Raw genomic sequence first — 517172 nt, 5'->3', positions numbered from 1 at the left:
GGTGACAGAGTGAGACCCCATTTCTACAAAAAGTATATATATAGAGAGAAAACAATTTTTCTTTCTCACTTAAAAAAAATGAAAAGAGGCTGGGCGTGGTGGCTCACGCCAGTAATCCCAGCACTTTGGGAAGCCAAGGTGGGTGGATCACCTGAGGTCAGGCCAACATGGTGAAAACCCTGTCTCTACTAAACACACAAAAATCAGCCGGGTGTGGTGGCCAGCGCCTGCAATCCCAGCTATTCTGGAGGCTGAGGCAGGAGAATCACTTGAACCCGGGAGGTGGCGGTTGCAGTGAGCCGAGATTGCACCACTGCACTCCAGCCTGGGTGACAGAGTGAGACTCTGTCTCAGAAAAAAAAAAGAAAGAAAGAAAGAAAAGAAAGGCCAGGTGCAGTGGCTCATGCCTGTAATCCAGCACTTTGGGAGGCCGAGGCGGGTGGATCATTTGAGGTCAGGAGTTTGAGACCAGCCTGGGAAACATGGTGAAACCTCATCTCTACTAAAAATTTTAAAAATTAGCCAGATATTGTGGTGGGCACCTGTAATCCCAGCTACTTGGGAGGGTGAGGCAGGAAAATCACTTGAACCCAGGAGGCAGAGGTTGCAGTGAGCCACAATCCCAATGCTGTACTCCAGCCTGGGCGACAGAGTGAGACTCCATCTCAAAAAAAAAAAAAAATTTAAAGAAGAAGAAGAAGAGGAGGAGGAGGAGGAGTGGGAAGGCCAGATGCAGTGGCTCACACCTGTAATCCCAGCACTTTGTGAAGCTAGGGAGGTCGGATAACTTGAGGCCATGAGTTTGAGACCAGCCTGGCCAAGATGGCAAAACCCCATCTCTCCTAAAAATACAAAAATTAGCTGAGTGTAGTGGCACGTACCTGTAGTCCCAGCTACTCAGGAGGCTGAGGCACTTGAATGGCTTGAACCTGGGAGGCAGAGGTTGCAGTGAGCCGAGATTGCACCACTGCACTCCAGCCTGGGCAACAGAGCAAGACTCTGTCTCAAAAAAAAAACAAAAAAACAACAAAAAAAACTAAGAACAATGGGTGAAGGAAGGGTGGGATTCTAAGCCATGGTAAGTCAGGGTGGACTGGGCTGCCCCGGGCTTTGTTTATAGGGGCACAATTTATCTGCAAACCCAGAGAGCAGAGGTCCTGGAAGAGCTGGGGACCCGGGAGGCGAGGAGGAAGCAATGTAAACAGTGCTGGGAATATCAGCTCCCTCCTGGGAGGTGGGGGCAGTGGCAGGCAGCCCTGGCTTTCTAAAAAGGGTCCTCCTTTGCTGCCATCTGGACACCATTAAAATACTTCAAAGGGTGTGAGGGACACTGAAGGCTCAGAGCTCCCACGGTTCCCACGGGCCCTATCAGTACCACAGAGCAACATGTAGAAATGGCAGTGGCCTGGGACAGCGCCTCGTGCCTGTAATCCCAGCACTTTGGGAGGCCAAGGCGGGAGGACTGCTCGAGCCCAGGAGTTCGAGACCAGCCTGGCAGCACAGTGAGACACTGTCTCTATTATAGTAAAACCAACAAACAATAAGAAATGGTGATATGCAGGAGAGTCCCAGATAGGACCAGCATGCCCCTCCTCCATCTTCCATTCCCCTCTCAGAAAGGAGAAGCAGGAGCCAGTGAACCAAATGGAATCTGTTTCGTGTGGGGAGCTGCTTCCGTTCACGCTGGACGGCCATACACACATGCAGCAGGAGCACCCTGATGTACACACCCAGCAAGACAGAAACTCAGACAAGAGCTCTCTCACCTCGAGGCCCCCCCAACGCACAGATGAGCACAAGTGTAACAGGCATGAGCCTTACACGCCTGCATATAAGCGCATACACCATCAGAGTCACACAAACACAGAGAGATGTGCACATACTCCACAGAGCCTCAGATACTCAGAGGTACACCCCTGCGCCTCACCAAGGGTCATCACATCCATACATAGTCAGGTACACCCAATGGGAAAGTCCCCCCACTCACAGATGCAAGCCTACGCCTCCACGCGAAATCCCAGAGGCTGAATTCCACATGGGCATGCTCGTCTGCTGAGCTGGGAATGAAGCGCCAGACCCCATGGCTGCAGAAAGCTCCAACCCTGGTGCAGAAGCAGAATCAGGTAGGGGCGGGCACACTTGGTTGCATCTCTCATCACTCATCTCTAAGCCCTGGTGCTAGTGGCACAAACCTTCAGGTCCCCAGTCTGTCGTGGGAAAGTCCTCTGAAAGCATGGAAGGCAGAGCAGCCTAAATTAAACCCAGCAGCACAATCCCTGCTTGCTCAGAGGAAACAAGTCGCTGGATAGCCAGCTCTGCAAGTCTCAATGTCATTTTAAAAGGACTGAGAAAGAATGCCTGCCCTGATGAGTCAATTACCCATCCATCAGTCAGCAAGTATGGGACACAGCTACGTGCTAGGCACCCAGGCTAGGACCAGGTGCTGGGACATACCAAGAGGTGTCAGACATGATTGCCACTTTCAAACATACTCCACTCTAGAGGGAGAGGCTTCAACACAAGAAATAACTGCCAAATGACTAGGGCAGAGGAGGGAAGTGAGTGCCAGTGAAGGTGGGATGCCAGGGAAGGAGAAACCACTCCCAGAGGGCGTGGTCAGAAAAGACTTCATGAAGAGGAGGAATAGGAGTTGAATGTTAACAAATGATTAGGGACTGGCATAGTGGCTCATGCCTGTAATCCTAGCACTTCGGGAAGCTGAGGTGGGCAGATCACTTGAGGTCAGGAGTACAAGACCAGCCTGGCCAACATGATGAAACCTCATCTCTACTAAAAATACAAATATTACCAGGCATGGTGGCGGGTGCCTGTAATCCCAGCTACTTGGGAGGCTGAGGCAGGAGAATCACTTGAACCTGGGAGGCAGAGGATGCAGTGAGCCGAGATCACATCACTACACTCCAACCTGAGTGACAGAGCAAGACTATGTCTTGAAAACAAAACAACAAGTGATTAGGATTTGGAAAGGCACAGAAAAGGGAAAATGGCATCCAGATGGTGGGACTGGCATATGCAAAAGTGCAGAGGCTCCAAGTCAGGCATGGTGGCTCACACTTGTAATCCCAGCACTTTGGGAAGCCGAGTCAGGTGCATCGCTTGAGCCCAGGAGTTTGAGACCAGCCTGGGCAAGATGATGAGACCCCATCTCTACAAAAAATACAAAAATTAACTGGGCATGCTGGTGGTGCCTGTGGTCCCAGCTATGCAGGAGACTGAGTCAGGAGGATCGCTTGAACTCAAGAGTTTGAGGCTACCATGAGCTGTGATTGCACCACTGTACTCTAGCCTCAATGACAGAGTGAGACTCTGTCTCAAAACACACACACACACACACACACACACACACACGTGTGTGACAGTCCAGCCAGTGAAGATTATAATGGAGCTGAAAAATTGCTGTTGCCTAGTGACGTTGTGTGCAATGGGTGACTCGTGTTTGTGGTGATGATGGTGTGAACAAACCCACTGCACTGTAAGTCCTATAAAAGTAAAGCACCTACAATTATCTACGGTGCTTAATGCTTGATAATGATAATAACCAATATGTTACTGGTTTATGTATTTACTTACCTGTTACTGTTATTTTAGAGCACACTCCTTCTATTTATGTATATGCATATGTACATATATTTGCATATATGTGTGTGTGTGTGTGTATATATATATATATATTATTATTTTTTTTTTTAAAGGAGTTTCACTCTTGTTGCCCAGGCTGGAGTGCAATGGCACGATCTCGGCTCACCACACCTCCATCTCCCTGGTTCAAGTGACTCACCTGTCTCCGCCTTCTGAGTAGCTAGGATTTCAGGCATGTACCACCACACCTGGCTAATTTTTTTGTATTTTTAGTAGAGACAGGGTTTCACCATGTTGGTCAGGCTGGTCTCAAACTCCTGATCTCAGGTGATCCACCCGCCTCAGCCTCCCAAACTGCTGGAATTACAGGAGTGAACCAACATGCCTGGCCACATTTTTTTTTTTAAGACAGAGTCTCACTCTGTTGCCCAGGCTGGAATGCAATGACGAGTTGTTGGCTCACTGCAGCCTCTGCCTCCCAGGTTCAAGCGATTCTCCTACCCCAGCCTCTCAAGCAGCCAAAATTAGGTGTGCACCACCACACTTGACTATTTTTTTGTATTTTTAGTAGAGACAAAGTTTCACCATGTTGGCCAGGGTGGTCTTGAACAGCTGATCTCAATTAATCTGCCTGCCTTGGCCTCCCAAAGTGCTGGGATTACAGGTGTGAGCCACCATGCCTGGTCTACTTATGTATATTTTAAAAATCAACTATAAAACAGCCTGAGGTAGGTCCTTCAGGAGGTATTCCGGAAGAAGGCATTGCTATCACAGGAGATGACGGCTCCATGCGTGTTATTGCCCCAAAGACCTTCCCGTGGGACAAACTATGGAGGTGGAAGACAGTGATATTGACCATCCTGACCCTGGGTAGGCCTAAGCTAACGTGAGTGTTTGTGTCTTAGATTTAATTAAAAAGTTTAAAAAATAAAAAATGAAATAAAATATTTTAAAATAGAAAAAGCTGATAGAATAAGGATATAAAGAAAGAAAATATTTTTGTACAGCTGTACAGTGGGTTTGTGTTTTAAGCTAAGTGCTATTGCAAAAGAGTCGACATTTTTTAAAATAATTTTTTTTTTTTGAGATGGAGTCTTACTCTGTCGCCCAGGCTGAAATGCAATGGCGCAATCTCAGCTCACTGCAACCTCCACCTCATTGGTTCAAACGATTCTCCTACCTCAACCTCCTGAGTTTCTGGGATTACAGGCACGCACCACCATCCCCGGTTAATTTTTGTATTTTTAGTAAAGACGGGGTTTCACCATGATGGTCATGCTGGTCTCAAACTCGCAACCTCTGGCGATCCACCTGCCTCGTCCACCCAAAGTGCTGAGATTACAGGCATGAGCCACTGCACTCGGCCAACTTTTTTTTTTTTTTTAGATTCCCCTCCTCCCCCCGGCCCCGGCCAACATTTTAAAAAATTTTAAAGCTTATAAAGTCTTTCAGTTTTCAGCTTGAAGGAGGACATGGTTCGACTTTCTTCTGTTTGTCCCAAGTCCAGGTTCATCTGACACCAGCTGCCTAAGTTCAACCCCAGTGAGGTCAAATTCATACACCTGGGGTGCACTGGAGTAAAGTCAGTGCCATGTCTGCACTGACCCCCAAGATCAGCCCCCTCCCTAGGTCTGTCTCTAAAAAAGGTTGATGATGATGACACTGCCAAGGTAATCTGTGACTGGAAGCGTCTGAGGATCACAGTAAAACTGACCATTCAGAACAGACAGGCCCAGATTGCGGGGTACCTTCTGCCTCTGCCCTCATCATCAAAGCCCTCAAGAAACTGCCAAGAGGCAGAAAGAAACAGGGAACTTTAAACACAGTGGAAATAACACTTTTTTTTTAGTTGAGACGGAGTCTCACTCTAGCCCAAGCTGGAGTGCAGTGCCACAGTCTCAGTTCACTGCAACCTCCACCTCCTGGGCTCAAGTGATTCTCGTGCCTCAGCCTCCCTGGTAGCTGGGACTGCAGGTGCACCCCACCACGCCCGGCTAATTTTTTTTTTTTTAAGTAGAGACGGGGTTTCACTATGTTGCCCAAGGTGGTCACAAACTCCTGAACTCAGGCGATCTGCCCACCTCCACCTCCCAAAGTGCTGGGATTACAGGTGTGAGCCTCCAGGCTGGGCGTGGTGGCCTCCATGCCCATGACATCATAGATGACATTAACAGTGGTGCAGAGGAATGCTCAGCTAGTTAAGAGCCACAAAGGACAATATTTTAATAAAGGATTATTTGATAACCAATCAAAAGTTTATAAAGTAAAAAAGTTACAGTAAGCTAAATTTAATTTACTGAAGAAAGAAAAACATCTTTAATAAATTTAGTGCAGCCTCAGTGTTCAGTGTTTATAAAGCCTACAACAGTGTAATGTCCTAGGCCTTCACATTCACTCACCACTCACTCACTGACTCATTTAGAGCCACTTCGTGTCCTGCAAGCTCCATTTATGCTAAGTGCCCTATGCAGGTGTACCACCTTTTAATCATTTGTACTACATTTTTACTGTACCTTTTATAGGTTTAGATGTGTTCCTTTTTAAAATGTATTTGGGGCCGGGCACTGTGGCTCACATCTGTAATCCCAGCGCTTTGGGAGGGCGGATCACCTGAGGTCAGGAGTTCAAGGCCAGCCTGACCAACACGGCAAAAACCCGTCTTTACTAAAAATACAAAAATTAGCCGGGTGTGGTGGTGTGCGCCTATAATCTCAGCTACTCAGGAGGCTGAGACAGGAGAATCACTTGAACTCAGAAGGTGAAGGTTGCAGTGAACCAAGATCACGCCACTGCACTCCAACCTGGGAGACAGAGCAAGATTCCATCTAAAAAAAAAAAAATTATTTGGGCCTGGCACAGTGGCTCATGCCTATAATCCTAGCATTTTGGAAGGTCAAGGTGGGTGGATCACTTGAAGTCAGGAGTTCAAGACCAGCCTGGCCAACATGGTGAAAATCCATCTCTACTAAAAATACAAAAATTAGCTGGGTATGGTGGTGGGCACCTGTAATCCCAGCTATTCAGGAGGCTGAAACAGGAGAATCACTTGAACCCAGGAGGCAGAGGTTGCAGTGAGCCGCAATCACACCACTGCACTCTAGCCTGGGCAACAGAGTTAAATTCTGTCTCAAAAAAATTTTTTTTTAATTTAATTTATTTGTTTATTTTTTTGAGACAGAGTCTCACTCTGTAGACCAGGTTGGAGTGCAGTGGCACAGTCTGGCTCACTACAACCTCACCATCTTGGGCTCAAGTGATTCTCCCATCTCAGCCTCCACAGTAGCTGGGACCACAGGTACACACCACTACATCTGACTAATTTTTTAATTTTGTAGAGATTAGGTCTCTCCATATTTTCCAGGCTGGTCTCGAATTCCTGGGCTCAAGTGATCCTCTTGCCTCAGCCTCCCAAGGTGCTAGGCTTATAGGCATGAGCGTCCGTGCCCAGCCTAGATACGTTTAAATACACAAATACTGACCACTGTGTTACAATTGCCTACAGTATTTAGTACAGTAGCATCTGTGCAGGTTTGTAGCCTAGGAGCAATAGACTATACCATGTAGCCTAGGTGTGGAGTAGGTGATACCATCTAGGTTTGTATAAGTACAGTCCATGATGTGCCCACAATGTTAAATTGCCTAAATGATGCATTTCTCTGAATGTACGCTAGTAGTTAAGTGACACACGATTGTGTGTGTGTGTGTGTGTGTGTGTAGAGAGAGATTATTTATTGTGAAATAAATATTTCCCATTTGAGAATGAGATATAAATATTTCCCATTTATTACGGGAATTGGCTCACGCAATTACGGAAGTTAGGAAGTTCCGTCGTCTGCTGTCTGCAAACTGGTGGTACAGTTCAGTCTGAGTCTGAAGGCCTGAGAACCAGAGGAACCATTAATGTAAGTCCTGGAGTCCAAAGGCCTGATAACCAGAAGCTGCAACGTCTGAGGCAGGAGAATAGTCATGTCCAGCTCAAGCCGAGAGAGAAAGAACTCGCCCTTCCTCTGCCTTTCTGTTGTATCCAGGCCTCCGATTGGATGATGCCCTCCCACGTGGCCGAGCACACATCTTTACTCAGTCTACTGATTAAAATGCTAATCTCCTCCAGAAACGCCTTCACACACACCCAGAAATAACGTTTTAGCAGCAATCTGGGCATCCCTTAGCCCAGTCAAATGGACGTAAAATTAACCGTCACAATAGATCATGTTGTTCAATACCCTATTTTTGCTGATTGAAGTTCAAAGGCACAATTAGGTTTTTTTTGTTTTCTTTTTTGAGACAGGGTCTCACTCTGGTTACCCAGGCTGGAGTCCAGTGGTGCAATTTTGGCTCTCTACAGCCTCAACCTCCCCAGATCAGGTGATTCAGGAAGGGAAGGGAAAGGGAGGAGAGGGGAGAGAAAGGAAGAGGAGGGGAGGAAAGGGGAAAGAAAGGAAGAAAGAATATGTTCCTCTTTAAACCTCTAGCATCCCCCTGTAAAATAAATGGGTGTAGACAATGATCATCAATAGCTGCCAAAACCATCTAGGTAAAGGCTGCAGGGCAGTTCTTTAATAATGAATGCAAAAAATAATAATAATGATGAATGCATCCAGCTGACAACACCCGAACCCCAATAATCAATTTTAAAATCACCAAAAGAGACACAGCCAGACTTTACATGCTCCTAATGTAATGCAATAAAAGTGCATTGCACTTTGATTAAGAAAAAAGGAGAGGCCAGGCGCAGTGGCTCACGCCTGTAATCCCAGCACTTTGGAAGCTGAAGCAGGCGGATCACCTGAAGTCAGGAGTTTGAGACCAGCCTGGCTAACATGGTGAAACCCTGTTTTTACTAAAAGTACAAAAAATTAGCTGGGCATGGTGGCGTGTGCCTGTAATCCCAGCTACTTGGGAAGCTGAGGTAGGTGAATCGCTTGAACCAAGGAGACTGAGGTTGCAGTGAGCCAAGATCGTGCCATTGCACTCCAGCTTGGGCAACAAGAGTGAAACTCCATCTCAAAAAGAAAAAAGGAGGAAGCATACTATAAGGAAGTGTACTTAACTTGTTATTGTGGTTATGTATTTAAATAAACAGCCCTTGGCCAGGCGCAATGACTTACACCTGAAATTCCAGCTCTTTGGGAGCCAAGGAGGGAGGATTGCTTGAACTCAGGAGTTTGAGACCAGCCTGGGTGACACAGTGAGACCCAATTCAAAAAATAAAAATTAAAAAAATAATAATAAACAGGGCCAGGTGCGGTGGCTCACGCCTGTAATCCCAGCACTTTAGGAGGCTATGGCTGGTCTTGAACTTGAGCCTTACTTGAGCCCAGGAGTTCAAATCCAGTCTGGACAATATAGTAAGAAATTTTTTTTTTTTACAAAAAAAATCAGCCAGGTGTGGTAGCATGCACTTGAAGTCTCAGCTACTTGGAGGCTGAGATGGGAGGATTGCTTGAGCCAGGGAGGTGGAAGTTGCAGTCAGCTGAGATTACACCACTACACTCGAGTCTGGGAGAAACAGCAAACCCATGCCTGGAAAAAAAAAGCCTTTATCTGTTAGCAATCTAGATTGTGTAATTAAAGATGAAATAATGGGCTCACTGGGATTCTGTTTAAAATGATCCAGTGGTGGCTGGGCACAGTGGCTCATGTCTATAATCCCAGCACTTTGGAAGGCCAAGGCGGGTGGATCACCTGAGGTCAGGAGTTCTAGACCAGCCTGGCCAACATGACGAAACCCCATCTCTACTAAAAACACAAAAATTATCTGGGAATGGTGGCAGGCGCTTGTAATCCCAGCCACTCGGAAGGGTGAGGCAGGAAAATTGCTTGAACCCGGGAGGCAGGGGTTGCGGTGAGCTAAATCAAGCCACTGCACTCCAGCCTGGGCGACAGAGCGAGACTCAGTCTCAAAATAGATAAATAAAATGATCCAACGGATGTATGTATGAAACAAGATTGACTGTATATTGATCATCATAGAAGTGAGGTGATGAGTCCCTGGGAGGGGAAATACTATTCTGTCTACTTTCGTTTATATTTGAAATGTTCCATAATAAAAAGTAAAGTCACAACCTCCAGTCATGATGTTATTGCAACTGAGTTAAAAGGACGAGTGGTTTTTATTCACAGCCGGACAGCTTTATGTGGGAATATCCAGATGAGGGCGGTGCAGGAGTGCAGCCAGTTCCTTCAGGATGGGCAGACAGAAAGCAGGATCCCTGGAGAAATAGAAGCTGGTCCCTTCACCACAGGTGTAAACACAGGCTTCATGGCAGCGGTTTGCTGCTGACATGCACACAGCTCCTCTCCTTCCACAGGGCTGCAGCATGGGCTCATGTGTTTGACCCCTTTTCACTTTTTTTTTTTTTTTTGAGACAGAGTCTCGCTCTGTCACCCAGGCTGGAGCGCAGTGGCCGATCTCGGCTCACTGCGACCTCTGCCTCCCGGGTTCAAGTGATTCTCCTGCCCCAGCCTCCCGAGTAGCTGGGATTACAAGCGTGCCCTACCACACCCAGCTAATTTTTGTATTTTTAGTAGAGACAGGGTTTCACCATGTTAGTCAGGCTGGTCTCAAACTCCTGACCTGGTGATCTGCCCACTTCAGCCTCCCAAAGTGCTGGGATTACAGGCATGAGCCACTGTGTCTGGCCCCCTTTTCACTTCTAAAGTCAGCCTCTGTTTATTTTGATTTATATTCACCTTGCATATAAACATACGACGTGGGCTTACGCACCATAGAAAGTTCAAGGTTTTTTCTTTTCTTTGAGAAAAAAAAGATCTCTGCCCACCAGGCTGGAGTGCAGTGGCACAATCATGGCCCACTGAAGCCTCAACTTCCCCAGGCTCAGGTGATCCTCCCGCCTCAGCCTTTGGAGTAGCTGGGACTACAGGCACTCACCATCACACCCTGCTAATTTTGTATTTTTAGTAGAGATAGAGCTTTGCCATATTGCCCAGGCTGGTCTTGAACTCCTAGGCTCAAGCAATCCTCCCACCTTGGCCTCCCAGAGTGCCCGGATTTCAGACGTGAGCCACTATACAGTGCCAAAATAGGATTTCTTGACCCATGAAAACCATGTGAAACTCAAATTTAAGTATTCATACATACAGTTGTATTGGAACACAGCTGCACTACTACTTACGACTGCTTTCACACCACAATGGTGGTGGCACAGGTAAAGTCTGCAGCCAAACAGCCTTCAAAGGCTTGGAGGGCTGGGCACACTGGCTCATGCCTGTAATTCCAGCACTTCAGGAAATTGTGGCAGGAAGAATGCTTCAGCCCAGGAGATTAAGACCAGCCTGGGCAACAGAGTAAGACCCAGTCTCTATAAAAATAAATAAGGCCGGGCATGGTGACTCATGCCTGTAATTCCAGCACTTTGGGAGGCCAAGGCAGGTGGACCACCTGAGGTCAGGAGTTCGAGACCAGCCTGTCCAACATGGTGAAACCCCATCTCTACTAAAATACAAAAAATTAGCCAGGCGTGGTGGTGGGGGCCTGTAATCCCAGCTACTCGGGAGGCTGAGGCAGGAGAATCACTTGAACCTGGGAGGTGGAGGTTGCAGTGAGCTGTGATTGTGCCATTGCACTCCAGCCTGGGCAACAGAGTGAAGCTCCACAAAAAATAAAAGACAAGAAAAAGAAACAAAAACCTGTAAAAGATTGGAGGTCCCAAGATGGATCGGAATCCACTACCTTATTGCAGTGGCTAGAACTTTCAGAACTAGGGTGAAAAAGAGAGGGGAGAGCAGCCATCCTTATCTTGTTCCCAGTCTTAGGGAGAAAGCGTTCAGTCTTTCACCATTCACAATGAGGTTAGCTGTCAGGTGTTTTGTAGATGCTCTTTATCTAGTTGAGGTAGTTACCCTCTATTCGTAACTTGCTGAGAGTTTTTTTTTTTTGAGACGGAGTTTTGCTCTTGTTACCCAGGCTGGAGTGCAATGGCGCGATCTCGGCTCACCGCAACCTCCGCCTCCTGGGTTCAGGCAATTCTCCTGCCTCAGCCTCCCGAGTAGCTGGGACTACAGGCACACGCCACCATGCCCAGCTAAATTTTTGTATTTTTAGTAGAGACGGGGTTTCACCATGTTGACCAGGATGGTCTCGATCTCTTGACCTCGTGATCCACCCGCCTAGGCCTCCCAAAGTGCTGGGATTATAGGCGTGAGCCACCGCGCCCGGCCGAGAGTTTTTATAATAAATGGGTGTTACATTCTGTCTAGTGCTTTTTCTGCACCAACTTATATGATTATATGATTTTTTTCTTAGCTTGTTTATATGGTGGGTTTTTTTAATATCTAAACTCTATTGATCTCTTGATATGGAAGACTTGTTTTTTTTAACCTTCCTTCCTTGATATGGCGTACTATTGATTGTTAAACCATCCCATATAGCGGGAATAAATCCTACTTGGTCACAGTATATAATTATTTTTATATTTATATTAATGATTCCTTTTTTTTTTTTGAGACAGAGTCTCACTCTGTCACTTAGGCTGGAGTACAGTGGCATGATTAGAGCTCACTGCAGCCTTGACCTCTCCAGGCTCAGGTGATCCTCCCACCTCAGCCTCCGGAGTATCTGGGACTACAGGTACGCACTACCATGCCTGGCTAATTTTTCTATTTTTTGTAGAGATGGAGTTTCGCCATGTTGCCCAGGCTGGTCTCAAATTCTTGGGTTAAAGTGATCCACCTACCTTGGCCTCCTAAAGTGCTAGGATTACAGGCATAAGGCAGAGGGCAAGAGAAGAGCTGGCCACCCAGGGCTGCAGGGGAAAAGCTTCGACAACCAAAATCTCCCAAGGAAGAAAATCGCAGGGTGGGTCAGTTTGGGGACCAGCTCCCTCTGCTGGTCTGATGAGCATTTGGATGAGAAACTGGGCTAAAGGGGACCCGAGAAAGCAGGCACTTGTCCCAACATTATTAGTGAAAAGTAGGAAGTTAGGTCTTCCAATGCATACACCCTTCCTGTGTTCCTTATGGCACCAGCCAGAGGCCACTTTCCAAACTGCAGATAAGAAGGTGAAGAATAAAATGGATGGATTACACCTCCACACCAAAGTAACAGGACATTCCCACAGACAGGTCTTCACCATTGCTTACACAGTGGGGTCTGATCTTTTGGCTTCCCTGGGCCACATTGGAAGAATTGTCTTGGGCTACACATAAAATATACTAACACCGGCTGAGCACGGTGGCTCAAGCCTGTAATCCCAGCAGTTTGGGAGGCTGAGGCAGGTGGGTAACTTGAGGTCAAGAGTTCGAGACCAGCTCGGCCAACAAAGCAAAACCCCATCTCTACTAAAAATACAAAAATTAGCTGGGCATGATGGCAGATGCCTGTAATCCCAGCTACCTAGGAGGCTGAGGCAAGAGAATTGCTTGAACCCGGGAAGTGGAGTTTGCAGAGAGCCAAGATTGTGCCACTGTACTCCAGTCTGGGCAACAGAGCAACACTCCATCTCAAAAAAAGTAAAAAATAAAAATCAATTAAAATGTTTAAAAATACACTAACACTAATGATAGTTGATGAGCTAAAAAAAAATCGCAAAAAAATTCATAATGTTTTAAGAAAGTTTACAAATTTGTGCTGGGCCACATGAAAAGCTGTCCTGGGCTACATGCAGCCCACAGACTGCAGGTTGGACAAGCTTTGCTTACAGTGTAAGCCGACGGAAACTTCTGAGATGGAAACATTATGTGTGTATCTGCACTGTCCAATGAGGTAGCCGCTAGTCATGTGGGTATCGAACACTGAAAACATAAGTAGTGTGACTAAGGAACTGAATTTTACATTTGATTTAATTATAATTAGGTTTTGTTTGTTTTGAGACAAGGTCTGGCTCTGTCGCTCAGGTTGGAGTTCAGTGACGTGACCTCAACTCACTGCCACCTCCATCTCCTGGGCTCAAGTGATCCTCCCACCTCAGCCTCCAGAGTGGCTGGGACCACAGGTGTGTGCCACCATGCCTAGCTAATTTTTGTATTTTTTGTAGAGACAGTGTTTTGTCGTGTTGCCCAAGTTGGTCTCAAACTTCTGAGCTCAAGTGATTTACCTTCCTCAGCCTCCCAAAGTGCAGGATTATAGGTGTGAGCCACTGCGCCTGGCCTAATTTAATTACAATAAGTTTAAATATGAATAGATGTAAATAACTGGTGGTTACTGGATTAGAAAATGCAGAACTAGAAGAATTCCTAGAAGTGGTCATTGCACTCATCGACAAACAAAAAAGCATATGAAAATCAGAATAAAGGCCTGGCTTGGTGGCTGACACCTGTAATCCCAGCACTTTGGGAGGTCAATGCGGATGGATCACCTAAGGTCAGGAGTTCAAGACCAGCCTGGCCAACATGATGAAAACCCATCTCAACTGAAAATACAAAAATTAGCCAGGCATGATGGCGGGTGCCTGTAATACCAGCTACTTGGGAGGCTGAGGCGGGAAAATCATTTGAACCAGGAGGTAGAGGTTGCAGTGAGCCAAGATCGCACCATTGCATTCCAGCCTGGGCGACAAAGCGAGACTCCATCTCAAAAAAAAAAGAAGAAAAATCTATAGTAAAGAAAAAAGTCACTAAGACACAATAATTTGCTTAAAATTGAACCAAGGTGAAAAGCAGTGGCTCCTATCTTTAATCCCAACCCTTTACGGGGCTGAAGCAGGAGAATCACTTGAATCCAGAAGTTCAAGACCAGCCTGGGCAACATAGTGAGATCCTTGTCTCTACAAAAAAAAACAAAAATAATTTTAAAAATTAGTTAGGCCTGGTGGCGTGCACCTGTGATCCTAGCTACTCAGGAGGCTGAGATGGGAGGATTGCTTGAGCCCAGGAGTTCAAGACTGCAATGAGCTGTGACTGAAGTCCAGTCAGGGTGACAGAATAACACCCTGTCGCTAAAAAACAAATACATTAAGATAAAATAAAATTGAGCCAAATGCCTCAATCCTTAAATTTGCACCAATGTGACAAGATGCTCTGTTTTCATTTTATTTGGGCTCTGTGCATGATAATTTAAAAATTCAATTTTGGCCTGGCATGATGGCTCATGCCTGTAATCCCAGCACATTTGGAGACTGAGGCAGGATGATCACTTGAGCTCAGGAGTTCTAGACCAGGCTGGGCAACATAATGAGACCTCTTTTTTTTTTTTTTTTTGAGACGGAGTCTTGTTCTGTTGCCCAGGCTGGAGTGCAATGGCACAAAACCTCCGTCTCCCAGTTTCAAGCAGTTCTCTGCCTCAGCCTCCCAAGTAGCTGGGATTATAGGCAACTGCTACCACACCTAACTAATTTTTGTATTTTCAGTAGAGACGGGGTTTCATCATCTTGGTCAGGCTGGTCTTGAACTCCTGACCTTGTGATCCACCCACCTTGGCTCCCAAAGTGCTGGATTACAGGTGTGAGCCACCGTGCCTGGCCTCGGCTTCATTTCTATAAAAATAAAAAAATTAATTTAAAAAAATTCACTTATGACGATAAAAAAGCAGCAAATCACAGACTGGGGGTTCAAATGAGACTTACTAACCCAGTATAGAGTGAGTTGAAAGAAAGAACAGCCAGAGATCTGAATTTTGTTCACTGCTACATCCACAGTGCCTAAGAATATTCTGATCCAGCACCTTGATCTTGGACTTCTAGACTCCAGAAATGTGAAAAATACGTGTCTGTTGCCTCAGCCACTGAGTTTATGCTATTTTATTACAGCTGCCCAAGCAAACAAACACGGGGTCCTCACCTCTTTCTTCTTTCAGACGGTTTTCCCCTTCTCCCAGTAGAATCTGCTCTCAGCTAAAGATTCCACCCATTTCACAAGCTCCTCAGCTGCTGTGACACACTCTAAAGTGGGGAATCATTGGTGGAGTGGTTAAGTGTACGGGCTTTGGAATAAATACATTATGCAAATACTTAAATTTGGAGACTGGGCAATGTAGTGAGACCCAGTCTCTACAAGAAGTAAAAAAAAAAAAAAAAAAAAAAGGAAAGAAAGAAAAGAAAAGAAAAATTAGGTGGGCATGGTGGTGCACACTTTTTGTCCTGGCTACTCCCAAGGCCGAGGTGGGAGGATCACTTGAGCCCAGGAGGTAGAGGCTGCAAGGAGCCATCATTGCACCACTGCACCCCAGCCTGAGCCACAGAGCAAGACTTTGCCTCAAAAAAAAAAAAATAGGCTTTGGGTATGGCCAGGCTAACCCGCCACCCCCGGCCCCAAACCTCCTTTCCCTTGTGTGTGAAATGAAGATACTAGTACTTTTACTATCAGGTTGTGAGGACGTTTCAGTGATTCCATCCATGTGAAACCTTGTGCAGCGCGGGCACTGGGTAAGAGCTCCGGAACGTTTGTTTCCTTTCTTCCTTCTACAGACTCGGATGCCAAGGACATGTTTACAGTTTTGCAGAAACTTAGTGAAAAGAGCCGAGCACAGTGGCTCCGCCTGTAATCCCAGCACTTTGGGAGGCCGAGGCAGGTGGATCACAAAGTTGGGAGTTCGAGACCAGCCTGTCTGCCTCGGCCTCCCTAGTAGCTGGGTCTACAGGCACCCGCCACCACACCCAGCTAATTTTTTGTATTTTTAGTAGAGACGGAGTTTCACCATGTTAGCCAGGCTGGTCTCAAACTCCTGACCTCAGTTGATCCACCTGCCTCGGCCTCTCAAAGTGCTGGGATTACAGGTGTGAGCCAACGCGCCTGGCCAGGATTTGCTTTCTGGAGTGCTCTGCACACCCCCTCCCCGTTTGTCCTCTACGCCACTGTGCTGGAATCTTCTGTTGCCCTTTCAGGTTTACTCTCCACTCTTTCCCACCCTGCTCTGAGCCCCAGGATGTTGACCTAAGGGACACATCAATGGGCTGCCTTGTCCTTTGTCTCCCAGCTGGATTAGGGAACTGGCAGGACATCTGAGGGCAGGAGGCAGTGAGGTGTGTGTGCCTGTGTCCCAGCTCCCTCCCTATGCACGGCCCAGGCCTGAAGGTGGAAGCCTCTGTGTGGCCCACTCGCTCTTTGGCTTCCAGTCATCGCTTCCTTGCAGTTTCCTTTCTGTTTCCCCATCTCCAGCCCACCCCATTGTAAATCATCCCTTAATTAAACTCTCCTCAGATGACCCAGTTTGGGTGACCCCGACTCACACATCCCTGAGGACCACTAGATCCACGTGGCCAGCCCCCTCCTGGTCCCCTGCTGTCACTGAAGATGACAGTGTCACTGTTCTTCAGCTGCCGCCAAGGGCTCTCCCTGCTATGTTGCCTCTCCTGACCAACAACACACAATATCTCTAAGCCTGAACCAACTCCAGGGGACACACTCAAGGCCACTGCAGGAGAAAAACCCCAGGCACACTACCCTGTGGCCACTTCCTCCACTCTCCAAAACCACGGTGTGGGTAAAACTATGTTCAGATGAAACCAGGGCATCGTGAAGGAGAAATAAGCCATCAGAGAGGCTCCAGCAAGCTGGACCAGAGGAGTGGGGGCCACCTGAGACCCCAGCAGGCCTTACAATTTGTCCTGAAGCTGATCGTCACTAGGATTGTTATCAGAAAGAGGTCCTGATCCAGACCCCAAGAGAGGGTTCTTGGATCTCACAGTAGAAAGAATTCCGGGTGAGTCCATAGAATTAATACATTTATTAAGAAAGTAAAGGAATAGGCCAGTCGCAATGGCTCACACTTGTAATCATAGCACTTTGGGAGGCCAAGGCAGGCTGATCATGAGGTCAGGAGTTTGAGACCAGCCTGGCCAACACCATGAAACCCCATCTCTACTAAAAATACAAAAAAAAAAATTAGCCAGGCATAGTGGCGGGCACCTGTAATCCCAGCTACTTGGGAGACTGAGGCAGGAGAACTGCTTGAACCCAGGGGACAGAGGTTACAGTGAGCCAAGATCGTACCACTGCACTCCAGCCTGGGTGACAGAGCAAGACTCCATCTCAAAAAAAAAAAAAAAAGAAAGAAAGAAAGAATGGCTACTTCACGCCAGGGGGTTCAGTGACTCACACCTGTAGTCCCAGAAATTTGGGAGGCTGAGGCGGGCAGATCACTTGAGGTCAGGAATTCCAGACTAACCTGACCAACAGAATGAAACCCTATCTTTACTAAAAATTCAAAAATTACCTGGGTGTGGTGGTGGGCACCTATAATCCCAGCTACTGGAGTGCAAGCAATTTTCGTTCCTCAGCCTCCTAAGCAGCTGGGATTACAGGCATGCACCACCACACCTGATTAATATTTGCATTTTTAGTAGAAACAGGGTTTCACCATGTTGGCCAGGCTGGTCTCGAACTCCTAACCTCAGGTGATCCGCCCACCTCAGCCTTCCAAAGTGCTGGGATTACAGGCGTGAGCCACTGCACCTGGCCGGGATCTGTATATTAATGTGTGGCTGGGCAGGCCCAAGGACATGTCTGGCTTCTCTTGTTTCTGCAACTCCAGACTTGAGGTCTCATCCTGTGCTGATATTGCATGTGATCTTCTTATACCACTGCGCTGATGACTATGAAGCAAAGAAAACTGTTTATGCGCAAATGCATTGCACACACAGCACAGTAAAGTTATTTAATATTTGCATGCATTCCGATGTTACAGTTAACTCCGGCAACAGGTGTTGATTGAGCAGGTATGCTGATCTAAAGGAAGAAGATGAGGCACAAACATCATTTTTAAAGGTTTTCTTGGCTGGGCATGGTGGCTTATGCCTGTAATCCCAGCACTTTGGGAGGCCGAGGCGGTAGATCACCTGAGGTCAGGAGTTTGAGACCAGCCTTGCCAACATGGTGAAACTCCATCTCTACTAAAAATACAAAAAAATTAGCCAGGCGTGGTGGTAGGCACCTGTAGTCTCAGCTACTTGGGAGGCTGAGGCAGGAGAATCACTTGAACCTGGGAGGGGGAGGTTGTGGTGAGCCAAGATCTTGCCATTGCACTCCAGCCTGGGCAACAAGAGTGAAACTCTGTCAAAAAAAAAAAAAAAAAAGAATATTAAGCCTAGGATATGGTAAAAATTGCAGACCCTACTCTGAGCCATTTGGATTTTATGTAAAGCCTTGAACCCATGGAGCTGTTACAGGTAGCTAGACAGGCATGAGTGGGGCAGGAGAGGGCTCTCTCTCTCTCTCCCTACCCACTAGGAATGTAGGATGATGGTTTGGCGATTATCACATTGCCTCTCTAGAGTGATAAATTGGCAGCCAGCAGCAGGGAGAGGCCATTTCCTGATGGCTCACACCTGTGGCACTAAAGTGTTAATGGAATGCAGACATCAGGGAAAAGCAACTTCCTCAGCATGCACACCAAGAGAAAAAATGGTGGGGCCAGGCACGGTGGCTCACGCCTGTAATCCCAGCACTTTGGGAGGCTGAGGCAGGTGGGTCACCTGAGGTCAGTAGTTCGAGACCAGTCTGGCCAACAGAGTGAAACCCCATCTCTACTAAAAATACAAAAGTTAGCCGGGTGTGGTGGCGCATGCCTGTAATCCCAGTTACTCAGGAGGCTGAGGCAGGAGAATTGCTGGAACCTGGGAAGCAGAGGTTGCAGTGAGTTGAGATTGAGCCATTACACTCCAGCCCAGGCTGACAACAGCGAGACTCCCTTCGAAAAAAAAAAAAAAAGGTGGAGTATGACCTTCCAGGGGCACTCCACCAGAAAAAGAAAGCCTCAGATGGACATGTGTACAACTTCCTAAATACATTGCACATGCTCACTTCCCAAGGGTAAGGAGGGCACTGTGCTTGCAGGCAGCCCACCCTAAGGGAAGCATCATGGACAGGGCCTTTGAAGTCCCAGGATCAAGGTTAAACACCGTGCTTGTTCTTCAAGTCACCCACTTGAGTCTCTCCCAGTCTCTCTCTCCTGTTCTAAAGCCATTTTAAATAAACTTCCACTCCTGCTCTGAAACTTACCTTGGTCTCTTTTTCTGTCCTATGCCCCTCAGTCAAATTCTTTCTATTTTTATGACTTTATATCCCCTCTTTTTCAACTTTTAAGTTCAGGAGTACATGGTGCAGGATGTGAAGGTTTGTTACATAGGTAAGCATGTACCATGGTGGTTTGCTACACAGATCATCCCATCACGTAGGTATTAAGCCCAGCATCCATTAGCTATTCTTCTTGATTGTCTCCCTCTCTGTACCCTCTGAATTCCCTTTTCTGAGGTATCTCTACTAAAAATGCCAAAAATTAGCCTGGCATAGTGGCACGTACCTGTAATCTTAGCTACCTGGGAGGCTGAGGAATGAGGTTCGTGGTTGGTGTTCACTTATCAGGCAAAAAAGGTGGAGGCTGCAGTGAGCCAAGATCACCCCACTCCAGCCTGGGTGACAGAGCAAGACTCTGTCTTTAAAAAAAAGGCCGGGCACCATGGCTCACACCTGTAATCCCAGCACTTTGGGAGGCGGAGGCGGGCAGATCACGAGGTCGGGAGATCGAGACTATCCTGGCCAACATGGTGAAAATACAAAAAAATTAGCTGTCTCTACTAAAAATATAAAAAAATTAGCTGGGCATGGTGGCGCACGCCTGTAGTCCCAGCTGCTTGGGAGGTTGAGGCAGGAGAACTGCTTGAACCCAGAAGGTAGAGATTGCAATGAGCTGAGATCATGCCACTGCACTACAGCCTGGGTGACAGTGTGAGACTCCATCTCAAAAAAAGTTGTAATCCCCAATACTGGAGGAGGGCCTTGTGGGAGGTGATTGGATCATGGAGTAGTTTCTCATTGTTTAGCACCATACTCTCTTGGTGCTGTCATTGGTAAGTTCTCATGAGATCTGGTTGTCTGAAAGTGTATAGCACCTCCCCCTCTCTCTGTTCCTCCTGCACTGGCCGTGCAAAGTACAGGCTCACTCTTTGCTTCCACCATGATTGTAAGTTTCCTGAGGCTTCTGCAGAAGCCATTATGCTTCCTGTATACCCTGCAGAACCATGAGTCAATGAAACCTATCTCCTTTACGAATTACCCAGACTCAGGTTTTTTTGTTTTGTTTTGTTTCGTTTTGAGATGGAGTCTCGCTCTGTTGCCCAGGCTGGAGCGCAGTGGTGCAATCTCGGCTCACTGCAACCTCCGCCTCCTGGGTTCAAGTGATTCTCCTGCCTCAGCTTCCCTAGAGTTGCTTTGATTACAGGCACATGCCACCACACCCAGCTAATTTTTGTGTTTTAGTTGAGACAGGGTTTTGCCATATCGGCCAGGCTGGTCTTGAATGCCCGACCTCAAGTGATCCGCCTGCCTCGGCTTCCCAAAGTGCTGGGATAACAGGCATTAGCCACCGCACCAGACCTTCAGGTATTTCTTTATAGCACTATACAAGATTAGGTGGAGAAAAGGCATACAATTCATTTAAGCATGCATAGTGCCAGAAAATTGTAGGAGAATTACCCAATAAGTCAATGGGGTACAGATGGTTATATGAGACGTCAACACGACCTGTGGGGGTCTGTCATGCAAGCCCTGACTCCGAGACAGATAAATAAAATACACTCACACACAAAGTACAGCGAACGAGTGGGCTAGGGAGGTTGTCCGCTCAGAGGGCGATTACAACTACCCAGCTCCTCAGTAGCTGCTCCTCCTCGCATTTATTCAGTATAGATTTTATAACAGAGGTTCTAAGTCAACACGCTTGTGATAATTAACATAGTTAAAAGAGTGGTTTTACAAATGATAAAAGCTTTGATTCCTAGGCCCAGAACAAACACCATTAATGAGTAATCCCCCTTCCCCGCCCGCCCCCCAGAAGGCCATGTGGGACAAAGTTTACATGAGTAATCAACTATTTAGAGTAGAGACAAAGGAATGTGGGGTAAACAGACTTAACTGGGGAAGCTTCTATTAGCCCTAATCTTCACCCTATGACCTAATGCTCTAAGGTAAGGACCAGCTGCCTTCAGTCTGTCCCATTATTACAAGTTACTGAAAACCTTTCGGCCTTCCAAAAGGTTTGAGACTATAATCTTTTTTTTTTTTTTTTTTTGAGACAGAGTCTCTCTTGCCAGGCTTGAGTGTAATGGTGCGATCTCAGCTCACTGCAACCTTCGCCTCCTGGGTTCAAATGAATCTCCTGCCTCAGCCTCCTGAGTAGCTGGGACTACAGGTGTGCACCACCATGCCCAGCTAATTTTTGTATTTTTAGTAGAGACGGGGTTTCACCATGTTGGCCAGGATGGTTTTGATCTCTTGACCTCATGATCCACTTGCCTAGGCCTCCCAAAGTGCTGGGATCACAGGCGTGAGCCACCGCACCCAGCCAAGACTATAATCTTAGAACTTCCCTAATATTTCCCTTAATATTTTGCCAACCACCCTGAGTGAACCCAACAGTTATACAGTCTTTTTATTAAGGGAAAGGGAAGTGGGGAAGTGCAGATGATTTTAGGAGGGTTCTAAAAGATTTTTAAGAAAATTCAGGCCGGGTGCGGTGGCTCACACCTGTAATCCCAACATTTTGGGAGGCCAAGGTGGGCAGATCATGAGGTCAAGAGATGGGTTTCCCCATGTTGTCCAGGCTTGCCTCAAAGTCCTGGACCCAAGCAATCCTCTTGCCTCAGCCTCCTGAAGAGCTGGGATTACAGGCATGAGTCACTGCACCTGGCCTAGATACGTATTTAAATGGTCTTTAGGTGTTTTTCTCTCCTAGGATCTCGCTCTTTGAGAAAAAAGCCTTTTTTTCTTCTCAGTTGACTGAATTCTGTTTTCTTCATGTGCTTCTGTCTGTCTCTCCTTCCTCTTGCCACCCTCTGCTGCCTGAGGGACATTAAATAATTTTTAACAGCCAGGTACAGTGGCTCACGCCTGTAATCCTAGCCTTTTGGGAGGCCAACGTGGGTGGATCACAAGGCCAGGAGTTCAAGAACACCCTGGTCAATATGGTGAAACCCCATCTCTACTAAAAATTCAAAAATTAGCCGGGCGTGATGGCAGGTGCCTGTAGTCCCAGCAACTTGGGAGGCTGAGGCAGAAGAATCGCTTGAACCCGTGAGGAAAAGATTGCAGTGAGCCTAGATCGCACCACTGCGCTCCAGCCTGGGTGACAGAGCCAGACTCCCATCTCAAAAAATAATAATAATAGTAATAATAAATTTCAAACAGCCTGGGATTCCTTAAAGAAAACAGAGAAGATGCCAGACTTCTTTTTGGGAGAAGCCCCTGTTTTTCCTTATGGAACCCCAAAGGACAGACAAGTTCCTCTCAGATCTTAACCTGCTGGCTTTTGTATCGAGTTACCTGCCTTTTTTTTTTTTTAACCTGGCTAATTTTTGTATTTTTAATAGAGACGGGGTTTCACCATCTTAGCCAGACTAGTCTTGAACTCCTGACCTCATGATCCACCCCCCCCATTGGCTTCCCAAAGTGCTGGGATTACAGGCATGAGCCACAGTGCCTGGCCTATAATGTATTTTTCTTAACCCAATATACTCAACATGTTATCAGTTCAACATATAATCAATATAGAAACAAATTATTCAGGTATTTTACATATTTTTTTCAGGCTAAATCTTTGAAATATTGTGTATGTTAAACTTGTGGCTGTTTGGACTGGCCACGTTTGGAGTGCTCAGTGTGTACCTGTGGCTAATGGCTACTGTGTTAGCCACTGTAGGTCAAAGTTTAGCTCAAGAGTGACAGAGGCGCGGTGGCTCATGCCTATAATGCTAGCACTTTGGGAGACTGAGGCGCGTGGATCACGAGGTCAGGAGTTCGAGACCAGCCTGGCTAACACAGTGAAACCCCATCTCTACTAAAAATACAAAAAATTAGCTGGGCATGGTGGCAGGCGCTGGTAGTCCCAGCTACTCAGGAGGCTGAGGCAGGAGAATCACTTGAACCCAGGAAGCAGAGGTTGCAGTGAGCCGAGATTGTACCACTGTACTCCAGCCTGGGCAACAGAGCAAGACTCCGTCTCAAAAAAAAAAAAAAAAAAAGTGAGACCAAACTCAACAGGTCTCCCCATCTCGGACCTTGCCCTCCTTGGCCCATCCCAAAACTCTACTGGCCACTAGTTATCTTTCCAAAAAACAACTCTAATCATGTCATCCCCCCCGCTTAAAAGAGCTCTGATATCTCCTGCCTCTCTGAGACAACGTCCAAGCACTTTGACATGATTTGAAAAACTCAACGACCTGACCCCAATTTCCTTTATAAGGTCTCTGTCCGAGGTGGAGTGTAGTGGTGTGATCACCGCTCACTTGAGCCTCCAACTTCTGGGCTCAAGCAATCCTCCAGCCTCAGCTTCCTAAGCAGCTGGGATTACAGGTGCACCACCCAATTTCCCTTTTGAACCATCCTCTCTTCTTCACCCTCTTCCCCACAACATGTGCACACAATGATAGGAACTTCTCAAACCCAACAAGTTTTTCCATCCTCGGTCCTTCTTGTATTTTTCTCTCTCCCCTTGAACATCATCCATGCATAAATACATGCATGCATGCATGCATGCATGCATGCATCCATCCATCCATCCATCCATCCATCCATCCATCCATCCATCCAACAAGGAGTACCTACTAAACATCCATCCATCCATCCAAGAAGTACCTACTAAACCTCAGGCAGTGGGATGGGCATTGGACCCAATTCAGGGGCTATCCGGAAACCTCTTTGACAAACTATTATTCCTCCCCTACTCGTCCCCTCTCCCCTCCGCCCACAACTCTAATTGTAGCTCCCAGGACGCTGCTGGTTGGTTCACTTCTCCTCCCACCCCTTCTCTTCCTCTCTAAAGGCCAGGAACGGAATTGTTAGTTCCTCCACACCCACCCCCATCAAGGTCAAGAAATTGAGGTGGGGTGAGTGTGACCAGTCAATCCCACTTTCTCATCTGAGGAACTGAGGCAACAAACAGGGGGTGCCGAAGGGTACACCGAGCCTGAAGTCTTAATGCAGAAACCGGGCCTTCCTGCAGTGGGATCTCCGCGCTGTCCTGAGTCGCCGCCCCCAACCCAGCCAAGGATTAACATAGGCGAGCTATCCCGACCGCCACCCCACCCGGGTCCCTGCCAGAGTGGCGCCAAGGGACCCGAGAGCGGAGGAGCAGTCGCTGGGGGGCGGTGCTGAGGGGCCCGTGAGCAGGCGGGCTTGGCTCGCGGGGCGGTGGGAGAACCCACGTGCAAGCAGCGGCCTGGAGCTGGGTGGGGCTGCGGCGCGGACTACAAATCCCAGGGGCGTGGGTCTGGAGAGGCGGAAGGGGCGTCCTGGGGCGGGGCGGGCCGGGGCGAGGCGGAGCGAGGCTGCAGGCGCGGGAGGGCAGGGAGAGGTTCGCGGGTGCAGCGCACAGGAGACCATGTCCGGGGGCAGCAGCTGCAGCCAGACCCCAAGCCGGGCCATCCCCGCCACTCGCCGGGTGGTGCTCGGCGACGGCGTGCAGCTCCCGCCCGGGGACTACAGCACGACCCCCGGCGGCACGCTCTTCAGCACCACCCCGGGAGGTAGGCGTGGGCTCGGAGACGCCGCGTGCCGGCTCCCGGGCGGGCGGGAGGATTGGGAATCGCGGATCGGACCGGGTGTCTAGGCTCAAGGGCGCCGTGGCTGGAAAGAACGGAGAAGGGGCGTCGGGGAGACAGCGAGGGTCATGGGAGTGGCCGCCTGGCTGCCCTCCGAGTGCGTCGTCCAGACCCGAGCTGCAAACTGACCCGTTCGTTTCTTTCTGTTAGGTGTCAGACAGCTGACACCTAATTAACAAGCACGCCTCCAGGACTGCCACATGCCGAGCTGTGCTGCCCCTTGTGGATGTTGGGGGCGCTCCCCAGGCGGGATAGGGCGGGGTTAGTGTGGCCCACGATTCAGGAAAGGCCCGGCCTGGTGTTTTTATGGGATGAGTTGGGATAAGTTTATTATTTATCTGTTGGGATAAATGATTCCTACAGGGTCCTGTTTTTTTCCCGAGGCACCCCTAGTTTTGCGTTGGACACTCGCGCTCTGACGGAGGTTTGGGTCTAGGGGTGCTCCCCTGCTCCAGCAGCGCCTCCCGGGCACCTGTGGCACGTTCCCCATTTATGCGAGTGGGATCTCCGCGGAGGGGCCTGGCGCCACGGGCCGGGCTGTGCAGAAAAGCACGTTCTTCTGTCCGAGGGGAGGAGGAGGCGGCACCGTGTGACCTCCCTGGGAGAGGATGAGGAAGAGGAAGCTGAGCTGGCACGGGTGGGGTGGATAGCCTTGGGCTGCCCTCAGGAACCTGGCATTCCCTCCCAGCCCCGGAGCCCCAGCGCACAGGCGCTGATGAAACCTACGCTCCTGTTTGCATGATGAAATACATCCTCGTGGCTCACCACTCCCGTCCCATCCTATCCTCGCACTGCCCCCACTCCTTTTGCTCCTCTCCCTCTATCCTCCCCCACGCTGCTTTCCAAACTACTGGAAAACGCGACAGATCCCGGCGCTTGGCTCGGAGGCGGTGGGGGCCATATGCTTATTTTCTCGGGCAGATTCTGTCCCACCGGCAGCAGGCACTGCCGGATCCGAGGTCCTCTGCCGTTTGATCCAAAACATACACTGTTAGAACGGTTAGGGATCTTGTCCAACTCTGCCGCCTTGTTGTACAGAACCCGGCACTGAGGCCTCAGAGCTGGAACACGTGTCTGTTGCCCATTGTCACACCGTTTTCCCAGATCGGACAAGAAATAGCAACCAGGCAGAGAAGGGAGGAATGCTTCCTCTTCTGTTAGAAACGATCCAAGGAGAAGCTCGCGGGGGCTCTTGTTGCCACTCCCGACTCATCCTCTTTCCCTTGTAGTCCATGCTGTTCTCCTTTGTCTCTGTCACAATAGTCTACCAGGCCAATTCCTGACACTTTTGGAGTTCTTTCAACTGAGGGGGTAAGTGTCTGCTGGATTTGTTCAGGGTGGGCCCTGACGCTGGCCTGAAGGCGCAGGGAGCCCCTTTTTGCACCCTTTGTTGCTGGATTGTTGGGTCAAATTGGAAGCCAGGGATACTGTTTATAGGCACTTCTGGCCGAGGTACCAAGATTCATGCCTGTAATCCCAGCATTTTGGGGAGCCAAGGCAGGAGAATTGCTTGAGGCCAGGAGTTCAAGACCAGCCTGGGCAACATAGTGAGACTCCATCTCTACAAAAAACAAACAACAACAAAAAGAATGTTGTCCTAGCTACTCCAGAGGCTGAGGCCAGAGGATCGCTTGAGTCCAGGAGTTGGAGGCTGTAGTGAGCTATGATTGAGCACTGCAGACCTTATCTCTAAAATAAATAATAAATGTAAAATATAGGAACTTGAATCCACTTTTCACTTTGGATTGGGAAGTGGGGAGTGGTCAGGGGGCTGACAGACCACAGCAAATCCCACTCCCTTTGAAGGTCTTTAGCAGTAGCGGGAGGGGAGAAGGGGCTTCTGCATTGGGGCATAGCATATGTTTCTGAGATTACTGGAAGAAGCTAGCAGTGCCAGGAACCTAAAGCCAGCTCACTCTTTGGGGCGTCCTGTGGAGCAGGTACAGCTCACAGTCCCTAAGCCAGGGAAATCCGGCTTACTTCTACTAAAGTCGAGCAAGCCTGGTCAGCCTCGATCAGCCAAGGTGTGGACTCTTCCTCCAAAGCCCACCACTTCTGCCAGGGCAGAGAAGCTGAAATGGTCACATCCTGGGACCCTTTGGCTCCAGAGCAGAATACTGCCTCTCATTCTTCCAGGTGCATGAGGATAACTGGGGTCTTCATTTAAGGCATATTCTGATTCTGTAGGTGGGGGTGGAGACTAGATTCAGCATTTCTTTTCTTTTTTTTTTTTTTTTGAGACAAAAATTTCTCCTCTGTTGCCCAGGCTGGAATGCAGTGGTGCGATCTTGGCTCACAGCAACCTCCACCTCCTGGGTTTAAGCGATCCTCCCACCTCAGCCTCCGTGATACCTGGGACAACAGGCACATGCCACCCACAGCCGACTAATTTTTGTATTTTTTGGTAGAGACAGGTGGTTTCACCATGTTGGGCAGGCTGGTCTCCAACTCCTGACCTCAAGTGATCTGCCCGCCTCGGCCTCCCAAAGTGCTGGGATTACAGGCGTGAGTCACCATGCCCAGCCTAGAGTCAGCACTTCTAACTTGCTCTCAGTGATTGGTGCACATACCACACTCTGAGTACTCAGGAATTAGTGGAACATAACTTCCCTTACTTTTCAGATCTCTGGAGTCTGGAAAAAAAAAGATGGTTCCATATGAGATAAATTTTGAAGTTGGGTTCAGCATCCGTCTCTAAATCATGATGTGGAAAGCCAGGCTTTTGATAGAGTGTCTGCACCTGCTGACTTAGAGGGACTGTCAGCTTCTCAGGAATAACCAATGGAGTAAATGCCCACCAGTCATTCCTGCTGGGAATAGCCCTCAAGTGATTGTCCCTGGAGGGAAAGAAGTAGGAGTTGGGTTGAACTGTCCTCATTCCTATAACTCCAGTTTGCTTTCCGTTTTTTTTTTTTTTTAAACCTGAGATAAGGTCTTACCCTGTCACCCAGGCTAGAGTACAGTGGCATGATCATAGCTCATTGCAGTCTTAGACTCCTGGGCTCAAGTGATCCTCCTGCCTCAACCTTGCAAGTGGCTAGGACTATTGGCACATGCCATCATGCCCTGCTAATTTTTTAATTTTTTTGTAGAGGTGGGATCTCTCTGTGTTGCTCAGGCTGGTCTCAAACTCCTGGGCTCAAGCAGTCCTCCCACCTGGACCTCCCAAACTGCTGGAATTACAGGCATGAGTCACCTCACCTGGCCTCCAGTTTGCTTTCCATGGTCATTAACCATTTGCACACTGAGGCCCTGCTCTGAGGTTAGCTGTCTGGAGTACTTAAGAGAATTTTGCCAAAGGGAGTGTCATGTATGAATATTTGAGTCTGTGGAGTCTTGGAAATACCAAGCAATACCATAAACTGCCCATTAGCCAGCAGAACCTTTGAGTGGGTCAGAAAGAAATCTTCCCCTATCAATCTCCACATTCCCAGCTCTTTGCCTCTGAAGCCTACAAACAGGCTTGGATGGCAGTCCGGCCTAAGACCTGTGCCTGGATAAGGTGAATCAGAGGTGAGCAGGTAGGGCTGCAGGTGTTAATGGCACCCTGTTTGGTTAAGCAAACAAGGTCTGTGCCCAGGAAGCTTACCTTGGAACAGCTCCCAGGTCTTTGGACATGAAACAGTGCTGGGAAGAGGGGGACGTAGACTGGGCACCGAAGCCACAGCACAGCCTGTGTCCTGAGGCCTTAGTCACATAGAGGGAAGAAGTTATTATTAAGGATCGGTTAAAAGAGTTTGGACATTAATGCAGTGAGGGAGAAACAATGGGCCCTCTTCTCACATTGACCTGAGCTTCCTTTTAAAGTGTTTCAAGGAGCTGGGTGCAGTGGCTCGCTCCCGTAATCCCAGCTGCTAGGAAGGCTGAAGCAGGAACATTACTTGAGGCCAGGAGTTTGAGACCTGAGTAACATAGTGAGACTCTGTCTGTATAAATTAAATAAGTAAAATTGTTTTTTTTTTTTGAGACGGAGTTTCGCTCTTGTTACCCAGACTGGAATGCAATGGCGCGATCTTGGCTCACTGCAACCTCTGCCTCCTGGGTTCAAGCAATTCTCCCACCTCAGCCTCCCGAGTAGCTGGGACTACAGGCTCGCGCCACCACGCCCAGCTAATTTTTGTATTTTTAGTAGAGACGGGGTTTCATCTTGTTGGCCAGGATGGTCTCGATCTCTTGACCTCGTGATCCACCTGCCTCGGCCTCCCAGAGTGCTGGGATTATAGGCGTGAGCCACCGCGCCCGGCCGTAAGTAAAATTTTTTTAAGTGTTGGAAGCATTCCACAGCATTCCACACTGTGTCCCTAATTAAACATTTGGTGGGGGGTTCCTGGTGTAGAGCATCCCAAACTCCCTCCAATGCTCAGACTCCTTGTTTTTTTGTTGTTGTTTGTTTATTTTTAGATGGAGTTTTACTCTTGTTGCCCAGGCTGGAGTGCAGTGCCACAATCTTGGTCACTGCAACCTGTGCCTCCTGGGTTCAAATGATTCTCCTGCCTCAGCCTCCTGTCTAGGTGGGATTACAGGCATATACACCACACCCAGCTACTTTTTGTATTTTTATTAGAGACAGGGTTTTACCATGTTAGTCCGGCTGGTCTCCAACTCCTGACCTCAGGTGATCCACCCTCCTCGGCCTCCCAAAGTTTTGGGATTACAGGCGTGAGTCACCGTCTCCAGCCTTACTATTTTATTTTAGAGGCAGAGTCTCACTCTGTTGCCCAGGCTAGAGTGCAGTGGCATGATCTCAGCTCACTGCAGCCTCCACTTCCAAGGTTCAGGTCGATTCTCCTGCCTCAGCCTCCTGGGTAGCTAGGATGACCGGCACATACCACCATGCCCAGATAATTTTTTTTTTTCCTCGAGACAGAGTCTTGCTCTGTTGCCCAGGCTAGAGTACAACGGTACAATTTCAGCTCACTGCAACCTCCACCTCCTGGGTTCAAGCAATTCTCCTGCCTCAGCCTCCTGAGTAGCTGGGATTGCAGATGCACACAACCATGACCAGCTAATGTTTTACATTTTTAGTAGAGACAGGGTTTCTCCATGTTGGTCAGGCTGGTCTCGAACTCCTGACCTTGTGATCCACCCACCTCAGCCTCCCAAAGTGCTGGGATTACAGGCATGAGCCACCCCGCCCAGCCTATTTTATTTTATTTTTGAGGCAGAGTCTTGTTCTGTCACCGAGTTTGGAGTGCAGTGGCACTATCTCGACACACTGCAGCATCTGCCTCCTGGGTTCAAGCAATTCTCCTGCCTTGGCCTCCCAAGTAGCTGGGACCAAACACCCGGCTAAATTTTTGTATTTTTAGTAGAGACGGGGTTTCACCATGTTGGCAAGCTTTGTCTCAAGCTCCTGGTCTTAAGTGATCCACCCACCTCAACCTCCCAAAGTGCTGGGATTGCAAGTATAAGCCACCACATCTGGCCAGGCTCCTTGTTTTTGTTTTTGTTTTTATTTTTATTTTTTGAGACAGAATCTTGTTCTGTCACCCAGGCTGGAGTACAATGCTGTGATCTTGTTTTGCTTTGTGTTTTTTTTTGAGATGGAGTCTTGCTCTGTTGCCAGGCTGGAGTGTAGTGGCACGATCTTGGCTCACTGCAACCTCCACTTCCCAGGTTCAAGCTATTCCCCTGCCTCCACCTCCCAAGTAGCTGGGACTACAGGCGTGTGTGCCACCACGCCCGGCTAATTTTTTGTATTTTAGTAAAGACGGGATTTCACCATGTTGGCCAGAATGATCTCAATCTCCTGACTAATGATATGCCTACCTCAGCCTCCCAAAGTGTTGGGATTATAGGCGTGAGCCACCACGCCCAGTCTTTAATGGCCTGATCTTGGCTCATTGCAACCTCTGCCTCCTGGGTTCAAAGCAGTTCAGCCTCCCAAAGTGCTAGACTATAGCCATGAGCCACCATGCCTGGCCCTCTAATTCTTTATTATTTGAAAGGAGAGGCCAGGTATGGTGGTTTATACCTGTAATCCCAGCACTTTAGGAAGCTGAGGCAGACAGATCACCTGAGATCAGGAGTTTGAGACCACCTTGGCCAACATGGTGAAACCCTGTCTCTACTAAAAAAAAAAAAATAAAAAAAAAAAATAAATAGGCAGGCCTGGTGGTGGGAGTCTGTAATCCCACCTACTCAGGAGGCTGAGGCACGAGAATCACTTGGACATGGCAGGCGGATGTTGCAGTGAGTCGAGATCATGCCATTGTACTCCAGCCTGGATGACAAGAGTGAAATTTTGTCTCAAAAAAAAAAAAAAAAAAAGGGAGAGTTTGATTTTTATTTTTCTTCCTAAAAGAGCAAAAAAAGTCCTTCAATTACCAGGTTTTGGGAAAAAGTCGGCAGAGCAGTGCCATATTTATCCATTGGCATAAAGTAGTGAGGCATTTTCTCATATGGACCTTTATTTCAATGTTCTGGAAGATGAGTTAGGAAGGCACGGCAACATTTTCTGTTTTTTTTTTTTGTTTTGGTTTTGGTTTGGTTTTTGAGACAGGGTCTTGCTTTGTCAGTCAGGCTGGAGTGCAGTAGCAGCCTCGACCTCCCGGGCTCAAGCGATCCTCCCATCTCAGCCTCCCAAGTAGCTGGGACTACGGGCATGCACTCCCATGCCCGGCTAATTTTTGTATTTTGTATTTTGTATTTTTTTGTATTTGCTAATTTTGTATTTTGGTAGAGATGGGGTTTCGCCATGTTGCCCACACTGGTCTCAAACTCGGGAGCTAATCCACCCGCCTTGGCCTCCCAAAGTTCTGGGATTATTGGCAGGTGCCACCGCCAATTGCTGACCTGAGAAGGCACAGCAATACTGAAAAAAAGGAACATTGCTTTCTTAGGTGAGTTTTTAAATAAAAATGTTCACTTATATGCACATAAATTCTTGCCTGTGCCAACAAACCCATGAAAAACCTGTTTCTTTCTGGTCTGACTTAGACCCATGCCTGGGGTCTCTCTTCATTATGATTCACAGCGAATGAATCACATGTGTTTGTTTACGTGTTTGTTCCCTAGGTTAGCCAGGAAATCTTTTCAGGCAGTCTTACTCATCTTTGTATCCACATGACCTAATGCCAGGTCCAGTATTTGGAAAGTGAAGAGTTGGAAAGACGGCTAGAATGAAAGTTCCTCTCAGGATGGCCTAGTTTTCTTACCATCAGGCCTGGGTCTCCACTGGCTTAATGATGATGTTTAAATTTCCTTTTCTGTCCTTTCAGTTGCAGGGTATAAGTGTTTATCTCAGAATGTCCCAGGGGCAGAAATGAACTTTCTCTGTTTTGATGTTGTGGTTGTCTGTTTTTTTGTTTGTTTTTTGAGACAAGGTCTTACTCTGTTGCAAGTTGGAGTGCAGTGGCATGATCATGGCTCACTGCAGTCTTGATCCCCTGAGCTCAGGTGATTCTCTTGCCTGAGCCTGCCCAGTAGCTGGGATTATAAGCACACGCTGCCACGCCTGGCTAATCTTTAAATTTTTAGTAGAGACAGAGTTTTGCCATGTTGCCCAGGCTCGTCTGGAACTCCTGGACTCAAGTGATCCACCACCTCAGCCTCCCAAAGCACTGGGATTACAGGCATGAGCCACTGGACCAGCCAGAGAATAACTTTCTCTGCACCTTCCTACTTATCCTCATACAGATGGTCCCCGCTTATGACGGTTTGACTACAATTTTTGGCTTTACAATGGTATGAAAGTGATATGCATTCAGTAGAAACTGTACTTTTTAAAATTGTTTTTGAGACAAGACTCTCATTCTGTTACCCATGCTAGAGTGCAGTGGCATGATCTCAGCTCACCGCAACCTCTGCCTCTCAGGCTCAAGCAGTCCTCCCACCTCAGCCTCCCAAGTAGCTGGGGCTAGAAGTGTGCACCACCACATCCAGCCTAGAAATTGTACATTGAATTTTGAATTTTGATCTGTTTCTGGGCCAGCAATATGAGGTATATACCCTTGAGACGCTCAGCAGGGACAGTGAGCTGCAGCTCCCATTCAGCCCTGCAAACGTGAGGACAAACGGCCAATCACAAGCTTGTCCAACCTGAGGCCCTCGGGCCACGTGTGGCCCTGGATGGCTTTGAATGAGGCCCAGTAAAGTCCGTTAACTTCCTTAAAACATTTTGAGATTTCTTTTTCTTTTTTTTAACCTCATCGGCTATTGTTAGTGTTAGCATATTTTTTTTTTTTTGAGATGGAGTTTCACTCTTGTTGCCCAGGCTGGAGTGCAATGGCACAATCACCACAACCTTTACCTCCCAGGTTCAAGCAATTCTTCTGCCTCAGCCTCCCAAATAGCTGGGATTACAGCCATGTGCCACCACTCCTGGCTAATTTTGTAGAGACAGGGTTTCTCCATGTTGGTCAGGCCGGTCTCAAACTCCTGACCTCAGGTGATCTGCCTCAGCCTCCCAAAGTGCTGGGATTACAGGCATGAGCCACCTCGCCTGGCCAGTGTTATTGTATTTTATGTGTGGTGCAAGACTAGAGTCTAATGTGCTGTGTTGCTAGATGATTTTGCCCAACTGCAGGCTAATGTAAGTGTTCTGAGCACATTTAAGGTAGGGAAGGCTAGGCTATGATGTTCAGTAGGTTAGGTATACTAAATGCTTTATTTATTTATTTTTTTTTGAGACAGAGTCTCATTCTGTCCCAAGCTGGAGTGCAGTGATGCCATCTCTGCTCACTGCAACCTCCACCTCCCAGGTTCAAGCGATTCTCCTGCCTCAGCTTCCCGAATAGCTGAGATTACAGGCATGCACCACCACACCCGGCTAATTTTGTATTTTTAGCATAGGTGGGTTTTCACCATGTTGGCCAGGCTGATCTTGAACTCCTGACCTCAAATGATCTGCCCGCCTCAGCCTCCCAAAGTGCTAGGGTTATAGGCATGAGCCACCGCACCTGGCCCTAAATGCATTTTTGGCTTAAGATATTTTCTACATATGCTGGATTTATTGGGACATACTTCAGTGTAAGTCAAGAAACATTTGTATTACAGATAACAGTATTGATGATATTACTTTTCCCAATATTACTGAACAGGGAGTGGATATTACTTTTTATTTTATTTTCATTCTTTTCTTTTCTTTTCTTTTTTAACTTTTTACAGATAGGGTCTCCCCTCTGTGGCCCAGGCTGGAGTGCCTATGGGCTGGTGTGCAGTGGCACGATCACAACTCTATAACTTTGAGCTCCTGGGCTCAAGCAATCTTCCTGCCTCAACTTCCTGGGTAGCTGGGACCACATGCACAAGCTACCACACCTGGCTAATTTTTATTTTTTGTAGAGATGAGATCTCTCTTTGTTGCCCAAGCTGGTCTTGAACTCCTGGCCTCAAGCAATCCTCCAGCCTCAACCTCACAAAGCATTGGGATTACAGATGTGAGCCAATGTACCTGGTGACTTTTTCTCATACTGAACAAATCAGTATTGGGGCCAGGGTCTCAGACACTGGGACTAATGATCTTTATTTATCTGTTTGCATCCAGCATTGCTGACAAGACAAGAGTAGATAACTTCTGCCCACTGGCATTTGGGTGCTCAAGGGCATGGACGGCAAAGGGCTCCTTATAATCTAACTATTATACCCATGAAAGCTCATGAAGAGAGCTCAGATACTAGGCCCAGAGGATCAGGGTTTCTTAGCTGCCCAGGGACACTTCGTGAAAATGGTTGTATCAGTTAGCTATTGCTGTGTAACAAGCCATCCCCAAACAGTAACTAAGCAGCAGCAATTTGTCATTTCTCTCCATCCTTTGGGCTGGTTGGGTTCTTTGCAGATCTTGCCTGAGCTTACTCATGTGGCTGCATACAGTTGACAGCTGGATTGTCCCGGGGTGGAAGCTCCAAGATGGTCTTATCCACATATCTGGGCCACTGCTGGGAACAGCCAGAAACCTGGGAGTCCACTCTATCCTCTTGGTCTCTCAACATTCTGATCACTCAGTAGTCTAGCTTCAGTTCTATTTACATGGTAGTTTCCAAGGCCACTTAAGGCCTAGGCTCAGAAGTCCCATAACATCACTTACCAAGTATTCTGTCAGTCAAAGCAAGTCACAGGGCCAGCCCAGATTCAGGGAAACAGGAAGTAAATGCCTTTTTTTTGAGATGGAGTCTTCCTCTGTCGCCTAGTCTGGAGTGTCGTGGCCGGATGTCGGCTCACGGAAACCTCTGCCTTCTGGGTTCAGGCGATTCCTTTGCCTCAGCCTCCCAAGTAGTTGGGATTACAAGCCTGCACCACCATGCCCAGCTAATTTTTTTTTTTTTAAGAGGAGTCTCACTGTGTCACCAGGATGGAGTACAGTGGCACGATCTTGGCTCACTACAACCTCCGCCTCCTGGGTTCAAGCGATTCTCTGCCTTAGCCTCCCAGTAGCTGGGAGTACCAGTGCCCACCACCACACCTGGCTAATTTTTTTGAATTTTTAGTAGAGATGGGGTTTTACCATGTTGGCCAGGCTGGTCTGATGGATCAGGGATTGATCCATTGGTCTGATTTGTCCGTTGCAGCCTCCCAAAGTGCTGGGATTACAGGTATGAGCCACTGGGTCCAGCTGGCTAATTTGTGTATTTTTAGTAGAGACAGGGTTTTACTGCATTGCCCATGCTGGTCTTGAACTCCTGAGCTCAGGTGACCCACCCGCCTTAGCCTCCCAAAGTGCTGGGATTACAGATGTGAGCCACCATGACTGGCCTTTTTTATTTGTCTGTTTGTTTAAGACAGAGTCTCACTCTGTCCCCCAGGCCAGAGTGCAGTGGCATGATCTCAGCTAAATACAACCTCCACCTCCCACGTTCAAGTGCTTCTCTTGCTTCAACCTCCCAAGTAGCTGGGACTACAAGTGCCTGCCACCATGCCTGGCTAATTTTTGTATTTTTAGTAGAGATGGGGTCTCACCATGTTGGCCAGGCTGGTCTTGAACTTCTAACCTCAGGTGATCTGCCTGCCTTGGCCTCTCAAAGCACTGGGATTACAGGTCTGAGCCACCACGCCTGGCAGGAAATACATGCCTTTTAAAGAAAGAAGTTACACGCACAAACAGGAATGGAGGAGTTGTAGGAGCCACATTTTCGAATAATCTTCCACAAGAGCCAGACCTCAAAGAATGGGCCTTGGAGGGAACTTGCTGCCCGTCCTAATGTGTGGCCAGCACAGCCAGGAACAGGTGTGTAAGCTGACTGGCATCACAACCCTGTGAATCAGGGTTAGTTTAAGAAGAAAGGACATCTTCCTGAAGGTACTGACTCATAGATCCCATACTCTGTCTTCAAGGCCTTACATTCAGCTCCACAAAGCAAACCATACAGGATCGGGTACAGTAGCTCATGCCTGTAATCTCGGCACTGTGAGGCCAAGGTGAGTGGATTGCTTGAGGCCAGGAGTTCGAGACCAACTTGGCCAACATAGTGAGACCCTGTCTTTACAAAAAAATTTACAAACTAGCCAGGTGTAGTGGCATGTACCTGTAGTCCTAGCTACTTGGGAAGCTGAGGCAGGAGGATCGCTGGAGCCCAGGAATTTGAGGTTACAGTAAGCTATGATCACGCCATTGCACTCCAGCCTGTGTGACAGAGTGAGACCCTGTCTCAGAAAGAAAAACAAAAAAGCAAAGCACACAGGTGGCCATGATGCTGGACCGCTAAGCAATATATTCCTCTCTTTGTCGTGCCTTCACTGCAAGCCGCCACCCAAACCATCTCCTCTTCCCCCGCAAGTGTCCTGCAGGCCAGGCTTTGGGAACACGCCTCAGAGGAGCCCACACCTGCCACACCTGCCCAGCACTCCCATATGAACATCCTTAACTTTCTGGAGTACTTGCGATAGAATGGACTTATGTATCTGTGCCCAGCAGTACAAAACCAGACAAGAATGAGAATAGCAGAGGGTGCAGTCGGGTCAACAGTGTGGAAGTCTCTTGCCTTAAGGAGTGTGTGTGTGAGTGTGTGGTGTAAACAGATTTCTCTATTCTACCCTTCTGAACGCAAGGGTAGAGTGGGCCTGCGTTAGTCTACTGTGGCTGCCATAACAAAATACCAAAGATTGGATGGTTTAAACAAAATGAGGCTGGGTGCCTGTAATCCCAGCACTTTGGGAGGCCGAGGCGGGCGGATCACAAGGTTAGCAGTTTGAGACCAGCCTGGCCAATGTAGTGAAATCCGATCGATCTCTACTAAAAAATATAAAGATTAGTCGGGTATGGTGGTGTGTGCCTGTAGTCCCAGCTACCTGGGAGGCTGAGTCAGGAGACTAGCTTGAACCCAGGAGGCAGAGGTTGCAGTGAGCCAAGACCGTGCCATTGCACTCCATCCTGGGTGACAGAACAAGACTCTGTCTCAAAAAAAAAAAAAAATTATCTCCCAGCTCTGGAGGCTGGAAGTCCAAGATCAGAGTGCCAGCAGTGTTGGGTTCTGAGGCCCTTCTCCTTGACTTGCAAGTGGCCCCCTTCTCCCTGTGTCTGCACATGGGCCTTCCTCTGTCTGCATCCAAGTCTCTTCTCATAATGACCTCAGTCAGATTTGATTGGGGCCCTACCCTAACAAACTCATTTTAATTTAATCATCCCTCCAAATATAGTTGTATTCTGAGGTACTGGGGGTTGGGCTTCAACATAAGAGTTTGGAGGGCAGGCCGGGCATGGTGGCTCATGCCTGTAATCCCAGCTACCAGGAGGAGGCTAAAGCAGGAGAATCTCTAGAACCTGGGAGGCGGAGGCTGCAGTCAACTGAGATCATGCCACTGCACTCCAGCCTGGATGAGAGAGCAAGACCCCATCTCAAGAAAAAAAAGTTTTTGGGGGAGATGCTGTTCAGCTATTCAGCTCATAACAGGGCCATTCTCCTTTCCAACTGGGTCAGCAATCACTGCTGTTTGTAATGGGAGACATTTCAGAAGACCATTCCCTAATGGTAATGAATTTCAGAGGCAGTTTCACCACTGGGTGCATTTGAAGTGTGTGGGAGGAGACAAAGGAAGGGGAGGAGGTTGGCTAGCAATCAGAATAATTAGCTCAGCTATTTTGTTCTGAAAGTCTCTGTTGAAGCCAATTTTCTTTTTCTTTTCTTCTTTTTCTTTTCTTCTTTTTCTTTTTTTATTTTATATATATATATATATATATATATATATATATTTTTTTTTTTTTAAAGATAAGGTTTCACCATGATGGCCAGGCTGGTCTTGAACTCCTGACCTCAGGTGATCCACCCACCTCGGCCTCCCAAAGTGCTAGGATTACAGGTGTGAGCCACTGCACCCGGCTCTTCTTTTTCTTTTTTCTTTTTTTTTTTTTTTTGAGGCGTAGTCTGGCTCTGTTGCCCGGGCTGCAGTGCAGTGACGCAATCTTGGCTCAATGCAACCTCCGCCTCCTGGGTTCAAGCAATTCTCTTGCCTCAGCCTCCTGAGTAGCTGGGACCACAGGCAGCGCAACCACACCCAGCTAATTTTTGTATTTTTAGTAGAGACGGGGTTTCACTATGTTGGCCAAGCTGGTCTTGAACTCCTGACCTCAGAGGATCCACCTGCATTGGCCTCCCAAAGTGCTGAGATTACAGGCATGAGCCACTGCGCCCGGCCCGAAGCCAATTTTCAAAGAAACTGACTTATTCTCTCCATGCCAGGGCCTCGGAGGGAGAGGCTGCCGATTATCCCTATCTGGTATCCAGCAGCTTCATAAACCCCTGGTCCCTGAGAAATGTCGGGGTCTTGGTTCTCTTTGCGGAGGTAGGTGGTTGAGGGGCAGAGGTAAAGAAAAGCCTTGGACTGAGCGTGCTCTGCGTCTTTCACCAAGATTTCCCCCTCTGCCAGTTCTGTCCTGCTTGTTAAATAAACCATCCAGCCAGAAAAGCCAGCCAGACACATGCGATTCCTCCCCAGACTATGGCGAGGAGGGAGGGAAGATAGAAATTCTGGCATGTCGGTGTATTTACCTCCAGGTTAACAGGGAGCTGCTGCCCAGACCTGGAGTTCAGATTGTCCAGGGTGTTCTGCTCACTCGCTGTTGGCTTGGAACTGAGCACAAGCATTAGGACCTCCCCCACCCCGGCCCTGTTGTGAAATGCTGTCCCTCTCCCTGGAATGGGAACAGCAGTTCTAGGAATTCCGTCCTCATACTCTCACTAAGCCTCACATCCCCCCATCCAGGGGAAGAATGCTTCTGCCAAAGGAACCCCAGGGGAAAGTGAGGGACATGTGCGGCTCAGTTTACAGAAGCCCTGTCTAGCTGTGGAGTATGGGCACTGGAGGGCTGTGGGGAAGCATTCAAGGCAGGGAACATCCTGTTCTGACAAGCACCCAGAAGTCTAAGACCTCTTAATTTTTCCAACCAAGAGTGTTAGCTAAGGGCTGGTAGCCTGGTCTGCCTTACTAATTTTATTTTATTTTGTAGAGACAGGGTCTCACTTTGTCACCCAGGCTGGAGTACAGTAGCATGATCTCAGCTCACTGCAGCCTTGAACTCCTGGGCTAAAGCGATCCTCCTGCCTCGGCCTCTGGAGTAGCTGGGACCATAGGCGCACACCATCTTGACAGGCTACTTTTTAAATTTTTTTGTAGCAATGGGGGTCTCACTATATTGCCCGGGCTGGTCTCAAACTCCTGGCCTCAAGCAATCCGTGTTCCTTGTCCTCCCAAAACTGTGATTGCAGGCATGAGCCACTGCACCTAGCCAGCCTTGCTGATTTTAAACAGTAGAAAGCATTTAGGATTGGAGTCAAGGCAGGTTAGGTTGGACTCTGGATGGCTGTGAGGGGACAGCCTTTCTGGGTCTCAGTTTCCTTTTCTGGAAGGTGAGGCTCCTCCATGAGCAGTTGTAAGGAGGACTAAGACCTAGCACGTCAGACTGTGAGCACAGACCAGAGGTGGGATGATGGATGGCAACCAGGATTGCTGTATGCACCTCACCTGAAACTCTAAGCCTTGGCTGAGTGCCATGCCTATAATCCCAACACTTTGGGAGACCAAAGTGGGCAGATCACGAGGTCAAGAGATCAAGACCATCCTGGCCAACAGAGTGAAACCTGTCTCTACTAGAAATACAAAAAGTAGCTGGGCGTGGTGGCACACACCTGTAATCCCAGCTACTCGGGAGGCTGAAGCAGGAGAATCACTTGAACTAGGGAGTCGGAGTTTGCAGTGAGCCAAGATTGAGCCACTATACTCCAGCCTGGGCAACAGAGTAAGACTCTGTCTCAAAAAAAGAAAAAACTAAGCCTTCATCCTGCAGCACTTCAGTGCTCCTTGGCCTCCAAAAAAATGCTCCCTGTTCCAGCTTGTGACATCTTTCTTTGGTTGTATATGTTCTCCCAAGTGATTTTCTTTTTAACAGCAATTATGTGAGTGTCACTGTATTCTCATACAAAGAACTTTGATGTTCTTTATTTTATTTAATCTTCGCGATACTCCTCTGAGGTTTGGATTTTGTGATTCCCTCCCTCTTAAGCTGAGGAATGAAAGAGCAGCTTGCAGTTCAGGGACTGGTATGCGGCAAGCCCAGGTCTGAGCCCAGAATGCCTGCCTCCAAGCACTGTGCTATTTGTACAGTGAGTACCTGCCAACAAGGAGATCCTAAAAATAAATGGCACATGCCTGGTGCTTTCAAAATAGTTTGAATGAGCCTAGTATAGTGCCCTTGTTTTACAAGTAAGGAAACTAAAACCTAAGGGAGTGTCTCTGTGGCTTTATTTATTGTAATCCCAGAACTTTGGAAGGCCAAGGTGGGTGAATTGCTTGAGCCCACAAGTTCAAAACCAACCAAGGCAGCATGACAAAACCTCGTCTACAAAAAATAAAAAAATAAATTAGCTGGTCATGGTGGCGCATGCCTGTAGGCCCTGCTACTCGGGAGGCTGAGACGGGAGGATCACTTGAGCCCAGGAGGCAGAAGTTGCAGTGAGCCTAGATCACACTCCAGCCTGGGCAACAGAGCAAGATGATGTCTCAAAAAATAATAATAATGATAATTAATTAATTAAAGTATTTATTTACTTATTTGTAGAGACAGATCTTGTTCTGTCTCCCAGGCTACTGCACAATGGTACAGTTGTAGCTCCCTTAAGCCTTGAATTCTGGTTCAAGCCATCCTCCTGCCTCAGCCTCCTAAGTAGCTGGGACTGCAGGAATGCACCACTATACCTGGCTAATTTTTTTTTTTTTTGAGATGAAGTCTCGTTCTGTCACCCAAGCTGGAGTGCAATGGTGTGATCTCGGCTCACTGCAACTTCTGCCTCCCAGGTTCAAGCAATTCTCCTGCCTCAGCCTTCCAAGTACCTGGGATCACAGGCATGTGCCACCACATCCAGCTAATATTTGTATTTTTAGTAGAGATAGGGTTTTACCACATTGATCAGGCTGGTCTCAAACTCCTGACCTCAGGTGATCCGCCTGCCTCAGCCTCCCAAAGTACTGGGATTGCAGGCATGAGCCACCACACCCGGCTGGGAGTTGTTATTTGATGGGTGTAGGGTTTCAGTTTTGCATGATGAAAACGTTTTGGAGATGAAGGGCAGTGATGGTAGCATAGCACTGAGAATTTATTTAACACTACTGAACTGTACCCTTAAAATGTTTAAGATGGTCAATGTTATGTGTACTTAACCACAATTTTTAAAAAATCACTAGGGGCTGGTGACTTTTAAAGAGGCTCTCCAGATGATTGCTGGCCCCTGGGCTCGTCTTTAAGACTATTTAATCTTTAACTCTTAGGTTTCACTCTATGGTAAACAAACCAATAAAAAAATTAAAAAAAAAGCATGGTGGCTCCTGCCTGTAACCCCAGCACTTCAGGAGGCTGAAGCCAGTGGATCACTTGAGGTCAAGAGTTTAAGACCAGCCTGGCCAACATGGCGAAACCGTCTCTACCAAAAAATATAAAAATTATTCGGGCGTGATAGCACATGCCTATTGTCCCAGCTACTGGGGAGGCTGAGATGGGAGGGTTGCTAGAACCCAGGAGGCCAAGGTTGCAGGAAGCCAAGATCACACCACTGCATTCCAGCCTGGGTGACAGAGTGAGACTCCATCTCAAAGCAAACAAACAAAAAGCAAAGTTGGGGGGAAATAAGAAGCAGGGAGACTCCTGCTGAGTCTCACAGATTAAGAAATAACAGAAGGCCAGGCGCGGTGGCTCATGCCTATAATCCCAGCAGTTTGGGAGGCCCAGGCGAGTGGATCACAAGGTCAAGAGATCGAGACCATCCTTGGTCAACATGGTGAAACCCTGTCTCTACTAAAAACACAAAAATTAGCTGGGCATGGTGGTGCACGCCTGTAGTCCCAGCTACTCGGGAGGCTGAGGCAGGAGAATTGCTTGAACCCAGGAGGCAGAGGTTGCGGTGAGCAGAGATCGTGCCATTGCACTCCAGCCTGGGTAACAGGAGTGAAACTCCGTCTCAAAAAAAAAAAAAAAAAGAAAAGAAACAACAGAAAAAAAGTGGTCCCATCTGGAGCCAAGATGTCCAGCCACTTGTCCACTGAGTCCCCACCCTGCTGCCTGAACGCTGGGGTCTCTGGGGAGGGGATGATTGTACAGCCCCAAGCCTTGCAGAGTAGAGCAATACCACATCTGGCCTCTAGAACCGAAACAAATCTGGGTCACTTTTTTAATAATTTTTTTTTTTTTTTGAGACAGAATCTTGCTCTTGCCCAGGCTGGAGTGCAGTGGTGCGATCTCGGCTCGCTGCAACCTCTGCCTCCCAGGTTCAAGCGATTCTCCTGCCTCAGCCTCGAGAGTAGCCGGGTCTACAGGCGCCTACCACCACACCCAGCTAATTTTTTGTATTTTCAGTAGAGACAGGTTTTCACCATGTTAGCCAGGATGGTCTCAATCTCCTGACCTGTGATCCGCTCTCCCTGGCCTCCCAAAGTGCTGGGATTACAAGCGTGAGCCACTGTGCCCGGCCTGGGTCACTTTTTTAAAAAGAGAGTTAGAAATTGGTCTTCCCTTTCCTCCCTTCACACCTGCCCCTGCCCTGCAAAAGAGGACACCACCACTCTCCATTTGTAATCTACTGGGTTCATAGGCACTCAGACCTAGAAGGTGCATGGGTCTTTATTTTACAGATGAGGAGACAGCGGCCCAAAGCAGGGGGTGCAAGGAGTAACATGCATAGGGTCACACAGCTGGCTGGGAACAGAGCCCAAAGTGCAGCCTGGCTCTTTCCTTTACAACCCTCCTCCTATGAAACAGCCGTGTGCTGGAGTTCCCCAGGCAATCAGCAGGGCTGTCAACCAGCATTGCTGCCTCTCCTGCAAGGGAACAGGAGAGTAAGACCAGTGACTGCCTGGAGGGGGCACAGCCAGACTAGAGGAACACAGCCGGCAGGTGAACTTTCTCTTTAGGTATCTCTGCATTCCTCCGCCCTTCAGCATCTCAGGTCCTCCTCAGCATGGAGCTACATTTCATGAATTCATGCTCAGTCTCCGAGATGGGAATTGATGCCTTTCCAGGAGTTTACAGAGAGTCCAGTGCTGAGCATCAAGAAATGAATCTCAGAATGTACAAATATTATGGATCCATAAAAATTAAAAATCACAAAAGTAAAATAAAGCATAAGAAATGAATCTCGGCTGTGCACAGTGGTGCACGCCTGTAATCCCAACACTTTGGTAGGCCAAGGCAGGCAATTCACCTGAGGTCAGGAGTTTGAGACCAGCCTGGCCAATATAGTGAAACTTCATCTCTACTAAAAATACAAAATTAGCCAGGCGTGGTGATGCAGGTCTGTACAGCTACTCAGGAGGCTGAGGCAGGAGAATTGCTTGAATCCAGGAGGCGGAGGTTGCAGTGAGCCGAGATGGCGCCACTGCACTCCAGCCTGGGCGACAGAGCAAGACTCCTTCTCAAAATAAAAAAAAAAGAATCTTATCTGGTGGAATGCCACTCATCATAACCCCTAAGTGAGGGAGAGATTTCAAGGTTATTGATAAGGAAGGGCATTCCTGAAGTCCTCAAATCATGGTTCCAAAACTTAGGTTATTCATATTTCATCTGCACAATTATTACCATACTTTACATTCCATTTGTATAGAGAGTTAATATTTCTTTAATCACTTTAGATTTTGAACTTAATTTACATTATTTTATCATAGAATCTATCATATATTATTGATATTAAATAGCAATATTAAAAGGAATTGCTGTCACTACTATATATGGAAAACCAGATTCACTTGCCATAAAGAGAAGGTAGCTATAAAAAGAAATAATCATGACAGCAGACAGTTTTAACATTCTCACTAGATTCCACTGCCCGCTGAAGGCTTTGAGCCTGAAGCCTGCTCTTTGTTGAAAAGGGAGCAGTCAGCAAATGCAGTCAAGGTGTTGGAGATGATCAGTGCCACACAGCTGCTTTCAAGACAATCAGAGCCAAAGAAGAATAACCTCCTTGTCGGGCGCGGTGGCTCATGCCTATAATCCCAACAGTTTGGGAGGCTGAGGCAGGTGGATCCCTTGAGCCCAGGAGTTCAAGACCAGTCCTGGCCAACATGGTAAAACGCCATCTCTACTAAAAATACAAAAATTAGCCAGGTGTGTTGGCCTTTAGACCCAGCTACATGGGAGGGTGAAGCAGGAGGATCACTTGAGCCCAGGTGGTGGAGTTTGTAGTGAACCGAGATCATGCCACTGCACTGCAGCCTGGACGACAGAGTGAGACCCTGTTTTAAAAATAAGGGTCAGGCACAGTGGCTCATGCCTGTAATCCCAGCACTTGGGAGCCCGAGGCAGTCGAATCACGTGAATCAGGAATTCAAGATCAGCCTGACCAGCATGGTGAAACTCATCTCTACTAAAAATACAAAAATTAGCCGGGCATGGCAACAGGCACCTGTAATCCCAGCTACTTGGGAGGCTGAGGCAGGAGAATTGCTTGAACCCGGGAGGCAGAGGTTGCAGTGAGCCAAGATCCCGCCACTGCACTCCAGCCTGGGCGACAGAGTGAGACTCAGTCTCAAAAAATTATAATAACCTCCTCACTGTTCACTGCTATTTATTAGATCAGGTAGGCCTGCAAAGATTTTGGGTCCCCTAATTTGAGAAAAAGACTCCTTTTCCTTGTTAGTACAGTAGTGAATTTTAAAAGATTTTTTTTTTTTTGAGACAGGGTTTTGCTCTTGTTGCCCAGGCTGGAGTTCAGTGGCGTGATCTGGGCTCACTACAACCTCCACCTCCCAGATTCAAGTGATTCTCCTGCCTCAGCCTCCTGAGAAGCTGGGGTTACAGGTGCTACCACCAAGCCCAGCTAAATTTTGTATTTTAGTAGAGATGGAGTTTCACCATGTTGGCCAGGCTGGTCTCAAACTCCTGACCTCAGGTAATCCACCTGCCTCAGCCTCCCAAAGTGCTGGGATTACAGGCGTGAGCCACTGCGCCCGGCGAGCAAATTTTTTTTAAAAAAACCTGCCATGCGGACAGAACTGACCAATGAATAGAAGTGCATTTTTTTCCAACGTGATGTGTCATTGTCATGAGTAATTAACACGGAGCCCTGGTGAGCTGAGGAGCTTTAGGGACAGAGCACAGGGTGCACAGAGCTCTGGGAAGACACAGATGCAGTGGGTGGTCTGTAGACCCCTTCCATCGGATCATTCCATGTGAAGGGGGAGTCGGGGCCGTTTGGAGAAAAAACTCCCTTATGCATATAGGGTATCACTCGGGCAACTGCACATGGGCTGGGGCCTGGCTGTGGTTTGAGGATAGTGAATAATCGAATAAGACAGGCTCCTGCCCTAGAGAAGTGTAAGTAAGACTAACACTTGTGAAAGGAGACTGAGAAGAAAATGAATAGAATGCAGGCTATGGAGCAACTGGGAAGTTCAGTGACACAGTCACACACTGGCAGGACACACTGGGGCCTCGCCGAGGAGAGGGGCTCAGCAGGAGAGAGCCTTTGGGGGCAAGGAGAGCCCACCCTTCACTCCTGCCTCTGACTCTTCCCTGCAAAGCCCAGGCATTTTTTTTTTTGGCTGTCTTTGAATTAGGGTCTCGCTGCAGCCTGGACCCCCTGGGCTCAAGCAATCCATCCCCCTCCACTTCCCAAGTAGCTGGGACTACAGGCATGTACCATCATGCCCAGCTCATTTTAACTTTTTCGTAGAGACCGGTCTCACAGCCGGGCATGGTGGCTCACACCTGTAATCCCAGCACTTTGGGAGGCCAAGGCGAGCAGATCACCTGAGGTTGAGAGTTCGAGACCAGCCTGACCAACATGGAGAAACCCCATCTCCACTAAAAATACAAAAATTAGCCAGGCGTGGTGGCAGGAGCCTGTAATCTCAGCTACTTGGGAGGCTGAGGCAGGAGAATCACTTGAATCCGCAAGGCAGAGGTTGCAGTCAGCCAAGATCGCACCATTGCACTCCAGCCTGGGCAACAAGAGCAAAACTGCATCTCAAAAAAAAAAAAAAAAAAAGCAGGGGGTTGGGGGGTCTCACTAAGTTGTTCAAACTGGTCTCAAGCTCCTGGGCTCAAGCAGTCCTCCTACCTTGGCCTCCCAAAGTGCTGGGATTATAGGCATGAACCACCACGCCCAGCAAAAGTTCTTATTTTTACTAGTCTGGTTGAATCACTTAATTTTCTGTTTGGTCATTTGTAAAATGCAGCTGAAGATACCTATTCTGGTTATCCCACGGGAGTGCTGTAAGGACAGGACTGAAAAATGAATAGAAGTGCATTTTTTCCAACATGATATGTGATTGTCATGAGTAATTAACACGGAGCCCTGGTGAGCTGAGGGACTTTAGGGACGGAGCACAGGGTGCACGGAGCTCTGGGAAGACACAGATGCAGTGGGTGGCCTGTAGACCCCTTCCATCAGATCATTCCATGTGAAGGGGGAGTCGGGGCCGTTTGGAGGTAGCAGAGTTCTGGGTGGCAGCCAGGCCTCCAAATAAGCCTCACTACTCTGGCTTTTTTTTTTTTTTTTTTGAGACAGAGTCTTGCTCTGTCACCCAGGCTGGAGTGCAGTGGCGCAGTTGGCTCACTGCAACCTCCACCTCCCAGGTTCAAGTGATTCTCCTGCCTCAGCCTCCCAAGTAACTGAGATTACAGGCTCCGGCCACCATGCCCGGCTAATCTTTGTATTTTCAGTAGAGACAGGGTTTCACCATGTTGGCCAGACTGGTCCCAAACTCCTGACCTCAGGTGATCCTGCCCGCCTCAGCCTCAGTCCCCAAAGTGCTGGGGTTACAGGCGTGAGCCATCGCATCTGGCCTCCTCTGGCTTTTTCAGGAGAATCTGCTGCCTATGCTGGAGCCACACCTTAAAAAAGTGGAAAAACCAGCAGGCAGGAGGTTGCAGGTGGCTTCACCAACCTTCTTGTGCCCTTCTAGGTACCAGGATCATCTACGACCGGAAATTCTTGATGGAGTGTCGGAACTCACCTGTGACCAAAACACCCCCAAGGGATCTGCCTGCCATTCCTGGGGTCACCAGCCCTGCCAGTGATGAGCCCCCCACGGAAGCCAGCCAGAGCCACCTGCGAAATAGCCCAGAAGATAAGCGGGCAGGCGGTGAGTGGCGGGGCTTGGCCCTTGGGAAAGGGAATGTATGAGGCTCGGCTCCTGGAGTCCGTCCACTGGGAGGAATTCCAGGGAGGAGGAACAACAGGGCCTCTGCCCTACCCTCTAAGGGGCAGCTCAGAGCCCAGAGGGCGAGAGTAGGGGTGGGGAGGTTGAACTCTTCGTTGGTAGCAACTTTCCCCCTGGAAGGGGCCCACACACCTCAGGAAAGATGATCTGGCACCATTTGGTCATGTAATTAGTGCAGAGCTTGTTTGAAATGGCAGTGGCTGCACACAGCAACTTTCATAAGCATCCCCCTCTATATAATTGTTCCTGAAGCGCTTCCACTTGGAACACACCCATGATGTTTGTGGTGCAAGAGACAAGTTATCAAAGACACAGTGTACTTGTCCTTTGGGAAATTACATGTCTACAAGATAAGAAATACATCCGGGATGCCTCCTGTTGGGCCGCTAGTCCCTAGTGGATCTTTATGAAGACAGGTAAAAACAATGCAGCCAGTTGTCTCTGCCGATTTGACCTTTGGTAGCTGGGTTCTTCCTGGTGTCCCCACCTCCTGAGTAATCAGAGCAGCCACTCTGGTGGTGGTGTCAGTGAATGCACTCTTTGTGGCACCCTGACTGGCTTGGCAGAGTGTCGGAGTTCTCATAAGCACTTCCGGGCAACTATAGTCAGTCTGGAAACCACTGACCCTTCACCCGGAAGGCCATACACCAGGCCCAGACAGGGAGCAGCAGGAACCTCAGCTGGGCTTGCCCTGCTGACAGCAGCTGAATTCATCTCCCCAGGGCCTGCAGGACATGATTCATAATTATCTTGGGAACCTCACAGTTCAAGACAGACAGGAGTTGCCTGTGTCTTAGTCTGTTTTTTCTGGCTGTAACCGAATACCTAAGACTGGGTAATTTATGAAGAAAAGTGGTTTATTTCTTACAGTTCTAGAGGCTGGGAAGGCCAAGGGCATGGTGGCTGCATCTGCTTGGCTTCTGTTGAGGGCCTCCTGCTGCATCATACCATGGCAGAAAGCATCACAGGGCAAGCGGGGTACAGGAGAGAGAACCAAGCTGGCTTTTTGTTACACTCTTGTGATAACTAGCCCACTCCTGTGGTAACCCGTTAATCCAGGAATGGGTTAATCCATTCATAAGGACGGAGCCCTCATGACCCAATTACCTCTTAACAGCCCCACCTCTTAATACTGTTACATTGGGGATTAAGTTTCTATTATGAATCTCAAACCGTAGCAGTCCAGCCCTGTACCCCCAAAATTCATGTCCTTCTCATATACAAATATATTTAGTTGATCCCCCATCCTCAAAGACTTAACACGTTCCAGCCCCAGCTCAAAAGCTCAAAGTCCAGAGTTTCATCTGAATCAGATGAGACTCAGCATGATTCGTCTCAAGCTTAATTCCCTTCCAGCTGTGAAATTGTGAAACTAAACAAGTTATCCACTTTCAAAAATAGGGGCTCTCCCTGGCCCCTAAAACATCGACTGGTGGCCAGGCACAGTGGCTCATGCCCAAAACCTCAGCACTCTGGGAGACTGAGGCAGGAGGAATACTTGAGGCCAGAAGTTCAATACCAGCCTGGGCAACAAAGTGAGACCCCAGCTCTACACAAAATTTTAAAATTAGCCAGGCGTGGTGGTCCATGGCTGTAGTCCTAGCTACTCAGGAGGCTGAGGAAGGAGGATCACTTGAGCCCAGAAGGTCAAGCCTACAGTGAGCTATGACTGCATAACTGCACTCCAGCCTGGCCAATAGAGTGAGACCCTGTCTCTAAAGAAAAAGCAAAAAGAACAAAAAATTCAGCCCAAGTGATATAGGTTGGATATTTGTCCCTGCCCAAATCTCATATTACATTGTAATCTCCAGTGTTGGAGGTGGGGCCTGGTGGGACATGTTTGGTTCATAGGGACAGATCCCTCACAACTTGGTGGTGTCTTCATGATAGTGAATGAATTCTCGTGAGATCTGGTTGTTGCAAAGTGTGGCAGTGCCACCCCACCCTCTCTCTTGCTCCTGCTTCCTCCATGTCACATGCCTGTTCCCGCTTTGCTTTTCACCCTGAGTAAAAGCTCCCTGAGGCTCCCCAGAAGCCAAGCAGAAGCCGGCGTCATGCTTGCACAGCCTGCAGAACCATGAGCCAGTTAAACCTCTTTTCTTGGCTGGGCGCAGTGGCTCATGCCTGTAATCCCAGCACTTAGGGAGGCCAAGGTGGGCAGATCACCTGAGGTCAGGAGTTCAAGACCAGCCTGACCAACATGGTGAAACCCTGTGTCTACTAAAAATACAAAAATTAGCTGGGTGTGGTGGTGGGTGCCTGTAATTCCAGCTACTCAGGAGGCTGAGGCAGGAGAATCTCTTGAACCCAGGAGGAGGCAGAGGTTGCAGTGAGTCGAGATTGGGCCACTACGCTCCAGCCTGGGAGACAGAGACTCCATCTCAAAACAAAAACAAAAACAAAAACTTCCTTTCTTTATAAATTACCCAACCTCAGGTATTTCTTCATAGCAATGAAAGAACAGCCTCATATACCAAGCATTCACCCATTGTTGACCTGGCCCTCTGTCCCCTCTCTCCCCAGGTGAAGAGTCACAGTTTGAGATGGACATTTAAAGCACCAGCCATCGCATGGAGCGCTGCCAAGGGGCCCCTCAGGCCCTTCCCGGGAGGAGTCCCACCAGCCAGGCCTTATAAAAGTGATCATCCTGGGCAGGTGTCGGCGTGGGGTCGGCCACCCCAGCCCTCTCTCCCTCACTCAGGGCACCTGCCCCCTCCTCTTTGTGAACACCAGCAGATACCTCCTTGTGCCTCCATGATACGGGAGCTGCCGCCCCAAGGGGAGTGACCCCTGCCAGCCAGCACACCCTGCAGCCAAGGGCCAGGAAGTGGACAAGAACAAGCCCTTCCTTCCGAATGATCGGCTCTTCCAGCCCCTTGCTGCTGGGGGCGCAACCACCCCTTCCTTAGGTTGATGTGCCTGGGCAAGCTCCCTTCCCCCTCCTTCCCCAAGAGAGGAAATAAAAGCCACCTTCGCCCTAGGGCCGAGAGTTGGGCCCTGTCTGAGCTTTTTTCAACTCTATATGGTAACTAACACCAGCCTCTATCTGTACAGTGCTTCTTTTTTTTTTTTGAGACGGAGTTTCACTCTTGTTGCCCAGGCTGGAGTGCGATGGCACGATCTTGGCTCACTGCATCCTCTGCCTCCTGGTTCAAGCGATTCTCCTGCCTCAGCCTCCAGCCTCCCAATTAGCTGGGATTACAGGCGCCTGCCACCACAACCAGCTAGTGTTTTTTTAGAGACAGAGTTTCACCATGTTGGCCAGGCTGGTCTTGAACTCCTGACCTCAGGTGATCCACCTCCCTCGGCCTCCCTAAGTGCTGGGATTACAGGCATGAGCCACCACGCCTGGCCTTGTACAGTGCTTCTGAAGCGTGGGGCTATCCTTATTTGATTCTGACTCTGATCCTGTGGGTAAGTAGAAAAACTGTTACCCTCACTTTACAGGTGAGAAGACTGGCACAAGAACAGGTAAAATAAAATTGCACCACTGCTGAATGGCACGTGGGACCTGGTTGGGGTCCTGCTACATTTTTTTTTTTTTTCAAATGAGGTCTTGCTCTATCATCCAGGCAGGAGTACAGTGGCAGTGCAGTCCTAGCTCACTGCAACCTCAAACTCCTGGGTTCAAACGATCCTCCTGCCTCAGCCTCCTGAGCAGCTGAGACTACAGGTTCACATCATGATGCCTGGCTTAAGTTTTTTCTGTGTCGAGATAAGGTCTTGCTATGTTGCCCAGGCTGGTCTTGAACTCCTGGACTCAAGTGATCCTCCCACCTCAGCATCCCAAAGTGTTGGGATGACACATGTGAGCCGCCACACCCAGCCTATGCCCTGCTATTCTTGATCTGTTTTTCTGCAGCAAGGCAGCTGCCTTGCTTCTGGGCTTTCTCCCCCTTCTCTCAAACCCAAGCCTGTCAAGTTTGTCACCTTCCCCTCAAGGTCCATTCCATGCAAGAATCAAAGGGAAGAGCCCCTGCTTTGGCCACTGTGGCATCTGATCCACAGGCACTCGACCTTTGCCAAGTATCGTTTTGTGTGAGCTGTCATGAGTGCCACAAACACAGACAAGCTCTCTGCCTGAAAGATTTTCATTGAAATGTAAGATTTGCCCAAAAGTGGGCCAGGTGCAGTGGCTCATGCCTGTAATCCCAGCACTTTGGGAGGCCAAGGTGGGCAGATCACAAGGTCAGGAGTTCGAGACCAGCCTTGCCAATATGGTGAAACCCTGTCTCTACTAAAAATACAAAAATTACCTGGGCCTGGTGGCGCTCGCCTCTAGTCCCAGCTACTTGGGAGACTGAGACAGAAGAATCGCTTTAACCTGGGAAGTGGAGGTTGCAGCGAGCCGAGATCATGCCACTGCACTCCAATCTGGGTAACAGAGTGAGACTCTGTCTCAAAAAAAAAAAAAAGATTTGCCCAAAAGTAAAGGTAGCATAGGCTGGGCACAGTGGCTTAAGCCTGTAATCCCAGCATTCTGGGAGGCTGAGGTGGGAGGATTGATTGAGGCCAGGAGTTTGAGACCAGTCTGGGCAATGCAGTAAGACCCCATCTCTATAGAAAATTTTTTAAATAGCCAGACATGGTGGTGCATACCTGTGGTCGTAGCTGCTCGGGAGGCTGAGGTGGGAGGAACACTTGTGCCCAGGAGTTCAAAGCTGCAGTGAGCCACGATTGTGCCACTGCACTCCAGTGACAAAGCTGAGGCTTCATGGAGGTGATGCTACCGCTACAGCCTGGGAATGAGTGGGTTGGGTGAGGCAAGAGCCCCCATGTTTCCAAGCTCAGATGGTCTTGGGGAGCTGGGGTGTTCAGGGATGGGACATCAAGTAGCCTGCTTTGGTCAGAGCAGGCAGTTTGTGTGGGTGAGAATGACTTTTACAAATGGCCAAAGAAGGGTGAGTTGTCTGAAGGTCTTGAATGCTAGGCAGAGATCTTTGCTGAGAAGCATTAGGTATTTCTCATTACAGGATATGCTGGGGGGTGGATGGATGGCCTGTGAACAAGAGGCAGTGGCTGGCATTTACTTAAGCTCCAGGTACATGGCGCTTGTCCACCCGCCATTTGGAGAGTAGCAGATGATCAGCGGCCAAGTCGCTTGTCTGGCCTTTTCTATAGTTGGGTTGGAGCCCCCTTCCCTCACAAGGACTGAAAGCAGCTGAGTCCATGTACATGGTGATGTGTGGCAGGCCTGGCCTTTGGCGCGCTGCCTCCAAGCACGCAGCAAAGTATCCATATTGCTGGAAAAGAGATGCTAAGGATGGGCCTCCACCAGTGCAAAGAACAATGAAAGCTTCAAGTAGGCTCAAAGGAGAGATTGGCTCAGACTTCCCAATTCCTTAGCTTTCAGATAAAAGCATGTTGCTCCAAGGCCAGGTGCAGTGGTTCCTGACTGTAATCTCAATGCTTTTGGGAGGTTAAGGTGGGAGGATCACTTGAGGCCAGGAGTTTGATACCAGCCTGGGCAACACAGTGAGACCCCTATCTCTACTACCAAAAAAAATTAAAAATTAGCCAGACATGGTGGCACACACCCGTAGTCCCAGCTGCTTGGGAGGCTGAGGAGGGAGGATCACTTTAGCTCAGGAGATCGAGGCTGCAGTGAGTTATTATCATACTACTGCAGTACAGTCTGAGCGACAGAACAAGACCTTGTCTCTAAAAAAAGGGCCAGGTGAGGTGGCTCATGCCTGTAATCCCAGCACTTTGGGAGGCCGACTTGGGCAGATCACCTGAGGTCAGGAGTTTGAAACCAGCCTGGCCAATGTGACAAAACCCCTTCTCTACTAAAAATACAAAAATTAGCCAGGTGTGGTAGTGCACACCTGTAATCCCAGCTACTCAGGAGGCTGAGGCATGAGAATTGCCCAAACAAGGCGAAGGCTGCAGTGAGCCGAGATAGCACCAGTGCACTCCAGACTGGGTGACAAACTCTGTCTCACAAACAACAAAAAAAACTCACTCTGACCTTCCACCAGAGGTCTTGCCATCCTATAGCTCCATTTCCCTTCTTGGTCTTATGTCTGAAGGTCTAAGAGACAGGGTTTTAAAAAATGATTTATCTGATAGTTCAGGGGCCACAGTAAGAAAATTGTTCAGGCTGGGCATGGTGGCTCATGCCTGTAATCCAGTATTTTGGAAGGCATCCCTTGAGGCCAGGAGTTTGAGACCATCCTGGGCAACATGGCAAGATCTCCCCATCTCTGAAAAATAGAGACCAAAAAAATAAATAAAAGAAGTGTGCATCTTTCCCACTGGGCAGAAGCATCCTCCCAAGGGCCCCAGGTGTGTTCTGAGTGTCAATTCTGCCTGGGTGCTATGGAATGGCCACAATCCACAACACAGTTCTTCCTGAAGGAAGTTAAAATCCTGGGGAAAGCGAGACTGTTGTGGTCTATCTGAACATGCGTGTGCACTGAGCCCCAAAGCTTCTATAGAGATGCTCACTCTAGGGGACCATCACGGTTTGGTGCTGCCACCCTCCAACATCACCAAAGCCACTGTTTCTGCCATTGGGGAACCCCCTGAGAACTGTTGGACAGACATCTCATGCCATGACCCAGGAGAGACAAATGACTGTTTTTAGCGCTATGTGTGTTTTCTCAAAACACTTCCAACCTGATCAGAAGATGAGAAGTCCTCCAAGTAGTAAATGGTCATTGGAAATATAAAGCGACTTGGATACGTCTTTGTAGCAAGGTGTAAGAAAAAAACTTAAAAAAAGAGAGAGAAAACAAGGAAATATAAAGCAATAATTAGTTGCTTGCCCAGTGAATGGAGGGGAGGCTGTGCATGCCCCAAGTTGAAGGAATGTGAGGTTTGAGAAGCCTTCACGGAGGAGGTGTGGCTTGATAGGACTGGTAGGATTCCTGCGTCACAAATGGCCTAAGGTAGGAGCCCCTAAGAACAGTTCAACTGGAGAAATGTGGACACTGTTAGGCTTTCTATGCATGAAAGAAGAGGCTGACCCAGCAGTGGAGATGGGAATAGGGTGTATTGGGAAGGAAGCTTGACACCCTTGGGTGTGGTAGAGGGAGGAGGGATGTGTTGAAGGTTTCTGGTCCAGGAGACCCAGGCAAGAGGTCAGAAAGGAATTGCCTGTTTAGGAATTAGGCAGAGTGAACAGCAAGGAGGCCAAAGATGGAACCGTGGGTAATGTTCCCAGGGAGCACGAGTGGAGTGTGGGGAGCCGAACTGGTGATTTTCCAACCTCCAGACTGCTGTTAACACAGCTGTGGGCGTCGCTCCAACTCCCAGGTAGCCAGACAGGTATCACCAGGCTGTCTTTCTCCCGGCACCCTTCAGTGCGACATTCATCAAGATGACTCAAGGAAAAGCCTAAGGACATGTAACCAATCGAGAAGGCTCATCGTCAGCTGGGCACAGTGGCTCATGCCTGTAATCCCAGCACTTTGGGAGGCTGAGGCGGGCGGATCACCTGAGGTGAGGAGTTCGAGACCAGCCTGGCCAACATGGAGAGAAACCCCATCTCTACTAAAAATACAAAATTTAGCCAGGCATAGTAGCTCACGCCTGTAATCCCAGCTACTTGGAAGACTGAGGCAGGAGAAACACTTGAGCCCAGGAGGCGGAGGTTGCGATGAGCTGAGATTGTGCCATTGCACTCCAGCCTGGGTAACAAGAGCGAAACTCTGTCTCAAAAAAAAAGAAGGCTCATAGTCTTGCCACCTGAAAACCAGCACTTTCAGAAGGCTGGGATTCAGTAAAAGACTCCAAGTGTCTTTTCCAGCTAAATCCAACCTCCGATTTTTTTTTTTTTTTTTGAGAAGGAGTCTCGCTCTGTCACCCAGGCTGGAGTGCAAAGGCATGATCTTGGCTCCCTGCAACCTCAGCCTCCCAGGTTCAAGCAATTCTCCTGTCTCAGCCTCCTGAGTAGCTGGGACTACAGGCGTGTGCTACCACGCCCAGCTAGTTTTTGTATTTTTAGTAGAGAGGGTTTCGCCATGTTGGCCTTGCTGGTCTCAAGCTCCCAGCCTCAAGTGATCACCGCCCTCCTCAGCCTCCCAAAGTGCTGGGATTAAAAGCATGAGCCACTGCTCAGGCCCCAACAGAACTCTGATTTAACAAGCATTACTAAGTGTCTAGTAAATGCTAGACCTTGAGGCAATACAAGAGAATTTTAAAACAAACACCTGACAGAATATGAAATGATCCAAAGTGGCATGATTAAGTACAAATAAATGGAGTGATAAATGTGACAGGCAAGCAAGACAGGGATAATTGGTGACAGTGAGAAGGATATGTAGGCTATAGAAGAAATTGAAGCTGGGCATGGTGGTTCATGCCTGAAATCCCAGCACTTTGGGAGGCTGAGGTGGGGTGATCACTTGAGGCCAGGAGTTCAAGATCAGCCTGGCCAATGGTGAAACCCTGTCTCTACTAAAATTTCAAAACTTAGGCCAGACGCGGTGGCTCACGCCTGTAATCCCACCACTTTGGGAGGCCGAGGCAGGTGGATCACCTGAGGTAGGGAGTTCAAGACCAGCCTGACCAACATGGAGAAACCCTGTCTCTACTAAAAATACAAAAAGTTAGCCAGGTGTGGTGGCACATGCCTGTAATCCCAGCTACTCGGGAGGCAAGAGAATCGCTTGAACCTGGGGGGTGGATGTTGCGGTAGATCGCGCCATTGCACTCCAGCCTAGGCAACAAAAGCGAAACTCTGTCTCAAAAAATATATATATATATAGAAATACAAAAATTAGCCGAGCACGGTGGTGGGCGCCTAAAGTCCCAGCTACTCAGGAAGCTGATACAGGAGAATCACTTGAACCCAGGAGGTAGAGGTTGCAGTGAGTCAAGATCACACCACTGCACTCCAGCCTGGGCGACAGAGTGAGACTGTCTCAAAAAAAAGAAGAATGGCACTAGTGTGTCTGGAAAGAATCCAGCATGTGTAAGATGTTAGGATACTGTTGGGCAGGTGGGTGTTGGTGTGTTGGGTGGCACTTGGTAGGCTTAGATAGCATGGGATTTAATTGTTGGAACAACAAAAAAAAAGCATGAATGGAATGTCAAAAAAAAGGATGGGCCGGGTGCGGTGGCTCATGCCTGTAATCCTAGCACTTTGGGAGGCTGAGGCGGGCGGATCACTTGAGGTCAGGAGTTCAAGACCCGGCTGATCAATATGGTGAAACCCTGTCTTTAAAAATAAAAAAATAAAATAAAATAAATAAAACATGTAAAAAAAAAGGATGGAATGTCTTCTGGCTGTCTGGAGTTTCACTACTATCTTACTTAGGATCTTCATAATTTATGAGTTTAGTATTTTTATTCCTGTTTTACACATGACCATGGCTAGTGAGGGCCAGAATTAGAAATCCAACTCCTGTCTTTTCAGCCCCAAAACCTTTGGGTTTTTGTCTTGTTTTAGCGACAGGGAGGTCTTGGATTCCTGGCCTCAAGTGATTGTCCTGCCTCGGCCTCCCAAAGTGTTATGATTACAAGCATAAACCACTGTGCCCAGCCTCCAAAACCTATGCTTTTTTTTTTTTTTTGAGATGAAGTCTCACTCTGTCACTCGGGCTGGAGTGCAATGGTGCGATCTTGGCTCACTGCAACCTCTGCCTCCCAGGTTCAAGCCATTCTCCTGCCACACCTTCCTGAGTAGCTGGGACTACAAGCGCACGCCACCACGCCTGGCTAATTTTTTGTATTTTTTAGTAGAGATGGGGTTTCACCATGTTGGTCAGGCTGGTCTCGAACTCCTGACATCATAATCCGCCCGCCTCAGCCTCCCAAAGTGCTGAGATTACAGGTGTGAGCCACCGCGCCCTTTTTTTTTTGAGACAGAGTTTCGCTCCTGTTGCCTAGGCTGGAGTGCAAGGGCGAGATCTCAGCTCACTGCAACCTCCGCCTCCCGGGTTCAAGCAGTTCTCCTGCCTCAGCCTCCCAAAGTGCTGGGATTACAGGCGCCTGCCGCCACACGCAGATAATTTGTGTATTTTTAGTAGAGACAGGGTTTCACCATGTTGGCCAAGCTGGTCTTGAGCTCCTGACTTCAGGTGATCTGCCCACCTCGGCCTCCCAAAGTGCTGGGGTTACACGCGTGAGCCACTGTGCCCAGCCCAACCACCACACCCAGCCCTCCAAAACCTATGCTCTTAATGCCATACTGTGAATAAAACTGAAGTCTGGGCTGTTCTGACTCTGAGCTATAGGCAACTGGGATACTGATTGGAGGTGTCAGAACAGGGGCAGTGACAGGTGGGTGTCAAGGTAAAGCAGGTGGAGGAGAGACCTGGAGCCAGGAAGTCATTCAGGTGTTTGGTGGTTGCTTAGAATTCATGAGTTTAGGGGAACGAGGTAGTGTTAACGAGTATGACCAGGCACAGTGGCTGGCTCATGCCTGTAATCCTAGCCCTTGGGAGGCTGAGGCGGGCGGATCAGGATGTCAAGAGATCGAGACCATCCTGGCTAACATGGTGAAACCCTGAGTCTACTAAAAATACAAAAATTAGCCAGGCCTGGTGGTGTGCACCTGTAGTCCTAGCTACTCAGGAGGCTAAGGCAGGAGAATCCCTTGAATCTGGGAGGTGGAGGTTGCAGTCAGCCGAGATTGCACTATTGCACTCCAGCCTGGTGACTGGTCTCAAAAAGAAAAACTCGCCGGGCGCGGTGGCTCACGCCTGTAATTCCAGCACTTTGGGAGGCTGAGGTGGGTGGATCACGAGGTCAAGAGATTGAGACCATCCTGGTCAACATGGTGAAACCCCGTCTCTACCAAAAATACAAAAAATTAGTTGGGCACGGTGGTGCGTGCCTGTATTCCCAGCTACTCAGGAGGCTGAGGCAGGAGAATTGCCTGAACCCAGGAGGTGGAGGTTGCGGTGAGCCGAGATCGCGCCATTGCACTCCAGCCTGGGTAACAAGAGCGAAACTCCGTCTCAAAAAAAAAAAAAGAAAAACTCTTTTTCAGAAGCAAGACTCTGTCTCAAAAAGAAAAAAAAAAAAGAATGTAAGATTGACAGCCTTTTCTCATCTACTCAAGGTCTATTTGTTGAGTGCCTACTGTGTGCCAGGCACTGTTCTAAGCACTGGGGTAGAGCGGAGAACACAAAGCCCTGCCTTCAAGGAGCAGACCTTCCGATGATGCAACAGCCGTGTGTGCACCTGACTTTCATTGCGGACATCACAAACTTGGCCTCCTCGAAATAAGGTGCAGAACTGAGCCTGTCCGACCTTCCCTCCCTGCAAGCAGAGGACATGTGCTCCTTGCTGTGAGACAATTAGTCCTATATGGAGGAGCCAGCACCCCAGTGACAGAGCATAGACAGAAATAACTGAACAAAGCCCTGTTTCTCGTCAGCAGGAAAAGGCAAGGAACCCGCTTTCTGCAGGTTAACCATGGGGGAAAGTGCAACCCCTAAGGATTAGGTTTTGTTGAGCTTAACACACTCCGGAGTATGCGGCAGGTAGAGTAGGGAAGGGCTCTTGGGCCACAGCAAAGTGAAGGTAAATCCCTCCAACCCCCAGCTGCAAATCAGAGGCCGTTTCCTACGCAAAACAGCATGGGAAGCCCTTTTCCTGAAGAGGAGCCTTAGAGCCTTCCTTGTTTGTTCCTTACTCTTAGGTTCTGAGGAGGAACGATGTCGCAGTCCTCGCCTTTGCGCTGCCGCCTGCTGGAAGAGTTCATTAAAGCAAGGAAGGCAGGGTACGTCTAGGAAACGGTTATTGCACTCCGTTAGATGAAGAAAAGTGAGGATGCCACATGTACTCAAGACCAGGCTGGGCGTGGTGGCTCATGCCTGTAATCCCAACACTTTGGGAGGCCAAGGCAGGCGGATCACAAGGTCAGGAGATCGAGGCCATCCTGGCCAAGATGGTGAAACCCCGTCTCAACTAAAAATACAAAGTAGCCAGGCGTGGTGGTGCACACCTGTAGTCCCAGCTACTCAGGAGCAGTGAGCCAAGATCACGCCACTGCACTCCAGACTGGGCAACAGAGAGAGACTCTATATAAAAAAAAAAAAAAAAAATGGACCTAAGCACATTTCTCCACATTTTTTCAACCGAGATCATGCAACTGGATCTTCATTCTCTGAAAGGAATACTAAGGGAAAAGTTTTCCAGAGAGAGCAGCCAGGATTGTGCTGTGGGGCAGAACCAGAGGTAGAACAGAATGCGCTGCACTGCCCAGACCTGTTTGGGACAAGCTAGTTATGGCCCTGCTTCCTCCCTGCTACCAAGAGCAGCCATGCATGTGGCCATACTGCCCTTTGATCCTCAACCCACCTCTCTGGCCAGCAGCAGCCAGCTGGCTCTATCTGCCAAGGAATTCCAGCCAGGAACACAGTTTACTCTCATCTGGCATTTCTCAACCTAAGCTTCCACTATGAGGTTGCATTTGAACCTTTTCCTAGGGACTGCACTACCTTCCAAAAGAAGTCAGGACTCTGGGCTGTTCAAAACTTCTTCCCTAGCCTCTATAGGATAGGTTTCAGATTTGTGTAGGATCATGGACATACACAGCCATCACTCAGGTAACTTGTCCAACTCTTGGGACAGTTTCAGCTTCTATTTCGTTTTATTTATTTAATTTTTGAGACGGAGTTTCACTCTTGTCTCAAAAAATTAAGAGCAATGGCACAATCACTGCAACTTCTGCCTCCCCTTAAAGTGATTCTCCTGCCTTAGCCTCCCAAGTAGCTGGGATTACAGGCTCCTGCCACCACACCCAGCTGATTTTCACATTTTTAGTGGAGACGGGGTTTCACCATGCTGGCCAGGCTGGCCTCGAACTCCAGACCTCAGGCGATCTGCCCCCTTCAGCCTCCTAAAGTATTGGAATTACAGGTGTGAACTACCATGCCTGGCCTAGTTTCAGCTTCTGAGCCTTTCAGGAACCAACCAAGAAACCCATTCACAGCTCCCCAGCCTCTTAACTCCAATGAGGGATATCTACAGCATAGAGAAAAGCTCTGATGACCTACAAAGGAACATTGATATCCAAGTATTCTTTTAAATATTTAATGTAATTTTTAATGGTTTTTTTTGTTTGTTTGAGACGAACTCTTGCTCTGTCACCAGGCTAGAGTGCAATGGCACGATTTCGGCTCACTGCAACCTCTGCCTCCCGGGTTCAAACGATTCTCCTGCCTCAGCCTCCCAAGTAGCTGGGATTACAGGCGCCTGCCACCACACCCAGCTAATTTTTGTATTTTTAGTAGAGACAGAGTTTCACCATGTTGGCCAGGATGGTCTAGAGCTCTTGACCTCGTGATCCACCCACCTTGGCCTCCCTAAGTGCTGGGATTACAGGCATGAGCCACTGTGCCTGGCCAATTTTAAATTTTGTTATTATAAATTGACAAATTATAATTATATACATTTATGAGATACAAAGTGATGTTATGCTATGTGTATACAGTGCGGACTGATTAAATCAAGCTATTTAACCTATCCAGCACCTCAAATGCTTATTTTTTTTTCTTTTTTGAGATGGGGTCTCACTCTGTCAGCCAGGCTAGAATGCAGTGATGTAAACAGAGTTCTTGTAGCCTCACCTCGTTGGGTCAAACAATCCTCTTGCCTCAGCCTCCCTCATAGGTGGGATACAGGCATGTACCACTGCCCCGCCCAAGTTTTTTATTTTATTTTGTAGAGACAGGGTCTTGCCATGTTGCCCAGGTTTGCATATCAGTTTTTGTAGTGAGAACATTTGAATTTTATTCTCAGCAATTTTGTGTATTTTTCTGTTTTTTTCTTTAAATTTCTTTTCTTTTTTTTTTTTTTTTGAGACAGAGTTTTGCTCTTGTCACCCAGGCTGGAGTGCAATGGCAGGATCTAGGTTCACTGCAACCTCCACCTCCCAGGTTCAAGTGATTCTTCTGTCTCACCATTCCGACTAGCTGGGATTACAGGTGCATGCCACCGCACTGGCTAATTTTTGTATTTTTAGTAGAGATGGGGTTTCATCATATTGGTCAGACTGGTCTCGAACTCTTGACCTCAGGTCATCTGCCCACCTGGCCTCCCAAAGTGCTTGGATTACAGGCATGAGCCACCGTGCCCGGCCTGCAAAATGTATTTCTTATGTGAGTTGTGGCTAAAACATTTTAAAGACATTGTTCTAAATTAATGGTCTTCAAAATTTTGTTTGCATGAGTCTATCACTTTTAGTTGCAAAGGATTTCATATGAATTGTAAACATTCGCATATTAAATAAAACTTTTAAAAGTATTTCTATGTAGTGATTTCTATGTCTGTCATCATTCATTCAAAAAATACATAAGTCAGGCACAGTGGCTCATGCCTGTAATTCCAGCACTTTGGGAGGCCAAGGTGGGCATATCTCCCCGTCTAGGAGTTTGACACTAGCCTGGGCAACATGGGGAAACCCCATCTCTTCAAAAAATGGAAAAATTAGCCAAGCGTGGTAGTGCACATCTGTAGTCCCAGCTACTTGGGAGGCTGAGGTGGGCAGAGCACCTGACCCTGGGGAGGTTGAGGCTGCAGTGAGCTGTGATCATGCCACAGCACTCCAGCCTGGGCATAGAGCAAACCCTGTCTCAAAAAATCAAAAAAATATGAACAAGTTTTTTTTTCTTTTCTTTTTTTTTGAAGTAGGGCCTTGCTGTCGCTCAGGCTGGAGGGCAGTGGTGCAATTATAGCTTGACCCGTTTGGGCTTAGGTAATTCTCCCAAATAGCTGGGACTAAAGGTGTGTGCCACGACACCCAGCTAATATTTCGTTTTTTGTAGAGATGAGGGTCTTGCTATATTTCCCAGGCTGGTCTCTAACTCCTGGGCTCAAGCAATCTTCCTGCCTCAGCCTCCCAAAGTGCTGGGATTACAGTCATACGCCACTATGTCCGGCTGGCAATATAATCATTAGTATACAATTAATCAAATGTAGTATATATATTGGTAAACATAAAAATCAAAATTTTACTGAAGGTGTAATTTTTTTTTTTTTTTTTGAGACGGAATTTTGCTCTTGTTGTCCAGTCTGGAGTGCAATGGCACGATCTCGGTCCACCACAGCCTCTGCTCAAGCAATTCTCCTGCCTCAGCCTCCCGAGAAGCTGGGATTACAGGCATGTGCCACACGCCCAGCTAATTTTGTATTTTTAGTAGAGGCGGGGTTTCTCCCTGTTGGTCAAGACGGTCTTAAACTCCCAAACTCAGGTGATCCACCTACCTCAGCCTCCCAAAGTGCTGGGATTACAGGCGTGAGCCACCACACCCGGCTGAAGGTATAATTTTTAATGGGACTGAGCATTTATTTTTTTCAATTAATTAATATGTTCATGAATGAATATTGATTTTTTTTATGAATGAATATTGTTATTGCTAGAATGAGAGACTTAGCATCGACTGTTGTTACTATTTTTCATTTTCTTTAAGAGACTTGTTCTCACCATGCTGCTTGCAGTATAACGTTGCCCAGGCTTGCCTCTAACTCTTGGACTCAAGATCCTCTCACTTCATCTGTCCCAAATAGCTGGGACAGGCATGCATCACCACATCCAGCATATTTCATTTTTATAGATGTAAGAGCTGACAACTTTTGTTTACATAAATTAGCATTTCCCCACCCATGATTTACTGAAGCAATGGAACTCAATTCTTTGAACTCCTTCAAAATTCTACGTCAGGGCCAGGCACAGTGGCTCATACCGTAATCCCAACACTTTGGGAGGCCAAGGCTGGCAGATCACCTGAGGTCAGGAGTTCAAGACCAGCCTGGCCAACATGGTGAAACCCCGTCTATACTGAAAATACAAAAAATTAGCTGGGCATGGTGGCAGGTGCCTATAATTCAGCTACTCGGGAGGCTGAGACAGGAGAATCCCTTGAACCCAGGAGATGGAGGTTGCAGTGAGCCCACGCTATTGCACTCCAGCCTGGGGAACAAGAGTGAGACTCCATCTCAAAAAAAAAAAAAAAAAAAAAAAAAAAAAAAAATAGCACAGTGACATGAACTAGTAGTACCAGCTACTTGGGAGGCTGAGATTGGAGGATCCTTTGAGCCCAGGAGTACAGGTCCAGCCTGGGTAACAGAGTGAAACCAGGTGACTTTAAAAAAAAAATGTAGGTGCCACTCAGGGTTCAATCCCCAGACCACTGGCATTTGAAAGCAATGTGACATACGTGTTTCATATTGCTGGGGTCATCAAATCCACTTCGTATGTCACTAACAGCATGAAAAAAAGACATAATAGAAAGGCCAGAATGTTTCATAAATCTTTTGCTTTAATTAGAAATCATGCGTATACTGGGTCATTGTAAAATGTATTTCTCTGACAACTCAGTTAGGTCCTTCTTTAATTTTGTTGAAAACAAGTCATTAGAACCAATTGAGAAATCAGTACCTACATATTTTCCATGGCGTCCACTGGCCTAGAGGTTCCTACACTATCCGTGGATACATCAAGTAAGATTAGACTGAGGATTGGCGAGGGATGTGCCGTTCTCGTGTAAAGCGGAAGAAGAGTGTATCGTTAGGCAATTTTTTTTTTTTTTTGAGGCAGAGTTTCGCTCTCCTTGCCCAGGCTGGAGTGAAATGGCACAATCTCGGCTCACCGAAACCTCCGTCTCCCGGGTTCAAGCGATTCTCCTGCCTCAGCCTTCCGAGTAGCTGGGATTACAGACATGCACCACCACACCCGGTTATTTTTGTATTTTTAGTAGAGACGGGATTTCTCCACGTTGGTCAGATTGGTTTAGAACTCCTAACCTCAGGTGATCCGCCCACCTCGGCCTCCCAAAGTTCTAGGATTACAGGCGTGAGCCACCGCGCCCTGCCCATTAGGCAACTTTTTAGGATATAGGATAAACACTGGTGTCCTGAAAACGTTTCTGGCTGCAACACTCTGAGAGATTTGCATTCTCGAGTTTGGAGACCATGGCTTTTAAAGACTCCACTCACTCCAGTGATGCCAGCAACCAGCTACTGTCTGTGACTTCGAAAGTTTGTACTTTCAGTCCACACCTCTTCCTTTCGTTGGGCACCACACTTGCCTACACTCGGAGTGCCCCGGCACCGCCCCCCGCCCCGCGCTTCGCTTTCCGCCCCTCACACTAGGAAGCCACGAGCCGCTTCTGGCGCCCACGCCGCTCCTCGGCTGCCCCGCCTGGGTCCTCCATCCTTGCCCCTGGAATCGGCCTCCCTAATTCCCTTCCCTCTGAAGGTTATTTGGAAACGGGCTCGAAGGGGCGACACTGCGTAGAAAACCAAATTCCATCCGGGGCGGGCAGGGAGTGCTACTCTCGATGGAAGACGTTCCCACGTTTGGTAGTGAGGAGCGTTTGCGGCACTGCCAGCGCTCTCGAGGATCCTCTGCGCGGGGATAGCCAGTCGTAGCCCCGAAGATACGTCGCGTCCGCCCCTGACTCGAAGGGTAGTCCTCGAGGGAGCTCCACTAACCACCCAGCTTTCTCCGCCTTCCCCCAGCCAGGCCCGCAGCCAGGGTAGGCGCGGGCGGCCCCCGCCCCGCGCCCACCTCTGCCGGCGCGCCTGACCTTAAGGCGGGTGTGGAGTTGGGCTTTCTCAGGCACACGGTGGACCCACCGCGGGCCTTTCCTGTTTGAAGAGTACAGCGTCACACAGCAACTCGCGCGAGACGAAGCGACTTCTCGCGATAAGTCCAGGGGTGGCCGTGATGGCGGCGGCGGGAGCAGGACCCGGCCTGGAAGCGGGTGCCGGACCTGGCCCTGGAGCGGCCGCAAATGCAGCAGCCTCAGAAGAGGGGGAGACGAAGCCGATGGCAGCGGGAGCAGCCGCTCCTGGTGGAGAGGGGACCTCTGCTGCTCCGACAGCTGAGCCCAGTTCAGGGGAGGCTGAAAGCGGGTAAGAGGTCCTGGGGCCGAGGAGGACGCAGGAGGGAGGCCCGCCCCTCGCGAATCCTGCGGCTCCCGGAGCCTTGACACCCGCCCCCTGCGATCCTAGGCCCCGCCGCCAAGGGCTCGCCCTGCCCCTGCGCTGCTTGGCCCGTCCCCTCTCTAATATATCTCGGATAACGCCCCTTCCGCACCTTTCTCGGGCGGTGGGGGCCAAGGATCCTGTGGTTCTCTCTGACTCTTGCATTCCGGCAGGAAACTGGTAGCCCACTCTTCTAACGGGAGCCCTTCACATATCCCAGAAAAGAAACCACTTTGCAGTGCCAGACTGGAAGAAGTAACAGTCACTCTGAAAACAGGGTGGGAGAGCTGCCTCTCTTTGAACCTCTCCCAGGATCAACTCTAACCTAGGTAGATTTGTCTGTAAAGGTCGATTAGGCTTCCCTCTGCTCCCTAGGTCCACCGACTGTCTTGTCCACCTTGTTCTCAATATCCTAACAGTACCTTGGGCATCCAGTCTGAGAACAGGCTTAGCTGAAAAAGCTGCAGGAGTGTGAAGTTCGGTTGTAATTTGATCATCATCTTTGGGAATAGGCATTTTGAGGTTTGTTTCTCTTGAAAATTCTTAATTAAGCGCTTTCATTATCTTATAGGGATGCAAACTTGGTCGATGTAAGTGGTGGCTTGGAGACAGAATCATCTAATGGAAAAGATACAATAGTAAGTATTTATTTTTAGTTGTTTGCAAGGCAAAACTATCGCTTTTAACTTTTTGAGCTAATCAAAAACAGGGCCGGTCGCGGTGGCTCACGCCTGTAATCCCAGCACTTTGAGAGGCCGAGGCAGGCGGATCACCTGAGGTCAGGAATTGGAGACCAGCCTGACCGACATGGTGAAACCCCGTCTCTACTAAAAATATGAAAAATAGCCGGGCCTGGTGGCACGTGCCTGTGGTCCCAGCTACTAGGGAGGCTGAGGTGGAAGAATCGCTTGAATCCAGGAGGCAGAGGTTGCAGTGAGCCGAAATTGCGCCATTGCACTCCAGCCTGGCGATAGAGCAAGACTTCGTCTCAAAAAAAAAAAAAATTAGTCGGGCGTGGTGGCGGGTGCCTGAATCGCTTGAACCCGGAAGGCGGAGGTTGCAGTGAGCCAAGAGCGCGCCATTGTACTCCTGACTGGGCAACAAAAGCGAAACTGTCTCAAAAAAAAAAAAAAAAAAAAAAAAAATACATTCAGGCCAGGCACAGTGGCTCATGCCTGTAATCCCAGCACTTTGGGAGGCCGAGGCAGGCGGATCACCTGAAGTCAGGAGTTGGAGACCAGTCCTGACCAACATGGAGAAACCTGTCTCTACTAAAAATAGAAAATTAGCTGGGCGTAGTGGCACATGCCTGAATCGCTTGAACCTGGAAGTCGGAGGTTGCGGTGTGCCGAGAGCACGCCATTACACTCCAGCCTGGGCAATAAGAGCAAAACAACGTCTCAAAAAAAAAAAAATACATTCGGCAGAGCGCGGTGGCTGAAGCCTGTAGTCCCAGAACTTTGGGAGGCCGAGGCGGGTGGATTATGAGGTCAGGAATTCGAGACCAGCCAGGCCAACATGGTGAAACCCGGTCTCTACTGAAAAATACAAAAACTAGCCGAGGGTGATGGTGGGCGCCTGTAATCGCAGCTACTCTGGAGGCTGAGGCAGGAGAATCACTTGAACCCAGGAGGCGGAAGTTGCAGTGAGCCGAGACCACACCATTGCACTCCAGCCTGGGTGACAAAGTGAGACACTGTCTCAAAAAAAAAAAATGCATTCAGGTCAGGCACGGTGGCTCATGCCTGTAATCCCAACACTTTGGAAGGCTGAGGCCTGAGGATCACTTGAGACCAGCCTTGGCAACATAGAGAGACTCTCGTCACTTAAAAAAATAAAAGTAAAATACATTCACCTCAACTGACTTGATTCTTGAATTGCTCTGTGAACACAGGAAGGTGCTGGGGATACATCAGAGGTGATGGATACTCAGGCGGGCTCCGTGGATGAAGAGAATGGCCGACAGTTGGGAGAGGTAGAGCTGCAATGTGGGATTTGTACAAAATGGTTCACGGCTGACACATTTGGCATAGATACGTCGTGAGTACTTTTCTTAGTTTTTGTAAGAATTGCTCGGTAAAATAAATCTCAGCACGCTCAACAGTTAGTTTGTGGGCAAAAAAAAAATGCAGAGTATTTCCTGTGTCTTCTAACCCCTATTCAGCAACAAGGATGTTGAATCAGGAATTGTTTAATTCCCTTAGTGTGTTATTTGCTTACTGAGGGCACAGCCCTGATAGATACAATGGTGGGTATTGTCCCTCCTTTTGAGTTTACAACCTGGTTTGGAGACCAAAAAAATGCAATTACAAAGTGTTATATAAACAAATTTAGGACAATATAAACTTTGTGTGGGGGGGTCTTGGATTTTTCAGAAAGGATTAGTGTATATGTGGACAAAGCCTGTTGTCCAAAATTTGAGACAACCCATGCTCTTTATGCCTGAACGATCCTTTTTTTCTTTTTCATTGCCACTGACTCATTCCTTGAAGTATCTTGTCAGGTCTCAGCAAACCTATTTCCAATCGTGTACCTCTTCTAGTGTATTAAAATCATACTGTGATTGAGAATGAAATTTTTACGTTATACTGACTCACTGTCTATTGTACCGCTCGCTCTCTGTAACGTTCTTTATGGTCTATATTATACTAATATATTTATATAAGACTATCTAAAAATAAGGCTGCATTATTCTGAAATTAATTCACCTTGGGTAAGATTGGGAAGACATATATATATATGTTTGCTTGTTGGTTTCTTGAGACCAGGGTTTACTCTGTCGCCCATGCTGGAGTGCAATGGCTGGATCACAGCTTGCTGCAGCCTCAAATTTCTGGGCTCAAGGGATCCTCCTGCCTCACCCTTCCAAAGTACTGGGATTGCTGGCTTGAGCCATCATACCCTGCTTTCTTTCATAATCTGTTGTATGCTTTCTAGTTAAAAAGTTAAAGTGGGCTTTAGAAATGCTGATGTCTCAATTAACATGTGACTTGTGATTTAGGAAAGAGTGTTTTAAAAAGAAAGAACAATACTGAAGGATCAGGAAGAAATTATTGATCTTGGTAGCAAGATCTGCTCAGAAAACACTAGCTAAGCAAGACAGGTCACTTAGAGAGGCCTAAAATAGGGCTATTTCAGCCAGAATTATTTGTTTGGATTGACAGAATTTAGGAAAGGAAATTTACTAGAGAGATAACTGGGAGGAATTCAGGGAATAATCACATCACAGTTAAAGTTTTGATAGCTTTGGAGAGAACAGTTTGTAACTGAATTTCAAAAGTTGTATCTAAAGCCCAGTTAGGTCCTATCCGTGGTATCAAGTTGTTTTGTTTTGTTTTTTTGAGACGGAGTTTCGCTCTTGTTACCCAGGCTGGAGTGCAATGGCGTGATCTCGGCTCGCCGCAACCTCCGCCTCCTGGGTTCAAGCAATTCTCCTGCCTCAGCCTCCCGAGTAGCTGGGACTTCAGGCATGAACCACCATGCCCAGCTAATTTTTGTATTTTCTAGTAGAGATGGGGTTTCACCTTGTTGACCAGGATGGTCTCGATCTCTTGACCTCGTGATCCACCCGCCTTGGCCTCAAAAAGTGCTGGGATTATAGGCGTGAGCCACCGTGCCCGGCCCGGTATCAAGTTTTTTTTTTAAAAAAAAGTCCAGGCCTGGTGGCTCACATCTGTAATCCCAGCACTTTAGGAGGGGAGGATCACTTGAACCAGGAGTTCAAGACCAGCCTAGGCAACATAGTGAGACCTCGTCTCTATGAAAAATAGAAAAAATTAGCTGGGCTTGGTGGTACACACCTGAAGTACCAGTTACTTGGGAACTTTAGGCAGGAGGATTGCTTAAGCCCTGGAGGTTGAGGCTGCAGTGAGCTATGATTGTGCCGCTGCACTCTAGGCTGGGTGACAGAGTGAGACCCTGTCTCAAAAAAAAAAAAGAAAAATAATAAAGCCCAGTTAGGTGGGTTGGATTACCTTTTACAACTGAGAGAGTGTGAGCTGGCAGGGTATGAGAAAGGCTGCTCTTGGCCAGGTGCAGTGGCTCACACCTGTAATCTCAACACTTTGGGAGGCCAAGGTGGGTGGATCATGAGGTCAGGAGATTGAGAGCATCTTGGCCAGCATGGTGAAACCCCATCTCTACTAAAAAATATAAAAATTTAGCCAGGCGTGGTGGCACACGCCTGTAGTCCCAACTACTTGGGAGGCTAAGGCAGGGGAATTACTTGAACCCAGGAGGTAGAGGCTGCAGTGAGCCGAGATCTCATCACTGCACTCCAGCCTGGGCGACAGAGTGAGACTCTGTCTCAAAAAAAAAAAAAGTAGATAAGTAGTTATTTGAATTCAAATACAAACAGGTGTAAAGAGCAGCCTTTTTCTTTTTCTTTTTTCCTTTTTGAGACAGAGTCTTACTCTGTTGCCAGGCTGGAGTGCAATGGCGCGATCTCGGCTCACTGCAACCTCTGCCTCCCGGGTTCAAGCAGTTCCCCTGCCTCAGCCTCCCAAGTAGCTGAGACTACTGGCGTGTGCCACCACGTTCAACTAATTTTTTGTATTTTTAGTAGAGACAAGGTTTCACCATGCTGGCCAGGATGGTCTCCATCTCCTGACCTTGTGATCCACTGCCTCGGCCTCCCAAAGTGCTGGGATTACAGGCGTGAGCCACAGCACCCAGCCCTACCTACCTATCTTTAGTATGAGGCTTTGCCTTCTGTAAATAAGCCTATCACAATAGACTATTTAACAGAAGAGGTTCTACAGAGGAGTGAAGGTAAGGGAACTCAGCGTTAACATTTATAAGAATGCTTTTTAATTCCATTAGGGTGGCAATAGTTGGTAAAATGCTTGGTAGTCTTCTCTGAGGATACTCTAAGCTATTTCAGAGTCCAAGATAAACTTTTGTTCTGATTTTTCTCTTTTAGCTGAAGCCATTTATACTAAAGGTCTTCTGTTCTGTTACTTTGCCCTTTGCAAGACTAAGCTGTCCTGTCCTTTTCCTGTCATCCTGTGCAGTCACTACCATGTTTCTCTTCTCAAATGTGTTGGTTCCTCTGTTGCATCCAGTCTCTGCCATTCCCCTCCAGACCTCTTCCTCTCTTGCCTTTAAACAGGCAAGTCTTCTCTTGATGTCATGTGATCCACCCACCTCGGCCTCCCAAGGTGCTGGAATTACAAGCATGAGCCACCTCGCCTGGCCTAATTATTTACATTTTCTGTTTATTTTTTCATATATTCTGCCTACCCTTTCCAACCACATTATTGATACCATAGAGATAGACCTTAGACTATTTGTCCTCTTCTACAGCTGGCCTGGCATACTGTTTTTAGGTGCTCAGAAAATAAACTAGTGGTACCAGTGAGAACCTTCTAGATGCTGAATTGTCCAGTATAATGGTTAAGGTCTTACTGTGACAGAAAAATCCGAGTATTTATAAGAATATGAGCCATGTGCCGGGCGCAGTGGCTCACGCCTGTAATCCCAGCACTTTGGGAGGCCAAGATGGTCTCAAGGCAGGCAGATCACCTCAGGTCAGGAGTTTGAGACCGGCCTGACCAACGTGGAGAAACTCCGTCTCTACTAAAAGTACAAAATTAGCCAGGCGTGGTGGCACACGCCTGTAATCCCAGCTACTCGGAGAATCACTTGAATCCAGGAGGTTGCGATGAGCCGAGATTGTGCCATTGCACTCCAGCCTGGGCAATAAGAGCGAAACTCCATCTCAAAAAAAAAAGAAAAAAAAAAGAATATGAGCCTGTTTTGGTTTTGACAACCTTTTTACATTTTAAGAATATGTTAACATATGAACATTTTTAACATTTTAATTTACCTGTTACTGATGGGAATGGATTCGTGTTAACTTACTTCTCATGATATATAGCTTGGGCAACATGGCAAAAGCCTGACTCCATTAAAAAAATACAAAAATTAGCTGGGCATGGTGGCTTATGCTTGTAGTCCAAGCTACTCGGGGGTGCTGAAGTGGGAGAATCACCTGAGCCAGGGAAGGTCAGGTCTGTAGTGAGCTATGATTGTACCACTGCACTCCAGCCTGGGCAACAGAGTGAGACCCTGTCTTTAAAAAAAAAAAAAAAACACGTGTGTGTGTTCACAGCTTCACTAATTTGTATAATTTGGCTCTTCTGCAGATCCTGTCTACCTTTCATGACCAACTACAGTTTTCATTGCAATGTCTGCCATCACAGCGGGAATACCTATTTCCTCCGGAAGCAAGCAAGTAAGAACAAACTCGAGTATTTGAAGATGATTATCCACTGGAAAAGAAAAGGGATCTGGGCTTAGCAGAATCAGGAGACCTTTGCCTAATAACTGGTATAAGTTAAGTTGGAGTTTAGCTCTGAATAATTGCAATGCCCATTTCAGGTCATATGATGACTCCATTTTGTTTCTATTATTGTTATTTTCTGTACCACTTATTGAGTGTTCCCTTGGGAATAGAGATGTAGTATTACAGATAACTATTTTTTCCTTGTTATTTTTGATAGACTTGAAGGAAATGTGCCTTAGTGCTTTGGCCAACCTGACATGGCAGTCCCGAACGCAGGATGAACATCCAAAGACAATGTTCTCCAAAGATAAGGTAGAGGTGGAATTAAAGTAATTGCAGTTATACTAAAGAGTTAGGAGGAACTTCTAAATACATTGTCTAACAAGTACTTTCTTCCCAGTTTTTATGAATATATGACAGTGGATTCAGTGATTACCTTTTTCTATGTTTTTTTATTTTTTAAGATGGAGTCTTGCTCTGTCACCCAGTCTAGAGTGCAATGGCACGATCTCAGCCTACTGCAACCTCTGCCTCCTGGGTTCAAGCGATTCTCCTGCCTCAGCCTCCTGAATAGCTGGGATTACAAGTGTACATCACCACGCCTGGCTAATTTTTTGTATTTTTAGTAGAGACTGGGTTTCACCATATTGGCCAGGTTGGTCTTGAACTCCTGACCTCATGATCCACCTGCCTTGGCTTCCAAAGTGCTGGGATTACAGACGTGAGCCACTGCGCCTGGCCTGTTCTATTTTTTTGAGAGAGAGTCTCTGTCACCCAGGCTGGATTGCAATGGTGTGATCATGGCTCACTGCAGCCTTGACCTCCTGGGCTAAAGCAGTCCACCTTCCTTAGCCTCTCAAAGTGCTGGGATTATAGGTATGAGCCACTGAACATGGCCCCTTTTTAGTTTATTTTTTACAAAATTACTTTGAAAATTTTCTTTTTTTTTTTTTTGAGTTAGAGTTTTGCTCTTGTTGCCCAGGCTGGAGTGCAATGGTGTGCTCTCGGCTCACTGCAACCTCCGCCTCCTGGGTTCAAGCACTTCTCCTAACTCAGCCTCCCAAGTAGCTGGAATTACAGGTGTGTGCCACCACGCCCGGTTAATTTTGTATTTTTAGTAGAGATAAGGTTTCTCCATGTTGGTCAGGCTGGTCTCGAACTCCTGACCTCAGGTGATCCGCCCACCTCGGCCTCCCAGAGTGCTGGGATTATAGATGTGAGCCACTGCGCCTGGCCTACTTTGAAAATTTTCAAGGTGGAATGTAGTGGCACCATCATGGCTCACTGAAGCATTGACCTCCCAGACTCAGCTGATCCTCCTACCTCAGCCTCTCAAGTAGCTGGGACTACAGATGCACACCACCACACCCAGCTAATTTTTGTGGTGTTTTTTGGAGAGATAGGGTTTTACCACGTTGCCCAGGCTGATCTTGAACTCCTTTATTCAAGTGATCTGCCCGCCTCGGCCTCCCAGGGTGCTGGGATTACAGGTGTGAGCTACTGCACCCAGCCCATTTCTTCCTAGATTTGCCAGTTAACCTTTGTTTTGTTTTAACCTACCTTTGTTTTATCTCCCCATACCTCTGTTTTTCCCTTAAGCTGTATGAGACAACATTGTAGAAATACTTTACCCAATATTCTGTTATACAACCACAATGCAATTATCATAATACAAAAATTTAACATTGGTTCAGTACTACTGATTTACGGTTCATATTTGTAGTTTCTCAGGATTATTACTGTGTTCAGAATATTCTCCTTCATAGCTTTTTCCTCCATCCAGGATCTGGTCAGGATCACTCACTGCCGTTAGTTGTAATGACTCTTTTGTCTCTGATCTATTAATAAAACTACTCCTTTTACTTTTTTTTTATTATTATTATTTTAAAGATGGGGTTTCACCATGTTGGTCAGGCTGGTCTTGAACTCCAAATCTCAGGTGATCCACCCGCCTTGGCCTCCAAAGGATTTGGATTACAGGCGTGAGCCACCATGCCTGGCCCAGTAAAACTATTCCTTTATTCAGTTTTTTTTTTTTTTTTTGAGACAGGGTCTTGCTCTGTTGCTCAGCCTGGAATGCAGTGGCACAGTGATGGTTCAGTGAAGCCTCAACCTCCTGGGTTCAAGCTATTCTCCCTTCTCAGCCTCCCGAGTAGCTGGGATTCTAGGCTCATGCTGCCACACCCAGCTAATTAAAAAAATTTTTTTTGTAGAGATGCAGTCTCACTATGTTGCCCAGCTAGTTTCAACCTCTTGGGCTCAAGTGATCCTCTTGCCCTGGCCTCCCAAAGCTCTGGGAATACAGACATGATCCGGCACAATACATAAATAAATAAATAAAACAAATAAATAAAGGGGCTCCTTTATTTATGTATTTAGTAAAGTAAACATTTTTAAGTGCTTAGGCAGTTGTTTGGCATGATATTCCTCAATTTGCATTTTATTGTTTTCTCATGATTAGGTTCAGGTTAAACTTTTTTTTTTTTTTTTTTTCTTTAATAGGGACAGGTCTCACTATGTTGCCCAGGCTGGTCTTATACTCCTGGGCTCAAGCAATCCACTGGCCTTGGCCTCCCAAGGTGCTGAGATTACAGTTGTGAGCCACCGTGCCTGGCCATGTGTTATACATTTTTGGCAAGACTATTACATAGGTATTGTTTCTTTTTTAGATTATCACAGCAGTAGATATATAAGGTATTGGTTTGTTTTACTATTAGTGATCCTGAATTGAACTAGTTGGTTAAGGAGGGAGCATTTTTATCTTTGTGATAAGTAATCCTTGAGCTATACATGGAGATTATGTGAGTACCTTATTCTCCTACTCCTTTCAACCAGTGATTTTTAGCCATCATTGATTATCCAACCCTGAATCAGTTGATAGAGTAGTGGTTGTAAATCAGAAGATATTCATTGGTTGTAAGTCTTCTGTAAATAATTTTCCCTCATTCTTTTTTTTTCCTTTTAAATATCAATGAATTTTTCTTAAAAAAGTCAATGTTTTATATAGTCCATTGTTGGGTTTTTTTGGTGTTTTTTTTTGTTTTTGTTTTTGAGACAGAGCCTGGCTCTGTCACTCAGGCTGGAGTGGAGTGGTGCAGTGTCTTGGCTTACTGCAACTTTTTCCTCCTGGGTTCAAGCAGTTCTGCCTCAGCCTCCTGAGTAGCTGGGACTACAGGCATATGCCACCATGCCTGGCTAATTTTTGTATTTTTGTATTTTTTGGTAGAGACAGGGTTTCACCATGTTGGCCAGGCAGGCTGGTCTCAAACTTCTAAACTCAAGTGATCTGCTCACCTCGGCTTCCCAAAGTGCTGGGATTACAAGCATGAGCCACCGTGCCCGGCCATTGTTGAATTTTTTATTTCTGACCCTCAGATTGTCCCAGATTCAACTATTGTAAACAAAACCCGATTCCCTATCTGGCTGATTCCTGAAACTTTGATATGCCCCCATCCGTTTTTGAACTCTTCCTTACTTTCTGGAATAACAGAATATTCCAGGCTTACTTCCCGTGGTTCCTTTTAGTAAAGATTTAGTTTTCATGGAGCTAACTCTGGTGGCGGTACTTTAGAAGATAATCTAAATAGGAGGCCAGAAGATGAAGGTCAAAAGTCGTTTCAGTCATGCAAGCAGGAGTTGGTGAGAGCCACAGTCACAGCAGTGGGGATAGAAGGGAGGCCTGATTGGAGTGACATTTCTGAAATTTTAAAATTTATTTGGTGACCATTTAGGTATAAAAATTGTCAGAAAAGAGTCAAGGACAACTCTATTGTGTCTAGCTTATTCTGGGTGATCACTGGTTCTAAGTATCAGGAGCAAGAATAGAAATCTGAAATCTGAAAAGCAGATTGATGAGGTAAGATACCAAGTTCCATTTCAGTCACAAGAAGTTTGAGATGCCTTTAGGATGTCCAGGTGGAGATGTCTCAGCAGGTAGAAATAGGAGCTTAAGAGAATAATTTGGGAGTCATCTTCTAATTGACAACTAAGGGACCGTGACAGAGCTTTTTCTTCCAACTGGAGTATAAGACCTACATGGCTAAGATTTGTTTATACTTGTGGAAACCCCTATAATCTGTATATCATGTGCATGCAATGAAATATTCAATGATTAAAAGATAAAACATGTAAACCTTGCATAACAGTATGGGGGGGAAACTAACATGATTTTTCTCTTGATTCTAACAAGGTCCTTGAAAAATGCTGTTTTCTTTCTTTGTCAGCATACCTTTGACTGTAGCAGTAATAGTATTAATATATTTTATTTTAAAAATTAGGATATTATACCATTTATTGATAAATACTGGGAGTGCATGACAACCAGACAGAGACCTGGGAAAATGACTTGGCCAAATAACATTGTTAAAACAATGGTAAGTAGACTAAAATTGATTAGACTTGACATTTAAAAAAACATTAATTCTTTGTAAGAAATAATATTTTGTCTCATTGTGAAATGAGAAAATGAGAACTTAATGTTAAACCTTTGAGTGTGAGATACAGCTAATTGTGAATTTTAATAGTTTTCACACAATCAGTGAAATGCATATTGTGTCTTACGTGAGCATTGCCCACATAAGCCTGGTTTTATGTATTGAAACTTTTGTCCACTGTATTTTGCAAGAACAATTTTATATTGAATTGAGACCACTTTTTTCTTCTATTAAAAAAAATTGTTCTAAGCCATATTGTCCTTAAACTTAAAGAGAGCACCCGGGGAGAAGTCAACGGCAAGCTGTTAACAGTGCTTATCTCTGTGGGATAGAAGGATAGGTGAGGATTATGAAAGACTTGGGCACTCTTCCTATTTCTCTGTTGTTTGAATTTTTTGATGGTCATGCATTGTCTCTTTGAAGGAAAAACAATACTGTCTTTTTTGAAGATTACACCTAGGAATTGACTTTTGGAGTTGGTGGTTGATTATCCATTCCATACTTTTAAGTATAAAATGTTTATTAATAGTAAAACACTGCTTCGTTTTAGAGTAAAGAAAGAGATGTATTCTTGGTAAAGGAACACCCAGATCCAGGGAGTAAAGACCCAGAAGAAGATTACCCCAAATTTGGACTTTTGGATCAGGTACATTAATATATTTTATATTTTCTTTTCGATTTTAAGCTACTTGGGGATAGCAAATCAAATGTAAACAAACTGTTTACATTTGTTTATTTCCCACATAACACACTGCCATTACATGCTCATAGCATGGTGGACTCCAAAAAAACAGTGACCAATAGAAGAGTACCCACCTTCAACTAGGAGACCAGTGTTTTAGTTGTGGGTCTTCCCAAAATGTTATGAATTTCTTCAAATCACTTTTTTTTAACTTTAGTTTCCTTACTTGCAACATGTAAAAGTGGTTATTTCAAATTACTTCTAATCTTCCTGCCATCTTAAATTTTGCTCTTAAAAACATTATTTGTTGTGAAAAGAATTTGTTAAGAAAAATTTGTGTTGCATATCTAACATAACAGGAAAACGAAAATTGCCGCTTTTTGTTGAACAGCAGGGGTCACATTTGGCAAGTCAGAATAAAACACATCTTAAAGCTGTACCTCTACATGTTTGATTTGCCAGCTTTGAAGATGCAAGATTTGGCCCGGTGCAGTGGCTCATGCCTATAATCCCAGCACTTTGGGAGACTGAGGCAGGAGGATTGCTTGAGACCAGGAGTTCGAGACCAGCCTGGACAATACAGCAAGACCCCATCTCTCAAAACAATGCAAGATTTCACATAGAAATTTAGATTTCTGTCTTGTAAAATGAAGATATCTGACTACATAGGGCCTGAATTCCCATAGGAGCTGAGTAAATGGGGCTTAGGCACTCCTGTGCCCTCTTCTGCCTCTACCCAGGTTGATTAATTGCCATTTATCACCATTCTGAAACTACTCTGATCCTTACAGTTGGCTTGCCTCACACGTACTTGCAAGGGTGCTTGCTGATCCATAACGCACCCAAGTTTGGGACCCTGCAAGCTTCATTGTTTAGAATTGTCCATTTCAGGCCAGGCGTAGTGACTCATGCCTGTAATCCCAGCACTTTGGGAGGCTGAGGCGGTCGGATCACTTGAGATCAGGAGTTTGAGACCAGCCTGGCTAACAGGGCAAAACCATGTCTCTACTGAAAATACAAAAATTAGGTCAGGCACCGTGTGGCTCACACCTGTAATCTCAGTATTTTGGGAGGCCAAGGCACGTGGATCACCTGAAGTCAGGAGTTTGAGACCAGCCTGGCCAACATGGTGAAACCCATCTTTGCTAAAAAATTCAAAAAAATTAGCTGGGTGTGGCAGCAGGCGCCTGTAATCCCAGCTACTTTGGAGGCTGAGGCAGGAGAATTGCTTGAACCCAGGAGGCAGAGGTTGCAGTGAGCCGAGATCGCGCCATTGCATTCCAGCCTGGGCGGCAAGAGCAAAACTCTGTATTAAAAAAAAAAATTAGCCAGGTATGGTAGCATGCACCTGTAATCCCAGCTACTCTAGAGGCTGAAGCAAGAGAATCTCTTGCACCTGGGAGGCAGAGGTTTGAGTAAGCTGAGATCGTACCACTGCACTGCAGCCTGGGCAACAGAGTAAGACTCTGACTCAAAAAAAAGAATTGTCAGTTTTAGTTCCCATTCTGTTAGAATTTCTCCTGTTTTATGAGCATGCAGATTGACTGACTTATGTAGACTTATTTTTTAATTGGGTATATATTTTTGCAGGACCTTAGTAACATTGGTCCTGCTTATGACAACCAAAAACAGAGCAGTGCTGTGTCTACTAGTGGGAATCTAAATGGTAAGTGTTTACATATCTCATTGCTGAAATATTTTGAAGCTATTGAATCCAGTTGTGCCTAGAATTGGCCATTCTTTGGGTTGGCCCTTATCCTGGATACTTACTAAGATGCTTTTATAGTCCAAACTCAAGTTTTAGGAGCTAAACAAGGATTTGGCAGATGGTAATAGAGGAGAACTTTTTGTCACTTTACAACACAGTTTGGTGTTGAGTGAGACAGGCTTAGCATGAGACAGGGAACCATTTCAAGGTCAGATTTGCCGTGTTTATATCTGTATCCTTATAACTAACATTTAATTTAGAAAGATTCGGCTGCTCTCCACTCTTTTTCTGTAATTCAGCTGTTACTTTTAACAGACTTCCTGTGCCCATCTTCTAATTTTTCTTGCCTGAAACCAGCTAATTTATATGATAGCATTTCTGTGTTAACCACCCATGCAGCTTGTTTTTCTGTTAACCCATCTAATAGCAGGAAAACCCTTTGTTACTAATGGTTATCTAATAAAAGTTGGGGTGGCTGAGAGATGTTTAGCTATTCATCTGATACATGGCATCATTAACCTGTCTTTTGGAGTGGTAGCATCTTAAATATCTGATCATTTCTACTGTTACTAATATTCTAAGATGGGTTGGAAATAGCTAGGTGTGTTGTTTATCTTTTTACAACATATTTCCCCCTTTTAATTGTTAAAATTTGACAAATACATGGTACCACTTCTGTTCTTACAGGTGGAGCCACTTTTGGAGGTGAATTCCTCCACTGTCTTCTTTCAGCCTCTCAGACTTAAGTATTTTGTGGTTTGGAAAATGCTTTTTGCTGAGCTGTGGTAGAAGCTAAAACCAAATAATTTTAAAGCATTGTGAAAATGGCAGCAATAGCACTTAATCTGAAACAGTAGTTGAGTTTAATGTTAGTATTTACAAGCTTGTATGTTGTTATATTCTGCCTAACATGGCCAACCACCCGCCTTTTGTGTTATTTGCCCTGTTTTGGATGGATCTGAAACTTCTTAAAATAATTAAGACGTAAATGACAATAAAAAATGTAATTGTGACTGGGCGCAGTGGCTCACGCCTATAATCCCAAAGTGCCAGCACTTTGGGAGTCTGAGATGGGCAGATCACCTGAGGCCAGGAGTTTGAGACCAGCCTGGTCAACATGGTGAAACTCCATCTCTACTAAAATACAAAAAAATCAGCCAGGCGTGGTGGCAGGCACCTGTAATCCCAGCTACTCGGGAGGCTGAGGCAGGAGAATCGCTTGAACCCAGAAGGCAGAGGTTGCAGTGAGCCAAGATTGTGCCATTGCACTCCAGCCTGGGTGACAGAGCAAGACTCCATCTCAAAAAAACAAAAACGTAATTGTTTTTGGATTAGAGTAACTTAAACTAGAGTGGACATTGCAGCAGTTTAACATTAAACCTTTATGAAAAATAGGAACAACATCTGATGTGTTCACCAAAGGAAATTCTGCGTAAATCTGGTCCTGTATATGCAGAATATGATACCTTCATTCAATGTCTTCATCCTTTTCATTGCAGCAGAACTGCTGGTAATTCCCAAGCTTGCCCCAAATTAAGATTTAGTCCTCTGCAGTTGTTTACATAAAGGTGTTTTCCTACAGTTCAGGGACGTTTTCTGGAAGAGAGAAAAACAAAACTAATTGAGAGGAATGATAGAACCAAACATAAATTTCAAAGTACCTATTTCAGAAATACACAAGGTAATATTCCTTGTGACCTCAGTATGTAGCTAAATTTTTCGTATAAAATATGTAAATTGTCTATTCATATTAATTGCTTTTAGTTCCACAAGCCAAGTTAGTCTAACCTGAATTTTGTGCATTGGCACAGTCTTAATGTTGTATTGACAAATGGGTATGGAGCTAAAAATTGCCTACCAAACTGAAAGCCTTTCTTATTTGTGTCATGTGCAACCACAGTGGAGATCTAGCACTACTGGAGAGAAACACCTTTTTAGTACTTCTGTTTCTGTTTTCCATGTTGTATGTATGTTGTCTTGCTGGATATTCAACTTCAGTGCTTTAGCAGATATTGTGCCTTTATGATGTTTATGGACTATATTGTGTAGTTCAAGCAAGTGAACATCGACTTCCAATGAGGATATTCTCTCTTTATGGGTGTTTGTATTAATTTGGGTGGGGAAAAAAAACAAAAAAACTGTACCCATACAGTTATTTTCCTTCTTTTTATCTGTGGGTATTTGGGATCTGAATGAGTGAAAATGCATTGTGTCACACCCTCAGAAAGTATACTAATAGTTGCAGTTCATTAGGAACAAAGGTTAAAATTGTAACCCAACCATCACTAGTGCTGGATTCATTTGAGCTTATTGCCAGAACCCAGTGTTCCTGGGCTGTGAGAGGCTTAGTAGATTCTTTCAAAACCAGGGTGAAATCCAGTATGATTTTGAAAGGAAATCCTCCTGTGGTGTTACGCAAATGCACATTGGGTGTGTGGTCCTCATGGAATTTCAGTATCCACATGGTGCTTCTCTCATGGCTCATTGAAAATGATCTGCCTTCTCTTCAAAGGGGGAATTGCGGCAGGAAGTAGCGGAAAAGGACGAGGAGCCAAGCGCAAACAGCAGGATGGAGGGACCACAGGGACCACCAAGAAGGCCCGGAGGTGGGGAGAGTGCCCACCCTGTCCTGCCTCACTATTTAAGTGTTACTTGGTGCTGGGAAAGTTCAGCAGAGGGAAAAGAGGTCAAGGGTCTGAGGTTAAAAAGCCTGTCCATTATTTCCAAACCTTGAGCATTTTGAGGGACAAAATAACCCCAGGTTGGAGGCTGAGTGCGGGGGCTCACACCTGTAATCCCAGCACTTTCAGAGGCTGAAGCGGTTGGATGGATCACTTGAGGCCCGGAGTTTGAGACCAACCTGACCATGGTGAAATGCCATCTCCACTAAAAATACAAAATTAGGCAGGTGTAGTGGTGAGCACCTGTAATCCCTGCTACTTAGGAGGCTGCGACAGAAGAATCACTTGAACCTGGGAGGCAGGTTGCAGTCAGACAAGATCATGCCACTGCATTCCAGCCTGGGCAACAGAGTGAAACTCTGTCTCAAAAACAAAACAAAACAAAATAACCCAAGGCTGGGTGCTGTAATCTCAGTACTTTGGGAGGCTGAGATGGGTGCATCACCTGAGGTCAGGAGTTCAAGACCAACCTGGCCAACATGGCAAAACCCTGTCTCTACTGAAAAATAAAACAAAAAAGCTGAGCCTGGCAGTACATGCCTATAATCCCAGCTACTCAGGAGGCTGAGGCGAGAGGAGCAATTGAACCCAGGAGGCAGAGGTTACAGTGAGCTGAGATCGCACCATTGCACTCCAGCCTGAGCGACAAGAAACTCCATCTCAGAAAAACAAAACAAACCCAAGTTTAAGTATCATGTTTTATAAATTTGTTAGTACAAAATTTATAATAGTAACAAGGACAGCATCTTCTGGTGATAAGCCTGGGGAACCTAGGGAGTGAAATTCTGTTAAGGCAACTTGAGAAAGGATAGGTGGGGAGGAAGTAAAACCAGTGTTGAATGTTAGCACCTTCACCTTCTGCTTCTCCCTTCTCATGCCTTTTCCCTTCCCTTTGTCTAATGCTGAGTTGATGAAATCCAGGTTACTTACTTACTTACTTATTTATTTTTGTGAGATAGAGTTCTCTGTCACTCAGGCTGGAGTGCAGTGGCAGAATCTCAACTCACTGCACAAGTTACTTATTTAGGTTAGCAAGATAGCAAGTGCTTAGGTCTCTGAGCTTCTGTTCATTAATTTATAATAATCAATATACTGAAGAATATCACCCTAATCACCCCCATTCCTCTTCTCCCTTCACCCTGCTAGGATGTACCAGCTCAGTTTCATAGACCTCAATTCATGCTTAAAGACCACCAGGAAGATCCCCACAGGCTACAAGTAATTTAACCAAAACTACCTTGCCCAGTAAAGCTAATCCTTTCACTTCCCTGTTTTGCCTGAAGAGGGCAGAGTGATCTATTTGAGTAATGAAAAGTATTTGCTGTGAAGTTGCATGTGTTCTAGCTGAAATCTAATAAACCGGAGGCCTTTCTTGTACAGTTGTATGCAGTTGAGCTAGAGGGGGTTTTAGTTTTTTGATTTTATTTTTTCCTTTCTGCAGTGACCCTTTGTTTTCTGCTCAGCGCCTTCCCCCTCATGGCTACCCCTTGGAACACCCATTTAACAAAGATGGCTATCGGTATATTCTAGCTGAGCCTGATCCCCACGCCCCTGACCCCGAGAAGCTGGAACTTGACTGCTGGGCAGGAAAACCTATTCCTGGAGACCTCTACAGAGCCTGCTTGTATGAACGCGTTTTGTTAGCCCTACATGATCGAGGTATGTAAAGTATTAGGGATCATATGGATGCAGGGTTACTTTGAACTACCGTCATCAGCCTTGTCAATCTAGAATTAGGGTACATCTCAGTCTTTTACCGCTGCCTCACCCCATCTCTCACTAGATTCATCCAGAACGTACAAGAAATAACCTCCTTTTCTGTTCCTTCCTATAAGCTCCAGCCATTTTATATACATATATGGTTTTTCATTTTTCTATTTTGAACTAATTTTAAACTTGCAGTAAAGTTGCCAAAAATATGGTTTTTTTCTCACAAAGCTTTTCCTAATGATAATATCTTAGAAAACCATAGTACAGTTATCAAAACTGGGAAATGAATGTTGGTAAATATTATCAACACAACTAAAGAAAGACCTTCAGGCCGGGCGTGGTGGCTCAAGCCTGTAATCCCAGCACTTTGGGAGGCCGAGGCAGGTGGATCACGAGGTCAAGAGATCGAGACCATCCTGGTCAACATGGTGAAACCCCGTCTCTACTAATACAAAAAAAATTAGCTGGGCATGGTGGCGCGTGCCTGTAATCCCAGCTACTCAGGAGGCTGAGGCAGGAGAATTGCCTGAACCCAGGAGGCGGAGGTTGCGGTGAGCCGAGATTGCGCCATTGCACTCCAGTCTGGGTATCAAGAGCGAAACTCCGTCTCAAAAAAAAAAAAAAAAGAAAGAAAGACCTTCAAATTTTATCAATTTTCCACTCACACTTAATTATTTCTCCTTAGTCTGTTGTAGTCTTTATCAGTTCCAAAGCTATTGCTTATCTTTCATGACCATGATATTTTTTAAGTGTTTTTTGAATATTCCTCAGTGAGGATTTGCCTGGTGTTTTCTCATGATCAGACTGAAGTTATGCAGTTTGGGGAAGAATAACACAGACATGATGTCTTATAGTATCATCTCATAGGATTCATGATGTCAGTAGATCTTATTGGTTACGTTGACCATGATCATTTGGTTAAGGCAATTATGCTGGCTTTCTCCACTATAAAAAGCTACTATCTTTCCCTTTATAGTTAATAAATGTCTTAGGCAAAATACATCAAATCTACCTATGCAAATATCTTGTTTGTTTTTAAACTTATGTCTACTGATTTTAGCACCCATCAGTGGATATTGTCTGCCACAATTATTACTGTGTTGTTTGGTGATTTTCTATTTCCTCTTTCCCTTTTCCATTTATTTAATTGATTACTTATATCAGTATGGACTCACAGGTACTTATTTTATTCCAAGGAGTATAATCCAATACTTTGATTATCTTGTTGTTTAAATTATTGCAGCTTTGGCCAGTAGGACCTTCTTCAAAAAGTTGGTTCTTGTGTTCTTTTGATAAACTGCATCTTTTTTGTTTTTTTAAATACTTACTTTGAGGCATCAAAAGGTGTTCCTAGCTAATCTTATATTTTCTGTACCTCAGGCCTACTTCTTCACTGAGCCCTGGTTCCTTTGATTGGAGCATGTTGTTTAGAAGTTAACATCTAGACGCTCATTTCCGTAGCACATATACCAAAATTGGAACGACACAGAGAAGATTAGCATGGCCTCTGTGCAAGAATGACATGCAAATTTAGGAAGCATTCCATATATTTTTTTAAGTAATAAATAGTAATCAATATCTAGGTGTTAGGTGTACTGTTACTAGGCATCATTGCTTCTAGACTCCCTCAGTGGTCAGAGGTAGGAAATGAATGTGTGAGTTTGTACAAACCCACATGTACACACAAAACTGAATTTACATTGGTACCTGGGATGACAGCCTTCTTCCTTTCCTTATTGTAACGTCTTTCTCCAACAGTGGGAAATGTGAATAATTAGATAATTATCTACAATATATGTACTTTATTTCACATTATACTTTATTTATTTTGTTATAGAGATCAGTGTCTCACTCAAGCTGGTATGCAGTGATGCAGTCATGGTCACTGCAGCCTCAGCCTCCTGGGCTCAACTGATCCTCTTGCCTCAGCCTCCCGAGTAGCTGGGACCACAGGCACACACCACCACACCTAGCTGAATTTTTGTTTTTTAATTTTTTAGAGGTGGGATCTTTGTAGGTTACCTAGGCTGGTCTTAAACTCCTGGGCTCAAGCAGTCATCCTGCCTCAGTCTCCCAGAGTCTTGGGAGTGAGCCACTATACTTGGCCTTGTTCATATGTAATGTGCACATAAAGTAGTTTCAGAATTTCTAACCCCTGGGAGAAACATTTGCTAAGTAGATTATAGCATTTATGTATAGCTCTTTTTGTCTTTTGCCTTGCAGTACCTAGTCCAAGATACTGGTAACTTAAATTAGTTCTTTTCTTCCCCATCTCCTTCAGTGTGATCATGTCCAATTAAGTTAGGTTCATTTGCTGATGTTTGATGCCATTTTGGATTCTCCCACATCTTGATTGATTGTGTGTATGTATGTTTGGAATGAGGATGTGAAACACGACTATGGTTCTGGGAGTCAGAGTTGTACGGAAAGGTTTACAAAATGTCACTCCCTCATCAACCCTACAATGCCCTTCTCATTCTCTTTTTTCTACCGTCTTCCCAGTTTCTAGTTTATCCTTCCTGTATTTCTTCTTCACAAATGAGCAGATACAGTGCATTTATATTTTATTGTATCTTCTTTTTTCTTCATTTGTTTTTGGTTTTGTGGGGGTTTGATTTGTTTTTTTGAAGCTGCAAGGCAGTGGTGTGATCTCGGCACACAGTAGCTTCCTCCTCCCTGACTCAAGCAGTTCTCATCCTGAAGCCTTCTGAATAGCTGGGACTACAGGTGTGTGCCACCACCCTCGGCTAATTTTTGTATTTCTAGTAGAGACGGGGTTTTGCCATGTTGGCCAGGCTAGTCTTGAACTCCTGACCTCAGAGGATCTGCCCATCTCAGCCTCCCAAAGTGCTGGGATTACAGGCAGGAGCCACTACATCCAGCCTTATCTCTTTTTTTATACATGAATAGCAGCGTGCTATAGTCTTTGCCCCATGCAATTATTGTATTATTTTATTTATTTATTTATTTATTTATTTATTGAGATGGAGTCTCACTCTATTGCCCAGGCTAGAGTGCAGTGACGTGATCTCAGCTCACTGCAAACTCTGCCTCCCAGATTTAAGCAATTCCTCCTGCCTCAGCCTTCCAAGTAGCAGGGATTACAAGCAGGCACCGCCACGCCCAGCTAATTTTTGTGTATTTAGTAGAGATGGGGTTTTGCCATTTTGGCCAGGCTGGTCTCAACTCCTGACCTCGTGATTCGCCCACCTCGACCTCCCAAAGTGCTGGGATTACAAGCATGAGCCACATATCTGACCTACCTACCTACCTATTTATTTATTTATTTATTTATTTTATTTTATTTTATTTATTTATTTATTTAGAGAAAGGGTCTTGCTCTGTCACCGAGGCTGGAGTGCAGTGGTGCTATCTGAGCTCACTGCAGCTTTGATGTCCTGGCTCAAGCAATCTTCCCGCTTAGCCTCCCAAGTAGCTGAGACTACAGGCATACATCACTGCACCCAGCTAAATTTTAGTCATTTTTTGTAGGGACAAAGTCTCATTCACTGTGTTGCCCAGGATGGTCTTAAACTGCTGATCTCAGGCGATCCTCCTTCCTTGGCCTCCCAAAGTTCTTGGATAACAGGCATGAGCCATTGCATCTGGCTTCATTGTTTATTTGTTCATTTGTTTGTCTGTTTTCAAGATGGGATCTCACTCTACCACCCAGGCTGGAGTGCAGGCGTTTCAATCACAGCTCACTGTAGCCTCAATCTTCCCTGATAAAATCAGCCTACAAAGCCTCAAATTCACTCTCACCTTTTGCCATTTTTTCTTTGTGTGGAAGTTATGGGGTCCTCCCGATTATTCAGATTGCTCCTTATTTCTTTGGCTCACAGTTCCGCAGCCTGTATAAGAAGCATGGGACTAGCACCTGCTTCTGGTGAGGATCCCAGGCATGTCCACTCATGGCAGAAGGCAAAGTGGAGCAGGCATTAGATGGCAAGAGGAAGCAAGACAGGGAGGGAGGTGCCATGCTCTTTTTAACAACCAACTCCCTCAGAAACTGATAGAGTGAAAACTGAGTCACACCCCCACACTCCACATTAATCTGCTCTTGAGGGATCCATCCTTATGACCCAAACACCTCCCATTACACCCCACCTCCAACATTGGGATCAAATTTCAGCCCACACTTAGGAGGGTCAAATACCCAAACTATAGTGATACCTATACACTGTTCACCCAGCTTTTAACAGATCAAGATTTTGTCATGTTTGCTTTATCTGTTTCTTTCTTTCTTTTTTTTTTCTTTTTTTGAGATGGAGTTTCACTCTTGTTACCCAGGCTGGAGTGCAATGGCACGATCTCGGCTCACCGCAACCTCCGCTTCCTGGGTTCAGGCAATTCTCCTGCCTCAGCCTCCTGAGTAGCTGGGATTACAGGCACGCACCACCATGCCCAGCTAATGTTTTTGTATTTTTAGTAGAGAACGAGGTTTCACCATGTTGACCAGGATGGTCTCGATCTCTTGACCTCGTGATCCACCCGCCTCGGCCTCCCAAAGTGCTGGAATTACAGGCGTGAGCCACTGCGCCCGGCCTATCTGTTTCTTTATTTCTTTGTCTTGCTCTCTTTTTCTGAATTAAAAAAATCCCTATCATCCTACATACTGTAAAAACTATGCGCCTCTTAAAATATGTGGATTTTTCTTTTATAACCATAATAATTCCTTGCTATCATCTGAATTCAGTTTGTAGTCATATTTCCTTGATTGTCTTAAATACCTATTCATCCCCCTGAGATGTTTATTAATTACAAAAGGAAAATTGTCATTCCATTGCAAAATGGAGCCCACTGTCTAACAACCCATGCTTCCTTCTGTTATTTTTTTGAGATGAATTCTTGCCCTGTTGCCCAGGATGGAATGAAGTGGTGTGATGTCAGCTCACTGCAACATCTGCCTCCTGGGTTCAAGCGATTCTCTTGCCTCAGCCTCCCAAGTAGCTGGGACTGTAGGGGAGCACCACCGCACCCGGCTAATTTTTGCATTTTTAGTAGAAATGGGGTTTCACCATGTTGTCCAGGCTAGCCTTGAACTCCTGACTTCAGGCTATCTGTCCACCTCAGCCTCCCAAAGTGCTGGGATTATAGGCGTGAGCCACCGCACCCAGCCCTTGCGTCCTTGAAGTACAAATCTGTTCAGCTTTTTATGCAGTCATTACTCTTCAACAATCACACAAAGTGTCATCACTATGGGCTTTCAGTCACTAAAATTCCATTTATGTTCCTTTTTGATAAGAACATAAGAGACTCAAGACTCAATTCAAAGGACTAGAAAACCTAATTAAATTAGCAGAAAACCTGGAGAACCAAGCGCCTTAAGAACATGTTGGGTCTCATGGGGACTTAGTTTGGATCAGCCATGGGTGAAACAGGAGCAAGGAGCAAGAGCAACAACTGATGTTGTTTCTCAAACATGAGTCTTCTGCACTTGCCAGTAACTGGGAAACTCAGCTGAAAGCTCCCTCCTCAAGCCTGAAAATTTGTATTTCTTATCATCAGATACAAACATGAAAAGAGGAGAGGGGCCGGGCGTGGTGGCTCACGCCTGTAATCCCAGCACTTTGGGAGGCATAGGCGGGTGGTTCACGAGGTCAAGAGATCAAGACCATCCTGGTCAACATGGTGAAACCCCGTCTCTACTAAAAATACAAAAAATTAGCTGGGCACGGTGGCGCCTGCCTGTAATCCCAGCTACTCAGGAGGCTGAGGCAGGAGAATTGCCTGAACCCAGGAGGTGGAGGTTGCAGTGAGCCGAGATCATGCCGTTGCACTCCAGCCTGGGTAACGAGCGAAACTCCGTCTCAAAAAAAAAAAAAAAGAAAGAAAGAAAAGAGGAGAGGATCTGAGAAGATCAGAATAAAAGTATTCCTTCCTAAGTCATTCCATTGCAATGGAGAAACCTGGCAGGCGAGTGAAATCACTATTTTGATAGCATGTGTGATGCACTGAGGGGCACAACATTACCTCATTGGAGTTTCTGAGTAAAAATAACAATGACCTGGACCTTAAAATGAGGAAACAGCAGGCCAGAGTCACACCTGTAATCCCAGCACTTTGGGAGGTCGAGGCACGTGGATCACCTGGAGGTCAGGAGTTCAAGACCAGCCTGGTCAACATGGTGAAATCCCATTCCTACAAAAATACAAAAATTAGTCAGGCATGATGGCATGTGCCTGTAATCCCAGCTACTCAGGAGGCTGAGGCGGGAAAATCACTTGAACCCAGGAGGCAGAGGTCACAATGAGCCGAGATCACACCATTGCACTCCAGCCTGGATGACAGAACGAGACTCCATCTCCAAAAAAAAAAAAAAAAAAGGAAACACCAGAAAAATGTAATTGAGGGACATTCTACAAACTAAACTGACCAATATTCTTCAAAGTATCAAGCTTATGAAAGGTTGGGGAACTGTTTGAAATTGGAAGAGACTAAGGATACATGACAAGTAAATGAAATGTGGACTCTAGGATTAGAACCTGGGCCAGAAAAGGGGATATTACTTGGATAATTGGCTTAATTTTAAGAAGATCTATGGATTATTTAATAGTGTTGTATTATTAATTTTCTGGTTTTGACGATTATGTTATGATTATATGTGATGTTAACATTTGGAAAAACTGAATGAGGTACACACTAGGACTTCATCATTTTTTGGAAGTCTGAAATTGTTTTAAAACAGTTAAGGCCAGGTGCAGTGGTTCATGCCTGTAATCCCGGAACTTTGGGAAGCCAAGGAGGACGGATTGCCTGAGTCCAGGAGTTGAGACCAGCCTGAGCAACTTGGCCAAACCCTGTCTCTACAAAAAATTAGCTGGGTGTAGTAGTGCTTGTAGTTCCAGCTACTTGGGGGCTGAGGCAGGAGGATTGTTTAAGCCCAGGAATTCAAGGCTGTAGTGAGTCAAGATCACGCCACTACATTTCAGCCTAAGCAACAGCGTGAGACCTTATCTCAAGGGGGGGAAAAAAACTAGATAAGAGGCTAGGCACAATGTCTCATTCCTGTGATCCTGGTACTTGGGGGGCCAACACAAGAGGATCGCCTGAGGCCGGGAGTTTAAGGCTGTGGTGAGCTGTGGTTGCACCACTACACTCCAGACTGAGTAGGAGAGCAAGACCCTGGCTCTAAAAAAAAAAAAAATGGAAGGACGAGTGTGGTGGCTCACACCAGTAATTCCAGCACTTTGGGAGGCCAAGGTGGGCAGATCCCTCGAGTCCAGGAGTTCAACACCAGCCTGGGCAACATGACAAAACCCCATCTCTACCAGAAAAATAAAATACAGAAAGTAGCTGGGCTTGGTGGCACGTGCCTGTAGTCCCAGCTGCTTGGGAGGCTGCACTCCAGCCGAGGTAATAGAGCGAGATCTCTGTCTCAAAAAAAAAGAACCAAAACTTAAATCTTAATTTATTTTTTTAAACTATGATCAGGAGAACAAAACTTAAATCTTTTAAAGGAAAATTCATTTAAATTAAGTTCCAAACTCATCACCATTGGTTCATTATATTTTAGGGAATATGCAGTATAATTAATCAGATATCTTAAAGATAATTACACATAGGCTGGGTGTGGTGGCTCACTCCTGTAATCCCAACACTTTGAGAGGCTAAGGCAGGTGGATCACCTGAGGTCAGGAGTTCAAGACCAGCCTGACCAATATGGTGAAATCCCATCTCTACTAAAAATACGAAAATTAGCCAGGCATAGTGGTGGGCACCTGTAATCCCAGCTACTTGGGAGACTGAGACAGGTGGATTACTTGAACCCAGGAGGCCGAGATTCCAGTGAGCGAAGATCAAACCAATGCACTCTAGCCTGGGTGACAGTGAGTCTCAAAAAAAAAAAAAAGAAGATAATCACATATAATAAAAACTAGGTAACCTAACAACTTTCTCTTGTTTGTTCCTTTCTCATTCTTTGCCAGTATCTTACGTTGAGATTTTTAAACTCCTCAGTTAATATTTCAAACAGCTTACCTGATATTTGTGATTTTTAAATTTTGTTTTGGCTGGGTGCAGTGGCTCACGCTTGTAATCCCAGCACTTCAGGAGGGCTAGGCAGGCGGATCACATGGTGAGGAGGAGTTCAAGACCAGCCTAGCCAATATTACAAAACCCTGTCTCTACTAAAAATATAAAAATTAGCTGGGCGTGGTGGCGGGCACCTGTAATCCCAGCTACTTGGGAGGCTGAGGCAGGAGAATCGCTTGAACCCAGGAGGCAGAGGTTACAGCGAGCCAAGATCGTGCCATTGTACTCCAGCCTGGGCAACAAGAGCAAGACTCCGTAGGAGGAAAAAAAAATTGTTTTATTGGAGTGTAAGGGACTCATGTTTTTGTGGCAATTGGCCCCAAGAAGCTCAAATAAGTTACAGGCCTCTGTTTTAATCTCTGTCACTGTAGCTCCCCAGTTAAAGATCTCAGATGACCGGCTAACTGTGGTTGGTGAGAAGGGCTACTCTATGGTGAGGGCCTCTCATGGCGTACGGAAAGGTGCCTGGTACTTTGAAATCACCGTGGATGAGATGCCACCAGATACCGCTGCCAGACTGGGTTGGTCCCAGCCCCTAGGTAAGCTCGGACCTTAATATGGACATCACAGCAGATAGAGAGGACAGACTATCTGGCTAAGGGCTAAGGCTTCAAGGCGTTGGGTTGACCAGATTGAGGGCATAGAATTCATTTCCTAAGGGCTGAGCTGGTTTGCAATTCCCAGGATATTTTTGTATTGTTTCCTTGTGAGAAAGTTTTTAAGCAATTTTATAAAATTGACCAAGAAACAAAAAGGAATAGAATCTTTTTCCTTCATCAAACTAGATTTGACTTGCAATCTTCTGACTTACTGTGTATCTTTTTATTGGGACAGGTAACCTTCAAGCTCCTTTAGGTTACGATAAATTTAGCTATTCTTGGCGGAGCAAAAAGGGAACCAAGTTCCACCAGTCCATTGGCAAACACTACTCTTCTGGCTATGGACAGGGAGATGTCCTAGGATTTTATATTAATCTTCCTGAAGACACAGAGACAGCCAAGTCATTGCCAGATACATACAAAGATAAGGTGAGTTTGTCCTCTTCCAGCAGATTTCTGGCTGTGAAGACCTGTGGCAGCCAGTGCCTGTCGCTGCAGCTTATGTGTTCTCTCATGAGCTGACCCATGGCTCACACTTTTTCCTAACCTGTTGTTATAACATTTTCAGAATAACAGTAACAGTCAGTGCCCAAATAGTCATACATTCATTCTACCCATCTATCTTTTTTTTTTTTTTAGTGCACTACAGAGAAAATGGCAGACATCAGGACATTTCCCCACTAAGTACTTCAGGATACATAAGCCAGAGTTCAACCTGTTTAATTCATTATTTTGATAACAAAATTTATATAAAATGGAAGTATGGCTGGGCGCGGTGGCGCGTGCCTGTAGTCCCAGCTACTCCGGAGGCTGAGGTGGGAGGATCGCTTGAGCCCAGGAGTTCTGGGCTGTAGTGCGCTATGCTGCTCAGGTGTCCACATTAAGTTCGGCATCAATATGGTGACCTCCCGGGAGCGAGGGACTGCTAGGTTGCCTGAGGAGGGGTGAACCAGCCCAGGTCGGAAATGGAGCAGGTCAAAACTCCCGTGCTGATCAGTAGTGGGTTCAAGCCTGTGAATAGCTACTGCACTCCAGCCTGGGCAACATAGTGAGACCCCCATCTCTTTAAAAGTAAATAAATAAAAAAGGAAAAAACAAAGTATGGCCAGCCACAGTGGCTCATGCCTATAATCCCAGTACTTTGGGAGGCTAAAACTGGTGGATCATCTGAGGTCAGCAGTTCAAGACCAGCCTGACTAACAAGTTGAAACCCCGTCTCTACTAAAAATATAAAAATTAGCTGAGTGTGGTGGTGGGCACCTATAATCCCAGCTACTCAGGAGGCTGAGGCAGGAGGATCACTTGAACCTGGGAGGCAGTGGTTGCATTGAGCCGAGATTGTACCATTGCACTCCAGCCTGGGCGACAAGAGCGAAACTCTGTCTCAAAAATAAATAAATAAATAAATAAATAGTAAAATAAAATAAAATGAGTTATATAAATTTTAAATATACATTCACTGAGTTTTGAGTCTGACCCAAACCCCTATTGAAATGTAGGCTCCACTAGGCATGATGATTCACACCTATAATCCAAACACTTTGGAAGGCCAAACTGGGAGGATTGCTTGAGCCCAGGAGTTCAAGACCAGCCTGGGTAACATCGCAAGACGTCATCTCTACAAAAGACTAAAAAAATTAGTAGGACACAGCAGTTGGTGCCTATAGTTTCAGCTACTTGAAAAGCTGAGATGGGAGGACCATTCAGCCCAGGAGTTACAGTGAGCTGTGATCACACCATTGCACTCCAAAAAAAAAAAAGAGATGTCCACTCTTATCATCACTCGGGAAGTTTCCTCATGCCTTTTCCAGTGAGTCCACATGCCCACAGAGGCAACCACTGTTTTAACTTTCTTTCCCATGTACTTCAGTTTTTGCCTCTTCTTGAACTTATTTTGGGTTCATGCAATTTGTAGTCTTTTATGTCTGGCTTTTGAGACTTATCCATGTTGCTGCGTATATCTGTGGGTCCTTTTCGGCGCAGGGTAGTACTCCATTGCTTGAATGTGTCCCAGTGTGTTTATCCATTTTCCTACTGACAGACGCTTGGGCTGTCTCAGGTTGGGGCTGTTATGAACAAGATGCTATGAATATTCTCGTACAGGTCTTTCTGGATCATAGGATAGTTATATATTTAATTTCATAAGAAATTGCTAAAGTGTTCCCACCATGTATGAGAGTTTTAGTTGCTGACATTTATGATCATCAACTTAATTTTAGCCATTTTGTTGGGTGTGTAGTGGTATCTCGTGAGTTAAATTAGCATTTCTTTGATGACTGATATTGGGCATTTTTCATGTGCTTTTCAGTCACTCATCTATTTTTTTGTGAAGTTTCTCTTCAAATACTTTGCCTGTTTTTTAATTTGGGTTATGTATTTGTTATTGGTGATAGGGGTTCTTTATATATTCTGGAGTACAGTTCATTGTCAGATAAACATATATATATATGGGTTTTTGTGGGTTTTTTTTGAGATGGAGCCTCACTCTGTCACTTAGGCAGGAGTGCAGTGGTACGACCTGAGCTCACTGCAACCTCCATCTCCCGGGTTCAAGCAATTCTCCTGCCTCAGCCTCCCGAGTAGCTGAGATTACAGGTGCTCATTGCCATGCCTGGCTAATTTTTGTATTTTTAGTAGAGATGGGATTTCACCATGTTGGCCAGGATGATCTCGATCTCCTGATGTGATCCGCCCTCTTTGTCCTCCCAAAGTGCTAGGATTACAAGCGTGAGCCACAGCCCTTGGCCACATGTGTGTTTTTTAATTTTGAAGACAGAAAATGCCTAGATTCTCTGGAAGGATACCAGGACACTGGAACAGTGATTACTTTTTGCAAGCGAAACTGGGGATATGGGACCTAGTGAGAGAGACTTCATTTTACATGCTTGTATATCTTGGGAATTATTTTTTTCTAACCATCCTTAACCCATATATATATTAAGAAATTGAAATTTTTAAAATTAATGTCATCTGTTTCTCTGGGAGTGAAAAGTTCAATACACTCTTAAGAACCAGTAAGAAAGAGACGACCCAGAGACCACCTGTGGGAACAGATGGGAAACTAGGACGCGGTAGAAGGTGACCTTCAAACTATTTTCATAGAATAAGGGATTGTCAACAGGGTGGAGTGGCTCACGCCTATAATCCCAGCACTTTGGGAGGCCAAGGCAGGTGGATCACCTGAGGTCAGGAGTTTGAGACCAGCCTGGACAACACGGTAGAACCTCATCTCTACTAAAAATACAAACATTAGCCAGGTATGGTGGCATGTGCCTGTAATTCCAGCTACTTGGGAGGCTGAGATAGGAGAATCGCTTGAACCTGGGAGGTAGCGGTTGCAGTGAGCCAAGGTTGCACCACTGCACTCCAGCCTGGGTGACAGAGTGAGATTCTGTCTCAAAAAAAAAAAAAGAATAAGAGAGTGTAGACTCAATAAACTTGTCCTTTCTTTCGGTGAGATTATTGGAAAAGACGTGTGAATCTAGCCACTTTTATGGGTATTTTTGTTGTGTTAAGTGTGTATATATTTATATGGATGTATTTTCTCATGTTTCTTACTAAAGGCCTTCTGAAAATGTTTTAACAAACATATGCCATCTGGTATTTTTTAGGAAGTATATAATAGTTCAAAATCTAGCAAAATTAAACTGCAGAGATTTTTTTATGTCTGTTGTAGACCTCAAGGGGTTAATGCTATTTGTGTGCGGATGGGGTTTTTTCATGATAATGGAGCTGATACTTCATTGTGCCTTTTTTTCTCTCTTGGTTTTCAAGGCTTTGATAAAATTCAAGAGTTATTTGTATTTTGAGGAAAAAGACTTTGTGGATAAAGCAGAGAAGAGCCTGAAACAGACTCCCCATAGTGAGGTAAGTCATGGCCATAAGAACATTAGAATAATAAGGCCTTGAGCATTAAGAACCATTCCTTCATTATAAAAGTGAGGATGAGGCCCAGAGGGGAACAAAGGGGCATCCGGTAGACCCACTGGCCAGCAGCAAGCTCACCCTCTGCTTACTGTGTTTTGCTCTTTTTATAGTACCGTGCTGCTGCTGTTAGAGGCGTGATCCTGTTCTTTCCGAATCACTCTGTAAAATGTGTAAAAACAGTGGCCTGGCCAGGCAGGTGGATCACAAGGTCAGGAGTTGAAGACCAGCCTGGCCAACATGGTCAAACCCCATCTCTACTAAAAATACAAAAATTAGCCAGATGTGGTGCACCCCTCTAGTCCCAGCTACTTGGGAGGCTAAAGCAGGAGAATTGCCTGAGCCGGGGAGGTGGAGGTTGCAGTGAGCCAAGATTGAGGCACTGCACTCCAGTCTGGGTGACAAAGCAAGACTCTGTCTCAGAAAAAATCAAAATGAAACAGTGGCCTGATGGAGAATCTACAAGAGACTGAGGAAGCAAGTCCAGTGTCTTTATTCTTTATCAGAGGGGAGGTATCAAGTCCAAAGACAGGGAAACTGGAGTGGGAGAGTAGACCTTGTGGTGTGGCCCAGGGCACTAGGGTGTGATGGCTCACTCAGTGTCCTTCAGAACTCTCCCGGCCTCCTCCTCCAGGGTTGCTGAGAACATGTCTACCCAAGGTCAGAGCACAGTCAGAGAAAGGCTGGCACATCTGGGCCAGCCACAAGAGCCAAAAGTAAAAAGGGAAGTGGGGTGGAGAGGAAGAAAGTTAAGAGCTGGAAACATTTTTTTCATAAAAATGCTAATGCTGTGAATCCACCCAGGACACTAATAGAAGGACATGTAGGTGAAATAAAGAAACTAGAGTTTCAGCTGTTTGGGGGAAAGAAATACTAAAGAGAAACAGTTACTAGATCTAAAGATGCAATAACCTGAGAATACTGAAGCCCCCTCTTGCTAAGAAGAGAAGGGAGGCTTTTCTGAAGAACACATACAGTGGTCAAGAGAGAATATGCAGTATAATTCTGGGAGAGAAAGGACAAACATAAGGATTCAGAGATGTGACATAAGAGTCTTAGAGAGCCGGGCGCAGTGGCTTAAGCCTGTAATCCCAGCACTTTGGGAGGCCGAGGCGGGCGGATCACAAGGTCAAGAGATCGAGACCATCCTGGTCAACATGGTGAAACCCCGTCTCTACTAAAAATACAAAAACTAGCTGGGTGTGGTGGCGCGTGCCTGTAGTCCCAGCTACTTGGGAGGCTGAGGCAGGAGAATTGCTTGAACCCAGGAGGCGGAGGTTGCAGTGAGCCAAGATTGTGCCACTGCACTCCAGCCTGGCCCTGGCAACAGAGTGAGACTCTGTCTCAAAAAAAAAAAAAAAAAAAAAAAAGTCTTAGAGTACTCCAAAGTTAAAAAGCAGAAGTGAGAACTGACGCAAGGAAAGGGATTGATAGATAAATAAGCATTCTTAAACTGGTGTGGTCCCAGGGAGTCCACGGAAGGCCAGCTTACTTAAAAAAAATAATTGTAGACGTTCTTCGTCGAGAGTCGCCGTGGTTTCCTGCTTCAACAGTGCTTGGACGGAACCCGGCGCTCGTCCCCTACCCCAGCCGACTGCCCATAGCCAGCCCTCCGTCACCTCCACACCGCGCCCTCGGACCGCCCCAAGGCCCCCGCCGCCTCTCCAGCACCACGTAGCCACCGCCGCCGCCGCCTCTCCTTAGCCACCGCCATGACGACCGCATCACCTTCGCAGGTGAGCCAGAACTACCATCAGGATTCAGAGGCCGCCATCAACCGCCATATCAACCTGGAGCTCTACGCCTCCTATGTTTACCTGTCCATGTCTTATTACTTTGACCGCGATGATGCGGCTTTGAAGAACTTTGCCAAGTACTTTCTTCACCAGTCTCATGAGGAGAGGGAACATGCCGAGAAACTGATGAAGCTGCAGAACCAACGAGGTGGCCGCATCTTTCTTCAGGATATCAAGAAACCAGACCATGATGACTGGGAGAGCGGGCTGAATGCGATGGAGTGTGCATTACATTTGGAAAAAAATGTGATTCAGTCACTACTGGAACTGCACAAACTGGCCTCTGACAAAAATGACCCCCATTTGTGTGACTTCATTGAGACGCATTACCTGAATGAGTAGGTGAAATCCATCAAAGAATTGGGTGACCACGTGACCAACTTGCGCAAGATGGGAGCACCCCAATCTGGCTTGGCAGAATATCTCTTTGACAAGCACACCCTGGGAGACAGTGATAATGAAAGCTAAGCCTTAGGCTGATTTCCCCATAGCCACGGGGTGACTTCCCTGGTCACCAAGGCAGTGCGTGCATATTGGGGTTTCCTTTACCTTTTCTATAAGTTGTACCAAAATATCAACTTAAGTTCTTTATACCATTCCTTCAAATAAAGAAATTTGGTACCCAAAAAAATAATAATAATAATAATAATTGTAGAGATGGGGGGGTCTCACTATGTTGCCCAGGCTAGTCTTGAACTGGCCTCAAGTAATCCTGTCTCCTCAGCCTCCCAGCTTACTTTTGTAAATACGATGCAGTGAATAATAAAATATAGAACCGTTTGGCATATGTAGCACAGAAATTCAGAAAACAACGCCCAGGAGTTTGAGACCAGCCTGGGCAATATAGTGAGACCCTGTCTCTACAAAAAAATTTTAAAATTAGCTGGATGTGGTGGTGTACACCTGTAGTCCCAGCTACTTGGGAGGGTGATGTGAAGGATCACTTGATCCCAGGAGGTTGAGGCCACAGTGAGCCAAGATCACACCACTGTACTCCAGTCTGGGCGACAGAGCAAGACCCTATCTCAAAAAAGAAAAGAAAGAAGCCTGAATAGTGCATATTAACGTCCTTTGAAAAATCTAAGGTATTACATAAATTGAAGATGTTGTTGTTACACAGTTATATACTGTTCTTGGGTGTGTTATTACCAGTCTTGCAGTAGCACTTCTAAGGTATTTTCCTGGAGAGTTCTTCTTTCTGTTCTTTTTTACAATTGTGAAGTAAAATCATGGTTTTTGTTTCAGATAATATTTTATAAAAATGGTGTCAACCAAGGTGTGGCTTACAAAGATATTTTTGAGGGAGTTTACTTTCCAGCCATCTCACTGTACAAGAGCTGCACGGTACGTACATGTTTCTATCCCATGAACAAAACTGGAAGGAAGCAGATGAATGGGTCATGATGACAAAGTTACTGGGTGCTGGAAAGAAATCCAAGCAGTCTCAGATTGGCATGTGCATGTGTTGCTACCATTACTGTTAGTCCAAAAACACTTGGGTGTCTTAAGAAGTATTTGCTGGATAGAAAAAGGTCCTGCAATTAATGTGTGCCATACTTTTCCCTTGTGTGTGTGGTGTGGTGTTATTGTTCAATGGGAAGAATAAGAATACACATACACAAATCCTCCTGGTGGGATGTCATGATAACCCACCATTATTAATAATTGTTGCTTATATTGATTTTTTTTTTTTTTTTGAGACAGGGTCTCACTCTGTTCCATAGGCTCACCATAGCTTTGATCTCCTGGGCACAAGTGATCCTCCCACCCCAGCCTCCATAGTAGCTGGGACTACAGGAGTGCTAATTTTTTGGGTTTTGTTTTTGTAGAGACAGGCTCTCACTATGTTTCCCTGGCTGGTCTCAAATTCATGTGCTCGAGCAGTTCTCCCAACTCAGCCTCCCAAAGTGCTGGGATTACAGACAGACATGAGCTACCATGTCTGGCAATTTTTTTTTTTTTTTTGGTAATATCCAACATGAAGAAGGGGATTATCATTAGGGCCTGTTGGTTTTGTATATATATATGAATAAAAGTTGGCCAGGCAGGTTGGATCATGCTTGTAATCCCAGTGCTTTGGGAGGCCGAGGTGGGCGGTTCACAAGGTCTGGAGTTCAAGACCAGCCTGGCCAACATGGTGAAACCCTGTCTCTACTAAAAATACAGAAATTAGCCAGGCGTGGTAGCGAGCGCTACTCAGGAGGCTGAGGCAGAAGAATTGAAAGAAAGAAAAGTTAATGCATGGAGATTTCCATGTATTTTTAGTCTGTCAGTACTCACCATTGAAGCAGGTTAAAAGAAGGAAATCTTTAGTTTGCAAACAAAAACTGAGACAGATCTTCTAAAAACAGACAGATCTCAATCGATTTTGAAGTTTATTTTGCCAAGGTTAGGGACCTACCCGTAAGAAAAAAACACAGAATCACAGAAACAGTCTAGGAGGTCCTTGACCTCCTGGGTGCAGGTGATCCTCCCACCTCAGCCTCCATAGGTCTGTGCCTTTCTCCAAGGATGAATTAGAGGACTTAAATATTGAAAGGAGAAAAGGGGCTGGGGGAGTGGCTCACGCCGGTAATCCCAAAGATTTGGGAGGCCAATATAAGAGAATCAATTGAGCCCAGGAGCTCGAGACCAGCCTGGGAAACATAGCAAAACCCCCTCTCTACAAAAAATTAGTCAAGCATGGTGGTACGTGTCTGAAGTCACAGCTACATGGGAGGCTATGGTGGGAGGATCACCTGAGCCCAGAAGGTCAAGGCTACAGTGAGCCGTGATCACACTGTTGCGCTCCAGCCTGGACAACAGAATCAGACATTGTCTCAAAAAAAATACAAAGTAGGCCCGACACAGTGGCTCACGCCTGTAATCCCAGCACTTTGGGAGGCCAAGGTGGGCAGATCATGAGGTCAGGAGTTGAGACCAGCCTGGCCAACATGGTAAAAACCCATCTCTACTAAAAATACAAAAAATTAGCTGGGCTTGGTGGCTGACACCTGTAATCCCAGCTACTCAGGAGGCTGAGGCAGGAGAATTGCTTGAACCCAGAAGATGGAGGTTGCAGTGAGCTGAGATCATGTCACTGCTGTCCAGCCTGAGTGACAGAGCGAGACTCAATCTTGGAAAATAATAAAAAATAATAATAATAAAAAGTAAAATAAAGGGGAAATGAGGGCTGTAGAGGAAAGTGGGAAGGTATGGTCATCCACATGTTGCAAGAGAAAAGGAGCAGATAGGGGAACAGTTAATCGTATTCATCTTGTGCTCAGTAAGTTGGCACTTTACATAAGATAAGGTGAACATAAAGTGGCTACCTATGGGGATATTTAACCTTTATCCATAGGTGTCTGCTTAGGAACAAAAGGAAAGGCAGTTTCTTGCATGACTCAGCTTTCAGCTTAATTTTTTCCTTTTGACAGAGCAAATTGGGATCCTGAATTTTTATTTTTCTTTGACAACAGAAATCAACACAGACCTATTTTAGTTATCTAATTCTTTTTTTTTTTTTTTTGAGACGGAGTTTCGCTCTTGTTACCCAGGCTGGAGTGCAATGGCGCGATCTTGGCTCACCGCAGCCTCCACCTCTTGGGTTCAAGCAATTCTCCTGCCTCAGCCTCCCAAGTAGCTGGGACTATAGGTGTGCGCCACCACGCCCAGCTAATTTTTTGTATTATTAGTAGAGATGGGGTTTCACCATGTTGACCAGGATGGTCTCGATCTCTTGACCTCGTGATCCACCCACCTCAGCCTCCCAAAGTGCTGGGATTATAGGCGTGAGCCACCGCGCCCAGCCTTAGTTATCTAATTCTTAACGGACATCAGGATGTTGACCACTTTTAGTAATATTTAATATATATATCTCATTTGTTCCATTTATCCCCCAAGTATTACAGCCATGTTTAAAGTGAAAATTTCCTGTGTCAAATTAATTTTTCCAATATTTTTTGTCCGTTTTTTCCGCGCCTGCTTGAATTGAATTTTCTCCAGGTTTCCATTAACTTTGGACCATGCTTCAAGTATCCTCCGAAGGATCTCACTTACCGCCCTGTGAGTAACTTACAAATGCCCGCTTGTGTCCTCAGCATCCTTGGCTCTCGCCGTGGCTGCTCTGGTCACTGTTCCGTTTCTCATTCCTCCTACAGATGAGTGACATGGGCTGGGGCGCCGTGGTAGAGCACACCCTGGCTGACGTCTTGTATCACGTGGAGACAGAAGTGGATGGGAGGCGCAGTCCCCCGTGGGAACCCTGATCAGGTCCCTTTTTCTTTTCAAACAAGGACTGTCTAGGGAATAATACTGGGGGTTATGTTTTCATTGTAGAACTGTCTCAGATGTTCTCCTAAAGATACTACAGAACACAGCCTGTCCTGTTAGCAAGTTAAAAGGCTGGATAGGACTGCGGGAGGCTACCTGCCCTTCACCATTTTCTCCCCACTTCCAGTAACTGCTCTTATTTTGTGTGCAACAACTGCTGACTCCAGGATTGCGTAAGGCCCCTGTGAAATTGGTGCTGTACCGCATACCCTGCCAGCTGGGACTTGTTATCCTACTGTATTTTCTAAGGAGTAAATAATCTTGTCTGAGTAACTAACTTATTTAAGACATTTCCTTCTGTGGGCATTGACTCCATCTCACCTGTTTTCCAAGGAAATGGTAACCTGTTTATGAGAACACATGAAATCAATGGCTGTACATTTCAAACCAATCTAAAAGCTATTTCCTCTTGGTGTGGGTTTGGTTTTGTTGTTCATTTTGAAATACGCTTTTGAACACTGAGATCCCTGAAACTACTAGATCTCCAGAAGTGTAATTGTGAAAGAAACTTGCTTGCAATTTTAACAAAATGAGAAACTTACCAAATAAAATGTGTTTTGAAGTTTGTGTGACACTTTGCTTCCCTGCAGGTTGAGTGCCTCTTCGTGACAGTGTTCAGAAATGTGGGCAGCATGAGGAAGGGAGCTGGTACTGGGAAGAAGAGCTGGGTTTCTGACTTATGTCTTGGCTGCTTTCCTGTTGCTCCCATTCTTGCCAATCAGCCACCCCCTTACCTGTGAAAATCTGCCACCTTGAGGAGAGGAACAAAAGTTTCAGACGGAGTTTCGCTCTTGTCACCCAGGCTGGAGGGCAGACTAGTGGTGCCATCTCGGCTCACTGCAACCTCTGCCTCCCGGTTCAAGCGATTCTCCTACCTCAGCTTCCTGAGTAGCTGGCATTACAGGCACGTGCCACCATGCCTAGCTAACTTGTATTTTTCATAGAGATAGGGTTTCACCATGTTGGCCAGGCTGGTCTCAAACTTCTGACCTCAGGTGATTCACCTGCCTCAGTCTTCCAAAGTGCTGGGATTACAGGCGTGAGCCACCATGCCTTGCCCCTGGAACAAGAGTTCCAAAGAGCTAATGGTCTCCCTCCAGCTCCTCCCTTTGGATGAGCTGTGGATATTGATATATGCAGATGATTTTCTGTCTTATTAATCTTCCTTTGCCCTTAGCTGATGGCTAAATGGCAATTTCCAGACTATTAAAGACTGAAATGTAAGAATGAGCCTTCCAGCCTTGGTGGCGTGTGCCTGTAATCCCAGCACTTTGGGAGGCCGAGGCAAGTGGATCACTTGAGGTCAGGAGTTCGAGACCAGCCTGGCCAACATAGTGAAACCCCGACTCTACTAAAAATACAAAAATTAGCCAGGTGTGGTGGCACGTACCTATAATCTCAGCTACTCGGGAAGCTGAGACAGAGAATCACTTGAACCCGGGAGGCAGAGGTTGCAGTGAGCTGAGATGGTGCCATTGCACTCCATCCTGGGCAACAGAATGAGGCTCTGTCTCAACAAAGGAAAAAAACGAGGCTGGGCGCAGTGGCTCATGCCTATAATCCCAGCACATTGGGAGGCCGAGGCAGGTGGATCACGAGGTCAAGAGATCGAGACCATCCTGGTCAACATGGTGAAACCCCATCTCTACTAAAAATACAAAAATTAGCTGGGCATGGTGGCGCATGCCTGTAGTCCCAGCTACTCGGGAGGCTGAGGCAGGAGAATTGCTTGAACCCAGGAGGTGGAGGTTGCGGTGAGCCGAGATCACGCCATTGCACTCCAGCCTGGATAACGAGCAAAACTCCATCTCAAAAAGAAAAAAAGAAAGAGCCTTCCAGGCATGGAGGCCCACGCCTATAATCAGCATTTTGGGACGTCAAGGCAGAAAGATTGCTCAAGACCAGGAGTTCAAGACCAGCCTAGGCAACATACCAAGACTCCTTCTCTATAAAAAATTAGCCAGATGCGATGGCACATGCCAGTAGTCCCAGCTACTTTGGAGGCTGAGATGGGAGGATCACTTGGGCCCAGGAGTTCGAGGCTGCAGTGAGCCATGTTTGCCACATTGCACTGCAGCTTGGGCGACAGAGCAAGACCTTGTGTCAAAAAAAAAAAAAAGTCTTCCTTTTGTATTCCTTTGTAGTTCCCTTGTCTTAACTTTTCAAATATGTCAGTCTTATAAGGGCAAAGGCAGCCCTCCCAGGATTGCCCAAAGACTTCTGCATTTACATCTCTACCTCGGTTAATAGGTAGAGTGGCTCACCATGTGGTGGGTGACATGCTTCTGCAGAGTCACCCTGTTATGCCCGTAGCTCTTCTGAATATCTTGTTATTTTCCTGTTTAAGAGAGTTCCCACACTTGAAGAGAATATTGGTGTTTTAACATAGTAGCATTGACTAATATATTTGTCTCCTGATGAATCACTCAGACACTTTGATTTGGCCACTCCATATCTCTGAACAGGAAAGCTCATATAGATGGAGTGTGATTGGAGGCTGAGCCTCAGCCTTAGACACCTATTAATGCATGAGCTGTTCAAGGGCAGACCTGGTTATAAAGCTTCTGGGTCATCGGAAGGAGTCCTTTGAGGGACTCCAAGAAAATGAGGGTGGTATTATTTAGAAGAAGCTGAATGTTAACTCTTTGTAATATAAATTACCACATATAAGTTGTATACCCACTCTTCATCTAAATTACAAAATTAGCTTTTGTATATATTTGATTTTCACAAATCAAATGTTATAGGTGATAATGTTCTTCTCAAACTTCAAAAGTGTGTGTGTGTGTGCATTTGAAGGGCTCAGAGAATATCTACTTTTCACATAGTCCTATATAAAATAGTTTCTGTAATCAGATCAACAGTGGTAACTTTTTTATTCCAGTGTAACATTAAACAAGTGGGAAGATATCTACAGAGACCATAAAGACACAATTACATAGTTTGAAGGAGGCAATTAGAATCCAGCAAACCAGTGTGTTTGTTAAAAGCCCATTTCTTCACTGTCAGCCTTTCTCTTGAAACTAGAATATATATTGCTTTAAGGTATCTTTAAACAAGTAACCATTTTCTCTTAGCTGGTAGTGGATGATAATTCCCTTTTAGAAATACTTCTCTACAACTATCCTCTCTCAACTCTGAGGCTCCCTGGATAAACAATTTCAATTTTATCCATGCCAAATATAAACTAAGAAATAATCAGAATAAATTATAATAAATACCTCTACTAGTTGTAAAATTTTAACACCTCAATAAATGCCACAGTGTTTCCACTAATGCTTTTTTAAAAAATTTTAATTTAGTTTGTTGTAATTTGGTTTCATCTACTCCTTTGTCTTTTTTTTTTTTTTTTTTTAGATGGAGTCTCACTATCTTGCCCAGACTGGTCTCGAACTGCTCTCCAGCAGTCCTCCCACCTCATCCTTCAGAGTAGCTGGCATTGTGGGTAGGCACCACCATGCCCAGCTCCTGTTTTATAATATATAAGCCAGAGCTCTATTTCCAAATGGTGCAAATCATCAATGCTATTAAAACAAGAATGGAAAAGCTTCAGGTGGTAATGGCGATGTTTTCATCCTCCCTATACTCTCATCCCTCTGTGTGTGTGTATGTGTGTGTGTGTGTGTAATTTTTTTTTTTTTTTTTTTTGAGACTGTCTCACTCTATCACCCAGGCTGAATTGCAGTGGCTCCATCTTGGCTCACTGCAACCTCTGCCTCCGCATTCAAGTGATTCTCCTGCCTCAGCCTCCTGAGTAGCTGGGACTACAGGCATGTGCCACCACACTTAGCTAATTTTTCTATTTTTAGTAGAGACAGGGTTTCGCCATGTTGGCCAGGATGGTCTTGAACTCCTGACCTCAAGTGATCCACACACCTCAGCCTCCTAAAGTGCTGGGTTTACAGGCGTGAGCCACCATGCCCAGCCCCAATGTATATTTTTAAAGCTTAAATTCTCTGATTCCTGGGAAAGGGAATTTGCTTTCACCATATTACTCCTTCATCCAGTCACTTCTCCCAGAATACTTTTAGTCTATTTAAGCAGAGAGATTAGCAGCCCCAAATCAAGTCAACAGCTGTGGAATTCTCTCAGCTACTAATTGGCACCATAAGTAACAAATGTTACCTAATACTAATTATTCTCTCATGTTTGGCACTGTCTTTCCTTTTAATTAGATAAATAAACATTCTCAGTTATAACCTTCATCTTCCAGGGCCCATTAATCAGCTATTGCTTAAGTTCTTTAAGAACTCATTTAGGTTGTGCTTATCATGGAAATTACATTTTTATGAAAGATCCTGGTAACAGAGTCTAAATAATTGAATTGTATAAATTCCCAGTAGTTCCTTTCCTTTTAATGAGCCCGACTCATTTAGTTTAACAAATTAAAAGCTTTGTCCTGGACTTCTCTAGTGTGAAGTTGTAATCTAGCATAGATTTTTTAAAATAGTACAGTATTAAAACATACAAACTGATGTTTTTGTGTGAATTATGATTCTTTATTCTGACTGGTGCCTACAGAAGCAATAGGGAAACCTATCTAGTTTTGTCTTTTTCCGTAGAGAAAGCTTGGACTATGTTTCTGGAAGGCACCCACTGTGGGATGCTGCTTGTTCTGTGGTGTTGCCATGCAGCAACTGGGAGCAGTGGAGGGCTGCTGGAGACCCTCTGAGATTCTGCTTTGTGTACACACGCTGCCTGCAGGGCATGGCATTCTTGAGCCTATAAAGGAAGACTTCCTGGGCCCTGTGGTTAGTATCCCCCGCACCCATATCAGCCACTAGCATTTTAAAGATGATTTTAGGTGGGCACATAAGGACCCAGAAAAAAAGTTTTAAAATTACATCTTGTCATAGTTAATCAGTGAATGACGTTACCTTTTAATCCAAGAGCCTCATCCCTTTTTTCTTGGTACTAAAAACTTTTACCAATCTGAATCCTAGTGTCGTACTCTGAACACTAACCCCACCCATCCCACTGTCGCCAGATGGAGATCTTAGATTTGCAGGCTTCCAGCGGGATTCTTCTAATGAGCATCCACACCAGTGCAGCTGGGCACAACTGGGAACGGCAGGCTGGTCTTCAACACCTGGCTTCAGAGGCAGGGTAGGACTCGAGGCGCTTGCGCAGGTGGTTGGCAAAATCCACCTGGGTCTGGGACAGGACCTGGTTGATGATGCTCTTGGGCAGCCACCCCTGCAGTAGGAGGTAGGAGAATTTGGCCATCTTGTGGGTGATGGCCCATATAGACCCTCTGCACCCTATCACAAACAGGCTGCCAGGGGCTTGGTCTTCAAGCTCTGTTAATAGGTGCAGCCTTTGAATTGGCCGGGTCAGGGGCCAGAGGACTGCCTTGCTGCCCTGCTCTCATGACTTTCAGAAGCACAAAGACTGGCCAACGTTTCAGCCTGGTCTTCCCAGTTGTGTGACCCTGAACAAGTTATGTCACCTTTTTCATGCTTCAGATCTCTGGACCTAAGTTTCCTTCTTTCCAAAACGATAACTACATATAGAGTTGAACTTTGCTATGAGACAGAAGAAGGCCGGGCACAGTGGCTCACACCTGTAATCCCATCACTTTGGAAAGCTGAGGTGGGCAGATCACTTGAGGTCAGGAGTTCGAGACAGCCTGGCCAACATAGTGAAACCCTGTCTCTACTAAAAATACAAAAATTAAGACAGGTGTGGTGGCATACACCTATAGTCCCAGCTACTCAGGAGGCGGAGGCGCGAGAATCACTTGAACCCAGGAGGCAGAAGTTGCAGTGAGCTGAGACCATGTCATTGTTCAGCTTAGGTGACAGAGTGAGACTCCATCTCGGAAAAAAAAAAAAAAAGGCCAGGCGCCGTGCCTGTAATCCCAGCACTTTGGGAGGCTGAGGCAGGCAGATCACAAGGTCAGGAGTTTGAGACCACCCAGGCCAACGTAGTGAAACCTCATCTCTACTAAAAATACAAAATTTAGCCAGCGATGGTGATGTGTGCCTGTAGTCCCAGCTACTCAGGAGGCGCCTGTAGCCCCAGCTTACTCAGGAGGCTGAGGCAGGAGGATCGCTTGAACCTGGGAAGTGGAGGTTGTAGCGAGCCGAGATTGTGCCACTGCACTCCAGCCTGGACAACAGAGCAAGACTCCGTCTCAAAAAAAAAGGGAGCCATCACAGGCTTTGGAGATGGTAGAGTAGCAATTAGGCCATCACTCACGGCCCTTCCTTTTCTTACAGCCTGTGATTCTATCAGAATGGAAGAGGATTCTTTGTGCTGCATGGGGGAGGGGAAGAGCCTGTTTTTCTCACTACCACCTGCCCCCCGGAGCCATCTCCCATTCCCTTCACCTTGAGGTCGATGCTGAGCAGCCACGTGAGTTTGGTCTTGGAGGGACTTCCGGCCAGTGGGTGAAGCACCATACAAGTGGGACCGTGTTCCGCCCTGGCAAATGGAGAAGTCAAGTCAGGAGGACAGTTGCGAGTTGAGTTCTCTCTTGCACTGGCTGGTTACGCCAGTATCGTAGATACACGTTTCTAGAGTAACTTGTCTTTTCTAAGTCTCATCAGGGAAGTGCCCTTTGCCAAGCGTAATTATTTGGCAGTTGGCATGGTTACCACCTCATCAGTATAAAGCCTGCTTGTAGCTGGAGCAGCCCCTGAGGCCACTCGTGCCCTTTAGTTGCTGGATTACAGGGAGGTCAGGGAAAGGATTCAGGCTGGTGGCTGGGCTGGGGCCTTGTGAAATTCAGGAAGCCATGGTGTTCTAAGTGGTATGGTTTATTTCAATATGTTAGTCGACATTACAGCTGTGCCTGAGCATACTAGCTGAACCTCAGCCCTGCCCCATGCCTCACAAAATAATAAAGGTTCCTAAACTTTCTGGGAGGGTCAGGGCAAGTTTAAGGTTCTTAAACTTTCTGGGAGCTGTCTGGATGGCCAGGTAGGGCCTATCTTGTTCTTGTCCCCTGCTTTGGTAAATCAGTATCTTCTTTTGCACAAGGAAACCCTGGTTGGGGATCAAGGGTTGATTTCTTGGAGCTGGGGATGCAGTCCACATGTTTGGATGCACACCTGCAGGCCTGTGTTGGAAGAGGGGGGTTGGGAGCCTGCCACCCGTATTACCTGATGACACCCTTCTGCTCAGGCATGTTCCCGAAGTCTGTGGCCATGCCAGCCAGCACACAGGTAGAGCCTCGGCGCTTGGCACAGCGCACGCTCACAAAGTCACGGGGACCCACCAGGTTTCCTGCTGCCTCTGCAGCCAGTTCATGGGTAATGACTGTATCTTTTCCAATCTTCTGCAGGACCTACCAGGCCATGGGGAACCAGAATCACAACTCAGCCCGTGTTGAGCTAAACACCCCCCACAGCTAGGGGTCCCCTCTTTGATCCACCGTTTCCACTGGGCTCTTCTGGGCCCTTGCCACCCACACCTGGACTTTGCTTACCTTGATTTCCTTGACACTGGGGTTCCACTCCCCCGTTGCCTCCATGCGCTCCACGAGCTCTTCATAGAGCCTCTCCATGGGCTGGTCCACCACGACCTCCAGCCGGAACACCTTGCCCACATCTGGGACCACTTTACTCATCACTTTGTCCCCATTGTCCTGTCAGAGAAAGGAGCCCCCAGAAGAGGGTTAGACAAAAATATTCTTGGCTGGGTGCAGTGGCTCACGCCTGTAATCCCAGCATTTTGGGAGACTGAGGCAGGTGGATCACGAGGTCAAGAGTTCAAGACGAGCCTGGCCAAGATGGTGAAACCTCGTCTCTACTAAAACTACAAAAATTAGCCAGGCACAGTGGTGGGCACCTGTAATCCCAGCTACTCAGGAGGCTGAGGCAGACGAATCGCTTGAACTGGGTGGCAGAGGTTGCAGTGAGCCGAGATTGCACCATTGCACTCCAGCCTAGGTGACTTAGACTCCATCTCAAAAACAAACAACAACAAATATGTGTATGTATGTGTGTATATATATATATATATATATTTTTTTTTTTTTTGGCCTAGGTCTCATAGATGATACCAGGCAAGGTGGGAAGGGGAACAGCAAAGGAACTTTAAGCTGAGCATGAGGAAGCCTGGAACTGTCCTAAGATAGAGTCGGTAATCATTGTTACCATGGCCTTGTGCGTCTGCTGACGACTGGAGGAGGTTACCTGCTGTCACTGGGCCCTTTTTTATATCTTTTTCTTGTTTTTCTGAGACAGAGTCTTGCCCTGTTGTTGTCCAGGCTGGAGTGCATGACAATCATGTGCAGTGACATAACCTCAACCTCCTGGGCTCAAGTAATCCTTCTAGTTGTGTCTCCCAAGTAGTTGGGACTACAGGTATGCATTTTTTAAATTATTATTATTTTTATAGAGATCTCCCTGTGTTACTCAGGCTGGTCTCAAACTCCTAGGTTCAAGCAGTCCTCCTGTCTCAGCCTCCTGGCATGAGCCACTGCGCCCAGCCCCCCTGGACCCTTTGTTTTGGTGGTGAATGATGGTGGTATGGGTAGGTCCAACTGAAAAGACCCTTACTTGACTTCAGAAGCTCAAGGATCCCAAGAGAGAAACCTGGGAGTGGGAAAAGTGGTTTACATCAGCTTAACTAGATACATGGAATGTTGATGAGATCTTAAAAATTTGTTTCAGTTCAATGCCTCATTCCACACCGGAAGAACTTGGGGCCAGAGAAGGCCAGTGATTGGCCCAGGAACCCTTAGCTAAGAGTAGCGCTGGCCTAAGTCCCGGGTTCCTTGACTCCCAAACGAGTAGTCTGGTAACTCCATTACTCTGAGAACTTAGGGAAGGAGGGGTTCTACCTGAACTTGGGTAGTGGGCAGCATGTCAGCTTTTGATGAAGGTAAAGCCACCATAGTCTCCGTAACAGAGCCACCAGCATTTACTGTGAACCTGGTTACTGTCCCCAGTGATGCGGCAGTGCTCAAGCACAGAGAACCCCAGAAGGCCGTGGGCCACTCTGTGTTCTAGTCCAGGCCTGTTACAGGGTGAGCCCACATTACCCCCGCAAACCCCGCCACAGGTGGGCTGACAGCACAAGACAGTGCACTTTGGTGTCATTAGGAGACCTGACCCAGGGCAATGAGGACTCGTGTGCACTTAGGAGTCCCCCTTGCATGGTCCCTGCCAAGTGGGTCCACAATGCAATCCTATCCTGTAGCTAAGGACACAGGAATAGTGTTTCTCCAACAGGACTCTCCAGGGTGCCTTCTATGGGGGAAGAGCGTTAATCTGAGAATATATTCTCGGGAGAGGTCTCAAGTTAAAACCACTGGCTGCCCACTGACTGCTGCGAGACAAGAATTCTGGGAAGAACAGTAGCCCCAGCTGGCCTTGAGGATGGCAGTGGAGCAAGGAGGAACCACAGTCTTTTTCTCCACGCTTACCTGCTGGCTCTCCTTCTTCCAGCCCTCCTGGTTGCTAAGGATGCCCAAGGCTTTCTGCATGGCCTCCTCCCCCTGTCGGAGATAAGCCAGCTCCTGGTCGCTGTAGAGAGTCTCTTCCAGCCGAGAACCTGGGGTACACAGCCGAAGAGAGACAGAGCTTCCTTCATCTCCCAGCCTCCACCAGCTCTCATCCCTGGAACTCTGGGTCTATTCTTTCCTCTGAAGAGCCAGGACTAAAGCCATAGGGGCCAGCCTGCTGGTTGAGTTAGACACAGCCACCACAGGTGATCAGAGGGGGATCTGACCTTGAGGAACTCTAGCTGGGAATGTTCTGTCAAAATGAAAGAAGGGCAGGAGGGGAGCCAAAGCCACATGCACCACATCACCCTCCCAGGAGCTTCCTGCCAGCACCGGGAGCCCAGAAGCCTCAGCACTTACCAAGTAGAGAGCTCCTCCGCCGAACCTGGTTAATCCATGCACTAGGGGTGGGGCCCCCCAGGGCCCTCCGGTTCAGCTCCTGGCCAATGGCCATCACAGCCTGTTGCCTCAGCCCTGCAGGGAGGGAAGAACCCTTTTCTAGGAGCTGGAAAGCCCCTTAGAGATGGACCATTCACCTCCTCAACTTGTCACAAATGAGGAAGTTGGCTTGGAGAGGGAAGTGACTTGCTCAGGAGCACACAGAATTCTAGCAGGGACCTGAACTAGACCCAGGCCCCTAACTCCCACTGCAGTGCTCCAGGGTCCAGAAATCTAACTTCCATCCAGGGTGGTCAGGCCTGGCCCTGCCTGGGGACGGGCTGTACCAGACAGAGCCTGCTGGATTTTCTGTCCCTAAAGGGGAAGAAGCTGTGTTCAAACAACCAGAAAAATCCTACTTCAGAAGGAGAATACAACCCTTGAGGTCTGCATGCTTGCATGCATCTGTGCTTATGTGAGGTCTGTCTGCTTACATGAGGTCTGTGTGCTTGCATGCATCTGTGCTTACATGAGTCTGTGTGCTTGCATGTATCTGTGCTTGCATGAGTCTGTGTGCTTGCATGTATCTGTGCTTAGATGAGTCTGTGTGCTTACATGAGTCTGTGCTTGCATGAGTCTGTGTGCTTACATGAGTCTGTGCTTGCATGAGTGTGTGTGCTTGCATGTATCTGTGCTTGCATGAGTCTGTGTGCTTGCATGTATCTGTGCTTACATGAGTCTGTGTGCTTACATGAGTCTGTGTGCTTGCATGTATCTGTGCTTGCATGAGTCTGTGTGCTTACATGAGTCTGTGCTTGCATGAGTGTGTGTGCTTGCATGTGTCTGTGCTTGCATGAGTCTGTGTGCTTGCATGAGTCTGTGTGCTTGCATGTATCTGTGCTTACATGAGTCTGTGTGCTTGCATGTATCTGTGCTTACATGAGTCTGTGTGCTTATATGTATCTGTGCTTGCATGAGTCTGTGTGCTTACATGAGTCTGTGCTTGCATGAGTCTGTGTGCTTGCATGTATCTGTGCTTACATGAGTCTGTGTGCTTGCATGAGTCTGTGTGCTTGCATGTATCTGTGCTTGCATGAGTCTGTGTGCTTACATGAGTCTGTGCTTGCATGAGTGTGTGTGCTTGCATGTATCTGTGCTTGCATGAGTCTGTGTGCTTGCATGTATCTGTGCTTGCATGAGTCTGTGTGCTTGCATGTATCTGTGCTTACATGAGTCTGTGTGCTTGCATGTATCTGTGCTTACATGAGTCTGTGTGCTTATATGTATCTGTGCTTGCATGAGTCTGTGTGCTTACATGAGTCTGTGCTTGCATGAGTGTGTGTGCTTGTATGTATCTGTGCTTGCATGAGTGTGTGTGCTTGCATGTATCTGTGCTTGCATGAGTGTGTGTGCTTGCATGTATCTGTGCTTACATGAGTCTGTGTGCTTGCATGTATCTATGCTTGCATGAGTCTGTGTGCTTGCATGAGTCTGCTTGCATGAGTGTGTGTGCTTGTATGTATCTGTGCTTGCATGAGTCTGTGTGCTTGCATGTATCTGTGCTTGCATGAGTCTGTGTGCTTGCATGTATCTGTGCTTACATGAGTCTGTGTGCTTACATGTATCTGTGCTTGCATGAGTCTGTGTGCTTACATGAGTCTGCTTGCATGAGTGTGTGTGCTTGTATGTATCTGTGCTTGCATGAGTGTGTGTGCTTGCATGTATCTGTGCTTACATGAGTCTGTGTGCTTGCATGTATCTGTGCTTGCATGAGTCTGTGTGCTTGCATGTGTCTGTGCTTACATGAGTCTGTGTGCTTACATGAGTCTGTGTGCGTGCATGTATCTGTGCTTTCATGAGTCCGTGTGCTTACATGAGTCTGTGCTTGCTTGCATGAGTGTGTGTGCTTGCATGAGTCCGTGTGCTTGCATGAGTCTGTGTGCTTGCATGAGTCCGTGTGCTTGCATGAGTCTGTGTGCTTGCATGTATCTGTGCTTGCACTTATCTGTGCTTGCATGAGTCCATGTGCTTGCATGAGTCCGTGTGCTTGCATGTATCTGTGCTTGCATGAGTCTGTGTGTTTCCATGAGGTCTGTGTGCTTGCATGAGACTGTGTGCTTGCATGTGACTGTGTGCTTGCATGCATAATCTGCTCTGTGTGTCCCTGGATTCTGAGCCAGGCAAGTCCTATCCATCTAGTGAGGACCACCTCACTGCTGGCTGCAGATCTAAGCATGACTTCCGGCTCTAACAACAGTAGCTAATTCAGTCCAGTGTAATTGGAAAGACTGTGTCTGATTGACTTGTGTAGCCTTCAGTGGCAGCAGGAGATTGATTCAAATGACCTTGGGTGCTAATCAGCTCTACAAAAGTGGCCTCTTGTAGCTGGTTCCTGCCTCTTCCTGGCTATTCAGTGGCAACCAGTCTTCCCAACCCCACCGTCTTCTCTCTCTCTCTCTTTTTTTTTCAAATGGAGTCTTGCTCTATTTCGAAGCTGGAATGCAGTGACTTGATCTCGGCTCACTGCAACCTCCACCTCCTAGGTTCAAGCAGTTCTCCTGCCTCAGACTCCCAAATAGCTAGGACTGCAAGCGCACACCACCACGCCCAGCTAATTTTTGTATTTTTAGTATAGACGGGGTTTCACCATGTTGCAAGGATGGTCTCGACCTCTTGACCTTGTGATCCGCCTGCCTCGGCCTCCCAAAGTGCTGGGATTGCAGGCATGAGCCACTGCACCCGGCTGTCTTCTCTTTACCTTGCCCTCCTGTCTTACTCCCCTGTTTCTCTTCTCCATCTTTTCTTGCCTGTGGCAGTCAAGTCTAGTATTTACTCTGCCGCTGTGGGCAAGACTTTCTTGGTATCCCTGCTCCAAGCCTTGTCCAGCAGTAAAAGAAGGCAACGTCAGAAATACTTCAAAAAGATGGCCAGGCATGGTGGTGCATGCCTGTGGTCCCAGCTACTCAGGAGGCTGAGGCAGGATAATTATTTGAACCCAGGAGGCTGTAGTGAGCCAAGATAGCACCACTGCACTCCAGCCTGGGTGATAGAGCAGACTCTCCCTCAAAAATAAAATAGGCCGAGCGCTGTGGCTCACACCTATAATCCCAGCACTTTGGGAGGCAGAATTGGGCAGATCACCTGAGGTCAGGAGTTCAAGACCAGCCTGGTCAACATGGCAAAACGCTGTCTCTACTAAAAATACAAAAATTATCCAGGCATGGTGGTGTGGACCTGTAATCCCAACTCCTAAGGAGGCTGAGGCAGGAGATCGCTTGAACCCAGGAGGTGGAAGTTGCAGTGAGCCGAGATCGTGCCACTGTGATCAAGGCTGGGCAATAGAGCAAGACTCCATCTCAAATAAATAAAATAGGCCAGGCCTGGTGGCTCACACCTGTAATCCCAGCACTTTGGGGGGCCAAGGTGAGAGAATCCCTTGAGCCCAGGAGTTCGAGACCAGCCTGAGCAATGTAGCAAGACTTTGTCGCTACCAAAAAAAAAAAAAAAATTAGCTGGGTGTGGTGGTGCACGCCTGTAGTCCCAGCTACTCAAGAGGCTGAGATGGGAGGATGGCTTGAGCCCAGGAGTTTGAGGCTGCAGTGAGCTATTACTATTACACTGTACTCCAGCCTCTGTGACAGAGACCTTGATTCAACAAAGAAAAAGTAGAAGAAAAAAAGAACAAAGGAAGAAAAAGGGGAGGAAGAAAGGAAGAAAGGGACGGAGGGAGGGAAGATAAAAGGAAAAAAGAAGAAAGAAAAGGAGAAAAAAAGACTGGAGTTCTAGAGGGGAGACCAGAAATTATAGAACCTGGATGGGATACATCTTAGTAACCAGCCCACTTCTTCGGAGGGGAAAACTAAGATTCAGACGAGAAGAAACTTGCCCAGGTTCACCTAGTAAGAGGCACAACTAGGATCAGAATTGGGTGGCCTGAGCCTCATCCGCTGAGAACTCTTGGCCAACCCCTCATCGCCTCCTTCCCGCAGCGCTCACCCTTCATGTTGCGCATGTGTCTATAGGAGCTCCCGGCACACAGCTTGAATGTCGCTAGCAGCATTGTTTCCTGGCAGATGTGGCAGTGGTGGGGCCGCTGCTGCTACTGCTGCTGCTTCTCTCAAGAGTGGTTCTTCGTCCTTCTGGAGCCCCTCAAGCTTCACCTCTGAGTGCCGCAGCTGCAGCCTGGACCTGGTGTTCTGTGTCTTAAATACCCTCCGCTGAAGGCTGTGCATCATCATCAGGAGATAAAAACACCGTCACTCACTGTGCAAAGGAAGGGGTCAAGGATAGAACGATTGCCTCACACTGCTGCTTTGGCTATTTGTGGGGAGCGCGGGGGGAGGGTGTAGCCAGGCTGGAGAGATGGAGGGGAGAGAAGCAGCGGCCGCTGGGTTGGGGGCAATTTAGATGAAAGCACACGGTAGTTCTCAGGAGTTTAAAGTGCAGATTTCTAGCTCTTGTCCTCAGAAACTCCAGGCTCAGCTGATCTGGAATTGAGGCTCAGAAACCTGCATTAAAAAAGAAGAAAAAACTTCCCTTGGCCAGGCGCAGTGCGTTATACCTGTAATCCCAGCCCTTTGGCCAAGGTGGGCAGATCATTTGAGGTCAGGAGTTGAAGACCAGCCTGACCAACATGGGAAAACCCGTCTCTACTAAAAATATAAAAAATTAGCCAGGTGTGGTGGCGCACACCTGTAGTCCCAGCTACTCAGGAGGGTGAGGCACAAGAATCACTTGAACCCAGAAGGCAGAGGTTGCGGTGAGCCAAGATCGCACCACTGCATTCCAGCCTGGGCAACAGAGTGAGACTCCGTCTTCATACATACATACATACATGCATAAATAACTTCCCAGTGGTTGCAATGCATGTGTTTTGTGTACACACTACACTTTGAGAACCACCGTCTCAGGCAAGTGAACCAGGGTGTTTAACAGGCAGTAGAGACCATCTGGCTGCTGTTCTGGGTGAGGACCCTGAAGTCCAGAGAGTGGAATTGCCTTGTTCGAGGTCAAACAGCTGGCCAGGGGCAGGGCCAGAACAACAACCCAAGCCTCTGGCCTTCAGGCCATCTGCACAGTTTCTCCTGCAGTCCCCAGGACACTTGGTATGTTCAATTGTCCATTTATTTACTCATCCATTTATAGAAACAACCTTTCCCAAAGCCCTGTTCTGAGTGAGGGTTCCTCTTGAGTCTACACTGGAGCAAGAATGACCTCTCATGGCTGAGTTGGGGGTGCAGGCTTATCAGCTTACAGCAGCGAGAAGACGTGGGCCTGGGCCATGCCTGCACCCTTTCTCACACTTTTCCCCCAGTAGCTTTGGCTGGATGAGCTAGTCTGAGGGTCTTGGTATGTGCAGAAGCTTGGAAAGACAAGGCATTGGGGTATTCACCCTAGTCTTTGCACTTTGGGGGCCCTGTCAGGCTGAGCGAGGCCCTGGGAGGTCTCTGCATTTCCCACTCACCCTCACCCAGGCACAGCACGTGCTGGGCTCTGACGGAATCTCTTCCCTTTATGGTGACCTTGAGGCTGCTTTTAATCCAGATTGATTCACTGGTCAAGAATATTGGGAATGGAAAGACTTGCACTGGAACTGCCCCTAGCCAGGGCCCTGCTCCCTGTGTGAGGGGGTTCTGTGTCCTCCCACTACCTTAAAGAGGCATAGGGGAGCCCTAAAAATAGGGAGCAGTACCGGGGCCCCACACACTCTCACTGTCTCCCCCACTCCAGACAGGGTGAAAGGGACAGGATCTGCTCAGAGCCAGGCCTAGCACCTGGAGCCCATACAGAACAGGGGAGTTGTCCTCCTGACCCGATTTCCACCCTGGTGAGGCAGTGGGTGGGGTCCTGGAGCCCAAACAGAACTGGGGAGTCATTCCCCCAACCCCTGATTTCCACCTTGGTGAGGCAGTCGGGGGAATTCTGTGAGCAGAGGCTGCCCAGAGGCACCCGGCCCCTTCCTCAAGTCCTTCTCCTCCGGGAAGTCTTCCTAGACCACCCCCATCTTCTGGAATGGCTGGTTCCTCCCACCACACCCTTACGGTCAGTATCACTTGAGGGGCTTAGCTCTGGTCCTGATTTGTTGACTGGTTTGTGTGCGTTTGCTTATCTCTTCTGTGGAATTATCTCCCCAAGGCAGGTGCTGGGTCCACCTTCCCCCTTAAATGCTGCCCCCACCCTCAGCACTCAGCTCCATCAGAGACACAGGGGACTTTTGCTCCTTCTCTATTAAATTTTTTTTTATTTTTAAAAATAGAGATGGGGTCTTGCTATGTTGTCCAGGCTGGTCTTGAACTCCTGGGATCAAGCCATCCTCCTGCCTCGGTCTCCCAAAGCGAGCCACTGCGCCTGGTGTGCTCCTCCTCTATTGAGTGACCAACTGGGAAAGCAGCTAGGGGCGCAGGTACATCCTTAGACTCAGGAAACCTGCCTGAAGGCATTGTTTCCAGCCCTCAGAGAGTCCCCAGGAGGACAGAAGGGCCTCTACCCGTCAGCCAGCCTGTACCTAGGCCCTTTCAGAGAAGAGATGCAGTGGATGGGCTGGGCAGGCCAGGCACCAGCTCCCCCGCCTGGCCTGCGTGTGCCCCTCCCACACATGTGTGCCTGCAGGCCTGCCTGAGCAAGGTCGGGGGGTGGGGGGAGGCGGGAGGCGGTTATTATGATCATCAAGGCCCTGCTGCTGCCTTTCTGTGGAGAATTATGGCTATTCTGAGAGGGGAGGAGGTCGGAGGATCGAGCCTATGGCCATGGCTGATGTCAGAGGCTGCCACTGACTCTGGAGGGGGATTGGGAGGTGGTGCTGAGTGACCTCCACAAGGGCCAAGGCTCTCTTCCTCATTCTTTCCAGGCAGAATGACTTGTTAACTCTTGCCATCCCTCTGAGCAGTAAGGTGGCAAGAGCAGTCTGGGAATTTCCTCTGGTTCTGGACTATCTGTATCTGGCTCTGCTTTTTGATGAGGGCAGAGCTTCCAAAAAAGGAGGCCAGATGGCCACAACAGACCATGGGGGAGGATAGCCTGGGGCCCAGCTCAGGTGGTGTGGGTGTGTCATGCTGGAGAAGAAGGCCCCAGTCCAGGGGAGAGAGCCAGGGCTTTGGAGCAGACAAGGAGATTCCAGTCCCTCCCTTCCTCCCTCTCTCCTTCCTTCCTTCCTCCCTCTCTCCCTTCCTTTCTTCCTTCCTTCCTTCCTTTCCTTCCTTCTCTCCCTCCCTCCTTCCCTTTCTTCCCTCCCTTTCTTCCTTTCTTCCCTCCCTTGCTCCCTCCCTTTTTTCTTCCTTCCTTCCTTCCTTCCCTCCCTCCCTTACTCCCTTTCCTCCCTTCTTCCCTCCCTGCCTTCTTCCCTCCCTCCTTTGTTTCTTCCTTCTTTCCTTCCTTCCTTCTTCCATTTATTCAACAGTCCTTTCCAGAATGTCCCTATATGACTGTAAAGCTAGGATGATATGAATTCAACCATATGACCCAGTATGGACAGTCATAGGGCAGATGTGGTCTTTTGGAAGTAGAGATGATGGAACCCCTAATTCTAGAGGGGAGGGAAGGAGGAGTGTTATGGAAGGCTTCTGGAAAGTACAATTGGGAGTCAGCTAGGTTTATGGAAGGGATTGAAAATAGAGAGGTGATGGGGCGAGGGTTTCCAAGGTAGAGCAGTTGGCCAGCAGCTTGTAGGAGGCTCTGAGGGCTGTGAGTTGGCTGTCGGGGGAGCTTGGGCCGTTCCACGTGGTGTGGCTGTGGGGATCGTGGATGTTGGTGGGGTGTGGTGAGAGCCGAAAACTGGAAAGAGGAAGAGGTCAGAGTGTGTAGGGTGGGAATGTGAGGCTTCCTCTTCAGGTTCCCAGGAGGCAGAGGCTGAGGTTGGGGAGGGGGATGAGCTTGTCTGGGCTCCAGCTCAGAGAAGGTGCAAGCAGCTCCTACCTATGGCTTTAGTGCCCTGAGAGTGTCAGGCGGAGTTAGGGATGAATGGGGTTCGTGTTCAAACGACCCCCTAGTCATGCTCCCACCTCTAACTTTATGATTGTTAGCAGCTCACTTCTTTCTTTTCTTTTCTTTTTTCTTTTTTTTTTTTTTGAGACAGTCTCGCTTTGTCTCCCAGGCTGGAGTGCAGTAGAGCAATCTTGTTTCACTGCCACCTCCACCTCCCGGGTTCAAGTGATTCTCCTGCCTCAGCCTCCTGAGTAGCTGGGATTACAGACATGCACCACTGTACCTGGCTAATTTTTTGTATGTTTAGTAGAGATGGGGTTTCGCCATGTTGACCAGGCTTGTCTCGAACTCCTGGCCTCAAGTGATCTGTCCACCACCTCAGCATCCCAAAGTGCTGTTTCTTTAATCTGAACTTCCTTACCTATAAAATAGGGATATATGCAGAGCATGGTGGCTCATGCCTGTTTTCCCAGCACTTTGGGAGGCTGAGGCAGGCAGATCACTTGAGGTCAGGAGTTTATTACCAGCCTGGCCAACATGGTGATACCCCATCTCAACTAAAAATACAAAAATTAGGCTGGGCGTTGTGGCTCATGCCTGTAATCCCAGCACTTTGGGAGGCCAAGGCGGGCAGATCACGAGGTCAGGAGATTGAGACCATCCTGGCCAACATGGTGAAACCCCATCTCTACTAAAAATACAAAAACATTAGCTGGGTGTGGTGGTGTGCGCCGTAGTCCTAGCTACTTGGGAGGCTGAGGCAGGAGAATTGCTTGAACCCAGGAGGCAGAGATTGCAGTGAGCGGAGATCATGCCACTGCACTACAGCCTGGGCGACAGTGCAAGACTCTGTCTTAAAAAAAAAAAATTTGGGCTGGGCGCGGTGGCTCACGCCTGTAATCCCAGCACTTTGGGAGGCCGAGGCGGGTGGATCACGAGGTCAAGAGATCAAGACCATCCTGGTCAACATGGTGAAACCCCGTCTCTACTAAAAATACAAAAAATTAGCTGGGCATGGTGGCGCGTGCCTGTAATTCCAGCTACTCAGGAGGCTGAGGCAGGAGAATTGCCTGAACCCAGGAGGCGGAGGTTGCAGTGAGCCGAGATCGCGCCATTGCACTCCAACCTGGGTAACAAGAGCGAAACTCCGTCTCAAAAAAAAAAAAAAATTTGCCAGGCATGATGGAGCGCACCTATAATCCCAGCTACTTGAGAGCCTGAGGCACAAGAATCACTTGAACCCAGGAGGCGGAGATTGCAATGAGACAGGATTGCACCACTGCATTCTAGCCTGGGAAACAAGTGAGACTTTGTCTCAAAAAAAAAAAAATAGGAATATGCTTTTTATTTTTCGTAGAGATGGGGTCTTGTGTTGCCCAAGCTGGTCTGTTGGGGCACCTCAACCTCCCGAAGTGTTGAGATTACAGGTGTGAACCACCACACATGATTTTTCTTTCTTTTTCTTTTCTTAATCCTCTCAGGTTAGTTATAAGGTTTAAATGAGGTAACAAATACATCAATAGCTCACAAGATAAAGTCCAGAATTCTTAGCCCAATTCCAATTTGACTATCCCAGTACTCACCTGGATTCTTTCCAGCAGCGCTCAGCTTACCCTATGGCACGTGCTGCCATCTGTCTGGTGCATACCTTCTTCACTCCAGGGATGCTCGCAGTGCAGTCTCCCCTCGAGGCTGTCCTCTGTGCCCCTCCTCACCCTACTCTTTAATTAGAATTCAATATTTTGGCCAGGCATGGTGGATCACGCCTGTAATCCCAACTACTCAGGAGGCTGAGACAGGAGACTCACTTTAACTCTGGAGACAGCAGTTTCAGTGAGCCGAGATAGGGCCACGGCATTGCAACAGAGCAAGATTCCATCTCAAAAAAAAAAAAATCCAATATTTTACCTTTTGGCCCCATCTTGATAATGTTTATCACAGCATCAATAAGATTCTTGCCAATTTCCCCTTGTTTTACATCTTTTTTTTTTAGATGGAGTCTCGCTCTGTCACCCAGGCTAGAGTGCAATGGCACCATCTCAGCTCACTGCAACCTCTGCCTCCCAGGTTCAAGGGATTCTCCTGCCTCAGCCTCCTGAGCAGCTGGGATTATAGGCACACACCACCACACTTGGCTAAGTTTTGTATTTTTACTTTCACCATGTTGGCCAGACTTGTCTTGAACTCCTGACCTCAGGTGATCTACCTGCCTTGGCCTCCCAAAGTGCTGGAGATTACAGGCGTCAGACACCACACCTGACCTTTTTTTTTTTTTTTTTGAGACAAGGTTTTGCTCTGTTGCCTTGGCTGGAGCACAGTAGTGTAATCCCAGTTCACTGTAGCCTCAATCTCCCAAATTCAAGGGATCATCCCACCTGAGTCTCCCGGGTAGCTGAGACTATAGGTGTGCACCTCCATGCCCAGCTAATTTTGTTATTTATATTTTGTAGAGACAGGATCTCACTATGTTGCCCTGGCTGATTTTGAACTTCTGGGCTCAAGCAATTCTCTTGCCTCAGCCTCCCAAAGTGCTGGGATTACAGGCGTGAGCCACCGCGCCTTGCTTGCTTAACTTTTTAAAATCTCCTGTCTCTCTGTGTGAAAAGTGGGGCTAAAGCTGGGCACAGTGGCTCACACCTGTAATCCCAGCACTTTGGGAGGCCAAGTGATCATGAGGTCAGCAGATTGAGACCATCCTGGCCAACATGGTGAAACCCTGTCTCTACTAAAATACAAAAAATTAGAAGGGCGTGGTGGTGGGCGCCTGTCGTCCCAGCTACTCGGGAGGCTGAGGCAGGAGAATCACTTGAACCCAGGATGCAGAGGTTGCATGAGCCGAGATCGTGCCACTGCACTCCAGCCTGACGACAGAGTGAGACTTATAGTTGCATCTCATAGCATATGCCTGGCTGGCATCTAGCAGTCTAGCAATAAATTTTAGGGTGATGGATGCTTACTTAACTTTAAATTCTGTTGGAGTTCCTTGTTTCCCCCCCAACCCACCATTCCAAGCATGCAAGCCAGACTTTCGATTTCCTTTCACAGGAATTTTGGCAGAGAACATAGAGCTTTTGGTCTTTTGTAATCACCTAAACCCGAAGAACAAACTGAATTTAACCTTCACAATATTTAATTTGACCTATGCACCATTTTAAGAACGTTTTGAATTCGTTGCCACTGTGACCTATAGGGACAGAAAATTGAACAGTGTTATCCAGGGGCCAGAAAGGAGGAAGGAGTTAAATACAAAGGGGCAGGAGTGATGAAAACATTCTGTATTTTGATCATGATAGTGGTTACATGACTATGCGCAGTTGTTAAAACTTATAGAAGTCTACACCAAAAAGGGTGAATTTTATTTTATGTAAATTACACCTCAGTAAACCTGACCAGAAAAAAATTGTGTCTTGGTGATGGATTCCCAGGCATTCTGGGTTCCTGACCTTGAGATCTGCCCAGCAGTGAGCCCTCTCTCTTCCTATTGACCCCAGCTACAGACTTGGGCCCTCACACTACTCAGTTCTCTGGGTTTCCAAAGCAACAGGCTTTGAGGCCCTTTTTCTACCCCTGGATCTGGCCAAGTGGCAGTAACCACTGCTGAGTAGCTGAAGTCAGGGGGAAAGGGGGTAAAGGAGAATGGGTAGAAAATAGGAGGCCGAGAGGGGGAATAGAGAGGCACAGCAATGAATCCGGACAGGAGAAAAGGCAGGCAGCACCTGATTTTATTCTGTTTCCAAATAGCCCTGGCAGAGTATGGGGATTAGACAGGCAGGGTAGTCCTAGCCAAAGTAGACCAAGCCAGAGCTTTGGGACAGGCAAGCAACAGATATGCTCCATTTTATTTTTATTTTTTTGAGACAGTCTTACTCTATTGCCCAAACTAGAGTGCAGTGGCGAGATCTCAGCTCACTGCAACCTCCACCTCCTGAGTTCAAGCGATTTTCCTGTCTCAGCCTTCTGAGTAGCTGAGACTACAGGCTTGTGCCACCATGCCTAATTTTTGTATTTGTAGTAGAGACAGGGTTTTGCCATCTTGGCCAGGCTAGTCTCAAACTCCTGACCTCAGGTGATCTGCCCGCCTTGGCTTCCCAAAGTGCAGGAATTATAGGCGTGAGCTACGGCACCCAGCTGATAAGCTCTATTTTCTAGGCTTGTTTTCCAGTTCTTTCAGGGTAGAAATTTTTTTTTTTTTTTTTGAGACAGAGTCTCGCTCTGTTGCCCAGGCTGGAGTGCAGTGGTGCCATCTGGGCTCACTTCAACCTCTATCTCCTGGGTTCAAAGAATTCTACAGACTCAGCCTCCTGAGTAGCTGGAATTACAGACACGCGCCATTATGTCCAGCTAATTTTTTGTATTTTTAGTAGAGACGGGGTTTCACCATGTTGACCAGGATGGTCTCGATCTCTTGACCTCGTGATCTACCCGCCTCGGCCTCCCAAAGTGCTGGGATTACAGGCGTGAGCCACCACGCCCGGCGCATCTGTTCAGCTTTTTATGCAGTCATTACTCTTCAACAATCACACAAAGTGCCATCACTACAGGCTTTCAGTCACCAAAATTCCATTTATGTTCCTTTTTGATAAGAACATGAGACTCAAGACTCAATTCAAAAGACTAGAAAACCTAATTAAATTAGCAGAAAACCTGGAGAACCAAGCGCCTTAAGAACATGTTGGGTCTCATGGGGACTTAGTTTGGATCAGCCATGGGTGAAGCAGGAGCAAGGAGCAAGAGCAACAGCTGATGTTGTTTCTCAAACATGAGTCTTCTGCAGTAGCCAGTAACTGGGAAACTCAGCTGAAAGCTCCCTCCTCAAGCCTGAAAATTTGTATTTCTTATCATCAGATACAAACATGAAAAGAGGAGAGGACCTCTGAGATGATCAGAATAAAAGTATTCCTTCCTAAGTAGCCAGCTACTTGAAACTGTGACTGAAGAGGGAAATCCCAGTATGTGGATTCTAATACCTTTGAGAGCAGAAACTTAATTTTGTCTATTCATTAGAGGCAACTCAAACTTAGAAATAACATGACACTTTTGAGATTCATATTTTATTTACAAGTAAATGAAGAATGTCCCTGTAAACTCTAATTTGGGATACAAAGAACAATATAAAGTAGTTGCTGGCGCCACAGTGACGTGTGAAGGAGTCTATGCCACTGTTTCTTGAAACAATGATTTTGTTATTTAAAAAAAAACCCACCTACATGATTTCTTCATGTTGCATGTGTAAAAGAATGAAAAATAAAAGTGATTTTTCAAAACTCTACAGTCTCTGATCAACTGTGTGAGGTGGCCAGGATGTCACTTTCACTCAGTGACAGCCCCTACTCTTCAAGAGCAACAGCCTCTGGGCAAGACTTAGTACTCATCCAGAGTATCTGCTCGAGGAATGGAAAGACCTCGGTCCTTCAGGGCCTGCACTTTCAGCTTCTCTGCCTCCAACTTGGTCTGCTGTTCCACCCTTTGCTCTTCTAGAATTTCTTCAATGGATACTTGCTGGAGGGGTGTGTCACTCTCCTTTTCCAAGTCCTACAAAAGAGACAGGTTTGAAAACTTCACCTGAAGATCAAGAATAGAAAACATTACCGATCTAAAGGCAGATGGATTCCTGTATCAGGCTCGAATTATTTTTCATAACTGTGACTGGACTGAAATATCCTTCTAGGGACAGGTAAGTTTTTCAAAGAAGTGCCTGACAACACTACGGTAAGATGCATACTTACGATGAATGTGATAATAGTGATCAGTATTTCTATAACAAAGCGTTATGTGATTCAAAATCCCATATTACGATTAATTTTCTATTAGTCAAGGATTAATTTCCTTAAAAAAAAATTAGGGCTGCTTATAGACAGCTATCTCCCCGGCTGTAGAGAATCCAAGAGGGAGGTTATTGGGGCAGTGTGGCCTTAGAAAGATTTTTTAAAAAATTATTTTAAGGATGGGTGGGGTAGCTCATGCTTGTAATTCCAGCACTTTGGGAGCCTGAGGTGGAAGGATCACTTGGGCCTAGGAATTCGAGACCAGCCTGGGCAATACAGTGAGACCCCAATTCCACCAAAAAAAAAAAAAAAAAAAAAAAAAGCAGGTGTGGTGGTGTGCACCTACAGTTCCAGCTATTCAAGAGGCTGAGGTGGAAGGACTGCCTGAGCCTGGGAGGTTGAAGGTCAAGGCTGCAGTGAGCCATGAACATGTCACTGCACTCCAGCCTGGGCAACAGAGCAAGACTCTGTCTCAAAAATAAATAAATAAATAAAAAGGCAAAAATAAAAGGGATCCTCTTGCTTTCACCCCCCAAGTAGCTGAGACTACAGGTATATGCCATCGCACCGGCTCTGTAGGCTCTAAACTATAACACAAGACTCTTTTTCTCTTTATGGCAAGAAGTATTCTAGGGAAAACCTCAGCAGACCATTTAGGTTACTAAACCAATTTGGTCCCAATATTTTTCTCCACTATTTGAAAAATTGTTGCCTAATAGAAAATTCCTTTTCCTTGTTTAAAAAATACATGCTTATTGTAGATAATATAGAAAATAGACAACAGGAAAAATCTAAAAATTATCCATAATTCCAATATGAAGAATTAACATTTTTGGTTAATATCCCTACAATTTTTCTATGTATATACTGACTAAAAAAAACCCCAGCCAGGCATGGTGGCTTACACTTGTAATCCCAACTACTCAGGAGGCTGAGGCAAGAGAATCACTTGAACCCAGGAGGCAGAGGCTGCAGTGTGCCAAGATCACACCACTGCACTCTAGCCTGGGCGACTGAGTAAGACTCTATCTGAGGAGGAAAAAAAAATAAAAAATTAGCTGGGCATGGTGATATATACCTGTAGTCCGAGCTACTCAGGAGGCTGAGTGGGGAGGATCACTTGAGGCCAGCAGTTTGAGGCTGCAGTGAGCCATGATCACACCACTGCAGTCAGCCTGGATAAGAGTGAGACTCTGTCTTAAAAACAAACCCCCCCATCCAAAAACCCACAATGCAAATACTGACTGTAATTCATTTTCACTTACATGTGGCACAGTATGCTTAATATTTTTATTTTTGAATGCTTTATAAACATTTTTCATGTATTTATTTTTAAAGATATGGAAGGCTTCACAAATTTGCATGTCATCCTTATGCAGGGGCCATGCTAATCTTCTCTGTGTTGTTCCAATTTTAGTATATGCTCTGCCAAAGCGAGCACAACATTTTTCATTTTATATATATATTTTTAATAGAGTCAGGGTTTCACCATGTTGGCAAAGCTGGTCTCAAACTCCTGGCCTCAAGCTATCCTCTTGTCTTGGCCTCCCTAAGGGTGAGCCACTGTGCCTAGCCCTTATAAACATTTAATAACCAATGTCATAATGCAGAAGAACCTTGCTAAAAAAGTATCTCACTATCCACAGATTCAGTTTAATGTCCTTAAAATGAATGTACAGGTATTATTCTGTGTTTTTGTAAGATGGAAAACCTATACAAAGTATTCCTGTTTTTTATCCTCCTCTATGACTTTCAGTGACAAAGTTTGAGAAGGTATTGACACACAACTTCTCCAGATGCTCTGGCCTGTATATTATCACTACATGCTTCCAAGGTCTCAGAACCCACAGGCAGTGGCATTATCAGACAGCGAGAGGACTCTCACCACAGAAATTACAATGAAAGCCACACAAATTATATAAGCAAGCCCTGGTCCGGGTCCAAAGTTAACAGCACCCAGCAAAGTATATATTACCACATAACACCTACCCTCCCAACCGGTAAGTAGCAGCTAAAGGGAGGACAGTGTTCTCAGCCTAATGCACTGCCTCTTGGGCTTTTCAGTATGTTACTCACTGAGCAATTCATGCTGCTGCTGCTTCTTCCCAACAGTCTTATTTCTTAATGCTGTGTCATCATCATCATCCTTGATGCAGAATTCAGGGATTTCTTAACCTATGTAGTGTTTATAGAAACTAAGTGATTTCTACGTATGAATTCCTCTGGGGTTGAAACATAATTTCTCCTGACTGTTGATTCATATAACTATGTAGGCATTCCTGGAACCATGTTTCTCTAGTGGTATACCTGTAAAACTTCTGCAGCATCCAAACTATAATGTATTTTTTTTTTAAAAAGGGAACTTTTCCTCACAAAAGGGATCCAAGGAAACAACAAAACTTCGAGAACAAACACGTTCACTTCTTTCTCTGTACACACACACACATCTACTCAGATGTACCTTTGTGCCAATGTAACTGGTATAAAAAGCATGTTTGCTGTGTTTACTACTATAAAACAGAAGCACAGTATCTGTCAATATTTTTTTGAGACAGGATGTTGCTCTGCCACTCAGGTTGGAGTGCAGTTGTGCAATCATGGCTCTGTGGCCTTAACTCAGGTGAATCTCCCACCTCAGCCTCCTGAGTAGCTGGGACTGGTGGTGTGCACCATCATCCCTGGCTAATTTTTGTATTTTTTTGTAGAAACACAGTTTGGCCATGTTGCCCAGGCTGGTCTCTTCGGGCTTATGTGATCTGCCTGCCTCGGCCTTCCAAAGTACTGGGATTACAGATGTGAGCCACTGTACTCACCCAATATTTTAACTTAAGTCTTTTCCTCTGCTATGTTGCCTCCTTAAAATTAAATTCAAAAAAGTATTTTAAAAAATCCTCTATGACCCCACCATGCAGAGATGGGTCAGCTCCCCTATATATTGGCAGTACCAAGCATGGTGGCATTTTATAGTCCCAGCTACTTGGAAGGCTGAGACAGGAGGATTGCCTGAGCCTAGGAGTTTGAATCTAGCCTGGGCAACATCTCTGGAAGAAAAAAAAGTACTGGCAGACTACTTTACAGTCATTTAGTATCTCCCCGTGGGTACTAGGTGCTTGGTTTCAGCCTTTACATAAGAAGGGAACAATTTCTGTTACTTAAACATGCAAGAAATGATAAACTTAACTAAAAGTACAAACTACAAAAATATTTTATAAGTTAGAATATGATACTTCATATACTTCACAGCAGCATTTGGACAGTATTGATAGGATGAAATGATTAGTCATTTCTAGCTATTTCCAAAATGAGGTCACTGAACGAACCCAACCCTGGAAGAATTATGTCCTTGCTTTCTCAAATGACTATTAAAAATGGCTACAAACCAAACCACTCTCAAGACCTCTGCAAGCTGATTTAAGACGTGGCTAGGAGGCCGGGCACCGTGGCTCACGCCTGTAATCCCAGCACTTTGAGAGGCCGAGGCGGGTGGATCACGAGGTCAAGAGATCAAGACCATCCTGGTCAACATGGTGAAACCCCGTCTCTACTAAAAATACAAAAAATTAGCTGGGCATGGTGGCGCGTGCCTGTAATCCCAGCTACTCAGGAGGCTGAGGCAGGAGAATTGCCTGAACCCAGGAGGCGGAGGTTGCGGTGAGCTGAGATCGCGCCATTGCACTCCAGCCTGGGTAACAAGAGCGAAACTCCGTCTCAAAAAAAAAAAAAAAAAAAAAAAAAAAAAAAAGACGTGGCTAGGTATTTAGGAAACAGAATGAAAAACTTTAAAAATTTAGGCAAACACCATAGTTTTTGGTAAGAAAAAAGAAAACATCGCTGGTTCAGCCCTTAATTTCAACTAGTTTTGAAGGGATTTATATTTTGATTTTCCTTGTAAACCCAATAATCAGAAGTAGCAAGATGAAATCAAAGGTTTTCAATAAGGTACTTAAAAAAATATCTGCGTACTTCTAGTAGGGGTGTGTATGTGTGTGTGTGTATGTCTGCACACACAAAGACCTATAGCAACACCACCTAAGAAAATCTGATTTAACCTTTCACCTGCCAGCTGATCTTTCTGGCACAGATACCACCAAAATACCCTCTTCCTGGCTGTGAGCAAAGGATCCAAGTGAGACTGAATTCCATTCTCGGAATAGGTAACAGAAAAGCTTTTCCTATAGCCACTCTTTTCCTTTTCTCCCTTTACTAATATGGATATCACATTGTACTGCATATGCAATGTGTGCTTCCCTCAAACACTGTGTATTAGCTTTATGTCATGAAAAACTACTTGTTACCAATTGTTTAAATGACTGCAAAACATTTCAACATATATAAATCATGCCTTCCCCAGCAGATATAAATCAAGCTTTTTCAATTTTCTGCTATTAAACAAATAAACATGTTAATGAACACATTTGTTACAGAATAGTATTTCTTGTCGCCCAGGCTGGAGCTTTTTTTTTTTTTCCTTTTTTGAGAAGCAGGTGGAGGCCTCGGCCTGTCAGGACCATTTTTTATAGGATAGTATTTTTTATGGTATCAGGTAAAAGTTAAGATATTTTGCTGCCAATGGGATCAAAAATCTTTAAAATGCTAAAAGGCACTGAAACAAAGTTAATTATTCTCTGTAGCTTCCCTAAACTAATTTGGTAGTTGCCTGTGAGAAGCCAGATGAAATGTGGAAAATATTTTTATTCTCTCTTGAAAAGACAAAAAAAGAAATCTAACTAGCATGAATAAAGATCTACAGCAGCTTAACAATTTTCACTTACTATTTCTCCTAGTAGGACCACATTTTCTCCTCTGACCACAAAAATCCCTCGAGGAATATCACCGTATTTTTTGCCCACATGAATACGCTCCACAGTCTGATGTAGCACTAAGTTTGCTATAAGTGTATAGGGAAGAAACAAAAATATTTAGTTTAAGTTATTGGGTAAAGGCCCATAACTCAATTAATCAGTTATTTTGAATAGAAAAGATTTAGCTAAACATGATTTCCAAACTTTCTAATTCTGAGGAAAGCTAAAATTTCAAATAATCTTCTACAATTTCATTGACTTAGACATACCACTTAGGAGACGCCTGGGATTATATTGGGCTAATACCTGAGTGATGGTAGAAATAAGAGAAGTAAATTCCTTTATTAGTTAATTGCTAATACCAAAAAAGCCATAGGAAACTATAAATGAATAAGGAACTTGGAAACTTGGGCCTAAACAACCACAAAGATCAAAACTTTGTTTTCTGGAAAGGAACAGCTTTTCTTTTTGTGTGGGTATGTGTATGTGATGATCTGCTGAAGATTTAACTTTGTTTCAGTACTTAGGATTCATTTAACCCAATGCAGGTATCCATGGGTTATGATACAGAAAAATCTATTTTTTCACCCTGACAGATAACTATACTTTATAAAAGTCAACTTACTATTCACTACCTTTCCCTCAAAGTACTCTGATGAATCTGACTTAAGGATCAGAACTCCAATTTGTTAACAATAATTATTTTTCTTCTTTCAATTAGTACTACTTGTCCTGTTTGAAGGAAAGGAGAAATCTATGTTCATATCTTCTGTAATTCTTGTGTTTTAATTATGTTTCTTCCTCATGCTCAAATCCAGTGATTTCGCAGATATCCAATAAATGTTAGCATGAACATGAAGTTCCTTGAAACAGAAGGAAACATAATCTTTTAACTTTAGAAAAATGCATGATGCAAAACAAAGACAGAGACTTCTGATTCTAATGTGTCCCTATATGTAAAGTATTAAGTTTAATGTTGGGGGTCCTTAAAAAACTTCAGGAAATGCTGTCTACCCAATTTTCATTGGCTAGGGAGGGATTACCTTCACTTCAGGAACTGCTCTGAAGTCATTACACCCGGCCAATGTAGAAATGAGCAGCCTTAGATGGGCACAGTGGCTCACGCCTGTAATCCCAGCACTTTGGGAGGCTGAGGCGGGTGGATCACCTGAGGTCAGGCGTTCAAGACCAGCCTGGCCAACATGGTGAAACCCCGTCTCTACTAAAAATACAAAAATTAGCTGAGTACGGTGGCGGGAGCCTGTAATCCCAGCTACTTGGGAGGCTGAGTGATGCACAACAATCGCTTGAACCCGGGAGGTGGAGGTTGCAGTAATCTGAGACTGCGCCACTGCACTCTAGCCTCAGCTTTGAAACAGAGCAAGACCCCGTCTCAAAAAAACAAAACAAAATGAAGGTGAGCAGCCTCTTCAGTGGACTGAGTTTATTTCTATTATTTGGCTCCCCCTAATGGGGATTCTAGTGAAAGCCAGTTTTAGAAACATGAGCTTGTAAACATATATAAGCTTTGAACAACCTAATCTGAATGTATAGAAAACAATGATGTACTCAATAAAATCAGTTCCACTATGCCACACACAAGAAAAAGTTGAAGATAAATTTCAATATGAAATAACAAAAATTGCAATGGGCAGCTGTTATCCAGAGTATAAGAGACGTCCATAAATTAATACATACCAAATTGATCAATGCTTCTTAAAAAGCCTATAAGTGTCCTTCCATCTCGAAGCAGGACCAAGTGCTTTTCTGGGGAGAGGGGAAAAAAATCTTTTAAACAAAAACTGACAAGTTCAGTGAGTTTTTAAGATAATAAAATAAAGTTAATAACAGTTTAAACTGTACCACTTCCTCTGCCAATGTATTTAAGGTGAAGTTCAAGTTCATTGCAGAACTGGAGGGAACACAGCAGCCCGGGTTTTAGATGAGAACATCAGTGGTGAAAAGAATCAGAGCAGTGTGGCAGAGTGGGACAAGGACAGGGTATGGCATCAGGAAGCCTGACTGGCTGGCTCTAGACCCTTATTTATTTATTTATGTATTTATGTATGTATGTATGTATGTATTGATTGATTCATTGATTGAGACAGTCTCACTCTGTCACCGAGGCTGGAGTGTACTGGCTCACTACAACCTCCCAGGTTCAAGCAATCCTCCAGCCTCAGCCTCCTAAGTAGCTGGGACTATAGGAATATGCCATCACGCCTGGCTAATATTTGTATTTTTAGTAGAGAGGGGGTTTCATTATGTTGGCCAGGCTGGTCTTGAACTCCTGACTTCATATGATCTGCCCACTTTGGCCTCCCAAAGTGCTGGGATTACAGGAGTCAGCCATGGCGCCCAGCCCAAAGACCCTTATGTTTGACACTTAAACCGTCTCAGTGTTGTGTCAGTTTTTATATCTGTAAATTGACAAATTTAGTCTAGATGATTCTTACAGTCTTATTTATAGAATTATTTTGTACTCAACTTAAAAGAAGAGCTTCAATCTCACATTTGTTTGTAACCAGGGAAGGCTTTAAATAAAAATTCACTGCTTTAGGCATTTAAAATGAAGACTAATAATTAGCTAGAGCAGAAATTCACTGTTTACTGACAGGCATATGCTATTCTGGGGTCTAGACATATAGTAGAGAATGAGACTTAGAAAGTCACCAATCTTATGAATTTATGTTCATGGTGGATGAGGACAAATAAATAAGAAAATTACCTATTGTGATTAGGACAATGGAATAATAAGCTAGCAAGACAGTATGATGAAAGGAGAGAAGTGGTTACAGAAGGAAGGGTGGCAAGGGAAAGCCTCTCTGAAGAGGTGACTTTGAGCTGACATTGAAGAATGAGAAAAAGCCAATTATTAGCACACCCAGCAAAATTTCTTTCATTCATTTCTTTAATGCCACACCTAAAGTACTTTGTAGATGCACAACAAGGAAAAAGAAAAAAGACAGTGACTGTGCCCTGAAGGAATTTATACTCTTCCTTGGGCTATATGTAAGTATCATAGAAAGCAAATCTTAATTATATGAGACTACAGAGAGAGAAGTTATATTTCTGGAGGAGGTATCAGAGTTGGACCTTGAAAGGTAGATAATTTTTGGGCAAGGGAAGAGTAATAGGAAGAGGTGGTAGAAGGAAATCTGTAAATTGAGGAGGAGGAAAAAAAGGGCTATATATCCATGTTTGGTTAAAAGCTGAGGGTGTGAAGGGAAAGTACAGTAGATAAAAGTCAGAAAAGTACTAGGGGCAGGCTGCATTTGGATTTAACTTCATTAAGAAACAAGAAAACATTAGGTGATGGAGTCTGTTAACTGAGTTTGTATATGTGGGTATGTGTGAGAGGGTGGGATGCTGAAGATAAGAGGTAAACAAGATGTAAGAGCTTTTTTTTTTCTTTTTAATTTTTCTTTTGTTTTTTTAAGAGATGGGGTCTCACTATGTTGCCCAGGCTGGAGTGCAGTGGCTATTCACAGGCGCGATCCCACTATTGATCAGCACGGGAGTTTTGACCTGCTCCGTTTCTGACCTGGGCCGGTTCACCCCTCCTTAGGCAACCTGGTGGTCCCCTGCTCCCTGGAGGTCACCATATTGATGCCAAACTTAGGGCGGACATCCGATTGGTATAGTGGACTACAGCCCAGAATTTCTGGACTCAAGTGATCCTCCCACCTCAGCCTCCCAAGTAGCTGGGACTACAGGCATGTGCCACCGCGCACAGATATAACAGTTTTATGAGACATCACAAAACTATTTACCAAGAGTTGGGAATAAAAGCAGCAAGCTCAAGGTGAAGGTTAAGAGCGCTCTGTGGTTCTAAAGTGCTATCAGGACACTTACATAGAAACATATGCAGACAGTTGGAAACAGTAAGACTGGAAAGCCAAAGATATCAAGATTAGAGAAAGTAATTTTGGATAAATCCACAAAGAGGTGATATGAAATTACTGAAGTATCAGAGATCTACTGAAGATTTAAAGAAGTGGGCCACATGTAATCTAAGTGACCATCTATTTTGGAGAACAGTAAGAGCCAAAGAGGTAAGAAAATCACCAAGTACCAACTAACTGTTAGAGAAATCAAGAGCAGAGAATTAAAGAATCTGGTAGGGACAATATCACAATGCTGCAGAAGGGAGAGAACACAGAAGAATGCCTTAGACGATTAACTTTGAAGAATGCACCTTGAGTAGTGTACAGGATAAAAATTAGATGGCAGGAGTAATATAAGTGGTCTACTGAAGGTGATCAGGAAACACAGTGTCAAAATGAAAGTGACTCGAGGTTTTGGGATAAAGATATGAAAAAAGGGATGGGAATATGATGAGACGGAACTGAGAAAATATTTGAGATGGACAGACAATAATATATATGAAGGGAAGAACACAGGAGTTGGGGAGACAGGGGATATGAAAGAAAAAGGATAATAATGAAAAAGGTTCCAGAAGCAGTGAGAAGAGACAGTAGTAACAGACAAAAAGGGAGGAATCCTTCCTACTCAAATTAGAGGATGGGTGAAAATACTGAAAGACCGAGAGAAGAAACTGTGTGTTGGGATGGTGAAGCAAAGGGTGCCTATCAAATGGTTTCAAAGTTTTCATAAAGTAGGGGGTCCGGAATCTACAAAGAGGTAGGAGTTAGAGGACTGAAGAACAAAACTGATTTTTAGTAAAATGGCACGATGTGTTAGGGGATATATAAGGAGAGATGAGAGCAAAAGGGCATCCTCAAGCAACGAAAACATCTTGTTACACATAACAGGTTCATATAGATGTTAATATATAAGTATTTAGTCCAATTACACTTCATTTCCCTTACATAGCAAAGTAAGTAATTTGAGTTTCAAAAAATTATATGTTGGCCGGGCGCGGTGGGTCACACCTGTAATCCCAGCACTCTGGGAGGCCAAGGTGGGTGGATCATCTGAGATGAGGAGTTCGAGACCAGCCTGGCCAACATGACGAAACCTCGTCTCTACTGAAAATGCAATGGTGTGATCTCGGCTCACTGCAGCCTCCTCCTCTCCAGTTCAAGCGATTCCCCCGCCTCAGCTTCCCGAGAAGCTGGGATTACAGGCACCCGCCACAGTACCCAGCTAATTGTAGGGGTTTCACTATGTTGGCCGGGCTGGTCTTGAACTCCCGACCTCAAGTGATGTGCCTGCCTCAGCCTCCCAAAGTGCTGGGATTACAGGCGTGAGCTACCGTGCCTGGCCCATAAAATGAAATTTTAATCACAGATTCTAAGTTGTATATTCACAGAGTAACTGAGGCGATTGCAACTTGTTTAAAACTATGTGTAAATCATCTTGCAACAAGAAGTTAGTGAGAAAGATCACATGATTGAAACAATAAAAAATGTTGCTTGAGGAATAATGCACAGACAAAACTTAGAAAAAAGGAAAGCCAGGACAACTCCAATGGTTCTTTCTGCTTTTGTACAGGACTGAGCTCCTCTTCCGGACCAAAAATAGGAATAAAGGAGGTCTTCTTAGTAAAAGCAAAAGTAAATTGTCTAATAGAAAGTAAGTGGTTGGAAGTGACTTGGTCTTTCCGGAAAAGTCGATACCATGTCTAGCAGTGGTCTTTACAATAACCTGAAGGTGCTAATTACCCTCATAGTAAAAGAAGCTGGTAAATGGCCACACCGTAGAAAGCCTATGTTTGCTGCCAATTAAATACAACTACCACTGTCTTAATATTTTCGCTTTTTAATGAATCCTTTCTCTAGGTATTCAGATCCATCCACCCGTAACACGCGAATACTTCGAAATACTGCAGGTGGGAGTGGACGGGAGAGAAGCCCCCTCGGGCTTCTTCCGTGTTCGGCCCTCTGCTGCGGCGACCCACGGAAGCAATAATGAATTTCATCGCCTGGAGCTCACCAGCCCGGGGGCTGGCAGAGGCTGTGAGGGGCAGAACAAGAAGTAGCAGGCTACTAGGTGGGCAAGCAGTGTGTCCCGGAGCTGTGAAGGACATCAACGCGGAACACCCGGATTGAGCTCAGAACACAGGGTCCCCGCCCGGGACTTACTCTACCAGCTTCTTAGGAAAAGGCGTCCGCCGAGGAGGAAGGGTCTCCCCCGGGCTCCACAGGGTGGAGATGCACTACTCACTGTCAATGTCCTCGATGAGGCTGGCGGTGCCGGGCATATAGTTCATTTTGAAAGGAAATAATGCTGCACAGCGGTGGGAGCCAGTGCGTCCAAAACCTCCGCCCTCCTACCGAAGTCGCCACCTCGGCGGGACCGAGCCCGGAACCCCAACTCAGACCAGCACTTCTACCCCGGCTTTCAGCCGCCGGGGCCTGCCGGAAGCTCCTCCATATTATCCCCACCCACTTCCGGTATCACGTGCCGGTCCCCCAGGAAGAGGCGGGGCAGCCGTACAGTCTATGGACACCCTTTCCCTGTTCCTATTAAGTAGGGAAGAGGAATCTACATTGGATAGATGGTGAGGAAACGTATCCTCCCTCTTAAGGAACACGGTGTCTCCCTCCCTGTCTCTGGGTTCTAGAGACCCCAGAGTCTCAGACATCCGTCCCTCAGCTCTCGGGGCTCGGCAGCAGAAGGGGCGGGACCGGGCCTGGGATTGGCTGGCGTCGTCTGACCCCCTTCTCTGCTCTCCATTCGCAATCACCCGCGGGCGCCTGCGCTATGGGTCGGCCTTGGGGGGCGGGAAGCGCTTCAGGGCAGCGGAGCCCATGTCGGCCCTGAGGCGCTCGGGCTACGGCCCCAGTGACGGTCCGTCCTACGGCCGCTACTACGGGCCTGGGGGTGGAGATGTGCCGGTGCACCCACCTCCGCCCTTATATCCTCTTCGCCCAGAACCTCCCCAGCCTCCCATTTCCTGGCGGGTGCGCGGGGGCGGCCCGGCGGAGACCACCTGGCTGGGAGAAGGCGGAGGAGGCGATGGCTACTATCCCTCTGGAGGCGCCTGGCCAGAGCCAGGTCGAGCCGGAGGAAGCCACCAGGTAAGCTTTGCACCCTCTGTCCTCGAGAGGAGGTGAGGACCCTTGGGACTGGGGTTCGTAATGAATTGGGTTTCATATTTGTTTTCCTTATGTGGAGGAGGGTTGGGGGGTGTTGGAGAGACCGAGACTGGGATCAGAGGTGGGGGGATATGCTTGTGTTCCCTTTGCCCCTTCTTTTCTGCTTCGACCACAAAAAAAATGTTTATTACCATTTAAAAAGGAAGGAAAGGTCCTGCGCGGACTTACTAAGCTTAGCAGCAGGCTGCAGATCTCTCTCCTGGGAGCGGTGCTGGGCAGGGGTGGCACGGCTCTGCTGCTCGAGCTCTAGCAATTTATCCTGCGTGGCTGGCAGGCCGGCTCTCCCGGGAAGGGAAGTGGCTGCAGCCCCTGACGTCGCTCAGCGACCCTTCCGCGTAAAAAGAAACTGTGCGAGCGGGAGGGATCTGGGCATTTAGCCGTTTGCCCCTAATGCCTTGCCTGGGATCGAATCGTGAATAATCAGTGCTGTAAAGCACCTTTACGCGAATTGACTGATACAATTTTCACAGCGACTGCGAGGTAAAATGTCATGACAGCAGCCCTTTTTTTCCCAGTAAGGGACCGGGGCTCTGCGAGGTTAACTCACTTGCCTAATACACTTGGACCTGTAACATTTTATTCTGTTTTCCTGCTGGAAATATATACTTCTGCTTTGTGAATGCAGTCTTCTGGGTAGGGGGTTATCGTTCTACAGTGGCGGCACACCTCTCTTTTCGTTCAAGAATTATCCTCATTTTTTGAAAATGTAATAATGAGATTCTCGAACATTGCTGGTGGGGATGTAAAATGGTGGAAAATAGTTTGGTAGTTCCTCAAAACATTAAGGATAGAGTTAGTATATGACACAGCAAGCCCACTCCTGTATATATACCAAAGAAAACTGAGAACATGTTCACATAAAACTTGTTATACTTATGTTCATAGCATCATTGTTCATAGTTGCCAAAAAGTAGAAATGTCTTTTTTTTTTTTTTTTGAGGCAGAGTCTCGCTCTGTTGCCCAGGCCGGAGTGCAATGGTGCGATCTTGGCTCACTGCAGCCTCCGCCTCTCGGGTTCAAGTGATTTTCCTGCTGAGCCTCCAGAAATGCTGGCAGTACAGGTGTGAGCCACTGTGCTCAGCCCCAAATGTCGTTTTATCATTTGAGTTATCAAGTGAGTGAACTTCGCAGAGCCCTGGTTCTTTATTAGAATACAGGAATGTTGTAAGGACATAACGACTGATGCATCGCTAAACAAAATATGGTGTTAATATATTCATACAATGGAATGTTATTTGGCCATAGAAAGGAGTGTAGTACTGATGTGTGCTGCAATATGAATGAACGTTGAAAACATCACACTACGTGAGCAAAGTCAGAAAGACTGCATATTGTGTAATTCCATTTATGTGAAATGTCCAGAGTAGGCAAATCTATAGAGACAGAAAGCTTAATGGTTGCCAGAGGTTGGTGGACTGGAGGTGTAGGTGAGAATATTGAGAATATTCTTTTTGGAATGATTAAATGTTCTAAATCAGGGCTGGGTGAGGTGGCTCACACCTGTAATCCCAGCACTTTGGGTGGCTGAGGCGGGAGGATTGCTTGAGCCCAGGAGTTTGAGACCAGCCTGGGAAACATAGTAAGACCTCGTCTCTAAAGAAAAATAAAAAATAAGAAATGTTCTAAAATCAGTGGTGATGGTTGCATTGCACAACTCTGAATATACTAAAAACTCTGAATTGTATATTTTAAAAGGATAGGGTTTATAGTATGTTGATTATATCACAATTTAAACAATTGTATGAGAAAATCATGTAGCAATAAGAGATTAATTATTTTTTATTTTTGAGATAGAGTCTTGCTCTGTCACCCAGGCTGGAGTGCAGTGGCACAATCTCGGCTCACTGCAACCTCTGCCTCTCAGGTTCTAGCGATTCTCCTGCCTCAGCCTCCCAAATAGGTGGGCTAATTTATGTATCTTTAGCAGAGATGGGGTTTCAGCGTGTGAGCCACCATGTCAGATCTGTCTTTAATTTATAATTAATCTTGGCCAGACACTTTGGCTCACTCCTGTAATCCCACCACTTTGGGAAGCCGTGGTGAGTAGATCACCTGAGGTCACGAGTTTGAGACCAGCCTGGCCCACACAGGGAAACCCCATCTCTACTAAAAATACAAAACTTAGCTGGGTATGGTGGCAGGCGCGTGTAATCCCAGCTACTTGGGAGGCTGAGGCAGGAGAATTGCTTGAATCTGGAAGCTGGAGGTTGCAGTGAGCCGAGATCACGCCATTGCACTCTAGCCTGGGAGACAAGAGCGAAACTCCATCTCAAAAAAAAAAAAAATCCATATTTTCTCTGCCTAAATCTGGAATACATAGGTCATAGGACTTTATAGAGTGATGAAATGCTTGGCCAAATTAGGCCAAAATCAGTTGAAGTGGGGAGAGAGGAGAGGAGCCCTCAGCTGATGACTGACTTCTGCTGGGCCTGCTGTATTATCAAAACCAAAGTTTCTGGGATAGAGTTAGGGAGAGTTGGATAGACTAGAGAAGTTAAGATTTTAGCATTGTGTAGAGTTGTCAGGTGTGGTTTGAGTACATTTGTACCCATAGGGTGGGTAATGGTGCTGAAGTAGTTGGAGATAAAGGTGGAAATGTGTAATGGGCATTTGTAAACCATTTTAAGAGTTTGTGCTGTCTTGCGGAATGATGATTCTGAAACTATAAAAGTATAAGATGGTAATTTTTCTGCAGCAATAGAAACTAATACAAAAGATATGCATGTTACAGATGTTGCAATTTTTTTTCTGGATTTGTTCTTTTGATTTTTTTTATATTTTGCATTTTTATAGTATAAATCTGTCAAATTAAACAAACAGTATAGGAACCTTTTATTTAACCTTGCTACTCAAAGTGTGGTCCATGGACTAGAAGGCTCAGTGTTGTTTGTGAGGCTGATAGAAATGCGAAAATCTCTCCTCTTCCAGACTTACTGCTGCAATTTATTAAGATCCCCAGATGATTCATATGCACATTAATATTTGAGAAGCATTGCTCTGTAGAATTGGTTATATTGAGATGATGTCACACTGAACTATAACACAGACTTGGCTATATTAACACATTTAAATATGGCAGGGAAAAAATTTGAAATCTACCACTGCCTTTTTTTTAATTTCTTTTTTTTTTTTTTTTGAGATGGAGTTTCGCTCTTGTTACCCAGGCTAGAGTGCGATCTCGGCTCACTGCAACCTCTGCCTCCTGGGTTAGGTGCAATTCTCCTGCCTCAGCCTCCTGAGTAGCTGGGATTACAAGCACGTGCCACCATGCCCAGCTATTTTTTTGTATTTTTAGTAGAGACAGGGTTTCACCATGTTGACCAGGATGGTCTCGATCTCTTGACCTCGTGATCCACCTGCCTCGGCCTCCCAAAGTGCTGGGATTACAGGCGTGAGCCACAACGCCTGGCCCAAATTTCTTTTTTTTTAAGATGGAATTCCACTCTTTTTGCCCAGGCTGGAGTGCAGTGGTGCAATCTCAGCTCACTGCAACCTCTGCTTCCTGAGTTCAAGCGATTCTCCTGCCTCAGCCTCCCGAGTAGCTGGGATTACAGGGGCATGTCACCACGCCCAGTTAGTTTTGTATTTTTAGTTCCCGGCCACTCTCTGTTTTTTTAAAGAGTAAAACTTTAGGCTGGGTGAGGTGGCTTACACCTGTAATCCTAGCACTTTGGGAAGCTGAGGTGGGCGGATCACCTGAGGTCAGGAGTTTAAGACCAACCTCGCCAACATGGTGAAACCCCATCTCTATTACAAATACAAAAATTAGCCAGGTGTGGTTGTGAGTTCCTGCAATCCCAGCTGCTCTGTGAGGCTGAGGCAGGAGAATCACTTGAACCCCGGGAAATGGGGGTTGCAGTGAGCTGAGATTATGCTACTGCACTCCAGCCTGGGCAACAGAGCGAGACTCTGTCTCAAAACAAATAAAAGGGTAAAACTTTAAAGAATAAAACTTTTTGGCTGGGCGCAGTGGCTCATGCCTGTAATCCCAGCACTTTGGGAGGCCAAGACGGGTAGATCACCTGAGGTCAGGAGTTCGAGACCAGCCTGGCCAACATGGTGAAACACCGTCTCTACCAAAAATACAAAAATTAACCGGGCGCGATGGTGGGCTCCTGTAATTCCAGCTACTTGGGAAGCTGAGGCAGGAGAATCACTTGAAACCGGGAGGTGGAGGTTGCAGTGAGCAGAGTGCCACTGCACTCCAGCCTGGGTGACAGATCGAGACAAAATTAAAAAAAATTTTTTTTTCTCACCTTGTTATACTTGTAACACTAGTTTGATCTCTAAAGTAGCAGCATCTGCGTTACCTAGGAGCTTGTTGAAAATGCTATATCTCAGGCCCTACCCAAGATCTACTGAATCAGATTGTGCATTTTTTTTTTTTTTTTTTTATTTAAGAAGGAGTTTCGCTCTTGTTACCCAGGCTGGAGCGGAATGGCGCAATCTCGGCTCACCGCAACCTCCGCCTCCTGGGTTCAGGCAATTCTCCTGCCTCAGCCTCCTGAGTAGCTGGGATTACAGGCACGCGCCACCATGCCCAGCTAATTTTTTGTATTTTTAGTAGAGACGGGGTTTCACCATGTTGACCAGGATGGTCTCAATCTCTTGACCTCGTGATCCACCCACCTCGGCCTCCCAAAGTACTGGGATTACAGGCGTGAGCCACCGCGCCCGGCCCAGAGTGTGCATTTTAACAAGATCTCTAGGTGATTTACATGTTTCCCCAGAACAAGTCAACCAAGAGAGCATGCCAAGACAGAAGCTAAGAAGTCTCTCATAACCCAGTCTTGCATGAGAAGATAACTAACGTAGGCCAGCGTGGTGGCTCATGCCTATAATCCCAGCACTTTGGAAGGCTGAGGCAGGTGGATCACCTGAGCTCAGGAGTTCGAGACTAGTCTGGTCAACATAGTGAAACCCATCTCTACTAAAAATACATAAAATTAGGCTGGGTGCAGTGGCTTAGGCCTGTAATCCCAGCACTTTGGGAGGCCGAGGTGGGTAGATCTCAAGATCAGGAGTTTCAGAACAGCCTGGGCAAAATAATTAAACCTGTCTCTACTAAAAAACATACAAAAAATCAGCCGGGCGTGGTGGCGGGCACTTGTAATCCAAGCTACCTAGGAGGCTGAGGCAGGAGAATCGCTTGAACCTGGGAGGCAGAGGTTGCAGTGAGCTGAGATCATGCCACTGCACTCCAGCCTGGGTGACAGATTGAGACTCAGTCTCAAAAAAAAAAAAAAAAGACAAAAGAAGATAACTAATGTAAAATTGTATTTTCAGAAATTTGTTAGTAAATGAGAAAGTGTTTACTTGACTAGGAATCATGATTTAGGGAAGACTTTTTAGGTTTAGGTGGCTTGGATATGTTTTTAAGCAAAGGGGAGTGAGCTAGTAGATTCAGAAAAACGATACAAGTAGAAAGTTGGATTTTGGCGTGGGGAAAATGGGATTAAGAAGTAAGGGAAGGCTGGGCCTGATGGCTCATGCCTGTAATCCCAGCACTTTAGGAAGCTGAGGCAGACAGATCACCTCAGGTCGGGAGTTTGAGACAAGCCTGGCCAACATAGTGAAATACCATCTGTACTAAAAATACAAAAAGGAGCCGTGTGGGGTGACTCATACCTGTAGTCCCAGTTACTTGGGAGGCTGAGGCAGGAGAACCGCTTGAACCTAGGAGATGGAGGTTTTAGTGAGCCGAGATCACACCACTGCACTCCAGCCTGGGCAACAGAGCAAGACTTTGTCTCAAAAAACAAACAAAAAACTTAGCTGACCGTGGTGGTGGGTGCCTGTAATCGCAACTACTTGGAGGCTGAGGCTCGAGAATTGCTCAAACCCAGGAGGCGGAGGTCACAGTGAGCTGAGATCACACCAGCCTTGGTGACAGCAAGACTCTGTCTCAAAAAAAAAAAAAGCGGGGAAAAGAGTTGAGAAACCTCTTTTGAGCTAAAGGGAGAAAAGTAAGAAGTTTGGAGTTGGGGCAAAGGGGTATTGACAGCTATTGGTCTCCTTTCATGGTGGAGGAGGAGGCTAGGTCATCTCATAGTAAGGGGAAATAGAGTGGGATGCTCTGGGAAATTTATGTAGTAAATGTTTGAACCAGATGCTGGGGCACGAGAGACAATACAGAGAAGCATTTGGAAGAGATCCAAATGAGATTGAAAAGTTTAAAAGTTACAATGATGGTCAGTATAGGAGCATAAGGTGATTTATTAGTGATTTTTAACTATGTAGCTATACAAATAATTTATCATGTACTTTACTAATAATATTTTTCCAATTCTTTTTTTTTTTTTTAAGACGGAGTTTCACTCTTGTTGCCCAGGCTGGAGTGCAGTGGTGTGATCTCACCTCACTGCAACCTCCACCTCCTAGGTTCAGGTGATTCTCCTGCCTCAGCCTCCCAAGTAGCTGGGATTACAGGCATGCACTGCCATGCCTGGCTAATTTTATTTTGTAGTTTTTTTTTAGTAGAGATGGGGTTTTTCTGTGTTGGTAAGGCTGGTCTTGAACTCCTGACCTCAGGTGATCTGCGCACCTCAGCCTCCTAAAGTGCTGGGATTACAGGTGTGAGCCACAGCACCTGGCCATTTTTTGTCCAATTCTTATGAAAAATATAAGCAAATCTGTGAATGGAATTTATATAGTACAAGTGCTATTGATTCTTCTGCTGTTAGATTTGCTTGGGCTGGGGCTTCAGTTGGGGGGAATGCTGGTAAGTCACTCCGGAAATGTAATCATATATCCACTTTAAAGGAATTGACTCCAGTCTTCATCTGGGATTATTTATTTCTCAAAAGAGAAGAAAGGAAAATAAATTTGTTATCTTGCATAATCTTAATCAAATTTTCTTTGGCATAGAACTTTAATTCATGTTATTATGGCTTGTGAAAACATTTTATTACTTTTGTTTTAGTTTGTATTTCATTCAACAAATAAAAAGTTTGGAAAGAGTTAGGCACATGATAAAATTGGTAACTTAGTTTATAGAGTAGAGTTCAGCTTCAGCCAGTTTCCTGTGAAATCAAATGCTATTTCATAGAATTAGTGTCATATTGGGACATGAACTACGGGCTTTCACTGTTACTGGGGATATTTTTAGATTTGTCCCATTTTGTCCAAAAGGAGGAAAAATAAGACAAAGACATTCTTTTTTTTTTATTAAGACAATAAAATTATACTTTTTAGTCATAAAAAAATTATGGCATAATTTACATAAAGTAAAATTGCACTTTCTTTAGGGTATAGTTCTGTGACTTTTGATAAAAGCACGCAATTATGTAACCACCACACCACCACAACTGAGCTATACATATTGATCCATCTTTTAAACAGGAATTCTAGGGTAAGAATTTAAGATTTAATTTTTGCCCATCTCTAAACCCTGTTAAAATTACAGAAAAGTAATTGTATTTCTCATTTTAAATTGTTTAATCTCCACCCTCATTTTTTAAAAGTAGCATTAGGAACTCATTTGTATAACATATGCATGTATGTGTGCATATACATGAACATGTACATTCAATATATTGAGTGTGTTTCAGTCAATTGCAGTCTTTTTTTTTCTTCCCCCAAATGGACCAAAGAGTCACTGGCTTGCTTTTAATTAGCTTTAACCTTTAAGCTTTTACAGGTGTAATCAGCTAGGTAAGGGTGGTAGGGACTATTTCCTAAAACTCGTGCAAACTCAAATGCTAGTTTCTTTAGCGTGAAACAGGCTCTTCACTGTTTTCAAGGTTATTCCGGAGTTTCCTTGTATTCCTCTATTTGATCTCATTTGCCACAATCAGACAGACGGAAAGTGCAAGGACACCTTTTTCTTAGCATTTGTACTGGAAACCTTAGCAGCAAATAGCAGTCATTCTTTTTGATGCTTAAATGATACCATATTATGTCAATGGGAGTCCCTTTTTCTTGACTTCTGATTCCTTTGGACATGACCCATTGATTTTTTTTTTCTTTTTCATTTTTGGAGAACAGGGTCTCGCTATATTGCCCAGGGAGGTCTCAAACTCCTGGGCTCAAGCTACCCTCCTGCCTCTGCCTTCCTAAGTGCTGGGATTACAGGCGTGAGCCGCTGCGCCCAGCATGACCCACTGATTTTTGATAGCTTCCTTGATTTTTGGTACAACAAGATGTCTCAGGCTTTGTGTATATTTTGTCCCAAGACACATAATTAACCATTCCTTAAGAACTTGGTTGAGGCCGGGCGCGGTGGCTCAAGCCTGTAATCCCAGCACTTTGGGAGGCCGAGGCGGGTGGATCACGAGGTCAAGAGATCGAGACCATCCTGGTCAACATGGTGAAACCCCGTCTCTACTAATACAAAAAATTAGCTGGGCACGGTGGCGCGTGCCTGTAATCCCAGCTACTCAGGAGGCTGAGGCAGGAGAATTGCCTGAACCCAGGAGGCGGAGATTGCAGTGAGCCGAGATCGCGCCATTGCGCTCCAGCCTGGGTATCAAGAGCGAAACTCCGTCTCAAAAAAAAAAAAAAAAAAAAAAAAAAAAAAAAGAACTTGGTTGTATTTTTCTCCCAAGTGGAGAATTACCTTTAGAAACCATTAAGTCAGGATCTGAGCAGGAAAACAGAAACCACACTAGTTGGAATTTGATTTAGGAAATTGAACAGGTTATTGAAGTTCTGAAAAGGGAAAAGGAGAACACAGAAGTAACAAGACAGTAAGTGGAGGAAGCAGCTACTATTCCTAGGGCTGGGGAATAAAGGGAAGAAGTTGAGATGATTAGAACCAGGAAACTTGGGAGAATGGCTGGGCATAGTGGCTCATGCCTGCAATCCTAACACTTTGGGAGGCTGAGGCAGGCAGATTGCTTGAGCCCAGGAGTTAAAGATCAGCCTGGGCAACATGGCAAAATACCGTCTCTACAAAAAATACAAGAATTAGCCAGGCATGGTAGTGGGCCCCTGTAGTCCTAGCTACTCAGGAGGCTGAGGTGGGAGGATCACTTGAGCCCAGGAGGTCGAGAGTGTGATGAATTGTGATTGTGCCACTGCACTCCTGCCTGGGTGACAGAGTGAGACTCTGTCTCAAATAAATAAATTAATTAAAATAAAAGAACCTGGAAATTTGGAAGAGTGGCCTGGTGGAGCAGGAATCCAGGAGGTGGCACTGCCTACTTGGTGCAGGTACCTCTGAGGGCATTCGGGTTGGAGAGTGCTGTTGACTGCTGCTTACCGGTCGAATGGCATTGTCTGGCTGGCACTGACCGAAAGAGCAAACAGACAGGAAGAAGCAAGTCCACTGTCTCCTCCTCTAGAGTAGCGCACTGTGTTGGCAGAAACAGCAAGCAAGCTGGTGAGAGAGAAATGTTTGTAGACTTCTAGCCTTGCATCACAGAGCCAAGTATAGAATGCTGTGTTTGGAGCTGAAGGGCAGTACCTTAATACTTGGTACAGAAATTACAGTTGGGTTCCTGGTATATATACTAATCGTTATTGTGTTGTTGTTGCTTCTAGACCTTTCCAAATGGCAGAATTATAAAATAAGTATTTTAAAATAGAAAAATAAATGAATTTATACTTACATTCAAATTTAATATTATAGGAATTTCAACTTCTGTGTATATTTTATATGAAAAATCTTGATTCCTAACTTAAAATAATTATAAATATTTGCACAATATTTTAATTTTCACTGTGGACCTGGTCCCCAGTGAAACTAGTGAACATGAATTTTAAAAAACAACAAATTACAGTTTCTGGAAATGGTCCTAGGGAATATAGCAAATGAAGAAACATTTGTTCAAGAAAATCTACAAAACTCAGTAAGAACATTGGGTCTGTGATATTTGAACTAAAACCCCCTCCATCCCTCCCTTTTCCCAGCTAGTGAGACAACAACTTCACTCTAGAGGGTGTAGCCAAGAACACAGGGCTCCATGTATTCCACCTCATTGCCTCGGTCACAAGGTTTTCTTCCTACGAGGAGTAGCTACCAACATTTCTCATTTTGCCCCAGCTGCCTGTCACTGAGGCAAAATTCTAGGTAATTGTGAGTGAGGATGGTAGATCCTTTCTTTTACCCAGTCCCTATTCCTAGGATGGAGACTCAAACTTCGGCAAGGCACTGCTGAGAATACTGGGGCTCTGATCACCCTTACCTGTGCTTGGCAAGACGAGAAGACCTAAGTCTACAGCCTCCCTTCCCCTAGGTGCTCCACTTCCTAAAGCAGGGATGCCATTCAGATAAACACACCATTGTCCCCACTCTAGCTGTAGAGAGTAGCTCAGATGTTTTATCTGGGAGCAGAAGCATGCCGTAAAACAGGTAGCTCCTAATCTTTTTCCCAAAGGAACAAAGTATGGAGAAGCTCAAGAGTATGAAGAAACTCAAAAAAACTGGAGGTTGTTGTACAAGGCAATAGGGAAGAGACTGGCTAAATTCATTGGAGATGGAGGATAAACTGTAGGCCAGCTAGTTTGTGGGAGAGAACCAGGAAAAGAAGAAACTAGGAGGAGCCCTTTGACATCAGAACAACTCTGACACTGACCTTGGGAACTGTCCCTTCGGAGAGACCCAAATTTGATCGACTCAGTCTGTGGAGCAATTTATGCCCCAGTATGTTAAAACCAGTAGAGCAATCAGCTGGAAACTAGTGAAGCTTTAACAACTAGATGTGGTCAAGGAAAGATATACTCAAAGAAAGTCTTGCAAAAACCTGAAGTTTGGGGGCAAATAGACTTTACAAAAATAATCCAGCTAGTTACTAAACAAACAAGCAAATGACAATAACAAGTCTGAGGTGGAGAAGGTGGGACCAGTAGTACTCAAGAGTTGTTTAATGTCTAGTTTCCAACAAGAAGTTATAAGCTATGCAAAGAAACAGGAAAGTATGACCCATACACTGGGAAAAAAAAGCAGGTATCAGAAACCGATTGTAAAAGTGACCATATGTCACATTTAATAGACAAAGCCTTCAAAGTAGCCATTATATATGTTCAAATAACTAAAAAAACTATAATTAGGACAGGCATGGTGGCTCACGCCTATAATCCCAGCACTTTGGGAGGCCCAGGCAGGCGGATCACCTGAGGTCAGGAGTTTGAGACCAGCCTGGCCAACATGGTGAAGACCCATCTCTACTAAAAATACAAAAATTAGCTGGGAGTGGTGGCCGGTTCCTGTAATCCCAGCTACTTGGGAGGCTGAGGCTGGAGAATCTGTTGAACCTGAGTGGCAGGAGTTGCAGTGAGCTGAGAATGGGCCATTGCACTCCAGCCTAGGTGGCTAAGTGAGACTCCATCTTAAAAACAAAACAAAACAAAGCCACTATAATTAAAGAAGCAAAGAAAGGTGTGTGATAATGTCACATCAAATAGGGAATAAGAGATAGCAATTATATATTTAAAAAAGAACCAAGTAGAAATCCTGGAGTTGAAAAGTACAATAACTAAAATGAAAAATTAACTAGAGGCGTTCAGTAGGCTTGAACTAACAGAAGAAAGGATTCATGAACTTGAAGAAAGATCAATACAGATTATGCAATATGAAGGAGAGAAAAGAGACTGAAGTGTTGAAGAAATGTCAAACACCACTGAACACACCAACATATCAGAAATGATTAGTAACAAAGTTAATATAACAAAAGATACAAATATGCTCTTTTCTTCTCTCAGATTCTTTAAAAGACATTATATAAAGTAATAAGTATAACAATACAATGTTGAGTTTGTATAACATTTGTAGGCATAATGTGGATAACAATAAAGTCACAAAAAAGGAGAAAAGGAAATAGACTTATATAGGAGTAACATTTCTGTATCTCACTGGAATTAAGTTGGTATAAATCAGAAGCTGATTCTGTTAAATATATTGTTAGCCCAAGAGTAACCTCTAAAGAAAAAAAAAAGTATAACCATTAAATTATAATGCTATATTTGAAAATACTTAATGCAGAAGAAAGCGGTAAAGGTAGAATAAAGGATAAAAACACATGAGACATTTAAAAAATAAAAGCAGATGACAAAAAGTAAAAAATACATGTAAATCCAGCTATATCAATAGCAAACGTGCATAGATTAAACAATCTAATCAAAAGACAGACTGGATTTAAAAAAAATAAGATCCAACTATATGATGTCTAAAGGTAGCACACTAAAGGTTTAAAGATACAAATATGAGGCTGAAGCAGGCAGATGACGAGGTCAGGAGTTAGAGATCAGGCTGATCAACATGGTGAAACCGCGTTTCTACTAAAAATACAAAAATTAGCTGGGTGTGGTAGCATGCGCCTGTAATCCCAGCTACTCAGGAGGCTGAGGCAGGAGAATCACTTGGACCCAGGAGACAGAGGTTGCAGTGAGCCAAGATCACACCGTTGTACTCCAGGCTGGGCAAAAGAGCGAGACTGTTTCAAAACAAACAAACAAACAAAAACAAAAACCAAATAGTTTGAAAGTAAATGGATGGGGCCGGGCGTGGTGGCTCACGCCTATAATCCCAGCACTTTGGGAGGCCGAGGCGGGTGGATCACGAGGTCAAGAGATCGAGACCATCCTGGTCAACATGGTGAAACCCCGTCTCTACTAAAAATACAAAAAATTAGCTGGGCATGGTGGCACGTGCCTGTAATCCCAGCTACTCAGGAGGCTGAGGCAGGAGAATTGCCTGAACCCAGGAGGCGGAGGTTGCGGTGAGCCGAGATCGCGCCATTGCACTCCAGCCTGGGTAACAAGAGCGAAACTCCATCTCAAAAAAAAAAAAGAAAGGAAGTAAATGGATGGAAAAAGAAATATAATGCAATAAAGAAATAAAGAAAAGATGAATGTTTGAGGTGTCAGATATTCCAGTTACCTTATTTTGATCATTACACTTTGTATACGTGTATCCAAATATCCCATGTATACCCAAAATATGTACTACCTTTATATATCAATTAAATATATATATATACACACATACATACATACATATATATATATGAAATATGCAAACAACTATGAGAAAGCTGGAGTGGCTATATTAATATCAGACCAAATATACTTTATTTATTTTATTTTACTTTTTGAGATGGAGTCTTGCTGTGTCACCCAGGCTAGAGTGTAGTGGCACGATCTTGGCTCAGTGCAACCTCTATGTTCCAAGTTCAAGTGATTCTCCTGCCTCAGCCTCCCAAGTAGCTAGGACTACAGGTGTGTGCCAACATGCCCAGCTAATTTTTTTTTTTTTTTGAGCTGGAGTCTCTTTCTTCGCCCAGGCTGGAGTGCAATGGCATGATCTTAGCTCACTACAACTTCTGCCTCCCAGGTTCAAGCAATTCTCGTGCCTCAGCCTCCTGAGTAGTTGGAATTACAGGTGCTCGCCACCATGCCCAGCTAATTGTTGTATTTTGTGTTTCACCATGTAGGCCAGGCTGGTCTTGAACTCCTGACCTCAAGTGATCCACCCACCTTGGCCTCTCAAAGTGTTGGGATTACAGGCGTGAACCACCATGCCCAGACTGAATTGTACACTTTAAATAGGTGAATTGTATGGTGGTGAGTAAAACTGTTAATACAAAGAATACCAGTTTTATGACTAACAATTAGCTGATGGATGCAGTTTAGGTTTCCTTGCAGTTCAGTTTGTCCTTAGAGAATAAATTCCACTGAGGACATATAGTCAAAATAATGTGAGCTAAAAGTAATTTGAAGTAATTCTTTTTTCTCTGTGGTTATGTTACCAACTTGATATTTAGTTATTGCATTAATTGACTTTTCCTATACTAAAACAATTATTCCAGGATTTTAGTAGCTTACAATGATAAACATTTATTTCTTGCTCAGGTTCTGAGTTCACTGCAGTGTTTCTTCTCTAGGGCCCAGGTTGAGTTCAGGCCTACCTGTGTGTCTTCCCATCCTGGGACTTCAGTTGAAAACACAGTTCCTATATAAGATAATGTAGGTCTTGTGGAGGGCACAGGACTACAAGAGGCTTCCTAGAATTTACAGCGACTTCCAAATCCTCTGTGTGGACTGACACACTGTCACTTATACCCATATTTATTGGTTTTGTATAAAAGGTTAAATTACATTTTTTACTTATTTGAGTTTGTATTGACACCACCATATTCGCTATCACCCAGTTCTTCCTCATCTTGCCCTATTCTGTATTTTATCTTTCCTTGTCCTTGTGAAAGTATTGGTTCCCAATAACACTACTGTATGTATTTATTCTATTCTACAATACACACAAAATGGTTTAAAAATTAAGATAATATCATTACTAATAACTTTCTATGAAAAGTTTAAGATATTTTTGAATTTCTTTTGCCTTTAGAATATGTACCACTAAGGATGCTCATTCAAAAAACTGCTCAAGAGTTATTTGAATTATTTTCTGTGTGTGGTTATCAAGTTGGTAGGTTTTTTCTTCTTAAAGATGGGGTCTTACTGTGTTGCCCAGGCTGGAGTACAGTAGCACAGTCATAGATTATAGCTCACTGTAACCTTGAACTCTGCCTCTGCCTCTCAGCCTCCTGAGTAGCTGAGACTATAGGCACCCACCATCATGCCCACCTGATTTTTTTTTTTTTCTTTTTGAGTACAGACCACGTCTCACTATTTTCCATGCTGGTCTTGAATTCCTGGCTTCTGGCTTCAAACAGTCCTCTTGCCTCAGCTACCCAAAGTGCTGGGGTTACAGATTGAGCCACTGTGCCCAGCACAAGTTGGTGTTTTGTTTTGTTTTGTTTTGAGACAGATTCTCGCTCTGTTGCCCAGGCTGGAGTGCAGTGGCACAGTCTCAGCTCACTGCAACCTCCCCCTCCCGGGTTCAAGCGATTCTCCTGCCTCAGCCTCCTGAGTAGATGGGATTATGGGCACCTGCCACCATGCCCAGCTAATTTTTGTTTTTTGGTTTTTGGTTTTTTTGGGATGGAGTCTTGCTCTGTCGCCCAGGCTGGAGTGCAGCAGCATGATCTCGGTTCACTGCAACCTCTGTCTCCTGGGTTCAAGCAATTCTATGCCTCAGTCTCCCAAGTAGCTGGTATTATAGGCGCCCACCACAACACCCAGCTAATACCTGTATTTTTAGTAGAGACGGGGTTTCACCATCTTGGCCAGGCTGAGTCTTGAACTCCTGATCTCGTGATCTACCTGCCTCGGCCTCTCAAAGTGCTGGGATTACAGGCGTGAGCCACTGCGCCCAGCCAAGTTGGTGGTTTTTTAAGAAAACAAAATACAGTTTGAATTCATACTGATATTTACAATTTAAATTAAGGATTATAAGGTTTTAAGTTTCATTATTATATCTGTATCTCCTATCTCCCATTGTGAAAATACTGATTGCCAGCAATACCAATGTAAGTATTCATTTGCAACTATAATACCAGCATAAACAGTATCAAGATAACAGTACCAAGAGTGCTGATAATTATTATGATTATACTTTAATTTTTTATGATTGCTGAAAAAAATTCAAAGTATTACTGAAAACAAAGTATTATGAATTTGATAAGTAGTGCAGTTGCTAACAGGAATAATCTCAGTTATTTCAGATGCCAATGAATTTCTTTGTAAAATCATATGGAAGGTCTTGTTCAAGCTTAAAACTATACTTAATCTATACAGTTCAAAGCAAAATAACTCATAGGATAATAAATGTATGTAATAAACCAGATAATAAGTGCTCTGAGAAGTTTTGAATCTATTTGGTCTTTTATCAAAGTTTTTTGGCTTATTGTAAATCATTGCATTAACTTTTTGAGTTGGAGAGAAAGGCTGATGAAGTTATTGTTGTAGCTAGATTTTCTCTTTGGATTGGTAAATGTTCTGCATTAATACCTGAAACTGAGGCTGCCAGTAGAAAGCTTAGCCATTGCAGAGAGTAGAATAATATGAAAAAATGTGGCAAGACAAAGAAGTTGGAGATTGAAGATGTATGTGCTTGAGCTAAACTCTAGTAGTAATGTCTTCATGTTCCAAAATTACCAGTAAGTATAACAGTAGCAAATAACCATTTTGTTGCACTAATTAAATTAGTAGTCATGAGGATTAGTTACTGGAGAGGGATAAAGGTGATCTAATGTCTCTGATTTTGCTAATCATCTTGATAGAATTCCTTTATATAGCATTTGATGTGGTGGCATTGGTGAAATGCATAAAAACAGCTTTTTAACTAGCTAATAATTGTTTTGTCCTAGAGCATGTGATTTACCATGTATTGAATAATGAATGGTTTTATAGTGGGGTTCTATTGCCTTTTTTCTTTTCTTTTTTTGTTTTTAAGAGACAGGGTCTCTGTTGACCAGAGTAGACTCAATTATCTGACCTCAAGCGATCCACCCACCTCAGCTCTGCTGTATCGGACAACAAGCATGTGCCACTGTGCCCAGCTTATTGCTTTTTGTCTACTGCTTTTTTTTTAATCCTTATAACCTGCGTTTATTAATCTATCTCAAAATGATGTATGAATGTTATTAAGAGTGAATTTGTTTTTCTTTTTTTCTTAGGAGCAGCCACCATATCCTAGCTACAATTCTAACTATTGGAATTCTTCTGCAAGATCTAGGGCTCCTTACCCAAGTACATATCCTGTAAGACCAGAATTGCAAGGCCAGGTATGGTTTAAAAACAGAGACTTTCTGAACTTTTTCTTAATGAATAGATTTATTTTCAAAACCGTTGTAGATTTCAGAGTAGTAATGAGTACGGTTTTTTTTTTCCTTTGTTTTAATGGGCTCCATCAATCTCATCTTAATGTTTTTAGCTTAGAGATAAATATCTAGGCAAATATTACCTATAGCTTGAGGCATAGTAAATTATTTTTCAGGACCCAGAAGCAACAAACATAAAATGTACTTATTTTTGAACATTTGACTTATTACAGACATTTAATTTAAAATATTTTAAGCATACAGAAAGTGTAGAAAATATGTACATTTTAAATCTGGCATGCAGGGCCAGGTGTGGTGACTCACGCCTGTAATCCTAGCACTTTGGGAAGCTGAGGCGAGCAGATCACCTGAGGTCAGGAATTTGAGACAGCCTGCCAACATGGTGAAACCCCATCTCTACTAAAAATACAAAAATTAGCTGGGCGTGGTGGCAGGCACCTGTAATCCCAGCTACTTGGGAGGCTGAGGTGGGAGAATTGCCTGAACCCAGGAGGCAGAGGTTGCAGTGAGCTGAGATCACACCATTGCACTCCAGCCTGGGCGACAGAGTGAGACTCTGTCTAAAAAAAAAAACAAAACAAACTCAAAAACAAACATCTAGCATGCAGATTTGTCAATTTTTCTTTGCCACATTTGTTTCCGATTTTTAAAAAAGAAGTAAATACAATGGAAGCCCAATGACACTTCTTTTCGTTTACTAAAGTTTTATTTATTTATTTAAAACAGAGTCTCGCTCTGTTGCCCAGGCTGGAGTACAGTGGTGTGATCTCAGCTCACTACAACCTCCTCCTCACAGGTTCAAATGATTCTTCTGCCTCAGCCTCCTGAGTAGTTGGGACTACAGGCACGCAACACCATACCCAGCGAATTTTAAGATTTTTAGTAGAGACAGGTTTCACCATGTTGACCAGGCTGGTCTCTAACTCCTGATCTTAGGTGATTTGCTGGCCTTGGCCTCCTGAAGTGCTGGGATTACAGGCGTGAGCCATTGTGCCTGGCCTAAAGTCATATTTTTTATTCCATTTGTGTTTTTATGCCTTTATAACATGTATATATATCCATAAACTTTATATCTTTTATTTAACATGTTTTTAAACTTGATATGTGTGATTTCATACTAACAAACACACTCCTGCAGCTTGCTTCTTCTGCTCATTGTTGGTTTTCATCTTTCTGTTATATACATATGAGATAAGAATTTCTCTAGGGTATGGAATTGTTGGGTTTAGGTGTGTATGTTTTTATTAGATATAGCCAATTATTCTTCAAAATGGTTGTACTAAAAAAGGAGTAACTGTCATATTTGCATATTTCCATTTTTTTTTTTCTATTTAGCCATATTTCTGGGTTTTTTGTTTGTTTGGTTTTTTTTTAGACAGGGTCTTGCTCTGTATCTCAGACTGGCATGATGACAGCTCACTGCAGCCTCAACCTCTTGGCCTCAAGCGATCTTCCCACTTCAGCCTCCTGAGTAGCTGGGACTACAGGTGCACACTACCATGCCCAGCTAATTTAAAAAATTTTTTGTAGAGTTAAGGTTTTGCCATGTTACCCAGGCTGGTTTCCCAATCCTGGGCTCAAGAGATCTTCCCACTTCAGCTTCTCAAGTAGCTGGGACTACAGGTGCATGTCACCATGCCTTGCTAATTTGTTTGTTTTTTGTAGAAACAGGGTCTTGCTGTGTTGCCTAGGCTGGTTTCAAACCTCTAGCCTCAACCTATCTTCCCAAATTGGCCTTTCAAAGCACTGGGATTAGAGGTGTGAGCCCCTGTGCCTCACCTATAATGAACATGTTTATGTGAACCTCAGGATGAGGTTGATCAGATAATGGAATGCAAAATAAAAGATCATGTTAGTACTTATCACAATGTTTAATTTTACTTGTGTCAGCCTCATCACTGTGACTGAAATTGAGTAGTTATTATTATTGCTAAATGTTACATAGTTGTGGTTTGGCTGCATATTATAAAATCCACCCTTCAAAGTGTACAGTTCCGTGGTTTTTAGTATATTCATAAAGTTTACCCATTATCACTGTCTAATTCTGGAACATTGTCATCACCCCAAATAGAAACCCTGTACTTAAAATGTCATTACTCCCTCCCCCCAGCTCTTGGCAACCTGTAATCTACTTTTTATCTCTTAGGATTTGTCTAACCGGACATTTTGTATGGAATTATACAGTATGTGGCCTTTTGTTTCTGGCTTCTGTCACTATGTAATGTTTTCAAGGTGTTCCATGTTTTGAGGATATACCAAATTTCATCAATTGATAGATATTTGGGGTGTCTTTCTTTTTTTTTTCTATCATAAGTGATGCTGCTACTACATTCATGTACAGGTTTTTATGTGGACATATGTTTTTAGTTCTCTTTGGTCTATACCTAGACATGGAATTGCTGGGTCATAGAGTAACCCTCTATTTGTCAATTTGAGGAACTGGCAAACTGTTCTTCAAAGGTACTGTACCATTTTATATTCCCATCAGCAATGTATGAGAGCTCTGATTTCTCCACATCCTTACCAATACTTGTTTTCCTTTAAAAAAAATTATAGCCGGCTGGGCGTGGTGGCTCACTTCTGTAATCCCAGCACTTTGGGAGGCCAAGGCAGGCAGATCGTGAGGTCAGGAGTTCAAGACCAGACTGGCCAACTGGTGAAACCCCATCTCTACTAAAAAATACAAAAATTACATGGGCATGGTGGCTCGTGCCTGTAATCCCAGCTACTTGGGAGGCTGAGGTAGGAGAATTGCTTAAACTGGGACCCGGAAGGCGGAGGTTGCAGTGAGCCGAGATTGCACCACTGCACTCCAGTATGGGCTACTGAGCGAGACTCCATCACAAAAAAAAAAAACAAAAAACAAAAATTATGGCCATCTTAGTGGGTGCCAAGTGATATCTCATTGTGGTTTTGATTTGCAGTTCTCTGATGACTAATGATTTGAGCATCTTTTCATGTGCTTTTAGCCATTTATATATCTTGTTTGGAGAAATGTCTATTCAGATTCTTTGGTCTGGGTGTGGTGGCTCACACCTGTAATCCCAGCACTTTGGGAGGCCAAGGTGGGCAGATCACTTGAGGCTAGAGACCAGCCTGAGGAGTTAGAGACCAGCCTGGCCAATATGGGGAAACCCCGTTTCTGTAGTAATACTTTGCTTAAAATACAAACACCATCCTCAACTAAAAATACAAAAATTAGCTGGGCATGGTGGCAGGTGCCTGTAATCCCAGCTACTTGGGAGGCTGAGTCAGGAGAATCTCTTGAACCCAGGAGATGGAGGTTGCAGTGAGCCAAGATGAGATTGCACCATTGCACTCCAGCCTGGGTAACAGAGTGAGACTAGATTCTTTGACCATTTTAAAATTGGGTTGTCTTTTTATTGTTGAGTCTTAAGCATTCTTTATACATTCTAGATACAAGTTTCTTATCAAATACAGTCATGCATTGCTTAATAATGGGGATATTTCTGAGAAATGTATCATGAGGCAATTTCACTGTGCAAACATAGAGTGTACTTACACAAGCCTAGATGGTATAGCTTACTACATACCTAGGCTATATGGTATAGCCTATTGCTTCTAGGCTACAAACCTGTACAGCATGTTACTGTACTGAATACTGTAAGCAATTGTAACACCATGGTAAGTATTGGTGTATCTAAACACCTCTAAACATAGTAAAGATACAGTAAAAATACAGATTAAAGATTCAAAATATTATACCTGTACAGGGCACTTACCCTGAATGGAACTTGCAGGACTGGAACTTGCTCTGGGTGAGTCAATCAGTGAGTGGTGAGTGAATGTGATGGCCTAGGATGTTACTGTGCACTATTGTAGGCTTTATAAACTGTACACTTAGTTTACCATACATTTGTCAAACAGTACTTTTCTTTCTTTCTTCAATAAATTAACCTTAGATCTGTAACTTTTTATTTTTATTATTTTATTTTTTTCTAACTAGAATAACCAGTTTAGGTAAGTTATTTCTTTGAGACGAGGTGTCGCTCTGTCACCCAGGCTGGAGTGCAGTGTTGTGATATCGGCTCACTGCAACCTCCACCTCCTGGGTTCAAGTGATCCTCTCGCCTCAGCCTCCATAGTAGTTGGGACTACAGGCATGTGCCATCACACCTGGCTAATTTTTGTATTTTTAGTAGAGACAGGGTTTCACCATGTTGGCCAGGCTGGTCTTGAACTCCTGACCTCAGGTGATCTGTCTTGCCTCAGTTTCCCAAAGTGCTGGGATTACAGGCGTGAGCTACTGCACCTGGCCTTATAAACTTTTAAATTTTAAAACACTTTGACTGTTTTGTAGTAATAGTTTGCTTAAAATACAAACACACTGTACAGCGGTACAAAAATGTTTTCTTTCTTTATATCCATATTCTGTTAACTTTTTCCTGTTTTTAAGTTTTTGTTTTTTTAAAAACTGTTTTTGTTAAAAAGGAAGACACAAACACACCTTAGCATAAGCCAACCTAGGGTCAGGATCATCAATATCACTGTCTTTCACCTCCTCATCTTGGGGCAATAAGACGAATGGGAGCTGTCGTCTCCTATGATTATGACTGATTCTGGAATCCCTCCCAAAGGACCTCCTTGAGTCTGTTTTATGGTTAACCTTTAAAAAATGTACCAGTAGAAGGAGTATACACTAAGATAATGATAACAAGTATAGTATATAGTAAATACATAAACTAGTAACATAGTCAATTATCATCACTAAGTATTATGTATTATATATCATTGTATGTACTATACTTACATACAACTGGTACACAGCAAGTTTGTTTACACCAGCATCACCATAAGCAGGTGAGTAATGCATTGTGCTACCACATATGACAGCTACACTGTCACTAGGCAATAAAATTATTTGGCTCCATTATAGTCCTATGGGACCACAGTTATGTATGCACTCCACCACTGACTAAAATATCATTATGCAGTGCATGACTGTATATGATTTGCAAATAGTTTTTCCCATTCTGTGGGTTGTCTTTTCACACTCTGTTGGTGTCCTTTGAAGTACAAAAGCTTTTAATTTTGATGAAGTGCAATTTATCTGTTCTTTTGTTGCTCCTGCTTTTGGTGTCTTATCTAAGAAGACTTTGTCTAACCAGAGGTCATAAAGATTTATTCCAATGATTTCTTCTAAGAATTTTTTATAGTTTTAGCTCTCACATTTAGGTCTATGACCTATTTTAGTTAATTTTTGCAATATGGTGCGAAGTAAGGCCCAAGTTCACTGCTTTACATGTGGATAGTTATGTCTCAGCACCACCAAGACTATGCTTTCATCACTGAATTATCTTGGTACCCTTTTGTTTTTTTTGAGAAGGAGTCTCACTCTGTCTCCAAGGATGGAGTGTAGTGGTGCAATCTTGGCTCACTGCAACCTCCACCTCCCAGGTTCAAGTGAGTCTCTTGCCTCAGCCTCCCAAGTAGCTAGGATTACAGGTGCCCACCACCACGCCCAGCTAATTTTTTTTGTTATTGTTAGTAGAGACGGGGTTTCACCATGTTGCACAGGCTGATCTCAATCTCCTGACCTCTAGTGATCCACCTACCTGCCTTGGACTCCCAAAGTGCTGGAATTACAGGTGTGAGCTACCATGCCCGGCTTTGGTACCCTTCTTAAAAATCATAAATATAAGGGTTTATTTCCAGATTCTCAGTTCTGTCCCATTGATCTATATGTCTGTCCTTAAGCCAGTACCAAACTGTTTTGATTACCATGGCTCTGAAGTAAATTTGAAATCCAGAAGTATGAGTCTCTTCAAAGAGATGGACTCTCAATCTCTTTTTTCTTTTTCTTTTTCCATATGTTCTTGGCTATGCTGGGTCCCTTGCATTTTCATATGAGTTTTAGGATCAGCTTTTCAACTCATGCAAACAAGGCAGCTGAGATTTCCATTGAGATTGCATTATAGATCAGTTTGGAGAGTAGCATGTATACTTTTATAGTTAATGTAAAAGGGAGACAACACCCCCCAAAGTCATGAATTACAAGTTAATGTTAATTTTTCTGATTTTACTGATTGATCTTACTGATAAAGGTTGCTTTTTCTCATGACATTTCCCCCTTAGGTAAAAGTATTTATTACATTCATATATAGGTTCAAGAAAGATTAACTCATAATTTAGTAGTAACTTTTTTAAAGCAACAGTAATAAAATGCGAGTGTTTTTAGATACAACATACAATTTGTTGTATTTAAAATAAGCCAAAGGTATCTAGATAAAACCTTTTTGGGGTGAGCACATGTGTATTTTCTTGTGAAACGTCACATGGAGATTATACAGTTATCATATTTTTTTGTTTTTATTATTTTTATTTTTATTATTTATTTATTTATTTATTTTTGAGACAGAGTTTCGCTCTTGTTACCCAGGCTGGAGTGCTATGGCGCGATCTTGGCTCACCGCAACCTCCACCTCCTGGGTTCAGGCAATTCTCCTGCCTCAGTCTCCTGAGTAGCTGGGATTACAGGCACGCACCACCATGCCCAGCTAATTTTTTGTATTTTTAGTAGAGACGGGGTTTCACCATGTTGACCAGGATGATCTCGATCTCTTGACCTCGTGATCCACCCGCCTCAGCCTCCCAAAGTGCTGGGATTACAAGCGTGAGCCACCGCGCCTGGCCCTATTTTTTTTATTTTTTATTTTTATTTTTTGAGTTAGAATTTTGCTTTTGTTGCCCAGGCTGGAGCGCAATGGCACAATCTCAGCTCACTGCAACCTCTGCTTCCTGGGCTCAAGCGATTCTCCTGCCTCAGCCTCCCGAGTAGCTAGGATTACAGGTATGCACCACCATGCCCAGCTATTTTTTGTATTTTTAGTAGAGACAGGGTTTCACCATGTTGACCAGGTTGGTCTCAAACTCCCAACCGCAGGTGATCCGTCCACCTCAGCCTCCCAAAGTGCTGGAATTACAGGCGTGAGCCACTGTGTCTGGCCATCTTTTTGTTGTTGTTTCTTTATATAGGGTCTTGCTCTATCACCCAGTTCATTGCAGTGCCACAATCATAGCTCCCTGTAACCTTGAACTCCTAAGCTCAAGTGATCCTCCTGCCTCAGCCTCCTAAGTACAGGTGTGAGCAACCATGCCTGGCTAATTTTTAAATATTTTGTAGAGATGGGGTCTCGCTATGCTGCCTAGCCTCTAGTCTTGGTCTTGAATTCCTGGGATCAGGTGATCCTCCTACCTCATCATCCCAAAGTGTTGGGATTATAGGCATGAGCCACTGCACTTGGCCTAGCTTCTATCCGAAATAGACTCCTATAGTGGTATATAGATATGACTGGTTTCCTTTTAAAAACATTAAGCAGTATCGTCTCTTTGCCTTCTGGCTACCTCCTTGGGTTAGCCTTGCCACATGGTCATTCTTCTATTTGGTAGGGTTTTTTTTTGAGACAGAGTTTCACTCTTATTGCCCAGGCTGGAGTGCAATGGCGTGATCTCGGCTCACTGCAACCTCCACCTCCTGGGTTCAAGTGATCCTCCTACCTCTACACCCAGCTAATTAATTTTTTTTTTTTTTTTTTTGGTAGAGACAAGGCCTTGCTGTTTGCCCAGGCAGGTTCCAAACTCCTGGGCTCAAGCAATCCTCCTGCTTGGCTTCCCAAAATGCTGGGACTTTTATAGGCATGCGTCCCTGTGCCTGGCCATAACAGTAAAATTTGGAGACTGAATTAAAAGTTTTTCAATTAATAGTCCTTAATCGGCCGGGCGCGGTGGCTCACGCCTGTAATCCCAGCACTTTGGGAAGCCGAGACGGGTGGAACACGAGGTCAAGAGATCGAGACCATCCTGGTCAACATGGTGAAACCCCGTCTCTACTAAAAAAAATGCAAAAATTAGCTGGGCATGGTGGCGCGCGCCTATAATCCCAGCTACTCGGGAGGCTGAGGCAGGAGAATTGCTTGAACCCAGGAGGCGGAGGTTGCAGTAAGCCGAGATTGCGCCATTGCACTCCAGCCTGGGCAACAAGAGCGAAACTCCATCTCAAAAAAAAAAAGTCTCTAATCTACTTAAAGATTCCATTATTATGGAACATTTAGGTTGTTTACAATTTTGTGTGATTGTAAATAATTCTGCAATGAAGAATATCATGCCTATAACATTTTCTGTAGTTGAATAATTTCCTTAGGATTCTACAAGTTGAATAACAGTACAAAAAGTCACATAATGTTTTATTAAGTCTCCAATTTATTAAGGGATTCTTTGTTTATGCCTGAAGACCTTAACAACCTGTAAGTAGTTAAAACCAGTGGTGGTTCATGGTCTTCTGCTCAGGGAATGCATTGCTGACTGTTTATTGCACCTCGTCCTGCATGGAATTCTTTAGTCATGGGTATCCTCGTACCTAAAGTGGAAAAGATTATATACTCTTGGAGATACAGATAAGTATAGGAAAACTTGATTCTGTGTTTTTTACTGTTTTTAAAGGGTAAAGTAGAAATTAATAGAAAACATTAAGGTAATCATTGAAATTTAGCATTAAGCTTGAATCTTTTTTTTTTTTTGAGACGGAGTCTCGCTCTGGCACCAGGCTGGAGTACAGTGGCACGATCTTGGCTCACTGGAACCTCTGCCTCCTGAGTTCAAACGATTCTCCTGCCTCAGCCTCCCTAGTAGCTGGGACTACAGCCAGGAGCCACTGTGCCTAGCTACTTTTTGTATTTTTAGTAGAGACAGGGTTTCACCACATTGGCTAGGATGGTCTTGATCTCCTGACCTCATGATCTGCCTGCCTTGGCCTCCCAGAGTGCTGGGATTACAGGCGTGAGTCACCGTGCCTGGCCCTGAATCTTTTTTAAAAAATTACTTTATATATATATGAGGTTTGACTATGTTGCTGAGGCTGGTCTAACTCCTGAGCTCAAGTAATCCTCCCTTCTCAGCCTCCCAAAGTGCTGGGATTACAGCCATGAGCCAGTGCGCTTGCCTAGCTTGAATCTTGTTTGGATTATTGAACTGAGGATTCTGGGTATGGATAAGAGTCTGAATAGGTGATTTAAAATTACAGTGAGCAATATATGAGGAGTTTGTCTCTGTTTTCTGTTGTTGTTATCATTTGGAATGAACATCTGGGTTACAGAGTGATGGTATAATACAAAGAACATGGACTTGGAGTCAGATCTGGGTTCATTTCATGACCCAGCCATGGTAATACTAACAACAGTGATAATGCAAATAATTACCATTTTTTGAGCATACTATGTGCCAGACACTATGCTAAACCTTTTATATATGTAATCTTATTTTGACAGATAAGTCAAGATAAATTTATGATCTTCATTTTCCTGATGGAGAAACTGAAGTTAGGGGAGGTTAAATACAAAGCCTATAGCAGAGCTAGGTATATCTCTGTAGTCTTAAAAAAAAATATTTTTTTAAAATTTTCATATACTTTCTGTGACAGGGTCTCACTCTGTTGCCCAGGCAGGAGTGCAGTGTTACACCCGTGATTCACTGCAGCCTTGGCCTCCTGGGCTCAAGCAGTGCTTCCCACCTCAGCCTCCTGAGTAGCTGGAACTACAGATGTGCACCATGATGCCTGGCTAATTTTTTTTATTATTATTTATTTTTTTTTTTTGAAGCAGAGTTTCACTCTTGTTGCCCATGCTGGAGTGCAATGGCGCAATCTCGGCTCACTGCAACCTCCACCTCCCAGATTCAAGCTATTCTCCTGCCTCAGCCTCCTGAGTACCTGGGATTATAGGCGCCTGCCACCACACCTGGCTGATTTTTTTGTATTTTTAGTAGAGATGGGGTTTTGCTATATTGGCTAGTCTGGTCTCGAACTCCTGACGTCAGGCAATCCACCCACCTCGGCCTCCCAAAGTGCTAAGACTCCAGGTGTGAGCCACCATACCCGGCTAATTTTTAAATTTTTTTTGCGGAAACTAGGTCTCACTATGTTGCCCAGGCTGGTCTCAAACTCCTGACTTCAAATGATCCTCCCCGCTTGACCTCCCAAAGTGCTGGTATTAAAGGTGTGAGCCACTGTGCCTGGCCTGCATTGGCGATTAATATCTTCTCAAAGTTTTCAAGTTTAGGCATTAAGTCAGGGCGTTTCAGCTCTTCTACTAATTCATCTTTTTTTCTCTCCACTTGCTTTTTTTCAGAGTTTGAATTCCTATACAAATGGAGCATATGGCCCAACATACCCCCCAGGCCCTGGGGCAAATACTGCCTCATACTCGGGGGCTTATTATGCACCTGGTTATACTCAGACCAGTTACTCCACTGAAGTTCCAAGCACTTACCGTTCACCTGGCAACAGCCCAACTCCAGTCTCTCGTTGGATCTATCCCCAGCAGGAATGTCAGACTGAAGCACCCCCTCTTAGGGGGCAGGTTCCAGGATATCCGGCTTCACAGGTGAGTTGTTTTCTGTTGGGGAAAAAATGAATTCAAAGTCTCTGCCTCTTGTAAATAGTGGAAGGGCATCTGTTCGTACTAGTGCTGATTTAATAAGACACTTCTAGATTGGGAAGGCTTTTATGGTGATGCCTTTCTCACTCGTAGCAGCTATTCCAGTAAGTGGACTTTGGCTGACGGTACCTTAAAGATGTCATAATCATAAAATTTTTATACTGAAAGTAATCTTTAGAGTTGCTGCTTGAAAGTTTCCCTATCTTAGCCTTTTTCAGCACCCTGTAGGTGTGTATTTTTTTTAATATTCTGTGCATGATAACTATGTTTATTTCTCTGTTCACTTCAAGAGGAGTTCTAACATGTCTTTATTTGTGCTTCCTTATAGTATCTAGGTCCATTTGTTTATAGTATCTATGGGACAGACTTAGGCCTCATCCATTAAATTTTTAGGCCTATTCCTTCTGAGTTTTATTTTCATTAAATCTATCCCTGGTATCTTTGGAACTAACTTTTTGAGGCTTGGAAAAATTACTGGAACTGACTAATTAGAGTTATTACAGTTTGGTCCAGTAGCAGCTAATGCATACTCTGTTAAGAAGAGAGGAAGCATCTCAGAATCTACCTATAGTAGAATATTTTTATTACAGGTTTTTAACAATGACTAGTATAATTCTTCCTCTCAATCTAGAACCCTGGAATGACCCTGCCCCATTATCCTTATGGAGATGGTAATCGTAGTGTTCCACAATCAGGACCAACTATACGACCACAAGAGGATGCATGGGCTTCTCCTGGTGCTTATGGAATGGGTGCCCGTTATCCCTGGCCTTCGTCAGCACCCTCAGCACCACCTGGCAATCTTTACATGACCGAAAGTACTTCACCATGGCCTAGTAGTGGCTCTCCCCAGTCACCCCCTTCACCCCCACTCCAGCAGCCCAAGGTAGGAGACCTAATTGTTCCTTTGATGTGTGTGTAATTAAGAGAACATAACATTGTTTATATAGTTTCTGTATTGGTTTGTGTTAAACGGGGACTAATTGCAAAAAGTTGGTGATGGTCGGGCATGGTGGCATGCCTGTAATCCCAGCACTTTGGGAGGCTGAGGCAGGCAGATCAAGAGGTCAAGAAATTGAGACCATCCTGGCCAATATGTCGAAACCCCATCTCTACTAAAAATACAAAAATTAGCTGGGCATGGTGGCGTAGGCCTAGAGTCCCAGCTACTTGGGAGGATGAGGCAGAAGAATTGCTTGAACCCAGGAGGCAGAGGTTGCAGTGAGCAGAGATCCCACCACTGCACTCCAGCCTGGCGACAGAGTGAGACTACTATCTGTAGCTTTACCTCAGCTCAATTTCCTTTTTTTTTTTTAGTAGACTTTAGAGAAGATTTAGATTCTAAGACACAGAAAAATACACATTTTCTTTTGTGATTCTTCTAAATGTTAAATGCAAAGACTGTGTTTTACGACTTCAAATAATCTATGGACAGAAGACAAAAAAAACCAATGTGAAATATCTGCAGTATGAGCTTGTATTTAAACCACAGACTTGAATATTATCACTTGTGGCTGTGTTCCTATTCAAGACCTTGCTCGAGGTTTTCACCTTTTAGAGGAAAAACTAATTCTTATTGGTTAAGTCACAGGATAGATTATGAGGTCCTCATGGTGATGGATCTGCCACAGGGCAGGTTCCAGCCATTGTAACTCAGAAATTCGGTGTCTTTTATCTGACATGGCACTCCCTTTTACCTTCTTGGGACTGTGTTTTTTTGCAAATGATTAAGGAGAGAGGTCCAGTTTTATTGGTAGGGAATCTTTTCATGTACCTTTCTGGTCAAGTGAAAGATGTGGGCTAACAAATTTGATGTTGATGGATTCCCATTGAGACAGCTTTTTTCCTCTTTTTGCTCTCTCCAAGGAGTCTTCATATCCCTATAGCCAATCAGATCAAAGCATGAACCGGCACAACTTTCCTTGCAGTGTTCATCAGTACGAATCCTCGGGGACAGTGAACAATGATGATTCAGATCTTTTGGATTCCCAGGTCCAGTATAGTGCTGAGCCTCAGCTGTATGGCAACGCCACCAGTGACCATCCCAACAATCAAGATCAGAGTAGCAGTCTTCCTGAAGAATGTGTACCTTCTGATGAAAGTACTCCTCCGAGTATTAAAAAAATCATACATGTGCTAGAGAAGGTCCAGTATCTTGAACAAGAAGTAGAAGAATTTGTAGGAAAAAAAACAGACAAAGCATACTGGCTTCTGGAAGAAATGCTAACCAAGGAACTTTTGGAACTGGATTCTGTTGAAACAGGGGGCCAGGACTCTGTACGGCAGGCCAGAAAAGAGGCTGTTTGTAAGATCCAGGCCATACTGGAAAAATTAGAAAAGAAAGGATTATGAAATGATTTAGAACAAAGTGGAAGCCTGTTACTAACTTGACCAAAGAACACTTGATTTGGTTAATCACCCTCTTTTTGAAATGCCTGTTGATGACAAGAAGCAATACATTCCAACTTTCCTTTGATTTAAACTTGAAAAACTGGCAAAGGAATGGAAGAATATTTTAGTCATGAGTTATTTTCAGTTTTCAGACGAATGAATGTAATAGGAAACTATGGAGTTATCAATATTGCCAAGTAGACTCACTCCTTAAGAAATTTATGGATATCTGCGAGCTGCTTCTTAACAGCAGGAGGGAAACACACTTTAAGTAACAGGCTTATCAGAAACCTACCAGATGAAACTGGATATAATCTGAGACAAACAGGATCTGTTTTTTTAAACATCTGGATATCTTGTCACATTTTTGTACATTGTGACTGCTTTCAACATACACTTCATGTGTAAATTATAGCTTAGACTTTAGCCTTCTTGGACTTCGTTTTGTTTTGTTATTTGCAGTTCAAAAATATAGTATTATTCTCTACTTCTTGGTACATTTTATAGTAATATGTTTAATATAATTATTCAAGAGACTATATTGACAGCCAGTATGGCAGTTCTGAAAGAATTTTTATCTTTTCACCACTTGAATATACTGTAATGTGTAGTGAGTAATTTGTTTCCCTTTTTGTATAGATCGTTAGGTTAGAGTTTTTTACCACTTCTACTGTTCATGGTAGTAGTGGAAGGTAAATTTGGAAATGGCATTGACATAAAATGAAAATGTTTATGGACATTTTTCTTTTTTACTTTTTAATTGTATTTGGATAAAGATCCACTTAAAAATTACCTGTTTTTTTTTTTTTTCCCAAAGTGTAATTATGTTTTCACTATTGCTGCTTCTATAGAGGGCATTGTGATAGAGAGATACAGATGAAACATTAAATGCCACAGTGAGTAGAAATAATGACTATAAAAAGTAATAAATATTATTATTTGGTAATATAATTCTCCATTTAAAATATTAGTTTCACCTGTGAGCAGATTTCAGCTCAGTTTATAGTTTAAAAACAATGAGGGTAAAAGGGTATTCATGCTCAGGGAATGAATCAGCCATAGTTAGAATGGTAAATTATTATTTTCTTCATTTAAAGGTAGATTTTATGTTTATCTTTCTCTAAATTGCATAAAATAAAATTATAATAAAAAGACATTTATTACCATTATTAACAGTTATTTTAGAGCCAAATTTAAGAAAAGGATATTGAAAGGGTCTCTGTTGGCCTTGCTTGGGTAGCTCTATGCTATCATAGAAGAGACTTACGTAAATAACTTTTCATGTCTGAGGTGAGTACACAATATTGGTTCTTGGAAAAATAGCTGTTTCTTTATCAGATACCCAAGTTATAATTTTTTCCCCTAGATTGTCAGCCCTATGAGTAATACTAAACCTATTAGCTGTCTCCACTCATAAACCAAACCAAACCAATACAAACATAAGATGAGGAGAGGAAAGCAGTAAAAATACTGGCTGGATCTTATGGTTGGGATGAGTGATTTTATAAGATAATATGGTGATAATTTTATTCTAGGATTTTATTTTTGGCCTAATATAGGAATGTTTAAAAAAGGCTTTTCTATGAAAATTAGAAATTTATACTTGAGATTAGAAGTCTAGAAGGGGGAGGACCTTAAAGCTAAGTTACCAATAAGACAATGAATAATCAGAAGAGAACACTACTCCTTTACTGACTGAGTGCCCAAGATGCCAATTTCCATGAAGTCTTGATTTATATATATGTACACATGTTATGCACATATATACATATATGTGTTTGTTTTTTAACAGTTATTTTTTAAGTTTTTGAGATGATTTTAGACTTCTACAGAAGAGTTGTAAAAATAGTAGAGTTCTTGTATACTCTGCACCCACCTTTCCCTTATGTTAACATCTTATGTAACAATAGAACACTTGTCAAAATTAAGAAATTAACCTTAATACTATTAACTAAAGTAGAAAGTTTAAAAAGTAGAGATTTTAGTCTTTTCACTAATGTCCTTTTACTGTTCCAAGACCCAGCCTTGCATTTAGCTGTCATATCTATGTCGTGTCCTCCAGTCTATAACAATGTATCATAATGGGATACCTGATGTCGTAATGTATTTCCAGTGTTGTTAACCTTGATCACTCTGCTAAGGTGGTGTCTGCTAGGATTCGCTATTGTAAACTTACTGTGTTTTCCTTGTAATTATTGAATATTTGCTGAAGATACCCTGAGACTATGCAAATGTCCTGTTTCTGCTTAAACTTTTGCTCATTTTACTACCCATTGGCAGATCTTGCTTGTGGCAATTACTACTGTGGTGTTCTAATGGTGATTTTCTATTTCTCTCAGTCCTTCTACATTTATTAATTGGAATTCTTCTGTAAGGAAGAGTTGTCACTTCTGGATTTATATTTTTAATTAAAATAAGATATTCAGGATAAGTATAGATTTAGAACTTAAAGATGTTAAATCGTGTTAAAATTATTCCAAATACCAATATCAAAGAAAACTAAGTTGGTAATCTATCTCAGAAGATATGATGAACTTAAGAAGGAAAATAGTATTTATGGTTTGTAGAATTGGTTCAACTTTTGACTTAATATTGACTTTGGACTGAATTCAAAGTTTTCTTGACATTTCACATCTGGACTTTTTAAAGTGTCTACATTTATATTACTTTGGGGATCATTTTGTCAAAGTCTTGAATAAAGTTACCCAGTCCTGGCATGATAAACACAACTATGATTTCTTTATAATAACCCTCTATTGTTCGAAGTATGAATGCCAATGTAACTGTTTAAACAAATAAGCCCTAATGAAGTATATGGGGGTTGGATTATATGTGTCTCCACATGTTGGTGCAGAATTCTTTTAAATGCTTTTAAAAATGGAGTTTTGAAAACAGTTCTTTAGTTGGTTAATGTAAATAATACCATTAAAGGTAGACAGTTTTTAAAAAAAGTTGAAGAATGTAGATTAAAGGCCGGGCGCAGTGGCTCACACCTATAATCCCAGCACTTTAGGAGGCTGCAGATCACAAGGTCAGGAAATCGAGACCATCCTGGCCAACTTGGTGAAACCCTGTCTCTACTAAAAATACAAAAATTAGCAGGGCGTGGTGGCATGTGCCTGTAGTCCCAGCTACTCGGGAGGCTGAGGCAGGAGAATTGCTGGAACCTGGGAGGCAGAGGTTGCAGTGAGCCGAGATCATGCCACTGCACTCCAGCCTGGCTCCTGGCAACAGAGCAAGACTGTCTCAAAAAAAAAAAGAATGTAGATTAAATGGGTATTAAATAAAAAGTTTTTTGAGGATGGATAGTTGATGGAGCTTTTCTTTTACAACTTTACTTTTACTTTAAAAAAAAGTTAGGAGTTTACCTCAATTCATAGAAGTTAGGAGTTTAAAAAGTCAGTTCTATGAAAGCAGCGTTCACCTGATCCCACTCCCATTTTTCCTTCTCTAAAGGTAACCACTTTCAATTGAGTTTTTCTTTTGTTAATCAAAAAATTTTGTTTTTAGAGACAGGTCTTGCTGGGCTCTAAATTCCTGGGCTCAGATGATCCTCCCGCCTTAGCCTCCTGAGTAGCTGGGACTACAGGCATGACCACCTCAATCAGCTTGAATTGAGTTTTTAAAAAATGTATTTCTATATTATTTTGGAGACAGGGTTTTACACTGTAGCCCAGGCTAGAATGCAATGGTGTGATCCTGACTCGCTTCAGCCTCAGTGTCCCAGGCTCAACTGATCGCACCTTATCCTGCTGAGTAGCTGAACTACAGCCACGCACCACCACACCCAGCTAATTTTTCTATTTTTTATAGAGATGAAGTTTCGCCCTCTTGCCCAGGCTGGTCTTGAACTCCTGGGTTCAAGCGGTCCTCCCATCTCAGCCTCTCAAAGCACTGGGATTCCAGGCGTAAGCCACCATGCCTGGCTTTGTATTCTTTGAAGTATGGTTTTATTGCCCTGGAAACCCAAAATTATTTTTATTATTTTATTATTATTTTTTGAGACACAGTACTGCTGTATCACCCAGGCTGGAATGTAGTGGTGCAATCTTGGCTCACTGCAACCTCCACCTCCTGGGTTCAAGCAATTCTTGTGCTTCAGCTTCGTTTTTAGTTGGGATTACAGGCATGTGACATCGTGTCCAGCTAAATTGTGTATTTTTAGTAGAGACAGGGTTTTGTCATATTGGTTGGGCTGGCTTGAATTCCTGGCTTCAAATGATCCTCCCACTTCAGCCTCCCAAAGTTCTGGCATTACAGGTACCAAAATTATCTTTAGAAAATGTTTCTTGACTGTTCTGTTTAATTACTTTTTTATAATCTTTCTTGGAGCAGATTTTAAGTATATTTTAAGGTATTTTAACTCTGAAATTGGGAAGAGGAGGCTATCTGCATGAATTTCACTCGTGTGAAAACAGGAAAGTTTTACACTCTGGCTTTTCTCATGGGGAGTAGTGACCACATTTGTCATGATGAAGTAGGAGATAGAGATGGAACAGCTGAGAGAGTATTTAGGTGCTTCTGGGATCATGACACATTTTCTCTCAGCCAATCCTTAAATGTCCTTTTATTTTGCTAAGGCCAAGAGTAGAATTGACAGATGAAATACAGAATTCCCAGTTAAATTTGAATTTCAGACAATCATTTTTAGTATCAATATGACCCAAGCAATGTTTGGAAAATACTTATACTAAAAGATGATTTGTTGTTTATGTGAAATTCAAATTTAACTAGGAGTACTGTTTTTTTGTTTGTTTGAGACAGAATCTCGCTCTGTGACCCAGGCTATAGTGCAGTGGCATGATCTCAATTCACTGCAAGCTCCACCTCCCAGGCTCAGGCAATCCTCCCTCCTCAACCGCTTAAGTGACTGGGATTACAGGTGCACACCACCACGTCTGGCTAATTTTTGTACTTTTTTGTAGAGACAGGTTTTGCCATTTTGCCCTGGCTGCTCTCGAATTCCTGAACTCAAGGAATTCACTCACCTCAGCCTCCCAAAGTGCTGGAATTACAGGTGTGAGCCACTGCACCTCGCTGTATTTTTTAAATTATAGTTTTTATTTTGAGGTACTTGTAGATTTACATGCACTCTAACAAAATAATACGGAGGCCAGGTACAGTGACTTACATGTGTGAGCAACAGTGAGACCCCATCTGTACAAAAAAATTTAAAAATTAGCTAGGCGTTACATGGCATGTCCCTGTAGTCCCAGCTACTCAGGAGACTGGCAGGAGGATCACTTAAGCCCAGGAGTGCAAGGTTACAGTGAGTCATGATGGTGACACTGCCTTCCAGCCTGGGCAACTGTCTCTTAAAAAATAGTACTACAGAGATTTCATGTACCCTTTACCCAATTTCCTTCGGTGGGTAAAATGTAAAACTTTACTGCAAACTTACAACCAGGATACTGAAATTAATATAATGAAGATACTGAACAGTTCCATCACTGCCGTTTATCCCTCCTGTTGACCTTGTTATAACTACGTGATTCTCCTCTCCCCCCACACTAAAACCCTGGCAACTACTAATCTGTTCTTCATTTCTAAATTTTGTCATTATAAGAATGTTACGAGAGAGATCCAAGATGGCTGATCACTAGCAGCTCGGGCTCGTAGTTCCCAGTGAAAGCACAGAGAACGAGAGGACACCACACTTTCAGATGAATATTTGTTGCTCACGGACTAAGAGATTCCCAGCGGAGGAGCCCCACGGGTCACCAAGGCGACTCTTGTGGCCGGCGCAGCGGTTTTGCTGGCGCCTCAGCGCGGCAGTTCTTGGTGCAGAGTCCGGAGATTCCCGGGCAGAAAAGCACCATCAATCTTAACACCACTGTTTTGGCCGGCGCAGTGGATTGCTCAGATTTCGGTGCTGGGAATCAACAAGTTGGACATCCGCTCAGAGACCTAGTTAGAAAGTCGGTAATTACAAAGACGACAGAGGGATAAATATATAATGAAGGGAAGAAACCAGCCTAAAAAGGCAGAGAATACTCAAAATCAGAATGCCCCTCCCTCTACAGGGGATCACAATTCCTCATCAGTAACAGAACAAGGTTTAATGGAGAACGAGTGTGTTCCAATAACAGAAGCAGGTTTCAAAATGTGGGTGATAAGAAACTTCTGTGAATTAAAAGAACTTGTTCTAACCCAATGCAAAGAAACTAAGAACATTGAAAAAAGGTTTGACAAAATGTTAACGAGAATAAACAATTTAGAGAGGAATATAAGTGAATTGATGGAGCTGAAAAACACAACACGAGAACTTCGCGAAGTATGCACAAGTTTAAACAGTCAAATTGATCAAGCAGAAGAAAGGATATCAGAAGTCGAGGACCAGCTCAGTGAAATGAAACGAAAAGACAAGATTGGAGAAAAAAGGATAAAAAGGAATGAGCAAAGTCACCAGGAAATATGGGACTATGTGAAAAGATCTAATTTACGTTTGATAGGTGTACCTGAATGTGACAAAGAGAATGAATCCAAGTTGGAAAATACTCTTCAGGATATCATTCAGGAAAACTTTCCTAACCTGGCAAGGCAGGGTAATATTCAACTCCAGGTAATACAGAGAACACCACAAAGATATTCTTCAAGAAGACCAACCCCAAGGCACATAATCGCCAGATTTATTAGGGTTGAAATGAAGGAGAAAATACTAAGGGCAGCCAGAGAGAAAGGTCATGTTACCCATAAAGGGAAACCTATCAGACTTACAGCAGATCTCTCAGCAGAAACCCTACAAGCCAGAAAAGAGTGGGGACCAATATTTAACATCCTTAAAGAAAAGAACTTTCAACCCAGAATTTCATATCCAGCCAAACTAAGCTTTATAAGCGAAGGAAACATTAAATCTTTTGCGAACAAACAAGTACTTAGAGACTTCACCACCACCAGGCCTGCTTTACAAGAGCTTCTGAAAGAAGCACTATACATATAAAGGAACAACCAATATCAGCCTTTCCAAAAATATATCAAAAAACAAAGAGCATTAACACAACGAAAAATTTACACTAACTAATGGGCAAAACAGCCAGCTAGCATCAAATGCCAGTATTAAACTTATATATATTCTAATTGGATAAAAAGCCAAAACCCATCAGTATGCTGCATCCAGACCCATCTCACATGCAATGATACACAAAGACTCAAAGAGAAGGAGGAAGATTTACCAACCAAACAGAGAGTAAAAATAAACAAATAAACAAAAAGCAGGAGATGCAATTCTCGCCTCTGATAAGATAGACTTTAAAGCAACAAAGATCAAAAGAGGCAAAGAAGGACATTACATAATGGCAAAAGGATCAATGTAACAAGAAGAGCTAACGATTCTATAGATCAACCAGACAGAAAATTAACAAGGACATGCAGGACTTGAACTCAGACCCGGAACAAGTAAACCTAATAAACATTTATAGAACTCTCCACTTCAAATACACAAAACACACATTACCACCTCACACCTATTCCAAAAGTGACTACATAATTGGAAGTAAATCACTCCTCAGTAATCGCATAGCATTTCATAGGTTTAAATGAAATATTGGTTGGCTGCTTGTTTGTTATTTTCTTCCCTTATTCCTTCCTGTCTACATCATTAAGTATAATTATTGGTATAAAAGAGGTTTTCAATACCCATTACTAAACTGCATTCTAGCCTGGGCAAGAAAGCAATACTCCCATTCTCTCTCTCTCTTTCTCTTCCTTTTTCTTCCTCTTCTTCATTCTTTTTTTCTTTCTTTCTTTCTAAAAAAAAAAAAAAAGGAATGAATTCTGTAGAGATTCATCCAAGTTGTTTTCTGTATAAATCTTTTCTTTTCTTTTTTTTTTTTTTTTTTTTGAGATAGAGTCTTGCTCTGTCATCCCAGCTGGAATGCCATGGTGTGATCTCAGCTCACTGCAGACTTGACCTCTTGGGCCCAAGCAGTCCTCCCACCACAGCCTCCGGAGTAGGCAGGACTACAGGCGTGCACCACCATTCCTGGCTAATTTTTAACTTTTTTTTGTAGGCTTGATGTCTCACTGTGTTGCCCAGGGTGGTCTTGAACTCCTGGGCTCAAGTGATGCTCCCACCTCATCTTCCCAAATAGCTGGGACTACAGGTGTGCACCACTACTACTGACTAATTTTTTTTACAGATTTGGTGGCCTCACTATGTTGCCCAGGCTGGTCTCGAACTCCTGGGCCCAAGGGATCCTCCCATCCTGGCCTCCCAATATACTGAGATTACAGGCATGAGCCACTGTATGCAGCCAATTGTTTTTTGATTATTGCTATGTAGTTACCTGTAGTACGGATGTGCTATAATTTAAGCATCCACCTGTTGAAGGACATGTGGGTTGTTTCCAGGTTTTGGCTATTGAATGAAGGTTCTGTGTACATTCTTGTACAGGTTTTTGTGTTCATATAAATTTTTATTTCTTGGCCAGTGACCAGTGGCTCACACTTGTAATCCCAGCACTTTGGGAGGCCAAGGTGGACGGATCACAAGATCAGGAGATCAAGACCATCCTGGCCAACATGGTGAAACCCCGTCTCTACTAAAAATACAAAATTAGCTGGGCATGGTGGCACATGCCTGTAATCTCCTGCTACTCAGGAGGCTGAGGTAGGAGAATCACTTGAGCCAGAGAGTCAGAGGTTGCAGTAAGCTGAGATTGCGCCACTGCACTCCAGCCTGGTGACAGAGTAAGACTCTGTCTCAAAAAAATGTTGGGAAAGTTTTCATTTTTTACAAAATGAAATAATGCCTAGGAGTGCAATTCTAGGTCATATTTTAGTTGCACATATCATCTTTTTTTTTTTTTTTTTAGACAGAGTCTCGCACTGTCACCTAGGCTATAGTGCAGTGGCATGATCTCGGCTCACTGCAATCTCTGCCTCCTGGGTTCAAGCAACTCTCCTGCCTCAGCCTCCCAAGTAGATGGGACTACAGGCGTGCGCCAACATGCTCAGCTAATTTTTTGTATTTTTAGTAGAGACGGGGTTTCACCATGTTGGCCAGGATGGTCTCGATCTCCCGACCTCGTTGATCCACCTGCCTTGGCCTCCCAAAGTGCTGGGATTACAGGAGTGAGCCACCACGCCCAGTCATACATATAATCTTTAAAGCAACTGCCAAATCTTTCTGTAGTAGCTAGACCATTTTACATTCTCACAGGCAAAATATGAGATTTGCTGTATCCTTGCCAGTATTTGGTATTGTCATTATTTTTTATTTTGTACATAATGATAGTTGTGTTTTGCTATGTCATTGTTTAACGTGCATTTCTCTAATGGTTAATGATTTTCAACGTCTTTTCATTTCCTGATTTGCCACTTTCCTCAAAGTGAAATATCTAAAAGAAATTATTCACATTGAGGGCAGGAGCTTTTCAGTTGTGGCTGTAAAGTAACAAAATGCATTTTCATGACTGGTTTATGAGCTTATAAAGACCACTGAGTTTGGGCTGGAAGATAACATCACTCTGGATGTCTCTAATGTTTCTTCTAATTCTAACATTCTTACTTTATCAGCAAGGGGTAGAGCTGAAATTACACCTTAAGTCTTCTTCTTTCCTGATTCAAATCATCTTGCCTCACAGCTGTAGCCTGCATATTCTTGATTAAAGTATAGATTCATTTTATTAATCAGAGTTCTCCAGAGAAACAGGACTAATAGTATAGATAGATGACAGGGGATTTATTAGGGAATTAGCTCATGTGATTATGGAGGCTGAGAAGTCCCAGGCCAGGCCATCTACAAGCTGGAGACCCTGAGATGCCAGTAGCGTGGCTCTATCCAAGTGTGAAAGCCTCAGAACCAGGGACGCCAATGGTGTAATTCTATCTGAGGCCAAAGGCCTGAGAACATGTGAGACTGCTGGTGCACGTCCTGGAGTCCAAAGCCTGGCAAGCCTGGAGTTCTAATGTCCAAGGTCAGAAGAATGTCTCAAGCTCCAGAAGAGAAAGAGAAGAAATTAAGAAATTGCCCTTTCTCTTTTTTTTTTTTGAGACGGAGTCTCACTCTTGTCCAGGCTAGAGTGCAGTGGCGTGATCTCGCCTCACTGCACCCTCCGCCTCCCAAGGTTCAAGCAATTCTCCTGCCTCAGCCTCCCGAGTAGCTGGGATTACAGACACGCGCCACCACGCCCAGCTGATTTTTGTATTTTTAGTAGAGACAGGGTTTCACCATGTTGGTCAGGCTGGTCTTGAACTCCTGACCTCATGCTCTGCCCACCTCAGCCTCCCAAAGTGCTGGGATTACAGGCATGAGCCACTGAGCCTGGCTCTTTTCTCTGTCTTCTCTGTTCTGAGACCCTAGCTGATGGGATGGTGCCTTCCCACATCGATCTTCTCCACTCAGTCCACAGACTCACATTCCAATCTCCTCCAGAAACATCCTCCCTTATGAACACACCCAGAAGTGATGTTTCACCAGGTATTCCTTAATCTGGTCAAGTTGACACCTAAAATTAAGCATGACAAGTTCATCTCTTATGAACTTGGCACCCATATGCATCTCCTTAAACCTATATTTAATCTCCCTTTCTGCCCATGGACGCCGCCAAAGCAGCATCGTTAAAGTCTCTCTTCTCCCTGCGATCATGTCTAAGTCAGAGTCTCCTAAAGAGCTGGAACAGCTGAGGAAGCTCTTCATTGGAGGGTTGAGCTTTGAAACAACCGATGAGAGCCTGAGGAGCCATTTTGAGCAATGGGGAACGCTCACAGACTGTGTGGTAATGAGAGATCCAAACACCAAGCGATCCAGGGGCTTTGGGTTCGTCACGTATGCAACTGTGGAGGAGGTGGGTGCAGCCATGAATGCAAGGCCACACAAAGTGGATGGAAGAGTTGTGGAACCAAAGACAGCTGTCTCAAGAGAAGATTCTCAAAGACCGGGTGCCCACCTAACTGTGAAAAAAATATTCGTTGGTAGCATTAAAGAAGACACTGAAGAACATCACCTAAGAGATTATTTTGAACAGTATGGAAAAATTGAAGTGATTGAAATCATGACTGACAGAGGCAGTGGCAAGAAAAGGGGCTTTGCCTTTGTAACCTTTGACGACCATGACTCTGTGGATAAGATTGTCATTCAGAAATACCATACTGTGAATGGCCACAACTGTGAAGTTAGGAAAGCCCTGTCAAAGCAAGAGATGGCTAGTGCTTCATCCAGCCAAAGAGGTCGAAGTGGTTCTGGAAACTTTGGTGGTGGTCGCGGAGGTGGTTTCAGTGGGAACGACAACTTTGGTCGTGGAGGAAACTTCAGTGGTCGTGGTGGCTTTGGTGGCAGCCATGGTGGTGGTGGATATGGTGGCAGTGGGGATGGCTATAATGGATTTGGTAATGATGGAGGCAATTTTGGAGGTGGTGGAAGCTACAATGATTTTGGCAGCTACAACAATCAGTCTTCAAATTTTGGACCCATGAAGGGAGGAAACTTTGGAGGCAGAAGCTCTGGCCCCTATGGTGGTGGCGGCTAATACTTTGCCAAACCACGAAACCAAGGTGGCTATGGCGGTTCCAGTAGCAGCAGTAGCTATGGCAGTGGCAGAAGATTTTAATTAGGAAACAAAGCTTAGCAGGAGAGGAGAGCCAGAGAAGTGGCAGGGAAGCTACAGGTTACAACAGATTTGTGAACTCAGCCAAGCACAGTGGTGGCAGGGCCTAGCTGCTACAAAGAAGACATGATTTAGACAAATACTCATGTGTATGGGCAAAAAACTCGAGGACTGTATTTGTGACTAATTGTATAACAGGTTATTTTAGTTTCTGTTCTGTGGAAAGTGTAAAGCATTCCAACAAAGGGTTTTAATGTAGATTTTTTCTTTTTCTTTTTCTTTTTTTTTTGCACCCATGCTGTTGATTGCTAAATGTAATAGTCTGATCATGACGCTGAATAAATGTCTTTTTAAAAAAAAAAAACAAAACCTATATTTAATCTCAAAATAAAGATAATAGCTAGGTATTATTTCTGCCTACCATGATGCAACTATCCTATGTACAATCAGAAATGCATTAATCCCATCCCTAGAAGAGGAGGTGAAGTTCTTGGGTGATGTTTACTCTTCTCCTGATATCCCATAACTTAAATACTATGATGTAAAATTAGCAATACTTAAATATTGATGTAAAGTCAATATACCTTATGTTGTATTATAAAGAAATAAGGAAGGAAAACATATTTGCTCAATATATGTGTGCAGGCTGGGTGCAGTGGCTCACGCCTGTACTCCCAGCACTTTGGGAGGCTGAGGTGGGAGGATCTCTTGTGCCCAGGAGGTCAAGGCTGCATTGAGCTGCGATCATGCCACTACACTGCAGCCTGGGTGACAGAGTGAGATTCTGTCTCAAAAAAAATAGTGTAGGCTGGTCCGAGTGCAGTGGTGTTTACAACTCATTGATCACTACCAGTTACAGATTTCTTTGTTCCTTCTCCACACCCACTGCTTCACTTGATTAGCCTAAAAAAAAAAAAAAGTGTATATGTGTGTGTGTGTGTGTGTGTATGTGTGTATAAATAAATATATACATGTGACTTTTTTTGAGACACGGTGATATGTTTTGGCTGAGTAATCACCCAAATCTTGAATTGTGGTTCCCATAATTTTTATGTGTTGTAAGAGGGACCCAGTGGGAGATAATTGAATCATGGGGGCAGTTACCCTTGTGATAGCAAGTTCTCACATCTGATGGTTTTGTATGGGGCTTTTACTCCTTTTGCTTGGCACTTCTTGCTGCTGCCATGTAAAGAAGGATGTATTTGCTTCCCCTTCTGCCACAATGGGAAGTTTTCTGAGGCCTCCCCAGCCATGCTGAACTGTGAGTCAATTAAACTGCTTTCCTTTGTAAAACCCAGTCTCCAGTATGTCTTTATGAGCAGTGTGAGAACAGGCTAATATACATGGTCTCAGTCTATCACCCAGACTGAATTGCAGTGGCATGATCTTGGTGGACTGCAACCTCTACCTTCCGGGTTCCAGAGATTCTCCTGCCTCAACCTCCCTACTAGCTTGGATTACAGGTGTGTGCCACCACACCAGGCTTCTTTTGTTTGTTTGTTTGTTTGTTTAGTAGAGACAGGGTTTTGCCATGTTGGCCAGGCTGGTCTTGAGCTCCTGGCCTCAAGTGATCTGATCAGCTTAGCCTCCCAAAGTGTTAGGATTACAGGCATGAGCCACCACACCCAGCCTATATGAGACTGTTTCTTAATGAAACACTCTTTGTTTCTGTAACATGGTTTTAGTTGGTATTTATAACTTCTACTATCCATTTGTAGAATAAGTCAGTTATAAATACCAGCTAAAACCCTTACTCTGTATTCCCTTTGCCTTCAGCAAGCACCTTAGCTGGTTGTTGTGGTTCTTACCTGGCAGGGTGACCCAAACCTTCATTCCTGAAGAGTCTGGGCCATTTGTAGTCTTGCCTAGATTGGGTTGTTGTAGTTTTCCACTGACCTTAGTTGCGGAGCATGGTAATACTGAGACATGCCCTAAGCCATCTCTTGTATTCCACACTTACTCTTCCTTACCTTCACTGGGGGTAGTAGGCCAATTTCTCTTTGGTAGTCTGGATCAGTCACCCCAGCCAACATAGTAATTCACTTCTTGGCCTTTTGACTCAGATGTATGAGAAGCCCAAAGTGGCTGGGTGTCAGTCTTAATTTCCAGTTCAGTGGAATCATAATCATGGCTCCTGGTGGCAGCATTTCTCCTTGTGGAACTAAGACCTTTAGGCCAGCAGAGCATAAAATCTTGGGAATAGGCAGCAAAAATTTTGCTAGTGGGTCACTAGGGATGATGGTGAGTGGTGCCACTCCCATTTCTGCCCCTTGATTCCTGGACACATGATTCCTGGCTATGAGAAAAACAGTTCCCTATGTTGGATGCTGATTCAGAGCACCTACAGGTTGTCCCAATCCTACCAAGTATTACCACCTAGCTGGTGCTGTAACTGTGATTTCAAAAGACCATTTCACCACTCTGTCAAGCCAGCTGCTTCAGGATGGTGGGGAACATGGCAAGACCAGTGAATTCCATGAGCATGAGCCCATTGCCACACTTCCTTGGCTGTGAAGTGAGTTCCTGGGTCAGAGCACTGCTCTATGGAATACGATGACAGTGGATAAACATTCTGTAAATCTAGGGATGATGGTTTTGGCAGAAGCATTATGGGCAGGGAAAGCAAATCCTATCCAGTGTCTATTCCAGTAAGAACAAACACTACTCCTTCGGTGATAAAAGCCGTCAGTGTTATCAGCCTGCCACCAGGTGGCTGGCTGATCACTCCAGGTAATGGTGCCACAATGGGGCTCAGCGCTGGTCTCTGCTACTGTCAGATTGAGCACTTGGAGGTAGCCATAGCCAGGTCAGCCTTGGTGAATGGGAGTCCATGTTGCTGAGTCATGCAAAACATTTATGCCTGCTGCCATGGCCAATTTCTTCATGAGCAATGACAGGGGTGACTGGGCAATGACAGGGGTGGCAGGGGCCAGAGGCTGACTAGTATCCACAGAATAGGTCATCCTTTCTACTTGGTTATTAAAGTCCTCTTCTGCTGAGGTCACCCTTTGGGGAGGATTCACATGGGACACAAATTTATCTTCACATCTTCTGCCCCCTCAGAGAGATCTCTTCTGGAAACACCCTCACAGACACATCACAGACACGCCCAGAAGTAATGTTTTACCAGCTCTCTAGGTATTCCTAAATCTAGTCAAGCCGACATCTAAAATTAACCATCACAATATGGACGCCTCTGATTAAACGTTCTAGTCAATCAGAATCTTGTTGGATTCTGAAAATCGGTTTTAATTTACTTTTCTGAATCTACATTTCAGATTGGTGTTGAACCTGAAAATCTACATTTTAAGAACCTATTTAGGGCTGGGCATGGTGGCTCATGCCTGTAATCCCAGCACTTTGGGAGGCCAAAGTGGGAGGACTGCTTGAGCCCAGGAGTTGGAGACCAGCCTGGGCAACATAGTAAGACCCTGTCTCTACAAATAATAAAAAAAAATTCGCTGGATATGGTGGTGGACACCTGTGGTCTGAGCTTCTTGGAAGGCTGAGGTGGCAAGATCATTTGAGCCTGGGAGGTCGAAGCTGCAGTGAGCAGTGAAAGCTTGAAAATAACTGTCAGAGCCCAAAGCCCTGGTCTTGTTATTTTATAATCAGCATCAGAGACAACTGTGAAGTTTTCTTCACTCTGGATACCTAGGTGTCCATCTGGGATTGAGGAGTTCTGCCTCCAAAAACAATGATTCCAGCTTTGGATATAAGATCCAGTTGTTTATGACCCCTACATTCTTGCTTTTGCTCTTTAGACAACTTACTGGCCATTAGCATTATTTTCTGCACTAGGAGCATGGGGTCAGCAAACTACTACCTGAGATCAAATTAAACCCCTGTCTGCTTTTGTAAATATGACTTTACTGGGACACAGCCACACTCCTCAGTTTACAGCTCCTCTCTGGTTGCTTTAGTGCTGCAACAGGAGAAGTGATTAGCTGTGACAGAGCCTTATGGCCTACAGAACCTAAAGAATTTATCTGGCCCTTTACAGAAAAAAGTTTGCTGCCTATTGCACTAGAACATTGAAAGGGAAAAAGTAGAGATTGTTTTACATTTTACCGTTAAGGCTTGTCTGGTAAAAGGCTGATATACAACCACAAACAATAGCCAGTAAAATTAAGTAGGTTTAAAAATTATTTTTATTTTTGAGACGGAGTCTCTCTCTGTTGCCAGGCTGGCATGATCTTGGCTCACTGCAACTTCTGCCTCCTGAGTTCAAGCAATTCTCCTGCCTCAGCCTCCCAAGTAGCTGGGACTACAGGCACGTGCCACCATGCCCAGCCAATTTTTGTATTTTTAGTAGAGACAGGGTTTCACCATGTTGGCCAGGATGGTCTTGATCTCTTGACCTCGTGATCTTGGCCTCCCAAAGTGCTAGGATTACAGGCGTGAGTCACCGTGCCCGGCCATATTTTTATTTTTATTTTTTTTATTATTTATTTATTTATTTATTTATTTATTTATTTTTTTTTTTTTGAGACGGAGTCTCGCTCTTGTTACCCAGTCTGGAGTGCAATGGCGTGATCTCGGCTCACCGCAACCTCCGCCTCCTGGGTTCAAGCAATTCTCCTGCCTCAGCCTCCTGAGTAGCTGGGATTACAGGCATGCGCCACCATGCCCAACTAATTTTTTGTATTTTTAGTAGAGACGGGGTTTCACCATGTTGACCAGGATAGTCTCGATCTCTTGACCTCGTGATCCACCCTCCTCGGCCTCCCAAAGTGCTGGGATTACAGGCGTGAGCCACCGCGCCCGGCCCAATTTATTTATTTTTTTTGAGACGTAGTTTCGCTCTTGTTACCCAGGCTGGAGTGCAATGGCGCAATCTCAGCTCACCACAACCTCTGCCTCCTGGGTTCAGGCAATTCTCCTGCCTCGGCCTCCTGAATAGCTGGGACTACAGGCGCATGCCACCACGCCCAGCTAATTTTTTGTATTTTTAGTAGAGACAGGGTTTCACCATGTTGACCAGGATGGTCTTGATCTCTTGACCTCATGATCCACCCGCCTCGGCCTCCCAAAGTGCTGGGATTACAGGCGTGAGCCACCGCACCCGGCCCCATATTTTTATTTTTAAGGGGAACAGTTAGATATTCTATTTGCCTGAAACTACCTATCTACGCAGACTATTGGGGAACCTAAAATTTATACTATGTGGATTCCAAATACTTGCATCCAGATCATGTGGGATAACTATTTAAAATGCAGATTCCTGCTGGGCACAGTGGCTCATGCCTGTAATCCCAGCATTTGAGGAGACTGAAGGGGGAGGATGACTTGAGTCCAGGAGTTCAAGACCAGACTGTACAATGTAGTGAGACCCTGTCTCTACAAAAAATTTAAAAATTAATGGCTGGATGTGGTGGCTCAGGCCTGTAATCCCAGCACTTTGGGAGGCCAAGGTGGGTGGATCATGAGGTCAGGAATTCGAGACCAGCCTGGCCAACACAGTGAAACCCTGTCTCTACTAAAAATAAAAAAATTAGCCAGGCATGGTGGTGGGTGCTTGTAGTCCCAACTATTTGGGAGGCTAATGCAGGAGAATCACTTGAACCTGGGAGGCAGAGGTTGCCCAGGCTGGAGTGCAGGGGCGCAATCTTGGCTCACTGGAACTTCTGCCTCCAAGCAATTCTGCCACAGCCTCCCAAGTAGCTGGGATTACACTTGCCCGCCACCACGCCCAACTAGTTTTTGTATTTTTAGTAGAGATGAGGTTTCGCCATGTTGGCCAGGCTGGTCTCAAACTGCTGACCTCAAGTGATCCGCCTGCCTTGGCCTCCCAAAGTGCTGGGATTACAGGTGTGAGCCACTGTGTCTGGCCTGAAACTATTTTCATAATAATACTAAGACATGATTTGCCTTTTTTTCTAGGTTGACATTGGACTATTCACGTTAAAGCAATGCTAAGAGTGCTAACATCCTAGCATGAATTAAAGCAGTAGAAATAAATTACACTGTCAGTCATTGTATTCTTGACTGCCATGCATTAATGATAATAGTGCCAGTTTTGCTTAAGAATAGCCTTCATATTTTTTCAGTAAAAATTATTACTTTTGTTAACTTTTTTTTTTTTTAAGAGATGGGGTCTCGCTATGTTGCCCAGGGTGGAGTGCAGTGACTATTCACAGGCGTGATCCCACTACTGATCAGCATGGGAGTTTTGACTTGCTCCGTTTCTGACCTGGGCTGGTTCACCCCTCCTTAAGCAACCTGGTGGTCCCCTGCTCCTGGTAGGTCACCATACTGATGCCAAACTTAGTGCGGACACCGATCAGCATAGCGCACTATAGCCCAGAACTCCTGGACTCAAGCGATCCTCCAGCCTCAGCCTCCCGAGTAGCTGTGACTACAGGCACGTGCCACAGCACCTGGCTTGTTAACTCTTAACTCATTAGTTCACATCGTTTTCATATTCTATGTGACAAACTGGTTAGTATGAATAAAACCTGTTGTTTTTCAGACAGGGTCTGGCTCTGCTGCCCAGCCTGGAGTACAGTGACGTTGATTATGACTCACTGCAACTTCCCCTTCCTGGGCTCAAGCTCTTCTCCCATCCTGAATAGTTGGGACTACAGGTCTGTACCACCATGCTCAGCTAATGTTTTTGTTTGTTTGTTTTTAGAGACGGGTGAGATGGGTGTCATCATATTGCTCAGACTGGTCTCAAACTTCTGGACTTGGCAATCTGCCCAACTCAGCTTCCCAAAGTGCTTGACTACAGGCATAAGCCACTGCGGCCCATAAAACCATTTTGTTAAATACCAAAAGTAAGATGGTGGTCTCTTGAAGAAAACAAACTTGAGTGATTATTTGAATTGGAAGCTGCAACAGATGCTCTTTTTTCATGCAACATCTTTTTTTTTTTTTTTTTTGAGACAGAGTCTCACTGTTGCCCAGGCTGGAGGGCAGTGGCGCGACCTCGGCTCACTGCAACCTCTGTCTCCTGGGTTCAAGTGATTCTCCTGCCTCAGCCTCCTGAGTAGCTGGGATTACAGGCAAGTGCCACCACGCTCGTCTAAATTTTGTATTTTTAGTAGAGACAGGGTTTCACCATGTTGGTCAGGCTGGTCTGGAACTTGTGATCCGCCTGCCTCGGCCTCCTAAAGTGCTGGAATTACAGACATGAGCCACTGCACTCGGCCATCATTTTTAGTAGAGACAGGGTTTCAACATGTTGGTCAGGCTGGTCTCGAACTCGTGATCCACCCACCTTGGCCTCCTAAAGTGCTGGGATTACAGACATGAGCCACTGCGCCCAGCCATCATTTTTATTTGAAAGTACAAGGGACAAACTATGGCTATTTGTATGTAAGTATCTGGCAGAACTTTACTTGAAAACAAAGGAGGCTTGTTACTTCAAGGAAGACAATTTATCCTTTGTTGCCAATGATACAATTTGATCTTTCATGAAAAAGAATACTGGAAAACTTGTACCTGCTACTCTGAGCTTAACAGCTTCCCAATATTAAAGATTTTTCTGATGAGATCAGTAATTAAAAAAAAAATTGTATAAGGCTGGGCGTGGTGGCTCACACCTGTAATCGAAGAGCATTGGGAGGCCAAGGCAGGCGGATCACGAGGTCAGGAGTTCAAGACCAGCCTGGTCAACATGGGGAAACCCCATCTCTACTAAAAATACAAAAAATCAGTTGGGCATGGTCGTGGGTGCCTGTAATCCCAGCTACTCGGGAAGCTGAGGCAGGAGAATCGCTTCAACCCGGGAGGTGGAGGTTGCAGTGAGCCGAGATTGTGCCGCTACACTCCAGTCTGGGTGACAGAGCAAGACTCTGTCTCAAAAAAAAAAAAAAGGTATAATAAAATATATTAACATTTGGAAGATCTGCATAGCTCAGTGAACTGATATTTTCCCAAATGACCAATATAAGTCACACATGGGTAAAAGATCCATTCAAAGTGCAAGATAGGCTGCTCTGCCTATGGCATAGCCATTCTTTTACTCTTTTACTTTCTTAATAAACTTGCTTTCACTTTACTCAAAACAACAACAATAAAGTGCAAGACAGACCAATGGATTTTAATGGTTTCAGAATATGAAAAGTTTACAATATTTTCAGACTACACATTGCAATCCACTTTTTTTGAGACAGCCCCCCAAATTGCCTCTATACCCCCAAAGCTGGTATAGAGGCTACAGCAGGATTTGAAGACAGAAAACCTAAATTCAAGTTCCAGTTCTGTCACTTACCTGACTGATTTTAGGCCAGTTATTTAGGTGCAGGGTCTGAAGCCACACTGTGTGGGCTCATGATTTGAGCTCCACCCCTTGGTAAATAGGCCTGCCTGGGCCTCCCAAAGTGCTGAGATTACAGGCGTTAGCCACCGCACCGGCCTTGCAGAAGCTATTTTACATGTAATAAATTTAAAGGGAAGGTATAAGTTAACTTGGGGATATTTGTGCGTGGCAGTTAAGTTGTAAAGAGAATAAATGTGTTATAAAAAATTTGTTTTCTTTCTGTTTCTGAAGAAAAAACTGAAACACCACGCCCGGCTAATTTTTATTTTTTAGTAGAGATAGGGTTTCACCATATTGGCCAGGCTGGTCTGGAACTCCTGACCTCGTGATCCGCCCGCCTTGACCTCCCAAAGTGCTGGGTTTACAGGCATGAGCCACCGCATCCCGCTCCTTTTTTTTTTTTTGAGATGAAGTCTCTCTCTGTCACCCAGGCTGGAGTGCAGTGGCCATGATCTTGGCTTACTGAAATCTCTGTCTTCCAGGTTCAAGCGATTCTCCTACCTCAGCCTGCTGAGTAGCTGGAATTACAGGCGCGCGCCACCACAACCGGCTAATTTTTGTATTTTTAGTAGAGATGGCGTTTCACCATGTTGTCCAGGCTCCTCTTGAACTCCTGGCCTCAAGTGATCCACCCACTCTGACCTCCCAAGGTGTTGGGATTACAGGCATGAGCCACTGCGCCCGGCCCCTTTCAACTTTTCACCTGTTATGTCTTCCTGTTTGGACAACAATACCTCGCCTCCCAACTTCCTGGCATCTTTTAAATCCTGTTAAGGTCGCCTCTACATGAAAAAAAGAAAAAAAAATTATTAATTTTGTTTGTTTAGAGACGAGTGTTGAAGTGTTACCCAGGCTGGAGTGCAGTGGTGCCACCGGGGCTCATGCAGCCTCCACCAACCTGCTCGAGCGATCCTCTGGTCTCCGCCTCCTAAGTAGCTCAGAGCAAGGCGCTGACACCACGCCTGGTACCTCTACATTTTTTAGGGATACCTTTTTGGTAACCTCTAAATCATAATAAATGCACGGAGGAGGGGCCAAAGCCTTTTTTCCTGGTAAACGCCGGTGACACCTGTTCCTCAGCACCCAGAAATGGAGGCCGGGAGCGGGGCGGCTGCTCCTAGGGCCGCGGCGTCCCCGCGCTGCCCCTGGCGCACTAGTAGGGTCTGCAGCGTATCCCGAGGATCAGGTCGACTTTCCCTCCCCATACGTGACCAGCTGCTTCCAAGCCCCTTCCGCCACGGGCACTCGAAACTGATCTCGAAGCCCCTTCCACCACGGACACTCAAAACCCTCCCTCGCCATTAGAACTCAGCCACCCCCTCTAAGTGAGGGCCTGCCGCCAGCCGTCCGGTACCGGACCTTCCTGCCCGCAGGAGGAGCCACGTCTCGCGCGACTCCCGTCCACCTCTCGCGACACTTGCCGCCAGTGCTCTGAGGCCCCGCGCACCGACCCGCGCTCGCGCGCCACGCTCCCGGCTCCCTTACCTTTTCGCCCGGCAGTCGGGCCCGCTACTCGCCCGCTGGGAGCGCCGTGGCGCCGGGTGTTCTGAACGAGCCCGGCGGGGCCGCAGGCTCCGCCCTGCTCCGCCGCGCCCCGCCCGGGCTTGGGTAAAGGCCGCGGCCGGGCCATGCCGTGCCCCCGTCAGCGAGGGCAGGAGGGGGTAAGGAGCGGCTGGGCCGCCAGGTGAGTCCGTGTCCGGCGGGCGGCTGGGCCGAGGGAGGCCCGGCCTGGTGCTGGCGCTGCGGGGCGGGGCGGGGGCACCCCGGCTCCCGGGAAGCCCCGAGCCCCGGGGAAACCCTGTGAACCCTGTGGTCTGCATTGGCGTCCCTGCTGTTGTCGCGGGGCTGCGGGCGGGCGACCTGAGCCGGAGCTCCGAGGACCCGGAGCGGGGTGCCAGGGCCTAGGGTCACGAGGGTCAGGGAGGCGTCAGGGTGCCTGAGGTACGTCTGTGGGGGAGGGTGGGTGGGTGGGAAAGGACAGTGGGACTGACCGCCGGCGTCTGCAGTCCCTCGGGCCCGCGTGAGATGCCCTCCTGACTCCCGCCCCACGGGGCAGCTTAGAAGTGTCGTGGTGCCTGCGGCGCTGGTCATTGCCAAGTGGAAGGGGTGTTGGAGATGCAGAAACAGCTGGTCACAGCCGCCTCCGCGGGAGGAGGCTTTTGAGGTCGCCTGTTACCTTTCACCTGAGACTCGGGCGATGCGAGTGGGCGTGTGCGCCGTGGCCCTGGGCGAGGTTTCGTCTTTTCGGAATTTGTACCACCGCCCATTAAGCGACTTCAAGCATCCGTCAAAAATAATTGGTTCCTAGGCGATGAGTTTTGTTTTCTGTATTATAAGATTTCATTAGTCGTATAATGATAGGGGCCTGGAGGCCAAAACCCAGGCGTTATTAGAACAGGTCGTGACCCAGCTGACTTCGTTGGAGTAAATTTTCTGCCTTTAACTACATTTAGATTGGAAATTGGGGTGAAATGTTTTTGTTGTCATCAAGTTTCGAGCAGGGAGTCCTGTGATTCTGAGTTTGTTTTATAACTTACAGACTGAGTAAAACCATAGTTTTCCGAGAGAATTGGGATCTCTTGCAGTGGTTGATCTAATGAAAGCATTTTATTTAAAGCTCCCACCCATCCAGCTGTTAAATTATGTTATTTCTCTTTTAAATTATGTAGATTTTTGTTGCAGAAATGGCTCCATAAAATGATTAGTTTTGAGCGTGTGTATGTGTGTCAACAGTTACATAGTTAAGATCATTTTCCTGATAGTTTTCTTTTGTCTTTAGAGAGCGAAATGTCATCCGTGCAAACACAACAGGAGCAGTTGTCCCAGTCAGATCCATCCCCATCACCAAACTCATGTAGTTCCTTTGAGCTAATAGACATGGATGCTGGCAGCTTGTATGAACCAGTTACTCCCCATTGGTTTTATTGTAAGATAATAGATTCTAAGGAGACATGGATTCCTTTCAACTCTGAGGATTCACAGCAGCTAGAAGAGGCATATAGCTCTGGTAGGTGAAAATTATGACTTGGAACAGACAAAGACTTTTCTCTCTTCAAACTAATATAATGGTCCTTACAGTGAGTACTGTGAAAACTAAATTTTAGATTTTTCTAGTTAAATAATTTCTTACAGCATTTTATATAGAACTTCTGTACTAGTACCTAGCCAATCAATAATATTCAGTAATTCGGTCTGTATTTTGAAAACAGTATCTACTATTATTTCTGCATAGTTACCCAATAATTTCTTTTTCTTAAGAGGTGGCCGTCTAATTATATTGTCCAGGCTGGTCTTGAACTCCTAGGCGCAAGCAGTCCTTCTGCCTGGGTCTCCCAAAGTGCTGGGATTGCAAGCGTGTTACACCCTGTTCCTGGCCTCCAAATAATAATATCTTTAATGTTCTAACTTATGTTTTACATTATTTTATTAAGAATGTGTGAGGCTGGGCACAGTTGCTCACGCCTGTAATCCCAGCACTTCGGGAAGCCAAGGCGGGCAGATAACTTGAGGTCAGGAGTTCTAGAACAACCTGGCCAACATGGTGAAACCCCTTCTCTACGCAAAATACAAAAATTAGCCAGGCGTGGTGGTATGTGCTGATAGTCTCAGCTGCTTGGGAGGCTGAGGCAGAAGAATCGCTTGAACTCAGGAGGTGGAGGTTGCTGTGAGCCAAGATTGTGCCACTGCACTCCAGCCTGGGTGACACAGTGAGACTTGTCTCAAAAGAAAAAAATAAAAAGAAGAATATGTATATTGTGGGCGGGGGGATCACAGTGCAGAGGAATGAACTCTCTAACTTGTCACTTTTATAAAACAAGAATAATTCTAGTTATTCTGAATCATCATGATGGTTATTAATTTACGTTATGATTCCTCAAGCAAAAAAATTCAGAAATTTCACATTATATCCTTTTTTTTTTTTAAGGGACACTGCTGTCTTTCCTCAGAAAAAGAAGTGTTTTTTTCATGTTTCATTAAAATCAGGAATGATTTCTATGGTTTGTAAAGTAGGTAGTGAAAAAGATAAGCATTAAATTTTATTGTGTTTGGTGTTTAGCCAAGTAGAAACTGTTCATTCATGTGTTTCATAACATTATTTCGAGTATAACTCAGAGTTGTATGTTAGATTTATTTTGAAATACGGACTTCTTTTCCTCTTTTCAATTCTTAATAGGAAAAGATTGTAATGGGAGAGTTGTTCCTACTGATGGAGGCAGATATGATGTTCATTTAGGGGAGAGGATGCGGTATGCTGTATACTGGGATGAACTAGCATCGGAAGTGAGACGATGTACATGGTTTTACAAGGGGGACAAAGACAATAAGTATGTTCCCTACTCGGAGAGCTTCAGCCAAGTTTTAGAGGTATTCATTTGACTCTTTTTTTACTCATCATTTTTTTCCTTCTCTTATTTAATAATCTTTTCTTTCTCTTGTGACTTATTTTGTGAAATTTCTAGAAAGCGTTTGGTTCTGTCTACATCACGTTATAAAATATAATAAAGCATTTCTGTTTACAAGCAAGTTTCAGAATAAAGTAGTCTTATTTTCAGATTTTGTTTTGTTTTGTTTTTTGAGACGGAGTCTTGCTCTCTTGCCCAGGCTGGAGTGCAGTGGCATGATCTTGGCGCACTGCAACCTCCACCTCCCGGATTCAAGTGATTCTCTTGCCTCAGCCTCCCAAGTAGCTGTGATTCTAGGTGCCTGCCACCACACCTGGCTAATTTGTTTTGTATTTTTATTAGAGATGGGGTTTCACCAGGTTGGCTAGGCTGGTCTCGAACTCTGGACCTCAAATGATCTGCCGACCTCTCCCTCCCAAAGTGCTGGGCTTACAGGCATGAGCCACCATGCCCGGGCTTTTTCAGATTTTAAAATACGACGGAAATGATTGTGGTGTTTTAAGGAGTTAAAAAAAAAGAATTCTGGCGGACACAGTGGCTCTCGCCTGTAATCCCAGCACTTTGGGAGGCCGAGGCAGGAGGATCACTTGAGCCCAGGAGTTTGAGAACACTGGGCAACAAAGCAAGACCCCACCACTACAAAAAAAAAAAATGTGCGCACATACACACACACAAGCACAAAATGGAAACTATATTATGCCTTTTATTTAAGTTAATATTTTTCCCTAATGTCTGTTGTTAATATTTAAACTGTGGTCACAAGATTGATCTTTTTTAGCTTTTATTTTTCTTGCTCTGAAAACTGAAATTTTTCTTTTAAATTAGAGTAGAACATTAATATTTGCTTTTTTTTTTTTTTTTTTTTTTTTAAGACAGAGTCTTACTCTGTTGCCCAGGCTGGAGTCTAGTGGTGTGATCTCTGCTCACTGTAACCTCTGCCTCCTGGGTTCAAGCACTTTTCCTGCCTCACCCCCAAGTGCTGGGATTACAGGGGCACCCCACCACACTGGCTAATTTTTGTATTTTTAGTAGAGATGGGGTTTCACCATGTTGGCCAGGCTGGTCTCAAATGCCTGACCTCAGGTGATCATCCTGCCTTGACCTCCCAAAGTGATGGGATTACAGGCATGAGCAACCACGCCCAATCTAGAACATTAATATTAACAAATATATTAAAATAGGAACAGTAATTATCTAGTGTAAATGATGGAATTAGGAGTGGTTTTTTTTTCCCCTTTGTTCTGGTGCTACTCTCAGTTGTAAGTTCAAAAGAATTTAAAAATAAACTTGATAAATTGGAGTAGGATATTCTTATTGAAACTTGTTAATAAAGTAGTAGTCTTGTGAATAAGTTCGGTTTTAATAGGAAGGTTGTTAGAGAACTCTAATGAAATGTGTTTTCTTTTAAGGAAACTTACATGCTTGCTGTAACTTTGGATGAATGGAAAAAGAAACTGGAATCTCCCAACAGAGAAATTATTATTTTACACAATCCAAAGGTAAAACAAAGCATTTCTTTTGTTGGGATGAAAAGTTAATTGCACTGTTAGGGAGAACTAAATTGGTTTATTTTGCTAAGCACTCTATGTCAGATAATGTTTGTCAAATTTTATATTGAATTCACAGTTATGAAACTTAAAAACTTGTAACCACTACTGTTACTTACCCAACTCAGCTTATACAAAATAATTTTCTTAGGGAAATTATGCCACTGTAGAATAAGAAAATCACTGACATATTATGTGAGCATGTCTTCTATGTAGAAGGGTATTATTGACAGATCTGTTAGCCTAACATATTTTCACGATTAGAATTTCAAGCTGCATGAGTTGTATATCAAAACTCCAGTTCAGATTTGACTGTATGGTTTGAAAGACATTATTCTACACTTAAAAATGCATTGTGTAGAGATGACTGTATTGTAGAATATCTTTATTGCTTTGATCTGTTCTGTTTAAGCTTATGGTGCATTACCAGCCAGTTGCAGGGTCTGATGAATGGGGTTCAACGCCCACAGAGCAGGGTCGACCAAGAACTGTGAAGAGAGGAGTTGAGAACATCTCTGTTGACATTCATTGTGGTAATGTTAATCGTTTATTTTTTCTTATCTTCTGATATATTTGTTTACTCCTTAAATTGTGATGTTTTCCTGTGGATTTGGATTACCTCAAGGCTTAAAAATAATCTTTAATCATATGGGTTTATTCCAAGTTGAGATTAGCATCACTTCATTTACTAAGAATCATAATAGATGTAAAAATCTCTTTCAAAGCTGCTAAGTACATATTAGGATGGGTAAAATTTGGCAATACTACCCAGGAAGTCACTAAGTACAGATTAACTGATTTAGTCCTAATTCCAAGAAGTGTGATTCCACTTACTTGACTAGAAATTTATTTCTGGTAACTCCTTGTCCCTGAAGATTTTCAGCTAAGGAAAACTATTTTTCAGTAGGACCTGATTGTCCACTGCCATCTAGGTGGGATCATTTATGGTTTTATAATATAGTTAATAGAATTATAAAATTCCTTTTTTTTTTTTTTTTTTTTTTTTTGCAGAGATGACTTGTCTCTTAGACAAAATCGTAGCTTTACTGTAATTTAAAAAGATGAGTTTAGGCCGGTCGAGGTGACTTGTGCCTGTAATCCTAGCACTTTGGGAGGCTGAGGTGGGTGGATCACGAGGTCAAGAGATCAAGACCATCCTGGCCAACATGGTGAAACCCTGTCTCTACTAAAAATGTAAAAATCAGCTGGGCATGGTGGCATGTGCCTGTAGTCCCAGCTTCTCAGGAGGCTGGGGCAGGAGAATCACTTGAACCTGGGAGGCAGAGGTTGCAGTGAGTCGAGATTGCGCCACTTGCACTCCCACTCCAGCCTGGTGACCTGAGGACAGAGAGAGAGACTCTATATCAAAAAAAAAAAAGAGTTTAAAATTTCAGGCTTTAATGTTCTGCACATGTACCCCAGAACGTAAAGTACAATTAAAAAAAAATGTGTGTGTGTGTGTGTGTGTGTGTGTGTGTATATATGTATATATATATGTATGTATAAAAAATTTCGGGCTTTAAAAACATCAGACATTGATAAAAGTGAAATATTAGATAAAAGTATTTTATCAGTGTTCAGTTGCCTGGATTCAATAACTGTACTGTGGTTATGTGAGAGAATACACTTAGGAAATACACATTACGATATTAAAGGGTTAAAGAGGTGTGCTGTATGCAACCTGATGATGTATGTAGTCTGCTCTCTAATGATTCAAAAAAATAAATGTGTGTGTATACACACAGAGAATCATAAAGCAAATGTAATTGTTAAAAAGTTGAATCTCGGGAGCCGCGGTGGCTCCGGCCAGATGTCCTGGCGCTTGAGGAGGCGAGGCTATGAGTTCAATGCCAAGATGGGCAATATGAGAACCTCTCATTCATTGAAAAAAAAAAAAAAAAGGTTGAATCTCTGTAAAAAAGTACTTGGGAGTGTCTATACTATGCTTTCTAGTTTTCTATACATTTGCAGTTATTCAAAAGTAAAAAGTTCTTTTTGTTTTCTTTTTATTTATTTTTGAGATGGAGTCTTGCATTGTCACCCAGGCTGGAGTGCAGCGGCACGATCTCAGCTCACTGCAACCTCTGCCTCCCAGGTTCAAGCAATTCTCCTGCCTCAACCTCCCAAGTAGCTGGGATTACAGATGCCCACCACCACACCCAGCTAATTTTTTGTAATTTTAGTAAAGACAGGGCTTCACTATATTGGCCAGCCTGGTCTCGAACTCCTGACCTCGTGATTTACCAGCCTTGGCCTCCCAAAATGCTGGGATTACAGGTGTGAGCCACTGCACCTGGCCTAAAAATAAAAACTTTTACAAACCTGGCTGGGCATGGTGGCTCATGCCTGTAATCCCAGCAGTTGGGGAGGCCAAGGTAGAAGGATCACTTGAGCCTAGGAGTTCGAGAACAGCCTGGGTGATACAGTGAAACCCTGTCTCTGCCATGTGACATGCAAAAAAAAAAAAAAGGAAACCCCGTCTCTACAAAAAAGTACAAAAATTAACTGGGCATGATAGCACACATCTGTAGTCTCAGCTACTTGGGAGGTTGAGGCAGGAGGATCACTTGAACCCCCAAGTTTGAGGCTGCAGTGAGTGGTGATCGCACCACTGCACTCCAGCCTGGGCAACAGAGTGAGATCCTTTTTGTTTTTTAAAGATGGGGTTTCACCATGATGGCCAGGCTAGTCTTGAACTCCTGACCTCAGGTGATCCACCCACCTCGGCCTCCCAATCCTTTCTTAAAAAACAAAAAAAAGTTTTTAAAACCTGAAAAAAAAATGAGTTTCTTTTTCAGAGATCAGAAAAAGAAAAAAACCTGAAAAAAATTTTACAGACTTATTTCAAGATACATTAGAAACCAAGTAAAATCAGTGTATTTTTGCTAAGTACTTAAATAAAGGACTATTTTGTATCTTTTATCTGTTCATATTTTAAATTGCTCATATTTATAACCTTTTCATAGTGAACGATACTAGAATACATGACTTTACAGAATAATTTTCTTTTTAATTTCATTTATAGGAGAACCTTTACAAATAGATCACTTGGTTTTTGTAGTCCATGGAATTGGACCTGCTTGTGATCTCCGCTTCCGAAGTATTGTACAGTGTGGTAGGTTTGCAAAGCATGCGAGATTAGATCATTTAAGGAGAATTTAATCCTTGCTTTTGTGAGCTGAGATAAAGCCTTGTCTTTGGTCTATTGTCTTAGCTGCATAAGAAGATTTGGAGAGTTAAAGACAGTTGCCAAGGTAGTAAAGCTTCTCAGCTTAGACCTGAAGTGCTAGGAAATTCCTAAGGCTAATAGTTGATACACTTAACTATTATAACATTCTTGAATGAACAAGCACTTAATCCCTATAAAGTTTTATGATGTGATGGTCCTATTTCTACCTATTTCAAGTTTACAGGGAACCATAAAGATGATAGAATTTAATAAATAACAGAAACTTCAATCATTTTGTAATTCATACTGTGATAAACCTCTTGATACTGCAGTTGGGAGATTTAAGTCATCAGTATAGCTAGATTTTTGAAAGGTGTCCTCTAAAACCTGATAGTATTCAAAGTTTAATTGTTCCAATTAGGGTGTCTTATTCTACTGGCTAATGGTTCTAAACATAAACTAGTATTGTGGAAGGTTGAGATTGATGTGATATGAATTTCAAACAGCAGTGTATTTTTTTTTTCTTTAAAGTATTGGATGGTGCTTATTCATAAGAACCAGAAAGTTAGGATAGGAATTCAGCTGCAAGACGGTTGATGTATTGTCATGTGATTAAAAAAAAATTGAAACCATTCCCATGATGCTGATGTTTTGAAGTTAGCCTTCTTTTTTTTTTTTTTCCCCTTTTCCTTTTTGTTTTTCGAGACGGAGTTTCGCTCTTATTGCTCAGGCTGGAGTGCAGTGGAGTGATCTTGGACCACTGCAACCTCTGCCTCTCAGGTTCAAGTGATTCTTCTGCCTCAGCCTCCTGAGTAGCTGGGATTACAGGTGGGCACTACCACACCCAGCTAATTTTGTATTTTTAGTAGAGATGGGGTTTCTCCATGTTGGTCAGGCTGGTCTTGAACTCTTGACCTCAAGTGATTCGCCCACCTCGTCCTCCCAAAGTGCTGGGATTACAGGCATGAGCCTCTGTACCTAGCCAGCGTTTTTGTTTGTTTGTTTGTTTGTTTTAATATACTTTCTTCTTCCTGAGACAGAGGTCTTGCTCTGTCGCCCAGGCTGGAGTGTAGTGGCATAATCTCAGCTCACTGCAACATCTGCATCCCAGGTTCAAGCAGTTCTCCTGCCTCAGTTTCCCAGGTAGCTGCGATTACAGGTGCCTGCCACCATGCCCAGCTAACTTTTCTATGTTTAGTAGATGAGGGTTTTGCCATGTTAGCCAGGCTGGTCTCGAACTCCTGGCCTCATATGATCTGCCCACCTTGACCTCCCAAAGTGCTGGGATTATAAGGCATGAGCCACTCCTCCCAGCCTGAAGTTAGCCTTCTTTTGATGAAATATTTTATGTGGTAAAAGCAAGTAGTTAGACTGGACGCGGTGGCTCACTCCTGTAACCCCAGCACTTTGGGATGCCGAGGCAGATCACCTGAGGTCGGGTTCAAGACCAGCCTGGCCAATATGGCAAAACCCCATCTCTACTAAAAATACAAAAATTAGCTGGGTGTGGTGGTGTGCACCTGTAATCCCAGCTACTCTGGAGGCTGAGGCAGGAGAATTGCTCAAACCCGGGAAGTGGAGGCTGCAGTGAGGTGAGGTCTCGCCACTACAGTCCAGCGTGGGTGACAGAGCAGTACTCCATCTCAAAAAAAGAAAAGTTGTTAAAGAAACATCTTTTCCTGTATGCATTTATAATTTTTCCTGAATACCACTTTATTTTTGATGGAAGTTAATATGTGTTCTATGCAAATATAGTTAGAATATAATTACATGATTTGTTGCATCCTAATTCTACAGATTTGTTACTTCATTGTTGATGCATAAGTTAATTTTCTTTTCCAGTTAATGATTTTCGCAGTGTTTCCTTGAACTTGCTACAGACACATTTTAAGAAAGCCCAAGAAAATCAGCAGATTGGGAGGGTAGAATTTCTTCCAGTCAACTGGCACAGTCCTTTGCATTCTACTGGTGTGGATGTGTGAGTAATATTTTATACCTTTGAGTTGTTAGCTGTGATTGTATTTTCTGATTATTGCTATGCTTAGGGACATTTTTATGCCACAGTTGACTGAATATTTAAAATTTCTTAGAGATATGCTATTAAATGTTGATCAGTCCCTTGGTTTAATTAGCCCTGGTTAGGAGTAGAGAGCTGTGTGTATCTTTGGTGTGTACTGGCTCACTAGTATTTACTATTACAGCTTTATTGTGTCTTTAGCATTAAAGCCAAATATTGCTATCTTCCAATAGCATATGACCATTTCCTTTTTTTTTTTTTTTTTCTTTTTAAAGATGGGGTTTCACCATGTTGGTTAGACTGGTCTTGAACTCCCGACCTCAGGTGATATGCCCGCCTTGGCCTCCAAAGTGCTTGGATTACAGGCGTGAGCCACCACGCCCAGCCCATGACCATTTCCATCTTCAGATATCAAAAACCAACCATACCCCAAGATGTACAAAGTATTTTGTTGTTCCTTTTGTCATTATATTTATTTATTGATCTATTTTATTTATTTATTTGAGGCATTAACAGTCTTTATTGGGCTCAGACCAGGAGTCCATGGGTCTTGAGGACCTCTGTATGTTTGTCAGTTTTCTTCTTCACGTTCTTCTTGGCCTCTTTCTGTAGCCTTATGAGCCGTTTCTTCTTCTGGTAATGGATCTTGGCCTTCTCCTTTCTCTTCTCCTCCAGGGTGGCTGTCACTGCCTGGTACTTCCAGCCAACCTCGTGAGCCTGCTGCCCCAGATAGGCAAACTTTCTTGTAGGCTTCAGACGCACAACCTTGAGGGCAGCAGGAACTACCATCCGCTTTTTCTCGTCGTAGGGCAGTGGGATGCCATCAAACACCTTAAGGCTGTCCAGGGTGGCCTGGCCTCACTTAGTCTTGTGGGAAAGCATGCCTCTCACTGTTCGCCAGAAGATGCGGCTAGGGGCCTGGAAGTGGTAGGGGCCTTGGGAAGGGTTGGTGTTCGTCTGCTTGCAGAGGAAAGCCAGATACTTCAACTCATTTCTGTAGAAATTGCTAGAAATGTTGATGCCCTCACAGCGTACGACCACCACCTTCCTGCCCAGGAGTACCTACTTAGCCATGGTGGCCTCCAGGCGGCCCAGGAGATGGCTTCGACCATTGAGCACCAGGACCTGCAACTCTGCCATCTTCACTAGCCACCTGGGAAAGCTGTTATATATTTAAATAGTATTTGTCCAAATTTAGAAAAAAGGAATTCTCGAACATTAAACTATTAGCATTTATAACTTGAGCTATAATTGGTACAGTGACTTTTAAGTGATGGCTTTCCTAAGGTACAAGCCCATAGTTTTGTTTGTAAATTTTATGGTAATGACAGAGAAGGTTGCTTAAATTGAGGATATCTAGCTATGCGTCCTCCAGCAAGTAGTGTGTTTCTAATATAGTTCTAGAATAGAACCAGGAGATGCAGGAAGTAGCATTGTTTCCGTGCTGGTCTTGGAAATGACTTTTCTGATTCTGTCTCTCTCAGTTCTCAATACCCTATGATTTGAGTATATTCCATTTGCCAAATACTTCACTGTGGTGGAGTTTGAATTCTTTAATATTTGTGCAGATGCTAAGGGGTTACTAAGGGCACATAGCCCTTATAAATTGCAAAAGCGGTTGAGTACATGAGGAATCTTTCTGGGAATTTTAAGAAACCTTTAACTGGATGTTGATTTAGATTTTGTCAGCGTAGTCTTCCTCTGACAGATGTAAGTTCTGTTTGCTTTTAGCACATAGTATTCACACCTTTTTCTGCTTTTAGAAATTGTGCATTGAGAGACGGAGCTAGCTGATCTCTTTATCTTTTGACATGTGATCAAAAAAACCTTACTGCTGAGAATTCTAGGAAAAACCTTTTACATTTCTTGTTTTATCTTTTTAGAAAACTTTTTTTATTAGAGAGAATTTTGTTGACAGAAGTAATGTATATGATGAATCCTTGTGTACTGATTACCCAGCCCCAACAAGCCTCAACACATGGCTGGTTCTGCCTCATCCGTATCTTCATACCCTATCTACTGCCCCTTCATTACCATATTATTTTTATCTTAGACATCCCGTAATTTCATCTGTAAATGTTTTAGTTTGTACCGTTTTTTTTTTGTTTTTTTTTTTTTGTTGTAGTGCTGTGGTATGATTACAGCTCACTGCAGCCTGGACTGCCTCGGGCTCAGGTGATTCTCCTACCTCAGCCTCCCAAATACTGCTGGGACTGTAGGCACATGACACCACTCCCAGCTAATATTTCTATTTTTTGTAGAGATGGGCTTTTACCATGTTGGCCAAGCTGGTCTTAAACTCCTGGGCTCAAGCAATCTGTCTGCCTTGGCCTCCTAAAGTGTTGGGATTACAGATGTTAGCCACAGCACCTGGCCTGAACAGTGCGTGTGCGTGTGTGTGTGTGTGTGTGTGTGTGTGTGTATAATTATATATAAATATATATATATATATATTTTATTTTATTTATCTTAATTATTTTATTTTACAGACGGAGTCTCGCTCTGTTGCCCAGGCTGGAGTGCAGTGGCATGATCTTGGCTCATTGCAACCTCCACCTCCTGGGTTCCAGCGATTCTCCTGCCTCAGCTTCCCAAGTGGCTGGTATTACAGGTGTGTGCCACCATGCTTGGCTAATTTTTGTATTTTTTAGTAGAGACAGGGTTTCACCATATTGGCCAGGCTGGTCTTGAACTCCTGACCTTGTGATCCGCCCGCCTCCGCCTCCGCCTCCCAAAGTGGTGGGATTACAGGTGTGAGCCACTGTTCCCAGCCTGAATAGTATATTTTAAAGGACTAAATATAGAACCATAACACTATTATCACACTTTAAAAATTTCTTAATATCATCAAATACCTAGTCAGTGTTCAAATTTCCAGTTGTCTATTATAATTTTTATATACCTATTTATATAATTACGAACACCTGTTTTAAACTGGAATCCAAATGAAGTCCATACATTGCAATTAGTTGATATACCTTTTATTTTAAGTCTCTCTTGGGCTGGGTGCGGTGGTTCACACCAGTAATCCTAGCACTTTGGGAAGCTGAGGCAGGTGGATCACCTGAAGTCAGGAGTTTGAGACCAGCCTGGCCAACATGGGAAAACCCCATCACTACTAAAAATACAAAAATTAGCTGGCTGTGGTGGCACATGCCTGTAATCTCAGCTATTTGGGAGGCTGAGGCAGGAGAATTGCTTGAATCTGGGAGGCAGAAGTTACAGTGAGCCAAGATTGTGCCACTGCCCTCCAGCCTGGACAACAGAGCAAGTCTCTGTTTCAGAAAAAAAAAAAAAAGTCTCAATTTCTTGATTACCTCTCTGCCTACATCTATGGTTTTCTTGCAGTTTACATATAGAAGAAATGGGTTTGACTTGCAGACTTTCTTATACTCTGAATTTTGCTGATCACATCCCTCTGGCTTGATTAAACATGTTCCTTTGTCCTATTTTTTTTTTTTTTTTTTGAGACTGAGTCTTGCTCTGTCGCCAGGCTGGAGTGCAGTGGCACAATCTCGGCTCATTGCAACCTCTGACTTTTTGGTTCAAGCAATTCTTCTGCTTCAGCCTCCCAAGTAGCTGGGATTACAGGCACATGCCACCACACCCAGCTAATTTTTGCTATTTTTAGTAGAGATGGGGTTTCACCACATTGGCCAGGATGGTCTCAATCTCTTGACCTTGTGATCCAACCACCTCGAAGTGCTGGGATTGCTGGTGTGAGCCACCGCGCCCAGCCCCTTCGTCCTCTTTTTATTTTTTCCTATGAATTGACAATTGTTTCTTATAAAATGTTTAAGCTTGAAGGCTTAAAATTGCAAGTGGCTATGAAATGTATTTAAAATTTCTGCTTAAATTATCTTTCCTTTTTTCAGAGATCTGCAGCGAATAACCCTGCCCAGCATTAACCGCCTCAGGCACTTCACCAATGACACAATTCTGGATGTCTTCTTCTACAATAGCCCCACCTACTGTCAGACTATTGTGGACACAGTTGCTTCTGAAATGAACCGAATATATACACTTTTTCTGCAGAGGAACCCTGATTTCAAAGGGGGTGTATCCATTGCTGGTCATAGTTTAGGTAACAAATGAATTCTCTGTGACCAGAGAAGACTGTCACGTTTTGAAGACACCTGTTTTTGAAGCACAGTGTCTTTTATCAGTATGAAATTCAGAGGTTTGAAATAGTCTGTGATCAAGAAATTTGGAAGGGGTTGGAAGGGTGGTGGTAAATTGGAAGGAAAGACTACTTCCTGTGTAGATTTGCTTACGTGTATAATATTGGCTTATGACTTTTTTGTATAACAGCCATTTAGTGCTAATGCTTAGAAATTGTCCCTTCTTCTATTTTACTTATAGGTTCGCTTATATTGTTTGATATCCTAACAAATCAGAAAGATTCTTTGGGGGATATTGACAGTGAAAAGGTAATTTAGATGTTCAGATAGGTTTTCATGTAGTTTTCTTTAGTAAGGATTTATAGATTTTAGATTTATTTTTTGTTTTTAGCTGAGTTTAGTTTTGTGTCATGACATTATATTTACACTCATTGTAACAGACTTTTAATTAGCTCTGTCATTCTTGGATGATAGAAGCAAGATAGTAATATGCTTCTACAAATAATAATTGTTATATTCTAAAATAACCATAGGTATCTTATTTTTATTTTTTATTTTTTTCTTTTGATGGCTATGAATGGTATCTTATTTTTTGTGTGTGAATATGCACTGCTGGCCGGACGAGGTGGCTCACGCCTGTAATCCCAGCACTTTGGGAGGCCAAGGCGGGCGGATCACCTGAGGTCAGGAGTTCAAGACCAGCTTGGCCAACATGGTGAAGCCCCAGCTCTACTAAAAATACAAAAATTAGCCAGGCATGTTGGTGCATACCTGTAATCCCAGCTACTTGGGAGGCTGAAGCAGGAGAATTGTTTGAACCTGGGAGACGGAGGTTGCATTGAGCCGAGATCGTGTGCCACTGCACTCCAGCCTGGGCGACAGAGTGAGACTCCGTCTCAATCAGTCAATCAATAAGCACTGCTGATCTGTTAATAGAGTTACAGAATCATGGAGCTAAATGAAGTTTGCATATGAACAAATGAATGAATTGGCTACAAATTGATATGATTTATAGAAACTGTTCGAAAGTATTCGGGGACTTGACTAAACGTTATTTTAGTAAAAAGTCCTGTGACTATGTATTACCTATAGGATTGATTTGGTACTTAGCATATATTACTTTGTATTTTTTAAATCTTTTTGTGTAAGTGTGCTGTTACTCCTGTTGGATCATGAGTTCTTCCAGAGCAGAACTTTTGGCTTAGACTGTTTTATTACTTAAGCACTGTTTCCCTAATTTCTTAAGCACTGAGCTCCCTTAAAACTCAGCAAATGTTTGTTGATGATGAGTATTTTGCCCATTTCTTTAAAAATATATTTTTAGTTGAAGTTGCAAAACTTTGGACCTCTTAATTTATATCTTGCATAAATGACAATTTATTAAAGTTAAGATACTTTGCTGTGGAAATCTATGTATTTCTTTACCACAAAATAGTATTAATAAAGGGAACTAAATGAATTTCAAGAATATGAGCTTTATAATTTAATTTTTAGGATTCGCTAAATATTGTAATGGATCAAGGAGATACATCGTCACTAGAGGAAGATTTGAAGAAACTTCATCTCTCTGAATTCTTTGATATCTTTAAGAAGGAGAAAGTAGATAAGGAAGCTCTGGTAAAAATAATCTTTTAAAACTTTATGCCAAGCCATTTTCAGTATTTTTATTGTTTATCTTCATGTTTACTAAAAGCCTACCACTTTTTAGCCACTTTTTAGTCATAAATACTTTATCATTAATAATGTTCTTTAGTGTAATTTATCTGCTTTTTATCATATCAAGTGACCTTTGCTTTATGGAAGTCCAAAGTTCAGATGGCCATATTGATAATCACAGAGCAGTGGAGCAGACTAACCAGTACAGCTCACAGAAAACAGGAGTGCAAGAACAAACACCTAAACAAACTGCTATTCCAACTCTAATTTTCTGTTGTACTTTCAAGAGCTCTACTGTTATTTGCATGTTTGTTTATTTATTTATTTTATTTTTGATGGAGTTTCACTCTGTTGCCCTGGCTGGAGTGCAATGGCACGACCTTTGGCTTACTGTACTGTGTCTGCCTCCTGGGTTCAAGCAATTCTCCTGCCTTAGCCTCCCAAGTAGCTGGGATTACAGGTACCCGCCATCACACCCGGCTAATTTTTGTATTTTTAGTAGAGATGGGGTTTTACCATATTGGCCAGGCTGGTCTCTTGGCCAGGCTGGTCTTAAGCTCCTGACTTCATTATCTGCCTGCCTTGGCCTCCCAAAGTGCTGGGATTACAGGCGTGAGCCACCACACCCGACCTGCTTGTTTGTTTTTTCCCATTTTTGTTGTGCCTTTTTCTGATTTGTGATACATTCACTCATTTAACAGATATTTAGTAAATGCTTACTATACCAAGTACTGGATAGATTGGTACATTAGATATGATCTCTGATCTCATAGTGTTTATAGTTTAGTGGGGAATCACGCACATCATTGGATTATGATAAGAACTAAGTAGGAAAAGTACACCATGTTATAAGAATTAACCTGGTGTCAGAAGGTGCAGGAAGTCTTCCCTAAATATGAGTGACACTTGAGATCTTGATTGTTAGTCTGTTCCATACTTGTGTGTTTGCTATATGTTCTCGGTGCTTTCGTTCATGAGCAGGAGTATAATCCTTGTCAGGCATGTGACATCTAAGTCAATATAGAAATCAAGGAAGATTTTTATGTCCTGAAGTCCTTAAAATGCCAACTTCTCTAGGTTGTTTTTTTTTTTTTAACACACAATGTTGTCTGTATTATTGTAACATTGATAAGTATTGATATTTTCTATTCTTTTTTAGGCTGTTTCATGAATAAAAACAGGTCTTTTTCTCTGGAAGTTATTAATGATATTTTACTACTAGAGACAGGCAACAACAGAGTGCTTAGGTCTTATTCCTCTTATGCTATGGGATTGATTTTATTTTGTCTAGAAATAAGAGAGACTTGGTTTTCTATGCCTAGGCTTTATGTACAGACAGAGATCTTCAGGAAATGGGAATTCCTTTAGGACCAAGAAAGAAGATAATAAACTATTTCAGCACCAGAAAAAACTCAATGGTATGTACCTAATACAACTTGTTGGACTAAGCAATTCTTTGATGTCCATAGGGTATCCTTGTGCTTTGTAAGATGTTTATTCTGGTGAGCTAAGCAGTTTTTTGGTAATTGATCTTTGGCTGTCTTTTTTTTTTGAGATGGAGTCTCACTCTGTCACCCAGATGAGTACAGTGGTGTGATCTCAGCTGACTGCACCCTCCGCCTCCCGGGTTCAAGCAGTTCTCCTGCCTCAGCCTCCTGAGTAGCTGGAACTACAGGTGCCTGCCACCACGCCTGGCTAATTTTTCTATTTTTCATAGAGATGGGGTTTCACGATATTGGCCAGGCTGGTCTCAAACTCCTGACCTTGTGATCTACCTGCCTCGGCCTCCCAAAGTGCTTGGATTACAGGCATGAGCCACTGCACCCTCTGGCCAATCTTTGGCACTCTTTTTAGAAATTAAACACATTTTCTTTTTTATATCCTTTTTTTTTTTAAATGAAGTCTTACTCTGTTGCCCAGGCTGTAGTACAGTGGGGCAGTCTTGGCTCACTGCATCCTCCGCCTCCTGGGTTCAAGGTATTCTCCTGCCTCAGCCTCTTGAGTAGCTGAGATTCCAGGTGCACACCACCATGCCCAGCTAACTTTTTGTATTTTTTAGTAGAGATGGAGTTTCACTATGTTGGCTGGCTGGTCTTGAACTCCTGACCTCAGGTGACCCACCTGCCTCAGCCTCCCAAAGTGCTGGGACTACAGACGTGAATCACCACTCCTGGCTCTTCTTTTTTTTATATCCTTAAAAGTGTTATTAGCTTCAGAAATCATCTTTCCTCTGAAATTCTCCTACCATTTATTTATTTATTTTGCTTTTTTCTTTTCATGAGAGCTTTACTGATACATAATTCACACCACATACCATAAAATTCACCCTTTTAAAGTTTACAATTTAATGGTTTTTAGTATATTCATAGAGTTATGTATCTATTACCACTGTCCAATTCCAGCACATTTCCATTGTCCCTCAGGGAAACCCCATACCCATTTGCTGTCCCTCCCCATTGTGCTCTGCCCCCAGCCTCTCAACCACTAATCTACTTTCTGTTTCTACAGATTTGCTTATTTTGGACATTCCATATAAATGGAATCATACAATATATGGCCTTTTGTGAATGGCATCTTTCACTTAGCATAATGTTCTCAAGTTTACCTGTGTTGTAACAGTACTTTCACTTTGATTTTTCTAGTCACTGAATTCCTTTTTGTATCTTAGTAGTTCTTTTTTTTTTTTTTTTTGGAAAAGAGTCTTTCTTGCTCTGTTGCCCAGGCTGGAGTGCAGTTGCACAACCTTGTCTCATTTGCAACCTCCATCTCCTGGGTTCAAGTGATTCTCCTGCCTCAGCTTGCTGAGTAGCTGGGATTACAGGTGTGTGACACCACGCCAAGATGATTTTTGTATTTTTAGTAGAGATGGTGTTTCACCATGTTGGCCAGGCTGGTCTTGAGCTCCTGACCTCAAGTGATCTGCCCACCTCAGCCTCCCAAAGTTCTGGGAATACAAGCATAAACTGCCGTGCCCGACCAGTAGTTAGTTCTTTTCCAACTTTTTAGCAGGTGGCTCAGTCCTTTTTTAAGACTCAGTTCTTGGCCCAGTCTGTGTATTGTATTCTACACCCATAGACATCCTACTTGCCTTGATTGCAGAGGCACAGCACTTCATAGAACTCTAGCAATTCTCAGCATTATCTTCCCACAGTGTCCTGCTATTGTTTTCTCTTATGGTTGTTGCCTAAAGTTTCAACTGCTGCTAAAATGGCTATATACAACTTTCATCATTTTAGAGCATGTAGGAATGTCAGTTAACAATTTCAGGGAATAATTTAATCTTGTTTTCTGAGGGGATCTTCCTAGAATTTTTGGCTGCCATTTCAGAACTTTCCCAGGCATCCTTTCAAACCAGTAGAAAACTATATAATCCTTTGACTATGCTTTTACTATATAGTAGCTCCCCATAACTGTTTTTTTTTTAATAGAGACTATGTTGCCCAGGTTGGACTTGAACTCTTGGGCTTAAACAATCCTCCTCCCTCAGCATCCTGAGTAGCTGGGACTACAGGTGCATGCTGCCATGTCCAGTTTCTCCACATAGCTATTTTTTATTCTTTAGGGTATTAATAGACCAACCCCGCAGTCTGTTTCAGGGGCAAACATCGCCAAAGAATCTGAGTTCTGCAGTAGGAGTAATACTAGACATGATGACTATCTGGATGTTGGCATTGGGCAGGTAACTAATTCTCTTTGATCATTTTATCGCCTGCTATTGGTATGGTAGAAACAGATGTAACTTTTATTATTAATGAGAGATGCTTTTATTTTCCTTCTTCGAGGTGTCTGTGAAATACCCCCGGCTCATCTATAAACCAGAAATATTCTTTGCCTTTGGATCTCCCATTGGAATGTTCCTTACTGTCCGAGGACTAAAAAGAATTGATCCCAACTACAGATTTCCAACATGCAAAGGTTTCTTCAATATTTATCACCCTGTAAGCATTGTATAGCCATTGTGGTTTTACCTAAGTATTAGAGCTTACTGGTAAAGAACATACGATTTTCTGTTGTGTTAATTTGTTTTTTTCCTATTCCATTCTCTAGCAATGAGACAACTTATAATAGTATTGCTTTGGAAGTTATGGGGCAGAACTGTACATTTTTTAAAAATGAACTTACGATTATTCTTGCTTAAAATATATAGTTCTGGTTGTGCATGGTGGCTGATACCTATAATCATAGCACTTTGGGAGGCCGAGGCAGGAGGATTGCTTGAGCCCAGGAGTTGAAGGCTGTAGTGAGCCATGGTTGCACCACTGCACTTCAGCCTGGGTGACAGAGTGAAAAAAAAAAAAAAAGGTTATATAGTTTCCAGACTTTCTGTGTTCAGCAGAGGTAAATGTAGCTCTTGTTTTTTCTATGTAGTTTGATCCTGTGGCCTATAGGATTGAACCAATGGTAGTCCCAGGAGTGGAATTTGAGCCAATGCTGATCCCACATCATAAAGGCAGGAAGCGGATGCACTTAGGTAAGACTGAGCATAGAACTTGATAATTCTAGACCTTTTGGCCAGTGCAAAGGGCGTCATTCACTCTGTTCAGCTGTGCTGGACCCTAAACTCTTTGTAAATCTTTTAATGTTCTTTATGTGTTTCAGAACTGAGAGAGGGCTTGACCAGGATGAGTATGGACCTTAAGAACAACTTGCTAGGTTCGCTGCGGATGGCCTGGAAGTCTTTTACCAGAGCTCCATACCCTGCCTTACAAGCTTCAGAAATGGCAGAAGAAACTGAAGCAGAACCTGAATCAACTTCAGAGAAGTCTAGTGGTCAGTGACACTGTACACACTGACCAGCTGCCAGATAAGAGGGATGCCATGGTGTGGCATTTTTCATAGTTAATTTCACAGTTAAAATCACATTCTTTTGCTTTAATTTTCAACTTCTAAAGAGCTCTATTCCTGCTTTCATTTAGTATAAACCCAAGACAAATGACCTAGCTATAAAAGGTACAGTAATGTACCTTTTATAGCTAGGATGTGTTGAGCTAAAGCAAAAAAGGGGATTGGACAAAATTAGTGTGACCTGAGAAGGAGCTTTAAGGAGACTGAGAGGAGGAAGATGGGAGAGAGCTCTCTGAACAGAGAGTAGCTCATTCTGCGGTAAACTTGGAGTGTGAGGAGAACTTAACAGGATAACCCTGAAGGCCAAAAGGTTTTAGATTCTTATTATGGTTCTTCCATATCCAGATGTTAACACAGAAGAGACCTCTGTGACAGTTAAAGAAGAAGTCCTGCCTATCAATGTGGGGATGCTGAATGGAGGCCAACGCATTGACTATGTGCTACAGGAGAAGCCTATTGAAAGTTTTAATGAGTATTTATTTGCTTTACAAAGCCATCTGTGCTACTGGTAAGTGTTGTTTATTTTTGTTTCTATTTCATTTATCTGTTTCATAGATATTTGATAGATGTAGAAAGAGGAGGATCGGTGTTGGCTGGCTCAGGCTTGGAATCTTAGCACTTTGGGAGGCCAAGGTGGAGGACTGGTTGAGTTCAGGAGTTTGAGACCAGCCTGGGCAACATAGCAAGACCTCATCTCTACAAAAAATTAATTAGCTGGGCATGGTGGTATGCGCTTGTAGTCCCAGCTACTCAGGAGGCTGAGGCAGGAGGCTCACTTGAGCCCAGGAGCTCGAGGCTGCAGTGAGCTATGATCATACCACTGCACTCTAGCCTGGGTGACAGAGCAAGACCCTGTCTCAAAAAAAAAAAAAAAAGGATAGACCTGTGTACCTTTGGGATTAAAATGACTTCTCATTTAGACAGCATAATTATGCCATTTCAAGAATCTGGTTTAAACACACTGTTGCTTTATTTTGCAGTTGGGTAGAACATGGATGAGGCTAATGATGCCAACAACGTAAGTTCAGTTAGCTTGGTGTTAAAAATGTGTCTTTTGGCCATTTAGGTGCATATGAGTGAACTGGAACAAGTAACATTACTGTTGTTGGAAGTATTATAGCGACCCCATTTGAAAGCATTTATGGTAGCTAGATCAGAATTATTATTATTTTATCATTATTTGAGTCAGGGTCTTGCTGTGTCACCCAGGCTGGAATGCAGTGGCATGCTCATGGTTCACTGCAGCCCTGACCTCCTGGGCTCAAGTGATCCTCCCAACTCAATCTCCCTAGTAAGTAGGATGACAGTTGTGCACCACTATGCCCAGCTAATTTTTGTAATTTTTTTTTTTTTGAGACAGAGTCTTGCTCTGTTGCCAGGCTGGAGTGCAGTGGCATGATCTTAGCTCACTGCAACCTCCACCTCCCAGGTTCAAGTGACTCTTCTGCCACAGCTTCCCAAGTAGCTGGGATTACGCCCACTATGATGCCCGGCTAATTTTTGTATTTTTAGTAGACATGGGGTTTCACTGTGTTGGTCAGGATGATTTCAATCTCTTGACTTCGTGATCCCCTCACCTTGGCCTCCCAAACTGCTGGGATTACAGGCGTGAGCCACCACGCCTGGCCAATTTTTGTTAATTTTTGTAGAGACAGGGTTTCTCCACGTTGCCCAGGCTGGTCTCAGACTTCAAGCAATCAACCTGTCTTGGCCTCCTAAAGTGCTGGAATTAACAGGCATGAGCCACCATGCCTGGACAGAATTATTATTATTATTTTTTTTTTTTTGAGAGGGAGTTTTGCTCTTGTTGCCCAGGCTGGAGTGCAGTGGCACGATCTTGGCTCCGCCTCCGGGTACAAGCAATTCTTCTTGCCTCAGCCTCCTGAGAACCTGGGACTACAGGCGTGTGCCACCACGCCTGGCTAATTTTTGTATTTTTAGTAGAGATGGGGTTTCACCATGTTGGTCAGGCTGGTCTCAAACTCCTGACCTTGTGATCTGCCCACCTCAGTGTCCCAAAGTGCTGGGATTATAGGCATGAGCCACTGTGCCCTGCCAGAATTATTATTAAATATAATTGGTTACCTGATGGATTGTGGAATGGATTAATGACACTTACTGAAATTCAGGCCAGGTATGGTGGCTCATGCCTATAATCCCACCACTTTGGGAGGCCGAGGAAGGATGATTGCTTGAGGCCAGGTATTGAAGGCTGCAGTGAGCAATGAGCCTGAGTGACAGAGTGAGACCATGTCTGAAAAAACAAATAGTATAAAATAATACCAATTAATTACTAAATAAGTTGACATAAAGAAAAACAAAGCAAGGAAAATAGGATGAGTCAGAGATAAGTGTTTTAAAAATGAAAGCTCAGACCAGCCTAGCCTACATGGTGAAATCCCATCTCTACTAAAAATACAATTAGCTGGGTGTGGTGGTGCTTGCCTGTAGACCCAGCTACTAGGGAGACTGAGACAGGAGAATTGTTTGAACCCAGGAGGCAGAGGTTGCAGTGAGGTGAGATTGTGCCACTGGACTCCAGCCTGGGTTACAGAGTGAGACTCTGTCTCAAAAAAACAGAAAGCTCAAAGGTCCTAATAATTTTTTCTTGAATTCTGATAAGGAATTATCTGATGTAATCACTATCATTTGTATATAATAAATGCAGTAGAGGCCATGACATAAAATCAAAGTGTAGTTCATTAAAAGCAATCTTGTAAGGGGCTAAAATAATGCTAAGAATGATCTTTGCTGATCTGGCTTGATAGAAAAGAAGTTATTTTAATATTTCTGTGTGGGCAGTACATTTGTATGGTTTGAAATTCAAATAAAAATAATGAAAAGCCTCTTTTTTATTTTGTTCCTTACTAATTAGTTTCTTCCCCATATACAACTAATGTAAGATATTTTCCAGCCATCTATTTTATGCCTCCATAATAAATATATGTATGTGAATATATTCTTTCCCTTCTTTTAAAAATATAAATAATATCATAGTAAAGGCAATGTTCTGTGCCTTGTTTTTCTACTAGTATACGTTGGCATTTTTTAACCCTTATATGTAGTTTCCTCATTTTTTTAATCTGCATAGTCTTCCATTGTCTAAATACACCATAATTTATGTATCCAGTCCTCTACTCGTGGACTTTCAGGTTTCCTTTTCCTTTGCACACACCTTGTTGATGTCCTTTCACCTACTCATGAGTATATCTGTAATGTAAAATACTTCAAATTGGAATTGATGGCATAAAGGGTATGTACATTTGTAAAATATGATAAATATTGCCAAATAAGAGATTGTACCTTTTTATACTCCCAGCAATAATGTATGAAAGTGTGTTTCTTCACAGCTTTTCCAATACAGTTTTATTAATTTTAAATCTTTGCTAATTTGTTGGGTCAAAAATGTACATTATACTCCACATATTTTTTTTTTTTTTTTTTTTTTTTTGAGACGGAGTTTCACTCTTGATACCCAGGCTGGAGTGCAATGGCGCGATCTCGGCTCACCGCAACCTCCGCCTCCTGGGTTCAGGCAATTCTCCTGCCTCAGCCTCCTGAGTAGCTGGGATTACAGGCACGCGCCACCGTGCCCAGCTAATTTTTTTGTATTAGTAGAGACGGGGTTTCACCATGTTGACCAGGATGGTCTCGATCTCTTGACCTCGTGATCCACCCGCCTCGGCCTCCCAAAGTGCTGGGATTACAGGCTTGAGCCACCGCGCCCGGCCACTCCACATATTTAAGTAATACATATTTGATGAGTTTTGGCATGTGAAGCCATCACCACAATCAACTTAATGAACATATTCATCACTCTAACAAGTTTCCTTGTGTCTTTGTAATCCCTCCCTTTTCTCTTCACCACTCCTAATTTCCAGGGAGCCACTGATCTGTTCTGTCACTATAGATGTGTTTGCTTATGACTTGTATTTGGAATCATACAGTGTGTGTTTGTGTGTATGTGTGTGTGTGTGTATATATATATTATATAATATGTATAATATATATTATATAATATGTTAATATATATAATATATTATATATATTTTTGAGACAGAGTCTTGTTCTGTCATCTAGGTTGGAGTGCAGTGACACAATCAAAGCTCACTGTTGCCTAGATCTCTGGGCTCAAGGGATCCTCTTAGGTCCAAGGGATCCTCCCATCCCAACCTCCTGAATAGCTGGGACTGCAAGCATGTGTCACTGGTGCTGCCTAATTTTTGTTTTTAATTTGTTTTTGTAGAGATGGTGTCTCACTATGTTGCCCCTGTTGGTGTCAAACTCCTGGCTTTTTTTTAGACAGAGTTTCACTCTTGTTACCCAGGCTGGAGTGCAATGGCGCGATCTCGGCTCACCGCAATCTCCGCCTCCTGGGTTCAGGCAATTCTCCTGCCTCAGCCTCCTGAGTAGCTGGGATTACAGGCACACGCCACCATGCCCAGCTAATTTTTTGTATTAGTAGAGATGGGGTTTCACCATGTTGACCAGGATGGTCTCGATCTCTTGACCTCATGATCCACCCGCCTCGGCCTCCCAAAGTGCTGGGATTACAGGCTTGAGCCACCGCACCCGGCCCAAACTCCTGGCTTTAAGCATTCCTCTTGCTTTGGCCTCCCGAACTGTTGGGATTATAGATGTGATCTCAAAATAACATAATTATTTTGAGATTCATTCATGTTGTGTATTATCAATAGTTTGTTCCTTTTCATTGCTGAGTAGTATTCCTTTATATGGATATATAACAGTTTATCCATTCACCTGCTGATGGATATTTGGATAGTTTCCAGTTTTTGGCTATTAACGAACAAAGCTGCCAGGAACATTCATGTATAAGACTTTGCATGGACATATTCTTTAATTTCACTTGGGTAAATACTCAGGAATGGAATGGATGGATGCCATATGGAAATGTATCTTTAAAAGAAAATGCTGAACTGTTTTGTTGCCAGCAGTTTACATCCCTGTCAGCAATGTTTGAGAGTTCCAGTTGCTCCACATCAACATTTTTTTTTTGAGAGAGAGTCTCACTCATCTATAATCACCCAGGCTAGAGTGAAGTATTGCGATTATAGCTTACTGCAGCCTCCATCTTTCGGGCTCAAGTCATCCTTCCATCCCAGCCTCCCGAGCAGCTGGGAGTAGCTAGGACCACAGATGTGTCCCACCATGCCCAGCTAATTTTTACATATGGCTATCCAGCTATTCTAGCAGCATTTGTTGAAAAGTTTATCCAGATGAAGTAACTGTTGAATTGCCTTGATACCGTGGTGAAAATCAATTGACCTTATATATGTGTTTCTATTTCTGGACTTTATTCCATTGATCTCTTTGTCTTGATGCCAGGAAAACACTTAAGGTAGTTTTATAAGTCTTGAAATCAGGTAGCACGAGACTCCCAATTTTGTTCTTATTCAAAGTTATTTTGGCTATTGTAGGTCTATTGTATTTCCATATATGATTTAGAATCAGCTTGTTAATTTCTACAAAGATGTTTGCTGCGACATTGTGGTTGCTCTTTATCAAGATCAATTTTATCTATAAATGAATGTAGATTGCATTTTATTTCTAGATAATCAACATTTTAATAATATTGAATCTTCTGGTCCATGAACATGGTATTTTTCAGTTTATGTAGGTGGTCTCTAAGTTCTCTCAGCAGTGTTTTATAGTTTTCATTATATATACTGTGCACAGTTACAGTTTTACTTTTCTTTTGTAATTTTTAAATTGAAAATGAGGTCTCGCTATGTTGCACAGGCTGTTCTCAGACTCATGGCCTCCAGTGTTTATCCCACTTTGGCCTCCCAAAGTGCTGGGATTGTAGGTGTGAGCCACATACCCCACCACACAATGCATTTTTAAATTCCTATTATGAATAGGTTGAACATCTTAACATTTACTAAGGGCTATTTTTATTTCCTTTTCTGGGAGTTATCTATACTCCTTACTCCCTTTTATATTGAAATGTTGACTTTTTTTGTATTGATTAGTCTGTAATATGAGTTACAGATAACTTTTCCCCATTTTGCCTTTTGATATTGCTTATGTTGGTTTTTGGTGAGTAAAAATGTTATTTTTATTTTTATTTATTTATTTTTATTTTTATTTTTGAGATGGAGTCTTAGTCCGTCACCCAGGCTGGAGTGGAATGACAGAATCTTGGCTCACTGCAACCTCTGCCTCCAGGGTTCAAGTGATTCCCCTACCTCAGCTTCCTGAGTAGTTAGGATTATAGGCATGCACCACCACGCCCAGCTAATTTTTATATTTTATTTATTTATTTATTTATTTTTCATTTTTTTTTTTTTTTTTGGTAATTTTTATATTTTTAGTAAAGACAGGGTTTTACCATGTTGGTCAGGCTGGTCTCGAACTCCTGACCTCAGGTGATCCACCTGCTCCTTCCTCCCAAAGTGCTGGGATTACAGGCATGAGCCACCGCAGCTAGTCGAATTTTTTATTTTTATGTAATCAAATTTGTTGACATTTGCTTTTTGGTTTCTGGAATTTGTGTCATACTTAGATCTTCCTTACTTTCCAAAAAAATTCTTACCACAGTGTTTTCTTTTTTTTTTTGAGATCGAGTTTTGCTCTTGTTGATTAGACTGGAATGCAATGGCGTGATTTCGGCTCACTGCAACCTCTGCCTTCCGGGTTCAAATGATTATCCTGCCTCAGCCTCCCAAGTAGCTGAGATTACAGGTGTGCATCACTACGCCTGGCTAATTTTGTCTTTTTAGTAGAGACAAGGTTTCACCCTGTTGGTCAGGCTGGTCTCAAACTCCTGACCTCAAGTGATCCACCCGTCTTGGCCTCCAAAAGTGCTGGGATTATAGGTGTGAGCCACCGCACCCGGCATCACAGTATATTCTTTTTTTTTTTTTTTTTTATTTGTGACGGAGTTTCATTCTTGTTGCCTAGGCTGGAGTGCAATGGTGTAATCTCTGCTCATTGCAACCTCTGCCTCTTGGGTTCAAGCGATTTTCCTGCCTCAGCCTCTGAGTAGCTGGGATCACAGGCATGCGCCACCATGCCTGGATAATTTTGTATTTTTAGTAGAGACGGGGTTTCTCCATGTTGGTCAGGCTGGTCTCGAACTCCTGACCTTGCCCTCCTAAAGTGCTGGGATTACAGGCATGAGCCACCGCACCTGACCTGTATTATTTTATTTTATATATATATATATATGTGTATATATATATATATTTTAGAAACAAGATTTTGCCATGTTGCCCAGGCTGGAATGCAGTGACTTTTCACAGGCATAATCTTAGTGCCCTAGACCCTTGAATTCCTGGGTTCAAGCAATCCTCTTGCGTTGGCCTCCTAAGTAGCTGAGATACTGCAGGTATACAACACCATGCCTGGCTATTCTAATATTTTATCATCTCATTTTTACCAATAAATCTTGGATACAGATTCAGGTCCTTCATGTCTCAACACTATTAATAGATTTGAGGTTATAACTTAATTTTTTTTTCTTTTTTTTTTTTTTTGAGACAGAGTCTCACTCTGTTGCCCAGGCTGAAGTGCAGTAGTATGATCGAGGCTCACTGCAACCTCCTCTTCCTGGGTTCAAGTGATTCTTCTGCCTCAGCTTCTTGAGTAGCTGGGACTACAGGCATGTGCCATCACGCCCGGCTATTTTTTGTATTTTTAGTAGAGATGGGGTTTCACTGTGTTGGCCAGGCTGGTCTCAAACTCCTGACCTCAGGTTATCTGCCTGCCTTGACTCCCAGAGTGCTAGGATTATAGGTGTGAGCCACTGTGCCTGGCCACTTAATTAAATTTCTATACATAATTGGGACTATTTCTCCGCTTTTATTATTTATTGATCTGCTTATTTATGTACCATTTTAATATCTGATAGAGCTAATTCCCACTTGTTGATATAGGAATTTCTTTTTTTTTTTTTTTGAGACGAAGTTTCGCTCGTTACCCAGGCTGGAGTGCAATGGCATGATCTCGGCTCACCGCAACCTCCGCCTCCTGGGTTCAGGCAATTCTCCTGCCTCAGCCTCCTGAGTAGCTGGGATTACAGGCACGTGCCACCATGCCCAGCTAATTTTTTTTGTATTTTTAGTAGAGACGGGGTTTCACCATGTTGACCAGGATGGTCTTGATCTCTTGACCTCGTGATCCACCCGCCTCGGCCTCCCAAAGTGCTGGGATTACAGGTGTGAGCCACTGCGCCCAGCTGATATAGGAGTTTCTTAAGCTGGGGTCTGTGTATATGGAGTTTGTGGGAGATGGGGGATGTATATGAATCCCATGAAATACAGGTTTATAGTTGTGGTTACACTGTGATTCTTTCTGGGGAGAAATCCATAATTTCATTAGATTCTCAAAAGGATGCATGACTCAATAAATGTTGAACCATAGATTTAGAAAAATGTTAGAGCCTTATATCCTTAAGGCAGTCCCTCATGAATGTTATCTTTTGTAATCAAATTTTGTTATGAACTGTAGATATAAGTTTGTGCATACATAAAATAACCTGAAAAATGCATGAGAAATTGATAACATTGATTGTCAGATGATGAACTGGTGGTGGTTCAGGAACGAAGGTGGGAGGGAGACTTCATTACTTTCTTATGTTTTTGGAATTTGGAACCATATGATTGTATTAGCTTTTCCAAAAAGTGCATAATATTTTAAAAATTAAGGTGGCCAACTGCATAACTCTTCAGTAGTGTCTCTAGAATTATTTCTGTGGAAAAAGAACAGTTCTTGGTTACTTGCTGGCTTTTTTTTTTTTTTTTCAGATGGAGTCTCACTTTGTCACCCAGGCTGGAATGCAGTGGTGCAATCTTGGCTCACTGCAACCTCCACCTCCTGCCACCACACTTGGCTATTTTTTTTCTTTTTTTTTAAGATCGAGTTTTGCCCTGTTGCCCAGGCTGGAGTGTAATGGCGTGATCTTGGCTCACTACACCCTCTGCCTCCCGGGTTTAAGCAATTCTTCTGCCTCAGCCTCCTTAGTAGCTGGGACTACATGCTACCATGCCTGGCTAATTTTTGTATTTTTAGTAGAGGTGGGGTTTCACAATACTGGCCAGACTGTTCTTGAACTCCTGACCTCATGATCCACCCACCTCGGTCTTCCAAAGTGCTGAGGTTACAATTGTGAGCCACCATGCCTGGCCCTAGTTTTGGTATTTTTAGTGGAGACAGGGGTTTCACCATGTTGGCCAGGCTAGCTCAAACTCCTGACCTTTAGTGATTTGCCCACCTCAGTCTCCCAGATTGCTGGGATTACAGGCATGAGCCACTGTACCCGGCCTCTCTTACTAGGTTTTTTATATTACTAGACTTAGTGCTAGAGTTCTTTGCCAGGTCACCTTCCAAACCACTGCCAATTACGTTACCTCTGTATCTCATTTCTTTGGAGAAGTAAAAAACTTGCAAAATGGCTGTATGGATTAAATGAGATAATATATGTAAAACATTTGGCACAAATGTTAGTTCCTTTTCTCAATATAATTTTTTCTTTTTAGGGAGTCTGAAGATACAGTATTGCTGGTCCTCAAAGAGATCTACCAAACCCAGGGTATCTTCCTTGATCAGCCTTTACAGTAAAAGTCACCCATCTATGGCTGCTTAATGTAAGTTTTAAAATGTCATGTATGCAGTGTAATTCTTATATGTTAACAGGTTATAATGAACTATAGAGCCTCAGGCTCTTTATAAATACACTGTTACCTGTCACCAAGATCTAGGCTGCTATTCATTTTTAGAAGGACTGGTAGAAATTCATGGGGAAAAAACATAGTAGCCCATTTAGAGGAAGAATAGTGTATGTCTGTTTTCTTAGAGATTTTGTCCAATGACACCTGTCATTTTTTAGGATCTAAACTCAGAATCTTAATGGTTCTGATTAAGAATTACTGTGGCAACAGTTATGATTTTAATTATTAACCACCCATCTGAGATATAAATTACTCAGCTTTTTAGATGTGAATAAAGTCTGTATATTCGACTCTGGCATTCTCTGTGGTTGCCTTTCAGTTGTGACTGCAGCTCTTCTCCCACTCTCTTCCCTAGATGGACATTGAGGGATCCTTCCCCAGAAAATCCACCTGTTTGTTGCTGCAATTTTCCTCTCCTCAGCTGCGTCATTTCCTGCATGTTGCCTGCCACTTACTCACCACTGTGGTCTTTGGAAGATAATCTTCCTCTTTGGAAATGAATGGAAAAGCAAAAGGAATACCCTGTTACTTTTAACTGCTGGCTTCATGTAAACACTTGCCATCTTTTCTTCATAGCTGGGGGTGGTTTGTATCTTTAATTCTTTGATGATAGTTTATTAGGTGCCACACTTTATTGATTAGTACTTGGTGTAAAGCCTATTTTGGGTTTGATTTGTTTTGAGTGAGGTAGACATGTTTTTAAGGAATCTATTGCTTATCTTTAGAAAATGTTCTAGTTTGGAAACAGATTGAGATTTAGAAGGCATTTTAGAGTACTCTCATCTCTTGTTTGTGTTGAACTGAAGGCTAAGTCTCAATGGAAATGGAAAAGGCTTTTGAGTGATTTATTTTTCAACCAGTATTTCTTTCCTATGTGTACCGTATGAAGAAAGACTAGGATGTAGCTTTAAAAAATTGTTTACTCTCTTAGAACTGACTGACAGACTTCTTGCTAGAAATCACTGATGTTCATTGTTTTTGCAACTGTTTGAGCTGCTGTAAGAGTCTAAAGTTGACAAGTTCATGTTAAGTGCATCTTTATAAAGCAAAGATGTTATATATCGTAGGCCTCCCTTTTATATTTGATAGAAGTAATTTGATAATAGCTTCTATTGTTATGTTGAGAGTAGTTATAAAAGCTGATGAATCTGAAATTATGTAGCCATTACAGGCTGCTTAGGTTCTAAATAAAATCTCTTAGTGTTGCCTTTATGGCAAAACAATTTGTCACCTGCCCTTTCTTTTTTTTTTATTTTTGAGATGCAGTTTTGTTCTTGTTGCCCAGGCTGGAGTGCAATGGCGCGATCTCGGCTCACTGCAACCTCCGCCTCCTAGTAGGCCTTCCGAGTAGCCTACTCGGAAGTAGCCTACTCGGATTACAGGCATGCACCACCACGCCCAGCTAATTTTTTGTATTTTTAGTAGTGACGGGGTTTGTCCATGTTGGTCAGGCTGGTCTCAACCTCAGGTTATCCACCTGCCTCGGCCTCCCAAAGTGCTGGGATTACAGGTGTGAGCCACCACGTCTGGCCCTACCTGCCATTTCTACTTGGGTGAAGGTGGTATTGTGTATTCTCTTTCCTTTTTTGGGTATCCATAATCCACAAAGCATATTTAAAAGGCTCTTGGCAAGGCCGGGCGTGGTGGCTCACACCTGTAATCCCAGCACTTTGGGAGGCCGAGGTGGGCGGATCACAACATCAGGGGTTCGAGACCAGCCTGACCAACATAGTGAAACCCCGTCTCTTTAAAAAAATAAAATAAAATAAAAGGCTCTTGGCATGGGCAGCATTGGTTGAGCAGGTAGGTTTGGCTAGGGGGAAATGTTTAACTTATTCTGAAAGAAAAACTTATGCCTGTAGGGTCCAAGAAATAGCTATTGCAGAGTCAGTGTCAGCTGAGTCTGGAATATATGAAGTGAGGTTTACTTTTAAGAACACAAGTGACTGCACACTAATTCTGTCAAGGCATCTTTTCACTACTTTGCTGTAGATTTTTCTTCTTCATTGGTCAGAGTTTGTCATTGTCTTTGCAGTTATCTTTATGATGGTCCTTTATACTTGCTCTCAGATTCCACAGGCCTCTGTTTATAGAGTGGCAAAGGCAGGCCAGCTGTGGTTTATTGTTTATAAATTTTTTTGTAAATGTTATGGTATCCAAAGCCACTGGCATTTAATATTTACTGAAGCCATTCCTTAGCAGCAGTGGTCTTTATCCCTTTCTGGAGAAAAAAGGAAAATGAAGGGTAATTACTGTTGCTGTGGAGATTGTAGAGATAAGGTTGGGGTGTAGGTCAGGCCTGGCCTTTCCTTGTCATGTGCTTATGGCTTAATGCTAAGTACGCCACTAAGTTTCAGATTTATGGAATACTTTATTTTTTAAAAAGTATATAAACTCTGAGTTATTGAGAATTAAGAAGCATTCACTGTATATTAAGGGGAAGCTTTTGCCAAGTTGCAGTCTTCAAATTTATGTTTACTCTTCCTACTGGCAGAATAGGTGCTATTTAAGAGTAAACCAAAGGACAAGCAAGAGTGAGTCCCTGTAACCAAAGATGGACAACATAGCCCTGGATAGCCAGATAAACCACTCTTTGTATTAAGAAATGTTTCTTTCCTAGTGGTGAGGGGGTGGGTAACTGTGAAAGAGCTTTATATCTTGTCTATTCATGGTATTATATCTGTATATTCCCAGGATAATAAGCTTGATTGAAATCCTGTATTTAGTCATATATTATTTGCACTGCTTTCATTTGTATCATGTGCAATCTGTAGACCAAGCCTATTTTTAAACTCTGGTACAGCATCATTTTGTACATATTCCCAGCTGCAGAATTAGTATCACTTATCTCAGCAAAAGAGATTGTTTGCATGGAAAGATTAATAGCACTGATTAGATTTCTAATATTTTGCACTTTTGAAATTTTTTTTTTACGTGATTATATTTAAAACTTTAGTAAATACTGAAATCAAACCATATTGACTAGTTGCCTACTTTCACCTGGACTCATCCGTCACAAAGTAAAGAAAATCAATACAGTAACGATTTTCTCTTCCTTTATGTATTACTAAAAAAAAATAAAGTTTTGGGCAAAGAACTAACATGTAAGTTCTTTCTCCTTGATTGGTGTTTTCATTGTCATAGGGAGATGTAGTTCAGAAGTTAAAGCATGGCAATTATGATAAATATGAATACTTTTCTTTGGTATTTATCAATATTAGTACCACAGGTAACAGCATTTGAATCACTTATGGTGGATGGGGAATTCAATGTTTTGCTTTATTAAAGTTCCAGCGCCTTAATGGTACTTTAAATATTAAAAAAAAGCACAAATTTACCATTTTATTTGAATATCAGGTTTACTGAAGGAAAAAGATGATATATATGGAAAATATAGGAAGATACAGATAAAAGACAAGGTCATATTTAAAGTATAATCACGATAAAGAGAAGGGAGCTGTAGGTCCTATGGCATCAGTTCTGATGACACACTGTAATTGTTCCTTATATCCCACTGTGAAGAAGGGGCAGAAAAAGATTAATCTGTCCTTCAGGTGATGTCTGTAATTTTTCTTTTCTTAGTCACTTGGCAGTGTTGGTGCATTTGAGCAGATCTTCATTTATGAATGGAAGGAGAGAAGCTCATGAGCACAGTAACGGTCAAATGAGGTAGAAACAATCATCTGTTTGTTAGTACTGAAACCATACTTCTGACCATTTTCTTCTTTATCATGGTGTTCACTTCGTAATTCAATACACTGTTTATGCCCATGGTGTTCAAAATGTGCAGCAGTACCAGATGGCTGGACTCAGCTCAGATACGCACAAAAGTGATAAATTACCCCAGATTCGACATTTTCCTATTTAAGGCTTGTTGGAATTGTCATCAGAGAAGATAAACAGAATCAAAGTAATTTAGTTGGTCATGCCTTAGATTTTAAGAAGATTTTGAGCTTTACAAAATGGAAATTAAATTTAAAACTATGTAGATCTTTCTTTGGATATCAATCTGATAGACCAGATTCATAAGCTGCTGGACACCTTTGAAAGAAAGATCCCTTTACTAGAATATGTGGCATACAGTAGTTGACAAGAGCTGTGACTCCTCAAGATAGAGCTGTGTGAGCAGGGGCATAAGTGTGTAATCATTTGGAGGCAGAATACAGTGTGGCTTATGTCCTCACTTGTACCTTGGAAGGGGAAAAAAAGGCCATAATTTTTTGTCTTGTGCATGGTCCAGTTTGGAGGGCTAGTTCACCTGTTCATGGAGGTAGATTCATTTTTTTTTTTTTTTTTGAGATGGGGTCTCACTCTGTTGCCTAGGCTGGAGTGCAGTGGTGTGATCTCGGCTCACTGCAGCCTCTGCCTCCCAGGTTCATGCAATTCTCCAACCTCAGCCTCCCGAGTAGCTGGGATTTACAGGTGTACCACCACTCCTGGCTAATTTTTGTACTTTTAGTAGAGACAGGGTTTCACCATGTTGGCCAGGCTGGTCCTGAACTTCTGACCTCAGGTGATCCACCCTCCTAGGCGCCTCCCAAAGAAGTGCTGGGATTACAGGCATGAGTCACTGTGCGTGGCCAGATTCAATTTTTAGATATCAAAACAATAAGAATCCTCAGGCTTCTTCTGTGCAGTAGAAAGTGCAAGTTTGTCCTGAAATGGTTTATGGCATTCTGCATCAGTCAGAGGAGGATAATACTGCCGATAGCAGACATAGGCAAATGTCATTCCAATCATGGATCCAACGAGTACATCTGAAGAGAGTAGAAACAAGGTCTTCTCTTAATAAATACTAGGCTCTTAAATCCTTTTTGTGTATAGCATAGAGGACCTGTCCCTCCAGGATACTCTACTATGGGGCTAAAATCTCAATTCCAGATTTATGGTTTCGTTGGGCTTTCTCAGTTTTATCATAGTTACAGGATTATCATTGTCAGGTTGCTCTCTCAACATCAAATCAAAACACATCTTTTTTTTTTTTTTTGAGATGGAGTTTCTTTCTTTCATCAGGCTGGAGTGCAGTGGTGTGATCTCAGCTCACTGCAACCTCTGCTTCCTGGGTTCAAGTGATTCTCCTGCCTCAGCCTTCCAAGTAGCTGGGCCTACAGGTATGAGCCACAACACCCAGCTGATTTTTGTATTTTTAGTAGAGATGATGGGGTTTCACCATGTTGGCCAGGTTGGTCTCGATCTCTTGACCTTGTGATCTACCTGCCTTGGCCTCCCAGAGTGCTGGGATTACAGACGTGAGCCATGGCACCTGGCCCTTTAAAACACATCTTAAGTAAATACAATAAGCTTTGTTCAGAGTGTATTAAATTATAATGTTTTTAAAAACTCAGAATAATAATAAAGGTCCACTTAATGCTATTCATCTACCCATCTTCACCATTTAAAGGGTCCTAGAGGAAGGAATAAAGTCTTAAAGAGTTGCTTCTCTTTGCAAAAAAATAGTTTATTTAAAATATGGTTCCTGAAGACCTATGGGCAATAGTATTATCAATGTTTTTTTGGAATTGTGGCTTCGAAGATATTCTATAATTTTTTTTTTTTTAAGGTAGTCTCAGTTACTTGGGCTGGAGTGCAATGGCGTGATCTCAGCTCACTGCAACCTCTACCTCCCAGGTTCAAGGGATTCTCCTGCCTCAGCCTCCTGAGTAGCTGGGACTACAGGCATGTGCCACCATGTCTGGCTAATTTTTCTATTTGTATTTTTATTTATTTTTGAGACAGAGTTTTGCTCTTATTGCCCAGACTGGAGTGCAGTGGCATGATCTCAGCTCACTGCAACCTCCACCTCCCAGGTTCAAACGATTCTCCTGCCTCAGCCTCCCAAGTAGCTTGAATTACAGGCATGTGCCACCACGCCTAGCTAATTTTGTATTTTTAGTAGAGATCGGGTTTCACTCTGTTGGTCAGGCTGGTCTCGAACTCCTGACCTCAGGTAATCCACCCACCTCAGCCTCCCAAAGTGCTGGGATTACAGGCATGAGCCACTGCACCTGGCCTCAACTAATGTATTTTTAGTAGAGACGGGGTTTCACTATGTTGGTGAGGCTGGTCTTGAACTCCTGACTTCAGGTGATCTTCCTGCCTGGGCCTCCCAAAGTGCTGGAATTACAGGTGTGAGCCACCACATCCAGCCAGGTAATCTATAAATTGGATATTTTACTTACTATAGTATTCAGCTTAAATTTGTTTAATTATATGTTTTCTTGAATTTTACTTGTTTCTGAACAAAACTCCTATGACAACGAACCTGATTTTTTTTTTTTTTTTGAGATAGAGTTTCACTCTTGTTGCCCAGGCTGGAGTGCAGTGGTGTGATCTTGGCTTATCCTGCAACTTCTACCTCTGGGTTCAAGCTATTCTCCTGCCTCAGCCTCCCAAGTAGCTGGGATTACAGGCATGCACCACCATGCTAGCTAACTTTGTATTTTCAGTAGAGATGGGGTTTCACTATGTTGCTTAGGCTGGTCTCAAACTCTCGACCTCAGGTGATCCACCCACCTCGGCCTCCCAAAGTGCTAGGATTACAGGCGTGAGTTACTGTGCCTGGCGAACCTGATTTTTAAGAGTAAACTGAACTTTGAGGTTTTAAATTTCCTATAGATTCAGTTTAACTTGAACTTTTACAGTGCTTCAAATAATGGAAAAATTAGGATATTTATCTTTGGTAAACTCTTTTTCTCATTCTTCCTACAATTTTAAAAGCAAATTCTTAGTACAGAAACCAGACCAGCCATACTCATTAATTTGTTCATTCAGCAGACAGTTAGTAAGCATCTCCTCTGTGCTAGGTTCTGGGAATAAAATGAATGAAATATGCACGCTTCCATGACATGAATACTTTGCTTACCTTGCCAGTGATGCTTGTAGTCACATGTGCGGGACAGTGCAATCACAGCTGCAAAAAGTAGAGGGGACAGAAAGGCACAGAACCTCCAAGATTTCCCACGGCCTTGTGGTGTGAAGCAGTGTAACTTCCCTGCCAGGTAGAAGGAAGCAAAGGCCAGACCAGCAAATGCAACTAGAATAAGAAAAATTTTTAAGTGTGTATCTTTTAAAGGAAGCTACCACATTCATCTTCACATAGGAGGCTAGGGAGCATGAGCATGTTTTTATTTTTTGAGACAGAGTCTTGCTCTGTCACCCAGGTTGCAGTGCGGTGGCACCATCTCAGCTCACTGCATCCTCCACCACCTGGGCTCAAGCAATTCTCCTGCCTCAGCCTCCTGAGTAGCTGGGACTACATGCATGTGCCACCACACTCAGCTAATTTTTTTTTTTTTTTTTTGAGATGGAGTCTTGCTCTGTGGCCCAGGCTGGAGTACAATGGTGTGATCTTGGCTCACTGCAACCTCTGCCTCCCAGGTTCAAGCAATTCTCCTGCCTCAGCCTCCTGAGTAGCTGGGACTACAGGTGCCCACCAGCATGCCTAATTTTTTGTTTTTAGTAGAGATGGGGTTTCACCGTGTTAGCCAGGATGGTCTCGATCTCCTGACCTCATGATCCACACGCCTCAGCCTTCCAAAGTGCTGGGATTACAGGCATGAGCCACTGTGCCCGGCCTAATTTTTATATTTTTAGTAGAGACAGGATTTCACCATGTTGGCCAGGCTGGTCTTGAACTCCTGGCCTCAAGTGACTGCATGCCTTGGCCTCCCAATTGCTGGGATTACAGGCCTGAGCCACTACGCCCGGCCATGAGCATGTTTTAATCCTTTTTTGTGTATATGTCTAGTGTAAATCATTGTGAAGGAAAAGGAAACAAAAATAAAGGACTTAGTGTGCTGAAGTTAACGTTTCATCTGAGAATAGTTTTTGGAATACTGGCTATCTGAATTAACTTGTTTGATGCCTTAGTTTCCTCATTTATTAATAGTCACACTTGTTAAACTGTGGAGTTACTAAAGAAGGGGGATTTTCCAAATTCTAGAAACGAGTAGTCAGATTTTCCAATCCCTACTTTCTAGGTTAAATTCAGTGACGTGAAAACAGGCATAGGGGTAGAGTCCATATGATATTCATACAGGAAGAATGTCCACTAGGGAAGCTCTTTCGGCCCTCATTCACCACGTCCTTATCCCCTGTACACATCAAGTCAGAATGGGCTAGCCCATCAGGGAAGCAGCGGTAGAAGAAATCTGGGCGTGGCCTGGAAGAAAGAAACATGGTTGGAATGTAAATCATTAACTCCAGAAATTATTTTTCAATTGTAGCAGACATTAATAATCCTGTGAACTATTGGTCAAATAATGCCCCAGCCAAAATAAAGTAACTGGATTAGTATAGTCACCATGCTAAGAGAAAAGCCTTGCTTCCAAGGTCAGCAGTTAGGGGGAAAAGCCCCACTCCAGCACATGATTACTTTTTAGGGCAAACAGCAAATGACACTGCAGCTTCAGGAGATGCTCAAGAGGTCACTGACCCACTCTGCTGTGGCTGTTGGTGGGAAATGCTGTTCAGGACAGAAAAGAGCCCAGGTGTCACCTGGAGGACTGAGGTACAGGGAAGGGAGTAAGCGTTCAATGAGAAAAGAAAGATCAGAGTGAAGATAAAGGGGAAAAGGATAAAGACAGACTTGTGGTGGACACCATTACCTCTCTGTCCTGGTGGGTAAGGGCTGAGGCAGATGCTGGAGTGGTTGGCTCTTGTCACTTACCTCCCTACGATCAGTTTTATTGTGTTGGTAAAGACGCCATTCAGAGCCAGAGCAAGGCTGGCAGCTGCAAAGCAAAGCAAAGCAACTAGTTAGTGCGATCTGTCTAGGAAGAAAGGCATGGTCATGGCCTCATTGAGAAAGCAGCCATGCTGTTTCTGAGATGGATAGAATCCAGGCCTGGGCACAAAATTAATTATGGTCCTCAGTGATCACTCTGTTGTAGCCGAGAACTTCTGTACTAGGCCACAGATATTTCTGAGGTACAAATAACCCAGTGCATTTAGGCACAGGGCCGCCTGCGGTGGGGCCTGCGTAGCCAAGTCCCTGCAGTGCTATTTTCTTCTCCTGCGGGGATAGAGTTCCTTTAGGAATGCAGAACTGTGTGGCCTCCACACAGGCTCCCCGTGGCTGAACCCCACAAAGACTTCTTAGGTTCCCAGCACGAAGAAACCGGCCGGAAAGGGCTGGCGCTCACCCAGGCAGGCTTGTCTGCTGTCTCTTGTGTCTGCCTTCTTGAGAAATTTGGCCAGGAAGATCAGAGACAGTGGAGAGAGAAATGCAATAACCTGAATTGGAATGTCAGAGGTTAAAACAATCCAAAAAAAGCCACACTAGTGTTTCTAAAGCAGCCGCTACAGGGAAAAGGGATGGACGTGACACAGCAGGACTCACTAGTGCTAACCCAAGGTCTCTGAGTATGCTTCCTCTGCGGGGTAACCGGGCGCCAGGCAGCACCCCCAGTGCCGTGCCCGTGGTGCTCGGCCCGGTACCTCAGGCTGAGGCCGGACCCGGCGCACAGCAGCGGAGGGGGCAGTGGGTCCCTACAGAGGCCGCCTCGGGGCGGAAAAAGGATGTGTGCCAGCGGGAAGCCCTGTCACGGGGAGGGAGGAGGGTCGATTTTTGTCCACGCACAAACATCGGCTTGGTGGGGAAATACTCCGCCTCCACGTAGGGATTCCGATAGAGCCACATCTCCTCCGGCTGGATAAGCCTCTGGAACGGGGGGAGCAGCTCCGTCACCCTAGAGAACAAAGAAGCGCAGAGCAGGTCGTCTGGCTTCCTTTCCGCTGCCCGGCCTGCCGCCCTCTGCCGCCTGCCCGCCTGGGAAGCGGGGCCGCCCAGGCCCGGCTACGGATCTTACAGGAAGGCCGAAAACAGCGCGAGCCGCACCCCGACTTCGGCCCCAAAGGCCGCCGCCGCCGCCGCCTTCCCCATCCGGCCGCGAGACCCTGACGACATCGCGCTGACGTGGCCGCCTCCGCGGGGAGGGCCGGACGGGGAACTACGCACCGCCCGCGCTCTGGCGGCTCCCAGGAAGCCGGACTGGCGGCTGTGCAGTGGGCATCGGCTGGCAAAGGGGACGTAAACAACGGACCTGCCCTCCAGTGCATTCAGCAGGGAGCCAGCGTCCCAGTTGCAGCCATGATGAACTGCTCCTCTCCACATCACCGCGGGGAGCAGCCTTCCCCCCGGGATTTCACCTCTAAATGTAAAACCTACAGCTCCCTCAGAGCCTCGGTTCCTTAGCAACACAGCGGCATTCTGCAGGAAGCTATACTGACTGAGTGAGGTTGGCTAGATCGTGTCATTTACTCTTCCCACCCAGGATGGCCTCCTGCCCAGTGAGTTGTAGCAAAACTATTACTGGCAAAAAACAAGCCCACATTTAATTTGGAACATACAGGACAATTTATTGAAGTCAATCTCAAGCAAAATCCGAAATCAATGGAATGCCATTAAAAACCTTTCCAAATTAATCCTCACGGAAGGAAAAAAAAAACAAAACCACATTGGAATTTCAAAATATTTGTAAAATAAAAAAGGCAACATCTCAGTAAATATAATGTACAAAAATTATATGTTCCTACCAGCACACACATCAGTAAGAAGCTTAAATATTACAGGCAATCCTAAATAGACTGTAACTAGTCAACAATAAGCTATCTATATACAGGTTAACCAAGCTTTACACGTTTCACACTATGCAATAAAACATAGGCCAATCAACAAAATCCTCAAAATATCATATATCTTGAAGTCTATGTGGCAACATCAAGTCATTATACAGTAATGCCCTAGTGGAACACCCCCAGGGAAAATTAACACTAACCCTTTAGTGTCAAGAGCATCTAGCCAAGTCACAGAAACTCAAAAGAGATTGACTTTAGTGAATATTGATGCTTTGTTATTAAAGACTGAAGTCTCAAGTGATTTAGGCAAAATAACGGTTCACAGGATCTACAAAGTTTATTACAGATAAAGTACAGAAATAATCTACAAAGATTATCATAAAGAACACGAGAAAATGAAAACAGTCTGTAGGTATCTGTTTGTTGTGCAATATCACTCAAATGGGTACAAATGAATTTCTCGTTTCCAAATATACACACACCCTTGTATATAAAAAATGATATTAGCCAGTTGTAATACTCATTTAGCATCTTATTAGTGGCAATATAATTTTCTTAACATAGGGTATGTAACAGGACAAATGAGATAAAATAATGACAACAAAGTTTTATCCAGTCCATTTCTAAACTGACAAGAATACCTTAACAATACCTTATATAGGTAATCTGACAGATACTTGAGGGCTATTTGCACACATCAACTGTGTTGGCAGGGAAGGGAGCAGGAAAAGCTGAGGCTGCTTTCTCAGTAACTAGCAGATGCAGTAATGCCACATAAGAAAACTAAGGACTGAAAAAATGACTTTGGCATCTGTTCTATTTTCCCTTTTTACTCACACATAAATTACTTTCACAGCCTACTGAAGGACAGATAACTCTTATCCCCCCCTTCATACATAACGTGCCACAAGCACCCAAACTTGTCACTTATGCAATGGACTGACCAAAACAAAACAAAAAACAGAAATGGTTTTTGAAAGACACAGATTACCCACATTTTGGGAGTGTGACATTAAGTGCAATTTTTTTTTCCCTACATAGACATAGTAAAAGGAAAGAAGATGTGCTTGGGGACAGGGTTGACAAAATGACAAAATAAAGAACATACATAGGAAATATTCGTAAAAATGCTGGTATCTCATGCAGGAGTCTCTTCCTCAAGTGTGTTCAATCAATCTGAGCTATCTACTGTGAACACGCTCCCATTTGCAGAACTTCGCCTTTAATCCACACTAAAGAGGGTAAGAGACTAGGCTATTTATTTTCAAAACAGTTTACAAAACAATGCTTTCTACTTCATAAATTTAAAAAGAAACTGTAAAATAAGGAGAATCTGAAGTTTCAAGTACTTAAAAAACCTGAATTCAATGAGGCAGAGGTCTCAATGTTAAAGTGACTACTTCGTACCTGTGGTAAACATTATGATCCCCCCACTTACCCTATTTAACCCCCCTTTCTCCTGGTACCCCACCCCAGGTAAAAGTTGGTGAGATTTCAGTATATACACATTTCCAACTTTTCAGTATTTGTTAATTTCATTGCAGAGCTGTCTAATTATACTATTCCCTAGTCCATCTGGAAATGGAAGCAAGTTCTACTTTTTGTTTTACAAATAACCAAAAACCAATTATTCTAGGTAGCCCTAGGCCAAAGGAAAGTGTTTCATTTGATTAATTCATGTCTGCACCAACTTGGACAATTGGGGGTGGCTGGATGTAACTTTAGTCTACACTGCCCAGAAATAAAGCAACTTTCCAATGTCCTTGTATTTCATGAAGTACAAAGCCGTGAGGGCTCCATAGTAACTTGTTTTCTTATCCTGTTAGAGGACATGGCATGTAGCAGCCAGCACCTTGACTTTAAGGTGAATGCTAAAGGAAGAGCTTTGTATTTAAAAATGAAATGAAAAACAAGCAACAAGTCCTGGGCAGTCCAGAGATTACATTCTCTACAGATGGCCTGTTTGCAAACTGTAGGTCTGGGTTTGACCTATTGGAATATACCATGCAAGAAACTACTCAAAAAGGAAATTCCACTTCATGAACTAGGAAAGTTATCCAACAGCCTGTCTTATCTGAGGGTCCTTTACATGATTAGATATGCAATATCTCAGTTCTAAAACATTATTTACAGACATGTTTTCAAATACTTTGTGTAAATGGCAGAAGGGAGCTGGGAGCAGCCCATCCACCTCCATTACTTTTTTAGTTTTCAGATATGTTCCTGAATTGAACATACAGAAAATTCCAAATTTTAAACGATTCCCAAACTCAGCCAGCTCTATAGACTAGGGCAGATCATTTTTGAGAATTTAGAGTGGCAAAAATGAAAATAAAACCCACCTCACTCCTATCTCTGTCCCTGATTAGACATTAAAGAAGTGAATCACTGCCTCTGGCTGCTTCAGCCTTCCAGGAATGAAGGGCCATCCACCCTGCCCTTCCCAGCCAGCCACGGGCAGCTCTTCTGATTCCTCCCTAGCAGCAGTGATGGTCCAGCCACTCCCTCCCCTGCACAGCGTCTGGGAAGGTTTCCCAGGATTTCATCTTTAGCTCTTACTGATTCAATTTCTGAAGTTTTAGGTTGATTATCAAAAATCTTATGTTCAATTCTTTCAATGAATTAACATGTTAAAAAAATCTACCATTAGCCCATGCTGCTTTAAGTTATTTCATTGTTGGACAAGAATAAAAACCAACCACTTACACTCTGACCACATACAGATTGAAAAGTTAACAAATGCCAACTGTAGACAATGAGTGAGCATATATCTTTTGGACTATTTCATTGGTGTAGCACAGACACAGTGCACGTATACTCAAGCACACGTAAAGGACAATTTTATCTTTCTGCATCTATAATTTGCAACTTAAAAATATACCAAATAGGTCAACATTCACGCTATGGAGGTGTGAGGAGAGCTCCTTGGCACTGGCATGACTAAAACCACTTTTTAGACCATTAAAGAACACTCATGGCCAAAGACTTCAGAACTATGTTTTTTTTTTTTTTTTTTTTTTTTTGAGACGGAGTGTCGCTCTGTTGCCCGGGTTGGAGTGCAGTGGCATGACTGATCTTGGCTCACTGCAACCTCTGCCTCCTGGGTTCAAGCGATTCTTCTGGCTCAGCCTCCCAAGTAGCTGGGATTACAGGCTTGTGCCACCATGCCCGGCTAATTTTTGTATTTTTAGTAGAGACGGGGTTTCACCATATTGTCCAGGCTGGTCTCAAACTCCTGACCTTGTGATCTGCCTGCCTCGGCCTCCCAAAAGTGCTGGGATTACAGGTGTGAGCCACCATGCCCGACAGCTATTTTGTTTTCTACTCTGATTTCTGAAATGGTGAAACAATCCTATTAATCATAAAAAAAAATTTTAAAAATTTCAGCAGAGCTGTGTTACAGATATGAAAATAAAACGTGACACAATGAAGAAGCTGCATAAAAATACTGAAACCTAAGGTATCTGTAGTATATAGGATGTACCCTGGCTTACCATATAAAAGTCATTAGATAGTAAATAGCATTAAGTCTAAAAGCAAGGAGATAAGATTTCATGTTGGATACTGTTTCAACAAGAACTGTATTTGGAATATTAAAGGAAATCCTTATGTTGTTAGTAAGTTTAAAAAACCAAACATCATATACAAAATAAAATTTTAGTATGATAAAACCTAGCTTTTCTTAAATTATTTTTTAAAAGGACATTAAACTATATAATTGCTCAAGAGCAACGTTTAGTGTTTTGGTGAGCTGCATTTCATGTTACTTGTAGCAATTACATTTGGTGACGTGGATTGCATTTTCCATTTTGCTCTTTCTTTTGGGACCATATCTAATCAACAAAAGTATTGGAAGCCCAGTGAGTCACCGAAGAATTAATTGCTGGAGTTAGGCAAATGGCAGTTTAGGAGCTTCAGTAAAAGAATGTAGTGTTGTTTTTTTACAAGAGAAAATCCAGTATAATTGCACATTTACATACAAAAAAAGAGGCACAAAACAGCTTTTTTCCCTCTTTCCATAGAAGAGCTCTAAGTTGATAAGCAAATAGAATACTCAGTACAGCTGAAGGAATGTGGTAGAGCACCTACCCTCCCTCCCTTCATAAGGTTACTAGGTACTGAAGGGAAAGGAAATGCTACCAGGTGCCAGCAATTGTAAGCAGTCGAAATTCACAGAGAAAGTTAACGTTCATTCAAGCTAACCCTAGACTTCTACTTAGTACAGTGTTACAACAATGTCTGACATTACTAATTATTTCATACAAGGAATACTGGAATATATATATTCCTAAGCATTAAAAGCAAGTGAGTTTCGTGAGCAGACATCTTGGTATACTCGCATCTTTAAGAGTCAAGCGTCACCGTCAACCATTTTTGCTAACACTAACTTTCTTGGGCACTTCCTCCAAGTGCTTCCTAAGATGAAGTGTGTTTGTGTGGCTCTTATGTATCCTGTAAAAGCAGAAGTTCTTCCCCATAATGGGAGCAATGTTAAGTACTGGATAATAGAAATTATTTATATGTAACGTGGGGATGCCCCTACTACTTTCACCCCCCAAATTAGGAACTCAACCAAAAAGATCTATTCAAATACAATTCAAACTCACTTGTGTGGTTTTACCAGGAAACATGACTGAATGGTCAGCTGACAAAAGCAATGTTTGATGAGGAGAGGAAAACATAGACGAAAAATAAAATGCCTGAACTTCTCTCCAGTTTAGACCAGGGTCTACACTAAAATCGGACAGAAAATGGTGCTTATATGATCCAGCTTCTGGTTTGTGCCTTCATCCCCCTTTAGCTGCCTTTATCAGCATCAGGAAAATAGGAGTGACCATTCCACCTCTGCTTCAGATCCACAGAAACGCACTTCATCCAAACCCAAACCATCGGTGTCAATGGAAAACGCTTCAAAAATCAGTGAGCACATACATTCCTCTTTTTCCTTCCTCCAAAAAAACACACTATATACCTTTCTACGTAAAGTTACCATAGCACAAAGCCCACCTCGTTTAAGACCACAGAGGTAAAATCCACCGAGGCATTGTTTTCAAGAGGCCAGATTTCCTGCTTCCATAGAGCTCTTCTCTAAGCCTGTGAAAAGCATTTTGAAGGGAAAGAGAAGTGAGTCTACCTACTGCTTAGTAGAGGTATATAAAGCTTATCATACCCTTTCCTAGAGGGCTTTCTCAGATTCCTACTTAAAACACACACATATACTTGATTAGACTATTGAACTACACTTCTTGAAATTCCTAAAAATGAAAATAAATAAAGGAATGATGGCTACTTTTGCTTTATACAACCAAGGAACACATCTTAGACTTTAAATTTATCTCATTAGCAAAACTTTCTTTTCTCTTTGTTCTTATTTTAAAAGCAAAAACTTTTCTTTTTCAAGCTGCAATGGCATTGAAGCACAATAAAAGGCAAGAAAAGACCAAGGGAATTTAACCCTCCACAAAAGAATCCCTAAACCAACCAAACAAAACAAAACCGGACACCACCAACTGCTTCTGCCTGCATGAGCTGGTCTCCCACTTTCGCTTTAGTAAGGCGGTTCCGATGGCAAAGGCCGTGTGCACTGTAGCAGTCTCTTCTTTTTAAATGCATGATCTATTTGCTTTTTTCACTGAAATAGAAAGGAGGGGACACCACACATTTATTCTTTTACTTCTTCTCCATGATCTTGTGATTCCCATTTACATTTTATCTTGCTCCAGTATTCTGGTGACACAGGAGACATGGGGTCGTGTTCCGAGCAGCAGAGGCGGCCTTCCAGTGCGGAGGGAACCAGGGCCCCCTTTTCATGATCTTTACAAAATGAATGTGGACAGAACTCACAGAAGGAAACAGCTGCACTGCTGCACTCATCGCACTGATGCCACGGACACTCCCATTTTCCTGAGTCGGGGAGAAGGGGAGGGAGGAGAAGTGCCCAAGTTAGTGCCTGTCTTGATTACCTGTGAAAAACCCAAGTTCCTTCTTCTCTGATTGGAGATGGAATTCAATTGATTACATCTCCAAATTTCAACCAAACACAAATATGGGTGTAATATTTAGGATGGATGTGAGCTACTGGCCAAAACCCAATGCCATAGGTACCAACTACCCACCTGTGGGAAGAGTATACAAGAAACCAATCCTTGATGGCCCACTGGATATCCCAAATGTGTAAGGGGAAAGATTTTTTGCCAGCATATTTTTTTTGCTATTGTTTGTTCTATTCAACATTTCCTATTCCATGGCATGGAATATATTCTGAGTTACACATAGTTGGCAAAGACACTAGTTAGGGAAAGGGTCCTGAAGGTCCAGCTTACCATATGGTGGCTGAGTCAGGTTAAGGCATAGGAGGTGGTATGCTTTGGGACAGTCTTTTTTGTCACACATGACCAGCTCTCCACCATCTCCACATTGAAAACAGTAATCTTCATGCATCTGCTTTGGTTCTGTTTTGATCTTTCGTCTCTTCTGCTTTAACTTAGCATTTTTTGCCTTCTCTTCAGTTGTTGACGCACATGCCGACTGGCAGGAAAAAAAGGATCATAGTTTCAAAGATCACAGACAGTGCATGAAGCTGGACACAGACGGAAAAAACCTTGCAACCTCACATTCATTTAAATTCATGTGGTGTACAATTACCTAAAAACATCAGGAGGCCTTATCCTGCAACAAATACTATAACAAAAATAAAGCTTTGTTTTCACTGACTTAAAAATTATATATTTTTTTGAGATGAGGGTCTCGCTGTGTTCCCCAGGCTGGAGTGCAGTGTTGCAATCTTGGCTCACTGCAGCCTCGACTTGCTGGGCTCAAGCATTCCGCTCGTCTCAGTCTCCCAAGTAGTTGAGACTACATGTGCATGCCATCGTGCCTGGCTAATTTTTTTTTTTTTTTTTTTTTTTTTTTTTTAGAAACAGGGTCTTGCTATGTTGCCCAGGCTGGTCTCAAACTTCTGGGCTCAGGTGATCCTCCTGCCTCAGCCTTTCACTGACATTTTTTTTTTTTTTTAGACGGAGTTTCACTCTTGTTGCCCAGGCTGGAGTGCAATGGTGTGATCGTGGCTTACTGCAACCTCTGCCTCCCAGATTTAAGTGATTCTCCTGCCTCAGCCTCCCGAGTAGCTGAGATTACAAGCATGCACCACCATGCCCGGCTAATTTTGTATTTTTAGTAGAGATGGGGCTTCTCCATGTTGGTCAGGCTGGTTTCGAACTCCTGATCTCAGGTGATCCACCCACCTCAGCCTCTCAAAGTGCTGGGATTATAGGTGTGAGCCACTACGCCCGGCCTTTTTTTTTTGAGACTGAGTCTCATTGTGTTGTCCAGGCTGGAGTGCAGTGGCGTGATCTTGGCTCACTGCAATCTTTGCTTTCCAAGTTCAAGCAATTCTCCTGCCTCAGTCTCATGAGTACCTGGGACTACAGGTAAGTGCCACCACATCCGGCTAATCTGTATATCAGTAGAAAGAGGGTTTCACTGTGTTGCCTAGGCTGGTCTCAAACTCCTAAGTTCAGGCAATCTACCTGCCTTGGCCTCCCAAAGTGCTAGGATTACAGGCATAAGCAACTGTGCCTTCACTGACTTTTGAATAGGTTAACTTTTTAATTTTAATTGCAAGGGTAGTGGTAAATCCAAGCAACTTTTAGACAACGTATTAATTTTTTCATTGCAATATCATTCACATACCACAAAATTCACCATTTTAAAGTGTATAATTCAGTGGCCTATAGTATTTTGTGGATTTTTAAAAAGTTTTAAATTAGTTTTTTGCTAATTTCATATTCAACCAGAAATATAAATACATTTTCTTTTTCCTTTTTTTTTTTTAAATAGAGATGGGGTTTCACCATGTTGGCCAGGCTGGTCTCGAACTCCTGACCTCAGGTGATCCACCCACCTCGGTCTCCCAAAGTGTTGGGATTAAAGGCGTGAGCCACCGAGCCCAGCCTATAAATACATTTTCAGAACCTAACAGACCTTACTAAAATAAGCTTCCTTGGAAAGTCACAGTCTAAATGTTTGATAAGTCCAGCTGATGACCCACAAACTAATCCAGGTGACCAAATGCCAGCAGGTTCCTGAGATGGTCATAAACAGCCTTCTTCAACAGCCCTAATCCTTATCTGCTGTTGGCTGGGGGCGCTCCCCTGCAAGACTGACCTTCGGCCGCACTCCTAGAAATCCACTGCAGTTATCTGCCCCGCAGTGGCACTCCGTTCTGCCGTTGCCCAGACAATCTAGGTTATAATTAAATGTTAACTCCATCCCTGAAACACAGGAGAAATAATTATTCATACTTGAGTCATGGGGAACAGAAATGCTGTCATAGGCACACTCTCTTAGTGAAAAAAGAGACATCATTCTGGCATGAAGGCGCTTCCCTTTCCAGTGTTCTACCTCATTGACAACAGTGATGGTAAAAAAAAAAAAAAAAAGGAGAAAAACAGAAGGAAAATATGCTCACCCATGAACAATGACAGCAACACTACATGTCCGAAAGAGTCATGTCCTTTTCATAGAAGTGGTCAAAACCAATGTGATAGCGTCTGCAATCTGTGCTCAGGAGAATAGGTTCTAGCTCAGCCTGCTTTTCTTTTTCTTTCTTTCTTTTTTTTGAGATGGAGTCTTGCTCTGTTACCAGGCTGGAGTGCAGTGGCGCGATCCCAGCTCACTGCAACCTCTGGCTCACTGCAACCTCCGCCTCCCTGCAACCTCTGCCTCCTGGGTTCAAACAATTCTCCTGCCTCAGCCTCCCAAGTAGCTGAGACTACAGGTGCATGCCACCATGCCCAGCTAATTTTTAATTTTTTTAGTAGTCACCGGGTTTCACCATGTTGGTCAGGATGGTCTCAATCTCTTGACCTTTTGATCCACCCTCCTCAGCCTCCCAAAGTGCTGAGATTACAGGCATGAGCCACCGTGCCCGGCCAGTCTTCTTTTCTATAGCTAACTCATACTTGTTTCTAAATGAGAAATATGACCATGGAATTGTGACAACACTATTTCCAGTAATTAATGCCTTATATTATGATCAACTAAAGATCCAAAAAGAAGGTTTACTGCACACACCAAAGGTCCAGGGACTCAAACTAGGGTCTCCTAAGCTTTCTTCTAGCTGGGCTTGAACAATCCACAGTGGGTTCTATAGTTTAAATCTGTTTTAGCTATAGCATTTCTCTTCCCACCTGTTTTTCTACAAACTAAACAAAGGAGAAACCAAGTTTTATTGTTCAGATACTGGATGGGTAAGGAAAAATGAAAGCAGAGGCTCTCGCTTCAGAGGCTTTTATGTCCAATTTGAAACAGAATAATCTTTCAAAGTGAAAACAACAAAAAACACCAGCAACTATATCAATTGCTCTTAACACAAGCTAATTACTGTTAATATGTTTTAAAAAGAAAACAACAGCTAAAACATCTGGCTACACTGTATAGACAGCAGCTGACTTGGAGAATTCATTCAGCAGGACTGTGGACACAGAATCCGGTCATACCCACTCTTACATAAAAGTTCTCTCTAAGTTTCCTTTTGAGCATATAGATGTTTACCTCTCATTGGCAGCTAACACTAAGTTCTAAATATAACCTTTCTCTTATTTGAATAAGTTTTCTAAATATAACCTTTGTCTTATTTGCATAAGTTCTTGGGCATCAAGCCTTGAAGAGCCATGTCCTGGCTCTAAAGGATCTTGTTTCTTCCTAGGGAGGTAACCATGGCTAACAAGTCACTTTTTTACCTGCAGGAATATCACAGAGAGCAAACAGTCCGACTCGAACATCTCCGTTCACTGTCCACTTTTGTGTTTCACAGTTAGGATTACAACTGTGGTTCATGAAGCGAGAATAATTTCCTTTTGGGCCAGCATCAATTATACGGTCCTTCAGAAAGAAAAGAAAGGTGCCTTTTACGTAAATTAAGTCTCTCCCAGAAACATCCAACTCAGTCAAGGATCACAGGCAGCAGCATTTTGCTACCAGTTGGTGTTTGACAACTGACAAATCAGGAAATGTAAGGCTGCCTGGGCAATTTACTAAGTTCTCTCCTTTATCTGATGACCTTCAAGTCAAAGTCAAGTAATTAGGATAAAGTGGGATTTAGTTGCTTTTTAAGTTTGCTTCTAGAAACAAATAGACCATGGAATAATGCTATTCAGAAGATTAGTGGGCCAGAGGTTTAGGAATGGTATTTTCTGATTAGAGAGCTCAAAGTACTGATAACTACTCTGGTGTTTTGCTGTCAACCCTCCTTTCCTGCTCCAAGCAGGAAGCAAAACTAGTAGAGGAGGGGATATGTGAGAGCTTAGGCCAGAAAGCAGAAAGAAAATGGAGAAACAAAACTTGGAGATCTGTTTGATGGAGCGACACTGTTTGGATATATTCTCCAGTGGTTATATATTTACTCTGTTTTTACTAAGTTCAAAATAAATTTAAAAGCTGAATATTTAGGTTTCCTGAATTTGAACTCTAATACTCTTGATACGCTCCAGAGAACTGAGCCTCTTAAGTGCTGTCAAGAAGGCTAGAGGGGCCACTGGCAGGGAGGATAGGGTTGAAGGAGCCAGATCCCAGTAATCATAAAGAATGGCATTTTAACTGATGTTTATGAAACATGTTTATGAAAGTTGTAAAACTTTCAAACAATGAAATATCAGTTAAAATACTTTTAAGCTCTATTTCTTACTTTAATGATATTCTGAATCTCAGTTTTAGAGATGTGATAGCCTGGAACACAGGAAATATGGGTACTAGTCTTGGTTCTTAAAACTGTAACGAAATAGTCAACAAATCACTTATCATGGCTGGACGTCAGTTTCTCGTCCTCTGTAAATCAGAGAACTGACAAAAAAATTAACTGAGATAATGGATGTAAGTGTATCAAATAGGTCTTATGACTACAGGGATTAAACTAGCAGTTTTACTGTCATTTTTCTTTTTTTTTTCATGCTGCTGATAAATACTGTCATTTTTCTTATGACAACACTCATTATTTTCCTTTCTTTCTTCTTCTTTTTTTTTTTTTTTTGAGACAGGGTCTTGCTCTGTTGCCCAAGTGGGAATAATGCAGTGGTACGATCATAGCTCACTACAGCCTTGACCTTCTGGGCTCAAGTGATCCTCCCACCTTGGCCTCCTGAAGCGCTGGGACCACAGGCACATGCCACCATGCCTGGCTAACTTTATTTTTATTTTTTGTAGAGACAGGGTCTTCCTATGTCGTACAGGCCGGTCTCAAACTCCTGGGCTCCTGTGATCGTCTCTTCTCAGCTTCCCAAAGTATTGAGATTACAGGCGTGAGCCACCACGCCCCACCAAAAAGTGTTAATATACAGAACAATTTGGAGTTTTGGCTACTGCAGAACTTTAGTAATGGTTGTTTATAACTTAGAATCAGAGAGCTGATTCTCTACTTCAGTAATAAAGAAAATAATGCCCAGGACGTTTTTGACAAAGAGTTCAGACTAAATCCAGATATGTTAACCCTGCTCCTGGTTTTATTTTCCCTCAGTGTGTTCTCACATGACATGTACAAGACTTCAGTAATCATTCATTTTGTACTCTGGTGTAATTAGCACATTATAGTAGGCACTACACTAGCTACTGCAAATCATTATGATCTGCCTGACGAAAAATCAAATTAAAAGAAACTGAGTTCAAATTAAGACTATGAAACAAAAACAAAAATCCCTTTTTCTTACAAAAAAAAAAGCAATTTTACCTTGGTAACAGTTAACATATAAAAATTAGTTACACTGTTCTCGTGGGCTCGCTTGATTCGCAATCTGCATTCTTCTTCATCAATTAATTCACCGACGTATTCATTTACAAATTCACCCTGGTGAGAAATGTGCAATATGTAACTTAAAATCAGTGTATTATATAAAGCATTGCTTAACAATACATGTATAACCCAAGATAATTAAAGAGAACCCTAAAATACAACTTCAAGCCTAGAAAGAAATGGCTATTTATTCATGGGCATTCAAGTGGCATTATTTTTCTGGTATAAGCGCTTCATAAGGTGACAATCTGCTTGCCTTTTTGTGCTGACAAGACTGTTTTTATAGTCCAAGTGACAACATGTGGTGCATTGCTGGGTTTAGGGATAAAGCTAGCTCTAGCCTTTGAAGCTATATTATGACAGACTTTACTAGTTTGTGGCTATGCGGGTTTCGGGGTAAGACCTGGAAGAGATCTGAATCTGAAACAAGTGAGCTCTGTTTCTAAGCTTCTTTTGAAGTAATTACTGACATTCAGAGGAAGTGACAAAAATAGTATATGGGAAATCTTGGTAACATTCACTCAGTTTCTCCCAATGGTAACATCTGACATAACTACAGTACAATATCAAAACCAGAAATCTGACTTGGTCTAATCCAGACTATCAAAATTACCTGCATACATTTGTGTGTGTATATAGTTCTATGCAGTTTTAGCAGGCATAGAATCATGTAATCACCACTGCAATCAAGATACAGAACTGGTGCCTCACCACAGAGATTCCTTGTGACACTGACTCCTTTATGATCACACCCTTCCTCCATCCTTCCTCCACTCATCCCATCCTAACTTCTGGCAATCACTCATCTGTTCTCCATCTCTAGAATTTTGTTATTTCAAGAAGGTTTTATAATGGAATGATATAGTACAGAACCTTTTGAGATTGGCTTTAAAGAAAAAAACTCAGGCAAATTCCTTTGAGATCCACCCAAGGTACTGAGTGTATCAACAATTTGTTCTTTTTCAGTCTCTGAGTCGTGTTCCACAGTGTGGATGTACCACTGCCGTTTGTTTAGCCATTCATCGTGGAAGAACATTTGGACTCTTACCAGATTTTGGCTTTACAAATAAAGCTTCCATGAACGTTCTGGTGAACGTTTTCGTGGACATAGATTTTCGTCTTTCTGGATAAATGGCCAGGAGTGTGTCTGCTGCACCAAATGGTGAGTGTATGTTTCTTTATTAAGGAAACTGCCAAACTCTGTCCAGAGTTGCTGTCCTGTCGGATTCTCCCACTAGCAGTTCATGAAATCCACTTTCTCCATGTCCCTGCCTGCATCTGGGATTGCCACTATTTATCATTTTAGCTGTTCTAACAGGCATACAGTGATAACAGTGATAAGCTCCTTTTAAAATAAGAGTAAATACTGTACATTCAACATTTTGTGTTTATAATTACATTATCATTAACCTTTCACTTCAGAAGTTTTGCTGATTCAATCTAGGTCAACGTTCTCTATAAGGATTTGCCAGTCTTACTAATATACTTTGGAGGAAAATAAATGTCTTGAAAAACAAAAATGAATTGGCTAATTTTATCAGATTTCTGTCCCATTCTCCCACCCTCCCCCACCTCACAAATTTCCACTAGCCTTTCTCACAGCTCTTAGTATTACAGAACTATTGGTAGTCAATATCTGAAGAGAAGTACTGCATCACTTTTTCTGATTGTGGAAAATTATTTAGAACATAAGCCAATGGTTTTAAAAATTAATCTTTATCTGTTGATAAACAAATATTACTCTATAATAAAGAGAAAAGAAATGAATGGTTAAACTAGAAGGGCCCGAACTTCCCTGCCTCTTCCTTGGCAGCATGGGGAGAATGAGCTCGGTGAGGAGCACCAGTTTACTTCTCGGAGCTACATACTGTTTCAGCTGTAGAGCAGTCACCACCAGAGGTGACCTCTGGCTTTTTCTCTCTCCCATTTTTATCTACTGTATAAGCTATGACAAGGAATTCAGTTAGAAAAACAAAAACAGGCCAGGTGTGGTGGTTCATGCCTATAATCCTAGCACTTTAGGAGGCTGAGGCAGAAGCACTGCTTGAGCCAGGAGTCTGAGATCAGCCTGGGCAACACAGCGAGACCCCATCTGTACAAAAAATAAAAAATATCAGCCAGGTATGGTGGTGCATGTCTGTGGTCCCAACTACTCGGGATGCTGAGGCAGGAGGATCACTTGAGCCCAAGAGTTCAAGGCTGCAGTGAGCTGTGACTGTACTGCACTCCAGCCTGGGTGACAGAGCAAGACTCTGTTTCAAGGGAAAAAAATAAAATTCATCTGTAACTGCAGCACCATAAAGTTAATTTCTTTCACTTTTTCCTTCCAGTCCTTTCTCACAAAGGACATGGACATTTTGAACCTATCAGCCTCAAACGGCTTTTCCTGTATCTAATTTGGATTTTGTCATCAGCTGATGAGCATCATTTTGCACTGTGATATGATACTGAAGGGTAGCAGAAGATCGTACTGCCCTCTTGGCTGCACCTACTGTTACTATACTTGATGATGTTAGGGCTAATTTTCTTTTTTTTCCCTTTTTTTATTTTTTTGAGACGAAGTCTTGCTTTGTCACCCGGGCTGGAATGCAATGGCACAATCTCTGCTCACTGCAACCTCTACTTCCACGGGTCAAATAATTCTTCCGCCTCAGCCTCCTGAGTAGCTGGGATTACGGGCGCATGCCACCATGCCTGGCTAATTTTTAAAAAAATATTTTTAGTAGAGACGAGTTTCACCATCTTGGCCAGGCTGGTCTCAAACTCCTGACCTTGTGATCTGCCCACCTTGGCCTCCCAAAGTGCTGGGATTACAGGCGTGAGCCACCACACCTGGCCTTTTTCTTTTTTTTTAAAGATGGGGTTTCACCATGTTGGTCAGGCTGGTCTTGAACTCCCGACCTCAGGTGATCCACCTGCCTTGGCCTCCAAAGTGCTTAGATTACAGGCATGAGCCACCATGCCTGGCCTTCTTTTTCTTTTTTGAGACTGAGTTTCACTCTTGTTGTCCATGCTGGAGTGCAATGGCACGATCTTGGCTCACTGAAACCTCCACCTCCCGAGTAAGTGATTCTCCTGTCTCAGCCTCCCAAATTGTATATTTTTAGTACAGATGGTGTTTCACCATGTTGGTCAAGCTAGTCTCGATCTCCTGACCTCAAGTGATCCACCCGCCTCGGCCTCCCAAAGTGCTGGAATTAGTGAGCCACTCCGCCTGGCTTAGGGCAAATTTTCTTTAGAGGAAACTATAGAGGAGAATTTCAACCAAATCAGCTCTACTACTTCTTTTTTCACACATTGGGATTCAAGGTAAGATTTCATTTGAAGAAATAGTTTTGTGACTTTAAAAGCTTAATCATGGTTTATACTTACTAGTCTATGAAAATGAGTAAATATACAAAAATTAAGTGCTGTTATCAAATATGAGGAGAGCAAGTCTCAAACTTGTTATCACTGTAAATAAAGACGGAAATGTTTCAGATGTCCTAAAAGTGACAGATCTTTAACCTCAAAGAGTTGCTTACTAGACTTAAAAACCATTAATTGTGAATTCAATTGTGAACAAAAAATTGTAACAAATTCAGTAACTTAAAAAATGCTACAGATCTGTCCTTAAAGACTGCAGCAAAAAGGCTGTAACTGAATATTTAATACCTTAAATTTTTTTCTGAGAAAGAAACAACTTCCTAACAAGAAGTCCCTAGTTTGACTGGCATACATTTTCAGGAATCTGTTCTATGTAGAAAAACGGGGACTGACACACACATTCCATTTCATATTGGGCTTCTTTCCTGCAAATGCACCAAATAACTTTTTCATGTTGCTATAATGTCTGTATGATTACACTTTTCAATGATTGTATATTTCTAGCTATTTTGTAAAAGACCAATTGTCTTACATCAGCAATCCCTCAGGTGCTAAAGAGCAGGAAAATCAAGATTGTATTTTATTCTCTTGATTATATTATTAATTTAATGTTATCTTACAACACATTTTAGAATAAGTGCAACTACTATTAAAAGGTGTTAACACAATATTAAAGTGGATGGATTTCAGGATGGCCCCATGAACTCCTGTGAAATCATAGGCAAAAAATTGTATATATGATAACATGGCACTGAATTTATATAAAACATTTTGCATTATACAATGATGTTTTAGATGTAGTTGGCCTTTGCCCAAGCAGTCCAATCCACATATCAATACATCAGCAAATCCTGTTGGCTCTACCTTCACAATGTCAGAAATCCAACCACTTCCCTCTTGGCTCAACTACAACCCCAGTGGTTCCACATTACCATCGTCCTTCTCCTGGGTGACTAATGGTCTCCCTTTCATCACTCTTGCCTCCATATCATAAGTTCTCCATAGCACAGCCACAGTTATCCTTTCAAAACCCAAGTGTGGCACACAGACTCTCAGGTGGCCCATGTGACACCTGCCTGCTGGTGTTCATGCCATTGTGTTGCCCCCTCCCTTGCTGCATGTGAGCAGAACCTGTGATTAGCTTCTAACCAACAGAATATGGCGTGGGTGAGGGGGTGATTATGTGACTTTATGACCTAAGACTTTAGTGTCTATCTTCCTGTAGTGTCTCACCCCTGCTGCCTGTAAAGATGCAAGTGGCCATGCTGGGAATTCCATCTGGCAAGGAACTGTGGGCAGCCTCTGGAGGCCGAGAGCAGCTCCTGGCCAACAACAAAACAAACAAACAAACAAACACACTCCAAAACAAAAACAACCAGAGTCTCTCAGTCCTATAGCTAGAGAATGGAGTTCTGCCAACAACCGTGCAAGCAGGGAAGCAGATCCTTCCCTAGTCCAGCCATAGAGGAGAACCCAGCCACAGTCAGCACCTTGATTACTACTTGGTGAGACCTTCGGTAGAGGACCCAGTTAAGGATTGCCTGGATTCCTGACCCATATTAACTGAGAGATAATAAAATGTGTGTTGTATCTTAATTTGCTAACTTTGTGGTAATATTTGTATGTGGCAATAGAAAACTAATAGATCAAATCAGATCAAGTCACTCCCTAGTAAAATCCTCCAGACATTCCCCATCCCATGGCGGATATGGCCAGTAAAGCCCCATCTTATCTAGCCACAGTGGCTGCCCTTCTCCCCGCAGCTCCTCTCTCTCCTCTCCTGTGACTCCTCCCCAGGCACAGAGCTTCCTTGCTGTTCTGGAGCATGCTGCAGCCTTTATAGCTGTTTGCCTCCAGTCTGACTTGCTCTTCTTCTGCATACACCTGCGTGGCTTTCTACTACACACAGGGCGAATGGCACCTCCTCCGGCCTCCCTGAGCCAATCAATTGAAAAGGGCAATCCCTGTCACCAGCTAGCCCCTTTTCCAACTTTATTTTTATTTACAGCAGTTAGCGGCACTCAGCATTATATATATGTTTATTATCTGTCTCCTCAAGCAGATCCACTAAGGTAAGGGCTTCATGTGCCTTGTTCACTATTGTTTTCCAAGTGCCGAGAATACTACCTGCCACATAGGAAGCAGCTTAATAAACATGTACTGAATAACTGAATTCACTTCAAGCAATCTGACCTACAGAAATAGGTGCACAAAGGTAGATGACCAAGAATGTTCATTATGAAATCTAAAAATATTTATGTATTTATTTATTGAGAAATAGGTTAAATTATTTATTTATTGGGAAATAGATTAAATTATTTATTTACTTATTGGGAAACAGATTAAATAAATATGGTACTTTACTATGATTGAAATGAGACTGTTATAAAGAATGAAGTAAAATCTATATGTACTGCCACAAATGTATTTATGATAGTGTGTGAATGGGAAGAAAACAACGTCTGATCATATTTATGTTTAGAAAACACTAAAAAAAAAAACTCTGTATTTTCATATATGTTTGTTTATAACTATATAGAAAAAGTTCTACAAGATTACCCATGAAACTATTAACAATGGTCATCTTTGATGAGGAGATGAAGAACTGAAGGGATGAAGGAAGAATTTCACTCTGCTATCTTTTTTTGTATTGTACTGTATGACTTTACTACATTAGATGGTATTTTTAAATTACAAAGCTGATTTTTTTTAAAAGGTAGAAAAATGTCAAGAGTAATTTTAGTTTGGACACAGTGGCTCATGCCTATAATTCCTGCACTTTGGGAGACCAAGGCAGAAGAATCACTTGAGTCCAGGAGTTTGAGACTAGCCTGGGCCACATAGTAAGACCATCCCCAGCTACTTGGGATGCTGAAGTGGGAGGATACCTTGAGCCCAGGAGTTCAAGGCTTGAGTGAGCTATGAACACACCACTGTATTCCAGCATGGGTAACAGAATTGGGGCCCTGTCTTTAAAACAATAAAAAGATAAGTAAAAACTGTTTCACATAGAAATTACCAGTGTTCCCTCTCTCCTTCCCCCCCCCCTTTTTTTTTTGGAGACAGAGTTTTGCTCTTGTTGCCCAGGCTGGAGTGCAATGGCACAATCTTGGCTTACTGCAAACTTCACTTTCAAGCGATTCTCCTGCCTCAGCCTCCCGAATAGCTGGAATTACAGCTGCCCGCCACCATGTCCAGCTAATTTTTTGTATTTGTAGTAGAGATGGGTTTCACCATGTTGGCCAGGCTGGTCTTGAACTCCTGACCTCAGGTGATCCGCCTGCCTTGGCCTCCCAAGATGCTTGGATTACAGGTATGAGCCACGGCGCCTGGCCCCCTCTCTCCTTTTTATGCCGAGCCACTGGTCAAATACTCAGAGTTTAAGTACATTTTATCACTGTCTTCTTCCTACCACTCCTCTCTGCTCAAGAAGTACCAAACTCTCAACATGGGAAATTCAAAATTTTACCATAAGTCCCTGTTTATTTTATCCCTAGAACTACACCCTATTGAAGCATTCCTAAAAGGCTCAGATTCTGGTCTCTTCCGCGCCCCATAACCCCATCCCATGCTACCCTTTTTTTTTTTTTTTTTTTTGCAGCAGGTAACCCATTGCTACCTTCTTAATGCTCCTTTTAGTCCTGAGGCCCCAGCCTCTCCGCTCTGTTTTGATGATCTCTGCATCAGGGTACAGCCTCTTCGTAAAGCACTGGTTCTGACAACGATCTCCAGCTGGGCACACCTGCGGGTGGCATTCGTACTGCAACATTCTGTTCAGACACTCTGATTCCAAGCCACAAGGGTTTTCATCAGCTGGCTTGCAGTTACAGCGGGGAATCTCTGACAGGTCAGCAACCTGGATCTGCACCTTTCCTATTACTTTGTTAGCCTAGAAAACAAAATCACAAACGAGAGGGAGGCAGCAGGTAAGTCATCTGGCAACATGAACAGGAACATCTAAAACATCCATGCTACTACCTCGTGGTAAGACTCCGAGAAAGGCTCTTTATCTTTCACCATGAATAAGCTGAGATTAATATCCATCTCTTGGCCGGGCGCGGTGGCTCACGCCTATAATCCCAGCACTTTGGGAGGCTGAGGCGGGCGGATCACGAGGTCAGGAGTTTGAGACCATCTTGGTCAACATGGTGAAACCCTGTTTCTACTAAAAATACAAAAATTAGCTGGGCATGGTGGCGCATGCCTGTAGTCCCAGCTACTCAGGAGGCTAAGGCAGGAGAATTGCTTGAACCCAGGAGGCGGAGGTTGCGGTGAGCCGAGATCGTGCCATTGCACTCCAGCCTGGGTAACAAGAGCGAAACTCCGTCTCAAAAAAAGAAAAAAATAAAAAAAAAATAACCATCTCTTGCTATTTAGTTGACAAAAATATCAAAGTCTCAAGTGAATTTTCACGTATTTATCCTGGGTATTTCTACTTTCATTAGATGGAAATTTCATAACTGAAAACAAGAGAAAATACGCTTGTCTGTGGGTTCTCTGAAATAAAGGGAGTAAACACCTATATTCTCATTTGGTGGCAGGGTAACCTGGTAGAACAAGAACAGGATTTCACAGCAATAATAGCTATGGCTCCCATTTGATGCTTCCAACAGGAGCTCTGTTTTACAGAAGACTGACAATTAGCAAAAGTTTGCACAAGTCACAAAGGGTCTTTAACCATTAAGAGAGCAATGCATTTCATCTCATCTATTAAATACCAGTGTTTGCATAATAAAGACTTTCTTAGTTTATTTGACAGTCCCACGCCAGAGATAAAGACTTACTTTGATGTGTTTGTAGGGAGGGGGTTTTCTTGAGTTTTTTTCAATCTCTAGGGCTTCTTTACTTTCTCTTTGTGCTTTCAACTCCTGGAAACGTTTTGCAGCTTCTTCCAGTGCTGCCAATAAGACAATGCAAAGTATGTAAATACCAAAAACCAAACGAAAATTGATGGGATAGTAGTTTTACACTGCCTTCCCAATGCTTTGCATCTGGCCTGAGATTTTCTTTTTAAAATTATTTTCTGGAAGTTACTGTTTACCACCAGGATGGGGTAACAATGAAATAGGATATAACTCACTGAACACTATGCTCTGTGCATGCTGCTGCCTTAGGGAAGAAGCTCCACTTCAATCATCAGAGGTCTCCAAGTGACCCTAAGAGCAGCTTTTTGCCTTGTACTAGATTTAAATTCATTTTACTCTTAACCAGAAAGCCAAACTTGCTGGCAAATTTTACAATTGCAAAAGCAGTTGTAAGGCTTTTCACGGAAGTCTTTAGTACTCTTTTGTGGCAAAGGAACTTCACTTGATTAAAAAGATTATTCTCAGGCTGAGTTTGGTGGCTCATAGCTGTAATCCCAGCACTTTGGAAGGCTGAGGTGGGCAGATCGCTTGAGCCCGGGAGTTCGAGACCAGCCTGGTCAACATGGTGAAACCCTGTCTTTATAAAAATACAAAAGTTAGCCAGGCATGATGGCGGGGACCTGTAGCCCAGCTACTTGGGAGGCTGAGGCAAGAGGATTGGTTTACCCCGAAGTTCAAGGGTGCAGTGAGCTATGATCGTGCCACTGCATTCCAGCCTGGACAACAGATTGAGACTTTGACTTAAAAAAAAAAAAAAGATTATTCCTAGAATAATCTGTGTTTATAAAGATCACTGAAGAAATTCCTTTCAAATACACAGCACAGTCTACAATATTGAAATCTATTTCAAACCTGGTTCTAATGTGACTGGAAGCTTATGGACAGAGGATCATAATGCCTAGTGAAAATTCTCTAACACCAGAAAAGAGAGGTGAGAAGATGTTGAGAAACCAACGCTGAAGTTGTAGTTTTGAGTCACTGTAAACATCATCCAGCTTACCTTTTTTGAAGGTCTTGTTAATACTAGTCTGCCCCTCAGCAAAGCTTTTGTCTCCTTCAACATAAGGGAACACTCTGCCCTGGTGTACCCAGTAGTAGTCATGAGAACCAAAGAAGAACACAGGGAAGTCCCCCAAGTCATGTTTAAGGCCCTGAATGTTCAGTGGCACAGACCTGGGGTTGCAGATCTCTGCTGGCCACCATCTGAAAACAAAAGCAATTTTAGATTAAGAAGGCAAAAAAAGAAATCACACTATTTACAAGGTTGGCAGAAGGGAAAAAAGGTTTTGTATTTTGCAATTTTCATTCAGATTCTAAGAACATAAAATGTCACATATCATTAAAAAAATTAACAAATTAATTAATGAAATAGTGCACACGGACTAAACAAATTAGGCCTTAAACACCTGATCTACTTTCTTTTAAAAATTATTTTGTATTTATAAAATACATATCATGAAAATATGTTCTAAAATGTAATAATAAAATAATACTGAACCTACTACCCAATGATATTCCAAACTTAATTTCAATCCTAGAAAAGTTACATTTCGATGGGTGGGGTTTAAAAAAAAGAAAAGAGAAGTCATGTTTCACCCCCAAACTTAATACTAAGATTATCCTTCAAGGTATAACAGTTGATTTCTAGTAGTCAGTGGAATCATTTTGAGAATAAACTGATGCTGTAGTAAAGAATGACCACTCCCATTCAAGTCAGCATTCAGTCTCTAGTCACCTCTTTGTCAAATGTACTAGGTTTTGTATCAGTTTGTATTTCAGAATTTAATCCATCTTAGATCATAATAGACATGGAACAGAGGACAGAATGAAAATACAACTGTTTTAGGCTATGATAACTGAATACTAGAGCAGTCACTAAATGAAACTACCTGTGAGGAAATCTGATAGTTTCTAGCAAGCAGATAAATCAAGAACTAAATGATGCCAACCTCATGGGCTTTTGTAGTAAGTATACATAGATTTAATTTTTTTAATCTCTTATTTTAGATATGCCTAATAAAACAATTTTTAACACATAACTGTATTATTGAGAAGATACATGATGACATGATTGCACTCCCGTATTTATATTACAGAACTTGGTAAGTGTCACCTGAAAGGTACCCTGCTGTTCATCTAACAATTAAAAACACGGGTAAGAATCCATGTTCAAATTGTAAACCAAACAAAAACCACATTTTCTGTGATCAATATGGTTCATTCTTAGGGCAGGCTCTATTTATTTCTAAACCATTTTAAGGGAATTAAATATGTATACAATTACTGCCCTCACTAATGTCAGTTAGGAAGAGGCAAACATTCTGCCAGGGTTTTTTCCAGGTCCTCATATTTTCCCCCATGAAGCAACACATTGGAGTAACTAGTTATTGAAAATAAAGAGCTTCATGCAGCCCACTGGGACTGACTGGAAATAAATACATTAAGAATTAGTTCATGGGCTGGGTGCAGTGGCTGATGCCTGTAATCCCAGCACTTTGGGAGGCCAAGGTGGGCAGAGCAACCCCATCTGTATCAAAAATACAAAATTAGCTGGGCATGGTGGCGCATGCCTATAATCCAAGCTACTTGGGAGGCTGAGGCTGGAGAATCAATTGAACTCGGGAGGCAGAAGTTGCAGTGAGCTGAGATTGTGCCACTGCATTCCAGGCTGGGCAACAAGAGTGAAATTCAGTCCCAAAAATAAAAATAAAAAAAAAAGAATTAGTTCATGGATGGAAGTTTTTCCAAAACATAAAGAAGAATCTGACCTAGATATAAAATCTCATTGGACTGTGAACTTAATTGGAGCACTGTTTTGGTTTTTTTAAAAAAATGTAATTAAAATTTAAGTATTAAAATAAGTCAAAGATATTTTCATATTTATAACTTTTAAAAAATTACTCTGAAGTTTATTTGAAGATCTGAAGGTTTCTTACATTGTTTTAGATATTTCTTATCTAGGAAAGTCTTAAATGTATTAATTTTCAAACTGTGTACCCTTCTCCACACCAGAAAGATAAATGTTTTTCAATTATGAAAGCAGCATAAGGTTCTTTTAAAAATTAAAACAATCCAGAAATGTATAAGAGAAAAGTGAAAATGCTTCTCCTTGTAATCTCATCCTTGACACTATTAACATTAGATGTATTTCTTTCCAGGTATTAAAAACACATATATCAGGCCTGTAATCCCAGCACTTTAGGAGGCTGTGTCAGGCGGATCACTTGAAGTCAGGAGTTCAAGACCAGCCTGGCAACATGGTGAAACCCCGTCTCTACTAAAAATTCAAAGGTTAGCCGGGCATCATGGCATATGCCTATAATCCCAGCTACTTGGGGGGCTGAGACAGGAGAATCTCTTGAATCTGAGAGGTGGAGGCTGCAGTCAGCTGAGATCACGCCACTGCACTGCAGCCTGGGTGACACAGCAAGACTCGTCTCAAAACACACACACACACACACACACACACACACACACACACACCCCCGAAAACAACGATGTATCTACATCTACAATTTAAAAAAATGTATTAACACATTATATATCATGGATGGCTTTTCATGTTACTGTATAGACTGCATTATCCTTGTATTGGCTTCACAGTATTCTACAACATGGATACACTATGATTATCTGACAAATCCTCTACTATTTGGATTATTTAAATATTTGTGATTGAAATAATACTGCAATAAATACCCTTATAAACAAATTTTTGCCTGATTATTCATTTTTTTAAATAAATTTATTTCAGCGGAAGTGCTGGGTCAAAGGGTATACACAGTTCCAGTTTTGATATGTGATGTCCAACTGTCCTAGAGGAAGAAGTCATTTAAATCTCCATGCCCTTACTGGCCACAAAATTATTAATCTTCTAAATCTTTGCCAATCTGTTAATTGGGAAAAAAAACTTCTCTGTATTAATGTGCATTTATTGTTACTGAGGCTGAGCATTTTCCCATCTTTATTTCCTATTTACTATCTTTTACAAATTGGATCTTTCTCTCTGTGCCCCTTTTTCTAATGAGGTTTTTGGGTTTTCTTATTGAATGTAGAAAAGCGAGTATCTTCCTCCAGTTTGACAGTAACCTTTTAACATTTTATGATATCTTTTGTCAGAAAATATAAAATTATTTATGTATTCAAATTGTCAATTTTAAAAAAGAACTTAGAGGGTTTTTGTTGTATATTGAAAAATGAGGGGAGGCTGGGCTTGGTGGTTTACACCTGTAATCCCAGCCCTTTGGGAGGCTAAGGCTGGCAGATCATGAGGTCAGGAGTTCAAGACCAGCCTGGTCAACATGGTAAAACCCTGTCTCTACCAAAAATACAAAAATTAGCCAGGCGTGATGGTGCACGCCTGTAATCCCAGCTACTTGGAAGGCTTAAGCAGGAGAATTGCTTGAACCCGGGAGGCAGAGGTTGCAGCAAGCTGAGATCATGCCACTGCACTCCAGGCTGGGATAGAGCGAGATTCCATCTCAAAAAAAAAAAAAAAAAAAAAAAAAAAAAAAAACTACAAAAGCAAGAAAAATAGGGGGAGGTTTGATCTTTTGATCTTAATACCCCAGATCCCAGCTAAAAATGAAGTTCTAAAATTTAAATAGGTAAACATGTAGCATATTTAAAAGAGAGAGAATAGGCCGGGAGCAGTGGTGCACGCCTGTAATCCCAGCACTTTGGTAGGCCAAGGTGGGCAGATCATGAGGTCAGGAATTCAAGATCAACCTGGCCAATATGGTGAAACCTCATCTCTACTAAAAATACAAAAATTAGCTGGGTGTGGTGGCACATGCCTAGTCCCAGCTACTCAGGAGGCTGAGGCAGGAGAATCACTTGAACCTGGGAGGCAGAGGTTGTGGTGAGCCAAGATCATGCCACTGCACTCCAGCTTGGTGACAAAGCTAGACTCTGTCTCAAAAAAAAAAAAAAAAGCGGGGCGGGGCTGGGGGAGAGAGAACATAGCTCTTGCTAAAAGAATTACAATATGTTTGAAATTTTCTAGAAATATATTTTACAGCCAGATGTGGTAGCTCACACCTGTAATCCCAGCACTTTGGGAGGCTGAGGCGGGTGGATCAGCTGAGATCAGGAGTTCGAGACGAGCCTGGCCAACATAGATGAAACCCATCTGTACTAAAAATACAAAAATTAGTCAGGCGTGATATCAGGCGCCTGTAATCCCAGCTACTTGGGAGGCTGAGGCAGGAGAATCGCTTGAACCTGGGAGGTGGAGGCTGCAGTGAGCCAAGATCACTGCAGCCTGGGTGACAGAGCGAGACTCTGTCTCAACAAGCAAACAAACAAAGAAATATATTTTACCTAGGATTCTAACTGAAAAGCAGAACTCTATTGTGCTATCTTGAAAAGTATCTATTTTCTTAGTAAAATGATAAATACATGCCTCAAAATATAGAGTTTTCAAGTTTTTTTTTTTTGAGACTGGGTGTTGCTCTGTTGCCCAGCCTGGAGCACAGTGGCACAATCATGGCTCACTGCAGCCTTAACCTCCTGGGCTCCAGCAATCCTCCAGACTCAGTCTCCCGAATAGCTAGGATGCTACCACACCTGGCACGCCACTATGCCCAGCTAATATTTATATATTTTGTAGAGACAGGGTTTTGTCATGTTGCCCAGTCTGGTCTTGAACTCCTCAGCTCAAGCAATCTACCCGCTCCAGCCTCCTACAGTGCTAGGATTACAGGCACAAACCACTGTACCTGGCCAAGTTTTAAAACTGTATCAGTATACCTGTTCAGTGAAGGCTCGTTAAAATCCTTAAAGAAGAAAGTATTATTAAAATAATGGTACTCACATACTTCCTGCTTCATTCCCTTAAGCCTCTTAATGGAATAATCTCCCTTAAATTCTAAAATGTTTTCTCTTTACAGATGGTTTAGGGCTTTCAGCTAGAACAAAATGGACCAGATTCAAGGGCAAAGAGCTATTTTGGCCAGAATATAAACTTGATTTTATTAGAAATAAGAAATCAACATATATCTAACTAAGACACAAAGAAAATATCATCTCAGGCCAAGTGTGGTGGCTCATTCCCATAATCCTAGCACTTTGGGAGGCTGAGGCAGGAGGATCACTTGGGCCTAAGAGTCTGAGACCAGCCTGGGCAATATAGTGAGACCACCTCCCATCTCACTATATTTATTCAATTTAAATAAAAAAAATTTAAAGTTTTTTGAAAAAAATTATCTCCACTGTCCATATAAGACCTTTTATTCCAAAATCTATTAGTACATAGTCCATTAGTATAAAACAGCTTTCAGAACTTAAAAACAAACATTGGTGAGCATGGTGGCTCACGCCTATAATCTCAGCATTTTGGGAGGCTGAGGTGGACAGAGCTTGACTCATGAGTTTGAGACCAGACTGGGCAATATGGCAAAACATCATCTCTACTAAAAATACGAAAAACTTGCCAGGCGTGGTGGTGTATGCTTGTAATCCCAGCTACTCTGGAGACTCAGGTGGGAGGATGGCTTGAGTCAGCAGGTGGAGGGTGCAGTGAGCCGAGATCACACCACTGCACTCCAGCCTTGGCTCAAACAAACAACAGTCAACCCACCAATCCCAAAGAAAAATAAAATGAAAATCAATAATGAATTAGGAACATAACCTTCCCAACCCCTTAAGAACCCAGACTCAAACATGGTGCTTTTCCTTCTTTTTAAAGGAAGTAGGTCCATGCTGTCTACCTAATCTATCTCCGAGTCACTCTGCATCCAGACTATGAAACTGGTCTGCACAATGACTGAATATTTCCTCTTTGTCCTTGGAAAAACTTGCCTGTAATTTCCCAATTTGACCCAAACAATCTGCTTGTAATGTAGTTTCTTGCCAGCTTTACAGTCATTACAATTCCAGCAGCCTTCTGGCATTTCTATGCTCAGGCATTCCGGGTGGAAGGAAGCTGGGCACGATTCACAGCAAAGCAATCTTCCACCTTGAAACAAATAAACAGTCTTAATAACTGAGAAAAGAGGAGAGAGAAAAAGAAAGAAAAAGGAGAAAGTTACCTTTTCTGCACATTAAATTTGATTCAAATTAGGGGGGAGATAACAAAGGGACTGAATCATATCTACAGTGATGGATTAAAATAGCAAACAAACATATTTAGCCACTTTTCAGGGTTTCAGTGGCCAGAAACTTAGAGCTTCTGAGTAGTACCAAAAGCACATATGTATTCTTTACTCCTTTAAACTATGGGATATTGAGGTATCAGTTTAGAAGCTAAACTCCTAACATATGACCAAATTGATGCATAAAATCTTTTGACTAAGTAGATTTGATAGTAGGTTTTTCAAACATGTAAGTACCAACTTTCTTTTCTCCTTCAGAGGTAAGAAAGCAAGTCATCATTGTATTTTAATCCAGTGCCACGGTTAACTAAATCCCTTTACAATATAATTAGCAATAAAGAAAACAGCCAATAGATTGATCAGTACTTTTCTCTTTCCATAAAGAAAAAGCAAAAGGAACATAGAATCTCAAATTGATGATTATGTTATCATTACCTTTTGATGAAGATATACAGGCTATACAGCAGTGGTTTGCAATTTTTTCATCACCAAGGATCCCCTTTTCCCTCCTCATGAACCCACATGATTTCAAATATTTTATCAACAACCAAAACACCTGTGTGTGTGTGTGTGTGTGTGTGTGTGTGTGTGTGTGTGTGTGTGTATACTCTCTCTATATAGAGATTACATTTTGAGACAGGCTCTCACTATCTTGCCCAGGCTGGTCTTGAACTCCTGGCCTCAAGCAATCCTCCTGCCTCAGCCTCCCAAAGTGCTGGGATTACAGGCGTGAGCCACCATGCCTGGCCAAAATCTGCATTTTAAAAGTAACAATTTCTCCAATTTTTATTAGCCAAAGAAATATAAAACTGCCAGTCAGAGATTCTGATTCCAATAATAAAACTAGTATTATCACATTAAATTGTTAAAATCATAGCCAAATTTTAAAAACTCATGCATCCTGATTCTGTACAAATGTGTAATTCTGTTAGATTTTCTGAAATATCAAACACAGTTCAAAAATTTTGTTTACATAAGTCTCTTCTGACTTTATATTGAGAACCACTGCTTTATAGCATAAAATTAAGTAGTTATCAGCATAGAATGAAGTATCATATGCAAGGAGCTCCCTCCAAGTTCCCTATCAAAACTCTTTCCTTTTAGATACATAAAATACTCTCTGGATTGAGACCAAAACCGGTGCGGCAAACAAAATAGTTTGAAATGCTAAGATATATGAAATTCTGGGAGGAAATTAGGTGTTTCTAATATGTTTTTAATACGTGACAGAGAATGTGGTTAACCACTGAAGACAAAATATAATAAAGACATTTACTGCAAAAAATGGATCTTTTCATTGGAAAATCAGGTCTATAACCCATGAGTGTACCAAGATTTAAAGTCTCATAAGCAAAAAGGTAAGAGCCCTCTATACAACTTTATCAAATCACATGCTGCAACCTTCTGAGGGCTTGCTACCAATTTTCCAGAAAATCTTGTCTTCCTATATTTTCAAACTTCTGATTAACATAAAACCAAAAAGAAAATCCATATACAACCCACGATGAATTAAATTGCTATATTTCCTCTGCTTAAAAGCTTTTACTTCAATCATCAGGATTTTTTTCCTTGGATTACATCTCAATATGGATTAACTGGTTCAATTCACCAACCTAGAGATCAGTTGCTCAAGTGCTCTAAACTTAGGTAGGGAATTCTTCTATAAATTTAAAGTAAAATGTGATTATTCATTTTTTTCTTGCTTTTGTCAGCATTTTCGCAAGCAGAGATTACTCATTTTTTTGCATCAGAAAGGAATGACCAGTAGGAAGAAAAGTCTGCAAACAGCTTTAGAGGACCTGTGATTATTAGCACTGATGTAGAAAAGTCAGGCCAGCCATTTTTAACATTATGGAATATTTCTTAATTTTAAGTCTTATTTCAGAGGAAATACAGAGCCAGAATCATCAGAGAAAAATCAACATGATAAAAATGTTTAAAATACACAAGGGAAATAAATAAATAAATAAATAAATAAATAAAAATATTAATGGTCCACCTTGGTGCTATGCAAGAAAACTAGGATGCAAGAGAAGTAAGATATGGTTCAAGCTAGGCAAACAAGAGGGCTCAAAATAATTTCAATTCATGTTACAGTTAATACTGAGTACTGAAAACAAAGTAAGCAACAACTGAATTAATCTAATTTTATGCAGGTACCAGTAGGAAAATAAAGCATTTCCTAAAATGTCTCAGGCAGAATAACTATGGAGTAAGTCAAACCTATGTTCATTTTATGTTTTGGAAGTATCATCAATAAGGTGATATAATCTGATTGGGGGAAAAAAACAAAAAAGCCAATACTCTCATCAATACTTCTAATATGTTCATCAATCCACCTTGCTTAGTTGTCCTTTCTTTTAGTCATGAGTTGCCACTTCAGATGTCTGACAAAGAGCAAAGATACATCAAACAGGCAACACAACTTTTTCAAAAGCCCATTTCAAATACACCGTGTGTGTGTGTGTGTGTGTGTGTGTGTGTGTGTGTGTGTATTTAGTTACGAGTGAAGTTTTCTTTAAAGTTTCTGAACCTGGCCCCAGATCATAATGGGAATGTATATAGGAAAAGGCCTTCAACTTTCAAGCTCATTTATTTTTCCCTGTGGGATAATAACTCCCCAAATAATACATCTTTGTTAAATCATTTTTATAACAGGTAGGTTATGGAAAACTAAACGTAATATAAAGTTTTCTTCCATAGGTTAAATTAACCGGGAGAATAGAAATATACATTTAGCTCTTGGTACTGTGTGGATAATTATCCATCAACAATTCAGCTGGGCTACCTTCCAGCATCCAGTATTAGGGGTATTCTCCCCCATCAGCTTCCCATCAATGTTTCCTAAGGGAAGGGCAACTAGTTTTCATAGCATCTTAACCAAACATTTAAGAAGCACAATGACAGAATGTATTCTAAAAGCAGCCTTTTAAGTATCAGTATCTTAGTTTCCTTCTTTTAACAACCTACCTTGTTATTTAGTTGAAAGTTAGTAATAAATTATAACCTATCTTTTCTATTCCAACTTGAATGATAGTTTCACACCAGGAAAAAGAGAAAGAACATTTAGAGTATGATTCTATATTTATACTGACCAAAATCCTAGTCTTCCTATTTTAATAACTTATAAATATGAAATGTGTGAAAATTTATTCAAGGGAAGAATAAGTAAAAATTTGCAATAATGGAATTATTTTAAGCCCTTTTTAATAATTGTGCAGCCATATGAAGACACAGTCACAACCACCAAGGCAGAATTTACCAAAAGCAACAGATGGTGCTTGACAGGCATACATTTCCCCCCTATATTGAAAGAGAAAAAAATAGGAAATGCAAAAATAAAAGCAAGAGAAACTATTTTGATTATTACCTTTCTCACATTTCTTTTTGGAAGCTGACGAAGAAGGAATCATAGGTAATTTCATCAACTCAGCACGATTTGATTCATTCAGTAGGTAGTGGGACTTATAGGCATATGAACTGAACATGGGGTCTGAATGGTCCTGAACTATCAGCCCTATACGAAACAAACAGAAAGAGATGAGCTGCAATGAAACTACCCATGATTCCATGAGGAAAAAATAAACCAACACCTATTATGTATGCTTCAAAGTTGGGGTGGGGAGGGTGAAAATGAGAATATGAAGAAAAAAGAAAGATCTGACAGAAAGCTTTTCTACAGTTTTCAAAGGGAGTCTGAACTACTCAATTCCTTATCCCTATATATTATAGAAACCTATAGACTGCAGAAGAAAATTTCAAATAATTTGAAGATATAAACACTTGACATCATACTGAGAACCCCTGAGGAAAAACAAAGCTACATCGCTGCATATTTGGATGTACAATGATGACAACCCAAAGAACGACATGATATTATATATCACGTAATGAGATAGAAATCAGAATCATTTACATAATGTAAGTAGACCCTATCTACCTTCAATATATCAAGTAGCGCTTTAACGCAGAATGGAGTCTCTCCTTTTCTCTATTCACATCTTCAGACACACTCAAAAAAATCCTAACTTTCTCTGCCAGATAATGAAACTCTTCTCTATCAATATGATACATATTTCATTTATATATTGTGTGTGTGTATATATATACAAACAAACACACACACACACACACACATATATATATATATATATATTTTTTTGAGACAGCCTTTTGCCCTATCACCCAGGCTGAAGGGTAGTGAATTATATTGTATTTTTTTGAGACAGAGTCTTGCCCTGTCACCCAGGCTGGAGGGTAGTGGTGTGATTGTGGCTCACTGTAGCTTTGAATTCCTGGGCTCTAGCGATCCTCTGGCCTCAGCTCTCAAGTAGCTGGGATTATAGGTATGTGTCATCACATCAGGCTAATTTTTAAATTTTTTTTGTAGAGATGGGGTCTATAATAGCTTTTGTGCCCAGGCTGGTCTCTAACTTGTGGCCTTAAGTAATCCTCCCACCTTGGCCTTACAAAATGTTCGGATTACAGGCATGAGCCACTGTGCCAGGCCTGATACATGGTTTTAAGGGAGCCATGATTTCCTGAACTTTACTGAGGTAGTGCAAACATTTTTCTTTTTTCCCTGCCACAATATAAAGTGATTACCAACTCAAGGGTTAATAAAAGTAATCCTTTTGATCTACCAATTATAGCTATGCTACTTAGAGGAAAACACTAAAGCTACCTGAGGTTCCCTCTTCTTTCCCTTCCCCTTCCTCCAGTTAATTCATGATGTAGCTATAAGCCACTCCTAAACCTAGGCAACAGTGGGACCATGGGACATTTCTCTATCCTCTGTCTTGGTTACTGGTCAGTGTATAATGATGTAGGATTTTACAACACAAATTATGGCAGCAGTTTTATTTAGAGATCATTTTGAAGGGGAGGTAAGTTACCATTTACTTTTTTCTGTGGGCATTATCTTCATTTGATGCTACCCTACACTGAGATGCATTCGAGAAATATCTCTGACCTAGAAGACAGAATGGAACCTGAAATTACTAACAATATGACAATCTTCTTTTTGTTTTGTTTTTTTTTTTGAGACAGGGTCTCGCTCTGTCACCCAGGCTACAGTCCAGTGGCACAAACACAGCTCACTACAGCCTTGACCTCCTGGGCTCAAGTGATCCTACCACCTCAACCTCCAGAGTAGCTAGGACTACAGGTGCATGCCACCATGCCTGGCTAAGTTTTTGATTTTTTTTGCAGAGACGAGGTCTTACTGTGTTGCCCAGGCTGGTGTTGGATTCCTGGGTTCAAACAATCCTCCCACCTTGGCCTCTCAAAATGTTGGAATTACAGGTGTGAGCCATAGTGCTCAGACAGAATCTTCTAATAAAAGTTATATAGTCCAGGCACAGTGGCTCATGCCTATAATTCCAGTACTTTGGGAGGCCGAGGCAGGTGAATCACCTGAGGTTGGGAGTTTGAGACCAGCCTGACCAACATGAAGAAAACTCGTCTCTACTAAAAATACAAAAAAATTAGTTGGGTGTGGTGGTGCATACATGTAATCCCAGCTACTCGGGAGGCTGAGGCAGGAGAGTCGCTTGAACCGGGGAGGCGGAGGTTGCAGTGAGCTGAGATTGCACCACTGCACTCCAGCCTGGGTAACAAGAGTGAAACTCTGTCGCAAAAAAAAAAAAACAAAAGTTATATAATGTTGAAATGAACTTCATACATTTACTAGAGGGAGATGGTGCAGTGTAAAAGAATATGGGCTTTGAAATAAGAATGATCAAGTACAAATACTGGTCCCTCCATTAAACAACTTGTGTGACCTTAGGTAAATTATTTAATCTGGGTTTCAGTGTTCTCATCTGTATATCATGGAGAGAGAACTTCTTAGGGAAACTGTGGCAATTCATTCAGATGATGTTTAGTAAAGTTTGACTTACATATGCAAAATAAATTGCTATTATTTCCTGTTAAAATGAAAAGAAAACTCCAGCCTACATTATCCATTTAACATTACCATTACAAAGAAAGACACAGAATGCTAAGTAACTTATTTTACACAACCCTTTAGATAAAAGGAGATGCTAAAGAATATACACTACACTGAAAAATGTCTGCACACTTCTTGTGACTCCATGATTAGGTGGGAATTGGAAGAGGAGCAATGTTCCTCCAAACCCTGAAACATTTCAAAAAATATTTCCAGACATTGCAGTCCTTATGAAGTAGCTTGATTATCTGAAACACCCAATAACCAAGAACTAAGAGAAAATTTATGTGGAGGGAAAAATTCTGTGAGGCAAGAAACAAGCAAAACAAGTTAAGTTTTCTAATACTCAAATATAAATGATTAAAGTGTTCCTTTCTGTGTGTGTAGATTTATTACAGTTATGTCTCCTTAAAAAAGGTGACCTTTATAAATACTTATAAAATAACACATATTATTTACTTCTGAAAGACTTTTAAGACTTCCCAACATCTGATCTATTTACAGTAAGTCTTTGTCAAATGCTAGAAACTAAAATGAAGGTTTTTGTTTACCATACAAGGTTTTATCATTAAAATATTTGGGAATTAAATAATTTTGCTTAAATAGGCATTTAAATTCAGTAAATCTTCCAGAATAACTGTCAAATTGATAAGATGTAAATACAGATTCTGTTGTTCAAACATGAGTTTTCCATCCATTTACATTATTCTCAGAATTTTAATCAAGTCATGTTAAGTCAAATTTAACAAAATAGTTATAGAGTTTCTATAAGCGGACCATTTTCTAGCTGTCCTAAATTGAAAATGCTGTATTTTGTTTCATTGCTCACTGCAGCCTCGAACTCCTGGGCTCAAGTGATTCTCCCTCCTCAGCCTCTTGAGGTGCTGAAATCATAGGCACACACTACCATGTCTGGCTAATGCTTTTATTTTTTGTAGAGATGAGGTCTTGCTATGTTGCCTAGGCTAGTCCTGAACTCCTGGACCTTAAGCAATCCACCCGCCTCAGCCTCCCAAAGTGTGGGATTACAGGCATGAACTACTATGCCCAGCCTGAAAATATCTATTTTAAAAGTATCCCAATTATTGAATGAAGTCGAGCAAAAGAGAATATTGATTAATCTACTGATGGCATTTGATTCAGAATGTGCCCCAATATAAGCCAACATAATAGTTATAAACTTGATATTAAAATACTGGCTAAATTATGCATGCTTATACACTGACAGGAAACGTTAGTGCCTAGGAATGGTAGAATAGAGTTTGCAAAGCAGTAAGAGGACTTTGTTATCACTGCCACTCATCTGTTTAAAAGACTCTAAAGCTAAACATACAACTGATAATACAATAATTTCTTCTAATCATTACTTTCTTAGGGATGCAGAGATGAGAAAGGCAATGAGTCACAACTTTTTATTTGTTATTTGCCCACTTGTTACAATATGGCAGGAAACATTTCAGACCTACTCCAGGTCTGATACCTGATACCAGCCAGGTTTCAGAGCAGGATACAGTTGTCACTGCTTTTAAAGACACAGTGCTTCCTGCTCCAAAGGCAGACAGTCACATGTGCTTATGAAACAGGCAAACAGAAAGTAGTGTCTACTATAAAACTTGTTGGCTACTCCACAAAGGACTACCATTATTTGATCTTTTACTGCCTACCTCCAGGTAATTTTTTCATAATGAGAGATACAAAAGCAAAACCATCTAAGATATATCATACTACCTAAATTCTTTTAAAAAGTTGTTATGGTACTTTCACCAAATTAAAATAACTGTCTCCTAAAGCAAAAGCAACCAAACAAAAACCACTTTCATCTTTAGTATGGTCTATATAGAATCTAATGGGCATGATGGGCCTTAGAGGCCTTGAGAATAGTTCACACCGAGGGAAGGTCAGAAAACTTAGCTCTTAAATTAAAAACAAAACAAAAACAATTAGTTGGTTTTTATAAGGCTTACTAAGTACCAAAAAAGTTTTATTTTAATATAGCTGAGATAAAGCCAGATATTCTGTGTAACAGTCAACTAAAGAAGTCCCATTTTAGATTTATCACAAACACAAGTTCACTGACCCCCACAGGGGCACAGTATTGTTTTTAGTTGATCAATCTCTTGGCATACTTAAATACCAACAGCTGGCAATAAGAAAGCCCACAAGGCTGGCTCTGAACTAACACCATCACATATGCTGCCTTGGCTGTGTCCCATCAGGCCTTCCTCAATGCCAGACCAAAACATTATGATAAAACACAACATAAACAACTGAAAAATAAATATGCTAGTCTTGCCTTCCAAGTGAAGTCTTAGTCGGTTGAAAGGTCTGTTTTAAGATTATGACATGGGAAGGATCTACTCTGAATAGAAGAATTGTAGAAGGGAAAAAATTAATCTTTTAATGCTCTGAACAGAAAAACTAAGAACTATAATTCTGTTATTTTTAGAAATGCAGATTTTAGCTTAACTTATGGAAAAATTAATATTCTAACACTTTGGACATCTAGCATTATAAAAGTTACTGGAAATGTTCATCTCTCTCTGGGATATATTACAGTGGAATTCTGCACTGGGTAGGAGATTGTACTAGATGGCCTGAGTCCTTTCCCAATGCTGAGACTCTATGTTAATGGAGAAATATGCCAATGACCTCAAAAATAAATGAAGAGAAAAGTTGGACACTCACCTCTGGCACAAACGAAACAAAAGCCTACATTTACAGCAGAAGAAGAATTACTGCTCCGTTTGGAATGATTACTACAGATGAGAATGTAGGAGGATACTAACATGCTTCCGGCCGCAATGCAACCATCTCCAGTGTGATAGGCAACTGGACATCTCAAACATCTCATCATGCGGCCTGTTTAAAGACAAGTCAAAAAGGAATCTAATAAGGCATCAGTGGGGCATAAAATGAAGTTTCTGGAGTTGGGCTTTTTTGGGTTCCCATGCGACACTAGCTATAGTAAGATAAAAAGCATTTTGTCTTCCCTAGTCTGGCTCTGTCATCCTATGCTACATGGCCCCTAAATGTAAGCCTAATAGTCACTTAGAGATCGTCCAAAGAAAAAATTATTTGTTCCAATGCTGCAGAGATGGTGGTATCCAATATGGCACCTACCTAAAGATTTGAAGGGTATTTGGAACACATGGAATTTTCTTTTCATGGTCTGACTTTAGAATGTAATTTCTACTTAACATGCTATGTACTGTGGCTGAACTGTTAAAGCTAGAGATATACAGAGGGAGAATGCCCTATGTTGTTTGAAATATATGCTTGATGTTATTTGCCACTGCAGTTAAAACAACAATCTTTGACTCCTTCTTCAGCTATTTTACCTTTACTTGCTTTATGGATGTCCTTCTCCATAGAGCAGGCAGAGCAGCAGTGCTGAGGACAGCGGAATCCTTTTGATTCAAAGATGGCAGTGGGGAATTTGCGGACACAGGCTTCATGATAAAATTTCCCACAAGCACCAACAGAACAACGCTTCACATCTTTACCAGACACTTTACATGAAAAACATGGGTGCTGCCCTGGAAAATTAGTGAGGAATACAAATTAAATAAAATGGACTAAAGCATATTCAAGTAGAAGCAGCTACAGACATCAAACAGCTACTCCTAAAACACACTGTATTACCATATATAAGAATTTAATACACAAAAAAGCATTTAAAATAAATGCTAAATTAAAAGTATGTTTTAGGCTGGGTGCAGTGGCTCACACCTGTAATCCCAGCACTTTAGGAAGCTGAGGCAGGCAGATCACAAGGTCAGGAGATCGAGACCATCCTGGCTAACACGGTGAAACTCTGTCTCTACTAAAAATACAAAATAGTAGTGGGGATTGGTGGCAAGGGCCTGTAGTCCCAGCTACTCGGGAGGCTGAGGCAGGAGAATCGCTTGAGCCCAGAAGTGGAGGTTACAGTGAGCCAAGATTGTGCCACTGCACTCTAGCCTGGCGACAGAGTGAGAAGTGAGACTCCGTCTCAAAAAAAAAAAAAAAAGTTATGTTTTAAAGTTTGCTAGAATAATTATCAATTCAGAGACAAAATACTAAAAACAATTTAGATCTCCAAAATTGATTCCATAGAAAATCCAAAAGAGAATTTGTTTAACATCTGGTAGCAGAGAGGAGCAAAGTCTTCTCAACAGAGAAAAAAGAAATTACCAAAGGAAAGACAGATTCCATTAGCTAATCACTGATTATTTCTATGTGCAAAACAGACATAAAATGAAAACTTACAATCCTAATAAAAAAGAAAATTACAGCTAGACATATCTTATTTAAACTATATCTTATTTAAACTATAGAAAATCAAAGACAAAGAAAATATTCAAATTATCCACAGAAAAGACAATTACTTTCAAACAGAGCTGACTGAAAGAAAAAATTAGAAGCCAAAAAACAATAGAATGCTATCTTCAAAGGGCTGAAAGAAAATAATTAACAAATCAGAATTCTATACCCATTGAAAATATTCTTCAAGAATGAAGTGAAATCAACATTCGCTGGGGAGAATTAACAAAACCTAGTTCTTTGAAAAAGAATAATAAAACTGATACCTCTGGTAAGAGTAACTAATAAAAAAAGGAAAAAGGTCCTAATATTAATATCAGAAATGAAAAATGGAACATCACTACAAATCCTACAAACATTAAAAAGATAGTAAAAGGATATCACTATATTTTTGCCAATAAATTTGAAAATTTAGACGAATGGAGAGATTCCTAGAAAAAAAGAACTTACCAACACTGGCACAAAAACAGGAAATATGAATAGTTCTGTAAACTATTAAAAGAAATTGAAGCTATAACTGGAAATCTTTCAACAACAACAAAAAATTTAGGCCCAGATGGCTCCACTGGTGAATATGCCAGACATTTAAGGAAGAAAATAATGCCAAATACAAAAAAATTAAACAGGAAAAGGAGGAGAAACAAGTAAAAGACAAACAGATATAGGGAAATATGAAACAAAAATGATAAAAGATTATGTTTTGTTGTATAAACAGTTTACATATGGAGAAAATACACACAATATATATAAGCAAAGATAATGGAATAAGACTTACAAACTATAAAACAATACAGAAAACAACCAAAGCAGCCTAATGTAAAAGTGGGTAGAAGATTTAAGTAGGCAATTTACAGAAAGACAAATAGCCAAAAGAACATTAAAATATGTTCATTTTCATTAGTAATCAGATAAATGCTAACTGAAACCAGTTATAAAGTAGAAAAAAACTTCAAGAGTTTGATAATATCAATTATTATTATTTTTGAGACAGAGTCTCACTCTGTTGCCCAGGCTGGAGTACAGTGGTGTGATCTTGGCTCACTGCAACCTCTGCCTCCTGGGTTCAAGTGATTCTCATGCCCCAGTCTCCTAAGTAACTGGGACTACAGTGATAATACCAATTATTGATAAGGGTATAGGGGGCTCGTAGGAGTTTAAGTTGGAAGGAACAACCTTAGAAGGCAACTGGGCAATATCCATTAAAATAAAAGTACATTCACTTTCTGCCTAGAAATTCAATTTCTCATTAACTACATTAGGGAAGACAGAGTAAATGTAAAAGGATGTTGCCTGAAATGTTGTAATGGCAAACAAGAGAAAGTAACTCAAGTGTCCTTCGATAGGGGATGAGTTAAATAAACTATGATTATATGTATACTAGGGCACTATGCAGCAATTAAATAGAATGCATCTGTACTGACATAAAAAGAGCTCTAGCAGAACAATGCTATGATAGATTTGTCCTACAACACACACACAGACACACACAAAGGTTTGCAGGGCTACACATCAAACTAACAATGGTTGTTGGAACTGGAACTAAGTAAGGGGCTAGGATTAAGACTGATGATCAAGGGTGACATCAGCTAGAACAGTAATTATAATATTTTCATAACAATGTGGTCATATTTTACTTGTATAATTATAAATAAATTTAAAATATTAACAAATAACATTTTAACACCACAAAACAAATGAATAAGAGACATAAACAGATAATTCGCAAAAGTAAATAAAGATAACAGAAAAAAAAGTTTAACTTTAAGCAAAGAACTGCAGATTGAACAAACTTGTCAAATGTTTATTGGTCATCTGGATATCATCTTTGAAAAGTGTTCAAGTCTTTTGTCCACTTTTCTTGTAAAGTCTATTAAAAATCTGAAGGAAAAAACGTAAGGAATAGCTTTTTTTTTTTTAACTGTACTTTAGGTTCTGGGGTACATGTGCAGATCATGCAGGATTGTTGCATAGGTACATACATGGCAATATGGTTTGCTGCCTTCCTCCCCCCATCACCTATATCTGGTATTTCTCCCCACGTTATCCCTCCCCACCCTCCCCACCCCCGGCTGTCCATCTCCTAGTCCCCTGCAACTGACCGCAGTGTGTGATGCTCCCTTCCCTATGACCATGTGTTCTAATTGTTCAACACCTGCCTGTGAGTGACACCATGTGGTGTTTGATTTTCTGTTCTTGTGTCAGTTTGCTGAGAAGGAACAGCTTTGTCTTTTTACAGAAAGTTAGGTGAACTGTATTATTGTTCTTTGATTCTGGAAGTACCTAATGCTTACAAATTGGCTGAATTAAAAATGAGTAGTTAAAACTGTGATGTTCACTTGTTAAATTGCCTTTCATGCAGAAATAAAGTACAGTAAGATGGTTTTTTTTGGTCCCATTGTATATATGTAATTTCAAAGTACATTTTTTCACCACCATGTTTAAGGCCAATAAAGTATATCTTACCATGTATATAGATATGAAGGTAACTGTATTTTTTAAAATAACTTTTAGAAGTTTTAAACATTAAAAAAATATATATTTTAAAGGTAGGAAGTTAGACTTCACATATTTGCCCAATGCATAAACTGCTCTATGTAAAGCTAAAATAGGCTGCCGGGCACAGTGGTTTCCACCTGCAATCCTAGCACTTTGGGAGGCTGAGGCAGGTGGATCACCTCAGGTCAAGAGTTCGAGACTAGACTGGACAATATGGTGAAACCCCATCTCTACTAAAAACACAAAATTAGCTGGGCATGGTGATGCATGCCTGTAATCCCAGATACTTGGGAGGCTGAGGCCACGAGAATCACCTGAACTCAGATGGCAGAGGTTGTAGTGAGCTGAGATTGCGCCATTACACTCCAGCTTGGGCAACAAGAGCAAAACTCTGCCTCAAAAAAAGAAAAAATAAAATAAATAAATAAATAAATAAAATAGGCCTTCAGCTGGACACGGTGGCTCATGCCTGTAATCCCAGCCATTTGGGAGGCCGAGGTGGGAGGATCACTTGAACCCAGGAGTTCAAGACCAGCCTGGGCAACACAGTGAGACCCCATCCCTACAAAAAAATTAAAAATTAGAGTCTCCTGATGCTTACCACAGGTTGTGTTCTTACACTGACTGTATAGAAAGAGGAGGTAGAGTAAACCTACTCCATATACACCTCAGCTCAGGCCCTGTGTCTGGTCCGTATTGTGTGTGTCTGGTCTGTATTGTGAATGGGGTGGGGGGGAAAAAAGAAGAAGGAATAAAGAAAATAAGGAAAAAAAAAGAAAAAAAACATTAGCCAGGTGTGGTGGTATGTGCCTGTGGTTCCACCTACTCAGAAGGCTGAGGTAGGAGGATTGAGCCCAGGAGGTTGAGGCTGCAGTGAGCTATGATCACGCCACTGCACTCCAGCCTGGGTGACGGAGCAAGAACCTATCTCAAGAAAATCTAAAATAAAATAAAATAACCTTTCATTAATGTAATTATCAAAATAAGCCTAATATAAATGAAAATAGTTAAAACTAGTACAAGTGTTATGCTAACAGAGAGCTGAACTATCAAACTTCTTTAAGACTTAGGTTAGGGCTCTAACATGTGAGTGCTTTCCAAACTCTTCCTTTTCACTAGGAAATGGTCTTCATTAAGATTCAGTCAGTCAGGAGCCAGGCATGGTGGCTCACACTTGTAATTCCAGCACTTAGGGAGGCCAAGGTGGGTGGATTGCTTGAGTCTGGGAGTTGAAGACCAGCATGGGCAATATGGTAAAACCTGTCTCTCTACTAAAAAAACAAACAAAACAAAACAAAAACAAAAAAACTAGCTGGTGGCCGGGCATGGTGGCTCACACCTGTAATCCCAGCACTTTGGGAGGCCAAGGGAGGTAAATCACTTGAGGTCAGGAGTTCGAGACCACCCTGGCCAACATGGCAAAACCCTGGCTCTACTAAAAACACAAAAATTAACTAGGAGTGGTGGTGTGCGCCTGTAATCCCAGCTACTTGGGAGGCTGAGACACAAGAATCACTTGAACCTGGGAGGTGGAGGTTGCAGTGAGCTGAGATTGCACCACTGCACTCCAGCCAGGGCAAAAGAGCAAAAATCTGTCTCAATAAATAAATAAAAAATAAAAAAGCTAGCTGGGCATGGTGGTGCATGCCTGTAGTCCCTGTAGCTAATCAGGAGCCTGAGGTGGGAGGATCACCTGAGCCTGGGAGGTCGAGGCTGCAGAGAGTTGAGATTGCACCATTGCACTCCAGCCTGGGCAACGGGACCAGAAAAAAAAAAAAAAAATAAGTCAGAAGTCCATCAGGCCAGAGTCGAGGACCATGGAGGAAGAGGGGAAAAAAAGAATAAGTAAAACTATCTGTTACAGAACTCTTTTTGGAGCCTTATTCTAATATACATTTTATTCAAAAGGCCAAATAAAAATGCTTTCTTTCCAGAAATCACATCTGTCTTAACAATAGAAAGTAGTAGTATGTACCTGTAATACTTCTTACATATGAAGTGTTTATTTTTTGACAAAGGAAAACTGCCTAAATGACCTTAAACAATGGTTTAAAGAATCAGAGTTCTCACTTCTGACACATTAGAAGTGTACCAAATAGGTACCAAACTAATTTTCATGTCATAAATAAAAAGCACTTTTTAAAATAATTGTGGTAAACTATGTACAACATAAAATTTAACACTTTAACCATTTTTAAGTGTACAGTTCAGTAGTATTAAGTACATTCACACTGTCACCACTATCTGTCTCCAGAACATTTTCATCATCCCATACTGAAACTCTCCACCCATTAACGAACTCCTCATCTCACCCTCCCCAACAACCCTGGTGAATACTGTTCTACTTTCTATCTCTAAGAATTTGACTATTCCAAGTAATCCATATAAATGGAATCATACTATATTTGTTGGCCTTTTATACCTGGCTTATTTCACTCAGCATAATGTTCTCAAGGTTCATTCATGCTGTGGCATGTATTAGAATTTCTTTTTAAGGCTGAATAATATTCCATTGTAGGTATGTACTACATTTTGTTTATTCATCCATCAATAGACATTTGGGTGGTTTCTACCTTTTGACTACTGTGAATATGTTGCTATGAACATGAGTGTACAAATATCTGTTGGAGTTCTTTTTTTTTTTTTTTTTTTTTTTTGAGAGAGTCTCACTTTTGTTGCCCAGGCTGGAGTAAAGTGGTGTGATTCTCTCACCTCAGCCTCTTGAGTATCTGGGACTGTGGGCGCGTACCACCATGCCAGGCTAATTTTTTTTTGTTTTTGGATTTTTAGGAGAGATGGGATTTCACCATGTTGCCCAGGACAGTCTCAAAATCCTACACTCAAGCAATCCGCTCATCTTGGCCTCCCAAAGTGCTCGGATTACAGGCATGAGACACTGCGCCTGGCCCCTTTTTTCAGTTCTTTTGGATATATACCCAGAGTTAAATTGCTTGATCATTTATTATTCTGTTTAATTTTTCAAGAAACTGTCATCAGATTTTCAACAGCCTCTACACCTTTTACATTCCCACCAACAATGCATAAGGGTTTCAATTTCTCCACAGTTAAGCCAACATGTTTTCTTTTTATTTTTTTGATACTAGTTATTTTAATGGTATCAAGTGGCATCTCACTGTGGTTTTAATTGCATTTCCCTAATTACTGTTTTTTTTGTTTTTGTTTTTGTTTTTAATAGAGACAGGGTTTCACCATGTTGCCCAGGCTGGTTTCAAACCTTTGAGCTCATAGATCCACCTGCTTTGGCCTCCCAATGTGCTAGGATTACAGGCATGAGCCACTGCACCTGGCCCTGAGTACTCATTATGTTGAGCATATTTTCATGTGTGTATTGGCCATTTGCATATCTTCTTTGGAGAACTATCTGCTCAAGATCTTTGACCAATTTTGAATTGGGCTGTTTAGTTTTTTTATTGCTGACTTGAAGGCGTTCTCTATATATTCTGGGTATTAATCATTTATCAGATATGTAATTTGCAAATATTTTCTCCCATTCTGTGGGCTGCCTTTACATTCTGTTGATAAGACACTTTGGTGTATAAAAGTTTTTAATTTTGATGAAGTGCAATTTATCTATTTTTCCTTTCGTTGCCTGTGCCTTCAGTGTCATACATATGAAATCACAGCCAAATCCAAAGCTTCCTCATGAAGCTTTTTCTCTATGCTATGTTTACTTCTAAGAGTTTTATACTTTTAGCTTTTATGTCTTAGTCTTTGATTCATCTTGAATTAATTTTATTTATGCTGTTGGGTAAGGGTCCAACTTCCTTCTTTTACAGTAATATACCCAACTTTTCCAGCATCATTTGTTGCAAAGACTGTCTTTTTTTCTACTGACTAGTCTTCACACCCTTATCAAAAATCATTTGACCATATATGCAAGTGCTTATTTCTAGGCCATTGGTCTATATGTCTGTCTTTATGCCAATATCACGCAATTTTGACTACTATAGCTTTGTAGTATACTTTGAAATGAGGAAATGTGAGTCTTCTGACTTTGTTCTACCCAATCAGTTTTTTTTTGAAAATTTTGTTTTCATGCTGACAACATCCCATACTTAACTTTTTTTAAGCAAATTTCCCTCTTACATTTTCTAATAATGTGTACCAAATTAAATATACCTAACCTCTCTTAGAAGAATTCTCCTGGATTCTAGAGTTAGAAAAGAAGCCCTAAGAGTGTTTTATGCCAGGTGCAGTGGCTCATGCCTGTAATCCCAGCACTTTGCGAGGCCAAGGTGGGTGGATCACAAGGTCAGGAGTTTAAGGCCAGCCTGGCCCAGATGGTGAAACCCCATCTCTACTAAAAATACAAAAATTAGTTGGGCGTGGTAGCAGGCACCTGTAATCCCAGCTACTGAGGAGGCTGAGGCAGGGAATTTCTTGAATCTCCCAGGAGGTGGAGGTTGCAGTGAGTCGAGATCGTGCCACTGCACTCCAGCCTGGACGACAGAGTAAGACTCCGGCTCAAAAAAGGAAAAAAAAGTGTTTTAATACTGAGATACATGGTCCTTCCTATCAATATCTTAAATCAGGGATTGAATACTTGATATAGTTTGGAAATTTGTCCCTACCCAAATCTCCTGTTGAAATATAATCCCCAGTGGTGGAGGTAAGGTCTGCTGGGAGGTCTTTGGATCATGGAGGTGGATCCCTCATAGCTTAGTGCTGTCTTTGCGACAGTGAGTGAGTGCTTGTGAAATCTGGTCATTTAAAAATGTGTGGCCCTTTCCCTCAACTCTCTCTTGCTCCTGCTTTTGCCATTTGAAGTGCCTGCTCCCACTTTGCCTTCTGCCATGATTGTAAGTTTCCTGAGACCTCCCCAGAAGCCGAGCAGAGGCTGGCACTATCCTTCCTATACAGCCTGCAGAACTGGAACAATTTAAACCTCTTTTCTTTATAAATTACCCAGTCTCAGGTATTTCTTTATAGCAATACAAGAACTGCCTAATGCTTGAATGCTTAAAGGGGCCAGGCAGGATACATAAGTGACTGGAATGACAGAGTTTTAGAAAAAGGAATAATGGGGAATGTGAGGAGCCAGGATTACATGCTCTATCCATGTTCAAAAATGAAAATGCATTCTGAAGGCCAAACAAAATGGTGTGCAGATAATACAACCCACGGGCTGCCTGTTGGCAAACTGTTTACAAGTTTTACTGCAGAGTCTCAATGTGATAAATAAAATATTTCATAAGGGACAAATTTTAAGTTATATATTCTAAACAGCTTCTATAGCTTAGCTTGTGTATGTGTGTGGTGTGTGTATTTGTGTGTGTATATGTATGTGAATGAGTGTATATTAGGATATATGACATATGACTTGCGATGTCCATCCTACTCACTAGAGCAATAGAAGACCACGGGGTAAAGAAAAAAAAAATCTGGAGTCAAGCTGCTGCGTTTAAATCCCAGAGTCATCATGGGCTACCTTTGTGACTCTGGGCAAAGTACTAAACTCTCTAATCCTCAGTTTCTCCTTCTGTATAATGGAAATCATAATGGTACCTATCTCATCATGGATCAAATGAAATAGCAGGAGAAAATGCTTAATACTCGTAGCACCTGGTATTTAATAAGTCAGTGTTCAGTAAAAAAATAAAATAAAGATTTTAGGAGGCATACAATCAAATAAGAAAAGATAAAGTAAACATCAGTAAGAATCCAAATAAAATCCTTTTCGAGTAGAAAAATTATTATAGAGTTAAAGGTAAGAAAAATAATAAAGAGTCGGCCGGGCGCAGTGGCTCACTCCTATAATCCCAGCACTTTGGGAGGCCGAGGCGGGTGGATCATGAGGTCAAGAGATCGAGACCATCCTGGTCAACATGGTGAAACCCTCTCTCTACTAAAAATACAAAAAAAATTAGCTGGGCATGGTGGCGCACGCCTGTAGTCCCAGCTACTCGGGAGGCTGAGGCAGGAGAATTGCTTGAACCCAAGAGACAGAGGTTGCGGTGAGCTGAGATCGCACCATTGCACTCCAGCCTGGGTAACAAGAGTGAAACTCCGTCTCAAAAAAAAAAAAAAAAAAAGGAAAAGAAAAATAATAAAGAGTCACATCCAAACAAAAGGGAAAGGAGTAGAAAAACAATAAAGAGTCAAGGTAAGATCAGTATATCATATATATTTGCTACCCAATCAGCTTAGTTCCTTATAGATAAAACAAAGCAAAGCAAAACAAAAAAAATGTGAATGGTTCCTAGAAGCACCACCATGTCATCCCAGTTATTTTTTATTTGCCATGTTGTTATGGGTTTAACAACTACTACTTGCTTTTCATATTAACCAGAATTATGGTTACAGAGAGAAGAAATACAAAGTAGCATATTTATTTCTCTACAAATTACTTTGGTAGGTGGTAGTCTATGCATAGTGAGATAAGAAATACATGGTGAATCTCAAGTTTAAAAAATGATTTCTAGTAGCTCCAAATTTCAACTAAAAATATAGTCACTGTAGTTATGCAATGATACTTGTGTTACAGTCTATTGAAGTTAAAGAACTTTAAACCAATTTATTTAGCCCCCAAAATCTCAAATCCATCTGAAAAATAACTCAATTAACATACTCTGTATAACTCTTTAGATAAAACACAAATTGATCTTGGTAATTTGACAGATTTTATGGCAGAAGGCACCAGTAGGAGGACATTTAACTATTCTTTTAATCTTGAAGCTGAATCTTAATTTGTTGAAAGACCTATGGGAAGAGGGGAGGAGGGCTAATAAAAGTGATGAGAACAAAATGTCCCAGGAGAGGTTGCCAGTGCATATTCCTGGCACAATCCCATTCATCTTTTCATGACTATCGAAGTAAGTCATCTTACCGGTTTTACATTCCATGCAGATGAACCTGCTATCAGGGAGTGATGTCAGTCCCAGGCACTCCAGGTGAAAGTGTCTGCAGCACTCTCCCTCACAAGCAATCAGAGAGTCGCCAGAGCTTTCACAAATCTGTAATATGGCAAAAAGCAGTGGTTCAAACTTTTGGCAAACATCAGAACCACATGGCGGGGGGGGGGCTTGTTACAACACAAATTACTGGGTCCCTCACCCACGGATTGTGATTCAGTAGTTCTGGTGGGGGCCCCTGTATCCAGAAGATGCTGATGTTGTTTGTCTTTGGCCTTCACTTTGAGAACCAGAGAACTAGACAATTACAGTATTTCCAGATCCAATAAGGTATAAAGTTTAAAGTCATACTTGATCTTTTATGATTCCTTCTTTGGGATCTGCATATGTAACTTTTCTTCACAGGGCAAAGCAGTATTTTTCAAAAACGGTAAAAATACAGTGAGAAAGTTATTACTTTAAAATTTTGAATTTAAGAAAGTTTTTCCAATCAGTCATCTGCCATTTACTTCCAATTAATAATAATATATTACACTAGAGATTGGCATGTGGGTAAGTACTCCAACTCAGAAAGGGAAAAAAAGAACCAGAAAGAGAGGTTTTAGATCCGTAGCTTTAAAGTAATATCACAATAATTTAGAAACATATTACCCTCTTCAACAGGAGTTAAGTCTATTATTGGCAGAATATAATAGCAATTGTTTCAAGCCATCGCACCAGTTACCTGCCTACCTGACATATAGTGTCCTTCTTACTCATTCCAGTGCCTCTTCTTGACAAACTTGAATCCATGGACTGCACATCAGAAATGTCTGCATCTGCAGTAGCCGAAGGGCTATCTACTTGCTTTCCAAAGCCTACCTACATAGAAAACATAGTATTTTTAAGAAAAACAGAACAAAACGTCCCCCAAAGTTAGATGCTATGAAAATCCTAGTAAGACTTGCTCAAACATTAGATCTTGACACAACAACCTCTTTTTTCCTTCCTTTCCAAAATCCACAGATATCATAGGTCTGCTGTTTTGGGAAAAATTGTAGTTAAAATGACAAACAAACTATAGTTTTGTTATATAACATGAGTGCAAAAAAATTAAGATGCTTGTAAGTTACAAAATAACCAAAGTGATTTTTTTCTATGAGTATTTAAAAAATTTTCCCGATTTCCCCAAATAAATTAGGAAAAAGCATTATGTTCAAGAAAGAGCACTTCGTCCAGACCCTTGCACATATTTACCTGCAGGTCACTCAGTCCTCTAGAATCGGAGTCAGATGTGTCTCTGTATGCTGAACTAGTCATTTCTACGTCAGTTGAGGCGCGACTCCTTTTCTTTAGAGGTTTACAGGAATCTGAAATCTCGCTGGCACCTTAATACAACACACTGAAATTAATCCTAAAATAGTATGTAAGGTTTAATTTTTTTGTGTGTGGGAGAATACTTTCTTTTCCCAAACTCATCTTTAGTGTGGAAAAAGCACAGCTCTCTTTATTAACAATGAAATAATGAGTCAAAATTTCAGAACTCTGACCTTCCTGGTAGTGATTGATTTAATTTACAACCACTCTATCAAAACATTTAATTCAGTTCTCCTCCTCTAAAGCTATTTTCAGTCAACAGAGCCCACGTTCCAACCTAAAAATCAATTCTATCAAAATTGCAGGATAGCTGATGGATCTGGAGCAATTCAAAGAACCATTCAATTTGGAGGGGGAAGACATAAAACCCAACATACTGTGTAGCTTACAAATATGGTCGCAGAGACATCTCCATCTTGTTTTTATTAGGGATGTGACAAATCTTTGATTTGTATTCGATTCGTACACGGATAGTGCCATTTTCCCCCAAATTTTGCAATTCAGTTGATTACTGCCCCCCAATAAAATTTGGATGTTCATAATTGTTCATCTGAGACTTCCTTGGTGAAGTGGCATTTATTGTGACCATTAACAAGTGCTGCAGCACATCTACATATATCATGCCATTTAGGAGGCATACTGCTGAGGGCTGTAAATGGACAATCAGTGTTCAAGTGCAGCCAAATCACGTAGAGCTGGATGGGAGGCCTCTATGTGGAATTTGTGCGGGAAGAAATAAATAGGAAAAAAAAAGGCAGAGAATAGTGTGGAATTTTTTTTTAAAACTGTGTGTAATACAAATCCAGCCAAAACAATAGTGCAAAAAGTTACAAAGCAACAATCTCTTGGGCTAATGCAGTATAGGCTATACAGAAACAGCCACGATGAAATGTGCAGATCAGGCACGGTGAATACCAAGGAACCAAGGAGACGGTTAATATTTCAACCCATAGTTTGTGTTTTGGATTTTTTTTCCCCCAAAATTTCCATACAACAAACAGACATCTAGATCAGCCCAGCAAGCTATGATGGAAGTGTGCAGTCCAGAAGAGCCCATGGAGAAACAAGTCTCCTGAGGCCATGAAGATCCGCAACAGGCTGAGTGAGAGTAGCACTTGGAACATAGCCACGTTCTGAGGTGGAGGAGGTGGGCCTCGTTAGACTGCTCAGATTACTGGAACCTCGTTATCACATCCCATTCTACAAGTTTTTCACTGAATGTTTCCTGACATCTATAAATGAGGGTGCCTGCCCATGTTAATGCTGATTAAAAAACACAAGTACACAAATCTATCTCCTTCATTGCTGGTGTATGGACCCAGAACACCACCACAAAATATTTCCTTGGCCTAAAAGATCACTGGATTAACAAGGAGTTTTAACAGAGGAACAGGAGTGCTGTACTGAGAGGCTTTCGAAGGGAAACACAGGTACCGCCATTTCCGATGAGTTTCTGAAAATGCTAGAAAAATGACAGACTGCCAAAGACAACTGTCATGCTGTTCTCCATGATAACGGCACTAATATTAAAAAAAATAATAACTTTTAATGATTGTAATGTATACAGTTTGGGCTGTTTGGCAAAACCCTGCAGATGTGCATTAATGATGCTTTATTTAAAAACAAAAAAACAAAAACAGTCCATGTTGAAATTGATCAGTGTAAGTTAAATGGTGGTTTTTAGGCTGGACCCATGATTTAAGCTGTACCCATCCAGCTCAAACCGAAAAAAAAAATCATTTGAATGTTAAAGCAATTGTTCAGAGTCTTGAAGAAGAAACCAGGCAGGAAAATGCCAATAATGATGATTGGCAAAATCAAAATCGAAAACAAAAGAAACTGTTTATCGAGCCGCCGACAAAGAAATCTTGCATGGAGACTACAAGTCTGGAGTTTCTGGGATGAAATTGTACAGGAATCTCAGTCCACAGTTTCCTCAATCGCTGCGGAGACGGAGCTGTCACTGAATCTGACAGAGCCCTGCACTCCCCGGTCCGCCGACCCTGTGGAATGGTGGAAACACAACGCAATCAGGCCTCCTAATCTCGCAGCGATCGCGATGTCTTTTCTTGGAGCTCCGCCAAGCAGTGTTCCCTCCGAGAGGCTGTTCAGTTCTGCTGAGGATCTCCACGGAGACCATCGCTGCAGACTTCTCCCCGAGAATGCAGAGAGGCTGTTGTTTTATTTTATTTTATTTTTAAATAATGCAATTTGCCCAGAGTAAACTACAGGTATTAAATACAGTTTGATCTCACCAAAAACGCACGAATCATGCTATGGAGTTTGTACTGTAGTCAAATTGCACACAGAAAATACAGATATAAGTTTAAGCTTCTTAAAACTTTGTGCATATCTCAAATAGATTCGCATAAGGTCATCTAATAGTGGCCATAAATATGCTATGAATCATTTCAATTTACAAAAAGATTTTACAGCACTGTAAAAATAAATGTGGCAAGATTTTTTCAATCAGGTTGTCTTGTCTGATTTGTCCATGTTTGACAAACATGAATAGCTACTATTCGGTATTCAGTCGAATACCAAAAAAAGTGGATTCGTCACATCCCTAGTTTATAAGCCAGTGAAACCCCAGAATCTTATGGAGAAAAGCTGGAAACAGTATCAAGTCTACGTGGTGTTCTCCAATTTACCAAAACAAGTAAAACTTTCCCTTGGAGGTACAGAATAAGATCAACTCTAAAAGTCACACACACACACACAAACACCAGGGAATACTGCAATTTCACACTGAAGAGCAACAATGATTTACAGAGACAGACAAAAATACATGAAGTACAAATAAGTAATTCTTAAAAATTGGTTTTAATCAAGGAAATGCAAAGCAACATTATAATATTAACTCACCTTTCTGTAATCCAGTCTTCACTGTAGCCTGAGGAACTGTTTCAACCTGTTTGGACAGAAAAACACAGCATTAACAGGGAATTTTTTTCCCTTTTAATTATTAACAGAGGGAAAAGATACTTTCATCAATCTAAGTAATGATGAGTGATTAATGTATCTGAAATCTGAACTCAGTCCCATCTTCTGGGTAAAGTTCTCTGTCTCAAAATCAGGGTTTAAATCCTAGCTGCCTGTACTGAATACCAAGTGACAACACACAGCCACATGCTCTCTAGCAAAGACTTTTCCCACCATTCCCTTGGTATATGAAGAGAACAAGAACACTTTCCTCAGTGTCTGGAAGGCAGGAGAGGGGTTGTTTCTACAACCAGCCCCAATGTTGCTATAAACCCCTCCCGCCCCAAAGACGTTAGGATAAATTTTTACTTACTATGATACTCAGGTTAATGTAACTCACGCCACTTTAAGACCCTTCCGCGCCTGCACTCACAGCTAAGTTGCTGGGAATCAGGACCCTCTCTGTAGAGAGTGCTACAGGGCTCCATACAGCTGGAAGCTCAATACTTTTGCTGCTAGTACAAACTTAAGAAAATAAGTTTGTGATATTGCAAAAGCACTTTCTTGAGTGTCTTATGAACAGTGTCTTGATCCTACATCAGGAGAGCGAGATCAGAAGTTATTCTGCCAATGTATATGTAAAACACGTGGTAATTTGAGGATTGAACCATTGGAATTAGAGAAAGGATGCTGTTTGGAGGAGTTCCTGTTTAAGCTATGAATTGAATTTCATGTTTCTTTAAGATGTGGTGAAATATGAATGTTGAAACACATTGTGTAAATATTTAAGGATTGTTCTAAGCTTTTTAAAAAAAATTTTTATTTTTTTTTACAACAGGTAAAAAAACATACAACAGAAATGCTTTTATAAGATACAATTAGTAATACAAATATAAAATCTTCTAAACAATCACTGGCATTGTCCTATTTCTAACTATAACACAGTGGCATTAACAATTTGTCCTGCTTTTTGTACTCATTCTGTGTATTAGTTTTAACCTAACTGGTCACAGACTGAATTTGGGAACCAGCTGGCAAAATCACAACTTTATTTTGGTAATGAATACTATAGATCTTCAAGAGCTTAGAAAGATTTTTTGGAATATAATTTCCTAAGTATGAAATATGAAAGTTAATATGATAAATGAATGACAAATTAGTATACTATTTAAGTTTTAGTTAAATATTCTGGAAAAACTGTTTCACTTGCTTGGTGATACCACAGAGCACCTACAAGGTTAGCTTTTAAATTTGGAAGTTTAAAATGATGAAGGACATATTTTAAATAGAAAAGCCCACACTCTTCCATATTAAATGGTTTAAAAAATATAAAACTTATTGAAACTAATTTTATTCAAAATTTGTTTTCTTCACTAGCAGGTGTTTAGGCTGTAAGAATGGATACTCTTTCACTAAAAAAAAATTTTTAAAATCTGATTGTGAGTTTAATTTAAAAAAGAATGGTTTCTAAAATTTTCTTTGAAAAGGTCATTTAAATGTATCTTACTATATTGATTACACTGGTTTAATATACTTCAATCAAAATGCAACCCCCCTCGCCTTTTTTTAACTAAATATTATTTATCTGACAACCTGATACCAGGTGAATATTCCACTGGGAAAATAACATTCCAAAAAATCTGCGACATAAACAGAAAAACCAGATCATCCATGATTATCTGCTTCTTAAATATAAGAATATAAATTGATTTGTTTAAAAAATAAAAAACAATACATATCAGCAGCTTAAACCAAAAATCAAAATTAAAAAAAAAAGGGGGAACTCAATGATGGTTCCAAATAAAAATTATAAAAACATGATATCATTTTGCTGACAACCGAAACTTCTAAATAAATGTGAAGGATTTTTTAAGAGTCTTGCACCATTGGCTTCCCATCTCCTGAAGCCTGTTTTCTGTGAAAATGCTTGAAGCAGAATCATAGGAATGGCTGTATTAAAATTGAGCACTGGAACCCACCAGGACAGAAGTGTAAGATAGTCCAGAAAGGAAACCCAGTGTGGGGGAAAGTTTCTCTTTCTTTTAAGATAGGAATGTAAGCCACAACATTTACAAATACAATGTTTTAACTCTCTACATGTAGGAAGCCAACCTGCTCCTTTTTGATCTTCTTCTTTGGCACAACCTCAGTGGATTTCTCTGATTCAGAACGAGTTCTAATTGATCTTCTCTGTTGCTTCTTTTCTACTGAGCCTAAGAAATGATTTAAACACACAAACAAAAACTCATTTAAGGATATCTTGACATCTATGTAATTAAGATACGACCAAATTCCTTGCTTTTCTTAGCCATACTTTTGGAATTTTAATTAAAATCATTAAAAGCTGCTAAATACTCAGGAGCATAAAAATTATTTAACAGAACAAATTGTAAAGGCTGATGAGCTCAGACTGGGATTCACAAAGGTTCTTAAATTATACAAATAAACAGGGATTGGTTTTTTAAAAATTAAGTCAAACTAAAACAGCAGAGATATAGTTTAGTTTTAAAGGCACATAAACCTCTTTAGGTAAATATAATTGAGGGAATGAAGGGACTGAAGGAATGCATAAAAATATCTTTATTACCCACTTGATGTTAGGAATTACTGGTTCAAAAATTCAATCATTTTGCATTTTAACAAATGAGTTTAATTCTATATGTAAAATAGTTAACAAGGCTTGTTGCACCTATATAAATTTTGCGATTGTTATTAACAACAAAAGCCGGAAAATGTGGACCTAATCATTAATTTGACTATCCAGGGATGTTATACTTTGGAAATAATTAGTTGTGGAAAACAAGTTGAAACAAATTATCAGGCTTTTTCATGTTAAATGGTAAAACAAACTATTAAGATTTTTAAAGAATACAATTCTTTAAAAGCAAATTGAAGAAAACTCACATGGACCCCATTTTTGGAAAGGATAAAACTGAAATTGAAGAACACAACTTGAAAGAAACTAAGGAATGATTTCATTCCGTGAGCCTGAGGAGGAATGATAGCTGCAGTGCAGTTGTTCTCCGTGTTTTCAGTGCTTGGACACCTACATGTTCCTTCCTAAATCATAATCACCTCTCACTTGCCATAGGAAGAAGCCACTAAGACCTATAAAATCAGACAGAAGCTATATCTATAAAGCCTTTCATATAACCTTTATATTTTCTGGTTTCATTGCTCTTGGCTATGTATAAATGACTTCCCCTCACTTTAGTTCAAATCCAAAATGAAGGATCCCACTACTTTGTTTTGTTTTTAGGGAAGGAGTGGGTAGTCTGATGATAATATATTGTTTTGGAGCTGTGGTTAATCGATTTATAGTAATCACAAATAAAAGTATTGGCTCTTTATTTATTTATTTATTTTGAGACGGAGTTTCACTCTTTTGCCTAGGCTGGAGTGCAGTGGCGCAATCTCAGCTTACTGCAACCTCTGCCTCCTGGGTTCAAGTGATTCTCATGCCTCAGCCTCCCGAGTAGCCGGGACTACAGGTTCAAGTGATTTTCATGCCTCAGCCTCCCAAGTAGCTAGGACTACAAGTGCATATCACCATGCCCTGCTAATTTTTTGTAATTTTCGTAGAGATGGGGTTTCACTGTGTTAGCCAAGCTGGTCTTGATCTCCTGACCTCGTGATCTGCCTGCCTTGGCCTCCCAAAGTGCTGGGATTACAGACGTGAGCCACCACGCCTGGCCTGCTCCTTTTTTTACTGTCTTCGCCTTACACTGACGAAAATGTTTCCTAAGACAACAGATTGCTACCCTCCCAGACAGATCTGAGAATCCCAGGGATCTATACTTTAGTATAAGTGTCAATATTCAAGTTCTACTCTAGAGAGGGCAAAAATGAAAATGGAATTGCTTAAAAACAAACAAAAAAATCTTTAGTTGTGTTGAGGGTAATATAATCACACCATGAAGAACAGATAAGATTTGAATTTACTGTCTTACAGAGGATAAAGCAACATGATTTCTTAAAATTATTCTCAAAATTACCCAAAGAACACATACATTTAAAACCATTGAAGAGTATTACGTTCATGTTCTAAGAAGGAGGAGGTTAGCATTTCTGGGTTTGGAAAATAGCTTTGAAAACTAGTGTGAATACAAGTACAATTCTTCAAATGACAAAAATGTGACAGTGCCACACATTTTATGTATCCCTGAAATTTACTAAGAAAAGGCTCAAGAATTTCCCCAGCTGAGATGATGCAATTGGTTTCTCAAGGATGAACAAGTCTATATTCTGACTTTTCAACTACTGAAGTTATTTTCACCAAAAGCAAAATGGTTATTTAAAAAGACAAAGTATGCTTATCAACCACAGCTGGTAACGAAACTTCAACCAAGATCAAAGCTTTAGAGCATCAGTCCCTTAATTAAGTTTTCTTTTCTTTTTTTCTTTCTTGAGACGAAGTCTCGCCCTGTCGCCCAGGCTGGAGTGCAATGGCGCCATCTTGGCTCACTGCAATCTCTGCCTCCCGGGTTCAAGCGATTCTCCTGCCTCAGCCTCCCAAGTAGCTGGGATTACAGGCAGGCACCACCATCCTCGGCTAATTTTTTTTTGTGTACCTTTGTAGAGACAGGGTTTCACCATGTTGGCTAGGCTGGCCTCAAACTCCTGACCTCATGAACTGCCCACCTTCACCTCCCAAAGGTGTTGGGATTAAAGGCTTAAGCCACCACACCTGGCCCTAAATTAAGTTTTCAATCTTAATTTACAACCTAAATTCTATGCGGCTGCCTAAGCAAAAAACAATACTGCCTTTTTCTGGATATAAAGAAGTATAACCTTCCACTTAAATAAGAAAAAAAGGGAAAAATTCATAGCAGAATTTAAATCTTTTTTTTTTTTTTTGAGACGGAGTTTCACTCTTGTTACCCAGGCTGGAGTGCAATGGCGCGATCTCAGCTCACCGCAACCTCCGCCTCCTGGGTTCAGGCAATTCTCCTGCCTCAGCCTCCTGAGTAGCTGGGATTACAGGCACGCGCCACCATGCCCAGCTAATTTTTTGTATTAGTAGAGATGGGGTTTCACCATGTTGACCAGGATGGTCTCGATCTCTTGACCTCATGATCCACCCGCCTCGGCCTCCCAAAGTGCTGGGATTACAGGCTTGAGCCACCGCGCCCGGCCCAGAACTTAAATCTTAAAATGAAAAGACTACATAAAAAGAAAATGTTCAGGCTGGGCACAGAGACTCACGCCTATAATCCCAACACTTCAGGAGGGCAAGACGGGAGGATCGCTTGAGCCCAGGAATTCGAGACCAGCCTGGAGAACAAGGTGAGACCCCATCTCTATAAAAAACAAAAATAAAATAAATTAGCCAAGCATGGTGGCCAGCACCAATAGTCTCAGCTACTCCATGAGCCTGAGGCAGGAGGATTGCAGGAGCCCAGGAGTTTAAGGTTACAGTGAGCTATGATCACACCACTGCAATCCAACTTGGGTGCAAGACCCTGTCTCAAAAAACAAAACAAAAATAAAACAAAATTTCAGTAACTGAGAGGAAGAAGAAAAACAAGCTGCATCCAAAATAAAACCCTAATATTTGATTTAAGACCAGTCTAATACAGGAAGAATTTACTTTCTCCTTAGGAAAATGCTGATGTCAAATAAAGATCCTCCACTTAAATTCAGACAAATTACTAATCATTTAGTATAAAGAGGTAACAAAGCTGACGTACCTAATTATGGAAAATGGAGGTCAAAAGAGTCTTTTAATATTCAAAGAAAAGGAACATTCTCAATTATGACTAATGTGAAATCTTCTAAGTCCATCCACTCATTCCGTTGACATTGTAAGTTCATCTTTTTATAAAGTATTTTGAAATGATACAAGTTGCAAATGTAGTACTGGACTTTGCTATTCATGCCCTCCTTTAACTCAACTTTCCCAATTCCATACTGAAAAAGGCTGTTTAGGCCAGGTGTGGTGGCTCATACCTGTAATCCCAGTCACTTTAGGAGGCCGAGGCAGGCAGATCATGAGGTCAGGAGTTGGAGACCACCCTGGCCAATATGGTGAAACCCTGTCTCTACTAAAAATATAAAAATAGCTGGTTGTGGTGACATGCACCTGTAGTCCCAGCTATGTGGGAGGCTGAGGCAGGAGAATTACTTGAACCCAGGAGGCGGAGGTTGCCGTGAGCTGAGATCATGCCACTGCACTACAGCCTGGGCGACAGAGCAAGACTCCATCTCAAGAAAAAAAAAAGGCTGTTTAAAAATAAAATGCCCCATCCAACATGTATCCCATCTCCACTGGCATTACCTCTCCCTGTCCTGCAGCTCCCATTATTTTAAGAAAGCTAGCCCAAGTACTTTTGTGAACAGTGATTGTTTTTATTTTGCTATTATAATAATTCAAATCTTAAATATTTCCCTTACAAAAATATTCACCCTTTATGCCAGTCAGTCACAGGTTTGCCTGAGTTACTATTGATTCACGATTACTACTTCAGGTCTTAAGACTTTGATCCATCTAGAAAATTACTTGGTCACTGTGATACTGTGATATAAGAAATATGTATTTGATCTCTGCCCCTGGTTCCTGGCACAGAGCTCCTAATCCCTTGGAATTTCCTGGGTAAGGTGAGTGTTTTCTGTTCTAAAGAGGCAACTCTTGGTGAACTCCTAGGTCACAAGAAAGACCAAGCCATGATTAGATGCTTTAATCTCCGCCCCCCCATCATCCAAGAAGGGGAGAGGGGCTGAAGACTGAGTTAATAATTGATCATGCCTACATGATAAAGTCTTCATAAAAATCCCTGAGCTACAGAATTTGGAGAAACTCCAGGTTGCTAAACACATGAAGGTGCCTGTAGGGTGGCATGGCAAGAGAGGGCACGGAAGCTTCACAGGCCTTTCCATGTATCTTGCCCTGTGCATCTCTTCCAACTGACTCTTCATCTGTATCCTTTGCGATCCATAGCCTTTATCATGAACCAGTAATGTAAGGAAGGGCTTCTGAGTTCTGTGAGATGCTCTAGCAAATGACTAAACCAAGGAGGGGAGTTATGAGAACCTCCAATTTATAGCTGGTCAGTCAGAAGTTCTGGGGCCCCAGACTTGCAACTGGCATCTGAAGTGGGGGCAGTCTTATAGGGCTGAGCCGTTAAACTGAGGGATCAGACTCTAACACCAGGGAGACAGTGTGAGAATTGAATTGGATCATAGGACACCCAGCTGGTGATGGAGAACTGGTCAGTGTGGCGGTGGGGGGGGCGGGGAGGGGCGGGTAGCATATCTGGGTCAATAAGTATGTTCAGAAAACAGTTTATCTTTTTTTTTCTACTATACTCGATTCTTAAGATTAAAAAAAAAAAATTAAAGAACAAAATGAGGCCAGGTGCAGTGGCTCACGCCTGTAATCCCAACACTTTAGGAGGCCGAAGCAGGCAGATCACAAGGTCAGAAGTTCAAGACCAGCCTGGTCAATATGGTAAAATCACGACTCTACTAAAAATACAAAAATTAGCCGGGCATAGTGGCAGGCGACTGTAATCCCAGCTACTTGGGAGGCTGAGGCAGGATAATTACCTGAACCCAGGAGGCAGTGATTGCAGTGAGCCAAGACTGCACCACTGCACTCCAGCCTGAGTGACAGGGCGAGACTCTATCTCAAAAAAAAAAAAAAAAAAAAAAAAAAAGAAATGAAATGAAACAGACTCCCTTTTCCTAAACTAAGATTCCAAATGAACAAGCTAGTTAATACTTAACTCTTTTCTTGACAGCTATCTGAAGCAAGAAATATTACAGAAATACTACTGATATAATACTGTTATATAAACCAAACCCACCAGACATTTAATTAAAATTCTAAAATTCTTAGTCTCAAAAAAAAAAAAAAAAAATTATGTTGGTTGGGTGCAGTGGCTCATGGCTATAATCCCAGCACATTGGGAGGCTGAGGTGGGTGGATCACTTGAGCCCAGGAGTTCGAGACCAGCCTGGCCAACATGACAAAACCTCATCTCTACAAAAAATACAAAAACTTAGCCGGGTATGGTGGTATGTGCTTGCGGTCCCAGCTACCTGGGAGGCTAAGGTGGGAGGATCACCTGAGCCTGGGAGGTTGAGACTGCAGCGAGCCATGATCGTACCACTGTACTCCACTCTGTATGACAGAGTGAGACGCTGACTCAAAAAAAAAAAAAAAAAAGAGTTAAACATTCCAAAGGCACCATCTTACTGAATACAGTCATTTCTCCTTTAAGCAAGAATAATATGGCTTGATTTTCAATTCATGGTATCTGTTAATCAGAAAACAGGTTACATTAAGACAATTAGGCTCTAGGTCCCTCAGCTACTAGTATCTAGCACATCTAGGAATAATGACAAGAGCTCTGACATCTGCCAATTTGTTTCCAACAGAGGTAAAGGAGAAAATAGTACGTGTGTGTTAATAGAGTGGGAAAAGTAAAGCTGTTATTATGCAAAAAGAGATAATCAATGGTGTATTTACTCAGATATGTATAGATTTTTATAGGCATACACTTTTAATTATAGAATCCTCTTATTATTTTAATTCTTGTACAAAAAATAACTTGCTATGAATAAAGTTCTATAGCCCCTAGCCCATTCTTTCCTATTAAAATAACTGCTTTTATTATTTGGTTTTTAAATATAATTTACTTTTGATAACTGAGTTTCTTAGGAACACAGCTACCATACTATAGCAGAATAGAACAAAGACTTCTCAAAACTGACCTATATATACTCTTCACTCATACCAACCTGTAGAACCAGATGTTGCTTCAGGAGATGATACACTCTGCGTTGGCTTTTCATTTCTCTGGTTTGGTGTAGAAATTATAAGCCTGTCTTGCCCCCTGACACTTATTTCTGTTTTGTTACCAATTCCCTTTAAAATAAGGCAAAAGAAAAAACAACAAAACAGGTGATTACCAGGCAAGTGGCATCATGGGCTTATAAAGATGGCTTCAAATGATCATAATTTGCTTAAATTTTATATGATATTTGATTGCAATTAAGTTATTATCTTAGCTTTTATCAGAACAAATTTGATTAAGTGACCAAGGTATTTTTTTTTAATTAAAAAAAATTTTTTTTTTTTTTTAATAGATGGAGTCTCTCTCTGTCACCCGGGCTGGTCTGCAGTGGTGCGATCTTGGCTCACTGCAACCTCTGCCTCCTGGGTTCAAGCAATTCTCCTGCCTCAGCCTCCCTGAGTAGCTGAAACTACAGGTGCATGCCATCATGCCCAGCTAAGTCCAATATATATTTTAAAAAGTACAATAAGATTGCGCAAGGAAGAGTATTTGTCTAAGTCCAGGCGATAAACGTCACTAAAAAAATACACCTGTATCACTCAATTTTCTATCAAAACAAAATATGTTCTGGTCTTTATACATATCACGGTGAGAGAACTCCAAGTCATTTTCATTTGGTAAAGTGCTCTATTACACAGAAAAAAATGCCAACATGTCGTAAAAGACAGGAATATTCCTAGATACAGAAATATGTCACTTATGGTGACCAAAATGTAACCCAATAAGTAATCTGGAGCAGAAAGAAGGCAGGTATAAATAACTTAGGTCTCATTTTCGGTATTCTTAATGCAATGCAATAGAAGTAAAGAAGTGATTTATAAATAAACATATATGGCCAGGCACCGTAGCTCCTGCCTGTAATCTCAACACTTTGGGAGGCTGAGGCAGGAGAACAGCTTGAGGGCAGGAGTTTCATACCAGCCTGGGCACCATAGTAAGACCCTGTCTCTACAAACAATTTTTTAAAAGGCCAGGCACACAGTGGCTCATGCCTGTAATTTCAGTGCTGTGGGAGGCCAAGGCAGAAGATCCCTTGGGACTGCAGTGAGCTATGATCGACCACTGTACTCCAGCTTGGGCCACAGAGTAAGACCTCATCTCTTAAAAATAAATACATACACACACACACACGTGTGTTTTTAAAACCTTCATTTTGAAAGATCAGTTTTATCTTGAATTCCTTTAAATAGCATTCTTCGAGGTGGTGGTGACAAAGTTTGACTTGTACATCCAGAAGCAGTAAAACTAGCTCCAAGAATAAAACCAATTTGTACTCAAAAAAATACAACATACTCATTTGCTATTCGAAAGATGAAAAATATTCATTTGCTATCAAGATAACCAAGTGGAGACTGCAACTCATGTTTTTCTAGGTAGCTTGGCTTTAACTGAAATCAGCTGAACTTATAGGCAGAACCAGTTAAAAGGGCATCCTTAACGTTTCTCTGGGAAGATGTATTACTAATGAAGCATACCTGTGTTTAACTAATTATACTGTATATGACTATGTTAGGGAAAAAATTAGCATAGACTTCTTTCATACACATGAATGAAACGGAACTAAATCAAAATCCCAAACTCGACACTGTGGTATGGGATGGGATGGTAGTGAAGAGGTACATGGAATAAATACTATCAATATTATGGAAGAGTTTTAAAGTCTTCAAGCTGAAGTACAGTGCCCTAAATGGAGGCCCAGGATAAACTGATGAAGGCATACAGTTTGTAGAGGCTGCTTTTAGCCCATTACCCAAGTTATTGCCACAGCTAATTGTTACAGAACAAACAAAGTTCTGGGATTTCCGTGAAATGCAGTTAGATATCCCAAGCCAATAAGAATCTAACAAAATTGCTGGTGGAACCAAACAGCTCAGCAGGTACAATTATTACAGTGGCTTTTATAACAACGGTCATATAATTAACAAAAATGATTTTAATAAGAAGCACACTTTGCAACTAAGAAAAGCTAACTACACAAACTAGAAACAGGCGAAGTGCCCATTTTTTTCCCATGATTTTAGGGAGCTAAGCTCAATTTCGGCTGCACAGCTAAAGACTAATCTACTACAGATGGGAATATCACAAAAGGAGGAGGAAGAAAAGAAGAAAAACATAGCCTTTTTGCCTGTCTTTTTTGCCCACAGAGTACAATGACTGTATGTTTCAAATTCAGTGGGTAGAAAGGGTATTTAAATGTTGCCAAGGTTGTTTTTTAAACGCCAACATTGGCCACTTTTAAAATACCATACTACAAAAAAAGGAGGTACCTTTGTTGAATAAACAAATTGATCGATAAATTTCCCATCCCCTGTAGCATTCTGAAGAGCAAACACTTGTTCAATTTTCACAACTGGAGACATGTTACACTTCTGCAAATCCAGGCTCCCTTTGTGCATCGTAATGGAAGCTGGTAAGGATTTCCTTGCTGCCGCAGTTTTCCAGGCTATTTTAACAGGAGGTGGCTCTTCCTCTTCCACACTTGTGTGCCGCCTCTGGCTATGTCTCCGAATTTCAGTACTTGAGAGTGAGGAGGCCACCTCCCCTGCATTGGTCTGTTCTGGTTGAGTATTCAGCACAGATCTTGGTCGTCGGGTTTTTTTAACTTCAGTTTTGGAGGCAACATTCTTTTTTGCTTGGGATAAAGCCTCTTCAGGCTGTTTATCAATATAGATAAAAGTATACTGTTCTATTCTTTCTTCTCGGGTCATTTTCAATGCTTTCTCTGCATGGGCAATGCCAATATCCCACTGAGCACGTTCTCTCTGAGGTCGGGGTTTCCGAATCTTTAAAAAAGATAGAGATTATCAGACATGCTTTACTCTAATAAATACATTAAAATCGATATGTATTTCCCATGTGATCCTGTTATCTTTTCAGGTCTACATAAATATCTTCAGGTTCTTTGGTCAAACAAGTGGAATGTTCTATCTCCATAATTCTGATAAATAGATATTAGGTAACATGAGGATCTACTCTCCTTTATATCATTCCTTTGCTGATCACTCTGCTGGACAAGGCCCCCAAAGAGGGAGACATCCTTCTCCTCTCATATACATAAAAAGCTAGTGATAAGGAAGGAAAAGAGAACAATGATTACAGAAATGATTATTTTCAGTAGCTAATAAAATACTAACAATAAAAATGATAGCCTGAAACTCCCCTTTCTCCCCATATCTAGGGTAGAGGGCAAGTCAGGGCTGCTACAGAGATCACAACAAAGCTATTAGCAGAGTCTGAATCACAATGCAAGCAGGGACAGAATGAAGTGAAAAGACAGAGCTCCAAGGAACAAATGAAAGTTGACAAGACAAAGGAAAGAGGCATGGATCAGAAAAAGAGGTAGACCTCAATTGTAGTTTCCATAGGTCTCTAGGTCCAGAGTTGATCAGAAGACTTTGGATTGGCAAGAGAGGTAAAAATACTTTGAATAAAGATGTGTGAGATGGCCAAAGCAATTAGGAATTATCCAGGTGGCTAGACTGATGAAATCAGTTAAAACTATGAGATAGTATATGTCAAATACTGATATATAAATCTGTAAAATATAAGTCTCATATAATTAATCAAAATTCTGTGATAAAATTTAGTTTTTGAAGTGTAAAAAATGACAAATTTCTAAATCAGAGACCCACACTAAAATTAGTTGAGTTTAAAATCTTAACCAGATTACCAAGAGTTCATGTCAAAATTCTAAAATATCCACCATATCAAATATATTTCCTGATTCCATCACTTGTGTGATCTCAGTTAAACCAGTTACATAAGCCGTGCCTCAATTTCTTCATCTGTAAAAAGGGGAATAATAGTATCTATCTCCTATAGGTTGTAATGAATAATAAATGAGTTTATATATATATATATATATATATATATATATATATATATATAATGCTTAAAACAATAGCTGTTTCATGGTAGGTACTCACTAAATATTTTTAAAACTTCACTTTCATAAAACAATTTTGTTATATAAGAATGAAAAGAAATTATGGAAAGATGCTAAAATAGAAAAAAGAGTAAAAATCCCTGGCAAAATCCACATTTCACTAGCATCTAGTACACTTATGCACATTAATGAAACTCACAATAGAAGCCAGTATTATATTAAGCAAGTAGCTAAAGTTTTTAATAATACTACATGTTGTTTATATGACATATAAAACTCACTGATGTACTTAAAAACTTACTAGACATTTACCATTATAATTAAAACTGAGCTGAAAGGGGTTTTAAAAAAGGATTCTAGTAATTGACTGAATTCAAGTATGAAAAATTCTTCCAAGTTACTAAGTTCTTTAAAAACCATATTAGGTAAATAATATTAATATGTTAGTTACCTTTTGTTTCTCAGAGTGATTGCTGGCTTGTTTGGTTGCCTCAGCCAGTAATTCTTCATACTGTTTATGACCTTTATACTCCCGTACCCGTTTTTCATGAACCCACGCCCTCTCTGGCTGGTTGCTAAAAAACTGGACATGATATTCTCGTGCACCTGTAAGTAAAAATTCTTATTAACCATTTCAGAACATGAGCATCCATATCTATTTTGCCAAAGATGGGAATCTAACCCAGGTTCTTCAATATTACTCCCATTAAAACTTGTATGGTTCGGATTGTCCAAAGATATGTTATAATACCCACCAGTTATAGAACTAATAGCTACTGTAAAAGTCACCACAAATAATTAAGTGACTGCACCACTGGACTCCAGACTTAGTGACAGAGCAAGACTCTGTCTCAAAAAAAAAAAAAGAGAGATTTACAAAAATGTAAAGCCAGCAAATCACACTGCCACGTGTGTACCTATGCAACAATCTTGCATGTTCTTCACATGTACCCCAAAACCTAAAATGCAATTAAAAAAAAAGTAAAACAACTTTCTTCTCATTAATTTTTTAACAAAATAGTCATTTTTCATAAAAATATAATTAATGATAGCATGTTAGTGATTCTTGTTTTTAGAGACATGGTTTCTTTCACTCTGTGGCCCAGGCTGGACTGCAGTGGCATGATCCTAGCTCACTGCAGCCTCAAACTCCTGGGCTCAGGCAATTCTGTGCCTTAGTCTCTTGAGCAGCCAAGACTACAGGCACATGCCACCATGCTCAGTTTATTAATAATTTTTTTTTTTTTTTGGAAGAGATGGGAGTCTTACTATGTTGCTCAGGCTGGTCTCAAACTCTTGGCTTCAAGTGATCCTCCTGCCTCAGCCTCCCAAAGTGCTGAGATTACAGGCATGAGCCACTGGCCCCAGCCTATGATAGGTTCTTATTTTTAAATAAATTAATAAATATTTTGAAATTTTCTCAGCTTTAATTTTTTTTAACTGAGATGGGGTCTTGCTATGTTGACCAGGCTGGTTTTGACCTCCTGGGATCAAGCAGTCTTCTTGTCTCAGCCTCCCAAAGTGTTAGAATTACAGGCGCGAGCAGCACTGCACCTGGCATCTCAGTTTTAATTTCTAAATTTAAATAACATTAGATATAACCCACATAAAGAAAAGCCTTTTTGAGTCCTCAAATTTTAGGAGTAAAAGGGGTCCTGGGACCAAAACATCTGAGAACTGCTGATTAAGAGCAATGCTACTCTGAAAGTTGTTTGACCAACAAGCCAGTCTTGACTAAGTAGAGAAGTTGAGTTGGCATTGAGAAGCTCTGACAGCAGTTTGACATTGTTATGATATCTAGACACATGATCAAGGTATTTTTTAGGAGAAGGACATTCATTTTTTAAAAATAATTAAGTTTGGTTGCATTTTACAGAGGTATTAGTTTATAGTAGACTAAAGAATTGAAAAAATAAAAACTGATCTTTTATCAAAAATAGTCTGAAAAATGCTGTTCTAGAGAAAACATATTAGATCAATGGAGAAATGAAGAAACTGATCTTTTCAGAGAACTCAAGGTAATTAGGTAGAAGAGAAAGGCAACAGTGAACTCAGATTTCCACATCATCTCATCTGAGAATAAAGACCCAAGCACAAATCTAATTATAAATTAATCAAAGAAGATTTTTCTGAAATCCAAAGATTTTTTTAGGGGGCAGGGAACAGAAATATAACCTAAACTAATAGCGGAACTTCATGGACAGGGTAGTGGGTACAGGTATTGGGATAAAAAAACATAGTACACAATGTTTCCAAACATCAATGTTATTTCTTCAGCTATAAACAGATAATCCCAAAGGACTTAACATAAAAACTAAAATTTATAGATAACACAATTTCATTTTAATCTGTATTTTCAATTTCTTCCTCCATTACATCATTTACTAGAGAAGAAACAAGACAAACATTTTGCCTATTTGTTAGCACTTTGTTTCCTGATACATGAAAAACTATAAAATAAGACTGAAATAAGAAGCTAAAGACCTGAAAAGTAAAGAAACAAGCATATGTGTCTCTGACTGAAGAGCTACATTTTTAATGAGACTTAAATAATAAAATACAACTTAAAATAGAACTGTGATCCAAACATCTTTCAACATGTTCTTACGAAGAATTATCACATCTTTATGTGTGAAAAACTATTAAGTACATTTTCCAATGCTAAGAATCTAATAAAAATACTGGCCAATAACAATATGGAAACCAGTGATTACTATATATGATGAAGATAAATTTCACAAAGTTGCTTAGATAGAAAGCAACACAGGAGATTCACTCATTTCTCTAGATATCTCCCGTGTATACATGTGGTATTATGTGCTATTAAAAAAATAATAAGCAGCATAAAATGCTTAATAGGCATCATGGGTGGAACATAATTAATAAAATTTTTAGGCTGTGTTTTTGATTTTCAGAAAAACTGAAAAAAGAAAAACTGTCAGAAAAAAAAACTACTGCATTTAAAACATACTATATAGCCATAAATGGAATATGATTTGGTAAAAAGGAATAAAGCACTGATACCATGCTAAAACATGGATAAACCTCAAAAACATTATGGTAAGTGAATGAAGCCAAATAAACAGGTAAGTCTACAGAGACAGAAAGTAGTTACTGGCTGCTTAGTGGGTGCAAATAGGGGTGACTGCTAATAGATACAGGATTTTTTTGGGTTGATGAACACGTTCTAAAATACATTGTGGTGATGATTGCACAACTCTGTGAATGTATAGATTTTTTAAATCAATGAAGTGCACATTTTAAAAGGGTGAATTGGGCAGGGTGCGGTGGCTCATGCTTATAATCCCAGAACTTTGGGAGGCCAAGGCGGGTGGATCACAGGGTCAAGAGATCGAGTGTGACATTGTTATGATATGTAGACGTATGATCAAGGATCTTGCACTAGGTATTTTTCATCCTGGCCAACATGGTGAAACCCCGTCTCTACTAAAAAATTAGAAAAATTAGTTGGGCGTGGTGGCAGGCACCTGTAATCCCAGCTACTTGGGAGGCTGAGGCAGGAGAATCACTTGAACCTAGGAGGCAGAGGTTGCAGTGAGCTGAGATTGTGCCACTGCATTCCAGCCTGGTGACAGAGCAAGCCTCTGTCTCAAAAAAGAAAAAAAGGGTAAACTGGCCAGGCACGGTGGCTCAGGCCTGTAATCCCAGCACTTTGAGAGGCTGAGGTGGATGGATCATGAGGTTAGGAGTTTGGCCAGCTTGGCCAATATAGTGAAATCCCGTCTGTACTAAAAATACACACACACACACACACACACACACACTAGCCAGGCCAGATTGGCCAATATAGTGAAATCCCGTCTCTACTAAAAATACACATACACACACACACACACACACACACACACACACAAACTAGCCAGGCCAGCTTGGCCAATATAGTGAAATCCCGTCTCTACTAAAAATACACACACACACACACACACACACACACACACACACAGAGAAGCCAGGCATGGTGGTGGGCGCCTGTAATCCCAGCTGCTTGGGAGGCTGAGGCAGGACACTTGCTTGAACCCGGGAGGCAGAGGTTGCAGTAAGCCGAGATTGCGCAAATGTACTACAGCCTGGGCGACAGTGTGAGATTCTATCTCAAAAAAAAAAAGGAATGGTGAATTTTATGAAATGAGAATTATATTTCATTAAAGTTTTTTAAACCACTATAGAAAATAGAACAATTTAAATTTTTATCAAAATACACATTTTTTAACCTAAAATTTCAGACTTCTGGTAGTAATATAAACAAAATTGGTTTCTTGGGTTTGTTGGGCATCTATGGTGCTCATACGAGTTAATTTTGTTGTATTAGAGAAATAATACACAGGATTAGGGAACTAATGGAAAGTGAGTAATTCTTCTATAATAGGGGATGTAGCATCTTAAAGCCCTAATTGAACTGGATGAACCATTAAGATATATAGTGTTTACCCTTTAAATTAACTTTGGCAAAGTTATGTAACAATTTTCCTAATATCTTATTGAGAGAGAGTCATAGAGGTTATGGGACTGGCTTGAAACCAGTTTCTGGAGGTTTGATTCCTTCCTTTCTCACTTAGGTTTTCATGTAGGTTGGCTCTTTGAATGGTGGAAAGCCGTAAAGTCACTCTAAATTAGTAGATGATTATTCAATTGTTAGTAATTTTTGTTTTAAAGCAAAGACTTCTCAGATCATAAAGATTATTAGTATAACTGCTGTGAGATAAATGAGCCTACGGATGAGATGATATTCCATGTGATGTGTGCACCAGGATAATTCGAGTAATGTCAAGGCATACTGGATAGGCCAAGGAAGTACTGTGGAAAAAAGGTTAAATTCTATGAATATAATGGTGAAGTGGATTTTATTGTAGGTCTGATTGTGTAGCCTGAAAATAGGGGGAATCAGTGGACAAAGCCTCCCACAATAGCAAATACCACTCTTATTGATAGGATGTAGTAGAAATGGGCTACAATATGTGTTGTGTAAGACAATATCTAACAATGAGTTAGCTAGTATGATGCCAGTTAAACCCCCTACTGTGAAAAGGAAAATGAAACCTAGGGCTCAGAATACTGCAGGAGATCATTTGATGTTACCACTGTGCAATGTAGTTAATCAGCTGAAGATCTTGACACCAGTAGGGATAGCAATAATTATGGTAGCAGAGGTGAAGTATGCTTGTGTGTCTACATCTATTCCTACTGTATGGTGAGCCCATACAATAAACCGTAAGAAGCCAATTGATATCATGGCTCACACTATGCCCATGTACGCAAATGGTTCCTTTTTTCCGGAATAATATGTTACCATGTGAGAGATTATCCTGAAGCCTGGTAGGATAAGGATACAGACTTCGGGGGGACCAAAGAATCAGAATAAATGTTGGTACAAGATATGGTCACCCCCACTAGAAGGGTCAAAAAAAGTTGTGTTGAGGTTATGATCAGTCAATATGTATAGCAATGCCCTTGGCTAGGACTGGGAGGGAAAGAAGTAGAAGGACTGCTGTAATGAGGACTGATCAGACAAAAAGGGGTGTCTGATACTGGGATATGGCTGGGGGTTTTATGTTAATAATTGTGGTAATAAAATTAATGGCCCCTAAAATGGAAGCACCTGCTAAGGGGAGCGAGAAGATGGTCAAATCCACAGAGGCTCCTGCCTGTGCTAGGTTTCCTGCTAAAGGGGCATGAACTGTTCAGCCGGTTCCCATGCCAACTTCTACTATTGAGGAGGCAAGCAGGAATAGAAAAGATGGGGAAAGAAGTTAGAAGCTCATATTATTTATCTGGGGGAATGCAATAACGGGTGCACTGATATGGTGCACTAAAGTAGGAGACTGCCTAGGGGGTACCAGGCTAGATAAATTTTTTTTTTTTGAGACCGAGTCTCACTCTGTCACCCAGACTGGAGTGCAGTGGTGCAATCTTGGCTCACTCAACCTCCATCTCCTGGGTTCAAGTGATTCTCCTGTCTCAGTCTCCTCAGTAGCTGGGATTACAGGTGTGCACCACAACACCTGGCTAATTTTTGTATTTTTAGTAGAGATAGGGTTTCACCACATTGGTCAGGCTGGTCTTAAACTCCAAACCTCAGGTGATCCACCCACCTTGGCCTCCCAAAGTGCTGGGATTACAGGCATGAGGCACGGAGACCAGCCAAGATTAGGTTAATTACTAAAATTAAATGTAAATACTTCCTTTGAAATACAGATGAGACACAAATTGTGCTTTCTTTTGTATCTTGAAAAAAAGCTGAAATCAGCAGGTTTTCATAAAGTAATTGAATATGAAACTCTTTATACAAGCTCAACAGTATGCTTTCCTCAGGGGAGAGAACTGAAGAGCCACAGTTCTGACATGATGTAATTTCTTAGAGAGCTCTGGAGGCCCAGATATGCACATCAACTGTTTTACTTAAGAAAGCATGGTCTTCTTGGAAAATCCTTGTCTTTTCTTTTCCCACTCATATAACCATAGATTATGATGGGGTAGGGTACTTCAGAGATGACTAGTCCAATACCCTTCTTATATAAATGAAGGAACTATAGTAAGACTGCCTCCCCCAAACTCTGTAAATGGTGACTGGGTGAATTTAACTGCTTTCCCTGTAATATAAGACAGTGTTTAAGAGGACAGGTTATGAAATTAAGATTTCTTTGAGATTCTATTTACTTACTTGAAACAAGGGATAATAATAGTACCTATTTCATTGTGTTGCTGCTACGAGGATTGTATAAGAAAATTTATAAGATAACTGCTGAATATAAGACCTTGCACTAAAGCAGACAGCCAATAATGTTGGTTTTTCACTTCTGCCTCTCTGATATATCCACTCTCCTAGCCTTTAATCAGCAGGTCACATTGACAAGATGAAACATGGTCGAGCCAGATGGCCTTCTACACTGGGACAAATTCTTGGTTATGGAGCACAAGAATTACAGATATGGTTGATCCAGTCACATATCTGCCTTGCCATACATAAACAGACTCTTTTTCCCATCAAGAGTGAACAAGGACCAAGACAGATGGTTTAAATTAAAAGAAACAGCTACAAATTTGTCACAAACAATGAGGAACTCTAAACATGACAAAAGTCAATTCACAAAGTTAACATCCAGAAATAAGTTCTAAGCTCGAAACTTTCTTTGGCTACCAAGCAAGTTCATTGATGCTAGAATCTTAGCAATCTAATCCACATCACTCTTTGGTCAAATCCCAGAAAAGGAGTAGAAAGAAGTTAGAATATGTCTTTCTTAATTTTTATTAGCATTCTTAAGGTAGGATTCTATATTATATAGCTAGCTTCAGGCTACAATTCTATCTCATATCAAATTTATAGGGATGCCCCAGTAAACTTACAGATTTAAGAATGGAGTGTAGAGGAAAAAAAACCATCCTACAAAATTTGTCTGGGTGAAAAATTACTATCAATAGCAGTCAATGATAAAATTAAAATGTTCAAAGAAGGCTTGGCCCAAATGCTTATTAAGCTCATATAAAACATCTGATAACTTATCCATACGCTTTCTTTAGGAAATTGAGGTCATATTTTCAGTCAGATTCAGGTCTTTAAAAAAAAAAAGCAAGTGTAAAAAAAATTATAAGCAAATGTAGGATGTCATAAGGGAAACGAGGACTGCATCAGCCATAGAGGCACTCTGCCAGTTAAGATGACCATCAGTATTTCACTGGTTTTAAAAGCTGATACAGAGGCCAGGTGCAGTGGTTCACGCCTGTAATCTTACCACTTTGGGTGGCCAAGGCAGGTGGATCACCTGAGGTCAAGAGATCAAGACCAGCCTGGCCAACATGGTGAAACCTGGTCTCTACTAAAAATACAAAAATTAGTTGGGACTGGTGGCACGCACCTGTAATCCCAGCTACTCCGGAGACTGAGGTAGAATTGCTTGAACCCAGGAGGTGGAGGCTGCAGTGACCCAAGATCACGCCATTGCACTCCAGCCTGGGTGACAGAGAAAAAACTCGGTCTCAAAACAAAGCAAAGCAAAACAAAAACCCACAAAACTGATACAGACATGCACATTTTTGTATCAGATTATATGTTACATGTGTATTCCTATATTCGCATACAACATTTAAAAGTTACTTTTATTTCCAACCTTTTACTTAACATCTGTTTATACATTTTCTTACCTCTTGTGTTAATTTTGGTATGAACCTCAAGCTGGGGATCACTTGAAACCATACAAGGCCACCAAGGATAGGTTCCCACCTTGGACCACACAAGATCACCAACCTGAAACTTAACACCAGTGGACACTTCTGTTGTTGGAACAGAAGATAGTATTGGCTGAACCTACAGGAAAGGACCAAAAACTTCATCAGAAATTCAAAAAAAGAAACTATGTATAAAGTACATTAAAAATGCTAACAATGTAAAGTTATCTTTGATTATACTTTCCTAATACAGGAAAGAGTCAAAAACTTCATCAGAAAATAAAAAAAAACTATGTATACAATATATTAAAAATGCTAACAATGTAAATTTATCTTCAATTATACTTTTCTCTGATACCACCTATCTAAAACTAGCAAAACGGAAGGAGGAAAAATATTAATGAGCCCTACCCCAAATACTGAAAATAGGATTGATGGTTTCTGTTGGCAAAAAAAAAATTTTTTTTTTTTTTTTTTTTTTGAGACAGTCTCGCTCTGTTGCCAGCCACCAGGCTGGAGTGCAGCGGTGTGCTCTTGGCTCACTGCAACCTCAGCCTCCTGGGTTCAAGCAATTCTCTTGCCTCAGTCTCCTGAGTAGCTAGAACTACAGGTGCGCGCCACCATGCCCAGCTAATTTCTGTATTTTAGTAGAGATGGGGTTTCACCATGTTAGCCAAGATGATCTCAATCTCTTGACCTTGTGATCCGCCCGCCTCAGCCTCCCAAAGTGCTGGGATTACAGGTGTAAGCCACTGGGCCTGGTCTCTGTTGCCAAATTATTAACAAGGCATGTTAAGAATACACATGATCAATTTTAAAAAAAACAGATCATAGTTTTGAAAAGGAAAATAATTCACTGAAAATATCCACCTCTCAAACTAGCTCCAAGGTTTATTTCAATATAATTTCTGAAATTAAGAAGCATAGTACCATAATAAAATGCGTTGCAATTTAATCACTATGTTTCACCTTCTTCCACCATATTTGATTAGACAGTATTCAGTAAAACAACTTACCGGGGCTTCCTCTTTTAGTACTGGATCTTCCCTTGGTTTTTCTGCTACACTGTCAACCCTCTCATTTGGTCTCTAGGTGAAAAGGTATAGGTAAGTTAAATAAAATGGCATTACACATACAAAAAACAAAAACAAAAACAGTGACATACAGAAAAAGAATCAAAGAAAACTAAATAAAGAGAATAAAGGGCATTTATTAAATGAACAATGTAAGGAGTAAGAATACAACTTAATCAGACATAATGCTGTCTTAACATCCATTTTCCATCCCATGCCGTAGCTTTATCTCTTTTTTCTTATTTTGTTACTTTTAAAACTTAATTTCTAAATAAACTGGTAATTTTTCTTTAACGCTCAGATTCTAGAAAAAATAGGCACTCTAAGATTTCTAGTAAGATGTAACTTGAAACTTTTCTGGAAAGCAATTTGGCTGTATATATGAAAAGCATTAAATTCTCAGACTTTGACCTTGCAAATCCACTTCTAAGAATGTGTACTTGAAAAGCACTGAGAGATGTAAAAAATATGGATAAGTATGAAGATATGCATACCAGTGCTACTTATAAGAGCTAAGTATTAGAAATAATCTGGATGTCCAAACATCTAGAATATAGTATAGCTAAGTAGAACATATTTTAAAATAACACTAATTACAATGTTATTTTAAAACAGTACATCACAAAGCAGTTTGAATAGTATGATTCAAGCCTTAATAATTATTTTTATGTGCACAGAAAAAAGACTAAAAGGATATGAAAGGTTACCACCAGGTAATAAAAAAAGTGATTTTTTTTTTTTGGTGGTGGGGGGGCACTTTCCTTTTTTTTTCTTTTGAGACAAGGTCTTGCTCTGCTGCCCAGCTGGAGTGCAGTGGCGTGATCATGGCTCATTGTAGTCTCAATGTCACAACCTCCTGGGCTCAAGAAGTCTTCCTACCTCAGCCTCCTGAGTAGCTGGGACTACAGACATGTGCCACCACACTCAGCAAATTTGTTGTTGTTATTGTTGTTGTTGTTGAAATGGGGTCTTGCTATTTCTCAGGCTGGTTTCAAACTACCAGGCTCAAGCGATATTCTCCTACCTTGGCCTCCCAAAGTGCTGGGATTACAGGTGTGAGCCACCGTGTCCAGCCAGTGCTTTTCTGTATTTGTCAAATTGTCTATAATAAACATTATGTTACTTTTCTAACCATAAAACCCACAAGTATGTTTTTTAAAAACTAGTTTCTAAAGCTCTTTGGTGAGGCAATTTAGAAGTAGCTATCAAAATTCAAAATATGTACACTCTTTAGCAATTACATTTTAGAAATTTATTCTGAAGAAATATGGAAAATACGAACATCTAAGCAGAGGAATGGTAACTACAGTATTATTTCGTGTCAGTAATCTGCAATGTCTACCAATATCTTCCAACTTGTTATTTAAAAATATGTAATCTATACATGCCTTGAAAATATTTGGTACAATGTAAACAAAATTGATACCGGTAATTATCTTTTAGGAATGACATTAGGGAAATGGTGAAGAAAGATCTTCTTCACCTTTGTATTGTCTTTTCTGTAAAAACAAAGATCCAAATTACTTCTACGATTTAAAAGATTTTTTAAATGTCTTACTTGTTAGAGAACAGAATTTAATTTAGATGGCTTAAAAAGAGGGTATATCCATTAAAGTAGGTCTTCACTAAAAGAATATGATTAATTCTAAAAGCTACTTAAAATTCTCATTCTATTGTTTCAAAACATTTAAACATACTGTTGTGAAAACAAAGTTTTATTAAATAAAAAAAAAAGTATAAAAAGGTTTTGTTTTTTTGAGACAGAGTCTTGCTCTGTTGCCTAGGCTTCACTGCAACCTCTGCCTCCTGGGTCCAAGTGATTCTCCTCCCTCAGCCTCCTGAGGAGCTGGGATTACAGGCCTGTGCCATCACACCCGGCTAGTTTTTGTATTTTTAGTAGAGACAGGGTTTCTCCATGTTGGCCAGGCTGGTCTCAAACTCTTAACCTCAGGTGATCCACCCGCCTCAGCCTCCCAAAGTGCTGGGATTATAGCCATGAGCCAACGCATCTGGCCTAAAAAAGTTTTTAAGTTTTAGGAAAATGATATGTTCTTTAAGCCAGACTAACGTCTCCAAACTCAAGTATCAATCATTCATTTCACAGTGCCTAGGACGTTCCAAGACCAGTTCTAGAAGCTATATAGGCTATATATAATGGTGAAACAAACAGATATGATTCCTGACCCCAAGGAGTTTATAGTTAGACAGGAGAAACTGACATTAAAAAATAGAAACACAAACATCCAGTTATAAAGTAAGTGCTAGCCGGGCGCAGTGGCTCACGCCTGTAATCCCAGCACTTTGGGAGGCTGAGGTGGGTGGATCACGAGGTCAAGAGATCGAGACCATCCTGGTCAACATGGTGAAACCCTGTCTCTACTAAAAATACAAAAAATTAGCTGGGCATGGTGGCGCGTGCCTGTAATCCCAGCTACTCAGGAGGCTGAGGCAGGAGAATTGCCTGAACTCAGGAGGCGGAGGTTGCAGTGAGCCGAGATCGTGCCATTGCACTCCAGCCTGGGTAACAAGAGCGAAACTCCGTCTCAAAAAAAAATAAATAAATAAAATAAAGTAAGTGCTATGGCCGGGCATGGTGTGGCTTACACCTGTCAGCACTTTGGGAGGCCAAGGTGGAAGGATCTCTTGAGGCCATGAGTTCAAGACCAGCCTGGGCAACACAGTGAGACCCAGTATCTAAAAACAACAAATGTCTGTAGTCCCAGCTACTCTAAGGGGCTGAGGCAGGAGACTTGCTTATGCCCCAGAGTTCAGGGCTTCAGTGGACTATGACTGCCACTGTACTCCAGCCTGGGTTAACAGTGAAACTCTTCTCTTAAAACAACAACAAACAAAAAAAGTAAGTGCTAGGAAGAGAAAGATATATAATAGTGTGTGAGTATATATGTATTTTCAGATATGAAGGTCAGGAAAAGCCTCTCTATGAAAATAAATTACAATCTAAGAATCAAAGGAAGAAGAATTAGCTTAGTAAAACATGGAGGAAAGAACATTCCAGGAAGAAGGAGTAGCATGTGTGAGATACCTGAGTGAGGTTAAAAATGGTATCAGCTGGGCACAGTGGCTTACACCCATAATCCCAGCACTTTGAGAGGCTGAGGCAGGTGGATCACTTGAGCTCGGGAATTCAAGATCAGCCTGGGCAATATGGCGAGACCTTATCTCTACAAAAAAAGAGCCAGGCATAGTGATGTGTACCTATATAGTCCCAGCCACTCCAGAGGCTAAGGTGGAAAGATTGCTTGAGCCCAGGAGTTTGAGGCTGTGTGAGTTATGATCACATCACTGCACTCCAGCCTGGGTGACAAAGTGAGACCCTATCTCCAAAAAAATAAATAAATAAATAAAATAAAAAACAACTATTTCCTTCCAAACCTTATAATTCAAATGTCTTATATTTTTAAATTTTTCAATTTCTTCCAGATTGTTAGTGTTTCCTTCAGGCTGGTTTGAAACACCATCAAAATCACTTTCAAAGAATTAAATTTTTTTACAGTCATTTTAAAAGAAAGAAGTGGCTAGGGAGCAAAGGATGCCCAAAAGGATTTATTCTAAGCTTTCAAGACTATATAGATAAGAAAATGAAAAAGAAGTCAAGTAAGGATGCTGCAATGATAGAGAAGGAGTATCCATTATAAAATGTGCTAATGCTTGAGCAAAACAGATACACCTAGTAGACATTTAGAGATAGAGACAAGTCTAAGACATTAAAATTAAGTAGAGACAGAGATATCATCTGTGGGTACTAACTCTGTTGCTTTGTCAGAAAGAGAAAGCATCAGAGAAAAAGATGACAGTGAGTTACCGCTCCTTAATGTTCAGTTCATCTTAATTTTAAATTCATGATTTTGTGGGTATATACCACATAGAAACATCTAAAAATTATGTTAAGAGTGGCTAAAATAAGTTACATTATCCTAAACATTCCTTAAAAATTTTTAGCTTAGTACTTTTATTAAAACCCAAGAGATTCATTAAAATGACTAATTACAGGCCAGGTACAGTGGCTCAGACCTGTAATTCCAGCACTCTAGGAGGCCGAGGTGGGCGGATCACTTGAGGTCAGGAGTTTGAGACCAGTCTGGCCAACATGGCAAAACACGGTCTCTACTAAAAATACAAAAAAAAAAAAAAAAAAAAATTAGCTGAGTGTGGTGGTGCACACCTGTAATCCCAGCTACTTCAGGGCTGAGGCCCAGGAATCCCTTAAACCCAAGAGGCCAGAGGTTGCAGTGAGCCGAGATCGTGCCACTGTACTCCAGCCTGGGTGATAGAGACTGCCTCAAAAAAAAAAAAAAGAAAAGAAAAGAAAAAAAGATTAGTAATACACATCAAATCTGTCAGAATTTCAAACCCTTAATAATATTACCTAAATAAATTTCAAAAACATTGAGTAAAATCATAGTCCCTAAAAGAACAAAAGACTAATGTTAACATTAAAGTTGGAAAGAAAATTTTAAGGTAATAAATTGTGTATTTTTATTTCACTTTCTGAATGACTTAAGTTCATAACCTTAAAAATAAAAAATGTGGGCTGGGCACAGTGGCTCACACCTGTAATCCTAGCACTATGGGAGGCTGAGGTGGGTGGATCACCTAGGCTCAGGGGTTCGAGACCAGCCTGGCCAACACAGCGAAACCTCATCTCTACTAAAAATACAAAAATTAGTTGGGCATGTTGGCGCACGCCTGTAATCCCAGCTACTTGGGAGACTGAGGCAGGAGAATCAACTGAATCTGGGAGCTGGAGGTTACAGTGAGCTGAGATTGCGCCACTGCACTCCAGCCTGGGTGACGGAGTGAGATGCCGTCTCAAAAAATAAATAAATAAACATAGAAAATGTGTACAAAGAGAATATTTTGCATATAAAGAGTTTCTAAGAATTTTAAGGCCTAATGCTCTGAGGCTAGAGAACTAAACCTGCTACCTTAGTGTTCATGGGACTGATCCAGTCACTCTGCCTTTTTTTTTTATTTTTGAGACAAAGTCTCTCTCTGTGGCCAGGCTTGGAGTGCAGTAGTGCGATCTTGGCTCACTGCAACCTCTGCCTCCCAGGTTCAAGCGATTCCCCTGCCTCAGCCTCCCAAGTAGCTGGGACCACAGGCACGTGCCACCACCCTGGCTAATTTTTTGTATTTTTTAGTAGAGACAGGATTTTACCATGTTGACTAGGATGGTCTTGATCTCCTGATTTCATGATCCACCCACCTCAGCCTCCCAAAGTGCTGGGATTACAGGTGTGAGCCACTGTGCTCGGCTCACTCTGCTTTTTGTAAGTAGAAATGGCAAGCTAAGGGTTAATAAGACTCTGCCTTGGTGGATCAGCCCACTGAGGTGCTGATGGAAGACCAGGACTGTTTGAATAATAGGGCCTATGCTCACATGCCTGAGGCATTCCACCTGCCAAGGAGGAAGACATACAGAAACATTTCCACATGTTTCTGATTTGGTGGGAGGAAAAACAGCTCACGAAGATTTTTTAAATACACAATTTCAGTAGTGATCTCAAGGTCTCCTGCTGCCTAGATGTTTGGACACATTTTCATCGTTGAGAAGATACACTTAGGTTGTTTCAAATAACAGCCACTCTTCAGAAGGCCAAACAGCTCAGAATTAGGGATAAACACTTACACATCAAGTACTAAGAAGAAAGTAGCAGGTGAAAGCTTAAAATATTGTGTTTTTTGTTTGTTTTTGAGACAGAGTCTCACTCCATCACCCAGGCTGGAGTACAGTGGTACGATCTTGGCTCACTGCAACCCCCATCTCCCAGGTTCAAGCGATTCCTATGCCTCGGCCTCCCAAGTAGCTGGGATTATAGGCACCTGCCACCACACCCAGCTAATTTTTTTGTATTTTTAGTAGAGACGGGGTTTCACCATGTTTGCCAGGTTGGTTTCGAACTCCTGACCTCAAGTGATCACCTGCTTCGGCCTCCCAAAATGCTAATATTACAGAGTGAGCCACCACGCCTGGACTTAAACATGAAACTCAACTATATGAGGTTTTGTTTGCTCAAAAAGGAACCTATGAGTGGGCTTTTAAGGAACAGTAACAACAAAGTAAAGTAAAAGAAAAAATCTACATAGAAGCAAATCTAGCTCCAGGAGAATTATATCAGACTCTTCTCCAGTAATACAGTTTTCATTATGTCTCCCTGGGGCATCTGGGGGAGGGAAGCTGTTCAGTGAAGTCAGTGGGCTCTTCTTTGAGCTTCCCTTTCACTTCTCAGTCCTCTACAATGCTAAACGCCAAGGTCTGGGACCCCTATGGACAACCAGTAGGCATAGGGTATTGCATATTAAAACACTGAAAACAACTGCCCTGAAGGAAGCACTGTAGATGTTCAAATTAAGGAAATCTAATTTAAAAACATAAGCAGTAATGAAACATTAATTTATACGCATCTCTAGCTTAGCAAAACCATGACATTAACAACAGGCAAGAGCCGTGGAAGCTCTGGCTTTGAAGGTCTATGGTCAGAATGGAGTACAACTTCTATAACTGCCTCCTTGTGTGATACAATCCAATTAATCAAAATTCAACTAACAAAATCTTACCTCTTCACTTCTTTGAAGGAAGGGAAGAGAGAAGGAGTGAGAAAGGGAGGGAGAGGGAGACAGAGAGAACAGAGAGGGGAGAGAGAGAGAAGAAAGAAGCGGGGAGAGAGGAGAAAGGGAAAGAAGAAGGGAGGAATGGAAGATGGAAGAGACAGGAGGTGGGTGAGGGATGGAGAGAGGTAGGAATGAGTCAGAGAGGGGAGAAGGGGAGAGGGAGGGAGAGGAAGAGGGAGTGAGGGAGAGCGAGAGAGAGAATGAACAAGAAAAAAAACCTGGATTTCCCCCCAAGACTCAACTTTCAGGCAGTTGAAAGTAACATTCCAGACAGTCAATGCCACTTTCTACAGCTATACTTTTGGTCAAAATTGATGTTCCTTTACCCTAAGCTATTGTAAGATCCTAAATAATCAAATAGTAAATTTTGGTCATCATGATTCCATGAAAGGGAAAATGAACTAAAACCCTTAAATTAAAATCTAAACATTCTAATCCTTAGCTGTAACAGTTAACTGAAGGTTTAGGTGATACAAAGAACTAGGTATAGCAGATATCCAACAAAGAACTGGTTTTAGAATCTCATTGCAAAATGACTACTAGAAACATCACTGATGAGAGCAGGCATCTCTACTTTTCATTCATTGCCATACCTTCAATTCTTAGAGCATTGCCTAGCACATAGGAGGAGGAGTATTTTGCCAACATTTGTTAATGAATAAATAAGAAAACTATAGAAAAATGAGGGAACATGTTGAAATGTCACATGTGGACTTGTGAGAGTCTAGAACCATTGTGACCTTTACTCCAGAAAAACATCATATGAGTTGCATGAAGTAAGTGAAGCCAGCTACCAAAGAAAAGATGAGTTGGTAAGAAAGAAACATTTCTTTGAACAGGCAATAAATGAACTTATTCAGGCATGACACATATAAAAGCAGATAGCTGTCACAAAAATAGTTTTCCCAAGTCAAAGTATAGAAAACATTTGCAATTCGTATTATGAACTCTTCATTTAAGCCCAATTATTTGTTACATAATTATTATCATTATATTATTGCTAAGCAAATTCACGCTGAAACCCGATATTAAAAAATTCAGCAGCATGTAGCTTAAGTTACCTATAAATGATGATTTTTATAAAAACTCACCTGAAGTTTTAATCGGTATGTATTAATACTAACTCTGACTTTAATAAAAAGATTTCTATTATTTCAGGCTATTTTGTAGCAAACATATTAGCAATCAGTTAAATCTAAGCTCTGCTGGCAAAAAGTTGGTCTAAAATAATAAAAATTCAATATAATTAACTAACTTCTCTTTTCGTTTCCTCTTCATTTTCAAAAACCAACAGTCTATTATAAGCAAATAAAAATAACCAAGGCCATTAGGACAAATAAACATAAGCAGCAAGATTTGTTTCATGTTTTAAAAATATTTCTTAACTAATCATGTCCATTCATATATTCAACAAATACTCACTCAGCACCTATTGTAATATTCCAAGCACTTTGCTGGTGATTAGAAAAAATAAGTTATCAGAAATATTCATATTTATATTTAAACAGCTAAAAACCAAAAAGATCTCTTGAACTTCCAGTAAATGTGAAATATAACAAAATTTTTCAAAAAGACTTTTCAACTTACATTTTGTTCCTCTGGTTCTAATTTGGGGATTTTGTGTGACTTGCGCTCTTCAGATCTCGATGAGTCATGCTTGTTGCTTTTTTTCCTCTTTTCTTTTCTGCTTTCATGCTTTGACTTCATGTGCTCACTTGCCTGTACTTCATTTAAAAGGTCTCCACAAAGGGAAGACTCAAACAATTCCCTGCCATTCTGGATAGTTTTGGTTATTTTTAGTTTAATTTCAGGTGAGCCAGTCTTCTTTGGAATCACAGTTTGTGGTACCGAAGGAGGAGGTGGTGGCTGTGGAGGGGAAGGTTTTTCCAGAATTTCATGTGGTCTTGTGTTTGGAATTTCTGAATGGTAATAGTCAGTGGGGCTAAAGTTTCTAACTGCACCAAAGCCATTGGCTGACCCATTAGGATACTGATTATACGACTGGTATTTGGTTTGAGGTTCATACATGCTGATTGATGATGGATAGCCATTTGTGAGTGGAGGAAGATCTTCAGTTGTAGCTGGGTACTGAAAGCCTTGCTGCAAGGTAGCTTCATATGGTGTCTGGCCACCATCTTCAGCAATGTCACTGTTGTTATCAAAGGCATCCTCCTGACGGATGTTGGCGGAGTCAATGAGTTGAGGTGGTTGCTGAATTGTGTTTCCCATGATCCCTTGCATGAAAGAGAAAGAGAAATCCATTGTTCTGCTCCAGCATCCTTAACTTTCCCTTTCTCTCATCGGGCCTAAAATTATAAAAGAGGGGATTACAAGGTGTTAATATTATCATAGGCTAGAAGCTAATCAACTGAAAAAGGATTAAACTAAAATGTTTTGAACTCAATTTTCACATCCAGATATGGCTAGACATTAAATATTTCTAAAACAGATAACCAATATAATTCTGACACAGGGCAAATACCTTTTATCTTCAATGCTAATCTATTTGAAACTCCCGATTACTTTCACAAGTGTGGCAACAAGATTTTATCAAGACCGCCAATACACAAAATAGTTTTAACATTCCTTTTTGTTTCCCAAGTTTAGATGGTAAGTCTCAGGTTAAAACTGGTGTTTGCAAAATAAGCAGTATCCTGACACATTATCAATCTATTTCCATAAGAGCTTCCTTTAAAATCATTCGTATTTTGTCTAGAGGTTGTTTTTGTTATTATAAAAATAAAAAAACCTTATTGCAATTTTTTTTTTTTTTTTGAGACAGAATCTCACTCTGTCACCTAGGCTTGAATGCAGTGGTGCAATCATGGCTCACTACAGCCTCAACCTCCCAGGCTCAGGTGATCCTCCCATCTCAGCCTCCCCAGTAGCTGGGATTCAGGCACACACCATCACACCCAGCTAAGTTTTGTAATTTTTGTAAGCAGGGTTTCACCATGTTGCCCAAGCTGGTCTTGAACAAGATCTTGGGCTCAAGCAATCTGCCTGCCTCAGCCTCCCAAAGTGCTGGGATTATAGGCATCAGTCACCATGCCTGGCCTGCAAATATTTTAAACACCAAAGTGAAAAGGCCTATTCCTCTCCCCACTTCATCATTCCCACTCTTCTATGCTAAGACAACCACTATAAACACTATGATGGGTATTCTTTCACATCTTTCTCTACATTTTTACATATAAAAATTTTTAAATAGGGCTTATTCTGTGACTTGCTGATTTAACTTAATATATCCTAGATATACTTCTACATTGGCATGTATAGACAATTTTCATACATATTCATTCTTTGAATGGCTGCACAGTAAACAAACGTGGTATTTACCATAATGTATTTAACCATTTGTATACTGATAATCAGTTTCAATTGTCTGATGTAATAAATATGTCTTGTAAAAAACATCTTTCATTTTTATTTATTTTTCTTTTCTTTTTCCTTTTTTTCAAATAGAGACAGGGTCTTGCTATGTTGCCTAGGCAGGTCTCAAATTCCTGGACTCAAGTAATCCTCCTGCTTCAGCCTCCCAAAGTGCTGAGATTATAGGCGTGAGTCACCATTCCTGGTCTGAAACATTCTTGAAACTAGATTTTTGTGCACATATATATTTCTATAGGACAGATTTGAAATTTTGATAGATATTATAAAATTGTTCTATAGGTTATACTATGTCAATCAACTCTCATACCAATAGTGTGTGTTTCTCTATACTCTTGCCAGTATCTAGTTGTTTTTAACAAGTGGTAGATATAGCAGAAGCATCTGGGGTACTTATACAAAATGCATGTGTCAGGGTCTATCTTCTGAAGATTCCAATTGAATAAATCTGGGGTGGGGTCCTGGGCATAAGTTTTTAAAGACTATATCCCTGCTAATTCTGATGCATACTCTTGGTTGGATCATTGCATTATAACCTTAGAATTATTGCATCTCCTCTAGTAGGTGTCTGAAGATGCCTACATTATGTAATAATGTTACAATATAGATAAGCATTTGTTAGAAAATGCTACAAGACCACCCAGCCTTGTCATAAGGTTTGACAAGTGCACATCATAGGACAGAAGATTAATGGACAGTCCATATATTATTTTGATAATCCCATAAAGACTTATTCTAGAAAGTTCTAAAGCAGGAAGGACAAACCAGTTTTCACAACTCTATCAATTCTGATTAACTGATTGTAGCTGCCTGGAATACTATGAAGAAAGATCCTGAGGTTACAATCCAGTTCAATTCTGTTAATAACAAAATCATTAACAATGCCTATTATTAATAGATTAATAACAGACTGATAACAGTGTCTACCATCTTGGTTCTAGTAGGATTTGGTGTTATAATAAAACAAATAACCCAAAACAGCAAAAGGAAGAGGGAAACAAAGCTGGCAACACACTTTTCAAGTTATATCCAATTATATAGCCACTGTTTGTTCTGCTGTTAGCAAATGGAAATCATTTTGGAAGTTCTAAAATTACAAACAAATGAATAAGACTGCACACAAGAAATTGAACTGTGTGTACTGTTTTACATTGGTGGGGGGTGGGAGGGCTCTGGATGGAGCACTCTCATTTTCTTAGTGTCTCCTCTGGGTCAGGTACTTTACACATCAGCTCATCGCAACAACTCTGCAAGATAGGGATTGTGATTTATGGTTCATAGGTAAAAGAAAGCGAGCTTCAGAGAGGTTAGGTGGCCTGCTTAAACCACAAAGCAAAGGGGGAGAACTTGAATTTGGATCTAGGTATGTCTGACTCTGAAGCCCATGTTTTTGTGTGTGTATGTGTGTGTGTGTGTGTGTGTGTGTGTTTTGAGATAGGGTATGATTCTGTTGCCCAGGTTGGAGTGCAGATAACATGCAAACACAGCTCACTGTAGCCTTGACTTCCTGGGCTCAGGTGATTCTCCCAACTCAGGCTCCCAAGTAGCTGGGACTACAGGCACGCATCACACTTGGCTATTTTTTTTTTTTGTATTTTTTGGAGTTTCAGTATGTTGCCCAGGTTGATCTCAAGCTCCTGATGTCCATGATTTTTACTACTGTATCACTTCTGTTTCCTTCAGCTATCAGTTCTGGGAAAAGAATTCTTTTGTTCAGGTACTTTATTTCTTAGTCACTACCAAAATTACAAATATTCTAATAACTACCATTATCACTTACATAGCACTTTGTATGTGCCAGGCACCATTCCAAGTGCTTTACATAAGTACTACGTTTAATCCTCCCAACAACCTTCATGTAGATATTATCTCTTACCATAGATAGGGAAATAGAGGCACAGAGAAGTTAAATGACTTGCTCAAGTGCACATGGCTAGTAATTAATTGACAGAGCTAAGAGTCAACCCAAGCAGTCTCCTTCCAGGGTCTGTGCTTCTGATTAGCATATCATACTTACTGACAATGTTTAAGAACTAAAACGTTACCTTAATTTAACCCTTGGCAAAAATGTATTAGAGCTCACAGCAACAAACATAAGAAGGAAATGTTTAAAAATTGTGTTAACAACCATGGAACAACTACACGGACAGGATTCAAAAGTTCTCATTTATACTTCCAACTTGAAGGCAAGTCAAATAATGACATCTAACAAAATGCAACCTGTGTTTTTGGTTCTTGTAACTGTCATATACAAGATCAACTTCCAAATTAGTCTCCCAAATTATAGTCTTCAGAGTTTTTCAAGCATATGTATTCAGAGACAGATTTCTGACGCTTTTGAGTTTCAAACAAAAGAAGTTTTAGATTTTCTCATTTTGCTGTCTTCTTTAGCCCTAACTCCAAATATTTTATTTTAGTCTCAACTAAGAAAATAACATTACCTTCTTACAATTACATAGGTGTCCACAGAGTGAACTCATACGCATTCGTATTGCAGTGTTTTCATATACATTTGTATTTGATCCTCAAAACAACTCTGTAAGGCTGACAGGGGAAGGTGTGTATTAGTTTCATTTTTTAGGTAACTACATTGAACATTTGAGATACTGATTCTCCCAAGATCACAAAGCTAATTAGTGATTAAGCTTGAAAAATAATCAGTCTCCTGGTTTCTAATCCTGTACTCTTTTTCACAATATCCCACTGCCAGAGAATAACCAACTGCTTAAAGACAACTACACTAAACTCTTAAAAGTCATTAGTTCAAAACTGATTGCACTGTCCTTTTCCTAGTCCAATGTCCCCTTCAGACTACCCCAATCTGTCATTGCTCCCACCACTTTTCTAGCTTCTCAGACTAGAAATCTCACGCTCATAGGTGATTGATTGTTCCCTCTTTGTTAAGCCATAAAACTAGTCATTTAGCAAATCTTGCATTTCCTTCCTTTGAAGTATTCTTCCCAGTGCTTCAATTGAATCTAAAGTGAGGGAATAATCAGACAAATCCGAAATGGGGGATATTCTCCCAGACAACTGGCCTGAGCTCTTCAAAAAAGCTAATGTCTAAAACAAACAAAAGGTGGAAAGACTATTCTAGATTAAAAAAGATTTATCAATCCAATACAATACATGCACTTTGATTAAATCCTGGATTTAAATACACACAAACACATAGATTAAACAGATATTGTGGAGACAACTAGAGAATTTTAAATATGAACTGCCCTTAAACAATGGAGCTATTAATTTCACCAGCCTGATAATGCTATTCTGTTTATATAAGAGAATGTTCTCATTCTTAGGAGAACTATGCTGAAATACAGAAAGTGTCATGGTATCTACAACTTTCAAATGGTTCAGGATTTTTTAAAAGGTACATATACCTAGAGTAAAGCAAATGAGACAAAATGTTAACAATTGACGAAATCTAGATGTTGAATGAAATATTCTTTCAACTTTTCTAACGGTTTGAAAATTTTAAAATGGAAAAGTTGCGGGGGGTGGAGAGAATGACAAATAATTTGGCTAGTGTTTGGAAGAAGTACTAAAAATAAAAAGCTACAGGTCCCTAAGGTGGTATGAACCTCCATTAAATTCTGGTGCCATGTTCTGAGCAAACAAGCTAAATGGGCCACATTGTTACATTTTCTAGAAATCCTAAGCATGAAGAGGACCATACTTCTTCATACTCTGCCTCCAAATAATACAAAAATGCAATCAAGAAAGCAGTTTCACTAGTTTATAAAAACAGATATTTTGGGACCACATCTAAATTTCTTTACATAGTTGACTTTTATGTGTAGTGGAGTCTGGTGGCCAGCCTTCAAAAAGCAGACACACCAACTGATACAATGGTTAAGACCTCACTAAATTAGGAGGCTCTACTCAGCACCATGCTTGAGAGTACAAGTTCAGAACCAAACTAAGTTCAAAAGTATACCAAGTCCTGCTGGCTGTGTGACTTTAGGCGACTTTTTCAATATCCCTAATCCTCAGTTTCCTTAGCCAGAAATTGTGGATACCTGTAGTTGTGTACCTTGTACAAGGTTGCTGTAACAATTAAGAGTTAATCCATGAACAGCACTTAAGACAGTACCTGGCATACAGTCAGAGCCTGGCCACTTGTTGGCTCTTTACTATTATCATTCATTGCAATGCTGGGTACACAGAACTGGTTAAAAAAAAAAAAATCACTGACCTAAAAGCACTTTCAATCTCTTTAGTAAGACATGTATGATTTTCTAAGTAAGACACATAAAATAGTAGCAAACAATGTGAAACAGAAGGTGACTAAGAATTGAAATTGTGTTACTACTACAATAATAACAGACATTTGAGGAGAAGAACAATGCTGGGCGAGGAGGCATTCAGGACATGAGAAACAAGCAGGATGTGGAAGTAAGGTGTTCTTCACACACTGCTTTTAAAACTACTTGGTATAGGCCAGCAAGAATTCTTACACCTTTGTCCTTAATAAATCCCTGATAAAGACAGTATGTTCAATTTATTTTTAAGGCAGTAATATTAATGGCTAACATTTGAGAGCTTAGTGTCAATACTACCCTAAACATTTTACATTTGTTATATTATTTTACTTCACGGAACACCCCTTTGAGGAAATATTATTACTATCCCGTTTTACAAATGAAAAATCAAGGCCAGTATGATTAAATAACTTGCCCATAGTCCAGATCAAGTAAACAGAGGATTCAAACACACACTGTTCTACAGCATTGGCTCTTAACAAGTAAGCTTACTTCCCACAATCCCTAAATATGTAAAGTAAACAACAACAACAGAACCTCACTTCACACTTTGCCACTCCCACTCCCCAAAGTTAACTAACAATTTGGTGGGAGACTAAATAATTGTACTAATCTTTCCATTCTATTATGTACTTTCAAGTAAATGAAATCACCACATAAAACCATTTCTGATCAATTCTTCCTCTGAAGAATGTTTCTAGGCTAATTTTTTTAAAAAAAATAAATCAATCAATGAATACGTTTTATTTTGTCGAAACTATACAGTTTAAAATAAGGAAAAAAAGTTGAAAATTATCAATCAAAGCTTTAGTGCTCTTATTTGTTATTTACCAACTTATTCATGGTGGTGGGGGTGGTGGTGTGATAATAGAAAAGTTCATAGAATCCTTAAGCCAAATCACAGATACAGAGTTTAAAAATAAAGAAAAAACAAAAACAGGAAAAGAAATCAAGCCAGGCATGGTGGCTCATGCCTGCAATCCCAGCTACTTAGGAGGCTGAAGGAGGGGGACTGTTTGAGGTCAGGCATTCAAGACCAGCCTGGGCAACTCAGCAAAACCCTTTCTCTAAAATAAAAAAAAGGGCAAGAGGGAGAAAGAAAGAAATCATGTTATATGTTTCAGATGAACAACTTCAGCCTATAAATGTCAATTAAGTATTCATAATATGCTAAATTTAGAGTTTAAGTGACTATAACAAATTCATAAGCAATTATTTTTGTGGAATGTATTGCTGGATTCCACTTTATAGAATTACATGTTGTGCTGCATATATTCATTCTTTTTCTATGTTTAAAATGCCAGTTGCTTCTCAATAATAGAAACTTTTTATTTTATTATGCTTCAAAATTCCTTAGGTCCGGAGCAGTGGCTCACACTTATAATCCCACCACTTTGGGACGCTGAGGTGGGTGGATCACCGAAGGTCACGAGTTTGAGACCAGCCTGGCCAACATGGCAAAACCCCGTTTCTACTAAAAATACAAAAATGAGCCAGGCATGGTGGTGCTGCACCTGTAATCCCAGCTACTCAGGAGGCTGAGGCAGGAGAATCACTTGAACCCGGGAGGCGGAAGTTGCAGTGAGCCGAGATCACGCCACTGCACTGGAGCCTGGGTGACAGAGTGAGACTCCATTTCAACAACCACCACCACCACAACCACAAATTCCTTACATTGATATCATTATTTAAGGCTTTTGGAATTAGAAGTGGTTTTAAGATGTCATATAAATTGCCTATTTCTGTTTTCAGACCCAGCTACTCTACAAATACATTCCTAGGTTAATTTGTAAATCTAACCACATCACTCTCCTGATTAAAATCCTTCACTGGTTTCCCATTGCCCAGAAAAAGGCAAAGCACCTAGACTGACAGATCATATAAGGCCCTCCAAGCAAGGTCTCTAAGCTAACTCTTCAACTCCAAGTCACTTTCATACCCTAGTAATATAAAATCACTGGAAATTTCCGTGCACACTATGATTTCACTCCTCTGGGCCTTTGCTAACAGTATCTCCTATCCATAATATACCCTTTTACTTTTTAATTTTTTTGCTTGACTCTTAACCATCTTTTGAGCTCAGAATGTCATTTCCAAGAAGTAGTCACTTAAGCTCTAAGTTAGTCTGAGTAACTTTCCTCTATGTTCTAAGATATTCTATGTGTGCCTCTTAGAATTAATCATAAAATAATCTGTTTATGTGAGTTTTCTTAAGAGCAGGAAATAATGTTATTCCCATATATGCTCTTGGAACCAAACTCAAAGGCTCAGAGGAGGGGCTTCAATGAATCTTTTACTCAACTGCATAAACTTAAGAGTTATTTCATATAAATGAAATGCTTCACAGAGCTGCTGTGGGTCTTTGCATGGAGATAGTAACAGAATATAAAAGCAGTTACCATCTCCTCAGGTAAATATCCTTGGTAAAATATGACTAACAACTGCTTACTTAGATGCCACTGAGATTTTCTTTAGTTCTGGGCTTAACTTTCATGAAGGTTTAAAGTTCCAACAGGCTGGTATGAAGTCAAATAAACTTTCAGAGGGAGTGTTGACCCAACTGAAGACCAAGATATATAAAAAAAGAAACTCATACGAATATATCCATTTAAAATCTTATTAATAATGTAGATCTGAAATTCAGAATGTAGAAGTTCTCAAAATACAATTGTCATAGTTGTAGTTAATTGAATCAGCATGAAAATCAATCTGTTTTCCAAAGCTGTTCTAGTAAACATAATCAATCATACTATAAAACAAAGTGTACTTGATAGATCTACATTAGAATTTTTACAGCTAAAAAAAAGTAGTAGAATATGATTTTCACAACACAGAGGAAGAGGGTGGTCTTCCTTAACCCCAGGATAAACAAAGGATCCAGATGTTTCTTTATGTGAACTGCTGCAAGGAATATTTCTCAAGGTTTATGACAAATCAACACTCAATGTGTTTCCATAGTAACAGGAATGGAGTGCATGCAGACAGTCTACAGTAATGAACCAGCTATGCTGGTTCTTGAAAACCTGGCATTTTCACTGTTTCTGCAGCAAGAACATCATTTAAACAAAACAAAACAAAACAAAAAAAAAACCTTTTGGCCAGGCGAAGTGGCTTAAGCCTGTAATTCTAGCACTTTGGGAGGCCGAGGTGGGCAGATCACAAGGTCAGGAGTTTGAGGCCACCCTGGCCAATATGGTGAAACCCCGTCTCTACTAAAAATACAAAAATTAGCTGGGTGTGGTGGTGGGCACCTGTAGTTCCAACTACTTGGGAGGCTGAGGCAGAAGAATCACTTGAACCTGGGAGGCGAAAGCTGCAATGAGTTGAGATTGTGCCACTGCACTCCAGCCTGGGTGACAGAAAGATTCTGTCTCAAAAAAAAAAAAAAAAAAATTTAAAGACACATAATGTTGGCAGGGCGAGGTGGCTCTTGCCTGTAATCCCAGTACTTTGGGAGGCTGAGGTGGGCGGATCACGAGATCAAACATTTGAGACCAGCCTGGCCAACATGGTGAAAACCCATTTCTACTGAATATACAAAAAAATTAGCTGGGCGTGCCTATAATCCGAGCTACTCAGGAGGCTGAGGCAGGAGAATCACCTGAACCCAGCAGGCAGAGGTTGCAGTGAGCCGAGATCACGCCACTGTACTCCAGCCTGGGCGACAGAGCAAGACTCCTTCTCAAAAAAAAAGATACATAATGTTGAAAAACTAGAGGGTCATTTCATTTTAAAATCAAAAGACTGAAATGCAGTACATAAAGACAAGCTTAAGCATAGATTCTGTGAAGTATGAAGCAAGAACTATCAAATATATTCATATACTAATTTCAAACTGAATGATCACTTAATGTTTCAGTGATCCTGTATTTGGATCCTGTCTTTGAAATCAATTTAATATGTACATATACACAAAGCCCCCCTAAAAACATCTTCTGAATATGACTCATATTTAATCATAGAATGTGAAGATCTCTGGGTGACAAAATCAAGGGAGATTCTTATTTTACAATTTTTTCCCCAAACTGACACCAAGAAGAAAATGGGGGGAAAGAAACAGTTCATTTTTTTCCAATGCAAGACCAAAAAAAAAAAAAGAAACTTCATTTTTTAAAAAATATGCTCCATTATTTTCAGTACATGGGTTTGCTAGAGTGAAACCAAAAACTCTACAAAGAAAAAATGCTTACGTATAGAAAGATGCTAAAAACCTCTAATGTCGGTTTTTAAAAGATTCCATTATTTCTGGTTCTGTGTTCTACTAATATTTTAATATAAGTATATGATCAGAGTGATCCTTTGTAAGATATAAATTCTGGTATCATTTTGGCTTTCGTAATTTAAAAATTTTTGGTAATACAGTAATAAATATGTATTGTTTAAAAATAATGGAGGTATATTTTTAATGCTATTTCTCGTAAAACTAAAAGCCCCTCATCCCTATTTGAAGTAAAACATACATATTTTTAAAGAACCCAAACACATACCTTTAAAAATCAGCAAAATCAAGCTGCTATGAAGTATGAACAGAAGCAAAAGTCAATTTCTACCCTCTGGACAGGACACAAATTACACTAAAAATCAACATTCTTCCTTTGTAAGCCATGAGTCCTTTCTAATCACATTTTAACTTCACCCTCACCCCACATGTACAAAAGAAAAAGCAGAGATAGGGGTGGGGACTTACAGAGGAAACAAAAAGTAAAAACCAACCACCTGGTTCTAAGAACTTGACCACACCCCTATGGTACTAAAAAGGAAATGAACAACAATGTTTATCTTTTATTCACCAAAAGCAGCTAGAATCGATAGGATCTAATCTAGCCCTCGTTACAGACAAAAGCAATAACCAAATTTGGTACAGTGACTATACAACTCAATGTTAACTTTCAAACAAAATGGATCCTGGTTGAAAATGTGTTGTCAAGGAAATAAAAATGAAAAAACAAATCCAAGTGATTGTTCCATTTGTCTTTAGATTATTTTAGCCTTTGAGGGAACAAATACCATCTATAAAATAGAGCTCACTATTTTATCCACAAACAAAGTGCAGTGTTTTTAATGGCATCCAAGTGTTATACAGTTGGCAATTATAGTTATCCAAAAAGTTTGAACCACGATAGTACAGATGCAAATTATTTCTGACTAAACTGTGGGTATTTCCTCTCAAACAATTTTTTTGAGACAGCCTCTGTCACTGAGGCTAGAGTGCAGTGGCACAATCACAGCTCATGGCAGCCTTGACTTCCTGAGCTCAGGTGATTCCCCCACCTCAGCCTCCCAAGTAGCTGGAACTATAGGCATACACCACCACGCTTGGCTAATTTTTAAAATTTTTTCTAGAGACAGGGTTTTGCTATGTTGCCCAGGCTGGTCTTGAACTCCTGGACTCAAGCGATTGTCCTACTTTGGCTGGGATTACAGCCATGAGCTACTGTGCCAGCTCAAACAATTTCTTAAATTCCCACGGTAATGCATATACTTGGACTCCAGACTCCAAGGCCATTATATATTAATTTTACAGGCACTTAACACATTTTTAGTTCTCCTATGGCTTTTTTTAATGAAAATTTGAGGATGTCAAAATTATGAGGTTTGAAAAGACTGCTGGTCAAATTCTGAATCATTTAAAGAAGTTTACTACCATTCTGGTTGAGGCTGACTCTCAAAGTTTAAGGCTATGATTTAGGGGAAAACATTTTCCTGCACTACTTTTTTTTTTTTTCTTCCTGCACTACTTTTCAACGGTTACACTAATAAAACATCAATTCTTCAAATGACACAAAGGACTTACAACATTTTAGTATGTAAAACAAATGTTCTATATTAGTAAATCTTATCTGTATATCTTGACTTAAAGGTACTTTCCGTTGTAGCCTTTTAGAAAGAACTCTAAGCTGCTGAGTAATTTCTGGGTTAAACTGGAAAATCTGCTTGCTTTAAAAATAAACAATTTGGGAAAAATACATTCCCTTTATATTTTCATGTAATTTTACTCACTTTTCTCCAAGACATGAAACAAATCATGTCATTTTTGTATAATTACTAACAACATGTATCCAAAACAAAGTAGTCTAGCTCCATCTATATATAATAAACTCAAGATGTATCAACAGAAGTTACCCTTCTAGAACAGGATTTGCTATATGACATTTAGTCATTAAATTACTAAGCAAAAGCATAAGAAGGACCACTCTTTTCAATAAATGAAGGAGATTTTTTTTTTTTGAGTCAGAGTCTCACTCTGTCACACAGGCTGGAGTACAACGGCGTGATCTCAGCTCACTGCAACCTCCGCCTCCCAAGTTTAAGCAATTCTCCTGTCTCAGCCTCCTGAGTAGCTGGGATTATAGGCACACGCCACCATGCCCAGCTAATTTCTGAATTTTTAGTAGAGATGGAGTTTCACCATGTTGGCCAGGCTGGTCTCAAACTCCTGACATCAAGTGATCCACCTGCCTCGGCCTCCCAAAGTGCTGGGCTTACAGGCACTGCTCCTGGCCAGAAATAAATTATGTTTGATAATTGAACAATAAAAACAAAACAGAAATAAACATTTGTGATTTTCTCTTCTTCCTCCTCACTAAGATATGGTATTTTTGTCTTTCTTTTTTGGGGTCTCACTATGTTGCCAAGGCTTGAGTGCAGTGGCTATTCACACACGGAATCATAGTGTCCTGCAGACTTGAACTCCTGGGCTCAAGTGATCTTCCTTTGAGCAGCTGGGACTAATGGTGCACACTAATGTACCTGAATTGTCCTATTTTCTTATACACACAGTAATATTCCTATATAATGCCCTGTTAATCTATCAAATTTACTCAATTTAAATAAGAATTAAAAAGTCACATATAATTCAATTTATATGAAATGTCCAGAAGAGGCAAATCCACATAGACAGAAAGATGATTGGTGATTCTCAGAATGTGGGAGGAGGGAAGGAATGGAGGGTGACTGCTAATGGATATACAGGGTCTCTTTTTGGGATGACGGAATGTTCTGGAATTAGACAGTGGTGGTGATTGCACAACCTTGGGAATATACTAGAGATCACTAAATTGTATACTTTAAAAGTTTGAATTTTATGCAACGTAAATTATATCTCAACAAAAAAATGCTCTTAAAAAATCAACAAAGCATTTATGTATGTTTCTCAATAATAAAGTTTCCAATACCCAAAGAATTACTGATTTATATACATATTAAATCTGCTTAAAATGAAAAGCTTTATTCTTATTATTAAGCTACAGTAATTAGACGGTAAGGTACTAGCAAAAGATGGACAATGAAACAGAGTAAGATCCTAAACACAGAACCATTCTATGGGAATGTGACATATGACAGAAGCAGCACTGCATAGCAGTAAGGAAATGATAAAAGATTCAACGATTGGTCCTGGGACAACTGCTTATCCACAGAGAAAAAAAAATGTAGATCCTCACCACATAATATACCAAACCAACCCCAGGTGAATTAAAGAACTCATATACACAGTACATCTTTAAAACTTTTAAGAAAAACCAGACCTGGCATGATGGCTCACACCTGTAGTTCCAGCACTTTAGGAGGCCAAGGCGGGCTGATCACAAGGTCAAGAGATTGAGACCATCCTGGCCAACATGGTGAAAAAGATAGCTGCAATGCATAAATTAAAGCTCAGTTCTACCTTTCAACTTTCTTCCAGATCGGCCCGATTCTTGCTATGTTCATTGGCTGTGTCTTATCATTTCTCATCTGCATTTGAACATCTTATTAGCTGTTCTTCTTGCTTCCAATCTTGTCTACCAATCCACCCTCTACAACATTGACAGTGCTTAAGAACAAAACTCCAAACCATTTAAATTTAGTAACATCCCATGGCTCTTCATGCCTTAGCATAAAATCCAAAAACCCTTCATAATGTGGCTCCTGCTTCTCTGTCTGGCTACCTCTCCTGATGCTTTGGCCTGCCCATCTTGCCCTCCACCTTCCTAGCTTTTCCTCTCTCATCTCTCACTCATCCTTAAAGATCCTATTCAGAATTGTGAAAATACTCCAAGAAGCTTTTCCAGAACATCCCCACATACCACACACCCTCTGAAGCCAGGATGCATATTCCCTTCTGCTGGCATGGCATGCTACTATAGTCAGAGCACTAAACACATTCTACAGGGCCATCTTGACATATGGAAAGGGTGTGGTGCATAAGTGAATGTGACCTCAAAATATATGTGTAAGAAAGAATAGTAAAATACTTTATTACAGAAATTCTGGACACCAGCTGCTGTTTGTTAACTGCCCTCTGTATGTTGAGACAAGGCTGTGCCGAGGTTCAGGTCAAAAGCTCCTTCCTTCCCACTCTGCTGCTGCTATAATAGGAAGGTGACCAAAAGTTACAGCCAGTTGTCCCCATCCCAACCTACACAGGCTTCTCTAATGAAACAAATATTTATTGAGCACCTATTGAGCAGACACTCAGCTAAGCACTAAAGTTATATGGATGAAAATTCAGACAAGGTCCTTGCAGCCATACAACTTACATCACCATATGGAAGAGATGGAGACAGCAAGGAAAGTGCTGGAGATGAGGCTTGGAAATTGCCTTTTGTGAGATGCATGTATTGATTTCATACTGAGTACCTGCATGATGTCAAGTCCTGGGTGTCAGAGAACAAATCCTTGTTTTCTGATCCCTAATGACAGAAAGGGACAAGTGCCCTGGATGACAATGGGAAATATCCAGAGTTGAGAAGCTGGGGGTGTGGGGATGGGGAGAGAGGGGGCAGGTGACCTCAGACATTTCTGGCTTAAGAAACAAGTTCTAACCTGTAATGGAGGAGAGAGAAGCTCCTTTCCAAAGACCTACGATAAACCGGTACCTAAAAGACTTTCCACTGAGAACCTTTTTGGCTTCTTAATATCACAGGTTTTAAATGATCTAGATTTTTAGAAGGGCTTTTATTGATATGTTGCAAAACCAAATTGTAAGTATTTAATGAAAGCACACTATAAAATTCCAGGAAATAAAAACAACTTAAATGCCAGAGAATACGGACAGACTGAAAGTTCGAGGACACGAAACTAGTTTATCCTTGTATCCCCAGAGCCAACTATAGTGCCTGGCACATTATCAATAAACAAATCCATCCTAACAGAAGAGAGTATCACAGTAAGGGGGGCGGGCGGCACAAGATCAGATTAACCATTTAGATAGCTTAATATGTGCTAATACCATTAAGTAACTAGTATTATTGAAATATCACAGGGTGTTTTTTAATAGCATGCATTTTGAATTGAGCGTAGATTTGCTTTTTACTTCTTAAGGCCTCATAAATATATTGACACTCAGAGGAAAACACAAAAAAATTTTGCCCCAATTATTTTTAAACTTTTTAAAAAGTTTAGTATATAATTTTTTTTTAATTTTAGCAAGTAATCTTTTCAGCAGAAAATCAAAATTAGAGGATATTAAGTGTTCAAAATACAAAGTGTAAACACATCATCCAAGAGTCACAACCTGACAAGAATTTTTTTCCAAGAAACTTTAAACATTTACATAACCACATTTAATATGATGTGCTCTTCCATGAATCTAATAATAATTCTACAAGCATAAACGATTGACAACGTATTATGATTCATATTTTCCTAAACAGTGGGTATGTTATGACATGAAGCTTTGTCTTTTGTATCAGTATATAAAATCTACATTCATGATGAATAGGATAACAGAAACTGTCACAACATCATTACTGTAGAACATAACTCATGATGAGAATCTGAAACTCTAATAAAATGATTTCCTTTTTTATATCATTTATAGACTAACACAAAACCTGTGCTCAACATAAAATCAATTTATTTTAGAATGTCATGAGATATTTAGGTGTCTCTGAGCAACTTCAGTAATAAGAGAATTGCCAAATGTGTGCTGATAACTGAAGTTCAGATTTATCTTTAGTTTCCAAAGCAAATTATAGTAGCGGCTTCAGTCATGGAAAGAAAAACAAAACAAAACAAAACTACTTCCATGTTAATGAAGGTAGTGGGTACTTGTACATCTTGCTCACTACTGTATCCATATCCCCTAACATGTGAGGAAAGAAAGCTGCTGAATGAATATAGGAATGGCAGCAAACACAATGCCGCAATGTCGGCCTATACCATTCAGGTGGGGCCAACATAATCACAAGGACCCTTATCATCCTTTTGGTGGGAAGGATCAAGAGTCAGAGAGAGATTTAAAGACTGCTGACTGAAAATGGAGGAAGAAGGCAGAGCATGGTGGCTCACACCTGTAATCCCAGCACATTGGGAGGCACAGGCAGGCGGATCCCTTGAGGTCAGGACTTTGAGAGCAGCCTGGCCAACACGCTGAGACTCTGTCTCTACCAAAAATACAAAAATTAGCTGGGCATGATGGCGCATGCCTGTAATCCCAGCTACTAGGGAGGCTGAGGCAGGAGAATCACTTGAACCCGGGAGGCAGAGGTTGCCATGAGCTGAGATTGCGCCACTGCACTCCAGCCTGGGCAACAGAGTAAAACTCCATCTCAAAAAAAAAAAAAAAGGAAAAGGAAGTCGCTAGATAAATCAAGGTAACAGTTTCTCTCCTAAAGCCTCCAGAAGAAATGCAGCTCTGCCAACACCTTGATTTTAGTCCCATGTCAGACTTCTGACATCAAGAAATCTAAAAAAATAAATCTGTGTTGTTTTAAGCCATTAGGTTTGTTGTAATTTGCTACAGCAGCAACAAGGGTTTTTCTGAAAGCCTTTCCACTCACTTGGTCATCTTCAGTTTCATAAGCATCGCTATAAATGAGAAGGAGAGGAATCCTCTTAGATTCATTAACCTAAGATTTGGGATACCCAAAATAGAAATATCACTTAAAAAAGAAGTCTTAGACTAGGCACAGTGGCTCACACCTATAATCTTAGCACTTTGGGAGGCCAAGGCAGGTGGATCACTTGAAGTCAGGAGTTCAAGACCAGCCTGGCCAACATGGTGAAACACCGTGTCTACTAAACACACACACACACACACACACACACACACACACACACACACACAAATTAGCTGGGCATGATGGCACACATCTGTAGTCCCAACTACTCAGGAGGCTGAGGTGGGAGAATCGCTTGAACCTGGGAGGTGGAGACTGCAGTGAGCCAAGATTGTGCCACAGCACTCCAGCCTGGGCAACAGACTGAGACTCTGTCTCAAACAACAACAACAGCAACAGCAACAACAACAACGAAAGAAGTCTTCCCCCATCACAACATAAACAGTTCTGCCTATAGATACAGTCATGATAATGTGATCTACAATTTGTCCCTGGACAACCAGTAAAAGCCATAAGATTTTAATTGCTGGTAGGATGTTGCTGTCATCCCTCACGCATCCAGAAGAAATGGAAATGATTTCTCCCATTTCGTTGGCACAGCTGCCACAGCTTTCTATGCTCTGGAGTTTACTCTCATTCCAGAGGTAGATCTGATAAAAATAACAAAATGGCAGTCAAGCAATTACTAGGTATGACGTAATAAAATGCTATGGGTCCTTTTACTACTGAAACACTTACCTATTTAAGATTTTCAATTTCTGACAACCAAAATCTCTGGGCCACACTGAATTTTGTGGCTGATTTTCATAAAAATATATAGGGAGAAAGAAAACTCACAGTAACAAAGATAGCACTATACTAAGAATCATTTTTTAAAGTCTTGTTAAACATAATCGTCAGTTTTTAAAAAAGCCCCTCATAGCCATCAAAGAATTATATTAATCCAACATTTTTTCTAAAGAATAACCAAGTAGAAATTTATTTTGTAAAGACAAATAATGTGCAAGTTTCCTAAATAAACATGCTTTAATTCACATTTTAAAACACTACTCAAGAATAGGCATAGGAATAGCTGAATAAAACCAAAACCCTTTCCACATTTATCATGTTGGCATTTAAAAATTAGAAATTAAATCACCTAATTTACTATAAGAGAATGTTTGATGTCTACTCACAGATAACACAAACCAGCATCAATCAAGTTCTGCTTATGTCAAAGTGCCTATGTCTGCTACACAGTGACGTTCATTCATGGATCATAAGTCAAAACAATACATTGGAAAATTAGGAGTTGGCAATCCTCCTCTCCATTCCACCAATGGCATACAAATGACTTTGAGTAAATCCCACAACCTCTGTTTTCCCAAAGAAATTAGACTGACTAGTCAAACACTGACCATGGAAATATTTTCTCATGTTTGTTTCCATTTTCCAGCTCTATAAGGTGGATAGAATTTATTTTGTATATCTGGACAAAAGTTTGTTTTTAATTGAGTTCCCAGAGAAACATTTCTATACAAAATTACTCTAAACTAACCAGCCTGAATTACCCACATCAACACTACCAAGATAAGTAAAAGCTGAGTCTCACCTTGCCTATTTCCAGACTCCAAGTGCCATGTTATACATCTTTCTCCTTGTAGAGTCCTATTTTTGTTTTGGTCTGTGATGTGGGCCATTACTGAACACCAACTATGTATCAGACCCTGTTCTAGATCTTGAGAAATCCAAAGAAATAAGATTCGGGTCTCATGGAGCTAAAATAAACAAGGAAATTTCAGAGAGTGATAATGCTACTACAAAACAGAGTAATATAATACAGGGACAGAGTCTTGTTCTGTCACCCAAGCTGGAGTACAGAGGCACAATCTTGGCTTACTGCAACCTCCACCTCCCAGGTTCAAGCGATTCTTCTGCCTCAGTCTCCCAAGTAGCTGGGATTACAGGTGTCCGTCACCATGCCCAGCTAACTTTTGTACTTTTAGTAGAGATGGGGTTTTACCATGTTGGCCAGGCTGGTCTCGAACTCCTGACCTCAAGTGATCCACCTGCCTTGGCCTCCCAAAATGCTGGGATTACAGGTGTGAGCCATCGCGCCTGGCCTAGATTCTTATTTAAAAAACGAATGAAACCAAAACCAGGAATCAATCATACAGAGAAGCTGAAAGAAGACAAGGAAAAAGATGATCATCAGGTATTTATTATCTTTTATTTCCTTTAAAGTTCACTTTGTTTCTGAGGCTTCTGAGTTACGGCTATAGTAAAAAGATTTAAATTACGGTTTACTCAAGTATTCTATATAATATAAAGTTTAAATCTTAAATGTTATGCAACTATAACTAGTCCAAAATATGCTGAAATGCAACTCTCAGGAGGCTGAGGCATGAGAATTGTTTGAACCTGGGAGGCAAAGGTTGCAGTGGGCCAAGATGGCACCACTGCACTCCAGTCTGCGCAATAGTGTGACACTATCTCAAAAATAAAAGAATAAATAAATAAATAGCTGAAATGAAGGCAATGCAGTCTATATTTAAATCATTTTGTTGGTCAGCAATCTGTAGTCTGTTAATAATTGCATTGATTAAAAGAATGTTTTAAAATATTCCAGCTTTCAAGCAACTATTATTGGTAAGTTATAGTTATCTTTCTTTCCCATGAAGAACTTATTTACCTAACATAGCAAGCACATTGGAAAAACGAGATTTTAAACATCCAGTCCACAAAAACACACAAATATAGTAATCACAAGAGCAAACCATGTAAAATTATGCCCACATCTACTTAATTCTTTCCCTTCACTAAGAATATCTGATTCTGGGCTAGCCATATGTAGCTATTTAAATTTAAACAGTTAAAATTAAATTAAATTAAAAATTTAGTCCCTCAGTTACACTGGCCATATTTCAAGCATTCAATATCAACATGTGGCTAAGGTTACCATATTGGTCTGTGCAGATACAGAGTATTTCCATCATCACAGAAAATTCTATTAGACTGTGCTTATCTACATTATTTTTCAAATTTTACCTTAACAAAAACATCTGTTAAAAGCTTAATAAAAATAAGATTAATTATAAATTTTTAAAGAAATCTGTTAATATTACTGTGATGCTATAAAGAAGTCACATAAGAGAAGTTCAGCAAATAGATCTCTACGCCAGAGTAGGAAAAATTCATGCCAGGTGTGGTGGCTCATGCCTGTAATCCCAGCACTTTGGGAGGCTGAGGAGGGTGGATCACAAGGTCAGGAGATCAAGACCATCCTGGCCAACATGGTGAAACCCCATCTCTACTAAAAATGCAAAAAAATTAGCTGGGCATGGTGGCGCACATCTGTAGTCCCAGCTACTTGGGAGGCCGAGGCAGGAGAATTGCTTGAACCCAGGAGGCGGAGGTTGCAGTGAGCCGAGATCACGCTACTGCACTACAGCCTGGGCGACAGTATGAGACTCCGTCTCAAAAAAAAAAAAACAAAAAAAAAAAATTTCATATCTCTAGGGTCAAACGAAATGTCCACAAAGTAGAAGATGTACTCTAACATCGGTCTTATAGTCATGAGACTTGAACTTTAGTTCTGCTTCTGCCTCTAACTTAGCTGCATAAATTTTGAAGACAGACAATATCTTTGGGTTTTGATTTAACATCATAAAAAGGTTGGATCAGGTGATCCACATATATAAAAGGACCATGAAAAAATGGGAAAATGAGCTGTGATTCCTCCTAGCTATCAATACATAAATGTAGGGCTTGAATTTTCATTCTGACAAGAACATATGTGGTTAAAATACTAACTTTTGGCCAGGCGTTGTAGCTCATGCCTGTAATCCCAGCACTTTGGGAGGCCAAGGCAGATGGATCACTTGAAGTCAGGAGTTCAAGACCAGCCTGGCCAACAAGGTGAAACCTGGTCTCTACTAAAAATACAATAATGAGCTGCCGTGGTGTCGCATGCCTGTGGTCCCAATTGAGGCAGGAGAATCACCTGAACCCAGGAGATGGAAGTTGCAGTGAGCTGAAACTGTGCCATTGCACTCCAGCCTGGGCAATAGAATGAGACTCCGTCTCAAACAAACAAACAAACAAACAAACAAACAAACAAAAAACACTAACTTTAAAGTTTATCTACCACCTTAACGTTAAGACAACCACTATTTGTAATATCAAACAATTACATGAAATTCACAACCCTAGGATTTTAGGGGGTAAAATCAGAATGACCACCATGATTCTCTTTACGAAATTCTAGTAAGAAATCAAGGTGTATTAGAGAAGTTGTATGTTCTCTTTTAATTTAACTTTTCTGAGTTTAAACTACTAATAGAGCAAAGTATCTTTTTTTTTTTTTTTTGAGACAGAGTTTGGCTCTTGTTGCCACACTGGAGTGCAGTGGGGCGATCTTGGCTCACTGCAACCTCTGCCTCCCAGGTTCAAGTGATTCTCCTGCCTCTGCCTCCCAAGTAGCTGAAATTACAGGCATGCACTACCACGCCCAGTTAATTTTTGTATTTTTAGTAGAGATGGGTTACACCATGTTAGTCAGACTGGTCTTGAACTCCTGACCTCAGGTGATCCACCCGCCTCCCAAAGTACTGGGATTACAGGCGTGAGCCACCGTGCTGGGCTGCAAAATATTTTTAAAGTATAACTGTACTACTCCACAATCTGTTTAGCTTTAGTGTTATCACCTCAAATATTTTCTAAAATGTGTTCACTTTAAATTTTCTACTAAAAATTTAGAGAAGGATGATGATTAAAGACGTTAAAATATCCTGAATTAGGAAGTGACCCACATGAAGTAGAATATAGTTAACAAAATACAAACAACAACAACAACAACAAAGTATTTCATTTAACCATAAACCCTGTCATTAAATTCAATCATACAGTTTTCACTTGACTATGATTCCATTAAGTTATACAATATTTTAGGTTGATTTGTAGTTCATATTTTTTTCCTGACTAAACCACGTTACTATTGAACTGTCTTTTACCAATATCGACCTTACTAGTAAAACACCCTGTTTCCCTTATCTATCGAGTTTAACCTCAACTGTCTTCACTTTGTTGTTGACCACACCTGGCAACAACAGACATAGTATTACCACTTCAAGGAAATTACATTATTTTCCAATCCATTACAGCAAGGGTAGTTGCTCACAATGAAAATTACTACAAACAACTTTCATCAGTCATCTTGTTCCATTCACTATGAAATCTAGTAAACTAACAAGTTCATCCACATATTTTCCTACCTATTTCCTGAACAAACTTTTAAATTACAGTAAAATGGTTTGAGATTGGTTCTTAAAATTTTGCACTCAAACTTACTTTCTTTTACCTTGTATTCTCCATTCCCCACAAAAAGGCAAAAGAGAAGGTATGCAAAAAATGATATGTAGTTTTTAAAGCACTAAGCAATTTACTGTATCTAAAATGATAATTTACTAAGTTTATCTTTTCCATAAAGACCAGTTTGGGTTTTGTTTGTTTTTTTGTTTATCACTTTAGTATTTTAGGTTCAGCTGTATTCAACATGTAGTTTTCAAAATAGCAATAAAAGTTAGAAAATTAGCAACTACATATTATACATCCAAATTTTACATTACCTATTTGTTTAATCAGAGAACTAAGCTTTGGTGAAGCTATAGCCATTATGAAGTTTTAATAACAACAGTGGAAGTAAAATTGGACTGGGAAGTTAACTTCATGTTCAAACTTGAACCAGCATGAATTCTCTTACCAATTAAGAAACACCCATATAACCCATGCAAAAGATTCTGTTCAGGTATTAGTTAATGTTCAACTTTTAACTTCTATGAAAGTGAATTTAGGCCAATTGAGTTCATTTCTTCTTTCATTAAACATGTGACTAAAGACTAGCTCATTTTGTGTACATTATCTTTCTTCTATTAAAAAAGTTATTAATTAAAACTATATATCTGGTACAGTTCTAAGCACACTCTAGTACTTCTAATTTGAATCCCCATAACTCCAAGAATATATTTTCATTTGCACTTTTAGAGATAAGAACACTGATCTTAGTGGTAAACTGAAGTGGGGATAGGAACTCAGACCACCTTGACTCTCGCCCTATAATTCACTGCCCACCCAGTTTTTTGGGGCATTTGTTTTGAGACAGAGTCTTGCTCTGTTGCCCAGGCTGGGGTGCAGTGGCACGATCTCAGCTCACTGAACCTCGCCTCCTGGGTTCAAGCGATTCTCCTGCCTCAGCCTCCCGAGTAGCTGGGACTACAGGCATGTGCCATGATGCTAGCTAATTTTTGTATTTTTAGCAGAGACGGGGTTCACCACGTTGGCCAGGCTGGCCTGAAACTCCTGACCTCAGGTGGTCTACCCGCCTCTGATTCCCAAAGTGCTGGGATTACAGGCGTGAGCCACCATACCCCGGCAGCCCACCCAGTTTTTTTTTTTTTTTTTGAGACAGAGTCTTGCTCTGTTGCCAGGTTGGACTGCAGTGGGACAATCTTGGTTCACTGCAACCTCTGCCTCCTAGGTTCAAGCAATTCCCCTGCCTTAGACTTCTGAGTAGCTGGGAATACAGGTATGTGACACAATGCCCAGCTAATTTTTGTATTTTTAGTAGAGATGAGGTTTCACCATGTTGGTCAAGATGGTCTCGATCTCTTGACCTTGTGATCTGCTCACCTCAGCCTCCCAAAGTGCTGGGGTTACAGGCGTGAGCCACCGCGCCCAGCCAGCTCACTCAGTTTTTAAAAAATGTTTTGTTAAATGGCTTAAGCAAACAAGACAAAAGAACAACTTTCATGGGTGAAGTTCAGTTAGAACAAAGCAAACCTCTCTTAATAAAAAGAAAACCATATTTTCTATAAGGTAGTAAGTTTGCTACAGTTAACTGTTTAGGTAAAACGCACTTTCCATACATGTTTTCTAAAATAAGGTGCTTTTAAATCAAATTTGAATTTTTTAAAAAACATTTTAAATCATAGATACTACTCTCTTAATAAAGACATTCTGACTGTCCAGGAGAATAATTTTATAATTTAAAAAATATACCTCATATTTTGTTTCATCAGCTTAAACTTTATATGTCAGGTTTTCTTAAAACGGGACATAGGTGCATCATCTTTACATGCAGGACTTTCTAAAATCTCACTCAAATGCATATAAAGTACATATCACACAAGCTGTTGTGTTCCTGTATACTGTACTACACTTTAAACGTTACGAATAAATGCTATTTTTAAAACAAAACTTTATGATATTGCTGGATTTAGACTGGTTCAAACCTTTCTGGAAATGTTCTAAAATTGATTGTGGTGATGGTTATACAACCCTGTGGACATACTAAAAGCCACTGCATCGTATACTTTAAATGGGTGAATTTTATATGTGAATTATATCTCAATAAAACCATTATTTTAAAAAATCTTTCAAGAGAACGATTTGGAAATACATATCAAAAGGTTTCAAAATGTTTATACCTTGTAAGTAATTCTACTTCTAGGAATTTATTGTAATGAAATAATCAATCATATATATTTTTTTAATGTATAAGGATGTCCATCAACTTAAAATATCCCAAAATTGCAAATTACTTAAAAGACCTTCAACACAGAATGGTAGATAAAAGCGCACCCATACAATAAAATTCTATATCGATTTTTTAAAATCACAAACATATTTCATAATATAATAATATGGATGCACCATTCCAATTATGTAAAAAAAATACATACATAAGAATTTGGAAGGATATAGAACAAAATATTAATAGTAGCTACTTCTAGCTAGTAGAATTTTAGATAAATTTAATTTTCTTTATACTTTCTGGTTTTCAATTTCTCTGTAATAAACAATCCTTACATAAATGTTATTTTAAAACTAGCAGCCACTTTGGAGAAGTTCAAGTTTTCCATTAAAAAATAAAAATTAACAAGTGGTAATGACACAGAGACCATGAGGTAAATAAAAGTATATTAACTCTACTTCATACGCAAAGCCAAATTACCTAATTTATCTTTTTAAAAATATCAAATATGTTTACTTCCACAACTAGGAAAACTCAACATATATATATCCAAGATTTAAAATCGCTATCACCCATGCAAGGGAAGAATTAGCAAGAAATATATTTAACCTTCAATGGGAGTAAAAAAGAATGACATTCTATCGCACTACAGAAAAGAATTCAAGGGATACAATAAAGCAAAGCAAGAAGTTCCTCACCACAGTCTAATATGAAATACTATATTCTGATGCATTTGAATCTTGCAGAGGTCATACAAAAGGAGACTGCTTAGAGTGACAAAATTATAATAACCAAATAAAGGCTTTAATTTATAAAAATGCCTTTCTCAAAGTTCACATTGCAGAGTTGTACGCAAATAGACTGTATTCAGCAGGTACTCAGAGGGAAAAAAGCATTCAACTTTTTCTGCTATCCTAATCCTTAAAAATTAACACTTAACCTTTCCAAATACCTAAGAAAACAGTCTTGAAGGCCAGGAAAGTATAATGCAGTTTCTCTAGTTTCAAAAGAAATTTAGTTCTCTTGGCCAAATTAAAGAAAAGGTAAGATTCAAGAAGCACCAGGATGAAGGGTCAAACACAGATTGTCATCAATGATTACTTCTTATGTTAATACTTCTTGAATGGTTCCAATATTGCAAAAGCAAGAGTGTCAAACTTGTTTTTGTTAAATAAGATAGTTAAGCTAAGAAATTAACAATGTAGACAAATCAACATTTTCTAAACAATCATTTTAGAGTTTGCATATTAATTTAAAACCTAATCATTGAATCTTACCAAAAAGTGCAACAGAGATGAACTCTAAATAAACAACACTTTGTATAAAATGGCACTTTCTTACAGGATTCAGTATTATTGTTATTCGTCAGTAAGGTACTAAGATTTCAAATCAATAAACACTGACAATAAATGTTAGTTGCTTTCAAAAAAATTGTTCAGATACCTCTTCTGAACAATAACAATTGAAAACTGGTTATTCAGTTTTCATATTCGTTGACCTCTCATTGTTATGAATTTTTCAGGTTTTTTTGTTTTTGTTTTTCAAGGAGTTTCGCTCCTTCGCCCAGGCAGGAGTGAAGTGGCCCAATCTCGGCTCACTGCAACTTCCGCCTCCCCGGTTCAAAGGATTCTCCTGCCTCAGCCTTCCGAGTAGCTGGGATAATAGGCATCCACCATGAAACCCAGCTAACTTTTGTAGTTTTGGTAGAGACAGGGTTTCGCCATGTTGGCCAGGCTGGTCTCCAACTCCTGACCTCAGGTGAGCCTCCCGTCTCCGCCTTCCAAAGTGCTGGGATTACAGGCATGACACCGCGCCCGGGCCTCAGGTTCTTATGATTATATTAAAAAAAAAAAAAAAAACCACCAAGGAAGGACATCAATACATTTTTATCCTTAAAGTTCAACTACCAGCAAAGCAATACCAGCTAAACCAATGAGACTGTCTCTGCAGCTTTTCTTAAAGGGCTTATTACCTGGGGAATAGTTACATGACGTTCACTTCCGTTTTTTTGAGACAGAGTGTCTTGCTTTGTTGCCCAAGCTGCAGTACAGTGGCGCAATCTTGGCTCACTACAACCTCTGCCTCCCGGGTTCAAGTAAGTCTCCTACCTCAGCCTCCCAAGTAGCTGGTAGTAGAGGAGTGTGTCACCAGGCCCGGCTAATTTTTGTATTTTCACTACCTAATTATTTGTATACTGTACATTCAAGTTTTATATGCTTTTATATTTCACATTTCATAACTTAAAGGCTTTAAAATGCCTTTTTTAAAAAAAGTTTATGTTTTTACTATAGCTTTCTTTTCTTCTTTTTTTTTTTTTTTTTTTTTTTTTGAGACGGAGTCTCGCTCTGTCGCCCAGGCTGAAGCGCAGTAGCGCACTCTCGGCTCACTGCAACCTTTGCTTCCTGGGTTCAAGCGTTTCTCTTGCCTCAGCCTCCTGTGTAGCTGGGACTACAGGTGCCCACCACCCACACCTGGCTAGTGTGTGTGTGTGTGTGTGTGTGTGTGTGTGTGTGGGTGTGTGTGTGTGTGTATGTTTAGCAGAGACAGAGTTTCACCATATTGGCCAGGCTGGTCTCGAACTCCTGACCTTGTGATCCTCCCGCCTCGGCCTCCTAAACATATAGCTTTCCTCAGACTCCGCAGCTAAGATAGATTAGATAACATAAGATTCAAGAGACAAAATATTGTCTTGGCTATGCTCCAAATGCCACTAGGCACATCTCCATCTGATCTTAATCTCAAATCAATTTGATAAACTAATTTTTTTTAACACATGAAATCCCAGGAAGCTACCCATTCTTAAATTTAAAATGCCTCCCTATAAGGATCACTTGAGGCCAAGTGTTCAAGACTAGCCAGGCAACAAAATGAGACTTCATCTCTACAAAAAAAATGTATATAAAAAAAAAAAAGGGGGGCTGTTCATGGCGGTTCCGGGGTCTCCAACGTTTTTCCCAGCTGTGGTCCTAAATCTGTCCAAAGCAGAGGCAGTAGAGCTTGAGGTTCTTGCTGGTGTGAAATGACTGAGTACAAACTGGTGGTGGTTGGAGGAGGTGGTGTTGGGAAAAGCACACTGACAATCCAGCTAATCCAGAACCACTTTGTAGATGAATATGATCCCACCATAGAGGATTCTTACAGAAAACAGGTAGTAATAGATGGTGAAACCTGTCTGTTGGACATACTGGATACAGCTGGACAAGAAGAGTACAGTGCCATGAGAGACCAATACATGAGGACAGGCGAAGGCTTCCTCTGTGTATTTGCAATCAATAATAGCAAGTCATTTGCGGATATTAACCTCTACAGATATGAGCTTCCAGCCCCTTCCTCTGGTCAAAAAAATGACATTATTGCATGGCAAGAATGTGTAAACAATTCTATGGCCCAGTTAGAGCATCAAGCAGTTAGAATTGAGAATCTGGAACTAATGTCACAGCATGGATGTAATGCCTGGAAAGTATACAATGAAAATCTAGTTCATATGATTGAACACGCACAGAAAGAACTTCAGAAGTTAAGAAAACATATTCAGGATTTAAACTGGCAGAGAAAGAATATGCAACTCACAGCTGGATCTAAATTGAGAGAAATGGAGTCAAATTGGGTATCCCTGGTCAGTAAGAATTACGAGATCGAACGGACAATTGTTCAGCTAGAAAATGAAATCTATCAAATTAAGCAGCAACATGGAGAGGCAAACAAAGAAAACATCCGGCAAGATTTCTGAGAAGACAGTTTAGCAGGTAGAAGAAAAGTTGGGCTTTCACAAAAAGCATCTGAGCTTTTAATTAACTGTGAAGGACAACAGCATCTTCCCCCAAAACCACTGATGTTTAAATGTTTAGAAATCATAGAATGTGTGGGCTGCTATAGTAATTCTTTTTGTATATCTCAACAGAATTAAAATATCTAGCTTGTTGGTATTTTTTTAGCCATTAAAAAAATAATCTTTAGGCTTTCAAAATAAGTACGATTTTAGAATAATTTTATGTCATAGAATTAAGTTTGAGCCATGGGGGCCATATTTTGTATCGAAGGATGTTTATTTAAAGCTTTCAACATGTACAGGAAGTTGGGAACTTTTGGGTTATGACTTTGTCTAATAAAGAGATAGTTCTTAAAAAAAAAAAAAAAAAAAAAAGCTGGAGGGGCCAGCCCAGTGGCTCACGCCTATAATCCCAACACTTTAGGAGGCCAAGGTGGGAAGATTGCTTGAGTCCAGGAGCTCAAGACCAGCCTGGGCGACTTGTCGAAACCCTGTTTCTACAAAAAAAAAAAACTAGCTGGGTGTGGTGGCACACACCTGTAGTCCCAGCTACTTGGGAGGCTGAGGTAGATCACCTGAGCTTGGGAAGCTGAGGCTTCAGGGAGCCATGATTGTGTCACTGCATTCCAGCCTAGGTGATACAGTAAGACCCTGTCTCAAAAAAAAAAAAAAAAATAGTTGGGCAGAGTGGCACACATAATGTAGTCATAACCACTCCAGAGGCTGAGGCCAGGAGAATTGCTTGATTCAAGGAGTTCAAGACTGCAGTAAGCTAGGATCATGTCACTGCACTCCAGCCTGGGCAACAAACAGAACAAGAAGACCCTGTCTCTAAAAAAATAAAATAAAATAAAATAAACCTCTTATATATCTTAGGAAATACATATATAACGTACACCAAAATAAGAAAATGTACATCTATAGTAGAAAAATACTTATTTAATATTTAATTATCTATTAGAATGTGGATGATACAAGCTATGAAGAAAAATCATGACACATACACTCTTAATAATTTTTTTAAAGTAGTCATACAGAGCCAGGTGCAGTGGCACCTGCCTATGTCCCAGCTACTAGAGAAGCTGAGGCATGAAGACTGCTTGAGCCCAAGAGTTTGAGTCCAGCAAAGGCAACACAGCCAGACTCAGTCTCACAAAAAAGAGAAAAGATTAATCATACTGAAATCTGAAAACTATTGTCTGTAACATGACAGTTGATTTAGCCCGAAAGGGTCTCTGAAATCTTAATTTTCCCATCTTTGGATTGAGTTAAATAATTCTTGTGCTTTCCAACTTAACATTTTTAAAAAGCCAAGTTATTTGTGGGAATTCTATCAAATACCTCAGAAAATGCCATATAAATGTAAGGTATTATTCATGCTTTATCTTTCCATGCTACACATGGCTAAAATTGAAACAGTATGAATATCAACAATTTTCATTTTCCTAGTCACTTTCTCTAAGTAGCCCTAAATATAAATGGGAAAAAAGAAAAACCTAGTAAGAAGAGGAAAAAAGTTATCACTGTAGATCAGTTAATGATGATGAAGATCTACATCTGAAAAAACAAGCTAAGAATCGTTTTTCAAAGAGATTTTTCAAATTCAAAATCTTATCAATAAAGATGTGCTTTAGGAGTAACAACAGACCCGTGTGGTAAAAACTGAACATTCTCTAAATCCACAAAATTTAAAATATCCCTTACCTTCTTTTCATGCTACACAGTGCAGGTACAACATACTACAGAAGTGTAAGTGTAAACACAGAAGTATTTAAAGTCTTTATTACATATCTACTAAAAAGAACAGTAAAAATGAAAACAAAACTGTAAGCTTTTTTAAAAAAGGTTAGGTAATGTTATAATAAATTTCTTAAATTTGTTAATAATATTTATAAAATTATAAATATAATTTATAATTTATAAAAAGAATGGCCTGCAGAAATAAAGTTCCCCATTCATTTAAAAACTTAAACGCTAGGGCTGGGCTCAGTGGCTCATGCCTGTAATCCCAGCACTTTGGGAGGCTGAGGTGGGCAGATCACAAAGCCAAGAGATCGAGACCATCCTGGCCAACATGGTGAAACCCCATCTCTAATAAAAATGCAAAAATTTGCCAGGTGTGGTGGTGCGCACCTGTAGTCCTAGCTGCTCGGGAGGCTGAGGCAGGAGAATCGTCTCAACTCAGGAGGCAGAGGTTGCAGTGAGCCGAGATCATGCCATTGCACTCTAGCCTGGGCGACAGAACTAGACTCTGTCTCAAAAAAACAAACAAAAAACTCAAACGCTGGACATGTTGATTAACAAATAAATAAATCATCTTAGTTGCTCTTTCAAAAATAAACTGCTTTTTTTTTTTTTAAAAAAGTAAAGCTAAAAACAGAATTGTATTGAAAAACAGATTTTTATGGACAGATGCCAAGTTCTAAGCATTTTTAGAGCTTTAATGATTTTAATTTCTTAAGTGTCTACAACAGACAAGACTATCTTTTTGGTTTAAAAGATCCCATTTTCTTCCTGATAGAAAAAAAAAATTTAAGTCATCAACAGTGCCTGCTAAGATTTTCAACTTGTTTTCAATTAGGGATTTTTAGCTCACTTTTAAAATTTTACCAATGTCTCAATTTTCTTTCCAGGTCCTTTTCCAAGACCATGATGGACCTCTAATTTTTTTTCATTTCATTGCTATCTTATTTTATTGATAATTTTGTTCAAACAGGAAAAAGTCACATACAAAAACACACACTTCAAGATAACTTATACACAATTCAGTTTTGCATGTAAAATATTTTGTGCATATATTGCATCTTTACAACATGGTGAATAAAATATGAAAAAAAAAAAACAACAAGCAACATCTCTTGCCTCCCTGCAGCTTACTTGCCTCTAACTCATTATACTAAATATACCTAACCTTAAGTTTGCCCCCTCACCTTCAGCTTTCATAGACAGCTCTAATTCTTTCTTTCTTTGTTTTTCTTGAGATGAAGTTTTGCTCTTATTGCCCAGGCTAGAGTGCAACAGTGCGACCTCACCTCACTGCAACCTCTGCCTCCCAGCTTCAAGCAATTCTCCTGCCCCAGCCTCCAGAGTAGCTGGGATTACAGGTGCACACCACAAGGCCTGGCTAATTTTTTGTATTTTTAGTAGAGATGGGGTTTCACTATGTTGGCTAGGCTGGACTTGAACTCCTGACCTCAGGTGATCTACCCAGCTGGATCTCCCAAAGTGCTGGGATTACAGGCAGGAGCCACCATGCCGGCCAGGCAGCTCCAATACTTTCATAATAAGGAAGTTAATAGGTTGTGCTGTAAAGAACCAAGTAACGGGTTTGTCACAAAAGCCCTGGACTTCACTTGCATAGGCCTCAGTTTTCTCTCTTGTAAAATAAAGTAGATGGACTATCTCTAGTCCATTTAAGAGGCTATTAGGAACTTAATTCAGGACCAACTATTATTTACTTATAATAGCAAAACACGCTAACAAACTAAATGTTATTGTTTCAAACAACGGAATACTTACAAGACACTTAAGAAACAGCTGTGGATCCGTATTTACTAATTTTTATTGTTTTGGTTTTTTGCTTTGTTTTGTTTTTGAGATGGAGTCTCGATTTGTCTCCCAGGCTGGAGTGCAGTGGCACAATCTCAGCTCACTGCAATCTCCAACTCCCAGGTTCAAGTGATTTGCCTGTCTCAGCCTCCCCAGTAGCTGGGATTACAGGCATACACCACCATGCTCAGCTAATTTTTGTAGTTTTAGTAGAGACAGGGTGGTGGGGGAGGGTTTCACCATGCTGGCCAGGCTGGTCTCGAATTCCTGACCTCAAGTGATCTGCCTGCCTCCGCCTCCCAAAGTGCTGGGATTACAGGTGTGAGCCACCATGCCCGGCCTTGTTTTGTTTTTGTTTTGTTTTTGAGATGGAATCTCACTCTGTCACTCAGGCTGGAGTGCAGTGCAATCTTGGCTCACAGCAGCTTCCCCCTCGGGGTTCAAGTGATTCTCCCATCTCAGTCTTCGGAGTAGCTGGGATTACAGGCGCCAGCCACCATACCCAGCTAATTTTTGTTATTTTGGTAGAGGTGAGGGTTTCATCATGTTGGCCAGGATGGTCTCAAACTCCTGACCTCAAGCGATCCAACTGCCTCAGTTTCCCTCCCAAAATTCTGGAATGACAGGTGTGAGCCACTGTACCTGGCCGTGGATCCACACGTACTAATTTAAAAAGATGTCCCAGATGGCCTGTTAAAAAGAAAAAGTGGCCAGGTGCAGTGGCTCATGCCTGTAATCCCAGCATTTTGGGAGGCCGAGGCGGGTGGATCACCTGAGGTCAGGAGTGACCAACATGGTGAAACCCCGTCTCTACTAAAAATACAAAAATTAGGCGTGGTGGCACATGCCTGTAATTCCAGCTACTAGGGAGGCTGAAGCAGGAGAACCACTTGAACCCAGGAGGTGAAGGATGCAGTGAGCCGAGATCCCACCATTGTAATACAGACTGGGCAACAAGAGCAAAACTCTGTCTCAAAAAAAAAACAAAAACAAAAACCAACCAACCAACAAAACAAAAAACAACCACCACCACCATCAGCACCGGAAAAGCAAAATGCAGATAGTATGACCCATTTGTAAGTACTTTGAGAGATATACACATACATGCACAGAAGTTTACTTAAAAGGACATAAAAGAAACTTTAAGTTTATAAGTTATCAGTGGAGAATGAAGAATGCTAACTTTATTTTAGCCTTCTAAGATATGTGAACCCTTCCATCCCTTTACTTCCTTCCTTCCTTCCTTCCTCCCTCCCTCCATCTCTCTCTCTCTCTCTGAGACGAAGTTTCACTCTTGTTACCCAGGCTGGAGTGCAATGGCGTGCTCTTGGTTCACTGCAACCTCCGACTCCCAGGTTCAAGCAATTCTCCTGTCTCAGCCTCCCAAGTAGCTGGGATTACAGGTGTGCGCCACCATGCATGGCTAATTTTTTGTATTTTTAAGTAAAGACGGAGTTTCACCATGTTAGCCAGGCTGGTCTCGAATACCTGACCTCGTGATCTGCCTGCCTTGGCCTCCCAAAGTTCTGGGATTACAGGCGTGAGCCACCATGCCCGGCTTCTTTTTTTTTCTTTTTTTTTTTGAGACACTCCAACCTGGGCAATAAGAACGAACCTCTGTCTCAAAACAAACAAACAAAAGCCTCTGTTTCGGCTGGGTACAGTGGCTCACACCTGTAATCCCAGCACTTTGGGAAGCTGAGGTGGGTGGATCATGAGTTCAGGAGTTCGAGACCAGCCTGGCCAACATTGTGAAACCCCATCTCTACCAAAAAATACAAAAACTAGCTGGGCATGGCAGCAGGTGCCTGTAATCCCAGCTACTCGGGAGGCTGAGGCAGGAGAATTGCTTGAACCTGGGAAGGGGAGGTTGCAGTGAGCTGAGATTGTCCCACTGCACTCCAGCCTGGGTGACAGAGCAAGACTCCATCTCAAAAAAACTGAGGCAGAGAATTGCTTGAACCCGGGAGGTGGAGGTTGCCATGAAAGCCTCAAAAAAAAAAAAAGTACCAACTTCACAAACTGTTGGAAGAATAAAAGAAAATTAGGAAATCATCCATGTCAGACACTCGGCATAGCACAGTGTGAGGACAACTGTGAACAGATATTACTGGAATTATTATGAATATTATTACAAATTCCAGAAACTGCTGTTATTAGAATCAGATTTGACAATTCACTCAACAATCATCAATCTCAAAGACAATCAGTTTCTTTTATCCAAAGCTCATTCAATCTGATGAGTATGAGAGAGGGCATTTGTTAATTTAAGGTTTAAAAAAAAAGCCATCACAGGTAACAGGTGGGCTGATGGACATATTAATCCGAGTTTGGGTTTTACGTGTTACTTAACAAGAGTAGGCTTCTTTGTATATGAATACCTGTCCAAGGAACCAGGATACTTGTGACAGCTGGGCAGGAACCCTGATCTTTAAAGGATGCTGAATACATAAAAATAAACTTTTTCTTTTTTGTTTAAGCAATGAAAGCTTCCAACGCAAAATTTTCTATTTAATGATTGCTTATTTTCCTAAAAATTTACATCACTGATAGTTCATGCATACAGTTTACCAGCTAATTACAAATAATATGTCAATTGAGTAGGAGCTATAAAACTGAAACCGCCATAAAAATAAATTTCAAAAAAAGCATGCTGAATTTTTTTTTTTTGAATGCAACTTTTCCTCACAGAATTTCAAACAAATTCAGGCTGAATATTATCAAATTAAAATACTCCCTGTTGTAAATCTGGCTTTTATACTAAAAGACTCTCTCAAAGTACAACTTTAATGATACTCATTTTAATTTTTCTAACAAACCAAAAATATATCCTAAGCTTCTACATAACAACTGAAAGGATGTTGCCATTTAGGTAGAATAAATGCAGTTCAACTGGTTTGAGTCTACCATATTACAATGTTAACAGGCCTTCTTGGTATTAGAGAACAGTTTCAATATCAATGTGACAGGTTAAAGTTTGGATTACTCCAACTGCTATAATAAAAACAAATGGTCACACACATTTAATCATTTTCAATATAATATAAAATAGGCTCTACTTAACACCAATGTATCTACTGTAAATTTGTCAGAATTTAAACCTTAGAATAGTAATTATTTCAAATTGTACAAGTAGTTACAGCTGAACATATTAAAGTTACTGTAGCTTTCCTGAGAGTTGCCTGAAGTTCCCATCAAAAAACAAACAAAACAACAACAACAAAATCCTGGCATCTCAATGAGACTCTAAAAACTGCATGCCTACTTCATAGATCATTGCACTGTGCTGAACTGGCATCTGGAGACTGTATTGAGCTAGTTATATGAAGGCAAAAGGAAGAGATAGGGAAAGAGAGTTTATTTTAAAAAGAAAATACTATTCTTAACACACTCATCACTCTTAACACCTATAAGCAAGAGCTCATCACCTATAAGCAAGAGCTATCAGAAATACTATTTAAAAATATATACATTTCTAATTTTTCAACATTCAAAATACAGCAAGCAGATAATCTACCACAAGCAGATCTTCCTACCCCTTTCACCCGGACACAGCGCTTTGCCAAGAGCACAGGCCCAAGTAAAATAACCGATGCAATTTCCTTGTTTACTTAAAGAATTGCAGAAAACATGCTGACTACTTCTGGGGCTTCTGAAACAAACGAATTTTCAATACGTAAAATACTTCATGATCATGTTTTATATGTAAGCGTAGTAATGATTCCTTCAGCTAGTAGAAATCTAGTTTTAGATTGATTAAAAGGGTTAAATTTACACTGCAGCTCATCAGCATGCCTTGTTTGCAACCAGAAGGAAGAGGGTAAAGAGGGAGAAAAGCAGCAAAAACACACAAAATGGAAAACATCACTACTTCCTTTGGCTGTTATGAATAATTTAAATGACCCAAGATGTAAGGGTAAAAGAGTTCATGAACAGAAAGAAAGGGGGCTAACATTCTGAACTGGCCTCTTCCAGATTCATACTGATGTCGGAGAGGAAAAGGAATTTATTTACACTGCAGTGCCTGGCAGCAAACATGGCTGCCCCTGCCCCCTTTAAATCGGAATAATCTTCACTCTCTCCCCCAAACCGTCAAATTATGGCCATGTCTCTCCCTGCCTCCCTACCATAACACAAACACATCGCCTCCTCCCTCAAAACAGTAAAACCCACACCTCCCCATTTCACAACAATCACAATCCCATAACCACTGGCTCCTCTATTCTCTTGCTTGAAAGAAAGGCACAGAATACACACAAATATAGGAACAAAAGGCTTCCCTTCCTAACACTTTAACGACCCCCATCCCCTTCTTTTCCTCCCACTCTGACACTAAGCCGATCGTTCTCATCCCTGTCATCATTCAATTTCCTTCCCTAGCCCAATCCTGTCTTCCAGTTTCCTGCGTCTATTTCCCATCTTCCTATTGCAGCCTGCCTCATCCATTTCCTAATTCACCTTTTCCTTCACTTTCATTCCTCGCTTCTCCCTTCATTAATACAAAATACCCCATTTCTCCAGCAAATTTATCTCCTTCCCCTAGACTCTTCTGCTTCCCACACTCCATCCCCAAACCTCCCTATTTATCTCAGTCCAGCCAGGTCTCTCATCTCCGTGCAACTCTTCACCCCTTTCCCTGCCTCTCCCCATCCCATCCTTATCCCCGCCCCCATCCCACTTCTACTCCCAATTCCCAGCTCAGCGCCACTCCGACTCCGATCCCACTCCCACCTCCCCTGCCCCACCCCCCAGTTCCCTCCACACCCCCCACCTGGCCATCTGCTCCTCCGTCAGGACTCCCCTCGAGCCCGTTCAGGCCACCAGCTTCCCCTTCCATTCCTCCCGGGGTCTGGTGCCCCAGCCTTAGGTCGCCCCCTCCCCGTCGTTCCCTCCTCAGCCCTTCCTTGCACTACACGCGCGCGCGGACACACACACACACACGCACTTTACCTTCAGTTTGTTCCATTCTAACCCCCCGGCCGTGTCAGTGGGATCACAGGAGAGACACGGAGGCCCGGAGTGGGGCTGGGGTGCGGACAGCCGCCGGGGCCGCGCGGGGAGGAGGCGGAACCGAGCTAGGCCGCATGAAATCCCCGAGCTAGATTTTCCCCGCGCCGGACGCCTCTGCCATGGCGGCCGGCACCGAGGAGGGCCACGGCCTGGCCGGGCCGGGCGTGCCGCGGGAGAAGGAAGGCTAGGAAGGTGAGGAGGGAAGGGGACGCCGAGGGACTGGGGTCGCCCCGCCGCCGACGCCGCCAGAGAGGAGCCTAAGACTGGCGGCCCGGCCTGGGCAGCAGGGTCCTCAGCGCTCGGCTCCGAATTCGCACGCCTCTCCGCGGCGACCTGTGCACAGACCCCTCGGCATCCGCCTCCGTGCTGGCCGCCGCCGCTGCTCCCGCCGCCGCCGCCGCGCACAAAGCCCCCCCACCCCGACTCTCGGGGCGCCGCCGCCGCCAAATCCTCAGCCCCTCATTGGCCGCGGGCCGCGGTGCCTGCCGGGAAATGCAGTCCCGGGTTCGGGGCGCTAGGGGCCCAGGAGGAAGCGGCGAGTCTGCTGGGCGAAGGGAGTGGGAGCGCGAACCAGAGACGCCCGCGGCCGCTAGCGTCTGGACGACTGGGGAGACTGGGCGAGAGGGCCGAGGGACGGGGAGGGACGGTGTGAGGGAGAGTGACACACAAAACACCCCGGGAAGCTGGAGTAGGCGGGGAAAGGTGGGGCCCGGGAGGTAAAACTGGGCTCGGCGCGTTCTGTGAAGCTGATTAAAGAACAGCGTGCATTCAGGGCCATATGGCGCTCTTCGGGGTTAGAAACGACCCTCGCACGGTCCCCGGTGGGCGGCTGCGCGAGGGCAGGGCAGTCCAGGCGACCCCTTGGCCGTCTCCCATCCCACAGCTGTCAGGGAAGGGCTCCCATTCCAGAAGGGTCTGCATCTGGAATGCCGGGGGCGATGCAAGACCGCCTTGGGGGCGGTTTCCCTCTTAGCTCCGGCTGGGTTGTCGATAGTCCCCCTCCCCCGGTTGCCAGCCGTAGGAGGCCGGGCCGGTGGCACAGTCCTCCTGAGGAAGCGTCCCGACTTCCCCGGCAAGCGCCGGCCCCGCGCGTCTCTTCCTGCTCAGCTGCGGCCCGGAGGCTTGTGGGTAACCGGGAGGACGTCAGCGCCCACCGCATCCCCCGGTGCCCCCCGGCCGCGGGAGACCGCGACTGCTCCGTGCCTGTCACGTGCCGGGGCCCGCGGCTGCTCGCCGCCAGACCTCCGCATCGAGGGACGTGAGGGACATTTATCCTAGATTACCCAGGCAAGAACCAGAGGAGGAACTGGGAGGCAATTCTCCGTCATCCTCTAGCCCCCCGGATCCTAGGAAATGTATGGAAAACAATGGAAGGTTAGATGTCTGCACCAGTGATCTAGCCCCGCAGGAGTGTGCCGACCAGGTGCTATTTCCTGGGGCCTGGTGATAAGGACTTAGAAGGTTACAGCACAGAGACAGGAACGTAAAAAGGAAACACAGGCAGCAAGCAAATGAGGAAACCGATACTGTCTGTTCTGAGAATAATAAAGCCATTTCACTGCTAGACGTCATACTCTCTGTAGACGTTACAGTGCTGGATGTCTTTGGTACTATTACAAGAAATTAGTTATCTGTATCTTTACTATGTAAACAGGAAATTAAAAGATTCCTACAGATCGGTTATTTGAATGGGCACTAGTTATGAACCACTTACAAAAACAAAAACGTAACCCGGTTAATTCTACTAAGGATGATACTGAGAATTAAGAGTTCTCATTACTATTAATCATTAAATATTTTTAAACGTATGCTTTAAGTAGTACCACAAGTTAAAGCTATCAGTAAAAGCATACTTTTAATTTGTGATATGGCTTTTTAAAACACAGATGGCCAAAGCGGGCCACCAAGTCTAGCTTAATTCTATCTCCAGGAAAGAGGGATTAATTAAATTAGTATTTTGTTGTTCTATGAGCCTTTCTACCTCCATTCTTCTTTTTCTTCCTCCTATGTCTTCCTTGCTTTGTTAAGAAACTGTTGTCTTGACCCGGCCCCTGGGTTTCTTCCTTGAGAATCTGTTAAATTGTCCCCAGGGATCTTATATTAGCCTGTTTTAATAGCTATGCTATTAGGCAGCAAGAGTTTAAAATTATGTGAAGTAGCTGCACAGTGATGTAGTGCCATATTTAGGAAAATAGTCATTAAAAATAATAATTTACATTTTCAGCATCTAACATTTTCTAAGTTTTAGACCATGCTTACTTTTCATCATGGAAAATGAGCAAGCAGCTCATTAAGACAGCAATCTAACACAATTCTCAGGGCCAGAGTCATAAAGGAAAAAATATTTTTAAAAAAATTTCTTTTCTGAAGATTATATACAGAAACTCCTTACATGATAAATCACGTATTCTGAAAGTCAAAGAAATTGCCAAGTCTCATAACAATGGAAGACAGACATTGCTTTCAAAAAATAGATTTCAATAAGAAGGGTTCTTAACCCTTCTTTTTTTTAGGATAGGATTGCTGACATATGGCCATTGTAGAAAACCTAGCTCATCTTTCAAATACTGGGCATGGAATCGTTCATCTGGTTTATGAATACTTAATGATATTCACTGTGCTTCGTTGTAAGTGAATACAATGCATGAATATTTCCCCGTATAAAATGTCTCCCAGGGAACTGAGAATATTTTTGCATCCTTTATGATCTTTTCCAGAAAAGTACCAGTACGTGGTAGTGCAATTATGAAATCAGTGTGGAAACTACACCTACCTTTTAGAGCTCAAAATTTGACCACCAGGAATTTTCTGTGAGGGAAAAGTAAAGAGTCCAAAGCTTTGTAGATTTTAATTCTAGTAAACAGAACGTGAAGTGAAACCTTTATGTGCAAAGTTGAACATCAGACATGCACAAAGAGACCTCTAGTGGCCAAACTGAAAAGTTTTGCCTATTTAAAGTTGATCTAGTTGGTTATTAGCTGAAAAATCCTTTGTGGATTAAAAGCAGTCTGCATTTTTTACTGACGTTTAATACCCGCCATCTTCCATTCTTAAAAATGTGCAGCCCAGATGAGTAAAGTCTGTGGTCACCTCACATGTTAGGAGACGTATTCTCCGTGAGAAAGCGATTCCTTGTTGTATGGTGGTGTAGAGCCGCTTAAAAAAATATTTTTTTTTAGATGGAGTTTCCCTCTTGTCGCCCAGGCTGGAGTGCGGTGGCGCGATCTCAGCTTACTGCAACCTCCGCCTCCCGGGTTCAAGCGATTCTCCTGCCTTTGCCTCCAGAGTAGCCGGTACTACAGGCGCATACCACCACGCCCGGCTAATTTTTGTATTTTTAGTAAAGACAGGGTTTCACCATGTTGGTCAAGATGTTCTCGATCTCCTGACCCTGTGATCTGCCCGCCTTGGCCTCCCAAAGTGCTGGGATTACAGGCATGAGTCACCAGGTCCGGCCTAAAAAAAGTTTTTTAAAATCTTCCTTCCGGAGCCAGATAAAATGGATGGGAAAAGATAACCGGGGAACGAGAATATTTCTTGATCTTTTATTTTCCCAAGATGGCTCAGTTGCCCATCCTAGGAACTGAAGTGCCCTAAAACCTGCAGTGTCTCATTTAACAGTTACTATAACATACATTTTATATGTTGAGATTTCTACACAAACTACTAATCATAAAAACACTTGTTAAGGGAACATTTGGAAAGCAAATATCTTTAGTAGAATACAGATTTCCATAGAAGATTTCACAGTATTCCAGCCTCTGGAGAGGAAGGGAGAGGGATGCGTTCCTTCCGATTCCCGCCCTTTCTGCGACACCATCAAGTCCTCTCCGCGCCCCCGAGGCAGTTCCGGAATTGCGGGGGCCGAAGGAGAATACATCAAAGTGATGTCATTCGTGACTCCGAGATGGTTACCATGGCGACTGCCAGATATATTACCCTGTCAGTAGGGTAAGAACCTGTTTAATCCAGTCTTCAATCAAGGGTTTCCTCAGGGGTTAACCACAGCCTGCAGATTGTGGACTGGCAGAAAAACGTCACCTTCGGGCCCCCCAGCACCAACGCTCCTTAAACCAAGCCCCACAGAGAAGTCATTTCGTTGATGGGAACGTCGTGACTTTGCGGCTTCCTGGGCTGCTACGGTGAAGGACGCCCGCCCTCCCCAGAACTTGAGAGCTTATTGGTTGATGATGTCGTCACTCAGATTGACGTCAGGGGCGAGAAAAGAGGCGGAGCCGTAGAGACTAGGCTTCGGGCCCTTCTAGCATGGGGGTCCCTGGGAGGACTCGGGAAGGAACTAGGAGGACCTCAGCGGCCGTTCGGCGGAGCCCGGCCGAGGAGGTAGGGGTGGGCAGGCCCAACCCTCAGGCCGCGACCTGGTGGGCCGCGCTGTCTTTTTATCCTCGGGAGCCCGCTCCGTCAGCATCCTGCTTCTCCCATCAGCGCCAGATTCAGGCTCCCTGACAGCTTCCAGTTTCCACCGCTCTCTCCTGCGCTCCCGACCTCATCCCCGCCCGTGTCCCAAACTCTGAAGCTCGGTCTTCCCTCCCCCGCACAACGTGCTCCGTCCTTCTTTCTGTCCCGGGCCCTGCTTCTCCTCGGCTTCATTTCCAACAACCCCGATCGTCCACCAGGGTCGTCGTTCCGGTGCCTGTCCCACCCCCGCACCAAAAAAACCAAAGCAAATCCCTCAGACCCCGCCGCATGCAGGCCGCGCACACACCACGCGCGCCGAGGCCGCCGGCGGAGGAAGCCGAGGGCGCGATTTGCTCCAATGTCGTGAGGGGCAAAGCCGAGGGAGCCCGGGAGCAGCGGGCGTGGGGCAGTGCCAATGTGAGTGCGAGTGGTGTCCGCCGCCTGGGAGAGCCCGGGCCCGAGCGGATTAACCGCCGCCTCGGGTCTCGTCTCCCGCCAGCGAAATGCCACCCACCGTTAGTATGGGTCCAGAGGTTCCAAGCCCCTGTTCAAAGTGTCAGTTCTGTGGTTGAGGTTTCTCTCCAGGAGAGCCCCTGGAACTCCCTTCCTAGCCGAAAGAGAGCAGAGCTGCCATTGGGAGATGCCAGCTCTTCTGCTGCCCTTCACCGCCCTTAGCAGAAAAGCGCCCCTGGATGGAAAATGGTTTTGGTGAAGGTTATCTACATATTCAAAGCTCAGTTTGGGCTCTGGAGAATCACCAGCAAGGGAGACAGTTTTACCTCCACTTGAGCGATTAGTAGGTTCCATGTCTACCTTCATTCACTGCTACCTAAATTAGATTAGTGGGTACTTCAGTCTTCAGGGTTTGAGACAACTTGCCTAAATATAGAATAATGCTAGCTGAAAAGAAATCCAGGATATTTACTTTCTACCTATATTTTAAGGCTACAAATAGGTATGTCTTGCTCCACTTTTAAAGTACTTGGCAATCATGGAAGTTGCATTACTAGATACTGTTGACCAGAAATCAAAATGTCTCTGAGGACTGTACCATCTTCATGAGCATCATTAACCATTTGTTGGAATCTCAAAGTACCATTCTCAAGTCCAGAGCTAAGAAAATATCTACGATTGTTGGAAATTAGCTTGAAGGAGATTTTGTACCTTGCCTATGCAAATGTTCTACCTTTGCAATAGTTAAAAACACTTAAATCCTGATGTATGTTAATTGTTGTGTTTTTAAAATACTAAATCGTTTACTTACTCCTTTTGCCTAGGTCCCTATGTTAACTAGTTGAGACAAAAATAAATATGGCCTTCTACAGTTATAATTCAGTCTTAGCTATTGCTCGAACAAGGTAAGCATTGGTGTTACCCCCACCCCCCATACGAACTTCATTCTTTTTTTTTTTTGAGATGGAGTCTCACTCTGTCACCCAGGCTGGAGTGTAGTGGTACAATCTCTGCTCACTGCAACCTCCATCTCATGGGTTCAATTGATTCTCCCGCCTCAGCCTCTGAGTAGCTGAGATTACAGGCATTTGCCACCATGCCCGACTAATCTTTGTATTTTTAGTAGAGACCGGGTTTCACCATGTTGGCCAGGCTGGTCTGGAACTCCTGACCTCGGGTGATCCGTCTGCCTTCGACTCCCAAGGTACTGGGATTACAGGTGTGAATCACCTTGCCCAGCCTGAACTTCATCCTTCTAGATGGAAAGGATATGTATAAAGGGATTGGCTTCGTACACAATTAAAACTTTCTTGGAAGCTGGGCTTGAACCTGGGATGCGGAGGTTGCAGGTTGCAGTAAGCTGAGATTGCTCCATTGCACTCTAGCCTGGGTGACAAGAGTAAAACTCTGTCTCAAAAAGGGAAAACAAAAAAACAAAAACTTGGTTTTTAGGATGTTGACATCTTAATGTATTTAAACTTACAGCAAATTTTCTATGTGCTTTAGAACTCAGGCAGAGTAATTTTGTAGATGTGTGGTACAGGTTAAGATAGAAGATGTAATTTTTTTTCTTTCTTTTACTTTTATTTTTTTGAGACAGAGTCTCACTCTGTCACGCAGGCTGGAGTGCAATGGCATGATATCTTGGCACACTGCAACCTCCACTTACCGGGTTTAAGAAATTTTCCTGCCTCAGCCTTCCAAGTAGCTGGGATTACAGGCAAGTGGCCACCACACCGGCTAATTTTTGTATTTTTAGTACAGATGGGGTTTTGCCATGTTGGCCAGGCTGGTCTTGAACAACTAACCTCAGGTGATCCACCAGCCTCAGCTTCCCAAAGTGCTGGGATTATGGGCATGAAACACTGTGCCTGGCCGGAAGATCTAATAGTTTTAGAGTGACATATCTTTAATTGATGAATGTCACATGAGGTCCTTAGATATAAAGGGAGTAAAATGGCTGATGAACAAGCCAGTCTTAGGGCATATTTCTATCTCATTAAGGCCTGTTGCCATTTATTTATTCACTGAGACTAAATAAAAACTATTCACTGAGCACTTTTTCCTTTTTGGCCATTCAAAGAGTGTTTTATCTTGGCATGCTTCAAAAATAGTCTGAGGCTGGAGCAAGGCGGCTGAGTTGCAGATGCAGAGATGTAGATCTTTGTGAAGACTCTCACAGGCAAGACCATCACCCTTGAGGTCAAGACTAGTGACACCATTGAGAATGTCAGAGCCAAAATTCAAGACAAGGAGGGTATCCCACCTGACCAGCAGTGTCTGATGTTTGCCGGCAAACACCTGGAGAATGGCTGCACTCTCTCAGACTACAACATCCAGAAAGAGTCCACCCTGCACCTGGTGCTGCACCTGGTTCTGCACCTGTGAGGTGGCGTTATTGAACCTTCCCTCTGACAGCTCGCCCAGAAATACAACTGCAACATGATGATCTGCCGCAAGTGCTATGCTCGCCAGCACCCCCTTGCTGTCAACTGCCTCAAGAAGAAGTGTGGCCACATCCAACAACCTGCGCCCCAAGAAGAAGGTCAAGTAAGCCTCTTCCTTCTGGGAAGGGCAGCCTCCTGCCCAGGCCCCATGGCCCTGGAGCCTCAAGAAAATATCCCTTTGGTTGACTGGAGCAGAAAAAAAAAAAAGAAAAAAAAAAGAAAAAAAAAAAAAGTCTGAGGCTGGCTGCAGTGGCTCACACCTATAATCTCAGCACTTTGGAAAGTCTAAGCAGAAAGACAGCTTGAGCCCAGGAGTTCAAGAACAGCCTGGACAACATAGTGAGACCTTATCTCTGCAAAAATTTTAAAAACTATCTGGGTGTGGTGGTGTGGGCCTTTAGTCCCAGCTACTCAGGATGCTAAGCCTGGGAGGTCGAGGCTACAGTGAGCTGTGATCACACTACTGTACTCCAGCCTGGGTTTTTAATACTTTAAGAACCAAGCCAGGCATGGTACATGTGCCTGTAATCTCAGCTCCTTGGAAGGCTGAGGTGGAAGAATTGCTTGAGCCCAGGGGTTTGAGGCCAGCCTGGGCAACATAGCAAGACCCTGTCTTTTAAACAGAAAGAAAAAAAAAAAGAGCCAGATGTGGTGGCCCATGACTGTAATTCCAGCACTTTGGGAGGCTGAGGGAGGCAGATCACTTGAGGTCAGGAGTTCGAGACCAGACTGGCAAACATGGTGAAACCCCGTCTCTACTTAAAATACCAAAATTAGCCGGGTGTGGTGGTGGGTGCCTGTAGTCCCAACTACTCAGGAGGCTGAGGCAGGAGAATCACTTGAATTCAGGAGGCAGAGGTTTCAGTGAGCCAGGATCGCACCACTGCACTCCAGCTTGGGCAACAGAACAAGACTCTAGCTCAAAAAAAAAAAAAAAAAGACAAATTTTCTTTGCTTTTGTTTTTGACATGTTCCAAAATAATATTGCATATGCATTTAATTCTGTAGGCTGTTGAGAACTTGTGTTGATTTCTTCCACATGAGCCTGGGAAGTCATGGCTGCAGTGAGCTATGATTATGCCACCGTACTCCAGCCCTCCAGCCTGGGACCCTGGGTGACAGAGGGAGGACCATGCCTTTCTCAAAACAAACAAACACCTGAAAGAATGGAAAAAGCCATCTCTTTGCCAGTCACTTTCTTTGCTTATATCTATCATACTTTGATTTTCAAACAATCTGATATGGCACTTTAACTGCAGACTGTGGGCTGTTGCAATACCAGAATGTAGAGATCCTGAGATCAGATTTTTGAGATGGAGTCTCGCTCTGTCCCCCAGGCTGGAGTGCAGTGGCGCAATCTCATTTCACTGCACCTTCACCTCTTGGGTTCAAGCAATTCTCCTGCCTCAGCCTCCCTAATAGCTGGGATTACAGGTGCATGATACCACGCCTGGCTAATTTTTGTATTTTTAGTAGAGATGGGGTTTCACCATGTTGGCCAGGCTGGTCTTGAACTCCTGACCTCAGGTGATCCACCTGCCTCAGTCTCCCAAAGTGCTGGGATTACAGGCATGAGTCACTGCACCCAGCCCTAATGTTCTTGAAGAATTTAGGTGAAGGGTATTTTAGCTGTAAGTGCCTCTCATTTGAGGGGTTCAAAGACACTGCATAGGCAAGGCAGTATTATGTGATTGGCTAATCCCTTCAGCGACCATCAAATGTTTCTTTGAAACAGTATTCCTTGGCCAGGCATGGTGGTTCACGCCTGTAATCCCAGCACTTTGGGAGCCCAAGGCAGGAGGTCAGGCATTTGAGACTAGCCTGGCCAACTTGGTGAAACCCCGTCTCTACTAAAAACACAAAAATGAGCCAGGCTAGCTTCTCAGAAGGCTGAGACAGGAGAATTCCTTAAGCCCAAGAGGCAGAGGTTGTTGTGAGCTGAGATCGCGCCAATGTACTCCAGTGTGGACGATGGAAGTGAAAAAAAAAAAAGCTGTTTTATTTTACCAGATGTACTACCTATTTCTTTAATAGTATGTGCTTTATGATAGTGTGTGCTTTGTAATAGTATGTATTTAACTCAGAGGATGTTGCTCTTTATTCCAGATTCTCCAGCCGTTTTGTCCATCCTACCTGCTCTTTTTATTCCCCATCATATGCATTTCTTCACTTGCCAGATTCCCATTTAAATAAGACATGTCTGAAGAACTATGGGAGCAAGAAGTACTCAGATCCTAGTCAGCCAGGCAATACAGTACTTCACTCACGAACTAGACTAATACAAAAGCTACACACATCCACTTGTTGGCTGCAAGAGGTTCCTGGCAAACCTCAGCTGGAGCAAGCCACAAAAGATCTACATGTGACAAGCCCTCAGGCCACAAAAGAAACTGGCTCAAAGATTAAAGAAGGCGAGCAATCTTATAGACAAAAAATCATGGATGAACTTAAATATTATTACAATGGATTCCACTTACTTTGGATTGACACCAAAGTTGCTGCCAGAATGGTTTGGAGGCTATTGCATGGACAGGTCCTGACCAGACGAGAGAGACGAAGGGTAGGCAAGAATCATATTTGAGAAAAAAAATGTGAAATTAAAATGAACTATTTGGGAGCTCTAAATTCAACATAAACTTCATCTTAAACATCCCAGAATAGGTGGCTGGGTGCAGTGGCTCACGCCTGTAATCCCTGCACTCAGGAGGCCGAGGTGGGCAGATCACAAGATCAGGAGTTTGAGATCAGCTTGACCAACATGGTGAAACCCTGTCTCTATTAAAAATACAAAAATTAGCTGGGCATTGTGGCATGCACCTGTAATCCCAGTTACTCAGGAGGCTGAGGCAGGAGAATCACTTAAACCAGGGAGGTGAAGGTTGCAGTGAGCCGAGATCACGCTACTGCACTCCAGCCTAGGTGACAGAGAGAGACTCCCTTTCAAAAAAAAAATCTCAGACTAGGCCAGGCATGGTGGCTCACGCCTGTAATCCCAGCACTTTGGGAGTCCAAGGCGGGCAGATCATGAGCTCAGGAGTTCAAGACCAGTCTGGCCAACATAGTGAAACCCTGTCTCTACTAAAAATACAAAAAAAAAAAAAAAAAAAAAAAAAAAAAAATAGCCAGGCATGGTGGTGGGTGCCTATAATCCCAGCTACTTGGGAGGCTGAGGCAGGAGAATTGCTTGAACCCGGGAGGTGGAGGTTGTAGTGAGCCAAGATCGTGCAACTACACTCCAGCCCAGGCAACAGTGTGACACTCCATCTCAAAAAAAAAAAAAAGAAAAAACAGAAAAAACAAACAAACAAAAATCCCAGAGTAGGAATAATAACTGCTGGTGAGAACCAGGAGTCTCGCTCTGTGGCCCAGGCTGGAGTGCAGTGGCGCGATCTCGGCTCACTGCAACCTCTGCCTCCCAGGTCCCAGTTCAAGCAATTCTCCTACCTGAGCCTCCCGGGTCCCAGTTCAAGCAATTCTACCTCAGCATCCCAAGTAGCTGGGATTACAGGCACAAGCCACCATGCCCAGCTAATTTTTGTATTTTTTAGTAGAGACAGGGTTTCACCATGTTTGCCAGTCTGGTCTTGAACTCTTGACCTCAGGTGATCTACCCGCCTTGGCCTCCCAAAGTGCTGGGATTATAGGCATGAGCTACGGTGCCCGGCCTGTAGAATGGTTTTTTAACAAACTTTTATTTTAGGTTCAGGGGTACATATGCATGTTTGTAGAATGGTTATAATTGTGTTTTTTAATCTCTCCAAGAAGTTGAGAGGCTTCATGTTTGAAGTATTGTTAAATATTAAGCATATGCATTTTAAAACCCAATTTGCGTGGGTATAATGACTCACACCTGTAATCCCAGCACTTTGGGAGGCAGAGGTGGGCAGATCACTTGAAGTCAAATGTTCGAGACCAGACCGGCCAACACGGTGAAACCTTGTCTACTAAAAATACAGACGTTAGTCAGGCATGGTGGCATGTGCCTGTAGTCCCATCTACCCAGGAGGCTGAGGCAGGAGAATGGCTTGAACCTGGGAGGCAGAGGTTACAGTGAGCTGGGATTGTGCCACTGTACTCCAGCCTGGGAGACAGAATGAGACTGTCTCAAAAAAACAAACAAACAACACCCCAATTTGAAGTGGTACTATGCTATTAAAGAAAGTATGGACCCTCTAACATAATAAAGTCTAGGAGATGCCAATAATATTTTTATTATCATAGATTTCCTTCAAGATATCCAATAAAAATTACTTCAGAGCTATGGTAAACAGGAAAACCCTGCCTTTTCATTTTATAAACAGTTGCATAAAACCTGTCTTTTATGCAACTGTTTTAACACTTTAAGAACCAAGCTGAGCATGGCACACATGCCTGTAATCCCAGCTCCTTGGAGGTGGGAGGATTTTTTGAGCCCAGGAGTTTGAGGCCAGACTGGGCAACATAATGAAACACTCTCTCTTAAAAGAAAGAAAGAAAGATGAACCAAGACAGGGTTTTTTTTGTTTTGTTTTTGGTGTGCCCTAAAATAATGAATATTGCATGTGCATTTAATTCTATAGCTGTTGAGAACTTGTGTTGATTTCTTCCGCCTGGTTCCATTTATGGTGTTCATAATTGTACCCTTCATGGAATTCTTATTACCAGTGTTTCTGAAACTCTTCCCAGAGATGTTGCCATCAACTTTTGAAAGTGAATCCAAAAAGGTATGTAGGATTTTTTTAACTTTAACAAAATTTAATAACCTTTATTAGAGGAGTTTTTAGGTTTACAGAAAAATGGGGCAGAAAGTACTTCTCCCCACCCTGCCCTGTCACGATTTCTCCTGTAATTAATATCTTGCATTAGTGTGGTATATTTGTAACGATTAAAGAACCAAGACTGATATTTTATTATTAAAGCTCATACTTTAGGGTTCGCTCTTTATGTTGAAACAGTTCTGCGGGCTTTGCAAATGCATAAGGTCATGTATCCACCATCACAGTATCATACTCAATAATTTCACTGCTCTAGGCACAGTAGCTTATGTTTGTAATTCCAGCACTTTCGGAGGCTGAGGCAGGTAGATCGCCTGAGCCCAGGAGTTTGAGACCAGCCTGGGCATCATAGCGAGACTCCATTTCCACAAAAAACAAAAAAATTAATTAGGCATGACAGGTCATGCCTGTGGTCCCAATTCCTTGGAAGGCTGAAGCAAGAGGATCACTTGAGCCCAGGAGGTTGAGGCTGCAATGACCTATGATAGTGCCACTGCACTCCAGCCTGGGTGACAGAGGAGGACCTTGTCTTAAAAAAAAAAAACCCCATGCTCCACCTATTTGTCCCTCCCTCTTCCTCCCCCAACTCAAGGCAGCCACTGATCTTTTTTTTTGTCTCTGTAGTTTTGCCTTTTCCAGGATGTCATATAGTTGGGATCATACAGTGTGTAGCCATTTTAGATTGGCTTCTTTCACCTAGCAATATGCATTTCAAGTTCTTTTCATGGCTCAATTATTTTTTATCACTGAATGATAGTCCATTGTTATGGCTGTACCAGTTTGTTTATCCATTCTCCTATGAAAGGACACCTTGATTGCTTCCAGTTTTTGGCAATTATGAATAAAAGTTCTATAAACACTTTATACAGGGTTTTTTTGTTGTTGTTTGAGACGGAGTTTTGCTTTTGTTGCCCAGGCTGGAGTGCAATGGCGCAAACTCAGCTTACCACAAGCTCCACCTCCCCAGTTCAAGCGAGTCTCCTGCCTCAGCCTCTCAAGTAGCTGGGATTACAGGCATGCACCACCACACCCAGCTAATTTTGTATTTTTAATAAAGACAGGGTTTCTCCATGTTGGTCAGGCTGGTCTCGAACTCCCTACTTCAGGTGATCCGCCCGCCTCAGCCTCCCAAAGTGCTGGGAGTACAGACGTGAGCCACCGCGCCTGGCCTTATGTACAGCTTTTTTCTGTAGATGTAAGCTTTCAACTCACTGGCATAAATGCCTAGGAGAATAATTGGTGGATTGTATAGCAAGACTATGTGTAGTTTTTAAGAAATTTCTAAACTGTCTTCCGAAGTGGTTGTATTATTCTATATTCTCACCAGCAATGAATGAGAGTTCCTGTGGTTCCACATCTTTACCAGCATTTGATGTTGTCAGTGCTCTAGACATTTGCTACGAAATAGATTGTGTAGTGGTATCTCATTGTTTTAATTTGTAATCTCCTGATGTCATATGATGTTGAGTATCTTTCCTGTGCTTATTTACCATCTGTGTATCTTCTTCGGGGAGGTGTCTGTTTATATCTTTGGTTGACTTTTTTTTTTTTGAGAATGAGTCTCACTCTGTCACCCAAGCTAGAGTGCAGTGGTACAATCTCAGCTCACTGCAACCTCCGCTTCCCAGGCTCAAGTGATTCTCCTGTGTCAGCCTCCCGAGTAGCTGGGATTAGAGGCATCCACCACCACACCCAGCTAAGTTTTGTATTTTTAGTAGAGGCAGAGTTTCACCATGTTGGCCAGGCTGGTCTCGATTTCCTGACCTCAGGTGATCCGCCCGCCTTGGCCTCCCAAAGTGCTGAGATAACAGATGTGAACCACTGTGCCCAGCCGAGTTAATTTTTATGAAAACTCTAATGTCAGTATCTAGATTCATTTCTCTCTCTTTTTTTTTTTTTTTAGACACCAGGCTAGAGTGCAGTGGTGCCATCTTGGCTCACTGCAACCTCTGCCTCCCGGGTTAAAGTGATTCTCCTGCCTGAGTCTCCCAGGTAGCTGGGACTACAAGCACGTGCCACCATGTCCGGATAATTTTTTGTATTTTTAGTACAGACAGGGTTTCACTGTGTTAGCCAGGATGGTCTCAATCTCCTGACCTCATGATCCACCCACCTCAGCCTCCCAAAGTGCTGGGATTACAGGCATGAGCCACCGTGTCCAGCCTCATTTCTCTGTTTTTTTTTTTTTTTTTTTTTTTTTTTTTTGTTTTTTTTTTGAGACGGGGTCTCGCTCTTGTTACCCAGGCTGGAGTGCAATGGCGCGATCTCGGCTCACCGCAACCTCCGCCTCCTGGGTTCAGGCAATTCTCCTGCCTCAGCCTCCTGAGTAGCTGGGATTACAGGCACGCGCCACTGTGCCCAGCTAATTTTTTTTTTGTATTAATAGAGACGGGGTTTCACAATGTTGACCAGGATGGTCTCGATCTCTCGACCTCGTGATCCACCCGCCTCGGCCTCCCAAAGTGCTGGGATTACAGGCTTGAGTCACCGCGCCCGGCCTTGTTTTTTGTTTTTTTTAATGTGGATATCTAGCTTTTGCAGCACCATTAGTTGAAAAGATTTTCTCTTCTCCACTAAATTCTAACTTGATTTTAACTGTTAAAAGAATAAAGAGAACAGGCTGGATGCTGTTGTTCATCCCTGTAATCCCAGCACTTTGGGAGGCCAAGGTGGGAGGATTGCATGAACCCAAGAGTTCAAGACCACCCTGGGCAATATAGCGAGATTCCTGTCTCTACAAAAAATTTTAAAACAAATTAACCAGGTGTGGTAGCATGCACCTGTATTCCCAGCTACTTGGGAGGCTGAGGTGGGAGGATTGCTTGAGCCCAGGAGGTCGAGGCTGCAGTGAACTGAGATCATGCCACTGCACTGCACTCCAGCCTGGGCAAGAGTGAGATCCTGTCTTTAAAAAAATAAATAAATAAAATAAAAAGAAGAAAGAAAATAGAAGTCCACTGTTACCGTGGTGACGAGGTTTGATTTAGCCCAACAGACCGTTCAGCAGCCCCTGAGAAGAAGGAGCCTTCATTGAGTGTGGCAGTCACTGTGCAGGTGAGAAAACAGAGGCAGCTCCTTCCTTCTCCCCCTTCTGTGCCACTCTACTAGATAGCGTATGGTAAGGAGGTGTAAACAAAACATTACGAGAGGACAAAGAGAGCAACTTTTACATCAGTAAGGTTGGGAAATTTTTCACAGAAAAGGTAACTTTGGAACTGAGACTTAAAGAGTAAGTGGGATTTTACCACAGTCTGGGAAAGGTATTCTGGATAAAAGAAATAGCATTTAACATGGCTCAGTGGCATAAGAGAGTATGATGTAGTCAGAGACCACTGGTCGGTTATTTGTGGTTGAAGTAGGCAGTTCCAGGGTGTCAGTGACAGGAAACAGACAAAGTGATGTGTTGGGATCAAGTTGGAAGGCATCCACCTGCTTAAGGAATTTAGGCTTTCTCATGGTGAATAATGGCAAGGAAACATTTGAAGCAGGGTAGCTGGGTAGATGACATGATTAGATCTGTGTTTTGGAAGAAAATTTTGCTGGCAGGAGGGGCTGCAGAGGGCAGAGCCAAGGAATGGAAACCAGCTGGAATAATAGCCCAAGAGAGAGATGGCAGAGACTACATTATGAAATTGACAATAAGAATAAAGATTTCAAGGCTGGGTGCGGTGGCTCACACCTGTAATCCCAGCACTTTAGGAGGCAGAGAGGGGTGGATCACTTAAGGTCAGAAGGTCAGTATGAGCCTGGCCAACATGGTGAAACCTCGTCTCTACTAAAAGTACAAAAATTAGCTGGGCATAGTGGCATGCACCTGTAGTTCCAGCTACTTGGGAGGCTGAGGCAGTAGAATCACTTGAATCCAGGAAGTGGAGGTTGCTATGAGCCGAGATCATGCCACTGCACTCCAGCCCAGGTGACAGAGTGAGATTCTGTCTTAAAAATAATAATAATAAAAAAGACTTGAAGATAAATTTGGGATGCCTTCACAAGATAAAATCAAATTACAATATTTGACTGCCTGGCAATGGTTTAATTTGCTTACATGTAAAATAATCAGCATCTAGGCTGGGCATGGTGGCTCATGCCTGTAGTCCTAGCACTTTGGGAGGCCGAGGTGGGTGGATCACCTGAAGTCAGGAGTTCAAGACCAGCCTGGCCATCATGGTGAAACCCTATCTTTAAAAAAAAAAAAAAAAAAGTATCAGCATCTAGAATTAATGCCATAACATTCCAAGGAAAAATATTAGTGAATTCAGGAAGATGGGGGAAGTGATTTATTTAAATGTTACCTCTTTCCTGAACACCTTATTCCCCAAAACATACAAATATGTGTACATCATGGCCACAGTCTTAGAAAATTATTGTTTGCTTTGTTCCATGGAGAGAGAAGCTTTCTGTTTACATCAGATCACAGTACCATGCATTTCTCTTTCATAGCACTTACCCATTATGCTTCTCTATTAATATGAGGAATTACTGGATTATCATTAGTCACTAATGTTTGTCTCTCCCACTACACTAAAAGTTCCATGAGGGCAGGAATTCTTTTTGTTTTTTTATTTTTGAGATGGAGTTTCACTCTTGTTGCCCAGGCTGGAGTGCAATGGTTCGATCTCGGCTCTACGACCTCCCAGGTTTAAGCGATTCTCAGCCTCCTGAGTAACTGGAATTACAGGCATGTGCCACCATGCCTGGCTAATGTTTGTATTTTTAGTAGAGATGGGGTTTCACCATGTTGGCCAGTCTGGTCTCGAACTCTTGACCTCAGACGATCCACCAACCTCAGCTTCCCAAAGTGCTGGGATTATAGGTGTGAGCCACTACACCCGGCCACTAAGTGGTTTCCAACCATGGTATTGCCATTGTGTGATTTTTTTTTTTTTTTGTCTACATCCTTTAAGATCTATCTAAAAATCAGTGATTCCTATGACTGGCTGATCATTAGAATCTCCTAGGCAACTTAAAAATATACACAGATTCCTGTTCTTCTTTACCACCCTGAGTCCTGACTGGTTATTTTGAAAATGCTACCATACTACATTTCTTTTGATGAACAAGGATTAAGAAATACCAGTCAACACAGTGTCCTACGAGTGTCCATTTACTTTTCTTCTGTGTAGTGTTGTTTATGTCTGTTAGAGCACTTAACTCACTGTATTGTAATTACTTATGTCTGTTTTCTAGTTAAAATGTAAGCCACATTAGTGTACAGTCCATTTCTTAGTTTTCTTCGTAAAGCAAAACCCAGGGCCACTCAAACAAAGAGTTGGCTCAACTGGCAGCCTGGATGGTTTGCACCAGGTTAAAGATAGTATCTCATTATTGTCCGGGCACTGTGGCTCAAGCCTGTAATCTCAGTACTTTGGGAAGCTGAGATGGGCGGATCACTTGAGATCAGGAGTTTAAGACCAGCCTGGCCAAAATGGTGAAACCCTTCTCTACTAAAAATACAAAAATTAGCCGAGTATGGTGGTGCGCACCTGTGATCCCAGCTATTCGGGAGGCTAAGGCAGGAGAATTGCTTGAACCAGGAGGCGGAGATTGCAGTGAGTTGAGATTGCCTCTGCACTCCACCCTGGGTGACAGAGCAAAACTCCTCTCAAAAAACAACAACAAAAAAAAAAGGCCAGGCATGGTGACTCATGCCTGTAATCCCAGCACTTTGGGAGGCTGAGGTGGATCACTTAAGTCAGGAGTTCAAGACCAGCCTGACCAAGATGGAGAAACCCTGTCTCTTCTAAAAATACAAAAAAATTAGCCGGGCGTGGTGGTACATGCCTGTAATCCCAGCTACTTGGGAGGCTGAGGCAGAAGAATTGCTTGAACCTGGGAGGCAGAGGTCGTGTTGAGCTGAGTTGCACCATCGCACTCCAGCCTGGGCAACAAGAATGAAACTCTGTCTCAAAAAAAAGAAAAAAAATTAGCCAGGTGCGGTGGCACACACCTGTAATCCCAGCTATTCAGGAGGCTAAGGCAGGAAAATTGCTTGAGCCCAGAAGGTGGGGGTTGTAGTGAGCCAAGATCGTTGCCACTGCACTCCAGCCTGGGCGACAGAGTGGGACTTTGTCTCAAAAAAAAAAAAAAAAAAAAAAAAAATAAATAAATAAATAAATAAATATATATATATATATATATATATATATATATATATGTAGTATCTCATTCTAAATAATGATAAAGATAAAGCCTCCCATTGGGGGAACATTTTGGATCTATCACATGCTTATGATTACAAAAAGTAAGGAGACAACTTCCAAATAGAGGCTTCTTTTTACTTGCTCTGATCTCACAAACCCATTCAGCTAAGCCTGAGCATCATGTGACTAGATGATGTAGGGATGAGCAATAACAAGGAGACAGCGATTTTTCTCCCATCTTTACCGATTTGCAATCATGAAGGCTTGAGTAACGTTTACTCTTCTACCATTAAGGAAGAAAAACAGAAAAAGAAAATGGCTGCAAAGTTGGAAATAGCAAAATTTCTTCAAGAAACCGTGACAGAAATGGCAAGGAGGAACAGAGCCAAGATGGGCGATGCCTCTACACGGCTCTCATCCTACGTGAAGCAGGTGTCCATCTTTTATGTAATGCCAAACAACTTCAGGGCTGGGAGTTATATGAAAAACACATGTCCTCGTGGATTTCCCAAATTGTTCACCGTCTTTGAAATTGCAAATATCTAAATTATGAACATAATTAGATATTGTAAACATGTAATATTATAAACATTGATAGTAGTTTGCAGAAAAGCCTGCCTTAAAGTAATCAACGTGTTGAAGACCTTGATAACTTCTTGGAAAGAACAGTAGATTTTGAGTCAAACTTTTGAACTAATGATTTTTCAGCTGATATAGTTTGACTTCAGACAGATATCTTTTCTGTATACTCTGAGGCCCATTTCCAGATGTCAGACAGAGTCCCATAAATGCTTTGACGTCTCTTTCAAACAGCCTAGTGGGAAAGTTAAGTAGGAAACGCATTTTAATTGGCCTCTTTGTCCCACTGCCTAGGTCCAGACAGGCCACAAGCCCAGCACAAAGGAGATAGTTCAATTTTCCAAACTGTTTGAGGACCAGCTGGCCCTGGAGCACCTAGATCGCCCTCAGCTGGTTGCCCTTTGCAAACTGCTGGAATTGCAGACGTTTGGAACCAACAACCTGCTACGCTTTCAGCTCCTGATGAAACTGAAGTCTATAAAAGCAGATGATGAAGTAAGAACTTAACCATAGCTCTAGGAAATTAGTAAGGTTTTAGGAGATACCTTAGGGTGCCTGTGGGATGAAGTGTGCAGTATTTTTTGTTTTTGTTTTTGAGGCAAAGTCTCACTCTGTCGCCCAGGCTGCAGTGGCGCAATCTTAGCTGATTGCAACCTCCGCCTCCCAGGTTCAAGCGATTCTCCCGCCTCAGCCTCCCAAGTAGCTGGAATTACAGGCATGAACCACCACACCTGGCTAATTTTTGTATTTTTAGTAGAGATGGAGTTTCACTATGTTGGCCAGGTTGGTCTTAAACTCCTGGCCCCAGGTGATCCACCCGCCTCGGCCTCCCAAAGTGCTGGGATGACAGGCGTGAGCCACTGCGCCTGGCCAGAAGTGTAGTATTTTCTGTTGGGTCTAGTCATGTTGAGTTCTGGCAAAATGAGTGGTTTAAACAACTATTACTATGACAATTTGAACCTTGATTACTCATTTGAGGAGTTGTCATCCTCTTCCTCATTTTCTTGAGAAGGCCATCATAAGCAGTTAGCAATTTGGATATTTTAGCTGGGACTCATCTAAAGCAGTTAGGATCTGCTGGGAAGGAAATAACAGCTCAGTAGATTCCTGACAAATCTCTGCTCCCACACTTCTGCTCTCATACCAGAAAGCTGGTGCCAAAGTCAATATTCTGCCGGGCGCATTGGCCTGCCAAGAAGGGGTAGTTGGCTTGGGATGCAAAGCATAATGCTGGGAGGAAAAGCAGAGCCTCAACACCTTGTAAAAGAAAGGCATCCTTGGACTATAACTACTAATTAGGCTTTTTTAAAAAATGGACAGAATGTTTCTTGACTCAGAATCAGCTGATTTAAAAGCATTTCGCCTGGGGGAGCAGGTTTCCCAGAACTGAGAACGCATGATCCCTTTGGCCCCATTTAGATTTCAGTTGTTGCTCTTAGAACTTTGGAATAAATACTGGCCCCAGAAATACCATCATTTTGGGTTACACCAAGCAGAAACTGTTGAAAAAACGTGCGCTTTGACTGAAGAGACCTTCCAAACAGGCTTTGTGTGAGCAACATGGCTGTTTATTCACCTGGGTGCAGGTGGGCTAAGGCCAGAAAGGGCATTAGCAAAGGGCAGTGGGATAGGAGTTGGTTTTATAGGTTTGGGTAGTTTTTTGGGGAGTGGGGGTGTTGCAGAGTAAGATCGGTTATAGTGGTGGGGGGTAGGGGCAAAGGAGTATACATGATCACAAGTTCAGTTACAATGGCAGGGTTGGGTGAGAGGTATTTACATTCTCATAAGAACAGTTAAGATGGCAGGATTGGGTGAGGGGCTTGTCCAGGGAAGCGATCAGGGACAATGGCGAATGCAGGCAGGGGTGGGAGACATCAGCCGGAGCAGGCAGGACTTCAGACTTTCGGGCTCCAGGCCTGCATATGGAGACCTGACATAAACTATAGTATATACTGAGGGAGTTTTATGAACCAGTGTGTCAGGGCCATTTCTGGGGTTGGTGGGAGGACAGCACAGGAGAACACTACAGGGACATGCAACAAATGGTACATTGTAAGCTTTTCAAGTGAACTACTTTTTTCTAATGAACCATAAAACTGCCATGGAAGAGAAAAGTAGGTATATCACAACCAGACAAAATGCAGATCAAGAAGGGAAATAATTACTCTGATGACAGAATGTTGGGGAGAAGTTGTGTAAATATCTCTGATATTGCTAATACCTGCTGGCAGGATTTCCATTATTTCAACTGCTACCTCCCTACTTTGCCTTTGCAGCAGCAGCCAGTGCAGGGGACGAAGTGTCCAAGCCTCCGATTTTGTTTCCACTGATTTGCTGGAATTTAGGGATTATGTAAAATTGGAATCAAAAGCTCCAACTCCATCCCTTACATTTCTTTCAGATAATTGCCAAGGAAGGGGTGAAGGCATTGAGTGTATCAGAACTACAGGCTGCCTGTAGGGCCCGAGGTATGAGATCACTGGGTCTCACAGAGGAACAATTGCAACAACAGCTCACAGAGGCAAGTAGCAGCACCCCTCCAGGGCCCTCTTCCCCAGAACGCTCCCCCTTACAATATGCAAACCTCCTCATGTGATTTCTCCTTTGCCAGTGAACCATCTTACCTAATTTGCCTTATTTCATTGAGCAGTGGGATGCTGAAGAACTAGGTTGATTTTTCCCTTTGATTGAGATTAGGTACTCTATCAGTTTTCTATTGCTGCCTAAGAACCATGAACTTAGTGGCTTAAAATCAGTGTATTAGCTCACAGTTGGTAGGTCAGAAGCGTAGGCTGTATTCCTTTGGAGGCTGTGGGAAATGACCTGCTTCCAAGTTCATTCAGTTTGTTGGCTGAACTTAGTTCCTTGCAGCTGTCGGACTGAGGTCTTTGTTTCATGGCTGGCTGTGAGCCCCAGGCTACTCTCAGCTCCTATTAGCTACCTGTATTCTTTGCTTCTTGGCCCCCTCCATCTGCAGAGCCAGCATCAGAGGACTTCTCACATGCCAGAGCCTCCTCGTGCTTGAAATCTCCAGTTTCCCCCGTGTTTGACCTCTAGCCCCAAATTTATGGTCTCATGTGATTAGGTGAGGCCCATCCAAATAATCTCCCTATCTTAAGGTCAACCGACTTGGGACCTCAATTACATCTGTAAAATCCTTTCATACAGTGCCCAGAATACTGCTGAGTAACTAGACGGTGTGGGTACCCCAGGGACAAGGTGTCTTGGGGCCACCTTAGAATTTTACCTACTCCACGTAGTGTAAAGGGTCCTGGCAAAAATTTCAGTTCAAGGCTTGTCATCTGTGTGAATCTGTCTGGGGGTCCCCACTTTGCCTGGTGGCCCACCTGGGGCTGTTTTTCAATTAGTGCCCCAAACCAACATACGCTATGGTAACCCATGTTTAATATTTTTCCTCAGATAGCATATTTATACTTTAAGAACATCAATGCTTTAAAACAAAGGAGTAACTCCTATTACATTTCATTCCTATCATTGTTATAAATTCCATGAAGAACGTGCAGATGGTGTTACGGTAGCAGCCGTGGTGTGGCTTGGAAATCATGGGTTGGGGGAGTGGAGGCGCTAGATGACCGTGGGTTCCTCCGGCTCTGGCATTCTGTGATTCTCACAGTGTTGTTCCCCTCCCATTCTCCAGTGGCAGGACCTCCACCTGAAGGAGAACGTCCCTCCTTCCCTTTTGCTCCTGTCCCGTACCTTCTACCTGATAGATGTGAAGCCCAAGCCAATTGAGATACCACTCAGTGGAGAGGTGAGTACCTGGGTTAATGTGGACCCTCGACATCCATCCAACTGAGGCCTCTCCATAAATGCTTGGTGTACTCTTGCAGTCAGAGCAGGCATTTCTTTTGGCCTTTTAGAATTTGGTCCAACTAGCTTTATATGTTTATATGTTTTAAAAATTCCCCAAAATACACACAAAACAAAAACAAAGGCTAGGTGTGGTGGCTCACACCTGTAATCCCAGCACTTTGGGAGGCCGAGGCGGGTGGATCACCTGAGGTCAGGAGTTTGAGACCAGCCTGACCAACATGGTGAAACCCCATCTCTACTAAAAATACAAAAATTAGCTGGGTGTGGTGATGCACACCTGTAATCCCAGCTACTTGGGAGGCTGAAGCAGAATTTTTATATTTTTAGTAGAGACGGGGTTTCTCCATGTTGGTCAGGCTGGTCTCAAACTCCCGACCTCAGGTGGTCTGCCTGCGTTGGCCTCCCAAAGTGCTGGGATTACAGGTGTGAGCCAGCGCACCTGGCCAGTAGTAGTTTATTCCTTTTCCTTAATCTATCTCATCTTCATTAGCAGATTGGTGTAACTGGTTGTGTGTATCTGTGCGTTTCTTCTGCTTTCTCCTTTTAGACTGAACGGTTCCTGTTCTATTTCATTTGTCCAGATTCCTATTAATTTTTAAGCATTGATAGGCTAATCTAGAATGTCCTTCAACTCACTTCCTTAATCATTTTCCTTCTTAGTGTTGTATGGAAGAGCACAGGATTGGCCCAGTCACTACAGCATCTTGCTCTGGGCCCATCAGAAAGGGCCTCCTGCTTCTCTAGCTGGTGGCTTCCTGTCTGACTCAGAACCCTGCATGAGTAAGAAAGGAAAGACTCTTGTAGAAGATGCTACACTGTGGTTTAGAGGATCAGTCATTTTACATCTTAATTAGATGTAACTGAGACAAGCCTTGGACAAGCCAAGGAAAATTATTTGAAGTCCAGTATGAAAACTTGACTTCAGGAAACACCATCTTGCTTTCCATTTTCATATCTGATTTTCGGATTTGTCCAGGAAAAATTCTAGGGAGACTGGGAGCAGTTTTAGAGTATAGACCATGTTCTAAAGGCAGGGTAGTGGGTTCTTATTCTATCCAACTCTTGGATCCATTCATTCGAGACAGACCAAAATTAATTGTCATTCTTAGATTGCTCTAGAGGCAAGAAAATCTTGGAGGAGCTCATTGTCTCAGCTAAATTTGGGTTCTCAGAATTATTCTAGAGGGCCATAAACTCTTTATCCTGATGTTGCTTTCTGGTATGGGTGAAAAAGGAATTAAGGACAAAATGATTAGCGCCTAAGCATTTTATTGGCTTTTTCCCCACTCATATTTTTAAACTTCTATTCTACACGTAGAATACAAAATGAGAACACGTAGCATGCTAGGTTCTGTGAAGAACAGAGACATCAAATCAAATGTACTGTAATATAGCTACCTATTCTATCACCACCCCCATTCTGATCGTTATCTGTTTTAATGCCACCCCTCTCCCCATCTTCCTTGTGTTACAGGATCTTACCATTTTAGTAAGTCAGGCAATTTTATCATTTATTATTAGATACTAAAAATGATAAAGATGCAATTTAGACCAAGTTATATCAATGCTATTAGAAAATGATAATTGAGGCCAGGTGTGGTGGCTCACACTTGTAATCCCAGCACTTTGGGAGGCTGAGGCAGGTGGATCACCTGAGGTCAGGAGTTCAAGACCAGCCTGGCCAACAAGGTAAAACCCCATCTCTGCTAAAAATACAAAAGTTAGTAGCTAGTCATGGTGGTAGGCGCTTGTAATCCCAGCTACTCAGGAGGCTGAGGCAGGGATAATTGCTTGAACCCAGGAGGTGGAGGTTGCAGTGAGCTGAGATCATGCCACTGCACTCCAGCCTGGGTGACAGAGCGAGGCTGTCTCTAAAAAAAAACAAACAACAACAAAAAGTAAAATGACAATTGAGAAATGGCTTTTTATTTTTGAGGCTGACAGCAGGATCAGTATTGGCAAATCAGTGGATTGCTAATGAATGAGTATTTTAAATGCTAGAATGAAATGAGAGTGCAACTTTTGTATATACTGAGTTGCTATGTCAGGGGCATATTTCCTATGTTACTCAAAAAGGGTATAGTTGGAGGAGGAAGTTAGGGATTTAGTGGAAAGCAAATTGTGCTAAAAAGGGTACTGACTACTGTAAAAGAGTTTCTGAGTTTTAGGAAGAGCAGAAAGCTTGTGATATATAAAATGTTTCTCTCCCCAGGCTCCAAAGACAGATATTCTTGCGGAATTACCTGCTTTCACTGAATCTAAAGAGAACATGGTGGATCTTGCACCTCAACTGAAGGGAACCAAGGTTAGATGGTTACTTTCCATTTGGTTAATTAGACTAAAAAATGAAAATAGCAATAGGTCAATTTCTCCTGTTTTAATCCCCTTAATGAAACTGAAATTCAATACAATGTTCCTTAATAAGGAACATTTATTGTACTGTTTGATCTGTTTCTAAGGAAGCTTAATATTCTATAATTAGGTTTCAGATTTTGCCTTTTGAATCCTGTGCCAGGATATGAAGTCATCGTGACAAGTTCCTGGTAGTCAAGGCAGTGGACTGTAGATTAATACACACTTTGTTTTAAATAAGTAATCCAACTGTGAGTTCTGATGTTTAAGGATGAAGACTTTATATAGTCGCCACCAGTTACATCATCACCCATAACACCATCAACACCTCTTTCATTACCTAAAGGATCCATCACTACTTCTAAAGAAGCTGTAAATATCTTTAATAAAAGAAAAAGAAAGAGAAAACTCTTTCTCTCTAGTTATCTTTAAGGGTAGTGAGAATCTAGAATTAGTCCTATTGCAAAACACTGCACAATTCTTCCTGTTGTCCAAACAGGAAATTGTAGGCCGAACTTTAGTCATCTTATAACCGCTATGTTTTTTACTTCAGCTATCCAAAAGCAGGAAAAAAAATCCACCAATACAATTGCGGGTCAGACAAAAACATGCCAAGCGTAGAAGCCAATTACAATAGGCAGACCCTTTTTTTTATGTGCCAGATGGAAATAGTTTCTATGTGTTGTGTATTTTACACAGGCTTCTGATGTCAGGAAATACTAGCAGGAAGGCAACTTGAATTTCAGGAGAAATACATGTAAATAAGAAATTACTTATCTATCATCTAGTTTTCCCATTTGGGTGAAGAGCACAGGGCATGACACAGAGCACAGAGTAAACAGTGGGGAGGGAGACTGTGGAGAGCTGAATTGGGAAGTGGCTCTTGTAGACCAAAGACGCTCCTGGTGGGACAGAGAATCTATGAAGACACAGATGGGTAAGCCCCAAAAAGCATCCAAGGCACACATAGACCTTGTTTTTTGTACATCCTCTTTACCTTTTATTATCAAGGTAAATTATAATCTCAGATTTGACTTTGTGGTCTGTCAATATTTTGATTAAGAAAACAAAAAAGGGATTCACTCCTAAAGAATTTACAAGTCTAATTGTGACTAATGCCTACAGTCCTTATGTTTTTTACGCCTAGACACTCCAGGCCAAATCACAAAAGACAGAACAGCAAGGCTAGTTCAAAGGAGCATAAGGACTACTTGAGGATGGAGCTCACTCTCTCCAGCTTCTGGCCCTCAACAGTGGAATCTTTAAAGGACCTCCCAGCTAAGACTCTGGCTTCAGAGCGAGGATCAGCCGTTTAGCCCATGGGACAGTCCTTTGAGGCCTTGTAACCATTCCAGGTGATGTGAGTAGTAGTGAGACCAAATTCAGATCATTTAGAAAAATATAATTGCAAAGTCCCATTCCTCTGTACCATTGCCACCCCACTCAACTTTGTGTAAATCCCACCCCCGACCATATTGTTTTTTAACAGCTTCTTGTGTACATCCTTTTAGAGAGGAAATTTTTTGCATAATGGAATCAGCTTGGCACGTTAGATATGTCTGTCTCCTATGGCTTGGAATTCTAAGTAAGAACTTGGAAGCTCCGAAAACCATTATAAGAGCACCTGATTAACTTTCTGAATGACCCATCAGTAGGATCAGCACCCTGGAAACAAAGCACCTTATGAGACGGGATGGATATACTCCTCAGTAAGATCTTTCTGGATATAATGAAGAGAAGCTTCTTGGAGAAAATGGGGAGTTAAACATTGTCAAGCAGAAAAGATCTGGCTGCTTAGTTGTTCTGACATCCTCCTCTTGGGCCTGCAGAGGCTGCAAGAATCTGAGAGGCAGCCACTCTTCTAGCACATATGGCTTTCATTAGCCACCATTTTGTGAGGAAGCGTAATTAAGGGTTTAAGCCTTAACCATTTGTTTGTGTTAGGGGTGTGTTTCTGGTCAGTTTGTCTTTCGCAAACAAGACTATTAGTCATAGGGGTTGTGAAGGTCTACTATAATCCCTGTACTACCCAGCAACAAGTATTACGTTAGGATACTGATGTTTGGTGTTTTCAGTATTGCTAATACTACGTAACAGACAGATTGCCAGGCAGCTGACCGAGTTTTCTTCCCTTGGGGAGTGGTTAGAAGGCTAAAGGTATTTCAGCCTGTAGGTGATAAAATTAGATTTACTTGCCATGGTTAGATGGCAGTCAGTTAAAACAAAATTCAACCGTCCTGTCTGGGATCACCTAAATGTGAATGTCACCAGGACTTCAAGAATAAGCACTCTACGATGCTTTCTAAACTCCTGCTCCATTAGAGGAGCCCCATGTCCCACTAATGAAGCCCAGTTCTTAGGGAATGGATTCCTACCGTGCAAATACAACAGTCTGGATCTTGCCTAGTGAGGTGATTCACAATAAATTTTCCCATTTTAAAAATAATGGGTTTTAATTAGTCACATTGCAGGTGTTAAATGTGGGAAAGGGATTAGCTAAACTTGCTCAACCCTGTTTTAGCTGAGTGAGTCATACTGTTGGGCTGTCCTGCAGTTCCTTCTGGCTTTCCCTCCAAGCAGGGTGGGAATGAGCAGTCACCCAGTCAAGAAACCCGGGCCACCTGATATGCCTCTCCTCCCACTGTTCTGCTAGCAGCAGTCAGGGATGTTTCATTGTTCTCATCACTTAGGGGGCTTGGCTGTTGGGCTCAGTAATCCTTACATCTAGCCCCACCCAGTGGTGTTCTGGTAAATCATTAGCCACCAACTCTTTGATGGGGGAAAGCCCTGACAAATAGCATCTGCCTATTCCAGTGATATAAATACTCCCACCATGTTGATTTCAAGCCATTGCCATGGTACCACTGGACAGTGCAGAGTTGGGAGGAGACAGGCAATGTTCCTAGAGAGCCACGCACATTGCTGCTAGCCTCCCAGGGTAGAGACAATTATACTTCTTTTAGCATGTTTATGAAATAGATCTCTTCTGTGTGCGAAGACCAGCATGTAGGGCAGTATGATGGAAATGGTCCTGAATACTTCTGAGGATCCACCTAGAGGGAACCCGCCCAGACTAAGTCTTAGTAGTTGGGTTCTTGCCAACTGCCCTCTTCCCTGGCTCTCCTCAGCGGAGGGAATGGAAGGCTGTGCTGGCCGCCTCAGAGCTTTTTCCTCTCTGCACCCTTCTCTATAGATGCAGATACCTTGGCTATACCTGCTGCTAATGATCTCATTGGGTATGACTTCAGAAATTTTTTTTTTTAAAGACGGAGTCTCACACTGTCACCCAGGCTGGAGTGCAGTGGTGTGACCTTGGCTCACTGCAACCTCTGCTTCCTGGGTTCAAGCAATTCTTTTGCTTCAGTCTCCAGAGTAGCTCGAATTACAGGCATGTACCACCATGCCCAGCTAATTTTTGTATTTTTGTAGAGACAGGGTTTTGTCATGTTGGCCAGCCTGGTCTTGAACTCCCAACCTCAGGTGATCTGCCCACCTCGGCCTCCAAAAGTGCGGGGATTACAGGTGTAAGCCACTGCGCCCGGCCACTTTAGACATTCTCTAAAACCTAACCGCAGTGATGCTAGATGTGGCCTGTGTCTCACACAGAATTCTGCTACAACAGAGGTGGTGGCCTGACACTTATGGCCTTGCACCTGTGTCATGTCTAATTTCAAAACAAACCACATCCATGCTGTCCAATCAATTGCTCTGTAATGCCAAATCTAGGCTAAAGATTTCCCACTCACCACCAGCACACACTAACAGGCAGTAGTCGGACCAATGTGACTTGAGAGCAGACTGGTGTGTCACTTAATGCCAACTGAGACTTTAGTTCGCTGACTCCATCCAGACGTGGCTAATAAGCACAGCAACCTCATTATCATTGAGACAGATTTCTTGCCTCATTTGATGCTCAATCTTACTTACCTGAGATCAATACATTACATTAGCAAGGCCAAGGGACCGATGATTCCCAGCCTATGGCAATTTGAAAAGACAGAAAGGCAATATTGATTAATGCTGTGGTGATCCCAGCCCTAATCTTTTAACCCTCAGGAAACCAGAGAGACTTCAGTGCCTAGATAGCACAACATCTTCATTGGATAAACTGGATTCCTTTCCTCAGGAGACCCAGTCTGGTCCTCTAAGTAAAATGGCCATTTCATTTTCTCTCAGGTCAATTTCATTCTCTTTTATTTGACAGCTAGTGCAGTCTTTGGGGAAATTCATGGGTGATTTGAGTAGTAACAGCAAGGACATCACTGTAATAATGATAGTGCCTTATATTTTTCTAGCACCTCTCCCAAGGGCTTATGAAGCCTTTTAGATTCTTCATCCCTTCACACAACATTGCTTCAAGGTAGGGCCAAGGCAGAAATTATCATCACTATTTTACAAGGAAAGACACTCCTGTGCGGCCTCAAAGCAAACGATTTTAAGAGCTATAAATTCATTTCCTGGCTCTGTTCACCAAATGATGCCTTCTTTAAACATAAATACAAATTGTAATGTAAGCAGGTGCATATTTACAGAGAGAAACAAAGAGAACTTTACAATAGTGACCAACACTGAAGCTGCCAAGAAATACCTAGCGTGGAAATTTAAAGCAGCAATCCCATTTTCCCTACAGAAGTGAAAGCATATTGAACTTTCTTTTGTATTTAGCAGTAATCCAGCAAATGTAAGCTTTAAAATAGCGGCTGAGTGGTAGTTTGAGCCATGAGGTACTGGGTAGCCAGAATCCACTTGGTGAGGACAGTGATGACCAGCAGGTGGCAGAAGTAAATTCCAAGCAGCCAAAAACCAAAAACATTCAGAGAATTTTCCCCCCTTCCTGAGGGGCAGGGTGGAGTTTGGACAGGAAGAACTGTAAGAAGCCAAAGATCTGTGACAGTCCCAACAAATACAGTCTGGTCACTTGGATACAGGAAAGACGATCAGGGGAGGAATAACAACAAAAAAAGAAGCCAGGGACCTGAATGCGAAACTAGCCTCAGGTGACACATTCTCCTGCACTTAGAAGCACCAGCAAAACCACGCCCACACAGAGGGGGCAGACACGTCTGGGTTTGTGCTTCTGCAGACCTTCATCATTTGCTTTCCTTTTTGTTTTTTTGAGATGGAGTCTCGCTCTGTCGTCCAGGCTGGTGTGCAATGGCGTGATCTCGGCTCATTGCAGCCTCCGCCTCCGAGGTTCAAGGGATTCTCTTGCCTCAGCCTCCTGAGTAACTGGGATTATGGACGCCTACCACCACGCCAGGCTAATTTTTATATTTTTAGTAAAGACAGGGTTTCACCATGTTGGCCAGGCTGGTCTTGAACTCCTGACCTCAAGTTATCTGCCCACCTTGGCCTCCCAAAGTGCTGGGATTACAGGTGTGAAGCTTCCTCTTAATCACTTTAGCTCTACCCCGTGTGGCTATTCCTAGGTAGGTGTCCCCCTCCCCAGCTCAACCCCACAGGTTTCCTCAGAGGAAACCATCTGTGGTTGATGGCTGCTGGGCCTTGGCCCTCTGCCCAGCGCCTCTGGTGCATGGACAGGGGTTCCTGCCCTTGATGCAGACATCTTCTTTTCCTGACTTTCCAAAAGTATCGGAGAGGCAGGAGGTGTGTTGTGAGGTCTGGGCGCGGGACCTAGGAGGAAGAGGTTACAAGGAGCCTGCGCAGGGAGCGTGTGGTGCCCTTGTGACAGAGCCAGCCCCAGAGCCCGTGAGTGTCCCTCTTCCAGTGGACATTCTTGCCCTTTTCACACAGTCCATAGAAAAATGAAGCAGCAGCAATTTTTATTGAGGGACCTAAACTGAAAATAGGTTTAGAACATAATTTAAAAAAATAAAACAGCAAAAGTAGCAAAAAATATATGACCTTTTTAAAAACATTTTCTTTTTTTTCTTTTTTCTTTGATTTTAATATATAGCAACTGATGCCTCCCAGCCACCAGGAGCATCTTACCCGATGGGTAAATCTCTGGTAATGACCCTTTTAAAAAGACATGTAAATATATACTCAGATTTATACACTTTGTGTTTTCTTCATAGCTATGTACAGAGCCCCTAGTTCAGGGCTGAGCCCCAGGGCCACAACACTGCCCCCAACCTGGCCTTCACCTCACCATCCTCTGGTACCAGGCATTTGGTCAGCAAAGCAACTATCAGAATTAATAAGCCACTGGCACCACCTATCTGGAGCAGAGGTCACCTTCGGTCGAGGCCCAAAGCACTGATCTCCCTACTGCTGTAGCCCTGAGGACAAGGCACCTGCCGCCAGAGTGCAAGGGGCTTCTGGGTGAAGGCGAAACACACCAAACCCAAATGAGAAAGCTCAGGAGGCTCTCACTTGCATGCCTGTTCATCGGCTCCCACTCCCCGCCTTCCAGGCAGGACCTGGTGGCAGGGAGAGGTCTTGGTCCAACATCTGGGAGGGGATGAAGTGGCCGGCAGCAAGGATCTGCCTCTTTGCACCTCTCACTGCCAGGTGGAGAGGAGGAGGAGGAGGAAGAGGTGAGCTGAGCGGGGTGAAGGCAGGCCACACAGGAAGGCCCCTGGTAGGCAGCCAGCTCCTGCCAGCAGGAAAGGGGACAGAGACGGACGGGCAGTGGGCCTGGCAGGGGCTGTGGGTAAGGATTACAGCTGATGGTGGAGTCTGAGGAGGGTTTCGAGGGTGGCAGTCAGCGGCGTTTGAGTCCGCCATTGGCAAGCTGGGCTGGGTGTCGGGGCAGGCAGGGCTCCTCAGGTAGCGGCTCATGAGAGAAGACGGAATCCTCCCCTGAGGAGCACGTAGAGCTCCGGGTGTCGGGAAAGCTGGGGGAGTACTGGTCCAGGGGCATGGACAGGTCCAGGTACTCCTGTGAGGGGCAAGAGGAAGCAGCAATGGGCTGGGCCCCTCCTCCCCGCTCAGAGAGGTGCATGTGCGCAGTGGGGATGGCCTGAGCTCTGGCACGGGTAGCCTTACCTGGTTGGAGGTCAAGGCCACGATGCGGTCCAGGTCTTCCACCAACTGCTTGAAGGTGGGTCTCTGCGAGGGCACTGCATGCCAGCAGTCCCGCATCATCATGTACCTGGGGCAGGACTGTAAGGTCAGGGAGGAAGGGCCACCTCCTGGAGATGGACATCCTCTAGTATAGCCCCCTGCCCCTCAAGCCCACTCTTGCCCCAGGGCCTGGCTTGGGGCCTCCGACATCTCCTCAGACTTACAGCTCGTTGGTGCAGTTACTGGGCTTGTCCATGCGGTGACCCTCCTTCAGCAGCTTAAAAAGCTCCTCCACCGGCACGCCGGGGTATGGGGAGCCGCCCAGAGTGAAGATCTCCCACAGGAGCACCCCAAAAGACCACCTGCAGACAGGTGCAGAGCCATGGGTGTTAGAGCTTGTCCATCTCCCTTCCCCCAGCACAAATCCTCCACCCAGGGCAGTGCCAGGAGACAGCGTGGAGAACAGATCAGCCTTTCAACATCTGGAGCAGAGGCAATGGCCACAATGTTCTGCTTTTCTCTTGGGGCGGAAGGACTCGTCCGTCCAGGGGGAATGCAGGACTCTGCGGTGGTGGAAGTTCTTTATCCCATGCCTCCCTGGCAACTGCTTATTGAAAACTCACACATCACTCTGGTGGGTGTAGATCCGGTCAAACAATGCCTCAGGTGCCATCCACTTCACAGGCAGTCGGCCCTGCAAGCAGCACAGGGGAGGTTGGGGTGGCCCCGGGCAGGGCCGTGACGACACAGGTGGGAAGGGACTGGGGGATGGGTTCTCAAGCCATCCCACCAATCCCTTGCTTCTCAGATGAAACCACCAGCATGGGGCAGCCCTGTTGGCACTCACGTTGGTTGTCTTTTTATAGTAGTCGATGTGGTGAATGTCCCGTGCGAGGCCGAAGTCTGCAATCTTCATCACGTTGTCCTCTGTCACCAGGACGTTCCTGGCGGCCAGGTCTCGGTGTATGCACTGAGGAAGGAGGAAGGGAGAGCAGGAGGAGGGAGGTGAGGGAGCTGGAAGGCTCTGGGGGCCGCCACCCGTGCAAGTGGCTGACTTGCCTCACAAGACTTCTCCTGTCACACCACTCTGCCCCTGAACCTTTGCTTTCCCTTCTAGAACGTTCTCTGCCAGCTCCAGGCTTCTCAATCATCAGAGCAAGCGCTCCTCCCTTCCCTCCCCGAAGGCTGGCCCTTTATATGCCTCTGCTTCGTCTGACACCACGCGTGTTCCTAGGTCCTGCCTCCCAGCAAAGCAAGTCCACGCTGAGCTGGGCTCAAATCAAGCTAGCGCTTACACACGGAACACTGCACTCAACGCTCACCGTTTCATTTTATCCTCATAACAATTCTACAACATAGGTATTATTATACTTTATTTTTTTTGAGACACAGTCTTGCTCTGTTGCACAGTGGTGTGATCATGGCTCATCCAGCCTCAAACTCCTGGGATCAAGCTAGCCTCCCACCTAAGCCTCCTGAGTAGCTGGGACTACCGGCACGCAGTACCACACCCAGCTAACTTTTAAATCTTTTTTTTTTTAAAGATGGGGTCTTACTGTTGTTGCCCAACCTTGTCTCAAACTTCTGAGCTCAAGCAATCCTCCTGCCTTGGCCACTGCACCCAGCTGATATTATTCTTATTTTGTATTTGAAGAATAGTTAAGAGGCTACACAGAAAATGGCAATGTACAGATCTGACCCTCCATCAGTCTGACCTCAAGGCCAACTGGCTACACTGGTTCTCCTGACTCTGCGGTTGCCAGAGAGCCTAAGACAATGCACAGGGCCTGTGCTCAATGCATCCACAACGCCACCACAAGATGACAAGTCACAGGCTGGAGGACTGGGGGGGGCACTGTTCCCGCCCCGGCATTACCCAGGGGAGCCTTCAGGTTCCACACCTTCTTGGAGGCCAGATACTCCATGCCTCGGGCCACCTGATAGGCGCAGGACACCAGGTCCTTGGAGGAGAGCTGCTCCTCTGGGTTGTGGCTGGGGTTGTAGCAGTATTCCAGCCCCGGGGGCCTCCGGGCCTGCAGGTACTCCCGCAGGTTGCCCTTGGAGGCATACTCCACGATGACATACAAGGGACCTGCGGGCACAGGAGGAAGAGGCCACGCAGCCGGCAGCAGGTGAGCAGGTTTGGCATCACCTCATGGAAACCCCGCCCCCAGCAGCACACCCCAGCCAACCTCCCCTCTCCTGCCTCCTTTTAGGGGACCTGGGAAATCCATTCTACTACCCAAAGAAAATCAGAGACATAGTTATTCCTGGCATAGTCCAGAAATTTCCCAAGCAACGTTGGGAAAAGAGCCCCAGTTTGTTTATTTTTGAGATGGAGTCTCGCTCTGTCACCCAGGCTAGAGTGCAGTGGTATAATTTTCAGCTCACTGCAACCTCCGCCTTACAGATTCAAGTGATTCTCCTGCCTCAGTCTCCCAAGTAGCTGGGATTACAGGCATGCACCACGCCGCCTGGCTAACTTTTGTATTCTTAGTAGAGATGGGGTTTCATCTTGTTAGCCATGCTGGTCTCAAACTCCTGATCTCAAGTGATCCTCCCACCTTGGCCTCCCAAAGTGCTGTGATTACAGGAGTGGACACTGTACCCAGCCTGAGCGCCCTAATTTAGACTATAATTACTCAGCTGTCTCTGTTAACACACCACGTGTGTGAATCTAGGTATCTTTATTCTCAGATGAACACATATGGGCTAAGCCCAGACCCTGAGAAACACATTTTAACCTCTGCCAAAACAGCCTCTCTTAACCCCCTTCCCTAACAGCTCAGACCTTCTGCCTGCTGGGGAGGGAAGGCCGGCCTGGCCGGGACCCACCGTCCTGCGTGCAGGCCCCCAGCAGGTTGATGATGTTCTTATGCTTCCCGATCATCTTCATCATCTCCATTTCTGAGATCAGGTCTGACAAGTCTTTCTCTGTTGCATCCGCTTTAAAGAACACGTTGAGACTCAATTAATTTTGGAAGGGAGGAGGGCAGGAGAAAGGCTAAGGGAGTGGGGTTTGTGCCAAGGGGCCACTTTTCTCTGGGACTTGATTCTCTCCTCCCAACTTCCACCTTCCCTCTCATGGGAGCTGTTGTTGCAATAGGTGGTAGTGGGCGGGGAGGGATGTGGGGAGAAAAGTCAGCAAGTGAGAGATCCAGGATAAACACCTAACCACAGCCCAGGTTGACGCCAAGAAACAGAGTGAGGTCACAGAACAATCTCAGGGTGCAGAACACCCCCTCCACTCCCAGGTAACCCCAAGCAGGCAGGGGAGCAGGTGTGGGCAGCAAAAGCACCAGAGAAGCTGTTCTGCTGGGCCCGAGGCCTGCTGTTTGTTTGGAATGGGACAAGATTGTCTCTGCAAGGACAGAAGCATCACTTACACTTCAACATCTTCACAGCCACCTTGGTCACACGGTTGGGTTTGTCCTTGTCCAGTCCGATGGCCTCTGCCAACACCACCTGCCCAAAGCAGCCCTCTCCCAGGGGTTTTCCTAAGACCAGTCTTTCAGGGGAAACAGAGAGCGGCATTAAGTTGGGGCTGGTGAAGTTCGAACTTTGAGAGGCACCCCATCTCCACTTCTGTGTTTCACCCAACTGCGAGCAGAAAGTGGAAGTGAATGTTTCTGCAGGCATTTCACACACCTTCACTGCCCAGAAGGTGTTAGTATACACACCTTCCACCACTAGAATAGCAAGCAAAGGATGTCTTCAAAAAGTTAGGAGTTAAAGCATGATTACCTGTCCCGAGGCAGCTCCCAGCGAGGGTCTTCGGGAAGCTCATACTCAGAGACCCCTGCTAGCATGGGAGTCCCACTGGAGGAGAGCCGTGATGGCCGAACCAGAAGAACCCCAGAGTTCATGGATGCACTGGAGTCAGCAGACACCTGCAAGGAAGAGTGGGGTCACCCTAGAGCAAGGAGGGGGGACGGGGCGACTCCTTCCCATTCCTAGTCAGGGCTTCCCAACAATGGCAGAGGCACGTTTCTGTGTATCTGGTGTTCTTTCACCAACACAGAGTGGTCCGAAGACCACAGGAGGCCCAACTTCCAGGAATGACCTATTTCTGCCACTGGCTGGCCTTTCTGGATTTCATTCACATTTAAAATAAGCAGACCAAATGCACCTCTTCCAGCTTGATATTTTATAACTGGCCACTGCAGTAACAACTCTACTCTCACAACTCTTTGCAAATACTTTGCCTTAGCTTATGGATTCCTAACTCCCAAAGCACCTTCCAGAATGAGCACAGGCTTCTGAGGGAATGGTCTTTCTTGTATAGAAACCTGTACCTTCTATACAGTTTCCTCCCATGGGGAAGGGTGGGCACACAGGAGGACAAGGGGATAGTATGTGTCCCCACCCAAATCTCATCTTGAATTCCACGTGTTGTGGGAGGGACCTGGTGGGAGGACACTGACTCATGGGGGCAGATCTTTCTCGTGCTGTTCTTGTGACAGTGAATAAATCTCATGAGATCTGATGGTTTTTAAAGGGGAGTTTCCCTGCACAAGCTCTCTTTTCTCATCTGCTGCCATGTAAGACATGCCTTTTGCCTCCTGCCATGATTGTGAGGCCTCCCCAGCCACGTGCAACTGTGAGTTCATTAAATCTTTTTCTTTTGTAAATTGCCCAGTCTTGGGTATGTCTTTATCAGCAGCGTGAAAACGCACTGATACAGACAGTCCTCTTCTCTACCCTGCATCTCTGCACTTCTAAGCAGCCCTTGGGGACAGTTCAAATGCATGCTATTGGCTGCACATTCCATCCAGATATGGGACTTCCTCCCAATCCATGTGCCAGGGGTCCGGGGGACTTGCAATGGGATATGGAGGGTGCAGAAGATTCACAGGCTACACTAGCTTAAAACAGACTCTGGAGCACTTAGTTCATGACATTCTGCTGTGCCTGGCTCAGAAGCCAGAAACCCAAGCCCAAAGCTGTAGATTAGGGACAGTGGAGAGGCCAGCGGATTAGAGGCCCAGAGAAAGAGGTGGTGCTGAGTGTGCAAATCCCCCATCTACTTTCTGTTACCTGTCTGCGCAGAGGGATGCTCTTGGCCAGCTTGTGCACGGCCATCTGGCTGTGGAAGTCACTCTTCTTGGTGCCGCTCTTCATCTTGTAGACGATGACCGACCCCACCATGCAGGAGATGAGGAAGGCCCCTGTGCAATAGATGATGATCTCCAGGTACAGGGGCGAGGTGATCACGGCCGGCCTCTCTTCCAGGGCTGAGTCAGTGCAAACAGGGTGTCAGCAGGTTTGGAGGGCCCCATCCATGCAAGGCTCCACTCCATTAGAAAAACAACACCTATCTCCTGTCCCCTGGGAACTTCCAGGGAGAAGAACCATGCCAGGTTCTAGCTAGGACTAGGATTGTGGCCCTAGGAGGATCGGACAAGCCCCTGATCTCAGAGGCTGCCTTCAGTGGACTGGAGCCATGGAAGAGGGATGGCCCGGAACCATCATGCTACGCAAGTCCCATCCTCATTCATTCCTGGGCCTCCTTGCTCAGCTGGACTGGACAGGTACAGGCACCAGGGACCCTGCAAGGGCCAGCTGAGAAGTCACTTCTGTGTGCCTTTCTTGGCCTCCTCAGGGAGCCATGGCCCTTCTCTGCAGAGCCTCAGCTCTGTGTGCATGCACTTAACACACAGGAACAGAGGTGTTTGAGTCCTCTGTCCCTAAGAAGCCACAGGGTCCCTGAGGGCAGGGCTGGTGCCTTGTTTATTTTTCCAGGCCACAGCCCCTGGTGATGGTGGCACTCACAGAATGAGGACAGAGGACAGGAGGGGAACCAGCCTGCACCCTGCTCAATGTCCCACTTGGGGTCTGTGTCATCTTGGTCGAGTCACACAGGTAAATATTTACACCTAGTCAAACCACAGGCAAAGCGGACTTAATTTCCAAAAAGAAGCTTTTTTTGGTAGTGCTTATGAATTCTACTTACAGGCTTCAACTCCTAAACCTTAAGCAAATGTGGTGGCAGGGGGGCAGGGGCTGCATTTTACTATTCTCTTCTCCCACCTTCAGATTAGGGTTCACCCCCGACCCCATTGCCACAGCAGCTAAGCCAGTTCAGTCCACCCTTCCCTTCAGCACGAGGGGCTGGGAGGCTCTCATCCCACCTCACGCAGCACTGATTTCACAGAACATGCTTTGCCCCACGGGTGTGGACAGCCCTCCTCCTTCCACAGGCCTCCTCCCAACCTTCCCCTTTAAAACGCATCAGCCAGCCTCAGAGGTGGCACCCCTCAGAACCCTCCCAGAGAGGCATGAGGCACGACCCCAGACTGAGCCCAGGAGAACGTCCCAAGGCCTGACAAGGAGACAGCAGAGCTGATGACAGGGAGAAGTGTTGCTGTTTTTTTCTTTCCCTGGTGTTGAGGAACAAAGACAAGTGATTGGGAGCACACGGGGAGCACGGACAGGACAAGGACAGGGACGATGAGAAAAACAGAACGCTTCTTGCCTCCAGCAGGGGCATCCGGAAATCCTGACGGGCAAGCAGGGCAGAGGGGGAAAGGAGGCGAGAGAGGAGAGGGCAGTGCAAGCAGGACCAAGAGCAGTGCCCAGGCCCACGTGCAGGACATTCCAAGAGACAGCAGCGAGCCCTGGCCCCGGGATTACCAGCCACCACCCTGAGCAGGCTGCAGGCTCCTTCCTCCCCAGATCAACACGCAGACCTCCCCTCGGGAGATGAGAGACGGCAGCGGCCAAAGAGCATACATGGACATCATGAAGCCTGCGTGGCTGCCCGGGACAGGCCTTTTTGAAGGCAGCTCAGTTCACGTGACCAGCAGACTTTCTCCTCCTCCAAAGGCATAGGATGGTAGGACAGGAGGAGGGTGGGCTGCTCTTTGCAAGCAGCAAGCCCCCCTGGGCTGAGCGCCTGAGTGCAGGGAGAAGAGGCATGGGGCCCTATCTTGAGACTTTTAGATGCTCAGTACCCAGCGGAGGAGGGAAGGCTGCTGGAGCCAAGGATGGAAGGAGCCTGCCGTGGAGGAGTCCGGCTGCAGGGTCAACCCAGATCCCGCGCATGCATTGCACTGGCCATGGGAGAGCAGAGGCAGGTGGACAAGTGGGAGGCTTCCCTGTGCCTGCAAAACTAGGGAAGCTCTTCTCTCAGGCGAGAGGATTCAGCCCTTAAAGCTGGGGCAGGGTGTGGTACCAGGCAGGCAGGAGCCCATTCTTCTAGCTCTCCTGCCTCTGTGTCTCCCCAAGCCTGGAAATGCATGCTCCCCCCGTGCCCATGGCGAGGGCAGGACATCGAGAGGAGAAGTTACAGTGTGTACCTTCCAGAACGGTCAACCATGCAGAGTGATGGGAGAGTCCGATAGAGTTACCCGCCAAGCACGTATACTCCCCTGCGTCCTCAAAGGAGACGTTTCTTAAGTGAAGCACCTCCATCTCTTTGTCGGTGGTATTCACTCCAGCAGTCTAAAAGAGACAACGGAAGCAAAATGGACAAGCACAGGACATGAGTCCTCTAAGAGACGCAGAGCAAGGGAGGGAGAGACAGAGGGGCGGGGACCAGAGGAAGAAATGCTCCCCCGCATCTTCTTCGCAACAAGGAACAAACGAAAACCACCAGGCAGCAAAACCTGTTAGAAGAAGAGGGTGAGACCCTGAGGGAGGACCTCCGGCAGACCTGAGAGGACGATGGCTGGTTACGACCCTTCACCAGACGCTGGCAGCCACTGGCCCATCCGAGCATGCGGGCGGTGAGCGGCATGGAGAAATGGGGCCGGCAGGTGGGGACTGTTTGGTTTTAGGTAAAGATAGCCAGAGGGTGAACACAGGAGGGATGGCGGGGGCTGCAGACACACACACACGCACACACAGACACACACGCATGTGTTCGTATACAGCCTGCAGATGCGAGTATGCAAGGGAATGCCTGGCCCCTTCTCTCTCTTGTTTTTAGAAATGGGGTCTCACTCTGTCACCCAGGCTGGAGTACAGTGGCACAAACATAGCTCACTGCAGCCTCGACCTTCTGAGCTCAGGCAATCCTCCTGCCTCAGACTTCAGACTAGCTGAGACTACAGGCACATGCTACCATGCTTGGCTAATTTATTTTATTTATAGAGATGGAGTCTTGCTGTGTTGCCCAAGTTGGTCTCAACCTCCTGGTTTCAAGCGATCCTCTCACCTCAGTCTTCCAAAGTGCTGGGATTACAGGCGTGAACCACCATGCCTGGCCTAAGGCCCCTTCTCTTAACCACCACTCACACCTTCTGTCTGAAGTAGCATTTGTAACGAAGCAAGACTGTGTTCCCATGAGTCCTCACATGGATCCACACACAGCCAAGGAACACACAGAAGGCAGACAGGGAGCCCGCAGACACCAACACAGTGACAAACCAAACCAGCCTCCCAGGCCGGGCATTTTTCCATGGCTCTGGGCACTAGAAACACAGTAGGGTGACAGGGACAGTCCAGCACTGGCTTCCCCGCCTGCCCGGCAACTCGAGGCCTACATCACATCCCCAGCACAGGGTCCCGTCCATCTCCCCATTACCTTTTGCCACAGGTCTGGTGACAGTGAGCCACGCAGACTGGTTAGCTTCACCAATATAATTGGAAACCTTACACACATACTCCCCGCTCTGGGCCTCTGTCACATTGAACAGGGTCAGCACCTCCGCATCCGAGCTATTAATCCCCGAATGCTGGAACAAACCAACGACACACCAGTCAGTTGGGCAAACGCTGGGATGTGGCCACGCACGTTGCTCCTGTGTAACTTTCAGGCAGGCCCAGGGAGTGAAGGGAGATGTTAAGTGAGATTTATTATCTTCTCTTTTAGTTTTTCTTTCTTTCTTTTTTTTTTTTTTGAGACAGAGTCCCACTCACTCTGTCACCCAGGCTGGAGTGCAGTAGCGTGATCTCAGCTCACTGCAACGTCTGCCTCCTGGGTTCAAGCAGTTCTCCTGCCTCAGCCTCCTGAGTAGCTGGGACTACAGGTGCCCACCACCACGCACAGCGAATTTTTCTATTTTTAGTAGAGACGGGGTTTCACCACGTTGGCCAGGCTGGCTTCGAACTCCTGACAAGTGATCTGCTGGCCTCAGCCTCCCAAAGTGCTGGGATTACAGGCGTGAGCCATAGTGCCCAGCCTTCTTTCCCTTTTACAAGGACAGAACAAATGGACTTCAGAAGTCCAAAGCATTTGATTGTGGGGGGAGGGGAATCACTGCTTCAAATGGAATATTCTGTTTGTATTTAACCCACTCCCTCCAGGACTGGAGCAGGAGTTGTGAGTGGAGACAGTGACCAAGGTCCTACAGAGCAGTTTTAGCACCAGCGGCAAAAAGAAGGGAGGGCCAGTATATCTCTGAGACAGCCGAGCCAGGGGAGGATGAGGTCTAACTCTGGGACAAGGAGGTAAACAACTTTCCCAGCTTCTGGTTCCTTCCTGTTGCAAGATCCACTGGAGATTTAGGCAATTACCTTCCCTGGATTAATGGAGCATTCAGGGACAATGAATGTCTGGGAGTGAGAGGAAAAAGGAAGAAAATGCCATTACTCCTCGCATGGCTTAGAATTTATAGGTAGCTTTTGTTTCTCCAACTCTTCATAAGAGATGCTCTTATCATGCACCCCATTTGTCAGAAAGATCGTACGTAACTCAGGAAGCAGAGCTAAAACTGGGAAACGCTTGCTGGAAAGGCTCTGGTCTCAGGCAATGAAAAGGCAGGGGTCCAAATGCCTTCCTTGCGTGGCTGACCCCAAAGCCCCAGCGATGTCACTCTCAAAGCTCATTACAGACCAGCATCACCCACCCCTGCAGCCCTTGTTCCCAGCTCACCTCCACTTTGCAACCTCTGTCACTAGTCCTGGGGGATATGGCTAGATCCCTACCAAGATGGAGTGTGTGTGCCTGCAGGGTAAGGAATGATCCCGTTCCGGGGCACTGAGCTTGCCCACAGGAACTTGAGCCCTGGGGGCACTGGTGTCCTTCCCAGTAGACTGGCCCGTGAAGACTGGGGCCATGATTACCTTCAAGATCTGGACATAAGGCAGGTTGTCTGGACCAATCTTGCTCCCGTTCACCTCGATGTGCTTTAGCCACTGGATGTGTGGTTGTGGGTCACTGTACACCTTACACATGAACTCCACGTTGCTACCCAGGGCCACTGTCTTGTTGGCGGGCAACCCTGCTTGCAGGATGGGCCGGTGAGGGGACCGCTCTGTGGAAGACGGGAGAGGAGGTGCTTGTCATGGAGACCCTGCCACGGCTAAAGAACGGTGTGCTCACCTGCATCCCCCTTGGCTTCCCAGTGATGGGTTGTAAACCTCCCAGCACTTCTGCTGAGCCCAAGCCTCTCAAACCAGAGCTAGGGAAACGGACACCTTCTCTTCAGGCCCTAAGCCATCAGGATCCTCCTCCTCAAGGCGGTGCATCATATTTACAGTCACAGTAAGTCGCTCATGATTTCATGGAGAACATTCTAACTCAGCTGCGTCCCCAGGCCTCAGCGCAACCTGCTTCTCCTTAAGTAAAACCAGAGTCATTTAGACTCCTGCTGTTTAAAGTATGGTCCACAGGCAGTGCTACCAGCATCCCTTAGGAGCTTGTTAGAAATCCAGAATCTCAGATCTTACTCCGATCTCTCAGATCAGAATCTCCTTTTTATCTTTTTTTAGAGGCAGGGTCTCACTCTGTCACCTACATTGCAGCGCAGGGATGTCATCCTAGTTCACTGCAGTTTTGAACTCCTGGGCTCAAGTGATCCTCCCACCTCAGTAGCCTCAGTTACTCAGCTGGGACTACAAGTACATGCCACTGCACTAGGCTAGTTTTAAAATTTTTTACAAAGCGTCTCACTGTGTTGCCCAGGCTGGTCTCAAACTCCTGGCCTCAAGCAATCCTCCTGCCTTGGCCTTCTAAAGTGATGCGATCACAAACATGAGTAATCCCCTCACACCACCTGGAGCTCATAAGCCACTGCGCCTGGCCACAATCTCCTTTTTAGACCATGTCATCACAATCAAGAACATTGGCCGCAGACTGTACCCAATGACCTCTAGAGAGTGAATTTCGAACTCCTAGAAGGAAAAGGCTGCAGTTAGGACTCCAAGAGGCTTGATGTTCTTCCGAGAGTCTCCTGTGATGCCCTGGAGTTGGCACAGCCGTGGAGTTCTGCATTAGCAAGGTGTCTGACCTCTCTGAGCCTCAGCGCCTGCGCTCCTGTGTAGAGCTAGACGAATACCACCCACCTTGCAGGTGTGCCACACGCATTACAGGGCAAGTATTTAGGGAGCCTGGCATTAAGCGACAGTTCCTGTTATGCTGTATTTAACATTGCTCCAACAGCGCCTCTTTCAGGACATACCCTGAACAGCACCTTCCATCTCACATTGACAACCAGCTTTGACACGGGTTACTGTCTGATCTTAACTCTATTTCACAGATAAGAAAAGTGAGGCTCAAAAGAGAGAAGTGACCTGCTCAAAGTGACAAAGCCGAGAAGTGCCAACCGCTATCCTGACTCGTCCCCTAAGAAACCTGGACACTCTGGCCGTGTTCTCCAAGTGGCTCTTCCTGCTAAACTCATCCCTCCTGCTGCCTGTGCCCTCTTACCCACGACGTCCAGCTGGTAGGTGTGGTTGATGCTGCCGTACTCATTCTCCACGATGCAGGTGTAGTTGCCCTTGTCAGAGGGCACCACGGAGTCCATTATGATGCTCCAGGTGGCATAACGGACCTGAGGGGAAATGCCAAAGGGGTACGTTGAGGGTCTGGAGGAAAACGCAGGCAGAAGCCCCACAACAATGTTGGCACCCTCTGACACCTGCCCTCCACATCAGAGCCCGGTGGCACAGGGCCCCAGGCTGCAGTGTTGGCTAGGATGAGGCATGGAGTGCCCTCTACCAGCCCATTCACATTCTGAAAGAACACATCAGACAAGCTGGCAGATGGGGTGTGAAGACTCTGGAAGTCTCCACTGTGACATTCAAGGTCATTCGTGATGCAGACAGATGTGTCTTCTGCAAACACTCCCAAATACACCAGGAATGTTCCGAACTGTGCACCTCTCCTATTTGATAAGAATCTAGCCCCCGCTGCCCTTGACAGCTCATTTCAAAAGCCATCTCCTCTTTGGGAGGCTAAGGCAGGAAAATCACAGGGTCAGGAGTTCAAGACCAGCCTCGAACCGGCCAAATTGGTGAAATCTCATCTCTACTAAAAATACAAAAAATTAGCTGGGTGTAGTGGTGAGCACCTGTAATCCCAGCTACTTGGGAGGCTGAGGCAGGAGAATCACCTGAACCCAGGAGGTGGAGGTTGCGGTGAGCCGAGATTGGTGCCGGCGCACACCAGCCTGGGCAACAGAGTGAGACTCTGTCTCAAAACAAAAACAAAACAAAACAAATTTAAAATAAAATTTCCTCCAACCCAGTCTTTGGCTAGAACTGTGCTTACCCTTTGTCTACTGAAGCACTGATCATAGTCTGCTTTTTATAATAGCAGCTCATGACATTTGCCTCCTATCAGACTAGAAAATTTTTATGGGCAGGAATGTTGTCTTGTAGCATTTAAAGCATGGTGTCTTGCCTGTAGTGAGTGCATGGTGAATTAAAGTGTTTCTGGCTGTGCGCAGTGGCTCACGCCTGTAATCCCAGCACTTTGGGAGGCTGAGGTGGACAGATCACTTAAGGTCAGGAGTTCAAGACCATCCTGGCCAACATGGCGAAACCCCATCTCTACTAAAAATACAAAACTTAGCTGAGCATGGTGGCCTGCACATGTAATCCCAGGTAGTTGGGGGCTGAGGCAGGAGAATTTCTTGACTGCACTCCAGCTTGGGTGACAGAGCGAGACTCTGTCTCAAAAAACAAACAAAAAAAGTTGCCCTATTCTTTCTGAAAATACTCTGCTTTCCTTACACGTGATTAATGAGATAAGAAGTGAGATGACAGAAAAACAGGGACTATAAGGAGGACCAGAAATTCTGAAGAGGAATTAAATGAAGGTGTTCTTCCTACAAATATAGATGAGCAGAGGATGTGACGGACAGTTTACACAAGAGGAAATGAAAACTGCTTACTAATATATGAAAATTCTAACTTTATTAATAAGCAAAATAATATGCAAGAGAATAATGAAATAAATACAGTCACCCCCTGATCCGTGTGGGATATGTCCCAAGACCCCCTGTGGATGCCTCAAACTGCAAAAAGTACCAAAACCTACAGATCTAATAGCACTGGTTTCTCCTATACAGACACACACGATAAAGTTTAATTTATAAGTTAGGCACAGCACAAGATTAACAACAATAACAGAACAATTGTAATAATATACTATAATAAAAGTTACATGAATGTGGTCGCTCTCTCTCAAAATAACTTATTATACTGTACTCATCTTTTTTTTTTTTTGAGACAGAGTCTTGCTCCTGTCACCCAGGCTGGAGCACAATGGTGTGATCTTGGCTCACTGCAACCTCCACCTCCTGGGTTCAAGGGATTCTCCTGCCTCAGCCTCCCAAGTAGCTGGGATTATAGGTGCCTGCCACCATGCCCAACTGATTTTTGTATTTTTAGTAGAGACGGGGTTTCACCATGTTGGCCAGGCTGGTCTTGAACTCCTGACCTCAGGTGATCCGCTCACCTCACCCTCCCAAAGTGCTGGGATTACAGGTGCGAGCCACTATGCCCGGTCTCATCTATTTTTAATTGTTGGTTGACTGTGGTAATGAAACCATGGACAGCGACACCAGGGACAAGGGGGGACTGCTATGTTTTCGCCTATCAAATTTGCTGGCAAAGGTACAGTGGATTTGTCATTCTCATACCCTTGCTATGGGAGGGTGAATCAATTTTCCCTTTTAAGAAAGTAATTTGGTAACATGTATCAAAGGCTCAAAAAATGCTTACAACCCTTTAACTTGGTAATTTCATGTGTAATAATCTGTCCTAAGGAAGCACACTTAAAAATGCTGACAGAGATTCACTGCAACATTATTTACTATGGCGAAAACTAGAAAATACCTAATATCACGATAGTTCATTAAATTATGGGAGTTTTATTGTTGTTTTTTGGAGACAGAGTCTCACTCTGTCACCCAGAGTGAAGTGGTGCGATCTCAGCTCACTGCAACCTCTGCCTCCTGGGTTCAAGCAATTCTCCTGCCTCAGCCTCCCCAGTAGCTGGGATTACAAGAGCCTGCCACCACGTCTGGCTAATTTTTTGTATTTTTAGTAGAGAAGGGGTTTCACCATGTTGCTCAGGATGGATTCAAACTCCTGAGCTCAGGCAATCCGCCCACCTTGGCCTCCTAAAGTGGTAGGATCACAGGCGTGAGCCACTGCACCCAGCCAAATTATGAGATTTTAAAATAATGGAATCTTACACAGTCATGAAAAATTTGTTTCAAACAGTCATACTTGAAAAGACATCACAAAAAGACTCATGTTAACAAATAAGAAGGCAAGAAAATTACTTACATGTGATCAACTATGTAAAAACCATATTATACAGAAAGAAGACTGAAGAAATTTTTAAACCTTATTTGCATTTGTTTGTATTTAAAAATTGTAATGCATTACCTGGATAGTTGGAAAAGATTACTTAAAACAATTAAAAGCATATAATCAGGATTTCCTGACTCGGCCTCCCCTGTTGCCATTACTCTAACTTTCGCATGCACACACACATACCTTGTAGCCTCCAATCCTGTGGTCAGGTTTGAATTCTTTGCCATTTTTCAACCAGCGCAGTGTGGGGTTTGGGGTCCCACTGGAAGGGCATTTGAACTTCACCGTCTTGGCAGCTGGCACCGCATGCAATTTCTTTTCCATCTTTTCTGGGGATGTCCAATATGGAGCTACAGCTGCCCAGGGAAAGCCAAGAGAGACAGGCAGGGTGGGAGGAGCAGCTTGTCAGGCTCCGGAGCAGGGCCCAGGTCAGGACCTGGGGGTGCCTTGCCCATCTGCCCAACACCTGTGAGCAGTGCCTAGCACTTAGCAGAACAGGCACCATGACCCCATGTACCCTCTCCTCCTCCCTGTTCAGCCTTCCCCTCCCCTCTTTAAGCTAACACCCAGGGCAGTAAGATAGGAAACAGTGTCTCACGCATACGGTTTGGTTTGGTGTTATCTGTCTCTTTCTCCTCTGAAGAGGAGTCATCATCATCATCATCGTCCTCCGAGGAGGGGAGGGCATCTATGGGAAGAAGAAGGGGCACTGAGCTTCCTCCTAGGGATGCGTGGATTTCACCCACTAAGGCTAGTGCAGTTCCAGATGAACACGGACACCCTCCCCCTGGGGATCCCAGTCCCACTTCTCCCTTAGTGACCATCTCTCGGTGGGATGGAGACTGTTTAAGAACAGTTCCTGTTCGTGTTTCCTTCCTTCCCCAAAGCGCTGCCTGGAAGCCTTCACACTGGGTGGCTCCATCAGGGTCAGCTGTTCCTCTTTAACTTAATTCCAGCCTACATTCAAAGGCTCGCTCTCAACTCGTGGTGCCACCTGGGTGTGTTGGGTCTCAACTTGCAGCCAGGCAGCCTGTATTCTTCTTTGGATGGCTACTATAAGGAAACCCAGGCAGGCCTAGACGCACCGTGGCTAGATGCCATTTCCAAAGGATGGGCTAAACACCCACAGTCAGAATTTTTCTGGCATATGTCTACTAAGGTTTGGCGGCTGCCCTCCTTAACCAGAGAATATAGGGCACCCACCACCCCGGCAGCTGCCAACACCTCTCCCCAATTAGTACTTATTTCTTGTAAGAACAGGCTTGATACACATGTGGTCACCCATTGGGGTTCATGCCAGATCTTTCTCCAGTCCTTCCTATCACCTTTGGGGATCTGGTGCCAAGTCCACACCCCGAGGTGCATACATGGCACAAAGAAAATTTCAGCTCCACTTCCTCAAATCCTAGTTTTGTGAAAGTCACATTCTAAGAGTGGCAGGTTCCCGGATTCACAGAGCTCCAGGGTTCCCTGGCTGCCCTGGCACAGCTCCCTTGTGGTGCACCTGGTTTCCTTGCTCCAGCACAGCAGGGATCCCACCACCTGTTCGGGGGCTCTAATCACTAAGCCAAGTACCAAGTCCAAATGGCAAGGGAGTGGTGGGGTGGAAGCTGGCTGAGCATCACTTAGCCTCCTGGAGATCTGGGCAAGCTGTGGTGGGAAACATCACAGAGTCTTAACATCCCAAGAGCCCTGGCAATCACCTCTGAGATGGGTCCTGGAAGCCCCAGATCTCCAGCCTGGGGCCCACCAAACCTGGTCACAACTCTGAGAGCCAAGCCACGCGGCAGGCAGGGAGCAATGTTAGTGGGCAGCGGTTTCTGAAGCAGAGTGGGGGCAGATCACGAAGGGGAGGAGGTTCACCTCCCCCTGAAACTGGCAGAGAGCGTTGGAGGGCGTGAGGGCAGGGCTTGGCTACCAACCTGAAACATTGACGGAGAAGTAGGTGGTGTCGCTGCCCAAAGGGCTGCTGGTCACGCAAGCATAGAGGCCGGAGTCCGCGGGCACGGAGTCCCACACCTCCACCTCCTCCCCTGTGATGCGGGTGCGGTTGCTTTCCGCCAGTTTCACCCCGTCCCGCAGCCAGTCGATGCTCTGCACATCGTCACGCAGCCGACAGCGAAGCTGCAGTAGGTCACCAGGGTGGACCAGGAAGGACTCTACTTCCACAGGGGCTCCCCAGGGCTGGGCTGCAGCCACCACAGGGCCGGGAAGAGGAGCCAAGGGGCGAGAGAGGAAGACAGGGAGAGGGGAGGAGGGGAGAGACAAAGGGAATTATGCTGGCCACCCGGAGCTGCACCGTCCTGGGCATCACTTACTGGAGGCTACTGAGCTGGGGCGGCAGGAGTTGGAGCAAGGGTCAGTGGGGAAACGGCTGGCTCCCTGGGAACCCCCATGTCTTCCCACCCCACTCCTCCAAAAGTCAAAGGAAGAAAGAGGCAAAGTTAGGAAGCAGCTGTAGCAGCATTAAGCAGATCGCATCTCATTTCCCTCCATCCTAAGGGGAAAGGTCCGCCCTCCCCAGGACTTGTGTCCAGAGTTGCCCCCTCCCCAGACGCTCAGTTCTTTGCCAAGACCACCACTTGCCAGAGGAACACCCCATTTCCTTTGGGACAGCTCAACCTCACCCTTCCCTAGCAACAGCTGAACAAACCCCGCCCCTCAAAACCCCAGCAGCCCCCACCCAGGTCGAGAGAAGACAATTTGTCAACAGGGCTGACCAGGATTTGTGTGATTTGGTGACGGTAGGGGTCTGGCCCCCGATGTGTCAGATGCACATGTTGGGGGGGCAGCCCAAGGAGAGGTCAGCTCAGGGAACCTCTCACTGGCAGGTGTCAGGCCAGGGGATTTGGAGCTGTTGACTGTATTAGGACTGGAGGCCGCAGCTGCCACAAAAGCCACATTTGCTCTGGCAGCAGGAGCTGTCGAACACAAAGCTCCTTTCTCCTCAGCCCTCTGCCTGGGCACACCCTCTCAGGCCCCCACCATCCACTCTCCCTCCCTGTGTCCTGTCCTTCTCTGTCCCTGGGTGGGAGCACTGGACCCACAGGGCGTGTCTGCAGCTCACAAGATCTGATACGGCCAAGGGCACCTGTCCCTCCCCTGACCAGTGCCTCTTCCCACACGCGTTCAAGAAGGCCTGTGCCCGGACACACCTGAGTGCACCATCCTGGGCTGTTACCCGTCTCCTTAATACACCCCTCTGCACTTACCAGGGGAAATGAAGTTTCTATTTCCCTTTAGGATGTTCAAATGTACTCCTGGCATCTTCCACCTCTCACACCTACCACCCACATTCCACCCGAAGCCTTGGAGAGGCCTTTTCTCACCATCTGTTCGCCCTAAGAGACTCTGTGGAACGAGTGCTGCTCCCTGATGCACAAGGTTCTGAAACAGCATGCTCTCCCTCCGCCCCTGCTGTGGTTCACGGCTGCCCCAGCTCTCACTACTCAGTCTTCAGCCTAGTTGGTGACTTCTCCTCGAGGGCTGTTCTGACTCCCAGTCTGGGTTAGGTGCCCTCCCCGTCCTGTCACACTGAAGGGCAGTGCTCTTTCTGAACCTGAGCATGGGGATGTGTCATCGGTACTTCAAATCCCCAGCACGTACTATGATGCCTGGCACTCAGGAGTTGCTCAGTAAATCCTTGCTCAGTAAATAGCACACATGCAGTCACCTCGGCCCTTCACTGCCTTCCTTTCTCATCTCCCTTTTCTCTTTCACTCCCCATCATTTTAAAGAAGGTCTTTCAGAAGTCCTCAACAGGCTTCCACTAGAAACATTAAAAATGAAAATGGGTGTCCTGAGCATCAGAAGTGACCAGGGACTGACAGTGGTTTCTCCCTCAGCGGGGACTGAGGTTGCAGGCCCAGCCTGCATCGACCCATGGGCTTTATCTTAAATAGGAGTCATCAGAAATAGGGGTGCAGCTTTAAAAGAGCTCAGAAACCACTAGGCTTGCATACGTTAATTTTTGCGAGTCCGGTCAAGGGGAACGCCACAAAGGTGAGTAGACCACACAACCGATTAAAATAAGCTTTTGTGGGCCTTAGAAAAAGTTATTCTTTCCATTTTTAATGGTCTGTGGTTTTGCCAAATGAAGGTAGGAAAAAAGCAGTTTAGACTCAACTCTTAAGGAACAGAGCAGACATTCCTATTGATCAAATCTCATTTCCCTCAAATGACCTGAGTAATTAAGTATTTCGCAGCTTGTGATCTGTGCAAGCTGAATTTTTACCCTCTGGCATCACAAGGCCTATTGCAGCCATTCCCAGAGAAAAAAACAGCCCCCAAAGACAAAAATGTAGCAGAGAACCCCCAGGCATTTATTTTCCCCCAAGAGAAAACAGCAAAGGAACACTGGCCCTGGTGAGACCCGCTCTAGCTGATACCAGCTTGGATCCGTAACTTCTGCCCGTCCCAACCAGAACCTGGAGACAAAACTCCACCGTAAGTGATCTCCAGAAGCCTCAGGAGCCAGCTCGCTTTCCTCTGATGCAAGCTCAGACGCCAGTTCCCTTCCAAATGTGGCTCAGGTATGCTCTGTCCACTTTCTTTCCCAGAACCATCTCAAGATAATTTATTTTTATCTTTATTTTTAGATGGAGTCTTGCTCTCTCACCCAGGCTGGAGTGCAGTGGTGCGATCTTGGCTCACTGCAACCTTAGCCTCCTGGGTTCAAGCGACTCTCCTGCCTCAGTCTCCTGAGTAGCTGGGATTACAGGCACGAGCCACCACACCCAGCTAATTTTTGTATTTTTAGCAGAGATGGGGTTTTACCATGTTGGTCAGGCTGGTCTGGAAACTCTGACCTTGTGATCCACCTGTCTGGGCTTCCCAAAGTGCTAGGATTACAGGCGTGAGCCACTGCATCCAGCTGGGATAATCTTTTAAATGGCCTCCCTGGGGCTGCAGTTCTGACTCTCCCTGATGCTTCCAAGTAGTCATGTGCTTTACATTATTTTCCTAATCAAAATCTACCCTGTGTACAGAATAAAATCCACATCTCTGCCTCACCTTTAAGGCTCCCTGCAATCAGCTTCCACTGTCTCCATCCAGCCCCATTTTCTCTACCAGGGGCAGTCTGTCCCTCCCCGAGTTGGGATGCTTTCAGCCCCGGCTGCATCCTCCCTGGCATAGCAAAGCTTACTCCTTTCCTGGGGACTGTCAGTGCCATTCCAGGGTCCTCCTGCCCCAAACTACTCTAATTCCACCATCCAAAATGTCCCGGGGCTGGGCGCAGTGGCTTATGCCTGCAATCCCAGCACTTTGGGATGCTGAGGCAGGAGGCTCACTTAAGCCCAGGAGTTGGAGGCTACGGTGAGCTACAATCATGCCACTGCACTGTATCCTGGATGACAGAGACCTTGTCTTTTTTTTTTTTTTTAAGATGGGTTTTGCTTTGTTTGTTGCCCAGGCTGAAGTACAGTGGCACAATCTCAGCTTGCTGCAACTTCCACTTCCCAGGTTCAAGCCATTCTCCCACTTCAGCCTCCGGAGTAGCTGGGACTTCAGGCGTGTGCCACAACACCTGGCTTGTCTTAGTATTTTAGTAGAGACAGGGTTTCGTCATGTTGGCCAGGCTGGTCTCGAACTCCTGACCTCAAGTGATCCACCTGCCTTGGCCTCCCAAAGTGCTGGGTTTACAGGTGTGAGCCACTGCACCCAACCAGACCTGTCTTAAAACAAAACAAAAAAACTAGGAAGCCTTGTTTACACCAACGTCTCATCTCTAATTTTCTGTAAAACAGTTACTGTCTAAACCACACAAATTCATACTCAATTACATTCCATTTTGTATTGTTTCTATTTTTTTAAACAGCAGGCAGGTAATTCACATGCTGTAATATTCATCCAGTCAGTGGTTTCTGCATATTCAGTTGTACAACCATTCATCACAGTCTAACTTCAGAACATTTTAACCATTCTCAACCCCGCTCCCCCTCCAAAAAAAACTCTGACCCATGCTAGTCACTCCTCCATCCCTTATCCCCAGTCTAAGCAACCACCGATCTGCTGTCTATGGATTTAGGTATTCTGGATATTTCACATCAGTGGAATCTGACAATATGTGATCTTTCGTGACTGGCTTCTTTCACTTAGCATGTGTTCGAGCTTCCTCCATGTTATAGCATGGAATCAGCACTCTGTTCTTTTAAATGGCCTAGTAATATTCCATTATATAGACATACCACACTGCGGTCATTAATTGACAGACATCGGATGTATTGTTCCTCTCTTTTTAAAAAAAATAAGATAAAGTTTCACTATGTTGCCCAGGCTGGTCTTGAACCTCTGGACTCAAGCAACCCACCCACCTTGACCTCCCCAAAATGTTGGTATTACAGGCGTCAGCCACCACCCTTAGCCCATATTGCTTTTAACAACTGGTAATCAATTTATTAAAATAGTTGACTTTGAGCATCTGCAATGGTGATTTCCAACTCAATTCCTGGCTCAGTACTGACGGAAACCAACTGCATAACAATCTCAGAAGAACTGCATAAGTCAGTGGGTCGCTTGTAGATTTTCATCTGGAAATGATCCCACATCTCAGAACCTTCACCACAAGTTTTTCTTACACTGATTTTCAAAGCCTTGGCAGGCATTTGAACTGGTCCCTTCACCTTGAGATTCCTTCTCTTTGCTCCTCTGATCAAGTCAGCACACACTTTCTCCAGGGATTTTACACTGAGGCTCATTAGAGAGATTCGAATTTGGTGAATAGCCACCTCCAGCTTCACACGTGTTTTTTGGTATCCTTAAAAGCCATGGCTCCAGCGCGGCTTCCTGACTGACTAGTTCGGAACAGCGGTAAGTGAGGAGAAGGAGCAGGCAGACCGCAGCTCCGCACCACCTATCACCACATCTTAAAGAACTGGATTACTTTTCTGAGGCAGAGTTTCACTCTAGTTGCCCAGGTGGAGGGCAATGGCGCGATCTCGGCTCACTGTAACCTTTGCCTCCTGGGTTCAAGCGATTCTCCTGCTTCAGCCTCCCAAGTAGCTATGATTACAGGCATGTGCCACCACGCCCGGCTAATTTTGTATTTTTAGTAGAGATGGAGTTTCAACATGTTGGTCAGGCTGGTCTCAAACTCCTGACCTCAGGTGATCCACCCACCTCGGCCTCCCAAAGTGCTGGGATTACAGACATGAGCCACCGCACTCGGTCTGTATTGCTTCTTTATTGTCCAAAGTGTCCAAGTCTCTCCTAGAAATTAGCAAGCCAACTCAGAGCAGACGTACCTGTCATAATTGTCCCTCGGTTCCTAACAATGTCAGAAACCCAGAGACTACTGAATAGGTCCAGAACTGAAACTGGCATCCAGCAAAAGCTAACTTTCAGAGGAACCAAAAATCAGCCTACCCTTGGGTTCTAGTGGCTTTTCCCCATGGCTAGGAGTGCCCTTGGTGTGTGTCAGGGTCCCTGTTTACAAAGCAGGGATGATGCCACTTTCTTAGAGGAGGAGATGGAACCAACTGCTTGTGCGCTTACCAGGCCCTGCTTGACCGCATCACTACCTGTGCAGTGGCCCTGACCCTGGGCTGTGTAAGGTGGCTGATTCAGGGGCACAACTGCGCACTGGCACCCTGCAACTATCATGTCAGTACTTTCCATTCTCTTTTGGTCTTTCCAGCATCCCTCACTTATGTCCTCATTAGAACGGTCCTTGCATCTTGAGCTCCGGCTGCCCTGAGCCGGCCTTTCTCTGGTCAAGACTCATAGGCCAGGGTGTTGTTAGGTGTCCATTAGCAAAGGGCAAAGCTACCTGACACTTTTATTGGGCTGGCCAAGAAAGATGAAGATAAAAACACCACTTGATGGCTCAGTCACTTGAAACCAACATTTCAACTCTTGGAGAACCTGATTAATTGGAATCAGATACAAAGGTTGTCCTCCAAATACACAATGGGGAAGCTGTGAGGGAAGTGGCACCAAAACTATTGCTTGATGCATCTTGTTTCCTGAGAGACAAGGTGGGGAATGGACGCTGGAAAAGGCTGGCTGTTCACTGTTACAGGCTCTAGCTGCCATGTGTTAATAGTGCATCGTGGGCTGGGTGCAGACTCTCATGCCTGTAATCCCAGCCTTTTGGGAGGCCAAGGTGTGAGGACTGCTTGAGACTAGGAGTTCAAGACCAGCCTTGGCAACACAGTGAGACCCCATCTCTGAGAAAGTAAAAAAATTAGCCAGGCATAGTGGTGCATGCCTGTAGTCCCTGGTACTCGGGAGGCTGAAGAGGGAGGATCCCGTGAGCCCAGGAGCTCAAGGCTGCAGGAGCTATGATCATGCCATTGTACTCTAGCCTGGGCAACAGTGAGACCTTCTCTCAACAACAACAACAAAAAGGTGCCTTATGCTTCCACACCAATGAACAGAATCAGCGTTCTCATCAATAGGAGTGGGAAGGTCGGGGTTAGGGTTTAACTTGAACATCGTTAGAGGACTCAAGGTGCTGATCTCATTACCATGCAGGTTCCTGGGTCAAGGCAGGTGGCGGGTAGACCTTGGGAATTTGTGCAGCTGCAATCAGTGCTCCTTTTAGTATGAGTGACAGGGATTGGCACATCAAACCTACCCTGCTTCTCTAACATGCCTCTATACCCTAAGAAGAAGTCAGAAGTCCACCAGAGACCCACACTTTTTGGTAATCCTCAAGGAAGCAGCTAGAAAGGACAGGCAGGGTGGAAGGGGACTTTCCCATGGTGCATTCAAGTTCAGGAACATGACGAATGATAATTGAGGCCCTCTTCCCTTCCTACTTTCCCCCCAAATACTGCAGGCTTATAACTCCCAACAAGCCAACGTGTGAAGCATTTTGCTTCTGGCAGGACTGGACAAAAATCTCCCACAGTCATTTAAAAGGCAGTTCTGGGATCTTGGCTCACTGCAACTTCCACTTCCCAGGTTCAAGTGATTCTCGTGCCTCAGTTCCCTGAGTAGCTGGGACTACAGATGAGCACCACCACGCCCAGCTAATTTTGTATTTTTAGTAGAGATGTGGTTTTGCCATGTTGGCCAGGCTGGTCTTGAACTCCTGACCTTAAGTGATCCGCCCACCTTGGCCTCCCAGTTGATTCTAAATCTGTGTCTTCCACCAGCCATGGGCTCTATGAAGGGTGTGGGAATGGAACCATGAAGAAGCCCAAACCCATAAAACCTTGCTATTCTTAGGAGAAAATGAGACCCCAGTTCTCAAAAATCTAAGGTGAAAACAGGGAACTTTCTTCAACACAGCTACCATTAGGTGATTCTGGGAGCCCTTGTCACTGTGCAAGGAGAAATGGGTGAAACAAAGGCCCAGAAGACATATATCTTGCCCTAACTGGGGCACTAAGAATTGCATAGCACCTTGATATGCATGAAGATTTTATACTGCAACATAAGACAAGTGGAGAATGTCAGGACCAAGTACAGGCAGGTTCAGCACAGGCTCTGAAGTCATGAAACATAAAGTATTGGCAATGAGAGCAGAGGTTGGACAAAATGATAGGGAAGGGAGAGGGGAGGATTTAGATGGGAAGTAAAACGTCTGGGGGTAATGGAAGAGAATGAGGTGCTTACAGGCATGGCTGTGCCCTGGTGTGAGGGGCAGTGGGAGACCAGGCCAGGCTGGGAGAAAACAGTAATAAATGATGATTTCAATTTGTACTTGAGGGATAGAACAGAGCCACCAAAGATACCCCAGGGAACACAACTCTCTGCAGAGACTATGAATGCAGGCCATTCATGCCACATGGACAAATACACCTGAAAATACATGCTGAAATACCACTTCACCAGCCTGGGCCCATAGCAGCCACTCTGGTCTGGAAGTTATCCATCCCCAAACCCCACAACTTAACAGGAACCTGGTGAAGAATAACAATGTATTTGCACAGCACTTTGCAATTTACCATGTGCCGTCCCATATATTATCTAGGGATCCGTCAACATCTGAGTAGACAGCAATACTACTACCGGCCAAGATTTCCAGCATGCTCACCATATCCCATAGGCCGAGCAAAGCTTTGAACACAGACCCTCCCATTTCATTCTCAGAGGAACCTTATGAGGTTGATCTTATTGTGATTTCTATCCTATGATAGAAATCAGTGGAGGCTTACTACACACCAGCATAGTTCTCAGTACGTGTTAACTTAAAACCCTATGAAGTATTTAATAGTTAGAATTCTTGGCCAAGTGCAGTGGCTCACACCCGTATCTGAGCACTTTGGGAGGCCAAGGTGGGCGGATCACGAGGACAAGAGCCCGAGACCAGCCTGACCAACGTGAAACCTGGCCTCTACTAAAAATACAAAAATTAGCCAGGCATGGTGGTGCACGCCTGTAATCTCAGCTACTCGGTAGGCTGAGGCAGGAGAATCGCTTGAACCCAGGAAGTGGAGGTTGCATTGAGCCGAGTTTGCACCAATGGACTCCAGCCTGGACGACAGAGCAAGACCCCGTTGCAAAAAAAAAAAAAAAAGGAAAAATTTCCTGGGCATGGTGGTGGGCAACTGTGCCTGTAATCCCAGCTACTAGGGAGACTGAGGCTGAGGTAGGAGGATTGCTTGAACCCAGGAGTCAGAGGTTGCAGTGAGCTGAGATTGTGTCACTGCACTCCAGCCTGAGCAACAGAGTGAGACTCTGTCTCAAAAAAAAAAAAAAAAAAAAAAAAAATTAGAATTACTATCTTCAGGCTGGGTGCACTGGCTCATGCCTGTAATCCTAACACTTTGGGAGACCGAGGTGGGTGGAACATGAGGCCAGGAGTTCAAGACCAGCCTGGCCAACATGGTGAAACCCTGTTTCTACTAAAAATACAAAAAATTAGCCAGGTGTGGTAGTCCACGCTTGCAATCCCAGCTACTTGGGACACTGAGACAGGAGAATCGCTTGAACCTGGGAGGTAGAGGTTGCAGTGAGCCAAGATTGCACCACTGCACTCCAGCCTGGGTGATAGAGCCAGACTCAGCTAGGTAGTAAGTAGCAGAGCTGGGATTCAAACACGGTAGCCTGGTTCTCCAGAATCCACACACATCCAGAGTCCAGCTTTACTGCTTTGCAAAGCAGCCTTAACCTTCACAGTGTCGTGACCTCCCCAGGTGAGGAAGCCCTTCTGGCTCAGCCCTTTGATTTCGTCTAATGGCACCTCTACGTCCTACCTCCTTCTGCGAGATTCTGAAGTTGGTTGCTTTGGCCTTATCCTCCCTTCCTTCCCTCATTTCCTCAAGCTCATATCAATCATTACCTTACAGTTGAGTGCTTTTAATTATAAAATACACTCTCCTGCCCCTGCACGTCCAGCAGGCTCAGCTGTCCAAATGCGGCAGGGGAGGAAATGGGGGCGCTATTCGTTGTGATCGGAGCAGACTCAGGAACAGTAATAATGTCCCATTTTGGCATTGCACTGAATATTTCATAGGACCTGCTTCTTCATGTCCAGGTGACTCATGTTCCTTCCCATTTAAACATGGACAAATGGAGCTTGAGAGATAGATGGCTCACAAAGTCACAAAACAGGGACAAGCTCTAGAGGCTGTGTGTGCTGAGTCCCGGCCCCCCCCCACTGTGTCCAGCTTCTCTGCCAGGGCTCAGTCCAGCCAGCACTGTCACAGCACGCAGGGTGATGAGGGGTGGCCCGCTCCAGGTCTGTGCCGCTCTGTCTGGGCCACAGGAGACAGCACCCTGCCTCCCCTGTCCTCAGCTCAATCCCCAGCAGTCGCCTGACACCTTCTCTCTTCTCGAATCCCTCACTCTTGATTACAGATTACAGCTGATGACCCCTGATGACCCACTGAGAAGATGAAGAACACTAGGCCACATCCTCTGGACTGCACAAGCTCACAGGGGTCCCAGCTCTCAAGCCCTGATGGCTCCAGACCTGCCTGCTGCCTCCTGTCCCCGCAACACTCCATGACAGCCCCAAGTTGTCTGGAGCCTCTCAATCATCTCCTCTTCTGCCCCTTGCACAGCCACCACCGCAGTCCACCTCCCCGGTGGAGCCAATATCCTCACTGCCCCTTTGATTTCCCTTTTCTTCTCCTAAATGCCTTCCTCCTCCTCTCCAACAAGCAATCATCTCCATCACTTTCCTAGGCCTTAAAACTCACTCTTCTGAGACTGGCCCAACTACATTCTCCACCTCCCCGCGACCTGAATGTGCCTTCCCCTAGACCTGAACATGCTCATGGCCGTGTCTCGCACTTCCTCGTACTGCTGGGCTGCTGGGCTGACGGTAGGTCTTTGTCTTACCTACTCTATGTTCTATACCCCAAAGGGCCTAGGGCTTGGATAACCGGCCCCCAACAAAACCCAGGCATCCTCTCCAGCAGCATGATGTCTCAGGGCAGCCATTTCTATCATCCCTGTTCCATCTTTTTGATCTCTGGATTTCTGGATTAAGAAAATTAGGAGAGAAAGGCTAAACTCCTCAGCAACATGGCGGAACTGGTGGTCCAGGAATGTTTACAGTCTTGGTACAAACTCCCCAGAGATAAATGAGGGGGCAATTGTGGCTGGGGGAGGAACTCGGGGTGGCTTTGAAAGCAACTTAAAAGGAGCACAGAACGGCACAGCAGGGCTCCGGGGGCCCTCTGCAGAGGTTTTTTTATTACGTTATTTTGGCTTTGAAATGGAACTGAAAACTTACCTTCGGCTGGCAGGACCTGGCCAGAGTGCAGAAGCATCTCGCCAAGTCCCGGGTCACAGCCACCACCCTACACGGTGGAGAGAGGAGCCTGAAACATGTGTTTCCCTCAACTCACAGAGTCCACAAGTAGGAGAGCTGCAAAAATGGGGTGCACAGGTATGTGTGGAAGGAGAGCCGGGAGCACCACATCAGTTAGCAGGGCCTGACACCCAGGGCCACTGGCGTCCACCAGGCCCCGACCCGGGGGATTTGGAGAAGCGCTTTTTTTTAAATTGAAGAAAGTGAAAAGAGTAAGAAGGGACATTTTGCATGCAAATGGGCCACTGCCAGAAGAGCCTATTAAAATGTAAAAACTCCACATTCAGCCTGACAAAACGGTGCAAACTGCTGTGTTTGCCAGAGGGCCAGCAATAAAGCTCACAACAAAGGGGCCGGGGAACAATGGCAGGCTGAATGGCCCCTGCCAGCAGGTCCCCCCTCGCGTTGCCATGGGGACCCCACCGGGGCTTACTAAAGGTATTTCCTGAGGAGAAAGGCTGCGCACACAGGCCCAGGCAGCCTGGCTAATCCTGACAGGAAGCCACGGCCATTCAGCAGCCCAGGGGCTTGGGGCCCGGAGTTTTGTTTTGTTTTTATTAAAAAAAGATTTCGGCCTTTTGTGTGTCCCACCTCGTCACTGTAATTTAGTGCGGAGCCGCCAGTGCTGGCCAAAGCCACAGCCCGGGCTCTGCGCCTGCCCCGAGACCCCCCCAAAAACAGGTCACCCCCCACCTAGCTCAGCCACAAGACACGTGTAGAACCCCACTTGGGAACTCCGGGTGGAAAGCGCTCTCGGCCTGGAGAGCTCCATATGGATCTTAAGAGACGAAGGGTCTCTGGGTGCTTAAGGAGCAATGCAGCCGCAGAACTGAGTTTGGGGTTGGAGCTTCTGTGCACGTGTTCATCTGATGCCTCCTTCAAATCTACTTTTTTCCCCTAGGGATTTTGCCACCTTTCTCCAACGACCGATAGGCACCAGCGCCCCCACCTCCTCCCCACCTGTGCTGGGAGAAGCACTGTAATTAAGTGATTAACAAAGGAATGCACCCAAGAGTTGTCTTAAAAGAAACTTCCCTCCTTCCTCTCTCCCCAGCAAAAGTTCTCACCCCATTGTTTACTGATGCATTAAGGACAGAGCTGTACGGAAAACTCTTACTACACCCATTCGCTCAGCCTTCTCCCAATACACTTTGCTTCTCTCCCTCCAATCTAACCAGGAAGAAAGCATTGCTCTGGCAAGAGGGAAGTTCACTCACTCATCCAAGAGGAGCAAAGGTAGCCGCCCTGCGGCTATGGGGGGAGCGCGGTCCACGCTCACGGTTCCTAGAAGTTTGTGTCACCATTTCACATTTGGCACCAGAATCCAGCCTCGGCAGATTCAGGGAAGAGAGCCAATGACACAGTTGGTGGTGGAGACAGAAACTCCTGTGTGACAACTGCCCCCTAGGACACAGTTTAGGGTCAATTAACATTTCCCGAACAACTTGCAAATGGAAAGAGCCATCCCCAGTGAAGACTGAAAAATGAAAGAGGCTCAACTCATCCATTATGACTTGAACCCAAGTCTATCTGTGTTTGCAAAGGCTGTGCTGTTGCATCTAGACCTCACCCAAAAACAAGTTTTGGGCCTGGTATTTTCATAGAACGAAAGAGAGGAAAACATACTATTTTGGAGGCATTAAGACTGTGACTAGGAACTGCCGCGGATACCTTGCGAAGCTTTTAAGGCCATATTGGGTGGGTCCTATTTTGGGAAAATAAGCTGGGGCATCTGCACAATGATAGAAAGCTCCCAGGATCTGGTAAGGACCACTTAGGTACACTGAAAGTTGGGGGGATCTAAACACTTAGGTTGGGGGGATGTCTTCTCCTGCCTTTATTATAACATAAATCACATCCTAAACCCAAAGCAAAGTCCAACTCAAAATCACCTGTGACAGCGCGTAAGAACATCTTCCACCAAGTTGCTAACTAAAGTGATGTGTGTGTGCGTGTGCTTGTGTGTGTAGTGGTGTGTGTGCATGTCTGCGTGTGTGTGTAGGGGTCCCACTACTGCAGGGGAGCTCAGACCCTCCCACTACTGGCCCGGAGCCCAGGCCTCCCAGCCATGTGTCTGCAGCTGCGACCTGTCATGTACTTCCTGGTCTGGGTTCTGTAATGGAAAGATCATTAAGAGTGGGGGAGGGTAAAGAGATGAATCAATGGCAAAGAGGTAACCCTGCAGCTCCCACTCTCCACTGAGCTCTGACCTTAAAGTTCGGTCAGGTTCCTTAAAGAAAAGAATGTATCGCCCTCCCCCAACCTCTCCCGGCCTGGGCCTCTCGAACAACCTCCCCTCCCCCAAGCTCAGCAGAAATTGTATGGGGAAGGAAACGTGGGCAGCTGGGCAGGGAAAAGTTGCTGCTCCCTAAACTTGCTGATGAATTAGTAGAGGCCTCAGCTGTTTCGGGATGTGCCTTCTGGCCCCCCAAGCCTGCCATGGGTGGCTGAGCCCACAGTTCACCTGGACTCTCAGTGCCCCAAACGCCTGCCATCTCCCCCAATCCCTTCTCATCCCTGCAAGGGTGGGGCTGGGTCACAGCCTACTCAGAGTGGAGAAAGGAATGGGCTTCATCAAGTTATCTTTTTTCCACCGTAAAGAAATTCTCTTATGGTTATACACGATGAGACTGAACACAATGAATAATCCTTTGAAAATGAAAAGGCATAGAGTAGTGGGAACCAAGGGCTGGAAGAGGGGAGATGGGGGAGTTAGTATTTAACGAGTGGGGCATCAAGGAAGGTAAAAAAGTTCAGGAAGTGGATGGTGGTGACGGCGCACAACAGCGGGAATAAGCTTAGTGCCACTTAAGGCCACAGAGCTGTACACTTAAAAACAGTGAAAATCCACCACAAAGAAATGATGAATATTTAAAGTGATAGACATGCCAATTACCCTGATTCGGTCATTACATAATGTGTGTGTGGATCAAAACATCATACTTTACCCCACGATTATACATAACCATTACACATTAATTAAAAATTTAAAAATTGGTCAGGCATGACGACTCACACCTCTAATTCTAATACTTTGGGAGGCTGAGGTGGGAGGACTGCCTGAGTCCAAGAGTTTGAGATCAGCTTGAGCAACAAAGTGAGACCTCATCTCTACCAAAAAATATCCCAAAAAAACCCAAAAAAGCACAAAATTAGCCAGGCATGGTGGCGTGCACCTGTAGTCCCAGATACTCGGGAGGCTGAGGTGGGAGGATCTCTTGAGCCCAGGAGGTCAGGCTGCAGTGAGCTGAGACTGCAACACTGCACTCCAGCCTGGGTGGCAAAATGAGACCCTGTCTCAAAAAAATAAATAATCAATAAACTTAAAAAAATAAAAATGGTCGGCCAGGCGTGGTGGCTCACGCCTATAATCCCAGCACTTTGGGAGGCCGAGGCAGGTGGATCACGAGGTCAAGAGATCAAGACCATCCTGGTCAACAAGGTGAAACCCCGTCTCTACTAAAAATACAAAAATTAGCTGGGCATGGTGGTGCACGCCTGTAATCCCAGCTACTCGGGAGGCTGAGGGAGGAGAATTGCTTGAACCCAGGAGGCGGAGGTTGCGGTGAGCCGAGATCGCGCCATAGCACTCCAGCCTGGGTAGCAAGAGCGAAACTCCATCTCAAAAAAAAATAAAATTAAATTAAAAAAATAAAAATGGTTAATTTTATGTTACATATATTTTACTGCAATGAAAGAATTATATGGCAATGGTAGGAGGCAGCATTAGTTTATTTAAAATATTCCTACTTGGCAAAAAAGTTGGTGATCCTTTGTTGGTTCCAAAAATTTGGGGGGAAATTTTGCTGTCCCATGAAATCTAAAAATCTGGGACCAATGGTCTGTTCCACGAATTTCCAGGAGAGCACATACCCAGAGACTGCTTCATTCACATCCCATCCATCCACACACCACACATTCATCCTTCAGTCTCGCTTTTATGCACACAGTATGAATGCTGAGCATTTAGTACTCTCGGTTTAAAAAAATTAAAAACATGGGCCAGGTGGGGTGGCTCACGCCTGTAATCCCAGCACTTTGGGAGGCTGAGGTGGGTGGATCATGAGGTCAGGAGTTCAAGACCAGCCTGGCCAAAATGGTGAAACCCCGTCTCTACTAAAAATACAAAAATTAGTTGGGTGTGGTGGCGGGGGCCCGTAATCCCAGCTACTCGGGAGGCTGAGGCAGAGAACTGCTTGAACCTGGGAGGTGGAGGCTGCAGTGAGCTGAGACTACACCACTGCACTCCAACCTGGGTGACAGAGAGAGACTCCAGCTTAAAAAAAAAAAAAAAAAAAGCCGGGCGCGATGGCTCACACCTGTAATCCCAGCACATTGGAAGGCTGAGGTGGGCAGATTATGATGTCAGGAGATTGAGACCATCCTGGCTAACATGGTGACACCCCATCTCTACTAAAATACAAACTTAGCCGGGCGTGGCGGCATGTGCCTATAGTCCCAGCTACTCAGGAGGCTGAGACAGGAGAATCACTTGAACCCAAGAGGCAGAGGTTGTGGTGAGCCAGGATCGTGACGTTGCACTCCAGCCTAGGCAACAAGAGGGAAACTCCGTCTCAAAAAGAAAACAAAAACAAAAACAAAACCATGGTTTGGGGATTTTTTTGTTTTGAGACAGGGTCTCACTCTGTAACGCAGGCTGAAGAACAGTGGCACAATTTCAGTGTACTGCAGCCTCCACCTCCCTGGGTTAAGCGATCCTCCCACCTCAGCCCCCCAAGTAGCTGGGAATACAGGAAGGTGCCACCACGCCTAATTTTTTTGTAGAGACAAGGTTTTACCATGTTGGCCAGGCTGGTCTTGAACTCCTGACCTCAGATGATCTGCCTGCCTGGGCCTTCTAAAGTGCTGGGATTATAGGCGTGAGCCACGGTGCCCAGTCAGTTTTGGATTTTTCTACCTGAGAGGGTGTGGCTCTGTGGTAGCCAGGAAGCTAAAGCCTAGTATCTATGCTTAGGGCTCCAGTGACCTGGGGATCTAGAACAATCCTGGGGAAAGAGCCTTAGTCTCGGCAAACTCACTATTCTCCATTTCCTACTGGAAGAGAGAGAATATACTTTGAGGTCCTTGTAAAACCATTTAGTCCCAAACTCAGCTTGAGCCACAGGTGATATCACTGGCTGGGTACCACCAGAGAGAGCACCTGAAGAAACCACTCAGGTGATGGCTGATCACTTACTGTGTGACCTCAGGCAAGTCACCTCCCCTCTCAGGACTTGGTTTCCTCCACTGTGAAATGAGAAGGCTGACTGGCCATGTACCTTCCAGCCCTAACCAATGTCCCCTGTTTCAGCTGGGTCTTGTGAGATGACAGGGGGTATTGCTTACTGACATCCCTTCCCGTGCCCACTGTGACCACAGAGCTCCCTTCGATGTGAGGGAAGTGAAGAGCCCTCAACTAAACTGTCCTTCAGAGTAAAGGATTCTGTGTTGGTCTCAGGGCTCTGGCCACCAGCACCTTCAATAAATGCTTCTCCTCTTCATCCCTTCTCCCTGGCTTGGGGTGCTTCTCGAGAATCTAAGACTAGCAGAAAGCCCAGCTATACTTGGAGGATTCACTTTAGTGTCATCTTTTGATGGTCACGATATATTAGCCCAGAACAACTAGGTAAATTTTTTAAATGCATTGGGAGTTTGGAGGTAGTGAAGAAGGGCTAAAATTGTAAAATAAACGTCACCTTCAAGTGCATGTCAGGCATTCATAGTCTTGATTGCACATAGCATATGCAACTGACACTTCATTTTTTGGGGGGATGGAGTTTCACTCTGTTGCCCAGGCTGGAGTGCAGTGGTGCGATCTCAGCTCACTGCAACCGTTGCTTCCTGGGTTCAAGTGATTCTCCTGTCTCAGCCTCTGGAGTAGCTGGAAGTACAGGCACCTGCCACCACGCCTGGCTAATTTTTTAAAAAATATATTTTTAGTAGAGACACTCATTATGTTTGCCAGGCTGGTCTTGAACGCCTGACCTCAGGTGATCTGACTGCCTTGGCCTCCCAAAGTGCTGGGATTACAGGTGAGCCACCGTGGCGGGCCACAACTGACACCTGAAATCATGACAACCCAAGTTTTGAATGCCTAAGGGAGAACTTCATTCAGTAGTTAGCAAAGGAATCTGATTCTTCTAAGGTTCAAAAGCTAATTCCTAAAACCTAAGGAAAATAAACCTTAATTCCAAAAGTAAACTCTGTAGTTGGACAACAGAGGACCAGAGTTTTCTGAATGCGAGAAAGGCCCCTTCTGAAGGGCTGGAGCACGATCAGCATTCTAAAGGCAGCGAGAATTGACCAGAAGCTGTGGCAGAGCAGGCCAGCACTCCAGGAAAAGGGTGTCCTTTCTTCCTAGGAAAGCTCTTAGATCACTTCCCTGTCCCACTCCTTCTTCTCCTCCCCCATGCCTCCAAGGCAAAGGGACTCAGCCCTCTCCCACCTTTCCCACCTATTTCGTCTTTCTTCTCCTAGACTCTGACATTCCATCCTCCTCACCCAGGACAGGGATTAGAGCTTAGATAACCCGAGACTTGGCTCCACCATTTATCAGCTATTGCACCTTGGCAAGTTTTTGCTTGTTTTACCTCTGTCAGCCAGTTTTCTAAACTGTTAAATGGAAATAGACGTGTCTGACAGACTTTCTCGGGATGAGAATTAATTGATACCAGATATTCTCAAAGTGTGGTCCCTGGACTGGTAGCACCAGCATTCCTTAGAACTTGTTAGAACTGTCAAGCTTGGGCATTTTCATAACCCCTCCAGATGACACTGAGCCATGGAAACCTGGGGCCACTACATGAGATACTCAATACATGCTAGAAATAATGATTTCCCACCTATCTTCCTTACCTTCCTATTGAAAAAGGTTCTCATCCTGGCATTTTCTTTTTAAAGCTAGAAATTTTAGGTATCTTTTTAAAAAAAATGAAAATGAATTGTTACTTACCTGTGAATTTACTTATTCAAAAAGTATAAACTGGCTGGGCACAGTAGCTTACGCCTGTAATCCCAGCACTTTGAGAGGCTGAGGCGGGTGGATCACCAGGTCAAGAGATCGAGACCATCCTGGCCAAAATGGTGAGACCTTGTCTCTACAAAAAATACAAAAAATAGCTGGGTGTGGTGGCGCATGCCTGTAGTCTCAGCTACTCGGGAGGCTGAGGCAGGAGAATCGCTTGAACCCAGGAGGTGGAGGTTGGTTGCAGTAAGCTGAGATTGTGCCACTGCACTCCAGCCTCACAACAGAGTGAGACTCTGTCTCCAAAAAAAAAAAAGTATTAATTGAGCAGATAATACGTAACGGACACAGACACACACCCACACACCCACACACACACGTTGTAGCCCTAATAAATGATGATCAATCTGTCCCTTCATTTTGGAAAAAAAGCCATCACCTGTGGGTTTTTAAAAATTATTATTATTTAGGCTGGGCGCGGTGGCTCACGCTTGTAATCCTAGCACTTTGGGAGGCCGAGGTGGGTGGATCACCTGAGGTCAGGAGTTTAAGACTAGCCTGGCCATCATGGTGAAACCCCATCTTTAAAAAAAACAAAATTATTATTATTTTTTGAGACAGGGTTTCACTCTGTCACCTAGGCTGGAGTGCACTGTCACGATCATGGCTCACTGCAGCCTCGACCTCCTGGGCTCAGGTGATTCCCCAACCTGTCTTCCAGCAGCTGGGACTGTAGGCGCCCACCAACACACTCAGCTATTTTTTGTGGAGTCAAGGTTTTGCCATGTTGCCCAGGCTGGTCTCAAACTCCTGGGCTCAAGCGATCTGCACACTTTGGCCTTGAAAAGTGCTGGGATTATAGGCATGAGCCACCATGCCTGGCCTTAAAAAAAAATTGTTTTTTAATTAGTATAAATGTAGGAGCTATATGGATATATTGGGTATACATATTATTTTAAAATAAAATTGTTATCATTACTTTAAAATTACCTGTTAACTAATTTCTCATCCCTCACCTCACCTTCCCCCACCTGTGGTTTCTGATGTCCTCATAACCAGGATTTTGTGTGCTTATTTGACGTAATCTTTGGATGACACTTCTTAAATGAGTCATTTATTGTGTTTGCATATGTCTAACACTGGCCAGTGCTGGACCTAACCTGTGGTGAGAGGGTGGAGAATAGCATTTGTCCTAGGCCCCGAATACAAGCATTCGAGTGGGGCCTCCAAGACTTTTGATGTTTTTCTCTCAAAGTAACAGAGAGTCAATGAACAGAGCTGGAAGAAAACCCCAACAACTTTCAGTAGATCTGCATTCTGCTCTCAGGGCGCTGCAGGTAGTACATACCTCAGATTTAATACACACTTTACAAACTTTGCAGCTCTTCTGTGCCTAGCCCGAGTGTGAGTGAAATCCTGTCTCGACTGCATTGTAATATATATATTTTTTGCTTAAAACATTAATTTGTTCAACACTAAGATAAAATTTCAGAACTCCCTCCTGTTTTTACATTTCTTCATTATTTACATTTTTTACCTTTTGAGACAGGATCTCACTCTGTTCCCCAGGCTGGAGTGCAGTGGCACAATCTCAGCTCACTGCAACCTCTACCTCTCAGGCTCAGGTGATCTTCCTGCCTCAGCCTCCTGAGTAGCTGGGACTACAGGTGCCCACCACCACAACCAGCTAATTTTTTTTTTTTTTTGGTAGAGGAATTTACGCCATGTTGCCCAAGTGGGTCTCCTGAGCTTACTCTATCTGCCCACCTCGGCCTCCCAAAGTTCTGGGATTACAGGCATGAGCCACCATGACTGGCCCTTCTTATTTAAAAAATACACTACTGGCCTGGCGCTGTGGCTCAGGCCTGTAATCTCAGAACTTTGGGAGGCCAAGGTGGGCAGATCACCTGAGGTCAGGAGATCGAGACCAGTCTGGCCGATGTGGTGAAACCCCACCTCTACTAAAAATACAAAAATTAACTGGGCGTAGTGGTGTGTGCCTATAATCCCAGCTACTCAGGAAGCTGAGGCAGGAGAATTGCTTGAACCCAGGAGGTGAAGGTTGCAGTGAGCCGAGATAAAGCCATTACACTCCAGCCTGGGCGACAGAGCAAGACTTCGTGTAAAAAAAGCAAAAAAGAAAAACCACTAGCAACCTCAAAAAAATGTTAATGCCCGAGCCTCTAAAGCTTTTGCTATGTTTACTCCCATCATCAGACATTGTAGGACCACAACCATATTAGGAGCAATCTAGGTTATGTGTCCAGGCAATACCCATGCCAAACATTCTAGGCTAACTGTGACTTATGAAGAAAACTCAGGTGTGGGATCTAACACGCTGGAAACCTCTGATCCTAGACCTTCTCCAAGTAGGAGGTCTCTGGCAACAGTGAAAATGGCAGCATCAATGGGGATTTTGTTCCACTGATTATTCTAGGCTAAGGGACCTTGTTCATTAAGGCAGCTCACAGACCTGTAACTATGTAACCTCCCTACAGAATGCCACAAGAGACATTACTGCAAACACACACACACACACACACACACACACACACACACACACACAACCCAACAAAGGAAGGGGACACCAGACTCCTGTGAGACAAAGGGGACTGAGTCAGCAATGTTTACATTCAGAAGTTGGTCCACGTGGATTTTGTGGGGAAACCCAATTTGACATAGAAACATAGTGCAATACAGGGGAAAAAATACTGTAGTCAGAACCACCTGAGTTTAAATCCTAGTTCTACCCCTCACGCACTATATAAACTTCGATAGGTTACTTAATCCCCCAAACCTCAGTTTAGTCATCTGATTGTGGTCATAAAACCTATGTCTGTGGAATCATCGTAAAAAAGGGAAAATGTCAAGCATGCAGAGTGTGGTGACGATATTTATTATTATTATTACTTTGGAGACAGAGCCTTGCTCTGTTGCCCAGATTGGAGTGCAATGGTGCAATCTCAGCTTACTGCAATCTCCACTTCTCACGTTCAAGCGATTCTCCTGCCTCAGCCTCCTGAGTAGCTGGGACTACAGGTGGCCACCACCATGACTGGCTAATTTTTGTATTTTTAGTAGAGACGGGGTTTTGCCATGTTACCAAGGCTGGTCTTGAACTCCTGACCTCAAGTGCTCTTCCTGCTTCGGTCTCCCAAAGTGCTGGGATTACAGGTGTGAGCGACAGTGCCTGGCTGGTATTTATTATTATTTTAAAAGACACTTACAGACAGGCGCGGTGGCTCAAGCTTGTAATCCCAGCACTTTTGAAGGCCGAGGCAGGCAGATCACAAGGTCAAGAGATCATGATCATCCTGGCCAACATGATGAAAACCTGTCTCTACTAAAAATACAAAAATTAGCTGGGTGTGGTGGCACACGCCTGTAGTCCCAGTTGCAGGGAGGCTGAGGCAGGAGAATCACTTGAATCCAGGAGGCAGAGGTTGCAGTCAGCCGAGATCGCGCCACTGCACTACAGCCTGGTGACAGGGCAAGACTCCATCTCAAAAAAAAAAGCAAAAAAAAAAAAACAAAGAAAAAAAGGCATTTACTGGTATAATTTTTTGGGGGCAATTTGGTATAGTGATGTAATAATGATATAGTCGAAACTTTAAAAAAATATAACTATCCTTGGATACATGGACAGGTTTTATCTGTAAGAGTATGTTCTATTGAATGCAAAGTATTGAAAATCACCTAAATGCCCAAATGTGAAGAACTGGATAATTTTTTTATACCCACATAATGGAATATTATGTAGTTCTTAAGCACTATAAAATATATTCTCCATATGGCTATAAATGCTGACATCAGTTACAAAACAGTACATACAGTATAAATCCCAATCCTAAAAAGTCAGGTTTATATAAATGCAAGAAAAAAGTCTAAAACAATAAATTCTATTAACAGTGATTAGTTTTGCATGGTAGAAATATAGGAGTTTTCCTTTTCCTCTTTACAGGTCTGTATTTTCTAACTTTTGAAAGATGAACGCGGAGTACATATCAAGCACCATTTTTTTTTTTGAGATGGAATTTCGCTCTTTTGCCCCAGCTGGAGTGAAGTGGTGTGATCTCAGCATACTGCAACCTCCGTCTCCCAGGTTCAAGCCATTCTCCTGCCTCAGCCTCTCAAGTAGAGGTGCCTGCCACCATGCCCAGCTAATTTTTATATTTTTAGTAGAGACGGGGTATTGCCATGTTGGCCAGGCTGGTCTTGAACTCCTGACCTTGGGTGATCCACCTGCCTGGGCCTCCCAAAGTGCTGGGATTACAGTCATGAGCCACCACACCCGGCCTAAACACTAATGTTTTAAAAAAGAGAGATAAAGATATACTTGCTGACCATACAGAACTTTGCTCTAGTGGAATAAACAGACATGTATTAAAAACTCCACATAATGTGAGGCAGAGTAAAGTAAGTGTTAGAATGTAAGTTAAAAAGAGGCTAGGTGCAATGGCTCATGCCTGTAATCCCAACACTTTAGGGGGCTGAGGCCAAAGGGTTGCTTGACATCAGCAGTTTGAGACCAGCCTGGGCAACGGAGTGAGACCCACTCTAAGATAACTTGAAGTTCAAGACCAGCCTGGCCAAGATGATGAAACCCCGTCTCTACAAATATATATATATTTTAGAAAAAAAATTATCAGGGCGTGGTGGCACACACCTGTAGTCTCAGCTACTCGGAAGGCTGAGGGAGGAGAATCACTAGAACCTGGGAGGCGAAGGCTGCAGTGAGCCATGATTGCGCCATAGTACTCCAGCCTGGGCCACAGAGTAAGACTATGTCTCAATAAATAAATAAAAAATAGAAAAGACAAAATGAGGTGATTAATTTGGAGATAGGGGAAGGCTTCAAAAGGGAGGTAGCCCTTATGTTAAGCCTTAATTGAAACCCAAGCTAAACCTTAAACTAAGATTTGAGCAGGAATTATAAAAAGTGAAAAGGAAGAAAAGAAATGGAACAAGACATTTACAGCTAAGGGACCAGGATAAACAATGTATAATGTATATGTTGGATTTATGGGAAAAGGAAGAGATTTGCTTGACTGGATGAATGAATAAATGAATGAGTGAAAAAAAATCAGCGAATGAATGGACCGTGAGCCAGGGGCTAGTTTTTTCTCCTACAGAAAAGTGAGGAAGGGCTAAGGTCTGAATTCAATGTTCAGCGTTGGTTAACTCTTTGAAACCTCAGTGTTGCTGTTTCTGACCTCTTTCCCTGCCCAAGCTCATAACCACCAAGTCCAGTCTTTGCTAAACTCCTTGACCCTCTCCCCACTTCCAGCTCCCTGTGTCTCCATGTCCAGGGCCTGGGAACACAAATGGCACAGCCTCCACCCCAGCATGTGAAAGAGAAGAGAGCGTGGAGTTTCAAGCTCTGCCAGGGTGGATCTTTCTCAACGCCTGAAACCAACTAAATAGATCGGTCACCCCACAGCCCCTAGTCTGCAGGGCACAAATCCTTTACATGAAGGCAGTGGGCACCTCGTTTGGCAAGTGGAAAGGCAAGAGTTGTTGTGAGCCAAGAAACAGGGGAAGGGAGGGAACTCTGAGGGCCGAAGTTCAATGTCTCCTGGTGCCACACTGGTAACACTAAGAGGCAACAGGCCCGCTACCGGGGAGGAGGGGTTCGGGCAGTCGGCCCTGCTACTTGGCTGCCACCAGCTGGAAGTCAGAGCAAACCCAAGGTCAGAAGTGGCCCAGATTCCGGCAGGCTTCTCCTAGGAGGAAACAGTTTGGGATTTAGCCCAGGCCTTTGAGATCCAGATAGGGCAGTAAGCTTTCAGCTTAATCACTTAGGGTGCAGTGGGGCTGGGGAGTAGGGTGGGTGGGGAGAAGGCAGTGCCTGCAAGTCTGTGAAAAAGCTGGACTCAGGAGGAAGGCCTGGGCTGCCCCATTCAAGAGCCCAGAAGGATGAGGGCAGCTGGACTTCCCCGGTCAGCAGGGAAACAGTTGTCTCATTTCCAAGCTTCAGGGAAGGAAGAAAGAGGCAAAGGTGGTGTCTACAGGGTGAGCTGGAGCCCCCAGTGGCCCTGGAGGAACGAGGCATTGTGAAAACAGGGCCAGCTGCTGGTCGGGCTCCCTGACCCCAGACCTCGCCCTCTAGGATAATGACTCCCCAGGACTCACTTCTCCTAGGGCCATCCATCACTGCCCAGACACAAGCCATCACTCACTGCTTCTGCCTGGCCCAGAGCAAACACCCCACCGGGCTGGGGCCACAGGCTCCCAAAGAATCCCTGACGCCGCCTCTCCAGTTCCTGCTGACCCGACTCCAGGTAGTCACAGAAACCAGGTGATGGAAACTAGACAGAGTCTTTGTTTGGGAGTCCTCCCTTCCCCCACTGGCAGTGAGTTCTCTGGACAGCCATTTGTTCTTCCCTGAGAAATTCCTCCTGCCTAACTTCAGGGAGTGGGCCTGGCAGAGACAGAGTGGAAAATCAGTGAAGCTAATGGTGTAGCAATGCAGAAGCCGGAGCCAAGAACACAGCCTCGGACTGGCTTTGCTGCGCTCGCCCCAGCTTGGTCAAGACAGCCACGTGAGCGTCCTCACATTCTCTCACAGGACGAGGGCTGGGTCCTCCCTGTCCGGCTCTAAACACTTGCAAACACCCCTTCCAAGGCACTGGAGCCACCTCTCCAGGGGAAGTGGGACAGAGCTGATCCTCTGGAGAAATCTGTTAGCTTAGCACCTTGCAGATTTCTAGAGGCCTAAATCCTCCACCCTTGTTCTCAAGTGGGTCATCTGATATCACCTTTTGCTCCATGGAATTCCACTCGCCTTCTGGCAGGGGGTGAAGAAACTCTTCTTACCGTCCAGTGTGAATGAGAAGCAAACGAACGAGTTCTTTTCACCAGAAGAAATTCTGCTGGAGATGGGGTGGGAGTAGGGGGGTGTCCTGCCTGTGTCCCGGGGCAGCCTTGGGACACTGGACCACAGTCCAGAGTAGACGCTAGACTGGTGGTGGGACAGAGGGTGTCCCACTACCAAACATGTAGTACCTATTTGAGACTCTCCCTGCAGCTAGGCTGAAATGCACACCCCTTTGGGCCAAAGGCAGCTGCAGATGCCCAGGGATGCAGGAGCTGCAAGGGCGCTGTGATTTGAGGTTTGGCAATGGCTCTGGCACCACGCACAGCCTCTCCCCCATAGGTGCAGATTTCTGCAAAACAGAGACAAAGCCCCGCTTTGTGGTGCACGCAGGGCATCCAGGGGGCTTGAGGCCAGAAATGGAAATGTGCGGTTTTTCCATTAAGTACAAGCTCTCCCTCCTCTAACAGGCCACCAGACTCCTTCAAATCTGGGTGGGTGGGAGGAGCTGTAAAACCCAGCCATTAAATCGCTTATGAGCTGCAGGTTTTCTGAGCACAGAGGGAAGTGCAGGGGGCCTGGGGTGTTTAACCCACAGTACTGCTGAAAAGGGGGCAGGACCCCCACCCCAACTGCCAGCAGTGGCCCTGCAAGGAGTGTGGCACTCACGCACTGGCTTTCCCCACCGAGACTTATTGCAAAAGATAGACAAATGCACCCTCCTCAAGCTCAGAAAGTTGGTGCTTATCATCTGAAACCGGCTTCAGTCTTTCCACACAACTCCCTCACCACTCTCAGAGCCTGATCTGAAACAAGCTGAGGCTGTGTAAGATCCCAAACCAGAGGAGGGGAAGGAGAGGGAGAGGGGAGGGAGGCTGGTTTTCCTGGAACCCTTATTAAATCAACTTTCCAAGGACAGCCAGAAACTCCCGGCCCTCCCCAATCCCTCAGGAGCACCAGCAGACTGTGCTCGGTGGGGAGGGGCTCCCGACACACACACATGCGTGCACACACACACAATTACAATCACAGCAAGGTCTTTCAAATGGGGAAAACTCAGTATGAACAGGGTTTTGGGTGGTTTGCTCTCACCTTTTGGACAGAGATTTATATATAGATTGTAATGTGTTTTTTCTTTTTTTTAAAGACAGGGTCTCTGTCACCCAAGCTGCAGTGCAGTGGCTTGATTATAGCTCATTGCAACCTCAAATCCTGGGTTCAAGCAATTCTCCCATTTCAGCTTCCTGAATAGCTAGGACTGCCGATGTGTGCCACGTTACCCAGCTAATGTTTTTTTAAGAGACAGAGTCTCATTCGGTTGCCCAGCAATAGCGCAATCTCAGCTCACTGCAACCTGTGCATCCCAGGTTCTAGCAATTCCCTGCCTCAGCCTCCCGAGTATCTGGGACTACAGGCAGACTCCACTACGCTTGGCTAATTTTTTTTATTTTAGTAGAGACGGGGTTTCACCATGTGGCCCAGGCTGGTCTCGAACTCCTGAGCTCAGGCAATTCACCCGACTTGGCCTCCCAAAGTGCTAGGATTACAGGCATGAGCCACTGCGCCCGGCCTACCCAGCTAATTTAAAAAAATTTTAGGCTGGTCTGGAACTCCTTCCTGGGTTCATGCAATCAATCCTCCTGCCTTGGCCTCCCAAAGTGCTGGGATTAAAGGTGTAAGCCACTGTGCTCAACCTATGATTTTTTTTAAAACAACAGCAACATTATTATTTAATAATCAGCAGGCCCAAGACTATGCAATATTCTTGACGCTGACAAGGTTCCTTACAGCTTACAAAGCATGAAGCCAGATCACCCCCTAGGACGTCCGGGGCCCAGCAGTTCTCTGTTCTGTCACAAAGCTCATGAGAGACAGGCTATGTGAAAGCACCACACTCACGCTAAGACGGGTGCTTACTCCACCAAGTGGAGATCTGGGGCTTGTTCCCCAAGTGCGGCGGCTTTCTGTTGCTGTGTTCCATGAAACGACATGCCCCTCGCCATGCGCTGTCTCCCCTAGAGTCCCTGGAAAAGGGACCGCAACTGCCATTGACTGCTCATGGCCTATGGAGCAGGCAATGTCCTATGAGCTCTGCAGACATTCTCATCTGATATTCACAATGACCTTATGAGCACACATTCATTATCAATGTATTTTACGGAAAGGCACAAAGAAGAACTTTCCCAAGAGCCAACAGTCCGTAAGGTGGGGAGCCAAAATCAAAACCAGGGCAGTCCAAGGAAAATGTGTGCCCACACAGGCCTGCACATGAAGGTTCACAGTAGTTATATTAATAACAGCCAGAATTGTTAATGACCCAAATACAGGTGACCCAACAAATAGGGGCCTGACTGCAAAGGCGCATGAGGGAAATTTTTGGGCATGATAAAAATGTTTCATCTTTTGATTGGGTAATAGTTACACGGAGTGTAGACATTTATCAAAACACGTCAAACTATGCACTTCAAACAGTTGCATTTTATAGTGGGTATTAAGTTATACCTAAATTAGGTTGGTTTGGCCAGGTCCGGTGGCTCACACCTATACTTCCAGCACTTAGGGAGGACAAGGTGGGCGGATCACTTGAGGTCAGGAGTTCAAGGCCAGCCTGGCCAACATGGCAAAACCCATCTCTTCTAAAACTATAAAAATTAGGCACGCATAGTGGCCGGCGCCTTTAATCCCAGCTACTTAGGAGGCTGAGGCAGATGAATCACTTGAACCCAGGAGGCAGAGTTTACAGTGAACCAAGATAATGCCATTGCACTCCAGCATGGGCAACAGAGCGAAACTCTATCTCAAAAAAAAAAAAAACCCCCACACACACACACACAGCTTTTTTTAGAGACAGGGTCTTGCTCTGTCACCCAGGCTAGAATGCAGTGGGGCAATCACAACTCACTACAGCTTTAAACTCCTGAGCTAAAGTGATCCTCTTGCCTCAGCCTCCCGAAGAGCTGGGACTAGGAGCATGTACCATCATATCCAGCTATTTTTTTTTTTTTATTTCTTGTAGAGATGAGGTCTTGCTATGCTGCCCAGGTTGATCTTTTTTTTTGAGACAGACTTTCACTCTTGTTACCCAGGCTAGAGTGCAATGGCGTGATCTCGGTTCACCGCAACCTCCGCCTCCTGATTCAAGCAATTCTCCTGCCTCAGCCTCCCGAGTAGCTGGGACTACAGGCACGCGCCACCCTGCCCAGCTAATTTTTGTATTTTTAGTAGAGATGGGGTTTCAACATGTTGACCAGGATGGTCTTGATCTCTTCACCTCGTGATCCACCCACCTCAGCCTCCCAAAGTGCTGGGATTATAGGCGTGAGCCACCGCACCCAGCCCAGGTTAATCTTAAACTCCTGGGCTCAAGCGATCCTCTTGCCTCTGCCTTCCAAGGTACTGGCATTACAGGTGTCAGCCACTGTGCCTTGGCCAATTAAATTGATTTTTTTAAAATGGTCACTTAACATCAGTCTTCCCGGGTACATGGCCTCCTAAGAGCCCCGTCCACCTCTCCTACTCCCTGTCTTCTGTTCACTGGGCCTGTGCTTTGTCCTCATCAAGACCTTCAGCCTCCACCCTGCCTCTGGTTCCTGTCCCAGCAGCTTCCATGACCCCCTCCTCTACTAGCACCGCCATCCTGGCCCTAAAGTTCCTTATCCTCATCCCATCGGACTGGCTCACAAGCAGCCAGGCCCAAGATCCACATCTCCCTTCTTGGGCTGCGAAAAAAACCCAAAACAAAACAAAACAAAAACGAATTAAAGAAAAAAAAAGGAAGTACTTTAGGGTCCATCATAAATTCACATTCTCAAACCTCAACCAGGTCCTCACTGTTCTTGGACTCCTTTCCCGCTGTATACAATTGGCGGATTCAAATCTCCACTCGCCTCAAACCTCCCACTCTGACTCACTCCCTTTACACTTTCATCTCATCTTTGTCTCCAGTCGCCCACAGCTGACACCCCACCTACTGAAACCCACAGATGCTACTGCTGTAGTGTCTCTACTACTATTCCCTTCCTTCGTCATCTCCCAGTCCCCATCCTGGTCAGCACCCGCGCTTCCTCTAGCCAGGCGCTCAAAACAGCCTTCAACCTCATCCTTCTGGCAGCAGCGGCGGCAGTGGTAACAACTACTAACACCTTACATAACCCTTTATTATTTATCCCTGTTTTACAGATGAGCAAACTGCGGTGTACCAAGTTTGAGTAGTTTGTTGAAGTAAATAATGCAGCCATCAGGTGGCAGAGCAGGACGCAAACACAGGTGCACCTCACTCTCCTCCCAGCCATCCACACTGAGCTGCCAAATCAACTTTCTGAAAGCTGATCATGTCACTACTTGCTCAAAATTTCTCAAGTTTCCCAGCATCTGCCCATTTAAGTCTAGTTTTCTTTGTTTTTTTTGAGACAGAGTCTCACTCTGTTACCCAGGCTAGAGTGAAGTGGCATGATCATAGCTCACTGCAACCTCCACCTCCTAGGCTCAAGGTGATCCTCCTATCTCAGCCTCCCTAGTAGATGGGACTACAGGCATGTGCCACCACACCTGGCTAATTTTTCTATTTTTTGTAGACATAGGGTCTCATTATGTTGCCCAGGCTGCTCTCAAATTTCTTGGCTCAAGCAATCCTCCTGTCTCAGCCTCCCAGAGTACTGGGATTACAAGCATAACCCACGCCTGGCCTAAGTATAGTTTCCTTAGCAGGGCATTAAGCCTCCCATATGCTAACTCAATCCAATTTTTCCAGGTTTTGCTTCTCAGAACTTCCTACTCACCAGGCAAACCATTCTCCATAAACCATATACGTGCTGCCTCTGAACACTCATGCTGTTCCACCTGGAAGGCCCTTCATTTTCCCCTTCCAAACTCAAGCCCATCTCAGGTGCTCTCTGCTCCCCTCTTCCTCTGCATTCCTACCGCCTTTGGTTGTAACTCCACTGCGAGGTTTAAACAGTCTGCCTTGTGTTACTTATCCCTGTACTTTCTGTCCCCTTCCGACCATAAACTCCCTGTGGGCAGACAATCTCTCCCACTTTGGGTCTCTACCGTGCTCCAGCTCAGATCTTGCCTTCAGTTCTGTTACTGACAGCAACATGAATATGCCTGCTCTAACCACTGCACCTTCTAGAAAGTCTCACACAACTTTCCCTGTTCCCTCCCCAACTCCACCCAGGGGACACATATTCTCACCCATCACTCATCATTCAAACGGGTCCCTGACTAGCTCAATGGCAGTCTTTTGCACCCCCAACCTTCCACCCACTGTATGTCAATCTTCTCTGTGTGACCAGCCACTGAGTCACAAACCACACTATCCTCTGGCAGCAGAAATGCCCATTTATTAGTTCTCAAAGTCCCTTGAAAGCCACCAGGTATGCTGTACCTGCAATCTCCAAGACCCTTTTCATAGCTTACACAAATCCCATGAATGGTCAGGAAAGTCCTTCCTGTTACAGATGATGGCTCTGAATTTCTCCTACGCCATAGGTCTCCACGCCCCATCACACTTCCTTGGTCTCAATCACTTCAAAATCCCTCAAACAGTACCTATCCAAAGCAAACTGCTCAGCAGGCCCCCAGAACAGGGCCTGTGAGACAGTTAAGGATCAGAAAATGCAGGCATGCAGCCATGACTGCCGACTCTTGTAGAAGATGTGCCTTTTTTCACCCAGGCTGGAGCGCAGTAGTGCAATCACAGCTCACTGCAGCCTCAACTCTTAGGGTCATGTGATCTTCTCATCTCAGCCTCCTGAGTGGCAAGTAGCTGGGACTAGCGGTGTGCACCACCATACCCAGTTAACTTCTTTTTTGTAGAGACAGGGTCTCTCTATGTTGCCTAGGCTGGTCTTGAACTCCTGGCCTCAAGTGATCCTTTTGCCTTGGTCTCTCAAAGTGCTGGGATTACATGTGTGACCCCACCATGCCTAGCGAAGATGTGGCTTTGGAACAATTTTCTAGAAGCCAGAGGTCTTTAGCAAGCTCCCATCTCCTACACCATCCCCTCTACTCTGACCCAAGTTCTACCCCCAAATTCAAAGGCCACTCTCTCCCCACTGCACCACCCAGCTGCATTTTCTACATCACTAAGTTAAAGAGTGACACTAGGATCCCAATCAGATATTCTTTCTTCAGAAAGAGAAAAGCATAAATAACCCCCAAATATGTCACCTCCAGTAAATGGATGTCACCAGCCTTCATGACCCCAACCTCTGATGAAGTCAGTTATGTTTATAACCAGGCTAAAGCCAGCCCAGGTATTTTGAGAGTCTCCCCTACAGGAAGGGAGCCCTTTGCTCCACCTGGGAAGCAGCCTTCTTCCCTGTTGACCACATTACCTCCAACCATATCACCTCCCTCCCAGCCCACACTGTTCCCATGGCCCAGGAGTTCAGGCTGCCCCCCGCCAGCACCTTACCTTGTTCAGGCAAGGTCGGGGCCGGCCTAGCGGTGCAGAGTGTGGCTGTGACCAGCACAGCCCAGAAGAGGAGGCACTTCCAGCTCCACATCCCAGTTCTGCAGTTAGAGGTTAGTGACAAGGCTCCACACCTCCATGGATACTTCACCGTGAGCTCGATCCTCCTTTTCAAGCTGACCCTGGGGAAAGAAAAAAACCCCAATGTTAGGAGTGTCTGGGTAGGGGAGGGGCAAGAAGAAACAGAAGGTAAAGCACGGACTTACTCCTTAAGGCCTCCAGAAGAAAACTGTGACCCTACCCCAACAATGAATTAGAGGTTATAGGTCCTGGCGGTGCAGTGGTGCACCCTGTAATCCCAGCACTTTGGGAGGCTGAGGTAGGAGAATCACCTGAGGTCAGGAGTTCGAGACCAGTCTGGCCATGGCAAAACCCCATCTCTACTAAAAATACAAAAATTAGCCAGGGATGGTGGTGCAGGCTTGCATGCCTGTAGTCCCAGTTACTCGGGGGGTGTTGAGGAAGGAGAATCGCTTGGACCCGGGAGGCGAAGGTGGCAGTGAGCTAAGATTGCACCACTGCACTCCAACCTGGGCGACAGAGCAAGACTCTGTCTCAAAAAAAGAGGTGATAGGTCTTAATTGGACAAAGGGATGCTTTAGTTCAATCCTACAGCTATGTTTTGAGTGCAGATTATCTGCAAGTCCAGGAATACCAACATGAGGTTTTCCTGTAAGCTTCGAGGTAGTGTGTGTTACAAAGTGAATGGTCTCACCAAAGTCCCAAATAGTTCTGCCCCTTTGTGGGAAACAGCTTTACAAAGTGTGCTACAATTGCAGGGGGCTTGAGCATGCTGATGGCTCCCCAGCAGAAGACTTCACTCTGTCTAGGCCAAGATCGCGGCACTGCACTCCAGGCTAGGTGACAGAGTGAGACTCTTGTCTCTAAAAATTAAAAAAAAAAAAAGACCACTCCATCTAGGGCCAACCAGTGCTTCTGATGAGAAATAAGGGGTGACGGCGAATCGTGGAACGAGCTAAGGACTAGGAAATGGAAGCCAACTACAGAGATAACTAGTTAGTAACTGCTGGACTTGACGCTGAACTCCCCGACCTATGCGATGAAGCAGCTGAAATAAATGACCTTGTGGGTACTTTCTCTTTGTCTCCAAAATTGTATGAATCACGTCCGTAGTTCTACCAGCCTCCCTCGCAGAGAGAACAAAACCCTCACCAGCTACTTACAAAGAGCCTCACGAGTGTGGAGCCAGTTCTCCTGATGCTGGAAGGTGACAAGTGATGTCTGACGGATATGAGGCCAGAAGTTGCAGGGGGCAAGGGGGCCTGGGAGGTCCCACTGCACAATCAAGGGCTCTTGCAAGTACGAGTCAAAGATGGCTCATGCTGGCCCCAGTTAAAAGAACAGAATCTGCAGCCCTTTACTCTTCTCTGGTCTGTAGTGGTAAATTTTAAAACTCCCCAGGGTCTTAAAGAACGGATCAGAGCTGTTAACATTTACCAAGTGACAAGACTTTCTGGGCACTGTCAGGGCTATGTGGGGGTGACCATCTCTGTCTTCCAGGTGGCTTCTGTCCTAAATGCTCCAGGGAGCCATCCAAGTTATTCAGAGAATCCACTTCCCCGGAACATGCCCTAATGTGGTACTTCAGCCCTGCCTCCCCGGAGCCAGGCAAGGCCCCTCGGAGTGAGTCAGTGCTGGCTGGCAGAAAAATCCCTGGATTCTTGGCTTCACTCACGTGTGCTTGGCCAGCGGGATACGCATGCCGTACCACTAGCTCACTCCCAAGGCTTACTGAAATGTTTTAATGATTTCAAATCAAAAAAGAAGTAAGCACTTCTCTTTCATTTTACTAAATTTAGGAAAGGAACTAGAAAAGACAAAATGGAATGAATACTGAACCCACTATGTAACAATGTAACAAGGATGCCCCAGGTAGAATTAACTTAGAACTATAAAACTTCATTTATTCCTCACTAGAAACTTATGGGGGATAGGAATTATTACTCCTTTTAAGCAATGGAGAAACTGAGGCTCAAAGAGGTTAAGTACTTTACCCAAGGAAATGTAGCTAGCATGTAATAGTGCCTCAAGGCTTTTGGATATTGGAGAACAGTAAATAAGGGGGTTCTGGATATTAGAGGAGTAAGTAAATAAGGGGTTGACCAAACCTGATTCCATCTGATGCAAACTCATTTTCTCCAAACCAAGTAGATAAGGGCAAATCCAAGGTAACTCTGGTAACAAGAGAGCCTTGATTTTCAATTCCATTGGTCAAAAGAAAGACCCTTGTGCCAGGGCACAGTGGCTCACACCTGTAATCCCAACACTTTGGGAGGCTGAGGCGGGTGGATCACCTGAGGCCAGGAGTTCGAGATCAGCCTGGCCAACATGGTGAAATTCTGTCTCTACTGAAAATACAAAAATTAACTGAGTGTGGTGGCACATGCCTGTAATCCCAGCTACTCAGGAGGCTGAGGCACGAGAACTGCTTGAACCCGGGAGGTAGAGGTTGCAGTGAGCTGAGATTGCGTCGTATCTGTTGGAGTGCAGTGACTCAAAACTAACTAACTAAATAAATAAAAGAAAGACCCTTGGAAGCAGACCACAGATGGGCCATCTACGACACTGCATGGGGCACATTCACAGATCTGGGATAGAAGCAGTACTCGCTGGAGGATACGCCTAAAGCCACACTCCACATCTTACTACATCCCAAAGATACACTTGATGCAGGCCTGTCGCCCAGAAACGCATACCTAACCAAGAAAACCCAGGTCCCATGGTAACTGCCAGAGTACTAAATGAGTTCTCAGGTTCCAACAGGAAAGAGTGGTGTCATGTTGAGATGGGAAGGTTGCTTCCACTCGGCCACCCTGTCCCCAGAAAAGCCTGCCGCCTCCTCCCAGGTGTGGGCTGGCTGCAGACCGCCCCTCTCAGCTCCCTGGTCAATGCACTTCAAAGTCATCTGCCAGCTTCCCTCTTGTTCTTTCCCAGAAAAGGTGCAAAAGTCTCTTCCTCTCCTACCCCTCTGGCTCTCACATTTGACCTCTGTAAAACAATGATGTTAAGGAAACCTGGCCTCCTGGTACCAACTTCTGGAATAAGAAGTGGGCACACACCCAAAGCCACCTGCCTGCAAAAAACGTAGTGACACAGGCTACTAGTCCATCTGCTGTCTGGGACCCTGTCACTGCCTCCGTCACCTCAGTTTCTCATTCTACTAATTAAGGAATTTTTCCAGTCCCTCAGGAACAGCTTCCTTCCTTCACTGCTTGACAAATGTGACCTGCAGCCTTGCAGGTGTACACAGCAGCGTCCGCCAAGACCCTGCAGCTGGTTCCCCCCGCCCCATTTCTCCAATATCAGCCAGGCTCCTGGGATTCACGCCTGCATGCAGAGGTCCTTGGTGGGAAGCAGAGAGGGGGCGCAGCCCCACTCATTGGAGGGGGCTGAAACATTTGCCCTGCCTCCATCACAGGGGTTATTTAGACTGAATGGGCTGCATGGGTGAAAGTGCCTGCTGTCTTTTCACACTGGAGTACTGATCCAACATAAGGAGTGGACAGTGTCTGGTGAGATAGCGGAGTCCAGATGGACCTCGTGACCTTGCAGCTCTCCCAGTTCTAAGAGAAAAACCTTCTATGAATGTCAGATCTTGTTCAAAAATCATGTAAGGAAAACTAGCTGATGAATTCCTGGCCAAGTCTTTTTAATCTTTTTCTTTGTCACCCAAGCTAGAGTGCAGTGGCATGATCTCAACTCACTACAACCTCCATCCCCCAGGCTCAAGTGATCCTCCCACCTCAGCCTCCCAAGTAGCTGGGACCACAGGGATGTGCCACCATGCCCGGCTAATTTTCTGTATATTTAGTAGAGATGAGGGTCTCACCATGTTGCCCAGGTTGGTCTTGAACTGTTGAGCTTAAGCAATCCACCCACCTTGGCCTTTCAAAGTGCTGGGATTACAGGCATGAGCCACCAAACCCAGCCTGAGCCTTTTTATTCTTGCCTGCTGGAGATAGTATGAATTCATGCCCTTCCATTTATGATCCTGTACTCTGGGACAGTCACTTAACCATTCTGAGCCTCAGTTTCCCACTGAGAGGAAGCTACATGACAAGTGGTTACGAGGCTCAAATGGGTGGTGTGGGTGAACGTGCCCGTTCTCTCCTAAGTACTAACCAAATGTAAAGAATTATATATTTGTATTTCATACATAATATTAAGATACTTATAATTCTCATTGTATAGTGCTCTGAGTCACTCCTTGATAGCACTCTCAGGAGATCTGGTAATTGGCAGCAGGAAGACAGGAACTTCCAAACGTTCCAAAAGCAGTTCTCACTCTTCATCTTCATGTTTTATATTCTATACTTGGGGCCCATACAGTGGCTACTGCACACTTGAAATGTGGCTGGTGCTAACGGATATGCTAGAAGTAAAAAGTATACATTGCACCTTAAAAACTTGTTATTGGGGAAAAAAAATGTGGGCTGAGTGTGGTGGCTCATGCCTGTAATCCCAGCACTTTGGGAGGCCGAGGCAGGCAGATCACCTAAGGTCAGGGGCTCGAGACCAGCCTGGCCATCATGGTGAAACCCCGTCTCTACTAAAAATCCGAAAGGATTAGCCAGGCATTGTGGTGGTCACCTGTAATCCCAGCTACTCAGGAGGCTGAGGCAAGAGAATCAATTGCTTGAACCAGGGAGTCGGAGGTTGCAGTGAGCTGAGATCATGTCATTGCACTCCAGCCTGGGCGACAGAACAGGACTCCATCTAAAAAAAAATAATAATAATAAACTAAAAATATTAAAAAACAAACAAACAAACAAAAAAACTAAAAATATAAAAATTAGCTGGGTGTGGTGGTGTGCACCTGTAGTCCCAGCTACTCTGGAGGCTGAGGCAGGAGAATCACTTGAACCTGGGAGGCGGAGATTGAAGTGAGCCAAGATTATACCACTCTGTCTAGTGACAGAGTAGGACTATGTCTCAAAAAAAAAAAAAGGCGAAGTATCTCTTCAATAATTTCTATATTGATTACATGTTCAAATGATAATATTTTGGAAATATAGTTACATTAAATAAATTATTAAAATCTAAACAAACAAGTAAATTAAAAAACAAATTTTACCTGTTTCTTTTTACTTAATTTCCAACGTGGCTTCTAGAATATGTGAAAGTATACATAGCTCAATGTTATGTTATATTTCTTTCTCTCTCTTTTTTTTTCTTTGACACAAAGTCTCGCTCTGTCACCCAGGCTGGAGTAAAGTGGTGCAATCTCGGCTCACTGTAACCTCTGCCTCCCGGGTTCAAGAGATTCTCCTGCCTTAGCCTCCTGAGTAGCTGGGATTACAGACATAAGCCACTACACCAGGCTAATTTTTGTATATTTAGTAGAGACAGGGTAGAGACAGGGTTTCACCATGTTGGCCAGGCTGGTCTTGAACTCCTGACCTCAGGAGATCCACCCACCTCAACCTCCCAAAGTGTTGGGATTACAGGCAAGAGCCACTGAGCCCAGCTTTTTTTTTTTTTTCTTAAACAGGGTCTTCCTCTGTCCCCCAGGCTGGAGAGTAGTGATGCAGTCACAGCTCATTGCAGCCTCTGCTTACTAGGCTCAAGTGATCCTCCCACCTCAGCCTCCTGAATAGCTGGGACTACCAGTAAAATTAGCAAGCTTGTCTAATTTGTATACTTTTTGGTAGAGACAGGGTCTCAACATGTTGCCCAGGCTCGTCTCCATCTCATGGGCTCAAGCAATCCGCCTGCCTTGGCTTCCCAAAGTGCTGGGATTACAGGCATGAGCCACTAAGCCCAGCTGCTAGTGTTCTATTTCTACAGGACGGCACAGCTTGAAGCAACTTCCATGCCTCTGTACAAGAGTTTCTTCTTTGCCCTTCCTTGTTCTGCAACACGCCAGGTCTTCTCCTTTCTCTGAACCCCACTTTAAGAAGCTGTCTCTTACATAAGACTTTCTTGGGCCTTCTAGCTGGAGGATTTCATTCTTTTCAATTTGCAAACCACATTACTGGCCCCTCTCACGTGGTGCTTAGGTCATATTATACGAATGTTATTTATGTACATTCTCTTCTCCCCCCACGAAACTGCAGGCTCCTTTGGAGCAGGGTTTGTGCCTCCCTGACCTTTGCTAACACGATTGGCACCCAGTATGTACACAGCAGATGCCAACATGTTTGCTAACTGGATGAGTAAGTGAATGAAGAAAAAGAAAAGGCGGATGAGAAGAAACTGACACAGATACTCCTCCAGAAAAGAGGCTGAGATTATCAGAGAAAAGCAATTAGCTAGTACCTCTTGTTAACCAGCCAAACTCTAGTCCAAGGAACACTGAGAAAATTTCTAGACAACTTGGTTCTTCAGAATTGAGGAAGTAACACCAAAACATTAATCCCTTCAGATGGGAATAAGAGTTATGTCTTAGCAGAAATGGTTGCTTTTCCCCAAAGTGAGCATTCTCTACTTGCACATTGAGAGGGCAGGGGGCAAGTACTTAATAACATATGGAGAAAGTTATTCAGCTCAGCTTGCAAAATTTTAGTTGGTCCAAGGAAAATGCGAATCTTTTGAGTCTCTGTTTAAAAAGAAAAGTGTCCAAATGTCCTTGGGAGTAGAGGTATATAAAAAATTAGCAGTAAGTGGTTGGGCATGGTGGCTCACGCCTGTAATCCCAGCATTTGGGGAGGTCAAGGCCAGTGGATCACTTGAGGTCAGGAGTTCAAGACCAACTTGGCCAACATGGTGAAATCCCACTCCTACTAAAGATATAAAAAATTAGCCAGGTGTGGTGATGCATGCTTGTAATCCCAGCTACTTGGGAGGCTGAGGCAGGAAAATCGCTTGAAGCCGGGAGGCAGATGTTGCTGTGACCCGGTATCATGCTATTGCACTCTGGCCAGGGTGACAGAGCAAGACTCCGTTTCAAAACAAAAACAAAAACAAATTAGCAATAAGTGAAACACGAACTGCTACACGTAATCTAGAAAAACACAAACTGCTACATGAATCTGCTGCTCTTGCAGTGACTCACACCTGTAATCCCAGAACTTTGGGAGGCCAAGGTGGACAGATCACAAGGTCAGGAGTTCGAGATCTGCCTGGTCAACATGGTGGAAACCCTCTCTACTAAAAAAATATATAAAAACTAACCAGGTGTGGTGGTGTGCACCTGTAATGCCAGCTACTCGGGAGGCTGAGGCAGGAGAATTGCTTGAACTCGGGAGGTGAACGAGACTCCATCTCAAAAAAAAAAAGAAAAGAAAGAAAATCTTGCTCTTGGAGACAGGATGTACTATGAGTGGAACCCCACCAAATACTTGGGATGGTTCATCTAGGTGAGTGCTATTTAATAGGGGAGAGGGAGAGGGCCCTAAACATAGTTTCTTTCATTGCAGGGGAGAGAGAGGTGGTGGTGAGGAGAAAATTTCTGTTTAAAGTAGATGCACTCTTAGGGGAAAACAAATATCCTAGCCCAAGTCTGACATTTCATCCTCTCTGGAAACACCAGAATCTTCTCTAAAGCTCTGCATCTGGGCTCCCACCAGTCCCTGGTGCGTTCAGGCCTTTTACAAAGCTCTGGGGAAGACAAATGCAAGATACAAATTTCCCAGGAGGAAATTAAACTCATCAAGTGATGTGAGGCCCTTTCAGAACAAGACATTCGAATCAATTCTAACTTCTTTTCCACCAGCAGCAACAGGCTCAAACTTTGCTAGGATACTCTTTAACTAATAGCCATTTTGATGAAAGACACTTTAAAAACAGAGGCAAGAAAAAAGCATTTGGAGAACCGGCTGCTAAAACCCCAAGTTCACACGAGCAAATCTCCCATTTTAGGAGTCTTGTTTCAGGTCAATACTGAAAACAAAGAGCACACCACTAAAAGCAAAACCCATGGATTTTCCTTGGTCTCCAAGGCTTGAATCTGCCTACCCAGTGTTCAATTCAATTTTCTTGCCCTCTGGAGTCTACTAGGAATAAAGCTAGCCCAGCCTGAGGGATGCACCAATGTATCCAATCCTCTTCCCCCAGGGAGTGGGGTCACTTCTCCATTTCTTCCTGAGCTTTTGCTTCCCTTGCTATCAAAGGGCCACCCAATGGAACTTTCTAACATCCTCCATGGCCAGAGGCCAAGGAAAAGAAGCACCCTTAGACTGTCCAAGTGGTACCCACTCTGGTGGGAATCCCCACTGGGAAAAATACCTCGAAAATGAGCATTTCTGTAGGCACGTTTGGAAAAGCAGGCAGTGAAAGTACACAGTCCAAGTGGCTCTCAATCTGGATGAACCTCATTAAAAAGCTGACACTCAGCTATGACTAAGAGCAAATGCAACAGATATTTCAAGGAGCTCGTCACTGATGTAGTTCATAACCCTCCCAGTTGGAGTCAGGCCCCAGCAGCCTCCCTGTCCCCAAACACCCTGCACCCGGAAGGAGGGTCAGGGGCAGCCCCAAGCTTCTCCTAACCTACTGGGGGAGGATATGTAAACAAGTTATTAGGGAGGCAGGTCATCGGGACAGACGGCCGGCAATGGCAGAGGCTGCTAGACCTCGGTCCTAAGAGAAAGGTGGATGACCCAGGCGTGGGGGTGATTAACAAGACCAACGTGGGTCCCACGGGGCCCTGCTACTTCGATTTTAAAGAAGCCTCAGGGAGGAAACCGGGAGCCCGGGCCAAGGGAGGAAAATGGCCACTTTCTGCTCAACAGTCTCAAGGCTAAGGTTCCATTTAGATGGTATTCCAAAAAAAGCGCTGGTCCGGAGGTGCAAAGGGCAGGGCACATCTGCGGAGGAAACAGTCACCTTAATTACCACGTCTAGAGAAAGTGCGATTTCATTACAGCCTCCAAAACTACCGCCCAAAGAAGGAAACCAGAGAAGTGTTTTCAATTTGAAAGAGACTGGAAAGAAGCGGGTGAGAGACCCACTCTCCCTACTCTCCCCACCCTCCAGCAACTTCGGACCACAAGGCGCTTTCCTGCCTCAAAGACTACAACCAAACACAACTCGACAATCCAACCCCCGCTTTCAAACCTGTGGCCGTTATTTAAACGGTAAAATGTCCCACTTTAGTTTCCGGGGATGCGGCCCAAATCAGTCCTTAAAAACACACAGAGAGCACCTCTGGCAACAGCCGCCCACGCCCCCGGCCCTGCGCACCGGGCTCGCTCCGGGAGGGGAAGAAGGGGCGCGTGACGCCACCGCGGGGCGGCCGAGAGGGGACCGCGGGCCCCGGGCGGGGCAGGCGCTCCTGCAGCTCCAGCTATAACTCAAGGGAGAGAAAGCAATGCTTTGGTTCCAGATACTTCCATCGTCAAGGCCACTTCTGGCCAGACGCACGGCCAAAGAGCTCCCAGTCTAGCGGATGAACCGTTCGCAAGTGCCATCCCCTAAAACCTTGGCCCCATCTCCCAAGATGCCTCTTTTCTGCTCAATCCAGAAAGCACCCCGACCGCCGCCACCCACCAGCGGCGGCGAGTAACTAACTTGGTGGGATTAAATAACTCAGGATCCAAGGGAACTTTCTTTTCTCCCCTGAATCTCAACGCCGCATCTCCAAGTCTCCAGAAATGTTAAGGAGGGAGGTGGTCAACTCGAGTTGAAGAATCCGAGTTTTAATTTGGGGGAGGGGGAGGGGAGGAAGAGGTAAGTTAATAATGCGGCTGCGGTGTACCCGTGTGGGGTGAAACGGAACCAGATGCGGCCGCCACATCTGGAAAAGGGGGATGGGGGAGGGCTAGGGGAGAACGGCACCGTGGAAATGTTTTTCAAACGGGCTGATAGCTTCTGGGCCCAGAACAAGAAACAGGCTTCACCACCCACCCCCAACACATACACAAAGTGTCTGGCTGCCTCATACGGGGTGTTCTATATGAACCCCATCTACAACGTCAACAAATTTCTTTGCAGACGTGGGTCGTAGCCTCCCTTTTCTCCCAACCCCAAACATAACGGGAGGGGATGCGGGGCACAGAGGGGTCTGGGCTAGACAAGCACACGCATCGCAGCCGAGTGAACCTCACCGGACAAAACCCTCATCCCTTCCTCCACCTCCAAGAACCAGATTGGTAAGGAACGGCCCCGGCCCCTGCCCCCGCCCCATACCTCGGCTTAACGACCGCGGGTCGTCCTCCCGTTCCCCAAACTTCCGACCCTTTCAGAGACCGTCCAAGCAGATCACCACTTCTGGAAAGGGGAGTCGTTTTTCGCTCTCAGCTCAAGCAGATTCAGCCATTTGGTGACGACACCTCCTTAAAACGTATTCCAAGAGAAGCTAACCTAGCTCTCCAAGTCCTCCGCATTTCATCCCCCCGTCCACTCGCCCCCCCACACCCGGACCCCAGACTTTCCTGGGGTGGAAAAGGACTTAGGAATGTCCCGGATTTTTAGCGTTGAGCCGAAAGCTACCTGCTGAATTGGGGTGAATCCCCAAAAGGGGACCAAAAAGAGATGGAGTGGAATGCAACACACACACACACCGCACCCCACCTCGCCGCCCACTCCCGCCCTCCTCCCCAATCCTGGAAGCCTTCGCCCCGGGCCTGTCCCTCCCGGGACTCACCGAGTAGCCGCCGCCGCCGCCTCGCCAGCTCCCGAGCGCGAGTTGGCGGAAAAGTTGGGCGGCGGGAAGAGCGGCGGGACGAGCGCAGGGAGGGGGCGCAGAAGGCGACGCGGGCGGAGGGAAGGGAGGGGAGACCCAAGGGGGGCGCGTATTGCCGGGGAGGGAGCCGGGAGGTGGAAGGGGCGGGCGGCGAGCGGAGGGAGGCGCCGGCCCCGGCTGGGCTGCGGCGGGCGAAGGGCGCAGCCGGGAGGCTCTGGCGCCTGGGGCTGCTCGGGACGCTAAGCCCGTCCCGGATCGGGGGCCCCGCGGCTCTTACCTCGCTCGGTGTGGAGGTTCGGCCTCGGGAGAGTCTGCCGTGGCTTGTGCGGGCGGGCGTGTGCTCGCGTCCCCGGCGCCGGCCCGCCTCCCCCTGGCTCTGTTCGGGTGCTGGCGGGGTCGCGAAAGCCCCGTGGCCACCGCTCGACTCCCGGCGGCGCTCGGTGCTCGGCGCCTCCAGCCCGGGCGGGAACAATGGAGCCGGAGCTGGTGCCCCGGAGGCGGGGCGGGGGGAGGGCTCCCGTCCGCCGCCCGGGGTCTCCAGACCCTGCGCCCCCCTTCTCTGGAACGCGGCAGCGACGCCTCACGCTCCTTGCAGACCAGGATCCATCGCCCCGCGGAGGCTCCGGCGCCGCGGCGTGCCTGACTGCAGCACGGGTACCGTGCGTCCTGCGGGGCGCCCTGAGCTCGGAGCAGAGAAAAGTCCTTCGGCTCCGCGGCTTTTCCAGGGGCGACGCGCTCACGGCCGGGGAAGGCGAGGTCGCCGCAATGCGCTACGCGGAGTCTCAGTCCGGTCCGGACGTGGCCGCCTAGCTCCTGGCACTGCCCAGGTTCCTCCGTGCCCTGCGGCTGCACCGGCGTCCCGGCTCCCGCTGCCTGCTGCCCGCCGCTGAGGCCGCCGCGCCTGTGGCCGCAGGAGCGCTCCGAGCGCTGTGCGCCGGCGAGGCGCGAGGGCTCGCCCTCTCACTCCCACCCGCGCTGGTCCCTCCTCCGCCTCCGCCTCCGCCTCCGCCTCCACCCCCTGCCGCTGCCTGCTGGGCCTTGTAGTTCCCGAGCCGCGGCCCCCGAGGAGGGGGAGCGGGCCGAGCTGTCCCCGGCTCTGCCCTTCCCTTCCCGCAGCCTGGTCTCCTTTGGCGCTCGCGCCCCTGCATCTGAACACGTCCCAGAGGGCGCCGGAATTTCAGGCCCTAGACACAGCAGCAGTGTGGGGGGCCGGGTGAAGAGACGCTGCAGCCGTGAGGTTGTACCTGGTAGCGTGGGCTTTGGAGTCTGTGCGCCTTGGGGAAATGATTTTCGCGCTCTAAATCTCGGTTTTGCCATCTGTAAAAGGGGACTAATAGTGCTTTTCGTATGGAGTTGAGGCGTCAACGAGGGCCTGGCGCATAGTTAATACTTAATAAATACAAGCTGGTTTTATTCTTGAGAAGGTCGGCCCCTCCTCAAACCCTTCCTTTGGATCTCAGCTTTCCCCAGCCACATAATTTAGGTTTTGTGGTCCACCGGGAACTGGACTCTGTAAATTCTACAGCGATGTTTTTGGCCTCCAGAAGTCTCCAGCCTGCAGTGAACGTCTAGGAAGCAAAGAGTAAGCAGTGGGAGTTGAAGGGAGAGGTGTGGTTGGTTTGGAAATTAATCACAGCCCACTCAGAACACCCTCCAATACTATGGAACCCAGGAAAGTGGCTAAAATGCTTCCCCCTGAGTCTTCCGTGGAATGGTATAATCTAGTGGTTCCCTAATCCAAATGGACACGGGTCCTGTAAAGAACTTCTGAAAAATACAAATTCATGGGCCTGCTCAGACATGAGGAATTGTACTGTCCCAGGAAGGAGCCAAGAATCTGTTTTTTTTCCAAGGTTCCGTGGGGCCTATGATGTGAGCCCAGGCTGAGGCCACTGTTGGGGTGGGAAGCAGGCAGCTCTAGGGCTGAAGGATTCCTCCATTCTGTCCATCATTTATGAAGTTTGATGTAGGACAAGTCATGCATCTGATAAAATCAAAACAGGGGTATCTGTTGCTACTCCTTCACAAGATGGTCATAAGAATCAAATCCAGTAATAGCCATCAGTGTGCCAAAAATATTACACAAATAGATGTCACTGTGTAAGTTAATGGCAGGGCCTGTTCCCTCACCATCACCCACCTCAACCCCCAGATTTGTAGGAGTTTGAATACTGAATGAGATCCTCCTCCCCCACCCCACCCACTGCTCCTCCCCACCCCACCCCCGTTAATTTAAGAAAGGGGTCCTCACGTTATTTTTCCTTTTTTTCCCTTCTTTTCTCTTTTTTATTTTTTCTGAGACAGAGTCTCGTTCTGTTGCCAGGCTGAAGTGCAGTGGCGCGATCCCAGCTCACCGCAATCTCCCACTCCCTAGTTCACGCGAGTCTCCTCCTCAGCCTCCTGAGTAGGTGGGATTATAGGCATGCGCCACCACGCCCAGCTAATTTTTGTATTTTTAGTAGAGACGGGATTTCATCATGTTGGCCAGGATGGTCTCAATCTCCTGACCTCGTGATCCGCCCGCCTCGGCCTCCCAAAGTGCTGGGATTACAGGCGTGAGCCACTGTGCCTGGCCTATTTTTCTAATCTACCAATAGGTGACAGACTAGTGACCAATACAGTGTTATTCACATAGTAGACGCTGATGAAATTCCTTGACTGGCCAAAGAGCGAATATTCAATAAGTATTTGTTGAGCAAATTAATAAATAAACAACTAAATTACAGCTCACCTCTGTAATCCCAGCACTTTCTGTGGCCAAAGCGGGAGGATCACTTGAAGCTAGGAGTTCAAGACCAGCCTGGGAAACAAAGTGAGCCTTTGTTTCTGCAAAAATTTTAAAAATTTGCTGGAGTTGGAGGCTGAAGAAGGAGGATGGCTTGAGCCTAGGAGTTTGAGGCTGCAATGAGCTATGATCGAGCCACTATACTCCAGCCTGGGCAACAGAGCAAGACCCTTTCTCAAAACAAAATAATACAAAACAAAACACTAGAAACAGGAACTCATATATTTGTTGAATAAATGCTGGGCGCAGTGGCTTACACCTGTAATCCAGCACTTTGGGGGGCTGAGGCAGGTGGATCACGAGGTTAAAAGATCAAGACTGTCCTGGCCAATATGGTGAAACTCCATCTCTACTAAAAATAAATAAATAAATGAACTTCAGCCATTGTTTATAGGGTTTTCCCCTACAAGCCACCCTTTAATCCTTCAGCTCCTGATCAGACTTGGTTTATACTCCTATATATGCTGCCCACCCATTAGGCTTCCTGCATTTTAATTAATGGTCATCACAGGCTTGTAAGAAGGTCAAACTCACACCTTACCCCCAAGAGGCCTTCCCTGCCCATCCCAGGCTTGTCAGTCCCTGGACCCCCTGCTGACTTTCTGGCTATCTGCCAAGTTGATACTTACCATAGCTTTGTTAGTGGTTTTCCTTACTCTGCTTTCTCTCTAGCTGGCTTCTAAACTGCTTTAAGGCAAGGATCTTATCTAGGTGTCTGACCAGTGCCACTCAGGAGGTTTTCCATGTATCTTTGCTGTTGATGGACTTGCTAAGCGTAACAAACCTGGGTTACCAGAGGAGGAAATATAATTTGAGGGAATATGATTGGGAAGGCAAGCCATGAAAAAAATCCAGCATTTAATATTAATACCCAACTATTATTTTCCCACTTTATTCCTATGGGAGTGTGTATCGCCCTTCCTCTCCCTAATTCTTCTAAAACAAGGGTTTTTTTGTTTTGTTTTTGTGATGGAGTCTTGCTCTTGTCGCCCAGGCTGTAGTGCAGTGGCACCATCTCAGCTCACTCAGCTCGCCTCCACCTCCTGGGCTCAAGCAATTCTTCTGCCTCAGCCTCCCGAGTAGCTGGGATTACAGGCGCCTGCCACTATGCCCAGCTAATTTTTATATTTTTAGTAGAGACTGGGTTTCACCATGTTGGCTAGGCTGGTCTCGAACTCCTGACCTCAGGTGATCTGCCTGCCTCGACCTCCCAAAGTGCTGGGATTATAGGCGCGAGCCACCACATCTGGCTTAAAACAAGGGGTTTTAAATCAAGCCACTTTTTCTTGTGATTTGGAACCATTATAGGAGTATCTTGATCCCCAAAGAAGAGGCTAAAGAATGTGTTCTTGATTTAAACAGAAAGAGAATGATCTAAATGCCTGTTTGGTGTTGAGGGACATGGGCCTGCTGCTGAAAAATCCTCCATAGATTCATCAAGAAACCAAAATGAAAGCAAGTGGCCAACTTGCCAAGGCTCCCTCCTCCATTCTCAGGATAGAACTGATGGCAGCTGAACGGAGAAGGTGAGAAACTCAGTGAAGGCATGAGCTGTCCACAGACCGCAGACACACTTCTGAATAACTGAGAGTTGGCTGCTTTTATCCTTGCAGCCCATCTCTCCTTCTGTCCCCCTCCTCTACCTGCCTCTTTCTGAAACGCGGCCCTCCCATTTCTGGAAGGACCCCAGGCCAGTGGAGGGAGAGTGTCCCCAGGACAGCCCTGAGCTGCTCCAGGCAACGGGGGTCAGCCGGCAGCTCTGCCTGTCTCTGTCCTGCCTGAGGCCTCCTGGCACCTTGCCTCCCCATACAGAAATGTAATCTTCCCTCCGAGATAACAAAGAGCTGGGAGGGTCAGGGAGGATTTGTCGGCCCTTCGCCCTGCCAGCTAGATGTCTACAGGAAGACAAAGGCCCTCACGCTGGAGGGCCTGATAACTGGTTGGGGGCCTGTTGCCTCCCACATCTGTGGGAGGAGGAGACCACTGCTGAATGAAATGAAGGGAAACGGAGCTCTCCCCAAAGCCCAGCCAGCTCTCTTTGTTTGGGAACACTGCAGGAAATCTCTTCCCTGCTCCTCCAGCTTCTTGTGTCCTCAGAGTTTTCCCGGGGAGAAAGGAGCTTCTCTTCTCTTCTCCCCACATTCCTTCTGCCCCAGGTCTTTCCTGCTCTGTCTGGGTTCAGTTATTTTAGGGCTCAGCTGTGCCTACCAGGGATGATCACCCCACTACCCTGGATGGATACTGCAGAATTAACACCTCCCTGTTATGGAAGAAGTCAGGTCAGGTAAGTGCCATTGATATGGGGTGAGGTTGCAGAACTTCCAGCCCAGGCTTCGAGAGTCCCCAGGATTTGATGAGAGCTGGCAGAGTCTCCACTCTGAGAGCTGGTTGTGGAAGGGGATTTGGGAGGAGGGAGTTGTCTGGGTTTTTCCCTACAAAGTGGATCATTCACAGGTCCTGGGAGCAGGTGGGCAGCCAAGCCTTTTGCCCCAGGCCCCTGGAGTTAGGGAACAGCAGTCAGTCACCATCTGGCTACCATTTGGTGACCCCTGTCTGTTCCCAGAGCAGCTTCAGCATGTCAGGGAAGGGAGGGTCTTGTTTGGCTTGGTGTTTTTGTAAATAACATTCACTCTCTCCTGCCAATTTGGAGTGAGAAAGGGAGCGAGCTGTATGGCAGCTCAGCTCTGTCTGGCCTGAATGCCACATCTCTATGGAGCCTGTGGGTGCCAGGGAGTACTTCTTGTGTGTCAGGCGCTGTGTCAGGCACAGTGGATCCAAAGATGAAAGAGATGGGGGCACAGCCTGGGGGACCTCCCTTGTCTTGTGGGGGAGACCAAACATGACACATAGTGCCACCCAGGGCCATCTGCAGGGTGCTGTGGAAGGAGAGACCAGGAAAGAAGATGACTTAGGGGAAGCGATGCCTGAATCTTGAACGAGAACAACGTGAAAATCCAGAAACCCATCTGGAATAACTGAGGAGTGTACATGGTGAGGGGTAGGGGTGAGGGTAGGCCGTTGGTAGTCATTGGAGCATGGAATTATTTTGCTCCGAAGGGATGAACTTAGTCTCTGGGGTCAAACAGTTTTGAGCATGGGTCCCGATTCTGCCACTTGCTTGCTTGTGATCCTGGGCAAGCTAGTTAGCTCCACTGCATTTGCTCAATGGTGAAATGAGGATAACAATGGTAACTGTTCTTCCCAGGACCGTTGAAAGGATTAAATGAGAAAATGTGTGTAACGCTCTTGGCAAAGTGCCCAGCACATTATAAATGCTCAATAAATGGTAGTCGTTGTTGTTTCGTAAGCTCGAGAACTTTCCTTTGACGGAGGACACCTTCTGGAGCCTGGGTATCTTTGTGGCTTTTTTCTTTTTCTTTTCTTTTTAGACAGTGTTCCTCGCTCTGTTCCCCAGACTGGAGGGCAGTGGTGTAATCTTGACTTACTGCAGTCTCGACCTCCTGGGCTCAAGCAATCCTCCCACCTCAGCCTTCCAGGCAACTGGGACTCTAGGCATGAACCACCAAGCCAAGCTGGTTTTGATATGTTTTTGTGGAGGTGGTGGTCTCCCTATGTTGCCCAGGCTGGTCTTGAACTCTTGGGCTCAACCCATTTACTTGCCTCAGTCTCCCTAAGTGTAGGGATTACAGGTGTGAGCCACTGCACCCAGCCTTCTTTGTGGCTTTACTATGTATCTACCACCTCTCCCCCCACCTCCACCTCAGATTCTCCGTTCCCCAACACTAGCTGCAGAAAAGGATATATTTTTCACCCTCATCTCCCTGTTCCTTGCTGCACCCCAAGATAAACAGCCCTTTTGTTTTAGGTTTTACTGTGAAATAAGAGAAGAACAACAAGAACACACATGGGGAAGCTAAGGGGGCCTATAAAACCTCAGCGAGAATCCTTCCAGCTACAGTCACTGGATTCCGACTCCCTTCAGAACACGAACCGCAAACAAGCTGGTCTTTTGTCCTCTGCATTTCTTCAGGGTTCCCCAAAGGCTCTCCTCTTTCTGACCCAGACTTGTAAACCTCTCCCACTTAAAGCCACCCATCCAAGGGCTGGGGTCTGGAGAGATGACAGATAGGCAGTGGCAGAACAGTGAACAATTTACATTTCTGAGGACCTCCTCCCCTCCCTTCACCCCCAGGAGTGAGGGACCCAGTTCCTTAGGCTTTGCTCTGCCTAGGGACAAAGATCAAAGTATCAGGGTTAGACGGAGATAATTGAGGATTCAACTTTGAAGTGGCTTCCATCCAAGGATGTGCTAAAAAGTTGCAGCTGACTTCTCCTGGGTTGTTATGAACCTTTGGTAGTATCGGGCTGGGTAGGGTCAGAGAGGAAGAGGATTTAAAAATAGACGGTGTTCTCCCATTTCCCCCTAAATGAATTTTATTATATTATCCTGTCAAAACAAAACAAAATAGTTAACCAATTTTTTTTTTTTGGGACAGAGTTTCGCTCTTGTTGCCCAGGCTGGAGTGCAATGGCATGATCTTGGCTCACTGTAACCTCCACCTCCTGGGTTCAAGTGATTCTCCTGCCTCAGCCTCCCAAGTAGCTGGGATTACAGGCACCTGCCACCATGCCCAGCTAATTTTTGTATTTTTAGTAGAGACGAGGTTTCACTATGTTGGCCAGGCTGGTGTCTCGAACCTCTGACCTCAGGTAATCCACCTGCCTCGGCCTCCCAAAGTACTGGGATTACAGGTGTGAGCTACCACGCCCAGCCCATCCAAATTTTTAATAGTGATTTTCTTTGGGAGTGTGTTTATAGAGGCTTATACTTTGGTTTGGTTTGTTTTTTTGAGCCAGGCTCTGTTTTTTTGAGCCAGCTCTCTCTGTTGCCTAGGCTGGAGTGAAGTGGTATGATCACAGCTCACTGCAGCCTTGAACTCCTGGGCTCAAGTGATCCTCCTGCCTCAGCCTCCCAAGTAGCTGGGACTACTGCTGGTGCATGCTACTATGGCTGGCCAACTTTTATATTTTTAATTTTTTGTAGAGACAGGGTCTAGCTATGTTGCCCAGGCTGGTCTTTAAATCCTGGGTTCAAGTGATCTTCCTGCCTTGGCCTCCCAAAGTTCTAGGATTACAGATATGAGCCACTGTGCCTGGCCCATTTTTTATGTGCCTTTACATTGTTTGACTTTTTGAGAGGAGTTTTTTTTCATGGGCCTGTCCATGTGGTTGAGCAGGCTGTGTCCTGGGCTGGAATCCTGTGTGCTGCTGCCAGGCTGCCTCTGCCCAGAGGAAATGGCCTTCCAACTTGCTCCAAGGCACCCTGGCCCTGAACATGCACCAGTTTTCTAATCAGCAAAATAATAATCATAATAATGACATATTTTTAAAAAGCAAACACATACGGGGTAATAGGATTTTATCTTTCAGCAAGAAGAAAGGTCATGAAAAAATGCCCTGCTGAATGTAAGTTCATTCAGACAACGTTTAACAGGAAAGAGTGAAGGTTATTTACAAAAACACCAACCCAGTAAAGACCTTCCCTTCCCTGACACGCTGAAGCTGCTCTGAGAACTCTCAAGCCTTCCCAAGACACTCCTAATCCTTCACCCATAGTGACCACAACCTTAGCCATCCCAGAAAATAAGATAGGCTTATAGAAAATAAGGCTTCTGGCGGTGTGCGGTGGCTCACGCCTGTAATCAAAGCGCTTTGGGTGGCCGAGGCCGGTGGATCACCTGAGGTCAAGAGTTTGAGACTAGGCCAGGCGCGGTGGCTCACGCCTGTAATCCCAGCACTTTGGGAGGCCGAGGCGGGTGGATCACGAGGTCAAGAGATTGAGACCATCCTGGTCAACGTGGTGAAACCCCGTCTCTACTAAAAATACAAAAAATTAGCTGGGCACGGTGGCGCGTGCCTGTAATCCCAGCTACTCAGGAGGCTGAGGCAGGAGAATTGCCTGAACCCAGGAGGCGGAGGTTGTGGTGAGCCAAGATTGCGCCATTGCACTCCAGCCTGGGTAACAAGAGCGAAACTCCGTCTCAAAAAAAAAAAAGAGAGAGAAAAAAAAAAAAGAGTTTGAGACCAGCCTGGCCAACAAGGTGAAACCCCCTCTCTACTGAAAATACAAAAATTAGCTGGGCGTGGTGGCGTGCTCCTGTAATACCAGCTACTTGGGAGGCTGAGGTAGGAGGATCGTTTGAGCATGGGAGGCAGAGGTTGCAGTGAGCTGAGATCATACCATTGCACTCCAGCCTGGGTGACAAGAGTGAGACTCCATTTCAAAAAAAAAAAAGGAAAGAAAATAAGCCTTTTCAGTCATCCAAAGAGAAAGAGGGGCAACATGAAAGCCGATCTCCTGATATCTCAGATGACTAAAGAATGGTTTGGGTTCCGGAAGGGCTGGAGATGCCTCTGACTGCCTGTCTTCCCCAAAACTTGGTTTCTTCCATGCCAGTGAGTGCAGAGACCTTTCAGGGCACCTTTGTGAGGCCTGCCCAGCCCAGGAGAAGCCAGACATACCCCGACACTGCCCTGTAGCCCATATAGGGTTTTGGTTAGCAGCTGAGGGGAGTCTGTAGGCATCTCTTTGCTGAGTTAACTAGGGTGGATTTCTCAGGCCTATCTAGAAAGTAATCTGCATAGGTGTTAAGTCCCCTTAGTTCTTCCAGGATGTTTCTTGCTAAGACTAGATAGAGGCCAAGAATTTGCCAGTGTTCCTAACACCGCTTGTCTGGTTCTGGTAAGTTTCCAAGCATGCGAGCTTATTTTCTGAGACAGATGGGCCTTGCTTTCCTTTATTGTATTTCCCAGACAGTGCGATTTTTAAGAATGGAAGGTTTGTGGCAACGCTGTGTCGAGCAAGGCCATCGGTGCCATTTTTCCAGCAGTTTGTGCTCACTTTTATGTCTTTGGGTCACGTTTTGGTAACTTTGGCAAAAGTTCACACTTTCTCATTATTATCAGATCTGTTGTGGTGATCTATCAACAGCGATCTTTGACATGATTATTGTAATTGTTTTGGGGCACCATGTACCATCCCCATATGAAACAGTGAACTGAATCGCTAAGTGTGTGTTGTAGCTGCTCTGCCAACTGGCTGTCCCCATCCCTCCCTTTCCTTGGATCCACCTATTCCTTGAGATACCACAATATTAAATTAGGTCAATTAATAATCCTATGATGGTTTCTAAGTGTTCAAGTGAAAGGAAGAATTCCATGTCTCTCACTTTAAATCCAAAGCTAGAAATGATTGAGCTTAGTGAGGAAGGCATGTTAAAGACTGAGATAGTCCCAGACCCAGGCCTCTTGTGCCAAACTGATTAGCTAAATTATGAATGCAGAAGAAAAGTTCTTTTTTTTTTTTTTTTAGACGGAGTCTGGCTTTGTCAACCAGGCTGGAGTGCAGTGGCGTGATCTTGACTCACTGCAACCTCCGCCTCCTGGGTTCAAGCGATTCTCTTGCCCCAGCCTCTGGGGTAGCTGGGACTACAGGCATACACCACCACGCCCAGCTAATTTTTGTATTTTTAGTAGAGGCAGGGTTTCACCATATTGACCAGGCTGATCTCGGATTCCTGACCTCTTGATCCACCTGCCTTGGCCTCCCAAAGTACTAGGATTACAAGCATGAGCCACTGTGCCCAGCCTTTTTTTTTTTGAGACAGAGTCTGGGTCTATTGCCCAGGCTGGAATGCAATGGCATGATCTCAGCTCACTGCAACCTCAGCCTCAAGCGATTCTCCTGCCTCAGTGTCCTGAGTAGCTGGGATTGCAGGCGCCTGCCACCATGCCTGGTTAATTTTTGTATTTTTAGTAGAGACAGAGTTTCACCATGCTGGCCAGGCTGGTCTCAAACTCTTGACCTCAGGCGATCCGCCTGCGTCACCCACCCAAAGCGCTAGGGTTATAGGCATGAGCCACCACACCCGGCCACTGATTTTTGTATTTTTAGTAGAGACGAGGTTTCGCCATGTTGGCCAGGCTGGTCTTAAACTCCTGACCTCAGGTGATCTGCCTGCTTTGGCCTCCCAAGGGCTGGGATTACAAGCGTGAGCCACCACACCCAGCCAAAAGTTCTTAAAAAAAATTAAAAGTGAGGCTGGGCGAGGTGGCTCATGCCTGTCATCCCAGCACTTTGGGAAACCAAGGTGGGTTGATCACCTGAGGTCAGGTGTTCAAGACCAGCCTGGCCAATATGGTGAAACCCTGTCTCTACTAAAAATAATAAATTAGGCAGGTGTGGTGGTACGCATCTGTAGTCCCAGCTACTCAGGAGGCTGAGGTGAGAGAATCACTTGAACCTAAGAGGTGGAGGTGAGCCGAGACCACATCATTGCACTGCAGCCTGGGTAACAGAGTGAGACTGTCTCAAACAAAAAAAACAAAAAAAAAGGCTGGACTTGGTGGCTCATGCCTGTAATCCCAGCACTTTGGGATGCCGAGATGGGTGGATCACTTGAGGTCAGGAGTTTGAGACCATCCTGGCCAACATGGAGAAACCCCGTCTCTACTAAAAATACAAAAAAAAAAAAAAAAAAAAAATTAGTTGGGTATTGTGGCAATCGCCTCTAATCCCAGCTACTCGGGAGGCTGAGGCAAGAGAATTGCTTAAACCCAGGAGTTGGGGGTTGCAGTGAGCCAAGATCACGCCATTGCACTCCAGCCTGGGTGAAAGAGTGGGACTCCATCTCAAAAAAAAAAATATTAAAAGTGCTACTCCAGTGAACATACGTATGAAAAGAAAGCAAAACAGTATTATTGCTGTTATGGAAAAAGTTTGGGTGATCTGGATAGAAGATCAAACCAGCCATAACATTCCCTTAAGCCAAAGTCTAATCCAGAGCAATGCCCTAACTATCTTCAATTCTATAAAGGCTGAGAGTGGGGAGGAAACAGCAGAAGAAAAGTTGGAAGCTAGCAGAGCCTGCTTCAACTTAAGGAAACAAGCCATCTCCATGTCATAAAGGGGCAAGGCGAAGCAGCAAATGCTGATGTAGAAGCCTCAGCAAGTTATCCGGAAGATCTAGCTAAGATCATTGATTTTTAAATCTAGATAAAACAGCCTTCCATTGGAAGAAGATGTAATCTAGGACTTTTCTAGCTGCAGGTAAGTCAATGTCTGGCTTCAGAGTTTCAGACAGGCTGACTCTCTTATTAGGAGGTAACGCAGCTGGGGACTTTAATTCAAAGCCAGTGTTCATTTACCATTTCAAAAATCCTATTGCTGTTAGAAATTATGCTAAATCTACTCTGCTTGTGTTCAGTAAATGGCATAACAAAGCCTGAATGAGCACATCTATTTACAGCATGGTTTACTGAAGTTTTTTTTTTTTTTTTGAGACAAAAGTCTAATTCTGTTGCGAGGCTGGAGTGCAGTGGTGTGATCTCGGCTCACTGCAACCCTGGACTCGCTAGTTCAAGCGATTCTCCTGCCTCAGCCTCCCAAGTAGCTGGGATTACAGGCAAGTGCCATCACACCAAGCTAAGTTTTGTATTTTTAGTAGAGATGGGATTTCACCATGTTGACCAGGATGGTCTCAATCCACTGACCTCATGATCTACCCACTGCAGCCTCCCAAAGTGCTGGGATTGCAGGCATGAGCCATGGTGCCCAGCAGTTTACTGAATATTTCAAGCCACTGCTGAGACATACTGCTTAGAAAAGAAAGATTCCTTTAAAAATATTACTGCTCATTGACAATGGACCTGGTCACCCAAAAGCTCTGATAGAGATGTGTGAGGAGATAAATGTTGTTTTCATGCCTGCTAACATAGCATCCATTCTGCAGCGCATGGATCAAGGAGTAATTTTGACTTTCACAACTTAGTGTTCAAGAAATGAATTTCATAAGGCTACGTCTGTGTTAGATGTGATTCCTCTAATGGATCTGGGCAACGTCAACTGAAAAACTTTCTGGAAAGAATTCACCATTCTAGATGCCATTAAGAACATTTGTGATTCATAAGAGAAAGTCAAAATATTCACATTAATTGGAGTTTGGAAGAAGTTTATGCCAACCCTCATGGATAACTTTGAGGGGTTCAAGACTACGGTGAAGGAAGTAACTGCAGATGTGGTGGAAACAGCAAGAGAACTAGAATTAGAAGTGGAGCCTGAAGATGTGACTGAATTGCTACAATTTCATGACCGAATGTGAACGACTGGGGAGTTGCTTTGTTGCTTCTTATGGATGAGCAAAGAGAGTCCTTCCTTCCTTCCTTCGTTCCTTCGTTCGTTCGTTCGTTCGTTCGTTCCTTCCTTCCTTCCTTTCTCTCTCTCTCTCTCTTTCTTTCTTTCTGAGATGGAGTCTGGTTCTGTTGCTCAGGCTGGAGTGCAGTGGTACAATCTCAGTTCACTGCAACCTCCGTTGCCTCCCAGGTTCAAACGATTCTCCTGCCTCAGCCTCCTGAGTAGCTGGGATCAGAGGCGTGCGCAACCACACCAGCAAATTTTTGTATTTTTAGTAGAGACAGGGTCAGAGTTTCCCTCTTTTGCCAAGGCTGGAGTAAAGTGGCATGATCTTGGCTCACTGCAACCTCTGCCCCCTGGGTTCAAGCAATTCTCCTGACTCAGCTTCCCAGGTAGCTGGGACTACAGGTGTGTGCCACCACGTCTGGCTAATTTTTGTATGTTTAGTAACAACGGGGTTTCACCATGTTGGCCAAGCTGGTCTTGAACTCCTGACCTCAGGTGATGTACCTGCTTTGGCCTCCCAAAGTGCTGGGATTACAGGCATGAGCCTCAGTGCCCGGCCAAGAGTGATTGATTGAGATTTATTTATCTCTTGGTGAAGATACTATGAGCACTGTTGAAATGACAGCAAAGGATTTAGAATATCCCATAAACTTAATTGATAAAGCAGCGACAGAGATTGAGAGGATCTACTCCAATTTTGAAAGAAGTTCTGCCGTAGATAAAATGCTATCAAACAGTATCACATGCTACAGATAAGTCTTTTGTGAAAGGGATAGTCAATTGATGTAGCAGACTTCACTGTTGTTTTATTTTAAGGAATTGCCACAGCTACCCAAACCTTCAGCAACCAACCACGCTAATCAGTCAGTATCCATCAACATCAAGGTAAGGCCTTCTGCCAGCAAAAAGATTACAAGTCACTGAGGGGACAGGTGATTGTTAGTATTTTTAAATTAAGATATGGGCATTGTTTTAGACATGATGTCATTGCAAAGTTAATGGACTACAATATAGTGTGAACATAACTTTTTTTTTTTTAGGCAGAGTCTTACTCTGTCTTCCAGCTGGGAGTGCAGTGGCACAGTCTTGGCTCACTGCAACCTCTACCTCGTTTAAGCAATTCTCCTGCCTCAGCCTCCCGAGTAGCTGGGACAACAGGCACGCGCCACCACGACCTGCTAAGTTTTGTATTTTTAGTAGAAATGGGGCTTTGCCATGTCAGCCAGGCTAGTCTCAAACTCCTGACCTCAGGTGATCCACCTGCCTCGGCCTCCCAAAGTGCTGGGATTACAGGTGTGAACCACTGCACCCGGCCAAACATAACTTTTATATGCACGAAACCAAAACATTAATTCAACTCACTTTATTGCAATATTTGCTTTATTGTGGTAGACTGTAATTGAACCTGCAATATCTCCAAGGCATGCCTGTATAGAAAATACAAATAGTGGGCCCAGAGTGGTGGCTCATGCCTGTAATCTCAGCACCTTGAGAGGCTGCGGATCACTTGAGCACAGGAGGTCAAGGCTGCAGTGAGCCATGTTCATGCCACTGTACTCTAGCCTGGGTAACAGAGGGAGATCCTGTCTCAAAAAAATAATAATAAATTAAAAATAAACAAATAAAATACAAATCACAGTGTTAGATTTGATCTCTCTACATAAGCCTTTTTTGGGGTATGTTTTATTTTGAGGTCATGATAGCTACTATTGAATGAATGCTTACTGTGAGCAGGTACACAGTAAATGCTTTTACACATTTCAACCTCACAAACGCTATTGTTAGCTCCCATTTCACAGGTGAGAAAACTGAAGCTAATAATTCCACAAGTCATTAGGTAAGGAAGCAAGCCTACCAAGCAGACAGGCTGACTCCAGAGCCTTCACGGCCAGCCAGTCCACATGGGAAAAGAGGCTGTTCTTGATTAACAGTGTCTACAGAAGGGAATGAAAAACTGCTCTTTCTTTGAAAATTCAATTATTTAAAAAAAAAAGTTTAAACCACACCAAACAGAATTATAACAGTTTGAGCATGTTTTCTTTTTTTTTTTGAGACAGAGTCTCACACTGTCGCTTGGGCTGGAGTGCAGTGGTGCAGTCTCAGCTCACTGCAACCTCACCTCCCGGGTTCAAGTGATTCTCCTGCCTCAGCATCCTGAGTAGCTGGGACTACAGGCGCACGCCACCACGCCAGGCTAATTTGTGTATTTTTAGCAGAGACGGGGTTTCACCATGTTAGCCAGGAAGGTCTTGATCTCTTGACCTGGTGATCCGGCCGCCTCCCCAAGTGCTGGGATTATAGGTGTGAAACGCTGTGCCCGGCCAAGTATGTGTTTTTAAAGAGAACTGGTTAGTAATCTGCTTGAATCAACACCAGTGCCATTTTTCTAAAACAGTTCTACCTCATAGGATCTCGTGAAGTGTGTGCGTGTGTGTGTGTGTGTGTGTGTGTGTATGTGTGTTGAGGGGGGAGGTGAGATGATAGAAAAAAAAGAGCTGAAATCTGATACCTGTGGACCCAAATCTCAGTGTCACTGGGGGTGTCCCTAAATTTCAGAACCACCCTGCCTGCTCCAGTTCCACCAGCCCCCTTGGAGTTCAGGATAAAGCCGGGGCCAGTGACAATATGGAGGGTATTTTTGGGGAGATTCAACCCATCAGTACAGAAACTGTATTTTAAGAAACCGTATCTCTGTGTTATGAATAGGCCCACAAAGAATTGAGATGGAAAGAATCTTTCAAATCAAGTGTGCTTTCTGCTAGGTTTGTTTCTTTTTCATTTGTATCTCTTTGCATGACTTCTGCCCATAGTTCCCCTCCTTCTGTCTTTCAGAATTTTTTTTTTTTTTTTTTGAAACAGAGTCTTGCTCTGTCACCAGGCTGGAGTGCAGTGGCGCCATCTCAGCTCACTGCAATCTCCGCCTCCCGGGTTCAAGCGATTCTCCTGCCTCAGCCTCCCAAATAACTGGGACTATAGGCACCCACCACCATGCCCAGCTAATTTTTGCATTTTTAATAGAGACGGGGTTTCACCATGTTGGCCAGGATGGTCTCGATCTCTTGACCTCGTGATCCGCCTGCCTTGGCCTCCCAAAGTTCTGGGATTACAGGTGTGAGCCACCATGCCAGACCTGTCTTTCAGAATTTTGAGTAAAGGAGCAAGGTGTAGGTAGTCTTCTGATTAAAGAAATGGTTTTAATTGGGCATGGTGGCTCACGTCTGTAATCCCAGCACTTTGAGAGGCCAAGGAGGGTGGATCACTTGAGCCCAGGAGTGGGAGACTGGCTTGGGCAACATAGTGAGACCCTATGTCAAAAAAAAAAAAAAAAAAGAAAGAAAAGTAAAAGAAAAAAAGAAATGATTTTGTCTCTGACTTTGCTGTCAGATTCTGTTTGGCTGTCGCGTTTCCTGCTTCTATGAAAGATCCCCCATCCCCACCTCCCAGCTTCCCAGGTAGAATGTGGGTCACTAGTGGCCCAAATTAGAGCTGTACTTCATACCTTGATTCAAAACCAAGGTGAACATTATTAAAACAATCAGGAAGAAAGTTTGTTTTTTGGGGTGGGGGTGGGATGGAATCTTGCTCTCTCCCCCAGGCTGGAGTGCAATGGCATGATCTCAGCTCACTGCAATCTTCACCTCCCGGATTGAAGTGATTCTCCTGCCTCAGCCTCCCAAGTACCTGGGACTACAGGCACCCGCCACCATGCCTGGCTAATTTTTTTGTATTTTTAAAGTAGAAACAGGGTTTCATCAGTGGGCCAGGCTGGTCTCAAACTCCTGATCTCAAGTGATTCACCTGTCTCGGCCTCCCAAAGTGCTGGGACTACAGGCGTGAGCCATCATGCCTGGCCACGAAGAAAGTCTGTTATGGCAAAATGTTGAATATGGGTGCAAAGAAAAGAGAACAATCAGGAATACAAATACACAACACATCTCTGTCCCCTGTTCATTTGGAAGCCTGTTCCTTCACCAGGAGGATCCCCTCTGCGGCAGCACCTGGCAATCTGCACAGTCCTCTCCTAACAACTTAATGGAGATTCGAGAAGTACTTGCTGACGTGGACTCCGCTCTGTGGCTTCTTCCTTCCTGCATTTTTATTGAAGCCCTGGGAAGGCAGCCAGGACGTTTGATGATGTTTGTTTCTACAGATACTCCACTCCTTTTTAAAAAAACTTCCAGATTAGATTATCATGTGTTGGTGGCAGCAAAAACAGGGTTGATGACAGAGGATCGCTGGTGCACATATTGGGACAATAAATGCCCACACAACTTTGTCCAGACAAAGCTGTGTGGCCTGTTCCCCTGGCCCTGGCTGAGGGGGCTTTGTCCTGAGACTGAGGAGCAGTTATATCCCCTTCCTACCTTCCTATTCCTGTTTCTGCTTCAAGTGGCCTTTTATTTAAATTCTAAAGCCCTTCGGAGGATCTAAATGAGACTCTCTCTCTCCTTGATCACATACACAGAATAACTGCAGCCCTCCTTAGCATTTTGCTCCACTGACTTTCCAATATTCTCCTAGGAGCTGGGAAAGCATTGGTCTGTCCAATTTACAAAGTTTTTCTTTTGTCACTCTGGCAAATTTAGCAGCCTCTCTGTGCCTCAATCTCCTCAACTGTAAAATGGATTTGTAAGATTATGAGAATGTAAAGCTCAGGACTTTTTAGTTGGATTGGTAATAGGTGCTCATTAGATGAGGACTACCTTTACCTGAGCTGCAGTGCAGGGTACCAGGAGTCACCGATGGGCAAGAAGGCCTGAACTACCATCTAGTTTATTGATCAGACATTTGGGGATGGTACCAGGCTCACCTCTCCACAGAGCCATTCTGAAGCTGCCACCCAGATTGCTGCCAGTTTGGGTCTAAAGAGGTGGTGGCTAGGCACAGTGATTCATACCTGTGATCCCAGTGCTTGGGAGGCCAAGGTGGGAGGATTGCTTGAGGCCAGGAGTTGGAGACCACGTCTCTAGAAAAAATTTAAAAAATTAGCTGGGCGGGGTGGTGTGTAGTATCTATAGTTCCAGCAACTTGGGAGGCTGAGGCAAGAGAATCCTATGAGCCCAGGAAGTCAAAGCTGCAGTGAGCTATGATCACACCACTGCACTCAAGCCTGGGAGACACAGCAAGATACTGTCTCTAAAAAAATAAAAAATAAAAAGAGGTGTGGGGAGATCCTGCCCCGTTTGCCTTCCTTATTTTCATCAGCAGTCTTCCTTTGCCCCATCTTCACTCAGCATTTCATCCGGCACCTGAGTTTCACAAGGACAGATATCAAAGAAAACCTGATTGAGGCAGAGAAGGAAGGGTGAGCAATCCCGGAGCCTGAAACACACTGGTGATTCTCAAATCCCTTTTCTCAATAACTTCCTTGGCAATCTCTTGTGCTCTCCCTTCTCTCACTCTCTGGCCTCAGATTTCCCTTCCCCTCGGAGTCACTGCCAGGGCTGAAGTGATGGAAAGCTGCAGATGGATGGAGTGGCTGCAGTGCTCCAGCCCTGGCTTCTGCCCTATGCCACTTCTCCCCTTCTGGACAGAAACTGCTGCCTTTCTTCTTTCTCTTTGGAAAGCTCTTTTTAATTCCTCTTCTATTACATTATCCTTCTCTAGGGAATCCACTAGTGAGCTCAGAAGGATCCTCAGCATTTCCTGACCACATTTTGTAACACACAGAGCCCCATAATCCCCATTCATCAAGGCTGATTTTTCCACAGCTCTGGTTCCGAAGAGGTGGGGGTGGAGAGTGCAGGCTGAGGAGTGGATGGTGAAGGGAAGCCTGCAGTGGCAGAAGGGACCCTCCCTAGCAGTGGGGCTTCTTACAGACCGATTGGCCCCTGAAGCCAGCCAGCCAGCCAGGCTGTAGGGAAGGTGCCCAGGAGATGCCCTAAGTGTGGCCTGGGCTGGGAGGGGCCCCTGGTGCCCATGATTGGCTCAGCCTCTGCTGCCCATGGCCCCTGTCACTGCAATCGAGGAAGGAAGAGCAGGAAGCCAAACATACCCAGTTGTGCACTTTCTAGATCAGAACTTTCCAATTCTCCATAATGGCAGAGAAAAAGAAGCCATCCCCCTGGTGCTAAAAGAACTTTAAAATAACTTGGGGGCATGGCAGCACACACAACTAACTTATGTAACAGGAGCGTCTCCTTTCAGTCACAGAGATGCACTGACTCTTCCACACTCCCAGCAGCAGGGAAAGCCAGATTAAAAAGCAGGCTGCAGGCCAGGCAATGGGGCTCACTCCTGAAATCCCAGCACTTTGGGAGGCTGAGAAGGGCAGATCACCTGAGATTGGGAGTTTGAAACCAGCCTGGCCAGCATGGTGAAACTTCATCTCTACTAAGAATACAAAAACTAGCCAGGTATGTGGTGGGAGCCTGTAATTCCAGCTACTCAGGAGGCTGAGGCAGGAGAATTACTTGAACCAGGGAGGTGGAGGTTCCAGTGAGCCAAGATCGCACCATTGCACTCCAGCCTGGGCAACAAGAGTGAAACTCTGTCTCAAAAAAAAGGTGAGGCTTGGGGCTCACACCTGCAATTCCAACACTTTGGGAGGCCGAGGCAGGTGGATCACCTGAGGTCAGGAGTTCGAGACCAGCCTGACCACCATGAAGAAACCCCGTCTCTACTAAAAATACAGTTAGCCAGGCATGGTGGTGGGCGCCTGTAAGTATTGCTTGAACCCCAGGAGGTAAAGGTTGCAGTGAGCCAGGATCGTGCCATTGCACCGCAGCCTGGGCAACAAGAGTGAAACTCCATCTCAAAAACAAACAAACAAATAAATAAACAATTTTTTTAAAAAAAAATTAAATAAAAGCAGCACCCGGGAATGAGAGGGGGTACATGCCGCAGCAGTCATTCAGCCCTGTGATCCAGGAATGGGGCAAACAGGGCAGAACGGAAGGGTGATTTTGAGTCTAAGAAACAACAGAAACAACAAAAATCGGGAGGGTGGAGGAGAAGGAAGAGGTCAAAAGGGAACAGGAGAGTTAAAGTAGACCAAAGACAAAGGTAAGAAAGAAAGGAAAAGAAGAGAGATGCCGGAGGTTGAATGAGAGAGGAGGTTGCCACAACATAGCCCCTGTCACTGCTGAAAAAGCGACCTATTCAGGGAGCCTATGCCACTTGGTCATTGTGGGATTCCAGAAGGGACTCATTAGGGCCTGTCACATGGGCTGCATTGTTTCCAGACAATAGTTCCGCCAGACAGTCCCATCGTGGTCTGTGCAGCCAGGGCAGAGTCTCCGGGTCTGCTGGGTCCGGGGGCTGGGTGGGGAGCTGCTCCTCCCGTTGTTTCTGTTACCACGATGACAGCTCTAGGGAAGAATACCTCCCTTCCCTCCTGGCTGATTTGGTGTGAAATTCTAGAGCCCATAGCCTGGGGCGGGGTCTATTAAAACTGTGTACATACAGCTTCTTTCATTTGTGTAGAGCATAGAATCTCTGGACCTCAGAGTGTAGAAGTGAAATCTAACATACGTTCATTAAAAGACTTTTTTTTTGAGATGGAGTCTTGCTCTCTTGTGCAGGCTGGAGTGCAGTGGTGAGATCTTTGGCTTACTGAAACCTCTGCCTCCTGAGTTCAAGTGATTTTCCTGCCTCAGCCTCCCGTGTAACTGGGGACTACAGATGTGTGCCACCATGCCTGGCTAATTTTTGTATTTTTAGTAGAGATGGGATAGCGCCATGTTGGCCAGGCTGGTCTCGAACTCCTGACCTCAAGTGATCCACATCCCCCCTAAGCCTCCCAAAGTGCTGGGATTACAGGCATGAGCCACCGTGTCTGGCCTGTTGAAAGACTTTTACCTACAAGTGCTGCAATGGTGAGGTGCAGCTCCTCCCCAGAGTGATTTATTGCCTCCAGTGCAAGAAGTAGGGGGCATCTCCTAGCTTTCTGCCTGTAGCACCCTACCCAGACCTTCACAGCAACAGGAAATCCCTAGAGGAAGCTTCTTGGGTGCCTCAGGACACAGGAGATATTGGAACGGCTTAACAAGAGCAATGATAACTTTCATTCCAGGTGTCAGGGATCACCTGCAGAGAGTGTATCAGTCACCACGCTCTGAGGGTTATTACTATACTGCAGCCTTGGGAAAACACCCAGCCCCTATCTATATTCTCTCATTGAGCCGCCCTCATCGTATAGAAGTTCAAAGGCTGGTTAGATGATTTGCTCAGGTGCGATTCAAATCTTGAAATCTTTGGAGCTAGGAAACTCCACTGGAATCATTAGTAGTTCCCCGATTCTTGAAGCAGGTTTCCTCCATAATGAAGCTTTCAAAAGTCTTTGATGAAATGAGAAAAGGATAATCATGTAGGGGTTTTTTCCATATAGCTGAATGTCTTTAAAGGCCTCTCCTTAGGATTTTAAGATGATGGCTCATGTACTTTTTTAGTACTGAAATGTGCTTTCTTTTTAAAACTGATACTGACGGTGATTTTTAAAAACTATTCCTGTTTGGCAGTATGAAAAGTTAGTCCCCCAAACTTTTAGCTAATTGGACTGGTCCAAAATTCAGGAAGTCACTGATCAAATCCACCCCTTCCTCACCTAGGTGAGAGAACTGAGGCCTAGCCAGCTCGAAGTGTTCGAGGTCACTCGGCAGGTAAGCAGCCTCTGCCTGTGTCTATTTTCATTGTGTTCCCCATTCTGGGGATTTTGTGCCACTGGGCCTGTGGAATGTGACACACACTACATGGTCCCTGGTAGTGGGATGATGTCCCTCTCCCTCCCTCTCCTCTCTCTGTGTCTGGTATTAGGGCATCAGTCCCTCCCCTCTACCCAACTGCCAGTCGCTCTCTGCATTTGATCCCGTGCTTAGTGGGCACAGCGTCCAGTGCTGGGCATGCCACGGCTCCCCCTGTAAACCTGATGGCAGCTTGGCATTCCCCTTTGTGACAGTGGATTGCTGGGCTCCTTTGCAAAGTCATTCCTAAAACGCAGCCATGAAAGCCATCTCCAGCCAGCCTCAGTGGCTCACTCCTGTAATCCCAGCATTTTGGGAGGCTGAGGCGGGCCAATCTCCTGAGGTCAGGAGTCCAAGACCAGCCTGGCCAACATGGTGAAACCCCATCTCTACTGAAAATACCAAAAATTAGTTAGGTGTAGTGGTGGGCGCCTGTAATCCCAGCTACTCAGGAGGCTGAGACAGGAGAATCACTTGAACCCAGGGGGCAGATCATGCTATTGTACTCCAGCCTGGGCAACATTGCAAAACTCCATCTCAAAAAAAAAAAGCAAGCCATCCCTGGCAGCGGTCCCCAGGTCTGACCCACAAGACATGAGCTTTGTGCTGGGCACTGGCTCATAAATTTTGTATTGAAGTGGCTTAGCCTTGTGCTCATCTGATCTAAATTAAACTTCCTGAGGGAAAAAACTATTTCTTCTCTTTGTTCCGTAGCTCTCCACCCCTTTGGGTGGGTTATCTGTAACAATGGAGTGTGCTCTGTTCTAGTTCCACAAAGATTGGAAGCAGGGAAAAATATGGCAGACAAGTCAGGGGTGCAGGAGGGGGTGGACTGGGACGGCCGAGGGAGGAATTCTTGAGGCCAAGTTTGAGAGGAGAGAGGAAAGCTCAGCCCTACCCAGAGCTGAAAGATGTCCCGTTCTTCAGTTCTGGGACAGGATTGCAGTGGGAGAGACCTGGGTTCTGACCTCTGAAGGAGGAGGAAAGCCTTTGAAGCCCCCAGAAGTCAAAGAAAAGCTGATAGAGTGAAGAAGTTCCTTCCTGTTCTGGAACCTTCCCAGCTTCCTCTCTCTGGCAGAACCAGCTGAATTGGGGAGTGCATTCATCCAGCCTTCCAGCTCCTAGGCAAAAACAATGATCCTGATCCTCCCCTTCAGCCTTGTTACTGTCTGGGAGAACTGCTGCCAGCCCCATGTTTACGTGTCCTAACCAACGAGGGTGGGGCTCAGACTAAAATAGGAGTTATACTTTGCCTTGGGTGCATGCACCCCGCACACCCCTCCCCCCACCACACACACACACACACACACACACACACACACAAAGAAGAAGAGCACAGAGCACTCCTGCTCCAAGGCCACGTTCCTAGCCAGCTGAAAGGGCTCTCAGCCCAGTCTGCAGATCAATGAAGGCTGAATAGATCATTCAGCTCGAAACCAGCCCATTCAGCCTCTGTGCTGTGGCCAGCGCAGTCTCCCTTCTCTGCTGAGATTCTGCTAGAAGGGAGCATTACTCTCTTCTGGAATAAAAGTATTCAGCGAAGGAAGGAAGAGAGGACCACATTTGCGAAAGAAGGAAGCACTAGTTCTCTTCCTGGAGAATTTTATTAGAGGGAAGCCCAGGGGCGGCCGTCTGGTCAGAATCCAGGGTTGGAAGCATCCACTTCACCTGTCAATTGTCTGAGTCAGAGAATAAGAAGAAAGTGCCCCTGCCCTAACCCCTTCTGGCATATAAATCCTCTCTGAGAAGACTTGCTTATCCTGGGCTTTTTACTGAAGGGTAGCAGTCTGGAGTTACATAAATAAAAAACAAATTGTTTGCATTCAGATAGCCATTGGTCAACAAGGTGTGAAAATGGAGGCCTGACAGTGGCTCACGCCTATAATCCCAGCATTTTTTTTTTTTTTTTTTTTGAGATGGAGGCTCGCTCTATCACCCAGGCTGGAGTGCAGTGGCACAATCTTGGCTCACTGCAACCTCCGCCTCCCGGGTTCAAATGATTCTCCTGCCTCGGCCTCCTGAGTAGCTGGGATTACAGGTGCCTGCCACCATGCTTAGCTAATTTTTGTATTTTTAGTACAGATGGGGTTTCACTATGTTGGCTAGGCTGGTCTTGAACTCCTGACCTAGGTGATCCACCAGCCTTGGCCTTCCCAAGTGCTGGGATTACAGGGGTGAACCACTGTGCACCGACCCCATAGGCTCTTTGAATGTCAGTTTCCACATCTCTAAAATGGAGAGAAAAAGTCATCTTATAGCTGCGACGAATGCAGAAGATTAATTAAAGAGGAGGCATATCAGGGAGCTGATGCTTGGCGGCTTCTTAACACGACTCCTTCCCTACCGCTTCTAGATGCCTACCTGCTTCTGAAACTTCCCAAAAGGTATGCACCAGACTTCTGAAAAGGAAAATTTGAGGAATTAATTCTCTCATTTCTTTTTTTTTTTTCTCGGCTCACCGCAACCTCTGCTGCCTGTGTTCAAGTGATTCCCTTGCCTCAGCCTCCCGAGTAGCTGGGACTACAGGTGCATGCCACCATGCCCAGCTAATTTTTTGTAGTTTTAGTAGAGATGGGGTTTCACAGTGTTGGCCAGGATGGTCTCAATCTCCTGACCTCATGATCTGACCGCTTCGGCCTCCCAAAGTGTGGGGATTACAGGCATGAGCCACCGCTCTCAGCCTCATTCTCTCATTTCAAAAGCTGTATAGACTCCCTGTCACTGTGCCCCATCCCCAGGCGGCTGAGTGAGTGCTATCATGCTTGGAGCTCTTTTGTCCAGCCACTCATCTGTTTAAAGGGAGCTCAGTGTGGTGGAGAGACCTGGGAATCAGAGTCCAGATTCTGGCCCACTGCTTACCTGTCACCTGGCCTCAAACTCTTGGGACAGGAAGAGGTCTTCCATGTCATGTCATCCAACCTCACACCTGAAGCTTGAATCTCACTCTCTGCACACACACACACACACACACACACACACACACACACACACTCTCTCTCTCTCTCTCTCACCACCCCAAATTAAGTAGCTGTCCAGCTTCTATAGGATGACTCACTATTTAGACCATTCTGACTGTGACAATGGTTTTCTTCCTATTCAAGTGAAATTTGTCTGCTTGAGGTTTCTTCCTATTCACCATCGTTCCATCCCTTAGAGCTATAAGAAGGGCTATAAAGGGCTGTCTCCCAGGTGATGCCTTTCTTCATGTAAACATGATGATCACATCTGCCTGAGTTTTCTCTGGCCCCTTATATGGCGGTTTCAGTTTCTTTGTCATCCTGGTTATTCTCCTTTGCACTCATTTAAATATTGTGAGCCTTGGTTTCCTCATTTTATTTATTTTTTTTGACACAGAGTCTCCTTCTGTGGCCCAGGCTGGAGTGCAGTGGTGTGATGTTGGCTCACTGCCACCTCTGCCTCCTGGGCGAAAGCAATCCACCCACCTCTGTCTCTCAAGTAGCTAGGACTACAGGCATGTATCACCACGCTAAGCTAGTTTTTAAATTTTATGTAGAGATGGGGTCTCACTGTGTTGCCCAGGCTGGTCTCAAACTCCTGGGCTCAAGCAAGCCTCCCAACTTGTGCTCTCTCTCTCAAAGTGCTGGGATTATAGACATGAGCCACCACACCCAGCCAGTTTCTTCACTTTAAAAACAAGAGTAGTTATTCCTGCCTTAAAAGACTGCAGTGAGCATTTAACAATGAAAAGTGCCCTTAGACCCAGGCTGTGCTCTGTTAAAATTTGATGAGGAATAAGTAATTGAAATAAGGATGTGGAGGCACTGTGTACACCGTAATGTGCTCCCTGTACTGAATGCACAGGCTGGGTGGCTGAAACAATAGACCTATATCGTCTCATGGGTCTGGAGGCTGGAAGTCCAAGATCAACGTGCTGGTGAGGTTGGTTCTTCCCAGGCCTCTCTCTGGGCTTGCAGAGGGACCCTTCTCCCTGCGTCTTCACATGGTTGTCCTTTGGTCCGTGTGTCTGTGTCCTAACATCCTCTTCTTTCTTTCTTTTTTTTTTAAATAGTCTGTCTCTGTTGCCCAGGCTGGAGTGCAGTGGCACGATCTTGGCTCACTGCACCCTCCACCTCCCAGGTTTAAGCAATTTTCTGCCTCAGCCTCCCGAGTAGGTGGGATTACAGGCACATGCCACCACACCTGGCTAATTTCTTAAAAAATTTTTAGTAGAGGCAGGGTTTCACCATCTTGGCCAGGCTGGTCTTGAACTGCTGACCTTGTGATACATCCATTTCAGCCTCCCAAAGTGCTGGGATTACAGGTGTGAGCCACCGCACCTGGCCACATCCTCTTCTTAATAAGAATACCAATCCGATGGGATTAGGCCCCCCTGAAGACCTCATTTCAACTTCAGTCACCTCTTAAAAGACATTATCTCCACATATGGTTACATTCTGAGGTACTGGAGGTTAAGGCTTTAACAAACGAATGTTTGAGGAACACAGTTCAGCTCATAACACTCACCAATGTATTGTTAGCAATTTTATTTATTGTGACACTGTTCAGAGATGATATTTGTGTGTAAAGTGTTAGGCCTCTTTGTATATGAGAAGTGACTCATTGCAGGCCCATTTTAATAAAGAAATATTTTGGACAGGTAATATATTTACATGGTTCAGATTCAAAGGGTCATAGAAAAGGAAACACGAATGTCAATAAACAGAAGAGGGTGATTTCAATGTTAGCAGTAACCAAAAAAATGTGGATGAAGCTCATAAGATCCCACCATTTTACACCCACTGAATTGGCAAAAAATGTAAAGTCTGTTCATATCAAGTGATGAAAATGGCAAAAAAAAAACCTTTCATGCTGCTTGAGGGAATTGGTACAGCCACATTGGAAGCCATTTGGCAAAAGCAGGAAATCTGTCTACCCGCTGGCCCGGCAGTTCCACTGCTTGGAGCCCACCCTGGAGAACTCTTGGATGCGTGAAGAAAGAGGAAGAGACATGGAAGTTCATAGCCACACAGATGGGCAAGAACCCATTGTGGATTGTCAGGAAAATGGATCCAGAAAGTGGGTAATGCATTCAATGAAATGTTGGTTAACAATGAAAACACACGAATAAAAGTTGCCAGGCCAGGTGCAGCAGCTCACACCTGTAATCCCACCACTTTGGGAGGCAGAGGCGGGCAGATCACTTGAGCTCAGGAGTTTAAGAGCAGTCTGAGCAACATGGTGAAACCCCATCTCTAGTAAAAATACAAAAATTAGCCAGGTGGCTGAGCACGGTGGCTCATGTCTGTAATCCCAGCACTTCGGGAGAATCACCTGAGGTCAGAAGTTTGAGACGAGACTGGCCAACATGGCAAAATCCCATATCTAATAAAAACACAAAAATTAGCCAGGCACAGTGGCACACACCTTTAATCCCACCTACTTGGGAGGCTGAGGCAGGAGAATCACTTGAACCTGGAAGATGGAGATTACAGTGAGCTAAAATCACATCATTGCACTCCAGCCTAGGCAACAGGGTGAGACTCTGTTTAAAAAAAAAAATTAGCCAGGAATGATGGCGCATGCCTGTAGTCCCAGCTATTTGGGAGGCTGAGGAAGGAGGATTGCTTGAGCACAGGAGGTGGAGGCTGCAGTGAGCCAAGATTGCACCATTGCACTTCAGCCTGGACAACAGAGTGAGACAGTTACCAGCATAAACATGGATGAATCTTAGCACTATGATGAAAGCAACTGGCAAGTCACAGAAAGATACAAACAGTGTAATATCATTTTTATAAAGTTGAAAGCAAGTAAAGTAAAATGATATATTACTTAGGAATATATACATTTGTGATAAACTTCAAGAAAGCATGAAAATAGGACTGAGGCCAGGGGTTCCCTCTGTGGAAGCAGGGAGGGGCTGCAGGAAGATTCAGCACCATTGGTGAGGTTCCATTTTTTTTCTTTTCTTTTTTTTTTCTTTTTGAGATGTTTCACTCTTGTCACCCAGGCTGGAGTGCAATGGCACTATCTCGGCTCACCACAACCTCCGCCTCCCAGGTTCAAGCGATTCTCCTGCCTCAGCCTCCCGAGTGGCTGGGATTACAGGCATGCGCCACCATGCCTGGCTAATTATTTGTATTTTTAGCAGAGATGGATTTTCTCCATGTTGGTCAGGCTGGTCTTGAACTCCTGACTTCAGGTGATCCGCCCACCTCAGCCTCCCAAAGTGCTGGGATTACAGGCAAGAGCCACCACACCTGGTGAGGTTCCATTTCTTAAGATGGGTGGCTGGTGGCTCCATGGGGAAGAAGTATTTATTATTATATCTCAAGGCAAACATTCATTTTAATTAAGCTTCATATACATTAAATAATTCATTATTTTTTAAGTTTTAAAAGCTCTAAATGCATGTAATGAAAATCTCCAATGGCAGCTGATATTTTCAGATGTTTGTGCCTCATTCAGAGATAATATATAGTTACAGAGATAATTTAGACTTCTATCATTCCGATATAAGTTAAACTTGACAACAAAAACATACATACATATGTATGTACATATTTATGTGTAGATTTTTTTTTTGTGTGTGTGTGTGTGTGTGTGTATGTGTGTATTCTGCCTCTCCTCCTTTTTAGACAAATGGTAGCATTTCTGCAGGCTCCTTTTAAACAACGCTACATCAGATAACCAATTATCAGGGTAAATAGAAAGTCTGAGGAAGAAAAATAGGCCAGGTGCGGTGGCTCATGCCTGTAATCCCAGCACTTTGGGAGGCTGAAGTTGGGGAGGCTTGCTTGAGTTGAGGAGATCAAGACCAGCAGTTCGAGACCAGTCTGGGGAACAGAACAAGACCCCAACTCTACAAAAAATTAAAAAACTAGCCAGGCATGGTGGTGTGCACCTGTAGTCCAGCTCCTCAGAAGGCTGAGGTGGGAGGATCACTTGAGCCCAGGAGTTTGAGGCTGCAGTGAGCTGTGATCACACCACCACACTTAGTCTGGGAGACAGAGCAAGACCCTGTCTCAAAAAAATAGATAAATAAATGGACTCGTCTATCTCTCTCATAGTTTAGATGAAAAAAAATCAAAGAATTGTTGCTCATGGGTAAAGAGACTTCTGGGAAGCAGGAATGCAGTTAGCTAGCGGAAGCTGGGGAGACAGAATTTGGATTTGTTTAAAGCACTGGAAATGAGAGTCCAGTCAGCCCCTCATTGGACCCAACCAAAGGGCAGAGGTATGCAATTCTCCTTTCTTGATAATGAGACCCCCCGAGTTACAAATGTCTCCAATGAAACACATAGATGTGAAGAAGCAAGAGAGGGAGCGCTCATGACCAAATGAAAGCAGGAGGAGAATATAGCAGGAGATGGAAAAGTATTAGCATCAAATGTATGTCAAGCTCCAGACCGGAATCAGGGCAGACTGGGGAGCTGGCGGGTGCCGGAAGGGAAGCATTCTGCCAGGGTGCCAGGAGGGGCCTAGCAGCTGGGAGGAGGGGACAAGGCCACGTGCCCGCAGGGGTGGAAGGCAGGTGCATGACACCCTGGGAAGTTCGAGGTTCAGACCCGGCCAACCACAGAAGCTGCCAGTTGCTTAGTTGATCTGGGAAGACTTCCCAGAGGAGATGGGCTTTCAGGAGCAGCTTGGATGAGGGAGAGTAACAGGTTGGTGAACAGATTGAGGCCGGGAGTTCCAGGCATACTGCCGATCCGCACTGGCAGAGCGCCCAAGGAACACTTGGTTATCATCTTTCTGTTGTGTCTTTCACTCTTTTGTATTTCCTTAAAGATCCCAGAATCTGGCATGGGTTTTGGTTATCTGATAAGCTGGCAGGGAGCGGGTGTGCACTAAAATGCAAATGATGGCTGCTGGGTTCTCAGTGAGGAAGGCAAGAGGAAGGTGTTTAGCGCCAGGAGAATTGGCCCTGCCAGACACGGAAGCCGTGTGGCATGAGCCACGGAGCCCTGTGTGGGAATCAGGGGTCCTGGGCTGTTGCCCACCTCAGATACTGACTTGTTCTGGGACGAGGGAGGTCACAGCATCACATGCTCTAGCTTTTCTCAAGGACAACACAGGCGTGTTGAGCTCAGTGACCTGTAAGACTTCCCAACCTAAGCAACTCAGTCATTGACAGCCAAAAGAAACAAAGTCTCCCAGTTCAGTGGAACTGAATATCTCAACAGCCTCAAAGCTTCACAGTGTAAACACCCTTTAGAGCCATGCCTGCCAAGCACTTCACACAGGTCTTTTCCACACGGCGTTTCGTCTGCATCTCATAATAACCCATGAGGCAAGTAGAGACTGATTGTCCAAGGTCCCAGTGCTGGACGCTGGCTAAGCTGAGCTAGAGCCCTGAGGCCCTGCCCTCCCTGTTGACACTTAACTTGGATGTTAAGTGATGTTCAGAGCACGCCCAATGCTGGCTCTGGGAGGAGGCCTGAAGCACTGATGCCAGATCTACTCTCCTGGCCTCAACTTCAAGGCCATAGTGAGCCGCTTTCACCTGAGTGCCACCCACTCACAGTTCCCTGCCCCACCTTGCACACATTTGTTGTACAGGGGTTGGGTCAAAGCATACCTTTTATTTCCATAAAGATCTGCCCTGGGGCCGATGAGGTGGCTCACACCTGTAATCCCAGCACTTTGGGAGGCTGAGGCAGGAGAATTGCTTGAGGCCCGGAGTTCAAGACCAGCCTGGGCAATATAAAAAGACACTGTTTCTACAAAAAATTTTAAAAATTAGCTGGGTGTGGTGGTACATGCCTGTAGTCTCAGTGCTGGGAAGGCGGAGGCAGGTGGATTGCTTGAGCACGGGAGGTCAAGGCTGCAATGAGCTACGATTGTGCCACTGTACTCCAGCCTGGGCAACAGAGTGAGACCCTGGCCCTAAAAAATGAAAAAAAAAAAAAAAAAAAAAAAAAAAAGACCTGCTGTGGGCTGGCACCCAGACCCCAGGGGTCTGAACCTCTGGGGTCCTGAGGCGCTGGCACAGACTGCCTGGGCTCTAGTGTGAGGAGAGTGTCCTTGCTTTTGCCTCAACCTGACTTCCTGTCTAGACATCTCGAATGGTCCCCTGAATTTAGCGTGCCACGTTTGCCTGCCAGCTCTGTCCAACCCACACAGGCCAGTGCCCAGCAACTGCTGCCTCCCCCTCACCAGGCTGAGTTCTAAGAGGAAGGGCTGAAGGGAGGGTCAAGCCTAGAAAATTATATAATGAAGGTATCCATCAAGATGACAACACCCTTGGAGGCAGCTCAACATCCTATAATCCTGTCCCTTTCAGAACTCGCAGGCGCTCGCTCTCCCTGCCACACCTGGAAGGATGAGTTGTCAAGGCAACTTCTTGAAGGCACCAGTATCCACAGTGCCATCGGTCCCCATGGACCCACTGAAGCCTGCTGTGGAGGAAGGAAGCCATCCCTTGGATTGGCTCTGGAGAGATATGAACGGAGTCTAGTCCTCTGGAATATCCAATCCCATGCCAAGTCTCTCCCTCTTGGACCCATCTTAGCGGGAGACCAAATCTTCCACAAGACGTGAAGCTGAAACATCAGACCCAGCACTGGTGCAGTCAGACCAGAGCCTTTTAAAATTAATTAATTAGTTAATTTAGGAGATAGGGGTCTCACTTTGTCACTCAGGCTGGAGTTCAGTGGCAAAGATCATAGCTCACTGCAGCCTCGACCTCCCAGGTTCACTGGATCCTCCTACTTCAGCCTCTAGAGCATCTGGGACCACAATCACAGGCCACCACGCCTGGTGAATTTTTTAATTTGTTGTAAAGGCTGGTCACAATAGGTCTCACCTGTAGTTCCAGCACTTTGGAAGGCTGAGGTGAGTGCAGATTACTTGAGCCCAGGAGTTCAAGACCAACCTGGGCAACATGGTGAAACCCCATCTCTGCCAAAAAATACAAAAATTAGCCAGGCATGGTGGCGTGCACCTGTAGTCCCAGCTACTAAAGAGGCTGAGGAATGAGAATCGCTTGAGCCCAGGAGGTTGAGTTGGCAGTGAGTCAAGATCGTGTCACTGCATTCCAGCCTGGGCAACAGAGGGAGACCCTGTCTCAAAAACCAAAACCAGAACAAAACAAAAACGCTCGTAATGACTAACATTGACAGAATGCCTTTATTGTTTAAAAGCACAATTATTTTGAATAAAAATGTTCTTTTAGAACCATTTACAGAAAAATTACAAAAATGGTAGAGTTCCCATCTACTTGCACCATTTCCTCTATTATCAGCATCTTACATGAATAGGTACATTTGTTACAATTAGTGAATCAATGTGGACACATTGTTATTACCTAAAGCCCATATTTTATTCAGGTATCTTTAGTTTTCGCTTAGTCTTTTTTTTTTCTTTTGAGACAGAGTCTCACTCTGTCACCCAGGCTGGAGTGCAGTGACGATCTTGGCTTACTGCAACCTCCACCTCCTGTGTTCAAGTGATTCCCCTGACTCAGCCTCCCGAGTAGCTGGGATTACAGGCGTGTGCCACCATGCCCAGCTAATTTTTGTGTTTTTAGTAGAGATGGGGTTTCAGCATCTTGGCCAGGCTGGTCCTGAACTCCTGACCTCGTGATCCACCCACCTGAGCCTCCCAAAGTGCTAGGATTACAGGCGTGAGTCGCTACGCCCGGCCTTAGTCCTTTGTCCTTTTTTTTCTCACTGCAGGACGCTGTGTTACATTTAGTTGTCGTGTCCCCCCAGGCTCTTCTTGGCTGTGACAGTTTCTCTGGCTTTCCTTGTTTTTGATGAATGTGATAGTTTAGAGGCATATTGGTTGAGTATCTCTGATGTTTTTCTCATAATTAGACTGGAGTTGCGGGTTTGGAGAGAAGGAATGCAGGTATCAAGGGCCATTTTCAGTCTGTCATACCAAGACTACATACTGTCAACATAACTTGTCACTGCTGATGTGGACCTGGGTCACCTGGCTAGGGTGTAGTATCTGTTAGGATTCTCCACTGTAAAGTTATTTCAGAGCATGATTCTTTCTTTTCTTTTTTTTTTTTTTTTTGAGACGGAGTTTCACTCTTGTTACCCAGGCTGGTGCAATGGCGCGATCTCAGCTCACCGCAACCTCCACCTCCTGGGTTCAGACAATTCTCCTGCCTCAGCCTCCTGAGTAGCTGGGATTACAGGCACGCGCCACCACGCCCAGCTAATTTTTTGTATTTTTAGTAGAGATGGGGTTTCACCATGTTGACCAGGATGGTCTCGATCTCTTAACCTTGGCCTCCCAAAGTGCTGGGATTATAGGCGTGAGCCACCGCACCCGGCTTCTTTTCTTTTCTTGAGTCAGCATCTTGCCCTGTTGCCCACGCTGGAGTGCAATGGCACACTGCAACCTCTGCCTCCTGGGTTCAAGCAATTCTCCCGCCTCAGCCTCCCGAGTAGCTGGGATTACAGGTGTATGCCACCCCACCCGGCTAATTTTTGTATTTTTAGTAGCGACAAGGTTTCACCATATTGGACAGGCTGGTCTCTTGGCCAGGCTGGTCTCGAACTCCTGACCTCATGATCTGCCTGCCTCAGCTTCCGAAGGTGCTGGGATTACAGATGTGAGCCACCATGCCTGGCCCAGTTTTGTTTTGTTTTAGCTTTAGGGGTATAAGTGGTTTTGGTTACATGGATAAATTGTATAGTGGTGAAGTCTGGGCTTTGAGTGCACTCATTACCCGAATAGTGTACAGTGTACCTGATTGACAGGTGATTTTTCAATCCCTCCACCCCTCCCTGCTTCTGGGTCTTCAATGTGCGTGATACCACTCTATGCCTTCACATACCCCTAGCTTAGCCCTCACTTATAAGTGAGAACATGAGGTATTTTGGTTATCTGTTCCTGAGTTACTTCACTTAGGATAATGGCCTTCAGTTCTATCCAAGTTGCTGCAAAAGACATTATTTCATTCTTTTTAATGGCTGAGTAGTATTCCATTGTGTATACATACCACATTTTCTTTATCTATTCATTTGTTGATCAGAACTTAGGTTCATTCCATTTCTTTGTGACTGTGAATTATAAAGCACATTTTCTTTTTTTTTCCTTTTCTTTCTTTCTTTCTTTTTTTTTAGACAGGGTCTTGCTCTGTCACCCAGTGGCACAAACACTGCTCACTGCAGCCTCAACCTCCCAGGCTCAAGAGATCCTCTCACCTCAGCTCCCAAGGAGCTGGGACTACAGGTGCACACCACCATGCCTGGCTAATTTTTTATTTTTTAATTTTTTATAGAGACGGGGTCTTGCTATGTTGCCCAGGCTGGCCTTGAACTTCTAAGCGCAAGTGATCCACCTGTCTCAGCCTCCAAAAGTGCTGGCATTAGAAAGCACACTGTCAAGTGTGTGATTTGTTTCATCTGATTGAAGTATCTTTGGAACTTTGTACATCTATTTAAAATCTCTATCCCCTGGCTGTAAAAGCAAAACAAAGACCAACAGCTCTGAGGTCCTGGTTCCTAGGTTCTTCATTACACTCTGTTACTCACTCTGACCTACAGAGTAAAGGTGGCAGCCACAGGGCTACCCAGGGGAGCATTCCAACCTTCCCTGGAAATGACAGACTCATAGAGCTGGGAGTGGGCTGGATGTGGACTCCTACTTTTCTGTATATAAGCCATAATCAATAAAATCTGGTGTGGGATACCAGCTGTAAGCCAACAAATGGTGAGGGATACATTCAGGCTGTTCTTTCCAGCCTGTCACGAACAGCACCTCCTCCATGCAGGCTTTCCTCATGGTCCTCTCTGGGTGTTTTCCTCCTCTGAGCCCTTCTAATACTCTGGTTTGAGATATGGCATGTGCCTCACTGAGGCTGCTAGTAGTTTCAATGACTTGCCCTCGTAGACAGATTCTGCCATTTATATCAGGGAGTTAGCATAAAAAGTCATTAACTATGAGCTGCCTAGGTCTAAGTCTGAGATCACGAGAAATAACAGTCTTAGAGGCAACAGATGTGCCAGGCTTTGAGGAGGGGAGCTCTTGGGTGGCTTGGTGGAAGAGGTGAATGTGGAAGCATGGCTGAAGGATAGGCGGAGGTCTTTCTTCTTCCTCAGATGAGGCAATAGTGAGTTCAAAACCAGGCTCCAAACCTCAGTGCAGCCCAGGGACTAGACTCCTAATATGCAAATCTTCACGGCTGGCTCTTCTCCCCACACCTTCCAAACCCTACGTTAGATCTTAGTTCACAGCAATCTCTCCACCTAGAATGTTCTGTCCTTCTCCTCCTTCCCTGATCGCTCCAGCCTACCGTGACGTTGTCTTCTAACTGCCCAGACTAGCATTAGGGTTTGCAAGCCCTTGTGTGGCAGGTCATAAACTGCCCTGGGTTAGGGGTTCTCACTTGGGAAGGGGCCTGGGTCTCCTGGACTCCCCGGCTCGGCCCTGGCCCCTGCAGGTGCTCAGGCAGCCATGGCTGATGGGATTCCTGCTCCACAGTCCGGGGGTTGAAGCCTCCAGTGACCCGTGTTTATTGCATTTCGAGTTTAGGGGAGCCTTCCCGTCAGGCTGCTCATCCTGAATGCCCCGCCGCCTCTCCATGGTGGGAAGATGCTGCGGAAGGGAACACGACTCCCACCTTCACACCGACAGGGAACTTGATCATTGCTCCAAAAACGCCCACATAGTCTGTATCCTAGTGACTCTGGAGAGCTCCTCCCGCCTCTCATGAGTGAGGAGCAGCTCGCTCTGTGGCGGGAGACAACACTGGCGTGTGAGTGTGTGACTGGGTGTGAATGTGTGTGAGAGTGTGTATATATGAGTGTGCAAGAGTGTATATGTGTGTGAGTGTGATCGTGTGTGTGTGAATATGAATGTGATAGTGTGTGTTTGAGTATATGTGAGTATGAGTGTGTGTGTAATAGTGTGTATGTGAGAGTATGTGTGTGTATGAGTGAGTGTAAGAGTGAGTGTGATTGTGTATGTGAGACATGTGAGTGTAATAAGTGTATGTATGTGAGTTTGTGATAGTGAGTGTATGTGAGAATGTGTGTGATAGTGTGTGAGTGTATATGTGTGAGTATGTGAAAGTGTGTGATTGTGTGTGTGAGTATATGTGAGTATGTGTGTGAGAATGTGTGTGTGTATGTGAGAGTGTGTGCATGTATGTGAGAGTGTATGAGTGTGTGGGCATGTGAGTGTGTGTAAGTGAGGGTGTGTGTGTTATGTGTGTGCTATGTGTGGCTGTGAGTGCATATGTGGGTATGTGTGTGTATAAGCCTGTGTGTACTGTGTGTATGAGTGAGGCTGTGTGAAAGAAGGTGTGTTGCGTGTGGTATGTATGTGACTGTGGATATGAGTGTCTACGTATGTATATAAACCTGTGTGTGCTGTGTAAGTGTGGGGTATATGGGTGTGTGTGGGTGTACACATATGAGGGTGATGTGCATGTGTGTGGGGGGTATGCGTGTGCATTGTAGGTATGCAAGTGGGGTGTGTGCGTGAGTGGATGGGTGTGCTGTGTGAGTAGGGGTATGGATGAGGCATATGTGAACCTGTGTGGGAGGTGTGAGTTTGTGCAGGGGTACAGGGACATGGGCTGCATGTGGATGTGTGGGTGTGTGCGTGTGCAAGTGGGTGTGTAGGAGGGAGGAAAGTGCCCCAGCCTGATCCTGTGAGAACACTCAGGACCATACCTACTCCCGTGGGCAGAAGACAGTGTGGTCCTGGGACCGTCCCTGGTGCTAGCGCTCACTCCTGCTTCCCTCTCAGCCCACACCTCTCCCTCCTTCCACCAACGAATCTCCACACTCCAGGTCATCTTTGCAAGAAGTCAAGTTGTCCAGCGCCCACAGGCCAGTCTCCTTCTTCCTACCCTGACCCTGCCAGCTTCCAGGCAGGAAACCTCAGAGGATGCTGGAAAGTGGTTTCCTGTTCCACCCAGGCCATGCGTGAAACCTCTGGAGTCCCCTGGACCCCACAGCTGAGGGAGATGAATTCACCATCAGACACCAAAGGATAAGAAACTGCTGACACAGGCCCAAGGCTGTCTCGGCCCTGCCGGGGTGATGGATGATGAGTTTTCAAGCAAACTCTAACAGGAAGTCCATGCATAATACATCATTAGGGGAGCAAATTCCGATTTGCATCCCATTAGGCCACTGAAAGCCGGGAGGCCCAGACACGCAGCCCAAGGCTTCCTCAGGAGGACTCGTTGCAGGGAGGCGCCCGTGCCATCAGAGGCTGACCCACCGGGCACAGTGCCGAACTGTAGGACATGCGGTCGAGGGTGGGGCCGTGTTCTCCCAGCACTGTCCCCCGGTACTGTTTCAGGAGCCCCTGGCTTGCCTCTGGCCTGCTCGGATCCTGTCCACTAACTCCACAGCTCTTGTTTTTTGTTGTTGTTGCCTTAGTTTTGAGTCAATGTCTCTCTCTGTGGCCCAGGCTGGAGTGCTGTGGTGCGATCATGGCTCACTGCAACCTTGAACTCTTGGGCTCCGTTAATCCTCCCACCAAAGCCTCCAGAGTAGCTGGGACTGCAGACATGCACCACCACACCCAACTAATTTTTTTGATTTTTAAAAAATGAGGTCTCACTATGTTGCCCAGGTTGGTCTTGAACTCCTAAACTCACACTGTCCTCCTGCCTCCATCTCCCAAAGTACTGGGACTATGGGAGTGAGCCACGGCACCCGTCCAACCCCCACAGCTCTTCACAAGCAGGATGGAAGTAGATTCCTGACTTCCTGGGGCTGCTGTCATTTATAGTCACTGCGTGCTGAAAGTCAAGGATAGGGAGCAGAATAATGTGTGCCTCAGTTCCCAAAAAACCTTAGCAAGGTGTCCAAAGAGAAGGGCCCCTTTACGATGCTGCAGTGCTTTGGAGCATGCTCAGCAGACCCTGAGATGGGACCAGGTGGGAGGTGGAGGTTCGGTGTGAGACTGATGTTTGAGGTGAGCAGGGCAAGGGGGAGACAGAATAGAGTTCCTGGTCCTGGAGCCCAGGATTCTGTCTTCTGCTTCCTGCCTTGGGAGAGGCTTCAGGCTTCCCATGAAGGCTGCAGGGGCAGGTTAGGTGCAGGGCAGGTTAGGTGTGTGGCAGCAGGGTTCTGAGAAGTTGGGGCTTAGTCTGAGAGTGTAATGTGGTTTTCCTTTCAGGGGCAGAGCCCGTCTGGGGAGGAGGCGTCTGAGCAGGGGGAGCTTGTGAGATATATATGTAGTTTTAATTGTACTTTGGGCTCTGGAGTACATGTGCACATCCTGCATCCTGTTGTTGCATAGGTACATACATGCCATGGTGGTTTGCTGTCTCCACCCCCACCCCCATCACCTACATCAGGCATTTCTTCCGGTGTAACCCCTCCCCATCCTCCCTGCCCCCGGCTGTCCCTCCCGTCCCCTCCCCTCCACCCCTTACCTAGCCCAGTGAGTGTTGTTCCCTTTCCTGTGCCCAAGTGTTTTCATTGTTCATAACCTGCCTATGAGTGAAAACGTGGTGTTTGGTTTTCTGTTCTTGTGTCAGTTTGCTGAGAATAATGGTTTCTAGATTCATCCATGTCTCTACGAAGGACACGAACTCGTCATTTTGTATGGCTGCATAGTATTCCATGGTGTATATGTGCCACATTTTCTTTGTCCAGTCTATCATTGATGGGCATTTGGGTTGGCTGCAGATCTTTGCTATTGTAAACAGTGCCGCAATGAACATATGAGTGCATGTGTCTTTATAATAGAACGATTTATAATCCTTTGGGTAGATACCTAGTAATGGGATTGCTGGTCAAATGGAATTTCTATTTCTAGATCCTTGAGGAATCGCCACACTGTCTTCCAAAATGGTTGAACTAATTTATACTCCCACCAACAGTGTAAAAGTGTTCCTGTTTTTCCACATCCTCTCCAGCATCTGTTGTCTCCAAATCGCCATTCTAACTGGCGTGAAATGGTATCTCAATGTGGTTTTGATCTGCATTTCTCTAATGACCAGTGATGATGAGCATTTTTTCATGTTTGTTGGCCGCATAAATGTCTTCTTTTGAAAAGTGTCTGTTCATATCCTTCGCCCACTTTTGAATGGGTTTGTTTTTTCCTTGTAAATCTGCTTTAGTTCTTTGTAGATTCTGGAAATTAGCCCTTTGTCAGATGGGTAGATTGCAAACATTTTTTCCCAAGTCTGTGATATTTTAAGAGCCTTCTGGAAAAACTGGGAGAGGAGCCAGGCTTGGGTGGTTGGCGGGGGGTGAAATCTGGTCAAAGATTGCCCAGTACAGAAAGGGCCCAGCTCTGAGACTGTGTAGCAGAGTGGGCAATTCTCTCTGACAGTGATCAGGGACGGCCACTTTTCCTCCCCATATCCCCTAAAAACGCTTGAGAGGCTTGGGCCACAGGCCACACCCATTGGCCTTTAAAGAAGTCTTCCTCTGTTTTGTTTTTTTTTTAAATTATTATTTTATTTTTAATATTTTAGAGACAGGGTCTTGCTCTGTCTCCTAAGCTGGAGTGCAGTGGCACAATCATAGCTCACTGCAGCCTTGAACCCCTTGGCTTAAACCATCTTCCCACCTCAGCCTCCAGAGTAGCTGGGACTACAGGTCCAAGCCACCATCCCCAGCTAATATTTTAATTTTCATAGAGATGGGGTCTTGCTATGTTGCCCAGGTTGGTCTCAAATTCCTGGCCTCACGCAAGCAATTCTCCCACATTAGACTTTGTAGTCTCCTCCTGGTTCTCAACTGGGACAGGGATGTGTTTGTCCTGGGGGAGGGGTCTCTGTGACAGAGCCTGTCTATGAGCCCCATGCGATTCCTCTATTTTTTGTTTTGAGACGAAGTCTTGCTCTGTCGCCCAGGCTGGAGTGCGGTGACTCAATCTTGGCTCACTGCAACCTCTGCCTCCCAGGTTCAAGCCATTCTCCTTCTTCAGCCTCCTGAGTAGCTGGGATTACAGGCATGAGCCACCACACCTGGCTAGTTTTGTATTTTTAGTAGAGATGGGGTTTCTCCATGTTGGTCAGGCTGGTCTCGAACTCGTGACCTCAGGTGATCCACCCGCCTCGGCCTCCCAAAATGCTGGGATTATAGGTGTGAGCCACTGCATCTGGCCAAGCCCAGTTTTCTTGTGGGTAGTCAAATGAGAGCATAGAAACAAAAATATGCAGCGAGGCATGTTCACACCCCTGCACTCAAACCTGGGCAACAGAATGAGACCCTTGACTCTAAGAAAAAAAAAGAAACAGAAAAAAAAGTTTAATCAAAGTGCAATCGTGCTTTGAAAGTACTATAGATACTGTGAAACTCTAAGGTGTAATGTGATTGTTTTTGTGTAACTTGTAACAGTCCTTGTGGGATTAATAGCTAACAATGTGGAAATAATCTGTGTTGGGACAGGGATGTCATGCTGATATGGCAATTGTCTGGATGTACTGCCTTTTGAATGGATGCCAAAGTGTGCTAGGTCCTGATACCCGAAAGATGGGCAGTGAGTGTCTGGAAACCTCTCCAGCTCCCAAAGGGATAGCAGATTTTACTGCAAGAGTTTCTCAGCTTCCATAGTGGCTCTAGGGCCATTCTGCTGGGGACATGCATTGTTTTATTTTTTGGAAAAAAAAAAAATTCTGTGATGTTCTATAAGACTTTTGTGTTTCTATTGATAACTTCTACAGTAATTATTCGTATTCTCCAACAGACTTGTTTGCTCAGTGGGACAGGATTTGCTGATCCGCTGTTACAACTCAATCCCAGTACATGTCGTGGTGGCGATTTTCTGAAGCATTCTGCAGGTTGGGCTATCGTATTGCACGAATCCATTTATCAGCCCACATTTGACGGCTGACTACTGCTGTGTCATCATTACATACCTGTTTGCAGGATCTGCGGCAGACAGGGTGGCACATCCCCCAATTATTCCTTCAGTCATTTCGTCAGTTGGTTGTTACCGAGCGCGTTCATTTCTTACGGCCTGTCATAACTTTTAGTATGAATGCATGATCCCAAATCCACTAAAGCATCTATGTAATCCTGACCAAACATCGTACTTTATTTCAGTCACAGGCTAGACCTTGCTTTATCCATATGATTGTACCTAAGCTGCTTTAACAGGTACCTGAAGGTTTTTTCGGTTGTCTTATTTACATTTGCTTCGGGGGCTTTTATTCCCCCCTATAGTGTTTCTAACAGATTTGGCTGTTCAGTTTGCAGGTTGTCATGCGAAACTGCTGTAATTTTCACAGACCAATGAGGTTGCTATGATACTCCCTGAAGATTTGCCTCATTTTGCATCAGGGGCTGCATCTGTTGTCAATGTGAATTACTTCCTTTCCACCTGAGGAACAGGAGGGCTTTTAATCAGAGGATTTCCAGAGATAGTTACTCATTAACACTTTGATACCGCATATAAGGCCGGCTTTTAGACCATTTTGAAATAGACAGAATAAACGGCAGTAGTTGCCTAAATCTTATTGCCTGTGTTGAGGCAACTTCTTAATTTTTTTCTCCATGGGAACTAGATTATTTTTTTTTTCTTGAGATGGAGTCTTGCTCTGTCTCCCAGGCTGGAGTGCAGTGATGTGATCTCGGCTCGCTGCAACCTCCACCTCCTGGATTCAAGCAATTCTCCTGGCTCAGCCTCCTGAGTAGCTGGGACTACAGGTGTGCACCATCACGCCCAGCTACTTTTTGTATTTTCAGTAGAGACGGGGGTTTCACCATGTTGGCCAGGCTGGTCTCAAACTCCTGACCGCAGGTGATCCACGTGCCTTAGCCTCCCAAAGTCTGGGATTACAGATGTGACCCACTGCACCCAGCCAATTTTTCTATCATCTAAAAATGAGAGATTCTCTTTGGGGTGGGGACCTGGTGGGGGGCATGTTAGATTGGGAGAGGGAAGTTTGAAAAAAGATTTTTCTACATTATACTATAATTTAGTATTTATAATTTTTTTTTTTTAAAGAACTTACTACTCTCAGAGTACAAATCAGAGAAGGCCAAACCTCTGAGAGGGGAGAGAGATGTAGATTCAGTATCAGTTATCCTCAGGGCGTGGGGGCAGGGAGGAGCACACGGTCTTTATCACAAGTTGTTTCACAATTTGGTTCAGTTTACATTTCTTCTTGGCAGTCCATCTGTGCCAGGGAACGTGGGGACTTGGCTGACCTGGTAGGTATACCTAATGGATTTGGAAGCCAACCACCTTCTGACAGACCCGAGGAGACAAGGGAGCCAGCCTGACTTTGCTAAATCCAGCCTCTCCCCGTAAATCCCGTCTTTAAAGCAGGAGGAGCCTCTCAGAGAACGAGTGCCTAGTCTCTTGGCTGTCGAAGGCAGAGGCAATTTGATTTAGGGAGGAGGATATAGCACAGTGAGACCAGGGTAAAAGGAAAAAATACCCAAAAAACAAAAAGCCCGAACACAGAAAGGATTCCTTTGGAGAGGAGGGCCTGGCAGGGAGCTGCAACCTTATCCCCTGAGACTGCAGCTCTGAAGTCCAGCCTGGAGGTTCAGTGAACCCGTTAGTAACATGAACTTGGTCACTGTATTTCTCAGCCTGAGCTCATGCATTATTTACCTGGCGTAAGTAAACCTGTTTCTCCCACGGTTGCTGGGGAAACCACTTTGATTTATTGAGTTCTGTTTTACTCTCTCCAGTGAAAAATGCTGCAGGGTGGAAAGGAGGGAGGGGGGCTCTACTGGGTCCCAGGGGTTCAGGGTGTGGAGCAGTAAAAGGGAGTCCACACTTTCCCCTGGGAAGGGCCCAACTAGGAATGGATGCAGGTTCTAATGCTGGGCACCCCCAAGGCTGTCATTTCCTGCTTCTCTGAGTGCCCCTTTTCTCTGTAACACACCCTCCAGGAAGAGTGGGGAACAGGCAGCTAAGGAGAAAGGTGTCCCTTTCCTGAGGCCCTCGTGAAGGCCACTTGCAGCTCTTCCACTGACTGCTTGCAGAGATAGCATCACTTTGTGCAGGGCAGGGAGGGGAAGGAGTCAAGTTTCCCCAGAGGCTGCTTCCCAGGTGGATCAGCCTGGGGAAACCAACTCCATAACGCAGGTAAATGGTCCCATGTGCTCCCAAGCTCGCTGAGGCTCATATCTGGGGAGTGGCCTCATCGACCAGGCAGCTATGGTGGCTTAGAAAGAGCTTGGGACCCTGGGCTCAAATCTCAGTGCTTTTTTTTTAATAATTTGAACAAGCTTCTGACTCTCAGTCCCCCAATGTGTGGAAGATGGATGGTAGTGTCTGCCTTTGAGTGTTTTTGCGAAGACTTCTCAGTGAGTGATCCATGGAACACGTCCATGCCTGGGCACTGCAGTGTGGGGTGAAGGGCTGCCCAGTTAGACCACCTGCTTCCTTTTCTTGCCAGCAAGATCCAGACATCGCAGTGGGCTCCATTCCTCCTCTTTACTGCGTATTGATTTTTCCTTTCCTCCCTTTGTTCTATTTGTGGCTCCTCTGCCCTGCACAATTGCATTATGTCTTCAGAGGCGCACTGGATGAGAGGTCTGTTTGTGCACAGCCACAGCCTGGACCTTCCTCCTTGCCCAGCCCCCTGCGCTGCTCTCCTCCTGGTCTGTGACCTTGTTGCATTTCCTTCTATAAAATGGCACCGTGTAGAGCCTCTTCCAGTCCTTTCAGATTCCTTGATTTTACTGGAAGGTAGCTGCTGCCTGTCAGGTGAGTGTGGTGATGTCCACCAGGGCAACGCAGACCCAGACATGTGAGCAGTATACTTGCAATTTACAATATACAGGCGTTTACGAATTATTTAGGCCACAGCCATACATTGGTGAAGTTTCATTTTTTGTCTGTAAACCGCGATGACATGTTACGTTAAAAGAAAAAAACCCACCTTTCTAGGTATCACTAACATAATTGTTATGTTTTTAGCAGCAACTTTCTACATTTTCTTGGGTTCTCCCGGGGTTATTTGTTATATCCAGGCTTATGGTTAAGTCTGTACTTAGCTACTATTGAGATTAGAGTATAACTGTTAATTACATCTTTGACATTTCTGCCTTTATATTAGGTGCTAAATATCCCCACATGACTTAGTTTTGCTCTGCTTAAGCCAGTTCACCTGCTCTAGACCTCTGTGCGTTGTTTTCTCTGAAATGTCTGAATGGAGAGAAAACCTATGTGTGTTACTGTGCTGCCTCCAGATCTTCCGACTTCATCCAGAACTGTTCCCATGGGGCGGATGTTTCAAACTGGCTTCTTACAGAGACTTCTAATTTCTTCCAAACTAAATGACAAATAAGCAAAGAAAACCCAGGCCATCTCACAAATGTTTTTTGGCAGCAGGCACTCTTCAGAGAGGAATAAGAAGGAATTCCTCCATGAGGGAGGGGCCAAGCAAAAGACGAGCAGACTTACAGAGTGTTCTCGGCCAGTGGTTCTTAAACTTCAGCACACATCAGAATCACCTGTGCCCTAGAAAGCGGGCTTGCTGGGCCCACCCCAGGGATTCTGATTCAGGAGGTCTGGGAGGGGCTGGAGAATGTGCATTTCCAATCAGCTCCGGGAGATTCTGATGCCTTCTCTGCAGGAGCCACTGTTTAAGCAGAGAGGACAGCAGAGGCTTGAGACAGGAAAGAGTCTGATAGGTTCCAGGACAAGAAAGGAGTCTGGTGTGACTGGAGGGTAATGACTGAGGGGCTGGAGAGAGAGGCAGGTATCACAGCATGCAGCGGAGACACACACACACACACACACACACAATGTTTGAAGTGGGGTGTGCGTGCGGGGTTAATGACCTGATTTGTCTTTGCAATTGTTATTTCATTTGATTCTCTTCACAGTCACCATGCTGTGAGCTCAGGGTCTTTGATCTCTGTAACCCCTTCCCCCCCAACACACACCTTCCACAGAGTAGATGTTGGCTAAGCTGTATTATGCCCCAGATGCTGTCCTAAGCTCTTTATAAACATGATCTCATTTAATCCTCCTAATGACCCTGTGAAGCAGGAACTCTTATAATCCCATTTTACAGATGAGGAACACTGAGGCATCGGAGAGGTTACATAACTTGCCTGGGGTCACATAACTAGGAAATAACAGCCTGGCTCCTGTTAAGCTCAAGCTGAGCCCTCAGCCTCCACCCTGTGCTGCCTCTGCTGCCCCACGATGCTGCCCTTGTGAGCGAACAACCTTGAAAGGCAGCCTGGTTAGATACGATGATCACCGTCATTTAAAGATGGGAAAACTGAGGCTCAGATGGGCACCTGGTCACAGGTGGAGGAAGAGTATGACCTAGATCTCCTGAGGCCAGATCTCAAGGTCTTGTCACAAAACTGGGCTGCCGATGAACCACAAACCCATGGAGTCTCCAGTGTGCCTGGTGCTGAACCAGGCAGACAAAGAAGTTAACTGAGAAAGAGAAGGCCTCCGCCTGGCAGGTGTGAGGGCGAGGCTGGTACCCCGCAGAGATAGGGCTGATAGCTTTGTTTTTGAGCTGGACGTCCTATCCACAGCCTCCCTCCTCCCTGGGCTGGGGCAGCAGCTGGGCTCCTGTGCCTGGGGGTGCCAACAGGGCCGGTCATTGACAAAGCCACCGTAGGTTTTGTAGCCTTAGAGAAAAATACAGCCGTTCCCTTTGGGGAGCGAAAGCTGATACTGTAAACACTTTGGGCTCTATCTTTGATCTGGTGGGTCAGAGGGGCGGCTTTTCTCCCCAGGTAGGGTTACCAGGAGAGGACTGGGCAGACCTTTGGGAAGCTGTGCCCTGCTGAACAGATGGTGCCGGGTGGGAGGGCAGGGTCTGAGAGGGGAGCCCAACAATTATCCCCAAGTCTGGAACCCAGACACCAAATTCCAGGCCTTGGGGAAATTCTGTTTTAAAATAAATCCCTGAGGCTGCTTGTAACTGTTAGTCTTTGGCTTTAAAAACAGTTCTTTTCGGGCCGGGCGCGGTGGCTCACGCCTGTAATCCCAGCACTTTGGGAGGCTGAGGCGGGTGGATCACGAGGTCAAGAGATCGAGACCATCCCGGTCAACATGGTGAAACCCCATCTCTTCTAAAAATACAAAAAATTAGCTGGGCATGGTGGTGCGTGCCTGTAATCCCAGCTACTTGGAAGGCTGAGGCATGAGAATTGCCTGAACCCAGGAGGCGGAGGTTGTGGTGAGCCGAGATTGCGCCATTGCACTCCAGCCTGGGTAACAAGAGCGAAACTCCGTCTCAAAAAAAAAACAAACAAAAAAAAAACGTTCTTTTCTAGATAAAGGAATATAATAACTTGCATACTTTAAAAAGTCACAGACACCTTTATGGCCGGGCAAAGGTGGCTCACGCCTGTAATCTCAGCACTTTGGGAGGCCAAGGTAGGCAGATCACTTGAGGTCAGGAGTTTGAGACCAGCCTGCCCAACGTGGTGAAACCCCATCTCTACTAAAAATACAAAAATTAGCCTGGCATGGTGGCGGGTGCCTGTAATACCCACTACCCAGGGGGCTGAGGCAGGAGAATCTCTTAAGCCCAGGTTGCAGTGAGCTGAGATTGTGCCACTGCACTTCAGCCTGGGTGACAGAGCAAGACTCCATTTAAAAAAAAAAAAAGGAAGAAAACCACAAACACCTTTAAATTACAAGTTGGTAAAGGCTAGTGTCAGGCCCAGAAGAGACCTAAGGGTGGGATAAGGGTGGCATGGTGGGTGGAGGGTCTGGGTCTGAAGTGCTTTTCTCTCTTCCAATCAGATAATTTTGTTTTGGGGTCATTTCCCTGGCACTGCGTTGAGTCATAATTCTGTTCAAGATGGTGGTTATTTTCCAACTAACTTTAAAAATTGAGAGCGGCTTCTCTTATTCTGCTTCTTCTATCTGTAATGCACTCGTTGCTCTTCAGCTCTGTGAACGCCTAGTTATCCTTCAAGACCTGTTCAAACATCACCTTCCCTAAAAACACACAAAAAACAAAAAAGATCACCTTCCAAACTGCCATCTCCTATCCGCTTCCAACCTTAGAAAATCATGAACACATCCAATTATCCCTTCATCCAAAAGTGCCTGTTTACAATTTCACATAACGTGGAAGTTCACAATCAAGGCCATTTTTTTCTGGCCAGATGACCCACAGAACTCGAGAAAAGACTTCTCCGTATCATTTTATCCTCAATACCCTGCACATTGCCTGATACTTAACAAATGGCCTTGAATGAATGTTGTTGAATGAATGTTCTTATTCTCTCTGCATCATAAGGAGAGTAAATAGAAATAAATATTTGTAAGCATCTATCGTAGACCAAGTACTCTCCAGGCATCATCTATATGTTATTTAATTTCATCTCTATTACAAGAGCTTTCATTTGTTTAAATCTAGACTACAGGGGCAGTGATAACACAGTTAAGATACCGAGGAGGCTGGGCACAGTGGGTCACACCTGTAATCTCAGCACTTTGGGAGGCCGAGGCTGGTGATCACCTGAGGTCAGGAGTTTGAGACGAGTCTGGCCAACATGGTGAAACTCTGTCTCCACTGAAAGTACAAACATTAGCTGGGGGTGGTGGCACATGCCTGTAGTCCCAGCTACTCGGGAGCCTGAGGTGGGAGGGTTGCTTGAACCCAGGAGGCAGAAATTGCAGTGAGCTGAGATCACACTACTGCTCTCCAGTCTGGGCAACAGAGTGAGACTCTGTCTCAAAATAATAATAATAATAATAATAATAATAATAATAATAATAATAAAAAAGATACCTGGGAAAACAGTTGATGAATACCTGTTAAGTTGCTATAGGAGATGCAAAGAAGGGTAATGTCTGTCTTCTGGGAGTTTCAGGTATTATTGTGGACACACACATGCACACACACACATATCCCACACATATATACCTTACCCACTGAAAGAAAGACTATCGACGTAGTAAACTACCCTGATTTCTAAATACCTGGTACAGACATAAATGTGATAGAAATGGAAGAATGAGAGGTCACTGCGGGCTGCGGTGTTTTTGAAGAAACCACAGATGTGAGTCTCTCCCAGTGGCCTGTATTCTCATATGCCTAGAGATTGGGAACGGATTAGAGGATCTCCAGCAGTCTGCTGGCTGGAGAACTGGAGAATTGCTTATAACGATATCTTATATTTATGACTTTTCAAAAAGTGCTGTAACATCCATGATCCAATCTTTATCTCCAAAGTCATACAGCTGGTAATGGAGCAGGGCCTGGGGTTGGATTCTGTCTCTGTCAATTACTAGTGGGGCTTCTGTCTGCCCATATGGCATCTCTGTGCAAATTGGAAAACAATGCCCCTTGCTCAGGTAAAATTATGTTAAATTTAGTATATTACTGCATGGCTTGAACAACTGTGCATGGTAGCCTTATCCTGGCTGTGCCCAGTAGAGAGCTTTCCTGAACATCTGCACTGCAGTCTTCCTGGCTGAGGGCAGACATATGCCACACTCTCATCGTTCATGCTCCCTGCCCACCCCTGCCCTCCAATGCCAGGGCATGGATGCCCCCAGCAGCCTGTACCTTTGCTTTAACCTGAATTCCTCCATTAAGTAAAGTGGTTATACCAGGTTCAAAGTGGGGAAGGGTAAGGAATTGGGTTTCCAGGAGTGTAGGGACACCTGAAGTGTGGCTGGGAGAGGCACAGTGGTGCATATGAGAGTGTCAGCAATGTGCATACAGGCTCTTCTGAGTGTGTGTGTGAGCCATCGTATGGTGTGGGTTTTAAGTAGGGGAGGACTTTACCCTGCAGCTTCAGAACTTGGGCTGGTGTCTCCACACATACCTTCATTCCCCGATGTGTACGATGTGAATACTACACACACCTTCCACCCCAGATCCTTTGTGCAGTGTTGAACCTGAACAACTGTATATAGTGATCCTTGAATTTGAAGAAGTTCCTTAATGTATTATTTATTTGTGTATTATATTTATTTATTAAATGAAGTAAGTTTCAGTGTAACAGTGAGATATTTGTTTATTTTTGAGACAGGGTCTCACTCTGGTTGCCCAGGCTGGAGTGCAGTGGTTCAATCATGGCTCACTGCAGCCTCCACCTCCTGGGTTCAGGTGATTCTCCCACCTCAGCCTCCTGAGTAGCTGGGACTACAGGCCACCATACCTGGCTATTTTTTTTTTTTTTTTTTTTTTTTTGAGATAGAGTCTTGCTTTATCACCCAGGCTGGAGTACAGTGCTGAAATCTTGGCTCACTGCAACCTCTACCTCCTGGGTTCAAGCGATTCTTGTGCCTCAGCCTCCTGAGTAGCTGGGGTTATAGGCACACACCAGCACACCCAGCTCATTTTTGTATTTTTAGTAGAGACAGGGTTTTACCATGTTGGTCAGGATAGTCTCGATCTCCTGACCACATGATCCACCTGCCTCAGCCTTCAAAAGTGCTGGGATTATAGGTGTAAGCTGCTGCGCCCCACCTAATTTTTGTATTTTTAGTAAAGACTGGGTTTCGTCATGTTGCCCAGGCTGATCTCAAACTCCTGAGCTCAAGTGACCCACATGCCTAGGCCTCCTGCCTCATGCCTGTAATCCCAGCACTTTGGGAGGCTGAGGCACGCGGATCACCTGAGGTCAGGAGTTCGAGACCAGCCTGGCCAACATGGTGAAATGTGATGTCTACTAAAAATACAAAAATTGGCCAGGTGCAGTGGCTTACGCTTGTAACCCCAGCACAGGGTCTGGGATTAATGTGTGATAAAGGAAATTAGAAGCAAACATATGAACACATATATGAATTTTTATCTCTTTTAAACAAGTGTTTTAACAAAATTGAATCATACTATATATGCACTTTTTAATTTTTTTAAAAAATTAATTAATTAATTATTTGGAGATGGAGTCTGACTCAATCACCCAGGCTGGAGTGCAGTGGTGCAATCTTGGCTCACTGCAACCTCTGCCTCCTGGGTTCAAGGAATTCTCCTGTCTCAGCCTCATGAGTAGCTGGGACTACAGGAATGTACCACCAAGCCTGGCTGATTTTTTTCTCTTTCTTTTTTTTTTTTTTTTTTGAGAAGGAGTATCACTCTGGCACCAGGCTAGAGGGCAGTGGTGCAATCTTGGCTCACTGCAACCTCCGCCTCCCGGCTTTAAATTGATTCTCCTGCCTCAGTTTCTGAGTAGCTGGGGCTATAGGCATGCGCCACTATGCCTAGCTAATATTTGTTTTTTTTGTTTGTTTTTTTTTTGAGACAGAGTCTCGCTCTGTCTTCAGACTGGAGTACAGTGGTACGATCTCCACTCACTGCCACCTCCACCTCCTGAGTTCAGGCGATTCTCCTGCCTCAGCCTCCCAAGTAGCTGGGACTACAGGCATGTGCCACCATGACCAGCTAATTTTTGTATTTTTAGTAGAGACAGGGTTTCACCATGTTGGGTGGAATAGTCTCAAACTCCTGACTTCGGGTCATCCACCTCGGTCTGTGCTGGGACTATAGGCGTATGCCACTGCACCTGGCCAAGTTTTGTATTTTTAGTAGAGATGGCATTTCACCATGTTGGCCAGGCTGGTCTCGAACTCCTGACCTCAGGTGATCCGGATGCCTCAGCCTCCCAAAGTACTGGGATTATAGGCGTGAGCCACCGTTCCTGGCCCTATGCACTTTTTAAAAGTTTAAGAGTATAGTGTGGAAATCTAGGGTCTAGGCCAAAACGTTGACATGCTCATTAATATTTTTGATAACTGCATGATATTCCATAGTATAGTTGTACCATAACCTATTTTAAATTTACATTTAATTTAATTTAATGTTTTTTAGAGACAGAGTCTTGCTCTGTTGCCCAGACTGGGGTGCAGTGGTGCGATCATAACTCACTGAAGACTTGAACTCCTTAGCTCAAGCGATCCTCCCACCTCAGTCTCTTGAGTGGCTGAAACTACAGGTACATGCCACCACCCTTGGCTAATCCTTAAAAATTTATGTAGAGATGGGGGTCTCACTGTGTTGCCCAGGCTGGTCTTGAACTCCTAGACTCAAGTGATCCTCCTGCCTTGGCCTCCCAAAGTACGGGGATTAGAGATGTGAGCCACTGTACCTGGCTTCTCTTTTTCTAATTGTGTTTTTCTAATCAATTTGTAGATAATCTTTGCATTTTAGGGCTATCGATTCTTATTATATCAATTCTTATGTTATGGGTTACCAGTTCTTATTGTCTTTTAGTTTTGTTTCATGTGTCTTTTACCATATTTTACATTTTATACAGTCAAATCTGTTTTTTATGTCTTCTAGTACAGAGTCTGGCCTGTGTAGCTCTCCAATTCCTGCAGTTATACAAGTATTCTACATTTCTTCATTGAAAAATATAGTTAGATTGTGAATCCATTTGGGTTTCATTTTAAAATCTTGTGGGAGGTATGGAGAAGTATTTAAATCTCTCTGAGTCTTGAGCTTCCTCCGTTGTAACTTGGGCATCCTTAGGATGAAAGAAAACATTTGTAAAACTTACAGCATGATGCCTACAACAGGGCTGGTACTCAGTAAGTGGCTATTGTTAGTTTGTGAGGAGTGGCATGAACTTGTTATCCCAGCTACTTGAAAAGCTGAGTGCGGAGGACTGCTTAAGGCCAAGAGTTCAAGTCAAGCCTGAGCAACATAGCAAGATTTCCATCTCTTAAAAAAAAAAAAAAAAAAAAAAAAAGGCCGGGCATGGTGGCTTACACCTGTAATCCCAGCACTTTGGTAGGCTGAGGCAGGTGGATCACTATTGTTAACCAGGCTGCAGTGCAATGCAATGGCGTGATCTTGGCTCACTGCAACCTCTGTCTCCCGGGTTCAAACAATTCTCTTGCCTCAGCTTCTCGAGTAGCTGAAACTACAGGCATGTGCCACCATGCCCCGCTAATTTTTGTATTTTTAGTCAGGATGGAGTTTCACCATGTTGCAGGATGATCTCAATCTCCTGAACTTGTGATCCACCCACCTTGGCCTCCCAAAGTGCTGGGATTACGGGTGTGAGCCACCACGCCTGGCCAACTTTGCTTTTTTCTCTTGGGCAGATATGCTGCTTTGAACTGAGTGAGTGCTCCCTCCTGGTGAGGTATGTGCTGGAGCCAGGGTTGGGCACTGAGCCAGGGAGGAAGCAGGGGGAGAGGAGTGGTTTCCAGAAAGTATTTCTGTGTAAGGGATTCCACAGTTGAAAGTTCTCTTTGGGTACCAGTGGGACCTGAACTCACACTGCCTCAGGACGTCCTGAGCTCTTGAGGGACATCAGGTCACCAACCCTTTGTTTAGGATGGACTCTCCCTGTGGGGACAGGGAAGGAACTGGAGCTGAAGTAGATGTGAGGGGTGAGGGTGGCAGACTGTTGGGGCTCTGGAGACTCTTCCAGACATTCCTGCTGCCTCTCCCAGCAGACTATGCCAATGAGTGAATCAGAAAGCCTGAAGAGGGAAACAGCAGAAGATGAAAGAAATCCTGGTACCATGAAGCTTCAGAGGCTGGGTGCCACAGGCCCCAGGCTCGGGAGTGAATGCCTTAACTGGAGCTTGGAGGCTTGGTGTCCCTGGACTGCCCACACCGTAGCTCCAGGCAGGTTGCTATGCATGCTCACGTCATCATCCATATTCAGTTTCATCAATTACACCCAGTAATGTCCTTGACAACTATTTTTTTCCTCAATTCAGGATCTAATCCAGGATCACACATTGCATTTAATAGTCATTGACTCTTCAGTCTCTCTTAAATTGGGCAATTCCTTAGCCTTCTTTGTGTTTCATGACCTCGACTTTTTTGTGTGTGGCAAAAAAGTTCAAATTATACCTTGAATTTTAAATAGTACAGGTCAATTATTAAGTAACATTTCTTGTGATTAAATTTGGGTTTCATCACAAGGCCAGGCACCGTGGCTCATGCCTGTAATCCCAGCACTTTGGGAGACTGAGGTGGGTGGATCACCTGAGGTCAGGAGTTCAAGACCAGCCTGACCAACATGGAGAAACCCCGTCTCTACTAAAAATACAAAATTAGCTGGGTGTGGTGGCGCATGCCTGTAATCCCATCTACTCAGGAGGCTGAGGCAGGAGAATTGCTTGAAACCGGGAGGTAGAGGTTGTGGTCCCAGCCTGGCAGCCTAGGCAACAAGAGCAAAACTCCGTTTAAAAAAAAAATTCAGGTTATGGGTTTTGGGCAGGACACTGAAGAGATGTTATGACCTTCTCAGAACATTATATCAAAGACACACATGAGGTTGGCCTATTTCAACACTGGGGACGTTAACTTTTTTTTTTTTTTTTAAGTGAAGTTTTAATCTTGTTGTCTAGGCTGGATTGCAATGGCGTGATCTTGGGTCACTGCAACCTCTGCCTCCTGGGGTTCAAGCGATTCTCCTGCTTCAGCCTCCTGAGTAGCTGGGATTACAGGTGCCCACCACTACGCCTGGCTAATTTTTTGTATTTTTAGTAGAGATGGGGTTTCACCATTTTGGCCAGGCTGGTCTAGAACTCCTGACCTCAGGCGATGCACCTGCCTTGGCCTCCCAAAGTGTTGGGATTACAGGCATGAGCCACTGCCCTCAGCCAGCGGACGTTAACTTTTGATCACTGGTTAAGGTAGTAGCCTTCAGCTTTCATCACTGTAAAGTTATTATGTTTCTTTTTTGTAATTAATAAGTAATTTATGGGAGATGCCTTGAGACTTTAAATATTCTGTTCCTCATCAAACTTTTAACCACCGGTTTAAATATCCATTGATGGTTTTCTAACATCATTATTCCTTGTTAATTTACTAGTTGACATTTTACTGTAAGAAGAGCTTTTCCTTGACCTTTTCATGTATGCATAAATGGATGGATGGATGGATATCAGTATGAACTTGTAGATTGTTATTTATTAGTGGATTATACTCCATTATTATTAGCATTTATTTATTGCTCAAATTGTCACAGATTTGGCTGGTGTGGTGTGGATTTTTTTTTTTTTTTTTTTTTGCCTCCTGTTATCTCATTTATTTATTTAGTTATTTACCTATGGGTAAAAGTTTATCTACCCATAAACTTTTCCAACTCGTGACTCTGACTTAGAATCAGAGTTTTAAAGCTGGAGACTTTACATGTCATGTTTCTTTGCCCCAGCCTCTTTATTTTACATATGAAAGCTCTGACCACCCCCCAACACTTAAGCATGTTTTCAAGGTCATGCGGCTTGTTAGAGGCAGAGCTTGAGCTGAATCCTATGTCCTTGGCTCCTGGTGGGTCATTTCCAGCCTCCTCAGCATTGAGAAGCTTCTGCTATCACAGCTCTTTAGGCAACTGGAACTCCCCATGTCCTGTGTGGGGTGTCAGGAACTGATGATTCCAGTATTTATCGACAAGAGTTTTCACAGAGTTCTTGGGCATCCTCCCTGAATCCTTAACCTTGGCAACGGGAAAAGAGAGTTCTTAGGATCTTCTGAACTTCTATCATGTTTAGCAATTTTCTAGGGCCTTATGGTGGCCAAGAAATGACAAAAAACTAATGCCTACCAGCTTCTCACATTCTTAGAGTTTACAATTTGTTGGTAGGTTTCTCTTCCTCCCTCCCTTTCTCTCTCCCTCCCTCCCTCCATCCTCTTTCTTTTTTTCCTTCCTTCCTTCCTTCCCTCCTTCCTTTCTTCCTCCCTCCCTCTAGTCTTTCTCTCTTTCTTTCTGTGGGAAGTAGAAAAGTTCCTCTTCAAAGTTTCCTTTCTTGTTAAAGACTAAACCATAAGTGTTAGAAATAATAGTTTGTTTTAAAGACTTTCTTCAAAGCCTTCTTGCTTTTTGCTAATAACTCTTTGTTAAGCCCTATCCTATGTCGCTGTTAGACATGCTCACAGGCATGTAGTACATTCTACGTCCTTGTACTTTAACCAAGATATTTATGCTGATACTTTTCTAAGTCCTTTCGCAAGCAACTTCCTGTCCCTTCCTTATTTGGACTTCCTCTTATCCTTTTGTTCTCCATTGCCTTTACCTATTCAAGAAAGTTTTAAGTTATTAGCCAATCAGATTCAGTTTTAGATTGTGAGGTCTGGCTCCAACCAATGGAGATCAGACACAGCAGTAAGGATGATCTCAAATGTGTAAAGGATAAATATGTCTGCTTTTCCTTTGTTTGTTGTACTCTCATGGCAAGATGGCTAATGGGAGCACCATTTCTGCAGAAAGCAAACTTGCCTGGCTGAGAGATCCTTTGTCTCAGTGCTGATTTTTCTTTGTGGCATTGAGCATCTGTTTCCAACTCTCGCTCTCTCTTTCTCTCTCTCTCTCTTTCTTTCTTGGTCTTGCTCTATTGCCCAGGCTGGAGTGCAGTGGTACAATCATAGCTCACTGCAGCCTCGGCCTCCTGGCCTCAAGTGATCCCTTCACCTTAGCCTCTAGAGCACGTGAGACCATAGGCATACACCACTACACCCAGCTAATTTTTAATTGAGATGAGGTCTCACATGTTGCCCAGGCTGGTCTTGTCGAACTCTTGGCCTCAAGCAATCCTCTCTCCTTAGCCTCCTGAGTCATAGGGATTACAGGTGTGAGTCACCATCCTGTCCTCTTATTGGTAGGATTCAATGTGACATTGTGTTGGTCATCTGTGATCTGCTTGTCCAACATCCCTCCCATATTCCTTTATTTTTTTTGAGATAGAGTCTCACTCCATTGCCCAGGCTGAAGTGCAGTGGCATAATCTCTGGTCACTGCAACCTCCACCTCCCGGGTTCAAGTGATTCTCCTGCCTGAGCTTCCCAAGTAGCTGGGATTACAGGTGCTCACCTGTAATGGTGAGCTAATTTATTGTATTTTTAGTAGATATGGGGTTTCACTATGTTGGCCAGGTTGGTCTTGAACTCCTGACCTTGTGATCCACCCACCTCAGCCTCCCAAAATGCTGGGATTGCAGGAGTGAGCACTGTACCCAGCCTCCTTCCATATTCCTTTGCCACTATCCTTCTATTTTTTTTTTTTTTTTTGGGAGGACTATTCCCCCATTTCTAGTCCATGTGATTTGGGAAAGGCTGACCCACCCTGGGCAATCAGATCAGCATGGTAATTAAATCAGAATTGGGCATGTGACCCAAACTAGGCCCATGAAAGTCATCCTTGCACTTTTGCCGAAACTGCTGAAAAGTGCTTTCTTTTCATTGGAATAGCTACTTGCAAGGCAGCAAGTAACATGAAATTTCTGGGGCCATCTTTGCTCCTCTCTTGAAAGAGCCTGCCTGAAAAATGGAGCCAACACAGAAGACATGAAGGAACAGAATGAGTCTTGGTTGATATTAGCTGACCCCTGATCCCATGGAGCCAGAAGCCATCTACTCATGAACATTTTTAGTTATGAGAGCCAAATAATTCGCTGCCTTGCTGGATTGAGTTAGGTTTCAGTCACTTGCCGTAAAGAGAGTCCTGCCTCATATCCCTTCGTTTTAGGCTTAGGTCCCACCTCCTAGAGCTTTAGCACTGTAAAAAGGATAAAGTGAACCCGGGCAGTGCTGAGCTAGCCAGTCTCCTGGCTCAGTGTGCAGAGAACCCTGGAATTACTACGACCCTGTTCTGATAAGTAGACTTGCCTGCTGTTTACCATGCAGCCATAGGGGTATTGCTTCCCTGAGCCCTGAGGCACTGTACCTCTTTTTAAAAATAATTTTTAGGGCTGGGCATGGTGGCTCACGCCTGTAATTCCAGCCCTTTTGGTGGCTGAGGTGGAAGGATCACCTGAGGTCAGGAGTTCAATACCAGCCTGGCCAACATGGTGAAACCCTGTCTCTACTAAAAATACAAAAATTTGCTGGGCCTGGTGGTGGGCACCTGTAGTCCCAGCTACTTGGGAGGCTGAGGCAGGAGAATTGCCTGAACCCAGGAGGTGGAGGTTGCAGTGAGCTGAGACTGCGACACTGCACTCCAGCCTGGTGACAGAGTGAGACTTTGTCTCCAAAAAAAAAAAAAAAAAAGATTTTTATTTAGGTTGGTTGTGGTGGCTCACGCCTGTAATCCCAGCACTTTGGGAGGCCGAGGCAGGCTGATTACTTGAGGTCAGGAGTTTGAGACTAGCCTGGCCAACATGGCAAAACTCTGTCTCTACTAAAAATATAAAATTGGCTGGGTGTGGTGCCTTACTCCTGTAATCTCAGCTACTTGGGAGGCTGAGGCATGAGAATCACTTGAGCCTGGGAAGTGGAGATTGCAGTAAGCTGAGATCGGCCACTGCACTCCAGCCACGGCGACAGAGTGAGACTTTGTCTGAAAAAAATAGAAGATTTTTATTTAAAAAAATGTTTTGTAGAGATGGCATCTTGCTATGTTGCCCAGGCTGGTCTGAAACTCCTAGCCTAAAGCTCCAGGATTATAGATGTGAGCCACTGTGCTTAGCCAGTACTATACCTGTATTCGTTGCCCATGCTTGCTTTGTACTGTATTTTCTAGTGCACGCTTGAGTGTGAGAGTGTGTGTGTGAGCATGTGTGTGTGTGTGTTCCCTTTACTCTTACCTTGCAGGGTTATTGCAAACATCAAGTGGGATAATGCAGACACAGCACTCAGCCCAGTGCCTGGCACATACTGTGAGTGCTCTCTTCCTTCCCCTTTTCTCCTCCTGATTCAGAAAATGAATTAAGGATCCATGATGTGTTCCAATTTTCAATGCCCTCGATAAATAATAGGGAGTTGGAGTACCGTTGGCAGAAATTTGCACTAGTTTTAATTAATTTTATCTGTTTAGAGTAAGATATCTCAAAGTCACTGAATAAATTTATGTCACATATGTTTATGCACATCAGTATTTTTCTTGAGAGCTGACAGCCTTAGTCCTTGTTTTGTTCCCTGATGCTGCAGCAGAGGCCAAATGTGTCTTGATTTCTTGAGTGATGTCTGCCAGCTCTCACAGTAGGTGAGGCCTCCATGCGAGCAGGTGCCACGGATGAGTGCGGCCAGTCAGCATCTGCAAGCCCATTTTGTCTATTCTCTTTGTTTTTGTAATATATTTTATTCTTAAGTTATGAATGTTTATAAGTTTATTAATACATTTAATATAAGTTTATATTTGTAAATATAAACTTTACAAAGCATAAAGTTTATATGTATAAACTTTAAATATGTGTTGACTTATCCATGTAAGTTTTTATAACTTACATGGGTAAGGCAAAACATGTAGAGTATACAAGATATTAATGTTCTTACCCATTTTAACCCCACCCTCTGAAGTAAACATTATAACCAGCTTCATCTGTATTCCTCTACATTTTTTATATACTACACATTTTCCCATGTTTTTCCACTTATGTACATTTTACATGTGCAAATATATAAACATACATATTTACTTATAGGATACCCCTTTTAATTTTCTAAAGCAAAATAAGATCATATTCTGTGCCTTGTGCCCTTCCTTCCTTCCTTTGTTCCTTCGTTCCTTCCTTCCTTCCTTTTTTCTTTTTTTTCTTTTTCTCTCTTTCTCTTTCTTTTTCTGTTTCTCTCTCTTTCTCTTCCTTCCTTCCCCTTCCTTTCCCTTCCTTCCTTCCTTTCTCTCTCTCTCTCTTTCTTTCTTTCTTTCTTTCTTTATTTTCTTCTGGCTCTGTCACCCAGGCTAGAGTGCAGTGACACAATCATAGCTCACTGCAGCCTCGACCTCCTGGGCTGAAGTGATACTCCTGCCTCTGCCTCCAAAAGTACAGGGATTACAGGAGTGAGCCACTGTGCCCAACTTCTTTTACTTTTTTTTTAAAACCTAATAATCCTGTGCCTCTTTTTGGGTCCACGTAGGTAGATCTAACTCCTTGTTCATAGTTGCTTGTCTTCCATTGTATGATTGTACCGTGATTGATTTAACTGATCTCCTATCAATGGATTTTTCAGGTCCTTTATAGCGTTTTGTAATTACCCATAATGCTGACATAAATACGCTTGCAAATATATATTTTTTATCAAGGAAACATTTGGTTATTCTACTCTCTTGCCCATGTGTCACATATGAAGGACACTTGCTACATCAACCCTTACTCTGTCTGTCCGTCTGCCACATGAGAAGGCATCCTTTCCCATGGCATGTTTTTAGCAGAGCCTTGTTGGGAAAAACACCACTTTATAAATGTAGAACCTGGGCCCAAATGTAAGACCAGCCTCACTCCAGATCTAGCCCGGATCAGTGATTTCTCTGCCCCTCCCATTCTCCCTGCCTCATGGGCCCTGAGCATCTCGGCTGCCTCCATGGTCAGTGACAAGCTGTAATTGGAGCGAAAGGGCTTTGAAGTTCCCATAAATGAGATAATAAATCTCTGCTCTCCAAAGATGAAGGGAAGTGTCTGTGCCTACTGAATGGCTGCAACAGTGCTGTGTATATAGTAACTACTTAATTAATATGAAATAAGAACAATAAATCCGGTGGTTGAAGGGATCCCTTTGAAGTTCAGGTCAACTCTGAGCCATCTGAGAAGAATGAATGGAATGGGTAATTGAAATTCATCGATAATCCCCAAACCTCAACTTACTAGTTAATAGGGTTAGGCTCTTTACCTATTAAATGCTTCAAGATACTCAATTAGAGAACTGCTAAAATAAATTACCCCCTTTCATTTATTTTTTCATTGTTGTGGGGCAGATGAAATTGAGCTGTGAAACGGCCATCAGGAAGGTGGCAACAGAACGAGTCAGGAGTCCTGCATGAGACATCCGCAAACATCTCAGAAGCAGCTTCTGAATCACACAGCATCAAGGCTGCCAAAGCACCTGGCCAATTTTGGACCCAGAGACCTAAGAATAGGTCTTCCTGTGGACTCCTCCTGAACTGGGTGGGGCAAGACTCTAGGAAAATAGATCAAATGACTCTCGGTCTAGAACCGTCTGGCCAGAGATGCCCCAACTTTTCCTTTTGGGCTATTCATCAAATCTAGCCTTTAGGACATGAAGTCAGGGTTTCATTTTATGGGAGGATCTGGGTGCATTTTAGTTAAAAGAAGTGATGTCATCACACCCGTGCTGAGAAAAGGAAAAAGGACCCACTCTGTGCTGACACACTGAGTCCTGGGCAGGGAGTTCCAACAGATACCTGGGTCCACACCTGGTTTTTCTACCAGTCGCTCTGTGACTCTGGGACCATTGTGTCAGCTTTCTCTGCCATAGTTCCTCCCTCTGCAAAATGAAGGGCTTGAAATGCAGGATTGTAAGATTGTGGCCATCTCTGACTCTGAGAACAACCCCGTGAGCCTGAAGAATTCAGCACTGCTGCTCCATAGGGGGTTTCAGCAGGAAGTGGGCACAGATGGCTTGCTCTGGAACGTGTTCAGAAATGTGGTGTGTGATGTACGGTGTGAATGAAGCGTGGTGCCCTTTAAACACAGCTTCCCCCTGGGAGTGCTCTGAGCTCCCCAAGCTCTCTGGCTCTCATTCACATTCCACTGTCCTCACGCGCTTGTGCATTGAGCACACACACACAATCCCCTGCCCCGATTGACACACAGTTGGTGACTCACAACTGATACAATCATTACACACTCGGGATGACTCAGCGGGGACCTCACACACAGGGACTCACGCTCACCGTGATGTGTAGAAGTGGCTGTGCCTACAGCGTCAGGCACCCCCACAGCAGCCTCGGTGGAGGCTCTCGCTGGCGGCTCCCGCTGGCGGCGTCTGCAAATGATTTGCATTCTTGGCTCTTTGGAACTGCCTGTTCTTTGTCTTTCTGTTCCCTGCTCAACCCTTTCCTTCCCTTCTGTCCCAAACTTGGCTGGTTTTAGTCTCTTGCTCCCAAGCTCCTTCAGCCTGTTCCTTGGACTAACTCAGGCAATCTCTGAGGCTCCTGCCAACTCCAAGGTTGCTTCTAATCAACCCGCCAGCTGGGAGGAGTCCCTTCCCCAGGGGGTCTTGTTCCCTCCCCAACCTGAGCATCTCTTTCTGTCTTCTTCAGGAAGATCTGGAATATCTTTGCCATCTGAGCCAGCCCCTTTCGCAAGACAAGGGTCACCCAGAGCCAGTCACATAACAGACAGTGCAGGCGGCTTCTGGAGGGTGGTCTTCAGTATCTTCGAGGATGCCCTTTCTCTCTCTGGCAGCCCGGGCAGATGGAAGTGTCGGGGTTCTTGGAAAATCATCTCTGGGAGTTGAGCAGAACCAGCTGTTTCTAGAGAAGCAGAGAATAAAGATGCTGCACATCCCAGCCATAATGGGCTGGAGGCCTTGTCTCTTGGGGGAATCTGTTCCAGAGTGGGAACCAGGGTGGGGAAAGCAGTGTGGAGGAGACAGAGGCCCGTGTCCACGGCTGCTGGCTGAGGTCTGATGGGAAGATAGGGGAGCACGTCCTGGAGCTGCACTTCCTTATAATTGATCTGCTGCTGTCGGATTTAAGGTTACTTTGCCTAGAATAACTCCTGTTTTTCCTCTTTCCCCGGAGGAGCCTTCACACAGGAGAGGGAGTGTGGCAGAGCGTGCTGTGAAGAGCACGGGCCAGGGGCAGAGGCATAGGTGGTCTCTGTTAGTAGCTCTATGGTCCTGGGCGTGCCATGAACCATTTGAGTCTCTGCTTCCTTGGCTGTCAGATGTTCTAATAGCACCTTTCTGTGTCCTCTGAAGATGTGGTGGTGCAGATTAGGTGAGCTAGTAGACATGACAGTGCTTTGATAAATTAAAAGTGACACACAAATAAAAGTGAGAATTTGAACAGCAGCGAGGAGATGGTGGAGGGGCTGCCCACGGTGGGGCCTGAGGGTCTTTGAGGGAGACCTGCAGATTCCTCTTCTGAACACGGGGTAAAGTCCCTGCTGGAGCCCCACAGCTGGTACAGGGCCTCCTTGACTCCTGCACCAAAGAGGCCCTGCTCTGGACCCAGATGGCATTGAGCTGAGTGTTTTTCTGGAGAGAGGAGAAGGGGGCTTTCCATGTGGATTTTCCCTAAGTATAGACGCTGGCCCAGCAATGCCAAGAACCGAGACACCCTGTGCCTAGAAACGTGGACACTGTGAACTTCTGGCTGGCTGCTTATAGCTTGATTCTATGCCCTTTTCAACTCTGAAATCTGGAATTCCTTGAGAGCATTTATTTCCTCCGACTTGGGTGAGAGCTTTACCTTTGACCTCATTCTAGCCATCTGAAGGACTGGAATCCAGAGGAATGACCTTGCTTTAGCAGACCCGAGTCTCTCTGCCTCAAGTCCTTGCTCTGTGAGTATCCTCAGCTCTCCCTGCAACTTCAGATCTGGAAAAGGTGCCAGGCACCGTGGCTCACACCTGTAATCCCAGCACTTTGGGTGGCCGAGGTGGGTGGATCACCTGAGGTCAGGAGTTCCAGACTACGTGGTGAAACCCCATCTCTACTAAAAATGTACAAATTAGCTGGGTGTGGTGGCTTGTCCCTGTAATCCCAGCTACTCAGGAGGCTGAGGCAGGAGAATCGTTTGAACCCGGGAAAATCTGGAAAAGGCTTCCTCAGCAAACAGACTTACAAAAATTTCCAGTTAGTTCTTTCTTTACAATTTGTCTGCTGCTTTTGGATTTAAGGCTGCTTTGCCTGCCCTTAACTCTCAGTTAAATATTTAACATACATAGCATGTACTATGCATCAGACACGGTTCTAAGCATTTTTCTACAATACGAATTAATTTTCACAAAACCCTTACGGGGTAGGCATGCTCATCCCCATTTTGCTTTGCAGGACTCGGGGCAGATTAGCCTACAATGATGGGCATAGAATTCAACCCAGGCCTTGCCTGGGGAAATTAACCTGTGACACCAGCTTTCTTCTGTCCACTGGTGGGTGGTGATTCCATAGCACCATATGCTTCTGATGGTTTTCTTGAGAGCAGCAGGAATTCCTGATCTACTGGCAAGAAGGGGAAATGAAGCAAGGCCAGAACTCTGCCCAAAGCCTTTGTTCAGGCTCAGCTCCGCTCAGGACGCGCATCTGTGTTCTCATCCCCCAGGCTGGTCTCTTCCTTGACTCCTTCAAGAGCCGAGCCTACAAGAGAATGGAGCCACTCTTTCCCGACCCATACTCTCCCCCTCCCCTCCCTGGGGAAGTCCCGACGAGCCATTGTTCTCCCAACCTCAGCTCTTGGGCCTCTCTTGGCAAGGACCTAGCGGCGTCTCTTATTTACCCATTAACAATTAAGCTCCAGGCATTTGACATATAAACACAGAAAACATCAGCATCATTACAGCAAAGATTTCAAAAGCTCTTTGGCAGGGAAGAGCTTGAATATTTACTTAACAAAGGAATTCCTTACGTTGGTTTTAAGAAAGAATTCACAATAGGATTTAACAAGCCAGCTTCTCCAGTAAATAAAAAACATTCTTTTACTCATTCAGAGTATGATTTGTGTTTTTAAAAATGTGGCTCACACACAGCTTTTCAAGAGAACACTCGCGGCATTTTCCCTGAGAGCTCTGTTCCCACGTTATCTTTCAGTGTTTTCACTTGTTGAGATGGTCCCTCATTAAGCAGAGAGAGATAACAGATTCCGGGCAGGGCAGGGTGGGCGTTGTGCCTTAGGATATAAGATTCCACCCTTAGAGACTCTTTCTTTTGTTTCAAGTTTGATTTCTACAGATGGGTTTCTTTTATTATACAAGAAGAGTGTTGCTAAGTATATCTTCCATGACTAGAGGTACTTAAGCCAGTCTGTTAGAGTACTGGGGCCTTGGGAAGAGGAGGGGGGAAGGGGAGAAAGAACACAGGTAAGTTTATTGGGGGAAAGGAGGGATAGTCGGCCGGGCGACGTCGCTCCTGCCGGTAATCTCAGCACTTTGGGAGGCCGAGGAATGAGGTCAGGAGTTCGAGACCAGCCTGATTAAACCCTGTCTCTATAAAAAAAAAAAAAAAAAAAAGGGATAGTCATCTCTTCACTTGTTTGTTAATAATGACTCATATTCCTACCATTGTCAGACATTTGGAATATAAAGGTAAATAAGAAAATAGGATAATTAAGAGCCAGGTGCAGTGGCTCACACCTGTAATCCCAGCACTTTGGGAGGCCTAGGGGTTGGATTACCTGAGGTCAGGAGTTCAAGACCAGCCTGACGAACATGGTGAAACCCCGTCTCTACTAAAAATACAAAAAAATTAGCTGGGCATGGTGATGGGTGCCTGTAATCCCAGCTACTCGGGCAGCTGAGGTAAGAGAATTGCTTGAACCTGGGAGGTGAAGGTTTCGGTGAGCCAAGATGGCACCATGGCACTCCAGCCTGGGCTACAGAGACTCCATAAAAAAAAAAAAAAAAAAAAAAAAACAAGGCAGATAAATAGTTAAGCTACTCACTTAAGCAAGGTAAAAAGTCCAGATGAAGTGCCCAATTAAATCAATTAGATATGGTGACATTGTTGGAGAAGGCACCACAGAGTTGCCAATGGAGTTTCCAAGGATGAGAATTAATAATTTTTAAAAGGGTTGGGTGCAGTAGCTCATGCCTGTAATCCTAGCACTGTGGGAGGCTGAGGTGTGAGGATTGCTTGAGGCCAGAATTCCAGACTAGCCTGGGCAACATAGTGAGCCTCCTTTCTACAAAAATTTAAAAATTAGCTGGTGTGGTGGTGGGCTCCTGTAGTCCCAGCTACTCAGAAGCTGACTGGGAGGATTGCTTGAGCCCAGGAGATAGAGGGAGACCCTGTATCTAAAAAAAAGGAAAGAAAGAAAGAAAAGAAAAAGCAATTAAGAAAAATTCCTAACACTTGTATTTGCTATGTGCCCAGCATTATATAATACTAAGCATCTTGTATTTTAACTCATATAGTCTTCACAAAAACATAAGGAAAGTGCTATTGCTATCCTTATTCTACAGAACAGCGAACAGGCTCATAGAAGTTAGGTAGGTAATTTGCTAAAGCCCAGCAGATAGTGAGTGGTAGAAATGGGAGAAAAACCCAGGCTTTCCAGCTGCAGGGCTCCTGGTTAGTGCTCTTAACCATTATGATGTATTTTTGTATACAGAGGCAATTATTGTTTTGACTATGAAATATTTAAAATAACAAGAAAAATGCAAAGAATAACATAATGAAGGTCCATGAATCGTCACTAAATTCCAATATTTTGCCTTGCTTACTTCATTTTTCTTTTCTTTTTTTTTTTTTTGAGATGGAGTTTTACTCTTGTTGCCCAGGCTGGGGTGCAATGGCATGGTCTCAGCTCACTGCAACCTCTACCTCCACGGTTCAAGTGATTCTTTCGCCTCAGCCTCCCAAGTAGCTGGGATTACAGGTGCTCACCAGCATGCCTGGCTAATTTTGTATTTTTAGTGGAGATGGGGTTTCACTATGTTGGCCAGGCTGGTCTCAAACTCCTGACCTCAGGTTATCCACCTGCCTCAGGTTATCCGCCCGCCTCAGCCTCCCAAAGTGCTGGGATTACAGGTGTGAGGCACCATGCCCAGCTCATTTTTCTTAAAAAGAAAAGAAGTTACAGACACAATGGAAATTCCCATGTGTATTGTACCCCGAGACAACTATCTTGAATTCCTGTTTCTGTTTTCCAGGCATGTATTTATACTGTTAAAGCATATGTAGATGTCTAACAATATATAACAGTGTTTTGCATGTTTTCAAACTGGTATAACTAGTGTCATTTTTACAGCTTGCTTTTACATTCCACATTACATTTTTGAGATATTATCTTTGTAAATTCCACATAATTCTTTTTTTTTTTTTAGAGAAGGGGTTTCACCATATTGACCAGGCTGGTCTCAAACGCCTGACCTCAAGTGATCCACCCCACCTTGGCCTCCCAAAGTGCTGGGATTACAGGCGTGGGCCACTGTGCTCGGCCTAATTCCACATAATTCTAAATTCATTTATTTGAAATATTATTAACAGGCCAGGTGCAGTGGCTTGCGCCTGTAATCCGAGCACTTTGGGAGGCTGAGGTGGGTGGATCACTTGAGGCCAGGAGTTAGAGACCAGCCTGGCCAGCATGAGGAAACCCCATCTCTACTAAAAATACACAACTTACCCAGGCCTGGTGGTGGGTGCCTGTAATTCCAGCGACTTGGGTGGGTGAGAATCGCTTGAACCTGGGAGGTGGAGGTTGCAGTGGGCTGAGATTGTGACACTGCACTCTAGCCTGGGTGACAGAGTGAGGTTGTCTCAAAAATAAACAAAATAAAATATCATATGATAAAATATTGTGTAATTAAAATACTACTATATAGTATTCCATTCTATGAAAAATATACCATGTTTGAATTTCCTAGCTTTTGAAAATATTTTGTGATTGCAGACAATACTGCAATGAACTTTCTTGAGCGCATCCTTTTTTACGCTCCTAGGATAATTTTTTTTTTTTTTTTTTTTAGACAGGGTCTCACTCTGTTGCCCAGGCTGGAGTCCAGTGTCACGATCGTAGCTCACTGAAGCCTCAAACTTTTGGGCTCAAGTGAGCCACCTGCCTCAAGCTCCCAAGTAGGTGGGACTACAGGGACACACCACCACTTCTGCACAATTTTTTTTAATTAATATTTTTTGTAGAGTTGGGGTCTTACTATGTTGTCCAGGCTGGTCTCAAGGTATCCTCCTGCCTTGGCCTCCCAAAGCTCTGGGATGACACGTGTGAGCCACGATGCCCGGCCTCCTAAGCGAAGTTTTAGAAGGTGCATTGCTGGGGTGAAGAGCAGCCCCATTTTCAGCTTCATCTCCTTAAATTCCACTCCAAAGACATTGACCAGTTGTACTTCTACGAGCAATGTGTGAAAGTCCTGTTAATCTACATCTTCCCAAGACTTGCTGTTGTTAATGCTCGGGTCTGAAATAATTTCTTATTGTTATTTTAATTGCATTTCCTGATTACTAGGACAGTTGAATATTGTTACAGGTTTTGTTTGTTTCTTCTGGAAATGTCCTGTTTACTTGTGTCCACTTAATTGACTTGGCTTTTTCCTAATTGATTTTTTTAATTTTAAAAATTAACAGTAAAATTGACTTTTTAAAGGAGGGCTACGTATAGCTCTGAGTTGTTGTTTTTTTTGTTTTTTGTTTTTGGTTTTTGTTTTGAGATGGAGTTTCACTCTTGTTGCCCAGGTTGAATGCAATGGTGCGATCTGGGCTCACTGCAACCTCTGCCTCCCGGGTTCAAGCAATTCTCCTATCTCAGCCTCCTGAGTAGCTGGAGTTACAGGTGTGTGCCACCATGCCCGGCTAATTTTTGTATTTTTAGTAGAGACAGGGTTTCACTATGTTGGCCAGGCTCGTCTCAAACTCCTGACCTCGGGTGATCCACCTGCCTCAGCCTCCCAAATTGCTGAGATTACAGGTGTGAACCACTGCTCCCGGCCTAGTTCTGAGTCTTAGCATGTGTAGGTTCATGTCACCACTGTAGCAAGCAGGATGCAGAACAATTCTACTGACCCAAGAAACTATCAGAATATTTTAAACATTCATTAAAAATGAATTCAATTTTTTGGCTTTACAGCTTTCAAGAAATTGGTTTATTTTATGTAAGTCATCAAATTTGTATTTGTTGGAGTGTTTGTAGTATTCCCTTATTATTCTTTAAATGTCTGTGGTGATGTCCTCTCTTTTGTTCCAGATACAGATGATATGTTTTCCTCTCCCCACTTTTTTTTTTTGTTGTTGTTAATCTGACTAGAGGATTATCAATTTTACGAATTTTACGGACATTTTCAAAGAAATAGCTTTGGTTTTATTGATGTTCTTCATTGTTTTTGTTTTTAATTTTATTGGTTTCACTCTTATCTTTATTCTTTCCTCTGATTGTTTTGAGTTTATTTATACTGGTTTTGTTTTTCCAGCTTCTTTTTTTAGTATATGCGCTGCCGAAATGAGCACTTGTTTTTCTAGCTTCTTAATGTGGAAGCTTAGAATATTGATTTAAGATTTTTTTCTTTTCAAATAAGCATTTAATCATGTGTATTTTTCTCTAAGCACTGCTTTAGCTGCATCCCACAAATTTTATATTATATTTTTCATTCACTTCAAAGTATTTTCTAATTCCTCATGAGACTTTCTCTTTGACACATGGATTATTATGTTGTTTAATTTCCAAGTGTTTGGGATTTTCCAATTATCTTTTTGTTATTGATTGCTAATTTAATTTTATTATGATCTGAGAACATACTTTGTATGATTTCAAGGCTATTGTACTTATTAAGGTTTGTTTTATGACCTTGGATATAATCTATCATAGTGAATGTTCCATGTGCATTTCAGAAGAATGTATATTCTGTCCTTGTTGGGTGGGTGTAGTGTTCTGTAAATGTCAATTGAATCTAGTTGGTTGATGGAATAATTTGGTTCTTTATATGTGCTGATTTTATGTTGGCTTGTCCTATCTATTACTGAGAAAGGAGTGTTAAAATCTCTAACTGTAATTGTGGAGTTGTCCAGTTCTTTCAATTCTATCAGCTTTTGCTGTGTGTAGTTTGAAGCTCTTTTGTTAGGTGCATACACAGCTAAAATTGTTATATCTTCTTGGGGAAATGACTCTGCTTTTCTTTTGGAGATGGAGTCTTACTCTGTCACCCAGGCTGGAGTGCCGTGGCACAATCTCAGCTCACTGAAACCTCTGCCTCCCAGGTTAAAGTGATTCTTCTGCCTCAGCCTCCCGAGCAGCTGAGATTACAGGTGCCAACCAACCACACCTGGCTAACTTTTTATTTTTAGTAGAGATGGGGTTTCGCCATGTTAGCCAGGCTGGTCTTGAACTCCTGACCTCAGGTAATCCACCTGCCTAGGCCTCCCAAAGTGCTGGGATTACAGGTGTGAGCCACTGCACTGGCTGACTCTTTTATTACTATGTATTGTCTCTGTCTCTGGAAATTATCTTTGTTCTGAAGTCTCTTTTGTTTAATATTAATATAGCCACTCCAACTTTCTTTTGATTAGTGCCTGCTTGGTATATCTTTTCTTATTGCTTTATTTTTAACGTATTTGTGTAATAAAACTATAGATGGTAAATAGTTGGGTCTGTTTTTGTTTGCTTTAAAATCCAGTCTGGGCTGAGCACAGTAGCTCACGGCTGTAATCCCAGGACTTTGGGAGGCCAAGGTGGGCAGATCACAAGGTCAGGAGCTCGAGACCATCCTGGCCAACATGGTGAAACCCTGTCTCTACTAAAAAATATAAAAATTAGCTGGGCATGGTGGCACACACCTGTAGTCCTAGCTACTCAGGAGGCTGAAGCAGGAGAATTGCTTGAACTTGGGAGGTGGAGGTTGCAGTGAGCCACGATTGCGCCACTGCACTCCAGCCTGGTGACAGAGCGTGACTCCATCTCAAAAAAAAAAATAAAATAAAATCCAATCTGACAATCTATTTTGGGTCATTTCATTTCATGTAAGTATCAATATGTTTGAAATTAGGTCTCCCTTTTTAGTATTTGTTTTCTGTTTTTAAAATTCCTATTTCCTCTTTCTTGTCTTCTTTTGGATTATTTGATTTTTTTTTGCATTTAATTTTAATTTATCTGTTTTTTTTCCCCCTTTGAGACAAGGTCTTTCATCACCCAGGCTGGAGTGCAGTGGCATGATCAAAGCTCACTGCAGCCTCCATTTCCCAGGGCCAGGTGATTCTCCCACCTCAGCCCACTGAGTAGCTGGGACTACAGGCCTGAACCACTACACTTGGCTAATTTTCAGTATTTTTAGTAGAGATGGGATTTCATCATGTTGCCCAGGCTGGTCTTGAATTCCTGGGCTTAAATGACCCACCCGCCTTGGCCTCCCAAAGTGCTGGGGTTACAGGTGTGAGCCACCACCCCTGGCTATCTGTTGGGTTTTAACTGTATCTCTTACTGTATAGTTTAAAATTTTTTTTTGGCTGGGCATGGTGGCTCACACCTGTAATCCCAGCATTTTGGGAGGCCAAGGCAGGTGGATCGCTTGAGGCCAGGAGTTCGAGACCAGTCTGGCCAACATAGCAAAACACTGTCTCTACTAAAAAATACAAAAATTAGCTGGGCCTGGTAGCATGTGCCGTAGTCCCAGCTATTCTGGAGGCTGAGGTATGAGAATCACTTGAACTCAGGAGGAGGAGGTTGCAGTGAGCCGAGATTGTGTCACTGCACTCCAGCCTGGCCAACAGAGTGAGACCCTGTCTCAAAAAAAATTTTTTTTAATTGGTTGTTCTATATTAGGATATACATACTTAATATTTCACAGTCTACTTAGAATTCATATTTTACCACTCCATGTGGAATGTAGGAACCTTACCACCACATGGGTTTCTTTACCCTCCTCCTTTCTGCTTATAGTTGTTAACTATATTATATCGACATACATCAAAAACTCTTTAAAGCATGAGATAATTATTTTTTTTGGAGACAGGATCTTCCTCTGTCATCTACGCTGGAGTGCAGTGGTGCAATCATGGCTCACTGAAGCCTCTCTACCTTTAAGGCTCAAGTGATCCTCCCACCTCAGCCTCCCAAGTAGCTGGGATTAATAGGTATACATCACCAAACCCAGCTAATTAAAAAACATTTTTTGGGGGGCCTTACTATGTTGCCCAGGCTTGTCTCAAACTCATAGGCTCAAGTGATTTTCAGCTTCCCAAAATGCTGGGAATATAAGCATGAGCCACTGCACCTGGCCGTGATATAATTTTTTAAAATTTATTTTTAGTTATTATTATTATTATTTTTGAGATGGAGTCTTGCTCTGTCACCTGGGCTGGAGTGCAGTGGCAGCTCATTGCAACCTTCGCCTCCCGGGTTCAAGCAATTCTCCAGCCTCAGCCTCCTGAGTAGCTGGGATTACAGGTGCACACCACTATGCCTGGCTAATTTTTGTATTTTTTTTAGTAGAGATGGGTTTTCATCATGTTGGCCAGGCTGGTCTTGAACTCCTGACCTTGTGATCTGCCCACCTTGGCCTCCCAAAGTGCTGGGATTACAGGCATGAGCCATCACGCCTAGTCCTATTTTTAACTATTACAGGTACATAGTAGTTGTATATATTTATGGAGTACTTTGTTTTGTACAGATAGGGTCTTGCTCTGTTGCCCAGGCTGAAGTGCAGTGACATGATTACAACTCACTGTAGCCTTAAACTCCTGGGCTTCAGTGATCCTCCTGCCTCAGCCTTCCAAGTACCTGGGACTATAGGCTCACCCTATCATACCTGGCTGGCTAATTTTTAACTTTTTTTTTATAGAGACAGTGTGTCATTATGTTTTCCAGGCTGGTCTTGAACTCCTGGCCTCAAGTGATCCTCCTGTCTTGGCCTCCTAAACTGCTGGGATAAGCCACTGTGCTCAGCCTACATGTAATGTTTTCATACAGGCATACAATATATAATGATCAAATCAGGGTAAATGGGGTATCCATCCTATCAAGCCTTTATCATTTCTTTTTGTTAGAAACTTTACAATTTCACTTTGTTATTTAAGAATATACAATAAATTATTGCTAACTAGAATCACCCTATTATGCTACCAAATACTGGATCTTATTCATTCTATCCAACTGTATTTTTATACCCATTAACCATCCCTGCTTTATCTCCCACTCCCCATTATCCTTTCACCCTCTGTCTCCATTCGTTGAGTTTTTTTTTTTTTTTAACCTCTCATATATAAGAACGTGTGGTATTTTTCTATCTGTGCCTGGCTTATTTCACTTAACATAGTATCCTCCAGTTTTATCCATGTTGTTGAAAATGACAAGATTTCGTTTTTTATTGCTGAATAATATTCCATTGTATATATGTGCCACATTTTTTTTTCTCTGTTGCCCAGGTTGGAGTGCTGTGGAGCGATCTTGGTTAACTGCAACCTCTGCCTCCCTGGTTCAAGCGATTTTCCCGCCTCAACCTCCCGAGTAGCTGGGATCACAGGCATGTGCTGCCATGCCCGGCTAATTTTTGTATTTTTAGTAGAGACACGGTTTTACCATATTGGCCAGGCTGGTCTCAAACTCCTGACCTCAAGTAATCTTCCCTCCTCAGCCTCCCAAAGTGCTGGGATTATCAGTATGAGCCACCATGACTGGCCCACATTTTCTTTATCTATTCATCTGTTGGTGGTCATTTAAGTTGCTTCCCTATCTGGTATCTTGGCTATTGTGAGTAGTGCTGCAATAACCATGGGAGCGCAGATATCTCTTCAATATACTGACTTCGTGTCTTTTGGATACTCAACAATAAGACTGCTGAATCATATGGTAGTTCTATTTTTAGTTTTTTGAGGATCCTCTAAACTATTCTCCAGAGTGGCTGTACTAGTTCACATTTCTACCAACACTGAAGGAGGGTTCCCCTTCTTCATGTCCTTACCTGCGTTCATCATTGCCTGTCTTTTGGATAAAAGCCATTTTAACTGGGGTGAGATTGTAGTTTTGATTTGTAATTCTCTGATGATTAGTGATGTTGAACATTTTTTCTTATGCCTGTTGGTCATACATTTGAGAAGGTCTATTCATTTATTTAGCTCATTCTAAAAGTGGATTGTTTTCTCCAGTTGAGTAAATGTTTGAGCTCCTTATATATTCTGGTTATTAATTCTTTTTCTGATGGGTAGTTCACAAATATTTTCTATCACTCTGTGGGTTGTCTCTTCATTTAGTTTCCTGTGCTCATCACTGTTCGCTGTACAGAAGGTTTTAGCTTGAGGTGATCCAGTTTGTCCACTTTTGCTTTGGTTGCCTGTGCTTTTGAGGTCTCATGATATAATTTTTGCTTTCAATTGTCACATGTAGGGGCAGAGGGAAAGCTTCCCTTTTGTTCTCTCTAAAGATTTGCTAAAATGACTGACAATACACAGATTAATAGAAGAAAAAGGCCTATAAATGTATTAACATACAGGGCCAGGGGCGGTGGTTCACATCTATAATCCCAGCACTTTGGGAGGCTGAGGCAGGCAGATCACAAGGTCAGGAGATGGAGACCATCCTGGTTAACACAGTGAAACCCGATCTCTACTAAAAATACAAAAAATTAGCCAGGCGTGGTGGCATGCACCTGTAGTCCCAGCTACTCGGGAGGCTGAGGCAGGAGAATCACTTGAACCTGGGAGGCAGAGGTTGCAGTGAGCCGAGATCACACCATTGCACTCCAGCCTGGGCAACAGAGCAAGACTCCGTCTCAAAAAATTAAAATAAAATAAAAATTATTAACATATAAAAGCATGGGAGAAATATTAAATATGAGACCCAAAGAAGCACCAGATGATTAAGGCTTATAGATCCTCTTCATAGGGAAGAGGGAGATGGGGAAAATGTAGGCAGTTTGAGGGGATGTTAATGATTTTTAGAGGAAATGAATGGGCGCAGGAGGCCCAGACATTATCTTGTAAATGATTCTCCTAGGAACTAAATGACACCAGCAAGTTACTGGAAGGTGAGGGGTGAAATTTAGCCTGGTAGATAAAGCGTCCCAGGTTATCTCTTGGCATTGCCTCAGAGGACTAAAGGACAAGTCTATGTGACAGTGGTGATAACTTTTAGTCTCGGTTCTTTTCTGGTGGTTATTCTTTTCTGATTATTTGATGAGATTCCTAGGAAGAAGTTCTTAAGACAATTAGTCAGATAAGGAAATTCTAGGGGAAGTCTCTACCTATGCTTGGGGTATAAAGACAGGAGAGGCCAGACAGGCCTTGATTCTGAGGTAGCTTCTAAGTCCTTTCTATTTTAGTTCAAAGTGTTCAGCGTACCAAAGTGCCATACTTTTGGGGTATTGTTTTTTGAGCCCCAACGTATACATATTTTAAAGAATTTAAGAGAAAAACAGTCTATTATGTTTAAGCATATTTTTACCATTTTTGCTTCTCTGCCTTCATTCTCGATGTTCTAAATTTCTTTCAGATATCCTTTCTTCCATTTGGAGAACTTTCTTTAAGTATTTATTTTACAATAGGTCTGCTAGTGACAAATTCTCTTAATGTTTCACTTGAAAATGCCTTTATTTCACGCTCACTTTTGAATAACATTTTCACTGGACATAAAATTCTTTTTAAAAATTGTCACATAGGCCAGGTGCGGTGGCTCATGCCTTTAATCCCAGCACTTTGGGACACCAAAGTGGGCGGATCATTAGGTCAGGAGTTCGAGACCAGCTTGGCCAACATGGTGAAACCTTGTCTCTACTAAAAATACAAAAATTAGCCGGGCATGGTGGTAGGTTCCTGTAATCCCAGCTACTCAGGAGGCTGAGGTAGAAGAATCGCTTGAACCTCGAAGGTGGAGGTTGCAGTGAACTGAGACTGCGCCATTGCACTCCAGCCTGGGCAACAGAGTGAGACTCTGTCTCAAAAAAAAAAAAAAAAGTCACATAATATATAATTCACCATTTTAACCATTTTAAAGTGTACAGTTCAGTGGTTTTTAGTATTTTCATAATGTTGTGCAACCATCACAATTACCTGATTCTAGAAGATTTTCATCACTTGAAAACTCTGTACCCATGAAGCATTAATTCCTGATTTCCCCCTTCCCCAACCCCATCCCTCATCTGCTCTTCATTTCTAGGGATTTGTTTATTCTGGATATTTCATTAAATGGAATCATACCATAGGTTGCCTTTTTTGTCTGGCTTCTTTCACTTAGTATGTTCTTTTCTTACCCCCCCCCCTTTTTTCCTCTTTTCCCTCCCCCCTCCCTATCTCCCCTTCCCTTCCCCCTCCCCCCTTATCTCCCCTCCCCTTCCTCCTTCTTCCTCCTTATCTCCCCTCCCCCCTTCCCTCTCCTCTCCTTTTCTTTTCTTTCTTTTTTGAGACAGGGTCTCCTCTGTCACCAAGGCTGGAGTGTGGTGGTGCGATCTCAGCTCTCTGCAGCCTGGACTTTCCAGGCTCAAGTGACCCACCCATCTCTGCCCCCTAACATACTGGGATTACAGACATGAGCCACCTCACCCAGCCACTTATCATGTTTTAAAGGTTCATCCGTGTTGTGCATTTACACCATCTCATTTTTTATGATTGAATAATATTCCATTGTAGAAATATGCCACATTTTGTTTATCCTTTCATCAGTTGATGGACATTTGTAATTTCTTCCTTTTGGCTATTATAAATAATGCTACCATGAGCAATCCTGTACAAGTTTTTGTTTGAACACCTGTTTGTAATTCTCTTGGTTGTATACCTAGGGTTGAATTGCTGGGTCACATATAACATTGAAATTTTCAAACATCCTAGGTTTAACTTTTTGAGAAAATACCAAACTCTTTTCTGTAGCAGCTGTGCCATCTGACATGCTCACCAACAGTGTATGATGGTTTCAGTTTCTCTGCATCCTCACCGGCACTTATTATTTTTGTTTTGTTTTTTGATTGTAGCTATTCTAAGGGGTGCGAAGTGGTATTTTATTGGTTTTTAATTTGCATTTCCATGACTGATGATGTTGAGCATCTTTTCATGTGCTTATTGCTCATTTATATATCTTCCCTAGAGAAATGTCTATTCAAGTCTTTTGTCCATTTTTTTTTTTTTTTTTTTTTCAGACAGGATCTGGCTCTGTTGCCTAAGCTAGAGTGCAGTGGCACAATCGTGGCTCACTGCATCCTCGACCTCCCCAGGCTCAGGTGATCCTCCTGCCTCAGCCTCCTGAATACCTAGGACTACAGGCAGCATGCCACCATGCCTGGTTAATTTATTTTGTATTTTTTTGTAGAGACAGGGTTTCACCATGTTGCCCAGGCTGGTCTCAAAATCCTAGGTTCAAGTGATCCACCTACCTTGGCCTCCCAAAATGTTGGGATTATAGATGTGAGCCACCACGCCTGGCCTCTTTTGCCCAATTTTGAATGAGATTATTTGTTTTTTGTTGTGGAGGTTTATTTTAGCTTTTAATTTTAAATTTTTGTAGAGGTAGGATCTCCCTATGTTGCCTAGGCTATCTAAAACTCCTGGGCTCGAGTGATCCTCCTGCCTCAGCTTCCCAAACTGTTGTGATTATAGGCATGACCTACTGCACTCAAACTATTGTTGAGTTTTAAGAGTTCTTTATATATCCTGAATACTAGATATATGATTTATAAATGTATATCTAGCTCTATTCTCCCAGTCTGTAGGCTGCATTTTTATTTTCTTGATACAGTCTTTTTTTTTTTTCTGACAGAGTCTCACTCTGTTGCCCAGGCTGGAGCTCAGTGGTGAGATCTTGGCTTTCTACCTCCTGGGTTTAAGCTATTCTCCTGCCTCATCCTCCCAAGTAGCTGAGACTATAGGCGTCTGCCACCATGCCCAACTAATTTTTGTATTTCAGAGATGGGGTTTCATCATATTGGCCATGCAGGTCTCAAACTCCTGACCTCGGGTGATCTGCCCACCTCCACCTCCCAAAGTGCTGGGATTACAGGCATGAGCCACCACACCTGGCCTGATCTAGTGTCTTTTGATGTACAAAAGTTTTTTATTTTAATATCATTCAGTTTACCCATTTTTAACTTTGTTGCTTGTGCTTTTAATATCCTATCAAAGTCTACATGTGAAAGCCAAGGTCACAGAGATTTACTGCTGTGTTTTATTCTAAGAGATGCATAGATCTAGCTCTTGTATTTAGGTCTTTGGTCCAATTTGAGTTAAATTTTGTATATGGTGTGAGGTAAGGGCTTAACTCCATTCTTTTGCATCTGGTTATCTAGTTGTCCCAGCAACATTTGTTGAGCGTGATTTTTTTTTTCCATTGAATGATCTTGACACCCTTGTTAATAATCTATTGACTATGGCTATGTGGGTTCATTTCCGGACTCTCAGTTTTAGTCCACTGATCTGTATGTTTATCCTTATGCCAGTACTACACTATTTTGATTACTGTAACGTTGTAGTAGGTTTTGAAATCAGGACATGAGTGTCTTCTGGCTTGTCTTTTTAATTTCAAAATTGATTTGGCTATTTGAGGTCCCTTGCAATTTCATACATTTTAGGATCAGCTTGTCCATTTCTGCACAAAAAGTACAGATGGAATAGTCATAGTAATTGCATTAAACTGGATATTATCAGTTCATAGTTTTTTTCCTTTTAGCACTTTAAAGACGTTATTCCTCCCCCTTCTGCCTTCTATGGTTTCTGATGAGAAATCTGCAGTCATTCAGATCAGACAGTGATAAGCAATGGGAATATACCCCACATTCTGGAGACCACAGCTCCCCTGTTTTCTTCTGAGTTTTAGACACCTGCCAGTATTGTGCTTCTATTGTGATAGTAACTGGGGGCTGGAATGGGAGAGCACAAAAAAAGAGAAGAAAAAAACAAAAGCGAAATAGAGGACTCTTTCTAACTCTTAGTGGTTCTCTTTTATCTTGTCTCACACTAGAGAAAGGTTTCTCTTGGTTTTGCTTTCTGTCGTCATCTGGTGTGTGCTCCTGGCTTTTGGGCTTCCTTCAGGCCAGGTGATATTGAAGGAAAACAAACGGTAAACATACCACTGGTTGGTGGGACTTGGAATTCTGGTAGCCTTCCCCAGTTGGCCTATTGTCATTTACTTTTCAGTGTGCTTAGTTAGCTGCTCCCTATGCAGCCTGGCCAGTGTTTATAGTTGTGTTCCATGGGACAGATAAGGCAGTGCATGCTTACTGCATCTTGCTGGAACTGGACAATCTCTCAAATTGATCTTTAAGGGATCCTTATAAAATATGGATGCTAACCCCTTGGTTATTGAGTATATTGCACAAATATTCTCCCAGTCCTTGTCTTGTCTTTAAATTTTTGTAAGCTATCCCTTGTGTGTGTGTGTGTATATATATATATATATACGTATAATTTTTTGAGATAGGGTCTTATTTTGTTGCCCAGGCTGGAGTGCAGTGGCACCTTCATGGCTCACTGCAGCCTCGACCTCCTGGGCTCAGTTTCTTGAGTAGCTGGAACTACAGGCACATGCCACCACTCCCAGTTAATTTTTGTATTTTTTTACAGATGGGGTTTTGCCGTGTTGCCCAGGCTGGTCTTAAACTCCTGAACACAAGTAATATACTCGCTTCAGCTACCCAAAATGCTAGGATTACAGGTGTGAGCTGCCGTGCTTGGCCTATCTCTTAAATGGAAGTTTTACAGTTTATTACAGGCCAGGCACGGTGGTTCACACCTGTAATCCCAGCACTTTACCAGGCCAAGGAGGGAGGATCACTTGCGGCTAGGAGTTGGAGACCAGTCTGGGCAACAGAACAAGATCACATCTTTACTAAAATAAAAATTAATTAGCTGGGCATGGTGGCACACACCTGTACTTGGGAGGCTGAGGTGGGAGAATCGCTTTAGCCTGGGTGGTCGAGGCTGCAGTGAACCATGATGGTACTACTACACTCCAGCCGGGGTGACAGAGTGTGACCCTATCTCAAATTTAAAAAAAAAGAGGGGTAGGGGAATTTGGACACACCTGAGGAAGAGCTGCATGTGAACACAAAGGCAGAGAGCCACCAAGGAATGCCACAGATTGCCAGCGTACCACCTGAAGCTAGGACACAGGGCGGAACAGACTTCCCCTCACAATCATCAGAAGGAACTATCCCTACTGACACCTTGATCTTGGACTTCCAGCCTCCAGAACTGTGAGGGGATACATTTCTGTTGTTTAACCCTCCAGTTTGTACACTTTGTTACAGCAACCCTAGTAAGTGCCATTTCTCCATAGCAAGTGATGGAGAAATGGCACCACATATGCTCATCATCAAAGGTGAGCATTTAGTCAGACACACCTCAGTTGTAAGGAAGGTTGGAAGATGCAGGCTGTAGCTGAGCTATCCTGTGCTCTACAGAAAATCTTATCAGAAGAAGAATTTGGGAGGACAAATTGCACAGGAACAGAAAACACTTGTTTAAGAGTTTATTTGCAGCTGGGTGTGGTGGTTTACACCTGTAATCTTAGCACTTTGGGAGGCTGAGGCGGGTGGACTACCTGAGGTCAGGAGATCGAGACCAGCCTGACCAATGTAGTGAAATCCCATCTCTACTAAAAATACAAAAATTAGCCAGGTGTGGTGGTGTGTGCATGCAATCCCAGCTACTCAGGAGGCTGAGATAGGAGAATGGCTTGAATCCAGGAGGCGGAGGTTGCAGTGAGCCAAGATCTCGTCACTGTACTCCAGCCTGGGTGACAGAGAGAAACTCTGTCTCAAAACAAACAAACAAACAAACAAACAGTTTATTTGTGCCTTAATAGTTTAAGAAAAAGAGTTTCTAAAACCATCTGGGACAGATATTTAGAGCAAGAACCTTTCTTGGAGTCAGAGTCTTGCTCTGGCTGGAGTGCAGTGGCGTGATCTTGGCTCACCACAATCTCTACGTCCTGGGTTCAAGTAATTCTCCTGCCTCAGCCTCCTGAATAGCTAGGATTACAGGTGCCCACCACCATGCCCAGCTAATTTTTGTATTTTTAGTGGAGACAGGGTTTCATCATGTTTTGGCCAGGCTGGTCTGGAACTCCTGACCTCACGTGATCCACCTGCCTGGCCTCACAGAGTGCTGGGATTACAGGTGTGAGCGACTGCGCCCAGCCTGGGGCAAGAGACTTTTGATTACCAATTCAAAAATTTTGATGGTAATTGGTTTAGTTAGGCCTTCTATTTATTTTTGCATCATTTTGACTATTTATGTCTAGAAAATTATCCATTTCATCTGAAGTATTTAATACATAAAGCTGTTCACAAAATTTTAAAATCTTCAGTGTAAGCGGAAACAGTAATTTTTTACTCCTAATATTGTTTGTTAGTGCATCCTTTTCTTTTATTTCTTTTTTTTTTTTTGAGACAGAGTCTTGCTCTGTCCCCCAGGCTGAAGTGCAGTAGTGTGATCTCAGCTCACTGCAGCCTCTGCCCTCTAGGTTCAAGTGATTCTCCTGCCTCAGCCTCCTGAGTAGCTGGGACTAAAGGCATGCGCCACCATGCCTGGCTAATTTTTGTATTTTTAGTAGAGACAGAGTTTCACCATGTTGGCCAGGCTGGTCTCAAACTCCTGACCTCAGGTGATCCACCCATCTCTGCCTCCCAAAGTACTGGGATTACAGGTGTGAGCCATGATGCCTGGCCTCCTTCCCCGTTTTTTTTTTTTTTTTAATTGATCAGGCTTGCTAGAGATTTGTCTGGTTTATTAATTTTCCCCCAAGGACCAGCATTTTACATTGATCCTTTCTATTGTTTGTTTTTCATTTCATTAATTTCTGATGTTATTTTTAGTTTTATCTTTATATGAAATCACACATACATGTAAATTAAAGAGTTAAATTGGTCTGTAAGACTTGTTATGAAAAACAGCAGTCCCCTACTCCTTGCCTCACATTGCCCTTTCTTCAGAGGCAATCTTTTTCAACTCATTGATCAATTGATTGACTGAAACGGAGTTTTGCTATGGTGCCCAGGCTGGGTGCAGTGGCTACACACAGGCATGATCATCATAGCGCACTGCAGCCTTGAGCTCCTGGGCTCCTCCCACCTCCTTTTTCAACTCTTTCAGCTAGTTTTTTTTTTGTTTTTTGTTTTTTTTTGTTTTTTTGCTGTTTACCTCTTTCTCTCTAAATAATATGCTTATATTCCTGTTTAATTAGTTAGTTAATTAATTTTTTGAGATGGATTCTCACTGTCACCCAGGCTGGAGTGCAGTGGTGCGATCTTGGCTCACTGCAATCTCTGCCTCCTGGGTTCAAGCGATTCTGTTGCCTCAGCCTCCTGAGTAGCTGGGGCTACAGGCGCCTGCCACCACCCTTGGCTAATTTTTTTTATTTTTAGTAGAGACGGGGTTTCACCATGTTGGCCAGGTTGGTCTCAAACTCCTGACTTCATGATCTGCCCGCCTCAGCCTCCCAAAGTACTGGGTTTACAGGAGTGAGCCACCTCGCCTGGCTTGTTTATTTTTCAAGTATAGATTTTACTTAGGGTCTTCCCTCTATAGACAATAAAGATTCAGCTCTCTTCCACCCCCTTTTTCACCACTACACACAGATACTATTTTGTCTCTTAATCCCTTCAATACCATAATTTTGATGAGATCAATATCAAATATTTGTATTACTATGACTATTGTAACACTAATTCTCTTTCTTTTTCATTTGCTTCACTTTCTATATTCTTATTACTAATTTAGTCCAAGTTATATAAACCTTTTTTTTTTTTTAAATCACCCAGACTGGAGTGCAGTGGTGCGATCTTGGCTCACTGCAACCTCTGCCTCCTAGGTTCAAGTGATTCTCCCACCTCAGCCTCCTGAGTAGCTGGGATTACAGATGTGCATCACCACACCTGGCTAATTTTTGTATTTTTGGTAGAGAAGGGGTTTCACTGAGTTGCCCAAGCTGGTCTTGAACTCCTGACCTCAGGTGATGTGCCCACCTCAGCCTCTCCAAATGCTGGGATTACTGGCCACTGTGACTGGCTATGTAGAAATCTTCTTTCAGTGCACCCAAACATTAAGTAGTTTATCACTTTTATCTTCTTGAGGAAGTCTTTCCTGGAGCCTTCTGATCTGCTGTAATCTAGACTGGTTGCCTTCCACACTTATTACACAGCTCTTATCCTGGTGTCCCCTTTCATCATTGTCCTAGGAATTCCCTTCCTCTCTTTCCAGGTTTGGTTTTGTATTCCATAGCTTCCTCTTTTTTGGTAAAACAC

General features: G+C 44.0%; 12 protein-coding genes, 1 long non-coding RNA gene, 2 other non-coding genes and 4 pseudogenes across 49 annotated transcripts; 11 read left to right on the top strand and 8 right to left on the bottom strand.

Moving 5' to 3' along the window:
* Window positions 1-24828: 24828 nt before the first annotated feature.
* Window positions 24829-50660, top strand: EIF4EBP1 (eukaryotic translation initiation factor 4E binding protein 1). Its single transcript, XM_012475988.3, has 3 exons — window positions 24829-25013; window positions 47409-47588; window positions 50190-50660. Exons 1-3 carry the CDS (start codon window positions 24869-24871, stop codon window positions 50219-50221), a joined length of 357 nt encoding a protein of 118 aa, XP_012331411.1. The 5' UTR covers window positions 24829-24868; the 3' UTR covers window positions 50222-50660.
* A 14635-nt stretch (window positions 50661-65295) lies between these two features.
* ASH2L (ASH2 like, histone lysine methyltransferase complex subunit) lies at window positions 65296-109496 on the top strand. 5 transcript variants are annotated; one of them, XM_064368740.1, is made up of 17 exons: window positions 65296-65483; window positions 66127-66193; window positions 67450-67595; window positions 71702-71790; window positions 72059-72153; window positions 76119-76214; window positions 76825-76920; window positions 78547-78622; window positions 81177-81270; window positions 82787-83004; window positions 91461-91628; window positions 91924-92117; window positions 95463-95555; window positions 98654-98752; window positions 101393-101452; window positions 101548-101659; window positions 107941-109496. In XM_064368740.1, exons 1-16 carry the CDS (start codon window positions 65296-65298, stop codon window positions 101653-101655), a joined length of 1887 nt encoding a protein of 628 aa, XP_064224810.1. In that variant the 3' UTR covers window positions 101656-101659; window positions 107941-109496. The 5 variants fall into 5 exon arrangements, with proteins under 5 accessions (XP_064224810.1, XP_064224809.1, XP_064224808.1 ...); XM_064368739.1 differs by lacking the exon at window positions 107941-109496 and adding an exon at window positions 105077-106650; XM_064368741.1 differs by lacking the exon at window positions 107941-109496 and adding an exon at window positions 79352-79369 and having other exon boundaries at window positions 65300-65483; window positions 101548-102293.
* On the top strand, window positions 84501-84607 carry LOC135271497 (U6 spliceosomal RNA). Its single transcript, XR_010339661.1, has one exon. It is a non-coding gene; the product is annotated as a U6 spliceosomal RNA (small nuclear RNA).
* On the top strand, window positions 97310-98435 carry LOC105733485 (ferritin heavy chain-like; annotated as a pseudogene).
* Window positions 104579-115743, bottom strand: STAR (steroidogenic acute regulatory protein). The gene is made up of 7 exons (XM_012475987.3): window positions 115548-115743; window positions 111534-111647; window positions 111096-111223; window positions 109152-109310; window positions 108826-109010; window positions 108052-108145; window positions 104579-106915 (listed from the first exon to the last, which is right to left on the bottom strand). The coding sequence occupies exons 1-7, from the start codon at window positions 115609-115611 to the stop codon at window positions 106802-106804; spliced, it is 858 nt and encodes a 285-aa protein (XP_012331410.1). The 5' UTR covers window positions 115612-115743; the 3' UTR covers window positions 104579-106801.
* On the top strand, window positions 109681-110245 carry LOC135271461 (uncharacterized). The gene is made up of 2 exons (XR_010339608.1): window positions 109681-109807; window positions 109912-110245. It is a non-coding gene; the product is annotated as an uncharacterized LOC135271461 (long non-coding RNA).
* An 8760-nt stretch (window positions 115744-124503) lies between the features above and the next one.
* Window positions 124504-136546, bottom strand: LSM1 (LSM1 homolog, mRNA degradation associated). Its single transcript, XM_012475982.2, has 4 exons — window positions 136168-136546; window positions 131737-131805; window positions 130009-130124; window positions 124504-125003 (listed from the first exon to the last, which is right to left on the bottom strand). The coding sequence occupies exons 1-4, from the start codon at window positions 136211-136213 to the stop codon at window positions 124833-124835; spliced, it is 402 nt and encodes a 133-aa protein (XP_012331405.1). The 5' UTR covers window positions 136214-136546; the 3' UTR covers window positions 124504-124832.
* On the bottom strand, window positions 126571-126675 carry LOC135271494 (U6 spliceosomal RNA). Its single transcript, XR_010339658.1, has one exon. It is a non-coding gene; the product is annotated as a U6 spliceosomal RNA (small nuclear RNA).
* Window positions 136547-136741: 195 nt separating the features above from the next.
* Window positions 136742-169283, top strand: BAG4 (BAG cochaperone 4). Its single transcript, XM_064368815.1, has 5 exons — window positions 136742-137024; window positions 153560-153667; window positions 163867-164121; window positions 164807-165061; window positions 166042-169283. The coding sequence occupies exons 1-5, from the start codon at window positions 136755-136757 to the stop codon at window positions 166525-166527; spliced, it is 1374 nt and encodes a 457-aa protein (XP_064224885.1). The 5' UTR covers window positions 136742-136754; the 3' UTR covers window positions 166528-169283.
* A 6364-nt stretch (window positions 169284-175647) lies between these two features.
* On the top strand, window positions 175648-178360 carry LOC105713719 (heterogeneous nuclear ribonucleoprotein A1-like). Its single transcript, XM_021665317.2, has one exon. It carries the CDS (start codon window positions 177027-177029, stop codon window positions 178032-178034), a length of 1008 nt encoding a protein of 335 aa, XP_021520992.2. The 5' UTR covers window positions 175648-177026; the 3' UTR covers window positions 178035-178360.
* Window positions 178361-187985: 9625 nt separating this feature from the next.
* DDHD2 (DDHD domain containing 2) lies at window positions 187986-218953 on the top strand. Of its 4 annotated transcripts, none has more exons than XM_012475978.2 (18): window positions 187986-188062; window positions 189158-189385; window positions 190553-190743; window positions 192191-192280; window positions 192741-192861; window positions 195354-195443; window positions 197340-197475; window positions 201390-201598; window positions 201877-201944; window positions 203130-203252; window positions 204614-204709; window positions 206878-206970; window positions 207074-207229; window positions 207660-207762; window positions 207891-208061; window positions 208482-208644; window positions 217637-217744; window positions 218184-218953. In XM_012475978.2, the coding sequence occupies exons 2-17, from the start codon at window positions 189166-189168 to the stop codon at window positions 217716-217718; spliced, it is 2112 nt and encodes a 703-aa protein (XP_012331401.1). In that variant the 5' UTR covers window positions 187986-188062; window positions 189158-189165; the 3' UTR covers window positions 217719-217744; window positions 218184-218953. The 4 variants fall into 4 exon arrangements, with proteins under 4 accessions (XP_012331401.1, XP_012331399.1, XP_012331400.1 ...); XM_012475976.2 differs by having other exon boundaries at window positions 206854-206970; XM_012475977.2 differs by having other exon boundaries at window positions 206854-206970; window positions 218148-218953.
* Window positions 198043-198732, bottom strand: LOC105733517 (large ribosomal subunit protein uL13-like; annotated as a pseudogene).
* Window positions 218954-219535: 582 nt separating the features above from the next.
* PLPP5 (phospholipid phosphatase 5) lies at window positions 219536-227733 on the bottom strand. 2 transcript variants are annotated; one of them, XM_012475975.3, is made up of 7 exons: window positions 227638-227733; window positions 227409-227517; window positions 226972-227062; window positions 226497-226560; window positions 225865-225989; window positions 224691-224861; window positions 219536-222585 (listed from the first exon to the last, which is right to left on the bottom strand). In XM_012475975.3, the coding sequence occupies exons 1-7, from the start codon at window positions 227709-227711 to the stop codon at window positions 222422-222424; spliced, it is 798 nt and encodes a 265-aa protein (XP_012331398.2). In that variant the 5' UTR covers window positions 227712-227733; the 3' UTR covers window positions 219536-222421. The 2 variants fall into 2 exon arrangements, with proteins under 2 accessions (XP_012331398.2, XP_064224744.1); XM_064368674.1 differs by having other exon boundaries at window positions 226435-226560; window positions 227638-227708.
* A 6292-nt stretch (window positions 227734-234025) lies between these two features.
* NSD3 (nuclear receptor binding SET domain protein 3) lies at window positions 234026-346714 on the bottom strand. 10 transcript variants are annotated; one of them, XM_012475948.2, is made up of 24 exons: window positions 346242-346330; window positions 309573-310291; window positions 301296-301367; window positions 300256-300418; window positions 292550-292704; window positions 290480-290995; window positions 288157-288283; window positions 281527-281627; window positions 279358-279403; window positions 276373-276503; window positions 275869-275997; window positions 275112-275238; window positions 264805-265002; window positions 264152-264325; window positions 258887-259033; window positions 255224-255407; window positions 249423-249625; window positions 248342-248454; window positions 247177-247446; window positions 240129-240245; window positions 238150-238291; window positions 236573-236679; window positions 234730-234934; window positions 234026-234310 (listed from the first exon to the last, which is right to left on the bottom strand). In XM_012475948.2, the coding sequence occupies exons 2-24, from the start codon at window positions 310245-310247 to the stop codon at window positions 234069-234071; spliced, it is 4344 nt and encodes a 1447-aa protein (XP_012331371.2). In that variant the 5' UTR covers window positions 310248-310291; window positions 346242-346330; the 3' UTR covers window positions 234026-234068. The 10 variants fall into 10 exon arrangements, with proteins under 10 accessions (XP_012331371.2, XP_012331370.2, XP_012331369.2 ...); XM_012475947.3 differs by lacking the exon at window positions 346242-346330 and adding an exon at window positions 328055-328234; XM_012475946.2 differs by lacking the exon at window positions 346242-346330 and adding an exon at window positions 320128-320299.
* On the top strand, window positions 268849-269000 carry LOC135271518 (small nucleolar RNA SNORA51; annotated as a pseudogene).
* A 3847-nt stretch (window positions 346715-350561) lies between the features above and the next one.
* Window positions 350562-389869, top strand: LETM2 (leucine zipper and EF-hand containing transmembrane protein 2). 9 transcript variants are annotated; one of them, XM_012475971.3, is made up of 10 exons: window positions 350562-350642; window positions 351995-352075; window positions 355724-356177; window positions 358177-358320; window positions 364806-364943; window positions 365385-365585; window positions 367492-367611; window positions 368749-368862; window positions 371137-371229; window positions 389669-389869. In XM_012475971.3, exons 2-10 carry the CDS (start codon window positions 352029-352031, stop codon window positions 389699-389701), a joined length of 1344 nt encoding a protein of 447 aa, XP_012331394.1. In that variant the 5' UTR covers window positions 350562-350642; window positions 351995-352028; the 3' UTR covers window positions 389702-389869. The 9 variants fall into 9 exon arrangements, with proteins under 9 accessions (XP_012331394.1, XP_012331393.1, XP_012331395.1 ...); XM_012475970.3 differs by lacking the exon at window positions 389669-389869 and adding an exon at window positions 372424-372560; XM_012475972.3 differs by lacking the exon at window positions 389669-389869 and adding an exon at window positions 371407-371654.
* Window positions 353298-353806, top strand: LOC105733514 (ubiquitin-ribosomal protein eL40 fusion protein-like; annotated as a pseudogene).
* Window positions 377043-437221, bottom strand: FGFR1 (fibroblast growth factor receptor 1). Of its 10 annotated transcripts, none has more exons than XM_012475961.2 (18): window positions 436566-437221; window positions 425647-425825; window positions 394661-394927; window positions 393337-393426; window positions 392922-393094; window positions 389839-389962; window positions 388254-388444; window positions 385544-385688; window positions 383283-383479; window positions 381990-382135; window positions 381632-381753; window positions 381081-381191; window positions 380147-380337; window positions 379093-379215; window positions 378869-378939; window positions 378470-378607; window positions 378228-378333; window positions 377043-378120 (listed from the first exon to the last, which is right to left on the bottom strand). In XM_012475961.2, the coding sequence occupies exons 2-18, from the start codon at window positions 425735-425737 to the stop codon at window positions 377944-377946; spliced, it is 2463 nt and encodes an 820-aa protein (XP_012331384.1). In that variant the 5' UTR covers window positions 425738-425825; window positions 436566-437221; the 3' UTR covers window positions 377043-377943. The 10 variants fall into 10 exon arrangements, with proteins under 10 accessions (XP_012331384.1, XP_012331378.1, XP_012331383.1 ...); XM_012475955.2 differs by having other exon boundaries at window positions 383277-383479; window positions 436566-436628; XM_012475960.3 differs by having other exon boundaries at window positions 383277-383479; window positions 393343-393426; window positions 436566-436628.
* Window positions 437222-480202: 42981 nt separating this feature from the next.
* LINC03042 (long intergenic non-protein coding RNA 3042) lies at window positions 480203-496593 on the bottom strand. The gene is given in 7 exon segments (XM_012475940.2): window positions 480203-480246; window positions 480249-480326; window positions 480329-480453; window positions 483698-483801; window positions 496244-496330; window positions 496332-496460; window positions 496462-496593. Coding segments are annotated over 7 exon segments (699 nt in total).
* Window positions 496594-517172: the final 20579 nt, after the last annotated feature.

The sequence above is a fragment of the Aotus nancymaae genome, unplaced genomic scaffold (assembly GCF_030222135.1).
Source record: "Aotus nancymaae isolate 86718 unplaced genomic scaffold, 86718_ANA_hifiasm-v0.15.2.pri h1tg000079l, whole genome shotgun sequence".
Classification (NCBI taxonomy): Eukaryota; Metazoa; Chordata; class Mammalia; order Primates; family Aotidae; genus Aotus; species Aotus nancymaae.
This window is presented reverse-complemented; position numbering and strand designations above follow the sequence as displayed.

Excerpts from the sequence above, each read along its gene's own strand:
- LOC105713719 (XM_021665317.2), top strand. The coding sequence starts at position 177,027 with ATGACAAGTTCATCTCTTATGAACTTGGCACCCATATGCATCTCCTTA.
- EIF4EBP1 (XM_012475988.3), top strand. The coding sequence starts at position 24,869 with ATGTCCGGGGGCAGCAGCTGCAGCCAGACCCCAAGCCGGGCCATCCCC. Across the intron at positions 25,014-47,408 it reads CTTCAGCACCACCCCGGGAG|GTACCAGGATCATCTACGAC; the intron begins GTAGGCGTGGGC and ends GTGCCCTTCTAG. Across the intron at positions 47,589-50,189 it reads AGAAGATAAGCGGGCAGGCG|GTGAAGAGTCACAGTTTGAG; the intron begins GTGAGTGGCGGG and ends CTCTCTCCCCAG.
- LSM1 (XM_012475982.2), bottom strand. The coding sequence starts at position 136,213 with ATGAACTATATGCCCGGCACCGCCAGCCTCATCGAGGACATTGACA. Across the intron at positions 130,125-131,736 it reads AAGAAGCATTGATCAATTTG|CAAACTTAGTGCTACATCAG; the intron begins GTATGTATTAAT and ends ATACACTTATAG. Across the intron at positions 125,004-130,008 it reads TGGTCCTACTAGGAGAAATA|GACTTGGAAAAGGAGAGTGA; the intron begins GTAAGTGAAAAT and ends TCTCTTTTGTAG.
- BAG4 (XM_064368815.1), top strand. The coding sequence starts at position 136,755 with ATGTCGGCCCTGAGGCGCTCGGGCTACGGCCCCAGTGACGGTCCGTCC. Across the intron at positions 153,668-163,866 it reads GACCAGAATTGCAAGGCCAG|AGTTTGAATTCCTATACAAA; the intron begins GTATGGTTTAAA and ends GCTTTTTTTCAG. Across the intron at positions 164,122-164,806 it reads CAGGATATCCGGCTTCACAG|AACCCTGGAATGACCCTGCC; the intron begins GTGAGTTGTTTT and ends CTCTCAATCTAG.
- PLPP5 (XM_012475975.3), bottom strand. The coding sequence starts at position 227,711 with ATGGGGAAGGCGGCGGCGGCGGCGGCCTTTGGGGCCGAAGTCGGGGTG. Across the intron at positions 226,561-226,971 it reads CAGCAGACAAGCCTGCCTGG|CTGCCAGCCTTGCTCTGGCT; the intron begins GTGAGCGCCAGC and ends TTTGCTTTGCAG. Across the intron at positions 222,586-224,690 it reads CTACAAGCATCACTGGCAAG|ATGTACTCGTTGGATCCATG; the intron begins GTAAGCAAAGTA and ends TACTCTCTTCAG.
- ASH2L (XM_064368740.1), top strand. The coding sequence starts at position 65,296 with ATGGCGGCGGCGGGAGCAGGACCCGGCCTGGAAGCGGGTGCCGGACCT. Across the intron at positions 83,005-91,460 it reads GTTAGCCCTACATGATCGAG|CTCCCCAGTTAAAGATCTCA; the intron begins GTATGTAAAGTA and ends CTGTCACTGTAG. Across the intron at positions 91,629-91,923 it reads GGGTTGGTCCCAGCCCCTAG|GTAACCTTCAAGCTCCTTTA; the intron begins GTAAGCTCGGAC and ends TTATTGGGACAG.
- NSD3 (XM_012475948.2), bottom strand. The coding sequence starts at position 310,247 with ATGGATTTCTCTTTCTCTTTCATGCAAGGGATCATGGGAAACACAATT. Across the intron at positions 275,239-275,868 it reads AGAAGGACACTATATGTCAG|ATTTGTGAAAGCTCTGGCGA; the intron begins GTAGGCAGGTAA and ends GCCATATTACAG. Across the intron at positions 248,455-249,422 it reads TAACAAGACCTTCAAAAAAG|CACTGGAAGAAGCTGCAAAA; the intron begins GTAAGCTGGATG and ends TCTTATTGGCAG.
- DDHD2 (XM_012475976.2), top strand. The coding sequence starts at position 189,166 with ATGTCATCCGTGCAAACACAACAGGAGCAGTTGTCCCAGTCAGATCCA. Across the intron at positions 197,476-201,389 it reads CATTCTACTGGTGTGGATGT|AGATCTGCAGCGAATAACCC; the intron begins GTGAGTAATATT and ends TCCTTTTTTCAG. Across the intron at positions 204,710-206,853 it reads GCACCAGAAAAAACTCAATG|GGTATTAATAGACCAACCCC; the intron begins GTATGTACCTAA and ends TTTATTCTTTAG.
- STAR (XM_012475987.3), bottom strand. The coding sequence starts at position 115,611 with ATGCTGCTAGCGACATTCAAGCTGTGTGCCGGGAGCTCCTATAGACAC. Across the intron at positions 109,011-109,151 it reads CCAGTGTCAAGGAAATCAAG|GTCCTGCAGAAGATTGGAAA; the intron begins GTAAGCAAAGTC and ends ATGGCCTGGTAG. Across the intron at positions 108,146-108,825 it reads GAGCAGAAGGGTGTCATCAG|GGCGGAACACGGTCCCACTT; the intron begins GTAATACGGGTG and ends TCCATTTGCCAG.
- LETM2 (XM_012475967.3), top strand. The coding sequence starts at position 352,029 with ATGGCCTTCTACAGTTATAATTCAGTCTTAGCTATTGCTCGAACAAG. Across the intron at positions 358,321-364,805 it reads TTGAAAGTGAATCCAAAAAG|GAAGAAAAACAGAAAAAGAA; the intron begins GTATGTAGGATT and ends TCTACCATTAAG. Across the intron at positions 367,612-368,748 it reads TGCAACAACAGCTCACAGAG|TGGCAGGACCTCCACCTGAA; the intron begins GCAAGTAGCAGC and ends CCCATTCTCCAG.
- FGFR1 (XM_012475955.2), bottom strand. The coding sequence starts at position 425,737 with ATGTGGAGCTGGAAGTGCCTCCTCTTCTGGGCTGTGCTGGTCACAGCC. Across the intron at positions 379,216-380,146 it reads AGTATCTGGCCTCCAAGAAG|TGCATACACCGAGACCTGGC; the intron begins GTGTGGAACCTG and ends CTCCTTCCTCAG. Across the intron at positions 378,608-378,868 it reads TACACCCACCAGAGTGATGT|GTGGTCTTTTGGGGTGCTCC; the intron begins GTGAGTTTTCAA and ends ACCTGTCTGCAG.